Source organism: Vulpes lagopus, chromosome 9, assembly GCF_018345385.1.
Source record: "Vulpes lagopus strain Blue_001 chromosome 9, ASM1834538v1, whole genome shotgun sequence".
Taxonomy (NCBI): Eukaryota; Metazoa; Chordata; class Mammalia; order Carnivora; family Canidae; genus Vulpes; species Vulpes lagopus.
Genome location: NC_054832.1, coordinates 14891236 through 15420280, shown reverse-complemented (window position 1 = coordinate 15420280; position 529045 = coordinate 14891236). Strand labels below are relative to the sequence as shown.

At 42.7% G+C, this 529045-nt stretch overlaps 4 protein-coding genes across 5 annotated transcripts; 3 read left to right on the top strand and 1 right to left on the bottom strand.

Annotated features, from left to right (window-relative positions):
- Positions 1–169983: 169983 nt before the first annotated feature.
- Positions 169984–174837, top strand: ZNF572 (zinc finger protein 572). The gene is made up of 3 exons (XM_041768463.1): positions 169984–170087; positions 172024–172135; positions 172778–174837. Exons 2-3 carry the CDS (start codon positions 172057–172059, stop codon positions 174280–174282), a joined length of 1584 nt encoding a protein of 527 aa, XP_041624397.1. The 5' UTR covers positions 169984–170087; positions 172024–172056; the 3' UTR covers positions 174283–174837.
- A 9339-nt stretch (positions 174838–184176) lies between these two features.
- On the top strand, positions 184177–207877 carry SQLE (squalene epoxidase). Its single transcript, XM_041769721.1, has 11 exons — positions 184177–184467; positions 188239–188488; positions 194585–194765; positions 195745–195841; positions 197326–197439; positions 197524–197695; positions 199958–200053; positions 203973–204115; positions 204539–204635; positions 206495–206582; positions 207362–207877. The coding sequence occupies exons 1-11, from the start codon at positions 184177–184179 to the stop codon at positions 207552–207554; spliced, it is 1722 nt and encodes a 573-aa protein (XP_041625655.1). The 3' UTR covers positions 207555–207877.
- Positions 207878–209162: 1285 nt separating this feature from the next.
- WASHC5 (WASH complex subunit 5) lies at positions 209163–268090 on the bottom strand. Its single transcript, XM_041768449.1, has 29 exons — positions 267909–268090; positions 262564–262870; positions 261956–262101; positions 260879–260963; positions 260182–260282; positions 257948–258140; positions 255433–255585; positions 252005–252118; positions 250377–250548; positions 245865–245992; positions 242864–242993; positions 239276–239388; positions 237812–237978; positions 237659–237734; positions 236459–236569; positions 235337–235477; positions 234216–234296; positions 229788–229889; positions 228556–228735; positions 225989–226113; positions 223392–223554; positions 222899–223001; positions 222733–222812; positions 219149–219252; positions 218180–218309; positions 216426–216522; positions 215572–215725; positions 212854–212941; positions 209163–209569 (listed from the first exon to the last, which is right to left on the bottom strand). The coding sequence occupies exons 2-29, from the start codon at positions 262747–262749 to the stop codon at positions 209513–209515; spliced, it is 3480 nt and encodes a 1159-aa protein (XP_041624383.1). The 5' UTR covers positions 262750–262870; positions 267909–268090; the 3' UTR covers positions 209163–209512.
- Positions 268091–268122: 32 nt separating this feature from the next.
- NSMCE2 (NSE2 (MMS21) homolog, SMC5-SMC6 complex SUMO ligase) lies at positions 268123–481875 on the top strand. 2 transcript variants are annotated; one of them, XM_041768450.1, is made up of 8 exons: positions 268123–268258; positions 271995–272165; positions 306126–306232; positions 334795–334948; positions 374887–374970; positions 473521–473621; positions 474062–474168; positions 480914–481875. In XM_041768450.1, exons 2-8 carry the CDS (start codon positions 272009–272011, stop codon positions 481029–481031), a joined length of 828 nt encoding a protein of 275 aa, XP_041624384.1. In that variant the 5' UTR covers positions 268123–268258; positions 271995–272008; the 3' UTR covers positions 481032–481875. The 2 variants fall into 2 exon arrangements, with proteins under 2 accessions (XP_041624384.1, XP_041624385.1); XM_041768451.1 differs by lacking the exon at positions 374887–374970 and having other exon boundaries at positions 480914–481873.
- The last annotated feature ends 47170 nt before the right edge of the window (positions 481876–529045 follow it).

Here is a 529045-nt window from a genome sequence, read left to right as displayed (position 1 = left end):
AGGAAGCAGAGCAGCATCCGTGACGTCTGCCCACGAGACGCCAGTAGCATCCCCCAGGCTGTGACAACCTAAACTGTCTCCAGACATTGCCAACTGTCCCCTGGTGCTGGGGGAGAGGAGAGGCAAAGTCACCCCTGCTTGAGAACTGATGAGCCAGGAGTAAGGATTAAATGAGATAGTACATACATTACATGCACAAGCAGTTAGTATGATAACTATTCTCATTATTATTGCTAGTGTGCAGGAAATGTAAGCTGAAAGAATGAATACACGTCACAAAAGAACAAAAATCTCACAGGAGCTATTTCTGGTTTTAGGCCGGCAAATGCAAGAAAGGCAGTCTTAGCTGTGGCCAACAAAATTTCTTGTCAAACCCACCTGTTGTGCATGGGATTCTGTGGGGAATGTTGGCTGAGAGGCATTATGAAGTAACCTGTCAATGGCATCTGTTGTTTTGTTGCCTCATTTCATTTTGGGGGAAAATAGCCACCCCCACTTTCAGGATGTGCTTTGCAGGAAGCTGACCTTCGCGTTGGTTGCTGAGGTGAATCACAGACGTCAGGGCCTAATCTCCCGGGGAAGTCCACTCACCTGGCCGCGGTCCTTAGTCGTGGATTAGGAACCAGACTCGAGCCAAGACGCAATCAGAAAATCCCAGAGGTTTGCTCAGACAACTCAGAAGATGCGGTTCCCCCTCTTCATGGGACTGGAACATGCCAGGTCATGAGATGGAGGCCATACCCGGGGAGGGAGGTCGTGTCTGAGAAAAAGGCTCACACAAGGAGAGCAGAGTTGAGCAGAGAGATGAAAAGAAGCAGAGTGCTCTGATTTTTGTCTCAACTCCTGTATTCTGCTATGCCTGAAACCCAGTTTGTTCACCAACTGTTCATGTCCTTGCGCTAATGAATTGCCTCTTGCTTGTTCGTTTGGGCTAGTTTTTCTGTCCTTGAAACCAGAAGACACCTCCCTCTCCCAAATGATCCTGATTATACTAAAAGCTCTTCAGGAGCCTCTTTGCACAGTTTGAAAAAACAGGCTCCAGCTCCATTTCTCTGCATCTCTTGCGGCCCAGCTGTCCCCATCATGCTGGCTTTGCCTTTAGGCTGGCTTCTCTGGTAGCAAAAATGGGGCAGTGGTTCCAGGCATCATATGTATGTGTCACCAGGAAAGAGAGAGGACGAGTCTTCTCAGTTCAAAACCAGCAAACAGAGGTCTTGGGTTTCCCTGTGGTTAGACCATCTTGGATCAGGTGCTCAGTCTTATGCCAAGGTGATGGGTAGGGGATCTCCTTGGGCTGTAGTCAGGGCGCTGGCTCAGTGCCATCTAGAGCTCAGAGCTGCTACCCTGTGGTGTCACAGCACGGGTGCTGGGAGGCATGCTCACTGCTCACTTGAAAACAAGAAAATAATATGAAATGTCAACTAAAATGTCACCTTTTAGTGACACCTTTTTTTTTTTTTTTTGGATGTCAGCATTCCTTTCTCTGGGCCCCTCTAGGATTTCCATGTCAATATATTAGCAATTGCATCTTGGCTATGAAGAGTTGATTGCCCAATATCTATATTCCTTGCTGGACAATTTGGGCAGAGAGCAAATCCAACATCTTTTCTTTTCCTCATCTTAACGCAGAACAGGACAGAGGGTGCCCTTCATTCTCCCACCCTTCCCATCGGTGGAAGAGGCACTTGAGATCCTAACGTCTGTTTTACAAATAATTAGCAATCTGGGGCAGAGAACCCCCAGTAGGCATTCAAGCAGCATTATGGTTGAGATCCGTTTGTTGCAGACCAAGCAACCCAGCCTCTGTGGTTCCTGTTTCAACCACTGCAAACCACACTGGGCTTTCAGACAAACCTGCGGACAGTAAGGCTGACACTCATTTGGAACAGGAGAGGGGAATGTAGGTGGGCAGCTGCAAAATGTCCTGACTTACCTCCGTGAAACACAATAGTGCTAGTCAAGGCAGGGACCCCTGCTGTATGTGTGTAAGTTTTCGAAGCTTTTTCCCTTCTTGGAAGCTTCCAGATACCGTAGGTGGGTTTCTTTTTCCTGGATTGCAGGCTACTGTTTAATTTAAGATGGCAGTTGGCACGTTTGGAAACTACTGGCCTGAAAAAGATTCACAGTCTGAAATGCTCCTTGGTTTCCAGATAGCGGTTTATGCATCAGCGGGTGTATTGGGGGGATCAGAGGAGTCTATGTTCTATCTTACTACTCATTTCTTTTTTTTTTTAAGATTTTATTTACTTATTTGTGAGAGACATACACAGAGAGAGACAGAGACACAGGCAGAGGGAGAAGCAGGCTCCATGCGGGTAGCACGATGTGGGACTCGATCCCGAGACTCCAGGATCACGCCCTGAGCTAAAGACAGACAGACGCTCAACCACTGAGCCCCCCAGGCGTCCTCTTACTACTCATTTCTATGTCCCCTACACAGTGCCTGACATAGACTCCAGGCTCAGCAGACGTATGACAAGTGAGGGAAAAAGGAGGAAGTCACTCAGTTAAATAGATCAACACACAAACAGCAAATCCTGACTGATGGTCTTCAGAGCCTGTTGAGGACTGAGCATTTCCAGGCTGTGCAGGGACTGATTTTGACATTTACTGACTTGTGCTTATAGCAAGATCAACGGGGAACCTGTTTGGACCAGTCGATCCTAATTTTCAGGTAGAATATTGAGTGGCATTAGCCAGGAAGAATGGCCATATTCCTGTGAGCTTGTGTGTGTAATTGGTGAGGTCCAAGGCCAGCCAGTTCAGCTTGGGGACAGGAGCACAAAGCCACAGCTGTTGAACCCCTCTGCAAGGTCATTGCCTTCAGGTTAGGGATCATGACATTATTCTCTGGCTTTCCCATCACTTCATGCCCAGCAGAACTCCTGTTTGCTGTAACACAGTGGAATACAGGCTTGGGGGACATTGGAAAGGGCCAATGTTTATCCACTGGGCCTGCTGGACACGACTGTCAGAATTACCTGGGATGCTGATTCATTTTACACATGATAAAAATGAAGCCCAGAGAAGTACAGTGACTTTCCTAAGGTCACACAGCTAGTTTGCAACAGAAGATGATTATCATTAAGGCTATACTCTGTTTTAGATATTGTCACAAAGTGTTTTCTTTTTTTAAATATTTTATTTATTTATTCATGATAGACAGAGAGAGAGAGAGAGAGAGAGGCAGAGACACAGGCAGAGGGAGAAGCAGGCTCCATGCCGGGAGCCCGATGTGGGACTCGATCCCAGGACTCCAGGATTGCACCCTGGGCCAAAGGCAGGTGCTAAACCGCTGAGCCACCCAGGGATCCCCTGTCACAAAGTGTTTTCACCTCTATTCTCCCATTTGGTCTCCTCAACCTCTTTCCACCTAAGAACACAGAATTATTTGTTTTCTATTAGGAGGAAAAGCAGTTTTTATTTATATTTCTGTGTTAGGAGCCAGGACTGACCTTCTCAAAAGAGATTATAGCACCTTTGTAAAAATTAGTAGAAGGCACCCTTTCTTCCAGGAGGATGTGGGCCAGGCCCATGTGACAAAAGTGCAAGCTGGACTTTGGCCCTTACTCCTGCTCTTGGTCAAATGGCCTTGGGCAGTTCCCAACCTGCACAACTGTACGTGGCAGCCCTGGATGAAGTACAAGTACGAGGTTGAAGTACTTGTCTTGTATTTTGGTTTGTACTCCCCAGGGTCTAGCACAGACCTGGGTTTATAAGTATTTTTAAAAGGTGATTGAATCGCTCAAGGCTACCTGGTTGATCAGTCGCAGAACTGGAACCTCTGATTCTTGGCATGGCCTCAGGCTGCCTTACGCAGGAGAAAACAAACTTTAACCTGCTATGCTGCCCACATTCCCCCTTTGCGGGAATCGGCCGGTATCATTTAGTTCTCCAGAAATAAAGCACCTTGGGGTGATCCCTGAAAGCCAACATTCAAAGGCTGGATCTGCAGTGACCCCCTAGTCAGATGTGAGCACCAGGAGGCATTGGTGGAAATAGCCTGATGCCCCCAACCCCCGCAGGAATTCAAATGCCAAGCCTTGGGTTTGGCAGAAGTTAAATAAAAGTTTTCAGATGGGGAGCAAAGCCTCCTCCTACCCCGATGCCACTCCTACCTCTGCCCCCCTTGCAAGGTATAAACACATGAGGAAGGCTCCTGAGCAGCTGGGCCTGGCCTGTAATCACAGTAGTGACACTTTTGCCTGGTAATAAACATGCAGTTCTTAGCCTTTTTATTACACGGCTTGACGCGATCACAGAGGTGGCCTGTTTCCCTTCAGGCTGCACCTGAAGAGAACTTCCACACTCAGGGATGGAACTTTCTTAGGTTTGGCTATATAGAGAACAGAAGTCCCCTTGTACTGAGCTCTTCTTGGGGGCCAGGCCATGGGCCCAGGGCTCAGGGCTTTACTCGGTCATCTTATTTCATCCCCACATTCACCCTGTGAAGGAGGTGTTATTGTGCCCATTTTACAGATGAGGAAACTGAGTCAGAGGAGTTCAGTAAACCACTCAAGGTCACAGCCAGGCCTCAGACTCATATCCCAGGTGTCTAACCACCTAACCAGTGTTGCTAACCCTCATGCTACACTTAGTCTTGTTTGATGGTGTACGGTACCAGGTGCCTAGAGCAAAGAGCTGCAGAGAGCCCTGTCTTTGTTCTGTGTTTGCTCTGCTACATTTATTGAGGGCCTGCTTTGTTTCCAACACCGTGCTAAGCAGCTATCATGGATTTACACGCATTTTCTTTTTTTACTTAATGCACTTGATTAGCATATAGTATATTATTAGTTTCAGAGGTAGAGTTTACTGATTCATTAGTTGCATATACACGCAGTGCTCATTACATCACATGCCCTCCTTAATGCCCATCACCCTGTTACCCCATCCCCCCACACCCCCTCCCCTCCAGTGACCCTCAGTTTGTTTCCTAGGAGTAAGAGTCTCTTAGGGTTTGTCTCCCCCTCCGATTTTGTTTTATTTTATTTTTTCCTCTCTTCTCCTATGATCTTCTGTTCTGTTTCTTAAATTCCACAAATGAGTGAGATCATATGATAATTATTTTTCTCCGATTGACTTATTTTGCTTAGCCTCATCCATGTCTTACAAATGGTAAGATTTCATCTTTTTGATGAAAAAAAATTAGAGTAGTATTTCATTGTTTATATAGACCACATCTTCTTTATCCATTCATCTGTTGATGGACATCTGGGCTCTTTCCATAGTGTGGCTATTGTGGACGTTGCTGCTATAAACACTGGGGAGCAGGTGCCCCTTCAGATCACATCTGTATCTTTGGAGTAAATACCTAGTAGTGCAATTGCTGGGCCATAGGATAGCTCTGTTTTTAACTTTTTGAGGAACCTCCACACAGTTTTCCAGAGTGGCTGCACCAGCTTGCATTCCCACCAACAGTGTAAGAGGGTTCCCCTTTCTCCACATCCTTGCCAACATCTGTTGTTTCCTGTCCTGTTAACTTTAGCCATTCTCACTGGTATAAAGTGGTATCTCATTGTGGTTTTGATTTGTATTTCTCTGGTTACATGCATTTTCTTTTAATTCTCAAAGCAAACCTATGAGTCAGTACCACAGCTCCCACTTTCCTATGAGAAGGTCAAGTCACTTACTCAAGGAGAAGGTGGGATTCCAACTCCAGGCCTGCATGACCCTAAAGCTTGTTCTCATCCAAAAGACTGGTATTTCTCAAAGCACGGTCCATGGGTCACTCATCTACATCTGGTGCTGCATGTCAAAATGCAGATTCCTGGTCCACATTCAGGAGAGGCCAACCTACTGGATCAGAATGTCTGATGGCAGGGCCAGGGACCCTGCTTTCCTGCCAAACACCCCAGGTGTTTCCTGTGAACATGTACATTTAAAACTCGTTTCCAGGGCAGCCCAGGTGGCTCAGCGGTTTAACGCCGTCTTTGGCCCAGGGTGTGATCCTGGAGACCCAGGATCGAGTCCTATGTCAGGCTCCCTGCATGGAGCCTGCTTCTCCCTCTGCCTGTGTCTCTGTGTCTCTGCCTTTCTCTCTGTGTGTCTCTCATGAATAAATAAATAAAACCTTTAAAAAAATAAAATAAAAATAAAACTCATTTCCACATTCAGGTGCTGGTAACATGTGCGTGCTCACTTCCAAAAATGCATAGAGTTGTGTATTTCTGATTTATCATTTGCCTCTGTGTTGTTATGACTTTTTTTTTTTTAGATTTTATTTATTTATTAATGAGAGACAGAGAGAGGGAGAGAGAGAGAGAGAGGCAGAGACACAGGCAGAGGGAGAAGCAGGCTCCGTGCAGGGAGCCCGACGTGGGACTTTGATCCCGGGACTCCAGGATCACACCCTGGGCTGAAGGCAGGCACTAAACCACTGAGCCACCCAGGGATCCCCTGTGTCTGTTATGTCTTAACAAAACTTGATTTAAACCTCCCCCCCAAAAAAAATTCCCTCCAAGACATAGTCTCTTTACTAGGAGCCCTTTGTCACGGTGTGAGGTTTCCAACCTTAACCTTCATGGGACCCCACAGTGCACCAGGCCTGAAAAACCAGGCTGTGAGAATGTTCCGGAGTCACCTCTTCCCTGCCTAAGGCTATCACACAAAGGTTACCAGCAGTTCTCATTTTCTTTTCTCCAGATAATTCCTCCAAAATAGATCACCCAAGTGCCTCACTCTGAAAACTTCCATCATGTTCTATCAACCCTGAAACCCAAATCAGTACAAAATGGTCCCTTGGGGGCCTCCTGATGGCTCATCATCTGAATTTCCATCACCAGGTCAGGGGGGTGGTCCCAGAGCCTTCTCGTTTGAGGCCCATTCCATCTGTGAATCACTCCTTGACTAACGCTGTCATCTGTTCTTTTCTCCCAGTACACTTGGTGAGGGGGTTGCTTCTCCTTCTGCCTTCCTCTGCTTCTTCTGGAACCTCGGCAAAACCCACATCAGAAATACTCTTACTCTGCAACCTCTGTGAACGGATTCATTCACTCATTTACTCACATTTACTGAGCACCCATGCAACCTAGGAGTTTGCTAGGGACATGAATTTAGAAAATAAATAGGATGTGGCCCCTTTTCTGGTGGAATGCAAAGTGTCGGCAATGCTTCTGGAATGACTCCTTTTAATAATCTGTTGGGGTTGATGCTAAAGGAGGGGAACAAGGAGGAGGAGGAGGAAATGACATTATTTGAGGCCTCCCTTTGTAAAGTTTTTATTTATTTATTTATTTATTTATTTATTTATTTATTTATTTATAAAGATTTTACTTATTTACTCATGAGAGACACAGAGAGAGGCAGAGACACAGGCAGAGGTAGAAGCAGGCTCCCTGCAAGGAACCCGATGCAGGACTCGATCCCAGGACTCCAGTATCACATCCTGAGCCAAAGGCAGACACTCAACCGCTGAGCCACCCAGGCATCCCAAGTTTTTATTTCTTTGAGAGTGAGAGAGAGAGAGAGAGAGAGAGAGAGAAAATGCATGAGGGAGGGGGAGAGGCAAAGGGAGAGGGAAGCAGACTCCCCACTGAGTAGGGAGCCCGATGTGGGGCTCAATCCCAGGCCCCTGAGCTCATGACCTGAGCTAAAGGCAGACCCTTAACTGCCTCCCTTTTTAAAAGAGGACGTGGAACCTAACATGGCACTCAAACTCACCACCCTGAGATCAAGACCTGAGCTGAGATCAAGAGTCGGTCACAACCAACTGTGCCACCCAAGGGGCCCCAGTTTGAGCCCTTTCTCCATGGCAGATATTCTAACAATCATTTAAATGTATGACTTATTTCCCTCAACAACCCCAGACGGTGGGTGCAATGATTATGTTCATTTTACAGATGAAGAAATATAGGCCCAGAGAGAGTGAGTACTTTTCTCCGGGTCACACAGTTTGTAAAGGCTGAACCCTAGAGCTGATGTGGAGTCAGACCCCAGGGACAGGCCTCTCCAATATTCCCTTTGAGTCCTCAAAACCGTCAAATGAGAAGTATTGGAAGTGCAGGAAAATGGACGGAAAGGAATGAAAGGTGAGAAACAAGAGCTGGGAAGAGCATAGTCTGCTCGGCTCCAGACTAAGAGAATCTGAAATGTACATTGACTGTGAAGTGTGGTCTTATCTGTCCTGTCTAAAGGATACCATTTCCCCCAAATCATAGAACCATAAATCTCAGGGTTGGAAGGGGTATCAATGTGCTGTAACCTAACCCCCCCTTAGATACTGAACCTTTTTACAGCTTTGTCACCAAGTGCTCATCCAGTCTGTCTGGAATACCTCCAGGGACGAAGGCCTCCCTACCTTCCTGAGGTAGCTTTTTCTGTTCATTACAAACCAGTGTAATGGATATCCTGGTTTTGCCTTCCCAGCTTCCCTCCTTCCTTTGGGTAACAGCATGCCACGTTTCCTTTGGTCAACTGCCTACCCTCATTTTAAGTGATTCTGTCGGAGGCCGTCAGTGAGGGAGGGGGTATATGGCCCCAGGTCAGGCCAATCAGACTGTCTCTCCTGGGACACTGGCAACACAAGGATAGAAAACTGATAAAACCGAGTCCTAGCAAAGCGAGAGTGCCCATGAGGGCCCTGAGCAGCTTTGGGACTCCTGATCTTCTCCAGCCTTCTGCTCTATTCTGGAAGCAATCGTGTCCTTCTATTAAATCCTTTATTTTTGCTTGTTCTGCCTCTTAGCCAGGTTTTTTGTAGGGGAGGGAGAGGCAGAGGAAGAGAGAGAAAGAGAGAGTCTTAAGCAGACTCCACGCCCAGCACAGGGCCAACGCCGGGCTCGATCTCACAAACCCTGAGATCAGGATTGAGCCGAAATCAAGATTCAAACGCTTCACCGACTGAGCCACCCAGGCGCCCCACCAGGGTTGTATTGTGATGCTTGCGCCCAAAATACCTTAGCTGTTATAATCCACTTGTGTTTTCTTTTTATTTTGTTGCATTATTAAACTCGTTTCTTCATGGTATGTGTAATCCATGCACATGGTTTTAAAATATCTTCAGTGGAACACAAGGGTAATTTCCACTGGGGTATCCCCCCTGGTCCTACTCCCCGGAGGTAGCCGCTGCTCATGGTTTCTTGTGTTCCCTCCAGAAACCTCTATTTTGTTTATTAACGGCTCCATTAGTTCTTCCCTAGACTGAGTTAAAAATCTGTCAGCCTGTGGCTTTCCATTCACTTGCACAAGGTCTGAGTTTTGTAAACCACTGAGCAGATTTCACTTTCACATAGTCGACAGTTCTGATACCACGTGCCCTAAGTCTCTCCTAGAATCAGTCACTCTCAGTTCCTTTGGCCACCACCCATGGGGCACAGTCAGGAAGCCCCTGGCCATCCTGGCCCCTTTTGTCTGAATACACGCGAGTTTGCTGTATCTTTCCAGAACTGGGACAGCAGAACTGAACACACTATTCCATGGTGATCTGGTCAAGGGGAGCAGAGCTCTGGCTGTTGTTCTTGTCCTTTTCACTATCCTGGAAAGTGGACCCTGAGATTCTCTGAGTAACTCCTATTGGAAGCCTTATCACCCCATTGATCTTACTGACCTTACCATCCACTAAAGCACACACACACACACACACACACACACAGACATACACACAATAGCTCAATCAGATCTCTTAGATATTGAACTTTCTATTGCTTCTTTATTGTAATCCAAGTACCAGAACCAATACATAGCCACACTAAATTCTCTCTAGTGTGTAGACGCATGTTAAAATTTTTGGCTCTTACTCAATGAAATAGTACTGATAATAGTACTCCCTGTTCCCGAGAAAGTCTATCCGGAACGCATAATCTCACTTCGTGTAAATGAAACCCTGCTCACTGAAGTACAGCGCTGACATCAGCACATGTATCAAAAGCCCCTACTTTTTTGCCTATCTTGTGGCCCACCTGTTCTACTTCTAGGCTGTTCTTTTTTTTTTTTTTTTAAGATTCTATTTATTTATTCACGAAAGACACATACAGAGAGGGAGGCAGAGACACAGGCAGAGGGAGAAGCAGGCTTCATGCAGGGAGCCCGATGTGGGACTCGATCCCGGGTCTCCAGGTCACACCCTGGGCGGAAGGCAGGCACTAAACCACTGAGCCACTCAGGGATTCCCTAGGCCATTATTTGAAATAGCATTCGAAAATAACCAGGGGATCCCTGGGTGGCGCAGCGGTTTGGCGTCTGCCTTTGGCCCAGGCGCAATCCTGGAGACCAGGGATCGAGTCCCACCTCGGGCTCCCGGGCATGGAGCCTGCTTCTCCCTCTGCCTGTGTCTCTGCCTCTCTCTCTCTCTCTGTGACTATCATAAATAAATAAATAAATATTAAAAAAAAAAAAAGAAAAGAAAGTAACCCTAAAGTGCAAAGAGCCCAAATACTCTGCAAATAGGGACTTGGTCAAATAAACTGAAAAACAATCATATAATGAAATATCATGGTTATCAAAGATCATGCTCAAGAGGAATTATTAATAATGGGAAAGGCTACTGCTGCTGTGTTGTCAGTTCTAAAGAAAGATTATAGCAGGGGCCTGGCTGGCTCAATCAGTAGAGTATGTGACTCTTGATCTTAGGGTTGTGAGTTAGAGTCCCATGATGAGTATAGAGATTACTTAAAAATAAAACCTTAAAAAAAATAAAAGCTTAAAAAAGAAAATAAAAAATAAAAAAGATTATAAAATACTTGAGGTAATACAGTCTTACTTTTCTGTGTCTAAATACATAGAACAAAGATTGTAAGGAGGTACATAGAGTTAACAGAGGTTGTCTCTGGGTAAAGGGATTCTGATTTTTATTTTCTATTGTCTTATCTATATTTTCAGATATGGTTCTATCATAAACATTATTTTTATTAAAAATTTTTTAAAGATTTTATTTATTCATTTGAAAGAGAGAGAGAGTGAGGATGAGCAGGGGGGAGGGGAAGAAGAAGACGAAAACACAGATTCCCTGCTGATCAGGGACCCTAATACGGGGTTCAATCCCAGGACCCTGAGATCATGACCTGAGTCAAAGGCAGACACAATCGACTGAACCACTCAGGTACCCCTATAAGAATTAGTTTTAAAAGTAAATAAAAAAATATGGCATTGACACCAAACAGAATGATCCAGAGTACAAAACTGAAATCAAGAAAATTAAGTTTAAAAGTAATTGCACTATCTACAGGTTCTTATGTTCTTTGACTTGTATGTTGATACCTGAGTCAAATCCATTTGGGTATCAGTTAAATCATAAAATGCTACATGGTGTGGACCTCCAGGGTCTTTCAGAGATACTTGATTGCAGCAGATGCTCAATTATATATACCAAGGATTGTTTACTGTGAGAATCTCAAACTCAAATGCCTTCAGGGTCAGTCAAGTTCCATAAATGAGTGAAGTAGGCAGAAGGTAAGAGCTGTGATGAACTGAACAACACATGCTACTCAGCTCGGGCCGATTAGATGTGGGAAGGCAGGCCCCGTCTTGCCAGATCTTCTACTGGTTTTTTGTTGTTGTTGTTGTTGTTTTTTAGAGAGAGAGAGAGGTAGAGAGCAGTGGGGAGAAGCAGAGTAAAAAGGAGAAAGAATCTTAAGCAGACTCTACTCTCAGCACGGAGCCTGACATGGGACTCTATCTCACAACCCTGAGATCATGACCTGAACTGAAATCAAGAGTCGGACACTTAACTAAGTCACCCAGGCACCCCCAGATTGCCTCTTTTTGAGGACTCTGATGACATAGCTCACTTGTTGAATACATATATTAAGTTTGTAATCATTAAATATATTTTTAAGCTCTGTAAAAGGAATTTTATGGAAAAATAGCTCTAAGACAGCAATTACTGTCTTTGTATACTCTATCTGTAATTTGTATTTGTGCCAAAGCTGTAGTCTTCATGTTTAAACAATTGTCGATATTCATTTGATGATACTGTGGAAAGGCTAGAGACACTCTCAGTAGCACTTCTGTGTGACCTTGAGAAAATACTTAACCTAGGTGGGCCTCTCTTTGTATCTCTCATTTGTAAAATGAGAGCGTCTCAAAGATTCTATCAGGAATGAGCTGGAAGAGAAAGATCTCTTTCTCTTCCTTACTCTCAGGGCTGCTGATTGGTCTGCGCTGTAGCCCAGGGGAGTAGCTCTAGTCGCCACCATTTGAGGGCCTATGCAATAATTAACATTCTGGATTGGTAAATGTCTTTAATGTGCTACGAGAAAGGAGAACACAAGGTAAAGGTATTTTCCCCTCAAAGCTTGGGGTTTTTTTTTAGATGGGATTTAGCGATATAGTTTGTCAAGAATCCTTGGAAACATGCCTCAAATACTGTCTCTTCATCTCCATCAACATGACCTCAGCCTAAGCATTCTTACTGGCCTCCTACCTTTGGTTTTCCGTATCTCATCAATTGTCTTCCTAAAATCATTGAATATCCTCTTCCTCTAATGAAAGCCAGGTGGATTGCCTAGCGCCTGCAGGATCATACCAAACTCCATGGCCTGACATCCATACAGTGTGGCCTCTTTGCCTGTCTTCTTCATTGGGCCTCCTGACCTCTACAAATCCTGTGCTCCAGGCAAAAGGAACTCCTCCCATGGGTGCAGGCGAACCATACCCTTTCATGACACATCTTCAAATGCTGATCCCTCTGTGGAACTGTTTATTCTCATCTTGGTAACCCCTCATCATCTTTCTAGGTACCAGGGATTCAATGGTGAATATAAGAGAGAAGTCATTTCTGTCCATACACAGCCTGCACTGGGCCTGACATGTGGTAGTAAGAAGGTACTCAATGAATATTATCTTGATGGATGGATGAATAAATGAATGAATAGATGGATGAGTCCTTGAATAAGTGAATGGACTGTTGAGTGAAGGAATGAATAAATCAATCAATAGGTGGTTAGAAGGCTGAAAGAAAGAATGAATGGGCAAATGGAGACGTGAATAGAATAAATAAATGGATAGATATATGAAGGTAGGCAAACTAAGAGGGCTAGTGTTGCCCTTTCTTCTTTAGGGCCCCAACCTGTAGGTACCCTTGTTGCTGGCAGTCCTGAAGAGAACACGTCCCACTGTCCCCTCTGCCATATTCTCAGGACAGGCATAGGAATGCTTGTCTGCTGTGACTGCTGGGTGAGGGAGTAAGGAATGAGGTGCTGGGAACATGAGATCTGGGGTCTTATATGAACAAAAGGAAGAAAGCAGTTGGTTTTCTTTCCTGCTCATGTTTGAAAACCTGGTAGCAGTCCCAAGAGAGCCATAGAAGCTTGGAGTGTCCTCCCACTTGGCCCCCAGAAGAGTTTTTCCACTAATAACCTAGTCCTCACCACAGGAGGCTCCAAGCATTTCCACACCTCCCTGTGTTTGCTGCTTAAGCTCATCCCCATTCCCTGTGGGGCAGTAGGGACACTAATACTGCCATCCATTGAGTAGATAGTATTTCCCATATATCATCTCATTTAATCTTTACAACAACCCATGCAGTAGGGACTCTCATCCTCATTATATAGATGTAGAAATTGTGGTTCAAAGATGTTAAGGAAGTAGTCCAAGGCCCTATAGTAAGTAACCTGCATGTAGTGCGCTAGGTTTGAAATACGGTTTCTCTTGACTCCAAAGTCTATATTCTTTTTTTTTTTTTTTAATTTTTATTTATTTATGATAGTCACAGAGAGACAGAGAGAGAGAGAGGCAGAGACATAGGCAGAGGGAGAAGCAGGCTCCATGCACCGGGAGCCTGACATGGGATTCGATCCCAGGTCTCCAGGATCACGCCCTGGGCCAAAGGCAAGCGCCAAACCACTGCGCCACCCAGGGATCCCCCAAAGTCTATATTCTTAAACTGAATATTATATGCTGCTAAGATTTCTTAAAGCGTGCATTTTAGGATCCCAGCTGGAAACAGATGGAATATTCTGAAGGAGTTATTGAGGTGAGTTTGATAAGGGATTGGTTGAAACAAGTGGGCAGAGTTAAGGGAAACCAGGGAAAACTAAGAAAGCCTGGGGGCTAGGAATGGCAGAGAACTGCTGTCGCCTGTAGGTCTTAAGGGCTCAGAGGAAGGAGCATTTCCTGCACTGGAGAGAAGTCGCCTGATAGGGATTGTGCCTCTTGGTAGAGGAAATAGACTATGGCAATCCAAGGCTTGGCAGGATAGGAGCTGGGGAATAAATAACCCAACCTCCATCCTCTTACCCCCTTCTATCTCCTACTGAAGCCACTCATTGTCCAAACCCAACCTTAATCCAGGAACACAGGAATACATTGGTACAATCCATATAGGTAGCCTTCTGGGGCACAGAGCAGAATGAAGAGGAGAGAAAAGTAGATCTACAAGGGGGAAATGGGTAACATCTAACAAAGTCATGAGCTCCAATTTCTTTTTCTTTGGGAAGACTTTGGATCCTACCCAAGTCAGAATAAAACATTTTAAACTCTGAGAGTAGATGAACCTTGCATCTCTATTGATTACAGATTTCCTCATTTTCTATTGGATGTGGATGTTTGTATGCGTGTATGTATATTTGCTCTCCTTCTAGACTGTAGTAGTCTGAAGGCGTATTCATGGTCCTGTCATCTTCAGCCCACTCTTCTTCCTCCCAGGCCCAACACAGAGCTTGGTACTTTGTTGACCTTCAGATTTATTAGTAGAATTTGCCAAGTGCTAGCAACACACCAGGGATTTTCTCTGGATGAGGGAGATCTGTTCAGGTGGTGTTTGCTGTGCTATGTTAATAGGTTTGCATTACATGCTTCCTGCTTTTGCAAATTTTTATGGCATTATAAGCCAAATGCTAGTAGTTCTAAGTACTTAACTAGAGTTTAAATATTCAACTCCTACTTTTAGAATGCTACCAGTCCTCTATCTCTAAGAGCTTCCATACTCTTCCTAAAGTCAGAGTTTAGACTGTCTTTTTTCACTTAGTAAAAGCAATTCTCTTTCAGTAAAACTAGAAACATCAGGGAACGGATGTGCACGAAGTGATATAATAGTTGCAGCACTAGATGGGATGTCAGATACCCTTCCACTGCTTACTGTTTGGCCAGTGACTATTCTCTTTGAAACTCAGTTTTCTCATCTGCAAAATGGATGCAATATGATAATAATTAAATGAGAGTTCTAAATAGAATATGAGGGTTCTAAAGCTAATACATATTAAAAGGCTTATGATTTTAATAGTAGAGCAAGATGGTGGATTTAAGTGACCCTTGGTCAATTTTTCCACTGTGGTTTCTTTTTTTTTTTTTCAATAAATATTTTCATTTACTTATTCATGAGATACACAAAGAGAGAGGCAGAGATACAAGCAGAGAGAGAAGCAGGCTCCTCATCTGATGTGGGACTCGATCCCCGGACCCCAGGATCACGCCCTGAGCTGAAGGCAGACGCTCAACGACTGAGCCACCCAGGTGTCCCTCCACTGTGGTTCCTAGAGGTATCACAAGTAAAAAGCTATAGAAAAAGGTAGAAGGCTTGGAGACAGAGTATCAGATAGCAAGCAAAGATTGTAATTTTTACCAAGTAAACATCTAAATGATCCCCAATGTTTTCAAAGTAGATTTATCTAACAATAAACATGGAATACAAAGTATTAATAGCAAAAGGTTGGCACAAGGTGTCTCAAAAATAAAAATGATTTTGGAAGTAAATTAAATTGTGTTCTATGTCAAGGATGGGCAAATGTTTTGTTTTGTTTTGTTTTTTTTATAAAGGGACAGATAGTGAATATTTTATGTCTTATGTGCCATGCAGTTTCTACTCTGTTATAGCACAAAAGTAGCCATACACTATTCATAAACAAATGGGTGTAGATGTGTCCTAATAAAACTGTTTCCCCAAACAGGAGGCAGTCTAGATTTGGCCTGTGACTGCGGTTTACCAACCTCCATTCTAGACGAATCCTGTGCTCCTAGGTCAACAAGACCTAGAGAAATTGACCACTGACACTCTATTGCTAGGTTAGATTGTAAGAAAAGTAATCAATATTTATTACTTACTAGATACCAGGCACTCTAGTAAGCATATTAGGTAATTTCATTTAATCCTATGAAGGAAGTACTAATATTATTTTCATTCTACATATGAGGAAATATAAGTGATTGAGTTGGGCTCCAAACATGGCTCATGGCATGGTTCACTCCAAACCTCTAAGTCTGTCTGCTTCATATTACCTTGCAGGGAAGCTGAACCTTTTAGCATTATGTTTAGTCCATTAATATTTAATATAATTATTTATATGTGTGGAGGAAAGTCCACCCTTTTATTATCTGTTTTCTGCTTTTGCCATTCTTTTTGTTCCTATGTTCTGAACTGGGACAGCAGGGCTGTGGATTTTCTCTGTCCATTACCAACTAATCCCATCACTTTTTGCTGGGAAAGCATGGGTTTTTGCCCCTACTGCCTCCTCAATCAAACCCACCGTCTTTTGACATCAAAATTGCTGAATTTTCTGGCCAGCTCCAGGGTGATAAAGCTGCATTTTCCCCCTACAGAGCTGGAGGTGTGCTAGATGTGAATAGCCAGAGGCAAGAAGGCCATAGACTTCTACTATTCTCACCTGAAGATTTAGTCATGTTTTAAGAATAAATACTTCTCATTTTTTGTGTGTTTGGTCAACTTCCAGTACCCAGAAATGGTTGTTTTTGATAATTTTGTCCAGTTGTAGAATTCTTCTTTTTATTGAGGAGGATTGCTATCATCTTCACTCTATCATTATGAGAAGACTTTCCCTCTTTATCTTTAATAGCACTTTTGGACCTAAGGGCTGCTTTACACAGCACTAGCTTTCTTTTGATTAGTGTTCATAGTGTATCTTCTCCAATCCATTTCCTTCTACCCTTTTAATGTTTCTACACACCTCTTGTAGCAATATAACGTTGGATTTTGTTTTCCTTTTTATCCAATCCAACAATTTTTGAGTTTTGATTAGAACACTTAATCCATTTTCATTTAATAGTTACTGCTCTGTTCATATTTAAATTTACCGTGCTATTGTTTGTTTTCTATTCATCATATCTGTTTTTAGTTTTTTTCTCTCACTTAATTTTCCCCTTATTAGCTTGCTAGTTATATATGCTTGTACCATTCTTTTAGTGGTTACTCTAGGTGTTTCAGTGTGCATTCTTGACTTATTACTGTTACTATAGTACACTTTATATAGAGTATTTAACACTTCCCAGAAAATGCAAGAATCTTAGAACACTTGAACTCCATCTCCCCCTCCTAGCTTTGTGTTCACAAAACATTATTTCATTAAGAAATTATGTATATATATATTTAAATTTTTTTGTAAAAAGTATATGTATATGTATATCTCCCAGAAGGGACATATATCCAAATATTAAGGTTTCTTTCCTTTGGGTGGGAATTGGGGGAGATATATTTTTTATTTGTATATTTCACACTTTCAACAATGAGCATGTGGTCTGTCAAAAAGATTTTTAAGTAGATAAGAAGGGAAAAGAACACTTGCCATCCAGACCCATTAAACCAGAGCACTTCCTCCCTGTGCAGCTGCTCTGTACAGACAGACTCCTGCCTCCCCACTGGCCAACAGGGTGAATCAGAATGTGGGCTGGGCTGTGAGTGAGTGAGTGAGAAGCCCCTCGGGCCTGCGAGGATTACACAGGATTGCACAGTTCAGGAAGGATGAGGTGCAGCCCAGTTGAGGCTTGCTTATTAGCTAGTCTGTTCCAAGTGCTCATCACCCTGGGTCACTCTACCCAGGGTGATCAGGCCTATCTGGTTGTGGACATGACAGGACATTGTGCAATGAGTTGGCAAATCCAGAGTCTTCCTTTTGCAGAACTAGTGAATACTGCCAGCAGGGCTGGGCCCATATGAGAAGGAATTAGACACAAATCTGTTATAGCCTCTTCCCCACATGGCCCCCTCAGCCCTAACTTTGGTCCAAGGCACGAGCCAGGTCAAGCTAAATGCCATAGACCTCCCTTCCTGACTCTGACTCCCAGAGTCCAGCCCCATCAAAATCCAGCTGTCCTGGAGTCTCATTTATGCAAAGCTCCACTCTATGCTGGGTGATAAGGGGCTGCATAAATGAAAACATTGCTTTGTATTTCTCTAATGCTTTTGAAGTATTTTTGTCCAGATTCTCTTTTTTGATTCCTATAACAAGAGAATATTGAAATCACTAGAAGTCAATGCTCTGAGTTTCCCACCATCAAATTTATAAAAAGACCTACATCTGTACCAATGCTCTTCTGCTTCCCTTTTGTTGTCAGAGGGAAAAGATCCCTTCTCCTACAGGAGGTAACTTCCTTCATGTGAGCTATGGATATTCTCCTTGCTTACCTTCTCAAGGACCCTCTACATTAATATTCATTCTGTTCGTCTACATCTCTTACCTTTCTTTCTGCTGGGTCCTCTTTCTTAGCATTCAGCTATACTATAACATCTCCAGTGTTTAAAAAACAAGCCCAAACATCCAACAAAAGGCAGAGATTGTCAGATTGGACTAGCAAAACAAAAACAAGATCCAATTACATGCTGTCTACAGCAGACAAACTTTAGATTTAAAGATACAAATAGGTTAAAAGCAAAAGGATGGGAAAAGAAACATCATGCAAACAATAACCATGAAAGGGTTGGAGTGGCTGTGCTAGTATCAGACAAAATACACTTCAAAACAAAAAGTGTCACTAGTAATAAAGAGGGACCTTTCATAATGATAAAAGGGTTGGTGCTCAGTGAGACTTTATTGAATAAATGAATACAGATGACAGAAGGGAGCTTATGATCTGCTGTCACTGGTGAGAAAATGGAAGCTCAGAGAAGCATGGCAGACGTTGAGGCTCAAGTGGATAATTTTTTGATGATCCAGGTGTGGGACCTGGGTTTTCTATCCTTTTCCTACTAGACTGCTTCTCTAGCAACAATACCAATGTTACCAATCATTACTGTGTTACTAGGCATGATGTGCTTTTTATATATTAACCCACATAGCCTCATAATGCTCAAAGGTACTATTATCCCCACCTGACCCCCGTATGAGAAAACTAAGACACGTAAGGTTGACTAACTTACCAGCTGGTAAAGAGGCGGAGTCTAGATATGAACCCAGACAGTCTGACTCTGGAACCTGTAGATTAACTTGCTACACAATATTGTCTCAAAAAATTAATCTTGTTAATAGGTTAGCTAAATAGTATGTAATTACTTCCCAGAGAATGATGTCTAACTCACCTCCTGTTTGTAAGGGATCAGGTGAACCTTCCCGGAGAAAGTAACATTTAGGCTAAGGCCTGAGGTTGGGTAGCAATTAGCCAGCCAAAGACAGACTTGTGTATGGAAAGACTTGGAGGAGAGACACAGCAAGACACATTTGAGGAGTCGAAAGGAGAACAGGGCTTGACAGCCTTTGAGATCAAGTAGTTTGATACAGGGCAGGACAAGGAGGCAGCATGTATGAAGGCCTTAAAACATGTGTAACTGCTAAAATGCTTTTGGCTGCTGCCAGGTACAAAACCTAGACTCAAACTGCCTTAAATAACATAGAAATCTGATCTAACTTTACAAGAGGCTCAGAGGTTGGTGGCTTCAGAGTTGTTTGATTCATCAGAGCCAGAATCTTTAGCTCATTGTTCTGTCACTCTCAGCCTCATGAGAAGCTCTCCGCATGGTCACAAGGTGGCTGTCAGCAGTGACTAGAACAACAGACTCCTTTGCTGAGAATGGCCAATGATAATTACCAGAGATCGCCATGCCCTGGGGGTTTCAACAGTCCAAATTCCCTTTGAAACTGGGGGTTTCAGGAGTTAACATGATTGAATAGAGGTGTAATTGGAAAGGGGGAAAATGATTATTACGTAGGCAACCATTACATCATGTCAGAGTTTGGAATTTTTCCTAATGTCAATGAAAAGCCATGGACAATTTTAAGATTTTGTATTTTTTAATATTTTGTTTATTTATTCATGAGAGACACAGAGAAAGAGGAAGAGAGGGAAAGAGAGCGTGAGCAGAGACACAGGCAGAGGGAGAAGCAGGCTCCATGCAGGGAGCCTGACATGGGACTCGATCCGGGGACCCCAGGATCACGCCCTGGGCCGAAGGCAGGGGCTAAACCGCTGAGCCACCCAGGGATCCCATTGGATGATTTTGAGCAGACACTTGCTTACTAATGGCGTGATGGAAGAGAAGCTATCCTCCTGATTTGTTTACTCGTAGGGACAGGACTAATGTTTCTCTCTCTCTCTCTCTCTCTCTCTCTCTTTCCATCCTTCCTTCTTACCTCCTTTCCTTTCTTCCTGTAAATGGATAGTTATGCTGTATGCACTCTCCTCTTTCCTTAAAAATTCAGAGCAAGATTTATCTCCTGACTTTATTCAGCACATGGCAATTGAAATCTGAAAATCTCATGACTTTTGTTTTAGTTCCAGTGCAAAAAGGAGTAGTTAACTTGAAACAGTTTTTAACTTATTGCCCTTGTACTTTGTGTATGTGTTGTTAAATGCCTGGCACATAGTATATGCTCAATATATGAGTAATGACAATGAAATTGTGCCATGGTCTCGCCATCCTAGCTACAAGGTCTACACTTTCTGTAAAATTGAAGATGATGACATTACAGCACTTTCATAATTTCCAGGCAATTCATATTAATGACAACATTTCTCTCCTAACTTACAAAATATTTCTTTTAAAAAAGATTAGACATGCAAATTTTGAACAAATATAATTAAAGAGCATCCTTTGGGACTTAAAAAATATGAACTAGCATGATACATATTTCAGTCACTTCTCAATAATTTTAATTCTCTCAAAACTTGCTGTCTTTGTCTTCCTTTACATGCATAAAATAAATGATCATTAGTTTCTGTGAGTGCTGACTGTGTGCCTGGTGCTGTCCACTCCATCTATAATCTCATTAGCTCTTTCCTGGGAACTCCATGAGGTTGGTTCTATTAATACCTCCTTCACAGACACAAGATCTAAGGCTTTTATATGAAATAAATGGCCTTCCCAGAGACTTACAGCCCAAGAGTAGACAATTAATCTTGGAGCCAGAGCTTACACTCATTTCTCTTTACTTCCTTGGTTAGTTTGTTACAGAAACTATACTTCTCCTTCCCTTACTTATTAAATTTTGGTCAGAAGTAAATTTTCAATGATTCGCCTTTACTCTTCTCCAAATTCAACACATACTTACTGAGTATCTATTGATTACAAGGCATTGTACTAGACACTTTATCATAGAGGGCATATAAAAGTGCAAGAACTGGAGCTCTTCGTGCACGGACTTTATTTTATTTTAAGATTTTATTTATTCATGAGAGACACACATAGAGAGAGAGAGAGAGGCAGAGACACAGGCAGAGGGAGAAGCAGGCTCCATGCAGGGAGCCCAATGTGGGACTTGATCCTGGGACTCCAGAATCATGCGCTGAGCTGAAACTAGATGCTTAACCACTGAACCACCCAGGGGCCCCAAGACTTTATAGACTAGAAGGGAGTTGGGGATGGTGTGAAAATGATACACATCACTCTAATGCAAGGCGAAATAAAGTAAGGTAGAAGCCAACCTCTGCTGAACATTCTACTACACACCAGGAATTATGGATCCTTTATTTACATGATCTCATTTAATTTTCTGATTTTCTGAAGGAGGAATCAGAGGCCTAAATTCCTTAGCAATTTGTTCCATGCACCGTGTAGGAAGTGGGAAAAGTCAACAAACTAGAGTTGGAAGGTTGGCCCTAACTCCTGCCTCGAGAACAGAGAGAAGTTCAACATAATGAAAAGTCACTTGAATTTTAGCCGATGAGCAAAAACATGATTGAAGGAGAGGTGGCCTATGGAATATATGTTGAAGGAAGGGCAGACTGGTAAGGAGATCAAGTGGACAGGGCATTGCAGTAGAGGGCATAGCAATGTGAACAAAGGAAAGAGTCCGGGCTGGTGCTGTGTTTGAAGAATGGCACCCCGTCTGTTGAATGGAGGATATGATATGATGTGTGCACATGATGAGGGGAGCATGCTTGAGAAGGTGGGCTGGATTCCACAGAGGAGGACTCTCTCTCAATAGGTGATGGGAAGATGAAGGTGTGGGCGGGTCAGTGATGTAACCAGAACTGTACTTTAGGAAGATTAACTTTATGAGCTTTAGGCTGACTCATAGCTGATGTCACTCCTGTTCTTCTGGCCCGCAAGCTGTTTTTTTCTCAGCTTCTCCTCCCAAGCAGTGAAAGGAAGAAAGCTTCAAGGACAAAGACAAACACAAACACCATTCAAGATGTATCCCCATTGCTTCCTCCTTTAAGAGCTTCTGCTTTTTCCCTTCACTTAAAGTCAACAAAGAAACTTCCTTCCTCAGAGAAAATGGCTAATGAAGATGTATTTAAAGATTTAGATCCACTCATGGTAGAGAAATACTAATTAAAAAGTAAATGAGTCAGCACTAAGTTAGTAATGAATTTAAAAAGTAGTAATACTCAGTGCTTGTGAGGATGTGGTGAGGCTGACACTAACATGTGGCACTTGGAGGAGTGAGACTCGATGGACACTGTCCTGAGAATTCCACTTCTGGGAATTCACGCTAAGGAAATCACCTAAGAATAAAACAAAGGTTTATACCCAGAGAGGTTCACCACAAAATCAGTGATAATAATTAAAATTTTGAAATAATTCTGATGTCCCATCTTAGAAGAAATGTTCAAAGAAGTTGCAGCCATGTAATATTGAACAGTGTAATGATAGCTACAATAAAACTTAAGTCAAAAATAATTTTGATTATCTACATTGTACATGAGAACTAGAATCTCACTCTCTTCTCTCTTTTTAAAGATTTTATTTATTCATTTGACAGAGAGAGAGAGCACAAGCAGGAGTGGCAGGCAGAGGGAGAGGGAGAAGCAGGCTCTCTGCTAAGCAGAGAGCCCGATGTAGGACTCGATCCCAGGACCCTGGGATCATGACCCAAGCCAAAGGCAGACACTCAAATGATTGAGCCACCCAGGCATCCCAGAATCTCTCTGCTGAGCATGGAGTCCGACGTGTGGCTCGACGCAGGCCTTGATCCCAGGACCCCAAAATCATGACCTGAACCAAAGTCAGACACTTAACCAACTGAGCCACCCAGGTGCCCTCCTCTCTCTCTTTTCAAATTGGGCATCACAGAGAAAACTACATCTCTTGTTTTCCTGCACTAGTTTCTTTCTTCTTCTTCTTCTGTCTTCCTTGAGATAACCACTAATTTGAGTTTGAAATGTGTCCATTCAGAGCTTTACAAAAGGATTTTCCTGTGTGCTTAGCAAACACACATTATTATTTTGGCTTGTGTGTGTTTTTCTTCTGGTATCAGACTATATGTATTATCCTGCAACTTTATAATGTGCCTTTTAATTATGTGGGAGAATCCTTGTGGCAAACCGACTGAGAGGAGGAAGAAATGGTATTATACAAACAGTATGAGCTCAAATATATACCACTGATCTCATGTTTAGAAAAGAAACGAGAAAAGAATATGCCAAAAATACTGGTAGTCTTTTGTCCCAGGGGAAGGATTTAGTGACTGCTTTTTTCTTCTTCATAGTTTTCTGGGTCCCCACCCCCAACCATCAGATTTAGCACATATTAATTTTATAACCAGAATAAAGTTATGAAAAATATGTAGAGGGGTGCCTGGGTGGTTCAGTGGTTGAGTGTCTGCCTTTGGCTCAGGTTGTGATCCGGAGGTCCTGGGATCAAGTCCTGCGGTGGGCCCCCCGCAGGGAGCCTGCTTCCCCCTCTGCCTATGTCCCTGCCTCTCTCTGTGTCTCTAATGAATAAATAAATAAAACCTTAAAAAAATATGTAGAATGGACCAAAAATGTCCCTCTACCTGTGAAACACCAGCCCTTACCAACTCTCCTGAATTCCCAGAGAAGTCTTTTCCTACTTTATTTTCCAGAAGAAGAGAGGTCGTCTCTTTTCCTCCATGTGCCTCTGAGGTGGTGACAGAGATTTGTTAGCCTTTGCCCAGAACAGTTGTAGCATCTTTGCAGCAAACATTTCAAATAGCCACATTCTTTCACACTCACTAGAACATTCTGAACTAGAAATCGCAGTACTTTGCACACCATATACATACTGTATAAAGAGTGCTTAGTGTTCAACCTCCCAAATCATTTCCCAAAACATTCTTGTCTAGTCCCAAGTAAAGGCAGATAGGGCTTCTAATATGAGGAGACACCTGTGCACATGTCCACATATCACCAGCCTTCTTCCTGACATTCCTCTACAAGTGGTAGCCTCAGGGCCCTATAGATGAGCCATATGTATTCCTCGTGTCCAGGACAATGTGTGATGATGAAAGTTGTCTTCAGGGTCCAAGGCATTTTGGTTCCCAAGGGGATTGGTGACAGTCTGCTGTGTTTTGGTCATCATCCTTGTTGTTGTTGTTTTGGAAAATAATGTAAAAATAACTTTAATCTTTTTCTCTTCTTATAAAGAACTATATGTTTGTGTTTTCAAATAGAAGATACAGATAAATGAAAAGAAAAAAATGAAATGCCCGTACACACTCTGATTTGGTGTGTAGGATACTTTTCCTTTCTAGATGCCATGAACCAGGAAAAATAAGTGGCCCTCCAAGAAATGGCTGATTCCAAGGCTGGGGCATGGAGGTACAAGATGAACTGGGAACGTCTTGCTGTGCCAGAAAGAGCGACCAGAAGGAAGCATCCACCCCCCCGCCTGCCCCCAAAAAAGACTTTGGGACATGTCAAAAAGGCACAAGAGCCATCAGGAATGGGCTCCTAGAGGCCAAACATAGACAATTTTGAGCATCATGGTAAATACAGACAGTAATGGACTGTAACCCATTGAGTAAAAAAAAACCTCTATGGTCCATTTGGATAATAAGTAAATAAATGAGGAGGAGCTCTTCCTTATGGTTAACAAACCATAGAAGAAATGGTTACAACAGAAAAATCACCCTTTTGGAACTACATAGTAAAAATTAGTTCAAGTAAGATGCATCAACGGCTTCCACATAGAAGGTGGGGAAGAAGGCTGATGGGGAATAGGAAATTTACACACTCTCGAGTATCCTTCCACAAGTTATTTATTAGTTACAAAAGGAGAAATAGAAGCTATCCTGTGAGGAAGAAGGCACAAGTGACAATAAAGAGGTGAAAGCATCACTGCTAAGGGACAGACAGGTGTCTTGGGTCTCTGGATATGATACCTTGAGAAGGATATAACATCACTTGTGAGTCCCAGCCAAATACTTACAACCTGAATCAAATCATAAGGAAGCATCAGACAACCTAAATCAAGGGGCATTCCGTAAAATACAGGCCTGTATTCTTAAACACTGTCAATGTCATGAAAGACAAAGAAAGGCTGATGAACTGCTCCAAGTAAAGAAGATAAAAAGATAAGGGGTTCAGTGAGTTATGCATCCGACTCTTGTTTTTGGCTCAGGTCGTGATCTCCAGGTGATGAGATGGAGCCCTGTGTTGGGCTCCATGCTTGGTGGGGAGTCTGCTTGAGATTTTTCTCTCTCCCTCTCCCCCTCCCTCTCCCTCTCTGTCTCTCTGTCATAAATAAATAAATCCTTAAGAGGACAAAAGATGTGACAGCCAAATGCAATGCATTACTCTGAACTGGATTTTGAATAAGGGAAAAATGAGTTCCTATAATGGACATAATGGGGACAATGATTAAGTTGGAATATGGACGGTAGCTTAGATGCAAGTACTGTATCAATATTCATGTCTGGAATTTGTCAATGGGTCTGTGGCTATGTAAGAGAATATCCCTGTTCTTAAGAAATGGATGTTAAAACACTAGTGGGGGGACGCCGGGGTGGCTGAGAAGTTGGGTGCCTGCCTTTGGCTCAGGTCATGATCCTGGCATCCGGGATCGAGTCCCACATCAGGCTCCCTGTGAGGAGCCTGCTTCTTCCTCTGCCTGTGTCTCTGCCTCTCCCTCTCAGTCTGTGTCTCTCATGAATAAATAAATAAATCTTGAAAAAAAAAAAACACTAGTGGGTAAAGGGCCATGAGATATGTAACCTCAAGTGCTCTGATTCCATTTTTGTTTGAAAAACACTTCTGTGCTGGAGCAACTGCGTGGCTCAGTTGGTTACGTGTTTGCCTCTGGCTCAGGTCATGATCTCAGGATCCTGGGATCAAGTCCCATGCTAGGTCCCTGCTCAGTGGGGAGCCTGTTTCTCCCTCTCCCTCTACCCCTCTGCCCTGCTTGTACTCTCTCAAATAAATAAATAAAATATTTTTTAAAAAGTGGAATCAGATTGAAGCCAAGTTTTGTTAGTAAAATATCACCAATTGGCTTTATCCATACTCATACATACCCATCATTTACAATTAACCATAATTATTAATAATTATTAACAGTTTTATCATTATTTTGTATTATTCGATTGAATAAAAGTACCTTCACTAATATTTATTTATTTATTTATTTATTTACCTTCGCTAATTTAATCAATAGCTACCAGATATAAGTTCTTCCAGTTTTCCCAACTACAACTAATAATTTATTTCATCAAATCAAAGGACATGTCACTTCTTTTTTTTTTAATTTTTATTTATTTATGATAGTCACAGAGAGAGAGAGAGAGAGAGGCAGAGACATAGGCAGAGGGAGAAGCAGGCTCCATGCACCAGGAGCCCGACGTGGGATTCGATCCCGGGTCTCCAGGATCACACCCCGGGCCAAAGGCAGGTGCAAAACCACTGTGCCACCCAGGGATCCCCTGACATGTCGCTTCTAAGAGATACCACCATTATTTTATGTACCACTGAAGAAAGAAAAGCACATCCCAGTTTCTGAGATGTTGGAAAATATGCATTTAGGATTTGTGAAGTAAGTACTTTTTCTTCAACGCCTCAGAGAATTGTGGTCTGACAGCTCAGATTCAGGTCAGAAAATGAGGTTGCCTGGGGCCCTGTGCGACTACGGGGCAAGTTGCTTAACTTTCCAGTATGATTCAAAAAAGTTCTTGGGGGTTTTTCAAAACCTAAGAGTCATTATTAAATTGAAGATAATAATGCCTTTCCCGACCAACTTGTTTTTCACTTTTACTATTGTTTACCAAACACTAATGTTCTGTGTCATTCATGGTGTCTGCACCTGAGGATTTTGCAGCTTAATGGTGGAGACCAACAAGTAATAGTTTTGCGGGGTGGGGGAGTAGTTATATATTGGGTCTGTCCCAAGGAGAGAGAATGGGGGTGTGGGGAGGGAGAGTGGAAAGGAGGGAGAAACCAGATCTAGTGAGATTTATTCATCCAGTGAATATTTGTTCATCTTCAAGTACGCCTAAGAGTGTGCTAGATGCTGGGGTCCGGTAGGTTTTTTTTTGAGACCTACAGGGAAATGGGCATCCCAGGCAGTGGGAACAGTGGGAACAGAATCACAAAGGGGTGGAAGCATTTAGAGGCTGGTGGATTTGTGAAACAGAGATTGTTCCAGAGAATGTGGGGAGCTTCAGAAGACGAGACAAAAGGTAGGATGTTCTGAGCCCCATCTGGTCGGCGAGGGGACAGGTTCAGAGGACACAGGTGCTGTAGGGTCCCACAGCTAGAGTGCTGCGTTGTGTTGGCGTTGGCTCTGTTTGAGTATCTGGCTCTCCCTTCTCTCCCCTGCGGTGGGCTCCTTGAGAGAAGGAGGCACATCTTCTATTCCAAGTGCCTGGCCCACCCTGTCCTGGGTATTCAGTAGGTGTTTGTGGAGTGACTGACACAGGGCTCCCAGCACCATTTCCATTTCTGTCCAGAACTAGATTTCTCCCAGAACTGTTTGCTGGGGGCCCAGGCTGCTCAGTTCGTGGGCCTGCCTTGCCTGGATTGTGCAAGGAGGTGGCTTCACTGGTCTGGCCACTCTCCATCGGACCCCCTGCCTGGCCGTGGGGAGGGACAGGCCGGGCCTCCCAGGACCTCAGGGTAAGCCCAGGCAAGCCTGTTCCTGGAACCGTACTTTGTGCCAAGACTCCCCCAACGCAGGGACTCCAGGGAGCTGGTCTAACCACGTAGGCAAATCTTGTTTCCAAGGCAATCTGCTGAATGAGAAGGATGAGTAAAGGCTTCATGAACTGTAAAAGGCGGCAGGAACACGGGGGATTACCATTCGGTGTTACTACTAATCTGGTGGAAAGACAGTTCTAATGGGGTCCTTAGTAATGACATCATCTGTGCCCTGTCTCCGTTTCCCAGAGGAGGACAATGAAGCCCTGAGAGGGGAAGGGACTTGGCCAAAGGCACGCAGTGGGCAAGAAGATTTGCAGGAGCCGTCAGGGAGGAAGGCAGACGTTGCAGGTGGATGAATAAAAGCTTACTGAGCACTAAAACGTCTTTCCTGAGAGTCCTCTCTCCCTGAGCTGACAAACTGGATGTGAGGACAGGATCTAAAACAGGTTGGCATAAAAAAAATAAAATAAAATAAAATAAAATAAAATAAAATAAAATAAAATAAAATAAAATAAAATAATAAAATAAAATAAAATAAAATAAAATAAAATAAAATAAAATAAAATAAAATAAAACAGGTTGGCCACAGCAAATGCAGCTCTGGGTGCTGGGCTGGGCAGTGCTGCCCTTGTTGGCAAGCAGAGGGCAGGAAGGTGACAGGAGGAGGGGGAGGGAGGTCTTGGCCACCAGGCAGAAGGCTTCGGAGTTCATCTGGCACAGTGACATGTGGGCACAGCTTACCACTCAACGCTAAGAGTGACAGAGCGATGGACAGGAAAGGACTTGAGGAAGATCCCACTGGGCATCTTGTGTCTTCTCTGCCTGTGTCCCTTTTTGCCCCCCTGCACTCCTGGGTGTCTGCCCCAGCCAGGGAAACCATCCCGGAAGAACACTTCCAGGGATTGCTGAAGTGTCAGCAGAATTGGCCTGGCAAACCGGCAAGGTGGCTGCAGCAGCGGCCTGATCCGGAGCGGGCCTGGGCCTCAGCTTCCGCATCTGTACAACGGGCCGCTGCTTTCAGCCCATGCAGATGGTGATGGCTGAGACTCTGAAGTCACACTGACCCTGGTGGCCACTCCCTGCCTGAGTCTGTCCCGCTCTCAGAGCTCTCCTTCCGCCCCTCAACAGGCCTCTGCTTCCCCTCCCCCCGAGTCCTGCTGGTCCCAGCTGCCCTTCATGGTCCTGCAACATCTGCCCACCCTCTGCGCCTCACTGAGCCCCGACTGGAAGGTCTAATAAAAGCTGGATTGCCTCTTCTGAGTTACCTGTCTAGGGTTTCCCAGAGTCTTTCTATAGACGTGGCTTATGCCAGGGGGGGGTCACGCTCCTGGTGGGAACACTGGAGAGGGACGAGGTAGGACAGGCTGACCCTATAAAGTGCCCCACATCTGCTTTTGTGTCGCCGCCTTGATTCCAGCATCAAGGACGACACAGAAACAGGAGGGACTCATTTTTATAGCGCGTAGAGGGCTCTCCAAGGCATTATTATCTAATTTGATTCCCCCGACAGCCTGCCAGGCAGGTCTGGAGGAGCTGGGCCGTTGGGCCCTGCGGGCTGCCACAGCTAAGGTGCTGGGATGGGGCCTTGCCCCTCACTCGCTCGCTGTCCACGTCCGGCAGGTTCCTCAACTTCTCTGATCCTCAGCTATCTCATCTGTAAAAGGACACTGATGATGGTGACGATAGCCTGTACTTCACAGGATTATTGTATTAAATGAGTCAGTATATGTGATGTACCTTCTAAAGACCAGGAAAGCGGTGAATATTTCCATGATTATTCTACTTGCCCCAGGAGTGTCATCCTGTTGGCTGAGTGCCAGGTAAGAATTCTCTAGACACACCTGCGTGTCTTCTCAGTGGCCCTCCATATAGCTCCAGCAGCCCTGGAGCTATGCAGCCCTCCAGCAGGTTGAACCAGGGGCAGCAATGTGACCCAGGCTGAACCAATCAGATCCTGTCCGGGAACATGGTATTTTCTGGAACAGCTGCTCTCATAAGCCCTGGCAGTTTCTGAAACCAAGGAGAGAGGAATGGGGAGGCAGAAGTGGCTATGGAAAAGCAGAGAGAGGAAAATAAAGCAAGGCCAGGGAGGAACATAGGACATCATGTGGCTGGAAGGAGGAAGTGGCAGAGAGGGAGGTGCAGGGATGGGGAAAGTCGCTACCAGGTCCCGTCCTTTCTAGTGCCTACAAGGATCTGAGGGTAGGTGGGTAAAGGGGTGGGCTCAAGGGCTGGGAGTCTTTGGCTTGAGCCCACCTCTTTTCTCTTTATTAATTATATAACCTTGGCCAAATAATGTAACCTCTCTGGGCCTAGTTTTCTTGTCTGCACAAGGGTGCCACACAACAAAATCTCACCTAGTTTCCATAGAGTGGTTCTATGACACTCTTGGGAGGGAGGACGTGGCCTGGGGTTATATGAGTTATCATTGCACTCCCACCTCTACCTTCCATGAACTCTGGACTGGTTTGGGATAGCTATTTGTCTCCTCTTCAACCTCACTTCTTCATCTGTATGATAAGAAAGTACCGAGTATGCTGTTGGGATGGTCAAGAGCGGTGGTGTGTGCTGAGAAATGCTTAACCACTAACTCTGGGTCCAGGGTGGGGGTGGGGGGTGTCTCCTGATTCACAGCGTTTGCTAATTGTCATGGGGCAAATACACCCCAGAGAGCTGATGTCCAACATACCAATGCAACATATCTGAATGTGAAATTGGAGGAGATGTACACCATTATGTAATATTTCCACTGGACAGATACAACAGACATAGTTTGAACGTAGATCATAGTTAAATGTAGTAAAATAATTAGAAATGGGTGAATGTTGAGTTTTTATTACAGTTGTTTTTAATGTAATTTCTTTAATTGGGAGTTTACATAACCTAATTTTTTAGTAATTGCTGTGTTTAGTAACCAGCTTGCAAAATTCTTGAAAATTTAACAATTGGTTCTCAGGAGCCAGAACGAGCTGGCCCCACATGCTGTGGATGAGCTATAGCTCACAATAGGCTGAGGACAACCCAGCACACAGAAGTGCTCAATAAGTGGTAACCTGTGTGATTCTTGTCATTTATTTTTATTATGCAATTTGTGACCGTAGGGAGAAAACCAGGGGGAAAAAAACCCACATTTTATTTAAAAGCGCTTTTTATGAATTTAGGGTCACTACCCTTAATTGAGCAACACAGACTTGAGGTTTACCCAATGTGATTCACTCATAAAATGACTGTGCTTGGCATAAAGACAAAACAGAGACCAGAAAAAGAACTGGAAAATATTGGGTTAAAAAGTTTGTGAAATTTTGGATTTATTGTGGTATTGCATGCGGTAGCAGGAGGAAGCTGGAGGCAGTTCCTCCCCCAGAGGCTGAGAAGGGAGGGAGGGGAGGCTGCGGAAACAGCGCAGGGCTGCGCACAGTCCGGCCTTGCACAAGGTGAGAACCTGGACGAGATGCGGAGAGCAGTAGCAACCTATTCACTGCACGCGTGCACGCACACAAACGTGCACACCAAAGAACATTCCCCATTTTACAGATGCACGTTCGGAAAGGAAAACGATGCACATACACAAATGCACGGTCATCGGCGAATTAATTAAAGGGCTACAGAAGGTTCGCCTTACGATTGTGTGACTCCAAGGTGGTGTGAAAGCGGAATGCATTCAGTAGAAAGCATACTTCGAATTGTGCATTGGGATCCCCACCCCCACCCCCAACCAGCTAGTGTGGGTCTGCTCTCCTGGTGGGTGTAGGCGGCAGCCGCAGGGTCACACGGCCAACAACAGATGCGCCCACTGCCCTTCTGCACCCATACAGCCATTCTGTTTGCCACTTTCAGTACAGTCTCCAATGAATTACACGAGCTATTCATCTCTTTATTATAAATAGGCCTCGTGTTAGATGATTTTGCTTAATTTGAGGCTAATGGAAATGTTCTGAGCATGCTTCCAAGTAGGCTAAACCCAGCTATAACGGTGGGTAGATTAGGTGTATTCCATGCATTTTCTTTTCTTTTCTTTTCTTTTCTTTTCTTTTCTTTTCTTTTCTTTTCTTTTCTTTTCTTTAAGATTTTATTTATTTATTCATGAGAGACACAGAGAGAGGCAAAGACATAGGCAGAGGGAGAAGCAGGATCCCCATAGGGAGTCTGATATGGGACTTGATCCCAGGACCCGGGGATCACAACCTGAGCCAAACCACTGATGTTCAACCACTGAGCCACCCAGGAGTCCCTTCCATGCATTTTCAACAGGTGTCCTTTCAGCTTACGATGGGCCTATCAGGACATATGCCCAATCTAGGTCGAGGAAGAGCTGCATTTGCAAAGGTGTGGGCAGCGTTAGGAAAACAAGTGAAGGAGGAAGAGCTGCCATGTGATCCATGGTGCCCTGGATCCAGAAGGCTGAATTGGTTGAGAGAGTGCATGGAGAAGGGTATCTCACATTCAGGGGCCATGGGGACACAACCAACCCCTGCCCCAGCAGAGCACCTTGCTCCCTAGCTTCTCTTTCCTGCCACCTCTGGATCTCCTGACAGAGATCCCCGTTGGCCAAACCCAATCAGAAACTAGAGGGCAAGCAAACCATTAATGTCCACCCTACAGACGAGCCTCCAGGGACCCAGGGCTGGGTCAAGGGTAATGGTGAGTGGGTCTGGGTGTGCAATGGAAGACGTCCATCACAATACTCCAGGATGCAAATTGCAGGTATTAGGATGGATGTTGATGGGGGCCAGGGAAAGAAAGGAAGGACTTGGAGTGTAGAGAGACACATTAAAACAAGTTCTTTGCCCTGATGTTGAGGCTAATCATGTCTTGAACAGAGGGCATAATTAACCCTCGGCATCTGCTATCTCAAAGAGAAGGCAAATCTGATAACCGTCAGAAAAGCAGCAACTGCAAGAAGTGAAGTCTTTGGAAAACCTCCTTCCCCTTATACTGTTTGAGGTGAAATGCAGGCCTTCCCATGTGAAGTTAGGGCTGGAGAGAGGATTGACTCCTTGTGTGAAAGAATGGGCTGGTCACAGGAAGGGGTCCAGGTGAGGACTGTGTGACAGAGGACAAAAGCAGAAACTTGTGTGTGGGCATTAGAAGGGGTCTCAGGAGTATTTGTAAAAGTCTGTGTTTATCAGTTAGGAAGGGATGATATTTTTCTTTCTTTTTTTTTTTTTTGAGATTTTATTTATTCATGAGAGAGGCAGAGATATAGGAGAGGGAGAAGTAGGCTCCCTGTGGGGAGCCTGATGTGGGACTTGATCCCAGGACTCCAGGATCACGACAGGAGCCAAAGCAGATGCTCAACCACTGAGCCACCCAGGCGTCCCGGGATATTTTTCTTCTAAAAAAGAGATTGTATGTATGTGCAAATAAAAATATCTGGCAAGCAATGCACCAAAATATGAAAGGGGGGTATCATTGGGTGTGGATTATGAGTAGTTTTTATTTTTTCATTTGCTTTCATGTATTTTATAATTTTCATAAAGAATTATTCATGAATTCTTATGAATTCTTGTGTACCAAGGAAGGAATTAAGTTGAAAAAAGGTAATAATGTCTTTGCATCACAGTAACAGCTGAGAACAGGATTGAGGGCATACATGAAAATTGTGCCACATTTCTTCCCTTCGCTCACCTTCTCCTCCTTCCCGTCTCCAGGTTTTGTACAGGATTTACAAACGGAGGGATTGATCACGTCATTCGCAATGGAAAGTTGGGAGAGGCCCTGGGCTCAGCTGGAAACAAGAGGGTTCTCAAGAGATTAAAGTGTAACCACTACTTGGGAACATTCTCTACCTTCTACCAAGAGGCTGAGTGGGGATCAAAAGTAATCCTTCTCGGAATTTGGGGCTTATATTAGTTTCCCAGGGCAGCTGTAACAAATTAGTACAGACTAGGAGGCTCAAGACAACAAGAATTTATTGTCTCACAGTTTGAGAGGCAAGAAGTCAAAAATCAAGATGTTGGCAAGGTTGGTTCCTTCTGGAGGCTGTGAGGGAGAACTGGTCCCGTGTTTTCTCCCAGCTTCCGGTGGTTGCTGGCAGTCCTTGGCATTCCTTGGCTTGTGGCTGCACCACTCTGATCTCTCGGCCTCCATGTCCTAGGGACTTCTCGAAGGGTCTGTGTTGCCAAGTCTCTCTCTCCTTACAAGGATACCAGTCAATGGATTAGAGATGATTTTAATCCAGTAAGCCCTTCATTTAACTTGATCACATCTGCAAAGGCCCCATTTCCAAGTAAGGTCACGTTCATGGGTCCTGCGGAGGTAGGACCCCAACATATCTTTGTAGGGGGGACATAATTCAACCCAACCCACCACAGTACCATTTGCCAAGACTTTTTTTCCCTTAGAGAAAATTCATGCTTAAGGATTTTCCTGATGAAATAATCATGAATATTTGAAACTTCTTTTTGAAGTTTAATCTACTACAAAGGAGTGCAAAATCCCATTGAGCTTCATAACTGTCACAAAGTGACACACCCAGAGACATAGACAAGAAGCAGAACATGACCTTTCCAGCAGAAGTTTCCCTCTTGTACCCTCCCCTGATCCTGCCTTCCAACATCATAAATGTGGTTTCTTATTTTTACACTTATGAAACATGAAATAATGCAGTCTATATTTTTGTGTCTGGATTCTTTCACCCAATATTTGTTTTGTGAGATTCATCATGTTGTGTGTAGCAATAGTCTGTTCAATTCTAATTGCTCTGTAGATTCCATTGTATGATTATTCCACAATGGACTCTACTGTGGGTGGATATTCGGGTTGTTTCTATTTTGGTTTTGGCTGCTATGAACAGTGCTGTGTTGATATTCTTGTATATGTCTTTTGGTAGACAGACACACATCTCTCTGGTGAGCACATGCCAGGAGTAGAACTACTGAGTCACGGGAAGTGTACGCTCAGTGAAGCAGATACTGCCAGAGACTTTCAAAATCATATCAATTTACACTTTCTCCAGCAGTATATGACCATTCCAGTTGCTCTATGTTGTCTCCAACACTTGGTATTGTCTTTTTTAATTTTAACCATTCTAATGGATGTGGATATCTTTTGAAATAAGGTATTTAGTGCAGCATTGTTCATAAGAACAAACAAAACAAAAGCTGAAAATGATCAAATGACATGAAAAGACACTTTAAAAAAAAGATTTTATTTATTTATTCATGAGACACACACACACACACACACACACACGGAGGCAGAGACACAGGCAGAGGGAGAAGCAGGCTCCATGCAGGGAGCCTGACGTGGGACTTGATCCCGGGTCTCCAGGATGACACCCTGGGCCGAAGGCAGGTGCCAAACCACTGAACCACCCAGGGATCCCCAAAAAGACACTTTTGATACATTAAGTTAAATTATAAAATTCTACGAACCCATTTTAAAAGAGAGAGAGAGATGGAAAGAAATCTATAATCTATCTCTTTCTTGCCTTCTGTCTACATATACCTAATGTGTCTGATCCCTCTGCCTGTAATGCTTCCCCCGAACTCTTTCCATGGATGTTCATTCCCGTTCTTCAGGCCTCACTTAATTACCCGTCCCTAGGAAGGCGCTTCCTGATTCCCATAATAAAACAAGCGCCATCTGTTCTTCCTCTTAGAACCCAGTTCTTTTCCTTCACAGCAAGTAACAAGTTTCTGGGTATATATAATGTTGTGTTGTTTACCTTCTCCAGAAATGCAGGAACCATGGGTATCAGACCCGGGCTATGGGGCTCCACTTACAGCACATGTGTGGACCAGACATTCAAAGGGATCACATTCTAGTGGAGATGAGAGAGACAAATAACATGATTACAGATGGTAGTAAATCCTTCAAAGGGTATAAAATAAATAACTGGGAGAAAGCCATGCGGAAGAGAGGGAGTTGAGACCTGAAAGAATGATAAAAATCCAGGCCTGCAAAGATGCAGGGGAAATTATTTCAAATGGTAGGTGGAGCAAGTGCAAAGGCCCTGGGGTAGTTTGGCTGGAGGACAGTGAAGGGGCTGGGGCAAGGGTTGTAAATGATGAGGTCAGAGGAAGGCATGAGGGTGATGACAGAAAGCCTGGTAGGCTATACTAGTAAGTTTGGATTTGGTTGTAAAAGCAATGGTAGGCCAGTGGAGAGTTTTAAGCAGAAAAGTGATGTGATCTAACTTACATCTTTTGCCAAAGATCCATCGGGCTGCTCCACAAGTTGTTAGGAAATAAGAATAGAGGCATGAGCTAGGGGGCTAACTCATTGGTCTCAGAGAGATACCAATGGCTAGGATCAGGATGATAGTGGTGAAGATGGAGAAAAGTGAGTGGACTCAAGATACGATCTGGTGGCTGTACCACCAAGATTTGTTGGTAGGTTGGGTGTGGTTTATGAGGAAAGAGAGAAATCAAGTACAACTATTCATTTTTTTTAAAAGATTTTGTTTATTTATTCATGAGACACACACACACACACACACACACACACACACACACACACACAGATAGGCAGAGAGAGAAGCAGGCTCCATGCAGGGAGCCCGATGTGGGACTCAATCCCGGGACTCCGGGATCACGCCCTCAACCGATGGCAGATGCTCAACCACTGAGCCACCCAGGTGTCCCAAGTACAACTAATCTGACCCAAGTTACTGGGTGACTGATGGTGCCACTAATTTCGGTGGGCAAGAATGGAGGAACAAGTTTAAGGGAGAAAATAAAAACTTTGTTTTGCATATGCTGACTTTACAATGAACTTTAAGATGATGATTACACATCCACATGGAGATGTATCTGCAAGCTTAATGGATACGTGGGCCTGAACTCAGAGGGAGGGATTGGAGTTGGAGAGAAGTACTTGGTTATCAGCATGTAGACACCTCTGTAGCCGTGAGACCAGAAGGGAACCTAGGGAGCGAGCCTGGATGGGCCCACACAGGGAGCCCAACACTAAGCCCAGGGCTCTTCAGCATTCACAATCAAAGGAAAAGCCAAGTCTTAGCAAAGGGGACTGAGAAGGAGCTTGGCTTTCTGTGATGGAAAAACTCAGAGTGTTTGGTATTATGAAAGCCTAAGAAGAAAGTGTTGAGAGGGAGAGAACAGTCAACTGTGTCAATTGCTTCTGAGAATTTGAGTTCAACAAGAAGGAAGAGTTCACCCTCGCGTTTAGCAAGCTGAGGTTGTCGGTACCTTGGTAAGAGCAGGTTTATTTGGTTGGGGTTGGGGTGGGAATGGAAGCCTGTTGAGAGCTGTTGAAGAAAGACTTGTGTGTGCATATAATAATGTCTGTCACACTGTGGTTTCCACACCCGTCTCCCCTCCCACTCAGGCAGCTGCCTCATTCATCTCCGTATTCCCATTGCTTAGTATGCCTGTACCTAGTAGATACTCACTAAATTGGCGAAATGCTTTTAAAGAAAATCCTAGGTCCAACTTCCAAACCAGCCAGGTGCCGCATATATGTCTGGGCACATCACATAAGCTCTGATTGTTTCATCTGTTAAGTGGAAAAATTGAAAAACAGGGTGAACAATGTCAGCCTCCCAGGGTTATTGGGAAGATGGAATAAAATAGCAAATGTGACACCATAGTGCTTTGGAAACTGCGGCTCACCATACAAACCTGGGTCGGGGTTATTGTGAGCAGATGACAGAGAATCCGCCAGACTCCAGCTCTCCGAGGCACCTGGCACATTGTCCCCTGAAATTTTACTTGCAAAATCAATTCAAATTGGCTCCAATACAGACACTTCCTCATGAACTGAAAGTCAGCCAAAAGACACAGAACAAAGAGCCGCAGTAATTGTGAGCATCTCACACAACAGGGCCATGTGTACCGGAGATGCTGATTTTAGGATCAACCTTCTCGAAGGAGGTCTGAGCATAAAGATGCATCGATTGGGAAGTTCCACCAGACAGGATCTTAACAGCATTTCCCAGGGAAAACGCAACTGAAGGGATTTGCCATTAGCCATTAGAACCAGGAATTTACAAATGGATTTTAAGGGCTGAAGTCTGTTCATCTGATTTCCCCTTCCAGGTCTAGCTGTGGGGAGGCTGCACAGACCGGGGGCTGCCCAGGCATTGGTGGCTGTGAGGAAGGCAGCAGTCTCCCCCATTTCACTCTGAGTGGGCGTCACCTTCATGTTCATCATTGTCATTATCAGGGAAGCATCAGTTTCTGGAACCCCAGTACTTTCTCGGTGGCTTGATGCTTTACAGACATTATCTTGTCTACTTTTCACTACCACCACAGGACATTAGGTCAATGATCATTCCCACTTGACAAAGAAAGGAAATGGAGGTTCAGGAGAGTTAATCTGGACCATATTCCCAGTATAAGAAGTGGTGGAGTTGGGATTTAAACTGTCTTTGTGCTCCAAAGCCTGAGCTCACCACCACTTGTCTACACCACCTCTCAGGGAAGATGTTTGGTTTCTTCAAGGCTGTCAAGATAACCATGAACCTGAGCTCACAGCTGACTCTGCCCAGGGAGCTGGTGATTCTGAGTCCTCTCCAGACACGCATAGCACACCTATCAACATCTAAGACCCGAATAAAGAACTGGATTTCCATGGCTCAGCCTCGTCTGGGTTACAGCTTGAGCTTGAACATTCTTTGGTGTCCACAAGCACCCGACAGTCCTATTTCCCAAAGGAAGGCCTGGGGTGTGGGGGTTCATTGCCATCCAGTATGGCTTATTTGATTGGGTGGAGTATCCCCAATAAGCCTTGGAATCATTTGCACAGCATTCTCTAGGGTTCATTTGCTGAGAGGAAGTCTGTGGGTGAAGCTGGCGCTTAGAACTTTATGGACTTTGTCCAGTCTAGAAATACAGAACCAAAACATTCATTGGAGCCGACATGCCTGTGTTCAAATGTTGCCTTTGTCACTTACAGCCAAATGATCTTGGGCATTGGTGGCAAACTAAGATAATTGGCTATCACTAGGTGCCAGACTCTGTTCAAACTGTTTTCCATGAATGTCCTTACCAAACTGCCAATTCTGAGAGATAGGTTTTGCTATTATCATCCCCATTTTATGAATGAGACAACCAAGGCATAAAAAGGTTAAGGGACTTTCCTAAGGTCATGGCTAATTGTGAAGTGGAGGAATGAGAATCTGGTTAGAGGCTATGAGGCCAGAGCCCACCCTCTCTGCCACCATACAACACTTCCCCCACTCACCTATGCCTCTTTGAGCCCTGGTTTGGGTATCCAGCAAACGGAGGTAGTCATTACACTCTGTAAGGGGTAGAGCTGGGTTTAGAGCCCCACTTGTGAGGATCCCGAGTTTCACCTCAATCTCACCACCCTTAGTGAAAGTCATCTTCTAGAATGCAAATCTAACTGGAGCTGTGGGGCCCCAGATCATAATATGTCTGAATAAATTAGTGTTGTCTCTTGAGAGTTGTGTTCTTCTTCACCAAGGGATGGAGGAGAACACCAGGCCGAGAGAGTGTATCAATTTCCCTTGTAGCACAGTGCCAATCCAGGTGGCTTAAAACAAGAGAAAACTATTCTATCATAGTTTTGGGGCTAGAAGTCCAAAAGTGAGGTATATAGGCAGGGCCATGCTCTCTATGAAGGCTCTGCAGCTTCTGTTTTGTTTTTGTTTTTTTTATTGGTGTTCAATATGCCAACATATAGAATAACACCCAGTGCTCATCCTGTCAAGTGCCCACCTCAGCGCCCGTCACCCAGTCACCCCCACCCCCCACCCACCTCCCCTTCCACCACCCCTAGTTCGTTTCCCAGAGTTAGGAGTCTTTCATGTTCTGTCTCCCTTTCTGATATTTCCCACTCATTTTTTCTCCTTTCCCCTTTATTCCCTTTCACTATTATTTATATTCCCCAAATGAATGAGAACATATAATGTTTGTCCTTCTCCTATTGACTTATTTCACTCAGCATAATACCCTCCAGTTCCATCCACATCAAAGCTAATGGTGGGTATTTGTTGTTTCTAATGGCTGAGGAATATTCCATTGTATACATAGACCACATCTTTATCCATTCATCTGTCGATGGACACCGAGGCTCCTTCCACAGTTTGGCTATTGTGGACATTGCTGCTATGAACATCGGGGTGCAGGTGTCCTGGCATTTCACCGCATCTGTATCTTTGGGGTAAATCCCCAACAGTGCAATTGCTGGGTCGTAGGGCAGATCTATTTTTAACTCTTTGAGGAACCTCCACACAGTTTCCCAGAGTGGCTGCACCAGTTCACATTCCCACCAACAGTGCAAGAGGGTTCCCTTTTCTCCGCATCCTCTCCAACATTTGTGGTTTCCTGCCTTGTTAATTTTCCCCATTCTCACTGGTGTGAGGTGGTATCGCATTGTGGTTTTGATTTGTATTTCCCTGATGGTAAGTGATGCGGAGCATTTTCTCATGGGCTCTGCAGCTTCTGATGGTTGCTGTCACTTCTTGGTGTCCCTGGCCTTTGGGCAGCCTAATTCTAATTTCTGCCTCTGTCTTCACCTGGCTGTCTTCCCTCTGTGTGTTTGTATCTAAATTTCTCTCTTCTTGTAAGGACATCAGTCACTGGATCAGAGTTGACTCAAATCCAGTACAACCTCTTCTTAACTTGAGTACATCTGCAAAGATCCTATTTCCAAATAAGGTCACATTCTGAGGTTCCAGGTGGACTTGAATTTGGGGGAGGGACACTATTTGATCCACAATAGAAGGGAAAGTTGACAGCAGAGTAAGAAGCAGAGAAGTGGGTGCTGGCAAGACGGGGAAGGCTGTGTCCTCTGCCTCTGTACTTGGGCAGCACTCCAGCTCTGCACTCATCTCACCCCTCCGAAGGTCCATCTTGTCATCTATAAGATGACAGGGTTGGTCTTTAAGGCCACATCCACCCATAGCATTTCTCATTTCCCAGGGGAGCAAGCCAGCCTCCTTGGGGACCAGGAAGGGTCATAGCAGTTAGGAAGACAATGTTGCAATAAAGTCCTATAATGACAGGTGTCCCATTCTAGATGAGTCTGCAAAAAATAAACAGCTCCTCCAACATCATGCCAGAACTTTTGGCGGCTGCGTCTGATGGGCACATGGGTGGGACCTGTTGTTCTTGGTCCAGATGAGACCATGGCTGATGGCCTCCCAGTGACAGCCCAGGAAAAGCCTTCAGAAGGAATAGAATCATAGAGAGATTGAGACTTGGCCTTAGAGGAAGGGTAAGAATGAGCAGTGTAAGTGATCTTGGTTACGGGGGTGGGTGGGGGGGGGTATGTGGATATACTGGAAGATCCCAAATAGGTTAAATGGTGGACCCTCCAAAAGAGGCTTTGGTATGCAGTGTGAGAGGTTGGCATTAGAAGATGAGCTTGTCCACAAAGTGCTAGGCAACATCCTAGGACCTTATATGTCCTCCTTTAATCTTCAAAACAAGTCATTACAAGGTCAGGACTCTCCTTACATGTGTACGTATGTTTGTACCTATGTATATACTGAAGGTGAATTCTGTTAGGACCAAGCAAAATACATTGAGTGGCTTCTTCGAGTTTGTGGCTTCCGACAGTCACGCTTATGTGCACAAATGCAAAAAAGACCGGACAGAAATACACTAAAATTATACAATTATTAGCATAATTTCAACCAATTCAATTTTTTCTTTGCACCTTTTTTATTTTCCAAGTTTTCTCCATATATTTCTTTTTATAATCAGAAAACTGTGATCTTCTCCCATATGATTTTTTACAATCAATTTAGTAACCCTTTTAGCTCCCCATGTAGAAGTTGTGAAAACGGGGGGCCAGAGAATGACTTGCTGAGGGGTGGCACCGCTGGGAAAGAGCCAAGCCAGGAATCCAGACTTAGATGGGGCTGATTCCCAGCCCGGGGCAGGGTCAGACTTGGGTGTGAAGGTTTGTTCGCCGTTCAGGGCTTTGTCTCTGGTTTGGGCATTGGGCTCCCTCCTTCCACCCCCCACGCACGCGTCTGCAGGCCTGGCTGCCTTTGGTCTCACGCGGTGGGGCGTCTCATCTTCCTTCCCTCCTCTGTGTGAGGACAGTCAGCTATTTGTCCCGGAGCCAAGGACAGCCTATCAAGGGCTCAGACTCATTTTACTTCCTAAGCAGGGAAGAGGCCTTGCTGTGGAAACCATCAATTCGAGGGGATGAATTTAGCTGCCACCCCTAGTTGGCAGCGGGAAGGCGGGCAGGGGCCTGTCAGCCAGAGGATGCAGGCCTAGCTCCAAAAGGGCTTTTGTCTGAGGCCGGGCCCCAGGCCAGAGTGACATTCTTCGGTGGAGGCTGCCAGGCCACCACTGAGTGGGGCACCTGCGGGGCAGGGACGGGAGAGAGAGAGCAAGCGGCCTGTCTTTCTTCCAGAGACGAGAGAACCTGGGGGGCAGAGTCTGCTGTTTGGGGGTCCCTGGGGTGCTGAGACCATACCAGCAGGTGCCTCAGGCCTAAGAAGAGAGGCCACGCCCCAGACTCCCACACTGCCCAGAGATGTGGACTCTGAATTTTTCAGCTTTTGTTATGTTTGAGGAGAATCCCTACAAGAGGAAAGACATCCACTCCTTCTTTGACTGGTTTCTTAGAAAGATCCCGAGCTCACAGACCTCTCTAGTGGGGAGAAAGGTCCTATTCTAGAAGTCTTCTGTTGAAACACCTTACATAGTCCCTCACATGGAAGCTCGGTACAGTTGTCGGGCTTGGAAGGCACGAGTTTCCCGGCGTTGGCCTGAACAGAGACACAGGAAGCGAATTTTCTTTTTTTTTTTTTTTTTTTTTTTTTTTTTTTTTTTTAAATGAGGCCACTTATGGCAATGTCCAAATTTCCATCACTTAAGCTTCTGACTCCTTGGCCAAAGACAATTTAGTTGGTCTTGCCTCCTCATAGTTCCTCCTTGTTGGTTTTTATTTTATTTTATTTTTTATTTATTTATGATAGTCGCAGAGAGAGAGAGAGAGAGAGAGAGAGAGAGAGACAGAGACACAGGCAGAGGGAGAAGCAGGCTCCATGCACCGGGAGCCTGACGTGGGATTCGATCCCGGGTCTCCAGGATCGCGCCCTGGGCCAAAGGCAGGCGCCAAACCGCTGCGCCACCCAGGGATCCCAGGAAGCGAATTTTCATGTCATGTCACTGTCTGTCATCCTGTGATGACTCACCAGGGCCGCTTCCTTTCTTCACCCACCCTGGACCCACACAACCGATGAAGAGAAAAAAGGATGACGACCTGGCGGGGAAGAGCGTTCACCAGTCCTCAGCCGGGCTGGGCAGTGGCCATCAGCTGCCACTCGTATTTCGAACCTGGATATCCCGCCAGACTCAGCCCATTGGCCCCGTGGCCATGACTCACTTAGGTCATCCTTCTGTTTCTTCCTTCGTTTATTCATTCAGCATTTTATTCATTTCGTGCCAATCCAGTGCCAAGGACTACACGCGTACGATTTCATGCCCTCCCAACGATCGTGAGGTAGGTGTTCTTACTATCCCCGTGGCCACATCTGGGTGATTAGGGGTGAGGGTCACCCAACCATCCTGACCGATGTCGCACAAAGAGAGACTGGATTCAAAGCACATGCCTGACTCTCCCAAACCATGTTTTTCATCATGATGCCGCATTGCCCTTACGATCCATTGAAAGATGGTCTATGGATTGTTTTCAACGGTTTGTATCTTCCTCCCCACCAACAATTCTTGCTTGTGTTTGGGAGTGGTGAGGATTAAGGGTGAGGTGAAGAGAGGTATGTGGTAAATAACTCGCCCATGGTCACATAGCTAGGCAGACCCAGTTCTGGGCCCAAGGTCTAGCTGATTGTGAAGAACCCAAAGCCCACATGTCTCCTCCCCTGAGCCATGCTGTACCATTCAGCCCATGGCTATGCTCATCCAACCAACTGTTCTTTTTCAAACAACCACTATATACCAGGCATTGTGTGGGGTACAGGTGTTCATCTCCTTTGCTTCAAGGTGGGAGAGATTCTGAAATATAGTTTTATGTTTGAGAACTCCTTGGGGGACCAAGTGGAGAAAGAGTTTAGAGGTTTGGGCGGAGGAAGTATCAGATCCTGGCAAGAAAAAGAGCCTCTGCCCTGGGCTTCCATGCACGGTTGAGCCTGCTGTCCACTGCACAGCTCTGGCATGGACCATCCACTCTGTAGGATGTGTGAGTAGCATCCGTGCAACTGTGAATGGCAGCCGTATATCTGCTTTACAGAAAATGTGTTGAGGAGAGTCGGGAAAAGCATTACTGAAGTTAGCCACCCAACCACCAAAATGTATTTTGAAAGCCTGCCCTAGACACTGTGGACACCTCTTGTCTCTGCTCTCCAAGAGTGTTGAAGTTCATTAATAAGGGGAAATGAAGCAAAGGAAAGGGAACAGCACAAGGAAGGATAGAACAGCCGGCAATTTTGCCCACTCGCCACCCCTGAGTACATTTGGTGACACCTGGAGACACTTGTGGTTGTCTTAAAGCCAAGGTAGAAGGGTATGCTGTTGGCATCTAATGGGTACATCCCACAATGTATATAGGACAGGGCATAAGAGCAGGAGCACTGGATCTGGAGTTAGAAGTTTGAGGCTGCAGACCGGCTCAGCACCTGACTAGCCTTCTTAGTTTGGGTTCGAGTCTGGTGGTTTCCTTGGTGCCCATCGTCTGTGCTTCGGGCCCCTGGTTCAAGGCTCATCATCTTTCCTTGGCATCAGTTTCCTTGGCATGAGTTTGAGGTGTGAGTTTCATGAACTCCAAGGAATCAGATACTTCAGTTTGATCCCAAAATGCTCATCCTTCTCTGGGCAACACTCTCAGATCTGGCTCCAGCCCCTTCTCTGGCTCTGGTCCTCCATGGAGTGTTCCTTAAAAGTGGGAAGCTATTTTAAGAGACCCTAAGGTCTCATTGGTGTTCTGAACTTAAGCCATGTCTTTTTGGTTTGGTTGTATGGCCCATCTGGGGGGGTCCATCTAAGAAGCGGCCCTGTACAGCTCACATTTCCCTTGTGGTCTCATGGGTAAAAGGAAAATGTCTTAGGCCAGTTTTTTTTTTTTTTTTTCCCCAGAAGTAGATCTTAAGCCAAAGATGTGAATGCAGCTGATTCATTAAGGACATGCTCCCAGGAGGAACAATTAAGGGAGTAGAGGAAGAAGGACAGGGAAAAGGAAGAAGGAAGGCCAGGCTGAGATTTCAGCCAAGGTCCCAGCTTCACTCTGGCCCCACAGGGAACTCTGGAGCATGAGCTGTACCTCAGAGTTTGTCCCTGCTCAGATCAAAGGAACTGTGGCCTTGTACACCACACCCGCCCTTTACTCCAGGGCAATGCTGTGACAAAAGTCATGGGAGTAGGGACAGACACAGATCGCCAGCTGGTCCAAGAGATTTGGGGGTTCTAGATGCAGGCCAATAGCTTCCATAATAGTTTCAACTCTGTTAATCTTCTTTTTGTTAAGATTTTATTTATTTATTCATGAGAGACAGAGAGAGGCAGAGATACAGGCAGAGGGAGAAGCAGGCTCCCTGTGGGGAGCCCGATGTGGGACTCCATCCCAGGACCCCGGGATCACGACCTGAGCCAAAGGCAGAAGCTCAACCGCTGAGCCACTGGGGTGCCCCCAACTCTGTTAATCTTCTAATCTTCTCTTTATTCCAAGAAGCAATTGGCAAGAAGTCTTCAAAAAATAGGAGAGGGAAGAATTTAGTTCACTGATGTTCCTTTGGTCAAATCCCAACTTGGCGTTGGGGTCCAGTCTTCTCAATTCCAGATTCTGTCTGGCCCAGGTGGCTTCCTCTTTCATTTTGATACCGCCTGAACAAGACCCAGTTCATTTGATTGCAGCAGAAACAAACCAACACAAAAACTTAAGCCAAATAGAAATGATTTTTGCATAATCTGGATTCTGTTTTTTTTTTTTTCTTTTTTTTTCTTCTGGATATCAACACATCTGCTTCCCTCGAAATCTGGGCAATCGAGTGTTGATTATATGACAGTCCCATCAGTGAATCTTTGTTGAATATTCTCGCTTCCTCCTCAAAAGGATAGCCTCTCTCTGCTTACTGCCAACAGCTGATGCAGGATGCTATGTGTTTGAATAATAAAGAAGGCTGAGCAGTTTAGGCATGAATAATTTTTAGGTTAAGAAACAAAAAAAGGGGGGCACCTGGGTGGCTCAGTGGAAACAAAAAAAAAATGCCATAAGGATAGCCCACCGAAGTTTAACTTTTAAATGTGGGAGTGCAATCTGCAACTTTGCTCATCAAACATAAATACCCCAAAGTGCCAAATTTTATACTAGTGGTTTTCAACCAGGTGCAATTTTGCCACCCGGGGCATGTTTGGTACCCCCAGGGACATTTCTGATTGTCATGGGTCAGGGAGGGGTTGATGGATATGGTACTGGCATCTAATGAGCATGGGACCAGCAATGCTGCTGAACATCCCACCATGCACAGGACAGACCCCGTAATGAAGAATGATCCAGCCACAGATGTCAATAGGGCTGAGGTTGAGACACCTTAGACTAGGTTAGTTCTATTTTCTGTGAATTTTGCACCAACTCTGTGTCTAGGCCTATTTTCAATAGTGTTGAACTTTCAAAATCCCCGTGTTTAAATACTTTTGAGCACCAGTTAAGGGTAGGATGCTGCTCTAGGTGCTCTAGTATTAACTTTTTGCTACCACTGAATTAGTAAAATAGTGAGGCACTCACTCAGCAATGTGGAATTCCCTCCATCTGAGTTTTCTGAGTGTTAGCATCGGGGCATGTGACCAGTGAGGAGACACAGGGACACACACTCAGTAGGAAATCCTGTGCTTGGGGTATAATGCTCTGCAGTGACGGTCTTGGAATTCTTAATCATTTTATCTTTGAATTTGTGTGTGGGTTTTTTTTTTTTTTTTTAGATTTTATTTATTTGAGAGAGAGAGAGAGAGAAAGAGAGAGAGAGCGCACAAGCAGGGGGGAGGGGCAGAGGGAGAGGGAAGAGAAGACTCTCCACTGAGCAGAAAGGTACGGGGTGGCTCCATCCCAGGACTTTGAGATCATAACCTGAGCAGAAGGCAGATACTTAACCCACTGATCCACCCAAGTGCCCCTGAATTTGTGTTTCGATAGCAGTCTGCTGAGACAATGATACATGCCCTGGCACTTGGAGCCTCAGCTCGCACGGGATCCACCTCCTGCCACCTGCCTGGGAGGGGTTCTCTGCTGCTAGCTCCTCCGCTAGCACCCGGTGATTGCTGCTGCCCTTCGCCTGGCAGGGGCTGGAGTGGGCATAGGGAGGGCTGGGTGGGAATGCAACCTTAAATAGCAAATAAAAAACCACTGTGTGTTATGGACTGAATGTTTGTGTCTCCACAAAATTTATATGTGATGGTAACTAACTCCCAATGTGATGGTATTTGGATGTGGGGCCTTTGAGAGATAACCAGGTTGAGATGAGGTCTTGAGAGGAGGGCCCATGTTGGGATTAATGACCTCATAAAAGGAAGAGAAATTAGAGCGCTTTGTCTGTCTCTCCTTTGTGAGGACACAGCGAGAAGGCAGCTGTCTACAAACCAGGAAGAGGGCTTTCACCAGGAACCCAAGCTGCCAGCACCTTGATCTTGAATTTCTCAGCTTCCAGAGCTGTGAGAAAATAAATTTCTGCTGTCTAATCCCCCCAGTCTATGGTATTTTGTTATGATGTCCTGACCTAAGGCAGCATGACAGGTTGACAGAGAGAGTGGAAGAAAAAGAGTGGAAGAAAGATTTTATTCCTTTTTTTCCCCCTCACACTTTTTTTTTCATTTTGCACCAGATCTTACGAATTATGCAGCTGGCCCTGTCTAGAACAAATAGCCGCTGCTCATCACTGCTCTTTCTTTGTGAGCAAAATCTTCCTGGTGGAGTTCTGAAGTTTTATTCTGGAGACAGGACGTCTTCCCACAGCCAAATCTTTTTTGGAGGAAGCTTCAGACCAGATCACTGATACATTCAGCATATCATTGAACTACTTAATACCAAAATTATTAAATAAAAACAAAAAGATAGAGCAATAATAATAGTTTGGATTCTCTTTCACATACTAGTGTGTAATTAGGAGACTCATTTAGGATCTGCTGGGCTTCTGGGTCTTCTTCTTCTATTGCCTTTGGCATCTCTGGACCTGGCCTTGTGTGCCTTGGAGAGAACTTCCTTGCATGGTGCTTGGTGGAATGCCTAAGGGACTACACCCAATTTACTGGAACAGCTGTGTTTGTGCCTGTCTGCTAATTGTGTTTGTATATGGTAGGATGTCATCTTGTATTTACTTTCATTATAACATTCTTCCTGGTAGCGAGTTTGGGGGGGTGGGGGGACAGACATAGAGCATCTGCCCTCCTGTGGTCACTGGGGCTATTGATGTTTATCAAAAGTTCCTGATGGATGTTGAGTGTCTGCCTTAGTGTTGATCATGGCTCACTAGTGGGCAATAATGCTGTTGTATTTCATAGATTAAATTCCTGAGGTGGGGAGGATGGCAGGGAATTTATTCCTGGTCATGTGACCATCAAACACTTGAGTTCAATCCTGACCAACCCCAGAACATGAATTCTAGCTTCTCTTCCTCCAGTCCCGGGATGCTCCTCATTGGCCTCCAGAGCTCAGCTGTGAGATCCTTGTCAGGGGCTAAAAGAACTTAAGGACCCCAGCCCTTCTGTCTCAGGTCCTGTGAGGCCACCAAGTTAAGGGATAAAGTAGGGACTGAGTCCCATCATGTCTCTGCTTCTCAAGCCTTCATCTGGCCTCTCTATCTGAAAGTATGGCTGCTTTTATCAAGTTCATCTGCCCACCGGGGGCATCTTTTGAATTCACCCCAAAGCATCAAACAGACAAGCATCATGTTCAGTGGTATAAAGGGGTTGTTGATTGTTTTTTCTGCCTGCTTGTCTTTGACCTCCAGCTGGCTATTTCTATCCTTGGGTGCTCAGGGCCACCCATACGCAGCAGGACACTCTTACCAAGAGGCCACACCCTTGATCCTTCAAGTAGACCCCACTTCTTTCTCAAACTGTGGCCCAAGAACCACCTTTGTCAGAATAATCTGAGAAGCTGTTAAAAATGCGGATTTCTGGATTGTCCAGATTGCCATCCTCATCTTCTCAGAGGGTGGGGCTCAGTAATCTGCATTTTAGCAAGTTCCCCCAGGACAGCAATTCTCTTCAGGGCTTCCTGCTGACTGTTCTGTTCTAGCAGCACTTCCCCTTGGTGAGCTGCAGACTCTGGAACACCAAGGTCTGAGCTGGCTGCTCTGAACCCGTGCTCATGCCTACTGAACCCTTTGGATCGTGCTAACTCCTCTGGAACTTCACTCCCAGTCCCCTCTGGTCTCACCAATGTTTTGGTCACAGAGAGACTCAGCTCACAGTCCCCATCTCTGTGATACCCTTAGAGTCCACCTTGGTCTTGAGTGTGGACGCCCAGGGCATGGGAGACATGGCAAAGAATGCCACACTGTCTGGAGGCTTCTGTCTCCTTCTCAGGACGGTGGTTCCTTTGCTATATTTGGCTCGGGTCCCGCCCACAGCCTGTGGTCGGGGGAAACATGTCATGCTCTGGGTTTCTGGTTTATAGATTTTAGGAAGTATAGGGGAAACCTCAATTCTCATATGTGAGTCATTCAGAGTAAATGTTAGGGCTGAAAATGTCTTAAAAAATTTTTTTTTAGCAAGTTAAAGCCAACAGTAAAAGGTTGGATATTCATATTTTAATGCTAAATATGTCATTTGGTAGCACCCACTGAAGCCTCAGGGTTGAGTTGCTCTTCTCTAGGGGAAATGACTTAATTATTATAATAGTCATCATAGTAATAACTAACATACTGTTTTATAGGTTACTTAGGTTGTATCTCATTTGATCCTCACAGAATACTAATGGCTCGTGGTTACTCGTATGCCAGGCTTTGTTCTGTGACTTTTATGGATGTTAATTCCTTACCAACACAGGGAGGTTAATTAATCTGCCCAAAGTCACATAGCTTGTGAGTAGTTTAGCTAGGATTGACACCCAGGCAATCTAGCTTCAAAGTCTGGATGTTTCGTCGTAAAGCTATAGCTGTATCATATCAACCCAGGAAAGGTAGATTTTAATATTTCTATTTTATATATGAGGGAACTGAATATGGAACAGACAAACTGACTTGTCTGAGTGAATCATTACCACCTTTTTAAGGTGATGGTTCAGGACGTTTAGAGCACAGTGGTAAAATGCTTAGGAGATGGAAGGGGGCCTGAGAGTGGGTCTGGAAATCCTGGTGGTAGCTTCCAAAGTCAATGAAATCCCATTTCTTGCTGATTTGGCTGGCATTTTATGCATTTCTGAACATCTACTGAGAACCAGTTAGGTTCACACCAATGCATATGTTTTTTAAAATAGGCATTGTGCTAGGCATGGAGGATACTGAGATGAATAAGTCATAGTTTTGGCTTCAAGATGCTATTGGTTTAATGGGGAAGAGAGACAAAGTCAGGTAATGACAAATCGTCTTTATATGCTGTGTGGGGACTATAAGGTATATTGTGGGATGTTAGGGGATGGGGGGGAGTCATGAGGTAAAGTGGAGTTGGGTGAACAATATTAAGGGGAGATTTTCTAGCAAAGTGGCATCTAAGTCTTGAAGGGTGAATAGGAGTTTTTCAATCAAAAAAGGAGAAGGCAGACATTTGCATCTGTCCATTAGATAATTATTTATGATTTACCAATTCTCCATGCCAAGAATAACTGGAAGGGCTGGATATAAATCAAACAAAAACAAAGAACAGTGGCTTGAAAGGATTGGAGCACAACCAAGGTAGGCCAGACTTAAGAGACCAAGATGGTAGACAGAGGGAGTTATAAAGAAGTGAATGATATTTTACACTAAACTTCCCCTTAAGGTATTTGCAATTTATCAGGAAAGAGGCTAAGTCAATTAGAGGGTGATAGCTAGAAATCCAAAAATCTGAGCACAACTTTTGGCAATCTCAAGATACTAGAGGAATTCAAATTCTACCAAAAAGAAAAGGCCCCAGTTAGTAGATCAGACTTGTAATGTCACCACTAACAGTCCTTGTCTCAGGAGTAAGGGCAAATGGAAATGGGGTAGGTTTTACAAAAACAAACTCACACTCAAATCATCTCAATAAAAACAATCATTTCTGATTTCATTAAGCTGAATTGCTCCTAACTGCATCTAAGAAGGAAAGTAAAGCCTCTCTAAGGAAATATAACATCACCAAGATTCTCTACAATTTTTCAAGATAATGCCAAGCCTTTAATAAATAATTTCCAGATATTCCAAGCTAGAGAGTATAATGCTAAGTGAAATATGTCAGTCAGAGAAAGACAAACACTATATGATTTTGCTCATATGTGGAATTTAATAAACTCTTAACTTTAGAGAACAAACTGGTGGTCGCCAGAGGGGAGGTGCGTGGGCTGATGGGTGAAACAAGTATTGGGGATTAAGGCAGGCACGTGTTGTGATGAACACCTTGTGATATATGGAAGTGTTAAATCACTATATTGTACACCTGAAACTAATGTAACAGTGTATATTAACTGACTGGAATGAAAATAAAAACTTTTAAAAAATTACCAGATATTTCAATAACCAAAAGATAAAAACCCAAAGGGAAAAAAAAATCAGGCAATAAAAATAGACCCACAGATGATGCAGACTTTGAGGTAAACAAACATAATCTTTAAAATAACAATAGCTGGGGCACCTGTGTGGCTCAGTCGGTTAAGCATCTACCTTTGGGTATGGTCATGATCCTGGGATCCTGGGATTGAGCCCCACATGGGGCTCCCTGCTCAGTGAGGAGTCTGCTTATCTCTCTCCTCCTTGTTCATGCTCTCTCACTATCTCTATTGCTCTATCTCTCTCTCTCTCTCTCAAACAAAAAAATCTTTTAAAAAATAAAATAACTATAATTAAGAAATTGATGTCAAGGTTAGGAATTAGATTTATAAGAAAAAATCAAATAGAAAGTATAGAACTGAAAAACTCAATAACTGAAGTTTAAAACTTAATAGATGGGTTTAATAGTAGATTTCATACGACAGGAGAGAGCATTTGAAAACCTGAAGAGAGGACAGTAGGAAATATCCAGACTTAAGAACAGGGGAAAACTTTGTAAACTACAGGAAAAAAAAAAAAAAAGGAACATAGTGACATGGTGAAAGAATCTAAAATGCCAGAAATTTAAGTGTCAAAACAAGGGAGAAAATAGGGTGAAGAAATATTTGAAGATATGCAGGCTGAATGATTTTTTCAGGGTATTAACTTACTTCCAATAGTCCATTATCCCATTAGATCTTCACAGCCACTTTGTGAAAGCTGCCAAAAGAAATTATTATATCAATTTTACAGATGAAGAAATGGAGTCTCAATAGCCTTCATTTAATTAAAATGCTGCCATTCATTTACTCAGCAAACTTTTATTGACTCACACCATTTGCTTGTTATACAAAGCAATAAAGAGCTTTAGAAATGGCAACTGTATGAGTAAATATAAATGAAGTTTTCTTATTTTTAATTTTTTCAAAAGGTAATTGTTTAAAACCAAAAAACTGTAGATTTTATAGTATATGTGGAAACACTAGTATGACAACAATAAAAACACAGGAAAAGAGAGTGAAATGAAAATATACTCTTATAAACTTCTTATACAAGAAGTTTTATAACACTATTTAAAGATAGAATGTGTTACGTCAAAGACATATAATAGAAAACCAAGAGCAGCCACTAAAATATACTCAATAATCCAAAAGAAGTCAAGCAAAGAGGAAAAGAAGAACAAAGAGCAGATGAGATAAATGGAATATGAATAATATGAGTGACTTAAATTCAGCTATGTCAATAACTATATGAAGAGCAGTTGATCTAAACACTTGAATTAAAAGAGAGATGTCAGACATAGTTTTAAAAATTCATCAAAGTGGCTTAAAAATTTAAAAACCTGACAATCCCAAGTATAGACCAAAATATGGAGCAACTAGAATGCTCATATATTGCTAGTGGGAGTGCAAATGGTACAATTACTTTGGAAAACCACTTGGCAATATCTTTTAAAGCTAAATATATGTATATCATATGATCCAGCAATTCTACTCAGCATAAATGCATACATAAGTTCACCAAAAAAATAAAAAATAAATAAAATAAATAAATAAATAAAAGAATGCTCATAGCAGTACTTTTGTAATAACCCAAACCTGGAAACCACTCAACACTAGACTGGATAATTAAATTTGGTGTGCTTATACAAAGGAATATTATATTAAACAATCAGAAAGAACAACTTACTGCCATATGCAACAGTGTTGGTAAATCTCAAAATAATATTACAAGAAAGAAACCAGACAAAAAGGCATGTACTGATGTACTGTATGATTCCATTTACATACAGTTCAAAATCAGACAAAACCAATCAAAATGGAACGGAGGGAGAATATTGGCTACCTTTTAGGGTGTGGTGTCAGGAGAGGATGGGAGAGGCTTTGGAGTACCGATGATATTCAAATTCTTGATTTCTATACCAGTTACTTGAGTATGGCAGTTCTGTAAAAATGCGTCAAGCCGGACTTTCATGTCATGTGTCAATAAAATATTTCCTGTTAAGAAATAAAGAATGACATTTTGAGCAAGAGAGATGGCATATGCAAAAGCATGGGGGAATAAATAGTATGGTGTGTGGAAAATCACAGGTTGCTTGATGTTGCTATAGCATAAAGCATGAGGTAGGTTGTAGCAGGGCTTAGGGAAAAGGTTGCAGTGAGCAGGTCATGGAAGGTCTTGTCTACTCTTGCTAAAAAATGTGGACTATTGAGACGCCCGGGTGGCTCAGAGGTTGAGTGTCTGCCTTTGGCTCCGGGCAGCATCTCAGAGTCCCAGGATCGAGTCCCATGTCGGGATCCCTGCATGGAGCCTGCTTCTACCCTCTGCCTGTGTTTCTGCCTTTCTCTCTCTCTCTCTGTGTCTTTCATGAATAAATAAACAAAATCTTAAAAAAAAAAAAAAAAGAATGCGGACTATCTTCTGAGGTCAATGAAACACTGATTCTCAGCAAAGAGGTGTCAAATGAATATTTGTAATTAAAAAATATATAATTATAAAATATTTGAAAATTCCTTGGTGTCAATTGCTGAAGAGAGACCAAAATAGATGCATGAACACTTCTTAAAAGGCTCTTGCAAAAATCCAGCTGAGAGCTGATGCAGAACTGGATGAGGCCGGTGGTCGTGGGGACAGAGAACAAGGACTTCAGAACTACTCAGGAGACCATATTAGGAAGACTTTATCGGGTGTGGGAGGAGAGGAAAGGCAGAGTTGAACAGGATTCCTAAATCTGTAGCACAGATGACCGCATGGCTGGTGGTTCTACTAAGGGAGGCAGAGAAACTTCAGGAGTTCAGGGAAGGGGCGGAAAGCTCGACTGGTTTTAGACAGTTTGGACAGGTTTATAGATAAAGCAGAGCTCAAGATGAGGGGGATGCTTTGAGAGCTATTTTGGGGTTCCTGGTTTCTTGGGATTGATGACCGATTTAAATGCCAGGTCACTGATGTTTGGTTTTGTTGCCTTTTCTGGTCCTGATGCACAGTCAACACACAAAGCCACGGTTGTGAGCAGCAGATCCAGCAGCGCCGCTGGCCTGGGGTCTGAAAGGCTTCATCTCGCTTCGGCCGCTGCTCCAGACAAAGGCTGTCTTATGCACCGTCTATTTCGGTCATTTTTATGAGTGCCATGGAATATTTTCAAGCTATCCCTTTTAAGCATTATCTCTTGGCAGTTAAGAAAATAGATCCATTGCAAGCACTGGAGTTTCTGAAAAGGGCTTTAAAAATAGCTCAGGGCGCTCTTCAGCTGCAGCGATTGGGAAATTGAGCCCTTTGCTTGCACTTTTGCCGATTTCCATTTCAACCCTGCAGCTGGAAATCGGGAGCTCTTCCTCTGTCGGGAACAGATGCAAAAGGAGGAAGGAAGGGGCCAGGGCCCTCTCTTAACTTGGGGTCATATTCGACAATCTGTGGATGCTGAGAGGCACCAGGGTAATGGAGAGTGGGCGGATCAAAACTTTGGGGTTGGAAAAAGCTCCTTCGATATTATGATATATCTTTATATTTGGAAATGAAAAAAAAAAAATCAGCCCGTTGGTTTTGTCGTGCAAACTATAGGAAGAAAATGGGACAAAATCACTAGGCGGGTAGGGATAAGTAGAAAACACACTCACTCACTAATGACAATGCTTTATTTGCATTTGTTTTTGCTGAGTACCTGTGACAAGGGCTAGAGGTGGCCATTAGCGCCATGCCCACCTTACAGGTGTGAACACTGAGGAGGGGAATCATTGAGGGACCCTGCCCGATGTCACGGAGTCATGGAATAGGGGAGGTAGACTTATAGCACAGGTTCCAAAGCCCCTACTCTTAGCCATTGTTCTAGATTGCTCTTTAACCGGGGGTGCATGAGATTTTCTCAATTCTCAAAAGGGAGTATGGGTGTCTAAAGCAGGAAAAACCCAAGAATAGATTTGAACAAATCTCTGTTCTGAGCATAGCTCTGCCATGATGTCACTCACTATGTTTGCTGAGTAAATGAATGACCGCACTTTAAGTGAATGAAGACCCCTAGCCTCTTTGAGACTCCTGTCTTCATCTGTTAAATGGATGCAATAGTATCTTTTGACAACGTTCACAAAGTGGCTGTGAAGATCAAGGTGGATAGTGGACCACTGGAAGTGATTTAATCCTCTGGAAAATCATGCAGCACTTACCATGCACCCGGCATTGTTGTGGGTGCTGGGGATACATCAGTAAACCACGTAGACAAAATCCCTGCTTATATTCTATTGGGGAGAGATGGGAAGTAAACAGGAAACCTAATAAGTAGGTAAACATTCTCAAGTGTGTTACAATGGTATACACACTCAGGGGAGAAGGGCTATGGGAAAAAGAAGTGGAAAAGGGTATAGCTGATGAAGGTGGAGACAAAGTACAATTTAAAATCAGGTGCTCAGAGTAGACCTCACTGAAAGGTGACATTGTGTGGACATTTCAAGGTGAAGGAATTAGCTCTGCAGACTTGTGGGTGAAGAGCGTAACAGGTAATGAGACAGGAGTGCACCTGCCAGGTCCCAGGCCAGTAGGGCTGGTGCCCAAGAGCAAGGTGGGAGGGTGGGCAGATCAGGGAATTGGGGGGGATGTGGATGGCTTGGGGGTGTGTACTGACATGGACTTTCACTCAGTTTTGTGTGACAGGGTTTGACTCAGAAGAGTGACACAGCCTGGCATGTTTTAAAGGGATCTCACCGGCTGCTGTGTTGAGAGTGGATGTAATGGTGGTAAGGGTAGAAGCAGAAATATGAGACTAGCTAGCAGGTGATCTCAGTAATCCAGAAGTGGGGTCGGAAGTGTCACCTTCTGCATACATTTTGAAGAAGAAACCAATGGGATATGATGGGATAGAAAGAAAGGCCAGAAAATGTGTATTCCAGAATCCACATTAAGAAAGTAGATTGGGGAGGAGGCGGTAGGCACAAAAGCTGATGGATTGTGCTGAGGAAGAGAAGAGAAGAGTTCGTTTTAAAAAAATTTTTGACTAGGGTGAAATATACAGAACCTAAAATCTACCAACCTAACTATGTTTACATGAGTTTTCAACTCAGTAACGTTAAGCGTATTCACACGGATGTGCATCCAATCTCCAGATCTCTTTTCACCTTCAAAACTAAAGTTCTATACCCATTCAACTGCACCTTCCCGTTCCCCCTGCCCTCAAGCCCCTGGCACCCATCATTCTATTTTCTCTATGAATTTGACCACTCTAAGTAATTCATACAATACTTGTTTTTTTTCATGACTGGCTTCTTTCACTTAGCAGAAGGGCCTCAAAATTCATCCATGATGTAGCATGAGTCAGAATTTCCTCCCTTTTAAGGCTGACTAATATTCCACTGTATGTGCATACCACATTTTGCATATCCATTCATTCACTGATGGACACTTGGGCTGTTCCTACCTTTTGGCCCTTGTAAGTAATGTTACTATGAACATGGGCTGTAAATATCTCCTTGAGACCCTGCTTTCAATTCTTTTGGGTACATATGCAGAAGCGGAAGTGCTGAATGAGGCAGAAAAAAGTTTGGCTACAAAGGGAAGCCTAAAAAATGTGGAGAAGTTGGCAGCTTAAGTGAGATCATGAGAAGGTTTTTTTCTTGTTTGTTTTTGTTTTAAAGTATCGGAAGAGGGATCCCTGGGTGGCGCAGTGGTTTGGCGCCTGCCTTTGGCCCAGGGCGCAATCCTGGAGACCCGGGATCGAATCCCACGTCGGGCTCCCTGCATGGAGCCTGCTTCTCCCTCTGCCTGTGTCTCTGCCTCTCTCTCTCTCTCTCTCTCTCTGTGTGACTATCATGAATAAATAAATAAATAAAATCTTTAAAAAAAATAAAGTATCGGAAGAATAGCAGTGAGCTTTCATTCAATGGGACTGATCCTGTAGAGAGAGAACAAGTGAAAATGAAACATTCCTGGAGCAACGTTCTTGGGTAGGTGAGGGGGATTGGATCTCGCCTAACAGTGGAAAGACTGGCTCATTTTGGGAAGGTAGAGTTGGCGGATGCAGGTGTAGGAAGGGCAAATGGCTGAAGGCTGGAATATGTGGGTGTTTTCTGAATCCTTCAATGTTCTTAGCAAAGTAGAAAGCAAGATCGTCAACCGAAAGTCATATATAATGACAGCAAGATGAGCTACCGATCTTGAGAGCTAGACACTATGCTAGGAGCATTACTTCCCCACCTATAAACTTCTCAATTAGCCAGCAAAGCAGTTACTTTTTTTTAATCCTGATTTTATGGGTGAAGAGAATGGAAATTCAGAGAGGTTAAGAACTTGCCAAAGTCACACAGCCAATCAACAGAGGCACTCGCTTTCTATCCAGGTTTGTTTGACTCTGGAGCCCATACTTCTTCTGCATCCCAGAACAAAGCGTTCTCATTTCTCTCCCCTGTCCTGCCATGGAGCTCCAATATTACACTGCAGAGACCAAGATCTCCACGCCTCCTCCTCAAATACCCAAATGATATTTTCACTAAAGTTCTCTGTGGAATTGAGTGTGGGGTGGAACGATAATAACAAGGGAACAACAGAAAAGGCAACAACTCTCTTTCCTTAAAATGAATTGAGTGCACGGTGAGTGCTAGAGGCACATTTTTCCATTCCCAATCCAGCTAGTAAGAGCCTCAGGAATGCCAGGTTGCCAAGCACCAGCGACCAGACTGCTCTCTCCTTGTAATTAGGCTTGGAATCAATTCCCTCACTGTACCGTGAGGTAAATATTAGTATCACCTCCAACTAACAGATGAGACACCTGACATCAGAGTGGCCAAGAAAACACCTTCTGAAAAGTCATGGAGCTGCAATTTGAACCCAAGTCTCTCTAGCTCGGGGCTTGTGTCCTTAACCTCTTCATTGTTCTGGTAGGGGGGCTACCTCCCCACATCCCGCTTCAGACAGTGGGCCGTAGCTCCTCCAATCCTTCAGGCTCAGAATTCTGGTGACTAGACCAGGTGAGCTGTGCCCCTTCCCTCAGCCAGGCAGGTGCTCAGACTTGGGGTCTGCATAAGAGGAGTAAGCCAGGCTGAGAGCCGCAGAGCTGCTTTGGCATGATGATGAGAGCTGTGCTGGCTTTAGTTAATAAATCTTAGCTGAAATCTTATTTTGTAAAGTAGGGACTGTGCTTTGTTTTCACAGGGTTGCTGTGATGACTCTAGGTGAAAATTTATGGCTATTGAAGACCCTCAAAGTTCAAAAGAGAACGCTTTGGAAAACATTAAGGTGACGTGTTACAACTTACAGTGAGACCTTCTCTAAACAAATGATCTCACATTTTTCACTTCTAGATACCTCTTCTGCAGAAACATTGGCTCATCTCCCAGAGATTTGTATATAAGGAAGTTCGTTGTGGTTATGACTACAATAGAAAAAGATGGGAAACAATCTTAATGTCTGAAGATAGACAAATAGCTAAATATATACTTGGTACAGCCATGCAGTGGAATCTTATGGAGGCATTGACAAGATGCCAAGGTTCTAGAAGGACCATGGAAAGAGCTCCAAGACACAAGGTTAAGTGAACAAAACAGTATAGCTTGATCTTATATATATATAAATGGGGTGATATATAAATTGGGATTTTATTATTATTTTATTATTTTAAGTATTTTATTTATTTATTTGAGAGAGAGAGAGAGAGAGAGCATGAGCAGGGATAGGGGCAGAGGGAGAGGGAGGAGAAGTAGGCTTCCCACTGAGTGAAGAACCCAATACCAAGGTCAACCCCAGGGCCCCAGGATCATGACCTGAACAGACACTCAACTGACTGAGCACCCAGGCACCGGATTTTATTTCTTTCTTTTTTTTTTTTTTTTTTTTTTATTTTAGAGAGAGAGAGGACAGGCGGAGGGGCAGAGGGAGAGGGAGAGAGAAGGAATCCCAAGCAGACTCCCCACTGAGCATGGAGCCCAACTCAGGGCTCCACCTCCTGACCCTAAGATCAGGACCTCAGCCAAAACCTGGAGTCAGATCCTTAACCATCTGAGACACCCAGGCACCCCTAAATTGGGATTTTATTTTATTTTATTTTTTTTTATTTTTAAAAAAAAAAATTTTTTTTTTATTTATTTATGATAGTCACAGAGAGAGAGGAGGCAGAGACACAGGCAGAGGGAGAAGCAGGCTCCATGCACCGGGAGCCCGACGTGGGATTCGATCCCAGGTCTCCAGGACCGCGCCCTGGGCCAAAGGCAGGCGCCAAACCGCTGCGCCACCCAGGCACCCCTAAATTGGGATTTTAAATAACACGTCTATATTTACAATGCACATTGTAATATACAAATGTATATTTAAAAATATGATTACATGTTGTAAATGTATTTCCAAATGCATTGAAAAAGGCCTGGAAAGCTTGGACACACATTTGCTAACATCGAACACACCTGGTGGGAGGGGGAATGGGATTGGGGAGAGGACCAAGAAACATAGAAAGAGAAATTTTAAAGGCTTGATAAATACAATTGGTCTTTAAAGTTTTCTTTTATAATTGTGCTGATACACTCATTTACTACTTGTGTACCTAAATAAGATCATCAAATACTATGAAAACAAGAGTGACAATTCCTATTAGTGAAATCTCAGGCCCTAGTACCTAGGTTGTGTCCACTCACTGAGACCCAGGACCCCCCGGTTCTATTGATTCTGTTGCTGTCTCGGACACTAGCTGTGTGATTTTGGACAAGTCACTTTTCGTCTCTGGGCCTGTTTCCTCTTGTATAGAAAAGATTAAACTAGAGTTCCAACTGATAAGCCTTCTTATCATTAACTTCCAAGCATCTGACCTCTCTTTGCAAGTGCATTTTAGTGTGTGGAAGCCCGATACATGAAACAGAAGAAAGTATGTCAACAACCCAACCATTTGTGCTCTAGACCCACTTCCTGACTCCAGGCGAATGCAGTGAACCTAATCCACTAGTCAGAGCTGTGCTGTCTCTCGGTTGAGTGGAGAGTCACTGGGTGATTTTAAGTGACCCATAGGAGCTCACATGTAACAATTGTTCATACGGTGTTTCCCTAAGTAGTAAGCCCAGATGCTGGTGGTTGCATGAGGGCTCAGGAAATGTTTGGGCTCCAATGTTTTTCATGCTATTTCTAGAGAATTCTGTAAGGATCCCCAGGTCTTTGGGAGAACCATCCATGAGTGGCTTGCAGGGGAATCAGGTCCCAGGTTATTATGCTCAGAGCTCTCCAGCCCCACTGCCAGCCCCCAACCCAGAGCTACAACTTTGGTGCTATTGCAGGAAGATAAGGCCACACAGAGAAAGGATGGAGGCAAGGAGAGGGGTCAAGTGTAACACACATCACCTTGTGAAATATGGGGAATGTTTATCAGTGTCCTCTCCCTGTTCTGAGAGGTGCCATCTGGACTTCTATGACATTGGCTTCAGCCTCCTCAGGCTACGTGTCATGACAAGGATCATTTTGGCTCCTTTAGGAGAGGGCTAGATGCCCCATGATATTCTGCATCATCAGAGCCCACAGACTGTAACACCCATGTCCTGAGTAATAATGAGCAGGACATCACCCAGAGCAAAGCCTGGGCCCTGGGCTCATGGGATCCCATTTGCACTTGGTCCAGACTGACAAGACTCAAACTCAGAGGATGTGAGAACAGCAGGAGTGCAGTCCCTGAGGAGGGAAAGACAAATGTGTAGGCCGTTCAGTAGGATGGCCCTTCCTGGCTCAAGTTTTCTCTGTGGACAGAAGCAGGAAGTTGGCAGCCAGTGTTCCCCACCTCCCTGAATTTCCTTGCCCATTTAGAGGATGGAGAGTTAGGGACTTGGGTGAATGACTAGGTATAGCCCAAGTCCCCACTCCTACCAGGGCACACCAGTCTGGGCTGGGGGTCAGGGGACCTGGCTTCAAGTCCCAGTTGGGTCACTTTCTCATTGTAAAGCTAGTCACATGTCTTCCCTGGCTCCCAGTTTCATTTTCTTAAAAGATCTTGGATTAGATGCTTGTCAAGGACCCTGCCAGCCTAATAGTGGCTCTAGTACTAGATTATAGAGCCTTCACAGAGTTCCACATACTTAGGAAGAAGAAGGGAATGAGCTATAATGGTTAAGTGTGTGGACCATGGGATTCGATTTCCTGAGTTTAAATCCAGACTCTCCTTTCTTTGCTATGACTTTTTGTTTTTCTTTTTTTTTTAAGTAGGCTCCATGCATAGCATGGAGCCCACCAATGTGGGACTTGAAGTCAAGACTGTGAGATCAAGACCTGAGCTGAGATCAAGAGTTGGACACTTAACCGACTGAGCCACGTGGGTGCCCCTCCTTGCTGTGACTTTGAAAGGTTTTCCACATTGGCAAAGTGAGGGTAAGAACTGTAGTTACGTCACAATGGTGTGAGGAATGCAACAGATAATCTGCATGAAGCTTAGCCCCCAACACAGTAAACATTTAAAACTCCTTAGCTTATTATTTTCTATTTTTCCAGTTTGTTATGATGCTGAGATCAATACCAGGCAGCGGCTCAGCTGTTTCTTGATAAAACACCATACCTCACCATAGATTCAATTATACTACAAGCCAAATCATGTACCCCATAAAGGTCATCCATTCATTTAATACTAATCCATCAATATTCATTGGCTGTCTTGAGTGAGGTCTTCAGACTGAGGATGCAAAGACATCAGATCTCACTCTAGAATTGACTCTGATACAATCCTAATATAGAACACACTTTATTGAGTAAGAAGTATTTGCTGAGCATTTATGGGATTCAGAGAACTGTGCTGGTGTGACTGGGGAATCTATAGGAAGGCTCATGTTGTGGGCTCCTGCCCACAAGGAATTTAGAATTTCAAAGGAGAGCAAAAACCACACATTTGTGAAGCAACCTAAAATGAGTTTCAGCCTCCCACCCCCCAGGGTCCCCAGGGGTGACTAATCTGCACATTTGTGACAGATGCTGAGCATTAATGTGTCAGGGACCGGGTCTGGAGTGTTCCGTGCAGTATCTCACTCAGCCTCAGGGGGTGGTCCCCAGTGTTAACCTTTCATAGATAGAGGCACTAGTCTCTGCAAGAGGAGGTAACTTGTCAAGGTCACAAAGCAGGCAAGAGGCAGGGGTCTGTCCTCTCTCAGCAGACCCCACTGTTCAGTGGGCCGGGGCTGCTGTAACAGAGCACCACAGGTGGGTAGCTTAACCGAAATGTATTGTCTCACGGCTCTGGAGGCTGGGAGCCCGGGATCAAGGTATCAGTAGGATTGCTTCCTTCTCAGGGTAGCGAGGGAGAGTCTGTTCTGTCCCTCTCTCCTGGCTTGTGGTGGTAGCCAGCAATCTTTGGTGATTCCTGGCTTACCGATGCATCGCCTTGATCTCTGCCTTCATCATCACAGGATGTTCTTCCTCAGTGTCCCTCTCTATGGCCGGATTTCCCCTTTTTATAAGGATGTAAGTCATATTGGAGTAGACCCCACCCTGAAGATTTCATCTCGACTTGATCATCTACCAAGACCCTGTTCCCAAACAACATCACACCCACAGGTACTGGGGGTGGGGACTTCAACCTCTTCTTGGCGGGGGCGGGGGGGGCGGGGACACAGTTCAACCCCTAACACCAACTTACAAGAAGTTGGCATCCCTCAACTGGCTGCTCTTCTTCTGCTTCCTTTCAGAGACAACCCCAGTTTGCATGGGGTTTGTCTCCTACTTGACATTTTCATTAGCTGGTGCCAACTTCCCACTGCTTGTGGAGGAAGATCCCTGTGGCGCCAGCCATTCTCCCCACTGAAATGGATCAGCTGGTTGGGCGGGGGGCGGGGGGCAGGGCATCAAGAAGGCAGGTCACCTTCCACATATCAACGTGTAACTGCAACAAGAATGATATAACATTGACTACTTATTGATCAATTATTGTACTCCAGGCACCAAGTTAAGTATTTTACACGCATCATCTATTTATTTTGCACGGCAACCCCAAAAGATAGGCGTTATCATATCATTTCCTAGATGGAAAAACCTAAGGTTCATAGAGATTAGGTTCTTGTCCAAAGCCACTGACCCCAAGGCTTCATCAACACAGTACCAGGCATATAACAATTATAAAATATTAGCAAATATTATTTTAACTATTTTGCCTCCTTTCCATGGAGCTTTGGGGTTAAAATAACACCCCCTTTCCCTCTCCTCTATTCTGGTAGATTTGGAACCCTGCCCAGGTCCTATTAGTTCATACCCTGGGGCTGTGGATGAAGCTGGCTAAGGTACAAGGGCAGTAGCCGCAGGCAGTTTGACCTTGGAACAAAGCTGGGCAAGGCCACGGAAGAGGAAGTCTGTCTCGAGGGTCCACCCTCGAGGCCCAGCAGCTCAGGGCCTCCATGCACACCTCTCCCTCGTGTGGCCTCTGAAGGGGCCCAAGGTTTATTATGTAGAATATGCCATTCTGTGGAAAACACCATTGTTTTAATTGTTTCAGAAACTGGGCTAGGGCGGCCTTTCCCAGGGGCTGAGTCCTTGGACAGGGACAGAGCAGAGGTCAGGAGCAGTAAGAAGAGTGCTGAGGCTAGAAGGAGCAAAGCCAGGGCCTCTGCCTGCCTCTTGGGCTCTCTGAATGTTTTTCTTTCTATAAAAGTAATCAAGGATTATTTTTCAAAAGCTATGAAAGGGTGTAAACCAAAAAGCAACAGTTCTCATGAGCCCAGCCACCGGTGTATAGGCTTCCATAACTCTGCTACTCACAAATAAACATGTGCATGTACAGTCAGTAAAAAGGATCGTATCACTCCCCATCTGCTTTTGCCACTTAGCGATAGAGGAACATCGTGTCCTGGCTGTACAGAGTGAGACTCTGCTAATGGCTGTAGAGGGTTTGATGGTTTCACCTGAGACACAATTTATTTTACTAGACCATGTAGATAGATTTTTATATTGTTTCCCATTTGTCACTCTTACCAACGATACTGAAATAAAAATTCTTGTACGTGAGTCTTTGTCTTCTTGTCCAAACACTTCTTTGGCATTAATTCTTAAAAGTGGAGTTGCAGGGTCAAAGGGCAAACTTATTTATTTATTTATTTATTTATTGACTTATTTTAAAATATTTTATTTATTTATTTGTGTGAGAGAGAGAGAGAGCGAGAGCGCGCACACAAACAGGGGGAGCAGCAGAGGGAGAGGGAGAAAGCAGGTTCCCCACTGAGCAGGGAGCCCAACGTGGAGCTTGATCCCCAAGACCCTGAGATCATGACCTGAGCCGAAGGCTTAATGGACCAAACCGTATGTAGAGATTAAAAACTTGGGAGTGGGGATGCCTGGATGGTTCCATTGGTTGAGCATCTGCCTTTGGCTCAGGTAGTGATCTCGGGGTCCTGGGATCAAGTCCTACTCGGGTTCCTTGCAGGGAGCCTGCTTCTCCCTCTGCCTGTGTCTCTGCCTCTCTCTCTCTCTCTGCGTCTCTTGTGAATAAATAAATAAATAAATAAATAAATAAATAAATAAATAATCTTTAAAAAAATAAAAATAAAAATTTTGAGGTGTTATTTCTGGGTTGACGTCTGTGTTAGATACCATAACAGTCCCACCAACAGTATTTGAGACTACCTGTTTTTCTTCCTCTGCCCACTAAGCATTAGACATTTAACAGGGGGGAAAAAAATCTGTGTTTTGTTTTAAATAAAGTTTTAAAAAATCATGAGTGAAGCTGACCATGGTTTCATATTTTTTGGTTACCTGTGTTTCCTTTTCTGTAAATGCTGTGGCTAATGCTCCTTTATCGGGGAGCGGGGGTGAACTCGTGATCCAGAGGAAATTATATCCTCAGCTTGTAGTTTTACCAAGATGATCTTTGCATTGTTGGTTTTAATTGTCTGGAGAAAAGGGACCAGTGGCCATGAAACTCAGGTCGGTTATTATCATTCCTTCATGAATTCAGAGCCGTTCATTCATCTACTCTTTCATTTGCTTGGAAATTATTCCTGGAGTAATCCGTTGCTCTCATTTACTCATTAATCATTTTTTCACATAGTTATTGAGCACCTGCTGCCTTGGAAATGCCAGGTCCTTAGGGGGTGGGGGTGGGGTTGGGGATGGGGACTCAGAGAGACTCAGTGGGGACTACTCTCTTTGCCTAAGGGGGGCACCAGTCCTGTACGTGGTGCCCCACGGATTCCTAGCCAGAGGCGTGGTAGGAATGGCGAGACAGGCTGTGACCTGGGAAGTCTTCCCAGAGGTGGTGTCAGAGGATGGGTATGATTTGGGTATGGAGCAGGGGTCCCAGCAGGGAAGCAGAGTGAGGGAAGGGGGAGCATATCATAGGAGAAGAAATGGTAGGCCCAGAGGCAAAGGCGGAGCCTCAGGCTGGCATGAGGGCAGCAGAAAGGAGGATGGATGGGGAGGAAGAGACAGAGGCAGAACGAATCTTCAGTCAAGGCTGTTGCAATAAAAAAGGAGGATGAGGAGAGCTTGATTTGTCCGGGGAGCGTGGGGCTAGGAGCTGGGAGGCCTGGGGTTCCCTCCCCACTCTGCCACTGGCTTGTCCACAAGGGGAGTTGCTTTCAGAAGACCGTCTCTGGAAAAGCGTGGACCCAGCCCTGTGTCATTCCATGAATCGCCAGCTCTTTGTGGGGCATCCACTGGTTTCCAGGTGCTGTGCGAGGTGTGGGGGCAAAGGGAGTGAGAAGGCACGACCCCAGGTGACAGGAAGGTGGCAGGGCAAGGCAGTGCAGGAAGCCGCTGGACGAGGAGCAGTGAGCTGCTGAGATACCATCTCTTTGTTTCTACTTCATTCTTTCTGACAGCTGCCGAGCAATTCCACCTTCTTGGCAATTCCACAAGTTGCTTACCTATCTCCTGATGAATGAGAATTTGCAAATATTTGTCACAAACGATGTCACCATGGAATTTTGGGCACTCAATGTTGGGTGTAGGTGAGCACATTCCCCGTGGGGCGTTTCTTGGTGGCAGGAGTATACGTACTGTAGATTTTGATAGCTTTTGGTGAATTGCCATCCCCCCCAAAAGAGCCTCTTTATTTTTTTTTTGGGTGGCTGGGGTGCAAGGAAGTTGTGTCGCTTGCGCCGGGCCATAGCAATCATGTGATTTTGTCAGGATTTGAGTTACGGTGGTTCTGTCTTCCAATCTCTATTGTTTCCATTGTTTTAAGCTATAAATTCCTGGAACTCTTTCCTCATAACTCTCCAAGTGTTTCTGTTTTGCTCCTTCACCCCACAGGAACTAGTAAGAGAAACCTTGCAATGATAGGGCCTCAGGTCAGAGACAGCAAAGAAATGGGGGTGGGAGGCTAGAGTTTCACTTCAAGGCTGGCGCCAGGCTGGGGGACAGGGCATCCCCCCAAGATCCTGCCAGGGGTGGCAGCTCAAATGTAGCGTGAGGAAGGCAGCCAGGCCTAAGGAGGAGCCCTGGGGGCTTCCTGGGAGAACTGGGAATTTCCCAGACAGCCTGTCCCTTAATCAGAAAAATCTTTGATACAAAGTTGTCACCTCTGGCTTCTTCCAACCAACTGAATTACTGTGGGTCCTTGTGACATCTCTGCCCAAAGCGGGTGGTGGTGAAGAAATTGGTGTCAAAAGCATTTTTCCCAAGTCTCACAGGATTGAGGTAAAATTCCCAACTTCTCTCCCTTTTCGCTTCTGCTCATCCTCCCAGCTTCTACATGTCATTCTTACAAAGACTTGAAGTGACAACTCACAAAGTTGGGAGCTCCCACAGTGAGGTTCAGCCTCCCTCCGACCCTGCTGCCATGTGAGCTGGAGTCAGACAGCCAGGGCTCATATCCTGGCTCTCTGTCTGCAAATCCCTGGGCAAGTGATTCAGCTTCTCGTCATCTGTGAGATGAAGAGACCAATGTACCTAGTCATAGGGTTGCTGGGAAGACTGGGGGAAATTGGCATTCTTTTCCCTTTCCAGACTCCCCAGGTTGCTCAGGTGATGGCTTCTGACACTTGGCCCAGAGGTGAGTGAGGATAAGAGCAGGGGCAGCACTGAAGGAATGTGGTCCACTGAAGGAATGCTGACCACATGCTAGGCAGGGTTCTAAGTCTGTACATGTATTGCCTTCATTTTCCATTGCTTCATAACAAATCGCCCCAAAACCTAAACAACAAATATCTAACACTATTTTATATTATCTTATGTAGTTTTTTGGATAAGGCATCTGAGAGCAGCTTAGTTGGGTGGTTCCAGCTCAAGGTCTTCCATGAGGTTGCAGTCAAGATGGTGGCCAGGGTTGTATCATCTGAAGGCTTGCCTGGGGCTGCCTGTACATTTCTTCTTCTTCTTCTTCTTCTTCTTCTTCTTCTTCTTCTTCTTCTTCTTCTTCTTCTTCTTCTTCTTCTTCTTCTTCTTCTCCTCCTCCTCCTCCTCCTCCTCCTCCTCCTTCTTCTCCTCCTCTTCTTCTCCTCCTCCTTCTTCTCCCCCTTCTTCTTCTCCCTCTTCTTCTCCCTCTTCTTCTCCCTCTTCTCCTTCCTCTTCTCCTTCCTCTTCTCCTTCTCCTTCTCCTTCTCCTTCTCCTTCTTCTTCTTCTTCTTCTTCTTCTTCTTCTTCTTCTTCTTCTTCTTCTTCTTCTTCTTCTTCTTCTTCTTCTTCTTCTTCTTCTTCTTCTTCTTCTTCTTCTCCTTCTTCTTCTCCCTCTTCTCCTTCTCCTTCTCCTTCTTCTTCTTCTTCTTCTTCTTCTTCTTCTTCTTCTTCTTCTTCTTCTTCTTCTTCTTCTTCTTCTTTCACCTCAAACACTTGTTCCACGTGCCTGCTGACAATGTCATGCACCTTGAGGAGGGTGGCTAGCGTCTCCCCTAACTTGTCCAACACAGCGTCACCAGCCACCAGCTGCTTGCGCTGCAGCTACTCCTGCAGGCCCGGGAAGGCGTGAAGTGGGGGCCCTCCTCCTCCTCCTCTTCTTCTTCTTCTTCTTCTTCTTCTTTTTTCTTCTCCTTCTCCTTCTTTAGACATTTTACTTATTTATTTGAGAGCATGAGCAGGGGGTGGGAGGAGCAGAGGGAAAGGAACAAGCAGACTCCCCGCTGAGCAGAGAACTGGACCCATGGCTCCATTCCAGGACCCTGAGATCATGATCTGAATTGCAGGCAGACACTTAACCAACTGAGCCACCCAAGTGACCCCCAAGGGTCTCTTTCTTTTTCTTTCTTTCTTCTTTCTTTCTTTCTTTCTTTCCTTTAAAATATTTTATTTATTTATTCATGAGAGACACACAGAGAGAGGCAGAGACATAGGCAGAGGGTGAAGTAGGCTTCTCTGTGGGGAGCCTGATGGGGGACTTGATCCCAGAACCCTGGGATCACAACCTGAGCCAAAAAGGCAGATGCTGAACCTCTAAGCCACCCAGGCATCCCCGGAGGGTCCATTTCTAAGATGAATCCCTCATAGTCCTGGCTCATTTGAGCTGGTTGTCAGTAGGAGATTCTTGTTCCTTGGTTGGTGACCTCCTTGCCAATTCAGAGTGCTGCTTAAGTGTCCTCATGACCCTGCAGCAGGCTTCTTCTAGAGTAAGTGCTCTATGAGAACAAACTGGAAGTTGCAGTGTCTTTTATGAACCATTTACAGAGGTCACACTGTCATTTCTGCAAAATCCTATTGATTACACCTGTTAGCCCTATCCAGTGTGGGAGGGGGCCACACAAGGACACAAGCGCCGGGAGGTGAGGATCACTGGAGCCCTCTTGGAGGCTGGCTGCACATGTATGAACTCATTCAGCCCTTGCTATGTGTCCAGAGAGGCTTAGTTAGAGGACAGAAGTGAAGAAGGCTTTGCTGTATGTGGGAGATCCAGAAACACAAAACCATCTCCCTTGGGGCTAGGGAATGTTTTCCCTGGAGAAGAGAAGATACCAAGGGGTACATGGAAGCTGTTTTTCACAGGTGTGAAAAATTCTCTAGTGGGACACCTGAGTGGCTCAGTGGTTGAGTGCCTGCCTTTGGCTCAGGTCATGATCCCGGGGTCCTAGGATCGAGTCCTGCATCAGGCTCCCTGCAGGGAGCCTGCTTCTCCCTCTGCCTGTGTCTCTGCCTCTCTCTCTGTGTCTCTTTTTTTTTTTTTTCTCTGTGTCTCTTTGAATAAATAAATAAAATCTTAAAGAAAGAAAAAAAGAAAAGTTCTCTTGTATCATGATGCAGAGGGTTGGAGAGACTCCAGTTCAAATCTTGGTCCCTTCCTCTGTGTGGTGTGGACAAGTCCCCTAGTTTCTCTGAGTCATGTATGGTGACACCTGGCACATAGTAAATGTGTAAGCATGGGACCCCTTCCTCTCTACCCTCAGCACCAATGAGAGTCCACGAGCAGCTTTGCATTTGGTCTGGATATAGAATATAGGGCGTGAGTGCCTTGTCTTTGGAGAAAACCAGACACAGGCTGAATGACCCCCTGGGCTGCCTATCCTTGCTGGGCCCTTCTGGAAGGCTGTGTTGCAAGCTAAGTGTGTTATATGCATTTTCTCCCTTCTTCTCATTGCCAATCTTATAAGAAGTAGGGGCTATGATGTCCATTTTACAGAGAGGCAAAGTGAGGCTCATAGAGGTTAAAGAGCTTCCCATCCTGAGTGGAAGTGTCAGAATTTGAGCCCAGCTTTCTCTGAATCCAGAGCCTGTGCTCGTAACCATTGTGATCTGCTGAAAAGTGCAGGAATGGGGGGCGGGGGGGGGCAAAGGGTTCCAACAGGGGAGGATAAGCATTAGGAGGCATCAGCATAGTTATTAAGACTCTTTCCAGGCTTCTAAAACCTGAGCCACGAAAGAAAGTTCCTGGCTCAGGCTGTGCCCAGACTCGCAACTCCCTGCAGAACGTCTGGCCCAGCGCTCCACTTCTCGCTTCTGCATGTGGGGACGGGGCAGGCAGGGAAGGGGCCCGAATGCTCCCCAGATGCGTGGCAGGCCCTCACGGGGGTGAGGGGGTGGGGGAGGCAGCCGGCATTGTGCAAATGGGAGAAGCAGGCCCTGGAATCCTTTCTTTTCCAGAGAATTTAGGAGGAGGACAAAAGGAGTCATTATCCCCAGGGCTGCAGTGGCTGCTGCCCAGGCCTGTGGCCCAGGTGTCACATGCTGGGCCCAGGCTTAGCCTGCTTTCTTCTCCCTTTGTCTGCGGGAACACAGAGCCTTGGCCTTTGCTCCCTTCTCTGACACCACCCACCCCCCTTTGGGCCTGGGTCCCTGGCCATGGCTTTTCCAGATTATTATTTTTTTTAAAGATTTTATTTATTTATTCGTGAGAGACACGGGGGGAGAAAGGCAGAGACACAGGCAGAGGGAGAAGCAGGCTCCATGCAGGGAGCCTGATGTGGGATTTGATCCCCAGACTGCAGGATCACGCCCTGCGCTGAAGGCAGATGCTCATCCGCCACCCAGCCACCCAGGCATCCCTGCTTTTCCAGATTGAACTTGCATCTTTGTAGACTTGGAGAGGCCAGAGGCAGCTGTGAGGGTTCGGCTCCCCCTCTCTAGCACTGACTGTGCCCAAATCTCCTGCCAGACTGTGTGTGTGTGAGGGGGAGGGTTGCAGGGGGCAGGGGGTGGCTGCTGCCCAGGCCTGTGGCCCAGGTGTCACATGCTGGCCCTCTGCACAGTTTTCACCGGGATCCTCTGGGCACTTCCCTTGCCTGCCACACCTTCATGGACCAGGCCCTGCCTCTCGCCTGCAACCCTCTCCTTGCTCCAGCCTCAGGGAGCTTCCAGACAGCCAGCATGTGTTCCCTACCTTGGCCCATTCTCACCCGCCTTCCTCCTCACTCAGGGCTCCCTTCCCACCTGCCTTCACCGGCTGAGCCTTCCTCATCCTTCAGAACCAAGCTCAGGTGTCCCCTTTGGGAAGGCCTGGGTCCGCCTGCACTCTGCTCCTCTAACTCCTGGAGTTGGCTCACTCCAGTCATACGCCGTAGGTGGGGTGGTGGACTGCTTGCAAGGGGGCCTCTTGGGTCACACTGCCTGGATTCAAGTCCCAGCCCTGCCTTTACCATCCAGGTGATATTAGGCCCGTCATTTGACCTCTTTGGGCCTCAGCACACTTGTCTATAAAATAGGCATGATAGGCTTGCTGTCAGGATTACCTGAGATCACAGCTGTGGCCATAGAGCCCTTGGCACAGAGCGAGCCCGAGTAGCTGTGGCCAGTACTGTCACTCAGCAAAAACATGTATCGAATGCCCTCCGGGTGTCAGTGTCTATGCTAGGCTGGGGAAACCCAACAAACGAGATAGATGCAATCTCCTGCTGGGGGGGATCCTTCTACCCGCAAACCTGGACCCCTCATGAGCCCTGGAACACAGGCTGTGGGAGGGATGGATTGAGGTACCACAGAACCACACGTGGAGAGGGGAGTGGCCCAAGGTGAGTCCTGCGTCTACACTGTTGAGAGAGAGTCTGGTCTTCCATGGAAAGCTGGGTTGAGGTGTGGCTCTCCTGGGCGTCCTTCGCCCCTGCTCCTGGCTGTGGAGCACTTGGGGGTGGACGGGGGATGGGACTTGCAGCCAGAACGTTGAGTCTTTCCTGCTTCATCACATTTTTGCTTCTCTCCAGTATCGTTCTTACCAGCGCGAAAGCCCGCATCCCATCTTCAAAACAAGAACTGGAACTCTCGCTTGAGGCCACACATACCTCTACCCCATTTCTTGGCTTCCTTTTCTAGATTACTTCCTCCAAAGATTGGCCTGTCTCCAGACTTCCCTGCTCCCGTCCCGGGCTCTCCTTCACCTGTCCCACTCCCTTTGTCCCCTCCAAACTAGCCTGACCAAGGTCCCACGATGTCCACGTGGCCCGAACCATTGGGAATTTTCATCCTCGTTTTTCCTAAAGCTTGGGCTGTGACTTCACCAGCTGATCCCCTACCCATTCCATTAGTTTTCTTAGGCGACCACAACAAATCACCACAAATCTCGTGGCTTCGATTAACACAGATTTATTATTTTAACAGATTTAACAGATAAATTTAAAATTTATTATTTTAACAGGTTAGGAGTCAGAGAGGGATCTCCTTAGGCCAACATACAGATGGGGCTCTCTGTGTCTGTCTTAAAGGTCTAGGGGAGAAGCCATTTCCTTGCCTTTTTCAGATTCTGGAAGCTTCTAGACGCTGCTCACATTCCTTGGTTTGTGGAACACTGAACTTCTCTGGCCAGTCTTCTGTGGTCATATGTCCCTCTGACCTTAGCCAGGAAAGGGTCTCTGTTTCTAAGGCCCACCTGGAGAATAACCTCCTCACCCAAGGTCCATAACCCTGTCACACCTGCAGCATCTCTCGGCCAGGTTCAGTAACATATCTACGGGGTCTGAGGATTAGCATCCGGGTATCTCCCACGGGCCATTCTTCTCCATACTACATGGATTTAGAAATTTTTCTTCACTCAGCTTTTAGAACTCTACTTTTACTTTATTTTCCTCTTATGAACTTGGTTTCAGGCTTCTTCCTCTGACCCCCATCTCGCTCCCCAGGAATCTCATTCAGGCCTTTCTTGACTTCTTGTCTCCGGAGTCAGCCTCCCTCCTGAGTTCCAGATTCAAAGACTATATGAAAATGACTCATTGACGTGCTCTCTTTCCTGGCTAATAGACCCCTATATTTCAGAACCAAACTCTGACTTTTATCCAAATAGCTTCTCCCTCCTTATCTTCCTCATCTGAGGAGAAGGCACTGCCATCTAGCTCAGGCCAAAGGCCTAGGAGTCGTTTTGGAGACAGTACATTTTCTTACCCTCTACTCTCTAGTTAGCCAGCAGGGCTTATTGACCGATTCTTCAAAATACATTTTGGGTCCACACATTTGTCATCACTGACATCATCGGCACACGGGTCCAAAGCACTTCCTCTGGGTCATTGCAGCAACCTGCTAAGAGCCCTGCTTCCACCTGTGACTCTCCCACCCCCCACCGCTGCCCCAATTCTCCACACAGCATCTGGAGCAAAACTTTTAAAAAATGTATTTTATGTATTTATTTGAGATAGAGAGAGAGAGCAGGAGAGAGCATGGGCAGGGGAGGGGCAGAGGGAGAGAGAGAAGCAGGCTCCCCGCTGAGCAGGGAGCCAGATGAGGGGCTCCATCCCAGGACCCAGGATCATGACCTGAGCCCAAGGCAGATGGTTAACCAACTGAGCCACCCAGGCACCCTCCCCTTTTTTAAAAAAAATATTTTATTTAGAGCAAAAATTTAAAAAAAATCAGAGCACGCCCTTCCCTTGCTCGAATCTTCCTGGGGCAGCAGCTTTCCATCTCTTTGAATAAAATGCAGTGCTTTGGCATGTTCTCCTAGGCCATACATATCTGACCCCTGATATCAATCCAATCTCTTCTTATACTCATGACCCCCTCATTTTTCATATCCCCAACCTTACTGGCCTTCCTGCTGCTCCTCACATACCATTGAGTGTGTTACTGATGCAAGGTCTTCACATGGCATTTCCCCTTGCTTTCCTTTTGCTTCCCTTTGCTTGGAAGTCTCTTCTCCCAAACACCTATGTGGTGGCTCCCTCATTACAATGTCACCCCCTCTGACATAAAGCCGCTTCTGCATTATTTCCTTTGTACTATCCCCGTATATATTAATTTATGATCTCTCTTCCTCACTAGAATATACTCTCCATGAGGGCAGGGATTCTAGTCTTCTGTTCAATTCCACATCTATAGCACCTAAAGCAGTACCTGGCACACATGGTAGGCACTCCGTGTATATTTATTATATGAATGAATGAGTGAACGAATGAATGAAAAGGGAGACTTCCCTTGGTTGGGGAGGAGTGAGTAGCCTGGGAGCGGGGTGGGTGGGTGTGCTCTGTCAGAAGAACACACAGAAGGCAGAGACAAGAGGCAAGGCCTCCGAGGGCAACTGTGTCCATGGCAACCCAGGCCGGAGGCCCAAGTGGCTGCTCTTGGGGGAAGGCCAGAGGAGGCCGGCAGGCTGATGGAGCCTGAGGTGACGCCAGGGGAAGCAGAAAGTCAGTGCCCAGGCTGGCAACTAGCTCAGACACTGAGACTCCTTCTCTGCTTCCACCTCACTGCTCTGGCCGTGGCAGATCCAGCAGATGGGCTCCCGGCAGGAACTGGCTCTCAGCAGGGCACAGGCTCTGCTCCTGCAGGACAGCAACCCAGCCTTCAGCTCTGCAGCCAATGGAGGTACCCACCACCACGGAACCCTGCATCTTAAAGCTCAAGGGAACCCCGGCAGGTGGACAGCAGCCCTGCAGCAAGGGCTGTGGGTGAGGGCACAGTCATCACGGCGCCTGGAGGAGCCATGAGAATAAGAAAACCAGAGTGGCCAACCTGCCTCTCACTGTGAGCCGGGAGCATCACTTAGCTTATCCCACCCGGTCCTCCCAGCGCTCTGGGTGAAGGGGGCTATTTATCCTCATTTAAAAGGAGGCCAGCGTCTCTGGTGCAGGAGCCTGTCCAAAGTCACACAGGCCAGAAGTGCTGGAACTGGAACCCAATCGCCCCTTCTCCTTCTGTTCTTCTCTTGTGTGCCAGCCACGAATCCCTACAGAGTAACCGGGCCCAGGCCCCACCTGCCCCTTCTCCTTAGGCTGCCTCCCATAGAAACCTTTCTTCCCATACGCCATACCTTGTCCCTTTGTGTGTTCTTGATTCTGGACCATTTTGGAATCATACTTTAACCTGCTGTTTTGCTAATGAATACACATCATTAATTCTTTTGACAAACGTCTGTGGAACCCCTGTTCTGTGCCAGGTGGGCAGTGATGAAGAGTAACAACCCCAGGGTCGACTGAGGAGCCCTTCCTCTGTGCCAGGCTCTGTTCTATGAGCTTCACATGTCCAGACCCATTCGGTTCCCACAGGCACCTTCCAGGGTGGGAGATGTCCTTCCTATTTCAGAGAGGAGATCACTGAGCTCCAGCAGCTTGGTGAGGGTGGTTGAGCTGGGACAGCAACCAACCCATCTGACTCCAAAACCCTTCATGATTGGTCTACACCAAGAAATCAGGTCTGAGAGAGACAGACAGACAGAGAGGAAGGGGCATGGTATGTTAGGGGTGTAGGAGAGGGAGTCACACATTTGGTTGGGTCCCCGTGCAAGTGGACAATGAAGAAGGTAAGTGACTTCACCAGGTAGAAGAGAAAGGACATTCAAGATAGGAATAAAAATCCAGACAAAAGCAGAGACCTTTGAGTACTGAGTGAGTTCGTACACACATTGGTTTCTAAGCTCCTTGAGTCTTGTTTGCTTTCATATTTATCTACTCCTCAATAAATATTTGTGAATTTTAAGAAATCAGATTTCAACTGGCGTGGCTCCCAGCTTTGGGACAAGAAAGGAAGAAATGTGCATTTGTTGAGGACTGACTAAGCACCAGGCCCTGTCACGTATGGGGGTCAAGCAGTGTTCAGGACAAGTCTGCCTGGTGAGCGTTGTCTCCACTTTCCAGAGGAGGAGACTGAGGGGCAGACAGGACGTGTGACTTTGTGCCTCACTTCCTGCTCCCATATCCTCCCTGCTTTACCATAGTAAGGCCTCTGGAGTGGTTTCCACCTCTTGAGCAGACACCTGGGAAGCTGCTGAAAGGGTGTTCTGCGACATTACTTTCAATTTCCCCTTTGCATTCCTCTGTCCTCCTCCCCTCGTCCCTGTCCCCGTGACTGACTGAGGCCCTGTTCTCCCAGGCCCTACAAGCTCCCTCCCTTTCAGAGTCATGTGGGCAATAGGACTTCCAAGGGAATAAGCATTTTTTTGTTTCAAAACTAAAAACTTACTTTCTTCCTCCTTTTTCTATCATAGAGCACTCTATGTTCAATACTGAAAAGTTGGAAGATTTAGAAAAGCCACATGACCACTGTGTGATTGGGGGCAAGCCTCGTAAGCAATGAACCTCAATTTCTAAAAATTGTCAAAGGGAAGGGTGGCTGGGTGGCTCAGTTGGTTAAGCATCTGCCTTTCGCTCAGGTCATGATCCCAGGGTCCTGAGACCGAGCCCCACATTGGGATCCCTGCTCAGGGGTGTGTCTGCTTCTCCCTTTTCCTCTGCCGTTCCCCGCTGCTTGTACTCTCTCTCTCTTGCAAATAAATAAGTAAAATCCTTAAAAAAAAATGTCAAAGGAAAATCAAAATCATGTATCTTAAGTGCACAAAAAGAGTTTGTAGGTACAGATCTGCCCATCACAGCATTGTCTATGCTCTTGAGAAATTAGAAACTATCTGTCCATCAACAGGGAATCGGTTAGATAAATTTGCTATGTCCGTACAAGGTTCCCTTAAAAAGTATGATGTTGATCTATAGTCATTGAGTTAGAAATGTCTTGGCTTACCATGGAATGGTAAAAGCCGTATTACAGTGGATGTAAAGGGTATTTTCTTCTTGTCTCTCCTGTCTACTCTCTACCCTGCTCCATCCTGTCTTGTGCCCTGGGGCATCGGCCCCTAGGGATGACCATCAGTGGGCTTCTTTGTCTTCTGAGTTGGCCAATGGGAGGCACCAGTGGTTAGAGGGTAGGGGAGAGTGAGATTGAGGCTCCGTGTTTGCCGGTTTGCTGGGGCTGGCTGTGTCTCCACTGAAGGCTACAGCTCCTGACAAGTAACCCTCTTTGTACAGCTCCCTGCCCTTGGCCTTCAGACCTATGAATGATAATGGCTCTCCCCTGTTGCTAGGCCTGGTGTACTGCACCATTCCCTGCTGGTTTTCCTAACCTCTGCCCAGGCCAATGAAAACAGTCCCTATTAAACTCTCTGCCAATGACTCACTTGACTGTACCATCTATTTCTTCCAGGAGCCCAACTAACAGGATAATATAATCCCAGGCAGGTAAAATTATATCCAACTGTAATCCAAAAAGGGAGGTCTGGAAGGATGACCATGAAAACATTACTGTCTCGGTGTGATGGGATTTGGGTGGGATTTTTTTCTACTTTTTGCCTCTGTGAAATTTTTTAAACTTTTCTATAACAAGCAGGGATTGTCTTTGATTCCAGAAAAACAAACAAATAAAACAGTTGTTGTAAGGGTCAGATGAGAGCAGGACATGAAAAGTGCTTTGTACATTGGGAGCTACTGTTCAAACTTAAGGTCCTAACGAGTGAGCCAGCTGGTGCAAGGATTTCTAGGATACTTGCATTAAGGCCTGATTTCCTCACATATGGGCTGATTTCCCTCTAGAAAGAAGGACTTGAGTGTAATCGGACCGGCCCTGCAATCTTGGCTTTTTCTTTCTGGAGCATCTCAGCAAACGGTCTAGTTCAAGGCAAGTCTTCTCTGCCCCCTCCTGCCCTTCACATCAGTGACCCACCTCCTGCCCCAGCCCCCACTGCATTCAAGGGCAGAGACAGCCAGATGAAAACCGTGGTAATGAACTTGCAGCCAAGCTGCCCCTGTGGTCTCATGGGTCAGCATGTCTCTGCCAAAATGAAAGAGAGGACTTCCAAAGGAATGCCTCCTTTTTTTTTTTTTTTCCACAAAACTTGGCAATGAATTAATCATTGTTTATCGGGGCTGTGTGATACTTGGTCCCAGTAATGGTGCTGAGACATAAATCACAGCTCTCTGGGGGTGGGGTCGAGGAGGGGGCCCAGGATGGTTGTGAAGAGCTGTTCTTCTAGCCCAGGGAAAAAATATCCTTGTTTTCAAGCGGCTGGGAGTGCATTCTGGGCTATTTATAATCTGCTGCCGAGCTAAGGCGTTTCTGCAGCTGGGCCTGGGAGATAATTAGCACAGTTTTCTTCTTAAGCCAGGTCTGCAAAACAGAGCCTTCTCCTCTGGTAGCCCACCCCAGCCCATCTGCGCCTGGCCTCCCAAGTCCGACCTCCCTCCCTTGGTTTCAGCTTTCTAGAAAGCATTGAAAGACAGAAAGGCTGAACCGCCTCAGCTCAGAGATGAAGGCATGGCTTGTGACCCACTGATGGGCAGATGGATTTGCCCAGAGCAGACCCGTGGAATGTCCAGGGAACTTGGCTCAAAGGGCCTTTGAGGGCTGTGGGGAAGGGGCACATGCCACAGGCTCTGTTTCCTTCTCTCGGATGGAAAAACAGGGTCCCAGGGAGGGCAGATTCCAAAATTATCCCTTTGTATTTCTTGGCAGGAAGGCAAGCATCGAGGCAAAAGTTCTGGAATAGGGTTCCAAAAACCTGGCTGCCTCTCCCACAACTGCCTGGTGACCTGGAGCAAACCCCTTCGTGTCTCTGGACCTGTTTTCTTATCTAGAAAGGGCAGGGAGGGGGAGAAACTCAGTATTTTTCACACTTTTAAAACTCATTAAAGCTCCTTTATAAGAGCAATGTTGCATAGAAGTGGAGTATATAAAACAGGTACAAACAGGGTAACTGGTTGAAGTGGACTGGGGAGGGGGCTAAGACTGGAAGCCCACCCACCTGGCCTCTTTCTCAGTCTACCCTGATGGATGAAGGATGTCCAGGAGCCTAGGGCTCTAAGAGAATTTGGTCGCTGCTGGCTCAATGGTGTCTAACATTCTGAGCTTTGAAATCCATTCATTCATTTACCCATTCATCCCCCACAAATATTTACTGACTTGTGTCAGGCTGGACTTGGTGTTGGGGATGAAAAGAAGAATAAGAAAGCCATTGTCCTTGCCTCACGGAATTTGCAAAGTAGTTAGATAGACATTGATTACATACTATATTTAATATATTGATTAAATATATAAATTATGTAAATGTATGAATAATATATAATATACAATATATGTGCTTTTATATATTACATATAATAAATACATTTCTAAGTGAGGTTTTACTGAAGTGGGTTGGGCCCTAAATCCAACATGACTGGTATCCTTACAGGAAGAGAAGTGACACAGAGACAGAGCCACACAGGATAATGCCCTGTGATGACTGGAGCAGAAATGCCACCGCAAGCCAAGGAACACCAAACACTGTCAGCAAACCACCAGAGACTAGGGGGAAGCAGGGAAGGAGTCTTCTCTGGAACCTTTAGCGGAAGCGAGGCCCTGCTGACAACTTGGTTTTAGACTTGTAGCCTCTAGAACCATGGGAGAATACATTCTGCTGTTTTAAGCCACCTGGTTTGTGGTATTTGTTACAGCAGCCCTGAGAAACTAATAAAACTAATAAAAATGCAGTTCTTATTATTCACAGTGGTTATGTTTTATAAAGTCACCACAAGAACTGAATTAGTGAATACTGGACCACTGCTCACAGGGGAAACACAAGGTTAGGTTCCTGGGAGCCTCTGCTCACAACATTTCATCCACCAATCATTACATAACCTTGGGTTGTGTGTGCTTCTGTTGAAAGGCATCTTATTTAGTATCTATTGTCGACTCATTAACGTTGACCTTATGGCCAACAGCAGTATAACTCCTGCCCGAGTGAATTTTATCCAACACCTACCTTTTCTCCACGAGGCACATGGCAACTCTCTTGTGCTCAGGAGCACTAGACAGTGCTTGGGAGCCATTTATGATTTATTCATGAGAGACACTGAGAGAGACAGAGACATGGGCAGATGGAGAAGCAGGCTCCCTTTGGGGAGCCCATGCGGGACTCGACCCCAGGACCCCAGGATCACAACCTGAGCCAAAGGGAGATGTTCAACCACTGAGCCACCCAGGCACTCCCATAGGGGCCATCTCAAATAGCAAAACCACCAACCACGAGCCCCAAAATGCAGAATGTGACACAAAATTGTAAAAAGGACACTTGTTTAGAGCCTGAGAGCTTGAGATAAGAAGCAGCGTGTCAAATTTGTTGAATCTCAGTTGGGCACATGCATGTTGAGCAACTCAGATTTTTTGCGCATGTTCACAGATGATCTCTAAAGCGCTGCAGATATTAATTTGGGCAATACAGATCAGTTTCAGGGAGTAGGCAATTTCATAAATACAAAGTCTACAAGTAGCTCGGATAAATCGTAGACACACATATCAAATGGTAAGAAAGGCTGCGAACCAAAGAATAGTGTTTTGAAACATGGGAGCGAACACTTGTCATAGCTGGCAAAGTCAAGGGGGCACCTGAGTGGTGGCATTTCAAGCCAAGGCCTAAAGAAGAGAGGAGCCAGGAGTGGAGGGAAAGATCTGCCAGCAGAAGGGGCAGCTCATAGGAAGTCTGGGGGCAGGCAAGGGCCTGGCACATTTGTGTGAGGTGGGGGTGCAACGAGCAAGATGGTGAATGATTTGGGTGAGGATCCTACGTGAGGAGAGATGGGAAGGTCTTGGAGCAGTTTGAGCAGAAAAATGGGATGTCCCAGAACTAAAGTTCTCTCTCAGCTGCTCCACAGATTTGCTGAAATAAGATCTGGTTCCCTCAGCTGGCTAATCTGAGAAATAAATGTGTGATAATTTCAAATCCTTCTCTGGATTTGTGCAGGGATATAAATAAATGCCAAGTGAGGTGTCATGGCGTGATCATATCTCAGTTTGTTCTGCACATGATGGTATTTAATTTTTAAATCAGATTTACCGGGAATATAATGCCTCAAACCAAGGGAGTGAGACTTCCATGTGAACATTTCAGCCTCCACAGCAGGAAAGGGAAGGGAGATATTTTTAGAAGAGAGACCTCTCAGTGCCCCTAAACCACGAGGGAGGCACTGCCCTGCCCCAGCATTCCGCAGGCCTTGCCTATCAGCTTTCATCGTGGACAAGGCGTGGGTGGGCTGAGGTACCCCATGTTGCCAGGAATGCCTGACCAGAAGCTGCTCTTGGGTGTATCCCGGAGCTGCCTCCCCTTCACTTGACCCAGGACAGCTGGCTTCCTGGCCTTGTGAAATCTTCTAGAAGCAGGAAAGAACCTGAGCTCTGAGTGAGGCTCCTTGAGTCTGACTTCACGAGTTTGCCATGTCATCCTCTCCATGTCTTACTTCGCTATGTCCACGTAACATTAATTACCATCCCCCCCTCGACCACCAAAACCCTACCAGAAGCAACAGTGTTGGCAAAGTGTGCTCTGTTAAGTGGCAAATACCATGGCGGCCATTTTCTTTTCTTCCTTGAGGAGAAAGTCCCTTGTTAATCATTGAGGCAGTCTGAGTAAGCTTGTTCTTAGGCATCTGATGACTAAGGAAGACCCTCATGCTACCTCATCAGATTTTCTTCCTCTTCGCCACGGCTTTCTTCCTTTCTCCACGGCTTACTAACACTCCCTTCTGTAGGACATGCTGAGGGATTATGAGTCAAAAGGAAGAATGACGAATAAGTGATTTTTCTGGTCTGGTATTTGGAGGGCAAATTCAGTTCAAAAGTTAGCTATTCCAACCTTTGTGAAAGGCGTAGAGGCTCTTGGGTGAACATACTTGGTGTTTGAATATGAAAACCGCCTGCCTGCCCCAGAAACACTTGGCTTCTCAGTTTACCTCAACACAACTCAGTCAGCAGAGGGTCATAGAATCCATGCTGGCCTGGAACTGTGAGCTGTTGTCCTAGCCCTGACACTTTTCCAAGAGACCTTGGGCAAGTCACTCTCCTGGGGCCACCCTGTCTGCAGAGGGTGTGTACCCACAGCTGAGGTAGCCTGATCACTCAGTGGCCATCTCCACTTCCATTGAGCAGGTGTTTTGTTGCATTCTTTGGCGCTGAAGGACTCCAGAGTTAGATTCTGCAAACTTGCCGAGACACACTTACTCCACAGGAGTTCAAACCAAGTAATGAAAACCACCGAAAACAACTAGGCAGCCCGTGTCCCGAAGTCACCTCTTCCTGGGAGGTCCAGGAGTCTTCCCTCCACTTTCCATGAATTCTGCTTCACTTCCCTCCCCGCATGGCCACGCCCGCTGGTCAACAGGGCCCATGTTTGCAGGAGGACATACGGTCAGACTCTTACCGTGGGAAACTGCACCCAGAGAGGACCCCACCTTAGGAAGCAGCCCTGAACCTCCCGTCTCTGTCCTCAGAAGGACGTCTCCTGGCTAAAATTATCTGAAGGCCAGCCTCATGCCTCCCAAGCCTCCCAAGAGGGTGGCAAAAAATTGACCAAGCTACCCAGGTGCTGCCCAGGGTTCACAGGAGCTGGGTTGGGTGCTGGGATGTGGAATTAAGGAAGACAGGACTCTTACCCCAGGATTCCAGTCAGGAGGGGGAGGGGAGGGGACTGGAGGACTCACCCCGGGGGAGGTGACAAGTATGGTGGTGTGGATAAATCCCAAGTGCTGAGAAAACACAGACAAAGGCTCAGCTCATTGAGGAATGTGTCCCAACAGCTTAATCAATCATTTCTCCACTTTTTTTTTTTTAACAGTTTATGAAACATTTTCACACACAAGAGCTCATTTGTTCCTCACATGCACTTAGCAAAGCAGATAAGACGGGGATACTGAAGTCTCACCCGGGGTGGAGGGGTCCCCACGGCGGACACACAGTGGTTGCTAGCAGTACACGTAATGCCATTGCTTCAGGGCTCCCTCTGTGCCAGGCCTGTGTCAAGCTCTTCACAAACACGAGCTCCTAATTCTCACATCTCTTCAAAACAGGCATTATTGGGGCGCTTGGGCAGCTCAGTCGTTTAAGCATCTGATTCGGCTCAGGTCATGATCTCATGGGTCACGGGATCAAGCCCCATATCCGGTTCCATGCTCAGTGGGGAGTCTGTTCAACGATTCTGTGCTTCTGCCCCTCTCCCCATCAAAATAAATTAATTAAAAAACCCAAAATCAGGCATTATTATTTTTTCTTTTTAAAAGAATTGCAGTAAAGAAAACATATAGCATGACATTTATATTTACTTTTAAGTGTGCAGTTCAGTGGCATTAAGTACATTCACTCGATTGTGCAGTGACCACCACCATCCATAGAACATCCATAGTGCATTCACCACCCTCCATCCATAGAACTCTTTTGTCAATCGGAGAAGGACAAACAGTGTATGTTCTCATTCATTTGGGGAATATAAATAATAGTGAAAGGGAATATAAAGGAAGGGAGACAGAACATAAAGACTCCTAACTCTGGGAAACGAACTAGGGGTGGTGGAAGGGGAGGAGGGGGGGGCGGGGGGGAATGGGTGACGGGCACTGAGGGGGACACCTGACGGGATGAGCACTGGGTGTTTTTCTGTATGTTGGTAAATTGAACACCAATAAAAATTAATTTGTTAAAAAAAAAAAAGAACTCCTTTTATCCTGCGAAACTGAAACTCCATGCCCATTAAACTATTCTTTATTTCTCCAGCCTTCCTTCCGCCCTCTGGCAACCACTTTTTTACATCCTGTCTATGTATTTGACTATTTTAGGCCCCTCATATGAGTGAAATCATACAGGATTTGTCTTTTTGTGACTGGCTCATCTCACTTATTTCACTTAGCAATAACGTACTCAAGGTCTGTGTGGTAGCAGGTGTCAGAACTCCCTTCTTTTTTTAAGGCTGAATAATATTTGTGTGTGTGTGACATTTTGTTAATGCATTCACCCATGGGTGCACATTTGGGTTGCTTCTACATTTTGGCCATTGTGAATAATGCTGATAGGAAGATGGGTATGCAAACATCTCTTTGAGGAAACAGATACAGTTGTTTGAGCAACCTCCAGCACAGTAAAATACCCATGGATAGCTTCTGACTCCCCCCTTCCTTAGCTACTACTAGCCTACTGTTGACTGGGAGCCGCACTGTTAACATAAACAGTCGATTAACACATATTTTGTATGTTATATGTATTAAATACAGTATTCTTACAATAAAGTAAGCTGAAGAAAAGAAAATGCTGTTAAGGAAATCATAAGGAGCACAACATACCTACAATGTCATACTGTAAAAAATCTGCATATAAAGTTGACCTGCGCAGTTCAAACCCACATTGTTCAAGGGCCAACTATATTATGAATCTCCTTTTTATGAGGAGGGAAACTGAGGCTTAGATACATGACATAATTTCTCCTGGTTCAACAAAGAGTAAGTAGGAGAACCAGTCTGTGTGACTCCCGAGGCAGGTTTCCTAACCATTGAACCATCCTGTGTCTAAAAAGCATAGGTTTTTATTTATTTTTATTTTTTAAAAGATTTTATTTATTTATTCATGAAAGAGAGAGAGAGAGAGAGGCAGAAACACAGGCAGAGGGAGAAGCAGGCCCCATGCAGGGAGCCTGATGTGGGACTTGATCCTGGGTCTCCAGGATCAGGCCCTGAGCTGAAGGTGGCACTAAACCGCTGAGCCCGCCGGGCTGCCCAAGCATAGGTTTGTAACATCAAAAATATCTAAGTTCAAATCCCAGCTCTGCCATGAACTGTGACATAAACATATCACTTAACCTTCCTGAGTTGTGGGTTTGTTTTAAGGATGAAGCAAGTTGATGTGCTTAGTCATCGTGCCAGGAGCATGGTGGGTGCTGAGCAATACTGTCGTTTGTTATCACTATAATAGCTGGTAGCAAGTATGTGGGAGAACTGACCCAGGGACCCACAGTCTCTGATTCCTGGGCTGCAACCTGCCAGGTGGGCTGTGGGGCTGGTTCTGGCCTTTGGTTTTCTCATTGCTAAAAAATGGAGCATACTACCAAGCTTGAGTCACAGGGTTGTGAGGGTCTAGTGAGGGATTTAAGTGCTCAGTGAAGGCAGGCAGTTGATACTCTTCTTACGATGATCGGAACTAATACTTGCTGACTTCCCGACTTCCAGATGAGAGAGACCCAGTGGACTGAGCAAGTAGAGCTGAGCCGAATATTACTCACCTGTGGACCTGAGGTTTCCCGTCTGACGGCTGGAACCCCATCATCACCGACTCAAAAGGTCGTGGTGGGGATTAAATGAGATAATAATGCCTGGCACCAAGCAAGGGCTTAACCAGTGTGTATTGGCAGTAGAATTATTCCTATTGTAAAGTTTTAGGAAATCTGTTTCTTCTCACACGGTGACTGAGAGTGTAAGTTTGCACAATTCCTATGACGGGCAATTTGGCAATGGTTCTCAAAACTGCAAATCTACCCACCCCTTGACCCAGTAGCTCCTAATTACAGGTAACAGTTGGGAAATGATGTATGCCCAAGGCTTTCCATTGCAGCACTGGTTGTAAATGTCCACCTGATTAAAATAAGTTATGGGCTGGCAAAGTATGCAGCTGTGAAAAAAAAAGGTAGAAGGAGCACTTCGTGTTCTAAGATCTATTAACAGAGAAGATTAAGGACCAGAACACTATGTATCACTCTATGATGTTTAGCGTCTGTGTAAGAAGGAACGGGGAGGGGGTGGGGGGTGGTGGTGTAGATAACCATATTCACATGTAATGCTTGGATATGCATTAAAAGAAACCCTCTGGAGGGATACACAGCAGGCCCTGAGTTCCTGAGAGATCTCCTTGTATCTTTTTATAATAATCTTTTTATAAGTTTAAGAATGTATTACCTATTAAAAAATTAAGTAGAGCAAAATTGAATTAAGGAAAGAAGAAGGGAAGGTGGGAAAGCAAGAAAAGAGGGAGGGGTGGGGAGGGAGTGAAGAAGAGGAAGGGGTGGCGAGGGAGGGAGAGGAATCTGTTCCTCTCTGTCCTGGGCCATCTGATGGGACTGCAGGAGAGCAGGTCTGTCCTGGCTGAGGAGGGGAGGGACGTGCTGAGCATCACTGGATCTGGCTAGGCTCCAGCAACAATTAGATAAGCAAGGTGGGACTCTGACTTAAAAGGAGAGAACCCGACCCTGAAGTCTGGCGGCCCTCCTGGCAGGTGTCTTTCCATAGTGAGCTCCAAGCTTCGGCTCTGTCCTTGTTCCTCCTCACTCCCAGAAAGGAGGACTCAGGGTTCCTTACTGGCACTCCCTGCCTCCTGAGAAAAGAACACAGATATAAAAGGAAGGACCTGGTGCATTTTTTTTTTCCTTCCAGCGTCTGATTTCTTAAATTAATTTACGTGGCAAATGCAAGAGCCAGTGGCACAAAATCTTCTAGAAACTAAAAAGTCTTAAACGCATTAAAGGCAGAAATGGTGACATTCTTTTTCCAGGCTAGCTCCCCTCTGTCTTCTTGGGCAAACAATCTAGAGATCTGCTGTCTTTAGTCTTTGGGTTATAATAATTTCTTGTCATTGGTATAAATTTAGAGATGAATACACAGTTGTAAATATACATGTGTATTTCTGTTTCTCTCAACATTTGGCTCTATATGAGTCTTTTTGCCTAGGCTTTGGCACATATTATTATTATTAATATTATTAATATATACGATATGTCAGTTTGTATAAAATTCATAAATATATTCATGGAAAATAAGAATAAATGTAATGGCAATTTATGGTTTGTTTGTTTTCACACCCATTATCTCATTTGATCTTCAAACACCCGTATAAGGCGGGTATTTATTCAACAAACATTTACTGAGCGCTCATCGTGTCCAAGATGCTGTACTGTGTCCTGGTGTTTCAGAAGTAAAATGACAGGACTATAGTATATCTAAGGTCTGGTCGAGTCACAAAGACCAACCCACAGACAGATATGCAATTATAGACACATTCAAGATGATGTGGGAAGAGTGAGGAGAGGCACCCAATCCAACCAAGTGGTGGGGCAAAGATCAGAAAAGATTTCCAGGCAAGATGTGGCCTGAGCTGAGCATGAAATAGGGATGTATGGAGTCAGACCACTGGCTTCCCTAGCATCTTTCTCTTGTGAGCTGTAGCCAAATGACCGATCGCAGAAAGTCCACTCAATCCGAAGTGGCTATGCCGGACTCCGTGCCATGGATTCCTTGGGAAACTTCGTCAGTCCAAGACCTATTCTTCGGTGCAAGACTTCTCTTTATTGGTTTGGCTTCTTTTCCCTGAGGAGTGGTCTGTCTGGTTCTCTCACCCCAGACACACCAAGGCTGATCCCTCTCACATCTGGCTCAGCACCACCCACAAGTCTGGACAGGGCCCCAAAAACCACCTCTGACTTTACGGCACATTGTCCCACGCCCTGGGAGGTGGGCTATGTCTGGGCTTGCTCAAGTAAGTCTGGGAAGGCAAAATCTGGCCAGAGTCTGCTCAGCCCAAACCCCGCTCGGAGGTCCTTGGCACAAGTGTCAGACTTGGGGCTCTGGCTGGAGGTGGTTTCAGGAATTCGCAGAGGGGAAGCCCTATGGAGTTTGCTGACAGGGGGAGAGGGGAGGGAAGGCAAGTAATCCTTCTCCCTGGGGGAGTGTGAGCAACCCCTAGAAAGTGAGGGTGGTGAGCAAAGAGATAATGCCTAGGATAGTGGTTAAGAGGCTAGGGGTGTCCTGGGGCACCTGGGTGGCACAGTTGGTTAAGTGTCTGGCTCTTGGTTTTGGCTTGGGTTGTGATCTCGAGGTCACCAGATAAACCCCTGCATGGACTCTGCACTCAGCAGCTCAGCACAGAGTCTGCTTGGGTTTCTTTCTCTCCTCTCTCTGCCCTTCCCGCTCGCTCATGTGCTATCTCTCTCAAAGAAATAAATACATAAATCTTTTTTTTTTAATTTTTATTTATTTATGATAGTCACAGAGAGAGAGAGAGAGAGAGGCAGAGAGAGAAGCAGGCTCCATGCACTGGGAGCCCGACGTGGGATTCGATCCCGGGTCTCCAGGATCGCGCCCTGGGCCAAAGGCAGGCGCCAAACCGCTGCGCCACCCAGGGATCCCTAAATACATAAATCTTAAAAAAAAAAAAAAAGCTAAGGGATGTCCTGTGTGGGGGTCCCCTTGAGAAAAGGGTCCAAGTGCAGGGGAGTCATTAAGGAAGCTTTCTCAGGAGAGAGCAGGACGGGAGTTGCAGTGGGACAGGGAAGAGAAAGAAACCCAACAAGGGAGAGGCTGACCTTGAACCGAAAGGACTTTCCGGCTTCAGAGGGATGGCGGGGTTTCCCACCAAGTCTCAGCCTCAGCTTGATCCCTGATCTCTTGGGGTGGGGGGAGGAGGGGGAGTGGATGGGTAGGCAGAGGTGGGGGGAGGGGGAAGGTAGGAGGGGTGGGAGGAAGTGGGAAATTGGGGAGTAGGAGGAGGTGGGGGGTGGGGTCTTGGACCGACCCACCAAAGAATAGGTCTTGGGCTGACAAGTTTCCCAAGGAATGCATAGCATGGAGTCCGGCCTAGCCACCTGGATTGAGCGGACTTTCTATGATGGATCATTTGGCTACAGCTCACAGAGAAAGACGCTAGGAAAGTTAGGGGGTGGGGGTGGGGTGGAGGTGGGGGGGAAGTGGGAGGTTGGTGGGGAGGGGGCAGGGGGTGGGCGTGGGGGTAGCTCTGGGATGTGAGTTTTGCCTTCAGAGTTTGTCTCACTGGGAGAGGCAGGGCCCTCCCCCTCCCCCAGCAAAGGGCTGCCTCTGGACTCAACTCCCAAGCCCTTCCTGTGGGCAAAGCAGCCCCAGGAGCCCAAGGCTGAGTTTCCACTGGTGCATGCGGCCAAGGGCACACTAACCACATTGACAGGTTTTTCGACTGTAAAGTGGAGACACTCACATCTCTTTCACAGGGTTGTTGTTTAGGGTAACGGAGATAATATGAACCAAGTGTCTAGCACGGGGCTTGGCACCTGTTAAGAATTATTTATGTCTGAATCCCCCAAGTGCCCATCTGGGGGGTTTTACCATAGAAGTGCTGACGCAGGTGAGTGGGGCTCCAGTGCCTCTGCTTCTGCTTCTTTCCTCTCTCTGCCCCTGCTGGGAGCTTCCTCCTTTCCTGGCTCAGAAACGCAGCCCTCCTGCCTCCTCAGCTCCCCCAAAGCCCTGTCCGGTCAACTCTGAGCACCTCACACCTGAATCCACCCACCGCCCAGTCTTTTCCTTACCTTGGCCTTGCTACCCAGAAGCATCACAAAGCAGAGTGATTAAGAGCCCAGGTTCCAGAACCAGGTGGTCAGCGTTGGAATCCTTACCCCAACACTTAGGGAATGTGCAAACACGGCAAAGTACTTAGTCCTCCTGTGCCTCAATTTCCTCATCTGCCTAATGGGGGGTAACACTCACTCTACGTCTTAAAGCTGTTGTGAAATATTACCGAATCAATGCACTGTAAGATGCTTGGAGCACAGTGCCCCGTGGTTGGCTAGTACAATCATCAGGATAAAAAGTCCTTATGGGTCATATTCCTGCTTTGTTTACTGATCCAATTCTTGGGTTTATAATTTCCTCATCAGCCCCTGCTATTTCCACCCTCTGGCCGTGGGCTGGGTTCCCACCCTTGTGCTCTATTGGGGGCCTGGAGCACCAAAGTCACTTCCTGTTGGAACCTCAGATGGTCAGCACAGGAACAATCATGAGCACGTGTATAGATAGCACTTTCCGGTTTTCTACGTCACACATCTCCGATCTGATCTATGCCTCTTTTTTTAAAAATTAAGTCTTTAATTTTAATTCCATATAAATAACATATGGTGTTATATTAGTTTCAGATGTACAATATGGTGATTCGACACTTCCATACATCACCCAGTGCTAACCACGGTAAGTGTACTCTTAATTCCCACACCTACTCCCCTGCCCCCTCCCTACCCCGCCACCCCCCATAACTATCAGTTTGTTCTCTATAGTTGAGAGTCTGTTTCCTGGTTTGTCTCTCTCTCTCTCTCTTTCTCCTTTGCTCATTTGTTTTGTCTCTTAAATTCCACATATGAGTGAAATCATATGCTATTTGTCTTTCTCTGACTTAATTTGTTTAGTATGATACTCTCTAGCTCCATCCATGTTGTTGCAAATGGCAAGATTTCCTTCTTTTTTATGACTGAGCAATATTCCAGTATATACTATATATACATATATATAGAGAGAGGAAGGGATCAAAGGGATCTGTGCACCCCTTATGTTTATAGCAGCATTATTTACAAGAGCCGAACTATGGAGCAGCCCGGGTGGCTCAGCAGTTAGTGCCGCCTTCAGCCCAGGGTGTGATCCTGGAGACCTGGGATCAAGTTCCACATCGGGCTCCCTGCATGGAGCCTGCTTCTCCCCCTGCCTGTGTCTCTGCCAATCTCTCTGCATCTCTCTGTGTCTCTCATGGATAAATAAATAAAATCTTTAAAAAAAATAGTAGCCACCCCTTCTGAAGGTCCCCTATAAAACTAAGCTGAAACCCACCTCCGGGTCCTGTGTCCCTGCTCCTCTGTGTCGGGTAAACTTGGACCCAAGTTCAAGCTTGTAAATAAACCCTCGTGTGCTTGAAAAAAAAAAAATAGTAGCCAAACTATGGAAGCAACCCAAGTGTCCATTGATAGATGAATGGATAAAGAAGTGGTATATATATATATATACACACATATATATATGTATATATATAAATATATTCATATATATATGTGAATATATATATTTATATGAATAAATAAATTAAATCTTTATAAAAAAAAAGATCCAGGTCTAGTTACAAGTAGGTCCCATGAACAGGATGTTCATGTTGTTACTGCTTGGGTTTCCCACTCTGCTGATTGTCTCATGGAATTCAGTATGGTGCATCATCCGTGTAATCACAATATAGATTTCTACCATCACATGAAGCTGTTGCTGAAAATGTTCTAATACTCATTCGGTGCTCTCACATGGCTTTTGCATAATCTTCTCTGGAGATGAGTCATTAACTAGGTAACAAGTCAAGGACACTAATTCCTCCAAGGTTGGAATCTGAATCTACTCTATAATTCTCTACACAAGTCAAACCTCACCTGTAGGCTGTACTCAGTCCCAGGCCCCCAGTATTAAGATGCATTTTGTGGTAGACATTGTGGTTACTTCTTGATATGAATTGAATTGTGTGCCCTGCAAAATGATATTTTGGAATCATAACCTCCTAGTGCCTCAGAATTTCACCTTATTTGAAAATAAGTTTGGGTAGCCCGGGTGGCTCAGCGGTTTAGCACTGCCTTCAGCCCAGGGTGTGATCCTGGAGACCCGAGATTGAGTCCCATGTCAGGCTCCTTGCATGGAGCCTGCTTCTCTCTCTGCATATGCCTCTACCTCTCTCTGTGTGTGTCTCTCATGAATAAATAAATAAATAAATCTTTTAAAAAATTAGAAAATAGGGTTGTTGCAGATGCAACTAGTTTAGAGAAGGTTGTATTGGAGTAGGGGTGGCCCTTAACCTAATACAACCAGTGTTCGTATAAAAGAGAGCACATGAAGAGGAAGAGACAAGCACAGACGGAAGACAATGTGATGAGACACAGGGAGAAGATGGCTGTCTACCAGCCAACAAGAGACGCCCAAAATAGATTCTTTCCTCACAGCCCTCAGAAGGAACCAACTCTGCTCACACCTGCCTCTCAGACTCCCAGCTTCCAGAACTGTGAGACAATAAATTTCTGTTTCATAAGTCATTCAGCCTGCATTACTTTGTCACAGCAGCCCTAGCAAACTGATATACCTCCCAACATCCATTCTATGACCCTTCCCATTAGTAGCCATCATGCATAGAGGAGGATGAATAGTTGAACACCCATCAGGGAGAAGCCCAGGATTTTTCGGTACCTTGGCTATAGAAGAAATATCTTTTCCCCCTGAGAAGAGAATGAGAAGCAAGGAGACCTGTGAGCATTGGCAGCCATCTTGCTACACAAAAGAAGGTCATTCTGAGAATGAAGTCCAGAAAAAGGCTGAGAAAATTGAACATATCTCTAATGTCACTGTGAACCTCTGGATCAAAGCCCTGCCTAAAGTCATTGGCCCAAGCAAATCCCCTTTACTATTTAAACTATTTTGAGTTGATTTTCTGTTGTGGGAAACTGAAAAATATTTTAAGTGATACAGATGTCAATTGGAGTATGTTTGTTTGGGAGAGGATAATCAAGATAATCAGGGGGTATCAGGAAAAAACAGGTAAAATAAAGATGTAGGGGGCCACACAGGCCGCCTCTAACGTGTAAAGAACAGTCATGGGGAAGGGGAAGCAGATGTGTTATGTAGCCCCAAGAGATGGGACTGGGTCTAGTGGGCCATCATATGAGAGGTCCTCCCGGCACAGGCAATGAGGCAGTATATTGTCTGCAGAATTTAAAAACAAAAATAAAACTCATGAGAAGTTGATATGCTTTTATTAGCATTGAACGGTAGAAATTCTAAACACCTTCAGTAATAAAATATTCTCTCCTGCTGGGACAGACAGCTCCCACTGCCCCTCTACTGCTTGATATGCAAGTGCCAAGAGAGAGTGATGTTTCAAGTTTGGTAGAGAAAAACCTTTCCAACAGGCTATAATGGAATGTACTATCTTGAGATTGATGAATTATCCATCACTGGCAGTGTACAAATAGAAGCTAGAAAACCACTCCTGTGGGATATTGTTCAGTAGATTACTGAATTCAGTGGGGGAATCCCCTTAAATGACCTTGAAGACACCAGCTGACTCCATGAGTCTCTACAAGGAATGACAGGGAAACAACTGAGACAACTCTGTTCAAGTCAGAAAAGGAACTTTGAGTGGGAGGTGAATATTTCCTGTCTTCTCTGTCAGGATGTGAGCAGCAATACAATAGAAACATTCCAAGGTCATCTGAGCACTAATGCCCTCATGAGCATTGGAAATAAAGTCATATGAAAGGGCTGGGAAGTGAGAGGTGAAGCCTGGTGGTTACTAATGGTCAGAAACATGCAAAGTCCAGGAGCCAGGGTACGCATTAAGGGAAGCAAAGGCCCAGAATCCAGAAGGTCATGGAGAAGAAAACCCAAGTGCTAGTAACAAGACCCCAAAAGGGAGCATGATTCCGTCACACTAGCTTAGGGCAGATTAGATTAACCCCTCTACATAGTTCCCATCTCATTGAATTGTAAAGACTAAATGGATTAATATGTATAAAGCCCTTAGCGCAGTGCCTGGAGCAATGTAAGCTATGTTAGTTATGATTATCTTTTCCTAAAGAACCTGCCCTGGTGAGCTGCATGCCTCTTTTTGCTCTACACATTGTCATGAACCCTCTCCCCAAAGGACAAAGTTATTTATCCCATTCTGATCCCATTCCAGATCCTTAATAGCCGCTAATTGGTTTTTTGGAGGCTAAATTTTTTTTAATTTTTTTCCAATATAGTACTTTAGTGTCATTGGAAATGTTTAATAGTACATGTTTGTTATTTGTCCATTCATTTGTTTCTTCATTCATTCAAATACTGGGTGCCTCCTTGATTCTTAGAAACTGAAATCCAAGAGTTAGAGCAGTTAGTAAAAATAATCCAGATCCTTGGGCTCACAAAGCTACAATATTATTGGGATGGGGCTGTGGGAGAGGGTGGGGGGTAGACATTAAGTTAATAATAATCACATGGATGCAGGTGGAATCACAGCTGTGGCCGTGCCATCAAGAAAGGTGGACAGCGCTGAGACTGTGAAGTCAGGCAACATCCTGGTCTGGGGTGGAGCTTCCCTGAGCAAGTGATGCTTAAGCCAGGATTTAATAGCGTGTGTTTTAACTTAGCAAGTTAGGAAAGCTCTGAGCAAAAATACCAGTGTGTTCAAATGTCCTGACATCCATTAACTGTCATTTACAAAGTGCTGATCTTGCACCAGACACTCTGATAATAATGTTATGCTCATCATATCATGCAGACATCACATCAGCCCTTTGAAACAGAAATTACTATTGGGCCCACTTTACAGATGAGAAAAGTAGGGCTCAGAGGAGTACAGCAACTGATATAAGGTGATACATCTTATAGGATGCAGGATTTCAGTTCAGCTCTAACTCTGGTCCCTGGGCTCTTAACCCTACCAGCAGGACTGTCTTATTAGTCTTTGTATTGAAAGGCTAGAACAGTACCTGGCACATAGTAGATGTCAATAAATGCTATTGAATAAACACTAAACTGAATAAAATTGTATTGCAGGGGAAGAAAGACTCCCATGCGTAGAGGGAAAGGATGACTACTAGTCTGTGTATTGTCAGAGGGTAGAGAGGGAAGGGTTTCAGGAAGAAGGCACTTCAATGGCAAAGCTTGCAGGTGGACGAATTAAGGGTGGTAGAAAGGGAAGTGGGCGGGGGATGGGGGTGACTCTGTGACAGGCACTGAGGGGGGCACTTGATGGGATGAGCACTGGGTGTTATTCCATATGTTGGCAAATTGAACACCAATAAAAAATAAATTTATAAAAAAAAGCTTGCAGGTGGGAATATACATGGCCTTGAATGAATATTCTTCTTTGATAGATATTGAGCTGTTTGGTCATTAAAAGTATCTAAGTGCAGACAGGATGAATAATTTGCTCCTGAAAATGTGGTAGGTCTGAATTATCTTTCACATTATCTTCCATTCTCGAATTGATCTCATACAAAGTGTTCTTGTAAACAAGTACCAAAATTTACTAGTTCCTGAAGCCTCTTACCTAAATGGGGACCTAAGTGAAATGAGGGTGGGTGGAGTGAGTGGACAGCCACTGAAGGAAGCCAAACAGTGTGACCCACATTGGGGAAGATGGAGCCACCACCCGGATATCAGGTGATGTTCAAACCAAAGCCTTAGACAAAACAGATGTGTGTGAGCCCCTAGGACAGTATCTGGAAACAACATTCAAAAGGTGGTAGTGTTTCTTGTTATTAGGTATGCAATTAAAAAAAAAATGGTTGGTTTTTTTCTTTCCAGATCACTGCTTTTGTTTCATAAAATGGGGTTTTTGCTCAAACTGGTATCCAATCCAAGGGTTGAGGAATAAAAGACCACTTTCCTTTTCTGCCAAAATATTGCTTTTTTGGTGCTGCAGGGGTAGATCTTGGCAAACACTGTGATTTCATTCTATCTTCCTGAAGCATGTTAAGGGACCATTGCCAGCAGCCCAGTCCCAGGCCCTCAGTGAAGTTTCCAGGAATGGATGCTTGAAGCTCCATTTCCCTTTTCGGGGATTTAAAAGGTAAAAATGAATATTCATATCATTTTCACTAATCCCAGGTCTTCAAAGCACAGAACCACAAATCCTTGTACACTGTCCGCAATGTATAATCGTATCCTTACAGCATTGCAGGAGGGTGTACTATTATCATCCCCATTTTGCAGATGAGTAAACTGTGGGTAACCATGCCCTAGATACACAGCTGGAAAGTGGTAGAGCCTGTAGTTCCCTTTCCCTCAGAAGAAAGCATAATACAGTAATTAAGAGCACAGCTCTCCCTCCATGTCATTAAGAAGTGGACTCAAATTCTAGTTCTACCACTTTTTGGTTGTGTGCCCGTGGGCAAGCATTTCATCTATGTCTCTCCCTTTGAAAAGTCTTCATCTTGGTTTTTAGAGTATGATGGTTCCTATAGGTTCCTTCCTGGGTATTTCATCTATTCTTTCTCTTTTCTGTGTTGACTTTTCTTCTTGTCTTATATACATTAGATGTTGCCAGACAGTCCAGTCTCCTTTTTCTTTTCTTTCCTTCCACCACCCCCACCCCGCATACCCCCTTCTTCTTGGTGGTGTGGGTCCCTGCGGCATGAGAGAGAGTGCACAGAGAATGCATACTGGCTCCTTAATCTTCCATTTGGAAATATGACACATCACTTGTGCTCACATTTCCATTTCTTGGACAGAGCAAACACAGAGCCATAGCGAACTTCAAGATGGATGTGCTCTTGAATGACAGACAGGAGCACCAGGTGAGGACAGCATCAAGTGTCTCTTCTGGAGCTGTCCATACCCATCAGAGTCCTCAACCCTCCCTCTGTCCAGGAGATTTGCAAATATGTGTTTCACATCCATTAGAAATCTTAGAACCAATCATGCTTCCCTCTTTGCTTTGGCTGCTAGGAAGTGCAGAGTCAAATTTAGGGTTCATTTCTAGCAGAACCTATGACATGAAGATGATATTTAACCTTATGGCTTAAATTTAATTTTATTTCACACCCTTGTGTTTTCCTTTTTTTTAGCTTGTCAATTTAAGTTGGTACAAATTTGTGTATGCCAAATAATTTTTTGAACAGGTCGAGGTATAAATAAATGCATGCATATGCACAAATCTGTACGATCTTTCAGTCCTCATCTCTCATTAGAAATACAAATGCCCACTGGGTATCTCCACTAGAATATCCTACAGTTGCCTCAAATGCAGTGTGTTCCAAATGAAACTTAGTATCTTTCCTCTAAATGGTCTCTTTTATTTAAAGTCTTCTTTCCACTGCAAAAAAATAAAAGCGCTACTATCTTTCCTCCCTTCCTGTATCCTCATCCTCTTGGTTTATCTTTCACAACTTCTTAAAACATCCAGTCGAAGGAGTTACCCCATGCTCTCCAAATTTATGCCATGTGCTTTTCCATTACCCCGTGTTTGCTCATGCTGTTTCCTCTGCTGGAAATGGCCCCACAAAGTCTCCACCTGTAGGAATCCTTCTCATTCTTTAAAACTCCTGTCAGTTGTCTTTCCTTTATAATGTCTGCCCTCATCAGCCAACCAGATGAGAATATCCTCTCCTTCCAATCTCACTTGTTACATTAGACTTAATTGATCTTACACTATATATTTCTCTTATATTTATTTTAGCTTTCTAAAGTTTTGGGAACCCCCGGGTGAAAGACCTAGGGCTCCTACTTTTTATTTGCAGCATCCAACTCTCTTTGGTCTGGTTTTGAATTGCCATGAGCCTGAAGTTGGTCATAAACGAACTTGATGACCTATCAAATGGGAATGTGTGTATATATACCTGCGCCACCCTGTCTGCTGGGCACATCTCTAAGCTGCTCAAGCTACTCCCCCCCAAATAACTTAAATTTCTTCTCTCTTCACAACCTTGATTCAGATCCCATCACCTCTCACATGGAGAAGTACAAAGCCCTCTAACACCTCTTTCTACCTTCAAGGCTGGTAACTCTAAAACCCTACCCCCCTTCCCTGCCTAAAGCTTCTCAGTGGCTTCTCAAGGGCAGTAAGATAAAGCCCAAGTTTCTTTCATGGTATAAAAGTTCTCCATAATCTAGCCCTGCCCGTTTCTCCTGTCTTGATGTCTTTCAGAATCTATGCTATTTCTGGTCATGCATTCCTTTTCTACTCTAACCTAGAAAAATGGAACCGGCCATGCAGTGAGCTTTGATGTTTTTGTCTGCTCCTTCCTTCTCTCCTTTTCTGGGTAACATATCCTACCCTCTTCCTCCTCCTTCTCCTTCTTCTTCTTTTTAAAGATTTTATTTATTTATTCATGAGAGACACAGAGAAAGAAGCAGAGACATGGGCAGAGGGAGAAGCAGGCTCCCTGTGGGGAGCCCAATGTGGATCTTGATCCGAGGACCTCAGGATCACGACCTGAGCCAAAGGCAGATGCTCAACCACTAAGTCTCACCCAGGTGCTCCATATCCTCCTACCCTTCTGACAACATAGGTAGCATATGATCCATACTGACCAGTTAGAAGATTTCACTCCATTGTCCAGTGAGAGCCTTTCTTGAGATTTTCAAAGTAGAGCTGAATGAGAGGTTGAGAGTTCAAATCTGCTCATGTAACACCCTGTAAAAATAAAGGAAATAAATCCAGAGAGACAACTCAGACAAGATACTAGGAGCAAGTCCTTCACACCACCCTGGACCCCAGGCTCTGGTTTCTAGATACCAGGCCTATTTGCTCAATTCTTCTCTGTATTCTGTGAGCCATTCCAAAAGTCTTCATGGCATGTAAGCATTTGGTTAATTTTTCTCTTCTCAACTAGACTGTGTTTATTTTGTTTTGCACTTCATCTCCAGCACTTAAATTAATATTTATTTACTCATTGAAGAGAAGGTCTGTGCGGGAAGAGCAGAGGGTTGTAATAACCTGCCAGATGGGCTCCCAGAAGCCCATCCAAGTGGACTTTGCATGAGCAGATATGCGATTTCAGTTGTAAAAGAAAGGGCTGCTTTATCCTCCTCTGGACTCTGTGTATACAAGTAATCAGCTCGAGGTAATATATTCTTTTTCTGGTCATGGGCTGGAGCTTTGCATTTCCATACATAAAGGGCAGACATTATTTTGAAAAAACAATTTTAGAGGAGAAGGATCTCACATTATTTATGAGACCTGAATTTGGTTCTTTAGAATCCTTCCTCTCTAGATAGACACACAGTTCTTAAGGGTAGGTATATACTCAAAAGAATTGAAAACATGGTTATGCAAAAACTTGTACACAAATGTTCATAGCAAAAAAAAAATGTTCATAGCATCTATGTACATAATAGCCAAAAAGTGGAAACAACCCAAATATATTTCAGCTGATGAGTGGATAAACAAAATGTGGCATATCCATACAATAGAATATCATTTAGCCATAAAAGGAATGAAACCTGACTATATCCTTTTTATTTATTTATTTATTTATTTATTTAAGTTCAATTTGCCAACATATAGCATAACACCCAGTGCTCATCCCGTCAAGTGCCCCCCTCAGTGCCCGTCACCCAGTCACCCCAACCCCCGCCCACCTCCCTTTCCACTGCCCCTTGTTCATTTCCCAGAGTTAGGTGTCCCTCATGTTCTGTACCCTCACTGATATTGTCACTCATTTTCTCTCCTTTGCCCTTTATTCCTTTTCACTATTTTTTATATTCCCCAAATGAATGAGACCATAGTTTGTCCTTCTCTAATTGACTTATTTCACTCAGCATAATACTCTCCAGTTCCATCCACGTCGAAGCAAATGGTGTGTATTTGTTTTTATTAAGACTTCTCTAATGTAGCCTTGCCAAAGCAAAGATGTGGTAGGTCTAGAGAAATTTGGAGGAGAGAACTGGGATGGGGAGCTATTTACAAAGAGCCATGATAAGAAAAATCAAAAACCTTCATTGGAAAGAGTGAAGAGAGGACCTAGAACTCTCATCCTTTCCTCACCAGCAACACTCACTGCCTCAGTCTCACTATTGTGGGATTGTCAGGATTCACCCATAATGCTCTCTATCCCTATCTCTGATTGGATGCACACAAAAGTCCACATTCCCAGGTCATCACCCAGATTCTGTATATACTTTGATTTTGCCCCATCCCCACCTCCCTACTCCCCTGTGTAACTTTGGGAATCTGTGGTCCATCATCAGCAATGTCTTCTGTATTGTCAAAAACTTTTCTTTCTGTTCCCTTCACCCTCTTGTTCTAATTGTGACCTGGTGCCCCCTGAGAACAACTCTGAAGGTCATGTGAAGAGATGATTACACCCACAATTTCTCCTGGATGCAATCTTCATCAGACCCAGCTGACTTCCCATCATCTCCTGAGGATTTTAGGGCCTGGCCTCTTGTCATTCTCTCCATCACTATGCCTCACCTAACTTCGGTGATTTCAATGTCCACGTAGTTAATCCTTCCAGTGTCCTGGCCTCTCTCACTTCTTTGATGGCTTCTCCAAAGACCTTCTATCTCAGCCACCCACTGCCATAGTGATACCCTAGACCTTGCCTTACTCAGTATCTGCACCCCTCCAGATAATCTTAATTTTCTCCATTCTTTCCCTGATCATCACCTTCTATTTTTCCAACTCATTCTCTCTGGTACCTAATGTTAATGATTCTTCAGCTCCATCAAGATGGAGACTGGTACAATAAACAAAGGTCTGCCTAGATAAGTATGGCACGTGTAAAGATTGACTCCAGAGCCAGACAACCTGGACTCGCGCCCTACTCCTGCCCCCTACTAGCTCTGTGACCTTGAGAAAACCGTTTAACCTTGCTAAGCTTCAGATTCAGTGATGATAACAATGACTCCAGTCTCACAGATTACTCGAGGGTTATGTGAGATGAGATCTGTGTCCTTGTGTACAGCTATGTTTAAAGTCTGTCTCTGGATTTTCAGTTACACAGGGCAATAAATTCCCTCCATGGTCCCTAAACCAGTTTAAGTTGGACTTTTATTTTTTATTATTATTTTTATTTATTTTATTTATTTATAGGAGGCAGAGAGAGAAGCAGGCTCCATGCAGGGAGCCTGATGTGGGACTCGATCCCAGGACTCCAGGATCACGCCCTGGGCCAAAGACAGATGCTCAACTGCTGAGCCACCTAGGCATCCCTAAGTTGGGCTTCTATCTACCTCAGAGTTCTGATTGATATTATACAGTGAAGTACTAGTTTGCTGCTAAAGATGATGATATAAAGCAACATTGGGGCACAGAGAGATAATATTGTATATTTTTAACTGAAAAAAAGTCTTAGAGAACAATAAGATATCAACAAGAATGAGAATGAGTAAGATTCCATTTTGTAAAAAATATATAGAAAGAAGTCTGGAAGGCTATATGACAATATAGCCTTAGCAGGTTAGCAAAAGATTAGATATGCTACCCAGTTGACTCTGGATTTCTATGGGTGGTAGGACTATGGGTGACTGTAGATAATTTGTATTTTCTTTTTTGGGGGGGAGCTACATTATCTAGTGTTTTCATACTGTACATAGATTATTAGTTCAATTTTTTTAAAGGTTTCCCAAATGAGAAAAAGCAGCCCCTCTTGCTACCATGTGATCGGAGCATTACATTTAGCCTGTTCTAGGGGCCCCTCTCTGGGTCTATCACAGTGTCTGGAACTGGGGGAACCTGTTTTGTGGGTTTGTGGCTCCTGGGTGTGACAGGCCTTATAACCTTGAACCAGTTAGAATCACCAAATCACCATTTACAAGTTTAAACTGTCTTAGGGCAGTTGAGAAATTCAGAATTAATCAACTGTGCCCTCTTGGAAGAGAGGTAAGCGGAGTGAAATGTGTACAGAGCTTTCAAAAGGGATTAATCATGGCTTTGGGGATTGTGTGTGGTGATGGGAGGGGCTCTGGGAATATTTACATGTGGTATTATCCTCCAGCATGCACACAGCACCCTCATTATTGCAAAGTGTTTTACAGCATAAGTTTCCTAGGAGAGAAAGGAAGTTTTGCTCACATTTTGAGGGTGGGGGACCTGGAAATCCAGAAATCTTAAGTGACTCATTGAGTGGTACACGACAAGAACTGAGTTATGATTTTGGGTTCTTGACTCTGTGCCCTGTCTGGGTGCCAGTGTTTTTCTATTAGGATTGCTTCAGACATGTGCAGCCTGCCTCAAACAGGACAGGCCTCCCTCCTTCCCCTTCTTTGAGCAAATTTTTAAAATTCATGCCAAAATAATTTTCTTTAGATTTTTCCTTTTAGACACACTCAAGGTTCTCTCCTACAGTTTATTCCTTTCTATGCCCTAACTTGGAGAGCCAAATTCATGGTGTGCTGCAACCATCATTGGCTCCAAATTGGGGTTACTGCTTGGGAAAGTAACTCTATTGCATCTAAAGGGGTGGTTCACATTTTGGGGAGTGGAGTTGAGCCCTCTTCAGGTGGTTTAGCTCATCTCCATCCTAAGCATCCTCCTCAATCCCCTCCTCTGTGCTGATGCTCCAGCCTCCTGGATCATGCACTGTCCCTATATTCTAGGCACACTTTCTAACTCTGAGCAGTGATTATGGGAGGAAAGGAGGAATTATGGGAAGGAACTTAGGGGCTCACAGAATTGTCGGGGGACTGAAAAGACCAGATTTGGAAAATGGTGGAACATGAGGAGCCATGAAAGATGAAGAATATGAATCCCAGCAGGGGTCACGCAGAAGGAAGAGGCTGGTTCAGCCTTGTTACTGCTGAGAATGTTCTTTTATCATCCTCTGAAAATCAAAGTCTCAGGCAGAGTGTATGACAAGCTGAGCAAAGTCACACAATCAGTAGCTGGCTAAGCTTGAGGTGGGAAGAGAAGAATCTAGGACAATTGGCTTCTTCAGTGGGAGCTGGCCCCTCCTTTCCATCAAAATCATAGACGTAGAGAATTTCTTTTGTGGATCAGTACTCTAATCAGAAGGACACGGTCGGGGCGCCTGGGCGGCTGAGTGGTTTAGCGTCTGCCTTTGGCTCAGGTCGTGATCCCAGGGTCCTGGGATCGAGTCCCACAATGGGTTTCCCAAGGGGAGCTTGCTTCTCCTTCTGCCTATGTCTCTGCCTCTCTCTGTGTGTCTCTCATGAATAAATAAAAAAAAAGAGAGAGAGAAGGATATGGCTATAACAATTGTAAACAGCCATGCACCCGATGTTGGAGCATCCATAGACATAAAGCAAATATTATCAGACATAAAAGGAGGGATGGACAGCAATACAGTAATAGTAGGGGACGTTAACTCCCCACTTTCATCAATGGATAGATCATAGATGCAGAAAATCAATAAGGAAACAGCGTGTCTGAACAATGCACTGGACCTAATAGGAAGGGAGTGATGTTGAGTAATGGACAGCAGAGAAAGGCACAGGTCCTCTACAGTAGGTAGGCTTACAACAGGAGGCAGCAGTAAAGGAAAGGCACACCAGGGATGGAACAGAATCTGCAAAGGTAAGGGAGAAAAGATCAAGGTTGTGGGGGAATGGAAAGCAGCTGAGTGTAATGATAAAGAGTTATATTCAAAGGCAAAAGTAGACAGGCTGAGCCCAAATCACAGGTCTTATAAATGCTGCAATAAAGTCTGGCCAAGCTCAGCCACAGTAGCCTTTTGAGAAGGGAAGTACTGGAGTCACGCCTGGGAAAGAAGATTAAGTTGAGGCTGCGTTTGTGAGCCGTTTTCTCCGCAAGCTCGCAAGGTTGCGGGCTGCACTGCAACATTAGCAGTGGACGCTGCAGGAGCACTCGGAGGGAAGAGAGTGAAGCAGCACAGCCAGGGGAAGGCGGTGCTCCACCTCTGAGGCATCCGCTTCAGCAGGGTAGCTGGAGCCTGGGGCCCACCGGCAGGAGCCCAAAGGCAGAGGCCAGAACCCAGAGAGGAGCTGAGCTAATGAGATCAGATTGGCTTCACAGGGAAGAAAAGCTTTTAAGCTGCTTCATTTGCCACTAGATTTGCTTTTCCTTATTAGGCAAATGCAAGGAAACAGGGTAACTGTCTAGATCTCCCTGAAAACCTGAGATGGTATTTTACTGGCCCAACATCCCTCTCCATTTCCTGTGGTAAGAGCCCCTCTAGTTTTTACTCTGAAGCCTGTCTCACGCATCAGACTCCAAGCCCATGACTTTTTGTAGAAGGGGTTGGCCCTGTATTCTGGCTTCTGAGGGGAGAGGACGTGACCTGTCAACCAGGTGTAGCCAATCGGAGGATTCGACACTCCCCACCCCCACCACGGTGGTTGGTTTAAGTAGGGATACACGACCCAAGTCCAGAATGGCCACTGGTAATTTTGCTGGCACCATTGAGTAAGGGGGCCCTGTTTGTGAAGCGTTGCCAAGTGGGTACAAATTATACCGGAGCTGCTACTTGTCACCTTGTTCACTTTATTGGGAGACGCTGCCAAATAATGAAGCCACCACAGAGGAACATGATGCTGGGACATGGGGAAAGATATCACTGGGCATGTCTGACCTAGATTCTTCAGAGATTAGTTTCCAGTGAGAAGCAATACATTTTCTCCAGCACCTTATCCTCTTCTCTCTCTCTCTCTCTCTGTCCCATTAAAGGCACTTTGAATTGTTTCTTCACCTGCAGTTAAAAAAAATCTTCATTCATGAAACCATCTCTCAAGAAAGGGGTGGAGTCAGGTGCAGTGAAGGAAGGAGGCCTGAGGACGAGGTGGGCCCAGGAGATGTCTTTGCCGAGGAAAGTCTGAAGCACCATAGCCAAAAGCACAATCTGGTTCCATTGGGCCCCTCTGTCCAACCCATTTAGATAGTTTTAGAAAATGGATTATTTCTCCTTCTAGCAAGAGGGCTTGCAGTATCTGATCACTTTTTTCATAGTATGGTAATGAGTTTTAGCAGATTCCTTCTCTTTGCCACATTTTTTTTAAAGGAATGTAGAGAACTCAATTTTAATTTGAAGGATAAATTAATAATGAAATTCAGGACACACTGGGGGAGATATTTAGAGGAATGAGGCCACTTCCCCAATGCTCTTCAATTCATAGCACCTGGGAGGCCACCCTCTTAATTTTCATTCAGATCAGAAGTTACAACATGGCAGCCCATGAACCGTAGGTGTGCTACAGATGGGTTCTGTTTAGCTTGTAAAATATTGCCTTTAAAAATTTTCACTCATGTTTAGCAATTAGGAGATTTTATCTATATTCATAGATTCTTTTGAAAGAAATGGGAAGGTCCGTCCACACTGGACCCATTTACCTATTGGCAACTCCAGGCTGGAGGTGAGAAGCAGCTGCCCTGTTTAGGTAAGTGTGAGTGCCCCAGTCTGCCACCATCTCCAACCAACTGTTCCATTTGCTTAGGTCCCCTGCCTGACACCTGAAAGTATCTGATTTACTGGAAATATCTTAAATTCCCCCAGACACTTAGATCAGACTAAACCCCTGCCATGTTTATTCCACTATGGTTGATAAAATGATTCCTTGAACAGATAAGTTCAGAATCCTGGGGGTTCGTTCCTCTAAATATCTCCCCCAGTGTGGCCTGAATTTTCATTATTATTGCCCTCCAAGTTAAAATTGAGTTCTCTACATTCATTTAAAAAATATGAAAGAAAGAACCTGCTAAGACCCATTCACATTATATGAAGAACATAAGGAAGACTAGGGGAATGATGTCCTTAACCTTCTTTGGTTGATTTACTCTACACCCAAAGAATAGACACTTCTGGAGCTAGAGTGCCTGGGTTTGAACTCTCAGCTCTGCCCATCATGGTCTACATGCTCTTGATCAAGTTCATTAACTTTCTGTGCCTCAGTTTCCTCATCTGTACAAGGCACTATATTCTCTTCCTTTGTAAAGTATAATAGATTTTCATTGAATAGGGATGTTGTGAGGATTAACTGAGTTAATGCACTTAGAACACTGCCTTGCACACAGTAAACCCTCAATAAATGGTGAACAAACTATATGCATATATTATATATGTTTATATATTTATATGTAAATTAAATTTTATATAAAGCCATATTTATAGAAATATCATTAGTCATGAAAAATTTATATGTTCTACATTTGTTTGTACCAAGTACATCTTTATAAAGCAAATCCTGTTTTGTTTTGTTTTTTTAATCAGCTTCCATTATAAAAAGTAAAGTGTTGTTTTAGGAGGTAAAAAATCCAGTAAGAGACTTTGGCTTAGGAAGCAATCAGACAATGATAAATCTCATGAGGCCCTGGGCATTCTTATTCTGCACTGTATATTTTTCCTTCACTAATTACGATTCCCCTAAACATATGCTTTTGATGAGAGTGTAAATTGCTACAAGCTTTTAAAAAAATGCAATAAAGCAATTTTTTAAAAATGTCAATTATAAGCCAATAGCTCTTGAGCACAAGATCTTCACCATATAGAGAATTATTAAACGGGGTAATATTAAAGCCCAACATGGTTTTCTCTTCTTTACAGAGCCAGAGTTTGAGCAATTGAGCCAAATTCATAGAAATATCCTTTATTATACAGAATTGACATGTTCCAGTAAACATGAATCAATCCCTATAAAAGGAATCCTTTTTTCTCATTAATAGCGTCTAATAAAAATAAGTTATGTGTTCCCAGGGTATAAGTAATTCTGGTAGGAGGGTTTTGCTTGGAAAGGAATTAGGGTCTAGATGTCCAGGCATTTTCCTGTAAGGAGGCAGGAGAGCCTCTGGAAGCCCTCAGGCTCAGAAATCAGATGTCTTGGATTCAAATCCAGAACCACCACTGATTGGTTGTGTGATCATGGACAAGATTAACCTCTCAAAGTCTCAATTTCCTGCAAAGTGACAGTGATCATCTTATTACCCATCTCAAGGATGATTGCAAAGTGGGATAATATGGGAAAGGACCTGGTTGAAGACCTAGCAATGAATAACTGGCTATTATTCACGTAAAGCTGATACTGCTATAAATTGCCTTCAAAGCACCTTATGATTCTAGGATCATTATCAGTCATTCATTCCCTTCCCTGTTTTCATGGATACCAGAAATTACTTCCATGCCAGGCAATGTCCTGGCATTATATAACCCCTATAATACCTCCTCTCCTTTTTTCTTCTTCTCTATGTGCCAATAATGGTATGTCATATTACCACATGATGGTTTTAAAGGCTTCTCTTTCAAAAATAAATGGTGTTTGGGGTTTTGAAAAAGCTGAAATTTCAGATATCTTAAAATATTTTCTTAAAAACAATGACCTGTGCAAGGCTATTATGTGTTGAAGGTCGGGTTCCACAGGAAGCAGACTCGGTAACGGAGATTAGCATGTTGGGTGCTTTGAAGATCAATAGCTGTGGGAGGGTGAAGGGACCAGAATTGGGCTGTGAGACAGTCACAGCAAAGGTCTCAGCCCATTCAGGGCAACTCTGGAGCTGGGAGGGAACTGAGGAGTGATTCTCACCTGGAGCAAAGGAGCCAGGCATGTATAGTCCTGGGTTAACTAGTCTTTGCATGCAGGCTGCTCAAGTAAGGAGATAGGACCCTGGATGAGGGACTCTCTTCTGCAAAGGACAGTTGTGGAGGTGGAGGTGCAGAGTGTGGAACCCGACTGAGATGTCAGTCAACACTTCCAGCAGCTGCCAGAAGGATGCTTCAGTCCCAAAGGAGAGGATCTGGGTGGTACACCTCAGGTTCCCCTAAAATCTGCCCCTGTGCCACTTTGTATAAAGGAAAAGCAAGTGGGGCAAGCCCCAGCCACTGCAGCCTGTCCCAAGGTAGCAGCTCACAGTCACGGTCTCCCTCCTTCTATCCATCCTAGATTGCTCTGACCCTCAGCGAGCACCTCTGCCGATCTAGATGATTTACCTAGTGGTGTGACCAGACCCTCCAAGTGCCAGAGCTCCTAGGCACCCTGCCCTTCTCAGGCTGTATCTGTGCAGCCTTGGGCAAATGCCCACTTGCCTTCAAAACTAGGCAAAATTCATCGATATGGTGGGCCCCTCCATCTTCACAGGACTTATTTCCCACTCTCTTGAGCACATGTGACTTACCAAGGCCTCCCACTTCTTGTTCATCTGATCTGATCAACAGGATGCTGTCAATATGGTGAACCATCGTGACGTACTTTGAAATGTGTAGATTAGTCCAGGTCATGTTGGCATACACGGGCTGGGTCCTGATGCTCATTTGGCATATCGCTTTATTCTTCTCTATGGGGCAAGACTGCAAGAGTATGCCTGTGTTCAAGTGAATTCAAACTACTTCTCATTCTCCTTTCTAAGAGGGATAAAAAAGAAAAAAACGAAAACCTCATATTCACAAGACCAGTGGCAGGCAGCATGCCATGTGCCTGAGACCATGGGAGTTTAATCTAAGATCCTACTTCTGACACAGCAGCTACAATAGGGCTACTGCACTGCAGGAGTCCACTTCATCCTCCAGGATGCCTTTGCCTTTGAAGGAACCCTGGTAGGGATTATTGCCTCTAGGAGGTTAGGTTTTTAAGGGAGGCATGATTTCTGCTGTCTCTGCGAGGGTACAATGTTATTTTGGATTGGCCATGTTGGCTGCAGGGAGGAGGCAATTTCAAATGTTTCCACTTCATCTTCCCCCCTACAATAGCTCTCACCCAAAAGGCCAAGGAACCAACGTGGCTGTTTGGTGAACTGCCAAGTATATCCGTCAAAATTTACACATTTGGAGACCGAAGAAATAAGTACAAGGTTTGTCCGTGGACCCGGTGGACTCATACTGAGCCAGGTTCAATTTATTAACTGATCCTTATAAGTCCCTAGTCTACTGAGGGACCACAGTGACACTTCAGATCCCAGATACTAATGACAGCTTGAACTCTGCATCCGTCAGTCCTTGGAATATTTGAAGCATTTGGAAGTTTGCCTTTCTCCAGGGTAGGATTACCCAGGGTAGTGACTGGCCATGGGAAAGGACGCAGGAACTCATTGCTGTATGTTTGCCACAATGTTGCAGGATCTACCTCCTGGGTACTCACCTCTCCCTCCAGCACTATGTTCTGAGTTTGAAAATGGGCTCAAGAGTAAAAACTGAGCAAGAGGTTACAAATGCCTATTGGAGAAGCAGCCCTTAAGCCTCCCTGATCACCCATGCTGGCTTTCTTTTGCTTATAGATTAAGCAATATCCTCCTTGGCTGTCCTTGCAAACAGAGGAAAAGAATTGAAACCAGAATGTGGAGGATTCCTCACTGCAGTTGAGGAAAACCCAATTGTTGGCTTAGATTTTCTATTTGGGTTCTCACCACTGATCTAATTTGGATTTCCTAATAGATTCATTTGAAGTTGTTTTCTATCATTTTACTCACAGCTGGAAAACTCTACTGGATTGGTGCATGAAAAGGGTTCAGTCTGTTATTTTCAAAATTTGTTCCATTCTGACTAATCAGGTGGGAGAGTATAATTTTTGCCAGGAGAGGAGCTGAAATCCCTCCTCTGATTAGAAGGATGGGCCAGAAGCTTCTCTGCTTCCTCCTTTGTTATGTGCATGTCACCAGAGCAGGGATTTTCCCAGTAATCTTGGCTGCCATCTTGGGGAGGTGAGATCATTGAGCAGTGGGGGTGTGAGAGAGTTAGGTGCTGTGGGCAACAACAGCTTCAGAGAATATTCTGGATTGAGGTAGTGGGTCAGAAAAACACCTGTAGGCAAAAGCTCTTTCATACATGTGCAGGCAGCACCTGGGAAGAGTCCGGGGTTGGGGGAGCCTTGGAAAGCCTCAGCCAGCAAAGCAGGAGGCCAATGCAATAACATGACGTTGGTCTCATCAAGCTGCTGCTGAGGTTTGCTTTGGGGTGAATTATCTCAATGGCTAGAACAAGCAGCTTAAGCCAAGTTCACCAGCTAATTGCTTGGTCCTTATCTTCATTTCACCAGTGTGGACAGAACCTTGGCTTCTTGCCCAGGAGATCCATGTTTCTACCATAATCAATCAACAGGGCTGAAATCCCACAAGCGACTGTCCCTTTCTTCGAGATGGTGATTTCTTCAGCCCTGTCCTTCCTTCACCCCCAAATTCCTGGCTTCCTCCGAAGGTGTCATCAACATTTTAATAGACTGGTAAGACCCTAAAGGGATCCAAAGCTTCCCCAGGTTAGCCTTCATTTTCTCCTTGTATTTTTCCTATGGTCCAAAATTTATATACATAATATGCATTATATATTTACTATATACTTGTAGAATGAATTATATGTTTAAGTATCTTTATTATATCTTCTTAGATCATAACTATAAATACATAAACTATATTTTAGGTTACTAACTATAGTATAGATATATATTATACATAAATAGTATGTTATAAATACAAATATGTATTTTATTTACATAATACACATTCCATATTTATTTGAGACCTAGTGCCAGCACTCAGCTGAACTCACCCATTAAGTCCCACCCCACATATCACTTCCTCCTCTATAAAGATGCCCCCAACTTCCCTGGACTGAGGTTCTCCCTTCCCTGTGTTCTCCTTGCCCCCTGGACTGTACCATCCTTGAACACTTACCACAATTATTTGAATTTTAAAATTTGTATCTTTTTTCATGGGATTGAGCTCTTTCTGATTAAAATTGGATCACATTAATCCAAGCATCCTTAGTACCAATCCTCAGCACTCTAGTGACACTCAATGTTTGTGGAAAGAATGAAATTATTTCAATGCCTGGCTAGCAGAAAAACATGAAGCAGACGTGTGGTGAGTGAATAAAGAAGGAACAAATTAATAGAGGAGCATGGTCAGGGGCCCAAAGTGGATCAATCCATGGTGAATACGTGTAGAACCCAGCTAAGAGAACACTCCAAGCCTCATTTACTATGTATCTCAATAATAAAAGTCACAAAACAAGCTGACTGCAAACTTGTTGAATAAAATATTTTGTCTTGATGAATACATCTTTATAACCAAAAGGGGGAAAGACACATGAAAAGTTACATTTTAAGTGTGCCTAGAAGTAGGCAAAATATCAAAGATGTTTAAGTCTAATCAATATTGTAAATGTTGAGGTATTCTATTGAGGGGTTGATAATTTGGGGATGAGTTACAAAATAAAGACAAATATAATCCATAAATCATATACATCTAGCGTATCCCATTTCTTTTTCTTGCCTTCATTTCAGCAAAAGCAAAGGGTTTTTTGTTATGCTTGAATTTTTCCACATAATTTATGTTTTATTGACAGTAATGCCAGGTTGCAGAATCTCTCTTGGATGACTAAGTTTTTTTTGGATTTTTTAAAAGATTTTATTTGAGATAGAGAGAGAGAGAGAGAGAGCACACAAGCTGAAGTTAGGGCAGAGGGAGAAGGAAAAGCAGACTCTCTGCTGAGCAAGGAGCCTGACTCGGGGCTCTATCCTAGGACCCTGGGATTATGACCTGAGCTGAAGGCAGCCACTCAACCAACTGAGCCACCCAGCTGCCCCAAGGTTTGGATCTTTTTATGTAGAAACTACTTTCAACCCGGAGCAGCACAAATATATAAAAGCTTACATGTACAAGAATATTGAGTGCAGCAGTTGATTGCTGTTAGTGGTTCATGATGACAAAAATAGAAATGGGCCCATCACTATGGGAATGGTTGAATAAATTTTGGCACAGCTGCACCATATTATATAGCCGCTTAAGGGAATAGATAGGAGCTGTATCAGTTGACTTGGAGGGATTTCCAGGAGATATTCCTAACAAAAGCTGTATGTACAGAAATGTGTATAATTCATCTCATTTCCATAATATAGACAATGACAAAAACCTACATGTGTATGTGTATTTTACAAATTTCTGTAGGATGTTTGAGCATGGAGATAAGAGTAGAAGGAATCACACTGATGGTTCACGTGGATTTTCTGTGTGTATGTATGGAGGGGGTGGCGATGCAGGTTGTAAAAGTGATGTAGATATGAAAAGAAAAAAGTAAAATCTTGCTAAAAAGAATACCCTGTATCTAATTTGATCTCACTTGTTCAATATTCTGTATGCATTTGTGTGGAAGATGGGAAATCAGAGGGAAAGTAGACAATCATAGTTATTGAGATATAGGAGTGATCACAGATATATAATTGTCTGGAAAAATACTGTGATATCATCCCATTTCATTCACAGCAAATAAACAACCTAAAAATCCTGTTCATAAATGTCTCTGTGTTTAAAGGGATGAACAAGGAGAGAAATATGGGAAGACAGGCACCCAGCCATTAACACCAATTCCCTCAGGGAACAGAGTAAGAGATAGAGCCAGACAAAGGTAGTTTCTTCTTGATACATCTCAGTGTTGTTCTACTGGTTACAACCTAAACTTTAATGTGCTGCTTTTGGGGGCACCTGGGTGGCTCAGCTGGTTAAGCGTCTGCCTTCAGCTCAGGTCATGATCTCAGTTAGGGTCCTGAGATCCAGCCCCATATTGGGCTCCCTGCTCAGTGGGGAGTCTGCTTCTCCCTCTTCCTCTGTGCTCTCTACGACACCCCCCCTCCGTGCTCTTGCTCTCCCTCAAGTAAGTCAATAAAATCTTTTTTAAAAAAACTAATATGCTGCTTTTGTAATTGGAGAAATAACAAATAAGGTCTTTTCTAAAAAATGGAAATCCGGGGCACCTGGATGGCTGAGTGGTTAAGGACCTGCCTTTGGCTCAGGGCGTGATCCTGGTCCAGATATCGAGTCCCACATCGGGCTCTCCACAGGGAGCCTGCTTCTCCCTCTGTCTATGTCTCTGCCTCTTTCTATGTCCCTCATGAGTAAATAAATAAAATCTTAAAAAAAAAAAAAAAGGAAATCCTTGAAGAGCTGGACTTCATCCTGATACTGTCACTTAACATGTCTATTTCCTTAGGTAGGTTCCTTAAGAAGTAGGATGCCTAGGTGGCTCAGTTGGTTAAGCATCGGTCTCTTGATCTTGGCTCAGGTCATAACTTCAGGGTCATGAGTTCGAACCCCACATCAGGCTCTGTGCTGAGTGTGGAGCCCACTTAAGATTCTCTCTCTCCCTCTGTCCCTCCGCCCCCCCCCCACATGAGCACTTGTACACTCTCTCCCTCCAGGGGCGCCTGGGTGGCTCAGTCAGTTGGGCATTTGACGTGATCTCAGTTCAGCTGTTGTCTCAGGGTCTTAAGTTCAAGCCCTACGTTGGGCTCCATGCTGGACGTGGACCTTATTTAAAAAAAAAAAGTTTCAAGGTGGTTAGATAAAACTAAGTCTGAAGGAAGTAAAAAATAGGTCTGGCACATTTGACTTTGGAACCGTGTAGATATTTTATCTTATTAAATTATCAAACTAAAATTTTAAACTTATTAAAACTAAATTAGAAAAACAATTTATATACATTAAAGTGAAAGGAAATAAATGAACCTAACTGTGCATCTAGTTAGCATAATCATGGCACAATCACACAGGGAGGAGCTGTTTCTTTAAAACTCCGTGATTTGACTGGACATCACTCATGAGATATACTCTAAGGACAAAAGGAACTATAAAAAATGTTTTAACTGCTTTCTGTGACCATATTGGTGGTAATAGCATTTGAATTGATATTCTGAGATTGCTCTGTCTAGTAGAGAACAAACAGAATGAGGAATGTGGTATTGAGAACTTAGACTTTTTGGCATGGCTGGAAGAATACAATTTTTAAAATCAATGAAGTTAAGTAAAAACCCTGTAATCCTAAAGTACAGCATGGGGAACACAGTCAATAATATTGTAATAATGTTGTGTGGGGACAGATGGTAACCGCACTTAACGTGGTGAGCATTTCCTAATGTACGTAATTGGCATATCACTATGCTGTATACCTAAAACTACTATAATACTGTATGTCAACTATATGTCAATAAAAGAAAAGGGGGAGGGGGAACCCTGTAATCCTAACCTGAATTGAAAGAAGAGTCAGAGTACATCTATATTTAAAAAAATTAAATCAGGGCAGCCCCGGTGGCTCAGCGGTTTGGCGCCGCCTGCAGCCTAGGGTGTGATCCTGGAGACCCTGGATACCATGTCAGGTTCTCTGCATGGTGCCTGCTTCTCCCTCTGCCTGTGTCTCTGCCTCTCTCTGTGTCTCTAAGAATAAATAAATAATCTTTTAAAAAAAACTTAAATCAGCAATGCATTTGAACCTCACAAAAGAAAGATATCCAATCAGATGCCACCTAATAGATTTATACAATACAACCTGCAAAGTGGTCTTGAAAATCAAATCTGAATCTGATCAAGCCTCCTGATCTCACTTCCAATCTACATGAAATACAGGGACCGGGGACACACTGGGGTCGCAATCAGAAGAAATTCGGAAAAAGAAAAAAGAAAAAAAAAGAAATTCGGGTTATGGGAAGCTCCACGTGACAAAGATCCCAGTCTCTACCACAAAGATGTGCAAGGAACAAAAAGAGGCAGAGGGGAAACTACAGATTAAAAGAGACATAAGAAAAAAAAAAAAGAGACATAAGAGATTTATCAATTAATTGCAACTTGTGGAGCTTCTTTAGATCCATTTTTTTACGCAAAAGAACAAGATATTTGACAATCAGGAAATGTAAATGCAGACTAGATATTTGATAATACTAAGAAATTACATTTATTTTTTTAGATGGGATAAGAGATTGGGTTTTTTTTTAAAGAGTATACATCTTTAGGCTATATACATACCAGTATTTAGAAATAAAATTATATGATGCTAGTATACATCTTGAAATAATTGAAGTGAGGGAACACTGGTGGGAGAGTAAAGATACAATAATATTGATTACATACTGGGGATCCCTGGGTGGCTCAGCGGTTTGGCGCCTGCCTTTGGCCCAGGGTGTGATCTTGGAGTCCCGGGATCGAGTCCCATGTCGGGCTCCTTGCATGGAGCCTGCTTCTCCCTCTGCCTGTGTCTCTGCCTCTCTCTCTCTCTGTCTATCATGAATAAATAAAATCTTTAAAAAAATATTGATCACATACTGATAATTTTTTAAACTGGTGTGTATACTACATTCATTATACTATTCCATTTTTATATATAATTATAAATGTTCACAATAAAAAGTATATTTGTACATACTTATATGTATTTGTATATGTGTATATATATAAATAAATATATAATTATTTTTATTAATCCCAAAGTGGCAATAACCCAATATCAACAATAGAATAAATGAATTAAGGCGTATCATACAATGAAATACAACATAGCAGTGAAAATAAACTATAGCTGCATGAAGATGTACTTATGAATCTTATTTGAATAAAAAAAAACTAGATGCAACAGAACACACATTGTATTTCCATTCACATATAAATCAAAAACATGTAATAGGGGGCCCTGGGTGGCTCAGTCAGTTAAGTGTCTGATTCTTGATTTTGGCTCTGAGATTGAGCTCCAGGTGGGGCTCTGCACTGGGCATCTGCTTGAGATTCTCTCTCTCCCTCTCCTTCTGCCCATGCATGCATGGCATGCAGAAAGAAAGGAAGAAAGAAAGAAAGAAAGAAAGAAAGAAAGAAAGAAAGAAAGAAAGAAAAAAAGAAAAGAAAAAAGAAAGAAAAAATTAATCTAAGGTGTTATAAATTAGTATAGAGGCTACCTTTGGGAAACAGCACAAAGATATGATTGGGAAGGAGCACGAGAGGTCTTATATCACTAATACACTTTTTTTCTATTTGGCATACAGTGTTTAGTTTCAGATGTTTGACATAGTGATTCAACAACTGTATACAAGGACACCTGGGTAGCCGGCGGTTTAATGTCTGCCTTTGGCTCAGGGCATGATCCCGGATTCCCAGAATCGAGTCCTGCATCAAGCTCCTTGCATGGAGCCTGCTTCTCCTCCCTCTGCCTGTGTCTCTGCCTCTCTGTCTCTCATGAATAAATAAAATCTTTAAAAGAGACCACAACTGTATACAATATTCAGTGGTCACCATGGCAAGTGTAGTCACTTTCTATCACTGTACAACATTATGACAATATTATTGACTATGTTCCCTATACCATTGTTTTAATCTCATGACTTATTTTATGACCGGAAGTTTGTGGCTCTTAATCCCCTTCACTGATTATGCCCATCCCCCCACCCACCTCCCTTCTGGCAGCCATCAGTTTGCTCTCTGTATTTATGGGTCTGCTTCTGCTTTGGTTTGTTCCTTCGTTTTGTTTTTTAGGTTCCATATGTGAAGTCATATGGTGTTCATCTTTGACTTATTTCACTTAGCGTAATTCCCTTTAGGTCCATTCACGTTGTTGCAAATGACAAGAGTTCATTCTATTTTATGGCTGAATAATATTACATTATATATAATATATATATACATGTGTGTATATATATATACATATATATATATACACACCATATTTTCTTTATCCATCCATCTATGGAAGAGCAGAGTTGCTTCTATATCTTAGCTATTATAAATAATGCTGCAACAAACATAGGGGTACATATATCTTTTCAAGCTACTGTTTCCATTTTCTTTGGGTAAATACCCAGAAGCAGAATTTCTGAATCTTATGGTAATTCTATTTTCAATTTTTTGATGAATCTCCCTACTGTTTTCAACAGTGGCTGCACCAATTTACATTCCCACCAACAGTGTGCAAGGGTTCCCTTTTTTCCACATCCTTGCCAACACTTATTATCCCTTATCTTTTTTTTTTTAAGGGGGAGAGAAAGTGTGTTCAGTGGCTGGAGGGGACAGAGGGAGAAGGGGAGAGAGAGAGAAGCAGACCACCCACTGAGCACAGAGCCCAACATGGAGCTCAGTCTTACAACCCTGAGAACATGACCTGAGCCAAAATTAAGAGTAAGACACTTAACCAACCAAGCCACCCAAGTGCCCCATTCCTTGTCTTTTTGATACTAGCCACTAACACTTTATTTCTTAACCAGAGAGGAATACACAGAGGTCTATTCACTTTCAGATAATTCATTGAGCACTTATGATTTATGAACTTTCTGTATGTACGTTATACTTCAATAAAAAAATCAAAAGTATTAACATAAAGGAAAAAACAGACTCCAAATGAGTCTGTTTGAGGAACTTACCTTTTGTAGCGCCTCATTTTTACTTTTGAAATTGAGAACTTGGATGAGTCAAGGTCAGGTACCCAACAGGAGGGTGTAGTGGCTACAATAAGAACTATGCTGGAATGGGTCAGAGTGGGCTGGAAGCAGGAACCCAGTCACCAGTAGGAAATGGCTGTTCAAACCAGAGTTGTAGGGACAGTGAAAGGTTAAAGGTTGGTGGGAAGGAAAGGCTAGGCCACCAAAAGGTTGTGTGGCATGTTCTGGCTGCACTCTCTATTGAGGAGGTACGGTGGGATGGAAAGGCCTCAAGGCAATGAGCAACCCTGGGGCTTATAGCACAGAGATCAGAGCTGGACCATAGCGCGTCTTCCCAAGGCAGTCAGTAGGGTGTGTTTAGATCTAAATGAGTGTAAGTTACCCAGGATGAGCTGGGGAAATGGAGATCTGTTAACATAGATGCATCCTGCTGAAAATCGGTTAAAAATCAGAGTAGGATATCCGGGCTGAATTGGGGTTGGTGAGGGGAGGGCGGTTGGTAAAGACTTGGAGGCATTGTAGTTGATGGAGATTGCTTGTGTTGGTCATTGGATAAGGGGAGATGGGAGGTGGGTATCCAGCTTTTTTCAGATACAGGGTCAATGTGGCCAAGCTATAGGACTTTAACAGAGCTAAAATTTACTGTAGTAGGGCCTTTGCCTGCTGGTCAAATCTTGAAGGCAGAGAACCCTGAGCTCAACCACCAACACTTCAAAGAGGCTCAGGTTGAGAATTAGAGAGACTTGTGTTCAAATCCTTGCTCTGTGACTTAACAGCCAAGTGAGTTTGGGCAAGTCATTAAATTTTCCAATGGCTTAGTTTCCTCGTCTATAAGATGAGCACAATAATAGCTACTTCACAGTGTGCATGGATGAAGAAATAAGAGTCAAATGCAGGCCAGGAGCCTGACATTGACCAACTATCATTCCATAAGTGGTAGCTACATCTAGAATACCAATTCCTGTGAGTATCAGAAGGTAGATATTATGAAGTCTACTTTGGCAACTCTGCCAGGATTTGGAATGTTTCCTGATTCCTGAGCTATGCTCAGGATAGATGAGATACTGGGCTAAGCAGCCTCAGCCTAGTGAGCTGAGACTATTTTGTTAGTTGGGTCTTTGTGAAGGGTTTTGCAGATTCTCAGGCACAGTCCCCAAGATGCCCTCCCTTGAGAAACAGCCTTTTTAAGGAGCAGTCCCTGCCATCCATTCGGGGAGGGAGTTTCTGGCATGGCATGACCTCAGTGCGAGGCCTGTCATCTTCTGCAGCTTCCTTTGGCCCTAGTCCTTTTGGGGATTCCCTGAAGCTGGGTAAAGTGAAAGTGCCCTTTGAGGCTCCCTTCCCCACTCTGAACTGTCCTGAAGCAGCCCACGGCCAGCACTGCAGGGCCGGCTGGAGAGGGGAGGCTCTCCAGTAGCCAGAGGATGCTCCAGTCAGCCAGCCACATCTTGCTTCCCGAAGGTTCACCTCTCACCTCCTCACCGTTCTCTGAACTCCCTCTGCACTGTCTACAGGCTGCTTCCGGCTGAGCCTCCCAAGACAAAGCAGGAACTCACACTCAGCCATATCTCCTCCCACCCACCCCAATCCTGCTGTGTCTTCACTAGCAGTTTTCTTTCAGATAACGATCATTTAGCCCAACCAGTTCATTTTACCACATCATTGGATGGGTGTGGCCTCCAGAAAATTCAGAATAAGTGTGGGTGCAAGACATAAACACAGCTCCTAATACTCATGGCATATGCATACAGTGACCAGGATTTCAAAATTAGATTCTGTTTTAGTGATGGGCTTTTTTCTTGGTCGTGTGATGTCAGAGTAAGTAATGATTGAAATGTGAGTGTTGTCATATGTTTTCCCACCCTCTGCTCATTAAGGAGGATTCTGACTCGTACTACTTAGGTTCTTATCCTCCTCCACCTTCTGAGGGGAATCTTGTCTTGCTAGACCAGTTCTTGGGCTTTTGTGACAGGTAATTATAAGACCATAAGCAGAGAGGAGAAAATAAGATCACAGGAGAGGAAGGGCTAGAGCATCTTCCTGGGGAGATTATTAAGGACAAGGGCAGCTGTAGTCAGTGAGGACAGTGGGTGTTAGGGGAGAAGTATGTTCGGCGTTTGGTAAATACAAGGTTTTTGGACATTAATGCATGAACTACATTTCTTTAACCATAACTCTGTTTCAGAACTGGACCACATAGATCATGACTTTGTAAATGATACCACTGCAATGAAGAGACTCACCCAAGTTTCTCAGAAAAGTTGGGGAGGGGATTTTAAGGGTACAGAAGAGTTTTTTATTGGAATTGAGGCATGTCTGCAAGAGAAATACCTTCTCGTGGGCTCCAGTGGTTCTATCAGATGGCACATCTGCTTTCCCCCTTGCTCTGTTCCCTCACACCATTGAATGGCCTCCTCTTATTACACATTGTGTCTACTCCCACGTAGCTTCTGATTACCCATGGCTCTCATGACCTTCCTGCTCTACTACTGAATTGGTGCTTCATAATTCCTGAAAGAGGAAACCTACTCAGCCCAACTCATCTTTTTGAGTTGACCCACATCATAAGTAGCTTCTCAGACTATGGATTGGCTGCCTTGGGTCTGGGACACACTTCTAATCCCCTCAGATTAGCTGAGAAGTGACAGGCTCAGTTGGAAGAATATGGCTTCCATGGCTCTCCCTTGAACAAGGTTGTTGGTGGCATGGTCTCACTTTGTAGGGGTGTTAGGTATGGGCAAAAATGAAATGCAATGGTCTGGTCCTGGTATGGTGGAAAGTGCAAGACTAGATTCTGGTCCTGGCTCTATCTGGTGTTGTGACATTGGTTAAGTCATTTAACTTCTCTGCACCTCAGCTTTTTCATCATGACCCCTCTTCTCTCAATTATGACAGAGTGGCAAAGGAAGATTTTAAAAAATCTTATATGAAAAGCTAATTCAGAAAGATATATGCACCCCTAGGTCTATTGCAGTGTTACTGACAATAGCCAGGTTATGGAAGAAGCCCAAGTGTCCACCGATTGATGAATGGATAAAAATGTGATATATATATCATATAAATATATATACACTAGACTTAAAAAGAAATCTTGTGTGAAAGGCTTGGGAAATTTCTAGGGCTTCACAAATGTAATAATACTGACATCTTCTTTTTTTTTCTGACATTTTCTTTTAATACCAAGATACACGTTTCTCATTTTATTGTTTTTTATAATCGGATGTCTTACAATTTATGCCTTATAACTGCTGTGAACATTTAATGTTGGAGCTTTTTTTGTCTCCCCAAATGTCAGTGGTATGTCTTACAACCAGTGGCAGGTCTTACAGTAAATAGGATCTGCATTAGTGTTCTATCACTGGGTACCACAGTTTAGCAATGAAAGCAATGCCCATTTATTATCTCATAGTTCTCATGGGCTCACCTGGCTTTCTCAGCTCAGAGTCTGCCAATGCTGAAATCCAAGTGCTGGTGGCCAGGGCTGCTATCACATCTGAGGGTCGGCGTCTTCTTCCAAGCCCATCAGTTGTTGGCAGGATTCAGTTCCTTGCAGCTGGAGGGCTAAGGCCCTCTGTGCCTGGAGGCCACCCACTGTTCCTGGCCATGTGACCCTCTCCACACATGACAATTTGTTTCTTTAAGGTCAATAGAGGAGGGTGTCTATGGCTTTGAACCTCTCTGACTCTTCTGTTTCTGACATCTAAACCCTCATTTAAAGTGTTTACCTGATTGGGTCAGGCCCACCAGGATACTCTTCCCATTTGATGAACTCAGAGTCAACTAGTGAGGGACATCTTCGCCTTTGTCACACAACGTAACCTAAACAGAGGACTGAAGTGCCGCCATACTCTCAGGTCCCACCCTCTCCCCTCACTCTCTCAGGGAGGGGATTATATGGTGTGTGTACACCTGGGGCAGGAATCCATCTGGAATTCCATCTGCCACAATATCTACAAATACAGCAAACATGGCGGTGTCATGAGGAAAGTTTGTTACGACGCCCAGTTTCCTTTTGTGTCTTCCAGTGCACTTCAGGGCTATACCCAAAGGAGCTCTCAGAAGCCCCTAGTGGAAGAGTTTATGGATACTCTTTCTGTAGCCTTTCCTTTATTTCCCTCAGGTTGCCAAATGGTCCAGGGTGGCAAATAAACTTCCACTCACTCGTTCACCAACCTGCTGGGATAGATGGTTGCTTGCCTTGGGTTACCTGTGGAGAAGGATGGTCAGATTGCACGTAGGGTTCCTCAGAGAAGGAAGCCCCAGTGCTCCAGAGGCACTGATGATAAGGAATTAATTTCTCCCCTGTGCATCTACAGTGGGATGAGTCATGTAAATTCTTAGGACAATTGAGAAAGTCAATATTGCTTCTCTGATTCTGATGAGGAACGCTGGTTGAGATCAGGCGACCTGATATCAGTTGCTGATATTTGCCATGGGTGCCAAGCAGGGGAGCGACGGCGTGGGTGACCTTGCAACCCTGATTCCCCGCATCCTCGTGGAAGGCCAGCCCCTCTCCTGGAATGGCTCCCACGGAGGCAATTCCAAGGCCTCTGCTGCAGTGCACGCAGAACATGAGACAGAGACAGAGAGAACCTTCTGGAAGGCTGAGGAGTTGACAAGCTTCTCACAGTGCTCTCACTTTCTAGCTCTCCTGTGCTTTGTACTCCTCTCTGTGCATCCCTCCCGGGATTAGGAAAATAAGTCAAAGATCATGTCCCTTAAGCTAAAGCCAGAGGCACTGGTGATCTTGGGCAGATGGCAATTGTCCACAGAAAGCCTTGCTCTGCCGTTACGGAGGCCCTAATACATTATTATTAGTAATGAGAATGGCTCGACAACTTCAATCAGATCAGATCAACAGAATCCATCCTTCTTCCTCCTTTGGCCTACGACCTGAAAATGCGCTTTTCAGCAATAGCAAGTCAAGCTCATTCACAGGGCCCTAGTCTCTTGCAAATGTCTGAGGTGTGTTTTGTCTACATGCTCCAGCAGCCTCTGAGTTTCTTGAGCAAACGGGACCATATCAGGTTTTCCATTTTGTCCATACTGCCTGGCATAGGGCTGGTACATGGTAAATTCTCGAGGGAATAAATAAATAAATAAACTCACGAATTCACTACATTCCTTTGCGTACTCAGCACCAAATAACCTTGGCTTTGTTGTTGCTGTTTGTTTTTTAAATAAAGTCCCAAAGCACAACCTCTTTCCTCCCTTCATCTTTATAAGACAGTTTGGTTTATTCCAAGGGGGTGGGGGGGTAAGAAAACGACCCGTGGGAAGAAGGTAAGCGAATTACAGCAGGATCTGAAAGGAAACAGATAATGCTAGTGATTGTTCTTGTCGGCTTGTAACAGGCAGGATATAAATATATGTTAGAGAAGAGGAAATTCAAAACAGGCGCAGGGAAGCAGGTTGGAGATTTTGAAGAATAGCATGTTCAGAACCTGCTTACTCAGAGGCAATTAGACTGTGACCCTAGGCAAGGCGCATTTCACTTTGCTGTTTGAATGAGATGCAGTTTCATAAGCCCCGGGAGCCCCACCTCTTCCTGCCTATTTCATGGGAGCATGACTTAATTTTCATGGGGTGAGGCTTGGGATAAGGATGAGCACCTTCCTCTTCACTGTAAACCCAAGTTAACAGAGAGGGGTGCTCTTTTCTCTCTGAGATCTTGCCTGCACTCAGTCCTATCTTTTATGCGAGACTTTCATTTTCAGGGCATTCATGAAACATAAACCCCTCGATTATAGCTTTGCACTAGACATACTATGGACAGCTTCAATTTATCTTGGTTTTTTTAAAAAAAAATGTTGTCGCTTTCATCTAAAAAAAAAAAAGAGTAGTTAACACACAGATGGCTATTTTGAGTGTAGGAAAACAACTTCCCTTGCCCAAGGCAACTTGCAACCAAAGGAACTCAAAGTCCTTTAACTACCCCTTGAACTAAACGGTGGCTACTCTAAATGGCAAGAGGTCTGCAAATTGTGCTTTCGAACACTCCAGGGGAGTCAGGAACTAGTGCTTTGAAAGAAAACTCTGGGCCTGATGGTGGTGTCCTGGTACAACTCCAGACCTGAGAGATAGGATATACAGTGGGAAACCCGGGGGTCTTTTAAGACTCAGCTGCGGAGAGCTAGCAAGCTTGGCAAAATGCAGGAAAAAGACACAAATTCTCAGACACCGTGCTCCCTCGAGCTTTCTACCTCGGTATGTCCCAGCTGCCCACCTGCCACGTTCCAGCTCTAGAGAACACAACTGCCTCTTGTTCCTAAAGAACTCCAGGCAAGGACTCGGCCGGTTCAGTCTTTTCTTAACTTGCTTGCAGCGTGCACATAATGGCTAGTTCATAAAGCAAGATCCTTGCCTACCCGTGTTACCCTCCTTGATAGGAGAAAGCATTGTGTTGTAGATATTAGATATTCGATATGTAGTGTATTAGGTAACTACTTAGGCTCCAAGCCTCTGATGTATTCCCAGAGTGACTGGAAGAGGGGCTCAGGAAAGCTTCCTCAACTGGCTTCTGGTGCTAAAGAAAGGTTTTTCTAGAATGAAGGCTAACACGAACACCGAGATGTCTTTGGGGCCAAGGCAGGGAGTAAGTGAGAATAAGTGGGGGAGATTATGACAATCTACAGAGTCCCTTCTCTGCCTACAGGCATTCACATTCAGTTGTTTGTTTAAATCATGGACCAGCCAAACTGAACACAGCTGTGGACCATCTTTGGTTCCCAGCCCAAGAGTCTTCAATACTCTGCCCAAGGTCTCCTGGACAGGTGAGTCTCCAACAACCCTGTCCAAGTGGTCAGGTCACCTCCTGGATAGGGTGAATGTGTTGTGTTTCCCCACGGGAACTCCGGTGCTAGGTCAGACAAGCCCTGGCTCTACCCCCACCCCAGGTCAACACTACCCACATGGTGACTTTGAACCAGGTGGCTGACCTCCCCCTCTCTGAGCCTCAACGTCTTCATTTGTAAAATGGAGATAATGCCTCCCTCATAAAGTCAGCGTGTGAGGATGCAGAGAGATTCTGTGTTGAGAGTCATTTGCCACTGGGCGTGGCACAGTTTAGAAGTGGCAGTGAACCCACAACCACACATGCGCACACAACATCAAGGCCTCAATACGGAGCTGCTCTGGGCATGCAGCTAGGTCCTGCCTAACACCTCGGAGCCTCAGCTTACACACCTGTCCGGTTTCTCACCTTTTGATCCTCTCCGACCCCCGGCTTCCCCATCCTCCCAGGCCCACACCCCTCTGGGGCCCCAACTGCAGGTTCAGCTTCTCTGGGCTTGACTCTGGGAGTTCTTTCCTGAGAGAAGGTTTGCATCTGTCCTCCAGATCTTTCTTTCTAGAGGCACCAGGCCATCCCCTCAAGAGGTATTTGGACCAAAGTCATTGTGCAGCCCCACGTCTAGGTGCTGAGGAGCCTAGGCTGTTTCACCTGGGAGGGGGAGGATAGCGAGCCCAAGAACTAAGGACTTGGCAGAGGGGCTCTGCTCCCACGGCCCTTCTTGGGGTCCCAGCAGTGGCTACATTGTCTCTGGCCTCAGAGCCTTCACAGATTCTCTTTCCTGGTCCCTCTAAATCCCTGACCAAATCCTACCCATGGGGTCGGTCTCAGCATAAGCATCCGGTTCTCAGAGCAGCTGATACACGAGTGAAGTTTCGTGAGCCTTCCAATTCGTGTCTTAAAGTGCTAATTCCTAAAGCGATGCTCTTTGCACGTGGGGCCTTGGGGAGGTAATTCGGTTTAGATGAGGTCATGAGAGCGGGCCCCTCAGGATGGGATTAGCACCCTTATAAAAACAGGAGGAGACCAGAACTCTCTCTCCCTTGGCCGTGTAAAGACACAACGAGAAGGCAGCCGTCTACAAGCCAGAAGAGGACTCTCACCAGACATGGAATCTGCTAACACCTTCATTTGGACGTCCCAGCCTCCAGAACTGTGAGAAATAAATGTCTGTTGTTTAAACCACCCAGGTCGTGGTATTCGTTATAGTAGCCCGAACTGAGCCAGGAAACTTCCTTAACTGACAATTATAAGCTAGCTGCCCCCTACCCCGACTCCCAAGTTCTAGTCTCTCAGGAAAAATGCTATGTAGTTTTCATTGCATTTATTATAATTTGTACTTCTACAAATTACATACTTGAGTGATGGCTTTTTCGATCTTTTCTCCCCCTATATTTACTGGGTGTTTATATAATCTCTACACGACTTGAAAGAAGTTTAATTTCTCTCTCATGTAAAACGTGGAATTGGAAGGACAGCTCTGCTCACAGAGCCACTTGTTTTGCCATCCCTGTCACCTCACCTACATAGTCCAAAAGAGCTCAACACGATGTCCTCATCCCTGCCAGGGGAAAGGATGGAAGGGGAAGGGGAGTCACACCTTTTTCCTCTAAGGGCTGGAGCCAAAAGTTATCTGGTCAAATCACATTGGTCAGAGCTTGGTCACATGACCACATGTAGCTACAAAGTAGGCAAGGAGCCCCAGTCTTGGTTCTGAGCATCTGTTTCCCCAGCTAAAAACCCAAGGGATTCTGTTGCTTTAATAGAAGGACAAGTGGATGTTGGGGGACACTTGGCAGACTCTCCCTGCCACTCTTTCTGACTATGGGAAACCCAAAAGCAGGGACCGACTTTGTTTCTGTCAAGACCTTCTACTCTGTGTCCAGTCTAGAGCTTGGTCCAGGTGAGAGATGGAATAATAGCCGGGCAGAGTGGAGATTTAGAGACACGGGCAGGTGCGGGGTACAAGTTAGAGGGAGCACCAGCAGGGCTTTCTGAGCGGGGTAAGCACAAGGTTCTGTGCAAGGGCACTTGACCCAAACATGAGTTTACCTCTTGTGTTATCATTTACCCTTTCCAGCACTTATTCCTTAGCTATCCAACTAAAGTCTAAGCTGCCCAAGCTGGAGTCCAGGTAGAAAGAATGTGAGTACGCGTTTAAGTTTAAATCTTGTTTCTGCCATTTAACCAGCTGCTGGAACTTTAGCCTATTTTCTTATCTACAAGTTCAGGATTAAAACACTCCCCTGTGGGATGAAAGGTATAATGAATGCAGATGCAAAGCACTGTGCCTGGTGTGCATTGAGTACTCAGTAAGTCAACCATGGCTCTTCTACTGCAGTGTAGCCCCTTACCTGTCCTAAAGGTAGCACAGGGAGTATCGATCACTATTTGTCAGTGGATAGGACCGAATATAAGGTAATAGTATCTGTGCTCTGAAGAAAACCATGCGACAATTTCTAGAGAAGAGCCTGTGCCTGCTAGATCTCTACCTGACTTCTGGCTCATAGTGAGGGCTTCTCGGTGTGTTCCTCTTTCCCAGGAAACAGGACTCTTTGTCCTCAGCTGGGCAGGCTGAGTTCTGGGGAGATGACCGGTGGCCAGACACCCACACCCAGTTCAAATGTCACCTCCTCTGTGAAGCCCTCCCTGACCCTTTTTCCTCCCATCCGCTTCCTGCCCCCAAAGGCCTGGGAGAATGAGTCACTTCCTCTGCACTCTTGCTGCTCCCTGCCCATTTCTGTTGAAGCTATTCTCTCTCTGGATGGGGGGGAGGGGGGGGGGGCGGGGTGCCTCCAGCTGGCTCCCTGCGGTATCACCCCCAGCACCAGCCTCTGAGGTTTCCCCTTCTACCCCTTAACAACTCAGAGCCTCAGGCCGTCAAAAAAGGAAAGGTTTATCTCTATGAGGGTAGTCAGAATGCAGTTGAACAAAGTCTCGAGTGCACACCTGGGCGCCTCTTTTACTGGTTACCAGACAACACGCTGGTTGCAGAGAACTTCGGATGCAAAGAGCACCGGACGAAGAGCATGGCTCCCCGGTGCTGATGACCAGGGCTGCTCAGAGGTATACAAAGGGCACAGGCTAGAGTTGCTGATAGGTTGCCAGGACCCCCCACCCTTGCTCCCCAGTTCTGATGGTGGATAGTGTTTGTTGGAATGATCTCTGTGCTGCGCCGTTCTGCTCCACTTGGTTCACCTCGGCTGGGACCTTTCATCCTGAGCCCCAGGGGCCCCGCTGACATCTCCCCTCCACGGTGCCCACAAAGGCCAGTTTCTGGTCATGGAAGGGAAGGGGAAGCTCTATGCTGCCTCCTCACTGGTAATCTCTAAACCTCGAGGTTCCTCGAGGCCAGGCTTTTGACCAAACAGCCAAAAGTTCTTTCTGGAATTCTTTCCCTTTGCCAAAGCACAGATGTAGCACCATCTGGTTGTCTGTAGGAGGAAGGGGTCATAAGGCGTGGAGAAGCAGGAGCAGGTGCTTGGGGGGGAAATTGGTTGAGAATTCAAATTTACCATATCACACTGTCTTGTCTGCTAAACCAGGAGCTCCTTGGAGGCTGGAGCTGTGTGTTCTTTTTTTTTGCATTCGAGGCCTGCCTTGGGCCACATTTTGGGTATTTGTGAAATGAATGGTCATAGATGTGTATGGGAATTCTTTGTTGGACGACGTTAATCACTCACATTGGTAAGGCCTCTACAGATTTGTCCCCGTTCCTTTGTTTACGCCTAAAAACAGTCTCAGTAAGGAAAGACAGGCATTGTTATTGCTCTATGGAAACCAGAGAATTGAGAGACTTGTCTAGGGTCCCCTCGCTGGCTAAAAGCAAGGCTGAGACTGAGACCAAAGTTAGCCTGACTCAAGGTCCATGTTCTTTCCATCAGGAGGGAGAGCAGGAAAGGGACAAAGGGTGTGTGCTCTTATCAGAGCCATGGGTCTCCTGTGAGCATGCTTATCTGTCCCCTGAAGTCAAGGCCCTTATTTTAGGGTCATATTGAAGCCTGGAGTTGGGGAATAATCTGGAAAAGGATGACAATGTCTGTTGTATATGGAGGGCCCCCACCCACACCCAGGGTAGGTTAGATTTTGTCTACTTAGGCCACAGGCTCCTGGGGACAGTGGAGAGCACAGGGGAGCTGGGACCCCCGGGTAATGCATCACTTGCTCACAGCCACCCATAAGCAGCTTCACTATTTTAGCATAAAGCAGTTCTCCAACTTTTTGGCCCCCTATATACATATTCTTACAAATTACTGAGGACCTAAAAGAGCTTTTGTTTATATGGGTTGTGCCTAGCGATATTTGCAATTAACTGAAATTAAGACTGAAGGTTTTAAAAAATGTAGATGTATTAATTTAACAATAAAGATTTAGGGTAAAGATCATTTTACAGTTTTCCATCTTTAACATGAAAGATGCTTGGCGGTGGTGGTTGTCCAATTTGTCTCCAATGAACAACATCATCTGCCTATCCCTGTTTGGGAAGTGGGTCCAAACTAAAGAGGCTCAGCACCCTCTTTGGGAGTTAGAGACAGGGACTTGGGAGATCTTGGGCTCAGACACCCCCACCCCCTGCACTGGGGGGATCAGTTATATTTGGAGGGCCCACACCCCTACCTAGGGTGAGTTAGACAGTGTCTACTTGGCCATAGGCTCCTAGGGGCAGTGGAGAGCATGGGGGCACTGGGACCCCTGTCCTGGGATGGTTAGAAGTTTGGAAACACCACCCCTGGTCCCCTGGGCACAGCTGGAGATTAGGAGAAGTTGATTTTCACCCCTAGGAGGTGTCGGAAACTTCCCAGGGTCAGGAGGACAGGGACCATAGTTTGAGGAGGCAGTGGTTAGTTAAGCAGTAGACAAAATGTTCTGACTCTACAGGGAAGAGCTAGAAGTTACAGGGGGCTGGGACTGGTTGGGTCTCAGCTGTGCATCAAGCTGTCTGGCTTCATAGAAGACAGCTGGAGTCTCCACTCGGCTTCTGCATCCCATCTCCTCCAATGAGTTTTTTTCAGTTGAAATATGTGTAGAAAGTCCAGCCTCTTGCAGCTGGGTAGTGGGGAAAGCAAGGAGTGTTCTGATAGCCTCTTCAGATAGTTGTGGATATTCTTCCCTGATGCTCCACAAAACTCAACAAGTGGAAGTTTCCCAAAGATTAGTTGCAATGTGGAATCTGAAACTGTATCAATGAAACATTCATACTTTGTTGTATAAAAACCCACTGATGGATCTTACACTTCAAATGGATCTTTGACCCATGCCAATCTGATTTGCACCACCACCACCATGTACTGGTCAGTTGGATACTTTGAGTTTACAGAGTTATGCAGCTCCTCTAAGTATAAGCACATTTCTTTATGCAATTTCAATAAATCGCATTTATTAATATTACCACTGATATTATTGGAAAGTATAGGTATTGGAAAGCTGTCAAGCTCAAAGGAGCAAATTAGCTTTTTTCCTTTTTTTTTTCCATTCAAAAGCTCTATTTTATCATTAACAGAAAATATTATCGATTGCTTTCCTTTATGTGAGAGCCTCACTTTGCTCATTTGTTAAGAAGCCGTATGTCCAAGGCTGAATACCTAGTTTGTCACTCATTCTTTCTATCAAGTACAGATTATATTCTGTTGAAGAGAGGATAGTTCAGCTTGCAATGCAAATCACTGTAGAAGCACCGTTCCTCTTGCTTTGGTGTACAGCAGAAATGCTTTTTGTATAGTTCCCATTTAATCACAATATTGGTGTGAAACTGGCTATATTTTCCCTCATGAGTGGATGGGAATGAAGACTACAATGACAACCAGGACAGGTTGGTGCCACTGCCTTGATTCACACTAAGGTATTGACAGTTTTTCCCACCATTAGTTAAAATGTCAACACAGTGAAAAGGCAAGTAAGGTCTTAGTATTATTTGACCTTGAAGACCCTCTGAAAAGGTCTGAGGCACCTCAGGGGGTTCTTAGGCCATCCTTTGCAGACCATTGACCTCAAGCAACAATTAGTGGTGGAAATTCAGTGTCCACTGGTAGAGAAGAATAATTGTCACTCTTGAAATCAAGAGACTCATGTTTAGTCCCAGCCCTTCTCTGGGCCTCAATTGTATCTTCTGTAAAAGGGGATAATAATATCTTCCTTACAAATTGTTGTGAGAAGTCACGATGACGCCGTAAGAGCACATTGCTGTGGATAAAGCACTGGGGGAATAAAGACTTTTTTTTTTTTTCAGTGTCTTTGAGTATTCTTGAGGAAGGGAGAAGGTTAGGCCTGTGGTCATAATGCCAAGATAACCGTCTTCTGCGTCCATGTAACTTGAGCTAGAAAGGGAAGGAGTTTGTACTGTCGAGCCCCCTCCAGCAAGTAGAAAGTACCTTGAAGCCTCTTCGTTCACCCATCCCTTTGCCACCCACTCCTAGTTCAGGTGGGCCATCAGTTCTGCTCTACATTTCTGTAGTCAGTTTATGCTTCCACTTCCCAACATGACCAAAGCAGACAAACTATGGGTACTAGGGCTAAGCACGGGGTTCTTAGACTTACACCCAGAGCACAGTCCATAAAAGGAAAAAGCAATGAATTGGACCTCATCAAAATTAAAAACTCTTGCTCTGCATACCAGAAGAAAATATTTGAAGTCACTTATCTGACAAAGGACTTTTGTCTAGAATATGTAAAGAACTCTCAAAAGTGAACAACAAACTATTAAAAATTTTCAAAAAAATAATGAGCAAAAGACAAAAATTTCACTGAAGAGGATATATGGATGGTAAATAAGAACATGAAAACTGTTCAGCAACCTTACCGTTAGGAAAATGCAAATTAAAACCACAGTGAGCACTCATGGGTGTGATAGTGCACTTAGTTTAGCACAACGCTGCAGTCGGAGGGAAATGGGACAAAGGTAAGCAGGTTTCCTCTGTATTATTTCCTACAACTGCATGTGAATCTACAAGTACCTTGAAAGAAAAAGGGAAATTTAAAAATAGATGATGTCACAGCCCTGCTCCAAACCTTCCTATCACACCTACAACAAATCTCAACTACTGATCATGTCTCACAATCCTACAGGCTCTGGCCCCCTGCCTCCAATTCCATCTGCTACCATTCTCATCCGTACTCACTCTTTTCTTGGAACACTGGCTTCCTTGTGATTCCTTGAATATTCAGTTCAAGCTTGTTCCTACCTCAGGGCTTTGCACTGAAAGTCCCCTCTACCGCGAACCCCCCTTTCCTTAGATCTTTGACTTTCCCTCATCACTTTGGTCTTGATCAAATATCAGGTCCTAGGCCTTTCTGGATCCCCACTGTCATTCCTGCCACTTTCCCCTGCACTCTGATGGTGTATTTTGTGAATATTTGCTGATTTGTGTATTGTCTAGCTCCTTAGAAGAGGGGAAACAAGGTCCAATGCAGGTGGGGGGGTCCTTGCCTGTCATATTCACCACTGCATCCCACATACATGGCACATGGTAGGTGCTCAATAAGTTTTGTCGAATGAATGAATGAATGAATGAATGAATATAAAAATGGCAAGTCGACGTATGCAAATGTTTGCTCACCACACATTAATTACTCTGTGTTAAGGCCTCCTTACATTTCTTGCAAAGTAAATCTGCTTAGACAGTAATTCCAGAAAAAAAAAAAAAAAGACCTAGATTTGAGTCCCACCTCTAACACCATTCTGGCTAGGTAAATTTGAGTAAATCACATCAGCTTTTTGAGTCTCAATTTCTTCATCTAAAATTAGGATTGCTCTAGGGGGTCTAGGCGTAAGATCTTGGAAACTCTGCCCCAAACCTGTTCCTCCTCCTGATCACCATCTCAGCACGTGGCACCACCACCCAGCCATGTGCCTGAGCCAGGAAGCCTGGTGAATCAGTTCCTGTACCTTCCTTCTTCCCTGCCCCCCCTACAAACCAGCAGTTGCCAAGTCTTAACTTGTCTACTCATAAATCTCTCCCCCATGTCTCTTCCACCTTTCCCCCTCTTAGCTACTCATCATCTCTTGGCCAAACCATTACAACATCCTACCTGATCGGTCTTTCCCCTTCATCGTCCATACCACTGATGGATTAATTTTTCTACCCTGCAAATCTGATTATATCAGTACCTTACTCAAAACCCTTGAAATCACTCCCCAGTCCTTTCCAGATAAAGAGCAAATTCCTTACCTTGGTACTGATCTGGCCCCTGCTTATCTCTTAATCCCATTGCTCATCCCTCCCCAGCACTTCCTGTAAACTCTAGCCAAATGCAGAAGCAAGTCTCTCTCAGTCACCTCTGCCTGACTTTAATGCATTGTTCCATCTGTCTGGATGCCCTTCTGTGCTGCCTGACCCCTACAAGATTGTCATGGTTCACTTAGCAGCACCTGGGGGCATCCCTGACCTGCCGATCTGTTCAGTTTCCCGGCCCCATACTTCCATGATAATACATACACATGCCTAACCCCATCACAGCACCCAGCTTAACACACAGGAGACACCTAATAAATGTTTAGCAAATGAATGACTTATGTTAGACCTTAATAAGAATGTTAAACGTGCAAATCTTTGTATAAGCTGTAATGAGCTGTTCAGGATTTTCTTTTTTCCTCTAGCACTAATTTAAGATAGTTATTTGTAACCGTCTGGAGATAATCTGGATTTGGCCCTTCCTGGGGCAAAGGAATGGACAAGATGACCTCTGAAATCCCCCCACTTCAGATTTCTTCCAGTTCTGAGTGTGATCTTGGTTAAACAAGGAAGTCTGGATTCGAAGAGATGTGGGTTTGAATCCCACCCTAGTAGCTGAATGACCTTGAACCTTAACCTCCATGAGGAAAATAATGGGATGTCTACAAAGGATTGTCATCTGGATTCAACAAAAACCCTGCAGGAAAAGCCCACAGAATGGTGCTTAGCACTTAAGGGTCCAGTAAGTTTTAGTATATCTCCATCTAGTGGTCTTGGCACAAGAACAGAAAGAAAAAAAATGACAAGGGGCAAGAGGCACTGGGGAGTTAACGATGGATGAGGAGGAGCAGACGGTATGTGAGGGGTATGAGGTTGGCAGGAAGAACCGCAGCTCCTTCAGTGCAAATGAAGTGGCCTTTGAAGAGCAGAAATGGAAATAGGTAGGAAGGAACTTTGTGGGAGAGGACATCACCATTTATAGGCAAGAACAGCTAAAGTTTAGGGGATTAGGAGGATCTCTGCAGCCAGTGGGTGGATCTGCAGCCACTGAGGTATTTTCCGGAGTTAGAGGAAGGGGTAGTCTAGGCCCCCTGACCACCTGTGGCAGTCCTGTCTGTAGATGGTTTCCCAGCCCTCCTCCTACCAATGTGTTCCAAGTCAATGCTGAGTCCTGGCTGTGCTGAAGGCAGAGTCCCAGCATGAGGACTAAAAGGGAAATCCAGAATGGTCAGCCAGAGAGCCCTGGCTTTGGAGTCCACACAGCCCGGATTCCGTTCTGGGTGAGCCAAAGACCAGACCTGTGTGACACTGGCTGTATCATTGCACTTTTCTGGCCTTCAATTTTCTCATCTGTAATATGGGGATAAAGTAACTACTTTGAAGTCTTTTGAGGTATGAAACAACATAAAGATGAAAAATGCTTAGTACGAAATAGACAACCTAAATTGCAGTTCCCTTTTATCCATCTTGCTGTTCTTTTATTCTTAGCACTTATGACCTAATTTTTTATAAAATGTACTCGTTTATTTTATTTTCTGTCTCCCACACTAGAGCATAGACCTCACAAGGAACTTTGTCTAGCGTCTTGCTTGCCACTGTTATCTCAACAGCTGGCAGGATCTAGTGATACTGAATAAATGAAGGAATAGATCATATTCCTTTAATTCTTCCCCTAGAATTTAAGCTCCATCATAATGGGAGTGTATCAGTTATCTAGCGCTGCATAACAAATCATCTCCAAACTTAGTGCTTTAAAATAACAAGAATCCTGGCATCTGTGGCTCAGGACCTTCCACATGCCATTGGGGCTGCCATTATCTGAAGGCTTGAGAGAGCCTGGGGAATCCATTTCCAAGGTGGCTCACTCACATGGCTCACAGTTGCTGCCTAGTTGGTTCTTCTCTTGGTTGGGACATTGGTTGGGGCTACATTGACTGTCTTCCTGATATGGCAGCTGGCAATCCAAGGGACCATGGAGGGAGCTGAAAACGCTTTTATGATCAAATCTTTTTTTTTTTAAAGATTTTATTTATTTTTGAGAGAGAGAGAGAGAGAGGCAGAGACACAGGCAGAGGGAGAAGCAGTCTCCAGGCAGGGAGCCCGACGTGGGACTCTATCCTGGGTCTCCAGGATCACACCCCAGGCCAAAGGTGGCACTAAACCTCTGGGCCACCAGTGCTGCCCATGATTGAATCTTCTACTACAGAGCTTTAAGGTCACATAACCTCACTCCTGCCATATCCTGTGAGTCCCATAGTCCAATCTCCATTCAGGTAGGAGGAAACCATATAAGGGCATGAACACTGGAGATGAGGATCGTTGGGGGCCATCTTGGAGGTTGGCTACCACAAGGATAGTTTATTTGTTGGTGTGACACCAGTGCCTGGCACATGGTCGGCATTCAAAGAGCATTGGTTGAATGTGTGAGTGGATGCATGTGTTCCACATGTTCCTGGTTCTAGGCACAGAAAGGGACTCAGGCTCTGCCTTCAAGGAACTGGCATTCTAGTGGAAGAGACAGACACATAAAGAGACATAATAATTCTGTGTCTCATAGCAGAAGATGGTCTAAAAACTCCAGGGAGACGTGTTCAGTCTCCCGGAGATCAGGTAAGTGGGTGATATGTGGGCTGGGTTCTAAAGGGTGAGTTGGAGGAGGAAGAATGAAAGGAAGGGGGAACATCATGTGCAAAAAAGGTCCAATGAAAGCAAGGGAGACAGGAGCAAAGAGAGGGTGAAAAGAGATGTGTCATCAGAGTCATGTTGATCTCCTTTTCATATGACCCTATTAATGCTTTTGCCCAGAGTTAAAGTACATTAGTAATATATTACAACAATATATTAGTAATAATAGATACTATTCCAGAGAGTAAGTAATATATAGTAGTAGTAATAGAATAATAATGGTGTGACAAGTAATGAGGGAAGCACTGAGAACACATTGGGGGGTTGTGTGGCCGAGGTCCATTATCTCCCAGTGATGTCTATTCAACACTTAGGCAGTCCCCACCGGGGCCAGGCTCCATGCTAGGTGCTGCGAATATGAAGGTGAGTAACACAGGCAGCTAAGGATTAGAGGGTGCAGGGCCAAGGCACATACACAAATTATGGTGATAAGAACCAGAGTAATACAAGTTCCTTGAGGCACGTTTGCAACGGCTCAGAGGGCCAAGGGAGGGCACCGTTGTGGCCCTTTGGAGGAAGAATGGAAGGCTGAGATTATGTAAGAGACCAACAAGATCCATTGTCAACAAAGATAGGGCTCCTTGTAGAGACCGGCCCAGGGCTTTTGAGACACCCCTTCTGCGTGCCTCCACCCACCCACAAGAGGCGCAGTCCCGCCCTGCTCATCTGCAGCTGCAGCTGGGGGACAGATGGCCCGGGGGTGGGGGGTTGTGGCAGGGGGAGTCCAGGTGGGCGGCGGGTTCTGGACACCCCTCCCGCCTGCTAGGCTCCCTCAGCTGTGTCAGGCCTCAAGCCCGACAAGTGCAGAAGGAAAACGGGGACAGCATGCAGCCACGGTCCCCAGGCCAGCTCCCGACAGCTTGGGCTTAAATTATGACTCAATATTCGTTCTCCGTGGAGTTTCCTCTACATCCTCGGTCCCGAGGAAATGAAAGCACTTCTTCCAGGTTCTCTCCTGGTGCCCACTGCCAAGTGTGCTGCAGGGAGGAGCAAGGACGATTGCTCCCTTTTAAAATGAAGGACATTAAAGCCAGGGACAATAGCAGACTCGCCCAAGCAGCGAGTTCAGGAGTGAGGCACAGCTTCTGAGGACCAAATGCGGGGCAGAGGAAGGTCCTCGGAGGTGGCCTGGGAAGAGTCCCACAGAAGCGGGCTGGCTGGGAGAAGCCTGGGATGGGCCCCCACCCCACAGGAAAGGGACTGGCCAAAGCCACGGGACACTAGAGCCTGGGCCAGGAGTCCCCACCTGGCTCTCTCCACTGCATCGTGGAGCTGCTCTAGCTTCACAAGACCCTTGGGGGAATTTGAGGAATTTAGAACTCAAAGGACACTGGCCAGCTCTTCCCACCTTTCTTGGTCTTTCTGTTGGCCCCGGGGGAGCCATTCCCCAGGCTCCAAAGGCCACCCCCGGCTCCCTCGGTTCAGTCTCCTGGAGATCAGGCAAGTGGGTGACATTCACACCCAATCAGTATTGCCCACACCACTGAGACAGTGAGAAACACCCTCTCCAGGCAGCCTCAATTAACGAGGCCACCAGCACCCACGGTAAATATCCATATAGCACTAGTGCATGGAGACCCGGCCCCTGCCCTCCCGCTGGTGGTGAAGTCATAGTGCGTAGCCTGGTTACAGCCAAGCCCAAAGGAGTAAGAGGTCAGTTCTCCAAGGGATCGGGGGCAGGGTACGAACACACTCTGGAAAGGTTCCATGGAGGAGGCATGAACCTCCTTTAAGTTGAACTTTGGGAGATGTGTCTGCCACACAGACTGGATGGGGAAAGCATCTTGGAGGAACAAACAACTTGAACGAAGACAAGAACAGTAGGCATGGGTGCTCTGAGCAGTTGTAGGCAGCTCCTCAAAGCTGGAGCCCCAGAGGTCAGGGTGAAGTGTGGTGAGTGATAAATCCAGACAGAGAGGCAGAGCCTAGGTCACAAAGAACCCTGTGACCAAACTGAAAGTGTGCATTTTGCCCAGAAGGTCAGTATTTGGCGGGGGAGTCACTGAAAGATTCTAAACCAGAGAGTAACATTGGAGCAGACTTTCCCTTTTAATGGCTGTGTGACCCCAGACAAGATACTTAACCTCTCTGTGTCCCAGTTTCCATATCTCTGAAATGGGGATAATGAAGGTCTTTTTCACATAGTTTTTAGGGAGGTTTCTTAAAAAGTTATGCATGTAAAGAGCTCAGCACAGTGACTCACATACAGTAAATATTCCACAAGTGATAAACTCACCAATGGCACATCTTAGATGACTCTAGTTTCAGGATAGAGAATAAGGTAGAGGGAGCAGACGTGGACCAAGAGGGCCACACGGGAGACTCTTGCCACAGTCTAGGTGTGAAACGGTCATGTCCTGAGCTAGCATGGAGGCACTGGGGGAAGGACAGCACAAGATTGAAGCAGGAGATGTTGAGGACAGAGAACCTTCTGGAATGAGTGGCTCTGGGCGAGTGGGGGTGGTGAGGGAAAAGGAGGAAGTGTGGATTTGCCTGCTAGTCACTGGGATAGAAAATCCAGCTTGGGAGACCGGAGAGGGGAATGATTGAGTGGTTGTTGACATGTGGAGTTTGAGAATGTTCTCTACCCAGGAGGAAGCAGGATAGCTCAGCTGGAGAAAGGTCATCTGAGGAATGGAACTGGGGGTCAGCGGTGTAGAGCTGGCACTGAAGCCATCAGAGGAGACAAGGTGGCTCAGGGGCTGGCTGTAGCCTTCGAGAGAACCCTGCCAGAATATTCGAGCGGGTGGGCTAAGGACTCCCCTCACTCCCAACTAGAGCAGGAAATAAAGAGATGACCCTTGAAGTTCTTGGCTCGTCTGCCATTAAGAATGCTGGTTTTCTGTAAATCAAACTTTATTCCCCATGTCCTAGAAGAGGCTAAAAATAAAAGTGAATAGTAAGCCCTGGACTTGGTCTATTTTCTAAATACAGATTTTCACATCTTGGGTAACAGGACCCCTTTAATGTCTGAAATCTGAAACAGGGCACTTCCCCATCCCATGGTTTTCACCGCATGCCCTCTGCGGTCAAGGTCATCAGAGAAGCACTTCCCTACTCTGCTGAGCCAGAGCATCTGGTCTTTCCAGACCAGACACAAATGCTACCACCTCTACCCACTCTTCCTCTCCCCCCCCCCCCACTCTTCTTCTCCACCTCCCCACTCTTCCTTTTCCACCCAAAACAGCCACCGTGGAAATAGTTCTGGATTATATTCCACAGCAAAAGCAAGGAGACATGATTTTTTGGTAATAAAACAAATCTCTCAATCTACCTGACATTAGAATTACCAACAGAGTTAAAAAAAAAAAAAAAAAAAAGCCCCACCTGGGCCCTTCTCTGCAGCTCTGAGTCCCTGGGCAAACTTGCCGTGAGGCCAGGATCAAGAACCTCAGGAACAGTTTCCTCATCTGAGCCGCCTGGTCACTGGTCACTGTGGGGATGACAGCGTCAGAGACCTGAGTTGGAGAAGGCAGGCCCCAGCTTCACCCCTGCTGTCCCCAGGCCCTATGAGGGTGCTTCTCTGACCCCGGACCTCATGCCAGTAACCTGCTCTAGCTCAGTTTGCCAGGCCTGAGGGAGCTGGCTAGGGTTAGCTCTCCACATCTTTTCTAGACTACTGATGTCTCAAGTTGTGTGGAAAAGACTATGAGCTAAAGTTTCAGCTCCTCCTTATTCCCAGGTCATCCCTCTGTGATTAAAAACAAAAAAACAAAAAAACCCTCCCAGGAATATTCCTTCTGATTAGAGAGGTTCCCCTCAGTGATCTCTGTTGGATGAGCCTCCGGGACAATTGTCTTGTTTTCTTCTGCCTTGTGAGACAGTTGTCCTGTCCCATCCTCGTCACTATTGACATTTGGGGCCGCATCAATCTTTGCTGTCCTGTCCATTGTAGGGTGTTAGCAGCACCTCCGGCCTCTACCCACTAGATGCCTGAAACACTACCCTGTTCAGTGTGACAACCGAAAATGTCTCGAGACATGGCCAAATGTCCCCTGGGGGCCCGCATTACCCCTGCTTGAGAACAAGTCCTCCAGGGGAATAGTTCATTGAGGGCAGGGTTCAGAGGTAGATCAGAACTTGCCCTCACCTGTGCCCTGTGCCTGTGAAGGGAACCCCTCTCCGTGCAGTGGCTCATGTGGACAGATGTGGGGGAGAGGGCTCTGTGAGATGGTGATGTAGGATGCCCTCCTCCCGTTGTCACCCTTCCTTGCTCCCACTCAGGCATGTGGCAGGCCCTGCGTTTGTGTTTCTGGAGATATTTGTACCCAGATTTTTATTTCTAAGACTCACTGAAGTGAACATGGTTTGAGTACAAAAGACTTTCCTATGGATTAAGAAGAGATTTCTGGAGACTTGGGCAAGAGGTAATAGAGAGAGATCTCGAGTCTCGGTAGCCTGCCAAGCCTGTGGCTGGAAACAATGCACCAGGAGCCTTGGCCCTGTGCAGGGGCCCACAGGCTCGGCCAAGACCTTGGGTCCCAAGTGTGGCACAGAAGTGGCAGAGACCTGGTCAGAGACCACAGACATCTTGGTGGGGGACTGATGACCAGTAGGACCCTCCAGAAACTGGGATGTCATGTAAGATGCCGGATCCCTGGCACAAACTCTAGAGGACTCCGGGATGAGAAACCAAGAAGGACTGAGGCAGTATGACGTCAAAGACAGAATCAAGTTGATTTGTTGAAAATAAAGAGATGCCATCATTTCTGGCACTCCTGACTTTCTGGCCTGGGATCTGTACCACGGTGAGTCTAAAGCGCCAAATTAATCATAGCTAATATTTATTGAGTCCTTATTATGTGCCAGACACTCTTTTTCAGCTTGTGAATTGTCTCCTGACTTTCCTCATATTCCTCTTGGTAGGTCCCATTATAACAGGACATAAGGAATCAGAGACATATTCCAGCTGGATGACTCGCTCAGGACCCAAGTGGTGGATGCAGAATAAGAATAGTAGCAAACACATATAATGCGGTGTACGGCGCCATACCCTGAACCTTACAAGAATTGATTTAATCCTCACAGCAGCCTAATGAGGTTGGTTTTGTCACCATGCCCATTTGTAGAGAAACAAACGGAGAAATAGATTAAATAAATTGTCCAAGTCTTTCAGCTCAGAGTTGGCAGGCTTGGAATTTAAACTTGGAAAGCCTGGCTGCAGAGTTTCTGCATCTAACCACTAAGCCTTGCTTCTGAGACTCCAGGACCCAAGCACGTAACCATACTCTGCTGGATGGGCACCTAGATGTTCACTAGTGACCAAGTAGTAAAATGGGATTTTAGTAGGGACCAAACAAAGGTTAGAACCAAAATGGCTTGTTCATGCTCCAAACAGAAGAATCAGCCAAAGCTGTGAGTTTTTTGTTGGCCTAGCTCTGGAATTTATAACTAAAGCTGAGCTGAAGACCCAAGTCACCCACCCAAGAAGTTATTGGCTTTCCTTATCTCTAAAGTAGGGACACCAGTGCTGATCGGAGGATTGATGGCTTGAGGAGACCATCGCCTTGTAATGGGTCTGCTAAGGACACTAATCACCTGGACAGTGTGGGCAGAAGACGATAGGGAAGGAGGAAAGAAATGATGGAAGAAACCGACAATATTCAACTTGGAGAGGTCTGAGGGGGAACACGGGTGTTTTAAAAAACCCCAAGGATCTGGGGTCAAACCCATCAGGAGCCCTATCTTTTGAGGCTTCAAGGTTTGTTTCCAGCCACCCAGTGTGCTTTGGGCTCATGTTCTCTCAGTTCATGTCCCAGAGCGGGCTCCCCCAAAGCCTTTGTTTAGACCCTGATTTGAACTAACAGTTAAAGACAGTTGTTGGGGTTTTGTTTTTGTTTTAGATGACAAAGGAATTATACATTTGGACTCAATAGTGGGTGATAGTAACAAATTCACGTTATCTTGAATAGGTGTGAGAGTGACATTGTCATTCTGCGAGAAAATGCTCTACCCAGGTCCTTGCCCTTGACTCTTATTTTTATTTTTTTCCCTTGACTCTTTTAAAAGGATGGCTGTAAGAGTGAAATGGCGTACTATGTGGGGTTTGTGTTACAACTTCAGCAAAAATAGGTTGCGCTAGGTAAAACAGGTGTGGTGAAACCAGGTGATGAGAACATGGTTTACTGTATTCTCTAGTTTTGTTCCTGTTTGGAAGCTTTCATCATAAAAAGTAACAAACTTACCCATATAAACTGTCGCCCATGGTTATTTTGACAAGGAACAGAGGTGAGGTGGCTAACTTTCACCCTTGATGAACCTCCTCTAACAGAATCCAGTAGCTGGCGCCTGTGGAAAGGTGGAGGTTTGGGCCAGCTCCCTCCTACACTCTTTCTACACTGTGTCAACCTCTCCTGAGGCATCTTTATGAACACATCCCAGGCAAGTCTCGCAACATTCTCAAAAGGGATAGAAATACTTGCTTGTGGGTATATACAACAGTGCTCGGTGTGGTAACTTTTGTACAAGAAAGGGGGTAATAAATATAAGTCAACATGCATATGAACACATATAAATCCATACTTATTTATATTTCCCCAACGTAATGAGAATGGTTGTTGTAAAAGAAAGACAGGAGGGCAGCCCGGGGGGCTCAGTGGTTTAGCGCCGCCTTCAGCCCAGGGCCTGATCTTGGAGACCTGGGATCGAGTCCCACGTTGGGCTGCCTGCATGGAGCCTGCTTCTCCCTCTGCCTGTGTCTCTGCTGCTCTCCTTCTCTCTCTTTCTCTATATCTCTCATTAATAAATAAAATCTTTAAAAAAAAAAAAAGATAGGAACAGGCTGGAGACACAGAATTGAAACTCTGTGACAGTATTGGTATTAAATATTACATTTTACATGATTAAAAAAATTAAACTAGAGCAAAAAAAAAAACCTACCTGGCTATAAAATTTGACTTTGGGACAATATAAATATTTGATAAATATTAAACAAGTAAAGAGCTCTCTCTAAAACCTGAAAACCACTGAAACAAACAAACCTATAGTTAAGTTGCCAGCATAGTCATACAAAAAAAAAAATAACTTCAAAAGATGGTAAACTCAATATTGTGACTATATATCCCTAGAGCAGGAGTCTTTAACCTGGGATAGCTTCCCCCCCCCACCTCCCACCCATGAACATTTGGCAATGTCTGGGGACATTTTTGGCCATCACAACTGGAGGGTTGCTACTGGCCTCTAAATGGGGGTAGAGGCTATAATGCACAGTGTGTTCCCATAAAGAGACTTATCCAGCCCCAAATGTAGTGATGGGGTTGGGAAATCTTGCCCTAAATAAGTATATTGTAAAGGCAAAAAGAATGAAAAGTTATCTTTTCAAGATCACAATCTCAAATATTCTACTAACAACATTGGGATCACTCTATTTGAAATGTTTATAGGTATATTGTAAGATAAAGTGGATAAGTGATTATGTTAATGCCATTAGGATTCAAGCTTTGGGGGGCATAGGAGAAAGAGATATAAGAATAAAATCAGAGAAATTAAGTTATAATTCTGCATACTTAAATGTTCCCATGTCTAGTGCCTCGGGGCCCCACAGGACATTTCACTGTCAGGGCCTCTCCAGGTGGGCTTCGTGGGCTGCTCACAGCATAGGGGTCTCAAGGGATAGACCATCTCCTTACAGAGTGGCTGGCTGCCTTCCAAGAGGAAGAACCCAGAACCCTTCCAAGAAAACAAAACCCAGGCCAGTGAAGGGCTGTGCCCGAGGTAGCACAGCATCCCTTGCACTAAATCCCTTTAGCCAAAGCAATCCTTAGGCCTGCCTGGCTTCAGGGAGGTGGCAAAACAACCCTACCACTTGTTGGAGGAGTGGCAAAGTCACAGAGCAGAAGAGTTTTCAGGATGAGAGGTATTGCATGGCCAACTTCCCAAAGCGCAATCAGCCACAGCAAGGCGGTGGAAGAGGACAGAGCAGGACCCAGCTTCCCCCACCAGTGGCTACAAATGGGCCTTTTGACTTTAGGAACCTTGAAGAATAGCAAATTCCCAACCTACTTTCCGCCTGACATTAGCTTGCTAAAAACCCTTTAAGATACATTGAGAGTCTTTCAGAACTCTCTGTTACGCCTGATTTCCAGACACAACTGCATTTGCCCCGAGGGTGGTGGGTTCAACCCAGGTTGGGGGACTTGAGATAGGAAGCCCACAGCTGCCTCAGCATTGAAGGGGCCTGGGTTTAGGAACCCCTCTTCCAGAGGACTGCCTGCTTCTCATGATCTGGATCCTAACGGTGAGGCTGCTTCGGAGGGAGAAGTGAGACACGGCAAGAATCGGGAAAAACATCTCTCCAAGCCTCTCAGCACTTGCACTGCGCTCCACTGCACCTTCTGGCCCACATCTGTCTCTCACCATCCTACTGGCTGTGGGAGATGTGCCAAAGCACAGGGACGCTAGAGCCAGGCACTTGGGGCAGATGGGCGCAGGAAACACAAGAGGATGGAGGGGCCCAATTTCAAAGGAACAAACATTGTTCAAGGGCTAAATCATTATGACGGCTTCTCCAACATGTGGAGTTGGGCAGCTTTGTGGGCATGGTGCTCATTCGTGCTTGGAAATCTCTAGGGATGAACAGGTGGGTGAAGGGAAAAATCAGTTGGGAGAGAGTGGGATCAGGTGGGAGAGTGGGGGTGGGGTGGGGACTGTGGACAGCAAGTGGGGTCCAGGCCAGAACACTCTCTAGCTGGGCTGGTGCGGAAGACGGTGGCCCCCGCCCTTTCCCACCTCCCTCTGGGTATAAAGGATTTTATTGTAACCCTGCTTGCTTTCTGCCAAGCCCAGGTCCTCTCCTCCAGCTGCAGGCCTAACTCCACACCCAGAGGCTCTCAGCTGCCCCATTAGTGCAAGGACACCAGGATGAGAGACACCGTCTTGGAGAGGGAGGCAAAGAGAAGAGGAGGAGAGGAGAGAGGAATTTTGTTCCAGCTGCGGGCAGGACCAGGGACAGGGCCATGGGGGGGAGCACCACACCCAGGCGGACCACCAACGTGTGGAAGAGGAAATAACGCTTTCTTGTCTCTACGGGATTTCCATCCTGGTCCACCCTGTCCAAAGCAACAGGAGCTCCTGGTAAGGGACAGTGCAAGAGATAACAGCCTGGGTTTTTAACAAATCTCATGAAATGAAACTAAAAGTTAAGCGTGACTTGGTAGTTCTACCAGCTTTGCTAAGCCTTCCAGACCCCTGCTTGGTCTCTGTTTTTTTTCTTGCCAAACACAATTTCTTTCCTCTTCTAATAGTACCTCCCTCATTTTGGGTGGAGGGAAGCCTACTGTTCTGCCCTTTATGTGGTTCTAGCCAGGTCCCCCAGTCATGATGCCCCCCCACACTATGGTGCCAAATGACTCAGGCTAACCAAAGACCTCCATCTCCTGGGCATTAGCGACTGATCCAGGGTAGGCAGGAGACATAAATTGGGGCAATCAGCAACCTCCCTAAGATTTTATGCATGGACACCGGAAGCAATCATGTGTGTGTGTGTTCCTCCTCTAAAATTGGGACTCTGTAGGCTTAGGAATGCTGGTGGAGTTGGCCTGGGTGGGAATAAACCCAGAGCACCACACAGTGGACAGACGGAGAGAGATCTGATGACGCCACGGGAGTCCCCTGCGGGGTAGGGTGAGCAGTCTAAGGAGCTTTAGCAAAAAATAAGACTTTGTCCCCAAGCTTTTCTCAAGCACCACCCTCCAGAGTTCCCTGCCACACAGCAGCAGCAAAGGATGTTGCCTTCCTACCCAAGCCTGTTTGTTCAGGTAGACTCGGGACAATGTAGATTGAGACATCGGAGCTGGGCAGAGCATGGAGGTTAGGAAATAAAGTTTTTAGATGAACCTAGGCCAAATCGGATCTTGGCTGTTCTTATTTGAACAAATAGACCTACAGCCTACTTGGGCTTCTTGGGGAAATGTATTGCCCTGGAAACTACAAGGCTGACTTGCCAAAAAGCCCTTGGCCCAGAGGCAGCTCCACCCCCACACCTGCAGGAAGTGACTGTGACAGTGCTGTAGCACCCCCCGCACCCACGCACACACACACACACAAAGGGCGTGAGCCTGGAATGCCATCTCAGATGGACAAAATATATCCTCTCAAGGGGAAAAGTCAATAGCCACAGAGAATGTCAGCCAAGAGAGGTTTCCCTGGGGGACAGAACCAGGATTGCCAGAGTGACTCCTCAAGTGATTCACTGATTGGCAAAAGAAGAAAAGTCTTTTCTGTTCCCACTCGGTGGGATTTGATCACTGCTATGATCACAGAAACGCACATGTCTTTTCTTTGTATTCCTCTTCCAAATGGGACTTTTATTTTTGCAGGTTTCTTATTCCTACCTAGCATTGTCTATTGGTGTAGAAAAGTTGCAGGAGATCCCCTGTTTCTTTGAGTTGGGTTACCAACAGGAACTACACCTGACTCTGATGGCTTAGCACTCAGGAGTTCCTGGTTTTGAGCTAATCAAAGCATTTGGGATTTGTGGCTTCTCTCCCTTGGAGAAGGGGTAAAAGTGTCTAGATGTGAGAAGATGAGGGCCCACAGTAAACATTTGGTGGCTGGAAGAATGGATAGTGTCAGACATGGTTGGGCATCACCCAAGTGCTAGTTTTCCCCTTCTTTTAGAATAATAAGATACTCGATGTTTGTCTGGGCACCTGGCTAGGCTATTTCCAGCCTCCCTTGCTGCCAGTGTGGCCAAATGCCTGGATGAAAATAAGCAGAAGTGATAAATGACTATAGATCAAGCCCTTAAAAGTATGAAGAAGGGATCAATCTCCCTTCTCCTTCCCCTTCTCCCCACCCTGTGGCAGGAATTCAGATGTGCTGGTAAACCCTTTTGGACTATGCAGTCAAGGGGGACTCCAAGGAATGGCTGATTCTGTGCCAGAACTCCCAAACCTACAAACTTTTCAACTCTTGAGGCTTTTATAAATTCATTGACTCTGCCTAAGTCTATAAATCATATCCTATAAAAATTATTGTAATACTTGGGAAACTTTAAATTGGGAGTAAAGATTAGAACAAAGAGAATAAAGAAACAAATGGAAATTCACAGTATTAGTGCTTGTTTTATACCAGTTTTAGCAGCGCAACTGTAGGCAACTTTTCAGGTGGGGCTACACATTAGTAGGGGGAGATCTTTCTCATTCTTACTCTTGCTCTCCCTCTCTGTAAAGTTTCTAACAGAATTAGCTAAAGATGCAGAATGTCACCAGAAGTCTGGGGCTAGTAATGGGTAGGAGTAGCTAAACACATCTGTAGTGCAGCCCGTGGGCCCCAGAACTCCTGATAGAAGACAGTCCTTTTGGAAGTAATCTTTAGGGTGGAGGATGGACAGACCTAAGCTCATTCCAGCCCACCACAGCCCCTGTGTGTGTTTTGCTACAGGATTAAGTATTGTCATCCAGGAAGAATTTATGCCAACAATACATGCACAGAATTGAAAATATGCTCATAGACCACCTCCTAGATTCGAGCTACACAGCATGAGCAAGACGCCTTACACGAGAGAAGAAAACAGTGTCTTCCCTCTGGCTTTTCAGTGTCTCAGAAGACCATTTCCCCATAGTGTGATCACCTCTGTAATCAACATGACATTTTGTGCATGTGTTGTCTGCTTCTTAAAGTGTTTAGTGCATGTAAGAGAATCTCATTTATTAGATTCATAGTTTTAATTATTTGTTTGCATTAGATCTTGATTATAAATTTGTAATCGATGTTTGAATGTCCAGGGAAATTTAATGTTAAGTTTCTATGCTTCAGTTGATTATGTGTAAATAGCAAATAAATATTTAGATATGGGAATGCTAAATATTAAAGGAAATGTTTTAGAGATTAATGAGGTAGCACATTCATTACATAAAAGACAGGTAAGTTCTTTTCTCTATATTAACAGCCACTTTGATATTAGTGCTGTGCCTAGCCAAGAACAGGTGTGATAAAGCCTAGCTAATTAACTTCTGTGGGTCTCAGTTTCCTCATCTCTATAGACTAGGGGTTGGGTTTGATCATGGCTAAAGCTTTCATCCCGAGGATATTGGATTCTTATTGAAATTCAAGAACTGTTTTGTTCATGTTTATACTATATTTTTATCATCCTGGAACAATCAACTGCACAGAGAAATGGAAGTCATATCCTTCATAATGACTTAGACCTCTAGCATGCCTTTCCTTCTTTTATAATATCACAGCTGCCTCTGTGTAAATAGACTGTCAGCATTTTGTCAAGGCACATGTCTCATTGATAGGTTTGCCAGGCACACTTACAATCAAAAACTCAGCCCATCTTGCAGATAATTACCAGCTTCCACACATCTCAGCTGCTGTAGTAAACTTTGATTCTGTGCACCAGCTTCCCACAGCAATGGAAAAAAAGGAAAACAAAACAAAACACAGAACTGCCCACTTATGACATTTCCATCACATTTTTACAAAGGCTGAATATTTGAATAGTGTTTCACTGTTTACAGTCCTTTTCTTGCAATTACCCTTGTTTTATAGATGAACTCAAACTCAGAGAGCCCAAATTGGGCTCCCCAAAATCACACAGCTAGTAAGAGCCCAATGGCTTTTCCATAAATGTGCCCCCAGTTTATAGGAACATCTCTGTATCATGTAGGGTTGTCATGAAAGCGAATTTCCACTTGGCTTGAATATTTTATGCAGGTCTCTGGTTTTACAGAAACAGTGACACTAATCCTAATGCCTTCTCTTCACTGTTAACTCTGGCAAAGGTTGTTTCTAAAGGCTGGACAGAAAAAGAAAAACAAAAATGTGGGCCTAATCAAAGTGTATCAATCAATAAAGAGAACTAAGAGAGGAGCTCCTAAATGTTGGTGCCCTTCTGCCTGCTGTCAGTGCCTGGTGACTGACTCCGCGAGGACGCTATGGAGGAGCGTATTTTTCTTTCCCTTCCAACTGTTAACTGCCAACTGCTAACTGTTAACTGCCCAAGTTTGCTTTGCTGATGTCACGCCTGGCCATGTGACTCGCCCTGGCCAATGAAATGTGAGCACAAATGACATGTGCCACATACCAGCAGAAGCTTTGGTACATTTCCACTCTCTCTCTTTTCCCTCTGTCATGAGACTGGCACATTCTAGATAGAGGCTGTTCCCACTAGCATGGTCCCATAATGAAAAGGATGGGAAAAAATAAATAAAAAAGGATGGGGAACAGAACTTCAGCCAACCTATAAAGATTAGGTAATTTGAGGGAGGAATAAACTTTGACTATTGTAAGCCACTGAAATTTGGGGGATCGTTTGTTATTGCAGCATGATTTCCCCTAAGCCGACAGATTCCAGCAATGATGCCATTGCATAGGAAATACCTGTCAACTCCAAGGGGACATGAAGCTCGCAAAGCTGGTACTATTGTTTAAGTATCTTTCCATCCCAGAACCTAGCAGAGGGTCCAGCATACAGGAGATTGAAAGTGAGTCTTTGATGACTGACTGGCTGGATTAAAGGAGGGATGGATGACGGAAGATAGGACAATGATGCTAAGAGCTCAAAATGGAGCACAGATTCCTCCATTTTGGAGGAATTTATGCTCCATTTATGCTTTTAGAGCATAAAACCTCTGCTCTAGTAAAGCTCATGTGAATACCACTCTGTGCTCTCATCAATCCCACTGCTCTCCAAATAATCACATAGGATGTTGCTAATTCCTCAGACCTTAATATTCCACCTTCTGTCATCCAACTCTGCATTCCCTAAAACATATCTCTGGATCTTGCTATTTGTGTTTCCATGCATCAGCAACTTCTGTTGACTTACCAGTAAAACCCAGTAGGAAACAGGATGTCATAGCTGTCTACCTTGTCTTCAACCCCTTGAATATGGCTGCCCCTCTAACCTGCCATGCCCCTCTGTGCTTCTAGAGAAAACCAACCTCAGGCAACAGTTATTGCCTGAAGCATTCACTAAGAAGACACCGTGATGTTTCTGCTTTCTTTCATTCCCTGCTGTTTTCTGCATGTTTCTGTGGCTGCAGAATAGCATAGTGATTTGAGTACAGTCTCTGCAGAATCAGAAAGCCCTTGATCAAATCTTGATTACGCTTTCTGCAGGGCATTAATGCTGTGTGAAACTCTGGAGCTAGAATGGCCCTCCAGGATAGTCCCAAGTTCAGCGGAGAAAAACTAGCCTTTATATCCCCACAACAAGCTGTCATTGGATGCAGGCTACAGCAGAGAGATCCATGTCTTAGACCTGCTTTTTTCCCCCTCCAAGCCTCTGGTTACATCTGCAGCCTTTCTGCAGAGCAGCTCGTTTGCTGTGACTCTGAGCTCAGGAAACCAGCTGGACCATGGCTTGGGAGTGGGAATATACAAGTGGGAAGGACCAATTTTAAAACTTGTCTTCTTGCTCCTTCTCTAGTTCTGACAGTAGACTGATGCATTTCACCATAATTTGCCATGAAAAACCTGACCCAAAGCTATCAGGACAGATCACTTGTCACCTGGCTATATCATAAAGTCCTTGCAGTATTAGGAACTTTTCATGCCTGGCACCCGCTTCCTAAACTACAACCCAAACAATTCGGCTGTTCCCAGGGGCAGCAGAGGTAGCCATATATCCCATTCTTTCCTGCTGCTCATAACCAATTGCCAGCACCTCTTTCTCCTCTGGATCTGTTCCAAGTCGGAGCTGTCATCTGTAGACTCAACCATTCCCTTTCTCGGAGGAGTGCTGTTGACAGACTATATACAAAACAATGTACCCAAACAGCACAATGCCACGTCTTCTCCATGGTTGGACACCGTGATCTAAAGTTTGTATTAGGGCAGCCTGAGTGGCTCAGCGGTTTGGCGCCACCTTCAGCCCAGGGCATGATCCTGTAGACCTGGGATCGAGTCCCACGTCGGGCTCCCTGCATGGAGCCTGCTTTTCCCTCTGCCTGTGTCTCTGCCTCTCTCTTTCTGTGTCTCTCATGAACAAATAAATAAGGTCTTTAAAAAAAAAATAAAGTTTGTATTAAGGTCCTCAGACAGTGCTTTTTTTTCTAAGGCAGTTCCACCAAGTTCCCCACGCATGAGGAAGCTCTTCCTGCAAGGGCCCTCAGAGGGGGGGCCCCTTCCTCCCATGCCCCCTCCTGGCACCAGCCTCTTCACTCGCTCTGTCCTGACTCCCTTTCAAAGGCTGCAGCCACTGTGGATATTCTCCTCTGACTGGCAATGGGGTAAGGAGCTCAGGCCATGCCAGTGAACATTGCCTCTGCACAGAAGCTGTGAGGAGTCATGCCACAGGTTGGGGAGTGGCAAGGGGGCATGGGACAATGAAATGTGAGAGGACATCAAGGGTATGACCAATGGCCTAATACAAGTCTATTTTTTTAAGTATTTATTCATGAGAGACACACAGAGAGAGAGAGAGAGACAGAGACAGAGACAGAGACAGAGAGAGACACAGGCAGAGGGAGAAGCAGGCTCCATGCAGGGAGCCTGATATGGACTCCAGGATCATGCCCTAGGCCAAAAGCAGGCACTAAACCGCTGAGCCACCCAGGGATCCCCACAAGTCTATTCTTATAAAGCTTGTTCAACTTAAATTTCCAGAGACTTCATTGGAAATGTTGATTCATGGCAGTGTTTTTCTGAGGAAACAGAAATAAATGCAAAGGGCAATTCTAAGAAGGGAATTCTATTGACCTTTTCAAAAGATTTCGTTCTGAGAAACATGGAGAAGTCCCAACATGCATGTGGTGTGTCTGGCACTCTGGGGACAGGAAGAAGAAAACCAGGTACATTTCCTGTGGACCAGACCTTGTTCTCAGCACCTTCCACATATTAATCCTCCTCACAACCCTATGAAGTAGGCTCTATTATGATTGTCCCCAATTGCTGATGAGGAAACTGAAGCACACAGGTGTCAAATAGCTTGCCCAAGCATCCGGTTTGTCAGGTGGTTGCAAAGTGGCAAAGCTGGTTTTCACATGATACCACCATTCTGCTACATGGAAAGAAACTTTGAGCACCTGGGTGCTCAGTCTCTTAAGTCTCTAATTGAACTCTCAGAAACTCTAGGTAAGTATCATCATCTTCCATTTTACAGACAAAACTGGGACTCAAAAAAAAACAAAAAAACAAAACCACCAAACAAACAACTAAGTGACTTACCAATGTCACAGAGCTAGCAGGCCAGGAATTCTGAGCTGGAATTCCACCTGGTAAGGTGGCTAAGCAATAGAAAGAGATGAGAGATGAGAGGTAGTGGCTGCTTTCGGTACAATTCCTAGTACAGGCTCATGGCAGGAAGTGGAAATAAACCTGTCGGTGCAGACTGCCTTCTGGCTCAGAGCCTTGGCCAGCAGCACTTCTATCTTCGTGCCATGACCTAGTTTTGCTCACCCAGGTATCTCTATGGCCTACTTCTTTCCTAAGAATTATTTCATAACTTTTGCCAAGTACCTATGACATGCTGAGCACAGCATCCGTGAACTTGGAGATGAAAAAAACCAAACATTCCTTCAGATGTGTGGAGCAATATTTGCTATCCTGGTAGAAAGACCAATAGGGAAATTAAGGAGTCTTGAACTTGCCCTTTCCCTTGTCTTCAGGTTGGTTGCCTTTTTACAACAGCTGCCCTCAGTCATAGGCAATTGGGCCCTGGATCACTGGACCAGCTTTTCAGCTGGGCCTCTGCAGACAGAAAGTTCTACAACCTATTAGGATTAAGTCTTTTCTTGATCTTGCTATTAGCATTGCATCTTAAGTAGCTCAGGCTGGTTCCCTGTTGCCAATGAAATCCACTGTCCTGTAGGTCCAGGGGCTGAAATCAAGGAAAGAGCAAGTTCAGTGTTGGTAAGAGATGTAGAAGCGTTATTTAGGCAATGCAATTTAGTGATTTTGAAAGGGCTGAGCCATAAAATGCTGTGTTAAGGGGCTGCCTATGCGACTAAATGGATATAATTACATGTTAAAGCTTTCTCTCTCCCTTTATGCTCCTCAAGCCCAAACCTGCTGGTTCTGGTGTTTCCTCCTCACCCCCCCCCTCTTTTTTTTTTTTTTTTTTTTGCAACAGGCCTTGGGCACTTGGCTGGTTTTTCCTCCCCTTGGCCAGTCCTCCTACTCCGCTCCTTGAGGTTCCTTATCATCATCTCCACCTGATTGCCCCATTCTTCAGAAATAAATCCATGAGGCTTAAGAGTTTTACAGAACATGGGGTTACAAAAACAGCAAATATAGGGAAGATAAACAGTGAACAAATGTCCTACAGACATGGCCCTTTGTTTCTAGCACCTGGCTCCTTCTCAAATGTTGACTGAAAGTCCCACCGGGCACTATAAAACGCAACCCTGAAGGGGCAGCTCACCCACTGTTCACTCTCCTGACCTGACACCCACCCTGGACAATCTTTTCAACATACAAATCAGAACATATCACCCCTCCCCCTGCCTCCTACCACCATCTCCCTGCAAAACCCTCCCTTGTTGTCCCATTGTGATTAGAGTATCTCCAGGCTCTTTCTCTGGGCCTCCGAATCTTCCATGACCTCTGCTCCTCCAGCCTCACCTCTACTCATCCTGTGATTCCTATTCATCCTGTGCTCCAGCTTACTCTGGTTCTCTTGCTGTGCTTTTTGGAGCTTTGCCCTGGCTAGTCATTCTCCTTAGAACATCCCCATCTACAAAGCTGGCTCCTTCTCATCTTGTGGGTCTCAGCTGAAATGTCACCTCCTCAGAGAGGCCTTCCTGGATCACTTTATCTAATGCGGGGACTCCCTCATCCCAGCCATTCCATTCTGTATCATATTTCCCTCTTTTTATTTTCTTCAAAGCACTTAAATACTATCAGACATTGTCTTGCTTAATTCATGTGTTTGTCTCTTGATGGTTTACTTCTACCACTAAGCTAGAAACTGCATGTGAGGGCAAAGACTGTGTCAGTACCACTCACTGTTGTCCCCCCGGAAACAAACAGTGCATGTATAGGCCCTCAAATATTTGTAAAACAAAGGAACGTATTGTGTTATTTTAGCTGCCACCAGCTGGTTAACTGGACTCACCCTTCATATCAATTGTCTCCTGTTCCAAGAAGCCATTGTTGACCTTGACCTTTATATCATACACTGGGTTACCTGGACTGCAGTCATTCATTTACTAAGCATCCACATTAGAAGGACATGTGCCAGAAGCTGTGTTAGACAATAATCTCACCAACTCAAAGGAGCCATGGTACCTGCCTTCCAAAAGTCTCTAATCTACTGGGTAGACAGGCAAGTTAATGAGGGTGATCCCTGCAGGATGGTCAGGTAGAAGAAAAAACATAGACAAAAGGGGTATCTCAACCAGACCAGAGGGTTCTGGTCAAGCTTCTAAGAAATGACTCTTCAGCTAAGTTTCTTTAAGAGCTAGAAAGAGAAAGCAGTATATTTTGGTGTGAGGAGTCCCATGGGCTGAAAACTCTGGTGTGGACACGATGTGTGCTGTGTTGACCTAAGTAGACAGTGAGCTCTGGGGAGGGTGTGCTGGGCAGGGAGTTTGGGGAACTGGTTCTTGCCTATTCTGCTTCTAATGAGCTGTGGGATCTTGAGTAGGTTACTTCCCCTCTGAGTCTCGAATTCTCTCTCTGGCTGGCATTTAGTGAAATCTGAACTTGTCTTAACATTTCAGACCTTCTATTTAGTCCATAAGCATTCAGTCTCTATGCTCACTGCCCCCTAACACCAATTTACTGGGGGCTCAATTTATGCCCAGCAGAGCATTAAGTATTCTAAAACACAAAATTAATGGAAAATGCAGTCTTTGCTCTGGATGCAGTTATAATTTGGAGAGGCAAAGAAATAAGCCATAATAGAATTAGGAAAACAAACAAACACACACAAACAACAAAAAAAAAGAATTAGGAAAACAAAACAGTTTAACACATCTCACATCTTTTGCTAATTGTTTCACACATACCTGCCTCATTGTCCCATTTACATGCCAACACCATGAGGGTCAGAGACCCTGTGTTCTAATTCTATTTAATGCAGTCTCCCACTTTCTAGCTGTAAAACAGTGGCCTGCTTCTTGTACTTTTCTAAGCTTCCATTTCATTATCTGTAAAAGGAGGGAAGTACTAAATGTATAGGGTTGTTTCAAGGAGTAAATGAGCTAGAACATGGGAGGCACGTAGCGCAGGGCCTGACACCTGGCATGCCCTCAATAATAATTGCATCCTCCATGCTCCTGGACATCGGAATGCGTAACAGTAGAGGTGAAGCATCAAGAACAAGGTTGAAGAATGATTAACGAAGACTGAGACTGCACACCTTCTAGAAGATCCTTGAGTGAGTTTTTTAAAATAGATTTATTTATTTATTCATGAGAATACACAGGAGAGAGAGAGAGAGAGGCAGAGACACAGGCAGAGGGAGAAGCAGGCTCCATGCAGGGAGCCTGATGTGGGACTCGATCCCAGGCCTCCAGGATCAGACCCTGGGCGGAAGGTGGAGCTAAACCGCTGAGCCACCTGGGCTGCCCTTGAGTGAGTTTTTAAGGAAGTGAATTAAATGAATTGTTGGTAGGGAATCAGCGGGAACAAAGGTAGGAGGCTCTTGTTATGGTCAGGGTGTCCAGTCCGAGTACCCAGAAGTGGGGTCAGTACCGGACTGAAGGTAAGAAGGAGACACTGATTTGTCAATAGGATCTTGGTGATGATACTCCTAGTCAAGCACTTTGCTATTTTTCTCTGAAGGATCAGGCTACCAGCATATTTTGACCCTCCCATATTTTGACCTGTTGTACAGGCTAAATTCCAAGTGAGCACATCAGAGGCCAGGGAGCTGCCTGCTTCCACCCAGCCCCACTCATAGGAGAGGCTTAGGCACATCCTACATACTAACTTTCCTGTAATCTTCAAGGGTGTCAAGGTCATGAAAGTCAAGGGAAGAACTGTCCCAACCTAAAGGAGACTGAAGAGGCTTGATAGCTCAATACAGTGTAGGATTCTGAACTGGAATCTTCTATTAGGATCACCTACAAAACTTGGGTGAATTCTGAGGACTGGATAGTCTTAACTATCAACGTCAATTTCCTGACTTTAATGTTCAGATTTTGGTTATGTAGAATTACTGACAAGCTGTGCTGATGGAGATGAGCAATGGTGATAGCTTGTCTCCCACATGGCTGACCACCATGAATTCCTTCTCCTCTATGTACACCAGCCAGAAGGGCATCCTCTTCCTATGCTCCCTTGAACGTGGCTTATGACTGCTTTGAGCAACCGAATGCTACTGAGGTCATGCTACATGGGTTCTGAAGCTGAGTCCTAGGAGGTCTTTTTGCATCTGCCTGGGTCTCTTAGAACACTTGCTCTGAGAGAAGCCAACCACTACCTAAGAAGTCTGAGTGCCCAGAAACCACCGTGCCCAAGGAAGCCCAAACTAGGTGCATATGCGGAGGTTGGGTAGAAAGATACTCTCTGAATGTCATCATCTGAGGCACTTCTAGTGGAAATTGCCCTGCTGAACGCATCAGGGCCTAGAACCCTGAAAGACAGGAATGAATTACGTGAACCATGATGTTTGGGGGTTGTTTGTTACCCATTTATACACAACAAGACAGTAGCTATATTTGAATGGTAATGGAACTATGAATATGTATAAACTTCTTGGTAGTTTTCTCCTTTTTTTTGCACTAAGCATATGTCAAATTCATAATTAAAGAAATCACTTCTTTCCCCGCAGCTCTTGAGTTAAGAGTAGCTTTGCCGAAAGTGTACCCTTCTGAGATATGGCCGTTTCCACTAGATGGAATAAATTATTCACCATGATGTCTATAGCATCCAACACAATGGCTGTCTGTGGTAGGTGCTTAGTAAATATTTATTGAATAATTGATGTATGTAAAAGCACTGAATAAATTCTCCAAGGATGGAAGGCTATTTATTTATGCATTCATTTATTTACTTAGAAGAGATTTATGTTAGTCTGGCATCATATTATTTTCCAAATAGTTCTGTGCTCTCTTTAAAGATACCAAAAAGGGAGGCCATGTGTTGAAGCTATGATTTATTAGGGGTTTTTTATCTACATTTATCTTTTCATGTGAGTTTCCCTCTGCTTCCCTCTGTGACTTTCCCCACTCTCCATGTGGGCATTTTGCCATCATCGTCCTCCTTTAGAACATGCCTAGGCAAAGGCAGCATGAAAAATAACATTATAAATCTCTTTGGGGGATAAAACTTAAATCAAATACTAACAGCTCAAATTAATCAATATTTAAAAATATTACTCATGATCAAGTAGGATTAGTTCCAAGAATACAAGGATAATAAGACATTAGAGAATTTGTTACTCTTGGGGCACCTTGGTGGCTTAGTGGTTGGGTGTCTGCCTTTGGCCCGGGTCGTGATCCTGGGGTCCTGGGATCGAGTCCCCCATCCGGCTCTCCACGGGGAGCTTTTCCCTCTACTTATGTCTCTGCCTCTCTCTGTCTCTCAGGAATGGATAAATAAAATCTTTTTTTAAAAAAAAAGAAAATTTATTAATCTTAATAAAGTATGTCTCACAGATCAAAGGAGAAAAAAAATACGATCATCCTAGTTTTCACAAAAATTCTTAGTAAACTGGATCTTGAGGAATACTCCCTTAACATAATAAAAATTCATCTTAAATGAACACTTACTGAGATACAGCATAGGCAAGGCACTGGATTAAGTTTTAAGGATTAAATCATTAAAAGAGGCAAGTCCCTGCTCTGGAGAACCTAAAGCATGTACTATTAATCACAAAATGTTATGAGTCTCCTTTTTTGCAGTGGGCCTTCTATCTCACAAGTGGAAATTAATCCAAAGGAAATATTTCAAATCCAGATATTTTCACAATGTTCATTGCTGTACTATATTTAGTAGCAAAGCCTCTCACCCTTAATGATCAACAACAGGGGGATAGTTTTGGAAACTTCTTCATATTAACTCAGTGGAATATTATGCATTCATTCATAAGTTTCATTCAGTAGCTACAACTCCATGCCAACAACCTAACACATAGGCTAAATTAATTCAAAGATGTGTCATAATATTGAGCACCGTATATGAAGTAAAATTAGTTGTTGCTCTCTCATCCGTGGGGTTCTCTAACTTGTCAATTAGCAGTTGGTTTCTCAACCTTGGTGTTTACTCTTTGGATCAGGTGATTCTCTGTTGGTGGCAGCGTTTGCCCTGTGCATAGCACGATGCTTAGCAGCCCCCCCTGACTTCCACCAGCAGGCCAGTAGTACACCGCCTCCTGCTCAGTTTTGACAAACAAAGGCGTCTCCCCACATTGCCAAATGTCCCCTGGGGGGCAAATTTACCTTTGGTCAAGTGTAACCCATAGTCAACATATAAGACAACTATATAAGAACCTGTATTTAGGGATGCCTGGGGGCTCAGCGGTTGAGCACCAACCTTTGGCTCAGGGCGTGATACTGGAGGCCTGGGATTGAGTCTCACATGGGGGTCCCTGCATGGAGCCTGCTTCATTCTCTGCTTGTGTCTCTGCCTCTCTTTGTGTCTCTCATGAATGAATAAATGAAATCTTTAAAAAAAAATTAAAAAACAACAAAAAAATCTATACGTAAATGAATAAAAATTGGGAGAAACAATGAAGGAGCACTTGTAATACTGAGGGAATTCGGGTAATCTCTTTTCTTAAACTTTCAAAATGTTTGAGCAGTAAACACAGCCCGTGTCTAAGATGTGCCTTGCAAACAGCCAGATGTAGGAAGAGCTCTCAGTACGAGAATACCAGGAATACTTTCTGGCTGTGGCAATTCCCCTGGTGCGCTGATGCGTGGCCCTAATTTCCTTTATGTTTCCCCTGAGCTTCAGCACTCCACCAGAGGCCTCTGCTTGCTGAATGTTTCCTGATATGTGTGCTAGGACCATGGACGTCTGCTGACAGCAGTTCCCAGATGACTCTGTCATTTCTAGTGCACTTGTGATGCCAGCCATGATGGTTAATATTGTGGTCACAATGGTGGGGCCACATGGTGCCTAGGTGTTTGGTTAAACATTAGTCTGAGTGTTTCTGTGAAGATGTTTCTGGATGAGAGTAACATTTAAATCAGTAGACTGAATAAGCAGATTGCCTTCTAATGGGGGTGAAGCTTCATCTACTCAGTCGAAGGCCTGACTGGAACAAAAAGGCCGACCCTCCCCTAAGAGGGAATTTTCCTGCCTGGTAACCTAGAACGAGGATGCTGGTGTTTTCCCTGTCTGGCACTCAAACTGAAACATTGGCTCTTAGGTTTCAGGTTTTTGTACTCAAGACTAGAAGTATGCGTTGTCTCTGCCGGGTGTCCAGCTTGCCTCATCACTCTGTAGACCTTGGGACTTGTCAGCCTTTATAATTGCATGATCAAACTCCTTATAATAATCTCTTTACCTCCCTCCCCTCCCCTTTCTATCGGTTCTTTTCTCTGGAAAACCCTGACTACTACACCAGGAAAGGTTCACCTCCAGTCCCAAGGGCTGGGCCTTTCCAGAGTAGTCCACGACAGGATGTCACCAAACTTGGAAGTTCATCGGCATCAAACACAAGGACCCACTATTCTGGTTTCCACATCTAATTCTCAAATGACTTTGACCTTGCTTTGGCACCATGTTGCTTATCCCTACTCAGATCTGACCTTTCTTAATGGGCGAACCCACAGTGACCTCTCCCTTTGATTCTTCTTTTATTCTAAAGACATGATTTTGGCAAACTGTCCACATGTACCCTGGAAACAACTTCAATTTGCTTTTGTACTGATTTCACTTCTCCACTCTTGCTGCTGGAAGCTGATAGAAATCAGCAATGCCCTGCCATGTGACTTTAAGAGGCTAGTTCTTTCCTCATTCATCGAACGTTTCTTGGAAATGCAGCAAAAATGTACTCTGACAGATGCCTTTGGCTCCCTTGGTGTTTTTGCAAACACAGCTATATAGAGTGGGCTCAGAAAGGGTGGCTCCTGTGATGGGACATTGCTTTACTATGCCGGTGACAGAGAATGAATGAGACAGGACACAGCACATACTGACACAACCAATCACCCGGCCACATTGCAGCCTTAGGATGCTGATGAGCTTTTGGGGACAGGCCTACTTGCTTCAAGGTTCCAGATATCCGAGTGTTACCAAATATCCAAGTGGCATGGACCAGGAGGGAGTCTAGACTTACAGGCTGAAATTCAGATCCTAGGTTTGGAGATGATGTTCTTAGCAGAACTCAAAGAATTCCGACCAGAGTCATGCTGTTGAAATAGACAGGCTGGTTAACAAAGGGACATATACTGAGCCAAAGGTGCTTAGTTTTCTGTGATACCCATTTAATGTAGCTTGTAGGGTATTTGTGAGAATCAAATGAAATAAAAATAATAGAAAACACATAGCATTTATTACCTGACAGGTACTCATTTAAGAACTTTCCATGTGTGAACTGCCAACAGTGGTAAAAACATTAAAAATGATAAATGCATTCTGCAAAGGAAATGTGCTATTACTAGAAATATAATTCCTATTTATGGTTGTCATGCATTTTTGCATGAGCTTGCATTTACCTAGAAGCAAGCTCTTGCCATAACAGATATCACAGGGACCACTGAGATATTAAAGGGGACCAGGAAACAAAAAATCTAGCCAGCCAGATGGGGCAGATTTCCCCTTCTAGGAAGCCTCATGGCCTCGTGCCCATGAAAGAGTCTGTCTTTTCCAACAGAAACACATGGACACTGATAATAACACCCAAGCTTCTTGCTGCCCAGCTGTCAGACCATGAATTGCTCGGGTTGTCCTTCCTGACTGTTCTCATCAGCCTCCTGCTCTCTGTCCTACAGAAACCATTTCATCTTTCCTCTCTTTCTTCTTTTTTTAAAGATTTTATTTTTTTAGTAATATCTATACCAAATGTGGGGTTCGAACTCACAACCCCGAGATCAAGAGTTGCATGCTTCTCCAACCGAGTCAGCTAGGCGTCCCTCCTTCCTTTATTCTTGATTACATCTTCCAAGTACTGGCCATATTTCCTGAGCTTTTCGGTCCAAACTAATCAAACACGGTGGCATAAAGAGAACTTGGGTCATTACATGACCCAACCAGGTCTGTTTACGGAACGGTGCTGCTCAGGACTGAAGTCACTCACTTTCAAAAAAAGATGAAGATTGATGTCTTCTGCCAAAGAAGCGCAGGTCAATGTACAGGGAAGGGTGCCTGTCATCTTTACTTCTGCCCTATGATTAAGGTGACTCTTCATCCTGGTTTCCAGTTATTGTCTCAGAATAATTATTCATAGAGCCTCTTTCACTCTCCAAAGTGTCCTGGTTTGGGTGATAAATCACACGGTAACTTTATTGGTGACCCACCAGGGAGTGCTGCATCCAAATGTAGCGCAAGACATATTGAAAGTGGGGGCAGGAAGACCAGAAGACCAGGGTTTTAAAAACCCCGACTCCAGGGGCGCATGGATGGCTCAGTTGGTTGGGCATCTGACTCTTGACTTGGGCTCAGGTCATGGTCTTTGGGTCCTGGGATCTAGTACTCAGCAGGTAGTCTGCTTGTCTCTCTCTCCCTCTGCCCATCCCCGACTCACTCTTGCTTGTTCTCTCTCTCTCAAATAAATAAATCTTAAAAAAATAAATAAAAAACCTGACTCCACCACTGGCTCTATGGGCTTAGATAACTCACTTCCCCTTTCAGATCCTCAGTTTTCCTATCTGCAAAATAGGCATGGTTCCTGCTTTGTTCTTTTCACAGACAGGTGGTGAGGAATAAGTCGCATATTGGTAGGGAAGTACTTGGTCAGCTTTGCACCAAGAGCAGATGAAAGCTCTTTCTATGATGACAAAATAGACTAGGAGCCCATTATTTCATAGCTTACTAGGAGGGTTTTCCTTTATGCAGATGAAGAGACTCCATTTTATTCTTTTTTTCCAATATTAAAATTTATTTATGGAAAAGTCATACTAAATATAAAATTTAAATTACATGTAGTCACACGTTTAACAAATAACATTCATAAAAAGGAATAAAAACACGTAAACCTAAAAATATTCTAGAAAATTTCATGGCAGGTGGACAGCACAGTGGAGATACTCCCTGGTATATATTTGTTAGGTTCCTCAGCTTACAGTGAGAACAGAGGCATTCTTTAATTTTAGTCTCTGGATTTACCCACTACATGTATTTATCAGCAAAATGCTTTCATAGCAAAGAATTTTTTTTTAACTTTATTTGACAGAGAGCACAAGCAAGAGGAATAGCAGAGGGAGAGAGAGAAGTAGACTCCCCACTGAGCAGGGAACACGATGTGGGGCTCAATCCCAGGACCCCTGGATCATGACTTGAGCTGAAGGCAGATACTTAATCAACTGAGCCACCCAGGAGGTCCCATAACAAAGAAATTTCAACGATGGTTAAATTTCTTTTTTTTGTATATATTTTATTTATGTATGATAGTCACAGAGAGAGAGAGAGAGAGAGAGAGAGAGAGGCAGAGACACAGGCAGAAGCAGGCTCCATGCACCGGGAGCCCGACGTGGGACTCAATCCCGGGTCTCCAGGATCACGCCCTGGGCCAAAGGGAGGCGCTAAACCGCTGCGCCACCCAGGGATCCCCCCGATGGTTAAATTTCTATCTAAAGCCAGTAACATAAGTGTTGAACAAGGTCTGTCACATTGGTTCTACAGAGACCTTATTATCTTTCCACCTTAACTGAAATATTATCTAACTACATTAATTAGTCCCCTGAAAGCTGACCATGAAATTTTTCTTTCATAAAATACATATTTGTTTTCTACTAAAATGAAGTAAAGACATAGATCATACTTAGGCTGCAAGTTGTCCTTGTCTGAGTTACTTAATGTTTCTGCTTCTCAGTTTTTCATCCACAAAAGAACGTTGGATGATACCTCTATTTCCCAACTGACTTTAGAGTTCTGGGTTTTTTTGTTGTTTTGTTTTTAAAGATTGTATTTATTTATTCATGAGAGATACGCAGAGAGAGGCAGAGACCTAGGCAGAGGGAGAAGCAGACTCTGCAGGGAGCTGGATGAGGACTGGATATCCGAACCCGGGACCACGCCCTGAGCCAAAGGCAGACCCTCAACTGCTGAGCCACCCGGGCGTCCCTAGAGTTCTGTTAATTCTATAATAAGGAAACAGCAAAATGCTATATGAGACTCCACTTTAGAAAAGAGACTGTCCTAGGTAACAAATGACTTGTTCTGCACTTGCACTTGACACTATACAGATGCCATCATGTAAAGTGCCAGGTTCTTTGTGGATTCTTTCTCCCTCCTTCCCTTTCCCACCCTAATAAAGAATCACCATGAAATTTATCCCGAAGGAATGTGGTTGATCTTTCTGGACACTGATAAACAAAGAACTTGATGGTCCCAATCTTTTGTGAAGATGCGCATTCTTGGTCACTCAGCTTGGTGTTTCCTTGGACATTTATTCTTTTGTAGCTAAGAAAAGCCCCAGAGCTGATCGCTAAATCTCAGTGACTGAATGCATTGGATATCTCACTAGAATTGTTTTCTAATGCAGAATCCTGTCTTCACCTTTTCACCCATATCCACTTCCCACAGAGATGATGGGCAAGGAAGTATGACTTCCTTCCGTGACATGGCGTGCTTCCTTGGGCAGCTCAGCTGAGCTCTAGTGCCTGTTAAACCCATGACTGAGAAGGGGTCACCACTATCCATGCAGCACATTCCCAGGTTTGCTTGCCAGAAACGGGCAGGCACCCAGGGCATCAGCTCTATTTTCTCTATGCACTTCCTGAACAATTAGTGGCCCAATGCCATTAGAGATATCATTTGTTACACCGTAAACTCTGCAAAGGATTTCAAAGGAAGCAACTCGGGAGTGCAGAACAATGAGCAATGAGTCAGAAATGTGCCTGTCCTTAGATCTTCCAGGATATGATTTTATGAAGTCTGTTCTTAGGGTTTCCTCGTCAAGTAGAGGAAATCCAGTGAATGAGTTCAAAAGCTTTAAAGATATCCTCTCAAATTAAATTATTTCTTCTTCTTCTCCTTCTTTAGATGTGGAAGGGAGATGAAGAAAAAAGAAAACTCATTCATTCATTCAGCAAATATTTATTGAACTGCCAGGTTCAATGTTTTAGATGCATGGAAGAGAGCAGTGATTACATAGAGAAAGCACTGCCTCATAGAGTTGACAGGCTAGTCAGGGAGAAAGACACTAAATGAAGAAACAAGTAACTATAAAACAGAATATCAGGCAATCATAAGTGACTAGGGTACAATTTCTAGGCAGGGTGGCCAGGGAAGGGAGGAGGGGGCACTGGCTTCCTGATCCCAGTCACTACTTTTTTCAATCTAAAGCCCTCCAGCTTCAGCCAAAGGGCTTTGTCTGCTTTCAGGAAGCCCCTTCATACAGGAAAAACTCTTTGAGCCCCAAAGCACACCCTTCAGATGTGAGAGGACTTTCAACAATCCTCTCTCAAGACAAGAGCTTGGCAAAGAACGCCAGATTGTCTTGCAGCAAAATCTCATTTTTGAATGTCAACAGCTAAATATTACCCTAGTCTATCTCTTAGCAGTCTCTCAGTGACAAATGATGTTCCCCCAAGCAGATACACGGCTCAGGCGAACTGAGACAAAAGGTAAACTGAACATTTTAAAAGATATCACACCCTCACAATTGCTAAGCTCCTACTGAGTGCCGGGCGCTACGCTAGCCCCTTGCAGAACAAGGGTAAATAAGGTCTGGTGCCCTCTCTCAAAGACAGATCTAATAGGGTCATCTATAATATGAAGAGTTGGGACCACACTGGTGTTTCTCTAGAGGATGCTATGTGCATCTAGGACAGGACACTTTTTTAGTGTGCAGAATCTGCCATCCTACACTTTGTAGGGCACTCAGCATTCCTGTTCTGTGCTGCCCTAGTTTGCCGGGTTTTCTGTAATGAAACACCACAGACGACGTGGCTTAACCATCACAAATTTGTTTCTCACAGGTCTGGAGACTGCAAGTCCAAGAACAAGGTGTCAACAGATGTGGTTTCTCCTGTAGGCCCCCTCATGGGCTGGTAGATGGCTGTCTTTTTGTCATGTCATCACATGCCTTTTCTCTGTGCTTGTGCATCCCTGGCATCTCTTCCTCTTCCTATAAGGAGATCAGGCCTGTTGGGTTAGATTTCCATTCATATGACCTCACGTAACCTGAATTACTTCTTTAAAGGAAGGTCCTTAATGTCCCTTAAAGGAAATATGCTTCCAAATACAGTCACATTGTGGGGGTAGGACTTCATACAGGAAATTTAGGGGGATACGTTCCATCCATAGTACTTGCCCACTAACTCCTGGTCACATTAACCAAAGGAACCAAGGATAATCAAAAGGTCCAGCTTAGGGATCCCTGGGTGGCGCAGCGGTTTGGCGCCTGCCTTTGGCCCAGGGCGCGATCCTGGAGACCCGGGATCGAATCCCACGTCCGGCTCCCGGTGCATGGAGCCTGCTTCTCCCTCTGCCTGTGTCTCTGCCTCTCTCTCTCTCTCTCTGTGTGACTATCATAAATAATAAATAGAAATTAAAAAAAAAGTCCAGCTTATTCTCAAATGTGTCCTACAACTCAAAGAGGACTTCCTGATCTGATGTTCTACAATATCGAGAATTTCCACATTTACCTTAAATAGTTACAAAGGCCTGTTTGCCTGTCAATTTGGGCTATAATTTTTTTGATAGCATTTTTTGGCAGCTAAGACGGTCCTCTGAGGAAAGTGCTTTCTTCCCTGACTCCAATGGAAATCCAATGCATTAGTTTTATCATTAGGGATGATAATCCAATCTCTTTCAGAGCTAGCCCAAAGCACTATGCTATCAGGGATGGGCAGATACACTCAGAGCTCTTTTTTTTTTTTTTTTTTGATTTATTTATTTATTTATGATAGTCACAGAGAGAGAGAGAGAGGCAGACTCCATGCACCGGGAGCCGGACACGGGACTCGATCCCGGGTCCCCAGGATCGCGCCCTGGGCCAAAGGCAGGCGCTAAACCGATGTGCCACCCAGGGAGCCCTCAGAGCTCTTATTTACAGAATGCCTGCCTAGATGGGCTCCATTGTTCACAAGTGACTATCATAAAAATCAGTAACATTCTGTTCTGAGGTCTAATGAGAAAAGTATTTAATGAGAAATTTAGAGGGGAGATGGGTCTCAGGGGAACTGAAAGCTGAGTTCTAGATAAAAGAAGAAAATAGAGGGGCACCTGGGTGGCTCAGCCGGTGAAGCGTCTGACTCTGAATTTCGGCTCAGGTCTTGATCTCAGGGTTGTGAGATCTAGCCCTGCATCAGGCTTCATGCTCAGTCCAGAGTCTGATTGTGATTCTCTTTCTCTGTTTCCTTCCACCCTTTCCCACCCCTAAAATAAATAAAATCTTTAAAAGAAAAAGAAGAAGAAAATAGAGCATGATCCCCCTGCCAAATTGCAATTATATTAAATTATTACATTATTAAATTTAAATAAAATAAAATTATATTAAATTATTATTACATTAACCAGGAGTCTTTTTGCATGTGATTTCCATATTAACACAAGCCCCACATACTCAGTATTACAGTGCCAAGCATAGTCATATGAACCTTCCATATATGCTCTCATTTGGTTTAATATTGTTGAAAGGGCATTACAACAGATAGATATTTCTTCAGCTCTTCACTCTTCCTCAATAACCCTACCAAACCCCGAATTTCCAAATGGTGTCTTTCTCATCCAGGTTCCTGTATAATTTGAGGCCAGTTTTGTAGGTTTTGATGGCTCTGTGATTCTGAGAACTGGATCTGGCCCCAAGAACTAGAATTCTTCTCTATAGCCAGGAATGAGCCCTACCCAGTCTTGTGTTTTAGTCTTCTGGAGGAAGGTTTACAGCAGGGTGGGTGCCAAGATGAGGACATTTGAAGACAACTAGCCTTAGAGAAAAATCTGTGTCCAAGGAGAAGTGACCCCTAGTCTCTCTTCCTCTGTGGAGTAAGAGACAATAGTCTCTCTTCCTCTGGTAATTAATTCCAAATGATTCACATTAGAGAGAATCCATAATCCTCATAATCCTCTGTTATACCCAGCTTTATTCTTGTTAAACCTAATTGGTACAATATCACTTAATGTTTGCATCAAGACTCTGAGATTACACAGGATTTGGTCACTGCAGTCACTTATATTTTGCGACACTCTCCAAACAGCTGTCTCTAGGGCCACCTGCTGACACAGTTTAGAATCCTGAGCATTTAATATGACTAAGGAAAGATCCATCCGGAGTTATTAGGAGAGAGACACAATCTAGGATCTGCTCTGTTGGTCCCCTTGATTTGACTAGAATCCAATCATCGTGGACATTTCTTCCTCCTCCCAACCTCTACACCCAGTATCCCACCTACCTTTGAAAAAGATGTTAGACTCTCCTTGGTATCAGTTCCAACACAGGCAAACCTAGCATCATGGATGGATGGCTCTTGGACCTCTGATACTTTTGGTGCTCTGTGTCAGTCCATACTTTCTCTCTAAGCCAAGTCTCTGCTCTGTTTGACTCCATCCTGGAGGCATTGACTAAGTGCAAAGATCCGAGGATTTGTGATTGTTGCAGTAACATTTCTCTGTATACACCCCCAAGCCAAGTAATAGAGGGAGAATTGGAAAGGAAGATGATGAAGAGAAGACAAGGAGCCAGAGATCTGCTGAAAGCACCAGAAAGCCTACCACTGAAAGTCATGAAAATAATTCTCAGAACTCTGGGGAAGATGGGTATCGCCCACACCTCGGCAAGTTACTGAGGCTTAGGGAAATCCAATTTCTTTGTAAAGGGTCATAGATCTTGTAGGTGAGGCAAATAATTTGCTGATTAGGACATCACACTGCCCCTCACAACTTGGCCTTGTAGCACCTGCCAATTAGTGATTTCATCATTCTAACCACCTTCCCTTTTAAAACGCAAATTCCCTCGCAAAGAATAAAACCCGACAACTGACAATTTCGTGCAAGCTGTTACGATCACGTCATCAGCTCAGTACTATACTGGTCAGCTCAAATAGAAAAACACCATAACAAAATGCCACAGACTGGGATGGATTAAACAACAGACATTTATTTTCCCGTAGTTCTGGCGCCTGGAAGTCAGATCAGGGCACCAGCATGGTGGGCTTCTGGTGAGAGCTCTCTCCCTGGCTTGTTGGGACAGCTGCCTTCCAACTGTGTCCTCACATGGTGGGGAGAGAGAATAAGATCTTTGTGGTCTACTCTTACAAGGGTACTAATAACCCCATTATAAGGACCCCACTCTCATGACCACCTCTAAACGTCATTGCCTCCCAAAGGCCCTGTGGCCAAATACCAATACGTTAAGGGTTAGGGCTTCGACATATGAATTTTGAGGGGATGTAACTCCATTTACAGCAAGTACCAAGCCCCTTTCTTAGACACAGGAGAATTTTTGGGCTGCTTAACCTATCCCAGTACCGCCTGCTTTAGACATTTCTTAAGTGAATAATAAAGTCTTTATGGTTTAAACAACTATAAGTAAGGTAGTCTGTAATGTGAGGCTAAAAACACTCCCAGAGAACCCAAGTAGGGACAGTTGCAACCGTTACTCTGAGTGACATGGATGCCTGGAAACAACCGTGGTGGGGAAGGGCAGAGGCTCCCTCTGCTAGTGCCCTGTATTAGCCAGCCAGGGGTGAGGGCAAACTATCCCAACCCCTGCTCCTGAGGGCCCTCTCAGGAAGTCAATAGTGGGTGGCACAAACATTTGTTGAATAAATGCATGAAACAACAACAACAACAACAACAAAAAACCAAGGGAAGTGGAAGGAGAAATACAAGGATTTGATGAATTTTTCCCAGCTCTGCAATAGGAGATACCCCAATTGGCTTCCAGACCTTGTATCCTAGGAGTTTATTAAAGCATTCAATATCAATTGGCTCCTACTCTGTGCTATGTGCTTGGAATGTCAGACTGAGACGGGATTCTGTGCTCAGCTCACCTGCTACCCTGGGGGTCAGATATCTACATAGCCTACTACAATATAAGGATGCAATACAATTGAGCAATACATTTTGCTCATCTGATGAGCAAATTCACTCATTTATTCATTCTTAAGTCCAGTCTCAGATGTGAAATGGAAGGCAAGAACCCAAGGGGAGGTTTGCTTGTGGCTGGAGGCTGACTACAGCTTCTTCTATCCACCCTACTGAGGACTTGTTCATAAGAGTTGTCTGCTTTGGGTGCAAAGGTCCAGGATTTTAGACTTCTGCCTCAGTCATTGTAGTGGGCTGCCTTGGAAGAGTGTGACTTTGGGAGAGGCTGTTCTCTGCAAGTGAGGCAATCCCTGAGGGGGGCTGACAGCTGAGAGCTCTCTGCTCATAGCACTCCCAGAAGTTGGACAACAAGGCTTTTCTATTTATTTTTTCTTAAGAGGGAGGAGAGAGAAAGGGCAGAAGGAGATGGAGAGAGAGAGAGAGAATCTTCAGCAGGCTCCATGCCCAGCTCGGAGCCTGACATAGGGGTGAATCTCACAACCCTGAGATCATGACCTGAGCCAAAATCAAGAGTTGGACACTTCACTGACTGAGCCCACCCAGGTGCCCTAACAAGTCTTCCTAAAAGGGAATCTGAGTGACGCATTTCTGTGTTCATCAGTCATGGACAAGGGGTCTGGCTTCTCTGACCTATTTCCTATCATTGTTCATCTCACCTATTTTGCTCCTTACTGTTTCTTGAGCATGTCAGGCACATTCCCATCTCAAGGTCTTTTCCCTTCCTGTTCCTCTGTCTTAATTGCTCCTCCCTTAGATAACGGTATGGAGTTTGCTTTCTCTTCCTTCAGATTTCTGCTGAAGTATCTCCTTATCTGAGAGAACATTCATGACCACCCTAAATAATACACCTTCTTCGGCATGGGGGGGCGGGGAGAAATATAGATAAATAGACATGGTTGTGTTGCTTATTGATGGTCTCTCCCACACTATTTTGTGTACTGTTAAATCCTCAGTGCCTAAGGCTATACAGTAATAGGCATATAGCAGGCTCTCAACAAATATTTGTTAGAGTCAGATACTGTGCTAGGATCTAAGATAGAAAGGTAAGCAAAAACAGCGATGAACTCTGCCCTCATGGATCTTGACAAAATGACAATCATGCAAGTAAATATAAAGTTGCAGTCATAGATGGGCTAAAATGGAGAGAAATGCGGTGCTAAAAGGGCATATAGCGGGGATTTGACCCTGTCAGGAAGGATGTGGAGAGCTTTGTGAGGAAGTGATATATGAGCTGAAGTCTAAAGGATGGATAGGCTTTGACTAGATGAAGAAAGGTGACAGATTCAAATCTATCTTTGCAAAAGATCACTCTGAACTCATTGGAGAGATTGGATGAGAAAGGGCAATGATGGCCATCTGTAGGATTGTTAGTGTGCTACAGAAATCTTACAGGTGAGGGTGATGGTTGTCTGAATTGAGGGTAGCCCAAGTAGTTGGAAGAAGTATCTGGATTTGAGAAATCTGTGTGAAGTATATAACAGAGGAGGCTTATGGATTTTTTAAAAATATTTATTCATGAGAGACAGAGAGAGGCAGAGACATAGGCAGAGGGAGAAGCAGGCTCCCTTGTGGGGTGCCTGATGTGGGACTCGATCTCAGAACCCTGGGATTACGACCTGAACCAAAGGCAGACACTCAATCACCGAGCCACCCAAGTGCCCTGAGGTTTATGGATTATATATATGGGAGGTCAAGGAAAAGGGAGGTGACAAAATGGGCTTCTGGTCTTCTGTACAACTGGTTAGAGGATTGGGAGAGAATATTGGAAGAGGAACAGGTTTATTTTGTGTTTGTATCTATATATGGGAGAAGAAAGTGAGAGAGAAGATCTTGACATTTTGATTTTGACGTGCTACTGAGACCTCTAAGATAAGATGTCAAGTAGAGCATTGGTGATAAGAGTGAAGAGCTCAGAAATGTATCCTGGGCTGGAGATACAACTTTGTGAGTTGTCTGAATAGGTGGTGTTTTAAGATGTAGAAGTGAATAAGGTTGCCCAGACAGAGGATATTTCAGGTTAAGAGAGAGGTCCTGGGATGGCATTGAGGAACATCAACATTTTGAGAAGCCTGGGCTTGCAAAAGTGACTGTTGGGACTACTAAAGTGTTGGAGGACAAGGATGACGTAGTGTCACTTCAAAATAGTGTCTCTATTATCACCATATATAAGATACACCAATGTCTTGGGGTGGTTCAGTTGGTTGAGAGGTTGAGCATCTGACTCTTGATTTTGGCTGAGGTCGTGATCTCAGGCTCCTGGGAATGAACCCCAAGGTGGGCTCCAGGCACCGTGGGGAGTCTGCTTGTCTCCCTCTCCCTCTGCCCCTCTCTCTCTAAAATAAATAAAACAAATCTTAAAAAAATGATACAGTGATGTTGTACGTCCATGTTGTTTTCTAAAAGTCTTCATTTATTTTAACGGTAAGAATATAATATAGGGTAAAAGATAACTAAAGATTAACAAGACTCTGTTAAAATGAAAGTGTTTCCCAAAGAAAAGAATCCTCAGCACTCCTGAAGGAGGATCTAGGAACTGAAAAATACCAACACAGAGGTCAATGGTGATCTTAGTGATTTATTGCTTTTCGTGCAGGAGACATGAGCTAAAACTTCAGTAGGAAGCCTTGAAATGGAAACATTGTGTGTGTGTGTGGGGGGGAGCCCAAGAACTATTTTGGGATGGAAATGGTAGAACTGAAAGGTTAGTTGTCCGTGTAAGGATTCCAAGAAATTGGGAAGGAGAGTGAGTCCCAGTAAAGGGCTCGTTTTGAACGTGGACCAGCCCTCCGTGGTGACAGGAGGGGACAGTGCCCGGGGCGCAGACCTAAGTACACTTGTGGGCTCCATATGGGATATGGGGGAGACGAAGGGATTGCCTTGCGTTTTCTCTGTAATGAAAGACCAGAGGTTTAAATCCTTCTCCTTGTAAACTGATCGTTTTGTGCGTGGGTGGATGCGTTAGCCGTCCAACTGTTGCACACAGAGCTAAATATATATTCCCGTTCACAGCGGTGGCAGTGGCAACCACAGGAGCTTAATAAATGCTCCATTCATTTTTCTTGTCCTGGTGACGTTAAAGCCAACGATGCCCTGATGGCAAGGGAAAGTATTCGCTCCAATCGGGGCCCTAGTATAAGGCGCCTGACAGGCGTGAGGCGTGAGAATCAAGCGGACAGACGTCAGACAGCGGAGGGAACGACGTCCACCCGCCCGCTCCTTCTGGTCCGGGACCCGAAGAGTTAAGGCCAACGAGACCCGGCCATCCCCGCTTCCTAGAGGGGCCCCGGCGGAGCCTTGCGGGGGGCGGCTAGAGGGGCTTCCGGTTTCTGTCTTCCGGCCCCGAGAGTTTAGGACCCCGGGTTGGTGGGGTCAGAAGGAGGTGGGGGCTCCTTGCCCCGGGACGGCTGGGCCTGCTGGGGTGCTGGGCGCCTCGTGTGGCCCCCGGAACAGTGAGTCCCTTCTCGGGGGGAAGGGAGCCAAGGGCTGCGGGCTGGAGGAGTGGCCGCTGCACCACGCAGACCGCCGTTTCGGCCCGGAGAGGGGTCGCGCGCTGCGAGGGGCCGAGGGCCAGCGGCTCTCCCCTCCCCCACCCCCCGGCGCCCCCCCGCGCCCCCCGTCGACCCTTAAAGGAGCTTGTCGGCTGAAGAGCATCTGGCCTCCTGGACCTGCACCCCCGCGGGGCGCCCCAGCCTCTGCCACCTGCCCACGGTTCCTAAAGCTGAGCTTCAGGCCGTGCATTTTCTCGGGAAGACTTTCTTATCCTAAGCACCTCTCTGCAGGGTGACATCTCGGGGACGGCCCTGCAATACCATTTGTGGCCTGAGTTTGCTACCGTTTGGCTGAGCCAGTGTTCCTGAGCCCCCCCCCCCCCCCCAAATACCAAAGTTAAGCCTTTCTGAGCAGGAAAATTGCTGCACGGGGCTCTGTTACCCTGACTTGTACTTGGTTTGTAAAGACTCGGTTGGAACTAGATAACTCAGATAGCAAAACATAGTGCTCCCTGTGAACAATTTTCCTTTTTTTTTCCCCTTTTAGGTATGTGGGTCCCCCCCCCCCCCAAACGCTAGGGCTATTTGTAATTTAGACTAGTTCTATCTTTTCCTGTAACAAATCCGTAGTTGCTGCGGGTGCTTAGGGAATGCCAGCTCCGTTTGGTATCACGTCTATAGATGCAAATCTTTTTTTTTTTTTTTTTTAAATCCAGTTAATGTTTTCCAAAATAAAGGTCCTCTTTGAGATTTATTTGCGGTTTAGGCTTATGTCCAGCTCCGCTTCCTGCTCTGGTTTACTGCAGTGGATTAGAGTGTGAAAGTCCGCATCCGAACAGGCTTGGGACTGAAGTCGGCTCTGCTACTTTCTGGTTGTGTGACGTTGGGAAAGTTTCTTAATGTCTTTTTTCATCTACGTGCGGGTAATTGGTCATAGACCTCCAAGGGCTATTGTAAAAATCAAATGAGAAATATGTGTATTTAGCTCACTTCCTGGCACATAATAGGCAGTGGTAAAGTGAAAGTTACACCTTTTAAAATATTCTTCCAAAACCAGATTTTTTTGTTTGTTTGTTTTCCATGTGTGCCATCCTTATTTGAGGCTCTTGTTTTTCCCAAATAATGCTGTTCTCTATATCCTGAAATGGATTGCAATTACACATATACCTGCTTTCCAGTGATGGATCAGCCCCTAATAGTAGGTCAAGAATTGTAATTGGCTCCAGAAGATGAAGTGTAGCCTAAAAGGGATATTGTGATTATAATAGACAAAGAGTCAAGGAAGAGCTCCCTCATTAGCTTCCCTTTTATATTTAGGGGTTATCGGCTATAATCATTCTAGCTCTGCTTTATCCTATCCTTTTTCTTTTTCCTTTCCTTTCTTTTTTTTACTGGTTATATAAATTCTAACTTTCTTTTGAAATTGAAGTTCAAATGTTTCATCCTCTGTCAAGGGTCAGTTTATTCTTTCTAAACAGGGTGCTTTCTCTTTAGCTGCTTCTTATACCCTCATATCCCTTTTCTTTTTCTTTTTAGTCTTGTTATTGTTACCTTTCCCAAAAAATACCTTGGTGTTTTCAATTAAAAGTGTTTCTGAGTAAACAATGAGTATTAGTGTTTATTCTGTTTTTGAAGTTTGTGCCTCAGACTTGAATGTTAAGATTTAATTTTTTTATTGTTATTTCCTTAGAAGTAGTAAATTGGGTTAACCCTTAATGCAGAACACTTGCATCTGAGATAAGATTTCTTTCCAAAAAGACTTATAAAGACCATGTTTCTTTTTTTCAGTCTGGTGCACAAAACATTTTGTGCCTCTGGTTGTTAGGTTGCAATGGTTGGGGAGGAGAAAGAATACATTTTAGCCAAGGCCCCAAGCATAACCTGTTTCCTTCCACAGGGTTTCTGAGCCCCACCTTGGCTGTGACCACTGATGGAGCAAGAGCAAAAACTGTTGGTCTCAGATTCTAGTGGCTTCCAGGAGAGGGAGAGTTTGAAAAGCCCTTTTACAGGTGAGGGATCAAGAAGATTATCTGAATCCACTGGAAATTCAATGTAAGATGTACCATGGAGTGCTATAGGTTGTGTAGAAAGAACAGGAAATTTGAATGGGACAAACTTTAATTTGATTCCTGCTCTGTTGCTTACAAGCTATGTTAACTTTTATAACCTCAATTTTCTTATCTTTAAGAAAAATAAATATCTGTCTCATATTTTTTAGGATTAATGAGATACTATATGCCAAGCTATTGTTCTTAATAAATAGTAGGTATCATTGTTATTTCTCTATTTTCTCAGATTTTAAGTAAAGTATTGCCAAGTTTTCACTTTAGAATGTGTCTTATTCAGTTTCTCCCCTACTCAGATCCCCTTTTTTAAGTCTTCTAGAATAAAGCTTAATGTTTTTAGATCAGTAATCCCTTTTGGCAATTGCTGATGGCTGTTTAAATACTTCCTTACTGTTATTAAGCACAAAAAAATTCACCTGCTTCTAATCAACAGTAGAAAAAGTAAAACTAGCTTTAAACACTTTTTTAATATAAAAGAATTTTTAAGTTTTTACTTTGTTATTCCCTCCCTTCCACTGCAATTCAGAATTTCTTTCCCTGGTAGAGACTAGGGAATATGTTTAGAATATTTGTTTATTCTTACAGGAGGTGAAAGTAAGAATAATTTGGAAACTGTTCAACACCATAACTCCAAGGCAGAGAAAGAGAAAGCCTCAAAATGGTCTAAAGGAGATGGTCTGCAAAATTGTAAGCATGAGGATACAAAAGAAATTCCATTGACATGGTCCCAAGGAAATGAGATCTGGTGTAATGATTCCCATGAGAATGATGGCAAGTCAGAGAATCAGGGAAATTCTACAGGAAAAGAAGAAAAACCCAGTCACTGGGGATGGGACCCAGGGGAACACTGCAGTGCCTCTGTCCAGCAGAATTCAACCTTCAAAGACAAACCCTATAAATGTTCTGAATGTTGGAAAAGCTTCAACAACAGTTCCCATTTGCGTATTCACCAGAGGACCCACTCAGGAGAAAAACCTTATAAATGCTCTGAGTGTGGGAAATGCTTTAGTAACAGCTCTCACCTGATTCAACATCTGCGAACACACACAGGAGAGAAGCCCTACCAGTGTGCTGAATGTGGGAAAAGCTTCAGCAATACCTCCCATCTAATTATCCATGAGAGGACTCACACGGGAGAGAAACCCTATAAATGTCCTGAGTGTGGAAAGAGCTTTAGTAGCAGCTCCCACCTTATTCAGCACCACAGATCACATACTGGTGAAAAACCATATGAATGTCCTGTTTGTGGGAAATGCTTCAGCCACAGTTATGTCCTGATAGAACATCAGAGGATTCACACTGGAGAAAAACCTTATAAGTGCCCTGACTGTGGAAAGAGTTTTAGTCAGAGTTCTAGCCTGATTCGCCACCAGCGGACACACACAGGCGAGAAACCCTACAAGTGTTTTGAGTGTGGAAAAAGCTTTGGTTGTAATTCGACTCTCATAAAGCATCAGCGAATTCATACTGGAGAAAAACCATATCAGTGTACAGAATGCGGGAAGAGTTTCAGTCGAAGTTCCAACCTAATCACACACCGGAAAACCCATGCAGGAGGAAAGCCCTATGAAAGTTCTGAATATGAAGAAAGTTTGAATCAGAACTGTAGTGTGATAGAAGACTGCAGAATCCAGCCTGGGGAGAAGCCATACAAATGTTGCGAATGTGGAAAGCGTTTTGGCCTCAGCTCCCATCTTATTAGACATCAGAGAACACACACGGGAGAAAAACCTTACAGGTGTTCAGAGTGTTGGAAGACTTTTAGTCAGAGCTCCACCCTGGTGATTCACCAAAGGACACACACAGGAGAGAGACCTTACAAGTGTCCTGAGTGTGGTGAGTGCTTCAGTCAGAGCTTTAATCTTATCAGGCACCGGAGAACTCACATGGGAGAAAAACCTTACAAATGCAGTGATTGTGAGAAATGCTTCAGCAGAAGTGCCTATCTCAATCAGCATCGGAAAACTCACATAGAAAAGTCTTTCGAGTCTCCTGAAGTTGAAGCTTTTCCTCATGGGTGGACTTGGAAAAACTGTCCAGGGGAAATAGCACTCATCTCTTTTTCGGTCCCAAACCCATCTTCCTCTTGAGTCCCAAAGCCTGTTTATTTATTTATTTTTTCCTTTTCTTACTGGACCATTACAATTAAGGTGTTGCTGTGAAGTTTTTTTTGGTGTGTTTGCCATAATGTCTGAAAAAAGTTAACCTCCGAGGTTAGAGAATGTGAAGGCCCTGGTCCCCTGTTCATTACATCTGCCCAGTGAGAGATGCTGCCAATGAATGAGAAGAAATGTTTTTTGATTAAGGTAAAATTGGAATCGCTTGAAAGGAAAATATAAAGAGAATTCCTGGAAATAAGGACATCTGAGAGCTTGAAGCTGAGCTAGTCCTTGAATTTTCCTATTTCCTCTTGCCTGATTGGGTGGCAATAATTTGTTACTGGCCTCAGGGATTTATCCAGAGAAAGATTCTTTTTGAACAATTAATATGATTTCTTGGCTGTTTTGGTAGGTCTTAAGAAAAGACTCAGTTTTTTATTTTTTTAAATATTTTATTTATTCATGAGAGACGCAGAGAGAGAGAGAGGCAGAGACACAGGCAGAGGGAAAAGCAGGCTCCATGCAGGGAGCCTGACATGGGACTCGATCCCGGGTCTCCAGGATCACGCCCTGGGCTGAAGGTGGCGCTAAACTGCTGAGCCATCCAGGCTGCCCAAGACTCAGTCTTTTTATTTTTTTAAAGATTTTGTTTATTTATTCATGAGACACAGAGAGGCAGAGGGAGAAGCAGGCTTCATGGAGGGAGCCTGACATGGGACTCGATCCCGGCTCTCCAGGATCATGCCCTGGGCTGAACTGCTGAGCCACCCGGGCTGCCCAAGACTCAGTTTTTAAATGCATTTTTATTTGCTGAAAATAAACCATTGAATTTAGAACTGTATTGTCGAATACAATAGTCACTAGCCACATGTGGATATTTAAGTAGATTTATATTAAGATCATATGAAATTTAAAATCTGGTTCCTTAGTTGCCCTAACCACTCAAGCACTCAAGAGCCACACATACCTGGTGGCTGCTGCTGTATGGGATATCATATAAAGTTCCTTCTTTTAATATTATTACTCTTTTTAAAAAGATTTTGTTTATTTATTAATGAGACACAGAGAGGCAGAGACATAGGCAGAGGTAGAAGCAGGCTCCCTGCAGGGAGCCCGATGTGGGATCTGATCCCGGGGTTATCACACTCTGAGCCGAAGGCAGTTTTCAACCACCGAGCCACCCAGGCATCCCTCAAGATGATTATTCTTGGCAGACTCATAAAGATTTCTTATAAGACTGTAGGAAATGTGCTATGACGTTTCTGCTCTCCAAGAGGAATTGCAACGTAGAGTAGAAATGGGATAGAGGTACTTGGTCGAGAGATTGGCCCATCCTAATGGTTGTATGTCTTATGTTCAGCTGTCTTGGTAATCTAGTGATATGATGCCATGGTCTTGGCCAAAACCAGATTAAGAGGTAGAATTCTTGAATTCTGTTTTAAGAATTTTTGACCAATAGTCTTTTCCCCTTAGTTTTCTCATTACATAATTCTTGGTTAGATCAGATCCTGGTTCTTTTTCTAATAATTAACCCTCTGCATCTGAGCCAGTGTGCAGGGACAGTTTGCTATTGAGATTCCTTAGTTCCAGTCTTGATGGTTTTCTTTTGCCTCCTGACTTACGGGGTGTGTGGATCTTCCCTGTTTGTCCAGTGGGAATGAGGATTTGTCAAGCATTAAGTTATTTCCTATGCTCCTAGCCCCTATTTTTTCCTGCCAGTGCAAGGAGTAGATGTGCAGGGACGTTGAGACTCCTGAATTGCTCAGGATTTCTAGTCTCATTTTTGGATTCAAACTATATTTTATGAAGACTATGTGGAAATACAGATTAGGAATGTAGAGCCAGAAAGGGTTCATTAGAGCTGCTGCAAAGGGCTGTAGCTGGCAGATAACTGAATTGCATGGGGAATATTTCTTCTTTCATGATTGTAGTATGCCTGATACTGGTGAGGCAGTTACGTCATTTTGTATTGTTACAGGATTGAAAAGTAAAGCAAAAGTTAACAAAAGACTTAAGAAGCATTTGGGGTGATTTTCTGCTTTTGAAAAGAGGGAGAACATAATTGGGTGGCATTGGCTTTTATGTGACCCTCACCTAGGCTTCTTTTTACCTTTGTATGTTAGGAAGGATTGTCCAAATTATCTTCAATTGTACTATCTGAGGACAATTGTTTTCAGTAACTTTTTACCACAGACAACTAAGAGTTTGATTACTGTTTGATAATTAAATTTGGGCATTTGCTATTGAGGCCAAAATTCAGAGGCAAGGCAGGAGCTTTTGGGGCGGTGTACCATCACCAACCACAGTATGTGTGGCAAGTAGCCACTCTACCTGCTTCTTCATCTGTAAAGCAGGGATAATGGCTGTCTCATGGGGTTCTGTAAAGATTAAATAAATGTTTGCAAAGCAGCTAGCACAGTACTTATGTCTAAATACACGGTAATTGGTTATTATTGATTGAAATAAGTTGAAAAATGTCCTCCCCATATTTGCAGAAGTAGCAGTACTACCCCAACTTAGTCCTACTTGTGAATTCTTTATGACCAACTTCAGGAACTCTGCATAATAAGGCTTGAAAAGCACATAACTATATAGGGTTTCAAGTTTGCAGGCTTTTGAAAACCCATTTATTTGATTTGGCTAATTGGATTTTTTTGTCATTCTTAAAGGATTCAGTTTAAGTCAGGAAAGAACAAAATAGCAAGTTCAACTTAAGTTAATTCCTGTCTGAAGAGATTAACAACAGGTATAATTTATATCCTATCAGCATCACCTACTCTATGTTTTATAATTGGCCATGATTACAGAAAACCTGTTTCACAAACCTCAATGTCTATAAACATCTATGTCTATAGAATCATATATGTTCACATTTTAGATGGGTTAAGATAGGCTCCATGAGTAAAACGATTTAGTAAGCATTATTGTCTCTTTAGACTGAAAACTAAGAAAACAGAAGAGAGATTTGTCACTTATGAGGAGAACATAATAGTTAATAATATTTGATGCTTTTGCCTCAATTTCATTGATCAGCAGGTAGATTTTCTTATTTAGCTCCCCAAGAAGTAAATATTCTGTATTCTTTATTTTTCTTGCCAGCACAAAGAATAAAGCATTCTTTTTTAAAAAAGATTTTGTTTATTTATTTGAGAGAGAGAGGGAGCACAAGCAGGGGGAGGGGCAGAGGGAGAAGCAGACTCCCCATGAACAGGGAGCCTGATGTGGGGCTCAATCCCAAACCCCTGGGATCATGACCTAAGCTGTAGGCGGATGCTTAACCCACTGAGCCACCCAGGCGCCCCAGTAAAGCATTCTTATTTAAGTGATTTGTTTCATAGTTTCTTTTTAACTAAAGGGAAGACTCCTATCTTTTTTTCCTACTCAAAGAAGAGGCTTATATTTTTTTTCCTTTCAATAGAAAGAGGAAATCCATGTCAATGCATATACTCACAAACGTAGTGGTAAATTCACTCCCTACCTGCTGTAGAGTCTACCAGAAGGCATGCAAACAGTGAGTTTCTTATCATAGTACCTGAGGTGAAGATTTGCTCCCATCATTCCAAGTCATCCAAGTTGGATCTACCAAATGCGTCTTTTCCTTAGTGCTGTATGAATTTCCTCATTGATGGTGACAGGTAGTGGAATATGATTTGTGACTATCGCCCCTCATACATTGTAGTCCAGCGTGTTCATCTTTGCCCGTCTCACTTTCTGAAATCATGGTAGTGACAAAACTGTTATTGTTTCTTGATTCTGTATTTGAGTTTATATAATTCCTTTCAAGCAGTATGGTTGGTCATTCATTCAACAAAAATTTACTTGATGCCTAATATGTGTTTAGAAGTTCATATGACCTTGGGAGGGGGAAATGTAAGTAAAGACAGGTAGGAAAATTGTGCAGCTTTTCAGATGACTGACATCTTGCCAACTTCTGAACTATAATTTATGCTGAACCCTCTGTCTTCAAATCTAATAATTTGATAATCCAGGAAGCTAGAAATAACAGTATATTAAAATGGGTTAGGTTTGCTCTGTGAAAACACAAGCTTAGTGAAGTTAGACACAGTGCTTTGCACATAGTGGTTCTCAGTAGTTACAGAGTGGATGTCCAATGCTCACATGTTTTAAGCTAATGCCCAAGAATATGCTCTTCCAGCATATGCCTTTCCATTAGACTGTCAGTTCCTTGAGTGTAGAGAACACTACATCTGAAACTAATGATGTACTATATGTTGGCTAATTGAATTTAAATAAAAAATTTTTTAAAAAAGAACTACTTGGACTTTTCCTCCTGGGTCGCAGGCACAATTCCAGTAGATGGCGCTAGAAGCTGCTCTAAGATCTAGGGTAGTGATAATGATGCCCACAATTGTGAAGTACAAGGAGGAAATAATGGTTGGGAAAAGGGCTGGCTACTTAGTGCAGTACCTCCCGTCACCTGATTCAGAGAACGAAGTGCACCCCAAATCTAGGAGATGAAGGTAAATTCAGGTTTGGCAAGTGGTTGAATACCTTTTTGTTTGTAAAATTGATGTTAAAAAAAAGCACACTGGAAACTTACAAAAATACCAGGTGACACCGCTCAGAAGACTAGAATCCTCATCCTGCCCATCCTACTGCCAGCCACAATTCAGTGAAAAACTTGTATTGTCAGCTGCAGGGATGCAGGGATCGATGTTTTACTGCCACACTGTTGGGGGGTGGGGTAGTGGAGAAATGTAAGGTGTGGTCATTACCATCACCAGAGGCTACACCTGGTCACTCCTACTAATTCTTCAAACCTCAGCTTAAGCATAACTTCTTCTGGTAGGCCTTCCTTGACCTCTAGGTTACTTTATATCTTCTTACCCTCCGATACAACATTTACTTGCTTTTTTTTGGATGCATAGCACGTCCTTAATTACCTGTATGCTACTGTCTTCTCCATTAAACTCTGAACCCCCAAATGACAGGTACTGTGTCTACTTGGTGCAGTGCTCTACTCCTAACACCAAGCACAGTGCCTGACACAAAGTAGACACTTGATATGTGTTTATTCCATTGAACTGCCTTGATGTATATACTCTGGCTTTATGAGCAGTATTCAAGAAGAAAAAGAAAATGACAACAAAGGTTCAAATTCCAACTGGAATTTACAAAAGATTATTTAAGCACCAAGGGGATGCAGAACAATTAAATGACTGGCATTAAAAGTCTTTATGGACTGGGTGAACGGTGAGCAAGTAACTCTTGAGCATTTTGATATAATATGTGACAAACAAAAACATTAATGGAAAAGGAATTGCTCAGTTTGTACCAAAAAAAAAAAAAGTATAAAATAAAGAAAGTTGACAATTTTAAATCGGTGACTGCTATGGCACAGAGGTGGAGTTACAAAGAGAGATGATTGGTCTGGGTCTTTTTTTTTTTTATTATTAAGATTTTATTTATTTATGAGAGAGAGAGAAAGACACAGGCAGAGGGAGAAGCAGGCCCCATGCAGGGACCCTGATGTGGGACTCGATTCCGGGTCCCCAGGATCACGTCCTGGGTCAAAGGCAGGCGCTAAACCACTGAGCCACCCAGGGATCCCCGGTCTGGGTCTTTAACAACGGATAATTGAAGAAGGGAGGCCAAGGCTTTTCCTTAAATTGAGAAAGGCACTTGAAAAGGCCTAAGTCCAGTCCTGACATGCCAAATTAGGGTAATAGGGAGAGCAGAGGCATCAGTGCAAGATCAGATATGTTCTTTGTTTTAAGGTAACTAGATCTTTGTATGGGGTGAAAAAAATGCATTCTAGTCAAACAATCCCAGATTCCTGAACCAGATTTTCTTTCTTCTCTTCTTTTCTTTTCTTTTTCTTTTTCTTTTTTTCTTTTTTTTTTTCTTTCAGAGAGAGAGCACACCAGCAGGAGGGGCAGAAGGAGAGAGAATCCTTAGCCAACTCCACATTGAGCACAGAGCCCAACATAGGCCTCTGTCTCACAACCATGGGATCATGACCTGAGCTGACACCAAGAGGCTTTAAGGCAGCACCACCCAAGTGCCTCTGACCCAGTTCTCTGAGCTTGGATTCCAGCTCTGCTACTTACTAGCTGTGTGACCACTTTTCTGTGTATCAGTTTCCTTATCTGTAGAATGGAGTTAAAAACAGTACCTTCCTCATAGTGTGATTGTGAGGACAAAAAGAGCTAATCTATGAAAAAAGGCATTGAGAATGCTGACTATACTCTTAACTCTTGTCATGATTACAAAGTATTTTTCAAAACAAATCTAAAGGCTCAGTTGGTTAAGCATCTGCCTTCAGCTCAGGTCATGATCCCAGGGTCCTGGGATTGGAGCCCCACATTGAGCTCAGCTTGCTTCTCCCTCTCCCTCTGTCCTTCTCCCCCACTGCCTACTTGTATTTTCTCTTGCTAGCTCTGCTCTTTCTCTCTCTCAAATAAATCATCTTAAAAAAAAAAAAAGAAAAAGAAAAAGAAATCTAACATGGCGCTTTTTAAAAATTATACATCCTGATAAAGTTTTTCCAAATGATAGTAGGCTGATTAACCTTTATCAAATCTGTTAGTGTAAGAATTCACTACACTAAATCCACTACACGAACAGAAAAAATATACATATATATCAGTATATGCTTAAAAAGATTTGATTTTTTAAAATGGAGAAATTGTAAGCATCCTATTTAAGATCGAAACATTAGAAATAATCCTACTAAAATCAAGAATCACGACGGAAAACCTGATATCCCCAGCACTCTTCAGTATTGTGCTTCAGATCCTCATCAGTATAACAATATGAGAAAAATAATCAAGAGGCATAAATATTAGAAAGTAAGCCAATTCTAGGTCTACCTGTACTCAAATCTCCTAAAATAGCTCATGCTATGCTCTGATTCACAGGTGGCCCGATCCCTGCAGGCTGTGTTTCTCAAACTTGCTTTTCAAATGGTGTCTAGCCAACAAGTGAGAAGCCCCTAGTGGGAGGTTGGGCCCTGGGGGGAAGAGAAGACTGGGTATTTCTCCTACTTCCTCTTGGCCTCCTACAGCTTCATGGCTGCAGCTGTCTCCAGCATGACTCCTACTCCCACCAGACAGGTCCACCAGGCTTCCGGTTTCTTTGGAGTTACCTGGTCTCCAAAGTCTCCTTACATTGCTTCTTCCCAATTACAAAGTATTTTTCATGGACTTTCTCTATAGTTTATTACTTTCTGCCAGTTAGTGGCTGATTTGTGTCATATTTCATTGCATTTGCTTCAGGACTGAGTGGCAGATATTTGTTTTGTTTTTAAAGATTTTATTTATTCATAGAGACAGAGAGAGAGGGGCAGAGACACAGGCAGAGGGAGAAGCAGGATCCATACAGGAAGCCTGACGTGGGACTCGATCCAGGGTCTCCGGGATCACACCCCAGGCTGCAGGCGGCACTAAACGGGTTCGCCACCGGCGCTGCCCAGATATTTGTTTTTGAATGAGTGGAGCCATGCCAAGATTTAAACATCCTTGTGATCATTACCTACTTAATAAGAAAAAAAATCCTCCTATGCTAATTCCAAGTATGGGGTAGTCCAGTAACATCCTGGTGATACTGTATTCTCATCTGTTAAGAGTCAGCTGCTCAAGCCTTAATGGAACAATATAGGAACCAACAAGCAGTTTATCGGATAATTTAGCTTTACGAAAACTATTTCCCACGCGTCAAATTGTGTGGGAAAATTTGACGTAAATTTTAAATTTGATGTATATTTCAAACAGGCAAATTTGTGGATTCCGGGGAGGATTGTTGTCAGGGAAAGAATTAAAGTCTTGATTTTATAATGGAGGAATGTTAAAGCAGTGATGATTTTAACAAAGAATCTTGAGGAACACAAGATTTGGAGACCAGGAGCTTAACTTGATTTCATCGGGTATCAGCTGTCATCTGGCCAAGCCACTTGACCTAAGTTTCATTTCTGTTATTTGAGGGTTAGATGATGCCTGTGAAAGTATTTTGACACAATTATTTTTACCAGCAAGTAAGACATTTATTTGGGGTCAAAAATGATGACAGATGCCATACTCCTTTTCCCCCAAGGTTTTAGTTTTTTGAGAGCGAGCAGGGGCCGGGGGAGGGGCAGAGGAGGCTGGACCCGAGTCCTGACATCAGGACCTGAGCCTGACCCACTAAGCACCCGGGTGCACCGCCGATACCACACTTTTTTTTTTTTTAAGATTTCATTTATTTATTCACGAAAGACACAGAGGAGAGAGAGAGGCAGAGACACAGGCAGAGGGAGATGCAGGCTCCATGCAGCCCCGGGCCGCGGGCCGAGCCGGGTCCGAATCCGAACCAGGGGCGGCCGGCGCGGCTCTCAGCCCCGGGAATCCGAGGGGGCCCCCGGGCTCCTAACACGGGCCGCCTCTCGTTTTTGCTCCCCTCGAAGGCGCGTCCTGGGCACGGATCCGGGAGGGAGGCGCTGCCCGGGGCGCCTCCGGTCCGAGCCGCGCGGCTGGAAGCCTCCGAGCATCCCCGGGCGGAGCACCGAGCGCTGCGGATTCCGGCCGAGGGCGCCAGGGGCTGGCGGCGTGATGCGTATCTTGGGGCGCGGGCGGACCCCGCAGGCCCTCTCCTCGCACGCGGCTGCCCAACTCGTGCTTGCAGAGTCCGGCCCGACGCGTCACGTCTCCGCTGCCTCTGCCCGCACGGGGCCCGCGGCGCGGGGCAGGGCGGCTGCGTGCGATCCCGCTCCCGGACCCCGCGCCGCAAACGCCCGCGGGTGGACGGCGCCGCCTCCGCCTTAGGCGGCGGCTCCCGGGGGCGGCTCCGGGGGGCGAGGCGGCCGGGCCCGGGGCCGGGGCCGGGGCCGGGGCCGGGGCAACCCACCGAGGGACCCAGGCCGCGGGCGCCACCGCCCCCCACGCCCCACGCCCCACGCCCCATGCCCCCACCCCACACCACGCAACATCGCCCTAGCGCCTCACCCGGCGACGCCGCGCGGGCCGCGCCGCCCGCCATTGGCCGGACGCGACATAGCGCCATCTCGGCCTACCGCGCGGCGCGCGCCCTGATTGGTCGGCGGCGGCGGTGGGCGGGGCGGGTGGCCGGCGCCCCGCCCCCTGGTCCTCGCCTGGGCGGAGCCCCGCGGCCGTCCGGTGGCGCGGCGGGCTGAGGGCGGGCGGCGGTTACTCTGGTTACCGCCCAAGCGCCGCGCGGGGAGGGCAGCGGCCGCCGGCGAGGGATGCTGGCGAGGAGGCCGTCCGGAGCCGCCGCCGCCGCCGCCCGCTGAGCCAGCTCCCTGGACGCCGCCGTTGCCCCGCGGGGAGACGGAGGCGCGGAGCGGGAGGCGCGGGGGCCGTGAGCCGGGGCGTCTGCGGGGCGGGGGCGGGCGCGGGCGCGGGCGCGGGCGCGCCGGCGAGTCGGAGGCCGCCCAGCCTCGGCGCGGGGCGGTGTCTCTCCGCGCTCCCCCCCCACCGCCAGGCCGCGCCCAGACTGGTCTCCCCTGCGCATCCGCCGGCGGAGGGGCACCTGCTGCAGGTGAGCGCGGACAGCGTGCGGCCCGGCGAGCGCACGTCGCCCGCGGAGACGCCGGCGGTAGGTGACCCGGGGACGCCCGCCGCCAGGAGATCCATGGATTGCCGGCAGCACGGGGCTCTGGTCGGGGGCCGTGGGGGCAGGCGGCTTTTCAGCACAGCCTAGTAAGCCCGGACGACCCTGCCCCCTTGACCTGCTCTTACAGCAGCCCGCGGCGATTTCGTCGATTCCGCGGGTCTGAGTTGTTGCCCTGCGACGGTGCTTGCTGGACCCCGGCCGCTTCCTCCTCCTGCTTTCGGTGACACGTTCTGGGGAGCACCTCGGATCGCCAAAACCCTCCAAAGCAAAGGGAGGATCTCGGCTTTGACCCCGGGGCACCGGCGGAGGCTCTGAGCCATGTGGACCTTCTTGGGCATTGCCACGTTCACGTACTTTTACAAGAAATGCGGAGACTTCGTGTCTTTCGCCAACAAGGAGCTGCTGCTGTGCGTGCTGGTGTTCCTGTCCCTGGGCCTGGTGCTCTCCTACCGCTGCCGCTACCGGAGCGGGGCCCTCCTGGGGCGCCGGCGGAGCGGCTCCCAGTTCGCGCTCTTCTCGGACATTCTGTCGGCCTTGCCTTTCATTGGCTTCTTCTGGGCCAAGTCACCCCCGGGATCAGAGAATAAAGAGCAGCCTGCGTCTAGGAGGGTAGGTGGGATTTTAAGAGGGCAAACGAGCTGAGCGTGTTCTTTTAAAATTAGGATTGGGGATCGATCGCTCAGATGTGAATTTTCCTCTTCTCTACAGGCCAAAAGGCGACAATTTAGATACTCTGCTAGGAATTCCCATTTAATTGTGATGTTTTTTTGTTTGTTTGTTTCTGTTTCTGTAAGCTCTTGACTCTTCTGGGCTACGTCCTTGCCACCGGTAGGAGTGAAGGAAAAGCTTCATTTCAGTTAGTGTTTGGTTGAGCCAGTGCTAAGTGGAATTGATTTGGTTATGAAAGGGGAAGTGTTAGAATTTCATTTTGGAGGCGGACGGAACCACTTTCTGCCATTGGGGAAAAAAAATGTTTTACTTAAATCCTTGGGTAAGGATCGTATGTGTACCTGGGGAGAAAGAAAGCGGCTGCAGGTTAAGCCCGCTGCTTATAGATGACAGCTAGCTATGGCGAGGAACAGAGCAATTCGAAAGGCTACTGGAGTAAAAAGCAGTTCATTTTATTGAAGTCGTGGGCAAAAATCCCCTCCTCTCCTGATGCCAGTGGGGCATTGAGGAAATCTATGTAGCAATGCCCTGAATCATGTCGATAATTGAGTAAGGTCCACAGTTTGGTCATGTTCCTAATTCTGAGGCTAATCTTTAATCACATGTGAAATTATGCCTCCGGAAAGACAGCAGAGGAGGACAATAGTAGGTGAGAGGGAGAAGAGGTCTGGCTTCAAAGCCAGCATATTTAGGGCCTGTTCGCCTTTTCTCAAGAGCACCAGAAGATTTTAAGCAGGGGAGTAACATTACCTGATTTTAACTTTTTATTTATTTATTTATTTATTTATTTATTTATTTATTTATTTTTAATTTTTACTTTTTTCTTTAAAGATTTTTATTTTTATTTATTTTATTCACAGAGACACACACACAGAGAGAAACAGAGACACAGGCAGAGGGAGAAGCGGGCTCCATGCAGGGAGCCCGACGTGGGACTCAATTCTGGGTCTCCAGGATTATACCCCAGGCTGAAGGCGGCGCTAAACTGCTGCGCCACTGTGGCTGCCCTAATTTTTACTTTTTTAAATTATTTATTTGAGAGAGAGAGAGAGAGAAAACACAAGCGGGGGGAAGGGTAGAGGCAGAGGGAGAGGGAGAAGCAGGCCCCCCACCTTGAGCAGGAAGCCTGATGTGGGTCTTGATCCCAGGACCCTGGGATCATGACCTGAACTGAAGGCAGACGTTTAATCAACCCAAGCCCCCTGATTTTAACTATTTTATATTATTTTTAAAAGAAGTAATTAATTTATGAGAGACCCAGAGAGAGGTAGAGACATAGGCAGAAGGAGCGGCTGGCTTCCCACAGGGAGCATGACCAGAACTCTGTCCCAAGACCCCAGGATCATGACCTGAGCCAAAGGCAGGCGTTCAACCGCTGAGCCACCCAGTCTCCCCTGATTTTAACTTTTTACTTGGGGTGGTAGTGATTTGGAGTTTGGGTGAGTGGCCTAAGAAAGTAGTTTACTCCTGGAAGGTTCTAGACCTGCATTATTTTACTGTATCCACAGTACAGATTAGCAAGGCCTATAGAAGGGAGGACTTGATCGAGAAGTTTTGCTCCACCAACTTCTGGCTGTAAGACCTCTGGCAAGACCTTCGTTTCTATAAGAATCAGTTACCTCTTCTATTAGATGAGGATGGCACCAGTCTTGCTGTTAGTTGAGGAATTAATTTAATGTGGTCTGTAACTGACAGATAAATAGTAGCTATTATTTGTCTAAAGGTAATGTAGACCTTTAAAGCAATCTTTTGACTAGTGCTTTGAGCAATACTGAGTATGGCTTGGAGCAGTGGCAAAGTAGGGAGAGGGAATCTTTAATCTCAGTTTGGAATCTTTAGTGTTGTCTCAAGTACCTAGGACACCAAACACTAGTATAGGTGGCTGGAATGTGATTACATCATGTGATGTTGAGACATTTTTGGGAAGGGAAAATTCGATTGCCAGCAATCAATGTTTGGTTCCATTTTGTAAATGCCTCAGACTTTCTGCTTACTCCTAAATACCAGGGAGGTGATAGACTGCATTGAGCACTGAGTTCCTATTAGTGCCTCTCCTGACCATTCTCTGGATGACTCAACTAACTCAGGTGCCCCTTTCAGGATTGTGTGTGTGTGTGTAACAGGGAAAACTTAGGAAGAAGAACTAATAATAAGTGGCTAAGATGACAAAAAGGGCTTATCTTGCTCCCAGAACAGTATTTTAAGTATAGTCAGTTATTCTGGCCATCAAGAAATACTTATGGGAAGTCTTCTCTTGGTAAAGGACAAAAAGATCATTTCTCTAAGAGAAATTATAAAAAATGGAATGGACAAGCCCCCAGTCCCCATAGAGTAAAGGAAGACCAAAGTCCATATAGAGTTAAAGAAAGATTAGAATCACAGAGAATCAAAGTTCTAAAAGATTTTAGGTTTTATTTCCTTCCTTTTTGCCTGAGGTCTTTTATTAAAGTCCCTTCAAGATGGCATTTGGGCCTATCTTAATCATTATAGCGGTATGTGTGTGGAGAGACCCCAAGGAAGATTGTTCCTTGAAATTCTGTATCTGAAATGTCTTTATATTTGTCAATCCACATACCAAGAACAAATACTTATTTCAAACCTGAATTACTCATGTTAAAAAACCCAACAAGCAATGTTATTCTCAGTGGACATAGATCTCTCAAAACAGGACTTTTTCATCTTCTTATGAATAAAGTTAAAGTTTTCATTGTCAGCCCAACTCGTGATAGGTTTGATGTTTATTCCTAAATGAACCAACTGTCTGAGTAGGCTTTCTTAGAGTGTCAAAATGGCGCAAATTAAATATGTTCTTATATGGGTTGTTTTGTTGTTGTTTTTTTTTAAAGATTTTATTTATTTATTTATTAGAATACACAGAGAGGAGAGAGAGAGAGAGAGGCAGAGACACAGGCAGAGGGAGAAGCAGGCTCCATGCAGGGAGCCTGACGTGGGACTTGATTCTGGGTCTCCAGGATTACGCCCTGGGCTGAAGGCGGCGCTGAAGCGCTGAGCCACCCGGGCTGCCCATGTTCTTATATGTTAAAGACTTAAATGTGAACAGGTCCAATCCTAAGGGACAGAATGAGTTATTTTGTCCTTTCAGAATTTTCTTGAGTTAAATAATTCTCAATTAATAGATTAATAGTATTTGACAGTCTTTTTGTTACATAAAAGTGATTTTAGGGTAAGATAGGTTTTTCAGATGAAAATCCAGAAGGAGAAAATAAAAATAAATATGGAAACATGTAAAAGGTGCTGAATAGTTTGCAACATGAAGTTGAAATAGAAGCTGTGTGTGATCTGCATCTGGTAGGTGTCTGGTATGTATTTGAAGACTTGAGTAATTAATGATAGAATTTTCCCTGTAATAAGTCTTTGGAGCCCCTTGTAAACATTATTTATATTTAGCCTGGTATGGTCTGTCTAACAGCATTTTCTAAATATATGTGGAAAATACATTTAATTTTATTGGGATATTATACATCGTAAATTTATTTTTAATTATACATTTTAAATGTTATTTAACTGAATATTTTGATATGCTTGGTTTTTATATATGATCTGGATTTAAAAACAGCAGTGCATTTGGTTTGATAGTGTTTGGGATGTAGCTTTTGCCTAAGATAGGTAAGTCCAGAGTGTCTATATAGTAGTACCATGATTTAAGGATAGCAAATGTGGATATATAATTAACATTTTTTTTTTAAACAGCACAAAAAAGGAACCAATATTTCAGAAACAACCTTAATAGGAGCAGCTGCCTCTTCAATACCTTCTCAAAATGACCCAGAAGTTATCATTGTGGGATCTGGTGTACTTGGCTCTGCTTTGGCAGCCGTGCTTTCCAGAGATGGAAGAAAAGTGACAGTGATTGAGAGAGATTTAAAAGAGCCCGACCGGATAGTTGGAGAATTTCTGCAGCCAGGTGGTTACCATGTCCTTGAAGACCTGGGTCTTGAAGGTAGGTTCATACTAATTTTGAGGAGTTATGTAGTATAAGTAAGCACTCTTCACTTTAGACTATCCTATAACTGGTAACAAGAGAATTCCAATTTATTTACATTTCTAAAAGTTACTGTTTACCAACAAATCTGCATGGAAATGAGAGCAAAGGAGAAAATAAGCATTTAGTGTTATGAGGAGATACAATGAAGTGGCTACAAGATAGAAATGGTCAAAATTAAGATTGGAAAACTAGAATGAGGTCATGAAATTTAGTGAAAGGTGAAGTACATATTATTGGTGAAGTACATATTATGTCTCTCGTATAGAATCTTTTATTTAAGTATCATCTGTTAAACCAATGATTTTTAAGCACAGACTATTCATTTAGGGAATACTTACTCACTGTCTACTGGAGTTTGTGAGTTGTGTGAGTTGCTGGACTTGGTACCGAGGATATACTGGTGAACAAGACTGATTCATTGGTCGCTCTTAAGGACCAGAGTGCAAAATATGCCTGGGTTCTGAACTCAGGAAGAGCTTGCTTGGCTCATGTGGTAGGGAGGATGGTATAGGAAGTATGAGCCTTGATTCTGGAACTAGATTACCTGAGTTTGAATACCCACCCAGGCACTTAAAGAGCTGTATAACCTTGGCTAGGTTATTCATCCTACTGTCTACCAGTTTCTTCATCTGTAAAATGGGCATTTCACGTGAGTCCTGGCCTCATAGATTATTATGAGGATGAAACGAATTCATATACAGAAAGCATTCAGAACAGCGTCTGGTATATAGTGGGCACTATGTAAATGTCTGCTGTTTTATACAAGGAGCTGAAAAGGAGAGCAGTCTAGCTAGGAAGTGTTAGGTGATGAGGAAAGGAGAATGGCTTGAGGTTAAAGTTGGAGAGAGGTGGGCAGTAGCACATCATGGAGGGCTTTGCAGTCAGTGGAGCAGGTGTGTGACATGACCTGGCTTATGCCTGTATAAAATGGCTTCAGACCTTTGACATCTACTCAAAATAACAGACACATTTTACGTCCTGACCCAGCACATACAGACATATGTAAATTTGACAGAAATTCGTTTCATTTTACTTTTTAAATACTTGTCACAATTCTACCCAAGTACATGATTCACAAGTTGAAATTCATTTCATAATTTACCATTGACTCACACCCTGTAGTTTTAAAAGTCATGTGGACCTAGGGTGGTGGATAGACTCTTGAGATTGTGGCAGTGGGGTAGCAGGAATCAATGCAGAGTCCATTACGAACTCATTGCTAAGTCCAAGTGATAGATGATGGTGGTTTGGGCTGGTGTGGTGGCAGAGGATATAAAGAGAAGTGGACAGATTGATGTTCAAATTAAGAGACAGAAATGGCGTGACTTACTAAGGGATTGGTGGGAGATACGAGGGAGAAGGCAGTATTTTTTTTTCTTTTTTGGGATGGGAGAAGGCAGTATTAAAAATCATTCCGAGGTTTTGTTTGAACAGCTGGTAGATGGTCGTATCGTTTGGTGATAAGAAGATCCAGAGAGGAATGGGCATTGTGGATAGTTTGTGGGACATGTTGAGATATCCAAGTGGAGAAGTTAAGTTGCATATATGAATCTTGATTGCAGAGGAGTGGTTTGGACTGGCTGGAATTAGACATTTCAGAGGCGTCAGCCTATTTGTTGAAGTTAAAAGCCACAACAATGATGGAGAGAACCCATAGGGAGAAAAGAGAAGACAGAGTAAACCAAGTCCTGGGAAACTGATATTTAAAGATCAAGCAGGTGCCATTTAATCCAAGAGAGAATGTTTCTAGTAGGAGGGAATGAGTATATGTCAAGAAAGGGAAGGACAGCTCTGCTGTGGTTTGCTAATGAAGCTCAGGTTAGATGAACATAGAAGAATGATTTGGCAATTTGGAGGTTGCTTGTGACAGTGACAAGATGTTTTAGCAGAGTTACGGGGATAAAACCCAGAGGGAAATGACTGGAGTTAAAAACATTTGAGATCAGAAAAACACTCTTGAGTGTTTAGGAAATAGGGCGGTAATGAGACGTAGGTGTGAGGATAAAGAAGGTGTATTTTGGGAGCGCCTGGGTGGCTCAGTTGGTTAATTGATTGCTGTGACTCTTGATTTCGGCTCAGGTCATGATCTCAGGGTTGTGCAGACACAAATTCTTTGAGGAGTGGGGAGGAGGATAGTGTTGACTGTAGCAGTATGAGTGAAGGGGAGAAGAGGTAAAGAATGGTCAGATCACGGGGGTGCTGAATCCATGGGATTTTATAGCCCGCTATATGGTTTTGGCTTATGTTCAAAGGGAAGCCATTGGAGAATATTAAGAAGAGGAGTTATTCCATTTCACATTTTAGAAGTGTGATTAAAAATATTATTTAGAAATAATTATGTTACTCTATAGAAAAAAGAGTAGGTCATAAAGTGGTAAAGACAAGCAGAGGGACATGTCAAGAGGCTATTGCAGAATCAGAGTTGATGGCTAGAACACGATCATAGGAGTAGAGAGGTGGGAAGCGGTTATGTTCTGGAAACACCTTCCGAAGGAAGAGTCATTTGGACTTGCTGATGAATCAGGTGTTAGGTATGAGAGAAAGAGGAGTCATGGTATTTACACAAGACTAGACATTACCAGGCCACGTCCAGACCTGATCCCTGTTGTACTCTGATGTGTAGAGATGAGTGTGGTGAGTGGGACTCAGAAAGCTGGGACCGAGGAAGAGCAGTCAGTGAGGAGGAAAAGCAAAAGCACACAGGGCTGAGGACCGAAGTGGAGAGAGTATTTTATGAAGAAAGGAAGTTCCATCTCTGTCCTTTTAGGTTTCTTAACCACCACCTTACATGAGAGGTTCACTTGAGACAGATGGGGCAATACCCCGAGACAAGATTTTGTTACTCTTAGAGTTGAACATCAGGCAACCGGAAATGCTCTCCAACTAATGACCATACATAGAATCATTTAGAGATCTGATTTCAAGGGACATCACCAAGGTTGTGGTAACAAGCCTTAGTAGATTTTTATATGTAGTTTATGCAAGAGTAAGGAGAGCCTCTAAAGTTTTTTAGCCAGTCCACATACCATGAATACCCTTCATAGCAAAAATAAGAGTCCTTATTAACATTCATTTTTACTATTAATTTCCCCCGAAGTATGATGAGATGTGGATAATAGAAACACTTGGAATAGTTACTTTTTGGAGTATGGATTTTTAATATAATATAGACCACTCCTTCCTGAGTATGAGTTTTTATTTTTAAATTTTTAAAAATATTTTATTTATTTAGGGAGTATAGGAGCAAGGGGGAAGGGAGAGAGAGAATCCCAAGTAGACCACGCTAAGTGTGAAACCTGATGCGGGGCTTGATCTCAGGGCCCTGAGATCATACTTGAGCTGAAATCAAGAGTTGGGTGCTTAACTGACGGGGCTACCCAGGTGCCCCCTGAATATAAGTTTATTTTATTTTTTTGAATATAAGTTTTTAATAATTGATTGCCCTATGGCTTAAGCTTAATATCTAGAATTCTTAAAATTAACACATTATAAATTAAATGCTATATTTTAGATTGAGTCATAATATCTAGTAGTTTGACTTTAAAGTTGCTTTCCATTTTTAGCAGAGGCAGTTTTTTGTTTTTTTGTTGTTGTTTTGTTTTTTCTTTAACTTGCCTCCTTACAGCGACTAATTCTGCATTTTTTTTAAATGTAGGAAGAGTGTTTTCCATGTCATTTTTTTTTTTTTTAAGATTTTATTTATTCATGAGAGACAGAGAGAGAGAGAGGGAGAGAGGCAAAGACACAGGCAGAGGGAGAAGCAGGCTCCATGCAGGGAGCCTGACATGGGACTCGATCCTGGGAATCCAGGATCATGCCCTGGGCCAAAGGCAGGTGCGAAACCACTGAGCCACCCAGGGATCCCCTTTCCATGTCATTTTATCTGATATGTTGACCAGTCTGATGTCATAAGTGTGGAGCTTTATGATTAATAGATAGTGAAAGCTGTAAGTTATGTCACTGGCTTCAAAGTTACTAACATCTAGTATTCATGAAGCATGAATTTCATTGAAATGTAGGATACTGTCTTCTTGTCTGCTTAAGAAAGTATTCAGTCTGCTGTATTTGATTTTATCAATGAGGTTGAGATAGGGACAGATGTAAAGAAATCTTAAATTAGACCTTTTTTTTTTTTTTTTAAAAAAAAGATTTTATTTATTTATTCATGAGAATACACACACACGCACAGAGAGAGAGAAAGAGAGAGAGAGAGAGGCAGAGACACAGGCAGAGGGAGAAGCAGGGTCCATCCAGGGAAACTGATGTGGGACTCGATCCCGGGTCTCCAGGATCACCCCCTGGGCTGAAGGTGGTACTAAACCGCTGAGCCACCCAGGCTGCCCGTAGACCTTCTTTATATACTTATCTTAAGATAGTTAATTAACCCAAGGGAAAATTTTGCTGTGCCACTACTATATGTTTTATATTTTCTGATGTGTTCTAAAATTGGCCAGTTTAAACATCTCAAGTACTTCTGTAATATAGTTATGGGTTAAGAAAAACTCAGCAGCTGGACAAAGAATTATAGAAATACCAGATGGGCTTCAAATATCTAGGTTGGAAAAGATTGGCAATTTCCTGAGATCCAAATTAAATATACTGCCAATTGGCAGCTTTTAGGATATCTGTGTACTTTTCCCCGACTGAATTTTAACTGTAATAATTTAAGAACCATAATAAAAAACTAGTTTTGTTTCTGGGTCAGATGTATGACAGTATTCATCCAGGTTGTCCCTGGCTGGATTTTAAGTGCAATTAAAAAACATATCAGAAAACTAATTTATTTTGATCTTAGCCTAGATGTGTGACAGAACTGTTTATGAAGATTTTCTTTCATCTATTTCTTTCATTCTTCTAATGTACTTCATCTTGATATATTAACAACTATGATTTTAGGCCTATGTATAGTATCTTCTCAGTTGATATTTCATAATGTACTCTTTCTAACTTAGATTAATATTTAAGTTGTTTTCAGTTTTTTTTTTAAAGATTCTATTCATTTATTCATGAGAGACACACACACAGAGAGAGAGAGAGAGAGAGAGAGGCAGAGACATAGGCAGAGGGAGAAGCAGGGAGCCCGACGTGGGACTCAATCCCAGGTCTCCAGGATCACCCCCTGGGTAGCGCCAAACTGCTGAGCCACCTGGGCTGCTCTTTTCAATTATTCTTTTTTTTTTTTTTTTTTTTCAATTATTCTTAATTAGAGATAACACTATACTGAACTTACTCTTTCATATAACTTTAAAAATTATTAAAAATTACAAATTACATCTTTAGGATGAGCAGTAGATGAATTTACAAGACTAAGATTATTACATCAAAGGATGCGAACTTCTTGGTTTTTGATAATTATTGCTACAGTTACTTTCTTAAAATGTTTTTAGTTTATAGTATGACCAGTAAAATCTGAATTTATCAGTTTTATTATAGTATCACCGGCAATTTTGATAGATTCAGTATCTTACTATTTTAATTTATTTCATTGATTTTTTTAAATTAGGTTTTGAACATTTTTCCTGCTATGTTCAATATTTCCGTGTTGCTTTATATGAATCACCCATAAACTTTCACTTGTTATTACTAGGGTTTTAATACTTTTCCTATGGAATTTAATGAATAAATTTTATATATAAATATTAACCTTTTTGGAGTATTACAGATTTGCTAAGAAGGTGTCTTCTAGACACATTAAGAATTCTGAAATAGGGGCACCTGGGTGGCTCAGCGGTTTAGCGCTGCCTTCGGCCCAGAGCGTGGTCTCAGAGTCCTGGGATCAGTTCCTGAATTGGGCTCCCTGCGTGGAGCCTGCTTCTCCCTCTTCCTGTGTCTCTGCCTCTCTCTCTCTCTTTTTGTTTCTCATGAATAAATAAAATCTAAAAAAAAAAAAAAAGATTTCAGAAATAGCATTATTAATGTGCAGTTGTCGAAATGGTTTCATTGCATTGTGAAGACAGAGACTCATTTTTGATGGCTGCATGTCCTCTGGTGCCTCATCCAACCCTGGGCATGTCAACAAAATTGACTTTTTTGAACTGAACTGTTTTGCAGATGCAGTGGAAGATATTGATGCCCAGGTGGTAGATGGCTACATAATCCATGATCAGGAAAGCAAATCAGAGGTTCAGATTCCTTACCCGGTGTCGGAAAACAGTCAGGTGCGGAGCGGAAGAGCTTTCCATCATGGAAGATTCATCATGGGTCTCCGGAAAGCAGCTATGGCGGAGCCCAAGTAAGACTACTTGGATATATAATGTTAGACGCATTTAAACGTGGCCCTTGCACAAATACGGTCTTGTCAATTGTCATTGATATTTGGGTATGGGCTGGAGCGTAGGTGTACTAAACAGTAAGTTAGAAGAACGTTAGATCTTCAGTGCCTTTGTCAAGAATATCATATAGAGGATTTCTGTTTGAAGGACACAGAACTATTGAGATTTTTCCTTTGGCTAAATACATTGTGCAGTTTTGTTTTTATGTTGTGGGATTTTGGAGGATGCAGTTTTAACTGAGGTCTAAGTCCTTTGTCTGCCTGTTTTGGGAGTTGGGGTTTGTGCTTATGGTATTTCCTGTTAAAAGAACAGAGGACTTCTTTCCTCTTAATTATTAACTTCTATTTGCCCCTAGTATTTAGGCAGGGGAGACTGCCTCAATTAGTGGCAGTCTAATTGCCTCAATTGAGGAAGTTTAACACATGAGAACCCTCATGTCATTGACAAAGGCTTAAGTGTTGAGAAAGCAAGTGAAGAAGTAAGTGGACTTACCTTGGGACTGAGCTTTCTACGTTCATGGTAGAAACATGGGAAAATACACAAAAATAGAAGATTGTAAAAATTACCCATGATTCTTCTGACTAGAAGTAACTACTCTGAATAATTTGGTGGATAAACTCCCCAAATCAGTATTTTCCCATTTGTGTATAAATTTGTGTGGTGCCTAAAGTTTTTCTGCATGTATTTTTTTAAATTAATTGAGGTAAAAATCTCATGTTACTTTAAAAAAATCATTACGTTAGTATATATATGTATTCAATTTCAAGAAGTTAGGAAATAAAAACCACACTTACTTCATTCCAGACCTATATGTACATATCTGTACACGTGTGTGTGGTTTATGTGGGTAAACTGGAGATAAGGAATAAGGAATTTATTATTCCCTTTTTAAATTGTTCAAGTGTGCTACTGCATGTTTTATTTCTGTTTATCTTTTAGTACAAAGTTCATTGAAGGCATCGTGCTACAATTATTGGAAGAAGATGATGCTGTGATGGGAGTTCAGTACAAGGATAAAGAAACCGGGGACGTCAAGGTGAGAAATAGCAAATGTTAGCTCTTCCTAAGAGATGTTTTTCCTTCTTTGTCTCCTACTCCTTTGAAAAGTAGGCCCACCAATTTATTTATCTGATAGCCTGAGTTCTCTCTAAGTGAGCCATCTGCAGCAGAGTGGATTTCAGATGGCAACACGTTGCAGACATGCACCACTAGATCAGCAGTATTTTTTTTTTTTAAAGATTTTTTTTTTTAAATTTTTATTTATTTATGATAGTCACAGAGAGAGAGACAGAGAGGCAGAGACACAGGCAGAGGGAGAAGCAGGCTCCATGCACCGGGAGCCCGACGTGGGACTTGATCCCAGGTCTCCAGGATCGCGCCCTGGGCCAAAGGCAGGCGCTAAACCGCTGCGCCACCCAGGGATCCCCAGCAGTATTTTTTAAAAATATTTTACTTATTTATTCATGAGAGACACACAGAGAGGGAGGCAGAGATATAGGCAGAGGGAGAAGCAGGCTCCCTGTGGGGAGCCTGATGCTGAACTCAATCCCAGGACTCTGGGATCATGACCTGAGCCAAAGGCAGATGCTCAACCACTGAGCCACCAAGGTGCCCCTAGATCAGCAGTGTTAAAGATTGAAAGGAGAAATATACACTTGCAGAGAAGCAGAGGGGACCTGGAAGGGGAAAAAAGGAAGGGTTCAACATGAATGAAATGATTAGGATAAAATAAATAATTGTTTTAATCTGAAAGGAGGAAGTAAGAATCCCCGCAGAAATAGAGTAAAATAGTTGCTAGTACATGCTCACGTTGGTTTAGTAAGAGTAGAGAAAGTAAAAGGCTAATCTGTTGGTTCTCCTGGGCTGATCCCTACGGTCACCACCTAGAAACTCTGATGGGGGTGACTGCAAGGTAATATGGACGCGTATATCCATTCATACAAAATTTCTTTTAAACCCTAGCCACTGAGTGAAAACACCATATAAAGTTAGAAGATTCTAGGATAAACAGTGGAGTCGTCCTTGGACTTTGTGATGAGATTCAGTGTTCTATGGTCCACACTTGCTTTGTAGTTGTTCATCATTAATCCCAGATGGTTGGATGATAGTGCTTCCAAAACAGACAGTCCATCTCTAGAGAATGGTCTTTCATTAACCTGAGGCCAGTAGCAGCTTCTTCTTTAGCGTTATCTTCTGTAATGTCCAGTAAAATATGTAAATATTTTCCAAGAATGCACTGTTTATTTATTTATTTATTTATTTTATTTTTAAAGATTTTATTTATTTATTCATGAGAGAGAGAGAGAGAGATAGAGACACAGGCAGAGGGAGAAGCAGGCTCCATGGAGGAAGCCTGATGCGAGACTCGATCCCAGGACTCCAGGATCACGCCCTGGGCCGAAGGCAGGTGATAAACCACTGAGCCACCCAGGGATCCCCAAGAATGCACATTTTAAAAGAATGGTCCTTTTACTGTTTATTTCTGGCTGTTTAGCTGAGTGTTGTTTATCTTTGTTGTAGGAACTCCATGCTCCATTGACTGTTGTTGCAGACGGACTTTTTTCCAAGTTCAGGAAAAACCTGATCTCCAATAAAGTTTCTGTTTCGTCTCATTTTGTTGGCTTTCTCATGAAGGTACTAGAGGAATGTAATGGTAGAAAAATGACAGCAACTTGAAATTTGAAAATTACTAAAATATTTTATTTCATTTTTTTCTAGAATGCACCACAGTTTAAAGCAAATCATGCTGAACTTATTTTGACTAATCCGAGTCCAGTTCTCATCTATCAGATTTCATCTAATGAAACTCGAGTACTTGTTGACATCCGAGGAGAAATGCCCAGGAACTTAAGAGAATACATGGCTGAAAAAATTTACCCACAATTACCTGGTAAGAAATAGGATTTCATGCACACTGTAATCTGCAGTCTGAAAGCAAACATCACAAAAGGCTGTCCATCTCCAGTTCTCACAAAAGCTGGGTCTAAACTAGGTCAGAGAGAAGAAAGGCAGGTAAAAAGTGCACCCCATCGGTCAGGTGCTCTGGAGCTGAGCTGTTTAACTACCACATACAGAAATCTCCAAATTAAAAGAAAATAGTTTCTTTCTTTTTTTAGTTTTTAAATTGTGACTCAGAACAAAACTCAATTATATTTACAGGAATATGGAAATATTCGGTACTCAACAAGGTAGAATTCACAATGTTTTGCAACGAATCTAAAAAAGTTACTAGACAAACACTATTTTTGATGAGGAGAAAAATCAATTAATAAAACCAATCTGGAATGGCATTGATGCCAGAATTAGTAGAGAAGGACATTAAAACAGATATTGTAATTGTATTCCATATTTCTAAAAAGTTAGGGACGGAGAAGATATTAAAAATACCATATCACACCACTTTTTAAAAAAGATTCAAATTGAGCTTTTAGAACAGTGCTTAAGTTGAGAAATGTATCAGTGGGATCAATGACAGATTAGACATTGAATAAGAAGAGATCCATGGGTTTAAAGGCATACCAATAGAAATGATGCAAAATGAAGCAAAGTAAAGAGTTTTGTTTTGTTAAGAAAATAGTTTCAATAGAATTTTTTATATTAATTTAAATCATTGTTTTCAGAATAATTATTAGTGTTGGGAAAGATGGCACTTTTTTAAGGTAGTCTGGATAGTGGAAGGTCTGTGAATCCTTGAACTGTCTCTCCTACTTCATTACTTTTGCGCTTCCTTTTTGGAGAAACTGTAGCTACCATTGATTGAATATCTACTGTAAGGAACCTTCCAAACATAATTTCATTTATCTACACAGTCACCCTCTGAGGTAGGGTTTATCATTATCCCAGTTTTATTGATGAGCAAACTAGGAGTCAGGAAGACCCTCTAAGGATAAACTCTTAGCCAGTGGTGGAGTCAAGGTCGAGGCCAGGCATGTCGGGCACCGTGAGCGATCTTCAAGATCAGTTTTAGTTTGGAATTGAATACAGAAAGTCTTCGTGAGTGAAGAGCCTGTGGGGCTCCATCTCATGACCCTGAAATCACAACCTGAGCCAAAACCAAGAAGAGTTGGATGCTTAACTGATTGAGCCACCCAGATGCCCCAAACTTAGATTTTTAATAATGACATTTTCAACATTCAGATCATTTGCACTTAAGCCATTTTTAAAGCTTTCAGTGGAAAAATGACTTATTCACATTTAAGAAAAAAGATAATATGATATTTTTAGCGTTTTTTTCTTTTGTTGTAGATTGCTTTTCCTAATCTAGAGGTTTAGAATAGACTGCTCTGAGATCATGGTGGGAAACCATTTATAGGTTTATATTAATCTTTTTAGGTTATTGAAATTCTCCTTGTAGGAATGGAATAATTTCAGCTTAGTAGGCATTCTGTTCCTGTATTCCCAGATTACATTGGGAACTGTATATAAAAAGACATTTCTTTTTCTTTCTTTCTTTTTTTTTTTTTTTAAGATTTATTTATTCATGAGAGACACAGAGATAGAGGCAGAGAAGGATGCTCCTCATAGGGAGCCCAATATGGGACTCGATCCCAGATCCCGGGATCAGGCCCTGAGCCAAAGGCAGACGCTCAACCGCTTAGCCATCCAGGGGTCCCACATTTTGTTTTCTATACGACTTAGAAGCAAAGAACTTTAAAACTAGGGAGTATCTCAGAGATGAACTCTTCCCAGCATTTCATATTATAGATGAAGAAACTGAATCTCAGAAAGGTAGAGCTCTCTACAACTTACATTTTTTCTGCCATACGTATCCACCTGCTGTTTGTGGACTGCTCGTATATTTCATCTATTATTCCCAGAATATGGTGTTGAAGGTAAATTGTTAAATATGATCTCATCTCCTCTGGATTTGCTTCACTCTTCTTAGCTTTTTTGTTCATCCAGCTGTCTGTGTATCTATTTACATTAAATTTTTCTTAGATTCCTTAGCATGAATAACTAGGTTCTTAATGAACAATTGTAGTAATAAAATAATTAGTTCTTGATTTATCACAAGGCATATGTAATATATATAGGACATATATTATTATATGTAACATATAATAGAAGGTATTTTATACTTGATAAGAACATGTGACAATTAGAAATTGAAAGTTTATAAACCATTTATTTGGTGGGGTGGGATTTATTGCAGATCACCTCAAAGAACCGTTCCTGGAAGCCATTCAGAATTCTCGTTTGAGATCTATGCCAGCAAGCTTTCTTCCTTCTTCACCAGTGAACAAACGAGGTATTATTTTATTGGGGTGATTTTGTAAAGGGTGTCCTACGTATTCAACTTTAATATTCCAAATGTAACATGTGATAGAATGTATGCTACTGGGAATCATATGTGGGACAGAGAATTGGTTACTGTGTATGAACACATTACTAACACCAAAATTAGTTTTATGATGTCTTTGTTATTTAATATTGACTGTGTATGTCATTAGACTTGTTATTGGGACTACAACAGTTAAGTGTAGTCCTAAATATATGGAAGGCAATTTTCCTTTTTTTTTTTTCAAAAGATTTTATTTATTTGAGAGAGAACACAAGCGGGGAGGAGGGGCAAAGGGAGAGGGAGAAGTAGACTCCCCGCTGAGCAGGGAGCCCGATACTGGGCTGCATCCCAGGACCCTGAGATCATGACCTGAGCAAAAGGCGGATGCTTAAGTGGCTGAGCCACCCAGGTGCCCCTAGAGAAGGCAATTTTCTAGTTGAGGGGTATAAACTGGTAATTTCAGAACAGTGTTGATAAATGTAGTAAAAGCCCACTCATGGTACCACGAGATTCACTGCGAAGGACAGTATACACGGCAGGGAGGGGAGCTTGTGAACTATGGGGGTAACTGGGGAAGACATGTGTCAGGAAATAAAACTGGAGTTGGGACATGAGGGATTAGTGGGAGTTCATTAGGTGGAGTGAAATGAGGGACTTCTAGGTAGAAAGAATAATATCTGCAAAGGCCAGGACAGCTGAGAGATGGCGGCGTTTTCAGAGAAGTCCAGTAGTTTCCCTAAGGCTGGAGCACAGGATAGGTGTCAGAGGGGTAGTAGAAAGGTAACGTATTTATTTAAAGCTTAGTTTTAATCTTGTAAGCAGTGGAAAGTCATTGAAAAGTTTTTTTTTTTTTTAATATGATGGCTTTATTGAGATGTAATTCACAAATCATATAGCTCACCCATTAGTTTTTATTTTTATTTATTTATTTATTAAAAGATTTTATTTATTTATTCATGAGAGACACAGAAAGAGAGGCAGAGGGAGAGGGAGAAGCAGGCTCCATGCAGGGAGCCCGATGTGGGACTTGATCCTGGGTCTCCAAGATCACACCCTGAGCTGAAGACAGATGGCTCAACCTCTGTGCCACCCAGGGATCCCATAGTTTTTAGTATATTCATAGATACATGCAACCATCACCACAGTCAATTTTAGAACCTTTATATCACCCCAGAAAGAAACCATGTACCCGTCAGCAATCACCGCTCATTTTCTCCCAACTCCTAGCCCCACGCATCCACTAATTTGCTTTTTGTATGTATAGATTTGCCTATCCTGGACATTTCCTATGAATGCAATCAGGGGATCCTTTGTAATTGGCTTCTTTGAGGTTCATCTATGTTGTAGAATGTCCTTCATTTGTTTTTGTGACCAAGTAGTATTCCATGTGTGGAAATACTACATTTTAACTATCTTAATTCATCAATTAATAGATATTTGGTTTGTTTCCACTTTTTGTTATTATGAACAATGCTGCTGTGGACATCTGTGTATGAGTTTTTGTGTGGACTTAATACTCACTTTTTGGGGGGTATAACTGTTTAACTCTTTGAAGAACTGTCAAACCAATTTCCAAAGGGGCTGCCCCATTTTACCTTCTCATTAACAATGTATGAGGGTTCCAATTTCTCCACATCCTCACCAACTTTATTTATTTATTTATTTATTTATTTATTTATTTCAACATTTGTTATGTGTCTTTTTGCCCATACCCATTCTAGTAGGTGTAAAGTGACATTTCATTGTGATTTTGATTTGTATTTCTCTGATGGATAATAATGCTGAAAATATATTCATGGGCATATTGGACATTTGTATTTCTTCTTTGGAGAAATGTCCATTTAGATTGTACATTTTTTAATTGGTCAAATTAAAAAAAAATTATTGTTGAGTTCTAAGAGTTCTTTATATATTCTAGATATAAACCCCTTATCAGATAAATGATCTGCAAAAACTTCTCTCATTCCATGGGATTGTCTTTTCACTTCCTTGAAGATGTCCGCTAAAGTTTTTAATTTTCATGAAGTCCAGTTTATCTGGGTTTTTTGGGTTTTTTTTTTTGTCAGTTCTGCTTTTGATGTCTTTGCCCAATCCAATATCACAAAAATTTACTCCTATATTTCCTTCTAAGAGCTTTATAGTTTTAGCTATTGCATTAAGGTATTTGATCCATTTTGAGTCATATTTTGTGTATGATGTGAAGAAGGGGATCAACTTCATTTGTATATGGATATCCAGTTGTCCCAGTACCATTTGTTGAAATGACAGTTCTTTCCCCATTGAAGTGTATTGGAATTCTTGTCAAATTAATTTCTGTACATGTAGTAAGAAAATATATTTTTTTCAACAATATTGTGTAGTTTCAGAGTATTTTATATCCCTTTTGTTAAACTTACTTCCAAATATCTTATTCCTTTTCATGCTATTATAAATAGACTTTTCTTAATTTCATTGTAAGAATCTTTATTGCTAATATATAGAAGTACAGTTGATTTTTGTATATTTATCTTGTATCGTGAAACCTTGGTGACCTCATTTATTAGTTTCTAATAGATCATTGAAAAGTTTTAAATAAGATAGTGGCATGACTAGATTTTTATTTTAGATATCTTACTCTGATATGTTGTGGAAGATGGTTTGGAGGACAGGTCAGGCTAAAACTTATATTAAGGCTATGAATTGTTCCATGAAATGGTGATATAAGGTTCAAACTCAGGTTGTGGCAATGGAAATGGAAGGAATGGAATTATGTGCTCTATAGGATGTGGGATGCATGCAACTTGGTAACTCATTGGCTATTGTAGTAAGGGAGAGTGAGGCCTCTTGATGGGTTTCAGGTTTCAGGGTTAGGTAATTTTGCCAGCTATTTGCTAATATTGGAAATATAGGAAAAGGAATGTAAGTTTAGGGAAGTGTGTAGGAAGAGGTGAGGTGTTCACTTTTGGACATGTTGGGTATGAAGTGCCGGTAAGGCATTGCGTAGATATGTGTAAATACCACCGGAAATGTGGGTGTGGAACTACAAAGAGAGGTCTGAATGGGAGCTGTCGGTATACTGTGGTTCCTGCACATAAGCAGATTGAATTTGCTATGGAAAAACATGTGTAATAAACTACTAATCATATAAATAAATGAACACAGAGCAGAATAAAGAAGCCAATGCCAAATTGATACAACATGCCAACAACAATTGGTGGGATTAGAAATGTTCTGTGGAGAAGGAGGAAAAAAAGCTGTTTGTAGTTTGTGTTTTTTAAATGAAGATATTAGAGTAATACATAAAAAATTTGAATTAATATTTAGAAGCTTCCTTTTTACAGTATTTATGTATTTTATAATTAGTTACAAATATAGGATATTGGGACATTGCAGAAAATTATCCATAATTTTGCCACCTTAACGTTATTATTATGGTTCTCTATTTCCCTTTCTGATTAAATTAAATAAATGCTTTGCTGAAATGTCCCTGTAAGTGTTGGGTCATTAACCACGCTGATAGTGGCCTGGGAATCTTAGGCAGCAAATATTGCTGACCTCTTCATTTTTTCTCTTGTGGGAGACTTGCTTTTTATGCGCCCAATTTTTTTTTTTCGTGAAAGAGGCCTTATAAATATTTTGGCATTGTTTGATTTAAACTTAGATTCACATGTGACTTTCATGAGGGCAGGGACCCTGTTCTTGTTCTTACTGATCCCCAGTATCTGGGACATAGTCATTAATAAATATTAATTTAATTTTTGTCTCAACAGATTGTCGTCATGATTTGCTCCCTTGTATTTTCACATTATTTTCTAGTTCACATTCATAATGTGTATAAATTTACAGAATCTTTTTGTCTTAAGGGATGCATCTGATGTCATAATTTAAATTCTCTCTTTCATTACAGGTGTTCTTCTTTTGGGAGATGCTTATAATATGAGGCATCCTCTTACTGGAGGAGGAATGACTGTTGTTTTTAAAGATCTAAAACTATGGAGAAAATTGCTAAAGAGTATCCCTGACCTTTATGACGATGCCGCTGTTTTCCAGGTAAGATATTAAATTATTCTTTGTCAAAAATGTCTCAATGGATCTCTTTCTGAATCTAAGAGGAATGGGGACTTCTCGGGGGAGATCTGTACTTAGGAACCTGGTTCTTAGGCAGTCTTGTTCAGGTGTAAAGAACCCGTGGACCTGTGCAACCCATGAATCTTACAGAATTTCTAAATTTCTGTTTGAATATCATGTAACGTTGGGTTGCATGGACTGCTTTGCTTATAATGATAGTATATTTAGCTTCAGAGTCATGGAACTCATTGCTCTGGAGATGTTTTGTGTGTATATGTGAATGATAAATATAAGGCATAATTGTTTATAGATGGTGCTCAGGATAAACATCAGTTTGAGGGGATTATAAACATTAATTTATGCTTTCCCCCCAACCATGTAATAAGTGATCTTATTCCTTTTTAGGCCAAAAAATCATTCTATTGGGAGAGAAAAACATCTCATTCCTTTGTTGTGAATATCCTTGCTCAGGCTCTTTATGAATTATTTTCTGCCAAGGATGGTAAGTATATATATATATATATATATATATATATATATATATATATATTTTTTTTTTTAGTATAGATATATTTTTTTTAATTTTTATTTATTTATGATAGTCACAGAGAGAGAGAGGCGCAGAGACACAGGCAGAGGGAGAAGCAGGCTCCATGCACCAGGAGTCCAACGTGGGATTCGATCCCGGGTCTCCAGGATTGCGCCCTGGGCCAAAGGCAGGCGCCAAACCGCTGCACTACCCAGGGATCCCAGTATAGATATTTTTTAATGAAAACTACCAAACTGCTGATTTTAAGACCAGGAAGGGAACTTAATTATAAACAAGTTAGTAATTAGGCCAGAAATAGAAATGTTTCCTGAGTCTGCTAACTCCCAAGTGGTGGCCCTTTATAACTCCCTCCTTGAGCGAGACTTTTAGCCTCTAATCATCATATATCCACCACTTTGTGTGGAAGCATTAGAAAACTTCCTAGCACTTCTTCAATGATGTATCTTTATTAATTCCTCTGGTGCAAATCAGCTCATGCATATCCACAAATGCACAAAGTTGTGATGGAGGATCTTTCTGGCCATGAATTAAAATGTAATATAGTTGTTAATCTTTCTCTTCCTGAACACTAGTTTCAATTTCTGTTCAAAGTAGTATTTTATAAAATGAGTATGAGCTGCAGAACAGGTTTAGATTTTATCTCCTATTAAAATACACAAGTAGGGATCCCTCGGTGGCGCAGCAGTTTAGCGCCTGCCTTTGGCCCAGGGCGCGATCCTGGAGACCTGGGATCGAATCCCACGTCAGGCTCCTGGTACATGGAGCCTGCTTCTCCCTCTGCCTATGTCTCTGCCTCTCTCTCTCTCTCTCTCTGTGTGACTATCATAAATAAATAAAAATTAAAAAAAAATACACAAGTAGCAGAATGCATCTACCTTTTACTCACCTGAAATGTTCCCATGCTTTTGTTTTTGTTTCCATAATGTAAAGTGGTGATGGTCAGTCTGTATATTAAGGAAAATATGACTTAGCAAAAGCAGTATTAGAAATGGAGGAAGAGGCCATCCTGCCACCTCCCAACCCCAGCAATGTAGAGAGATTAATGAGACTGGACGTTTAGGTTTTCGGGAATAAATCTAACTCCAGTCCTATTATTTCAGATATTTATAACAAAGCTACTTCTGTGAACTGGCCAGGGTCCTAGTGGTCTATGCTTTGGTGGCTTCAGTACAAAAGATAATATAGTACAAATACCTTCTGTATGCATTATTCTTGCTAAAAGAAAAAAACCCCACTCATTGTGATTTGCCAGTCAAACCTCTTTTGCTAATTGCCATGGGTGGGTGGGTAAATAAAAAGACAAGAACCAAGTTTTGAGTTTTTCTAAGTCCTTCTTTTTAAGCTTTTCTTAAACTCTTGATTTTCTTATGTTTCAAATTTCAATCTGCCAACGTACAACTTAAAGAATGTTATGAAAGACTAGAGGAAGTTTATTGGAGTAAGTTTACCTATTACATCCTTTTAAAAATCTGTTCTAAAGAAAAATCTAGGTATACCTGAAAAGAACATTTATTCCAACTAAAAAAATTGTTAGGTGATAATACTATGTTGTGAGGGTTTAATGAGTCACTCTGAAAACCCATACAGATCTAAGGCATTGTTAATGTTCACAGCTCTTCTTTTTACTTGATAATTTACTGCTCAGAGATGTAGGCTGGATATCTTAGAGACTGGGAATTTGGTTTCTAGAATTGTGTTCTTATGACAAAAAGAATTCACAAAATGTTTGCATCACTTAATGAATTTACAACAGTCAAGAAAATAACTTTTAAACAATTTTTTAAACAACTTTCTTCCAAATTTTATTTTAGATTCCCTACATCAACTAAGAAAAGCCTGTTTTCTTTATTTCAAACTTGGTGGTGAATGTGTTGCTGGTCCTGTTGGGCTGCTTTCTGTGTAAGTTGCTTTAATGACACAGAGGAACCAGATCTGATTTTCTTTGGAATGCTCTGTTTATAATTTACTGCAAGTCTTTCCTCCCTTCTACGTTTTGTCACTTTTCTATCCATTAGAATCCTAATCAGAAGGTAGCTCAGAGAAATGAAAAGCACAACATTTAGCCCTGTGTTTTACTTCTGGGAGAACAGGTCCTGATTAAAATAGGAGCTGTTTTTTTGCTGGTGGGTTTAACCACATGATCTGATCGGTGGGGGCCATGGATTGTCAAGGAATTTGTATTTAAAATTTACTTCAATTAGGGTGCAGGGACTTGTGAAACTCACTCGTGGTTTTGACAGTGCAGACATTTGTAGAATTATTCTTGAAAAGTCTGCGCAGTAAATTTCTCCAAGTCAGGTCTGTTCATAATTACCTATAATCTGAATGTCAATTCTGTTACATTTTGAAAAACCTAAGACTCCCACAGATTAGGCCATCCAGGTCCTTCTGACCAAGATGTCAAGATTAGTGAAAGAATACAGCTCCACACGTGCAGTTTATGTTGACCAGGCTAAGAAGAGTTCTAAGGGCTTTTTTGTTGTCTAAGAACATTTACTTGTCCCTGCTATCAGAATCAGAGCACAGGTAACACAAGCTTCCAGAGTCCTTCCTCTAGAATGTAGAATTACGTGTTTAGCTTTATAGATGGGACATAATTAGAACCTTTCTATGAGTACATTTTAATTGCTGAGTCTTACTAATACATGTTTTTTTTTTTTTTTTTTTTTTTTTTACAGCCTGTCTCCTAACCCTCTCATTTTAATTGGACACTTCTTTGCTGTGGCCCTCTATGCCACATATTTCTGCTTTAAATCGGAACCTTGGATTACAAAACCCCGAGCCATTTTCAGTAGTGGTGCTGTATTGTACAAAGCATGTTCTGTAATCTTTCCTCTGATTTACTCAGAAATTAAGTACCTGGTCAATTAAGCTTACAGGGGAACCATTTGCAAATGAATATTTGGAACTCGCCAAGTCCTAAGACACTTTTTGGAAGAGGATGTACATAGCATAGAACTATCCCACTTCTAAAGTGGAAACTCTCGGACCAAGATTGGGGTTAATTTGTTTTTGAAGTTTTTTGTATATAAACATGTAAATACATACTTTGCAATTTAAAATGAAGGGTAAAATAGACACTTAAATGATTGTTATCCTAGATTAGTGCTAACACTGAGGAATTGCAGTTTTTCTTTTGAATTTAGTAGCTGGGAGGAGTCATTGTGGGACATGCAAATAAAGTGAAGAATGAACTCTCATGTCTTTTTGTCTTTTGTGGACTTGATGAAAGTTTCATGATCCTGGGAAGGAAAACCAAAGCAGAGGGTGGAAAATGCGGAGGGAAGCCTGTTCTGTGAAATAATGTGTTGGGGAAGTTGCCTTAAAATCTCTGGACTTTATTTTCCTCATGTATCCACCGAGGCAACTTGATAAAATTCTCTTTTGGGTTCTTTGAATATACCCCATTCCTACAGGAATGCAATCAGGGCTTTGTAAGTTCTACTCTAGAATATGAATTAGCCAGGCTAGGCTTACTTCGAGAAACAGTGGATGAACAAATTTGCACTTGTAATATCTGGCCTAATGCTTAGAAATCAGAATTCACTGAGTTTTAGTACATTTGAAGAGGTTATGGACATCAGAAAGGTATCAAGGAATTTCAGTAAATCCCCAGGTACCACTAAATGTGCTCCCCCTGAAAAAGCAATAAAACATACCCTGGAATGTTAAGTAATTTCTTCAGGTTATAATGATAAGGGCCGAAAGGACTCAAAAATTTCTCTTTTTCACCTTGTAAGGTCTCTTCATTGACGACTGGTCAGTAGCCAAATCACTCGTGGCATCAGTCACCTACATCATTTGCCTCCTTTTAGCAGCACATGGTAGACGCATTTGCTTGGTTCTGTGAAAGTCCCCTCTAGGGTATCCCATACTTTTCTAGTTAAAATCTCACTTTCTTAGATTTGGCCTTTTAGCAGCTGGCTTTCTTTGGGGGCCACTTCCATAGCCAAAGATCTCACTTCATGCAGTTACTGATTACAAGTGGAGAATAGCAAGATAATTTTAAGATGTGGCTGGAGGATGGCCAGGGACCGACTGGCCAAGTTTTCATGCCACGCTGGCCTTCTCGTGGGTGATGCTTCTGAACTCATGTGTTGGGTAGTGATTCGCTTTTAAAATTCTGTGCTCGGCCTCGACTAGGCCAGGCTGCTGGGGTGGGGCTCAGGTTGCTGAGGGAGGGAGGAAAGGATGGAAGGAGCAGCTGAAGTCGGAATGAAGAAGGATGCTGGGAATGCCCCGGGGTCTCTGACCAGATGAGCACAGTGAGCCTCAGTCACCAAGAAACTTCCACGGTCCGTGGTCCATGGACTGCGTGGTCTCTGTGTTTGCTACTGGTCCAGCTATCGCCACGTGCCTGCCAGCCTCTGGCGGGTGCACCCACGGGACCTATCCAATTCGCCTCTTACCTTCCAGAGAACTTTTCTTTTTTACAGGATGAATATACAACTTTGTAATCAAACGCAGGACAACTTTGGGTACTGGCAGTACTATTTTACTGAAAATCCAGAGTCGCACAAATAGTTCTTTAGAACACAAAACTAAATGGATTTATACGTAACAATTACATTCAGCATTTATAAGAGGCAGTACAAAAGTGTGTTCTGCTTCTACATGATACAAATTGCATATAATACCATGATTGAAACCATTACATTAACTAGGGCCGTGAGATGCATCTTACTGAGAGTATCCCATGTTTCTCACCATTGAGGGGGGGAACAATGCAGTTCTGTGAGCAGCTGAGTCTCTTCACTTCTAAATTCATTTCAGTAATGGGCAGATTTAAGGGCCATCCTTTGACCGAAGGAGCAGATGTCAAAAAAAAATTACAGGACTGTTCTGAATTCATCAAAAATGAAATTAGGCACATGTGCTTCGGCAACCTAAAGAAATGAAACAGGAGCGTTAAGTGATTCCTAGCAGGAGAATTTGGAACAAATTCAGAATTCTACAAACAAAAGTTAAATGAAAATATCCTTTGGAGCAAGGCGAGTGACAGGCAAGGGCTGGATGCAGAGGCGGGTGGGCCACTCCATGAACTGCTGGCCTGTATTTCTGCTGTTCCTCACCCCGGGGTCAGATTTCCTGGCACTGGGGTCAGATTTCCCGCCACTGCCGAGCTGAGGGGCTGCAGGGGCTGCGATGCAGCGCTCTTCACCTCCACACCTGCCAAACGCTCGGGGCTCACAGGCACTTGGGTCTGCGGGGAACGTGTGTGCCCCTGGGAAGTGCCAACAGATCAGCTCAGCTCACTTCACAGTTGTGAACAGCAAGTGACAGGCTAGAGAGCAAAGAGGAGGGTGGGCCTCCAAAGCATGCCACCCTCCTTGCCTGCTCTTGGGGAAGCCCTGAGGGGGGGTGGAGGAGGGCGAATGGGAGAATGCAGGGCCACGGCACCTCCAACTGCTAGAAATGGGCAGTTTTTCAAAGTGACGTTTAATTTTTTTTTTCCGATTATGAAATACCACCTGCTATTTAGAGGAAATTTAGCAAATACAGAGGAATGTAAAAAAGAAATCATCTCTCAATCCCGTATAGAAAACAAACTGACACTTGAATAAATAAAATTACTCTATAATGAGTCCCTCTAGTTTGCACATGCCCACACACAAAATCAGGATCACATAAAAAAAAAAACAAAACTAGGATCACATAACCTTGTATCCTTTACCTCTGCTAAGTCTTAAAAACATCCTTGCACATATATCTTGTTACCTTGCGCTCATATATCTAGCAGATATTCTAGGCGGTTGAACTGCTGGGAACAGGTGAGTTTATCCGAAGGTTTTTGTTGTTGTTTTTTAAAGATTTTATTTATTTATTCATGAGAGACACACAGAGGCAGAGACACAGGCAGAGGGAGAAGCAGGCTCCATGCAGGAGCCTGTTGTGGGACTCAACCCCGGGACTCCAGGATCATGCCCTGGGCCGAAGGCGGCACTAAACTGCTGAGCAACCCGGGCTGCCCTTTTTTTTTTTTTTTTTTAAATAAAGCCAAATTGCCCTCCCATAGGATAAACAATCCACACTACCATTGACAGTTCTCAGAAGTCCTATTTCTCCAAACCCTTCCAGGCAGTGTGAACTCAACATTTAACTTTTTACCAACTGGAGTGAAAAACTGGATTAGTGGAAACAGGAATTTTTCTGTTATTTGGATTTGTGACACTTGAATTAAGGCTGAACATTTTTACAAATGTTTATTTGCTATTTGTATTTCTTTTCCTGAAAGCTAACTGTTACTACCCCTTGCCCAGTTGTTTTTTCTATTGGATTGGTTCTTTTTCTTACTGATCTAAAAGAACATGCTATAAATCGAGAAAACCGGTCCTTTGTTAATAGTTTCCCCATTTTTTTTTTTAAATTAAGAGACATTTGACAGAACTGTTTAGTTACATTCAGCATTCTTAAGAGATCAAACCTCTAAATTTTCTTTATGATTTCCTCCTTTGGATGTTTATATAGAAATTTCTGAGAGCTGATACATATTTGTGTAAAATTTCTGAATTTATTGGTTCCATACATGGAAGATGTGAAGAGACTAGCTGGCTGATTTTTAACCACATAGTGAACTAACTATGCCAGCACTACTGACTAAAATATTTCCTTTCTTCCCTCATTTGATAGGCTACTTTTCCTCACGTGCAACTGTATGTGCCAGGATTTGTTCTTAGACTATATATTCTGGTCTACTGATCCATCCATTGGGTTTCATACTAGTATTACACTATTTTCATTTTTGTAGTTTTACAATATTTTAAAATATTTGATATGTTTTTAATATCTTATTTTTATTTCTTAAAGATTTATTTATTCAAGAGAGACACAGAGAGGCAGAGGCAGACGGAGAAGCAGGCTCCATGCAGGAAGTCTGATGTGGGGCTCGATCCTGGGACCCGGGGATCACGACTTGAGCTGAAGGCAGATGCTTAACCACTGAGCTACCCCAGGTGTCCCTAATATCTTCTTTTAAAAAAATCCTACATTTGGCCTGAGTTCTTTAAAATTTTCAAAAATTTTCTCGTCCCTCAAGGTAAAAAAATTATCTGGGATTTTGATCACAGCTGTAATAATTCTTGAAATAATAAGAACTCCTATTTGAGGTACTATTTGAGTTTCCACATTCAGAGAAATGGACTTTGAATTTTTATAGTTTTTTCTAAATTATTTTTTCTAAACTGTGTTTCTTATAGGGATTATTATTCCTGGCTATATTTTATATATGTTAATTCTGTGAATGGGATATTTTTCACATCATATTTTTGAATGGTTATTAGTGTTGTTTACCTTGTACACTGTCTAATCTGCTTTTCTATATGCTTATTATTTTAATAGTTTTCCACATGATTCTAGTGGAACTTCAAGGAAGACAATTACATCCTCAATAAATAATACAAATTTGTCTTCCTTTCTTTATGCATTTTTAAATGGTCACTTCTTGTTTTATTGCCTTGAACCTGTACGACAAAACTAGCAGTGAGTCAGTATGGCCGTGTTACTGTAATAGTGCTGATTTTAATGGGAATGCTGCTAGTTAATTTTTAAAACATCGGCTTTCATTATAAAAAAGTACCTTTGATCCCTAACATACTAATTAAAAAAAATCAGAATGGCTTCTCAGAAGCTATCAAAACTCTTTTATATTTTAGTATCAAGCTCTGTACTTTGAGCTAAAACTTGCCAAAGTGGAATTACTAGTGAAACAGGAAAAGGAAAGAATACCTTAGAAGGTAAAACAAAGCCATTATCGGAAACCCTGGTCAAATATAATTTTAGGTGTGGTGTGAACGCAATCAAACTTGCTGTGGGAACCAGGTTTTTGTGGACAGGAGAAAAACCAACCACACAATTATTTCCCTGCCCTGGCCACTTCTGTCCTGGACTGCCCATCTGAACTGCTCTGGAACCAGGACCAGGACCAGGAGTGGGTGAGTGGCTCACAGGAGGAGGCCGTGGTAGAGTGAGAAGAGTGGGGAAATGGTGTGAGTTGGGCTTGTGAAGCACAGGGTGAAGGGAGGAGCCCTCACAGCCGTGGGGCGGAGCAGGGGCTTGGGGCTGGGAGCATCCACTGGGACTAGCTAGCGGACTCCACTCCTAATGAGGCCAGGGCCACGCATAATGCCATCTTTTTACAACAAGGGCTTTAGTAATGTTCTTTATCGCTTACCCTCCTAGGTAGCTTTGTGTACCGAACATAATCCTCCAGAAACAGAAGGGCGCCCACAACATCTGCAGGCATTTCAGGTATCTTCTGGCTGGAACGGAGAACAACCTGGATCAGTTGACTGCTAGACCTCAGTCAAAATACTGAAAGACTAAGTAAATGACAGATTACTAAGTGAAGTCAAAGGAGAAACAAATCTCTAGAACATCCTCTTGATTCCTATCATCATCCTGCCGGCAGGTCTTTAGAACACGATCTAGAAGATAAAGCCTGCGCCGAATGATTTGCATGGGCCTCCACGACGTAGCGCCCACCGGGTGTCCAGCCTCCTCTCTCTCACTCCCTCGGCACTGCATGACTCCATAGCCCACAGGTCCCCGAACAGGCCACACCTCCCCATGCCATGGTCTCTGCAGCTACATCTTGCTCTGCCCGAGCGGTTGAAAGTAAACTTCTAGGCATCTTTCCAGTTCCAGGTTCTGCCTCCTTTGGAAGTCCTCCCTGACTCCTCTGGGCAGGTGGCCTTTTCCTGTGTTATTACTATACTTAGGATCTTCCCCCTAGGCTCTCAAATTTTCAGTTGTCCATATGCTGGTTTCCTTGAAAGCCTGAGTCATGTCTTTGTTTTCTGTTTGTAGCATGTGATTGCACCTGCACATTACTCTGTATTTGAAGGTCGAATAAACAGCATCTAGTGACTTTCCATATGGGATCCTACTCACTTGTCCATTCATACAGCTGTGTTACCACGCACTGACCTAGAGCTGGGAACGCAGCAAAGTACACAACAGTCTTCTTACAGAGCGTACATTCCTACTGCACACCAGAAGGAGTTTTTAACACAACTATTTCCAATTTAGGTACAGATTGGCATTTTCTGATTAACAAAGGATTTCATGGAACTGGATTACTGATCTATTTCCCTAATGATTCCTTAGGTCACTTCCCTTGGCCGAATCAGGAACACGGAGCTGCAGCCTGGCACCTGTCTCCTGATGACCTCTGTCAGGGTCCCCAGAAACATGCGGCTTGAGAGCCACACTTTGTAGCCAGTAGTGAAGAAGAGCCAGGAAGAAGGGCTTGCCAACTCTTGAAGGATGGGGAGCTACGGCTGGGGGGGCCATGAGTGGAGGTTTCTTCCCAGTCATGCTGTACCCCCCTGAACTGCAGCCCATGGCTGCCTCTTCGTGGTCCAGAGCCAGAGGTGCTAGGTTTTTAGGTGCCTGCTGCCTTTCTCTGCAACCGATCTCATTTTGTAATTGCTGTGATTTTGCTTCCGAGACTTCCCTATGCTTCTGAGCTACCTTCTATTTTTCAAGTGTTAAAAAAGTCTGCCGTTTGAAGCAAGTCTCACCACATGTTCTAGAAAACATCCAGTGTCTGTTGTTAGGTCCATTAACTAAGATGGGGAAGAATGAGCCTGACTGAGGCTCTTGGGAAAAAGATGTGAGGATTTAAGAATTTGAGGTCCCTAGGAGCCTCGTGTGCACACCAGAGGTTAGGAACCTAGTCCTGCGATTTCAGCTGCATGGCTCTCCACCCAGGACCCAGTGGTCCGCTCCAGGGGTCAGCTGCTTTTAGAGTCTCAGTACAAACTTGGGAAATATTAAGATGGTCAATGGCAAACTGGAGCCCCGGGGAGAAGTCATGGACATGGTGAGCAGCCACAGCAGAGTGACGAGGTGCACGTGGACGCAGCCCATCTAAAGAGAAAGAAGCCCTAAGGCAACAACCTGACGTTCACAATGTGGGGTGAAGCAAAGGAAGGAGGCTGCATTTATTCTAATCGCCGGGCACCGAGGAAGGCACATGAGTGACATCCCAGAGACGGGAAGGGATTCTCCGTTTGTCACAATCGGCAACCCTCCCGTGACGAGCATGCTTCCAGCAGCATTCGGTGCTGCCCGGAGAGGTGATGGTGCCTCATGGGTGGGTGGATCCCTGCAGTGGCTGAAGGACTCCTGCCGGGGGCCCCTGAAATCCCATCTGGGGAGAGCTGCTTTGTGAGGCCCTGGAAGGTCATTCTCTTAGTCTTTAAGTTATGGTGACAAAAGTGACCAAGTGGTAATCTTCCAGACTTTGGATGTGCAACATGCCAGAGGAATTTATTTAGGGGCCTGATCCTTTAGGGTGACAGAGAAGGAGGCTCAGGACTCAGCATCTCATGCACATAACTTTTTTTTCTATCCCAGAAAAGCCACACTTTGGGGGCAGGGTAGAAAAAACGGTTTATGAGCATTTGTATCTAGTAGGAACTTCTGTGTGATTTCTGTTTCCTCATAGGCCGCGACCCCAGGCCGTGCCCGGGCTCTGACATGGGCGTGCCCCCAGACTCTAGCTGACAGGTATGGGGCCAGCCCACGCCAGTGGCCCCCCGGAGGGCTCGGGCTCCCTGAGCTCTGAGCACAGCACCCAGGACAGCAGAGGAACAGGCCTGCACTCGTCCCCATGGGGGCGGCTAACCCTGGTCACGACTTCCTCATTCTTGCCAAATCACTGTGGAGTGCATTGAGGGGGCTCCCCCAGCAGGGGAGCTAAGTAGGGGGAAGGGTAGCTTTAGTTGCTGCAATCAAGGTGGGCCCTCACTTGCTTCACACAGCAGGGGAAGCAGCCAGGTTCTGTTTCTAGTAGGGAGATGATAAGAGGACTTTGGGATGCAAGGTGCACAGCCCACCCTATAACATTAACTAATTCCTTTTATTCTGGGCTGGCCTTCGGTACCTTGTACACTGCTCCACTGTGGAGCGGATGAACTGGCCGATGAGCGCCAGGAACTGCTCTGTGTACCGGGAATGGAACTGCTTCAGCAGGGTGAGCAACCCCAGGACGAGCGGCGGCCAGTCCACAGGGTCAGCAGGTTTCCGGCAGACCATTCCTGTGGGGAGTGACAAATTAGGAATCAGGCCACCAAGTGAAGTGCTGGTCTTTGGCAATGTTTGTGACTGTCACACAGTTTGGGGACCGGACCATCCTGGCAGACGACTATCTAGGAGAGAATGACAACTCTGGACTACAGTGTGAATCAGGCCCAGGACGGGTGGAGGCTTCCAATGGTCTGATGCAACATTAATAAAATGGTGACTGATTTTTATAATCACCATGGGCTAAGCAGGGAGCTTAACCGTGGGGCTCGATTCTGGGACCCTGGGATCATGACCTGAGCCAAAGGCAGAGACTTAATCGACTCAACCACCCAGGCGCCCCTCTTGTTACTTTTCAGACCACACACCACTTGTGAGAATGGGATGGTAACCACAAGAAGTTTCTCTCACACCTCGATCAGCTACTTGGACATTAAAGAAACAAGAGAAACAATGACCCTGCACATTTTACAAGTTGGTTAATCTTTGGAACTTAAGGGTGGTGTAGCCTTGGCTAATGGTAAATGAATGCACTGTCTACACTGCATGAAGGGATGCTGTACTTCACAGGGCCAAACAAGTGCCTTTTATTGACACGAATTTGACTAAGGAGAGACCTCACAGGTGACACAGCATTCTCCAAAGAGCTGTTTGATTGGCTGTTAATCCGTCCCTGTGTTACTGTGACTTATTGCAAGGAATGTCACACGGTACCTAGGTTTTTGTTGTACTGAAGTTTTGGCAGCTGCGCGATCAAAAATAGGAAGTTGACAACAGGAAAGTAGGGTAAGCGCTTTGTCGTTATGTATATCTGCAAAGAGAAAGGAAAGAAAAATTGATAGTTTCTTCCCAATGCCCAATACCTCAGAACTGCATGTTCAAATGGAAGCTTCCATTTTTATTTCAACGTGCCCTTCGGACTACTGAAAACGAGGATGGTTCCATTAATTTGCCCCCTGCAGAGTTGGATTTAACACCACTGCCTCCTACAATCCTAAGTACCTATACAAAAAACAAGCCCTTCTGGGAAGGGAGCAATTTTGCTTAGACATTAGCAGTTACTGTCCTCTGGAATCTTCTTGATGTGGTCCACAAAGGGAGAGGGAAACTGGTGATGAGCAAGAATGGGACGGAAAGCAAAATGCAGTCACTTCCAGCAAGAGCTGCAGGGAGAGGCTTGGGCTTGTGTGTGTGGGGGTGGTGGTGGTGGAGGAAAGGGTAGGGCAGGACCAAAGAAGGAAAGATCCACACAGCAGTGAGTGGGATTGCCCAGGTAGCAAGCAAGCAGCTGTCTGTCTCGTTTGTCATCTGCCTCCCCTTGTGCAATGTCAAGGAGTGGGCTAGTGATTCACTAGCTCCAGTGTAGACAGTAAGGTCAGGACATACCTGGCCACGTCCTGCCCCCCCTGCTTCCCTCCCTCAGTTCCTGGGAGGCAGGGCAGCACTCTGGCTGGGAGCCCCAGCTCTGCTCAGACTGCCTGGCTACGGCACTTCTAGCCTGGAGCCCTGGGGAAGTCATCAGCTCTGAGCCTCACTCATAAAATGTTCTACCCGGAACGAAAGTGACACAATGGCACGTTTCATGGGGAGGCGGAGACCAGGTGACCTCACCCATAGTCCGGGTAACCGTGCTTGGCCTGGGGTGGGCACTCAAAATGTTCGCTGCTCTTCAGTTTCATCATCCTTTGTCCCAAACCCAGGGGATCATACCGATTTCCTATTTTACAGATTTTAGAAAGGTAATAAGGGTCCAGGGTAACAGCCTATCATCAAAGTCCTCGGTATTTCTGCATCAAAACCTGAATATTCACAGAAGTACAGCCAGCCTTATGTCAGTGCGGGACGAGGCCTGCCACCAAATGAGACCCAGCACCCGCTTGTGAAAATACTTTCAGCTCTCAGAGGTTTCTGGGGGGCGGAATGGCAGAAGAGAGTCTGCGGCCCCAGATGATGGGTGTGATTACTGTCAGCCAAGAGGGAAGCATCTTTGGGCACCAAGGATCAATGCCATGACTTAGCAGCAGTTCAAATACGAAACCCCAGACAAACCTAAAACCGATCTCCTACAGATGAGAGTACTTCTCACTTCCTAAGGAGCTGTGGCAAACACTGAATCACCCGACTGCCCCGGCCCGAATCAGGCAGGGGAGGGGTGATCATCCCATTACTTGTGGGAAGCTAGAACGCAGGCGGGGAATGCAGGTTCTAGGATTAGAACCCAGGTTCTCCCAATGTTTTAGCAAGTGATCTGCCACCTGCAACAAATCTCCAGGGGTACCACTCATCATCTCCCATCACTAGGCCTGTCCCACAACCTCGCCCCTCCCACCCCGTAGCCCCTCCCCTCCCCGCCCCTCCCACCCCGTGGCTCCACCCCTCCCACCATGTGACCCCCTCCACCACATAGCTCTGCCCTCCACCCCGTGGCCCCGCCCCTCCACCACCCTGCTCCATAGTTTGGTGCTGACCTTGTTCAGTGGGTTGTGGATGCCAGCCGCCTCCAGATAGGCTGTGATTTCATACAAGAGCGTGTTGTCTTCTTTGGGGTAAGGAAGCGAAGGGTCCTGATAGTGGGCTTCAATATCTGCCAGGAGAGCCCTAAGTGAAGAAAGACAAGACACCACAGAGCAGGGATCACCGTCAGGGATGAACGCAATTCATACAACAGTTAACACAGGCTACGATATGATCTTTCTGGGCCTTGGTTTCATCTGTAAAATGAGAGCTTGATCCTTCAAATTCTCCATTTCTGTGCCTGTGATTGGTTTAAAAGTAGAAAAACTGACCTAGAATTATTTTATCTTTTGGGGTTCACCCAAATCAAATGCTTGCATCATTCCAATTTTTATGAATTGACTGAACCATATTCAATAACTGCTTTGTCAATAGCGCAGACTTACTGACCAGCAAGAACAAGATTATTTATGTGGAAGCAGAGGCTGGGAATGAGAGCAACAGTGTTGATAGGCTTGAGTTGCAATGAGTTGCTGGTGAGATGGAGGATCTGACTGTGCTCGGGATGTGTGCCTACAGCCACTCCTGGTAATTAGCACACTTCGAACTGCCCTCTGGATGATCAGTGACTCAGTCCTGCAGAAATTCAGGCATGGATTTTGGTAATAAATGCTTTCTCAATCTGTACAAGGACTTAACACAATGTCTGATGTGTACTAAGTGACCAATATATGTGGACTGAATAAATGAATCCATCAATAATGAGTAAGTGAGAGAGAGAGAGACAGACAAAGACCAAGGGACAAGGCTGAGGAAAGAGGCTTATAAAGACAGACTTGATTATCCCTGGGAAGGCAGCTATCAATTCAGAGAGCCTCCTTACCCAAAAAGAACATAAAAGACTAAATACTGAAGAAATTAGGGTGCTGATCGATAAGGAACAATCCAGGCCCCTGGGTGGTATTTCAGATGCTGGCACTCACTTATTGAGATTCTCCAGAGCGGCTGCCAGATGTTTGGAGTCAAACCGACATGAATAATTGAGTTCATTGGCAATCTGTTGTCTCAGAATCTGCATCTGTCCGACCTGTGAACAAGCAAGAGGAAGACCAACTCGAACATACAGCACTTCCAAGTGATGGTGAGGAGGCAAATACAAAGATGACAGTGTTTTACTGGAAGGGTCACAACATTTTAAGGATTTCCTGGACTAGTTCCATGGCTAAGACCAGCGTCATCTCTGATGGAGCACAAGGGACCCCGTAAGGAACGTCTGGATTAGGTCCAGTATGCCAACCTCAAATATCCCCAGTCTGATATTTTACAAAGTGACTCATTAATGTTTAGTTGATCACATATTGAAGGTGGCTGGTTTGAAGCTCTATTTATGATCTTCTGAAATAAGTTCTCCAAGCTTAGCAGCTGCTAATGAGAAGTCCTTCTTCCTTTATCTGTTCAAAACTGAACTTTCTTGAGTCCGAGGGATGCCATTTTGCTCTGTTAGCCTAAAATTTGGTGAATATAAGCCTATCCACATCACCTAGGATTACAGGTGAATATAAGCCTATCCACATCACCTAGGATTACAGATTCCCAAAAGCCTCTTCTAACAATGCTAATCCCTCATCCAAGGGTTCCTAACCTTTTTCTGGTACTTGGACCTCTTGGGGAATCTGGTGAAGCCTATCAACACTGTCTTACAAGAGTGTAAGACACTACAAGGGGAACTGTTCTATAATTCTAGCAACAGTGAGGGAGAAATGGACCCATCCCTGAGTGGCTGGGAGCAGAGAAAAGTTAGAAGAAAAGAGAGGCCTTTTCTAAGAGAAAAAAAAAAAATCTTATTTAGATAAAAAGAGCTTGTAACAGTTAAAAGTCTTAAATGACCTCAAATGTGTTGCTTCTGATCACTATTCTTACTAGGTTTTATTCCATTTATGTGAAGAAAATAAAATCCAAAAAAAATGTTCTCATAAGAAACCTTTCATTAGTACAAAAATATTATTTAAAAATGAAACCAGGGCAAGGCCAAGAAAACAGTGGGTTCCCTCAGACAACTCAATAATGTGCTTCCAACCTTTTATCTGGCCCACGTACTCCTTGTTTAATTCTAGATACTCTATGTCCAGGATTCCCTCGAAAATACCAGTCTAGGAGTAGAAGCAGAGATACAGGCGGTTTAACCTAACCTGCTGTTCTTTAGAACATATTCAATCTCAGTGACCAACGTTTTCTCTTTGGTTCTCATTTCCTACAAGCCATTAATAAGATTCTGGAGGCTGACCAGCCTGGGAGGTGGTGCACTCATTCTATTTTCCTGTCTAGAGTGACCTCTGGATTGTCTTTCTCCATTTCTGTTGAGTTGCACTGACCAGTACAGCAGCCACAGCCGCAGGTGGCTCTTTACATTTAAACTGATTAAAATGAATAAAGTTTAAAATTCGGTTTCTCATTCCCACAGGCCACATCCTAAATGCTCAGGAACTACATGTGGCTAGTGGCTACCATCAAACAGCACAGAATAACAGAAATCACTGGTCCAGATTAGTAAAAGGACAAATATGTCCTTGAGGCTTCATGTAGAGATCACCGACTCAGACAAATACTTGGTTATTACTGAATTACCAGCAATTACAACTCACGGAGGTCTGTCATAGTCCCTGGGGAACCCCTTCGAATCCTCCCTGTAAGTTCCCACAGAGCTGAGGCTCAGGTCTGTCCAACCTCAGGTAATCCTCTACTCCTCCTAAAGGGTTTTCCAACACTTGGAAACTTAGTCTGAGAAGCTCTCAATATTTGGAAATCATGTGGCTAAGGGACTGTCAGACATATCTAAAAGAGGACATCCAGCCGAGTCAAAGGGTCTGTGTTACCTGGTCTAAGTTAACTAAAAAAGTCACTACAATTATGGGAAATATATTGTGAATCTGGCAGGGGCACCATTAGTACTCTCTCAATGAACAACTAATATAATTGGAAACGAGAATGGAATGTCCCCATATTCCCACAGCTGCTTAGGCTTTTCCTGTGGTAGGTGATATTTTAATTTTTATTTATATTTATTTATTTATTTATTTTTAAGATTTTGTTTATTCATTCATAGAGACACACCACACACCACACACACAGAGAGAGAGAGAGAGAGGGGCAGAGACACAGGCAGAGGGAGAAGCAGGCCCCATGCAGGGAGCCTGACCTGGAACTCGATCCTGGGTCTCCGGGATCACACCCCAGGCTGCAGGCGGCGCTAAGCCACTGGGCCACCGGGGCTGCCCTAGGTGATATTTTTAAGTGTGAACTGGATTTCTGCCAGGAAACCTACTCTTTCCTACTAGACTGTAAGTGGGCTTTCTGAGGAGGCAGCTAGAGCTCCCTTTGACCCTGTGTCTCACAGTAAGTGATGATGCTTTGCACAGAACGAGCGTTCAACAAAGCATTGTTGTCTTGGATCATCACATGATGAGAGAAAGACACACAGAAGACACAGAGGGTCCCTGGAACTGACTCCCCAATGTGAAGGCAGGAAAGCAGACAAGCAAATTCTAAAGTCACTGAGATTTCCATCCAACAAGTTAAATCTTCTCATTGTACTTTCATACTCATTTCTTTTTTAAAAAAAAATATTTTAGGGCAGCCCTGGTGGCGCAGCGGTTTAGCGCTGTCTGCAGCCAAGGGTGTGATCCTGGAGACCCTGGATCGAGTCCCACATCAGGCTCTCTGTGTGGAGCCTGCTTCTCCCTCTGCCTGTGTCTCTGCCTCTCTCTCTCTCTGCATCTCTATGAATAAATAAAATAAAATCTTAAAAAAAAATAAAAAAAATATTTTATTTATTTATTCATGAGAGAGAGAGAGAGAGAGAGAGAAAGAGAGAGAGAGAGAGAGAGAGAGAAAGGCAGGCAGAGACACCGGCAGAGGGAGAAGCAGGCTCCATGCAGGGAGCTTGATGCGAGACTCCATCCCAGGACTCCAGGATCACGCCCCGGGCCAAAGGCAGGCACAAAACCGCTGAGCCACCCAGGGATCCCTTCTTACTTATTTCTAAAGATGACAGTGTTCTATTCATGGTGTAAGGATAACTTACACCCAGAGAACTTGGCTTTCTAAAATCTGTGCAGACCCAAGGCGAGACAGAGACAAATGTCCTGTTCTAACACCTACTTGCACCAGTTCAGAGTTGTACACTGACAGAGCAGTCCATTAAATTAACTTGTTATGTCAGGATGGAGACCACTGAGGGAGGAAGATTTCCATTTCTTTGTGTGAAAGCACTTCTTGCCCAAAGTCAGTTTAAAAAGAAATGTTCTCAAAAAAAAGAAGAAAAAAAAAAACAAAAAACAGAAACCTTCCCTTTGGTGACAGGAGGAGGCCAATCAATGAAAACCAGACAAGAAGAGCTCAAGAAAGGACAATAAAGGACAAGCGAATTTAGAAATAACAATAAACTGAAGTGCTGTATTTTTGCTCTGATGACAAAGGAAAGAAGAGTGGCTTTCCTTGGATAACAAGGTTGTAAGAAAATAATTTAAAAAACATTGTATTGATTATCATCCTCTCTCCCACAACATACCTTCATGATAGCCTCGAGATAAGCTGTCCAAATCTTCTGTGTTTTGGCAATGGCGGAAAAATAAATTTTATTCGAGTTTGCTGAAAGGGTAAAATATAATTTTCTGTTTAGTAAAAATGGAAAAGCTAGTGTTACCTCCATCTCAGGGTGCTTTCAGAACACTTACCTACTATGCTTTTTAGGGGGCTGACAGCATTCATGAGGGTTTTCAAAGTATCCTGTACAGTTCTGTCTCTCAGGATAATTTTCTGAAACATACTGAGGAAATTCTAAAACAAGAAGACACAATCAAGGAACCAAACATAGTGAATAAAATGAATAACGCTCCAGTTAACTGAAGTGCTATATAGAACACAGCCTAAGTCATAAAACGCTATCAAGGATGACAGTGAGGCAGTAACTTCTGGTTCCTGTTAGAAACATCCTCCCGCTTGGAGAGAGTCTCAACTTCCTCACATGAAACCCCCCAGACCAGTCTACACATAAAAATACTATGCTGGCCAAAGAAATTCTAGTTTATCCTCAGTTCTCATCTACCTAAAAAGAAGCATATATGTATGGCTGGTGTAGGCATAGGAAAGCATGAGTGGAAAGCTAACTGATCTCCTCTCATTTCTCCCAGGGAAGCAGGAACCACACATCAAAACCCAAATGCTCACCTGTAGCTCTTTGACGATCATAAAGCACAGAAGCCGGTCTAACCCGTTCAGACCAAAAGTCCCCAAGGTGGTTTGGATTTCTGAGAAGAGGCGGCTGCTGGTCACTTCTTGGTGAGTTTTCATATCGTACCAAGTGTTCAGCTGGTCAATGTGACAGGTCATTCTAAAAGAAAAACAAAAACTCAAAAGTCAAAAGCAGGTCAGAATTAATTCATCCTGAGGAGATGTGGGACGCAACAGGATTTGGGCATCAGACATGAGGAACAATGGCTACACGTTCTGTTTAATAACCTCTGCATCTAGGCACCTAGTATATCTCACAGTGAATGCCCGAAGGGCCAGGAGGGTCAAATTCAGTGCAATCACTTTTTCCTGCCCCATGCCAGGTGACCAGTTTGACTAATTCATTTCCACTGGGTCAGGCTGTTCTTTGGAGCCGAGCAGAGAGGAGACATTAGAGCCGAGTTTTCTCTCCACAGGGTCTTTAGATTCCCAGAGACCAGGCAGTAAGAGTCTTGTTTCATTTCCATTTCCATTTTGTTTTTGTTTTTTTAAAATTTTATTTATTTAATCATGAGAGACAGAGAGAGAGAGAGAGAGAGAGAGAGAGGCAGAGACACAGGCAGAGGGAGAAGCAGGCTCCATGCAGGGAGCCTGACGTGGGACTTGATCCCGGGAATCCAGAATCAGGCCCTGGGCTGAAGGCGGCGCTAAACCGCTGAGCCACCCAGGCTGCCCTTCACTTCCATTTTGATAAGAAAGGAACTTAGAGTCCTGCTGACCTAGTGAAATTTGTGACTATGACAACAAAGCCATTTCCTCTTTCCTCCTGGGTCTGGTCACCAATTAATGATTCCTTTCAGACTCAAAAGTGTGCTGACAGCAATGATAACCACAACATTTACGCAGCACCTCTTAGGTGTCAGGTCCTGTGCTAAGAACTTTTTCTTTTCATCCTCATCATGGCTTAATATCCAAGCTGTGTGACTCTCATTTTACAGATGAAATAACTTAGCGAGGCCTGATTCTAACACCATATCCTTAACCACCATTTTACTGGTTTTCAAATGTTGGCAGAGGGTCCTTAAATCACTGGTAAAGTGTGTTAAAAATATATGCCCAGGGCCTATTCCTGGGGTTTGACTGGGCAGGTATAGGGTGGAAACCCAGGCTCTGAAATTCCAGTACACTCCACAGATGAATAGGCCCCCAATTCTAGGAACTAGGACATCTTTTTACTGAAACAAAGCTTGGGAGGAAAGGCTTACATTTGGAAAGACCAAGATTTCCAGAAAGTGCATTCTATTTTTAAGCTTCAAAGTGTCCTGCCCCTATCACCCAGTGCTAGCACTCTGAATGTGTCGCCAGTGTCTCCCAATGTAGATGAATAAATCACTATTATGATGTGGAGATCCCAAACCCAATGCTTAATCCTTTCTGTAAGTCTTAATGTGGCACTAGGTGGAGAGTCTTCTAGAAGGGCTTCAGTGACCCACCCATGGGTACCAAGAAAGCAGAAGTTATAAAAAATTTTGGATCATTTACTCTTTTTGGTCCGTGAGTCATAGATAGAACTCATTTGTGCTTGAATTTTTGGAGGACGTTCATATATAGTGTGTCAAGTTGTGTAATTTCTGAGACCAAATAAGCTAGAATCTGAAGGCAGTACAGAAGAGCTGTGTCATAAGGACATTCAACTTGCATAAATTCAACAATGCACACACTGCTGGACAGAGAAAGAAGAAAAGGAATCTTATCCTGGGTAACTTCACTAGCCATTCCCCTCAGTGAGCACATGCACGGGTACAAATATGAGTCGGCTCTTCCTTCAGTTGGACTTAGTACCCTTAACCTTAGGTGCCTCATCAGAAGCTCAAGTGAGAAAAAGGAAGAAAACCAGACACAATGAGAGAAGCAGCATGCAAGTCTCTCCCATGGGGCTCATGTAAAATATTCCTAAGGGTGGTTTTGATTATATGAGATTTTCAATCATCTGACCAGATAGGAACTGTAATCCACTGTGTGCAAAGCTACACAGCTTGCCCTTGAATGGCTCAGTGTTTAAGAGTCCGGCTCTGGGGTCAGAGGGCTAGTGCCTGACGTGGAGCTACCATTAAGACCCAGAGCTTGGACAAGCGACTGAGAAGTCGTGTGCAAGAGAAGTGCTAGAAAAGCAGATGGGTGTGGAGATAATCTTCAAAGGTCAGGATCTGACAAGTGGAAGGTTTGGTGCCTGCAATGGGGCAAGTGTGCCACAGTTATACAGGTAAAGATGAGCAATTTATAATAAAAAAAAGTTTTAATATACCAAGGAGTCTGCAGGCCCAAGTAAATAGAACATTAGCTAGGAAGCAAGAGGAGCATAAAACTGAAAGGTGGCTGAACAGGCCTTAGATTTATTTTAATCTCTATTTTCTTGGACTGAGGTCCTCTCAGTCACACTGGGGAAAATACCCAGTCTCAAAAAAAGTGACTCTAAGAAACCCATTAGAGTGGATCCAAGTGTGGTAGGAACAAGGGTGTGATCTAAGGAAAATGTTCAGAGACTCCTATTGACCACAACTGGTCAAGGCCCAGTGGAATTCAGATACACCTACTTTGGGTCTGTGATCCTCAAGATTTCTCTGCAGAGTCGACCAATAAATGTTACGGACTCATCCACAGGAGGAAACTTTGGTATTGGAATATGGGTAGACTGGTACATACTCTGCCAATCCTGAATCTAGAAACGAAACAAAACCAAACCAGAAGTATTTAGTACAGTTAGCCCTTGAACAACATGGGGGCCAGGGCACTGACCCCCACACAGTTAAAAATCCACATATAACTTTTGACGTCCTTAAAACTTTACTAATTAATAGCTTGTTGTTTACTAGAACAGCCTTAACAATAACAATCAATTAGCACATATTTTGTATATATTTTTTAAAATTTTGTTTACTTATTTGAGGAGGGGGGGCAGGAGTGAGCAGGAGAGCACAAGCATTGCAGAGGGAGAAGCAGGCTACCCATCTGGCAGGGAGCCCGATGCTGGGCTCGATCTCAGGATCCTGGGATCATGGCCTGCATCAACAGCAGCTGCTTAACCAACTGAGCCACCTGGGTGCCCTGTATATGTATTATATACTGATTTGTACAATACCATAAGCTAGAGAAAAATGTTAAGAAAATCATACGGGGGATCCCTGGGTGGCGCAGCGGTTTAGCGCCTGCCTTTGGCCCAGGGCGCAATCCTGGAGACCCGGGATCGAATCCCACGTCGGGCTCCCGGTGCATGGAGCCTGCTTCTCCCTCTGCCTGTGTCTCTGCCTCTCTCTCTCTCTCTCTCTGTGCCTATCATAAATAAATAAAAATTTAAAAAAAAAGAAAATCATATGGAAGAGAAAATATATTTTACAGTATCACACTTTGTCTACTGGAAAAAATGTATAAATGGACCCGTGAGTTCAAACCTGTTGCTGTTCAAGGGTCCACTGTACATCTTTGATAAGATAATATAGTTAATCTTTTTCCATGTAGTTTTATAAATATAATGCTGCATAAACAGTGACAATAAAGGATCCTTGGGTTTGAAGAAGAAACACTTAAAAGTGCATTAATAACTCCCAGAAATGCCACATGTAACATTTATAAAAAAAGATATATTTGTGATGAGTGAAGTGACTGAGAAATGAGAAGAGACACAGGGATTTTATGGCTTTTTTTGTCTTCCAAGTTCACATATATCAATGTAATGATAAAATTCCAAAATATATAAGGCTGGAGAATACTTATTCTATTAAGAATGCCACCTGAGGGATGCCTGGGTGGCTCAGCAGTTTAGCGCCTGCCTTCGGCCCAGGGTGTGATCCTGGAGTCCCAGGATCGAGTCCCACATCAGGCTCCCTGCATGGAGCCTGTTTCTCCTCTGCCTGTGTCTCTGCTTCTCTGTCTCTCTCATGAATAAACAGATAGAATCTTTAAAAGAAAAAAAAAAAAAAAAAGAATGCCACCTGAACCTTGTGAGTTCCCTAATTAAAAGCTTACTCCTTGTTAACTATTGACAAAAATCAAGCTTGTCAGTCATGGCACTTAAGAATCTGGTATTCAAACAACCCCATTAACAACGGGACAAAGGACTTGAGTAGACCTTTCTCCAAAGAAGACATCCAAATGGTGAATGAGCATGTGAAAAGATGCTCAACATCATTAGTCATTAGGGAAATGCAAATCAAAACCACAATGAGGGGATCCCTGGGTAGCTCAACAGTTTAGTGCCTGTCTTCGGCCCAGGGCGTGATCCTGGAGTCCTGGGATCGAGTCCCATATCAGGCTCCCTGCATGGAGCCTGCTTCTCCCTCTGCCTCTGTCTCTGTCTCTCTCATGAATAAATAAAACCAAAAAAAAAAAAAACAAAAACAAAAAAAACAAGCCCATAATGAGATACCACTTCAATCTACTAGGATAGTTATTAACTGTTTTTTGAAAAGCAAAATAATAAGTGGTGGCAAGGACATGAAGAAATTAGAACCCTCAGACATTACTGGAGGAAATGAAAAATGGTGCAGGCACTATGGCAAAGAGTCTGGTGGTTCATCTGTAAGTGAAACCTAGAAATACCACATGATCCAGCAATTCCGCCCTTTAGCACATACTCCAGTCAGGCCAACTGAACTCTCAAGCCTTCTGAACTCCAGATCACTTGAGTTATACCATTTGCAACAAGCAGCTTCATTCTCTAGTCATTCAGTTATTTCTCCCTCCTCCTTAGGATGGTAAACTCCCAGAGGTCAGGTGTCATACACATTTTTCTGCAACCCTCATGGCTCCTGAGGGTACTCTGAAGGTATTCATGTCTATCTAATGCGTACTGACTTTTACTATTTAAAGAAACTTTCTTGTTGGCATTTCTGAGGTTCAGAGCATGTATTTTATTTTTAAAGATTTATTAATTTATTTTATAGAGAGTGAGTGAGAAAGGGGGAGAGGAGAGAGAATCTGAAGCAGAATCCACATTGAACATGGAGCCTGATGCAGGGCTTGATCTTACCACCCTGAGATCACAATCTGAGCCAAAACCAAGAGTTTGGATGTTTAACTATGCCACCCAGGTGCCCCTGGGGCATGTATTTTAAATGTCAGAACAATAAATGTAGTCGAGAATTTTAAAGATTTAATTAGATACCTTTGTTCTTAAGAAGTTATTACACTCTTGTTCCACGTTATAATTTATAATACGAGAAACTTCTTCCTGCCAAATCTTCAGACCGTAAATGTTGACATAGTCCTGTATGTACTCAAAAGAGCGATGGAATCCATCCATGGTGGCCCCCAACTCTTTCAGCTTGGGCATCAATTCACTTGGCTGTGCAAAAGGAGAAATACAAATCTATTACATTGGAGTAGGTGGTCAACTCCAATATCTCTGCTAGACTTTATTTTTTTTATAAATTTATTTTTTATTGGTGTTCAATTTGCCAACATACAGAATGACACCCAGAGCACATTCCATCAAGTGCCCCCCTCAGTGCCCGTTACCCAGTCACCCCCACCCCCGCCCACCTCCCCTTCTACCACCCCTAGTTCGTTTCCCAGAGTTAGGAGTCTCTCGTGTTCTGTCTCCCTTTCTGATATTTCCCACTCATTTTTCCTCCTTTCCCCTTTATTCCTTTTCACTATTTTTTATATTCCCCAAATGAATGAAACCATATAATGTTTGTCCTTTTCAGATTGACTTATTTCACTCTCTGCTAGACTTTAAATGAGACCCATACTGTGTTTGAGACCACAGTGATAGTTGAAGACAGTTTTGGAAATGCTCATTTCTACCTCAACGAGTATGACTGGCAACTTTGTCAGACATTCAGCAAAGAAGAGGTTTCATTCATTTGGGAAGGAAGCCTCATACGAAAGACTATAAAAAATGAAAGTTGAAGATTTCTCTCATGTCATTTGATGAATATATCTAACCTGAAAATACTTAAAATATTTTAAATTGAATTTACTGGGGTCGAAGTACCCTAGATATAAATTTTAGGCCCATTTTTTTTCCCTCCTGAGAAAAATGAACATTCTCTAACAGATCAAGGAAAATAAGAAATGACAGGCTTTATGTGCCTTGGGGTTTACGAATTCTAACTTTAAGAAGAAGAAGTAACTCTGGATCACAGTCATCAGTTCAGTTCTTAAACTTGAGGATCAACAGGTAAAGGAAAGGATGGGTTCTGGAAAGGATTTTCTGATCATACAAACCGATTACAATATTGGATCAAAGAACACATTGGTCAATTGTACTGAACATCATGCATTAGATATCTGTTAGGAGGAAAGGTCTTGCTCATGATAGTTAAAAATAGTGCTTGTCCATTATGCAAGCTGGACAGAGAGACAGGACAGACCCCTTCGGTCATCTGATACCTTGGCTCGGGGGTTGAAGATCAATCCCCTATGAAGAGCGAAAGCAACACGTTTAACTAGCTCCTTCCTTATTCCATCTTCCAGCAACTGTTTGGGATCCACCTGAGTGCAAATCAAAAAGCAATAAATGACAATGAGGAAAAGCAGAGGCATGAAGAAATCCAAAGGAAAAGTTGGTTTCCAGATGGTGGAGCCTTTTCCTACCCCATTTCTCAATAACTGAGACTTTCTCCTTTCCTGTCCCTTTGATCTTGTGCAGCCTGCAAAGAATGATTAAACCTGTAACTCTTTAGGACTTGGTTGACCTCAGTAAAATTCACGCTAATTTTACACGACATTCCAAAGACTGTGGGTATGAAAAGTTTTAAATTGCTGCTTATTTTTAATCATTTCATTAAAAGTAAAAAGTGCCTTTTCTCCGCATCAGGAGGAGGGGTGGAATGATGGGCCTGCCCTTGAATTGAGCGCACACCTTTCTTCCCAATGTTATCTCAAGGCATCTACACCCCCATGAGCAAACTCAAGCTTGTGGTCGGACAGATTTAACAATTCTCTTTTCTTTCAGCATTCTTGGAATGCTGTTTGTAATTAGGGAGATAAAATGGGAAAGCAAATCTGCTATCTGACTCTGTAAGCTTATTTGGCTGGTTCTTTTTTCTGTAATGAGAAAGCACTTGTTATTCTAAAAGTCAATCTCCTACCAAATCCATAAAACATCAGATAGTTTGACATAATCCTTTGAATGCCCTGAGACTTGTCTCTTGTACTTTTAATATGTGCAACAAACCATTATTTTGAAAAGTCATAAAGACAAATGGATGGGGTCCACCTAGGTTTGATTACATCTAAACTTCAAGAATGACAACTGCAATGAAAGTTGCATGAAATACAAAAGCTAGAGTAACGTGTCGAGCTACATCATGATTGTGCCATCAGCAAAATCCAGACTGGAAAAACAACAGGTCAACAGCTGTGGGTTCCTCACCAGATAAACTGTAAGGAGAGAAACCTGAAGAATAAAAAAGGCTAGGGGCACCTGGGTGGCTCACCAGTTGAGCATCTGCCTTTGGCTCAGGTTGTGATCCTGGGGTCCTGGGATTGAGTCCCGCATGGGGCTCCCCATGGGGAGACTGCCTCTCCCTCTGCCTATGTCTGCCTCTCTTTCTGTGTCTTTCATGAATAAATAAATAAAATCTTCTTTAAAAAAGGCTTAAGAGATATAACATTTTTTAAATTTCTTTTTTTTTTTAAAGATCTATTTATTTATTTTAGAGAGTATGAGTAGGGAGTAGGAGCAGAGGGAAAGAGTACTCAAGCAGACTCCCCACTGAGCATGGAGCCTGAAACGGGCTCAATTCCACTGCCCAGGAGATCATGACCTGAGCTAAAACCAAGAGTTGGATGCTTAACTGAATGAGCCACCCAGGTGCATCTAACATATATTTTTTTAAATGTAGTGTCCAGAGATTTACTCTTGGATAATAAAACTCTACACAGGGAAACTGAGATTAGGTCAAGGCACAGGAGGAGGGTCCTGGGGTAGGACCTGGGAAACTGTATTTCTTGACTTGGATGGTGGTTGTAATAACCTATTAAACTGCACAAGTGTTTTTCTACAGCTCTCAGTATCTGTGCCCTTTTTTACAATAACAAATTATAACTAGATGAATAATCGATGAGGGGGAAAAAATCAAAAAGTAACATGAAGCTTCCAAGAACATCTTAGAGAAAGCCTCCTTCCCACAGCCTCTTCCCTCACACTTCTGTCCTCTGAAGTTAACAGTTAACAGTTTTCATATGGATCCTCCAGACCTTTCCCCATGAATTTGTATACATAAATATTATCCTTAATACATATCTAATTTAAAGAATCTAAATAGGATTATAATATGTGCATACATACATACAAACACACACACACACACACATTGTTTTGTAATTTAACAAAGTTTTAAGGTTTTAGAAATCTTCCAGTGGTGGCTGCCTGGGTGGCTCAGTTGGTTAAGTATCTGCCTTCAACTCAGGTCATGATCCCTGAGTATTAGGATCAAGTCCTGTATTGGGCTCCCTGCTCTGTGGTGAGTCTGCTTCTCCCTCTCTCTCTGCCTACCACTCCCCCTGTTTGTGCTCTCTCTGTCAAATAAATAAATAAAATCATAAAAAAAAAAAAATCTTTCAGTGGCAAATGCTTTCTAAATGGCAGCAGAGGAATCTACAGTAGGAACGCACCATGATATGTTTAAACATTCTCTTAGTGATAAATGTTCGGATTATTTTATTCTTTTAAAATTTTTATCTATTATTTTATTTCCTTATTATTCTATTTTAAGTAGGCTCCATGCTGAGCTTGAACTTACCACCCTGAGATCAAGACTTAGACTGAGATTAAGAGTTGGATGCTTAATGGACAGCCATCCAGGCACCCCTCTATTATTTTTAAAATAATTTTTTTGGCTACCTCTAACAATGGACATTTACACACACATGTCTGTGTAAATCTTATTTGTTTTCAGTCATATGGATTAAAGTCAACTTATACTTTCTTTTTAAGTAGGTTCCACACCCAAGGGCCTCAACTTATACTTTTTATAAGTGTCTGAAACAGATGCTTAACATTTGAGGGTTAAAGACTAATGAGGGCCACAGGATCCCTTACAGAAAGCTATGAGTGGTTAGACTAGCAGAGATAGTCTACTGGGTTGAGTGTGGTCAAGGTGGTATTTCCTCTGCTCTCATCTGAAAGGCTATGGCAAAAGATTTGCATTTTTCTTTTCTTTTTTTTTTTTTTAAGATTTTATTTATTTACTTATGAGAGACACACAAAGCAAGGCAGAGACATAGGCAGAGGGAGAGGCAGCCTCCCTGTAGGGAGCCCAATGTGGCACTCGATCCCAGGACCCTGGGATCATGACCTGAGCCAAAGGCAGATGTTCAACCACTGAGCCACCCAGGTGCCCTAAATCTGCATTTTTCTTAAGCAGGCTTTCCTTTGATAATTATTGTTAATTATTACGTTTTACTACATCTTTCTTGTACTGGTCATTTTGCATGTAAGATGCTTAATCTGGTCCTAGGATTTATCACCACTTTATAGATTAGTAAGAAATGATAACCTGCATGTGTACTCTCTGCATATCAACTGAATTAAACTGGCATCAAGCCTAAAGCATACTGCATAGATTTTATTAGTATTCTAGGGGCACAATGGTATTTTGGCATACTCACAGAAACCACACACTAAATTTCCATTCCTATTTAGGTTCATTTCCTATATTTTCTTGGATCTTATGAACACAAATGTTAATCTGGCAATTCAGTAGGTAAGCATTTTTTTAAAAAATCAGAAATATGTAGTATCTGCTGATGTCAGATAAATGAAAAATAAAAGCACCAGGAACCTTGTGAATGGGCACATCACTAGTCACCATAGGATTACAAATTAAAACAACATTGAAATAACACTTTCTACTCTTTGGGAGAGCAAAAATTGGAATGTGGATAATAACAAGTATTGGTAAAAATGTGGGTAAGACATTTTGTGAAACACTTATTTCAGAAGGCAATCTGGTGGTATTGAGAGAAATTAAGAATAGGCACACCTTAAGACCCAGTGATCCACTCCTGGGGAGGCAGATTTCAAAGAAATTCTTGCACAAGTGTACAGTAGGGACATGTTCAGAGATGCTTGTGATAATAGGGAATGTTGGGATGAAAAAAGACAATATGGGTGTTTGTGCCTTGGTGAATGGTTAAGTAAAATGTAAAATTCTATGCAGCAGTAAGAAGTAACCAATTACCCAACTCAGAGACATAAATAAATTCTCAAAGTGATAACTAGTGAGAAGAACTGGAAAAAGAATGGGCTTTAGAGCACAATAGGATGTAGAGAAAACAAACATGCACACATCAAGTAACACCTCAGGCTTAAAATACAGACACCTCTTTGGGGACAGAAATTGAACATAGAGAGCAGGTGGCATTGGGGATGGGCATGGCTGTGGGCATCCAGAGGAGAAAGGAAAGCATGTATCCTTGATGACAAGGGCCAGACAATAGTAATGCGGTAGGATTATCTTGGCTCTCTGCACCTGAGATGTAATATAAAAAAACTAGAAGGAAAGAAGGTGGGAGAGACTGAGCCAGCTCTTTGGCCAAGGGAATTGAATCATTTTGTTTTGTTATTACAAAAAATTCAATAATACGGATTTTTCTTAGATTTAAGTAACTCTTGGATATGGGTGAAAGATCAGGATTATAATGCTCTCTCTCTCTTCCTCCATCAACAAATGAGTAAAGTGAAGACCAAGAGCTAATTGTGAAACAGCAAGGGACACAAGATGACAATGTCATTCCCTGTTCCCCATGGGAGAATCACCACAGTAATACAAACTAGCAGTCTAATCAGGTGGACCAGGACGAAAGCCATACCTTGATGATGCCGACCAAAGTTGTCTTCATCATTAAGATGCCTTCAGTAAAAATGGAAATAGCATGAGTAAGCTTGGCAACCTTTAACAAAGAGAAAGAAGTTAATGAAGTACTTCAGATAAAAGATCCATCGTTTCCACAGAAAGTGAAAATCGGCTGATAGTCCTGGAATGAACCAGGACAGCAGGAGTGATGTGTCCTGGTCAGAAATGAGGCACTGTGATGGAACCGAGAGACCACGGTTCGACACACTGGGAACGGGGTCAGCAGACATTAAATTGTTCTTAGATGCTGACCAATCATTTCTCCCTCTTCGGGCCTCAGTTCCTCATGCATAAAAAGCAGGGTTCCATGAGATCGATGGTCCTTTCCCTGTAGAAAAGGCTCATCAAGACTCTAACAGGGTAATCTCCCCTTTACTGCCTTCTACTTCTTTTTCCCCAGTAACATAATGAGACACTGATAAGGTAGACCAATGCTATATTTTTGAGTGAGAATAAATACATAAATTTGAAGCTGAAAGTCAAAATTCCTGATGTCATTTCTAGAGTTGTGTCAGAGGATGTAAAATTGACACTGGCATGATGTGAGGACAGTGGAGTTCATATTGTCAATTTCCACTTGATTTCACTCCTTCACATCTTTTAAGTTCAAGGGGAAAGAAAAGCAGAGGTATTTGGGAAGAACCACCCCCAAGGCTGCTTAACTATTGAGTGGGCTTAAAAGTCTGGCTGGAGGAAATGGTTAGGTTAATGGAACCCAGATTACTTTGAGCCACTGATTTGATGTACAAACCAGGAACCTGAATGAGAAAAGTCTGGGCAATCTTTAGCCCACAAAGAAGATAGGCTGATTCTCCAGGACTGTTCGGGAGAAAAGTGACCAGGTGAGTTCCACTTCCTCTGAGAACACTTGGTGAGGCCTGAAGTAACACCGGGAGAAGGTCATGAATAAAGGTATGGCTACGCTGACAGTGGCACAAGCAGTTATCCCTGAGAGTAGGAAGAAACAAATCAGAATTGGTCTGCTGGTCCTAGGGATACAGCCGGCAACGCAGACTTGTGGCGCGTCATGGTTTGGGTGTTAAATATCAAAAGGCAGAAGTCAAAAGGACACGCCACCTCGTATCGTGGGCCAAGCTGAGCGTAGTCCCTTAGCTTGTCTTTGTCCAGGCGGGTCGGTACCTCAATGATATCATGGGTTTGAAGCTTTATGATCTTGAGAAGAGAAGTAAACATGCTTTCTGGAATGATCTGCAAAACCTTCAGTGAAAGAGAAAAGAGGAAAAACAGTTGAATATCTCTTTTTATTTTTCTTAGCAGATAAATGCTCAGATGGCAGTAAGACAGCCCCCAGAGTGTGCAAGCAGCCATTTGTCTACAGGAAGAGACAATAAGGGATTTCACAAGAGCTCTTTTAGTAATCTGCTCTCAGGCACACGGTTAAGTTCCTTTAAGCATTAACTGCTCACAGGATAGAAGGTTAATAATCGTCACACAGGTAGCAAAAAGATGTATCTTTCCTACATTACAAACTTTTAAAAGATTGAGGATCAGAGGTGTTAAGTAACACGGATGTAGAGAACTCAATTAGTGTGTGACACAAGTAAATTGTGAACACAGGTCCGTTTGGCTCCACGCTGTACCATATGTTCTTGAAACAGGACCAAAATTCCTCTAAAAATTTTTAAGTTCTAACGAGGAGATGCTGGATCTAGATATAGCTCTTTTACCAACTAGCTCTGTGACTCTGTAGAAGCCAATATAATCTCTTTTTGTTTCTATACCTACAAAGTGGGCGGTTAATACCACCAGTATTTAGGAAAAAAACAGTGTAAAAGTTCCTCGGGAGTGAAAACACCTGCATATCCACAGGACCAGTAAGAGTAAGTTTAGGTTCAGATACTGCAAATTTCTGGAATCAAGTTAAGAATGAAGGAAGGGAGGGACACCTGGGTGGCTCAGTGTTGAGCATTTGCCTTTGGCTCAGGGCGTGATCTCGGGATCCTGGGATCGAGTCCTATATCTGGCTCCCCACAGGGAGCTGGCTTCGCCCTCTGCCTATGTCTTTGCCTCTCTCTGTCTCTCATGAATTAATAAATAAAACCTTAAAAAAAAAAAAAAAAAAAAGGATGAGGGAAGGGAACATGTGTTTACTTTCTATAGGGTCCCAAGCACCTTTTTGGTCTTTGAAGAACAGTTAGTCTGCCAACAAAATCAGTATCACCTTGATGCATTTCTTACCTTTCTCACATAGGACACCAGTTCACCAGAGTAATATTGAGACACACTGAGAAGATCAGGACTATTTGCTTGATTAATTCGAAGAAGGGGAAGATCTAGGGCAGAGGCAAGCTGAAAGAAAAGTAGCTAAGTTTGTTTCTCCATTTCAAAAAGTCCTACAAATCTCACTTCCCCAAAAGAGTAACATGTAGCAGAGCTCCTGGGTTCTAACCAAGAGAAAACAACAACCACTGAACTTCATCAAAGTCATTGATAGTTTCTGACAACGATACAGTTTTTAAAAAATAACAGTCATCAGCTACAGCAGTGGTTCTCAAACTGTGGTCCCCGGACCAGCAGCATCAGCATCACCTGGGAACTTGTTACAGATGCCAGTTCTTGAGCCCCACCGGAAAGGTCCTTAATCAGAAACTCTGGGGGCTGAGGCCCAGCAATCTGTGTTGTAATAGGCCTCCCAGGTGATTCTGGTGCCCTTCAAGTTTGAGAGCCACTATGCTATGGAAGACAGCTACTCTTTATGGGAGTCAGACACTATGATGGATGGATTACTGTACTGACTCCAATCTTAGATGTCCTGGCATGTACAAAGTGCCAATATTTTATGTACCACTCAGAAAGAAAAAAGAGAAAAAAAAATGCTGATGACCGAGCTTTGATACGCTGTCAATTATAAAATCCATCCCCAATTACAGAGATTTTTAAATAGGAAAGAAAATGCACCTAAGAACCGATATATAAGGTAACTCTGTCTTTAGACACTGAGTCAATTATTTGCTCATTTATCTCGATCTGAAATTACCTTGAGAGCAAGGGCCATACTTGTGTTGTTCGCCACTATTCCCTAATCTTTAGAGGAAATCCTAGTTTACAGCAGAGGCTCAACAAGAATTTTTTAAATGAGTAAGTAAAAGGACTTAATTCACATCTAGAGAAAAAAGGACCCATATATTTCATATATTTGTAAAACTATAAAAACTTATTTTAAAAATTAAAAACTATTTTCTGGAAGACATCCAACTTACATTAATTGAAACTTCAAGTATGCATGGCATGTTTTGAAACTGTGCTCTCATGGAAAAACTCCTAACAATTTTTAGTCTATAAAAATGACCTTTCTCAAAGAACGAAATTGTGGGCTGAATTAATGCATGACGGAATAATGAAGACCAATTGTGAGAATGTGATCTGTTCTTTGCTTACCTTCAGGAATGTAGCTCTGAGTTTAGTGACCATGGATGGGTTTACCCTTATGCTCTCTTGCATGATATCTGTGAAACTGTAAAGAGAGATCAATGCTAAGGAAACATCCACAGTGGCCTTCATCGAGGCGAAATGTTAGGCTGGCCACCTTACCTGTCAATTAATTGCCAAGCAAAAGAAAGGTCCCCAACGATCTGCATAGTGATCAGGACCTCCTCTTTAATGTTAATAGTTCGGATCATTTGATGAAGAAACTTGCGAGTATCAGCAAGAAACTGACATACTTGCAGATTTGACTCCAACTGGTGAAATTCCTGAACCTATGTCACATAAATACACTTAATTAAAAACTTCTGAATGGCTTGTATGGTGTTCCTTTTTCCCTGAAAACACTTCAAAAAAGGCACAGTACTTGCTAAGAATTTCTTGGCAAAATTGCTATTTCAAATGATAATTTTAGAAACGTATGAGCCAAGTCATAATGTAATGCACAGGTTTCTAGGATTAGTAATGTTCTACTCTTTTTACTGTGTATATATGTGACAGAATGAGTGCATACTTCCATCTTCCATTTTAGCGTCAATAAACACGTATTAGAAAATCCTCTTAATTCTGAAAATTTGTAGGTTTGCTAAAAAACAGAGTCATATCACAACTAGGGTGTTGGCATTTGTACATTATTCAGTTCTTTTGTTGGATTCCTTAAACAAAATAATGGTTCTCCAGTGTCCTGAAGTTTCAATATATTTAATTCAAGGTGCCTGGGCCATTGTCAAAATAAATATCACAAATGATAACAAGCACCTGACATTTACAAAGTTGTTTATGAGCACAATAGGAATAGTATAAGTGGGATTGTTGTCCGGGAAAACTGACACACCAACAATGGAGTACTGTTTTGTGCTGCCATTAATAGTGACCATAAAACCTTTCAGAAAAAAAAAAAAAAGAAAAAGCCTATAAGAAAGTATGCCAAAAAATGTATTATGTATATCTTTAAAGACATATATTATACCAGTTAGGCAGTTCCAGGTAAGTGTGGATGATCTTTTAAATAGTTGATAGCTATTGCTTTTTTTTAATCATGCTTTTATTAAAATTTCAAGAGTGGGAAAATATACTAAGTCTTCTTTGAATCTGAGTAGATAATATTTGAGTAGATAAAAAACGAACTTTTTTGGTGGAAAAGAAAACCCCACTTACAAGCAGTTGATCATTATACAACGTGGTTATTGCTGTGTATTCCTTTATAGTTTTAACCCCGAAACTCTTCCCCGATCTAAAATAGGTGCCTACAATGCAGTGCTGTTTTCGCTTTTGCTTCCTTATCACAATTTCTCCGATGTTTCTATATTGTCTTCATAATTATTTTTCTAAGACTACATGTTTCTGCAAGTGGAAATGTCATCGTTTTTGTTGGCATTCTCTTCATGCTGATCACTTCATTACTTGCCCAATTTTAGGGATACTGGATATAAGATTACAGTGAGCAGAGTTTGCTTTTTGTTGCTTCTGATGAAATATTCTTTCAGATATATTTACAGGACCAGATTGCTCGGTGGGTCGGAAAGTCTGATTCATGATCCAAGCATTGGCGTTTACAAAGGGTTTTCTTACCTCCTCCAAAGCTTGTATGAGCTGTACTGTTTTCCTGCCAGCAGCAGTTGAATCATCATGATTTAAAGACAGGATTTGTTTTGAGATCTCTCTGAACCAAGCTTGTAGGTTTTCTATGAACACAGAAACAAGGAGAGACTGCTGAGATCCCAGAATTCCCGTAGCTGTGGCTTTGGATTTATTCAGTAACCCTTTACAAATCTAGGTCTTATTCACAGAGCTCTGTCTGTGTCCCTGACATCGCCCTCAGGGATTCTCCACAAGATAACCACCAAAATGCTTTGGGCACGTGACCTGATAGAAGAGATGGAACTTTCTAGTCAGTGGCTAAGTCTAAAACCTGGCAGGAAAAGCCTAAAGGCCCAAGTACATGGCGGTGAATGCAAGTGTGCAACGGTGGGCATGGGGGCTGTGAGGACACAGATGGGACACAGAGTGACTGGAAAGGGTTTTCTGGAGAAATGAGGATGGATCAAGGTCTGCATAGGCAGAGAGAGGCACAGGGATAGCTTATCCCTAGGGACATGGGCAGAAGCTTCAGGAAAAAATTACAATGGCATATCTCAGAGGGCAATGAGGGGCAGCACAAGTGTGAAGTAGGGGTTTGAACAGCTGAGGGTGTGTGTTTGCATTCACAAACCACTGGAGAAAAGGCACCAACATGCCTTGAGGCCCCCTCACTGGGGCAGGCAAAGCTCTTAGCTCGTCTCACTGAATCTTCACAACAATTTATGGAGGCAGGAATGAGATGGCGTTTCTCAGATCAGCTGATACCCAGAGCGAGGAAGGATCATACAGTTACTAAATGGCAGAGCCAGGCTTTTCTCAACTGTTTGGCCAGGTTCAAAGGCTTTGCTCTTTTACTTCACCAAATGGATTCCTTAAAGTTTGTTTTTTGTTTGTTTGATCCATCCGTGGGATGATTTCACTTTATAAGCACTTCAGGGCTTATAATCGAAGTTATTTCAAGAACTGGGATGAGGAACACTAGTAGTAATTTTAAAGTTGTTGTTTTTGTTTTCGTTTTTGTTTCTGTAGAGTGACAGCTATGGAGTAGCGAAAGAACACACGGTTCAGAGTCTGAGGTGCCAAGTTTGATCTGGGCTCTGAACCTTTGTTACCTTCATCAAGTGACTCCCTTTTACAGTTCTTTATATGTAAAATAAGAATACAGATCCTTATCTCACAGCATTGTAAGGCTCAAAGGAGAAATATTTGTGGAAGTATATCCTAAGCTGAAATATGCTATAGAGCCAGATAAAGTATAAAATACTGTTTTGAATGACCTTGGAAAGGATGCAGGGATTTATAAGAACCTAAACGTGATTAGCACAAAGATGAATATGCCTGATTCTCAAAAACTAATCTGGCTGCATTGTTATAGGTGGTTCCTTGTTTTCTAGACATAATGTAGTGAACTGCAAAACATGTTGCCAATTTTTATCACATGACTAAAAACACAACAAGTTTTCCCACTAGGACTATAAAGTAATCTGGAAATATATTTTAGGCCAACCATTCAGCATCAAATAAGTCAAGAAAAGCCAAATATAGTAATCACAATATCATATTGATTAAAAATACTAGTTTTTTAAAACAAAAAGCTATACTATTAACCTTTTTATAAACAAAAAGCTGTACTATTCTACTGTATAATTAGCCTTTCCAGAAATGAATTTTGCAGTTAAACATCAGGCATTAAAAAGATAACCTGTAGGCAGCGCGGGTGGCTCAGGGTTTAGCGCTGCTTTCAGCCCAAGGTGTGATCCTGGAGACCCAGGATTGAGTCCCACATCAGGTTCCCTGCATGGAGCCTGCTTCTCCCTTTACCTGTGTCTCTGCCTCTCTCTTTCTCTCTGTCTCTCATGAATAAATAAATAAAATCTTAAAAAAATAAAAATAAAAAAAAGATAACTTGTGATTTTAAAATTCAGAATGATCATTCAGGGACATTTTGAAAGGTTTCTTGCTATTTAAATTTTAAGTGACACCATAATTTTCCTACAGATAAAATATCTTCAAAGAAGCAAAAATGCTCAACATTGCTCAGCATCAGGGAAATACAAACCAAAACTATAATGAGATTACCACCTCACACCAGTCAGAATGACTAAAATTAATAAGTTAGGAACAGTTGTTGGGAGAATGCAGAGAAAAAGGAACTCTCGCACACTCTTGGTGGGACTGTAAGCTGGTGAGGCCACTCTGGAAAACAGTATGGAGGTTCCTCAAAAAAGTTGAAAATAGAGCTACCCTATGACCTAGCAATTATACTACTATGTATTTACCCCAAAGATACAAATGTAGTGATCTGAAAGGGCACATGCATCCCAATGTTTATAGCTGCAATGCCCACAATAGCCAAATTAGGGAAAGAGCCCAGATGTCCATGAACATATGAATGAATAAAGAAGACACAGTATATATACGGTAGAATACTACTCAGCCATCAAAAAATGAAATCTTGCCATTTGCAACGATGTGGATGGAACTACAGGATATTATGCTAAGCAAAATAAGTCCATTAGAGAAAGACAATTATCATATGATCTCACTCATATATGGAATTTAAGAAACAAAACAGGAGAGCATGGGGAAGAGAAGAAAAATAAAACAAGACAAAATCAGAGAGGGAGACAAACTCTGAGAGACTCTTAATCATAGGAAACAAACAGACTCATGTGAGGGCGGGGTGGGGAGATGGGGTAACTGGGTGATGGGCATGAAGGAGGGTATACATGATGCAATGAGGATTGATGAATCACTGACCTCCACCTCTGAAACCAATACATATATGGTAATTGAATTTAAATTAAAAAAAGACTTGCTAATTTATATTATAATTATGAAAAAAAAGAGAATCCCTATATAACATTTCACAGTAACATTTCATCATAAGTGTGTTTACTATTTTTTCCTGGTAATTATATTATTACATAATTATTAACAGAATATCTGTTAATGATAATTATGCTTTTGTGTTAACTATTTAACAAAATGTGTAAAAACTGTGCATTACACAAAATCTGGTTAAATGCTAAAAAAAGAGAATTAATATTAAAGACTTGAGCAATGTTGTTTCAAAAAATCTGCAGGTCCCCTCTTCTGCCACTAGATGGCAGGCGCACCAGGGAAAAAGCAGCACACAATTCGAAGACCAGAATCTTGCAGATCATTTCTGTTAATAATAGTAATGTTCTTGAATGAAGTATCCGCTGAAGATCAGGACAGCTAGGTCCTTTTCTTCCTACCTTCAAATGCACACAAGCTAACACACCAGTGGTGCACCCTCCCGTCACAGGCACCATAGTGGTACTATGGTAAGGGTAGGGGATGAATTATGACCCTATGGACTGTGAACCAGAGTATAACAACCCCTGTAGCCTAATCTCATACTTCAAAAGTCCAGAGAGGCTATGAAGATTGCCCAAGGGAGCACAGCTACAGGCAGCTAGAACTAAGCTTCAGATTTTCATCAGCAACCTCCCAGTGTCTAATGATGACAATGTAAGGGCTTTTTACTCTGCTGCTTCCCAGTAATTTGTGTGTACATTTCCAATACACCAATATTTCGTCTTTGGCAATTACCATTTTTCTCCACCCGAGTGAGGGGTTTCACTCCCGAAAAGACATCAGCAAGCTCTGTCATCCGCTCTGAACTCTCCTTCTTGTAATGCTCCCATTTGGCTTGCTTTTCTGAAAGCATTTGCTTGAACATCTGTTGAAAGAGACAGAAGAGATTTACTTACTTAAGAGGAATTTCAGATCAGGCAGTTTACCAAGAAAGCCTGAGTGAAACCCAATTTATTATAAAAATACATGCTTAAAAGCAATAGGACCCTGATGTCATCTCTTGAGCCATACTACTTTGTACAAACTGGGGGGCAAAGCTAGACCATTGCTAAGACAGTGGTTCTCAGACCAAATGCACATAAGCATCACCTGGATGGCTTTAAACTTCTCAGATTCCCAAGGCCCACCCTTGAAGATTCTGATTCAGAAGGTCTTGCGTAGAGCCAGGAATCAGCATTTTTAATGTGACATGAAATTTGGTGGACACCACTCTAAGGTCCTTTTCTATGTACCAATTTCTGGAGTTGTATCTATTTTAAGGTCAGAGAAGGTTGAGCATTATCCTGTCTGATGAGTGAAGAATGAACTAAATTAGAGTTCTTTTTTTTTGATCATACAGTTGATCTGTTTATTAATGCACTTCTTCATAAAATTAAAACCCTACAAAGGGTTGGGCAGAGGAGGAAATGTGTATCTCAAGGTTTTGTTTTGCTTTCCCTGGAAACAAAATTTAGAAACATACTTAAGGTATGTCACAAAAGTATGGACTTTATTTCATCGGGCTCTCTTAAGAGGCAAATAGGAGAGTATACTGATTTTTCTTTTAAGAAATTCTTCATTCCTCAGCATCAAAATGAATTTTAAAAGATGAAGACTTCATTGCAGATGAAAGGATCAAGACTGGTGGAATTCTGTGGGGCCAGAAGAAATGGAATTTTAGTGATCAAGCAGGGATGATTAAGCAATGAAGAGTAACAGGATGAGGAATAGTCAGAATTATTTATAGAGTCTGTCCTATCTTTTTGAATGCCTGGGATCAATCAATGCCATGTGACAAAGCAGCAGTGACAAAAATAACCCTGTGAGGCCTTCATTAAGACCAAAAGGCTTGAAGCCCTTCAAACACTCATTCACAGGTTGAACTCACAGGTTTCTTAACCTTGTAAGACAGAATTTGCAATAGAGGATGGTCCTTAAAGGAGATGCACCTTTATATAAAGATTAGAAGCAACATGGGTCCAATTAGTGTGTTTAGAGCAGAATCAGAAGGTGATTCTAGAAAATCTGATTCTGATTTTTTTAGAATCACCTTCTGACTGGGGTGGGGGGTAGGTTAACAAGCTGAGCTGAAGTGTAAGACATTAATTTTCATCTTTGTTCTGTTCAATGTAGCTGATTTTTTTCTTTGTACCGGATCTTCCTCTTTTGAAGATCTTTAACAAGTTGATCTTCTTTTCCCTCTATTGGGACAGACAGAAGGAAGCTGCCTGTTCTATCCCAACAGATCCCCAAAGATTAATGATTAGAAATGCCGGTGTGGTCAGGCATATGACCCAGGCCTGTCCTGCTTTCCATGCAGCAACACTGAGCTACAGAACTCTTGGGTAACTGGCACTCTGGTCCACGATCCTCACTGGACTGAGTGCATTGATTCCTCGGGGGCGACTCTCACTTGCCTCTGAAGTTTGCTTTGACCAATAAATAAGATGCCTGGTTCCTGCTCTCGGATCTTTCTTCGTTTCTCACCTTGGCTTAATCTGTCTCTCTTCCTCACTGTACTGAGAGCTCCTTGGTGGTAGGGAAGGGACATGCCTTGTTCATTTTTGAATTCCTAGCACCGAAGCTGGGAACAGAGCAGGTATTCAATAATGATTTGCTATTCAGAGGGAAAACACTAACAGTATTAGAGAGATCAAAAAGGGGTAGTGTCTCTCTGATCTTAGAAAATGATACCCACACAAGTCACTGAGAACACTCGGCACATGGATTAGCATGACGTTGATAATCAGCATGTACTTTTCCTGAGCTACTTAATGGGGGAACACAGTGTCCTTGCATACCTAGAAGATAAAGAAACATCTAGCATACCACACTGACCAGACTGAGGTGAGGCGAAGATCAGTTTGGAATGGACCACTCATATAAATGGCCAGTTCCTGGGCCTACCTCATCCAAACCTCCAAAGGTACTGGTTACAGAACTCAGGCATTCCTAGGTATCTACCATTTTTATTATGGCCATAGGCCCCCCCCCCTTTTTTTTAGCCCTAAGACTAGCCAACCTCAGAATTTCTTGAGGGAACCTGAAATCCTTAAAATCCTTAAGTCTACCTTATGTAACTGCAAATCCTCCACCCTACTTAAAAGCCCTTTCAAACAGGTATCATGGCTTTTCAGATGAGAAGACTGAAATCCTAAAGGCCAGGCCTGCCCTAGTTCCTGCCTACCTTTTGACTTCATTTCATACCACTTTATCTCGTTCTCTCCTCTCTAACCAACTGGTCCTCTGGTCCTTGAACTGGTCATGCTGTTCTCTCCACAAGAGGACCTGGGCATGATCTACCCTCTCTGGCATGTCTCCATAACGCTCTTGACCTTTGCCTTAGCTAACTCTGACAGGCCCCTTCTTCAGATCCCTTCAGAAGCTCTTGCGTCTCTTCTCAGGGAAGTCAGGGACAGCATCTTTGATTTTAGGTACTCAGAGAACTGTGTTCCTTCCGTTAGAGCATGTACTGCAGTTCATATTTACATTTTCCTTAGTGCAATTCTCTGATTCATGCTCACATTCCTCACTAGATCGCCACCTCCACAGCCACTTTCCCCAGCACTGTATCCCCACTGGCAGTCTGACACTAAATGCCTGTTAAATGTTAAATCCTGTCCTTTTTGTGTAAGAACTATCTCAGCGAGAATCTATAGCCTGAATCAGTGACAATTACTGAATCCTAATCCTTTAAAAAAATTTTCCAGCATACAAACACTTAAGATATTGGTGATTATTTCTTCAAGAGTTTTACCTCTTTGAGTATAAACTCAAATTGTGCAGTATCCAACAGCAACTGAAAGAGGATCTTGGGATTGTACCTAGAGTCTGTTAGAATCTGGTCCTTGATTTGACGAAGGCGTTTGTTGTTTGGGTCACAGGCTAGAAGTGGAAGAAAAGAGTTCCCAGCTTATTAAATGTGTAGAAAACATGAAATATAAGATGAATTCTGAAAAACTTTCCTTCATCTTAAGCGTTTACAAATAAGCAAAAATATATATCAATATGATAAAATTATATCTATGTCATGAAATAAGTACATTGAACTTTTAAATATGACAATTGGATCTGACACAGAATGTGATTCATGACATACTATTGAAGGAAAAAAAGGAAGCTGCAGAACGTTCCAGTTTTGTAGGCATTCTGGGTTGTTCATTCTCAACTGTGCAATATGGATGGTCAGAGCCTTCTGACACCATTCCGTCAATGGGCAGCCGCCTTATCTCCTGTCTGTCTGGAGTTGCTATTGGTTTAGGCATTGTTCTCTGCCACTTAGGGCGGGCCATTCTCAGCTTTCGAGACTGTTCTCCTCAGAAAGGCCTGTTTGCAAGCTGGCACATCTGGGAACTTGCATTTTGGGAGCTGCTATCATTTCAAAAACTAGTGAGAATGGGCCACTCTGCCTTAACTGTATGCACAACATGGTTTATGACGAACACCTGCTTTCCTTCCAGGAGGCTGGAATTTTGGTACATGCCAGGCAGAGGCTGCCTGTGATCAGCCTGTAATAAAAACCCTGGACGTGGAGTTTCTAAGGAGCTTCCTGATTGGCAACACTTCACACATGCTGTTGCAATTCACTGCTGGGAGAATTAAACATCCAGTGGGACTCATCAGGAGAGGACCCCTGGAAATTTGTGCCTGGTTTCCTCCAGACTTCATCCCATGTGACTTTTCCCTTTGCTGATTTTGCTCCCTATCCTTTGGCTGTAATAAATCACAGCCTCAAGTACTAGTACATGCTGTGTCTTCCTAGGAAGCAGTCATAACTATGGTGGTCTTGGGGGCCCTTAACACAACAAGGTGACAGTGTTACCCACATACAGACACAGCACCTCCAAGCAGGAAGAACCAGACCTGGGCGCATTCTGTTCCTTGTAAAGACCTGAGGGCATGGCAGGCACTCACAGCTTCCTCAACTATTTACTATTACCAAGGCCCAGAGAAATTCTGGCAACCAGGCCAAGGTGATAAAATTAGGCAGGAATGGACCTAGGGGCAAAACATCTAATGTCTTGAGTCCCCTGCTTTTTGGTATTTCAGTTGTAGTGAAGTTTGCAGATGGCCATTTTCTATATTGATTTCTAAGAAATTCCATCATGAGGAGACTCATGACATCCTGGAGAAGGGCTCAGTTTTCATGGGAAACTTCAGGGCGGATTTATTATGCATTCTTTTCAACTATCCAGGAAGAGACCTATGAACTGGTGACCTTGACCCAGTGACAGTTTTTTCAGCTTCGTATCTGCCTACCAAACAAAAAAACTCAAACAGGCCGAAGAGTTCCACTTGTTTTGTATTCATTCTAACAAAAAACCTTCCAATTTAATGTGCTTTCATTTTTTTAAAAAAAGATTTTATTTATTTATTCATGAGAGACACAGAGAGAGTGAGAGGCAGAGACATAGGCAGAGGGAGAAGCAGGCTCAATGCAGGGAGCCTGATGTGGGACTTGATCCCGGGACTCCAGAATCATGTCCTGGGCCAAAGGCAGGCGCTAAACTGCTGAGCCACCCAGGGATCCCCTGTGCTTTCATTTTTGGATAGGGAATAGCACCATGCATTAATAATTAATTCCTTGGGATAAATCAGCTGTGGTTCCAGTGCTCTCAGGGCCCGAGTCTGTCTCCAACATCTGACCTGGGAGAATGCAGACTCGGAGAACTAAGGGGACAGATCTTAAAAACCTGGTAGCCTCAGGGTCAGACTTCAGGACCCAGGCAGGCCTGAATGCCCAGGGAATGTTGGCTGTGCGCGCGTTTCTGCAGAAGCTGCAAGACACTGTGGAAGCATCCAAAGCCTGGGCAAAATGCCTCCAGCAGATCCATAGGAGGGGATAGAGAGAACAGGCATTCCTTCCTGCACATCATGACCGAAACACCGTAAGAGCTAAAATAAGCAGTTACTTTTCCCACAAGGGACTCATAATCAGATAGGTAAAACATTTGTTTCTGGTAAATTATGACCTTGTGCAATCACGTCAGACCATTGCCAGGCACAAAAATGGAAAACAGATGTGGCTGACGAGAAATGCACAGAACACAGTCGGTTGTCCCCGCAAGGGTGCAGATCCGGGAGACTCCTGCCTCCCAGAACGCAGGCGTAGAGGTCAGGCGCGGTCACAGGGAAGATGACGATGAGGCTGAGTCACTAGGGACCGGCAGTCGGTTTTATGACAGGATAAAGTGAGGGCCTGAGTTGTTTACATGCTTGAGAATGTAAGACTTCAGTGAAAAGATTAAGCACTGAGTCAGTGCAGCAAAATCCTCAAATTAGAAGTGGAGTTTATGCAAAAAAGAAATGTGGCTAACTAAAACCAGATCTGTTAGATAATCCAATGGCAGGCATGGTATTTGTGCTGTAAATCCTAAGTTGGAGAGGGACGTAGGCAAAAAAGCAGAATAAAAAAACAAACAAACTAGAAAGCAGTATTTTTGAGAAAGATTTAGTAGCTGGAGATTTCTAGTATGAAGAGAGAAGGCTGAGAAGAAAGTCCATGTATTTTCAAAGATACAGAGGATGAAGAAGTCCACCTGCTGTCTTCACTACTGACTCCCAGGACATGGAACCAGATGGAAGCTAGAGGGAAGAACATCTTGTCTGGAAGAGGTGGGATATGGGCTATTGTGTTACCATGGAAGGCTGCCGAATAATCTGGAGTGGGCAGTTGTTTTTAGAGACAAAGCCTTATCCGAAAGAACGAGTGTTAAAAGCAGTACCTGTCTCAGGGTCGCTCTCAAGCAAAGTTTGCTGACAAAAAACAAAAAGCAACGGGGCTGCTAATGACACACCCCTTAGCTGGAAGCACATGTGCTCTGGATAAGTGACATCATTAGTGAATCAACATTGATTTGCCCTTTATAAGTACAAGGAGTTATGTCAGCTCTGAGCAAACTGGGTTCATCCAACCTACTTGTTTTTCTATTAAACCAGGAGTTTTTATTTTATTTTAAAAAATATTTTATTTATTCATGAGGGACACAGAAGAGACATAGGCAGAGGAAGAAACAGGCCCTTTGTGGCCCTGTGGGGAGCCTGACATAGGACTTGATCCCAGAACCCTGGGATCATGACCTGAGCCAAAGGTCAATGCTCAACCACTGAGCCACCCAGGTGCCCCAAACCAGGGGTTTTTAGGACCCTGTGGAGGCATTTCCTACAACCTGTGTTGTAGGAAACAACTGAACTTGCTGGCCCATAGCATCTCCAAAAGGACTGCGGGCCACAAGAGGTTAGACCCAATCTACCTTTATTGGGCACTGGTTTAGCCTGTTCATCAACTCTTTTATGTACTTCCAAATTTATACTTTCTTCTCTATCACTTCTCCAGTCTAGAACTTTTTACTTCAAAATCTGAGGCCAGTTCACCCCTGCATCCTAGGTGGAGCTTTTTCCAACCACCTTCACATCTCTACCCCAAGCAACATTTCTCTCCTGCTCTGGTCTCAAATCCCACCAAGTGTCTGTTTGGCACATCTGGCTCTTATTTCCTGGATTGGCTCTCATACTTGTTTCTTGGTGTAACCAATCACCACAAACTTAATGGCTTAAAAAGACACAAATGTATTATCTTATAGTCCCAGAGATGAGAAATCTGAAGTGGGTCACACTAGGCTAAACTCAAGGAGTCAGCGACATGTGCTCCTTCTGGAGGCTCTGGAGGAAATCCTGTTTTCTTAACTTTTCCAGCATCTGTATTCCTTGGCTTGTGGGCCCCATTCCACCTTTAAAGCCAACAATGGCCTGCTGAGCCTTTTTCATGGTGCTACCTCTCTAGTTCTGACTCTTTTGCTTCCCTCTTCCTGATTTAAGGACCCTTGTAATTATGCTCGACCCATTAGGATAATCCCAGACAATCTAATCTGACAAAGCGGTTATTCAGGTGGGCTGTTGACTTGTCCAAATGGACACAAAAATGGCCAACTTAAAAAGCAACTTGATTCTCCGGGTGCCTGGGTGGCTCAGTTGGTTGGGTGTCCAACTCTTGCTTTTGGCTCAGGTCATGATCTCATGGTCGTGAGATCCATGTCAGGCTCTGAGCTCAGCGAGGAGTCAGCTGTAGATTTCCTCCCTCTTCTTCCTTTCCCCATCCTCCTCCTCCTCTCTCTCTCTCAAATAAATAAATAAATAAATCTAAAAAAAAAAAAAAAAAGCAACTTGATTTTCTTTCAAAGCCTAAACCATTTTTGCATCATGGAGCATATCTTAATTCTGAAAGTGTTTATATGGAGCCATGCAGATGGGCACACCTTCTGCACATTACCTGAGTCTGCTGTGTGAAGCATCAGCCATCGGATGGCAACGTTGCAGTCTCTCAGGCAGTTCAGAAGCCTTGGGATATTGTCCAGAACCATCTCCTCCCTTAAATAACCTTCTTTCAGAAATTGTTGTACTTGAGCGTGTACTCTTTCACTGACAGTAGCATATCTGCTTGACTTTTAAAATTGAAAAAACAGAACTTGATCCACATTTTCCAAAAGAGAAAATGATATTCTTTGAAAACAAATCACATACAGATGAACCCCTTGACAAATAACATTTCCATAAGATATGAATAACATATGGAACATAGCTGGTAAGGCTCAAAGACAAGTGGTTTATTGGACATTTTTGAAAAGAACATTGGACTTAGAACCAGAAGAATCCTAAGTCCTACCTCTCTCTAGCTATGTTTGGATACTGGTGTGAATTTGCACTTAATCTATCCCTACTGCTTCCTTCAAATGTCAACTGGAGAATTGGATCAAGTGGTTCTTGGGGCCCCTTCTATTCTTAACTTGGATGGAAAAGAAAGATAAAGACAAAAGCTCAACTGCCTATTCTTCCCATAATTATTGACAAAGGAGGCACAGCAGAAATACCCAGAAGAGACTTCTATAGGCAGATGAAAGCACAACAAAAATATGCCTCAGTAGATCAAAAGTGAATTTTCAAATCAGTCTTTTGGGAATTTGGTCATTCTGCTTTCCCTGAAGAATTAAATGTTAAACATCATTAGCCTAGTCAGGTTAACTTAAAACTATCACAGGTGCTTTGCTTCATCAGAGGACCCTGAAGACCTTCTTAAAACGGCCAAGGAGAAGATGCAAATTTGGAAAGTAATTTTAGTAATGAAAAATGAATGCTCTGATGCCAGGAAATATTGGAAGCACCGCTTTCTCTAATATATTTCTAGGAGCCATGCCAAAGTTGAAATTATTTTGTGCATTATTTATGGAATTCAATTTACTTGAATAAAACATGCTGAAGTTCTTTGAGTCAATATTGTTGTATCTGGATTGGAACCTCAGAAACTCAGTCAGCCAGGCTGAGGAAGATAACTGTTTAGAAAATGTCAAGGATACTGCCCAAAAAAGAGATTTTTATTTTTATTGCTCTATTTACTTAGGAATTTCCTTCTGCCTTGTGTTCTTACCCAAGAGACAGAATATAGTCATTTAAACTTTGAGATGAATGTCCCCAGTCTTGTTGCATCAGAGATGACAAATTTAAATTACAATGACAGGACATACTGTGTACATTCAGTTACCATCCTCAATATTCATTCTACTAATGAAAACATTAATATTCCAGCTACTGGTGGAAGCCATTCTGTCCACAAGGACATGGTCCTTAGCAAGAATAAATGAAGTCAATTGGGGTCATGTGACATACTGATTTGTCTTAGGATGTTGAATCTTAGGACCCAAGTCTCCCACTTATATATACCATTTAAGTTACAAATTTATAATTACCTATCTTATTAGGATACGCAAAATTCGCCTTTCGTTAATCACCATACTTAAAATGTCAGTGTGGACAGTTTCCAAATGCCTTGGGGACTCTCATTTCCTACCCTATAAAACAGGCTTGCAGCTGTTAGAGAATCCTTCTGTATTGGCCAGCACCTACCTGTTCTCTGACGTTTGAAAGGTCCAGGGTATTGTTTAAAGCAGTTTTTGCAGCTTTATATGGTTCCCAAGCATCTGCTAGATTAACCGTGATCCCCATGTAAATACTAATTACCTGAAAGAGGACACATTCATCCGGTATGTTAAATACCTACTCACTTGAACACAAACTTACAGAAGACACTTCCCACTCCTTCCAGTTCAAACTGCATTGCAATGAAAAACCTGGATTGGCCAAACAGAGATGTAAGCATTCCTTCTTAGGGGCTCAGGCAAGGTTGACAGAAAAGCAGACTAGGGCAGTGGTTTTCTCAAGTGTTTTCATGAACTCAGCCTTTCTGCAACTAAAAGTTACTGAAAACCCCAAAGGACTTTTTTCCCCCCTAATGGGGTTATGCCTGTCGATGTTTATATTACACACTACAACTGAGACATTTCAAAAACTATTTAATTCACTTCAAATAACAATAAACCCACTACGTGCCTACAGAAAACATTTTTCACAAAAGATATCAGACTAGAGGCTTCCCAAAAAGTTTTCTGAGAAGAGTGGCATCACTTCTCTGTTTCTTTGAGTCCCTGTGATGGACTTATACTCATGTCTGTAGTCGGTTTGCTGCAGTACTGTTTGTCTCGGGGCCCCTGGAAATGCAAACTTGGGAAAGGATGAGAGGAGAAGGCACAGAGCACCCTGGTGTTACTAAAAATACAATTTTATTTCACTGACCCCTGGCACGAGCCTTGGGGACTCCTAGGGTTCCCCAGTTCACATGAGAATCCGCCAACTAAAGCAAACAAAGCATTTTTTGGTGGTTCTTCACCCACCTGCTTCAGTCTGTAGAAAATTGGGATTATCTGTCCCTTGAAATTTTGCTACAAGTTGCCTGAGAGATCTTGTGGTCCTGGAGATCCTCTCCCTTCTTGGTAGGAGAGGGTAAGCAGGAAGGTTGGATCCCCAGCTCCATTTCTGTAACAGTCACTGAGCTCGTCATGCTTCCTTTTTCTTCTTGAATCAAATTTGGTATTTATATTTTTGAGAAAAATCTCCAGTTCTTCAGAGTTTTGGTAGATATTGGCACAAAGTGGTTTAGAAGCTTTCTTACAACTTTAAAAGTTCTTTGTTGTATCTTACATCTGCTTTTTCAATATTAATATATTTAAACTTGCCTTTAGTGTCTCTCTCTCTCTCTGGTGGGTCTTGCTAAATTATCTATTTTTTTACTCTTCAAAAAATCAGGCTTTGTTGTATTGATCTTCTTGCTCATTCCCTTTTTGTCCGGTTCAGTACATTACTGCTCCTATAGTTATTGACTTCCTTTCACTTGCTTTCCTAGCTTCTTAAGCTCAATATTTAACTTTTTTTAAAAAGATTTTTGTTTGTTTTAAACATTTTATTTATTTAACACAGAGAGTGAACACAAGCAGGGAGCCCAATGTAGGGCTCACAGGACTCGATCCCAGGACCCTGGGATCATGACCGAAGCCGAAGGCAGATGCTTCACCGACTGAGCCACCCAGGTGCCCTCTTCTTTAAGATTTTAAGTCATCTCTATACCCAATGTGGGGCTTCAACCCACAACCGGAAAGATCAAGAGTCGCACACTCCACTGACTAAATCAGCCAGGCACCCTCTAACTCATTTATTTTGAATTATTCTTGTTTTTTAAATAAACAACTTTAGGATTGTACCTTTACCTGGAAGAACAGTTTTAGTCATTCCCACGGGCTTTGTAGTATTTCAATGTTGTGTGATTCTATGTATTTCTTCATTTACTTTGTGATTTCCTCTTGAACACAAAAGTTATTGGGGAGTATATGTTTTTTACCAAACATTTAAAAATATCTTTTAAGTGTTGGCTTCTAATTTAATCAAGCTACACTAAGAGAATATAGTCTATAGACTAACATTGTTTTTTTTTTAAAACTTTACTGACTTTATGATCTGATGTTAACTGAGTTTCATATATATCCTTTCAAATACACATGGAACATTTATTATGGATTTCTGAAAGAGCAGGACTACCCATAGAAAAAGGTATATTAAAATTTCCCATCATGATTACGGTTTCATCAATTTTTACATGTTATTTTGTTTTTGCTTTATATATTTTGAGTATTTCACTGGGTTTTAATTTATGAATTGACCTTGGATGGTTCTGTTTAAAATATATATGATCCCTCTTTATCCCTATTAGTGTTTTTCTTTAAAATTCTCTGTGGTGTGATATTAATATTTTCTTACTGGCTTTTCATTGGCTGGCATCTGCCTGGAATCTGTCTCTCTTTAATAAAAAGATTTTATTTATTTATTTATTTATTTATTTATTTATTTATTTATTTATGAGAGCAAGAGCGAGCGAGCCTGCACAAGCAGGGGGAAGGGTAAAGGAGGAGGGAGGCAGAGGACTCTGTGTTGAGCATGGAGCCCCACACAGGGCCAGATCTCATGACCTTGGGATCATGACCTGAGCTGAAACCAAGGGTCAGATATCTAAACAACTGAGCCACCCAGACGCCCCTAATTCTTTTATTTTTAGTGTGCCAGAGGTGGTTTTTAGGAGTGTATCTTGTAGCATATAACTGGATTATGACTTTCCTGAACACTGAAAGTGTTTCTCTTCCTTATCATAGTACCTAATAAGCACTATGGTCAAAACTCTTTATTAAGCTTAGGCAAATGAAACCCAGACTGTCAGAGTTTTCCTCCTGGTTGCTCAGGTCCTAGCTCATAAGCATGATGTGTTCTTGGATAGGAAGCATCATCTCCTCACTGTGGGTTGTTCTTCCTACAGCTCCCTGATCACAGTCTGTGATTCAAGGGCCAGTAAGAAGTGAAACAGAATCTACTACCTGAGAATAGGATCCAATTCATTGTACTTTATTAAAACCTGTGTACAAAGAGAACATCTCATCTACATTGAATATGTTAAGTCAGCTTTATTCTTTTTAAGAATCGATATTTTTGGGTGAACAATGTTTAAAAAGGCACAAGCATATCCCTGCAGTAATATAAACCTTCATAGCTCCATCAATATTAGCATACAGGTAGATGAAACTCTATCGAAGTAAAATTCCTGTTAATAAAATAAAGATTAATTCTGCAAGCTTAGATTCATGAAAGAGGAAAGAATAAAGAAATACTTATGAAACAGGTACAATCTCAGCAACTAAAACAAGATACATTAAAACACAGCTTTCCCTTGACAGTACTCATTTTGGAAAAATAAACTATGGGTTCTTCAGGAAGTTTTATTCCTTCATGTTATGATTTATAAGATTCTCAACATACTTCTAGCAGCTTTACTGAAGTGACTTTACATCTCATTATTTACAATATTAAGACCCCTAGGCTAAAGGCCAAAAGAACAGAAAAACTGGTTCCCTAATAAGGTTATTACAGAGGAAAAAAAGACTAATAGTAATACTTGCCCAATTATCTGGAAAGTACTTATCCACAATCTCTCTCATTTTTGCTTGGTGGGTATGAAGAATGGAAGGCTCGAAGTAGAGGATCACGTACAACATGGCAGCTTGAGTCGCCAGGGCTGTGCTGCGGTGTTCTGGCAAAGGATATGCGGAAACCTGCAAAGTACATACAACACCCCAAAGAGGCAGCTGTTGGTGACACGTGAATTTTCACATGTGCCGGTAAACTGATCTAGTTCTAGGACATATCGGTCTCCCAACTGGGGGTCCTGGACACTGGGAGCAATTCTCAGAAGGCCACATTGCAAGGAATACAACTAACAAGGGCCTGCCGCCTACTGCTAACCACACAGTATTCTCTTCCTTCCTTCCTGCCCTTGACTCTGCTGAAATATGAAGTCTTTTACTCAAAAAAAAAAAAAAAAAAAAAAGTAAACTGCTTTAACCCCATGTGTCCTGCTAGTTGTCTACCTCTGTGTCTTTCTATCACAGACGACCTCTCAGAGCTGATGGACCCCACACCCAACTGCCATTTTCTCACTTCCCGTTTATTCTACGACTTACTGAAACTTAGCCTGCCCCATCACCTGGAGTCTCTTCAAGTCTCTCATCACCTCACAGTCACACCATTCAATAGCCTCTTTTTCACACCCTCCTTTTGTTTCCCTCTCCTTTAGTTTCCCAGACTCCACTCTCTCCTGTCACTTGCTTTGCTGGGTGTTCTCCTTCTGCCTGCCTTTTAGGTGCTGGTATGTCCCAGGGCTCCACTGCTTCATGGGTTAGGAACCTGGCTGCACATAGTATGTATCACCTCGAGGACCACAAACAGAAAGGGAAGACATTGCTACGAGAACAGACAAGTGATGTTGCAGGGAATCTGCAGGCAGGAATGTGGCCAGGCCACAGGAAGGGTGTGCATCTGCGAACCAGAGAGCCTTCATCATTTCCTCCTGCTGATGTGCCCCTGCCCTCTCTCCCCAGACTGTTCTCCTTACACTGGACAGAATGAAGCTGCCCCAGACTCCAAATTTTGCATGTTGTGAGTAAAGCCACATCCAGATATTGTTTCTTGGGCCCAATTTCAAATTATCCGGTGAGAGGGAATCTGATCCATCTTGGGTCAAGTGTCTGCTCCCTGTTCAATCAGCCATGACCAGGGAGGGGGAGGTATAGCATAGAGTGGGGTGGACACACAGCACAACCATGGCTTAAGCCCCGTGTTAATAAAGGTCAGGGGGCAAGGAGAAAACGAAACACCTTGCCTTAAGACACAGACAAAACAGACCACATAGGAAGCAGAAGGGGTAAACAGAGGCAGTGAGGAAATAGCATGACCTTTGAAGTCATACAGACCTAAGTTCAAATTATGGTTCTGTTACCTAGTTATGTGGCCTTGTAAAAATAAACTCCCTAAGCCTTATTTTTCTCAACAGCCATGAGGATAATGTTGCCTACTTTGTAGGACTGTTCTGAGGAAAGAGAAAATGGTTTATGGAAAAACCTACTATGATTCTGGTAGATACTGAATTCTCAATAAATGGTAACAAATATTACGAATACCCAGTATCTGCAGGTAGCTTCTGATTTTGAGCTGTTTAAAAAAAAAAACACAAAAACATCTTTTATTTATACTTAATGTATTAATAAAGAAAACTAACAGGCTATCTAAAGAACTGTACAGAGCAGCTGTGCTCTGTGATTAAATGATACCTAGTTATTACAGGTCCAGTTCCTTATTCTAGTAAGAAAAATATATAGTACATAAAATTATGTTTGTTTTCTTAAGATTTTTATTTTTAAGTAATCTCTAAACCAACTGTGAAGTTTGAACTCACAACCCTAAGGTCAAGAGTCATGCTCTGAGCCTGTAAGGTGCCCCTAAAATTATGCTTTCTTCAGGAAAATGAGTTAAATGATAATTTCCTTTTGTATTGTCTTAAGTCAGTGAATGATACACATACTGGAGAGAAAAGTGATGCATCTGGAAGTTTCCACATGCTACAGGGACCTCAGAGCTCTATGTAGGCTGTCTTTTTGCCTACACTGCCCTCACACCCCCTTCTCCACCACAGCAATCTTGCTGCCTGTTGGATGCTCTATGGCACCCTCTGTTTCCCCTAAGCTAAGTCACCTTGCTTTACTTTAGTTATGTCTCCTTTCTTCAGCTATAAGCTCATCACTGGCAGGGGCCACAGCCTGCCTTCATCAGCAACGGACCCCAGCACCCAGCTCGTGCACAGGTTTCTAACACACACTCAGTAACTCTTCCTTGAGTGAATGACTGACAGAATGGATCTTTTTTCCAAATATAGATCAAATGCCATTTTCTCCCTGAAATCTCTAATTCTGCCCAAATTATTGACTCTTTCCTCTACCATTCCATAGTACAGCCCCCCAAAATTTGAAAATTTTTAGTTGCTTTTATTCTTTTAGGGAGAGAGAATGGAAGGAGTAATTGAGGAGGGGAGTAAAATCAATCTTTGAAACTACTAAAGATCTTGATAGATTTAACCCCCACCTGGTTGTAAATATCATCGGATCTCAGTCGACCAATGACCATACTGATGAAGGCTTCGTTGATGGGCACTCTCTGGAAATAACTCTCAGGGTAGTTGGGTGGTCTTTTGGCTCCTGGTTGGCTAGAATAACCTGTACTTCGGAGCAGCTTACAAATATCATCCATATTTGAATCAGCAGAAGATCGAGCGGCACTGAGCCATGTTCAGAATGGGAAATGAAAGGCCAGACAAACTGCACGTTAGAAACTCAAAAATCAAAAAAAAAAAAAAAAAAAAGAATTTCATTATAACTTGACTTGATGTAGTTTCAGATAAGACTTTTGGTCAATTTATATCCCTAAGATTCACAATTACATTTTCAAAAAGCCTGTCTAGCAAACTTATAAGATGTGTTCTTATATATATATATATAGTTAGTTAGTTCTATCTTAAAGTCCAGAATCCCTTTTCTAAACTCCTTAGGGCTAGATTTGTTTCAGATTACAGCATTCTTCAGATACAGTAAATTACTAGGGTATGTACAATATAACCCTCTGGTAGGGTCTCATTTGGCATTGCATCGCATGATCAATACACATTAACATTTCTGCAGTGAAACTTATGATGATCAGGCAAATGAGATAAATAAGGACTATCTAGAGCCTTGCATCTGCTCTAATTAGGTTTTGACTCCAGATGATTTCAGATTAGATCAGGCTTTGCTGCCCAGGGAATTACTATGTGGATGTATGTGTGTGTACATATGCATGTATTTTTTTTTTTCTTTTAGAGCTCTTTGGATTTCAAAGTTGCAGATAAAAAATGTGAACCAGCACCAACATTTCAGGAGTTAAAAAATAATTTTAAAAGATGACATCAACATCAAGTGGGATATGTAATAACTGGTTCTACAGAGATTTAATTAAAAAATGTGTGGTTTTTGGGGTGGTGTGGAGAAGTAATCCCTCAGAGAGACTCAAAGAAGCTAGACTTGAGGATGACCTTCTATTTGATGTAAGAATCTTCTTTCCTACAACTCTGCCTTGCCATTGTTCAGTGTCACTTTAGTAATGGATGCTCACATTCTAATGAATTAGCTGTTGTACCCAGCAGAACAAAGCCAGATTGTCAAAGCTGGGCTTGATAAACAAACTTTTTTTCTCTCCTTCTTTACTGTTTTTGTTTTTTCAGGTACTTTTGGAAATACGGGTAAGGCCAAATTTAAAGTTCATTTTTAAAAACATGGATGTTCAAACAGCTCATGGTCAAACCGATGTGAATGAGTTACATGTGCTGGTGAACACTCTCCTCACATAATGAAGGAAACGGGCTAGTTGAGTAGCCTGAGATGAATTTACTGCTGAGGAGGCAGCAGTACCAGCTGTTCCTGAAGATATGATGTCTCCAACAATCCCTCTCTGTTGAGGATCTGCTCCTTTGCCTTATTTATTTTATCCTACTTTGTAAGTTTAAGAATGTTAATTCTAGTCTGTGCATCTTTAGCTCACGTTCCTAACTGATTCCTGCTTATCAACTGTTTCTTCCCTGAACCTGGACTATTTCTAACATTGATCTTGTATCCAGATTTTTGACTCATTAATTCAACAAACTGAAACTTGTGTGGTAGATACTGGAATTATAGAGCTTTAAGGTGGCTTCTGATTTAAAGACTCTACTTCTTGAAGTCACAGCTCTGTGCAGACATTTAGAACACAACTGTGATACGCACTGTTGTCTTGTTTTTGTTTCCACATATATATGGGTGAGAATTCACTTCCAATCTAACCCAGAGTGATACCTTTTCAAAGTCATCAACCTAAAAATGACAACTGAAAATGTATTCATTTCCCTACATCTGCCATGGAGTAATATTTAAAAACTTAGAAAAAGAACAACGTTCATTAGACTTCCAAAATTCCCAAATTTATCTTTAAGGTAAAGGAAATTCAGATTCCTTTTTTTAAAAAAATGAGGTACCATTGTGGACATGATAATCTATATATCTCTAATAATCTATGATATATAGGTTCCTTTACATATAACATATAGAGTATATGACACAATGTATTATGGTGATGATATATAATATAGGGTAATCACTACATTTCTACACTATGTTCAGAAGAGATAAAAATCACATACTATTCATTCTAGATCATATTACTGCTGTTCACAGTACAAGTAGTATGGAAACCTACACTGCATTTTACCAATAGCAGTGTTTTTGGAGGGTGCAGTCATAGCCCCGGGATACCTGTATCGATAGTAAGAGACCAGCATTCTTTCTCTGACTTCTCCTTCAATCTTTTGGTCGATAACCAGCAGCATAACTCCATATAAGTACAGTGCTTCACACTATGAAGAGAGGAAGAAGGTGGCCAAACTCACAGGAGTATACGTTCTTATGGAATAAAGCTGATGAAGGTTAAAAAGAGTTACTTTGTTCCCCTTTCTCCTAAAAGCTTTATATTATAAGGAGAATGCAGGTTTCCCCAAAGGGTTCTCACCTTCTGTACAGAATGGGCTTTGAAAAGTATATGTGAAATAAATTTTAATTTGCAGTGATTGCCTTTTAGTTGGTCTATTTTTGATGTTTGGCTTGGGACCCCAAATGGAGTCCCTCTAAATCTTTTACTTATTTAAAAACATTTCTTGGGCGATTATTATATACTAGTTTCTAAGGCTACATTATCTGGGATGCAAAAGATAAAGAAGATAGGACTGTTATACTGAGGAAGCACATAACCTCCACATGATCTCTACTTGTAATTCTGTTCAAAGTCTACCACATTCTAAATTCAGATACTGTCCATTGGAAGAAGATAACTGTCAGTTTATTTTGCTTCTCTTTAAAGTAGGGTACTTTGCATGTCTTTGGGACTTACAAGAAAACAAGTGATGCTGAGCTTGACATTCTTGACTTTCTATTTTAAATAGTTACTATTACTTACTAGAAGTTGTTTTCCATCTTCATTGAGAAGCACAGTTTCTAAAGTTTGCTGAATATAAACACCTTCATTGAGATCATCTAGATATCTAGAAATGAAACCCCAGAGCAAGTTATTCATTCTAATGAAAACCTGAACACCTTTGAAGAAGGAATGTAAAGATTTTTAAAAGATAAGGCAAGATACCAGGCATTCTGGCCTTCAAATCATTTGTGGCCCTTTGTGCTCTTAAAAATGGGCTTGTGAGCTGGAACTCATAGCGATTAGGAACACAGTAGCCAAATACTGGCTACTCCAAGTAAAAGGAATAGTCCCTACTCTTGATCTATGAATTACAAATAACTTAGGAGTATATAGGCTATAAAAACATGGAACAGTTAGTTTAAAAAGCCGATAAGTAGTGAATTCTTAAGGGCTGAAAGGAAGAGAATACTGGGTAGTTAGGGATAAGAAGGAAGGCTACGGTACCAATGCTATAAAAATAAGCTGCTTTCTCTCCACTTCTCATATATAAGATACTAAAATATGATAAGCTTACAGGATTGGAAGCTATATGGCTTAATATGTAAAACAATTTGATGGCTGCCAGAAGGGAGAAGGATGGGGGGATGGCCAAGTGAGTGAAGGGGAGTGGGAGGTACAGGCTTCCAGTTATGGGATGAGTAAGTCCTGAGAGTGAAAGGTACAGCACAGGGAATTTAGCAGTGATAGCGTGATAGTGCGGCATGGGGCAGATGGTAGCTACACTTGTGGTGAGCACAGCATACAGAGTCATCAAATCACTATGTTATATACCTGAAAATAATGAAACATTGTGTATCAATTATATGAAGGTGAAAACAAAGAAGAAAGCAAGCCATGTGACTTCGTACAAACCAAGATTATACTACTTCACAAGAGCAGGAAAGCATAATAAAACTCTAAAATACTTAGGATGACTAGTGCCATGGGAAGGAAAAAATAATTCTGCGGGGTAGAAGTGGATAGATTATGCAGTAACTCAGAAAGATGCACATGTCCTAGCATGTGTCTTTTCCATTATTTACTATCAGAGCAAGCTATTGCTGAATTAATCAATACCTGTTTAAGTCTACAATATATTTATGCACACTTTGAAATGCTAAATAAAATCTGGTCACAATTTCTATGTTGTTTTCACGAAATTCTTCATCTAAATCCTGTAGTTCCGGCTTAGCTTCCAGCTTGCTTTCCCATAATTCTGGACCCTGAGAAGAAAAACACATTTATATGAATTGTCAATAAAAGCCTACTTGTGGGCAACAATTTCTAAATAGTCTTTTAAAAATTTGCTCTTATGCCTTCAGAGGGATATCAAAAACTGAGAGCAGAGCAATAGAAAGTAATGAAGATAAGAAAAGCCTAGATGTAAAATCCTTTTGAAAGAAATGAACTTGAACTGTAACCACAATTAACATGCTTTTAAGTGTGGGGTACTTTGTTATCAAATACGTTATTCCAAAGTCATCTTTTTAAAGTTTGATTATACTACATTAGGGCTTCCACACAATACCTTTACATTATTTTCAAGTTAGTTAGCAGGTATTAAATTTGGTTTCCTCTTTAACTCTTTCTCCATGATTACTTCACCTTTCAGCGTCTCATGGTTTCTAGAGAAAGCATGCTTTTGTAGACAAGACAGTGGTAAAAGTGCTATAGAGGAAGATTACCTTAAAATAGCTGAAATCAAATATGATATCTCCATATTTCTGTTGATCGGCTCGGTCTTTTAACCTGAACACAGCAGGAATAAACTCAGAAAGCCTCAAAAGTTCAGCAATGATGGCATTGCCACAGGAAACAATCCTTAGGATTGCTTGGCCACAGAGGTTGTTCTCAGCTAGAAAGTCCAACATGGTGAGGATGATGTACTACTCTCAGTGCCAGTAGGAATGTTTCACTGGCTTCAAAGCTGGGGTCTGTAAATCATTAGATGAAACCAGGTCTGCTGACAGATTGGCTGCTCCATGAAAGAACCTGTATCCCAAAAGAAAAGTATAAAAATCGCCATTCTTAAAGGGAGCACATGTAACAGTACATATTTCTCTCCCAAACTCACTTTTTAAAAAAATAAAAACAAACAATGAGGGGCGCCTGGCTGGCTTAGTTATTTAAGTGTCTGCCTTTGGCTCTGGTCATGAGCCCAGGGGTCTGGGATTGAGCCCCACATTGGGTTCCCCACTCAGCAGGGAATCTGCTTGTCCCTCTGCTTCTACCCCTCACCCTCCACCTGTGCTTCCTCTCTCTTGCTCTGTACTCTCTCTCCAATAAATAAACTTAACAAAAAAAAAGTGTTTCTCATGTCAAGTATAGGAGGCCCTTGTTATCAGGGCTAATACATGCCTGAGAAATCCTACTGGGAGACTCTAAAGTAAGGACAAGTATTTCAAGCTAAGCCATGGAAAAGTTTTGATTAGAAAGGTATCTTGAAATGGTATCATTAAAATTTATGAAAGTAAGTTTCATGCCTAAAAACATCTAGTGTAAAAGTGCAATAACTATGTCCTCATTCAAAGGACAAACCAAGAATGGGTCAAACGTGGATTTCACCGAATTGTTTGATAATACAGTATCTTGTACTTCATAGCTGACTTTTATAGCATGATCTTAGAAAAAGGTAATTTTTGCAAAAAACGTTCACAGCAGCATTTATTTTCCCCAAGGCTTCTTCCAACTCTTTTTCAAATCGTTATCTTCGGAAGTGTTAATTTTGTCATCATCTTTCTTATATTTCTCTCCTCTAATTGTTCATTTAGCTAGGTCATCGTGGTCAACTTCATGGAAGCCTGGATTATTTTTCAGCCTCATGAAGGCCTGTATACCTCCCAACATTTGCATTTCGCACTGGCACTGTGTTCTATCAACATGACATTAAGGAGACTGAACAACAAAAATAAGAATTCAATCCAATAGACCCTTTAGGACACAAATATCTGAATGAGAAGAACTACTGGTATAAGCGGTCAGCTCATTAGAATTTTTACGTCAATGCCAACTTTTTCGTAAATATGTAATCTAGCTGTAGGGACTCAGATAGTGAATGATGAAACAATGAGGATGTCGCTGCACACAAAAACAGAATGTGGGAAGACTTTTGACAGGAGAAGGCTTCCTTTGTAGCCCTAACAAAACATTCCCCAACCCTTGCCACATATATTCAGAGTTTGCTCATGTCAAGCTACTTAGTGTAGCTATCTAATACCTGGAAGCTTTGTATAGCCCTTCAAGGTTTTATTTTTTCCTTCTGTACATCTCTTAGAATTGATTAAATACTTAGAAATGTATTAATTTACTGGCATGCTGTCGACTCCTCAGCAAGAATTTCCTCCTTCCTCTTCCTTTCTTCCTATAGAGGTGGAAACAAGTGGATCCTTATTTTTCCATGGCCCCTGAAGTGAGGTTAGACATGTGACTCAGTGTCAACCAATCAGATATAGAGGAAGTCTATAGTAGACCTCACAGGAAATATATTGTTTTTCCTCTTGCTATAAGGAGAGAAGCATATGAAGAGAAATTTCTCTATCTTTCCTCTGGCTATCCCTCTCCTTCTTGCCTTTGAATGTGGTCCCATGAACATATCTTGCCTGAAATACAAGATGACAAGCTAAAAGAAAAAAAGCCAAAAACCTGCAGATTGTGGTTTGGAAGGAATTTAGAAAGAATCTAAATTCTTTTTTAAAAAAGATTTTATTTATTCATGAGAGACACAGAGAGAGAGAGGCAAAGACACAGGCAGAGAGAGAACAGGCCCCATGCAGGGAGCCCGATGTGGGACTCCATCCCGGGAATCCAGGATCATGCGCTGGGCCGAAGGAAGACGCTTAATTGCTGAGCCACCCAGGCGTCCCAAGAATCTAAATTCTTGTTGATGTTATTGACTCATTGATTCAACTGTGGCACTTCCTGCCTCTGTAATCCTTGTAAAATGAGCTATTTTTATGATTTATTTACTGCTAGTTGGCTTTTGGATTCTTTACAGAATCCTACTGGTATAGATTCATTAATTCAACAAATATGTACCCAGTGCCTATTATGTGTCAAGCACTGTTTTAGAACCTGAGGATATTGCAGCAAACAAAACTAAGTTCTGGCTCTCATAAAGCCTGCATACTACTAGGAGTGGGGAAGAGATAATAAATAAATGCATTATGTATCAGGCTGTGATCATTGCTGTGAAGAAAAAGCATGATAAAGACATGGAGTGTGTGTTGTTTTACAGCCTCTGTGATAAGATGTTTGAGCAGGGACCAGAAGGAAGTAAGGAAGCAAGCAGTAAAGGTATTTGAGTGTGGTCAGCAGCCCCTAGGACAGCTCCCAGTGACCTCCATCTCCTTGTTCATGCCCTGTGTATGAACCCTTTCCTTGAGGGTGACTTACTGACTCCTAAAGAACACAATAAGACAGATGTAAAAGATATTACTTCTGAGATTGGATCACAAAAAATGGTGACTTCTGGCTGGGGCACCCTTCCTAGCTTGTTTGTTCTGGGGGAAGCAAGCTGTCATGTTGTGAGTGTACCCTGTGATGAGGGAGTGAGAGGCTTGCCAACAACCACTTGAATGAGCTTGAAAATGGAACCACACACAACCCCAGTTGAGCCTTCAGATAAGACAACTTCTATTCACAGCCAGGCTGCAACCTCCTAAGAGCCCCTGAGCCAAAGGCACCTAGCTAAGCTACATCATAGGTTCCTGACCACAGAAACTATTAGCCAAAAAAAAATTTTTTTTGTCTTAAATTACTAGATTTTGGGACAGTTTGTTATTTTACAATCAGTAATGATCTGGGAGGAGAGCATTCCAGGAAGTGTTTAAATTAAATGCAAAGGCCACAGGGCAGCAATGTGCTAGATGTGAAGGAATAACCAAGTGGCTGATGTGGCTGGAACAGAGTGAGCAAGTGAGAGAAGCACAGATCAGAGGAAGTAGATGGGGTTGGTCCAAGAGCAGGGACTGCTGAGAAACCACTACAGTTGTTTAGAACTTTGTTTTATGAGGAGATCTTTAATACACATTAAGGCTTAAATTATTAACAAGTCCTTTCGTTTTCTCATAATGTTTACTCATTAAGCCACATTGATCTCTAATAGGCTGAATTTCAGATCATCTCATTCCATTTTTTTTTTTTTAAGGAAACTCTACCCCCAGTGTGGGGCTCAAACTCACCCTGAGATTATCAGCCACATGCTCTACTGTCTGAGCCAGCCAGGCACCCCAATTTCATTCCTTTTTTTTTTTTTTTGCAACAAGTCACTGAATTCCTCTGAAGACCCAGGTCTAAGTAGGATGAAACTCAAGACACAATTGCAAGGTGAGCAAGCTACGTTTAACTGGTGTTAACTGCTCCCAGATTTTGGATCCCAAAATAGGATTGACAATGGGACCATGGAGAAAGTATCTTAAGCAAAACATTACCTGCCTTCTTCTCCTTACCTCACCCACCAAAACCCGCCCCCCCCAAAACAAAACAAAACAAAAAACAAAAAAAGAGATACACTCAGCTCTGGCATGCACAGAGTCAAGTTAGCTTAGGCTTGAAATAATGACATAAGTCAAGACTTTTGTGTGTTTACCCCTTATTTTAATCCTTAAATCCTTACGCTGTAGGCAACATTTAAAATATTATTTGGTTAGAGTATTTGGTAGATAACCCATTGTTGGTCGAGAAACTTGCCCTAAAGAACAGAATCTAAAACCAACATTAAAGATGCCTAATCATGTTGCTGCGCTCTCAGAATTAGGTGGTTTCATAAGGTGCTAATACTTAGTTGAGATTTAAAAGGAATGAGACCCAGATAAACACTGTAGATGAACCTATATCAAATCTTCCATTTAGTGGTTCTCTTGGTGCTAGAGACGAAGAAAACTCATAAAGACCAGTTTTTCTCAATATAGGCTGTATTACTATTTGGCATGAAATGAAACCAGAGATCCCATTCGATTTCCTACTCTTCCTTTACAAGGCACCCCAAAAAGCAGCTGTTTAACTTGTTTTTAAGAATTTGGTATGGAACTGTGGTTTTCAGTTTGGAAGGCAGCCCTAGACAAAAGACAACAACGTGTTTCAAGAATGCAGCATGGCATCATCATCATCATACCAATTACCCAACAGGTACAGAACTGAATTCTGAAGGAAATTACATTGTCCTGGGACAAACCACACAAACCTGTGTGCCCTACTCAGAGGACAAAAGAAGTCTTTTTTTTTTTTTTTTAATCCTTTCATAAAACCTCGGTTCCATAAAGAAGGAAGCACTGGGCTCCACCTATCCATGACCGGGAACAAAACAGAAAGGTTGTTGATCAAAATAAAAGTGACTGACAAATCTCTTCCAGGCAAGTTCGGAAATGGGCCTGATCTCTCTAGCCCCATTCCTAAACCCTGGGGGACGGGAGAACGAAAAACGGAAAACGTTCCTGGTTCTGCGCAGAAGCGGGAAGACCCCTCCCTCCCTCGTCACGACCCCAAGTATCTCTGTTGGAGGAAACTCCGTGCACTTGGAATCCGGCTCCATTACCGGCACCGTGACTTGATTTATGTTTTCGACCGTGCGCCACGAACCTGTCGGGACCCTCGGAACTCGTTTCCAAGATGCAAAGAACTTTGGCACCCGCGTGCCGCAGGTGAGGGAACTCGGGTGCAGAGAGGAGCAATGACTGGCTCAAGTTCGCAACCCACGGCGGAGCTAGAATTCAAACCCGGGTCTAGCAGGCTCCCAAAGCCCTCGCCGAGCACCCCGCTTGCTCGAGAGTAGAGGGAGGGATAACGCCGCCCACCCGGCGCGGCTCCTGGAAGCCTGGAGGGATCAGAGGGATCAGAGGCGGGCCAACAGCTGAGTATCCGCGGCGTGGAGAACCGCCGCCCCCCGAGCGGAGGTGGGAGGGCCGGGGCTGCAGCGCCGCCCCACGCAGGCCCTCAGCCCTCCACGCCCGACTCCCCGTCCACGCCGCACCTCCCGCCCGCGCGGCCCTGCGCGGCGCCGGGGCCCCGGAGAGCGCATCCCGCCCTCACTCACCTGTCACCCCGGCCGCGCCAGGGCGCACGTGCGGGCCCGGCGAGCGCGGGCGGGCGGGGTCGGCACCCGGGTGCCCGGCCTTCCCTCCCCGCACCACGACCCCTGCAGCCGCAGCCCCCGATCGCCAGCCGGCGGGACCCCGGCTTCCGCCTGTGGCGCCCGTGGCAGTCACATGACCAGAGGGGGCGGGAGCAGGGCGGGGCGTCATGTGACCGCTCGCCGGCGACGGCTGATGACGCTCGAGCCCGCGCTCGCGGTTTCAGCGACCCGGGAAGGGAGTTGAGGAAGGAGTTGGGGTCCGGGCGTGGGCGGTCCGGGTGCAGCCGGGCCGAGCCGGGGCGCGCCTCCAGGTAAGGCGGAAGCGGGGGGTGGCGAGGGCGAGGGTGGCGACAGGTGTCGCCTCCCCCTGGGGCGCTCCGCGGGTGCCCTGAGCTGGGGTCCTGGCTCTGCGCGCCGAGCAGGGAGGCTTGGGCAGGCTGCCCCTCCCCGAGGCGCCGTCTCTCCATCCTCCCACCCGAGTGGGGGGAAAGTTCACGGGTTCCTGATGCAGATGCGTGGGGTTTGAGCTGCCTTTAAAAGCAGGGCCTCGGACAGGAGGTCTAAATGGGCTCCCTGGGCCCCAGTTTCCTTTTCTATAGTTGGTTGTGAGCATTAGCGGGCATGAGAAAGTAGCGCCAGGGCATCAGTTTATGGCGCATTGGGGGGCCTCGAAAGGGTGGTTGCTGGGGATCCCCGGGGGGGCCCAGCGGTTTAGCGCCGCCTTTAGCCCGGGGTGTGATCCTGGAGCCCCGGGGTCGAGTCCCAGGTCGGGCCCCCTGCGTGGGGCCTGCTTCTCCCTCTGCCTGGGTCTCTGCCTCTCTCTCTGTGTCTCTCATGAATAAATAAGTAAAATCTTAAAAAAAAAAAAAAAAAAAAAACAAGAAAGGGTGGTTGCTGTTCCTGTCGTCACTCTCCTCCGTTCTTTGATCGCCTCTTTCGTACGAGGAGCTGTCTTTTGTGCCAGCAGAACGTGGCAGGGTTGTGGTTTAAGCTGCTCCCGGGGTGAAGGAGTGGCAGCCGGGTGAACAAATAGCTGTGATGAGTTTTACGAAGAAGTGTGTGTGCGTGTGTGAGGGAGACGGGGCATAGTAGTAGCATGAGGGAGGGAACGAGCAATTGCTTGTATAGCTAAGACACGGTTTCATAAGGAAAGACGTACCCTTGCATCTTGAAAAAGGAGCTGCAGCTCTGGCTGGACTTGTATAGGCCCCGTGATTTGAAGGACGTTCCGCAGTGTCTATAAATTGTTAGCTCCGGGTCTACCACCCTGCAGTAAGGAGAGATGACATGGGGGAAACGATATTTTTAAGTCAGCTGATAAGTGACCCTGCCTGAAGTGAATCAGACTTGCTGTGGTCTGAATATTTACATTTTTCTGCACCCCCCCCGCCCCTTCATATGTTGAAATCCTAATGCCGGTGTGATATAGTATTAGGAAGTGGGGCCTTTGAGAGGTGCCTAGGTGATGAGGGTGGAGCCCTCATGAATGGAATTAGTGCCTTTGTAAAAGGCTCCTGAGAGCTCCCTCCCTTGCACCTTCTACCTTGTGAAGACAAAGGGTGAGAGGGCTTGGGGGCTCTGAACGAGGTAGAGGGCCTTCACCGGAATGGGACCCTGCTGGTACCTTGACCTTGGACTGCCCAGCCTCCAGAACTCCAGGCATCAATTTCTGTTGTTTGTAAGCTACCCAATCTGGTATTTTGTTGCAGCAGCCTGAATGGCCTAAGACAAGGCTCGGTATGGGAAAGCAAAATAACATGCGTGGGGAAAATTCAGGAAATATATATATATATATATATATATATATATATATATATATATACATATATATATATATATATGATTTTTATTTAGTTATGAGAGACACAGAGAGAGGCAGAGACACAGGCAGAGGGAGAAGCAGGCTGCATGCAAGGAGCCTGATGTAAGACTCGATCCCGGGTCTCTAGGATCATGCCCTGGGCTGAAGGCAGGCGCTAAACCGCTGGGCCACCTGGGTTGCCCGGAAACCTTGCTTTAAACTTTCTTGGAAACCGTAGGTACAGGGAACAAAGAGATTGTTGTTACTAGGGAAGGCTTCAAGAGGAGGTTGATTTAAACCAAGGTTTCATGATGGACATTTTGGGCCAGATGATTCTTTTGGGGGGTGGGGTTGTCCTGTGAATTGTGTACTTAGCTGTTCTTAGCGGGAGAAAGAGAGAAGAGTGTGTCTACTCCATCCATTCTCTTTGCTTCTCAATCCAAATCTTTTTCCTGAAATACTCCAGAATTACGGAAGGAAGTTTCCCTCAGCTCTCTGCAAGCGTAGAGTTTCATTAGATAACGTGAATTTTGCATGCACATAATAAGGATAGCTACTATGTGGGAGACACTCATCACTTATCCTGTATTGTATTATTCCTTATATACATTGTGTGTTTTGTCCATTCCAGGTGCTATTAAAAAATAGCATAGACAGGTGGCTTAAAGAACAGAAATTTATTTTCAGTTTTGGAGACCAGAAGTCAAGAGATTAGGGTGCCAGCATGGCTGGGTACTGGTAAGAGGCCTCTCTTTCGCTCTCGTCAGCTCCCTTCTTACTATGTCCTTATTGGGTGCAGAGAGCGAGCTCAGGTGTCTCTTCCTCTTCTAGTGAGGACATTAATTCCTTCCTGAGATTAGGCTCTACCTTCAGGACATCTAAACCTAATTATCTCCCAAAGATCTCGGGTCCAAATACCACACAATGGGGGTTAGGCTCCCAACAATGATTTTGGGAGGAAATGCAGTTATCTCAGTGTTCTCCATACTTGTTTGATTCTGAGAATCCTCTGCAGCGATTCATAAAAATATAGGTTTCCCCGGAGTGTCCACTAGGGACTCAGGTTAGTAGGTCTGAGATAGCACTTACATATACATCTATATTTTCAGTAAGCATTTCAACTGACTGCTAAGATCAGGCAAGTTATAGAAAATTATGAAATTTAATTTATACAGTAATGCTGTGAGATAGATACGATTATTTCCATTTTATACAAGAACAGATTGAAGCTAGAGAAAGTAAGCAACTTGACCAATGTTGTGCAGTTCTAAGTGGTGTGCACGGAACAGAATTTCCAGGCATCTCTGTCCCGTGTCCAATCTCTTAAGCGTTACTCCGTATTGTGTACAGTGTTAAAATGATGAAGTTGATGTTAATATTTGCTTCCACTTTTAAAGATTTATATGTTGGGCATTATCCTGCGTGTTTCATTATACACCTTATTTCATTCAGTTCTCACAGTAATCCTTGGGGTAGGCACTGGATGATTCCTGTTTTAGGAAGGGAAAAATGAAACACCGAGAGGTTAAATAATTTGCCTCAAGTCATTCAGTTACTTAAGTGGCAAAATTAGGTTTTGAACTCAGTCTGGTTCTAGAAGCTGCATACATGACCTCTACTCCATATTGCTCCTCTATTTTACTCTATAATGTAGAGAAATTCTGCTTTTATTGACACAGAATATAAAATCTAACCAAGTCTATAAATCTGTTAGAACCCAGAGGACTGTCAAGAATATGTATAATATCTATATATAATACAGATTTTTAAATTTATATTTGTATATATACAGTTTTCAGAATTCAGTATGCCTAAATGTTAGGTAAGTTAAAAATTACAAGTTTCGAAGTTCTCCCTGTTAAAGTGTTTTATTACTACTATTTCCAGTTTTTGGGAAAAGGCATCATATGAGTAGTCTGCTTTTTCTAACTCCTTTATGTTTTAGCTTTTTAAGAACTGTGCTGTTGTTGAATTCTTTAGAGAACCGAGGAATATTTTACCCAAGGGAGGGTATTCTCTCCCCTTTGAAAAATGAAAACACTTAGCTTCCCCATGTACTAAGTGCATCTGTGCACAGATGACAGCACAGTGCTTTGGTGGCCCCTCCAGGAGTATGGAATGTATATAATAGTGTGGCACTTGTGGGCCATTAGATACGTTCATATGGATGTTTATAGTAGTGTTATTTTCCTATGCAGTACTAATCCTGACTCCTAAATCTTATTTCACTGTGTTTGAAAACTTAGGTAATAATTTCAAGATGCCCGGACGTTCCAGTTCAAGTTCAGGTTCAACTGGTTTTATATCCTTCAGTGGTATAGAATCTGCTCTCTCCTCTTTGAAAAACTTCCAATCCTGTATCAGCTCTGGAATGGACACAGCTTCTAGTGTTGCCTTGGATCTTGTGGAAACTCAGAGTAAGTAACAAAATTTACTTCTTTTGTGTCTGCTTTTCGGATAACCCTGTGCAGAGGCATTATTCTAGGGATGTGAGATAATGCTCACCTTTCAAATGTTCTTGGAACAGTCATTTAATCCCTCTGGGCATCCGTTTTCTCATCTTGTTCTATATACTGTATAACGATGTACTGAGGATGAAATGAGATTGACTCATTCACGTGTCTTCAAATAGTTATGTATCAGTAGAACGGTACAGGCTAAAACATGAAGGTTCCTGATGTGAAGGAGAGTGTACGGTCCAAAGTGTGTGACATTAGTGAAGGTATGCAATAAGGTATGCAAATGCATTAATAACAGTTACAATAAAGTTGTTTTGCAGTAGTTTAACTCTGTTCATGCTTGATTGCCCAGTAAACAGACTAGCTTATGCTAGGGGTGCCAGCAAAGGAAGGCTTCTACCAAAATAGAAAAATTCCATTTTGATGAACTATTAACATTTTTCAATCAGAAGATTTAGAAAGATGCTAATTTGCTTTCTTTGGATTGGGGTTGCTTTTATTTTATATGTGTATGGAGGCAGGGGAGCAACAGTATTTTTGTGTTGTTTTTAATATCACTGGTTTTCAGTGATTTGATTGTGATGTGCCTTTGTGTGATTTTGTCTATGCCACCCAGTGTTCTTTAAGCTTTATGAATTTGTGGGCTTACAGGTTTGATCAAATTTAGAAAAATTTCTGCCACTTTTTCTTTTTTTTTTTTTGTAATTTATTTTGAGAGAACACATGCAAGCGGGGAAGGGACAGAGGGAGAAGATCCACTCAGTGTGGAGTCTAATTTGGGGCTTGATCCCACAACCCTAACGTCATGACTTGAGCGGAAATTGAGAGTTGGATCCTCAACTGACTGAGCCACGCAGGCGCCCCTGCCACTATTTCTTCAGATAGTTTTTAAGTCCCTCCCCTCCTCTCTTCTTCTGGGACTCTAATTATATGTATATTGGACAGCTTGATCATGTCCTGTGAATCACTGAGGCTTGGTTGATTTTTTTTCATGTCTTATTTTCTGCCTGGCTTCAATTTTAATACTGTTTGTTGCCGTGTCTTCAAGTTCATTGATCTTGTCTTGTTAATTCTGTGAAATGAATTTTAAATTCAGATACTGGATTTTTCAGCTCTAGACGTAAAAAGTTTAAATGGAATCTTCTATTTCTCTCCATTATGTTCATGTTTTTCTCTATATTCTTGAGTATATGGAGCGTATTTATAATAGCTGTTTTAACATCCTGATCTGCTAATCCTGTCATTTCTGTCTGTTGCTGCTTCTTCACGTGGACATTGTGTGTATTATGTTGCTGAGTGCCTTTTTTTTTTTTTTTAATTTATTCGTGAGAGAGATGGAGACATAGGCAGAGGGAGAAGCAGGCTTCTTGTGGGGAGTCTGATGCGGGACTCGATCCCCGGACCCTGCGATCTCAACCTGCGCTGAAGGCAGATGCTCAACCACTGAGCCACCCAGGTGCCCTGAGTGTTTAGATTTGGTGTCTTCCAATAAAGAATTATGGCATTTGTTTTGGCAGGCATCAAAATAATTTGTGGATTAGGCTAATCCTTTCCAGGCTGGCTGTTAAACTGTGTTAGTGTGGGTCAAGTTCAGTGTCGATTTATTTTAGGGCCAATTTAGCCTTTTTACAAAGTTTGGCCTTTCTGCATCTCTGTTGATTGCCCAGAGAGTTTGCTGAGATAGCTCCACTCTGCTGGATGGAATCGGAAGGTCTTCCAGTGATGTGTGAATTCTGGGAATTGTTCACTTTACAGCTTCCAGCAGTTGTTCTCAGCAGTTTAGGACTGGGGGGAGCTCTGCAGATTTTTAGAGGACTTTCTCTGCATATCTCCTTCCTGGTGCTCTGTCTTAAACTCCTGTAATCTTAGTTTCCCTGAACTCCAGTCTCTGCCTCGTGGGTCCTTCAAGACTTTCATTCTTGAAATTGGATTCCTCCTCCATTGTGCACGGAGGCAGGCAATTGCAGGACTTACCTAACTTGTTTTTCCCTTTCTGCAGGACTCATGGTTCTGCTCTTGCCTATTGTCTCACTGTCTGAAAGCAGCTGTCTCATTTATTTTGTCTGGCTTTCTAGTCGTCACTGCAGGAGGGCCAGTTCCATACCAGTTGTTCATTCATGGCCAGCAGCAAAAGTCACCCATAATTTTTAGTGGGTCACCTCTCAAAGTCTTAACCCTTACTGGCCTGATCTTCAGTCTATTTTTTTTTTTTTTTATCTTTGGCTTTGGTAGGTGACCTGGAGAAAAATCATAATAGGATCTTAAGCCATAAGAGAGAAGAGCTGGAACATAAACTAGTTGATTATGTTGTTGGACAGCAGTGAATGGATTGGGAGAAATTAAAGTGCCGAAGAGCATGTGGGAAAGGCCTGAATCATCTTCATAACAGAAATATTCCCTTTTCCTTTTGGCCTTATAGGATTACCACTCTTTCTCTTTACCTTTTGGGTTATCCAGTTTCAACACAAATTAAAATGAGCTTTGTTTAAAAGAGATGGTAGTGATCACTTAGGTATTACTTTCTCACTTTGTACTGCATTTCTCTTGTTGCTACATTATTAAATTGGTGGTAAAGGGGATGCTTGTTCCCTAGAACTTGGAAGGATGTGTATTGTTTTGTTTACTGGTGGTTGCATATTCTTGTACCAGGTTGCTGTCCCTGTTCAACTTCCAGCTCATTTGAAGTGATCACCTTTCCCTGCTTTCCCTGGGACTGCTCTTACTGAGTTATGTTACAGTATGTAGTGTCTAGGCAATTAGAGTTTTACTGCCACCATGTCTATTTTTTTTTCTCTAAATGTGTTGGTATTCTGGGAATACTTTCTTGTTTACCTAATTGGAGAATGAAATTTATTACCTTAGATTTTTCAGGGGCTTATTTTTCAGATTTTTATTTAAAAAAAATTTTTAAAGACTATTTATTCATGAGAGTTACAGAGAGAGAGAGGCAGAGACATAGGCAGAGGGAGAAACAGGCTCCCTGTGGGGAGCCTGATGTGGGACTCGATCCCAGGACCATGACCTGAGCCAAAGGCAGATACTCAACCACTGAGCCACCCATGCGTCCCATTTTTCAGATTTTCAAATTTATTATATACTTTTGTGCTTTCTGAGGTGGAAGGTACTGACTTATTTTACCATAACTGTTGTTGTGATTATCATCTTTAGGCAATTAAATTTTCATAAGCCCTTTAAGTTTAAATAAAATTGAGGAATGGCCCTGTTCTAAAACATTAATGAACCTCAGGTTGTGGCCTCTCCTTATGCCTCTGTGCCAGTAAAGGTTTGAAAATAAGAGTTTTGTTAGAAACATTGTATTAAGGGCAGTTGTTCTTAAAATGTTAAAATTAAATAGTTGGTCTCTGTATATTAAAGTAATATTTTAAAAGTACAAAATCAAAACTAATCAATAGAGCAAGTGTTTGAACTTCCTTTGTATATTTAGGCCACCTGCATTCATGCCTGTAATGTTACTTATTGTATTAGAGGCTTGGGTTTGCAAGGCTAGCTTTTCAGAGTTGATTTTCTCCTTCCTACACGATAGGTTTAGAGTTTGAGCCACAGAGTAAGGGATGACACTTAATTGTGATGGTGTGGACCAGTGGCCCTACTAGTCTTTTGATCCAGTTTTTGTTTTGTTTTAACTTCAAATATGTATCCCTTTAATTTTGAGTAAATAGATACCTACTAAAATTCAGAGGTCTTTTTTTTTTCCAAAGAAGGGCATACTATAAGACTGAATTTAAAGAAATGCAGACTTGTAGATAAATTATGGGGCTGCTCTTACTGAACCCTAGGAGTTTTAAGTTGCTATTAGATAAACAAGTTCTCCTCTAAGACCTAAATAGAAAATAAACAATTTAGCAAGGCCTCATCAGATCTGCTTTTCTCCTGATTATAAGTGCACAAGGCACATATATACAGTGGACTTTTCTGTGGCGTCTTTCATCATTAGGGTAGACGACTCTTAACTTACAAAATCACCAATATTCAGTGGCTCAGTCAGTTAAGTGTCTGACTCTTGATCTCATCTCAGGTCATGATCTTTGGGGTCCTGGGATAGAGTCCCATGTCAGCTCTGTGCTGAGTGGGAAGTCTGCTTACGGATTGTCTCTCCGTCTCCCTCTGCCCCTGCCCCAGCTCATGCACACACTTGCACACTCCTTTTCTATCAAATCAATAAATTTTTTTAAAAAGCCATATCTTTAAAAATCACCAATATTTTACCTCCTTGGCTTTTCATGTGTTGTCAGATGAACCCTACCCCCACTTAAGATATAGTAACATGCCATATCCTGATGTCCTGAAACAGTTGGTGTCTTTTCTGTTTCGTGGGGTGTTTTTTGCATTTATATCATATTTTGCTTTGTTAATATGGTCTGATCTTCCCTTTGAACCTGGTCTCCTAGGGACAGAGACTTCAGGATGCTCATCTGACGTTTTCAGAGGTTTGATGTCTTGTCAGGTGTTGAATGTATATAAATTAGTTAATAAATGTCTTTGAAGACTCTTCTCCAATACAGATATTTGGATCCACTCTGTAGAAAATTAAGTTTTCCAAAATTCGAAATTGATCACTTCTGTTAATTTGTAGGCCTAATTTTTTTTTTTTTTTTAGGACTTTGCATTTAATTTCTGTGTAAGAGCTAATTAATCCAATGGTTCTCAAACAGAGTGCATCGGAACCACTTGGAGGGCTTGTTGAAACAAGATTGTGGGGACCCCCCCCCCTCCACCACCACCAGAGTTTCAATTGGTTTGTTGAGCCCAAGAATTTGCATTTCTGACAAGTTACCACGTGATGCTGATGTTGCTTCGGGTCCACTAGGACCAGACTTTGAGAACCCTGGTCTAATGCTCATTTTCCTATTCAGCAGGAAACATACACCGCTAGGTGGCACCAGAATACTCCTTATGAGACAACCATCAACCTTAGCTCTCTGTTGAATGCAGAGTTCAGAATTGTGCAAAAGGAACAATCACTAAATTGTTGGAATTTTGTAGCCTAGAGCCCGAGTTATTCTGTATCTCTAAAAAAACAAACATATGTTGACTGTTTCAGGCCAGAGAAACTATAGGACTATTAAGGTTACATTTTAAGGTGAACTCTTCCGGTAATGAGAAATAACCAACCGCCTGTTTCCATTGCCTTCGTTTTCAATTATGTGAGTTACTCATTTTCTTTCTTTCTTTCTTTCTTTCTTTCTTTCTTTCTTTCTTTCTTTTTTTATTTTTTTTTTTTAAGATTTTACTTATTTATTCATGAGAGACAGAGAGACGGAGGCAGAGGGAGAGGCAGGCTCTGCAGGGAGCCTGTTGTGGGCCTCCATCCCAGGACCCCAGGATCGGGGCCTGAGCCAAAGGCAGACGCTTAACCACTGAGCCACCCAGGTGCCTGGTTACTCATTTTCATTTACCAGTGGTAGATGTTGATCCTGTCACAAGATAGAAATATATACTGCAGTTTTATTATTTATTATTCTAAGATAGTGGATCTTGATTTTGTTGTTGGTTACATTTGAAAACCACTCTAAAAAGGTTTACACATTCTCTTCACATAAATAGGTCAGTTTGTCCTTCTACTAGAGAGCTAATTGTGTTTGGGACAGTTATAGGGGGTTAAAAGGTAGGAAATGTGCTTTTCTTTCCTATTGGCTTCCTCAGGCAGAAAGTTGAGAGGTTTCCTTTTTAAGACCCGAGGAGAGGAAACTTTGGGCAATTGTTTGCCTTGCCTTACCTCTTGTGGCCCTGCGTTCTCACTCCATAAATTTCCAACCATCCCAACACCTCCAGATTTTCTTTACTCCATTGACTGTAACAACCTGAAAGTTGGCATGGTTTCTCCACATGATGGAATGTGTTGGAAATGATTGCTAGCTGTGCTCTCTTGTTTGCTAAGCTCTCCTATTCACAATGGGATGTCACTTTCTGAAATAGTAAATGAGTCATATTTTAGTTTTTAAACAATATAGTATCTGAATACTGAGTTCTAGACTCTTGAGAATAATCTTTCTGTTGATTATCATTTTTTTTTTTTTAGTCTCCAGCAAAGATGAGTTAGGTTTTAATGACCAGTGTATGAAAATGACTAATACAGAAGAAAACTGAGTTGGAATCACTTGATCAGAATTAAAAATTAGACTAGCATTTTATGATGTATCTTTGATCATTGGAAAGAATTAAGGCTAGTTTAATCTTAGGCAGAGATGACAACTCAAGGCAAAAGTAGAGCAGATTTTAGGATCGATTTTTAAAACATCAGTTTCCTTTTTAGAAAATAAACTTTTGTCTGGTAGCAAGCAGAAAGGAGCTTTTATTAGGTTGGTTATTAACAGTTGAAATCAATTTGATTATTTTAGAGAGGATTATTTATTTATCATTCAGACCTATATCTCCTCTCTGTACTTTACAGCTAAAGTTATATATTTGTGTTTTACATAAATGTGAAGTTTGCCACACTGTCCCATAAAAATACAATGTGAATCGCATGTGAAATTTAAATTTTTCTATTATCCTCATTATAAAAGATAGAATTTACTGTTAGTAATATTTTATTTAATCCTGTATGTCTAAAATATTATTTCAACATGTAATCAGTATAAAAATTGAGTTCGTTTTTACATTTTTATTTTTGTACACAAGTTCAGAATCCTTCAGTTCATCTCATTCAGGCAGCCAGCCGTGTTTCATAGCCACATGTGGCAGATGGCTGCTGTAATAGGCAGCAGCAGGTATCAGAGGAGAGCAAGAATCTGTAAGGGTAGTTACATCAACTAGTTTTGCAGTAGCTTTTTAGTAGTTTTGGGAACTATTCAAATCAAACCAGTTGGTAAAGCGAGGTAATACCATTTACTGATTTTGTGTGTGCGTGCTTGTCGCTCCTCTACCACTGGTATGATTGGTATTTTAAGTTCTTCCCCAGATTGTTTAACCAGCTTAAAATTGCTTACTTCTGGGGATCCTATTAATATTTGATGCTGTTTGAAATGTCATATGCTGATTTGACTTCATTCCTACAGTACTTTGATATTTTGTAGCTAATGTGGTAAATTAGTTTCTTATGGTATTGGGCGAGCCAGAAAGGTCAAGTCTCTTAACTGCAGCAGCCAGAATCCTTTAGTTGCTGTAAACAATTAGGCCTGTCAGCAATTGACCTTGGAAATGCTAATTTGCTTGTCCCTGGGTGCTGCTTCCAGAGACAGGCTTTCTCTTAGTTCTCTTAGGAGATGGGAGTTAAAAACTCAAGTTTGGAGAAGTACTAAAGCACTGGGGCCAGCTCCACCCACACCTGCTTTTTTTTTTTTTTTTTTTTAAGATTTTATTTATTTATTCACAAAAGACACACACAGAGAGAGAAAGGCAGTGACACAGGCCGAAGAGGGAGAGGCAGGCTTTGACCAAGTTCCTTGCAAGAATTTCTTTGAAGACCTTGTAGAATTATGTCTAGACTGACATTGAGAGGGAGCTTCATTGACTTGATTGCCCTTTCCCTTCATTCTGTGGCACCATTTGCCATATTAATGGTTGATTAAGAATGATTCTGTCACTGTTTCATTATATTTCTGAAGTTTATTGAAAAAGGACCTGGGAGGCATCTTTTATCAACCCCTTTGGTTTTGTATTTATTACTGCTGTTGTAGTGTCAGATCCAGAAGAAGGTAGCTGAAAAGTAAAGAGAAAGAAATGTTAGGTGGAAAAGTTATACCCAGTGAGAAGTTATAGGCAGTAGTCAGTAGATAGAGGAGGCGGAGAGAAAATATTTGTAAAATCTAGAGTTACTGTCTTTAAACTGGTGGTGGCAGCAGTGGTGGCTTTTACTTTAAGAGAAAGATTTAGGTTTTCTTTTCTTGGGGCAGTGCTCAGGCGAAGTGATTTTTCTCCCTCTCCTGTACAATGCTGATTCAAAACAGTTATTTGAGTTTGATTGGTTTTCACTTTTCTTAGCTAATTGTTAGCACTTTATGTTGATCAGTCACCAATTATTTATTGGCTCATGCCCTTAAGAAGCTAATAATTGAATTAGCAGATAAGACAAATACATGTAAAGATAAGGAGAGCTTCATAGTAGTAAATGATTTGTTCGCAATGAGATTATGAGCCTATCTGTCCCAGTCATGACTTTTTACATTATGACCTAGCAGTCTGATTTTATATCCAGTAGGCATATGTCTTTCGTAGGCTGTTCTTATTAGGCAACTTAATAATAGTGGACACAGTGCTTTTTGTGGACCAGCTGTGTTCTACATGCCTTATGGGTGTTCATTCATCTAATCTTTACAACAATGCTATAGGGTAGGTAGGTAACATAATTCATGGCTGTTTAACATATGTGTACACTGACTGAGCCTTGAGGTTGACCAAGGACTATGTACCGTTCTCTGAAAGGGTTAATTTATCACAATAACCTATTTCAGATTGGGAATAACACATTTTAATTATTTCTTTCATATTCTCAATCCGTTTTTTTTTCTTTTAAAGATTTTATTACTTATTCATGAGAGAGGGAGAGATGCAGAGACGTAGGCAGAGACACAGGCAGAGGGAGAAGCAAGCTCCTTGCAGGGAGCCTGATGTGGGACTTGATCCCGGGTGTCCAGGATCACGCCCGAAGGTGGCGCTAAACCACTGAGCCACCCCAGCTGCCCTGAATCCATTCCTGTGTGACTTACCCCTTCACAATTGCAGTAAGCTTTGAGATAAGTCCTCTTATCTACTCAAGTATTGCAGATGCCTGTGCTCATTGTAGAGACAGACCCTGTTTTACTGGGCTGTGTCACCATTGTACCTGAAGATGAGAGTTTTCATTAAAACAATATGGAGAGTCCATTCTGTGCTAATTCTCGTTATTGACTTACAAGGTTCTCGTACTGAGCTTACTAAAAAAAAGTTTTTCCTAGGACTGTATTTATAAATCTTGATGACAATGAATTGTCTCTAGATCATCCTTGTTTGATCATGTCTTGAGCCATGACCAAACCATCTGGCATTTACTCTCTGCAAATAGTAGCTATTAATTTCTATGCCCATTTTAAACCATAGAGCGTAGTTTACAAGAATGTTCATTATGTCACCGGCTACACCCCTCTTCGTATTCGGTCTGTGCCAGTCAGAGACTGACTGGATTTAGTTCCACGAGTATGCTCTGTCAAGCCTCCTTGCTAGCCAAGCCTCCTTGTGTTCACATGACTTCCTCTCCCTGTTGACTACTTAGAGGGCATCTATTCGTCTTTCAAGGGCAAGCTTAAGTATTCTCATTTTTCTGCAGATATTCTCCTACCCAGGCCAAACTGATCTCTTTGGTTTCTCTGTGTTGGCCAAGCATTCATCCATCAAAACAATAGAGCTCTTCTTTGCATTTAATTATTTATAAAGTCTATACTCCTACCACTAGATATGGGAATTTGAAAAAGTCAGTTAAGAACATCCTGTTTCCCAATCAAGTTATGGCTTTCTGTCTGTGTTGCAGCTACCCAGTTCTGCCATAAACAATAATAAATGAACAGATGTTGACCAGTAGCAGGCTATACTTTACTGACGGACCGTTGGTCTAGACAACAGTTTGTGATAGTCTCTTTTCATATATATGAGGTGAAAAATGAGTTAAATTTTACACAATCAGGGGGATCCCTGGGTGGCTTGGCGGTTTGGTGCCTGCCTGTGGCCCAGGGTGTGGTCCTGGAGTCCCGGGATCGAGTCCCGCGTCGGGCTCCTGGCATGGAGCCTGCTTCTCCCTCTGCCTGTGTCTCTGCCTCTCTCTCTCTCTCTCTCTCTCTCTCTTATGAATAAATAAATAAATAAATCTTAAATTTTTTTTTTTTTACACAATCAAAACGAAGAGATGGGACCTGAAAAGGGATTGTGGAGAGAACAGCAGAAATGTTCTTGCAAGTAACTTTTTTTTTTCTTGGCTAATTCATTATATCACTGGTAGGAAATAATTTCTAATTTCACATAAAATCATAATGTGAGCCTTGATAGTTTCTATATCAAGTTACTATATATATGTGTATATACATACATGTATATCCTGTATATATACATATATATCATGTGAAAAATCTTACTTGTAAAGGTTTTCAAATCCTGCATGTCCATATCAAAGTGCATGTACTTAATTATATTTTAATTTTCTCCTTTCCAAGGGCCATTTGTTTTGTTTTAAAGTTCCATAGATATTTACTAAGTACCTGTTATCTGACAAACACTATGCTAGAAATACAAAGATGGGAAGATACCCCTCAACAGATTTCTAGATCTTGTTACAGATATTTTCTTTCTTAGTAATCCCATGAAAATGAAGTCAACATGTGACAGATGAGAGAGCTGAAGCTCAGGGCGGGTTAAGAGATGTGCCTGAAGTCACAAAGTTTAGTTTGGCTAGATGGTACTCAAATCCAAGACAGCTTCTGTTATGTGTGCGTTCGCCTGCGCACACACACATACACACTCTCATTCTTGTGTATGCCCTCATGTCCTCAGCCAGTCCTAATTGCCTTTATATCTATAGTTATTAGGTTTGGTGTCATAAATAAAGAATCCCTCATTATGAGATACAGTTATACTGTAGTGAAATTTATTTCAGTAACTTAGGGTTTATCACCTTAAATTCACCTTAATGGAATTTTACTCACTCTAGCTTAGTTTTCTTTTTCATCCTTCCTAGTTAATCACCCCTCTGATCTCCATTAGCTTTTTTGTCCTTTTGTTTGGTGACTTTTTAAAAATAACAGCTTTATTGAGATACAATTCAGGTACAACATAGTTCGAGCATTTAAAGTGTGTAACCTAGTGGTTTTTAATGTATTCACAGATACTTTATTTAATTTTAGAACATTTTCATCAACTCTAAAAAAGGAACTCTAGTACCTTTTACTCTCACCTATCTCTGTCTCCCCATTCTCCTCAGCCCTAAAAAGCCATTAATCTTTCTTCCTCAGACCTGCCTATTCTGGATACTTAAAGTAAATGTAATCATATATTAATTACTTGACCTTAGGGATTGGCTTCCATCACTTAACATGATGTTTTCAAGGTTCATCCATGTTCTAGTATGTGTCAATACTTCATCCCTTTTTACACCCAAATAATATTCTACTGCATGGGTATACCATGTTTTGTATATGCATTCATCCATTGATGAACATTGGATGATTATTATTAATAATTATCTGGATATTGTTAAGAAATCCTGCAAAGATTTGTCTATAAGTTGGTATCTCATTGTGGGTTTGATTTGCATTTCCCTGGTGACTAATGATGTGAAGCATCTTTTTAATTTACTGGCCACTTGTATGTTTCTTTGGAGAAATGTCTATTCAGATTCAGTGCCCACTTTTTTTTTTTTTCTTTTTTCAGGGCCCATTTTCAAATTGAGTTATTTCTGTTTATATTTTTGAGTTATAAGTGTTCTTAATATGTTCTGGATACAAATTCATTATCAAAAACATGATTTGCAAATTTTTTCTTCATTATTTGGGTCATCTTTTTATTTTCTTGGTAGTGTTCTTTGAAGCATAGATGTTTTTAATTTTTATGAAGTCCCAATTGTCTACTTTTTCTTCTGTTGCTTGTGCTTTTGGTGTCAAACCTAAGGACCCATTTCTGAATCAAAGGTCATGCAAATTTATCCCTATTTTCTTTTCTAAGAATTTTATAATTTAGCTGTCACATTTGGATCCATTCTGAGTTAATCTGTAGTTTGAATTAAGGGTCCAGTTTCATTCTTTTGCATATGGCTATCCAGTTGTCCCAGCACCATTCTTTCCCCAATGATCTTGATACTTTGATCTTTTACCCAATGATCTTGATACTGGCTTGCAAATCAGTAGACCATAGACACAGTTTATTTTGGATTCTCAGTTCTGTTCCATTGATGAAATTCTATCTACCTAGCTTTATGCCAGTACCATCCTGTTTTATCTTGCTTTGGAGTTAGTTTTAAAATTAGAAAGTGTAGTCCTCAAATTTTGTTCTTCTTTTTAAAGATTGTTTTGGGTATTTGGGATCTCTTGTAATTCTGTGTGAATTTTAAGATCAGCATGACAGTTTCTACAAAGAAGCCAGCTGGGATTCTAATAGGGTTGCATAGAATTATAGATTAATTTAGAGAGTGTTACTATCTTAACGATATTAACAAATCTTTTGATCCATGACCATAGAAATTTTTTAACATTTATTTAGATCTTGAATTTCTTTCAAGATCTGATGAAAACAGTGTTTTCAGAGTATTAATTTTATACTTTATTAATTTCAAAACATTTCTTTTTTTGATGCTATTATAAATGTTTTCTTAGTTTTTTTAGATTGTTTATTGCAATTAAATACATTTGATTTTTATATGTTGATCTGGCATCTTCCAACCTTGCTGAACTCTCTTAATAATGCTTAAAATTTCTTTAGTAACTCCTAACTCGGGGAAACGAACTAGGGGTGGTGGAAGGGGGGAGGAGGGCGGGTGTGGGAGGGGAATGGGTGACGGGCACTGAGGTGGACACTTGACGGGATGAGCACTGGGTGTTTTTCTGTATGTTGGTAAATTGAACACCAATAAAAATTAATTAAAAAAAATAAAATAAAATTTCTTTAGTAGATTCCTTAGGATTTCCTATATACAAGATCATGTCATCTGTGGGTAGACATAGTTTTATTTCTTTCTTTCCAATCTATTTGCCTTTTGTTTATTTTTCTTGCATAATTACCCTGGCTAGAACCTGCAGTATGATGTTAAGTAGAAGTGGCAAGAACGGACATCTTTATCTTGTTCCTGATCTCAGGGCAAAAGCATCCTGTCTTTTCATCAAGCATAGCATTTGCCAGAGAAAGCTCTTCCTCCTGCAGTGTCCATCTAGCACCCTCTATTGGGAAAGCTTAACATTATGCTGACTGTAAGAAGAAATGCTTAAAGCAATTTCATCCATTATCACAGAGTATGTATCAAAAAATGAATTTTGACCTGAAAGGCAATAAATTGATTAACTGGCACAGCACAGATATAAGCAAGTGAAATAAAGTTTTAAAGGTGCTATGAAAGAAACCTGTTTCAGGAAACAATGGGGTGAGGGCACCATGGAGGTAATAGTCCATACTAGCTGAGGACTTTTAGGAGAAATTTCATACAGGAGATGTTGACAAAAAGATGAGTAAGTATTTCCTGTGGAGTGGGAGAGGGTATTTCTGAGGGAAGCAAAGATGAGAAGAGGTGTGAAGAGCATGGTGTGAAGATCTGTAAAGCCTCTGAGGTTTTACCTCCCTTTCAAGCTAACAAGATAGCCTACCACAGTTTCATGGATGCTGGCAGAAGACAGGAGACTCCCAGATCATAGACAAAGGTCTTTCTTACTTGTTGGTGCACATCAAGTGGTGGAAATATCGTGTTTCCATAGGTTTGCCTTGCTAACTCCCAAGTCCTTACAGGGTTGATATGGAAGGGTCCAGGGTGATCCTGTAGTCTGTGTCACAACTGAGGACCCTTGAGCTCCAGGAACCCAGATTTTTATAATGGGCAATAAACATCCCCAACTTTGGGCCCTAGAGGAAGACATTATCTTTAATACACATCCCTCTGCTCTGGAGGAATACACTGACTCCGTCTTCTAAAGCTTTGTGAGACGTAAAATCCTAGAGAGAGAATGTGTACAGACATCTTGAAAAGATAGTCTAGAACAAAAGGGGAGTTAGTGTCTCTGCTTGCAAGACACACAGATGTATGAGACCCCTAAAGAGTTGATTCCCAACACCTGACAGATTCAGGGAGCTGCCAGGGCTTTAGGTGGAAGATCAGCTTTGATTTGGGCCTTTCTAGTATTTTCAGCACTACTTCTTATGGCTCAGCACTTAGTCCAGCACCATGTAGTACATCTCTCAATGTAGCAAGGCTGTGGTTGCTGCTGGGTTCCCTTCTTCTTTCCCTTTTTGGGCCAAATTAGGGCAGCACAGTGCTTTGGTTGGCCAGCCAGAGTAACTTAGGACTTTAAGAACCAGTTCTGGAATCGAGTAACCTGGGTTCAAACCCAGCTCTGGCTGTTATTAGCCTTGTGACTTTAAGTAAATTTTGGTTTCTTCATTTGTAAAATGGGGATAGTATTGTAAAATAGCAACTGGTATCTGATGAATATTTAACTGTGTGCCTGCATACACGTGTTTCTCACTTTCACCTTATTTAAGGTTGACATAAGAGTTAATACATATAAAACGCTCTCTGCTATGCTTACTTAGCACATAGTAGTCACATTTTATTGCTCAGTTATTTTGCTTTTGTTAATAATTGGGCTTCTTGCAGGTGAGAGACAGATCCTTAAGAGCTCTTGGTGTAGATTTAGTACTGTACAAAATTAGAATCGTACAGATAGCCATGAGTTAAAAATGCAAGTTCTGCTTTCTACTAGCTGTGTTGGTTTGAACCAATTACTTTAGATCTTCAGCTTCCTTTTCACTGCATGTAAAATACGGACAGTGTCTTCTTTTCGTGGTTGTTCCTATTTTGAAACACTTTATGTGCTTTGTTTACCTTGGCTGGTCAGCCTGTAAACTCTTGCTTCGGTAATAAAGAGAGTTAGTGGAAAACCACCTTAAAGTGTATGCCTCAAGGTTAGGATGGGGAATGGCACTGACAGTGTGTGGAGTGAGGGCTGTGTGTGTGTGTGTGTGTGTGTGTGTAGGGAAGGGTGGGCATTACCTCCCTAATAGGAAAATGACATTTATGATAGGTTTAAGAAGCAGAAATGAGTTCTAGTTTTAGAAAATTAGTATAGGATTTAATTTCAAGCGAAAAGGATCAGAGTTCCTATGGGGCAGTCTAAAATAGACATTTTAACTAGTTAACAAAGAGAGATTATGTAATGTGTTACATAGAAGATGCAGTTTTTGTCAGTGTTCTCTATTCTCTTGAAATAGAGTCTTCCAGAGTTTCTTGGTAGTTCTGGAATTTCTCAAATTTGAAAGAATTACCCTGTATCTGCCTTTTCTTTGTTCTCTCAATGCTGATAAGCTTATGAGAGTGTCTGGATCTTGACCGGAACTTAATAATAATGAAATTGGTAGTGTTGTTATCTGCAACTTGTTTTTAATTTTATAATTTCTGGAGTACACTGTGCACCTGTGTTTAGATACTTAATAATTACGAAGCAGAATACAAATAGTTGTTCCTATAAGAAACCCTGCTGGCTTCACACATCACATCCTTGTAATACCTAGAAACCTCTTGGACCCAAATTATGTGAGACATGACCATGCAGGGTCTAAGAGGTATCTCAAATACTCAACTATGCAGTAGTTTCTTTCCTTTTCCTCTTTTAGTTTTTGGTTAACTAATCATATGTTCCAGGAATTTACTTTTCACTCAGATGTTTAACAAATATTTGCATATTCACTCCAAGAATATTGATTTTGCTTCTCATTCTTACCACTCTTGGCCATATTATCAGTGGGGAAACCTGTCAGAATATGAGTATAATTCTTTACATAATCTGCCCCTCACATTTTAATATAGTTACAACACAAGGAGACCAAGTGACTGCTATGTGAACAGAGATTTTAACCTACTTTTGTTCTATATTTATTTAATGGTTTTGGTTGATCCTAGTTGCGTCCTTGGGAATAGATTTCTCAAAAGAACCTTGAGGAGATATATTTGCTAAAATTTGATACCATCTTTTAGAGTTTAACAGGTGACTTCTTTTTTTCATTAAGAACACATTTTAAATCTAGTTTTGAAAAAGAAAAATGAAGTTTAAAATATAGGATGGGTGTGCATACGTTTATTACAGGCATTGCATATTTCTCATGTGCAGTAGTAACTGTTCTCCAGTGATGCCCCCTTGTAAGTCCTCCCATCACAGTATTTGCATGGTGTCCCTCACATCAAGACATGGAGCTTATTGGGGTAATTTGTTAAGTACCAATAGATGAAATTGGTACCAGGAATGCGATTTCAACCCATAATGACATGTGCTCATATTGCTGTGAAACAGACTGTCCTAACCTAACACTTAATGTGTTTGAAAGCCACAAACTTTTTTTTTAAGGTTCCATGATTCTCAGTGGGTTGACTGAACTGGGCTGAGAGGCTCTTCCACTCCAAGTCATATAGTTAAGATGGTGGCCACTTATTTAGAGGTTTTGCCTGGGTTGAAACTTGCAGGGTAGCTCACTTACATGGTTGGCAATTGGTGCTGACTATTGACTGGATACTCAACTGGAGTTGTCGATCAGAGCCTGAGAATTCTGCTTCATAGAGTCTCTCCATGTGGTTTGGGTTTCTCCCAGCATAGTAGCTGTTTTAAAAGGAAGGAAGCGGAAGCTGCCAGATCTGTTAAAACCTGGGCTCTCAAGTTCCCAGAAGATCACTTCCAGTGTTCAGTTTTATAAATCCATCACAGGGCTATTCTTTATCATGGATAAAGAAAATAGAGTCTATCTCTCACGGAGGAGGTAGCATTCACTTAGAGATCAAAGAATTAGTACTACCTGAACTTGTTATTGGAAATACAGCCGTGACTAAAATAGACATGGCCACTGGGTACTGAACAGAGCCTGGAGAGAATTAGGAAAGTATCAGAATGGGGTGGGCTCTCATAAGTCAAATTAAGGAATTTGGACTTTAGGGCAATAAGAAGCTATTAAAAAGTTTTAAAAATAGGAATAGGATCATTTATATTTTGCATTAATTCTGTGGATATAATATGGAGAATGGCTTGCTAGGAACAAGTGTGGAAGTAGGCCACTCAGTTGGGAGGCCATTGCACTCCATCCTCTGGCATTAGATAATAGTGACTTGGGCTTGGACTAGGAAGATGAACTGGGTGATTAGTAGTAGACTTTTTTTTTTTTTTTTAAAGATTTTATTATCAGAGAGAGTGTGTTAGTGCATGTGTACACATGCAAGTAGGAGGAAGGTACAGAGGGAGAGGAAGAGAGAGAATCTCAAGCAGACTCAGTGCTAAGTACAGAGCCCAACAGGGACTTGATCTCAGGACTCTGAGATCATGACCTAAGCTGAAATCAAGAATCAGATGCTTAGCTGACTGAGCCACCCAGGCACCTCAAGAAATAGATTCTTAAGAGACAATAGAGAAATAATTAATGCAGCTTGATGATTTATTGAGTATGAAAATTGAGAGAAAGGAAGAAATCAGTGATGTTATTCAAGTTTCTGTCTTATGCATCCATATTAATAGAGGCCTTGCACTGTCCACCAATCCATTCACTTACTCTTTGGACGCCAGTTACATATAAGACAGTTTCAGAATTGTTAACGTGTACCCCCATGACAAAAAGCTTCATCAGCTAGTATGCAGTGCCTAGGTACAGGTTTTTAGCCTTTAGTCTTACAGTTTTCACTCAAAACGTTGTTTAAGATTACTTAGGTCTGTTCCCCCCTCTCTCTGCAATGAGGTCAACTCAAACATTTGTAATAAGGCTATATTTCTTTGTTATAGTCTGCATTCTGTCCTCCATCCCCTGATCCCTGATTGTTGCTTTGTTCTTACTGCTTTATATACATTAAAATTTTTGCGAGTTAAATTTACATGGGTTTTTTTTTTCAGACTTTATTTATTTAGAGAGAGAATGTGTGAATGAGAGCACAAATTAGTAGGGAGGGTCAGAGGGAGAGGGAGAAGCAGACTCCCTGCTGAGCAGGGAGCCCATGCGATGCAGGGCTCAATCCTGGGACCCTGAGATCGTGACCTAAGCCAAAGGCAGACGCTTAACCAGCTGAGCCACCCAGGTGCCCCTGTATGGGTTTTGACACTGTGTAATCTCTGTTTGAAAATGTGCCCTGTGATGTCTGCTGGTGGCAGTGTTGGAAGTGTAAGGCTGAGACCAGGACTATGAATGAAGCCATGATCAGGTTTATAGCTCAGCAATCAGGGTTCATGAATCTTCTGTTTTTAAAGGTCAAGAAGAGCCCTTGTATCAGGAACTTTCATTAGTCATGGGTTTGTTGGGGTTTAGAGGATTAGTAGATCTTATAGGTGCAACAGGTAGCCACAGTGAGTTCTGAAATGGAAAAAATGCTTAGAGATTGTAGGAACCTGAAGGAAGAGATTCCTTCTCTTTGAAACTCCTGCAGAAATGTTTCTTAAACTGCAGCCCTCAACAACCTGCCTTAGAAACATCTGGGAGGTTTATTTAAAAATTGCAGACTTGGAGCTTCTGGAAGCAGAGCCCAAGAATCAGCATTTTAAACAAATCTCCCAAGCAGTTCTTGGTACATTCAGAAGTACAAGAACCCTTGCCTCTATAATGAATGGTGAGATGACTTGCACCAACCAGGTGGATCCTTGTGTACTTATTAAATTGAATTGCACTTTTGTTCTGATAACTTCTGATTAGAGGGCTGACTTAGCAAGTAATACTAATAAAAATCCTAATGCTTACTGAGTGTGTATTCTGTGCTAAGTGCTCTTTGTCGATTAGCTCAATTAATTTGTGTGAAAGAGATACTATTATCATTTTCTCTTAACAAAAGATTGATGTAAAAAAAGTAAAATTGAGAAAGTTTAGATAACTCGCCCAAGATCACAAAGGTTCTTCAATGGTAGGTGCAGGATTCAAAGCCAGGCATTCTGCCTCCAAAGTCCATGTTATTTATGACATTGTGAAATCTTTGCCGTTGGGGGTTCATACTGTGTATCCCCATAGTCTCAGATAAATAAACCAATCTTAGGGATAAGAGACTTAAAATCACACTAACTTTGCAGTGCTTTCACAACTTAAAGTTTGTGTGTGTTCATATTTTACTGTATTCAGCTAAGGAGTAGTAACAGTATAGCGAGTGATGTTCTTGAGTCCTACAGAGAGGCATGGTTTTTTGTTTTTGTTTTTTTTTTTTTAAATTTATGATAGTCACACAGAGAGAGAGAGAGAGAGAAGCAGAGACACAGGCAGAGGGAGAAGCAGGCTCCATGCACTGGGAGCCCGACGTGGGATTCGATCCTGGAGACCCAGGATCGTGCCCTGGGCCAAAGGCAGGCGCTAAACCACTGCGCCACCCAGGGATCCCAAGAGGCATGTTTCTTAAGACAATTTTAAATGATTAAAAACAAGTACAACATTTAAAGAAGGTTTGCCAAAAATAAATAAATAAATAAATAAATAAATAAATAAATAAATAAAGAAGGTTTGCCTACGTCACATTAATGAAAAACTACAGTACCCTAGAGCATGAGGGTAAGAGCACAGATTTTTTAAAAATTTTATTTATTTATTCATGAGAGCCAGAGAGAGAGAGGCAGAGACATAGGCAGAGGGAGAAGCAGGCTCCATGCAGGGAGCCTGATGTGGGGCTCGATCCCAGGACTCCAGGATCACGCCCTGGGCTGAAGGTAGATGCTCAACTGCTGAGCCACCCAGGGATCCCTAAGAGCACAGATTTATAGACCTTTAAACTTGAAATGGCCTATTCAGGTCATCTACTCCAGCTCTTTCCTACAAATAAGGGAACTGAGCCCCAGAAAACTCTAAGTCTCTGAGCAATATCGTCAGCCCCAGATGTCCTGATTTGGTCCAAACCATTTCCGCTTTCATTCTGCTTCTATCTTAGGTCTCTTTATGAAACAATTAAAATTTATAACTGGAGTGATTTTAAAAATCCATTCCATTTCGATGAACCTAATTAAAAGTTGTACAGATATTCACTGGAGGATGACAATTTGTAGCTGAAATTAGAAGCAAATCTATTCTGGTAAATTTGGAAGGAATGTTGGGTGCAGTTGCAAAAATAGATGTGAGTAAATGACTTAGGATATTTAAGTGGAAAAGTTTGTTTTAAAACAAAGGCTTTTGTAGAATGCATTATTTATGGGATCTTAGATTCAGTTTTGGTTTTCTAGCTTTTTAAAAGGCCTAAAATAATTCAAGAGTATAAAAATAGGAAAACAGCTGGTTGAGTTCTAGATTCCTTGAAAATGTGGATGTGAAGTAAACGGTTCCTCTTTGTCTTAAAATACTGTGGATTCAGAAAGAATCTCAGAGAAAAGGCAATCTATGATTTAAACTTTAAAACATACATTAAAATAATGGATCTCCAATTTTACCATGCTTCAGAATCACTTGGAGGACTTGTTAAGATACAGATTGCTGTTAACCACCCCAGAGTTTCGGATCCCGTTGTTTGGTGGAGGGCCTGAGAGCTTGCATTTCTAGCAAGTTCCCAGGTGGTGTTAATGCACCTGGTCTGGTGACCACACTTTGAGAACTACTGGATTGGCGAAAACAAATTATAATAAAAAGCAATCATAATTTTGTGAGGTAATTATAGACTAAGAACTGGTTTCTTTGATATCTGCTACATAAAAAATTTCTGTTGACTCATGTTTTCATACTTTATAGTAACAATAAAACCATGATGACACTGAGAGACTTTATGATATTTGAAGTCCCTTCTGAGTCATTATGATAAGATGAAATTATATTAAACGTGGCCTGTATACTATGTGGTAGAATGTGCTTTTTTTGGTAGTAATAGTTGTCTGGAAATTAGGAATCTGCATCTGGAATACATTAGGGTAGCCCCCTCCACATCCTCATCACTTGATATGGCAGTCTTCTTTAATAAGTACGCAGTGGTATTATATGGTGTTTTAATTTGCATTTCCCTACTGATCAGTAATGTTAAATACCTTTTTGTGAGCTTATTTGGCATTTACCTCTTTGGTGAAGTATTATTCAAATCTTGTTCCCACTTGTTACAGCATTTTATGATTTTATGATTATTGGATTTTGAGAATACATATATGTATATATTCTGAATACAGTTTTTTGTGAGATATGGGATTTGTGAGTATTTTCTCCCACTCTGTGCTCTTAACAGATTTGGAGGAACAGAAGTTTTTAATTTTGTTGATATCCAATTTATCAGTTTATTGACTTGTGCTTTTAGTGCTGTATTTAAGAACTCTTTTCTTAACCCAAGATCTCAAAGGTTTTCTTCATAATTTTTCCCCTGAAGTTTTATAGTTTTAGGTGTTACATTTAGATTTGTGACCCATTTTGACTAAATGTTTGTGTTTGGCTCAAGATATGGATCAAAGGTGTTCTGTTTTCTGCTTATGATAGCCAATTGTACCAGCAACTTGTTGAAAAGACTATTCTTTCTTCACTGAATTGCCTTAGCTCCTTTGTCAAATCAGTTGTCCGTATACATCTATTTGTATTTCTGGACTCCGTTTTGGTCTTTTGATCTGTTTGTACCCCAACACCACCCTATTTGGATTACTGAAGCTTTATGGTAACTCTTGAAATTGAGTAGTGTTGGGCCTCCAACTTGGTCATTTTCAAGGTTGTTTTGCCTATTCTAAGTCCTTTGCATTTTCCGTATGAATTTTAGAATCTGTGTCAATTCTACAAAAAAAAAGTCAGGTGAGATTTTGATTGGTATTGTGTGCCCTGCAGCCTGCAAACACCCTCAAGACAGTAAGAGGGGGACAGTCACAGGTTTCACCTCATGTTTCCTATCACTCTAGTTCCTCTTCTTGCATGACGTCTAGTGTCTTGCAAACCGTTATTTATTTATTTTCAGTTTGAATTTTTTTTGTTTCAAGCAGGAGAGTAAATTTGGTCCCTGTTAGGCAGTTTTGGCCAGAAGTGGTTTTTGTGGGCTTTTGACAAATAAGAGAGTAGCCTCAGATTTGTTCTTTTGTTCTTGGGCATTGGTAACAGCATGGAAGAAAGATTGGAGGGAAAAAAGGATGAAAAAGGAAATCACTAAGGAAACAAATCAGTAATCTGAGGAAGAAATAATAAGGATTGAAATTAAGGAGGCTGTGGAAAGGGAGGCAAGGAGAGAATAGTTGACTTGAGTGGGCTGAATTGATAGAACTGCTGAGTTGTTAGATCAGGAGGTTGCTAGGAGGGAGGGGTCTAAGGTGACTTCAGGGTTTGGGTTTTGCATGTGGTTTAGTTCGCTTTGGGTGCTGAGACTGTGTACCTGTATGTGGGATGTGATTGATTGGTACCTCCCATTTTATAAATAGTACCATAGTGTTACAGAACCAGTTAGTTACTCATTGAATATTAATAGTTCTTTATTTCTTACTTTGCATTTCATTATAAGTGTCATCCAGAAACAAATATTAGTGGGGGATAATTCCCATTACCAAAGTAGTTTACTTACCCCAACAGAATTCTATGAGCCATTTCTAGTAGATTTAACTGTTTATGGATCATTATTTCTTTGTTAAAGAGGATACAGGTTTTTTAAAGAAGGCAAGACAAACAATATGGGGAATCACTAATGATTTAAGTCAGTTAAAGTTATGAAAATAAAACATCTTAGAAGTGGTAAGATATGTAATGAGAAAAAGAATTCTAAGATCTCAAGAACTTGCATTATGTGTAGGTACAAATATAAGGAAGCACACAGTATCAGGATGGTTATAATGTTTGTGGTAAATTATGATAAATTTATTTTCTGGAGCTGTCAGTGATTTCAGTTTTAACAGATTGATCTGCCATTGTTTTTGTGAAATCAAATTTCTTTATTTTTGAGTCTAGTTGACACAGTGTTAGTCTCAGGTGTACAGTAAAGTGACTTGACAAGTTTTATATTATGCCATGTTCACTACAAATCAAGTTTATTTTACTTTTCCGAAAATAATAAGCATAGGAATTATCCTCTGACAGGAATGTGACATAGTTTTTGTGATTGTGCTTCTCTTTCCTTAAAGAAATGCTTCTCAGGACAGATTACTTCTCATTTAGACCAACATTTGAGAGGTAAATAACAGATTATTATTCTTGTCATCGTAGACCTTAAAATCTAATTTCATATCAGATCTCCTCAAGCTTATTTTTTAATACTTTTTTTTAAAGTGGCTCCACACTAGGTGGAGGCTTGAACTCAAATCCTGAGATCAAGACCTGAGCTGAACTCGAGTTGGATGCTTCACTGACTGAGCCACCCAGGCACCCCTCAAACTTACTTTTATATTTTTGAGGACTTAATTTCTGTTTAGTTAAGGTGTTTCATTAAATTTATATTTTAAAGTAGGCTGACCCCATTTGAGATTTTTTTTCCTGATATAAATTTATTTAAAATGAGTACAGAGGTAGGCTGGTCTGTGGCATTTGCTATCCACATGTAAGCAAAAGATCATTAACCTTTTTTTTTTTTTGAGTAGTGATCTCATTTTTGAACTCGATTACCCTAGTTCCTCTTCACTCATGATACCCCCCCCTTTTTTAATTGTGGTGACTTCCCAGGTACTGTAGGGATGCTTTTTAGTCTAATATGAATAGATCTTAGAAAGGCATTTGGCAAAGTCTTATGACATGGAGAAATGGGTTATGCCCACAGGGTGATGATTATTGAGATAGTTAGTAGAATGGATTCTGTTATTTAATAGACCCAAATTTGAATGTTCCCTCTATAGCTCATTGACTATATAACCTTGGTTCAGGGTACTTAAACCCTCTGAGCCCGTTCTTTTGTTCTATCACATGGGGATAATGATGGTGTCTCCTTCACAGAGTTATTAGAAGGATTGAGTGAAGTGATGTGTATAAATGGCTTAGCATAGTGTCAGGTACACAGTGAGTGCTCAATAAATGTTATTATTTAATTTCTTGAAAGAAAACTAATAACCCATTATCGCAGCAGTACACATGCACTAATAGTGTTATCATAGCCTTCATTGGTTAACCTGTGGCTGTAATTGTTTTTAATTTCTGGAGTCCATCTGTAAAAGGGACACTAGCAAATGAAGCATGGTTAAATGAAGGCAGGTTGGCTGGGTTGAATGAATTTGATGATCATTATTTATCCTGGAGAAGCAAAGACTCACAGATAGGGAATATTAAGAGCCACCTTCAGATCTTTGAAAAAGTATTATCTGGAAGAGTTGACTGTTTCTGTGTGACTCCCTAAGTAGCTTTTCTGCAGCCCTGCTGTTGAGAACTAGGGTTCAAGTCCTAATTCTGATATTGGGGTATGACTTCAGTGGAAGCACTTAACCTCTGAGCCTCAATTTCCTCAGCCATATAAGACAGAGTAAGATCACTCTATATGGAGGTTATGAAGTGTAAATAAGTTAATGTGTGTAAAAGAGCAATTCAAATTTATTGTTCTCACTGCCTAGAATTGTTCTAGGGTGGTGATGAATCAGCTCTCTTTTTGGAAGGGCTCTAATAATTAGAGCTGTTTGGCAGAGAACAAGCTTTCCCACCACACCAAGAGCCAAACAAAGGCATGATGGTCATATCAGGGCTTTTTAGAAATTTTTGCATGGAGTGGAAATTTGTATAAGCTGTTTGAGAAAAGGTACAGGGTTTACCTTGTTTGCTGCTCTGTCCAGGCCACCCAGCAGTGTGTCAGACATCTACATGCTCAGTGCTTGGTAAATATTTATTCAAGGAGTGAATGGAAGTTCCCCTCTAACAGCCATATTGTATTCCTTGTTTAGCATCTCTCCTTTCTTGTTTTTAATATTCATGTTGTTTTCCCTGGTATATTGGTTTGCCTTAATTTCTGTTGTTCTTTTTAAAAGTGAGTGCCTTATATATAGACTATTTCCATGGAATGAGAACCTCGTTATACAAGGTTATACAAGAACCTTGTATACAAGGTTGCTTCTGGGGAGGGAGTTTGGGGATTGGAGACACCGCATTATTATAGTGTTTGAATTTTTCAGCTGTGTGTTTAATTAACTTCTCAACTATATGCTTTATTAATTTTTAAAAATAGATGAGATGATCCCATGATTTACTAAGTAGTAGTTTAAGTAAAATACAAGATTTGTATTGAAGCATACTGGAAAGCACACTCAGTTAACAGCAAAATAGGCTCTATTTATTAAGTCTACAGTGTTTAAGACATCATATTGGGTGCTTTACCTAGGTTCTCATTTAATTTGCTCAATAATCACATGAGGTTTAAGCCTCACTTCAAACCAGGTTAAAGCCAGGCTGTCCCTTAAGACTCCTGAGCCTTCCAGCCTCACATTTTAGCTAGAATTTGGACACCAAGAAGGGCTTGAAGACCAAGGAGAAATAGCAGTCACTGAAATTACATTGACTAGAAATGCTCATATATATATTACTTGCTGCCTTTAATTGACTATTTCTTCGAGTCTGCCAGGGATTAAATAAGAAGAAATGGGCAAGAAGGGTACAGAAAAAGAGTTTAAGTCATATAGAAGACAGACTTGACCTTGAAGATTCAAGGCCTTATAATAGGCAACCAAAAAAGGTCTGTGAGTATGTTTTAAAATGATAGCTACCCATTGCTGGGATTCATAGTGCTTTTGATGACTTGTGGAGACTAGATTATATCTACAGACTATTTCTATGATTTTGTAGGCTTAATCCTTCATAGAATTTATTTCAGGCAATATTTTAAGTTATACCTTTACCATGGTGGTTTATGGAATATTAACTATGTATTCTAAGGAAATACCTGTCTATATAATGAAAGATGGTCTCTATTACTCTGGTGTAGAACTGTTTAAGTCAATTTTATTTTCCCTCTTTCTTACAAGAAGGTAATGTTTGGGAGAATTCTTTTATCTAGAGAACTGGTCATTTATTACTCCATGACTGTTGCATGAGTGGATTATTTGCTTCTGTGTAGTAAGTCAGACCCACATGCCATGCTACTTTAAAGTTAGACCTGAGGTCAGTTCCTAACATCACCATTTATTAACTGTGTGACCTGGGGCATATGATTTAACCTCTGTGAGTATCAGTTTCCTTATCGAATTATTTTTAATAACTCCTAATTCACATTGTTGTACCGAAGGATAGAATGAGTAGTATGTTCAAAGTGCCTGGCACATTATCAATGTTCGGTGAAGATTTGTTCTTTTTTTAAAATCTATACCTTTCTCCTCTTTTCTTATCCTCAGTATTTTTGAGAATTTAAACTCAAAGTCAGCCTCTGTAGAAAGGGGTGAAAGCATTCGTTTAGCCTCTCCTTCGGTCTGGTGAATATCTGGTACACACATACTCATCTTTCAAGGTCAAGTACACGTGTATCTCCTCACCTGTTAAACCTTTCCTACCTTCTGTGGGCAGGAGTAGCTGCTCCTAGCTTGAAAGCATTTTCCCCCTTGCCTGGCACATAATAAGGCCTCAAGCATATACTAAGTAAATGGGTTTCTGGACATTAATTGGTGAGGGGAGGCTTACAGAGCTTCTCATTGAGCACTGCAGTTTTGTGAGTTTGAGTGCTTTGTTCTCAAGTTAGAAAAACCACTGAGTTAAGGAGGGGACCTTCACTTGATACCTTTTGGTTTAAGGGTAGAATGCTTTTGGCATTTAGACTAATTCCATTTGCAGAGTAGTTTTCCATGCTGCAGTAATTATAATGACAGAATCTTGTTTGTGCTTACTGTGGGCCGCCCTGTGCTGACCATTTTGTCTGTGTTTTCTCATTTTGTCCTGTATTGGCTTTGAGTTACTGTGCCCATTACACAGAAGAGGAAACTAATACAGTGACTACTCAAAGACCACATAGCTAGCAAGTAATAGAGCCTAGATTTGAATGTAATCTGACTCTAGAGCTGGCTTTTTGAATTACTGTATTATACAACTTCCTTCTTCTGTATTATTGACAAGAATATTGTATAGATGAGTAAAGAGGATTATAAAGGTCAGTATTTCTTGAAGATTTCCCCCATATTCACTGCATTTATAGTCGTGTACCAGTTTGTGCCCTACACTGTTCTGCTCTTCACTGTTATTTCTGATGGGAGGCAGTTATAGTATGTGGATTCAGTTTTAACTTTTCCTCCACACTAATATCTGTGGGGAGGAATAATTATGGCTAAAGTACAGTGTAGGGAGAAGTAACAAGTTTCTATTAAATATTGCTCAAGCAGTGAGTAAGTCATTAAATTTGACTCCTGATGAATATTAAATGATTGCTTAATACTAGGCTACCAGGAAAAACATACACACACACCCACTCAAAGAGGTGGGTGTGTATGTAGGTATATGTTACTAGAGATAGTTGGAGCTGTATTTTAAGAGAGGAATGGGTTTGGTTTGGTTTTGTATTTTGGTCCTTTTTTGTGGAGGGGGGAGGGAAAGGTATGATTTATAGTGTCATTTGTTTCAATTCATCCAGAAAGAAGAAATTTCTTGTTTGTAAAATACAAATCACTAAAGAGATTAGGAAGAGATTTCTGTTTTAGAAAGTAAAAATCTCTCTATTCCAGGTCCCATCTGTTCTAGGAAATTTAAAATCCAATCAGGCGATTCCCTGCCTCATTTTCTTCCCCTGCTCCTTGCCAAAACGGACATATGTACTTTATGGCATGGATATTTATCAGATCCTTCTGGGTGTGTGATTCATGTTGAATTGGAGTCAGCAACCCCATAAGAACACTAAATGGCTGCTTTGTCTTAGTCCAGCATTTTATTGATAAAATATATCAACTATATGTAATTGGTATTGTTCCTGTTCAGACATGCCTGTATATGACTTTGTAGAATAAAAAAACACCCGGTTCTGCAATTTTTATTTGTTTAGGACAAAATTTCAGGAAACAACTTGGCCAGGGACAAAACTATACAGTTGAATCAGGAACAAAAAGTTGGAAGGGAAAAGTAGATGAAATTTGTCTTAAGGGCGTGCCCCCCAACACACACATTCACATGTGTCCTAGTTGTAAAGGTAGAGAAGTTTTATGGACCTATAAGGCATGAAGCATTTGGTCCCATTCTGGAGATTAGGGAGGATTCTGGAAAGGGAATCTGTGGCTAAGATCATAGAGAACAGCAGAGCAAAGCAAAAAGACATCTGGTAGTGTAGAGAGGTAGTACAGAGATGTGTATGGACATGCTAGGGGAAAGAGGAGGGAAAGTGCCTTCTTTTTCATGTCTGTTTCACTGAAGACAGTTCTACTGAGGACCTGGGGCGGGTGGGCTGCTAAGAGTACTTGCTTGGCTCTAGGTACTACATGTGCTTGGCCCTGTTTCAGCTATGTTTCCCAAACCTCAGGGCTGGGCCTTGGGGGAAGAGACTTTATTTTTCTCAAGCACATAAGCCTTAGGCTGCAGCTCTAGGCAGCTGTGGCTAGGGATGGGCCTTATTTAGAATAGTTGGTCTAAAGGCTACATCTCTTAGCTGTATCACTTACCTTCCTTTTTTTTGCCAAACTGGTTGCTGGTTTTAACAAGAGCTTGATTGGTTTCCTGACCATGTCCACCTGAACTTGGAGAAGCCAAGATAAAGAATCTTCTGCTCCCCCATTTTTAATCTTGACCTAAAATGCCGTTATATTGAGCAAATAATATGTGGAGAGACCCTAGACGATCTTGGAAATCACCCTGGGTGATAAACTCTCATGAGTCCATGCTGTGCTATGTAAAAATTACCATGTTGCTACAGGCGTATTACCTATATCTTCTGGTCATAAATAGAGGACTTGCCATTTGTCTTACGTGAGTCTACATCTATAAAAATAGCTAGTTTGGCATCCTCCATTTCTTTCTCAGACCAATCTTTTCACCTCATTTTGCCCTGGTCTTTCATATTCAAGACAACTGGCATTGATTGTTACTATTTTGCTTTTATAACTTGTTCCTACCATCACCTTTCTCTCATTGAAGCCTCATGAATTTTAACTTGCAGTGATTGCAACATGAAATCACCCATTTCTTCTCAGTGTTGTACAGAACATGTAACTTTAATGCCTTATTCAACACTTCAAACAGGGAATAGTAATAGTTATAATATTGCTGTTAGTGCATTTTGACATTGAGTAACAGATGACGTGTCTAATGAATAGCATGGCTGCTTAGATTGCATAATTATAGGTTTGCTTGACTTTAGGAAAATTATACGCAGTCCAACTGCATCCATTCAGACACTATTTTACAAAAATGTCAGAACACTTCAGTCTAAAAAGAAGTGGTCCTTCAGTGACTATCATTATTTTTGTAAGGTTTGCCACTGAACAGGAAAAAGAAAGATGAAAGAGAGACTGTCTTTTAAAAATGGGTTTAATTCTATGGCCCTTTCTGGTCTAAATAACATTTTTAAAGTTCTTTGGGTACTATTAGCAGTCCCCAGTGTTCGAGATGGGGCTGACCAAGATCCCTGGGTATAGACCTGGAGATATGAAGGAAGACAGCCCTGGTATTGGCATACTTACAGAAACTTATAATTTTGTAATGTAAATCGGAGATTATCTGTGCCTTCTAGACTTGATTTGCTGGGGCGAGGGTAGGGGGATTTATTCAAGCTAGTTACTGTGCTTTTAGGAAGTTTCCTAATTAGTGTGCTAGATGTGTTACACAGGCCTTGCAGACTCCCCAAGCTCTCCATGAGACTTCTTTATGTATTTATTGGCTTATAAATGAATGTTCAAGTATGTCACTTAGGTTCATTTGATTAATACAAGCAAAGGTTGATTGTAATAAATGCTTATTGAGTGGCACATTGAAGAAATGTGAATATTCATAGATTCCCCAGACCCCACTGGAGGAAGGCAGTCAGAGGCATTGATGCCAGAAATGGTTTTGATACTGGCTCCACTGAGAAGTATCTCTGCAATTCGAAGACTTCCCCTTGAACATGTCTCTGCTGCTGTGCTTGGGTGGCTGTACTTCCGTTTCTGTGGCGTAGCAGCTAGAATCAATTTCCTTAATCAGTTTCCTCTATGTAAGGAATCTGGAAAAGCTTTTATGGGACCCAGTCTGATAGCATTTGAGTGGCATTACCTAGTGTCTTATGTAGAATGGATCACATGGGGCTGAGATGTTGGAGCTGGGGGCCAAGACTTTTCACCACAGAGGGTTTGTTCCCTGGATATTCATGGGGGAGTTGGAGCTGGTTGTCCTTCTTGTCACGTCTGTGCACCTGTTAGCACAGGCGGGCAAGTTTGCAAACTTTGTCACTAAAAAGCCTGACTTGGCAACCTCACTGTGCCACTCACTGCTCTGTAGCACAAAGAGCAGCTTCCTTCAGCTGCTCAGTTTTTCACTTCTCATAGGTGAAGTGCAGATAAAAAAGTTGCTGTGAGGTTTGCTGTAAATGATGTGCTCAGTATAATCTTGGCACATAATAAAGTGCTTACTAATTATTAGCTACAGCTATTATTGTTACATATTTCTTTTTCATTGTCACTGCTTTCCATGCTTTGTCAGCTGCATCAGTCTCCTGTAATGCCAGGCTTTTGTGGTACAGTGATAATTTTCTCTCTGGGATTGTCATTCTGTGAATTTTAACATTATTTGTGTGCTTCCCTCCCCTTACCTCCCTTGCCCCCACGTGCTGGTGCCAACCTTTTTCTGATGGAAGAATCACCATGAAAATATAGTAGACAAATGGGTTTATCTCACATGTCTTCATTACACTTTCATTCAATAGGATATCTGAGGCAGGACAAACTTATAGTTCAGTGAAAGTTTAATTTTCAAATTTATCGAATAATGCCATGTGAGAACATTGAGGGAAGAGATGCTATAATTCTTCATTGAATCCAAGAACACTAAAGCAGCATTTTTGCCCTCAACTGGGTTAAAATCTGTTTGGAGAAATGAGACAAATGCATACAAGAAGACAAGATTGTTTATGGTTGCAGGTGCCAAAGTATCAAGTACAGCTGTTAAAGATAAATTAAGTGAAGGAGATCTTTCTCAGTGGGTATGGTTTAAAAGTAGGTAGGGCTTGAGCTCAGCCCTTGAAGGATGTATAGGATTTAGTTTGGTGTAGATTGTTAGGAAGTTTTCCTGCATTAGTGGGGGAATTTTGGTGGTGGGATTCTGTACTATGTAGTAAAGGAGCAAGGAACCTTGGGCTGGTCAGTCCCTCTTCAACACCCCCCTCCTACCCCTGCTTTCTCTGTGCTCATTCCTAGTTCCTCTTGAATCTTTCGGGAACTTATTTGGCCTGTCTGCCTTTTTCGTGCCACACCGTGCTCCTTCCTCACCTCGATTGTTTCATAGGGCCAGACACCAATTCACTATGCCTTCCATGGCCAGGTGCTTCTGAAACATAAATACAAATCACGGTTTTAAAAGACATTAGATCACAGTAGGGAAGTAAGAGTTAACAAGAACAGAAAGAGTCACCAAAAGAATCTTAAAATAGCTGTAGCAGGTTGCTCCTTGACAGAGATGTTCTCATGGCCTTTCTTCCAGATTCCTTTTGCTATGGGGCTCCTTCTCATGCTTAGGTCTCTGGCCTCAAGCCCTTTTCTGCTGTGGACTGAGACACTGACGTTAGCCAGAAGTTATCTGACTGGGCTCACCTCCAGGTGGGGTGTGAGTCTCCGTTCCTCTCCCGGACTAGCTTCCTGATCTTTTCTAGTGTTTTCCCTCTCGCCTCGGGCTGCACTGTTCATGTTTAGGTCCTTCAGCTAAGCATTCTGGGGCCCTGGAGCCTTAGCTAAGGCTGCAGGAAGCCACAGATGGCTTCCAAAGATTCTTGCCTTAGGCTTCATGCCATAAACCTGACCCAGCCAGTCACTCATTTTCTCCTTCGCAGGCAAGGTCTCCTTGGCCTTGTAATTCGAAGTTGCCATCTGGTTCAAGTCTTGCTAGCATCCTTGGGACCTTGATAATGAATACCATGATCCCATTTATTTTATTTTGCAAACTCTCATAGCATTTTTAATGTCAAAAGCACGTTTTTATGTGCCTTCAAAAATAAACTTGTTTAATTCCATAGGAAGATTGCCAACACTGTATTGATTTCCACTGATTAATTAAATACAGAAAAATGCCTGCCTTTATATAAGTCATAAACCATCATATTCGGATATAAATTGCTTAAAATTCCCTTTCTGATCATCAAGTAATTAATATGATTTTTAACAAACTATTGATATCTACATAGCAGATACATGTTGGTATCAGCAACACCTAAACAGCTTGTCTCCCTTGTTAACATTTGGACATTTTCACGACATGGACCTGTGATTGACACTCTGACAGTTTTATTTGGAATATGGCTTGGGTCCTTTCTCACACACTATTTTGTTAAAAATGTTATATTTAATTTGGGGAATGTAAATACAAATTTTTCTTATGTAAATACTGCCCCCTTCCCCCTCCTCAAAAGCAAAAAACTTTATATTGGGATACACACACACACACACACACACACACACACAGACTCTGTGAAGTCTGGGTGTTATAAGCCAAGAGACATTCTACTAGAAGCAGGTTAATCCAGGAGATATTTTCTGAAATGTGTTTATAATGAAGTCCAGGAAAATCCCTTTCAAAAGCTAAATGTAAGTGTATTTTATATTATTTCTTGACTTTGGGATGATCTGTTGTATCCTGCGGAGTAGACAAGAAATCCTGACATTTGTCTGAGCTAAGGTATTTGAATGGAGAATATTTGAGTGTGTGCATTCCCATGTGACTTAGCTTTATTTTTCTTTCAGCTTTTTAAATAAAATTTGTATTATTTTGTGTTCCTGATCTCCTGATCTATTAAATTGTACGTTTAGAGCTTGAAAATAGTTTAAAAACACTTAAAAACACTACCTTGCCTTTCCAATCTGCTAATACTCTTTTTTTTTTTTTAAAGATTTTATTTATTTATTCATAGAGACAGAGAGAGAGAGGCAGAGACACAGGCAGAGGGAGAAGCAGGCATCATACAGAGAGCCTGACGTGGGACTCGATCCAGGGTCTCCAGGATCAGGCCCTGGGCTGCAGGCGGCGCTAAACCGCTGCGCCACTGGGGCTGCCCTCTGCTAATACTCTTTATCGTCTCCTGTTAAGCCAGAGTATTTTAATTTTTAATTCAATTTAATTTTATTTTTTTAGTATTTTAATTTTTTAGACATAGTAAGCATAATTGTTTCATTCTCTAATCGATCGATAACTCCAGTATTGGAAACATTTGTGGATCTGTGTCTGCTGGTTCTTACTCTTGATGTTTGTTTTCTTGTATTTTTTTTTTAGGGTTTGTAAGGTTTTTCTGTTGATTTTGTTTTACCTTTCCCCCTCTAATCTGCTCATTCTCCTTCACGATTATTTGTGCAGATGAGCAGAGGCCTAGGATGGTCTTCTTTAGAGGGGAGTACCTAGGGGTACTTCTAGGGGGAGACCACCTCACACCAACATCAGAACTGAGGTTCCTCGGACCACTCAGGTGACGGGAACCCAGGCTGAACATCCTTCTGAAAGCCTTGTGGCCACAGGTTTTCAGAACCAGCTTTATTTTCTTTCTCTCTTACCTCTTCTCTGCCCAGTTGCCAAGGCCAACCCCACTGCAGCCTGGAGGAGCAGAGTGGCATTACTTTGGTTCCTCTGTATTCTGACGAGTAAAGACCCAGCTGGGGTGGGGGCCGGGGGATGGGGGGGGTGAGTTGTATGAGACTGTGGTGTTCTGGCCCTGTTTTTCTTTTTCTGTTTTTGCTAGATTGGTCCCTGATTGCTTCTGTCCCGTAACTCTCTTGTTTTTAAGGAGTTTTCTTTCTTCCTTTCTTCTTTTCCTCCTTCTTTCCCTCTTTTCCTTCCTTCCTCCCTCCCTCCCTCCGTCCCTTCCTTCTTTGTACTTTCTACTTTAGCTGTTTTTGTGGTTTTCAGTAGAATTGGTACACGTAACGTAACCTACTAGAAATGGAAATCTTTCTTATTTGATCTTTAATAATCCCGTGAGGTGCACGTGCAGATACATAGCTGGGCTGCTTTAACTGAAAAGGAAACGGAGGCCGAGTGAAGTGTAGTGGCTGATTTACAATCACACAACTAAGTGGCATAGCTTAGAACTCCTAAGTCTGAGTCTTCTTCTTTTTTTTTTTTTCCACTCCAGCCTTTGAGCTTTCTTCGACTGGGTGTATTCTCAGAATTTTGAATGAAGCAGGCCTATGTTAAGGAAGTCTTTAAAAAAAATCTGTAATACCTTTTATAAAATTGTTTAGATCATAGACTGGTAAGGATGATATTGGAGCAATTTTTTTCCAGAGATGGCATTTTAAATGGAAAACAGTAATTACTTTCTTTTTCTTTCAGCTGAAGTGAGTAGTGAATACAGTATGGACAAGGCAATGGTTGAATTGGCCATGATGGATCGGGAACTAAGCCATTATGTAAAGGCTGTTCAATCTGCAATAAGTCATGTAAGTTTATACCACTCACCTGGTAATATTTGGTTATAACTACTGACCTGAAAACAGAAGCACATCATCAAAATTCTTCTCTAACTGTTAATAGTTCCTTATCATTACTGTGGCCACTGTTAATTTCATCTTAATTAAGACGTTTATAGAAAAGGAGTCTTAAGTATTTTCCCAGCTGGGCCATCTAGGTTTATTTAGAGTATTATGCCTATTTTAGATTTTCTTGCCTTTTTTTCCCCCCACTTTGGTCTTGAAAGCTTTTTTTTTTTTTTTAAGATTTTATTTATTTATTCATGAGAGACACACACAGAGAGAGAGAGAGAGAGAGAGAGAGAAACGCAGAGACACAGGCAGAGGGAGAAGCAGCCTCCATGCAGGGAGCCCGACGTGGGACTCAATCCTGGGTCTCCAGGATCATGCCCTGGACTGAAGGCGGCGCTAAACCACTGAGCCACCTGGGCTGCCGGGTCTTGAAATCTTTAGTGTAAGCAAGCTCCCTTCGAATGTGAGATTTTTATAAAATGCTAAAAAATTGCATAGAACATGTTTTTATCATGTTTACTGCAGCATACAGTTTAGACCAGGCTTAGTTACTCATTCTCCAGCTTTAACTAATATGCAGCTATTGCAAAATTCATAGAATCAGATAATAGGGGAGAGTTTTAGAGCAAGTTGAAAAATAAAGAAGGCTGACATTTTGGTTTTTCCAGAAGCCGAACTTATCTTTGTTGACTCCAGCTGTCACAGAAACAACACATAAGGCAGCAAAGGTGGGAACATAGCGACATCCTTTTCAGCAGTACCAGGTTGAGTAAGAAATGAGCAATATGATTGCAGTAATATTTCTGAGAAGTCCTTTGTCCTCTGAGCAATGGAAACTCCCCTTTGAACTGATTTCAGATACCTGTGTAATAGGGTGTCTTATACTTCTGGTTTCTTTATTTGCCTTTTCTTACTTCTATCTCTGGGAAAGTTCCAAAAATCAAGTCTTTTATAAGATTGGCTACTATTCAGTGGAAGATAAATTTTTAAAAATGGCTTATTAATTAAGCCATACTTAAATGAGCATTACATAATTATATGTTCACAGATGAAGTTCTTCTGTGTTTTTCAAAAACAATTTAATTTTTTTCCCTTTTTAATGGTTAGTATTTATTAAGTGTAGTATTTGTGACTTAAGAATGTCTGCTTATATCCAAGAAGTAGTAGACTTGTTCAGCTTGTAAAAGTCTGATTTTCTTACCACTGTGGCTGTTAGTCCTGGGACTGTGAATATTCCTTCCATAGGAAAAATGTGAATGTGATCTCATCATGTTGGGGCATTTGAAAGTGGATAACAGAAAGCACTTAGACCAGAGGTTTTCAACTCCTACTGACCTTCAGAACCAGCCTGTCCTTATTCTAATGAGATTCTGATTTCATTTCTGGAGCAGGATTAGGGCACCAGTCTTTTTAAAAAAACTCGTTCTAATATGTGTCCAGGGTTAGAGATGACTGACTTAAAAGAACAGGGCTGACTTTATAGAATAAAGTGTGTTTGCTACCAAGATCAGAGTTAGGCCTCTTACATAGATTAATCCTGCTTTGACCCTTACATTCTATGGAGGTTATTTGATAGGCCTTTCTATCTTTAACTTTGATGTTGTGCAGATGTAATTGCACAGTGTACATTAGAGATAAGAAAACAGATTTGGGAAGTTAAAAAACTTTATGTGAATTTTTTCTCTATTAAACTCTAGGATTCACAGATGTTTAAGGTATTTTTACCTAAAGAATGGACCTCTTCCCCCTTCAAAAAACCAAGTCACTTATGAAAAAAAAGATAAACACTTCCCCATATTCAGTAGTTAATAGCATTTTTTTCTTTCTTAAGACCTCATTCCATTATCCCAACCCTACTAAATAGGAAAGACTGTACTTTGAGTTTTACCCTACTTTTTAGCCCTAACCTTACACTACAGGCTATGGAGCAACTTGGATTTAGTGATTCTGATCTTTCATAAGAGGAGAAAACATGTTTATTGTCTTTCTGATGCAAAGTTATGCCCTCTATATAAGCTTGATACAAGACCAAGAATAGCAAATCATAATTGTATGAGGTTTCTAAGACCTGAAACCATGTAGGGACATAGCAGGGATAGGACATTGTGTATATATAAGATAACTGGGTTTTTGCAAACTCCAACTTCCAAACATATTCCTTAAAAAGGTGGAACAAGATCTTTCTTAAAGGCAAGTAGTACTTCCATTACTATAATTAATGTTTGCCAAAATTCTGATCCACCTTGTGGTCTCTTTATGAATTTTCATATAGTCATAGAAAGTTAAAAGTTTTTAATCATCACAGAGCATTAGTGAGGACTGTGTAATAAATGTCTCTCTCCTACTCTCACCTTCACAGGATTCTGAAGGTCATACACCTCTGAAAAGGTTTTAGAAGTTTACTTTGGAACCTTAGAGGTGTGGATCCATTTACCAACAATCTCTGGGAAGTTCCTTTGGCATGCAGCAGAAGCTCTCAGATTGCCTCTCTTTGTCCTCTGAGAAAATAGAACTACTATATTCTACAGTGCCTGAAGATTTTATTTAGAATTGGTATTTCTTTCAGGGCTCTGCAACTTAAAAAAAAAAATTAAGACTTTGTCCCAGCTAGTTTGTAAAGGGGATATTATGCTGTGATCCCTAAAAAAAATTCGCAGTCTGTAAGTGATACGTAAAACCTTCAGGATAGTATACCTGTCACAACTCTTTAGAATATTTCGTGTCATACCACAGAGGGTTGTGTATGAACCCTTTGGAGACTTACAGTTATGAACCACACACATGATGGAAGTGCTTTGAAATCTATAAAATGGCACACAGACACACAACAATACAGTTACCTCTTTTATCACTGTGACTACCAGGGCAAAACTTCTTAGTTTCATACTGAGAACAGTGATGTTCTGAACATTATCCTTGATGACCTAATGTTTTTTCCCCTGATTTCTAAGCTTTTTTATTTGAGTATATTGAAGGGGCACCATTGTTCTCAAAAAGGGGCTTCTTTGTTTTCATACAGTCATTGAGTAAATATTTACTAAATAACCTGGGTGCCAGTACTTCTAGGTGCAAGACATAGGTCAGTCACCAAAGCCTACATGACCACCACTTTAAGGATGTCTGGAGTCTAGAGAAAGAGACGAGCATTTAACAAAGAGCAATACAGGTCTTATTCAATGACTTGTGGTGTGTGCAACAAAGGGAAAATCAAGCATTCAAGGAGAGTTAATAATTTGGGGGGCATAATACTGCTGGGGGGCGGTGCTGCTGGTTGGGGCACTCCTTCCTGAGGAAGTGGTGTTCAAACTAGGATGAAAGTCAAATGAGCCTCAGCATGAGGATCATGATATGTAACTTCTCTGTCTCTGTGACTTCTACATGAAATGAAAGCATCTTTTTATTGGTTGTGTTACTGTTAGAGTTTCAGACAATTTGAAAAACTAGGCCAGAGAAAGCCTGCTTTTATATATAGAAAGCTTAAAATATGCAGAGTAGTTGAGTAACATATGTAAGGCTGGTCAGTGATTCATTCATTCACAGTAAGTGCCTACTATGTGCCAGAAACTGTGAGTAGTAATGCAAGTCATGGCAGGAATTGATTTAACAATCATTTTATTACTGATGTTCTGCTTCTCAAGCCATTTGATGAGTCAAGCAGGAGATGGCTCTCAAAATGAAACTTTGGATTGGTATTGAATGAACAGTGGTAATACTGTAATTTCTGTACTTGTGTGTTTTAGTGTTTATGTGATTGGTTAAAATTAAACCTGTAGTCCCATCTTAGGACTTCAGATTCCAGAGGATAGGTATCAGTTTAGTTCAAGAAATCTTCAAATCCATTTTCACGTATGTGTTTGTCCAAATAAGAGATGATAAAAAGTCTAACCACTATCATGGGGGTGGTCCTTGCAACTTTGTTATCACCTTAATTTTGGTGAAAAAGGATCAGCACCATGAAGCTGAATGATAAATGTTCCTAATAGGCTCAGATTAGTTCCTCACATTATTAGCAGTCGGGGATAAAATATACATCCTGTGTGCTTTCTGATGAGCAGTCCAGTCCTAAAGCTTAGCAGAAGTACTACGGTATAAGATTCACATTATACTTTGGTGCTAATTTTTTTGTCATGATGCTTAATTAAATAATTTCACTTTAACAAATTTTAAATCTTTGTCAGATTTTACCTGTATAATGTTCTTTTAGTAGATGCTGCTTCCATGTGTTAATTTATTGGCAAATCAGATTATTTGTATTTTCCTCACTTTACTAGTACTTTCTTTTGTGCTATGTGCATCTTATAGATTGTGTAAGATTTTTAAAGTATTTATTTATTAAAGATTTTATTTATTTATTCATGAGAGAGAGAGAGAGAGAGAGAGGCAGAGACATAGGCAGAGAGAAAAGCAGGCTCCACACGGGGAGCCTGATGCGGGACTCAATCCTGGGACTCTAGGATCACGCCTTGGGCCAAAGGCAGACACTCAACCTCTGAGCCACCCAGGTGTCCCGATTTTTAAAGTATTTAAATTTGATTGCTACCAGGTATTTGTCTTTGTTTTCCTAAGTCATTTATTTTTTAGCAATTCCTACCTGGGGAGGGAAATTATTTTTGTTAACCGAACAGGAGGAACTAAGTGCCAGATTGGTCTGTTTGTGTTGTTCCTTATAAATCTCTTCATGGATATGCCCTGTGTACTGTGGTTTTTACATGATAAGCTAACCTGAACATTTAATCTGCCCTTTCAAACTAACATGGTAAGAGTTAGAAGAGTAGAAATGTACCCCACGTAAGCTGTTGAAACCAACACAATCTTAGGTATAATAAAAGAACAAGGTGGGTCAAAGGTATAGCTTACCTCAGCCTTCTCATTATGCAACTACATGGTTTGGAATGGTTTTTGACATATCACTTCCCTATGGTTTCTCACCCTTCACCCTTCATCAATTGGCAAGCTTTGCCTTTTGTAAATCATGAAGTTTTCTTAACATCCACTACTTTAACGTGAAATCATATGAGGTATCTTGCAAGTTGGGAGTTACTATTTTAGTGTAACCAGATTTGGGGAGCATTTCTCCTTTAGAAAGTGAATGTTTTATAGTATTTGAAGGAAGTTTCAGGCCAGAGGATGTAACTTATTAGATATGATCCTCTACAGACTAAATGTAAACAGGTATTCCACATGGTGAGTCATTGACAAAAGGGGGAAAAAGGGAAGTTAGTGTGGGGGTTAAAAACTTTGGTGACAGAAGATTCCTGAGCTTGAGAGAAATTAGTGTTGTCAGCAGAATAGCAAGAGGTGAGAGATGATTGTGGAAATAGTGAAAATCTCTTGGAGCCATTTAGGAAAGTACTGGAAAAGACCCACTTCTCTACTCCCCGTCCTCCACACTTGACATAACAAGATGGTACATGGTCTTTTACCACCTTTCTTGTCAAAGGTTCCTTAATGTTTCATATGAACCTTTTTGTCTATAGGAATGTTGTCCAGGTGTGGGAATTAAGCAGTTAAAAAAAAAAAAAGTTGACTAGGTTTTCACTCTTCAGCCACTTGACCTAGAATGTGTCTGTTTCTGGGGTTACTGGCAATTAATTTCTATGTAGTGCTTTTAGAACTCTCTGTGCAGTTATTCCCAAATTAAGGTTGTGTTTGGTAAGCGTTTTGTCTAATACACAGAGTAGTCAGGTGTGGATATAGTATTTCACTAACTGAGTTGCTTCTGTAGGGAAGAACCCAGATGTAAATCTTCTAGGTCACCGAGTAATATAGCTGCTCATAGGTGAACATTCTGCTCTGTGTTATGAGACCAGTTTTCATGGGTGGTTTATAGAAATCCATCTTAGTGTTTTGTAGGTATTAAATGTTGGATTTTAATCAGAATTATAAAATGTTTACACTCTCCTGAGACTTAATGTGTCTCTAGTGCAGCATTTTCAAAAGTTTCCTCCTTAATACTGATTAATCAGGATGTGAATAAGTATAATAGAAAAAAAGGATTTTGTGGTCAAATAAGTTTGGGGAATGCTTGATTAAAAGAATTTCCTTAAAGACTCCAAAGCCTTTAATATGCTTTTATGCACTGTGATTTTCCAAAGGAAGTACATTTAGTAATTTCTTAAACTTCTTTAACTAGAAAATCTCTTTGAGGGAAGGACTGACATTGCCCCAAACCCGCTTTGGGAACTACTTCTAAATTCTCCACATTCAATGTTACAGAAGAGGCTGAGATAGGCCCAGCTGTTTGTGGTAGTTTCTGTGGCATCCACAGAACTTGGGAGTACATCAGACTCCCTGTCTGAAGTTCAGAAATGGGCCTAGGAGGTGTTTTTCTGTAGATCAGGAGAGGCCCAGGCCTCTGAAAAAACTATGCATTATTCCAATGGTGGAAAAGAGGAAGGAAAAGTTTTTGAAAATATGCAGTGATTGCTTGTCTGTCAGAGTCTGAAGTAAACAAGACCCCTATGTGGAGTGTTGATTCAGGATTGAGGAGGGAAGGAAATGTTCTCAAGGAAAGGAAGAGAGGAGGGTACAGAATAGGCATGAGGGACCCAGTGGCAATGTGGCCAGCAAAAGCATACAGACACTGAAAGGCCTGGCTCACCACAGCACTCCAGACACTGAACTCTTGGGCCTCAGTGGCCCCTGGCAGTCATGGCAGCTCATTACTTGTGTTATTTAAATGATGTGGGTGTTCTTTAATATTGCCAGCTCCTGTTAATTTCAGACACTAAGCGTGGTCCATATATATAGTGTCAAACCCTTATTTTAGATAGTCACTTTAGCTCCTTTCATATCAAACTTTTCTCCATAATTGTTAAGTATGAAAAATAGAGCTGGGATTTAGGCCTTCCCCAATTACCCAGCAGTGGTGTTAGTGGGCAGCTGAAGAGAGGCCGGGAACTAGATTGAATGGGGGACTGGATCACCAGATGTTAGTAAAGCTTACTGTAAAATGAATGCATTTTCAAAGTGTGGCATTGAAAGCAGTTGTTTATTAATCTTGCAGTTAAGTTTTTCAGTTCCCGCCAGCAGTGTGCTTGGTCTAATGAAGATACAAAAGCCTCTTGACATGGATATACAAAATAGCTACAAAATAATATTTACAGTGAAATTGGCCAACATACTTAAGAAATTTAGAGTAAGAGCATAAAGACCTTTGCTTAAATTCTGGCTTTTCTCCACTCTAGCCTTGAGCCTTGGTTTCTTCTTAAAGTGGGGGTGGTAGTAGAGGTTGTAGAGTCCTGGCAATGATGGAAAATGATAGCAGGAGAGCGCCTGGAATAGGGGTACTAATTTCTAACATTTCCCAGAGCATTCTGTAAAGGAGAAGTCATTTTCTTTGATCAAATTTAAATGGCATCTAACAGGGAATTTTGAGTTAAAATTCAGAGAGGAGACGAGACAGTAGAAAACCACTGGGAAAGGCCAGAGATAATGTTTCCTCAGAGGCTGAAGGCAAGGCCTCTCTTCCTTAGAAGGGGTCTTGTGGTGATGGGGACAAGAGTGGATATTGAGGGGAGCTTAGTCCTCATGATGGTGTGACCAGGAAGTGTTGGGTAGACTTGGGGGGATGGGGTCCATGTGGATGCTAGCAAGCAGCATGGCATTGGCCAGCTGGATTTGAAGTTCCCTGGCCATTAAGTATAGTCAATATCTGTAGCAACGAGAAAGAAATTGAACCCTTTGACAAAAGTTAGTTAGTGGTGACCTGAGGGGGGTTCCTACTAGAGCTTAAGAATGAGACAACGGAGTAAAAAGTTTGGTAATTCAGTAACCAAAAATTACTTAAAGATATCAGCAAGATAGTGCAATAAATAGCATAATTATATATCCATGCACACAGAGAAATAGTCCTTGAGCTACATTTCCATCTTTAAGTAATTTGTGTTTACTTTGTTAGTAGCACCCACTTGAAAAAATAGCAGGAGAGGAAAATGCTTTGGATTTATTGCTCTGATGTGTCATATGCAAGTTGTCGGCTATATTTCAAACGTGTGATCCCCATAAGTTGTTGACAAGTGAGAGAATAGAAAGAGGATAAGTGGAGAGAATATAAATAAATGGGTTTATTTTTTCAAGCCCTATGTAAATTTGCGATTGTATTGGTACGGAAAAGCTCTTTTGTCCTGAAGTGGAGCCAATGCCCAGTGAACTGTCACTGAGAGAAAACTTTTTATTCTGTTTCTCTTTTAAAGCATTAAGCTTCTGGCAGTAGTGGCACTGTATTTTTCATTCTTTTGTGTTCTGGCCAACCTGATATTTTAACCACTGGAGCTTTTTGAATTTCATTTCTTTCTGGGCTGCTTTTCTTTTCTTTTTTTTTAAGGAAAATTTATGTCACATAATACAGCATTCTTTAAAACACTGAAAATCCTTGTATTCATTTCTTATGGGCTAGAGTAATGCAGTCAATTGTCATGAACAGTTTCAAATTATTCTGCATTTCATCTTTAAAAAAAAAAAAGATGATTCATTTTAGGGAGTGAGAGAGAGTATGGGTGGGCAGAGAGACAGGGGGAGAGAGAATCCTGAGATATCCTTCCCAGAGCACAGAACCCACTCACAGGGCTCAGTCCCAGGACTTTGAGATCACAACCTAAGGCTAAACCTAGAGTCTGCTCCCTAACTGACTGAGCCACCCAGGCACCCCCTATGCTTTATTTCATCTTAAAGAAGTCATTTAATTATCTTCTAATAGAAAGTGATATTTAGAAAGACTGAATCACCGTTACTTAAAATTGGACACAATAACCAGAACTAGTGTAATATGATGACATCACACAATTACTCTCTGTATGTCCCTGACTAGTTTGCTTTCTGCCTTCTTCCCTTCTGCTGCCAGCCAGGGTCTCACGTGCTTCAGTGGCTGTCTTCTCATTGCCTCAGCTGTCTGTGGTTCTTGGAATGGTAGTGGCACCAAGGAACAAACCCTCTCTACCCATCACAGTACTCTCTGCCACCCTGAGGTTTACGTTAGCCCCCAACAGGTAACAGAAGCCAAAAACATCACATAAGTTAGGAACTTTAAATTGGCTACATCCTGGGTATGCTTAGAGCATCCTTCTTGTAAAATCAGAAATTAAAGTTGATGTGTAAAGTGGCTAACACCGTGTTTTAAAAAGCCCCAGCAGAAACATCGAGTGCTCAAGGTTTTCTTAGAAGAAATTCTTAAGATATGACTTAAAGCGCCTATAAATAATATAGATGACTATAGGCTACCACATTTTCTAGAATGCTAATGGAATTGCTCTGTCGAAGTAGGGAATTCAGGTGTTTTGCCTTTGTAGTGTAAAATGTGTGCAATCCCATTACAATGGTAAATTGTTTGATATTAATTGAATTATTGAAGTTTCTTCAGCACTTACCTACTCAATAGCTGTGTGACCTTCAACAGGCTTGCCACAATAGCTCAGTAGTATGTGTCCCTTCCTATCTCAGTATTTTCTCGATTATACACTGAGATACCGTCTGTGAAAGCCCTGGAGAGGGAAGAGGGCCGTATAAAGGCATGGTCTTGGCATTCTGTCCTTGTTAACTTTTAATTTCTTTCTCTTACCATAGAAACGCCCACTACACGGTAGTTTAAATTAGTGAGCTCTTCTAAGCCACCGAATGGTGGCTGATATTAATGGTGAGGGGTCACTTATGTCTTGTTCTCTCACGCTTATTTTCCCATACCACAGCTTAAACTGGAAAGAAAAATGTGTAAGTTTTACATTCACTTTTTGTCCTTAATTTAGTCATCTTTTTGGTAAATGTTTATTTCTGTCTCCCCTCCCCGCCCACTTCCCAAGAGTTTTGCATAAATCTCTTGTAACAGTTCAACAAGTGACTCATGTAGATGGGCCTCACTCAGTCCCTGAGTCACTTCATTATGAAACACTTAAAGTTGAATATCTATATATAACAATGAGGAAATAATTTAAAACAATTTATAATTTCTGATCTGATCGTTTTAGTGACTAACTCATCAGGCAACAATGAAGAAGGAAATTAATGAAAATTCACAAAGCCAGACAAAATTAGTCTAAAAATCAAGTCTAAATAAATCATAATCACCTTTACTTCCTTCTCCCCCTTTCCTGAGCAGTTGTTGTTTGATTGATAAGAGCGTTGGGCTGGGAAATAAAGATCTGGCTTTTAGTCCTCATTCTGCCATGAAGTGACCTTGGAAAACCAGGCTAATTCTGTACTCCAGCTTCCTTATTTCTAAAGTCAGAGTGATAATAGTATTTGTCCTGCATACCTCACTGAACAGTGGTGAATAAAATAAACAAGAATGTGTTATGGACTCCCTTTCTCCACAAAAACAGTGAAAGGTAGTCCTGTAAGTTATTACATCCTGACAGCTCCCATTTGACATTTTCGTGTCCAAATGGCCACAGGGGATGAAAGAGCAAAGGATACTTCCTGATTCTGCCAAAAAGGATGGGAAGGGAAGGGAGTCCCTGTTAGCTCTTAGAGCTGGGAAGAGGAAGATAGAGTCCAAGTGTTTGGATTTCGGAATTGAATCATGTAATACCGTCTCCTATATAAATAATGTTCAGTGGCTAGGGTTCCAGTCTAGGCACATTTTCAAAAATGTTTTAATCATAAATAGTTAATTGTGATCCAAATTCATAAAATTATAACAAAGCCCATCTGTAGTATGGTATCATTTTGTGTTTAAAATGTTCTAAAAGATTTAGCCTAGGTCTGGACGATAATGAATTTATTTCTCTTTTGGCTTTCCTGAATATTTGATATTTGCCCAGACTATTGATGGTTTGCTTAAACCAGATTTGGAAATGTCCCCTGGTCAGTCCCCTGGCCCTTTGACTAACAGTCTGAGACGAATTTCCTTTGCCCCAAGTGAGGGGTGAGAAGCCCTCTGGGCTCCTTGACCTCTTTAATAATCACAACAACCTTCCAACTAAGAAAGGTAGATGTGATAGACTCTGAGCCTCAGGGAGGTTAAGGACATGTTCAAGTCATGTGGTTATTCTCAAGAAGTTATTCTGAACCTCGGTGTTTTTCTTTTTGTTTAAGTTTTATTTATTTACGTAATCTCTACACCCCATGGGGCTTGAACTCAGGACCTCAAGATTAAAAGCTGTATGTTTCTTTGATGAAGCCAGCCAGATGCCTCTGAAACTTGGTGTTCTGATCTGTAATTCAAGGCTCTTGTCCGGCCTCAAGACAGATGGAGTTCCCTGAGTTTCTTTGAGTTGTAGATATCTTTTGGGAGTAAGAATGCTTTTGTCTAGTGTTCTTTATAAAATACGCTTCTGATCTTACACCTGTCTTATTACCAAGTTCCCAAAGGTAAAAGTTTGGGACATTTCGTCAAAATAAGAAGTGACTCTTCACATTGATTTGATGTGCATAAGGGAGAGGAGTTCTGTTAGTAATGAAGAACTGCTTGAGGAAAAGAATATTGTTATATGGAACTGTTGTATCAGAAAAAAGAACTTTTAGAGGGTCCAGTATTATGGACCCTTCTAAAACTTTTTGTGTTGTAATTTGAAAGTGGCAGTGGTGTGACTATGAAGGAATTTTAGGGATCTGAAATAAAAATGAAGTAAATCTTTTTTTCCAATTTTTATAGATACTTTGTCCTTTCAGTCCTTTCCATAAGAAAAGTATACCTAGCCGACATTTCTCTAGTGCTTGTTCTTGTGCCACTTAGTGTTCTGTTGTGTTTAGTTAACACAGGCTAGGTAACTCTTTTTTTTTTTTTCTTCTTGCCAGGTTAGCTTATAGATTTGTTCATGATTAATTTTTTTTTTTTTTTTTTTAAAGAAGCACTGAGGGAGATATGTCTCCACAGTCAGTGTGAGGCATTTTATGGACCATGCAAAGAATGGTCACTGGGTAGTGGTAAGACATTGCAGTTAGAATCAGAACACCCAGCCTCATCCTTGCTTCCTCACTGCCTGACGGTATGACACCAGACTAGTGACTTGTCTTGAAACCCTCAGTTTCCGTATCTGTAAAAAGAGGGTAACACCTCATAGGGCTATTACAAGGATTAAATGAGATAATGTAGGAAAAATGCTTCATGCCTTTGCAGGAAGTGAGGTTTCACATAGTAGGCATTCAGAAAATATTACTTGGCTCTTTCAACCTCCATGCACAAAGTGGGTTGTGTGAAATCAAATTGGGAAACAGTATGAAAGCTGTTTTAGAAATGTTTAAATACCATCTCAACGTAAGGAGGTATTTTTTTTTCCATTGACTACTCCCTTCTTTAGCACTTTGAGGGCAAAACACGAGAATCAATGAAAATAAGTTATGGCTAGAAGATCTGGATTTTACAAACTGGCCACCAAGTCTGGGAATTTAGGTGAACGCACAATACATAGCTTAATTATATAATATTACCTGCATTAGGAAATAGTATTATCTGTGTTTTCAGACTTGGTGGCTACCCCCTAGCCTCAGTTCTGTCCCCTATTAGGTGTTTGTTTCAAGGAAGTTAGTTAATCTCTGAACATTGAGAATCAGATTATTGTAAACTATTCTAAAAAAGTATTATATAGACTATGAAACATCTGACTTTTTTTTGTCTTGGTTATTTTTATTTTCCTGAGTATAGTGGCTTTTTTTTTATTAGGTTTGTGATGGATAGAATTCATTTTCATTTAGTCAGGAGACTTCCCTCATAGGAGATGAATTGGAAGGCAAAAGCAATTTGATAGCTTTAGTACTGGGAGGTAATTTCAAATATTAAGAGGCCATATTAATTATAGAGAAGGCAGCCTCAGAGAATTTGATAGGCTGCTAGACCGGAGTGAATGGAACAGGTAAGGATAAGGAGCATTAATGCACTACTGGAGTATTAGTAATTCCATAGTCTTTATTGTGTTGGGTGAGATGTGATAACTCAGAGAAAGATCCAGCTTCATATCCATGGATAGCCCTCATTCCATGCAGCAGATACGTGATACGGTACAAAGACAAGGGATTTGAAGTCAGACGTCCTATTTACCAGAATATTTGTGGTAATTAAGGATGTTAGAGGTTATGGCTTTAGAGGAGAAAAGCAGTATTTCTGGAATAGATATTTTGCCTACTTTTTAGTTCCTACAGCCATATTAAATAGGTTTTCTGATGTATACTTAGCAAGAACAGAAGGAAAAAAACAACTGGCATTTGCCTTTCTTTTAGGTGATAACAGAAATGGTGAATTTGTTCTCTCAGTTATTAAGATCCTCTCTAGCTCATGGAGGATGTGACCGGAAGAACCCAGAGAAGACGTGGAGCATGACTCACTCTCCAGTGGCTCCAGCTGTTAAAGGCTGGTCTCCCTGGTTCTGAATGCTCAGAAAGAAAGCACTTCCATGAATCTTAGCATTCTCTGTTCTCCTGTCAAGTGTGCCTTCTTCAGGAAGGCTAACACCAAGTATGTGTACGTATCTCCTCCGCCTGCTGCCTCCCCTCCACACACTGGCACAAACGCTAGAGCGAGGAATGCTGCTTTCATTGTTTAGATTCTAAAGCAGGGTGCCTCTTTACCACCAGAGCGCCCCGGTATCACCACCTACTGCTCAGGTTTATAGAAAAGGGGAGTTTATCCAAATGTGTGTGAGGAAAATTGAGATCCTTGATAATTAGGGCTTTTCCAGGAACTTTGAATTTGATGGATGTAACACAGAATAAGCAGTTAGGGAAGGGCATATAATATAGGCTTCATGTGTTGAGAGTTGCACTGAAAGAATTGCAAAGTCAATCTCAAAGCAAAGAGGCTATGAAAGAAAGTAGGATGGAAATGGTTATCAGGGCAGCCCCGGTGGCTCAGCGGTTTAGCGCTGCCTGCAGCCCAGGGTGTGTGATCCTGGAAACCCAGGATCGAGTCCCACATCAGGCTCCCTGCATGGAGCCTGCTGCTCCCTCTGCCTGTGTCTCTGCTTCTCTCTCTCCTCTCTGTGTATTCTCATGAATAAATAAAATCTTTAAAAAAAAAAAAAAGGAAATGGTTATCATATGGAAGGAAAATCAGTGAATTCTTCACAATGTTTCTTACAAGAGAAACGCAAGTGTTGGAGATATTTTTTTCAGTTGTAGCTGTCCCCACGTCTCTGAGGAGGTGAAAGCAAGGAAGGGTTGTACCTTAATCCTTGATAGGAAAGCTTTTGCCACCTAGGAAACTTCTCTGTGACTCTGTGTCGAAACTAACTTGAAAGTCCATTTGGTGGTCAAAGGTCTCCTTAATCATGTAGTTAGAATGTTTCATTTGATAAACATTACCTGGCTTATCATTTCAAAAACTGTTAGAAGAATTTTTGAACTCACTAATTGATAGATTTAATCTCCATGGGACATTTATTTATCTCTGTGCATCCTGCTCATGAATTTACGCTGCCCTTCTTAAGAACATAGCCTCCAGATTACAAATTCCTGATAATTTTGATAGAAGGCTGCAAAAACATGGATCTTTGTGTAAACTCTAAAATAAAGCGGCCAGGCCCCTTTGGCAGGCTCATGGGAATGACTGCATTCTCAGCTGCCTTTAGAAGGGAGGGAAGAGGCAAACCTCAGGAGGGGGTGGAAGAAAAGGGAAAAGACTTATTCTCTTCTGCCGCTTGCTCTTTTTTCAAACTGCACGTGGGACTTCATGGTCACTGGTTCCACTGCTTCATGTTTCCCAGCTCCGCTCTCTCTGTTACCACGACCTGACCTGCATGGCAATAAAAATAGTGCCTAGCACTTGATAGGCATCACCTCATATCCTCACGGCAACCTGTACGGCAGCTAATGTAATGTCACTGGGGAGGTGAGGGAGCTAAGGCTGACAGTTAGGTGACCTGCTCCAGGTTACACACCCTGCGAAAAGCCCAGTGGCTGTTGGTGGGTTGTTTTCTTACTTGGTTTCTCTGCCGTTGATAACCCCCTCCTGCCCAACCTCCCCTTATGACAACACATGGCTGTTTTTTCTTCTAGCTGCTGGCTACTCCTCCATGGTCCCCTTGGTGAACCCTACTTATGTCTCTCCACCCGGTAAATCTTTGGATTCCTACCTGTTCTTCGACCCTGTTCTTTTCCTGGGAGATGGCTTCTAGCTTCTAGTTTCTAGCTTGCATCACTGTCTTCATTTGGCTGAGGCCCAAATCCTTATTTCCAAGCCTGGGCTCTCATCCCAGAGCCATACTGACACCCCCACTTAGTGCATACATACTCTTTAAATTCAGCAGGCATCAGTGAGGACATTTCCTGGTGATTTCCTTCTGGGGTACTAGAACTTGGTAGCTGGCGATACCATCCACTTAGCTTCCCACACCAGAAAGCTGGTGGTCATCCTTCCTCCACTGAGCTCCTCGCAGCATGTGCTCCATCTCCAGGCTTGACCAGCTGGCTCTCAAGTAGTTTGGTGGCCTTATCCCCATCTCATGCCCTAAGTCTCCCATGGCGCGTTTGCTGTAGTGTTTTGCTCCCTTCCGTTGTTTTCTGTCGTGTAGCCCAAGTGATGTTTCTAAATTATAAATTTTCATTATTTTGCCTCCTCTTTGTGCAACTTTATTTGCTTCACTTATTATTCCTTATTACTCTCAGAATTAAATTCAAACATCTTTACCTGGCATGTACCCCCCGCTTACACCAGAGTACATATTTACTCTGTAGGCTGTCTCCCCTCACTCACACAAACTCTAGAGCAAGGAATACTTCTTACATTGTTTAGATTCTAAAGCAGGGTGCCCCTTTGCCACCAGAGCACCCCGGTATCACTACCCACCACTGAGTTTTACAGAAAAGGGGAGTTTATAGACAGCAGGCAGAAGAGATAGGTACTTGGTGTTACCAACTCTTTTGTCTCACCTTTTACCATTCTTTTATGTAGTTTTTGGAATGTTCCCGTGTCTCTGGCCTCGGTACACAGTATTCTTTCTACTGGAGGTGCTCTTCTCTCACTTTGACATAGCTAGCCCCTTCCTACCCTTGACGAACTTAGCATAGCTCCTTTACAACAGCTCTCCCTGACATGGCCCAATCCCTGTCAGCCAAGTGAATTACTCTCATGTGCCCTCCTAACATCACACATTTAATCATTTTGTTCATCTGCTACTGTCAGCCTAATACACACCACCATGAGCCTTGTGTAAATTATTGCAGTGGCCTGCTTCTATTTGGTCTCCTGCTTCCTCCCTTTAGGGAGGAAGGGTACTTCCTCCCTAAAATCTGTTCTCATCATAATAGCCCGAGTGATCCTTTAAACAGAAAATCAGATCTTCTCACTCCTGCCCAAACTTCCCCACCTCTCTTAGAATAAAGGTTATTTAGGCCACTCCCTGACCTCTTTGACCTCCTCTGCTCTCCCTCCATCATTACTTCTCACCTCATCTGCTTTTACTTTGCTTCAGTCTCTTTTCAAATGTCATTTTCTCAGTGAAGCCGCCTCTGACTGTCCATCACAGATGAGCTCACCTACTCCACCTCCTTTAATTGTTTTTCATACGTAGCACTCATTATCATCTAGTTATTTATCTTATTTTGTTACTGATTTTCCCAACTAGAATGTAAACTCCATGAGGTCAGGGACTTGATCTCTTTACTACTGTATCCCAGCATCTAGAGCAGTGCACAGCCCTTTGTGGGCACTCGGTAAGTATTTTGTGAAGTCTACAGTAGTAGTTAAGTCATGGACTTAGACGTTTAACAGACCTGCCAGTACAGTGAGTCCCACCCCCGACACTGGCGAGCTCTTTGACTACTCCGAGTTAGACCACTCCTTAGCCTCAGTTTCCTAATCTGTAATGTAGGGATGTGTTAGTTCTTACCTTTCAGGTTGTTTGTTTGGAGGGGGATTAACTAAAATAAGTCATGTGAGGTGCTTAGCTCAGTACCTTGCCCAAAGTAAACTGTAAAGGAAGAGCAGTTGCTGCTCTTGACACTGCTACTGATTCTTACCTAGTGACATTTAGTTGCTTTTCACTTGTCCATCTCTTCCCCCAGATTTTAAATTGAACTGAAGATTAAACTTGCCTTTATAATAATAATGATAGCATGGTGGAGGGTAGGGGGGATTAATTGAAGGTGGTCAGAAGTACCAACTTTAAGATAATAGATAAATAAGTTCTGGAGATGTAATGTATAAAGTAATAACAATGACAGCATGGGGGTAACAATACTGGTAATAGTGACAGTAGCAGTATAATTTGAGTGCTTCCTGAGTGCTAGGAAGTATTCTGTAAATTATCACTTTCTGTTAGAATTTTGAACAGAATGTAGAAGAAATGTTCTACTGCACTGTCCAGAAAAGTAGCCACTCGCTACTGGCATTTGAAATGTTACAGTGTGACTGAGGAACTAAATTTTAAATTTTATTTAATTTTAATTTAAATTTAAATAACCACGTGTGAGGGTGCCTGAGTGGCTCGGTCCGTTAAGTGTCTGACTCTTGATTGTGGGTCAGGTCATGATCCTCAGGGTCTATGATAGAGCCCTCAAGCCTCCATGCTTAGCGGGACGTCTGTTGGAGGATTCTCACTCTCTCTTTCCTTCCCTCCCTCATCTTCAATAAGTAAATCTTTAAACAAACAAACACCTGTGGCTAGTGGCTGCTGTATTAGAATTTCAAAGCTCCAAATTCTTTAAATATAATAATTAATTCAATATTCATGACATCCTCTGGCTTGGGTAGAGTGTAGATGAGGAAATTGAGTTTCTGAGTAACTTGCCCAAGATCACACAGCTATTGGGAGACAGAGCTGAGATTTGAAGGGCAAATCTCTAGGTAATCTGGTTCCTGAGGCTCTGCTGGCACCTTCTACACTGCACCTCCTTCACGTCATTCTCAAGAATTGAAGTTCCACAGGGCAAGGGCCAACATGACATCTGTGTTCTTCCTGCAAAGGAGGCTGAGAAAACAAATTTCTGGTTCCTCCCCCTGTGAGGAATCTTTCATAAGGTGAGAGATTCCCCAAACATAGGAAGAGTGTTCAAAAGGTTCTAGACCAGTGAGTTTGGCTGCTCAATCTCTGAGTGCACTTTTCTACCAGACTTAAATTTGCAAACAGTGGGAACAGTAACAAAATGTGCCTTACTAACATATTGCAGATCTCTCTTTCCCCAAAAGGTGGAACTATCAAACATCTTATTAGTTACCGTTTCCAAGACAAGGATATTTAGGTCATGCTTAATTTTTTTGTTGTTCCTGTTCTGTTATAGTACTTCAACTTTTTATAAAATATAAGAAGAGGAAAGGGAGAAATTAGTTAAAACCATAAGCATGTATATGTCAAATTAAGGAAGAAACGTGTGGATACTTTGGTCTTAGCTTTTGCCGTTGGTCCTGAACCCGTAGGTGGAATTTTTAACTCTTTTTCTCCACAACCTGTTCCATGTTCTCTTTGTCCTCAGCCAACTCTCAGATGATTGTAGATTTTTATCTGACTGGAACACCTTGACTTTCATTCCTGGAGTATCTGTGTTCTTGATGGTCCTGCCTGTAGGGAGTTATTTCTGACTTCCATTATCCTTTACCATTAGAAGTGGCAAAATCAGTAGGTCTTTCAGGTTCTTGATGCACGCCTCCCTTTTCTCACTCCGGAGCAGCTGTCCTCGTTACCCTTGACAATCAGGATTCATTGCTCTAGTCAGTTCTGTAGCCTCATTTTTTGTCTGTCTTTTTGGTGTCACGAGGAGCTCAAAATTGCTAGGTTGCAGTTTGAGCTTCCAGATCAGTGGAGGCTTTGTTGAGTCCCTTGGTGAAATCATTCTTCTCTTGGGTACTGAAGACTGTTAAACCAGCAGAACTAGAGTTGCAGCCGTGGGGAGAAAAATGCAAGTTGGTCATTAGGTCTGATGACAGGGAGGAGAAATGTGTACTTGTCCCTTGCTTCCTGGCCCATGTGTTCTGGCTACCAGAGAAAGAATGTCCTATATTATTCACTGGTTACAGGCATCCTATGGGACATTCCTCTAACTTCATGAGGTGTTGTCTCCCATATAGCACTGACACTGAATTTCCAGTAAAGGATTTAGCATTCTGGAAGATCATCTTTCTGGATAATGGAGTACTTGGTAAGATCAGAAATCCCATTAGCATCAACCCATTGCTGTACTTTTTTCACTGCAAAATCTTGAGTTAAGTACCATAAAGATAAATAGGCATTTAGTAATTCTGTGGATGACAGAGGCATGGCAGACAGGAACAGCAATTTCAAATTCAGAATAAGTGTCTTTTCATATAAGAACTAACAAAAGACTGCTAAAGATTGAGGGTACATGTGTGCAATCAAGTATGTCTTCATAAAATGGAATATAAGTTCATTCTGAGCTGTTACTTGAGGCACAAGCAAAGCAAAATTAAGTTGAAAGGGGATTCGAGTGAGTTCAAACCATTGGTCATTGACTCAGTGTGATTAGCATCAGATACATTTCCTTCACAGGGCTTATCACAGTTGGTGATAGTGTATTTGACAGTTTGGATAATGCTGGTTTCCTCCACTAGACCTCAAACCCCATGAGAACAGCAAGAGTGCAGGTTAGTCTGTTCACTGTCACATCTCCAATGCCAGCTCAGTGCCTGTGTGTGATAGGCATTCAGTAAATATTTATTGAATGGATGAATAAGAAGTAATACATGTTTCCATGAATTCTGCCAAAACAAAGCCAAAAAAAAAAAAAAAATGAGGCAAAATCAGTAGGTTGGTTCCCCAGCATCTAATGCTGTATTCTGTATAAATAAATAAGCGATTCCTGTTGGTCATAATCTTTTAGTGGGAATGGTGCCATGAGAAATTTATTGGAGTAATTTTCAACAGCATAAATGTTTAGTAACAGATGCACATACATGGCAAGTTGCCTCATTCAGCTGCCATCTGTTAAACAACTATTCTAGCAGGACTGGTCCATTAGAACTAGACCAATAGTACTCTCACACATGTTTATTTTCAAAATTTTTCTGAAAGCCTTGAAGAAGGAGAGGTGTTTCCATGTCTGGTAGGCAGCTGCTCAATAATGGCATATTGCAACACCTTGGCAAACTGTGAAGTCCATTTGATGTGTCATAATGCTCAACAAGGAAGTATTCTCTCTTAAGTGTTTTGTCAGAAGTCAAACTAAATAATGGCACTAGGAAACTCACTCAACTACAAATAATTGGGTCCAACAGAGTTCACTGTGGATTGTGCAATTGACAACAGAAACTGGCATGAGCTGAAGGCTATAATCCATGCCGGTCATCATCAGTGTGTGTGATACAGGCCAAAGACAGTATAGTAAACTCTGTAGAAAATATAGTTTGTCTCCATATGTACATGCAATTAGATTGTGCCCAGTGAAAGCATAATGATTCTTGGCCTGGACATGCCTTTCAATAAAAATGTTACCAAGCTTTTTTGTATATAAAGGTGGAGACAGTGTTGGCCTATATAAACTTACCTTGTGCATGACCAGTTAGGTTGGTGGTGTGTCATAAATGTGGGCCAGCTTCCATAAATGTCTCAGTGCTTAGCGTAATGCCTGGTACCCAGTTGGGACTTAGTAAATATTTGTTAAATGAATGTTCTAGGATCAATTGAGGCAATCCCCTCTGGATTCCCAGCATGAAAGCAGGTCCTGTAGCTTAGATCAAGCTGAATGTGAATTAAGAGCTTGGAGTACTTAGTGTACTGAGCAGAACACGTAGTAAAATTGCTTATCACTGTTGTGTGCCCATAATAAACTTCTAGAGTTGTGTGATTTCCAAAATGTAAATCATTAGGTATGTATTATTTTGGGAGCCAAACATATAACAGTGGTTGTTTTAGAGAATAAATCCATCTGAGTCTTGGTTTAGTTATAAGAATGACTAATTTTATACTAGATTCTCACATGATTCAAAGTGTGTGAATGACTCAGCCCATTAATATCCTTAGCTCCTGTGATCTCCCCTCCTAGTGAAATGATAGCTATACGGCAATAATGATTATTGGAGGAGGAGAAGACCTTGACTTTGCCCTAGGGCAATAAAATGACATACCTTGAGTAATTGCATATGTATACAACACTATTTGAAAAAAAAATGAGGTATAATATGTTGAAAATGACACGTGTAAGGACCAAATTCTGCCTTTTGTTTCAACCAAAGTCCCTTTCCCTAAAACAAATCCATTTCTTTGTAGAGAAAGAGCCACCAGAGGCCTAAGTTAGTTGTTGACAGCTCACTGATTGTCTTCTCCTTGCTGACACAAAGAAATATTGCAGGCACAGGAGCTCTGGGCCCCAATTCAGTGGAATTCCACATTCACGAATGATTTTGAGCTAAAACGGAGCACTTGGAGAGCCTATGGAATGTTGGGGTATTTGTGTGTGTTTTCCCTATTATTGTTCCATCTTTTTGAAACAATGAATTGAACAAAGGTCTGGATATTTTAGAGTCTCTCTGCTTTTGCTAAAGTCCCCAGTGACCCAGTCCTCAAGTCCAGAGCACACTTCTCAATCCTTATGTAGCTTGACTTCTTTGTAGCATCTGACAGATCTTGAAATTCCTTCCTGGACTTTTGGGGTATTTTCTTTTGTTTGTCTTCTTAACGCTTCTTGTCCTTTTTCTTTTTAGACTCCTCTAGCTGCCCCATAAATATTATATGCTCCATTGGTCCTTTTTGGTTTCTATTTAGTCTTCTTGGTAATCCCATTCATTTCCATGGTTTCTACTAAAATCTACACAGTGATTCCTCAATGTGGATGTTTTCCAGCCAGGCTGCTGAGCTGCAGACCTATATATCCAGGCACCCTAAAGATAAGTGTGTGATGACAGCAACAACCTCAGCTACTCATTGTTCAATATTCTCTGCGGTCTACAGCTCATGCCTTGTTGCTTCATTCCATCTCTTTCTCAGCAAAACTCTGGCAAACTCTGGCAGATACCATTAGCATTTTCTGTTAAGAAGTGAGGAAACTAAGGTTAGATGCATTTAGGAACTTTTCTGAGCTCATTCAGTGAGGAGAGTAGAGCCTCATTTTTAATCTCAAGGGTAGAGCCTAAATTTTTCATCATAAATACTTTGGGTTAGCACATCAAAATGGAATCCTTTACTTTGCCCTCTCGTTTTTGTTATTTTTTTCCATTATTCTCTGTCCTGCTTGAAAGGACCATATTTTTATCCCTCAAGTAGAAATCTGGGGGTTTCACTGGACCCCCAAATATTGTGGATCACAGAAGTACTTTTATTTTTATGTCTTAAACTACCTCCTTTGCATTGAATAGAAGTTTCAAACTCATGGACTTTTAGGCTGATATATTGTTTGGACTATGCATTGTTTTAAAAACTAGAAAACGTGTCACAAAAAAATCTAGATTTCTAATTTTTCTTTAAAACTTGGACTTGCTCTTTACATGGCCACAGTCATCTGGAGCTGTGTAGCAGCTTCCTCTCACCTGGGGCTTGTACTGTCTACTTTACCATGGTCTTCACCACTTCCTGTTGTCCTCTTATTGGGGTTTCCTCAGATCTTTGTCCAGCCCTGTCGGCATTCATGACACCTGGTAAAAACTGTTGTTGTGCTTTCCCAGCTGTCTTCCTTCCTCTCTAGCTTTTGCCCTAGTACTTGAATGCTTTTCTTTAATGAAATCTGTCACTCCCTTTCTCTTAGCATTTTTGATTTATGTTTCCCCACTGGCTCCTTCTTCTTAGTCCACAACCATGGTCAAGGTTGTATGCTAAAGGTAAAAGGAAACAAATAAAGAATTTTAACATCCACTATATGCCAGAGTGAAATACAAACATGATTTAATTAAGTCTTCACAGCCCTGAAGTGGGTGTTTCTGATTCCTAATTAAGAGGTAAGAGAGGGCTGCCTGGGTGGCTCAGTCAATTAAGTGTCTGCCTTCGGCTCAGATCATGATCCCACAGTATCAGGGTTGAGCCTTGCATCAGGCTCCGTGCTCAGCAGGGAGTCTCCTTCCTCTGACCCCCCCTTCTCATGCTCTCTCTTTTTCTCTATCTTCAAATAAATAAAATCTTTAAAAAATAAATAAATAAAAAGAGATAAGAGAAATCCAGGACCTGGAAGGATTGTCCCAAGGTCCATACATAGGGTGGTTCCAAGATTCTATCTGATTGCAGGGTCCATGTTCTTTTTCTTCCATAATGTCACCTTGATTTCAAGCTCTTCTTATCCTCTGTGCAAACAAATGAGTCTCTTTCCCATGATCTGCTCCCATCTCTCTCTTCCTTTGCTGCCAAACTTTAATCATCTGTTAACACAAAACTGCTGTAGTCTCTTCTCTCATCCCAGTACGGTATAATCTGGCAGCCCCATAAATTCACTTGTTCCTCAACATCTTTTGAGCACCTGCTGTACAACAGGAAGTACACTAGATGCTAGGCAAACAGTCTGTCCCTGAGAGAAGCTTCAGAAGCCGGTGGGTTGAGACAGGTAACTAGTTCCACTGCCGTGTACACGGTACCTAGTCATGAAATCAGTCTCCTTTTAGAGTTCTCTTGGATCATTTTCCCAAAGGACAAGCACCTCTATTAAGGAAATTTTCTCTTTATCTTTCTTCTGTGGCATTCCTCACCCTTGGTTTTCTTCTTTGATTCTTTTTTTTTTTTTTTTTATGATAGAGAGAGAGAGAGAGAGAGAGAGAGGCAGAGACACAGGCAGAGGGAGAAGCCGGCTCCATGCACCGGGAGCCCGACGTGGGATTTGATCCTGGCTCTCTAGGATCGCGCCCTGGGCCAAAGGCAGGCGCTAAACCGCTGCGCCACCCAGGGATCCCTCTTCTTTGATTCTTTTAGAGTTCATTTTGCATCTCTTTTCTTTCTTTTCCCATCTTCTCATTTTGAATGTCTTTCCTGCTGTGTACTAGATCTCTCCACTCAGACAGACATTCAGGATTGCACCCTTCTTTTCTCAAGAAAGTGTAATTTACTTGGTTGCTCATATTAACTATGAAATATTCTGGAGTCATCAACAATCCTTTGTCCTCCTCTCAACAAAAAGACTTGACCATTCTGTTTTTAAAATGGCCTTACCAGGTGCCTGGATAGCTGAGTCGGTTAAGTGTCTGCCTTGGGCTCAGGTGGTGGTCCTGGCATTCCGGGTTTGAGTCCTGAGTTGGGCTCCCTGCTCAGACGAGAGCCTACTTCTCCTTCTCCCTCTGCCACTCCCCCTGCTTGTGCACGCTCGCGCTCTCCCCCCACCCCTCCATCTGTCAAATAAATAAATAAAATTTTTTTTAAAAACGGCATTACAATTTGGTCAGGTTACCGGCACCTCTGCCATTACTTAACCTACAGTGATAACTTCTTTCTCCCTTCCTGCCTGAAGTGCATCTTAGATACTTTAACTCAGCAATTTTTTTTTTAATTTCTCATGGTATTCTTACTTCTAAAATCTTTTAATGTCTTTCCTGCTGCCTATAAGATCAGGGCTCACTTTCAAAGCTATTGACCATCTGCTCCTCATTGACTTTTCTGGTATCTCTCCTGTGTAGCTACAGTGCTTAGCACATGGAAGGTACTCACTGAATACTGGATGGGGTAAATGGGGTAAATGGGGTGCATAAAAACCTGACCTTTTCTCTCCTGAGGCCAGTGTCAAATTCTCATTATGTGAGTGTGCTGTCTGCTAAGTTTACCTCTCAGAAGTTTCTGTCATTTTTAAATTATAGTTGTGTAAAGATGAATAATCTGTGAGCTATTTTTTAAAAATCTCATTTCAGGAGCATCTGGGTGGCTCAGTTGATTAAGCATCCAACTCTTAATTTCAACTCAGGTCATGATCTTGGCATTGTGAGACTGAACCCCCCCCAGGTTGGGCTCCCTGCCCCCATGTGTGCACTCCCCTTCTCTCTCAAATAAATAAATAAATAAATCTTCTTTAAAGTCCTATTTCATAAATTTATTAATGTGTATGTGCTGAGTTGTGATCTCCCAAAATGCATATGTTGAAGTCTTGATCCCCTTAGAATATGATGATTTTGGAGATAGGGTTTTTAAAGAGGTAATTAAGTTAAAATTAAGTCATTGAGATGGGTCTTGATCTGTTAGGACTGCTGTTCTTATAAGAAAAGGCAATTTGGACGCAGACACATAGAAGGAAGACCATGTGATGACATAAGGAGAAGATGGCCAAAGACTTCCAACCTCCAGATCTGTACAAAAAATATTTTCTGTTGCTTAAACTACCTCTGGTTCATTGTTGTGATAGCCTTTTAGCAAACTGATACACCCTGTGTCTTTTAATTTGCTTAGGTTTTAAGTCCTGTATATAGGGACTTTATCCTTGAGTAAGGGATGGACTGAGGATCCAATAAAATCTCTTCTCTGATCTCAGATTTCTTGGGAGCATTTTAAATTTGTCCTGGGGAAAGAGGGCCATCCTTACCTTTTTCAGACTAGATAGCATTCACGATCAGCTACCCAAAGAATGTTTTTTCTTCTCATTTTGGGATTATAGATCTTATTTCTCTTGAAGATACAGAGCAAGGTTCCATTAAAAATATCATTAAGCCCCATTTATTGCATTGATTTAAACAGATAAGGAGTTTAATATTTTCCAGGCTCTCATTTTAATAGCTAGAGTACAGTAAGTTCTCTGTGTCATGCATAGTTGTACTACCCGCAGCATCACATTTCTAGAGAAGATTCGTGCTGCAGTGAATTCATGTGCTTTGCACAGTTCTTTTGAGGATCTGTCCTTGGGGGAAAAGACTATCTCTGAATCACCAAATTTGGTTTATTCAGGTTTTCCTAGTCCTATTTCAGGTTGCCATGTTGTCAGCCTCAAAGTACCTGTCCTTTCTCCATGTCTTCCACCCCACGTTCCAGCCAGCTCCTCAGCAGTGGTGGTAATGAAGCTAGGGAAATGAAGTATGTCTGAGTGGGTTAGAGACTTTATTGGAAAAGAACTTTTATGTTTACTGATCATCTACTCAGGTCTGTTCTGATTGCTTCAGATTAAATAATAATTTCAGCCCCATTAAAAACCTTGAAAAGGTTCACCTTTATACCTGCCTGTAATATCACCATTAACATTTCAGGTGGATCTAAGTCAATTTTATTTTATAAATCCAGAATGAGAGGCTATAATTCTTTTGTGAGATCTTGTCATTTATTTGCTGTATCTACTCTGAACTTCATGCTACAATATTGAACTTGTTTCATCTTGTTCTATCCATGGTAGAGGTGAGGATAGCTAGTCACCATGTGTAACAGCTCTTATTCTTGAGACATGAGGCATTATTACTAAATTACCTCTCTACCTTCTCTTTTCCAAACTGAGCTTTATTGGTTCTTTAACCTTACAGGACTTATTTATAATTTTTAATTACATATAAGATGTGTCATTAAAGCCTCTCCATATTTTTCACAACTCTCTTTGCTGATGGATCCACCACTGGTTGAATATCAACCATACAGTGAGAAGATAGTTTCTACACTCAGTACTATAAATACACATGTAGGCATTTTGGTTTTGTGCTTAGTTTTCATTTTTGATTTAGCTAATTAAAATCTATAGCTCTTAAACAAAAGAAGATGATATAATTCTTCTTTCCATGACAAAATATTATTGAAACATAAATTGCAGGTCATCTTTTGACTTCACATGCATTGATACTCAGATTCAGAGAGATAAGAAATACATTCCATTGATTGGAACCAAATGCAAGAATTTTCTGTATCTATATTGCAGTCTTAATATTGTCTTCAACCAACTGGATTATAGGAAACAAGTCATTTAATTCTTTCTATATAATTTTATTTATGAAACTGAGGAAGGTAGACATCAAGATTGGAAGACCTCTAAGTTGTCCTCCAGCTCAGAATTTGTATACTTGACTAATGACAGGAAGTCGATCAATTGTGGGTTTGAATGGGAAAGTATATTTGGAGCATGTAAGAGAATTCACTTGAAATCTATAGAGCACATACACTGAATATTACCTACTACATACCAGGTGCTGGCAAACACAGTGATAAATCATTTTTCAAAGAGTGCATTTTATGAGGGAAAAGAAACATGTACAAATAAATGCAGTTGACTATTACAGGGGCTGTGATAGATTCTGTGTTAAGGCGTGTTGGGACACGAGGGAGAGTTTGGTGAATTTTGCTTGGGTGGCAGCAGCATCAGGAAAAGGCCAGTGATCAAGGGGCCAAATATGAAGGCCCAAGGAAGAGCAATTACAGTGATGTGGGGGTAAGGTGCACAGGGGCTGGGGAGCAGCCTGATGGCTGTGGCTACAGTTTGAGGTTGAGGAAGTGGGAACAGTGGGTACAGATGATTTTTTCCGAGCAGCTAGACAACAAAGAGAAAAGAACTGGGGAGGGTGGGCAGGGATTAGAGGAGGTTGTTTATTGTTCAATTTGGGAGTAAAGAGCCAATGTAGAGGTTTTAGGGGAAAAAGCTTCTCGAGGGGAAAGTTTGTACTGACAGAGGTTAAGAAGATGAAATTAAGAATGAATTTAAGGGGAACCCTGGGCGGCTCAGTGGTTTAGTGTCTGCCTTTGGCGGAGGATGTGATCCTGGGGTCCCAGGATCAGGCTCCCTGCATGGAGCCTGCTTCTCCCTCTGCCTGTGTCTCTGCCTCTCTCTCTCTCTCTCTTTGTGTCTCTCATGAATAAGTAAATAAAATCTTTAAAAATTAAAAAAAAAATTTAAAAAAGAATGAACTTGAAAGCAAGGTTGAGTGTGGAAAGAAAAACACAGATGGGACAGATACGGTGATAGAGCAAACCCAGTAAAGTGTTAATTGGGGCACCTAGGAGGCAGGTGAATGACAAAATACAATTCTTACAAGAGCTTTATTTTTTATGATAAAATATTGGGAGGAACAAAAAATATAGATTGAGAGTTTAGCTTTGAACAGAACAGGGAACTCATTCCTAATTGTGGCAGCAGAGGGTGAAGTTCAAGATTAAAGCCTCAACTTTTTGATGAAGTAGCAGCCACTCTCCCCTGCTGGGGCAGAGAGCTGGAGCAGAGGAGCGAGCCCTGGGGAGAATGAAGGCTGGAATCTCCACTGGGGTAGTAGGAGAGGGGACTGAGCAGACTTGGCAAAAAGGAGGAAGCCACGAGGCTCAAGTTCCGTTGAAGGTGGAGGGCACAGGGTTGTGCTGGTGTGAGATGTTTCCCTAGTAGCTGTCAGGAGACAGCAAGTTAATAGGGCACTGGGGCGTGGGTTTAAGAAAAGTGATGAGTAGGGATCCCTGGGTGGCGCAGCGGTTTGGCGTCTGCCTTTGGCCCAGGGCGCGATCCTGGAGACCTGGGATCGAATCCCACATCAGGCTCCCAGTGCATGGAGCCTGCTTCTTCCTCCGCCTGTGTCTCTGCCTCTCTCTCTCTCTCTCTGTGACTATCATAAAAAAATAAAAAATAAAAGTTAAAAAAAAAAAATAAAGAAAAGTGATGAGTAGACGGGACGAATGGCTCCCCCCACTGTTTACCAGCAGCCTGTTCTGGAACAAGCCTCAACCTCTCTGGTTCTGTTGGGATTCTGTTTTCTACCTCACTGTGTTTTTTATTTGAATGAAATGAGGTAAAAATAATGTTAAAAAAAAAACGGTGTCATTGTTAACATTGAACTGAGACCAATCTTTTGTCTTCCTCAGGTAAAAGAAGAACGTCCAGAAAAAATACCAGACCTAAAATTGTTAGTGGAGAAGAAATTTTTGGCTTTACAGAATAAGAATTGTGATGCAGACTTTCAAAATAATGCAAAATTTGTACAGTTTAAACAACAGCTGAAAGAACTAAAGAAGCAATGTAAGTCTGCATGCTTTGCTTTGGTTGGCCTTTTTGAAATTAGGGAACTGACCTGATAAACAGCCCCAGAAAACTGATTTTTAGTAAGTTTGCCTCTCTGCTTGGCTTGATCCTCTTTCTAAATTGCTTTTAATTGTTGTTGCAATTCTGTATTTTGTCTAACTTTTGGTTCAAATCAGCCTGTCCATTTCTGAAAGCCAACAGTTTCCACAAAGTGCTAAGAAAATTTCCCAGCGGTTTGATAAAGTGACACTGTATTGTTCCACTGCTGGAGAGGGGGAGTTGGGAAATTAAAATGGAACTATTTTATTAAAATAGCAATGGTATTTTAAATTTTAAACTGCTGTGCCACACTTTTAAAATGATCAGTCTGAATTCTGGTTTTGCTGCCTTTTGAGTAGTAGCAGCGGTGTTTTCTCAAACTGGTTTTCTCTTCTCAAATATGGACCAGGATCTTCTGGATCCCTTTGGTCTTTTGTGGTAGCATAAATTCCAGGTGATTGTGATTGTGATTCCAACATAATTTTGATTTAAAAATGAGACTGGGAAAGATGATTCATTACATGGAAAAATTTTTGTAGACAGTATTTGACAGTAGATCTTTTCTCCACGGTGAAGTACATCCATCCTTAACCTTTCCTCTTTTTTTCTGCATAATCCACAGAACAATTTTATATAATTTTGATAGTTTTTACATTAGCACAAGTTGTCATTCTTCTAGGCTCCCAACTCTTCTTCCTTAAAGAATTGGGTAGTGAAGGAAATAACTTTTTAGTAGACTTCAATTTCTCATCATCCTCATTTGCGTACTCGTGGAGCACTGTCTTATTAGATGTAAATTTCCTTCATGTCCTTATTTGTCCTTAGTGTAAGGATTCATATTTTGAAATAAGCTTTCTTTTAAATATAAGCATTTTCTTTAAATTGATGCTGAGGTCTCAAAAAACGACTGAGGAAGCAGCTCTACTTTTGTCTATTTTACAAGTAACTTAAGTTTCACAATTTGGAATGTTTTGCAATCACGATGAGACTTTTGCTTTTATGTGGATTTAAACAGTAAGCATTTTCTCCACGTTTTCGTCTATTTTTTGTTCTTCTTTGAACATCACAGCTACCAAAATCCTTCTAATATAAATTACATCGTCCCCCCACATGGGTGATAATTCTCCAAACAGGTAATATAATAATTTGCTAGTGTCTTTCTGATATTAAAGGCGCTAGTGAATTTCAGTTTTGATGTGGGCCAGACCAGCTAAATGTATTTTGGTTTTCTACTCACAGCCAGTAATGACAAATTATGGCAGATTTAGCATCTGATCATAATTCTTGATTTTTCAAAAGATACTCGATAGTATAGGTTGAAGGATAAATATCCCAAAATATGAATTTCTTCTACTTTTGTTATTGTTTACAAAGTTATTATTCTGTAAGAGAAAGCTTATAAAGGCTTTTAGAATTATATACTTTAAAAAAAGAATTATATACTTAAGAGGAAACGCTTGTATTAAGGATATATAATTCAACAAAATGACAAATGTAGGAATCATAGTTGTTAATTTCTTTAATGTTCTAGAAAATGATCAGGAGTGAGGGGTTGGAGACAGTTTCCCCAGGCCAGCAATACTACACATCATTTGGATAGACAGTTAAACTTTATCACAAAGTAATTTTATATTGAAAGAAATGCTTCCTTATATAGGGTTTCCCTATATATGGTAACACTGGAATTAAGACAAATTTCCCTTTTTGTTTCTCATAAAATATGCTTTTAAAAAGTTTTTAAATCTCTAATGACAGAACAAGCAAAATATTATATGCCCTCTTAAAATGCTTTTTAAGGCACATGTACTTTACTTGCAAAATACAGTGTTTATTACATTATTAGTACTGTCAAACTAGTACCATGTATGATGGATTTTACTGCTTTAGATGTAACATTGCTGAGGATGCTGATTATCATCGGGAGCCCACAATTGAAGGGAGCCAAGTTGAAGGGACTAGGATTTATACAGGAGCCAGTGATTGTTTGTTTTGAAATATGTTCTAAAGGCAAGGAATTACAATTTTTTTTTTTTTTTTTTTTTTTTTAAGATTGGAAACCAGAAGCCAGAGAGAGATTCTTGCTTCTTGGTACCTATTTTGGCAAAATAGAAGCTGAAACAGTTTTATGGCCTGCGTGTATCAGAAAGGTTCTTTCATAAAAATCACCACCACGCTCTCACCAACTTTATTTACACACACATAAACTGCATGGGATTAAATTTTGCTGAATCAGAATCTAATCACAGAAGTGCTGGGAAGCTCTTTGGTGGGGAGACGCCAAGTGGGGGATTGAAATCAGGTGGTCTGAGGAAGTGGCCTGCAAGCTGCCTCCGCGCACCCTGCCACAGGAGTAAGTTAACCCAGCTGTGGCTCAGCAGCTGGCTCTCCCAACTATTTGGTCTTCAAGATCCCTTTACATTTTTAAAATATACCGAGGGCCTCCAGAGAGGTTTTGTTTACATGGGCTGTGGCTATTGACATTTATCACATTAGAAATCAAAACTGTGAGAAATTTTAAAAATACGAATCCATTTTAAAAATCAATAATAAACCCCATACATGTTACCATAAAGAGGATTAGGAAATACAACTACGTGTTTTCCAAACATAAAGAAAAACTAGGGAGAAGTGTGACATTGTTTTCCATTTTTGTAAATCTCTTTAATTTCTGGCTTAATAGAAGGCAGCTGGATCCTCATATTTTCTTCTGTGCTCAGTCTGTTGTGGTACATTGTTTTGCTGGATGTCTACAAAGAAATTCTGGCCGCACACATAGGTAGTTGGACTTGCTGAAAGGATCTTGCAGACCACCCGAGTTTCGCATTTTGAGAACCAGAGATTTAGGCCAGAGATCAGTAAACTAGAGCCTGTGGGCCAAGTGCAGCCTGCCTCTTTTGTTTCTCTATGGCCTAAAAGCCAAGAATGGGTTTTGTTTTTTTTTTCCATTTTTTAAGTTGTCTGGGGAAAAGTTAGAAGGATAGTATTTTGTGATGTGTAAAAATTCTATAAAATTCAGAATTCACTGTCCAAAATAAAGTTTTATTGGAATGTAGATACACTCATCTGTTTCCTCATTTCTGTGTGTGCTTTACACTAATGGCAGAGTTGAGTAGTTCTATCAGAGACCATCTGGCAAACAAAGCTTTTAATATTTGCTATCTGGCTCTTTACAGAAAAGTTTGCTGACCTTTGGGCTAAACCATAATCAGAAGCAAGGACAGTTTTTTGTTTTTTGTTATTTTAACTTTAGATTTTTTTTCCGTAAATACTATACATTTGTTTTAGGTACATTCAGAACACTCTGAGTGACTGCTGTATATATGAATCATTGTGTTTGGTGCTCCAAAATAAATAAAAGGCAGAGTCCCTGTACTTGAGAAAGACAATAAATACATACATGAAATAATGGAGAACCATCAGTAAATCAAAAGCAAAGAAAAATGCAAGAAACAACCATTATACAATATAGGAGAGAGTCAGAATGGGAAAATGCAGCTTTTATTTGTAGCTGATATTGCCAATCAATGGATAGGGGCTGTGTGGAGCTATATGTTCAGAAAGATTCAGAGGCTGGGTTCAGGCCCAGCAAGATAGAGTGTGCTGAAGGATTATGATGTGTGCTGAAGGGATAATACGAATACCTGGTATTTGCTGTCCTTAGAATATAAATATAACAGGTATGTTGTACTTATTTGAAGCTATGATTACTCAAAAGGCAACATACTTAAGTTGCATACAGTAATTTTTTTAATAGTTGTTTATGTTTTATGGATATTACCAGCCATTAGATACAACTTCTTTGAACAGTTTACTGATTCCTGGTCTAAACCACAATCAGAAACAAGGGCAGGTTTTTGGTTTGGGTTTTGTTTTGTTTTAAGGTTTTTCCATAAATACCATACCTGGGGACCTGTTTGCTGTATACAAGAGATATTATGTCTGTTGCAGCTTCCCAAGATTATTACCAAGATCAAATGAGACAGTGCAAACTTTGAAAGCCTGCTTGAGATTTTGGTTATTACTGAGAAAGGGCCTGTAGTGGCAAGAACATGAGCTTAGCAGCTGGAAGACCCGGGTTTGAGTCACCTACTGTCTGTGTAGCCTGGTTTCCCTGCCGGTGCCCATTTTTCTTAGTTGTAATTCTCAGAGGCGTACAAATCAAGATTGAAGATTATTTTTACACATGGTGGCAGTGATGATAACTGAGTTAAGGAACAATTCCAGAGAAAAGGATTCCATTCCCCTAAATGGGAATTGTGTTCTTAACTTAACCCAAGTTGTGAAACCAACAATATGATTTTGTTTAAGGCAGATGTAATAACCATACTTCCTTAGATAAAGTGACTGTAATTTAGCCCAACAATATGTTCAGGTAATGTCTCTCTTCTTTGACTGTTTTAACTGTCTTCACTGTGCCAACTCATGGCTTCCTGCACTTTAGCATCAGGAGAACTTAATGAGAATGTGTAGATAGCCCTGAATGGACACTTTCTCAAGTCATCAAGCAGTCATTCTTCTATACTTTATTTGTTCATCAAAGCCCAAGATTACATAATTAGCAGGCTGGAGAAGTTTCAGGGCAGGTCAGCAAGGCAGAAATTGACATTAGACAGTAACTCGATATTCAGAAACCTTTGAAATATAAGGGCTTCACTTTGTGATCAAAAATAGAATTGACTGAATCTGTGATCTTTAGTATTAAAATAATCTAATATGAAATGTAATTTTGTTGGCACATTTAAATGCTTAGAGTAAGGATAAGCGCTTTTTGTTTTTAATGCTAATCTGAAGACATACCAGAAATTTAGACCATGTATTTAGGTCACATAGGGAATACATAGGATATAAGATATGGACATAATTGAATCCACAAATGAACTTAGAAATCCACTTTCAGTCCTGGTGATATTTTATACTGTAATTTCATAATTATCTGGACTCCCAAATCATCAACTCTGTACCTTCATTTTAAGCACACTTCATTTAAATATCAAAACTGATAGGCTAGGGAGTGACCATTTACTTTGCAAAAGGTGTCCCTCCAGCCATTAAATAGAGAGCTCTTTTTTTTTTTTTTTTTTTTTAAATAGAGAGCTCTTCAGGGAACATTAGAATACCTTCACTTACAAATATTCTTAGTGGGTTGCTTTCCTTTCCTTCAACACCCATTCAAAACCACAGTGCAGTTCCACAAAGGTAGATACTTTGATGTTTTCTTTACTGCTCTAGTCCCAGTCCTTAAACTCCAGCCTGATGTCTAAGCACAGAGCATCTACAGCATAGCTTCTTGATGATCACAGGAATCTTCAGGAGAACTGTCATATACTTGAGAGCTTATCCTCTATCTCAAGGAGACATCTGCCACCCATGCCTGTCCCTTGTTGCTGTGAAGAGGTATGGAACCCACTGTGGCCAGATCTTCGGGTTCTTTTGGAAACGCAGAAATCTAGCTGATTATTTTTCCATTACTATATTTTTAAAACACTATGCAAATAAAACTGTCAGCTTGTGACATTTGGTTTTACTTTCTCATAATACCATTTTTCTCAGTGCCTTGTTTAGGCACTTGTTTAGGACTTGATATCAGCATTAATTTGGCCAATTAACAGACTATGATTTCTTCAGAGAAACGGGTAGTCTTGCTTTCAGGATACTCCAGACTAAGGCCAGGTTGTGCATTTCATATCATTTGGGAGTGGGTTCTGTTGCAAAGCAGATGGAGATTTTGTGGTGAGGGGCTGGATGTGGAAACCCCTCACCCAGATGTATATAAGCAGTAGGGTTATAGAGAAGACTAGCACCTTCGAAGGTTGATAGAGGGCATGTGTGAGTGTTGAAACCTGAAAGGAAAGAGATGAGGAAGAAGCAAAGGTGATGCCAAGAGGGAAAATGTTTGGCTGTGCCTAGAAATATGTTGAGTGTATTTCATCTGGGCATAGTGTTGACCAACCTGACTTAATCCTGATACTCTTCAGCACATGAATCTCTTTGTCATATGATATAACATCTATCCAAACAATGTGCATTGCTGGCCTGCAATTAACTCAAAGCCCAAGACCCTTCAAGGCAGGAATGATTTTGTAATCATCCCTATATTCCTTTTGTTACTCACATAATCAGAGTTCGGTTAATATTTATAGAACAGAATTATTCAACTAGATAAAGAGGGTCAGAACCTAGTTAAGGCGTTCTGATGATTAAACTCATGCATCATGAGTAAAGGAGAGAAGATGAAAATCAGCGTTCATAGCGTTGGGATTTAAAAATCAGCATAGGTTAACCATTTCTATTGTCTTTGAAAATCCTTTCACTTGCTCAGAAATCCAGCAAATAATTTAGTGTGTATAACCCTTTACATGTTGGTACAAATGCATGGTATATATAATACAACACAGTTTTTAGTGGCACAGTAGCATCATGCTTAGGAATTAAGTAAGTATGGCTCACTTTAAATGTGACTGCTTAGAACATTAAAGAATTTATTAAAACTTAAGTTTGCTGGCTCTTCTGCAGGTAGTTTTATCATCTCTGTGACCCTCAGTTGACTTTCATGTTTTCCTTGATGATGATCAAGCCATCACCATTTACTTGCAGATGACCATTAATTGTTGGGAAATGCTAAAAATCATAAGTTTCACAACAGAGATTGACTTTTTTTTCAATTGGATCACATCCCCAGCATGAAGGGTTACACTTACTGAGTGAGATTTGGGTCCTATGCAAATTTTTTATTCCTGTATGTCTGCCTCCTTCTCTCTTCCTCTTCTCTGAGTCAGTGTCTCTGACTCTTTTCTATTTGTCTCTCCTCTCTTCTGCTTTCTTTGTGTTTCCCACCCATGTATCTTCTCTTTCCCGGACATCCTTAACTCGCATCAGCAAAGCTAAATGGTACCATTCCCATCGTCATGATGAAGCAGCTTCAGAGAGGGTAAGTGACATGCCCAAGGTTGCAAAGCCAGAAAACAGTGGAACCAGAAGAGAGGAGGTGCCAGGGATAAAAAGAGAGCATTACAGACAGGTGTAGCTGTCCCACCTCTTCTAACTCATAAATTTGTTACTTCCTGGGAATTTTCACGTGTCAGGGCAGATTTGCAGTACCAAATAAATAATTGAGTAAGTGAAGAAGAAAAAAGGTTAAGAAAATTAGATCCATTCTGTTGTGTTTTAATCAGAGCATTAAGCTATCAGGGAGCTGTTGGGCCGTGAGAACTGCCCTTTATATGGAGCAATAAAGACACTACCATCTGTTCTTCTTTTACCTTAGATTTGCCCTAGTCCTCTTAGGAAATAGTAAAAGTGATGACCAGGCTTCATATAGTGCCTAGTGTATATGATACTTAATGAATGCTTGTTGAATTAATGCATGACTACAAGCATTGTTTGAGTGCGCACCTATACATAGGATATGCTACCTGCATACTTTCTCTACATTACTATTTATTTCTTACCCTTCAAGATAACAACCCATTTTATAGATTAGAAAGTATGCAAATAAAGGTGGTATAGCTTCCCTAAGCTCATAAATGCTGAAATTTAGATCCTGGTTTAGGTGACATCAGAGCTTATGTTCTTTTCCCTGCATACCACACTAGCTCTTTGAAACACACCTATTTGGTCTTCTTTTCTCTCAAATCAAGCATTTCATTCTTGACTTGATTTCTCATAAGACTCTTAAGTAGTGAACCGTTTGTTAAATCTCCCAGGTCATAGATCTACACTGATACACTCTGATGACACTGGGGGAATCTGTTTCATCCAGCCAAGAGTGAATTTCTGGGTTGGTCCCTTCTATGTAAAAATCAGAGAGTAGAAATTGTACCAGACATTATATAGTAGTTTATTTATGTGTGCCTCGTTTTGCCTTCAAACTATCCCCTAGAGAAACACATACTTGAAGTGAGACTCACAGAAGGTAAGTGGCTTACTTGAGCTCACAAAGTTACAGATTGAGACTCCAAACCGGGTGCCACTCTTCCAGATCCCATGGTTTTGGCAATACATTGAGGAAACAGTGACTAAGAATGCCATTTCCAGTGTGAATAGTTGCTGTTATGGCAGAGAGGAGGAGGGTATTTACTGTAATTACAAGTTTAGAACAAATTCCATGAAATTTATTTCAAGCATAACAACAGTAATCCCATGCCTGTACATCACCTCTCCTAATCTTCACAACATCCATATGCGAGAGCGGAATGCACAAAAAACGCAGGCTCTGTTTTTAGCACACTGAATCCCGGAGGTGGCATATTTACCCAGTGTCTCACAGTCAGGAGGTCACAAGGCTAACAGTTATGTTCCCGGGGAAAGGGGCAGCTTTAGGATGAGAGATGGCTATAATTAAAGTTATTAGGAGAGAAAGGTTCAGTTATCAAGGGCAAAATGAGTCAGCTGCAAGTTTAAACACAAACTGTGAGCCATGGGTGTTTCTCTCCTGGTGGCTTATTTTGAGAGAGTGTGATGCCATCGGTGCTCAGAAAGCAATCTGAACCTAGAGTAGGAAAATCAAATCATGTGTCCTGGGGACGATGTAGATCATACTTAAGAAAATAATTATCTTGTCAAGTTCCTAATTCCTGAGGTTGCAATGATTTCAGTTTTATACTAATAAGATGCATATAATGAGTGGCCCTTCGTAATCAACACCGCCCCCCAAGTTTTAGCCTCTGGCAGTGACTATTCTGTGCTTTTAATTTTTTTTCTCTATAGTTTTAATTTTTGTTGTATACATGGATGTTATACATATATGTATGTATATAACATATATAATGTTATATACATGGATGGAATCATACAGTATACAGCTATCTAAGTGGCTTCTTTCATGGAGCAGAATGCATTTGAGATTCATCCATAGTGTTGTTAATATGGGTAGTTCGTTGCATTGTGTGTTGTGAGTACTATTCTACTGTACGGATGTATCATAGTTTATCCACTCACCAGCTGAAGGGCATTTCAGTTGTTTCCAGCTTGGGGCCATTATAAATCAGGCTGCTGTAAACATTCCTGTGCAGATTTTAATGTGATTATAAATTTTCATTTCTCTTGGATTGCCAGCTAGTCTGGTAAGTACTTGTTTAACTTATGAGAAACGGACAGACTCTTCTAACCTGGCGTACAGTACTGTTTTCCCAGCAGCAGTGTGTGAGAGTGGGAGTTGATGTGCATCCTCATCAGCACTTGTGTTATTGTGGTTTTGTTTTTAATTTTAGCCATTATAATAAGTACGTAGTGGTATCTCCTTATGGATTTAATTTATGTTTTTCTAATGACCAGTGATGTTGAGCATGAAGTTCCTTTTATATGTAAATTTTAAATATTTTTTTCATGTTTTCCTATCCATGTATCTCTTACATTTATTCTTTAATTCAAGAAACGTTGTAGATGATGTGCAGCAGTTATTCTTCCATTGGGCTCCCCGCCCTCCCCATCAGGGTCACCTGGATGTTAAAAGTGTGTGTTTTCAGGCACCACTCCAGACCTAGAGCATCTGACTCTCTGGGGGTGGGACCCTCTGGGTCTCCTGCATACCAGAGTTTGAGAACTATTGGTTTATAGAAGTGGCACTCACCTATTGCTGGGTTTCAAATGTGAACTTTTAAAAAAAAATCCAAGTTCTGTCCCCACCCTCAGAGATTTAGATTTAGTTGGTGTCTGGTGGGGCTCTCTAGGCATTTCTTTCTAAGCTCTCCAGGTAATGCTAATGTATGGTCAGGGTTGAAAATAACTCTTCTATTAAAGGTTGCTTAGCCAGGCACTCTAGAGGGTACAAACCTGACATATTTCCAGATCTCGTGCAGCTTATTTATTACCTACAAGGGAAGAACATATGTGTACAGCATAAATTGTAAGCACCTACCTACAGGATACTTAGTAATTACCTAACGAATTAGATTGCACTTGTTCTCTTGAGTTTGAATATAAACTAACTTTATTCTTCTATATCTGAGAGCCTCATTTTTATAGTCCATGTTATACTTCATTTTCATTTGTTCAGCAAGTGTTTATTGAGTGTACTGAGAATGCCTCAGTGAATAAAATATACAAGTCCTTGTGCGCGTGGAGTTTACAGTCTGACCTTTGGTACCTACCCATCATCTGCTTATATTCTTAATAGCTCTAAAAGGTATCTATTCATATGTGTAGTTGATAGCCTTAAATAATGATCATATTTGTGTATTTGTCATAGTTAAGTACTGTCCTTATATTTGTTAAAATTCATATTAGTCCTATTTTCTTGATAACTTCTAAACTCATTTATCTCATCACCTATGTATGTTGATAACAGCATTTTTTGTTTTTTGTTTTTAAGATTTTATTTATTTATTCTTGAGAGAGAGAGGCGGGGGGTGGGGGCAGAGACACAGACAGAGGGAGAAGCAGGCTCCATGCAGGGAGCCTGACGTGGGACTCGATCCTGGGTCTCCAGGATCAGGCCCTGGGTGGAAGGTGGTGCTAAACCACCCGGGCTGCCTGAAAACAGTGTTAAGGGTAGAAACTGTCGAACCCATGGAAAGATCCTAGAATTTGGAATCAAAATACAGATTCAGATTCTTGCACAACCAAGTAATTAGTTTGTGCTTTTGATCAAATCAATGGAATTTTACTTTTTCTGTAAAATGTGGGTAATAATCTCCCTAGCCCACAGAGTCCATTAAGGATGAAATCATATTTTAAAATGAAAACTGAAAGTGATTTATCAGCTGTACAGTACTCTACATACATTAGTTACCTGATCTTCTTTAGCCTGTTTAAAGGCATTTACTTCAATAATTTTTTAAAGGATATACATTTTATGTTATTAGCAATTGGCATAAATTTTTGAGTGCAAGGGAATAAGCTTAGGGTGTTTTAGTCATTTTGTTAAAGTGTTGAGTTTAAGTGAACAAATTGCTAGAATATCATGTAATTAAGTAATATTCACTGACAAGGATATGAACAAAAAACATGTTGATAAGGTAACTATTCATTTTTCAGTACAATATTGGTTTTGGCAGCCTTTCTTGATAGGGAAGCAGAGAGGGAAATGTCAGAAAGAGCACTGTTCACATAATGAACCATCCTGTGTCCAGTAAAATCTATTCATCATGAGCAAATATAATGGAGCATGTTGTTATAGACCTACAGCTAGAATAGAATAGAATGTGTGCTGCGTGGGCTTTTCATATGTTAGGGATTCTCCTGTATATACATTAGATTTAACTGTAGAAAATTGGCTCTGCTGTTTGAGCCAACCTATATAGTTAGCTTTTTCTTTTTTAATAAATCACCCAGTGACTTACTTCAAATTATGTTTTTTGTTTTTTGTTTTTTTTAGTAAACAGTTATCTCCTATTTGCAGAGCCCTGTGGTAGGTTCAAGGAACACAGGAAAATAATTAATGTTTAGGAGTGCGAGGAAAAGGAAACTGGCCACCTGCGATTGCAAGGTCCTAGAGCTTGACATGCAGACTTTGGAGAAGAAACAACAGAGTGAGATGGAAGGTTGATGGAAATTGTTTAGAGTAGAGTTTTCCCAAAATAAATGCAGTCAGTTTATTTAAAAAATAAAATAAAATAATAAAGGTCCCAGGGTCAGATGAGTCAGTCAATTTTCTTTACTATGGGATTCCTTAGTCTTGCAGTTTGGTTAGAATGTCAATCTTATGCAATTTGGTTAGAATGTGGATTGAGTGAGAGAAGGCACTTGTCTGCCTCAATTGATCCTGTCTACAGGGCCTAGAACAGCCTCTGGCATGGGACCAGTGCTTCCTATGAATTGGGGAAATGAATGATGGACTAAGAAGGGAGTTAAAAGTTAGTTCCTGGAACCTTTTTTTTCCTCCAGGGGACAAATATTCCATAACAGATGCTGTGACACACGCTAGTCCTAGGAATGAGACAATGGGATAAGATGTGGTGTCCCTTTTCACCAAGATTGTTCTAGCACACCCTGGTGACAACCATGCTCTGCGTCCAAAGTGTGGCTGCCAATTGGCCGGAGGTGTTCTAGACTTTCTGGCAACTTTCCTCGCCCCCTTTAACCATTAGGTGTTTACTGGTGGAAAGTACTTTCTTTCTCTTTCTTTGGGCATTGGGGGTACTATTATTTGACTTCGTTTCAGTTGTGTAAAGCAGGAAACTTCCCAAGTTAGACTCCAGTGATTTTAATTCCTTCCCCAACCATCAGCCCTAACAACCTTCCTCTCCTGTTATGTGGTAGCATTTACTTCCCTCCTCACACATTATTAGGCTGACAGTGCTTCTTACCATGGGTAATGTAGAGCAAAGATAACAATAGTAGTTTCCTTAGGTAAATTTTCTTTCTGCCTCAGAGCAGGGTGGTTTTGTGTTACAATTACCAAAAGTGAAAAATTGACTTCTACAGAAAGAGAACCAGGAATTACTGGTCAGGTAACAAGATGTGCTGGCTAGTTCCATTCCCAAAAACCTCTGCCAATCTCTCCATTTCTTTTTGCTCCCACTGCTACTGCTGCTCTATTTCCAATTTCACTGTCAGCCTCCCACATTCTCCCTGCTTCGACGCCTCCCTCCAGTTTCCGCCAGACTGATGGATCATTCTAAGATATGGGTCATGGTTGTTTGCCACATGCCCTTCCTTTCAGACTCCCCTAGCCTTCCAGAATAAAAAGACCCTTCTGGCACCAGGTTTCTGTTCACTTTCTCATCACTCTGCTCTCTAGCCCTTTGATCTGGACACTTGTAATTTCCAGAGGGTATTGTGTTCTCTTTCACCTGTGGACTTTCACACTTGTTGATCTCTTTGTGGCATAGTCTGCTTTCTCCCCATCTGTCTCATCACTTGTAGGACAAGTCCATCTTTCTGCCTAAATGCAGATACCCCTGACCTTGGGGCGGGATGAGGGGGGCCTTCCCCAAGGTAAGATAGAGTGCACATCTATAACATGGGACCTTTAAAGAAGTCTTAATCTGAAGGATATCTAATGTTAAACATTAGGAAGATTAGAATGTGCAATTGTTTGCAAGAAGAGGAATTTGAAGGAAAGTTTATGGTGGCTTTGAAGTATGCTCATGATTTGTTTAAGTAGTGTGCAGAGTGGAAGCCAATACTAAAAGACCCAATTTATAACTTGGTATTTGAAGAGGCATTAATAATACTATCCTTTAAAATAAAATACTCCCATATGCACTGCTCTTGGTGGTGGTACATGCCAGCACAGACATACTTGACTGAAATACATTAACTTTCTCATCTTGATTGACTCATTTGACCTGAATAGCAAGTTCCGCCATAACCCCACCTCTAAAAGTAGAAAGTGTATTATTATGTTTTCAAAATTCCAAGCTTTGAGAAGCGATGAGCCATTCTTCATGTTTACTCTGATAGTCATTGGCCTACAGCTGAATTCTGATAATTGCAAGGGCTGGAGGCTGGAGGTCAATGTTGGAGAAGAGGAGGTCCTGAAGGAGCAGAGGGTTGGGAGAAGGATTTTAGAATTATAGGTTATACATATCAACATTGTAGTTAGTAAAGCATACCAAATATAGCTGAGGATCAGGCAAAGCTTTGATAATGCAATGATAATTTAAGAAAACTAGTCAGCTGAATATTGAAAATACAGAATGTGTGTCAAGACTCCTTAAAATGTTTTGGTAGTGATGTTTTGGTAGTTCTTTCGGGAATCAATTTTACTAAAATAATCCAAAATGCAAATGCTTTATGTACAAAGATACTGAAGCTCTTGAGATTTGTAGAAATTAATCAAAAAAGTAAAATGTTTAGAAAATGCCTTATCGTAAAATGTTAAATTAAAAAAAATATTTATCCTGGAGATAGGGGTGGAGGGGCAGGGGGGAAAAGGAGAGAGTCTCAAGCAGACTTTGTGCTGCGTGCAGAGCCTGACACGGGGTTCAGTCCCATGACCCCGAGATTACAACCTGATTATTTAATCATAATTAGAATGTTAAGAGTATTTAAAAATAAAATGTTACACATATAGGAATGATTTGCATTGGCTATACAGTTCAAACTGCTATGGAATAGATATTAATATTGTGATACCATGTGAGCGTTCAGTATTAAATTAAATGGTGGTGAGCTAGCTTTTGTTGTGGAACACACTACCCCAAAACTTAGTGACTTAAAATGACCACTTAGTTGGTTTGTGATTCTGTAGATTGGCCATTTGGACTGGATTTAGCTGGGTGAATCTGCTGCTGCTCCAGCTAGGCTCACTCCCACATCTGCAGTCAGCTGCCTGATTGGCTTGGAGCTTCTTGGCCTAGGGCATCCTCAGCTGTGAAACTTGCCTCCTCCATGTGGTCTCATCCTCCAGCATGCCAGTTCAGGTTTGTTCACATAGTGGCAGAAGCAAAATAAGAGCCTCAGGACAGAAGCAGAAGGTCTCTTGAGGTCTCAGCTTGGAAATTGCACAGTGTGACTATTGGCTAAACCAGTCAGTCACAAGGCAGCTCAGATTGAGGGGTGGGAGAAGAGACTCGCCTCTTGATGGGAGGAGGCGGAAGTACCATGGCCAGATTTACAGTCTAGAGCACCAGTTCATATTTGTTCATTTTGAATACTCAGATATCAGATTTTAACTACTGAAACAGCATTGGCGCTGTGTGTGTGTGTGTGTGTGTGTTACTAACCGTCTCTTCTTAATATGCAACCCTCAAAATCAAGGGGTATTTGAAGTAACCTCACTTTTGTGAGTCATCTGTTTGATCAGGGACATGTTTATTCAGATACCAAGCAACTGAAGAGATAATTTAATGTAAGTAAAACTAGACTGTAACTGGTTTACTTATATAGTACTTGTTGAATATCTTTGCATGGCTTGTTAGTGCCTAGCATTGGGGTAGGTATTTATGAACAGAGAAAAAAGAAACATGGCATAAACTTTCAAGTTTATATTCTTATAGGATGAGCAAAATTTATATCCATTCAGTCCATTCAATCCAACAAGTATTTATTATTAATGTGTCAAGGACTGGGCTTTAATCAAAGATAGTACACAGATGGATATGACTTAGCCTCTTCAGTGGAGCAGAGAAACAGATACTTAAAACCACTGTAATTCAAAGCGAAATAATAAGTTCCAGGAGAGAAATATAAACTGAGCGCTATTGAATTAGGAAAAGAATAAGAGGCACATGATCAACTGCCAGGATGTGTGATTCATATAATTAACACCTGAGAAGGAGAGATCTTTGAAACCACAGGTGATGGCTTCATAGAGAAAATGAGTTTTGAACGAGACTTTGAAGAAGAGGTAGAATTTGAATAAGTGGAGAGGTGAAAATCCTACTCAATTTAGGACTGAGTTGTATTTTCCCAAGAAGGTAATTATTTAATTAAAGACCGAGCCTTTTAAAGTGGTAAATATTAAAGAGCATGAGATAATACTGTAGAAGACTGTAGAAAACATCATGCTGGGAAGATGGCTGGCAAATTTTTTTTCCCTCTGATGGTGCCAAGGTTTCATCTTTTTTTTTTTTTTTATCAGATATTTGTGTCAGTTGGTTGGAAAATTGAGTAGGTAATATTTATTTTCTTTCACAAGGGCACTGAACATTTTCATTTTAATTAAATAGCACTCTCTGTTGTGCTATATTGGTTTAAAAAATAGAAACAAATATTCTGTGCTCCTGTTCACAAGGAAATCCAAAATTAACAAAAGTAAGGAAACCCCCATTGAGTAATGTCAGCTGGTACTTTCTGCAAGTGTGTCCAGATCTGTGCAAGAGCTAAGCTGGTAGAAAGAAATTGGGGAGATTCCTTTCTTAACTTTGACAGGTAAATTTGCTTTTCAATCTTTCTGTTCTCATTTGTCCTATTTAAACAGTGGAAACTATTTCTAGAAGGATTGAATAAAATGCATTTTTTAAAGAATTTTATTTATTCATGAGAGACACAGAGAGAGGCAGAGACATAGGCAGAGAAGCTTGCTCCATGCAGGAAGCCTGATATGGGACTTGATCCCAGGACTCTGGGATCATGCCTAAGCCAAAGGCAGATGCTTAACTGCTGAGCCACCCAGGTGTCCCAGTATTTTACTGTTTAAATGTCATTTACAGTATATGAATCCCACTAGCTAGTCTGTCACTGCTTTTCTCCTCAGGTCTTTATCTCTGGAACTCCTACTCTCCTCTCTTTGTTTTGCATTTTCCTCAGAGAGCTCATTGAGGACAAAGGCTGAGCCTCACTGAGTTTTATGACCTCAATATCTTGCAGAATTCCTGGCTTATAATAGACATTCAGTGTGTGGCTAGATGACGTCGTACACTCATACTTCATGCCTGGTTAATAGGGAGGTACTCTTATAGAACTGTGGAAAGGGGAGTAGCTTTCAGTGTTTGCATAACGTTCGTCTCTCTTGAGCCACTTTACTTTGCAGACAAAAACTGGCTGCTTCTTGTTACTCTCTTCCTCTCCAGTATGGCCCATAGGGCACCTCCCAGCCTTCCTGGCCACCTCCCTCTCTGTCTACTCAAGGCTGATCCCACTCAGAGCGCCTTCCATGGGAAATCTTTGTAACCCACTTCTGCTCAAGATAGCCTATTCCTTTCTGTAGCATTTCTTACACACACACACACACACACACACACACATTCCTTGCCCCTCTTTAAAGTTGTTCTCTTTTTGATTGGGTAATATATCCAGGTAGTATAAAATTCACAAAGTACATAAGACTATGTACTGAAAAGTAGGGTCTTTGCGTCCCTGAAGGCAGTTAGAGTTACCTGTTTCTTTTGTATCCCTGTAGAAATAGCTGTGTGTGTCTGTGTGTCTCAACAGTAGCAGGTTAGCCGTACTGTTCTACTTTGCTTTTTTCACTTAAATATTTTGGATATCTTTTCACATCACTACAAATAGTACTTCATTATTCTTTTTAATGGCTACATGGTAACTCATAATTTTTAACCAGTTCCCTGATGATGAGGATAATTGACTATTACCCACAATCCTGCAATAAATAGTCTTACACTATACAGACAGAATTCCACACAAGTAGGCCTATATCTGTAAGAAAAATGCTGGCGAAATTGCTGAGTCAAAGCCCATGTGAATTTTTTAATTGTACTATGGAGGACAAATTGCCCTCCATAAAGATTATATTAATTGTTGAAGTCCCATCAACAGGTGTGGGAGAGCCTGTTTACTGCATACTGGCCAACTCAAGTTTAATTAAAATCTTTTGGGTCTTTGCCACTTACATGTTCCTGATAAACTGTTCTTACTCTCTTTCCTGTCGTCTGTTGTCCTTTAGAACACTTCCGCTGATCTCCCTTGTGTTATCAGTTCTTTGCAATTTCAGATAATCTGATATTCTCATGGACTCTATATTCCTTAACTTTCAGGAGAGTTCTTGTTTCTGATGTTTGTCCCATGGGCATGTGCCTGCCACTCTCAAATTTTGGTGTAAATAATATGGTCACTCTAAAGCATCTTTGCATTGTTCCCCCCCCCCCCCCCCGTTACTTCCACGTCACAGTGCCCTGTGAATGTTTATGGATTGTCCTAAGTGGGCAGACTCTATCTGTGTATGTCATTTTGAAGAAAATGGAGTTATGGCTTTCTAAATATTTTGCACTAGTTCCTGCCTTTGTGTTAAATATTTTAGATAACATTAGCCTTTGTTACTGTATATATGACTCTCAGTGCTCAAACCCAGCCTATTTGATATTGACCTTTTTTTACTTAAAAATTTTTTTAAATAGTTTAAAAATCATTTTGAGAGCAAGCACATGCAGAGAGGCAGAGGGAGAAGTAGACTCCTTGCCGAGCAGGGAGCCTAATGCAGGGCTTAATCCCAGGCCCCTGGGATCATGACCTGAACCAAAGGGCAGATGCTTAACCGACTGACCCACACAGGCACCCTCGCTATTGACTTTTACCTTGTTAGAGATGCTAACACAAATTCACTTAAAGATACTGATATGGTTTTATGGCTTGTTTCCTTCCTAGTAGGCCTAGATAAAACCTTTCTGGGTCTATTTTGCAGAGCTTGGTGAGAAGGTGGGAAGAATCTCTTTGGATAGTGAGGAAACTCAGGGTCTTGGCCAAGTTAACAGGGTGCCCTGCAGAGCTGAGATGGTGAGAGTCAGGCAGCTATGCAGGGAGCCCTCATTCATAACCAGGCTACTGTGTCACCTCTCTAGACAGCAAGATGAGAAGAGCAGAATGGGCAGCAAAGTTTTTAGGCTGAAATATTTGAGGGGAGGGAGGATTCAACTTAGTGGTTCCATATTAAATCATTGAAGATCACTGCAAAAGTATGAATTATTTTGACATGCTGTAGGTTTGGGAAGGTGGACCAGGTGAAGAGAGACAGTAGGCTAGCAAGTACTGATTCACAGAATCTTAAATACTTCTTTTATTAAAATAACATTTCTAACCATGGGGTTTCAGTTGCATACTTGAGTATACACCACACAAAACAACTGGCTGAGGAAGGGAGGCTTGGTTAAATGCTAGCCTGTGTTGTTATCCAAGGCCTGTACCCAGTGTGCTTTTTTCTGACTCATCTAAGTTAAATGCAAGGGTAGTCAAACAGGCTTTGTTCCAGTTACCTCATGTCATAGACTTAATGTCTAACATTCTCTAATCTATTAAAAAAAATCTTAAGATCAGTGTGTAATAATATTTCTGATAATAATAATATTTCTGATCCAAAAATTGCATTTAGCAGTATATAATAACAACTGGGTCATAGCTCTCTTGTAGAAAATGACAAGAGGAAAGAAAAGAACTTAGTTGGCTTTGTAAGAGTATGCCCCTTTCTGAGAAAGGAATTTTGGATGTTTGTGCTCCCCCCGCCCTTTTTTTCTTTTTAAAAAAATTATTCTCTCCCACTTGATTTTCCCTTTGAGGAGACTGGAAGTAAAATGAATCAGCCCCTAGAAGAATGTCCTCTGCATTCGTACGGTTGGTTGTCTGCATTTCCATATTCTACACGTCTACATTGTCTATATGAAACCAGTCATGTTACTAATTACATTCTCACTTGGCCAAAGGGTTAACTGTTCTGAAATGGGATTTGTTTTTCTGTTGTTGTTGTTTTATTTTTTATTTTTTTGATTATTTTTTTTGAAATGGGATTTGAATGCCCATATCTTTCATAGGCCTAAGCTTGTCTCTGGTATTTTAATAAATAAACATTTTTACAGAGTGATTCAGCTCAAATTAATGTCATATATAAGAGAATCTACATAAGGCACTCATACTTACCCTTTCTTGTTTCTCTCTCTCAGTCTCTCTCTCTCTCTCTCTCTCTCTCTGTCTCTCTGTCTCTCTCTCTCAGTGTTCCAAATCACACAAAGGTCTGGAAGTCCACAGGCCACATTAGCCTGAAATGTGAGGTTTTTTTTTGGCTCACACAATGTTGAGATTTGTTGTTTTTTCAATGCAGTTGAAAAACTGCATAGGTAGGAGTTGTGCTTCTCATTTAATGCCTTTCTGACCATTCGCTTTTGTTCTCTGTCTAGTTATACTTTCACTGTCCTTCCCTGGTAGGCATCCACTTTTATAGTTGTTGCTTTACATTTAAGACACCCTGTGAACATAGAATAAGCACAGGAGATTAGGAGATAGAATAAAATTCTGCCCCTAAGAGCTTTATAGAGAAGCATTTCACATTGAATAAAGAACTCTTTAAAAAAAAAAAAAAAGAACTTTTATTTCTGTTTTAATAAATGTTTTTTAGTATTATCATTTCATACCAGTATCATCCCCTCCCACACTCCTCAGATTTAATTACTGTTAGGCTGGGCCGGGCCTTAGAGCGAGATAAATACAAGGTTGGTAGAGAGAATTAGGGAACCGTATCAAGGTTTAGAGTACCAAGGGTCAGTAGTAGGCCAGTCTACTTCCAGCCAGAATATACACAAACAATGAGGTCAAGACAAGTTACAGGTCATAGCAAAGTAGAAAGACTGGGGAATAGTAATAGCATCCTGGGCCTGTAGGGCAACAGAATAGAGAACTGGGGCCTCCATGAACTAGTATGAGATTAGAAAGGCAGGCAAGGAGCCTGAGTGGTCGGGGCTCAGGGTCCCAGATAAGGAAGAAAGTCTCTGGGGAAACAGTACAGGGCACCACAGAACAACCTCCTTTGTTTAGATCTTTCTTTTTTAGTTTACAGACTTTGGTTTTTAGAGAAGTTTCAGGTTTGCAGAATAATTGAGTGGATAATAGATTTCTAACATGCTTTCCTCCCACCATTTTCCTATTTCAAACATCTTGCATATGAGTGTGGTGTATTTGTTATAATTGATGAAACAATATTGATAGAGCACTGATAACTGAAGTCCATCATTTATATGGGTGTTCACTCTTTTGCTAATAGTATGGTGGGGTTTTTTATGGTAAAATGTAACATTCACCATCTCAACTGTTTTTCAATGTTCAGATCAGTGACATGTAGTACACTCGCATTGTTACACCCACACTACCACCATCCATCTCTAGCACTTTTTTATGATCCTGCACTGAAACTCTGTGCCCACAGAACAGTCACTCTGCAGCCCCACCCCCAGCCCCTGGTAACCACTGTTTTATTCTGTGTCTCTGTATATGACTCTTGGAAGTACCTCACTCATACAAGTGGAGTTAAATAATATTTGTCCTTTTGTATCTGGCTTATTTCACTTAGCACAGTGTCTTCAAGGTTCATCCGTGTAGTAGCATGTGTCAGAATTCTCTTCCTTTTTAAGGCTGAATAAATACTCCATTGTATTTTGTTTATCCATTCATCTGTCAGTAGACACTCGGGTGCTTCTCCCTCATCGCTATAATGCTACTAATGAAGATTGGTATACACATACCTGTTTGAGTCCCTACTTTGAATTTTTTACACCCAGAAGTGGAATTACTGGGTCAAATGGTTTGTGGGTTTTTGACGAATGCAGAATGTCATGTATGCACTATTATAATATGTAGAATAATTTCACTGCCCTGAAAATCTCATGCTTGAACTCTTCATTCCTCCCCATCTTTGCCTTTGCTTAGATTTTATTATGTTCCTTCTGTGGAGATTTAAATACTGTTTATACTCCACTAAGGTAAGTTTTCAGGTGAAGATGAGGAGGATCTTAGAGCTATTAGTAGACGTAATGAAACAGTGATCAAGGGACTCAGCAGAAAATTCTGATAAATTATAGTCCTTTGGGCTTTCAGATTTTGAAGTTTATGCAATAAACATAAGGTAACAAATACAGAGCTTTAGAATGTGTTGGTCTTATATATTTATTTTAAAAGCTTTTATTTATTTATTCACGAGAGACACACAGAGAGAGGCAGAGACACATGCAGAGGGAGAAGCAGGCTCCCTGCAAGGAGCCCAATGCAGGACTTGATCCTAGACTCCAGGGTCATGCCCTTAGCCAAAGGCAGATGCTCAACTGATGAGCCACCCAGGTGTCCCAGAATGCCTGGGTTTTAAATTCAGTATTTGTGGGTATACAGTTTTGTATTTCATCTGTTTGTTCCACAAAGCTTTATTAAGCACCTACTATATGCCACACCCTGGGCTAGATGTCATTCAAGCAAGTTAGAGACTATTTTTAAGAGCTTCCACCTTATGCACCAAGGAACCCTTTTGCACTTGTTCTCCCAGAAACATGTATTGTGTTTTGAAAGATGTCATTATGTAACTACACTTGTGCTAGGCTTTCCCAGTTCATTGAAAATAGCTTTTGAACCTCCGCAATAATTTTCAGGGAGTCCTATTAGTTCTAGATGTCTTCATAAGAACACGGGTCGGCTTTTATGCAGAGCGTGATTAGGTAGTGTGACCGTCTGTGTGCCCTGTCCTGCCATTACAGCTGTATCAAGGTACTTTATGTGGCTGTTTTCCAGACTTAGCATGCTCAGATTACCATTTCTCTATCTTCTCCAGTTGCTTGCTGACCTAGCCTTTTCCCCTATACTTCCTTTGTGCCAGTGACCATTTACATGTAAAAAACATAATGGGATAGAACATGAAGAGAAGAGAAAGCTCCCTCCTTTGGGAAGCTTAGTTCCTGAAATCAGGGGGCTCCATGCCTTTTTCACTGTACTTCCTTATCAGAGGTAGCATATGCTTTCTGATATTTTGTATATTCATACGTGTTCTGCATGCAATCTGTACTTATGTGAAGCCTAATTTTTTTTTTCATTTTTTGGATAAAAGTTATCTTTAAATAGAAATCCTAAGATGTTACATGCCACAGTGCATGCATCCTACTTTGAAAACCTATGCTGAGATAACTAGCTTTAATATTTTCTGCTGAGAAAAATACCTCACCACTGCGTATGACTGTAGCATAGAGTCTATAGATAGTGCCAAGGAATCTAAAAGCTATAAATAGACAGGTCCATTTCATTAGGGGAAAGTCCTAGCGTCTATTTCTAATTCACTGTGCTACTGAAGTTTTACTCTATGTGCATTTATAATAGAAATAGCATATTCTGAAAAATGGATATGGTTTTAGATCAGATGGCAGCCATTCATCTCCCACAACCAGTATTTTTTGGACACCTTCGGAGTGGTCACATTACCATATTACCGCACTCTGACCATTCACCGTACACGATACTATATGATGATTCCATTTGACATCCGTAGTCCACGTTTTTTCTGTTTTTGCTAGATACTTTACTTTTTAAGCATTTTTAGTCTCCTGTGGCTATACTATCAGAGAAATGACTCCTAATACAGAGCCAAATGAAATCCATGAACAGCAATCCACTGAAGTTACTTCAATGGCACAGGCTTTTAAATGAATCATTAATGGTATATACTCTATGTCTTTGCTATTTGGTCTCGGGAGGGTCGATAGACAGAAGGAGATAGAAGAATAGCCTAAGTTGCATTTAGTGTTTCCAGTGTTCCAAAGCCTGGATATAAATGAAAGATGATCATTTCTATTTAACTTATCTGGCTGGATTCCTGTGCCTAATGGCTGCATATATACCATAAACACGGTGGAGAAGCAGCCATGGAAACACTTGTTTTCTTGTTGGGCTAAATTTACTCTGGGTTGAATATTAACACAGTGCCTGGCAGTACTTTAAAAGCAAAAATAGCTTAAGCGTGACTCACTCTGAGTCATTTACTGCTAGTGCTGCTATACTGCCTAGAGCTTGACATTGAACAAGTTGGCAGCCTGTATTGCTACATTTTTTCTAGGAACTCTGAACAGATTTCATTCTTGTGAATTCGCTTGTGCAACGATATTAAATAGAGTAATATGTTTATTTTGTTTCAAAGTCAAATGAATTTGAGAATGGTGAAACTGAAGTATTTTTCTTGGGCTTTCTGGAAAAGCAAGATTCTCAGAATTCTCCTGTGGTTAAAAGACTTACTTTATCTTATAAAGAATTAATAAAATGTCATGAAGGTTTTGTTTCAGATGCTTGGGCTTTTCTGATCAAAAACCTCACATTTCCTGAAAATTATTATTAAAAAAAGAGCTTAGTAGTACTATCAAGTAGGATTCATTAGTTTTCTGACATTACCTGACAAGATGGAAACATGCCATCCTGAAAGCTTTTTCTTTCTTCTTCTTCTTCTTCTTCTTTTTTTTTTTTTAATACGATGAGGCATGTAACATAGCCTGCCTTGTAGTTAAGTTGGGTGTATGACTTGTAAAGTCCTCTCTTGTTATTAAAGGTTATATAATGGGAAGTTCATTGGTTTTGAAAGGCAGACCAAACCCACCCACGGGATTTCTATTGGCCCTTTAAATAAATGTAATTGCATGCCTTTCCCTGAGTAACCCGTGTGGCTGAAGAGGGAGTGAGCAGCTTGTTGGCTGACTGTAGAAAAACCTATGAAGGATCAGTTGGTCTCCTCTGGGCTGGGGTCAGGAATGGCTGAGAATCTAAAAGTATATACATGAGGATAGTTTTCCCATGGTGTTGCAATCTTTTATTTTAACATGTTTTTGTGTTTAGTTTTTGGAGTTGCCTAACAGTATAATTTCAATTGAGGCTTAGTTTCAACTCTTTTATTATAAACTGTGGGAACATGATTTTTTTTTCTATTTAAAGGCACTATCATTTTGCCTTAGGATTTCAGTGATTTATAAAGAAAGTTTTCCTATGACAGCCTAAAACCAAAATGAGCCTAACCTAATGCTAGATATTATTTTGAAATTGTTTTACCATAAAATTCTTACATTGGAAGATGTAACTCTGGCAGAGAATTTCAACATAGTTGCATAAATTGTGTTTCATATTACAACTTGTTCTCTACTTGACTTCATTGAAATTAATAAAAGGACTCTTTCAGAAGGATCTGGTGAGTTAGCATCATTATTTAAAAAAAAAAAAAAAGCGAAGAACTTACTCATAATGTATCCTGTGTTGCTAAGTTTTCAAAGTTAGTGATCTCAGCCACACCCTGAGCCCTTTCAGAAGACTGAAATCCACTTATTCATTTGTACTGGCTTAAAATTTTCTTCCCAATAAAGTAAAAAGTAAAAAGAGTAGAGATTGATATGAATCTTCCCTGAGATATTTGGTGATTTCATGAAAACCTAATGTTTGAAAATTGAGTTGCTGCCAAGTCTTGAATGTAAAACGTAGTTCCTTATTCTGTGGTTAGAGAGGCCCTTTAAAGCAGGGCTTTCTGACTTGGGCACTGTGGGTGCTAAAAATATCCCCAAGGTGCTTTTTGCATCCCAAAGGGGTACCATCATCCTGCCTTAGATCCAGAGGAGAGAATGCCAGGTCCTGCCATAACATTCCCCTGAGTTGTGGTCATACTGACTGTCTGCTGCTGCATTTTGGAGATCTATAAATGAGTTATTTGTATGGCTTGAAAATTAACTCAAGATTTAGTTAACCAACACTTTTCAGGTTGTAAACAGAGAAGTCTAGTCTAAATGAATCTCAATATAGCTCAGTAGCCCATCTGTTATTACAGCAGTTAAGTCAGTGTGTCTTGTCCATGGGAATGTATGAAGATAACCTAAAGCCTTCATGCAGGGCTCAGCATATAGTATGTATTCAGTAAAAGCCCATTAAATCTGAATTTGCTTCTATGGCCAGTATTTCAACTGCTCACCTTAATTTGGTCGGTCAAGCTTGGTTCCTTTCCTCTCATTCATTTCTCTACTGAAACATTTATTGAGCTCTTATTATATGCCAGAAACTTGTGAGATAGTTGAAATAAAAAATTAAAAAGCCTTCAAGAAATACAGTCTTCACTTGGAGAGGCAGATAGGCAAATTATTAAATACATTCCTCATATGCTTTTTTTTTTTTTAAGTCTAGGTACAAGGATGTCATGACCTTCAGTAGTAACATTTCAAAAAACAAACAAACCAACAGCAATTTTTGACTTGACATTCTTTGACATAGTATACTAGGTCTGTTCAGGGTACTGTGAAGTGTAGGTGGTAGCATCAGTCCCATTTTACAAAGGAAGATATTGAGGCTCATAGAGCGTGAGCAGTTTGCCCAACTTCATATTCATGATTCAGACCCAGGAAGTCTGGTTGCAGAGTCCATGCCATTACCCATTACATAAACTGCCTCTTGTTGATTGACGTTACTGAAGAAAAAGAACTCTTAGAATAAGTAAGAGAAAGTGGGAGATCAGGACACCAGTGATAATGGGATCTCTTTTGTGGAGCATCCAATTTTTTTTTTTTTTTTTAATGAGTGATTATTTTGGAGTACTTTTGCTAAAATCCGTGTTGCTAAAACAAAGTGCCTTCGTAAGTAGGCTAATTCCGAGAGTGATTTACCACATACCCAGCATATCTTTCTTAGGCTATATGTGCTAATCCCTAAAATGAGCTGAGTCTGAGGACTTAATGTTCTTTCACATGACCTCAGAGACTAAAATGAGCTATTAACCCAGTGCTGCCATTCAGAGAGCAGGGCTCAGAAACAGCTCAGCTAAAAGGAGAGCTTTCCTTCAGTGGAAGGCAGTGCGCCTTGTCTCATCTTGTGGCTCTTTTAAGTTCTCTGACAACCTCTTTCTGCCCTTTCAACTTTGTTCACCTCTAACCCAACAATTTTTTTTTTTTTAATGGTCACCACTACTAAACAGTTATTCAGACCCTGCTGCTCTTTCTTCCTTGGCTCTGTCCAGGCTTCCAATAGCTGCAGCAGCAGCAGCACCAGCAGCACCAGCAGCAGCAGAAGTGAAAGCCCTGTGCCCATATCCTGCAGGTGGGGCAACCCCCTGAAGCAGGGCCCAAAGGGACAGTGAGCAAAGACGCTTCTCCAGGGAGATCCCCTGTCATTTTTTTCTGTTTCATTGTGTGCTTTGGAGGATCTTTGTTTTTATTTGGTAGGGTATTTTTTAATTTCTTGGCCTTTTTTTAAGGAAGTGTTTCATCTGAAAACATGGGAGCAAATTGTACTTGCTGAATGAAGCTATCTACAAGGACATTGCAGTTTTCACCTCCTTCCTGCAGCCCAGCATGGGGCCATTATAGGCAAATTATCATTCTGCTTGGTGAGTAGGAAGCAGCAGAGAAAATGCATTTCCAGATACACTATTCGTGAGGTTTTTTTTTTTTTTAATTTTCAAATAATCATTTCCTGAAGATGAATTTTAATAGACTTGTTACAGCTTAATCAAAGAGTATCATTGCATCTGAAGTTGCCTTCACTTAGCACCCACATATGTAACACTTAGTAATTATTTACACTTTTGATTCATTACAAACTTGAGATTTATTTGTTTAAAAAAAAGTGCATACGATTTTCTTCAAGAAAATGAGAATCAAATATTTTGTCTTGAGCCTCTTTGCACATTAAACTAGCATCTTGATAATTGAGATGATGCACTGTGGAAAGAAATGCAGTTCTACCTTGAGGGCATTGTGACTTTTGACTAAATATTCTTGTGCCGCAGCCCTTGCTGTGAACTTCTTTTAAACATGTCTAATCCTGACATTCTAAAATAACATTTTATGAACCACCGGAAAGATAAGGTGACCATACAATTATCAGATGGTGAATTCTAATCATGGGACATTCGCATGGGTCATCTGTAATTGAAGACTGCATCCTTTGTAATTGACTACAGTGCAAGTAAGGACGTGGAGACAGCCGGCAACAGAAAGGAGAGGAGTGAACAGAAAGGAGAGGAGTGAACGGCTGCTTCCTTGGCCCTGAGCCCACTCATATCTGTAGTTGGGATCAGTTTTAGATCTCATCCCTTTTTTTTTTTATTTTTTATTTTATTAATATCTTTCACAGAAAGAGAGCACACAAGCCCAAACAGAGGCAGAGTGAGAAACAGACTCCCCACTGAGTAGGGAGTCCATTGTGGGGCTGGATCCCAGGACCCTGAGATATCATGATCTGAGCCAAAGGCAGACGCTCAACCAACTGAACCCCCAGGTGCCCCTAGATCTCATACTTGATGCTTGGAGGCCTTGGGGGTTTGGAAAACCAGTTTGATCATTTCAGGCAGCTCTAGATTATTGTTTTCTGAGGTTTTCACTTCCTGACTCTGGAGGAAGGAGTGCCGTGTGTCATAGAGGGAATGGGGGTTACTCTTGAGAATAAAAATGTAGCTTTGGATATGAGGTTGGGGTGGGAGGAGAAAATTTGTGGGGAAGATAAAGGAGAGGAAGAGACAACTTTCCCTCTCCCCCTTTTTCCTCCCTGTTTGAGAGTCTGGTTATTTCTGCTTTCTCCCTTGGCTTCCTCTTCTCAGCCCCTTTGGCACTGTGCTTCAAAACTTGTTCTCTCCCCCCTCTCTCTTCTTTGTGTCCCCACCCCTATCACCTTCTTTCAATGGCCCATCCCACTTCACAAGGGGGGTCCACCAGTCGGTGCCACATTCACAGCATGGCTGGTGCAGTCTGAAATACCTGTGGGCACTCAGGGTCTTTTTTAGCCTTTGCCACCCAGCAAGCTTAGCCAGACTTTTAGGTTCCCTTTGAGTCAGGGCGAGCCCCTGTACTCATCCTCATCTGTCTTCCAGTCTGGCAGACAGTCTCCAGACCCACGGGACATGAGATAGGAGAGGACCTGCCAGATCCTGGACATTGGTAGTAGAGATTGCATAAATAATGTCAGTGTCTGTTCTGCAGGTAACAGTAAGAAAATAAGGGGGTTTTCCCTGATTTGTGGATGGGTTAACTACAGCTCAGAGAGAACAAATGACCCGGCTGCCAAGTGGCAGAGCTGGAAACACCAGCTAAGCCCCTGTCCAGACCTAGTGCTTTGCTCTACCAAATAACTAGTCAAATGCTTATTTGTTCTACTTTCTGTTTACAATTAAGGAAGACTTTTCTTAGCATCTTCTTCTAAACTGTAGCATTAATTTTTAATTTTTAATGTCTCCCTGAATATATTCAGATTAATATTAATAATCAGGAAATCTTTTACTAGACTAGTAAGCCTCTTAAGTATTTGCAAATCTGATTAAGCTTTAATTAGAATTTCTTTATACTCAATCTTTTTTTTTTTTTTTTAAGATTTTATTTATGTATTCATGAAAGAGGTAGAGACATAGCAGAGGGAGAAGCAGCCTCCCTGCAGGGAGCCCGGTGCAGGACTCAATCCCAGGACCCTGGGATCACCCCCTGAGCCAAAGGCAGATGCTCAGCTACTGAGCCAGCTACCCAGGTGCCCCTATATTCAATCTTTTTTTTTAATAAAGATTTTATTTATTCATGAGAAATACAGAAAGGCAGAGACACAGGCAGAGGGAGAAGCAGGCTCCCTGTGGGGAGCCCGATGTGGGACTTGATCCCAGGACCCCCTGATCACCATCTGAGCCAAAGGCAGACGCTCAACCACCGAGCCACCAGGCATCCCTATATTCAATCTTTCTAAAATTACTTTGCTAACTATATAATTGTGTATATTGTAGAAAATTCAGATAATATAGGGGACAAAAAAATAAACACCTAGTCTCTCACCACTCAGGGGTAGCCATGTAGTAACATCTTCTGTATTTCCTTAGTCTTTTTTCCTATAAAATATAAATATAGTTGCAATATTGAGATCAGCCCTGTGTCTTATTTCACTCTGTATAGTGTAAGCTGATTAAATATTTGAAAACATGATTTTAAGATGATGCCTAATATTCCATTTTATTAAGGTATTGTGATTGTCCCTCTTTAAATCATACCTCTATTAATACTCACTGATAGACAATCAGTTGATAATAATGGATATTATCATTTTTTAAAGTCAGTTTGGTAGTTTAAAAATAGTATTTAATGCATTGAGTCTACACCATCAAAAGGCACCATTTTTAGGTCATTTCTTTGTTTTAAATTTACGTATTGTAAAGATTAAATAACAGTATTTTTTCAGGGAGAAGTTGTTTTCTAAAACTTACTTCAAAAGTTGAAACAAGTGATTGGTGTTTTGTTCTGGTAAAAATTTACTCCTTTTGAAAGTGTTTTGATACATCTGTTTGTTCAGTCGGCAGACATTTATTAAATTCTTTCCTATACAAAGTGTTAATTGCTGAGAATAAAAAGAAGAAAAGCGTGCTTTCTGCCTTTAAGAAGCTTGTAATTTATGCAGGTAACATATATGTAAACATAATTTTGTGTTTAACATAAATAATGGTAATAGTATGACTCTGAGAAATGAATACTAAAGTGAAGCTGCAAGCAGCTTGCAGGGAGAATACAAAGGAAAAGTGGTTAATTCTGATCAGGGGAATAAAGGGAAGACTTCCTGGAAGAGTTGACATTTGAGCCAGGCCTTGAGGCATGAGTAGAATTTTTCTCCCACAGAGAAAGCAGCAAAGGGCATGTGAGGCTGGGAGTGTAGTATAATCAGACCCACAGGTGGCTGGGAGTGCATGTCATACTGAAGAAAGCAAATGTTCCACAGGGGTCGGTGTGGAATGTGCCAGGATGGGGGTGGGGGGTGGGGAGTATGAGAATGAGGCAGGGGGCAATAGTAGCAAATAAACCTAGAGCTAGTAGAGGGTCAAACAGTTGATGCTCAATTTGTGTGTACCTGGCTCTGTGCTACATTCCTTCCCATCTATAATCTCATTTGATTTACATGACAGTTTTGTGAGCTATTAATAACCCCACTCAAACATGGAAATAAAAGCTCAGAAAGCCTCAGTAATTCTCCTTCGCCCCCCTGTCACAAAGCTTGTAAGAGGCAGGACCAAAACTCAAATGTAGGCCTGAAGTTCATGCTTTTTTGCTGTTTTTCTTTTCTTTCTTTCTTTCTTTTTTTTTTTTTCATGGCTCTACTTAAGAGATAAGTATAGAAAGCTCTAAAAACTATGTGAGGTGTTTGTGGGCATTGCTGTTTTTTTGATGAGTGATAATTATCTGACTAGTGAAGATAATATCTTGACTAGTGAAGACAGAGTGAAAGGTGAGTTGGAAAGAGATACTGCAAGAAATGAGACGAGACTGACAACTATGACAGAAATCCAAGCAAGATGTGGCGAGTCTGACTACCGCAGTGGCAGTGGGAATGAAAATGCAAACACGGGGAAAAGAGATTTGGAGGGAGAATTTAAGCACTGGGGAGGCTGGTGATCTAAAGGCATTGAGGAGGCCGAGATTAGGTTATGGGCTCAACTTGATGGGTTTTGTTTTTGTTTTTGTTTTAATCACACACCCCTTTAGTAGTTAAATACTTTTCAGTCTGTATCCAGTACAGAAATATTACTATTTTATTTTATTCTCCTTTTCAGTGGATTTTCTTGTGCCTATCCATTTTAGAGCTCACTGGAATTAATTAAGAAGAATGTGTATTCGGGAAGGTTGGTAGGGAGAAAAGTTAGCAAATGAGAGTTTCATTTTGGATACACTGAGTTTGAGGTGCCTAAAGGAATGCAGTCATTTGGAGATGTTTCATCAAAGTCAGAAGTGAGTAGTGAAGATTTTAGGAAGTAAAATCATACCAAGCTTATGTTCTAAATGAAATTCAGATTTATCCTCAAAACAGAGCCCAGTAAATTTTTTTCCTAGTTCTATTTTCTGTATAAGAATGATTATATATTAAAGTTAGGAGTCTGTTTTATATTATTTTTAGCTATATATCTTTAGTTGATTGTTTTAGTGTTTTATCATTTGATTCTCCACTAAATATTTACAGATTTTTGAAAATTGTATCCTTGGTGGTCTAAATTAAAGAGTCAGTATTCTTAAAATAACTCTTTTGTGTAGTCTAAAACAGGAAAATCTTTTTTTAAGACCTTGTAGATTGTAACTCATTCGCCTATTCAGACTTCCTTAAAATATTCAAAGGTATCAAGCCTAAACATGCCTTCCAAACAAGGAGATTCATCCAAAGATCAGAATGTCTTTATAAATGGCTTATGCTTTTCAGTAACTTTCTCAAAAGTATAATTTTTATTTCCTTCTGGCTAGTCCTCTGTTACTGAGTGAATACCTATAAAGCCTAGCGCAAAATACTTTCCATTTATTAAGACCCTACAATTACATGATTAAAGGCACAGATGCTGGTTGGTGTTTTGGGGGTGGCTTAGTTTGGTTTGATTTTAATTAAGAATGCTAGTTTTTTCAGTCTTCAGCCAACAAAATCTTTTATCCTTAATATTCAAAGCATATTTCCCCTTGGGGAAGTGGGGATGAAAAACAACTGTAGTTCCTCCAAATCTCCTGAGGTTCAGTTAACTTTCTTCCTTTTGTCTATTTCCTATTCAGCATCAATATCAGTGTTCTTGATGAATATTTATTGACTACCCAGTGAATAGTGGTGCCATTGTAAGTTGATCACATGCTGATGTGGGAAAGCACCTTTTCTTTTTTAATATTTAATGAATAAAAGGCACAAAGAATTTAACAGACTAGGTCAAATTCACAAAACGAGTCTTTGGTGCACTTGGGGAAGTAGATTCTCAAAACACCTACGTTAAAAATGGTAGCATTCCTATTGGAAGAAATGGCATGGCTAACTGAAGTTGATGGGTCTCCTTGATCTTGCCCCTGTCTGTCTTAGACAGCAGAGGGCAGCAGCATGAGATACTAGTTCTCCTGGAGCCATCAGCTTTTACTAGCTAGCTCTTTCCTTCACTGAGCTCTGTACACACCAGGTACAGCTGCCCTGCAAGGACAGCAGATATTTGAGACTCTGAGGTAGAGGATTAAAGCACTGAACAAAATCACAGTGTAGATGGATAGTTCATAAAAATGACAGTATCAGATTTTACATTCTAACACACATAATCCTGGTCTCTTGCTTTTTCTAGAGCACTTTTGAGAGAACAGATATTTAGGACTGTTAGTCATAGAATAAACCTTACAGTCTCAGGATGTTTATAGTGTTTAACAGGTAGAGGCAGGATGAGCCAATCTACAGGAAGTGCTGCCACAGTGAGGATTTAGTAAATATGAAATGAATGATTGCTGACATCCCTTCAAGAAAACAGCTTGTTTCCATAGCTGATCTGGACTCACAATGTATTGCTGTTTTGTATTTGGACAGCCTAAAACAGCAGTTATTGTAAAAAAAACAAAGTGACTAAGGCATCTCAAGACCTTTGTTCTAGTTCTGCCACCTTAATATTGTTAAGTGCTGGGGATCCATGGGTGGCTCATCGGTTTGGCCCCTGCCTTTGGTCCAGGGCGTGATCCTGGGGTCCTGGGATGGAGTCCCACATCAGGCTCCCTGCGTGGAGCCTGCTTCTCCCTCTGCCTGTATCTCTGCCTCTCTGTCTGTGTCTCTCATGAATAAATAAATAAAATTATATATATATATATATATATATATATATATATATATATATATATATATATATATATTGTTAAGTGCTCACAGAACAACCTCTTGAAAGCTTTTTCTCATTCCTTGGAGTAAAGTTTGTATTTCCTTTTGTGTTATCTCCAAACTCTGATCATAACATTCTGCACACTGTATGTCACAAACCACTAGTGAATAATGACATCATCGTAAAAGGTTATGACCAGCATTTTATTGTAAAAGAAAAGATAGTGAACAGGGTAGATTAGAAAATACCACATGCATCATGCATAGGAAGAGTGTCATTTCATAAAACTTGCATTCATTTAAACATAAGTTCTGTACACTAGGTTGTAAGGTAAAATGTATTTCTTACTGCAGATCATGGTTAAAAATTTTTTTAAAAACACTTCATTGTAGTATGTATCACATCTTCATGTCATTCTGTGTATAAATCTGTCCCCTCTACTAGACTATGTACCTCTTGAAAGAAGGAATCACATTTTCACAATTTGTCTCTTAATTCCTAATACCTACAATAGATCCGCCTGACATATATGAGGTGTTCAGTAAATGTTTGTGGAATGAATGAATGAGTGCATAAATGAAAATCACTTAATTCCTCTGAGCCTCATACTTCTTTTTCACGAATTAGAATGTTAACCACCAGATCTCACAATGTTATTGTGAAGATCAGTTGAGATAATGTATGTGAAAATACTTTATACAAGTGTTGTGAGCATAATCAGCTTATTGTCTAGCATAATTTTTATTGTTGGGCAGATAAGCCTCAGGAACTCTGGAAATCTTAACACAGTGTTCTCAAGATGGCATTTTTTTTGTTGTTCTGTTATAATACTATGATGGGCCTTTTTAGATACAGAGTTAAGAGACAGTCTTGAAAAATTGGTTGTATGCCTTTTTTAAACTTTTTATCATGAAATGTTCAACATACAAAGTAGGTACGGTGGGGGGGGATTTTTTTCCTCTACCCTTCTAGTTTCTTTGAGCTGGTATATTCATTAAATTGAGTAAGATTAACAGGAGAATGAAAGGTTTAAACAGGAGAAGAACAAATTTAATTGCATAGGTACAGGAGCCCCAGAAAGTCATGAGAGGCTCAGACACAGGCAGTTAAGGCTTATATATCATCCTGAGCCAAAGAGAAGGTACCAGGAGTCTGAGGCTTCAAGGGAGAGGAAGACAAATTCATAGGGAGATGGAAGGGCCGATATTTGGTAAACAAATAAATGTTTGTCATACTTTGCAGAGACTGTGGGACACAGAGAGGACTTTGAACAAGTAGGCTGTATCAGCTCCCCCCAGCTTACCCCACCTAGCTCACACTCTTTGTAGTTCTCTCTGGTGATAGATAGTTCTCTTCCGGGACCAGGCCCTCTATTTAAATTGTTGGAGTCAGTTAAGTGGGAGGTAAAAAGCTGACTCTTCTAGGCCTTGATTGTCTTCAGCTCAAAATAATCCCCATGCCATAGTGGCACATTTAGAGAGGCTCAGTCTGAAGGCACAGTAGAAGATAGACTACTATGTACTCCTCCTACCTTTCACAAACGGTTGACTATTTATAGCCAATTTTGTTTATCTGCATCCTCTCCTACCTTTCCTTCCCATCTTACTGTGAAAGAATAATGGATTTCTTTTCTCCTCCTCCTTCCCCTCCCCCCCACTTTTTTTTTTTAACCTTTTCAAGTATGTAGAACTTTTTCTTTTCTTTCTTTTTTTTAAAGATTTCCTTATTTGGGGGAGAGAAAGAGAGAAAATATGAGTGCATTGGGGAAAGACAGAGGGAAAGAAGTGCCCAAGCAAACTCTCCACTGAGTGTGGAACCTGATGCGGGGCTCAATCTCACAACCCTGAGATGACCTGAGCCAAAACTAAGAGCCAGACACTTAACTGACTGAGCCACCCAGGCACCCCTAAAGTATATAGAACTTTTCTTAACAGTCTTTTAAATGAGTTGTTCTCTGACAGGAACTAGCAGGTAAACAAGATATATTATTTCCCAAGATTTTCATATGATGGTGACCAAGTATATTGCAAAACATGATCACATTCCAGAGTTGTAACTAGTTCTGGAGGCTCAGTTACACAATTGCCAACTTTGTCATCTTTTGCAAAGATGTGACCTTACAGAAAAGCAGAGTCTGAAGTGGGATAGATTACTTTTTAGCTTTTTGAATTTTTCTTTTGTGTCATGTAATAGTCCTCAAGCCTTTGACTTTTAGCGAGGCAACAAAGTATAACCAACTGAGACTTCTGGAATATTGTAAAGCTCTAATAAACTCTGTTTTAAGACTACAGCCAGGGTTGTAACATGGACCTCAGAAGTCATAGTCCACTTAGAAGAAAAGAATTTTTTTTTTAAAGATTTTATTTATTCATTAGAGACACAGAGAGAGACAGAGAGAGAGAGAGAGCCAGAGACATAGGCAGAGGGAAAAGCAGGCTTCCTCTGTGGAGCCTGATGTGGGACTTGATCCCAGGATCCCGGGATCATGACCTGAGCCAAAGGCAGATGCTCAACCACTAAGCCATGCAGGCATCCCAAAGAAAAGAATTTTTAAAATACTATAAATAAAACTAAAATTTAAGAATTTTAAAATAGCACTTATGTTATTATTTTTTTATTGATCTTTTTTTGGTTTCATAATTTTGTGATTCAGGCCTTAATATGATATAAATACAAATAATTTTAAACTGTAAAGATGTTTAATTCTACCAAATATTTTATGTATGAATTATGTGGAATTTTTCTTCCTGAAACGTCAAAAGCTCATTTTCATTTTTAATAAGATACTGCTAAGTTTTGCCCATTGCAATAGATAAGTAGCCAGTGACTTTGCATGTCTCCATTGTCTTGAGGTTTTTAATGTATCCTTGAAATTTTTTTCCAAAATAAAATAAATATAAGTGTACTTTATTTTAAAATATTTCAAGACATATTTGTACTAATATAAGGAGGTTACCCCAAACCCAAGTGGGATGGGTTGTGGGTCAGGAATGCCAGATTGAGGAGGTGAAAGTCATGTGGTGTGAGTGTCCTGATTCCAAAGATGTTATAAATCACCAATCTGGGTAGATTTCTGTCTGGGATATTACCATTCCACCAGATTCCCCTGCTGGAAACCTAGAAATCATCTTTTCCTCTTTCATTCCCTTCATCTAAGAAATAGATCCCTATAGGTTATTTATTTAGAAAAAATCTCTGTCTTTATCTTTTATATTTTTCATTCTTTAAAGACTATTTGTTTATTCCAGAGGAGGGGAGGGGGACAGAAGGAGAGGGAGAGAGAATCCTCAAGCAGGCTCCCTGCTGAGCACGGAGCCTAACACTGGGCTTGATCCCATGAGCCTGGGATTGTAACCTGAGCCAAAATCTAGAGTCAGCCACCCAGGCACCTCTGGTTTTATCCTTTTCATTCCTGTGACCAGGGCATCCATTCTGACCTTTTCAACGTACATCTGAACTATAATAATAGTTGAGAAGAAATGAACTAATATTTTGTGACCATGCCATTTTATGTGCATTTAATCCCTAACAAACCTGAAAGGCAGAATAATTATCCACATATTTCAGGTTGTGAAAACTGGGCAAACTCTTATGTTTTATGTTGCTAAGGAATCTCCTTGCAGTCTATCTGCCCCTGTTGTTCATTCTGTACCAAAATATCATGCTAATCTCCCTAAAAATTTAACTCTTGCCTAATAAATCTTAAATTGCTGATCAATCACTTTACAGATTACTAGGGATTTTTCACATTTGATTTCATTCTGCACAAACTGCTCCATGAAGTTAGTATTATCTTATATTACTACCTTGTTGAAGTAACCTGTTATAACTTCTGTTTCAAATCAAACCAGTGATAAACTCTTAGTATTGATGACATTTCACTCTTTGTGCTATCGCTCTGCTACGTCCATTTTATTGTATCTCTCAGTGTAAACTGGAGTTAGTTTTAGCCAGACGAGCTTCCTTATGGTCCTCCTTAGTTACCATTCTCATCTCTTCCCTAACATCTGTTCAGACACAGCTCTTGTCCATGTCACCCGCTTCCCCTCAACCCTGTCCTCTCTGTGAATTCTCCAAGCCCTATGGGGCCCATTTCAAGTCCTACCTTTTTTTTTTTTTTTTTAAATTTTATTTACTTATTTGAGAGAGAGAGCACAAGCAAGGAGGAAAGGCAGAGGGAGAGAGAGAAGCAACCTCCCTGCTGAGGAGGGAGCCCGATGCTGAAGGCAGGCACTTAACCGACTGAGCCACCCAGGTGCCCCAAGTCCTACCTTTATGAAGAAACTTTCTTCAGTAATTTATGTCTTCTTGACTGTTTTTTCTTCTTGATTTCCTTTGTCAGTTATGTTTACCCTTGAATGTAATTTAAAATTTTCTCCCTTAACTATAAAAGTAATACATTGCTTCATGTAAAAATAATTACATAGGGTATTTAAAAGTGAAAAGATAACTCCTGGTTTCCCAAACCCAGTTCATAGAAGGAACCACTATTACATGTCTTTATAGTCATATTTCTGTGCATAAACAAGAATGTGTGTGGCATGTAGACACACACACACACACCTATTTACACATGTGAGAGATACATACAGATAGATCCATTTTCTACACAGACACCATCCTACAACTTTCTTTTTTCACTTGACAATAGATCTTGGAAATCTTTAAATGTTGGTGAGTGGAAGTGATTTCATTTAAACATATTGCTTTATTTCTTTCTTCATTGTTTTATGTCAGATCATTTTATGCATCTACATTCTTATCTATCTTTAAAAAAAGAAACCAACAACCCCTCAAGAGCAGGAGTAATCATATATTCATTTTCATGTCCATTCCTTTGCTTTTTGCTCCTCGTTGCATTTATTGCATATTTCACTGTGCTGTGGAAAATTAAGACTGTTTGCTTCTCAAAACCCCTAAGGATTAGGATCTAGTAGGTCAGAATCTACATTTATATGTACAACTGTAACACAGGAAGAAATTGAAAAGTGGCATAGATTTCTCTTACTGGAAATACGGCCCATCGGGTTATTTGAATGATCCTTTTGCTGAAAACCATCCAAACTGCTGAATATGTATAAGAAAACATCCTCAGAGCAGCAGAGAGCTGAAAATCAAAGGAAATCTAAGGAACAGTGAGAGTCTATGGAAGCTTTAAGAACCAAGGTGCTGTAGCCCTGAGGGCATTTGCCAGTACATGCAAATTTGAGCTTTGCCTGCCTTATAGGTAGTAGAACTGTACAGAAAGCTAGAAAATGATTAACATAAAATTCAGCATGATGATTTGGTGGGGGGATGAATGCAGGGAGTTTCTAGGGTACTTGGGATTTTCTATTTATTGACCTGGTGGGAGATCTCCAGGGAAATTTAGTTTCTAAATAGCATATTTTTTTTTGTATAATTTTCTATATACACGTTATTATAATTGACAACAAAGGATTAAATGTAGAAGAACAAGTTATAAAACAATATATATAGTATGATCTATGTGTATATAACATAAATGGATGTGTGCATGTGTATTACATAAATGGGATGTGTAATATATGTTTTACATGTTGATATAATATATAAATTTATGTTTACTGTACATGTATAAGTACATATGTTTGGGGCTGCAAGTACGTGCGCATGAGCGTATGTGTGTGTGTTTTACATATATAGAAAAGATCTAGAAGAGTATTGACCAAACTACTGAGGGCAACCTTGAAAGGTAGAATGGGGTGGGGAAGTAGAAAGGAAGGAACCTATACTCTGTGCTTCACTGTTGTTAAATTTTAAGTAATCATTGTTATTTAGGATTTTTTTTTCTTTTTTTAAAGTCAGACTTACTGAAAGATGTGGCTTCTGTCTCTGCCCATAAATATAAAAGGTACTGCCACTGCCATGCTTCATACCTTTGGCACAGCACCTTTTTTTTTTTTTTCAACACTTACCTTGTTCTTTTGTTAGACTGGAGCTCTTAAAGGGAACAAGACAGTGTTGTGCTTATCTTTATATTTCTTGTACCTTAAAAAAGAGCAAAAGTCTGTAAGCATCCAGTAGATACAACATTTCTTTAGAGGCTCTTTTGAATATTACTTTGTACCTGGGACAGCAGTGGGCATAAAGTTGGCACAGTGAATACAGGTTGATTTGAATTTAACTGACACTTTGTGGAACCTGTAGGCAAATGTGGAGTCCCCCATGTGGTGCCCCTTTCGATCTCAGAAAGCAGGAAAATGAAAATATTCTCTGAAATTAAACTAAGAAATGAACATCTAATAGATTAAATCCAAGAGAGCCAGTGTGATCCTAAGAAACATAAAGACTGCTTGACAGTAAGATTTGACTATCTTTCAGGGTACTGGCATCTTAAAAATACCCAAACATATAAAATTTCCATCAGAAGAGCATTTTCTCTGTCTCTAAAACAGAGAAAAAGAAAAGCAATCAGTTTGATTGTTGTGATACCCAACAAAGCAGTGTCTGACCAGTAGTACCTGCCAGGTTGAGGCAAGCATCCAGCCTGCCTGGCAGGCAGATAATCCTGTTGTAGAAAGCTGCAGAGCTTCATGCTATTTTGTGCTGGAATCCTGTGTAATTAACTCCACTTGCTCTGCTTCCATGCCCACCAAGCTTCCTTCTGGTAATTTGCCTTCCCAAGGAGATAATTCACTATCAGGCTGATGGACATTCAGTAGCCTGATTGTTCTGTTGTTCACTGTAAATAATAAAGTCGCCTTTTTTTGTTGTTTTTTTATACATCAGTGTCTTGTGAGTTTTGTTAGCATGAGTCTGCATTCCTGGGTCCAAAGAGACGGGTATCAGAGTCTATGAGGCTCATCAAGGTAAATGCTACCTTGAGGGCATCTGTTGGAGCGGACTGCTGGATTTCCCAGGTGATGCCCATCCATGTCATCATGCTTCATGTTGCCTTTCCATTCCACACGTCACCAGAATAATTCTTCCCAGAAGTAACCTATTAAGAACATCTTCATAATGTGCACATTTCAGTTAGAGAGTACCAAATATTATCTCATTGAGGGTAGACTCCTTTCTTTTGGGTGAGTATTACTTGTTTGGTGGCAAAGTTCACACCTGTATAGAGGGATGGAGTATATATTGTAGATGCCATATCATGAGGATCTCTGACGACTCATTTCCAATTCTGGCTTCTCAGCCTCTTCTGGCTTCACTCTGGCTCTCATCTCATTGTCCACATTGATCCTGGCATCATTCTCAAGTCACCTCCTAATCTGGGTCTCTCTTGCAGCAGCGAAACCTAAAGAAGATGGAGGACACAATGAGGTCGACAAGATTAAGGATAAGGATGCACGTAGAGCAGGCAATGAACGAGGTTATAGAATTTTTTTCTTCCGTTCTCATCTTTCTCTCTTTCTTCAAAACAGCCCCAGTAGCATTTGAAAGCATTTCAAATCACACACGCTGCTATGGGAAAAATACAGCACAGGTTCCCAGTGACACGTTCAGCTCATCTATGAATATAACGGAACTCAGACCGGATTTCAATAAATTGTTAACAGCAATTTCTTGCTAAGACGGATATCAAAGTAGATAACAGGACAAAACCTATTACAAGTCTTAAGTGAATTCCGGAATTTTTTCTCTACGTGAATACTACCTCAAATATGACACTGTCAGATGGGAGGGGACTTTACTAAGTTACAGTTTTCCCCTTTCTTCTGTTCTTCCCCTTTCACCCCAGCTTCCAGCCAGAATAACTGACCACTAAATCTCACTATAAATTTATCAGGAATTTACCCAGAGCAATCCTCAGTTGTCACTACTATTTAAAATAATATATTTTTATGAGAGAATTAAAACCTCACAGAAATTCCAGATAGATTAAAATAGAATCTTAAAAAGATGTTTTTGTAGACTTGGTTTTTAAACCCCCCCTTTTTTTCTTAACATTCACAATTCTGTTCATTTCTACAATTGGAGCTCTGCAGCAGAATTAGACACAATTGGATTATTAGTATGTATAATAAATTCATGAGACCCTTATCTGTACATCATGACAGAGCTGTTCTTGTGTGTTGACATTAAATGATAAGGGGCTGTGTTGCTAGACAGGTAGCTGTGGACCATTCCTGATTACCTAGATGCTAATTAATTAATGAATTCATGAGTTCTTTTGGCCCAGTTCACCAAATGGGCTTTCATTTTCTTTGGATGAAAGATGATGTTCATGAGGACAGGGTCCAGTTTCCATCCCCCTGTAAGCAAGGTTTGTTTCACAGCCAGAGACATCTTAGATGTAAGAGCAGTAGCCACTCTATGGACTCCACAGTAATGAAAGTTAGCCAGGTGGCATTGGAACACAAAACAACCAAGCCTATCACCACTCTGAGATACCTGTCCTACCTTTGTGGATTAGTACAACCTCTTAGACGAAAGTTAGCATTTTCAAAAGCAAACCTGGGAGTATTATATGCTGATGTGAGAACTTACCAAAAAAAAGAAAGATCATATCCCCTTCCTTTATTAAATGTTTAATTAAATGGGGAGAGGATGCACATGGTCCACATTTATTTAAAGAACAAAAAACAACTTTCAAAACTACTTTTATTTTTCATAATTTACATACATCTTATTTCACCAAAGTGACTGGTATGTTATCAAGATTCCTACAAATAGGGAAGTACATAAACTGTACTGTGAATAAAGGAGTAGAGTGAGCGGGGGAAAGAGGGTCCCCTGAGAAATAATGAGTGTGTGACCCTCTCTTCCTGCCCCTCCCTTGTCATAAGCCCAGCCCACTGCCTGTCTCTTCCTTTTTCTCTTTCCTTCTGCTGACGGTCAGAGTCTAGATAGAGATTCACTAGCCAGAACTGAAAAGACAACCTGGTTGTGGAACAGAACGTCGCTGAATTTGGGTAGCATTATGGCAAGCTGAAGTTTTCAGTTTTCAAAATTAACACACATCTCTTCAGATACTGGCATGCCTTTTTTATGGAAGCCCCCCTTTCACACACTGACGGCATGAGGACCCTGTGTAAAATGGCCAAGGAGATAGAAGTTTCTTTTCTCTCTGAGTTCTTTTCTGGCATGTGTTTTCATTCAGCTTTCCTGCAGCCTTCTGACTCTCTGACTCTTGTCCCTTTGCAGTAAAAGTTTACCCTACAGCTCGATGTCTTGAGGTCAATCCCTGTGTTTGTCTGTATGTTGTGTGCACGTATCTACATTGTTTTTGTTAGTTTGTAATACACTCTAGAATCATTCTAATAAGCGTTTCTTGAATTTCTAGGATTGACTGTTCAGACAGTCTAAAAATTACCCTCAACAAATGCATATACACATAAAATATTGGGCACAATTCTCTGGTGTTCATGCACTTCTAAGGTCTGTTTATGGATCTCAACTGGATTCAGAATCCCTCTCCCATGATGGAATTCCAAAGATCTCAACTTTCGTGGTCATTTGTGGGATTTGAAAATACATTCATTCACCAGATACACATTAAATGCCTACTCTGTGCCAGAATTATGCAGGGCACGGAGATACTGTGAAAAGGATAGTGACCCACCCATCAAAATTTCCAGTGTAGTTGAGGAGACAGACAAACAGACAATTACAATACAGAATAGATGCAGTAGTAGGGGAAATATGGGATACTTTGGGGAACACATCAGATGAATATTTAATTCAGCTTTGGGGCATCAAGAAATTCTCCTTACAATGATACCTGAATTATTCTCCCAAGTAGAAGGAATGCTGTGTACAAAGCCAAGGACATTATTGACTTGTATGTCATGTTGAGAAATTCAGATTTGATTTTAAAAGGCCTTAAGTTGAGAGGATAAGAACTGGTCTGCAAGGACGATAAGTGACTATAGCCTGGAGAGTTGAGAGAAGCAGGATTGGAGGCTGGCAGACTTTGGCAGTAAGCCAGGCAGACAATAATAGTGATTTTAACTAAAGTACTGACTATGGATGAAAGGAAGAGGATGAGCAGAAAGAAAATGAATTGGAAACCACAGAATTTAGTGATTGCATTTATTCCTTCAACAAATATTTGTGGTGCTGCTGTGTATTAGGGACCTCTTCTTTTTTTTGCTGGCCACCCATGAGCCCTTTGATTCATGATTCCGTTTAGCGAGGATGTGAGGATTAATATGTAAGCTCAGGTTACGATCTTGAACCAGGAGCCTCTCCAGTACATCCTGATGAATGATAGTGAAGTAGACGAGACACTATCTCTGTCCTCAAGTCTAGTGGTGATGACTTCTAGGCTTCTGGAGCAGACAGCTCGGTGGATGATGGTGCTGTTCACCAGAGATGGAACAGATGAGTCTCAGACCAAAGTCCCTGGGCAGAAGTGCTTCCTCAAGCTGTAAATGCCCCTCCAGAGATTTCAGGATATCCCTGTAGTTGAGAGTCACCGTGCTTAATGACAGATGTTGCTGATGGGAGGAAGTTTCTATATAAACAGTATTCAGGGAGGGGCCAGAGAATCACTGATAGAGATGATAGGAAGAGTATGTAGAATGAGAGGAGGGGGCTGACATTTGGACCTGCCAAAACTATGGAGAAAGAAGAGGAATTTGATGAGAAAGCCAAAGAGTATAAAGAATGTAAAGGATGTTCCAAGATGGAGCCCAAAAGACAGAAGGGAGGAGTAGCATCGTGGCAGCAACAGTCAGCTTCAGGATGTACTGGATAGACTTCTGGTTCAAGATGGTAACCTGAGCTTACACATTAAACCTCACATGTTCACCACCGCTTTAGCTAAAAGGAATCATGAATCTTCACATCAAAAGGCTCAGAGGTGGCTAATGAAATTTTATGCTGTATGAATTATATGTCAATAAAGCAGGTATTAAAAAGAATGATGAAAAATTCTCTTTCAAATTTATACTTTAAAAATGTATTTAAGTATCCAGATGTGTGGAGGTGGGATAGGATGGAGTGAGGGAGATGTCCACAAAAGAAGGAGAATAAATTTGTACCCAGTTACCTACTAACATCATATGTGAAAAGCAGTGGAGACGCACGTTAGACATTAGAGGGACTGTGCTGTTACTCAGATTTTACAGCCAGCTGAGGCATCATTTCTTGAAAGAGCAACAAAAAGATCATCTTTGACATTGAACAGCTTGCAAAGCATCCCATTCATGTACTTGTCCCAGAAAACAAAAATGCACAGAGATCTAGAGCCAACCAAATAATTAGAATAAAGAGCCCAATAGGGGAAGAAATCATAATAGAGTATTTTTTAAGTGGTATGAAATTACTTATGAATAATAGTTGTTAATACAGGCATAAGCCATAATGCTAACAATAAATAATTCCTCAAAAAATTAAAAGACCAATAATAACGAGAACCCTCAATTATAAAATGCATCAACAGTTAGGCAGGCAGAAGGAAGGTGGACTTCAAGGAGCCTCAGTGCTGTCTTACTGTTGGCTTCTGTAAAGAAATAGAGGTTGAAGAAAATTCTAAGTTAAGCAGTACTAGTGTGGAAACGGGTTGAAAATTTTCTTAATTGGCTAAGGGACAGGAGAAGGTGATATGGAGAAAACAATTTGGAAGCATAAAAAGCTAAATATAGCTTAAATTCAAACAACATATTCATTACCACACAATAACTCCCTGATTCTGTCAGAAGACAAGTATTCAAATTAGTTTTTTAAAAAATCCAACCATAATATGATCCAGAGTCACACCTCTAAAAAAAAAAAAAAAAAAGTATATAACCGTAGATACAGAGATTTTGTAAAAAATGTATTTGAAAAAATATATTTGATAGGGTAATATTTTTAACCCTAAGACAATAAATTTAACCTACAAAATGAATGACCAGAAATAATTTTTTTTTAACAAATTGACTCTAAACGGCTAAAATTGACAAGAATACGATTAAAAGAAAGACTCCCTCCCCCAAAAGTACAAATTCTAGACATATTTCTCAGTAAATTCTGTCAAATCTTAAAGGAGCAGGTATTTCCTCTGCTTTCTATTCTACTTCAAAGCATGGAAAAATATGGAAAATGTTCCTGTTTATTTTATGAAGCTAGAATGGCTATGACCAAATTTTGTGTTTTTTCTTTCTCTTCAAAGTTAAGGACATGTCACTTACGACTAAAGGTTTGAAATCATCAGTCAAATATTAGCAAATGAAATCTAGGAGCATATTGAAAGAAGTGGAAAATATGATCAGTTCGGATTTGTTTCAGTAACGTAGCATTTGCTTGTCATTAGAAAATCAGTTGTATAGTAATCACATTGAGGGACCCAAAGAGGAAAGCCTTTTTCCTTCCTTTGAGCCAAGCAGTACTCTGGTGATCCATCAGTGAACCAAAGTAACCAACTCCCTTTCTTTGTGAAAGTTATTTCCAGTGGGAGAACAACAATAAGTAGATAAAACCTTGTATGTGCTTAGTGTAACAGTTGACATATGATCAATTTCAAATCAGTAGGGAAAAGTTGGCCTATTCCAGAAAAATTTTTGGAACCATTGGCTAATGTTTTATGACTCTATTTTAAATCCCAAGTTTATAATTTACATTAAAATATATTCCAGATGAATTGAGTTCAGTGTTAAAAATTGAAATGAAACTGTGGGAAGAGATAAACAGTGACTACTTATACTACATTACATTCTGTTAGACCTTTTCAATCATGTCAGAAGTAAAAGTGCTTGGAAAGATTTATGACCTAAAGGATAACGTTGCATCGCTTCAGGACGGTAAGGACAAAAACAGCTCCTTCAAACTTGCAAACATTTAGCAAAGAATAACATGTTTGTAAGATTTATTTGAAGGTTTCATCTGGGAAGAACTGAAATATCCAGGGGTCTACCCAACATCATTACTTGATACATAAGTCCAGCTGTACCAGTAAGACCAACGTTTCTGGAGTGCTTCCTGTGTGCTAGATAGTATCCTGATGCTTTGCCTGTAGTCCTCAAAACAGTCATCTGAATTAGTTACAGGTAGAATTTTACGAATTTTACAGGTAAGGCTCACAGGCACAGAAAGGTCTCTAGCTTGCCCTAGGGCACCCAGCTCATAATTGGCAGAGCTGGGATTCAAACCCACTCTGGTGCCAGAGTCCATTATCCTAACCCTTATGTGGTACCAAACATATCTCTTAATTTTCTGACTTACTAAAGTTCTCAGAAAACAGGTTTCTGAAGATGAATTCAAGGAGGGGAGAAATTTAACTTAATCTATCCTAGTAAATTTGGATGATGGCTTCCCAAATCAGCTTAAAGATCCCATGGGAGCCTGTGAAGGATGCTTTTTTCACCTACATCCAGTCTGTGAGAAGATCTTTGTGAGGAGTGTTTGGAATTCAGATTTCATTCAGTTGCCAAAATAACTCCCAGAAAAATCACCCTGAAGAATTTTTGAGTAAAATATTTCCCTGTTTACCCCAAAGCAAATGAATGGACTTTGAATGTCACTCCTTTCATCAAGATGTATTTGCAAGGCTGATTTTTCTCCCACTTGTGATCCTGAAAGTAAGGCAGTGTGCTCCATGTGGCCTGTATGCCCTTCTCTTTCCCACACCACTGAGGCTAGGAGGCAGAAGATTGCATCAAGCAAGAAAACTCAGTGCTTATGAAGCAACACGTTTAAGCAAATTCCCCCCCCACACACACACACACAATATCTGCCATTGTTTATTTTAAGTATGGGGTTTTTAAGTTTTTTTTAAAGGTGGCATATACTTTAAAAACACCAAGGAAACTCTGTCTACACGTGTGCTTATATTGGTGTGGGAATGTTACGATGTTCAGAAGGTATTTTTCAAAAACAGCACACCTTTCTGTATCCTCCCAGATCTTCCTAGCCCTCTTATTTTAATTAACCTTAAAAGGACAGAAATACTGTTACAGTCTCATGATGCCATTGAATTTCTATTTATCCTTCTGTTTTTAAAAATAAGTTTAATGTTTCTCTGTTAGTAGGAAATGTGGAAATGTTCATAGCGTAAAATATCTATTACTTCCTTTTTGTAAGTGGGTACTTATTAATGAAAAAATACCCTACTTTTTTTCACTTTTATTCTCACGAATTCAGGTTTGTCTGAAATTATTATAGCTCTTATTTCTTTTGATTTTCATTTATTTTGTCATGTCTCTTTCAGCCATTTATTAGTTTTTATATTTTAAATCAATCTGAATCCTGATATGAGACTTATGTTGACAGCTGATAACAATGTTGATTATAACATTAATATTAGCCTACATATACTAAGTGTATATGTATGTTACAATAAAACAGCATGTACAATATCTCATTCTTATAAAATATAATACATCTATGATAATGCCATATGGAAAAGAATCTAAAGGGATATATATATACACAGCTATTAAGAGTGGTTACCTTTGATGGTGAGACTACCAGTGATTTAGGTTTTTCTTTATATGTATATTCAAATTTTAATAGTAAAAATGTTAAAAGTTAAAATAATTAGCAGTGGAATAAAATAGTCAGCTAGAGGACAAAATAGACAAATGTCAGTAGCTACCCTCTATACCAGCCATACCGTTTAGAAAGTATAATGGTGGGGGGGACAAAATAAACAAGCAAATAGTCTTATTCTCAATAGTGACATAATACATAAAATGCCCAGAAATGAATTTAAGAAACATTTAAGCAAACAAATTTTCCCGAGGGATTTGACATGGTGGAAAATTATATTATGGACTTCAATAGGAAGATGTGATTTTTTTTTTTTTTTTTTTTTTTTTGCCAGTGCAAAGAGAAGAAACTTCAGTCTTTCACACAATGCAAGGGCTGATAGTTCTTTGAGTAGAATCAGTAGCATTTGGTGCCCAAGTAGATAAGGAGCTCAAGGAAGTACTAGGGAACAATGTTATTTCCAAATTTCCAGCTGAAGCTGTACAGAAGACAGAACCAGTTATTGAGAGCCTGTTATGTGTTGACATTGTGATAGTTATTTTAATTAATTAGCTGATTTCATCTTTACCACTACTTGAAAGTTATTAACCCCACTTTTCAGATAAAGAAACTGGCTTTTTAAGCAATGACAAATCAGTTGCCTCAGATCTGACAGGGACAAAGTGTCAGAGCTAAGATTTGAACTTAGGCCTATGGTCTAAAGTCTTTTTTTCCCTACAGAATACTACACTATACCTTCACTACAAGACAAAGACCCCAGAAGGAGAAGCAGACTTCGGTTAGGACACTGAGTTTAAGAAGGATTTTTGTTTGTTTGTTTTACTAGTTACTTAATCTCTGATCTGTTATAAGGGGTTTTTCAATGTCTCAGATGTTATATTGGATAAAAAGTAGTAGCTGCATAAACATTGGGTAGGCCGTACAAATCATGTTATAAATATCCCTCATGGTTTGTCTTGTAAAAGCAGCATCCCATCTGACTTCTCGTATAGAATTGCTAAATTAATATGCCCTTCCTCCAGATTACCTAAAATGAAGTCATCTAGGCAGTCTGATTTACAAGGTAATTATGGCATGTAGGAAATTACATTTCCTAAATGTTCCACCATACAAGAAGAATCCTGAGGAAAAAGTTCCCTTTTGGGGAGAAAACTGTTTGTACTTTCTTGGTAAAATGCTACGATGTATTCAGTTAATTTACAAATCCCACCATTTTTTTTTTTTAAGATTATCTATTGTTTTAGAAGCTTCTCAGAAAACCTAGAAGAGATTAAATATTTTCAGGTCCATTTAAGTGTGTGCTTCTAAAGCTATAATTAGGTATCTCTCTGAATTCAGCAAATTAATTTATTATTAGTTTTTTATTTAGTCCAGATTTACCTTTTGGAATTTGGCTTACAATCTGATCCTTACTAATGTCAAATTATTTCATTTCCTTTAGTTTTAATAATTACATTTAATAATTCAAACTCAGATACCTCTCTTCACATTCATGATTCAGTTGTGTGTAAAGATGTGTGATTACTAAGGTCTTATGCATTCTTTCATATTCTATTTAATGGCTAGATGCGTGTCAGTGCATAGTATTTGAGTCATCAGTGTGCCACAAAACATTTTACCAAGACATGTAGTGCATCCTCAAATAATTAAATTACAACTATAGCTGTAAAAGGGGCCCAATTTGTAAAAGTAAGTAATGTCTGCTTTAAAAAGGAAAGGCTAAGGAAGTAAATAGTATGTACTTCCTATACATAACAAATTCTGAATCATTGTTATTTTTTATATAACTGAAACATAGATTCTTTGCTGTTTTTTATCCGTGTGCCTCAGATTTGGTTTGTTTTGTGTTTTATTTGGCAAAATGAAGGATGTAATTAGCTCATAAAATCCTCTTTTTTAAGATTTTCTTTCTTCTTTCTTTTCTTTCTTTCTTTCTTTCTTTCTTTCTTTCTTTCTTTCTTTCTTTCTTTCTTTCTCTTTCTTTTAATTGAGGGGAGGGAGAGGGACAAGCAGACTGCAGGCTGAGCATGGAGCACGACCCAGGGCTCCATCTCATGACTCTGGGATCATGACCTGAGCCGAAATCTATCAAGAGTCCAATGTTTAACTGACTGAACCTCCCCAAACCCTCCCATTTCTAAAATGCTGTGCGACTTTAACTCTTAATTTCCTTTGGAGCTTAATCCATTTACTAATCAATGTGGCTGACTTGTCTGGAATAGAATCTCCGTGATACAAATGACTGATGGAGACCAAAGTTCTGTGTAGACAGTAGTCCAGGAATGAACCCATTCACTCAGCACATCCATGCCATGTCTGTGTGTCCTAGAAGAGCTCACACACCCCAATAGAGAAAGGTGAAGGTTTTAAAATAAGGCTCCCAAAATTCTTTGACACTCCTCCCATCACTTGATGGGACATCACCCCCTCCCCTTGAATCTGGACTCTGTGCTCGTCCAAAAGGAGACTATGGCAGAGGTCTAGTCAGTTTCTACTTAGAAACTACCAGTTTCTGGGCCTAGGCCTTAAGAAACAAGCAGCTTCTACTTCCTATTCTTGGGAATACTTGCACTTGGAACTTAGCTACCACACTATGGAAGAAGCCTAAACTGCCATGTGGAAAGACACAGGCAGAGAGGTTAACAGCTAGCACCTGCTTGTCAGCACAGGGAGTGAGTCATCTTGGAAGTAGATTTTCCAGCTCTGGGAGAGCTGTACCAGCTGACACTGTGTGGAGTAGAGACAAGCCATGCGCACTGAGCCCTGCCCAAATTGCAGATTCCTGAGCAAAATAAGTGACTATTGTGTTAGGCCACAAAGTTGTGTCACCAGAGCAAGGAGATAGTCACATAAACAAGCAATCTTAAAGCATTGTAGAATTATGATGGCAATGGTATGTACTGGGTATCACAGGAACACTGAGGAGAGGCAGCTAATCTTCAGATTCGGACAAGTGAACTTGAGTCTTGAGTAAGAGCCAAGTGGAGGGAGCAAGGGTGAGATGTTCTGGACAGAAGGAACAAGTATAATCAGAAGCAGAGGCAGGAAGCAGCATGATGTGCATGAGAAATTAGGAGCACTTAGGAGTTGCTGGAGCATAAAGCCAGAGATATGAAGTAATGATTGATCTAACCAGAGACAGCAGGGTTTGAGTCCTGGAGGTCCTTGAATGCCAAGTGGAGGTATATTGTAGTCAGACAGTTCGATGTTTTTGTTGTGGTCACAGGTATTATTGGATGGAGCAATCTGATCCCATTTGTGTTTTAGATCCTTCACCTGACTGTGGGGAAAGTGGATTTTGAGGGTGTTAAAACTGGAAGCAGGAAGATCAGTTAGTTAGATGACCATTGTGGTAGTTCAGGCCAGGACAATGAAGACCTGAATTAATTGCAGTGCTGGGGAGCAGAAAACGAAAATACATTCGAGAAATATTAGGGAGGTTAAGAGGAAAGCATTTAGGTGGTAATAGGAGAAAATATTTAGTAACTAACTGGAGAGAAAGGACAAAGTGAAAGAAGACTTAGATTTCTAGTTGGTGACTGGCTCGATGCTAGTACCACCAGAAGGGAGCAAAAAAAAAGAGTAGAAGTAAAACATGAGAGGAAATTTAAGATATAAATAAACATTTGGGACAAGTATTGTCACAAAAGTGGCAACTAGAATTATTACTGGATCAGTTCCCCAAGGAGAAGAATGAGAAGAGGTCGGAAGATAAAATTCTGGGAATAGGACCCTGACATTTAAAAGATGACCAAAGGAGAAGAAACCCATAAAAGAGATGGAAAAGAAACATGCAAGAAGTTCCAGGAGAACCAAGAAGGAGTTGACTTGGGAACCAAAAAAGTAGTTTCAAGTAGGCAGTAAATCCTTTATGTCAAATGGAAACAACCAGGCCAGTAAAATAGGCATAGATGAGAAGTCATTTCTGACTTTAGACAAAGCCAGGTCCCAATGGACAAGTGAGTGGGAGGGTAGAAAGTATATACAGATGAAACAGCCACTGGAATGGAGACTAGCTGGAGAAGAGCACAGAGCATGAGAAGGTGGGGTAGGTGGGAAATATGTAAATGCTTTTATAATCCAAGCTATTCATGGCGGTAGAAGGAAGAGGTTGAAGAGAAGAATAAGAAGATAGGATTCGTGCAGTAACATCCACTTGGAGACAGAAGGGTATCGAGCCAAGGGCAGTCCTTTGAGATAGGAGGAATGTAGTAAGGATGGTTATAGTTGTACATAATTTTATAGGAGTAGGGCAGGAAATTGAAGATCATAGTTGATGGACTTAATTTTTTTCTGTGAAATAGATTTGTCCACTGAGAAAAGGGAGCAAAGCAGGATTAGTAGTTGTACTGAAGAGAGTGATTTGTTTAGAATAACGTTTTAGAGAATTGGAAACAAAGATTGTCTTACAATAGGCAAGAGGGATTGATAGGAGACCCTGAAGGCCCAGTTGATGTTGAAAACCATAGTTTTGTACTAGTAACTGTTTGCATAGTCATTTGATTTTATCCAGGAGAATGCCCTCCCCCTCTCCCCCTTTAACAGGCTCCATTGGCAGAACTGAGGAAAAATATGTGGTCTCAACTATGATCTTCAGTTTCCACAGAGAAGGAAGCAGGGCCTCCAGGAAGAACAAAGTTTTATTTACAGCAATGAGATTGAGCACTCTGGGTAAAGCTGGGGAATGATTTGCTTTGGGGTTTTTGTTTCGTTTTTCTTCTTTTTATAATGACATCAGGGTTCCCAGTGGCAATATAGAAAAGATCTGAAAAGGAATCAAGAATGAGAAAAGCCACAGATGAGAAAATGCCAAGGAGTGAGAGGTTGGGGTAAAGGAGAGAGGTTGGGGATGTGCAGTGTTGATGTGATTTCCTTTGATTTGGTGGCCAGAGGGTTATTTGTGACTTGGTTGGAACAGAATACCTGACGTATCTTTTATATGAGGCATTATAGTGATACAACTGACCAGTGGTCCCAGCCAACTTCTGGCCTTCTCACAGAGTTTTGTAAAGAGGAAGTGAGAGTCCTGTACCCCCTAGGGACAGACTCCCGATATTCATAGTAACATTGTGGAACCTGGTTGAGATGAGGGCTCCGCTCCCTCTGGGCAAGGGCTGCCACAGGCGTTGCAGTAGGGTACCAAGGGCCTTGGTTAGGTTTCCACAAATTAGAGAACAGCAGCATTTCATTCCTTGCTGCTCTTGCTCCTCTCACAAATTTAACAGTAATGATCCATGAAAATATAGGTTATATTAATACAGGCTTTGTCATTTGTAAATGGATGCCTTCAACAACTGATAGAAAGTCAGGGTAGATAATGTTATTCCAATTTAACAGACTAGAAAGTGAATCTCTGGGGTTAAGTTCATACTGGTTGTAAGTGGCTAAAATAAAAATAGGAATCAGATCTTGTAACTTTTCACTTTTTTCAGTAATACCACACTGCAGTTATGGAGCTAAACCTACACTGGGCTTAACTAAACCAACCTCATCTGTTAGAGATGAAGTGGCGGAGTCAGCACCTGGTAAAGTGGGGAAAAACACACACACACACACACACACACACACACACACAGATGCCACAGGTTGGGTATTCTGGGAAGCCAGTTCTGACTGAGCTAGAGATTGGGATGTAGAAGTCTGCTAGGGAGTGCTCTTGGGATCAACACTTGTGGAAGGGAAGGGAAAGGAAGGAAAGCAGGTTTGGGCAGGGGGAAGTCAAACTGATGATCCAATCCCAACCAGAAGCATCAGCAGACTCTGCAGGGAGTTCTGAAGATGGATGGCCCTTCAGAGCTGTCCTAAGTTGAGAACATAAGACCAGACCTTTATATCTCTTTGACCAGCCATCAGATGCCAGTCATTCCCAGAAGGAGCATGGTTTCGGACAAGGTGACTCCTTAACTGAAGTGGTCTCCAAAGGGGGCTGAGCAGAGAACTTGCTGCCAGAAGCATCCTGGCTGTTTGATTCCTGAGGAGCATCTGGAAAGCACCTCACAGTGTCTGCCATGGTGGACTCAAGGTTAACTTCTCTGGACACGGGTTTAAATCATGGCACTGCCACCTCCTAGCCACTCGGTAAGCTAGTTATGTTACACAGGTTCTGGGTAAGGATTCTTTAAGCCTCAGGATCCTCTACTGTAAAATAGGAAGAATTACGTGAGAACTAAGCCTTCGTTTCCTTATTTATAAAACAGAAATAATAATTGTACTATCCTTTGGGGAAAGTTGAGAGGATCCAGCAAGATCATAAAGTTCCCAGAGTAACCATCACTTTCAGAAAATTAGTTGTTATTGTTATACCATATGTAAAGTGTCTAGTTGAGTGCCAGATACATAATATTTGCCATGAAAGTTGCTCAATAAATAATTGATTAAAAATGTTCCAGAAAGTGTCAGCAGCTTCCTGGAGGCCAAAGTCAGTGTCAAAACCAAAGCTCGAATGCATCCTACTACACTAGTCTCTGGTTTGGATTTCAAATCAAGGAATGTGGGAAGAGATTTCTCTGTGGAAGTCAGAATAGGTGGTGGAAAGGAGCGGGCCTCCGCATGTGACTTCACCTGGGAGAGTCTGATTCTTTGGGCTAAGTCACTGGTGTTAGCATAATCTGAAAAAGCGTTTTTCAGAATAGAACCAAAAGGATAAAATTAAAGATGAAGTCATCTGACTAGCAGGACTCCATCAAAACAGCACTGTAGCAAAACAGTGATTACAGTTTGGGACAGGTTGCTTTGATTCATTGGAGCTAAGTATGATATATGTCTGCGTATATATATAACATATGACTAACTTTTGTGCATCTCCACCATTTCTAGTGGTTTTCCTCAGCATATCTGGATTCTAGTCCTGCTGGCTTCTTCACTTATTAGATGTTGAACCAGGGATAATTCACTCTTTCTCTGGGCTTGAATTTCTTTTCTAAAATGAAGATTTGGATCTTGGTGAGCCACTTCCTCTTCTAGCATGGTTTAATTCTTTAATTTCCACTATACCCTACAGCACAGCTATTTTAAGACAAAACATGAGCACACCATCCCACAGATAAAGGATTGTATTCTGTGTGTGCAGAGGAGCACAGTGTGTTGAACAGAGCCCATAGAGAAAATTATTCAGTAGCTCTGTAAAAGAAAATCCTGATGTTTACATTTCATTGAAGAAGGAGAGAAAATCATGGTTTTGTGAATCAACCAAAGTACTCCATAGTTATCACAGAATCATGTTCTTACCTGCGTTTTTCTGTGGAATTATCCAGATTCATCCTGCAACATTTATTGGCAGTCACTTTTGTGCTGGATCATGTGCAGAGCCAGTTTACGCAGGCTGAACCCCAACTTTATTCACCCAGGGAACTTCACTTAAATATTCAAATGCAGTCTAGATCCAATGTCCTAAGGCTTTTGTTGTTTATGGAAGCATCTGGTTTTTACTTTTTTAGTTTGGTTTCTGTGTCTATTAGTCTTCTGATGCAACTGGGTTTATGACTTGAGTGGCTTTTGAAATAGCAGCAACTAAACTTTCACTGGAGATTTATCACACATAAGGCATTTTAATATAACTCTTATTAGTATCTTTAATTCTGGGAATTTAATCAATACTTAACTCATTTAAATTTTTACTTGCCTGAACCACTATATATTTTCTCAGAACAGATACTTAGTTCTTATTTTATGAAACCAAGGAATTTAAAGCTGAGCTTTGAAGATAGATCAGGGAAAAACATCTACTTTGGTTTAAAGCTGGCCAGGTAAGGCAGTTATAAAAGCCATTTAGGAACTTGCGAAAAGCATTTGTGAAGTCAGTTTTTTGCAATTTTATGAAAGCTGTCATCTGTATACCTAAAGTGTGAATCAAACCTTCCTTTAGCCTTGTCAGTCACTTATTCATCCATTCATTATTATTCATCTATTCATTGTTCACTTATTAACTCACCAGATGTTGCTCTAGATACTGGGGTAACAGAGATAAATAAGAAAGCCAGAGCTGGTTGTGTGCCCGTTCTGTGCCAGGCACTTTGAAACTTGGGAGCCCAATGCTAATAGCTACACAGGCTGGCATAATAGGATGAGTATGACAACTGGAGTCCAGTTGTTTCCTTAAACTCACTGGTAACCTGTCTGACTTTAAGTGAAACCAATTCTGTGACCGGTTCCTCATCTCTGAAATAATTTTGCTCACCCTATTTACATCATAGCTTTGATAGAATCAAATGAATTAGTAATTTTGAAAGAAATTTGAAAATTGTCTGGCATTATTTAAAGACAAGTGATTGTGGCAGTGGTTTTGACCATTTTGTTGCCTCTTTGGACAGGATTAAGGATGAATATATTTTTATTGTTCTCTTGCACTAGATCTGTGTGTTTCTGATGGACAGACTTAACCATTTTTTTCCATATGTACAACCATGTTACCTCCCATCCATAGGGCAGAGACTTGCTAGTGATGTAGCTGGGGGATTGATATCTATAGCTGGTAAAACTTATTTCAAAAATATTATTCCAGCCACATATTGCATTAAGTCAACAAGTATGAAAAAAAAAAAAGTCAACAAGTATGGGTTAGGTGTCCAAACTAAGTGGGCAGAGAGAAGCCTAAGGGATTGAGTTGGCATCTGTCTTCAAAGTGTCCAAATAGAAATCTTTGCCTTAATTGCAGTGTCTTAAGGATCTGTACAGTGATGTCCAGTTGGCCCTATAATGTTTCCAGCATCCCTTTCTTTTAGACATTGGAATGCCCATGTATCCCGTTTGGATCATTTTGCAGAGCATCTTAGGAGGAAAGTAAAAAAAAAAAAAAAAAAAAAAAAAAATTTACTTCTAGTTTCATGTTTGATGTGCTGCTAGGTTTTAGGTCTATCATGCTGATGGGATGGTATGAACCTTGTCGGAGATGAGACAAGAGGTCCAGTCTTTTCTAGATCAAATCCAGTAATGGACTAACTCAGGAATTACTCTCAAATACCAGCTCTAGATTACAGAGAAATTATTGTGTTCTATTCATTGCTATCTCCGAGTGCCTAGAACAGTGGCAAATGACTGGCTCACTAAAAATGTTTTAAATAGGGCAGCCCAGGTGGCTCAGCGGTTTAGTGCTGCCTTCGGTCCAGGGCATGATCCTGGAGACCCGGGATCGAGTCCCACGTCGAGCTCCCAGGATGGAACCTGCTTCTCCCTCTGCCTGTGTCTCTGACACTCTCTCTCTCTCTCTCTCTCTCTCTCTCTCAGGAATAGATAAATAAAAATTTTTAAAAAAAAATGTTTTGAATAAATAAAAGCCTTCGTCTACCATATAGAGTTCTTCTGATACTGTGATAATCCCAGATGGCTTCTTGAAAACAGAGGCTATTCATCTTGATTCATCTCAAGATGTCCAGTGTCTGGCACATAATTGATGTTCTGGGGTTTTGTCAAATGAACACATAGATAAGCATAACTAGGACTATGATGGATACCCCACGATGAGGATCTCCAGATCTCTCCTTAGAGTAGACCCTAAAAGAGAAAGTGACTTATTCCCAGGAAGTCTGAAGCACCAACCCAAAGTGCCCTGCTACATTTTTGAAGTTTCATTGAAGTTTCCTTGTTCTGTTTTCTTTCATAAGTTTTTCGTTTTGTTGAGCTATGGTATGATTGACACACAATGTCACATTAGTCTCAAGGGTACAACATAGTGATTCAACAGCTCTACATAATGCTTTGCTCACCTCAAGTATAGCCACCATCTGTCACCATGCGATGCTATTACAAACCATTGACTGTATTCCCTGTGCTGTACCTTTTATTCTCATGACTTACTCATTCCATTACTGGAAGCCTGTATCTCCCTCTTCCATTCACCCATTTTGCCCGTCCTCCCACTCCCTTCCCCTCTGGCAACCATCAGTCTGTATTTATGGGTCTGTTTCTGCTTTTTTGTTTGTTCCATTTCGTTTTTTAGATTTCATATGTAAATATAATCATATAGTACTTGTCTTTCTCTGACTTATTTCACTTAGTATAATATCCTCTAGGTCCATTTATGTTGTCACAAACATCAAGATCTCATTCTTATTGCTGAGTAAGATTTCATTGTTTATATATGTATATACCACATCATCTTTATCTGTCCACCCATCAATGGACATTTGGGTTGCTTCCACGTCTTGGTTATTGTAAATAATGCTACAGTAAACAAAGAGGTGCATATATCTTTTCAAATTAGTGTTTTCTTTTCTTTGGGTAAATACCCAATACTGGAATTACTGGATCCTTTGGTATTTCTATTTTTAATTTTTTGAGGAGCCTCCATATTGTTTTTCACTATGACTGCACCAGTTTGCATTCCTGCCAGTGGTGCACAGGCACAGGGTTCCTTTTGCTCCACATCCTTACCAACGCTTGTGATTCCTTGTCTTTCTGAATGTACCCATTCCAACAGGTAAAATAAAATGGTATCTTGTGGTTTTGATTTACATTTCCCTCAAGATTAGTGATGTTGAGCATCTTCTTAGGTCTTTTGGCCTGGAGTTTCTTTTCTGATCTTTGCTGTTTTATTTTAGATTTTGTGCCCTGTTCTTATTCCTTTCAAAAAATAATCCTCAAGAGAATAGATAACATTGATATTCCAAGAAGATACCTTGAGTGTCTCCTCTGCCAAGTCCCATCTGTGTCTGTTGCACCCACTGACACTTGTCCGTGGGGCATGGCACAGAACAGGGCAAGGGCAGGCTGTTCTTGCTGTTTTGTTCTTGCCACTTCAGAACTTCGTAAGAGACTAAAAGGCCCAGAGAGAATTGGCACAGGAAAGAAAAGAGAAGTGAGACAACCAGCCACGTTACTTTCTGAGAGTTTTATTACACCATCTCTCCACCTCATTGATTCTTCCAAGTCTTCCTAAAGCAATAATAATACTAAAAAATGTCCTTACTTCCTCCAGTACCTTGACATTTGTAAGCATCTCATTTGATCTTCCCAACAACTCTGTGAAAGTGATTTTGTTTTTTTCAGTGTTACTTTTACACCAATGACAAATCTCAGACCAGGAGGAGGGCTGGAACAAGGGTGAAGGGACTGCCAAAAACTCAGTAATCAGGATAAATAACATTTTGTGCAATATTTACACAAAATTTACAGGATCTGACAGGGCCAGGATTAAGGTAAGGCATATGGTGTGAAGCATGAAGTAAGTGCAGGATTGGTGTCACAATTGAATATTCTACTTTGTTCATCATGGATTTGGGGGGGCAAATGACACAATCATTTGTTTGGAATATCACATTAAAATATGGTTTGTTCTGATTGATGAATTTCTCTGTAGCCTCTTCAGTTTTGCCCCTGAGGCCACTGCCTCAGTCACTTCCCCCTGGATCCAGCCTGCCTCCCAGATAGATGCCCTGGGTCATACACCTGTAGGTAGCAGAGCCTGCCCTGGAAACAAGGCTTTCTGCCTCTTTCTGACCAACCATGCCCCCACTCAAAATGCCTAATTATCTTTGTGAACATCTATTGGTCTATTATTGTTTTTTAAATATTTAAATTTTCTTATGCTTTTTTACCCTGTTATTTGAGAGTCTCTATATTACCCTCAGGGTGAGCTTTCCACATATTTTTTTCTATAAATGGCTCTTAGGTACCCTCTCTTGTTTTTAAGTTATTTGACTTCTAAACATTTCTGGATGAATCTTATCTCAAGGGCATACTTTGAAATTGCTACCTTGCTTAGAGCTAAATTCTGCGATACAATTTAAGAACCTCTGAGTATAGCTAATTCTTTTTTTTTTTTTTTTTTTAAGAAAGAGATAAAGCAGGGGGACAGAGAGGAAGAGAATCTTAAGCAGGCTCAACCCCAGCGCAGAACCCAAAACGGGGCTCGATCTTGCAATCCTGTGACCATGACCTGAGCCAAAACCAAGAGTCAGACACTTAACCAACTGATCAACCCAAAGCACCCCAAGGATAGCTAATTCTGCATGAGCTGGAGGAGAGAAACTTTATTTTTTAAACACCCTCAAATTGTAGAGTGACATAGTGATTAGAATAGCAACTAGGAATTTAACATCATGTCCCATAAACTCAAAATTCCTACAGACTTTGCTCTTTAGTGAAGATTCTTAGATAATGAGAACAGTCCATGAGTAAGAATTAAAAGCACTGCCCATGTTCACCTTCTATGGCAGGAGGGTGCATAGGACTATATGGAGGTATAGATGATCTTTTTCTGTGAAGATTTTGTTTTTCTAAAGCGTCCTGCTTAAAAAATTAGTTGGTCTTGCTATCTAGTTGGGAAGAACAGACCAATTTCTCTGTACTTGGCCTTACTTCTCAATAATTTACAAGCATCCCTGAGAATGCCAGGTCCAGTATACCTGTTGTTGGTGGGGTCAGCAGGTGAGTGGCAAACAAAGTACTGGCAGTTTGAGATTAAAAATGGAAGGTTAAAGAAAAGACAGCAGTAATAGACTTAGGAGTGTTTTGTGGTGATTTTGTTTTTTTGTTTTTGTTTTTTTTTTTTTTTGCGTAAAGGTAAGTCTTACCAGAGGTAAAGAGAGTTGAGGGCAAGGAAACATACCTTTAATTACTTATGCACCGGTGTCTATTGAGAAGGAGGAGTGATGTTAGGAGTTACTGTGGCCCTGGGAATTTCATCAGGTAAGAACTCCAATTTATAAATAAAGGCAGTGAACTTTTGATTTGAGGACCAGATGAGCATGTTTTCTTTGTTGCCTTACTCTAGTGAGCACAAACATGTATAGGGGCTTCCATCCATGGGGTATTTTTATGAGAGATTGTGAGAAGTAAGACTACAATGTCAGGGCCAAACTGCTGAGGGAGTGGAATGCTAAGCTGGGAAATTGATGTCTTAAAAGTGATAACCAGGGAATCCCTGGGTGGCCCAGCAGTTTAGCGCCTGCATTCGGCCCGGGGTGTGATCCTGGAGTCCCGGGATCGAATCCCACGTCAGGCTCCCTGCATGGAGCCTGCTTCTGCCTCTCTCTCTCTCTCTCTCTCTCTCTCTCTGTCTGTCTCTCATGAATAAATAAATAAAAATCTTTAAAAAAAAAAAGTGATAACCAAAACTATAGGAAGCTTTTGATACAAACCAAAGTGGATACCAAGAAAAGTTTATATATACAAACAGTTTAATCTGGTAGCATTATGAAGGCAAGAGAAGAAACTGGAGACAGGGACGGTACTGATTTGTATGTTAAAAACAAGAAGTATTTTGAGCACTATTTTTGGTTGATTCAATTAGAAGGGTAAGGAAATGTGAGATAAGTGGCAGAGGAAATTGGCATTTGTCACCAGGCCTTATATTGGTTATTAGAAGGAAAGAGAAGGGACCTCAAGGTTTTATCATGGATGCCCAAGAAAACAGTCAATCTTTACCAACAAATACAAAAGGAACTGATTGGCAGTGAAGGAGAAGATGGTGTATTAAGTTCCACATACGGGATGAGCCATTAAACTATGCCTTCAGGGGGGGTCCCTGGGTGGCTCAGCAGTTTAGCGCCTGCCTTTGGCCCAGGGCGTGATCCTGGAGTCCCGGGATCAAGTCCCACATTGCTCCCTGCATGGAGCCTGCTTCTCCCTCTGCCTGTGTCTCTGCCTCTCTCTCTGTGTGTGTCTCTCATGAATAAGTAAATAAAATCTTAAAAAAAAAAAAAAAAAACCTATGCCTTCGGTTGTTGGAGATGCAGACCTGGGACTGAGAGAAAGACGAAGGCTAAAAATAATTATTTGGAAGTTGCCCATTCTGATATAATGTTGAAGTTTTAGCAGGAACAACAGAGGGCTGAGATGCACACACACGCATTGGCTAGAAAGAGGAAGAAACCGTGTAGGAGGTGGTCTGTGATGGAAGAGGTGCAAGATCCCAAAGTAGGGTAGGAGCCAAGGGAGGAAATGATTTCGGGAGTGGTGTGGCCAGCAGTGCCAGAGCCTGCAGATGAAAACCAATGAGTAATCACAAGAGTAGTCTTGAGCTTAGAAAATAAAAATTGAAATCCAAGAAGAGGAAGGGTGCCAAGAAGTTAGAAGCTAAAATAAGAGGTGATCCTATCAGAAGACCATTGGGTGAGCTTTAAATGAAGTTAACTTGATTGGGACGCCTGGGTGGCTCAGCGGTTGAGCATCTGCCTTCGGCTCAGGGCCTGATCCCGGCATCTGGAATCCAGTCCTGCATCGGGCTCCCTGCGGAGAGCCTGCTTCTCCCTCTGCCTATGTTTCTGCCCCTCTCTCTCTCTCTCTCTCTCTGTGTCTCTCATGAATAAATAAATAAATCTTTTTTAAAAAATGAAGTTAACTCAATAGGTGACATTTAAATCGCTGGTGTTTTTTATCAATTTCAAAGATTTTTTTTTTTATATAACTGGTAGATTCTTGGGAAGAGATCTTTTGTATTTCCACAAAATATGAGCTTCTTTTACAAAGACTATCTTTGGTCATTCCCCAAAATAGATTAATATTAATTTGGCTCTTTTACTTTGAGTAAGAGAAGCTGGTTTACCTGTGGCTGACTTGCTTTTATGTGGACATATAGCATTCCAGAGCAAGGAAGTAAGATGCTGTTTTCTTTCAATTTTTTTTCTATCTGTGGAGCAAACAAAACCATACCATCCTAATATGGCATTCCTCCATATTTCGCTCACTGTTTGATTAATTTATTTCCTGTCCCTGACATAACTTTGGAAGAGGAGGTTTTTTACAGCAAGAGTTCTGATAGATGTGAATATTCCATGATCACAGCTTTCTACAAAATCATTAACACTCTTGTTTTATGCTTTGAGTGTTTACTACTTGGCAGTAGTTCATGGAATCTGACTGAATCTAAGAGCTGAAATGCAAACTTGAATCACTTGGGTCCACATTACAAAGTATAAGTTAATTCACTTGGGTCTTAATAACAAGACATCCTGAATTACTGTCGTCATCATCTATAGTTAAAAACAATCACGTTAATTGATCAAGAGTCTTTTACCAAGCTGAGAGCACAACAAAATAAGTTAGCATAACTGGTTAACCTGTGCACGGGAAGCCTTTGTTAATGCATTCTGTCATTCGCTTAACATTTATTGAGTAAATAGACATTTTATGCCAAGCTGAAGGAAATGCCAGTCACTACCCTTAGGGCCCCTCAGGACTGGTATCTTTACAAAGAACACAAATTTCAATACGATGCAGTAGTAGATGTTAAGTAGCAGTAAGCAGAGGCAGAAGAGAAAGTGTGAGGAGAGCATGATAAAGAGAGAAGTAAAAAATGAAGTTGGAAACAGTATATGGGAGACAGTTTATGCAAATCTTTGTCACTTGCTAAAGAATATGAATTTTATCCTGAAAGCACTGGTGTACATTGAATTATTTTAAACAGAAGCTGATCAGAATCATGATCAGCATCATGTTACATTTTGGGCAGAATGGCAGATTTAAGGAGAAGGGAACACTGAAGGCAGGAAGACTTTTTAAGGTACTAGTAAGGTGGTCATGGAGAGAAGGAATTCGAGAGATATTTGGGAGGTAGCAGCAACCGGTTGAATGGAAAAAAAAAAATAGGAGGGAGAATAAGAGACAGGACAGAGTCAAGGACAAGTTTGCAGCCGAAATACTCAGGGAATGGGGAGTGAGGGGTGGAAGAAGGGTCAGCCTTTGGCTATCTCTCCTGTGAGAGATTACAGAAGCTGAGTCATCCAAGGCTGATTCAGTGCCGGACATGAATCCTTACCTGTTCATCTTCGAAACCAAGCATGAAATAAATGGCTTTTGGCCTCTCTGAAACTGAGACCTTTGGAACAGTGCTGAAAAGGTATGAATCAGGTTTCAGAGGCAGGAGCCTCTGAGTTTCTACATCAGGGTTCTGGAGGATGCATCCTTGCTTCTCTTGCAGTAGGATACCCGTCCCATAGTGGTTTTCACTCGTCCTTTTTTAGCAACTCTGTAATCCTCTGTTTTAACAGTTCACCCTGATAATGGTTATTATACTTACTACTTCATAACTTCAAAAAACCCAACAACATTGAGTAATTAGTCTGCATAATATACCTGTGCGTTAGTAGGTGATTATTGCCCCATTTTCCAGATGGGCAAACCCAGAGAGAGACTCAGTGAGCCGCCTGCCTTAGGCCACACGGCCTCATATTGACAGAGCTGGATTCTATATCTGCATTACCTTTATCTTATCACACCCATACTCTGTGCTCATTGTCAGTCTTAACTTATTAGATCACGTTTACCATTTCACTTACTCAGAAATCTCAGCATTCAGATACAGAAAAGGGCAGGCAAGATACAGGAAGGAGTGAAAGTGGCCAAATGACTCAGCCCTGCCTATGTGGAGGCGGGGAGGGGCCAGGAATAGGAATATAAGCAAGTCTTAACTCCAGTGTCTCCAGGGAAGGAATGCCCACTTTCCAGTGGAGCAGTGACATCATTTCAGCCAACAGACCAGCCAGTCATTATGTCGGGGAGTCTCCTATGGCACTTTGGTGCAAATTGAACACTATACCCAGCAGCAAGAAAACGATTATTATAGAAATTGCCTGTGTGTGTGTATATATATATATATATATGTCTATGTATATGTTTTATATGTATATATAAAAATATATGGCTGTGTGGTATGATGCATAGAGAACTGACTTTGGACCTACACAGACCTGGGTTGAAATGCCTTCCAAGAGGGAGCTGGGTGACATTGGCCGGCTCCTTCTCCCACGGCTGTGTGGGAAAAGATCAGATGGTGACGTATGTCACCATTCCAGAGTGCAGACTGACAATTACTGCTCCATACACAGTTGCTGTTAATTTTATTCCCAAAGACAAGACGTAGTGCTGGAAGAGCCCTCTGACTTTTCTGGTAAATGACAAGGGCAGGTAAATTCAACATTTTTAGGAATTTACAGTCTGATGAAAGGAGCCATTGAAACCTTTCAATATTGAGTCAACGAGATGGGGTATCACCCCTGGTCTGCTGACAAATATGGGAAGGTAACTTCAGTAGGCCAGTCATCAGCGTGTGCCTTCCAAAACATTATAGTCATGTTACAGTAAACTTTTTATATTTGTTGCGTCACAAAGATTTATTGAAGCGATAAAAGTTATTATGGAAAACAGTGTGCAGTAACTATGGTAACAGTTATTTGATCTCTCAGTAATTAGCTAAGCATTTCGTTGCACAATACTTTCACAATGCCTTCCTGGTTAGTTCATTAAACAAAATTAGCTTTTGTTTCAACTGCCTTCCTACAGCGTCCCAAATTTGATTTTAGTTCAAAAGAATTGGAAAAGTGTATTTTAAAACTACCTTTCTGACTTCCAGCTTATGGACCTATTTTGAGGTTGCAACTCGTTTTTATTTCATTCCTTCTTTAGACCACAGTATGATCGTGATTCCTCAGATGATCCTCCAAAGTGTGTCTCAGCTTAGTTGAGTGGGCTTAGAAACGAATGGGGTAGAGTTAGAGACGGGTTTCTTATTTCTGGCTCCCTTCCTGGCTCAGATTGCAGATTGAGGTCAGCTGATAGCTTTCCTGTGGCTTAGTTCCTATACCTGTGAAATTGGGTTGCTGAATTATAAATCTGAGAATCCTAAGATCTCATTAGTGGGGTCATTTCTGAAAGATATTTTGCAGTCTCCTGATGGGGCAACCTGCAGCTGGTCCGTGCCCGGGTTTTCTAAAGCACCCCGTGCCAGGTGCCTCCTCTGCCTCATTCAGTATAACTCATGCTATGTTCAGGTACCTCTCCTTTTTCAAGGTGGAATGCGTTATAGATGATTCACCTCAGTGATGATGTCATTCTCCAAGGACTTCCAGAGCTCTTGAAACAAGGGTGTCTCAAACTGTGTTTAAGAAAGGCGTATCAGCTGTACACCCCCTCCCCACCCACCTCCACTATACAGGTGAAGCTGAACCCATACATACTGTTTGGTAGATGGGAGGTCCTAACCATAAGGGAAGGCTTCAAGCATTCAAGATTGCAAAACAGAAAAATACTGAAAATGAAACAAAAAAATGTTTCAACTTATTTACTAAAAATGAGGCGGTTCTAAAGCAAGTTAGCAAAAGAGTATTTTTTAAAATTCAGTGCAAGTTCTTGTATTTATTTCATTTTAATTCCTGTTAATTTAGTGATTTTAAGTTCACTTAAGTTTTTAAAGACAGTACTAACTTTTAAAAACTAGTTGGCTTTCTGATCTGTGAGTCAAGCGCTTCTCTCGATTAACTGGATGTCACCTACCAGTTTTCAGTTGGGCAGGTGTTTGCATATGGGCCATAACATTTCCAGTTTCCTGCATATTTATTTGCCTGATTAGATTGTTTTCTATGTAGGATAAAGGCTTGTTTAGTTTCACTGACTAGGGTTAAAAGAGAGGAAGGCAAATCATAAGCGTCTCCTAACAATAGAGAACAAACTCAGGGTTGAGGGAGGAAGGTGGGTGGTGGATGGGTTAAATGGGTGATGGGTGTTGAGGGCACTTATGATGAGCACTGGGTTTTGCATGGAAGTGATGAATCACCGAATTCTACTCCTGAAACCAATATTACATGGTATGTTCACGAACTAGAATTTAAATAAAAGCTGGAAACAAAAAGAATCTAACGATAAGAATCTATTTTGTTCTTGATTGGCTAAAAAAATTTAAGACCAATCTGAAGAAAATAAAAATAATAACAAGCAGAATAAGTTATCATAGGTGACCTCACCACCTGACTCATCTCCCCCCACCCCCATCCCCACCATCTTCCTCATTCCTATATCCTATATGATTTTGGCATCTTCACTGAAAAGGCCCCTAAAACTCTTCACACGTAACTTCTCTTCCACATACTCTTCCCTTCTTCATAGAAGAATGTTTTTCTTTTACTGCATTTGGAAAAAAAAAAATCGATGTTTTTTGCTGCAACTCTTCATTGAGGCTTCTGTGAAACTTTCCCCAATTTCTCCCTCACGTCATCCTCTGTTCCCTAAGTCTCTCATGTCATTTGTGCCTAATTCTTGGGTACACTTAGTATAATTTGTGGTTAAAAATGATCTTCCCAATGAGCTGTGAACTCCACCAGCAGAGTTCCACTCTGTATTTCTCCCTGTATCTTTCTGCATAACATACAAGACCATGCCCATGGACAGCCAGCCAGCCAGCCAAACCAGTGGTTTCTCATCTCACCACTCCCTGACTTCTTAATTCTAGGCATTTATCATTTTTATTTGCTGCCCAGCCCAGCCACAGTAGATATTTACCTTCTAACTCCTTCCTTTTCTGTAGACCTACACAATTTCCTATGTATGGACCACCACCACCCCACCCCACTGTTACTTTCAGGAAAAGAGAAAGATAAGTACTGTTTATGTAAACACCCAATGTGTTTTAGGTACTTTACAGTGTATTTTAGTCATTCCCACAACCCTATGAGGTAAGTATTAATAACATGAGAAACTAAGGTTCAGAAAGATTAAATGGCACAAGAAGCTAATAATTGCAAGAGCTGTAATTTGAACACGGGACTCTGCCTCCAAAATGCAACCTTTTTCATTTTCCCAGTTCGTTGGCTCCATTTTCATGACTCAGCCTAACATGAATTCCACACTAAGCCAATTCATTAAAGCAGTCACCACCACCCTATGTTCCTCTGATCTCTTGGCCTTCTGCTGGGTCATTAGTCACAGGTCTGTGTCCCCCACTGGGTCTTCTGTCCTGCTCTTGTGCTCTAGGTGTGTGCTGAGGAAATGACACAGATTCTTCCAGATGTGACTCTTTACAAAGACAGTGCTTAATTTTGTGTAGACAAAGATTGCCCAATCTGCTGCTCACATATCACCCCTAACTAACCCCTACAGTGTCTGTGATGGACATTGACATTTATGAGTTCATTTTCAATCCGGCCTTCCAGGAAGCCATTACCAATTGATGAGAATTGCTAAAATAGATACAACCTGTTTGCCACTCTGCTCTACCCCCTACCTTGCTGTTGCTCTGTGGTTTTCCTACTCTTTGTTAGACTTAACCACTAAAGAGTAACAACTCCCTAAAACCTTCTTCCTTATTCCTGAAAAACTGGATGACTGGTTGCTCTCTTGACACACCTTTGCTTTTGCTCACATTGATTCTTCTATGTGGCCCACCTTCCTCCTATCACTGTAGAGTACTTATAGAATAGTCTCTATTATATATGTTTCATGAAGGCAAACTGGTGTGCATTGTCCTTCATTGCAGAGACAGTGCCTGGTAGAGTGTCTGACACATGGTAGAAGCTCATTTAAATAAAGAAGGAAGGAAGGGAAAATGGAGGATGCATTTGACACAGGTAGTGTACTGTACCTCTGTTTATTTGATTCCTTACCCAGTGAAGTGAGTAGTAGTATCCCAATTACAGATGAGCAAATGAAGCTTATGGTTACTCTACAAGTAAATGGACCTGCTCAAATGCTGTCTCTTCTGGAAAGCCTTTTATTATCCCTTCTGCCATGACCATAGCACTGCACAACTGTGGGGGACACCATTCACGTAGACGACAGTGTGAACGATGACCCCTGCCCCTGGTGTTGGTGCAGTTTGGTGGCTCTGGTGACAGCTTCCTCCTCCATGTTTTCATGGTACCTGAGTCTTACAACAGTTTTCACACCTTGCCTTATGTGCTGTATGAAGATCCTATTTCCCTTCCCTTCCCGTTATGAATTCCTGGAGAGGAGAGAAAGTGCTTTCTTCGTCTGTGTCTCGTGTTAGACCTATGCAAATTGTGGAATGGCCATAAATTGTGTCTGCTGTTTTACTAAGTTGGAGCCTCTGAGACATGGATTCTCTCAGTATGTTTGATGTGATGTTGGGGCTTGGGCTCCGAAAATTAAATGTACTTGATATCTTTAAGATTGTCTGGGTTCTCAGTACTGTAGCCCAAGAAATGTTTGCTGGATATTAATTGATTGTAGTTAGATAATGATGCTCTTTATTGTTCTTATGGAGGGAAGGAAGCATGGATGTTTTGTTATTCTTTTGTTTATTTTATTATTTTTTTATAAATTTATTTTTTATTGGTGTTCAATTTGCCAACATATAGAATAACACCCAGTGCTCATCCCATCAAGTGCCCCCCTCAGTGCCCGTCACCCATTCCCCCCCACCCCCCGCCCTCCTCCCCTTCCACCACCCCTAGTTCGTTTCCCAGAGTTGGGAGTCTTTATGTTCTGTCTTCCTTTCTGATATTTTCCACACATTTCTTCTCCCTTCCCTTCTATTCCCCTTCACTATTATTTATATTCCCCAAATGATTGAGAACATATAATGTTTGTCCTTCTCTGATTGACTTACTTCACTCAGCATAATACCCTCCAGTTCCATCCACGTTGAAGCAAATGGTGGGTATTTGTCATTTCTAATGGCTGAGTAATATTCCATTGTATACATAAACCACATCTTTATCCATTCATCTTTCGATGGACACCGAGGCTCCTTCCACAATAGCCTTCCACAGGCTATTGTGGACATTGCTGCTAGAAACATCGGGGTGCAGGTGTCCCAGCGTTTCACTGCATCTGTATCTTTGGGGTAAATCCCCAACAGTGCAATTGCTGGGTCGTAGGGCAGGTCTATTTTTAGCTATTTGAGGAACCTCCACACAGTTTTCCAGAGTGGCTGCACCAGGTCACATTCCCACCAACAGTGTAAGAGGGTTCCCTTTTCTCCGCATCCTCTCCAACATTTGTGGTTTCCTGCCTTGTTAGTTTTCCCCATTCTCACTGGTGTGAGGTGGGATCTCATTGTGGTTTTGATTTGTATTTCCCTGATGGCCAGTGATGCAGAGCATTTTCTCATGTGCATGTTGGCCATGTCTATGTCTTCCTCTGTGAGATTTCTGTTCATGTCTTTTGCCCATTTCATGATTGGATTGTTTGTTTCTTTGCTGTTGAGTTTAATAAGTTCTTTATAGATCTTAGAAACTAGCCCTTTACCTGATAGGTCATTTGCAAATATCTTCTCCCATTCTGTAGGTTGTCTTTTAGTTTTGTTGATTGTTTCTTTTGCTGTGCAAAAGCTTCAGAAAACAGAGTGAAGGGAATTCCCCCCACTTAGGCAGAATAAGTGCCACATTCCTATGGAGATGTTGAGCAATCTTGGGGCCCTCGGGTGGTACCAGGAAGAGTGTCTTGAATGCTCTGTCTTGGCTCTACTCTCAGGTTTACTTGCTACCCTGTCTCGTTCCTTTCGAGGATAGGCAGTTGGGGGCGGCACAGAAGGGAGAGCAAAGTGCTAGAGCAGATGAAGCAAAGAGATGCCATGGCTAGGCCCTGGGAACTGTGCAGGAGCAAAGGAAGGCAGCCTTTCCATTGTTTGCTTTCCCGAGGCATGCCAGAACTGACCTTTCCACTTGCCCTTCACCTTGGGGGTGACTCAAAGTGCTGAACCATTGTTTTAAGTACTGATTATGCAGTGATCATGTGAACAATATGGTAGAGGTATTTCCTCAGCAATAAGCTTTGAACATTTAAAAGGTAGATTTTTGGTATGTTTTTGCTTCATTGAGGAGGAATTCCCCTACCATCTTCTTTTTTTTTGTTTTTTTTTGTTTTTTTTGATGTTCTTTTGTTTTTTGTTATGCCACGTAAAATTGGAGTCCCAGAAGCCGATTTGCTTTAACCTGTTCAAAAACTGCCAGAGACCTTATAGCTTTCACAAGTGTGTATCATGTTGGTAGGCCAGTGCCACTGAAGGCTCTTACCTAATATTGTCTCCCTACTACCCACCTAGCAAGGATCCGGCTCACAGTGAGAACTTGGATGGGTTTAAAAATGAGGCACACTCAGCTGGAGATCAGAGCCATAGTCAAAGGTGAAAATGTAAAGCATATTAACTATATTATGTGTTTGTATAGTTGTTATAATACATTAACTCTAATCACCATGGGGGAGTTTTGTTTTGTTTTTTTAAATAAGTAGATTCAGGTGATCTATCATCTCTAAGAGTTTAGAATTGCTGGTTAAGTACATATGGATTTTTCAAAGGAAATCATCAAAAAGGACATTCCACTCTTATTACAAAGCTATTTTAGGGGTAAATATTTTGATAGATGTGGTTCAGCGCACCTGGGAGCTGAGACATGGTTGAGCCCCAGGCAGTTAGCACAGATGGAGCACTAAGATACATCAAGGGTTGTTTTTTGTTGTCACCCCCTCCCCACCCCTATATAGTGCGAATGGTTGATTGTGGCAGCATGAACATTAACATTTTCTATGCCACTGCCAGAAGAATAACTTCCTTGTGAAAACTAGTCTTACTATTTAAGAATGATAATGACCATGCTGACTTCTCACAAATAAATTTGTAATGGTGTATGTTAGGATACAAGCGTTTTGTTAAATAAGAGTACTAATTAGAATCAAGTCACTAAATTAGTGTTAAGTAAAGGTCTGCTTAGACTTGTAGCAGATACAAGGTGAGTGTTTAGGGTTGGGGCATTTGCTGGTCATAAGGCAAAAAGAATGCATTAAGATGGGAAGATCGCTACTTTGATTTTTCTCCTTTTTTTGAAGAGTTGAGGCCCTACACAGACTTAAGACATAACTTATCATTTATTAAAATAATCAAGGACATCGTCCAACTTTGTTGTTAGGAAATAAGCATGCACTTTTAAAACATTGGCTGCTTACCATCCTTGCCTATCTTCTTAGATAGGTTACATTAAGTGACATTTAAAAATTATTACACTTTTTCCTCTTTTGAGCTGAAGTCCTGTCTTCCATCAGCCTTAAAAAGTCTGTCCTTATGCAGGTGGCATTATTAGCAAGGGAATGTAATGACAAAGTAAAACCCAGCAGCCTTTGGTACTCTTCATCAATTAGTAAGAAATGGCTGGGATTGTATAACAATGAGTTTGTATTTTATTTGTCATTGTCTGTTTTCCTGGTGGAGCATAAGTTCCTTGAGGGCAGGAACCATCCTTCTGTCCTTCCTCATCTAGAGAGTGTTTAATAAATGTTGAAGGATTCATTGCTAAGAAAGCGACAATTTTCTTTAATACCCCAAAGCTGTCAGCAAACAAATGGTGAAGTTTTTTTTTTTTTTTTTTTTTATAAGAAACCAGCAAGATGTCTTTATTAGCAACACAAGCAGGAGCTGTGGGTATGTGAGCTAGTTAAAGGAGTTCCACTGCCTCCGGCCTGCTTTTTGCTGGAAGCTGGTTCGTTATAAACTCAGTCTTGTGTTTCTGCTAGAGGAAAATAGATCCAAATATTCCCTCAGAGAGAGCCTGCATAAATTCAACAACTGAATTTGATTCTCCAAAGTGTGTTTCTAAACTGAGGAAATGTCCTTTTAAAACCATTTACCTAAAATGTTCTGTGATTGCAACATCTGCTAAGCCTATTATGTTCTTTTATTAAACAGTTTTATTGTTCTGTGTGCAAACTGCTTATTTGAAGCAATAAAGCCGAGTTGATTGCAGACTTTCTAACAAGTAGGAATTATTTTTTTAACAGTGAAAGAAACTGCGTATTTCCCATCACACATAGCATTAAAAAAAATCCTATTCAGAAATGATCCCATTAACTTTATTTTTAAGTCTCTATTTGAATTATAGCTGATTATAATATAAAAAGTTACTGGATGTGTAATTCTGGCAATACTTTTGACCCCTTACACATTTTTAGTTTTTTGCTTGGGACCCACCCAGATAGGAAAAAGCCCTTAAATGTCTGTAGATTATTTAAGGCATAGGATTCAACAGCAATCCACTGACTAATTGAGGAAATATTTTTCTTCATTATAAAATCCAAAATTTCAGTAATGACAAATCCCATTTTATACCAGTGTAGTTCATCTTTGATTATATTTGGATTATATAAACCTGTTTAATTTAATAATTGAAGACTTCTCTCAAATGCATATTGGCCTCTTTGCTTGCTGTGCTGCAGACCTGTATAGTAGCACAGCTGCAGAGACCACAGAATTTTTCAGAAAGAAAACCCTACTCACCAGTCAGCAAATGCAAATATCAACTTTTTGCTTACATCCTTGTGATAATTATGACCAGATTAAGATGGCTTTTTAAGAAAGATTCAGTGTTTTGCCCCATCTGTGCAGTACACGGCAAAACAACAGTATGGATCATTTGACCTGCAGCCAGTGAAGAGATGCTGGCCTGGTTTGTAATTTTTGTGGCGGTGCTTAAAGCTGGGGACATTCTAGATTTGGAGACAACTAAACCAGGTTGAGTGAGCAATCAGTTTATTTTGTCATCTGAGGCAAAACAAAATCTCATCACTGAATGACTAAAATGTATTATACAGCCAGCCTGTCAGAGTCAACTATTGGGTTAAAGCAATGATTCAAAAATCTTAGGATGTTGAGATGTACTTCCAAATATTCTTCTTCCCTCTAAGTAGCTTTATAGTTTGCAAACTCAGAATCTAATAGGGGCCAAGAAGGAAAGTAAATAGATATGACTGGTCCCGTTGTAATTGGTTAGCTAGCAAGCAGATGCCCCATCTAGGGTCATGTGTTCCAATTTTTCTTGAGAAACTGGAAATTTGGATTTTTTAATGACATCTCTTAATGTTTAAATGTGTTGGCTATTGATTAGAAACTTAAAGGCCATGTGTAGCTGAGTAAAACCAATCTACAGGATACATGTAGTTGGTGGGTCACTCCTTGAATCAAGAGTCATGACTTACCTTTTGATTTCAGGCTTTTGTCTCTTAATTTTAAACTGCAGCTATAACCTTGAGAAAATCTATATTTCAGTCTGTGTTGATGAAGACTCGGTAATTTCCATTGAGTTCCACTGACACACAGCTGCTGTGAATCATCTATATGTAATACAAGTCACTTGGGCACTGGCAATAAAGCTATGCAGTCTATGCCCTCAAAGTATCTGTGGGCCACACAAGAACAAAATGCCTTGACACCAGTGATTTGTGTCATCCGTGACTGGCAGCCCCAGTGAAGAGCCATACTAGGCAACCCTGGACTCCTCTTGCAAATATCTCCTCCCCCTGAATTATGGCTGGAAACTGTAATGGTAGCAGCTGTCTATTGTAAGAAGGCAATCCGGCATAATTGTTGAAAGAGCAAGTGAGAAAGCAAACTGCCTGAATTAGAATCTTGATTGTCTTCCTGACTGTTGTGTGACCTTTGGCAGATTATGTAACCTCACTGTGGTCTCACTTTCCACATCTGTGAGTGGAGATCATCATAATATCTACATTATAGAGTTATTATGATGATGGAATAAGATAACCTTTTAGGTGGGGCTCTTTGCTCGATGCCCAACACACAGTAAATGTGCAGTACTGATTCACCACTGCTGCTACTGTTGTATTTGATTCAGAAAGCACTAAACTGAGAAAGAGAAATGGGCTTAGGCACCCATTCTGCCTCTTAGTAGCTATGACCTACTGGAAATCACTTAGCCTCTGTGAACATCAGTGAGATTCAGTTAATATGAAGATGAAGTGTAATTAAGTATTATAACACATAAAGAGATGCACAGATGAAAATTGCAGTTTGATGGTGGGGGCGGGCTATCAACATAACCACCTGGAGGAGGCACGCAGCCCTCGGGACATGGCACAGTCAACCTGTCAGCCACTGGGGAGGAACCCGAGGCCAGTTTGCTCCTCTCTTGGTTTCTTCCACTCAGGCACACTGGGCCACAGCACAGTGTTAGAATAGTATTGGCTTTAAAATGACAAAAATACAAATTCACAGTGAAAATTTGACTTTTGGGTGCTCTCACTTTATTTAAAAAAAAAAAATACACCCTAAAGAGAGAAGACTTTCTTAATTTTATTTGCCTTGCTTTCGAAAAGGTCCCTGCTGTGGCTGAGACTCAGAGTGGCATGCCAATGCAGAGCCACGACTGTGGCCCACTGTGGGCACAAGAGGTTCTAGCAAGCGGCCTCAGATCTTGAGACCATCCAGTACATGAGTCCTTGTTTTAGAAATGAGGAAACAACTAGAGACATTCCAGCCTTGCCTGGCACCATTGAACCAGTGGCTGCCCGCAAGATACTTAGATTTGGGTGTTTTCAGGATTTCCAGCTGTTTCTTCTAATTTCCCACATGTTTGAAGACAGGTCATTCAAATCTGTTTTAGTATCTTTAAATCACTTAAGGAAAAATAACATAGTGGATATGGAAGTACTTAACAGAGTTCCTGTGCCGTGCTTGATCAATAGTCCTTGAATCTGAATCCAAAGAAAGGACTTTATTCTGTGATAATATTAAAATAAGTACTAACAACAAGATAATGTGTAGTGCCACAGTCCAGGGAGAACTTTATTTTTGTTTTGTGGGAAAAAATAACTTAATGCAACCAAATGAAAACAGATTGATCAAAACAATGAAAACTCTGTTCCTGTCTTTTTGAGCTTGGGGAAAGAGGGCCTAATTTGTACATATTCTTTTTATAGCTAATGTAGCTAAATTGACTCAGATGACACCTGTGTAACTTATTTTTTAAAAACCTTACTAAAATCCATGTCTCAGTAAGATTCTAGGAAAGAATTAGCAGCAGCTGTCCTCACATCTGCTTGAATGATGCAGTGTGAAAGGGATTCTAAATATAGTTGGGATTTGAGGCAAATGTACTTCTATGCTGTACTACAAAGTATCAATGGAACTAGATCTGAAGGAGCTTATCATTAAAATAACCTAAAACTAAAATGGTATGGTTTGCTCTGGCAAGCAACAAATATTTACCTTAAGCCATCTTTGTTAGCAAACTTGAAATATAGCTGGTCCGTTCCCACTTGCCGGATGGAGAGAAAGCTTATACAGAGCTTAGAGGAGTAAAATAAGTCACATCAGTACAAAAAAGTGGCTTTTTTTTTTAATAAGAAGCCTCTGTCCACTCGGTAGCTCAGAAATGGCTTTTTTCTATTTTCATCAGTTCCTGAATTTCATAGCACCTGAGTCAGTAGTTCTCAACATCCACTTCTCCTTCCCTCTTTCCCCTCTACCTTTCCTGCCCTTTCCACCCCCCCTTCCTTCTTTCTTTCAACAAAATTATTATTAAGTTATTTCTTAAATACACACTCTGTGCTAGATACTTGATTATACCCAGGGATCCCAACAAAAATAGGATCGACATAGTTTTTATTCTCAAGAGTTTTAAAGTTCAAGTAGCATAATAGATTTTTAAAATTTATATATTTTTTGCTTTCAACTAACATCTCTTTTTAAATTCAATTTCATTAAAGTTTTCTTAAGATTTATTTATTTTAGAGAGTGTGTACACATACACACGGGGACAGGGAGGGACAGAGGGAGAGGCAGAGAGAAACACTAGCAGGCTCTGTACTGAACATGGAGCCCAATGCGGGGCTTGATCTCAGAACCCCTAAGATCACATCGTGATCGGAAACCAAGACTCGATCACTCAACCGACTGCACCACCCAGGCACCCCATCAAGTGGCATAATAGATTTTATACTTTAAACATGTATGTTTAGTTAACACTGCACCTGTAAAGCTCTCAGTGAGTTTCAACAAATAACAGCTGGATGTGAAAACAAGCTTCTGTGAATCCTAAACAACAGACCCAATATAACAGCTACCATTTCTTGAGCACTTACAATATGCCAGGATTTATCCACACACACATTCACGTGTGTGAATGCATACTTACACAGATGCAAACATGTTGTATGTAATCATTGTAACATTCTAAAGGTAGATGTTGTCATTCCCAATTTACAGATGAGGAAACTGAAGCTCAGTGAAATTGGGTTGTCTGAGGTTACATGGCTAATAAGTGGCTGAGGCATGATTCGAACTCGGATTTTCTTAACTCAGACTTGAGCCCTTAACCATGAGGATGTACCTGGGAGTCCTATATGTATAGTCTCCATCGTGCATTGCCTCACACTACCTCGAGGGACGGTGCCATGAGCAGCCCCAGTTTCCCCAGGCTCCAGTGCCTGGGATAACTCATTTGTATTCCCCTCTCAACACCTGACCCTCTGGCTCCTCGGGATTGCACGACTACCAGAAAATTCAAAGGAGTTAGTTATCAGTGAAAGCTGAAGATCTTTGCTTTAACACTTTCCTTTGTATTTACAATGGTAACCACAACAAAAAACTATGTACAGGCAGTCTCTTCTAGCTTTTCCCAACTTTCTGAGACTTAAAATAACACCTTAATGTTTGCATCATGCACCATATATTTGCATCGAGCATTATATCTTACAAAGCGCTTTCACGTCTGTGAACTTGCTCCAGCCTCACAATCTAATCTGTAGCATGAATCGCTTTGCTCCATTTTGTAAGTGAAGAAACTGAGGCCGACAGCAACAAAGTTGCCCAAAGCCAGTAGCACATCTCTAACAAACCTGTGACTCAAATCTGACTCCCTGGCAGCCTCAGAAAGTCATATTTGTGCAGTGATTGTAATCCCATGGACTGAGGGGTCTGTTCTGTTGTTGGTTACAGATTCGGGAGATGCAGATGAGGGGGTGAACCTTCTCTAATCTCATGGGGTTTTACTAAGCAAGTCAGAAGCCTTCAGGGTTAATAAGATACGGAATTTGTCTCCTGTTCCGTGGTGTTGCTCCAAGCCCAACACCACTGCTTCCTGCCTGCTACTACTACTTTCCAGAGATACTTGGCCTTGGGATGCATATTGCTTGACAACTCTCCTGGCTAGAGATGATTAGAAGTGAAAACTTGTTAAAGTAGGTTACCTCAGGAGCACCTGGGTGGCTCAGTTGGTTGAGCCTCCAACCCTTGATTTCAGCTCAGGACATGATCTCAGTATCCAGGGATCAAGCCCCTGTGTTGAGCTCCATACTCAACAGGGAGTCTGCTTGAGATTCTCTCCCTCTGCTGCTCCGCCTACTCATGCACTCTCTTTCTCTTTCTCTCATAAATAAATAAATAAAATCTTTTTTTATAGGATAAAGCAAATTACCTCATTAGGACAGCTTTCTCCAGGACCATTTCCTTGAGTTATGTCCTCTCACCAATATCATCTTTCCATATCTGCTGGCTTTCCTCTCAGCCTGGAAACCCACTCAAGTGTTTCCATCTTTTCCTTTAGAAGTATTGATAATGAAGAGAGAGAGAGAGAGAGAGAGAGAGATTGAGACTGTCCTGCATCAACTGATGCCTCTTCTCTCACTTCCCCTTTTTTCTGCAGCCTTCTTAAAAGAGTGGTCTTAAAAGAGTGGTATCCAGGGACCATGTCCTTTCTTCCATTCACTCCTCCATCATGGCAGCCTGATTTTTCCACTGCTCCAATGAACCCTCTCTGGAAGGTCTCCAGTGATCTGCAAATTGCAAAATTTTTCAGTCTGTATCTTAGCCAAGTATCTCTGCTTCATTTAAAATTGACTACTGGGGACACCTGGTTGGCTTAGCGGATGAGCGTCTGCCTTTGGCTCAGGGCACGATCCCAGGGTCCGGGAATCAGGCTCCCTGTGAGGAGCCTGCTTCGCCCTCTGCCTGTGTCTCTGCCTCTCTCTGTGTGTCTCTCATGAATGAATTTTTAAGAATCTTTAAAAATAAATAAAATAAAATAGACTACTGAATGCTCCTAGAAACTCACTGCTCCCCACTTCAGCTCCTTTGTGAGCTTACAGTATTTTTCAAGGATTCTGCTTCTAGCCAATTGGCCTCTTTTTACACTGGTTTTCTCCTTTTTTCATTTTAGTCATCAGAACTTCAACTTCCACCCCCTGTTTGTGCTGCTGAGCGAGATCCCTAGCCATAATCCTATTTTTTTTTTTTGTGGAGTTTTTTGTTTTTACTTTTTTACACAGCTCTTCAATTCTCTGTTTTGTTTTGTCGCAAGTTTTTATTTAAACTCTAGTTACTGGGCAGCCCAGGTGGCCCAGCGGTTTAGCGCTGCCTTCAGCCCAGGGCGTGATCCTGGAGACCTGGAATCAAGTCCCACATCGGGCTCCCTGCGTGGAGTCTGCTGCTCCCTCTGCCTGTGTTTCTGCCTCTCTCTCTCTCATCTCTGTGTTTCTCATGAATAAATAAATAACATCTTTAAAAATAAATAAATAAATTCTAGTTACTTAACATATAGTGTGTAATACTGATTTTAGAGTACAATTTAGTTTTGCTTTTTTTTTTTTTTAAGATTTTGTTTATTCATGAGAGACACAGAGATAGAGAGGCAGAGACACAGGCCGAGGGAGAAGCAGGCTCCCTGCAAGAAGCCTGATGTGGGACTCGATCCCGGATCCCAGGATCACACCCTGGGCCAGAGGCAGACGCCCAACCACTGAGCCACCCAGGAGTCCCTGGAGTACAATTTAGTAGTTCATCACTTACATGTAACACCCAGTGCTCATCACAAGTGCCTTCCTTATATGCATCACCCATCTAGCACATCCCCTACCCATCTCCCTTCAGAAACCCTGTTTGTTCACTATCATTAAGAGGCTATTTCTTGGTTTGCCTCTCTTTTCCCCCCATGTTCATTTATTTTGTTTCTTAAACTCCACATAAGAGTTAAGTCATATGGTATTTATCTTTCTCTGATTTGTTTCACTTAGCGTAATGTACTCTAGCTGCATCCATGTCGTTACAAATGGCAAGATTTCATTCTTTTCACTGGCTGAGTAATATTCCATTGTACATATACCACATCTTCTTTATCCATTCCTCAGTCAATAGGCACTTGGGCTCTTTCCATAACTTGGCTATTATTGATAATGCAGCTATAAATACCAGGATGTGTGTACCCCTTCGAATCAATATTTCTGCATCCTTTGGGCAAATACCTCATAATGTGATTGCTGGATCATAGAGTAGTTCTGTTTTTAACTTTCTGAGGAACCTTCGTCTGTTTTCCAGAGTGGCTGCACCAGGCCATAATCCTGTTCTTATTATTTCTCTTTCCACTTGGATGTGGCTGCACTACATTTTCAACATGACCTTTTTTCCTTCCAAAATTAGTTCTTCCTTTTGCAATCCCTGTCTAAGTTATTGGATCATCCACTCAAATGAAAAACCTGGAGTCATAATGGACTAACCCCCTCCTTTGCCCTTCGTCATCCCATTTCAATTATATTGCTTCCTAGCTATTTCTCAAATCTGTCCTCTCCCTGTACTCTGCTCCTTTTTCCTGCCTATTGTTACTTATGTTTTCCCCTGTTCTAAAATGCCTCTCTCACTGTTGTTATTGTGCACATGGCTAGTGTGTTCTTATTCATTGTTAAAGACTCATTTCGGGTTTAATTGTCCCTTGATTTATATACATGTGTCCTCTTTAACCCTCTCCAGATGCCACATATTTGCCTTCCCCACTAGGCTGAGCTTCTTTAGGAAAGTACTGTTCCCTAGTCTTACTCAATCTGTGTACTCCCAGGGACTAAAAAAAAGTACCTAAAACTTACTAAGTTCTCAATAAATATTTGTTGAGTTGAATCAGAATTTCTAGAGTAATCAGAACACATGAAAAGCTTTGGAAACAGGAGCTTTAGAGGAAAATATAGGCAATTCTCCAAAGCATCTTGTTCGCACAGCTGTTTTACTGGATATTAACATGTAGACCCTCTTCTGCCTCACACAGTGGCCATGCACCTGAGCATTATATGCTTTTTTCTCAGCAGATCTGTGTCTGCCTCTGCTCTTACTCTGCCTACCTCCTGCTGATTCTCTAGGACTCAGCCCAAAGGCTTACCTCAGGATAGATTAGATGCCTCTCATCCGTACTGGTATCTCTGGCGTGGCACTTATCAGAGCATGGCATGACTGTTTCCTGTTTCCTGTCTGTCTTTTCCAGTAAACGGGGCTCTTTTAGGACAGAGACCAGGTCTTACTCCCCTTACATCCACAGTGCCTGACATATCTGTGAGGAATAAAGAAGAAATACGCTTTAAAAAGTAGCAGATGTTTATGGGTGTACTGTTACAGAAATCTCTAGAGTATATCAACTATAAAGCTTAAGTAGAAATGTAACATAAATATTAATGTGAAGCTTAAGTTCCTTTTCTTGAGTAGGACCTTAAAGCCACGTATTTTAGGTGTGTTCAGATTCTGATGGCTCCAGTTAACAGTTGTTAATCAGACTAGCCGATCAACTTACTGAGCTGAAATCAAAGCTTCCATTATCAAAGCCTTTTTGTTTATGAATACAAACACAGCATTGATGTTTATAAGAAGAATTAGTTTCTTCTCTGAATGTTAACTAGCCACAAAAGATGGTGTACACATGTGATAGTGTTTTTCACGGAGTTTAAAGAATGTTGGCCTTTGATGTTCTGCCCTTGAATAGAAATGAGTCTGCATTATAAAATCACCAGTGAGGAAACATGGAAACTTCTAGGCAAGCACCTGAGAAGCATTGTTAGTTTCCCAAGTATTAAAATCCAACAGATGCAATGTTTATAACCTAGGGGGGGAAAGCTACATTTTTTTGGTGATAGTACATATGTCTTACACTATGAAAATGAGTGAGATTAAGTAGAATTATTAATAATTCATATCAAATAAAAATGTCTTATTTAAGACATGATGGAAAACATAAGACACTAACAAAATAGGTTTAGGGGAAAAAGAGAGAGAGAAAAGCTATAAAATACAGGTGTCTCACGAGAAAAGAGATTAGAACCAGCATATGAACCAGCCTGAAAGGCTTTCAGGTCTTTCTCAGACTATAAAATCTCTCATCTTTACTTCTTTCCATGACTTGCTTCTTTTGTCTCTGTCTTTACACTTGTGTTCTCAGTTTCCCCGGCCATCTGGCAGGAGATGACCACTGCATAGCACTCTAGGTTATAGATCCTCTTTCAGTTCAACTAAAGAGCTCAGACTAAATTAGAATCTCTTAGTTCCAATTCCATTGTCAGAAGAGAGAAGTTGGTTGATGCAACATAGGTCAGATAGGTCAGTAGTCCACTGTGGTCCAAGCAATTGTGGTGAGGGGACAGAGCCATGTGATGTATAAATATGGTTACATTCACACACGTATAAATGTAAAAGAGACAATTCTCAGGTAGGTTGAACCACCATGAGCTGGACAGACAGCCCACTACCACCTAAAACCAAGGACACATGAAGTGAAAAGTCCAACATAGGATTTATCCCAGTATATATTATTTATAGGCTTATTGTCTCTTTCTTCCACCAAACTATAGGCACCTTGAAGCTAGGTACCATACCTTATTTATCTTTAATTCCCCATATCTGGAGCAGTGCCTCACAATAGGCATTCAGTAAATATTTATTGGATGAACAGAAACAGATATAAGCTCTGCCTTCCTGGGAATTACAGTCTGGTAATGAAAGCAGTCAGTAAACAAGTATATGTTTTATAGCTATAATTGTAATGAATACTAAAAGCATTTTTAAAAGATGAGAGAGAGAAAGGAGGAGTTACTGAGTAAGAATAGAAACTTTCAGAAGGTAGTTGATGGCATTAAAATGCAAGGTATTGACTTTGATTATTCATCCCAAGAGCCTGGAGATAGTAATCATAAAAGATTCCTCCATTCCATTTATAAATTGAATACCAAAAAATGGATTTATATTAAATACATGAGCTACTAAAAGATTACTATAAAGAGCTACCTGAAAATTATAAATTAATGTAATTCATGTGTACTGGTATCTTTTAATTTTTATCTGACAGTTTTAAATTGGCTGACTTCTAGCCCAGAGCTTGATGTAATTATAAAATAATTCTCTAAGATAGTGAATGATGAATTAAGTGCACAGTAGCAGATATACTTTGCCCAGCTCTGCAAAGAGATCTGGATTGAGATTACAAATAACACAATGCAAAACACATGTTCTCTGAAAAGGAATGTGGCAAGATCAGATGGTTCACCAGGATGTGTTTCGTCAGTACAATGGAAAGGATGTATCCAGTGATCTTGGTGATAGTAAAAAAAAGACTAAAGGCAAAAGGATTTAAGAAATGTGTTTCATTTGGGGTGCCTCGGTGGCTCAGCCGGTTAAGCATTCTACTCTTGGTTTCGGCTCAGGTCATGATCTCAGGGTTGTGAGATTGGGCTCCATGTCAGGCCCCACATCAGGCTATGCTGCGCTCAATGGGGAGTCTACCTGGGGATTCTACTCACACACATATGCTCTTGCTCTCAAATAAATAAATCTTAAAAAAAAAAAAAAATGTGTTTCATGAGTGTACTTGTTGCCAATATGTAGCAGAGATAGAAGTATTCTAGGAGCAACCCAGATCACCTAAACAATAATCAACAAAGCTTTGACCTAGCTATATTCATTAGAGTAAGTAACAGGGGCTTCTGTATAAACAACCCCCAAACCCCAAAACCCCAGAGGCTTATTACTGTGTATTTTTCCCTACGCAAAGTCCAATGCAGATAGGAAAGGAGGGGGTGAGGTCTGCTCTATAAAGTTATTCACGGACCCAGGCTCCTTCAGTCTTGTGGCTTTCTCCTCCTGTGTTACAGGGAAGGCTGGGAAAAAGGTATAGTTAGAGGGAAGAAGAGAATGTGGATATGTAAGTATACTATGTCTACCACGCTAGCAGTATGTAGATTCGAGAAGCTGTGGGAAGGGAAATATTGTATAAAAGGCCTTTGTTTTCAAAAGAATTTTGTTGATAAAATTTGAAATGATTTCACACAAGTTGTCTTTCAAAAAAAAATGGAATTTAGGAAATGTCCCTCAGCAGCCTCTTACTACTGGTAATATTGCTGACCTCTACAAACCTCCTATGATTCCCTGTCAGTGATGGAAAGTCCACAAGAAAACTAAGAGCATACAGATTCTGAAAATTACTGGTCTCGGATCCCAGTGGTGATAGTTCTTTTCCTCTCATACGTATCAAAGAGTACCCTCCTCTCCTCTGAGAGAGTTCTGCAACATGAAAAACAAAATTTAAATGTTGGTAGGCTGTATTTGTCGAGCACTTCCTTTAGTCTAGAGTCGCATTTCCCAACCAGGAATTGAGGAAAGAGTATTTTTTATAGGTTTTAACTTCAATTTGTCCCAGTGGGCCTGGTTTATATCTGATAACATGTAATCCTCTCTAATAACAATGGCTGTCTATGCCTGAGATCTGTGTTAGGGATTCGTGTAAGTTCTACTACACTGATGGCTTTTACCACTGAGTACTTACTATATATATATATATATATATATATATATATATTCATATTCCTGGCACATCCTTCTAAGTGTTCTGCACCCTCACAGAAATCTCAGTAGTGTGTGTTAGTATTATCCTCATTTTACAGGTGGTGAAACAGAGATGGTACAAAAGCATCTGTGCTCTGAGGTACAGAGATGCCATAAAACTTGCACCAAGGTTGAGCAGCTAGTAATGCATAGCAGAGGTTGAATTTAAACCTAGGCAGACTAGCTCTAGAAGTCATCCTCCTCAACACCAAGCTATATGTAGTCTAACAAACCAAGGGACCACCTGGGGATTCCCTGGCATTAAATATCAGAGAAACAGAATGCTGCCTTCCTTGTACTCTCCAGGATCTTGTCAATTAATCCACATGAGAAGTAACTCTTGCCCAGGAATTTTCAGACTTTATCAAGGGAGATACACACTGGGCAGTTGAAGAGCATGAATCTTATTGTTGTAACTAGAACTAAGATTTGAGGAACATAACTGCATTTCAGATGGCCCAGATTGAGTTTGGCAAGTAGGTGTTAGTTTCTGATCAGCTGTCCCCAAACAGGGCAAAGTATTTTTGGTTTGATTTTAATTACTGACTCTAGTTGGTTATTTTTGGACATGTATTAAATTGAATGGAATAAATAAGTGAGCATCTACTATGTGGAAAACTCCATGCTACTTACTATAGGGAATACAGAATACAAACAAGAGGAAAATTTAATCATCAGTGTACTGATTAGTGGAAATAGGATTATATCAAACACTAGTGAGGTCGCTGAAATTCTGGAAGACCCTTCTTTAGTTCTTGAGCCTTTAGCTGATAGGTCACACACTGAATGTTGTGAAGGAGGATGGCATTAGGATCCCCAAAGAAGCAGTCCTTGCTTTAGTTAAGTGATCCCATTTCCTTCTATCTCATGTGTTAATATCCCTTTTCATAACTACTTTATTGAGATATAATTCACATACCATAGAGTTCACCCATTAATAGGGCACAATGAATGGTTTTTAATATATTTACAAAGTTCTATAACCTTAACTGCAGTCAATTTTAGGATACTTTCAAAGAGAACCCTATATCCATTTGCATTCCTTTCCTATCTGCCCCCCGCCCCCGCCCCCCGTAACCACTAATCTACTTTCTGTCTCTGGATTTGTTTATACTGGACATTTCGTGTAAATATGCATATGTGGTCTTTTGTAACTGGCTTCTTTCACTTAGCATGTTTTCAAGTTCATCCATGTTGCCGCATGTACCAGAACTTCATTCTTTTTCGTCCTGAATAACATGCCATTGTATGGATATACCACATTTTGAGTTGTGTCTGTGTTTTGGCTGTTATTAATAATTCTGCTATAAAAATTTGTGTACAGGTGGGCATATGTTTTCATTTTCATTTCTTGTGGTATTTGTCTGAGAGTGCAGTTGCTGGGTCACTTGGTAACTCTATGTTTATCCTTTTTAGGAACTGCCAGACTGTTTTCCAAAGCGACTGCGCCATTTTACATTCCCACCAGCAGTGTTTGAGGGTTCCAATTGCTCCACGTCCTCGCCGACACTTGTTATTATCTGTCTCTTTGATTGTAGCCATCCTAGTGGGTGTGAAGTGGTATCTCATTGTTTTGATATGCATTTCCCTGATGGATTAATATTGTAATATTTATTTTGCCAAACCTATATCAACAGCTTCGCTCTTAAACTTCCTTAAGCACAAAATGGAAAGAAACTGTCTTACTTTACTGGGTTGACTTTCTCAAACAAACCATAGTTCTGTACAAGACAAATGTCACTACGAGGTTAGAGTTATACCTGAAAGAACACCAAGTAGACTGACATGGAGTTAAGATTATGCACTCATCTGGGAAATTTGTTTTGCAGCATGAATTCATTCACAGTGTTCTGAGGCCTTTAGCTAAGCTACTCGAGTACTATTATGTGACATTTACTGGATAATCCAGACTGCACTTGGGTTAAATCGACAGAGTGATGTCACCCAGTAAACACTTGAAAGTGGAGATGTGTGTCTCTTCTAGTTCTATCAGTTGAGATTAGCCATGGTTCACAGCACAGCGAGCTTTTTCTCCTCTGTGATCCATCAATCTGTGTCTTGTCCTGGGCCAATAATCTGTCACCTGAAACTACTTAAAATAGGTTGGACTTTCTTAAATGCCGCGTTGCTGTGATGACTTCGGGTTTTGGCTGCAGAAGAAGGGAAAGCACTTTTAATGATTTTTGTTTGCCTCCAATATATCCCTTGTTTCCAGGGATTTCCTATGTGATTTTTAGCTCCCTCGCTTATATACCTAGAATTTATTCTGTACCAGCTGTACCTTCCATCTTTTTCCCTTGCGGAGGCTTCCAGCGTGCTTCTCTTTGTGTTTCTGTCAAGGGAAGAGAAAGATATGGGGCTTAGAAGAGGTGTCAGAGTTCCACCATCTTGATTACACCAGCTAGCAAGTGTGTAAAAAGGGCTTGCACAAAAAGCCGTTTGGTGAGAAAAGGAAAAAATAAAAAGTTGATCAGAATTCAGAGGATGTTTTCTTCAGAGAAAGTCTCAAGATCTAGAGAACATCCCTCAAAAGGAGACCCTAATGGTAGACTGGTCATCCTCCCTGACCCACAGAGAGAATGCCCACCCAGATCCATGGCCTCTACACCTCTGTCTCCAGTAAGCCCAGCTTTGAGAAGGTCTGGGAGGGGTGAAGTAAAGAAGGAGAAAGAAGAGTGGATAATTAATCCCTTCATGATATATCATCATATGTTCTGCCTTCTTTATTCCTTTCAATATGTATTTATATAGCTAAGTTTGGCAGGGATGGGGGGAGGTGGTATTGTTGGAAGAATCAGTTAGGTTTATGGGAAGAGCTTGAATTTTATCTCTCCAAAAGAGAGGTAATACAGGGAGGTAATAACTTTATACATTTACAGAACTGGTTTTGATTGGGTTTTTGTTTTTTGTTTTGTTTTGGTTTTGCTTCAGTAAATTATTTTGAACATTCTGTTAACTAAAATATTATTTTGGCTACCACTTCATGACTCAGTGATCGTTGTTGCCTTTAACAAAGATCCTAAACTACTGTACAACCCTGACACATGTGCCTTTAAATTCATCAAAGAAGAACTCAATGGTATTTACTAAAATATTAGTAGGAATTATAGTTCATATTCTTATTTTTGTAAAATGATTAGCCCTTCAGTAATAATTAAAAAAAAAATCATAATTAGCCCTTACTGAGCAATGACTGTAGGACATTGACTAATAGCTTTGCATTGGTTATCTCGCTTCATAATTCTTTCTCTAGACCTTTGGAATAGGTACTGTTATTATCCCCATCCTATAACCTGGGATTTAATGACATTTAGCACTTGCCTTATCCAGAGCTTGCACCCTTAGCCCCACAGCAAACAACCTTCCTTGTGTATGTGGCATACCTAATGCATAGCCCCGCCTCTCCTCTATCCTCTCACAAATGAGAAATAGAGGAGGGGTAGGACACAGAATATGGATGACAAAATGAATGCATGAGAGTTAGCACACTTCAACGAGCAGAGCAAATTAAGTTTTGCTGTGGTAGAGTTTTTGCTTTTATTTTTGTCATGGTAGTTTTTGTTAAAGCTTTTAAGGTTTCCTTTTCCTCCTTCTTACTCTTGCACAGAAACATGAGGCAAAAACTGCTGAGGAAAGGCAGGCCCCAGGCTGATTATTCCTGTAGGAAAATGGCCAAGATGTATATTCCGTGGACCAACAATGAATCAGAGATGTTGCTTGTTCTTTTCTGTTAAGAAATCAGAATAAAGAAGAACATTGCTTATACCAGTTTTCCTTCAGAAAACCAAACACCTCTGATGACTTATTTATCATAGAAGATGGAATATATTTAGAAATCCAGGAAGTATTTGCTTTCTCATCGCAAGGATAAAGTTATTCATAGTCACTTGTTCAACTAAATTGCTGTTAATCACTTCCCCGGCCATTTTACTGTGAGATATCCCCAAACCAGTGAATGAATTCATATCACACACACACACACAGTGCCTACATGCCCATCTTTCACAGCCTCTGTATCATACTTCTCATGCCTTTTGTCAAGGTAAGTGTCTGAGTGTAATGTAACGAAAGGCAGGTAGTTCTAAATGATGGAGGTGATCTCAGTCATTGACATTTTTTTTGTGTCCTTTAATGCCTGCGCTAACACGAACACTTCCCCCTGGCCTGAAACACAGTGAAAACTGGGGTGAGATCTTGATTCACAGACATGTGTCATTTGCTGACAATATGCAAAGCAATTACACTTGGAGATACTACTGTGTGCGCTTCATAATATTAACCCTTGATGTGGAAGAAAAAGCCTAGGCTTTGAAGTTGGATAAGAACAAAATAATGCTGACTGGATGCCAGGCACTTTATATAAGTGAACTCATTAATTCTGACCACAGCCCTCTGAAGCACATACTGCTAATATCTCCATTTGACAGAGGAAAAGATTGAGTCACAGAGTTAAGAAACTTGCTCAGTATCACCTGGCCAGTAAGGGTCGGAGCCAACAACTGAAACCAGGCAATCTGGCTGCAGAGAACCTGCTGTCTCTCCCTTGGCTACACTGACTCTCAGCCAGAGCTTCAAATCCTGCAACTGCACTTGATTAGCCAGGCAATGCAGGGCATTTCCTTGAACTGCCTTTCCTTTCGTTTCCTCGTCTGTAAAATGTGCAAGGTTATTATGAGAATTAAAATGGAATACCACTGAACATGACCAGTAGTTCTCAACATCTGTGCTTCTTTCCTTTTTTTGTTTAAATTTAGGCCCCACCCAAACCTCTGATTCATTTAAATACTTTGTGGTATGTGGTTTGTTGTCACCGATTTGAGACTTATGTCGACGTTGCTTCAGAATAGGCAGGTTTTTTTTTTTTAATTAATCTTGATAACTACAAAATTCAGTACAGCATTAAGTCAGCATTGATAGGATTAAGTTTGGGGTGATATTAAAGAGTCTGACTTCATAAATCCCATAGGGGTTGTTTCTCAGATACTTCAAATGCACTCTGTTACCTCTTTTATTGCTGAAATATTTATCTGCGTGCATGCTCAAGGCAGCACTTTTCATGAATAGCTGATGCTAGTAAAAAGGAATGTGTTGTTATTCTCTCTGTATGTGCTGTTTCTTTACTGAGACCCAGTGGACTATTCTAAAAGTAGACTCTCAAAAATATTAATAGCATCACCTACAAACATTGTACATTTTTAAATCTGTACACAGTGGGACTCAAGAGGTTATAAATATTCTGGTTGATACCGGCTTTCTTATCATTACATGTGTTGGCTGAATCAAAAGGAGGTAATTTGTCATCGTGCAGTGCTTCCTTTCTCTTTCAAAGAGAAAGGAAGAGGCTTATGGAAAATGTAACGACTCCTTTAATACATATATTTCACAAGAAATAGAGGTGACTAATTTCACTGAGAATAGTTGGTGAGCTTTTGAGTGTATGGCAAGAGAATACCATGCAGTTTGAGGACTGTGACTCTGATTACATAATTTTGGCTTTCTTAAACTGGAACCTGGTCACTTTAAGGGCTATGCCATTTACATCTCAGTCTGAGTCAGACCACAGATGACAGGGCAGATTCGGAGATCTAAGAGGTTGTGTTACCTCAGTAGGGTGGTTATGTTCCATTCAACAGTCATTTGTTGAGCACCTCTCATTCACTAGGCTTTGGGGATACAAACACACAATGGACACTGTTCCTGCCTTCCAGTCTATGGTCTGTAGGGCACTGGGAAGACAGTGGCTTCGGTATAGTTCAGCAAGTCTTATGGTGGAAGAAGACACAGGATGCTTTGAGAGAGGAGATCACCTAATCTAGCCTGAGAGTGCGAGGCAGGAGATTGATGGAGGGGCTGTCTAGGAAGGCTTCCTGGTGGGAAGAGTGCTGAGATGAGTCTTACAGGATGGATTGGTGTGAGCAAGGTAAAGTAGGGAGGGGAGGGCATTCCAGCTTGTGTCTGTATCCTCTTGAGCATTTTTTTAATCATCCTACCTAACAGCAGCAGCAGCAGTTCCAAGTAATGTCCTGTCTGACCCACTGACTTCAAATCTATTATTATTTGTTCAAGAAAAGATTCATTTCTGTGTCTTAATGATTAGCTGGTTCTGTGAGATACAAGTTCTAAGGGAAACAACAATAACAAAACAAAACTGGGGTGTTTCTGCACTTGCCATGCCTTACCCATTTGGCCTGACCTCCTCCATCATCACTTGAACAGGATTGGCTAGGGAGTGTGCTGGAACCCCAGGAGCATGGGCTGGTAAGAGAGCAGGTCCCTGGGGAAAATCCCCAGCCTGTAAAGCTGGCATTCAAAGGGGGGGGGGCATAAAATCAGTGACAGTTGGATAGTAAGCAGCATCCCGAGTAGTCATCAGTGCTGCAGGTTATTTCCTGGCCAAAAGTTATAGTCTGGCTCGTGATACCCAGCCTGCATCACGTACTAGCTTTTTTTTCTCTAAAATGAGGACTAATAATAGTACCTCACTATACCACCCAGCAGCAGGGTGGAGGGTGGAGTTAGGATTCAAGTTACTAATTTAGGAAAAACCCTTGAAAGTATCTGTTAGCTGTTAGGGGGCAGAGTCCCAGGTCACTTAGGAGACCCAAACACATCAAGACCTCTGCCACTAGTGAAGTACTTAGCACAGAACTCCCAATCCTCCGAGAAGTATATGTTTACCACACAAGCCAACTTACCCATTGAGCACTCATTCAACGTGTATTTAGTGCATGTCTCCTATTTGCCAGGCACTGGGGAAGAATTAGGTAGAACAATGGGTCTATATGAAGGTCCTAGTATAGGAGTGTGCTTGGCAGGTTCCAGGGACAGCAAAGAGGTCCATATGGAATGAATAAGAGGTAGAAGAGGAAGTGATGAGATCAGAGAAGTAACAGGGGGCAGATCTTGCAGCGCCTTCTAGCTCATAGGCCATTGTGAGGACTTTGGCTTTTACTTTGATGTTACTATGGGGTGAGAATTGAGAGAGGAATCCTAACAACAATTGCTGATGATTGAGCTTATAGAATATAGCAGGCACTGTGCTAAGTGCTTGACCTGTGTTATCTGACTTAATCAGATACAAAAAGTAGATTAGAGCAATGGTAGAAAGCAAATGACACTGTCCCCAGGCCTTGGTAGCTTGCCTGTGTATTCAAACCCAGATGGTATTACATTGTAATATAGTGAATATAGGCAATGTGTTTGCCACCAGATTGATTGTAGCAAGACTAATTTTAGACTCGTCCACACCACAAGAGCACTCTGAGGAACTGGGTACGATCTCGGTGCGTGTACTTCTGAAGGACTCTGGAAATCAGGGACAAAGAATCTAGGTGGATAGGGCCCACCACACAAATGTTTTTTCCTAAGCAGGTAGACACAGGATCAAAGCTCAGGCTTCTTGCATCTTCTGTTTTTGCCAATGGACACATTAAATGTGCAAACTCCTTCCGCATTTAAAGACCCTCCCATGTTGCTGGGTGCTTTTTAAGGGCAGAGAATCAAAGCCCAAAATACCGAAGGTTCAATTTCCTGTCCCTGACCACACTGAGCCAGAAATGAGGCAGCTTTCAGAGCAGCTGTCCCCACCCATGAACCTGCAGTTCAGTTTTGACTCAGGAGCCTGTGGGAACTATTGTACTCCTTACTCTGCAAGATGTTGTTCTCAAACCCCAACATCAGCTTGATAATTTGTTTTGCAGGATCAAATAAGGACCTAACTGATCATCTTAGTTCATACTCAACTAATTTGAAACGTGTACTGACTGGTAGCAAAACTGAACTGTAAGATAAAGACGAGAGGGTCTTAATTTTTTTCCCACATGCTTGTAAATGAGCTGCCTGTTGCCTGCAGTGTACAATGCTGCATGCTAAGAATGTGAGGTCAAGTAGTCTCTGACCCCTTAGTTGTTTGGGGGTCCCGGTCGTTTGCAGATACTTTGGGTATACCCTAAGCACTCTGTTAGCCAGATACTCTGCTCACTAGACACGGACCCAGGTGCACATACTCTGCAAAAGTGGCATGAGGAAAAGAGCACTGTTAAATAGTGTGGGTGTTGCACGCCGGCTAGTTCTTCATCCAGCATCAGTTAAAGAAACAGCATTCTTTCCAACACCGAAAGAAATACTGGCTGCGTTCAGCCTCCACTGGGAGGTTGTCTTTGATTTATACGGGATTTTCATTTTATGCTTTGACTTTACTGTGTATTCTTTAAGTAAGACGTGAGCTCATTGTACTGCCAGATGTACAGGCTAGAGTTAAACCAGCTTGTGAACTCCAGGCTCTGACTGATTGAGGCTCAGGTGAATTTTTTTGACTAATGAGTAGCCTCATTTTTTTAAATCTATAAGACAAGGATGATTATATTTATTTCTTTGACATTGCTGCAGTGAAGTGGGGTGGGTGGGAGAGGGAAGATCCTGATGAGTTATTTATCATAATAAGTGGTAGTTCCCACTCCATGCCTAACAAGCAGTAGATTTTACCTGTGGGAGCTATGGCAGGTATTTTATTTAGGCCAAGAGGTACCATGATTGATGGAGGTTTAAAGAGAGAGGACTTTGGTGTCACTGTGATGTACAGGCTGAAGTATAGGGAGACCAGAAACCCAGAAAGGAACTAGCCAGTGGTGACAGTGGTTTAGATCAAGACAAAGGCGAGAATGAAAGATGCCATGGGTTCAGAGAGGAGGAGCCAGCCCACTGGAGGAGTTTGACCAGTAGAATGGGCAGAGTTTTGAGGGACTGTTTGAATTGAGGCTGTGGAATTATCATCAGAAGTAGAGGAAGGTTTTGAGTTTTTCTGCTGAGGAGATTGGGTAGATGGAGATAATGAATTCTGATAGAATCAATTAGAAAAGGCCCTTTTTACTGCAGGCTGACACTGCATACCTGGTACAGAGCTCAAGAATTTAATATAGTATTTTTTTTTAATGGACAGGACAGCTCTATGGGGTAATATCTGGTAATATCTGGGCCATTCTACTATTGTAAAAACTTGAACACAGAGAAGCCCCATGTCATATGCAGGACCAGCCCAGTGTCTCCCTAGGATCTGAACATGGATTTATCTGACGCCTCTGAGGCCTCACTTCAAACTACAGCAGGAAATAAGACCTCACTCTGGAAAAGGGGAAGTGGAGTAGGGTCGGGAGGGTGAAGATAAAGCTTAGTTCTGGAAATGTTGTTCACCATGAGTTCACCTCACTTATGTAAGGCAGTTGGAGATATCTTGAGAACGGTTGGAAAATCGGACCTGTAGCTCAGGGGAGTGGCTGGGGGGAGATACGCGAATGTGGATGGTGGTGTAGGGGAGCAAATGCGATCACCCAGCAAGGCACATAGAGCTAAAGAGAAACACACTGGGTAAAGGAAGGTTCAAAAGTTCATGCTCTAAACTCCTGGTTTAGGAGTTTGGAAACACTCAGATAGCTATATGCAACAGCCTTTTTCCTGACCGAAGCATTGCACTGTGGTTTGGTATATAAATTTGCATGGCATTTCTTTTTCATCAGTGACATATTGAGTGCTCACATTGTGTCACTACAAGCACTACACAGAGCTTGTAGTCTTGTGGTGAGCCCTGAGTTTAGAAAGCGATCAGACCATATACCAAGCCATTATCAATTACAGCATGGGCTTCAGTGTCGTTACAGGGTGCTCTTTTAGAGTCCTCTGTAAGACTGGCTCCAAAGCCAGACTACAGAGTCAATAGCAAGGGAATTAGGATCACAGGTCATAATACGGAATAAGTTTACATTTTAAAATAACAATTCCTGGGCTCCCAAATCACCATAGATTATATCTGTAGAGGAATGCCAGAGAATGATTGTAAGACAAAGGGAGATCATCCATACTTAATTTGGTTATGGTTCATGCAGATGGCTGGGATTTTTAAGAGTAGAAGGCAAAAATTAAGTACACTGCAGATAACTTCTGCATGCCCCTGAGGAGGCTGAGGTACCATCTCAAAGTCAATCCCACACAGACATTTTGTTATCAAGTGTTGCAACTTTTTTTTTCAGTTAAGCACCAAAGAAGTGGTTGGCTTGCCTTGAGGAACCAGATTATAAGGAAAAAAAAAAAAAACTCTTATCTTTTAAGAGTTGCTCTCCACCCAGTTAAGAGTGTGCACTATACAGCAAGGGAGGCTTGTGGAGAGCTGAGAAACAGCTCTTCCCTGTCTCCCACCCTTTCCCCTTCTGGGACCCCACTGTGCATTTCAATTCCATCTCCTTGTCTCTCTTGCTCTCTGTTCCCCACAATGAGTATGCTTGAGTCTATAGGGATAATGGGGTGATGCAGCTCCACTCACTATACCAAATACTTGAGCCAGACGAACATACTGAAATTTCTTAAATTTCTTTTCGCCCTGAATGCGTAACTGCTCCAAGACCTGCATAAAATGTGAAAGCAGCACATTTCTCTTTTAATAACCATCAGAACAGGAAATTTCCAAGCCTTCATGTTGTACAGCGAGTAGCCCAGTCTCAAATTATGGCTTTTACCTTGATAGTCAATGTTCTGAGAGGTGGTCTAGCTTTGTGGTTAAGAGCAGAGGCCCTGGAGCGAGACTGTCTACCATTCAGTTCATATTCCCCCAGTCATTAACTGTGGAACTTGCGCAAAATATTTAACCTCTCTGTGCTTCCGTTTCCACGTAGGTAACACACAGAACACGGAGGTAATAATAGTACCTGCATCCTTAGGATTTGTGAGGAATAAACAAGTTAATACATGTAAACACTTAGAATGGTATCTTGTATGTGTGTGTGACTTAATATATATATACATATATATTAAGCAGACTGTAAAGATTAGGTATTAGTGCTAACACTTGATTATGCCAGGGAATGAAAAAACATGTCAAGATGGTAGCCAGGCCAGTGAGGACAGAGTTCCCCAGCCTACTCTAAATCAGTCATAGGTCGGCTCTCCTTTCACTTAGCGTGGAGGGAAGAGCCTGGCATTTGTCACCTCTTCCTCTTTGAACACTGAGGATCACTGATCTGTGGTAGAACCGAGTGAGTTCTCAGTACTCAAGCCCCATAACCAGAGACAAGGAAATTTCTATACTTTAAGACAGAAACCCCCTTCTTTCCCAACACATGTGCAATGGCTATGTTTAGAAATCCAGTATGGGAAAGAGAGCTGAAAGTGTGCTGAGTGGCGTGATGCCTTGTGTGTGATAAGGAAGGTAGACAGGCAGCCAAATTGTTGTCTCCATTCGGTATCTGTTGTCAGATCAGAGGGGGATCTGATTGTTTTCTCTGTAGCTAAACTTCTCCACCAGGTAATCGGAAGACCTTGGTTGACACATCTCTTGGGCTCACTTGTCTCTAGCAAGCAGTGAAGAACAAACCCTGGATTTTTAACTAGGTGGCATAAGTTCCAGTCTAGAATCAGCTGCTCAGACCTCAGGTTGTGATGCCATTGAACATCTCTCCCACCAGGCACCTTCCCCAACTTGCCCTGGTGACTTCCTGACTCCCAACCTCCTTCCAGCAGGAAGCTGCAAAGTTGTAGACTGAATATTATTACTAGAATAAAGTCGTCAAGTGCTTCGACTTACTCCTAGAACCCTACATAGTAGCATTATAACGGGCCTTTGGACCAAGCAACAGTATCATTTACTCCCTTGGAGGATGTGTCAGATCCTGTTGCTTTTTAACAGCTTAAGGGTTGAAAACCATTACTGTGATCACAGAGGTCAGACACCAGAGTCTGTGAACTGGATCCAGCCCACAGATGTGGTTGTATATACATATGTCAGTTAGTTGCAACATAAAAAAAATTGGGAGATTTCACATAACGATCTGCATTTCCAACTTCTGGTCATAAAAACACAAGATCTGACAACACTGGGGCTTCCCCCCTCCTCATGTGGAATAGTCTGCCGGGGGGAGGGGACAGTGCCTCTTGGCCCCTCCACTTTGCTGGGGCCCCCCCACCCCCTGGCCCACTTCCTCTCCGTGTGCTCATTTCCTAGCCCCAGAGGCATTGGAGTTTATAAATCTCTTCAAGCCTGGTGCTATTTTCTTTATAGTAGAATCCCAAAGGAAAAGTGAAAATTCTTCTTATTAGACTCCATGACCTCAATTGAACAAGATGCTAAATACTGAGTCCCAGGCCTTTGCTCTCTGAGGTAAGAGGAAAAAATCCCAAATAAAGCATTCTTTGTGTCATTTATTTCAAAAGTTACACAGTTGAAAATTATCCTCACCTGATGTTTTCCTGAATCAGAGAACAGCATTTTTCCTTTGACCTTTTTCATGGTAGCATTTTATGCTATTCTGGTTGCTGCCAGTAATACAGGCGAAACAAGTCAAAGATGAACCCTCTGGCCTTGTCCTTCATCAACTACTTTTGGCTGCTGAGAGATTTGAGGTTGTAGGCTATATCTGGAAGGGAGCACGAAGATCTCCAGGGGAAATAGATGGCATAGAGCTGAGAACTGAGTCATGGAGCCAGATGCTACAAAGGTACGTTGTGCAGAAGTAGTTGTAAATTGCTTGTACTGGGGAGCTACTGGACTCTCCTTCTGAGCTGCATAGCCAGCCTGTCCCCAGCCTCTGTAATCCCCTGACTCAGACTACTATAGTTGGTGGTATCTGCCCAGCTCTAATTCTCCCTTCTTTGTACCATTTCTTTATTCTGAAGATGGAAGGAGGAGGTCATTCCTTTTACCAGCGCAGCGGCCAGCCACCTGAGGGCGAGCTGAGTGTGATAACTTGAGGTCAGCGTGTGGCAGTCCAGAAAAGAATTGGGTAGTGAATGTACAGAGTGTAGTTAGTACTATGTAAAAGTTTCATCAGTTTACAGAGATTCAGTAAACACTTTGGGGGCTTTGGATAGAAAGCCATCTATGTATATTATTCATTCCATTGTCATGGTTGTATCAGTTTACCATGGACGTGTTTCAGTCATTTGTTCAAATTCCTACGACTCCAGTTTCACAGAAGGTCATGGAATCCTCAGTTGAAAAGTTTTTCATAGCTTTGGTGGGTCTGAAATTTCAGAGTATTGAGCAAGGCCTATGCTGAGCGAGAGCATGATCTAATAAGACCGGACTGTCAAAACAAGAAGCACCCTGCTGTGGTCACCAGGTTTTGAAGAAGGAAGTGTTAAAGCTCTATGGAGAGGACCTCAGAAAGATAATAAAACACATGAGGTTGGAAGCTGGTTTCTTTTCCCTTCTTCCTGTGACAGGTGGGACATTAGCCTATTTAAGCAAGGCGCTAAGGCAGAATGAGGTGTGGTTGAACTGAGACAATAGATGCTATCTTTCTTTTGGGAAACTCTAATCAGAAAACACTTGAAACTTCTGGCTAGGATCCCAAAGGGTCCTCGGAGGGGAAACTAGCTCCAAAATGGCAAAGTAGAGAAGATACATCATCAGTTAATAACTCAGATGAGTTAGCCAGGAGTGAGAGTTTGATTCCTAGCCTGCCAGCTGTGAGGTTTGGGGCAAGTTATTTAACCTTCCTCCCCCTCAGTATTTTTATCCCTAAAAATGGGAATTGGAACATTATGGAATTGTCATAGGGATGAAGGGAGATAACGTGTGGGGTATTCTTGGAGCAGTACCTAGTATCTACTAGCAAGTGCTATCAGGTTAAATGGAAATGCACAGTCACTTGTTTGGATATTCAGTATAGTTTTCAAACTAACCACTAATATCAGAGATAGTGTTATTTCTAAGCTTTCCATGATTCCATTTAAATCCTCAAGCCTGTAAAGTCTCTCTACTCAATCTTCTGTATATCTGCCAGTATCTCATTCCCTCTCCGCAGATTTTTACTATCTCAGGCAGTGGTATTCTGATGAATAAATGCTTACGTGAAGTGAAGGAAGGTTTAGGCTGATTCTGGGATGAGTCACTGAGATCTCTTTCAGCCTTCTGGAGCTTTTGTTGTTGTTTTCTACTCATTTACTGAAGATGATGGTTTTTGCATCATACCTACTGCTGAATTACAATGTAACGATTAACGAGATATGTTTATGAAATGCCTTGTGTTTGTAATCACTTGTAATAAAGCATTAACAAAGACTGTAGTTTATTGATGAATTTTATATAGACTACAAGGGGGAAAACCCAGGTCTCGTGGATGGTGATCTCATTTTTAATATGTTACATAATTACTACAATTGAAACCTAATTGACTTTACCAGATAAATTGGGGGTCAGAGTTACATCCTGGTAGTTACTACCTTCAAGCTGTTTCTTGAAGTAGCTGGGGCTGGGAGGAGGATTTCGTTCTGGGGATCCTACTGCAGTGTTTGTCTTTGCCCACCTGCGGAGAACTTTGATCCTTGTACCCACAGCTAGAGGCAGAAGCAAATCATTTCTTTCCTCTACCAAATAATAGAAATCACAAAGAAAAATGCTCTCGTCGGTTCTGGATAGAATTAGACACCAAATAAGAATTCCCTTTAGCTAAGTTCTTTGCTTCATTTAAAGCCTAGAATCTTTGTAGAAGTCTGGTTGGCGGGGAAGGAGGTGGGATGTGGAGAGGAGTTCACAGATTGTTTGATGTTTCATTTTTCCCATAAAATCTCCAAAGAAGGGAATCTGACTGCACCTTGGACTGTCAGGAACACAGACAATAGAACTAGTTCATTTGCTCTAACATAGTTTATGATGTCACTAGAAATTCTTGATAAAATTGTCAGCATGAGTATGCCATTCAATTAATAAACCATGCTTTATTCATGGTATGTTGTGCAATATGTCAGCATTTCCCCTTTCTTTCCTGTAAATTGTAACTTTTCTGATGATTAGCATTTAGAGTCTTTTCCTGATTAAGGAATTGTCAGCTGAAATCATCAGGGATTTCCCCATAGCTATTTTGAAAGAAATCTGAAGAATTTAATGTGTTGCTTGGAAATTAAGAAATTTGGAATCGTTCATGTGAATCTAAATGGTGCAATAGAATCAGGACATGATTGTTTTCCTCAAAAAAAAAAAAAAAAAGATAATGATAGAGTCACAGAGGGAATAGTAACAACGTTAGAAATAAAGTCTAAAACATTTAATAAACTGCAGTGTCTCTGTCCTGTGCTTTTCAATCAAAAGATGTCTCTGTTACCTTTTAGGAGCTAAACTGAAATAGAAATAGTGTAAAATTTCAGATGCTTGGAAAGTTTTTTTTTTTTAATTTGATGTCTTGATTACTCAGTTAACAGAAAACCTTTTTTGTTTTGTTTTAAAGAATTGTTACAAAAGTTTCTGCAGTACGAATCCATGTTGCAGTCATAGTGCCACCAGAACAAGAATGGTGCACCACGGTAGTAGAGAATATACTAGACAGGGCAAACGGCAAGAGAGATCCATTTTAGGTGTAAGGGTTATGTAATGAACTTTCTGCCCAGTGGAAGGATGGGGTAAGGGAAGTAGGAGATGGCTGGTTGGTGTGATAGATACTGTTTGAGAAGAGCGGTCAAGGGAGACCCCTCAGAAGAAGTGACCTTTCAACTGAACCGGAAGGAACCAGCAGGGAAGAGCTCAAATACACAGGAAAGGAGACCACACATGTGCAAAGGCCCTGGGGCTGGAGTGAATTGCTGTGCAGGAAACAGGCAGATGTAGCTAAAGCATAAGGCAGGAGTGATGGGATAGGACCTAAAAGGTAGGAAGGGACAGCTCAGATAAAAGTCTGTTAGAGAGAGATGAAAATTAGCAGGTGGGTGCATTTTATGAAAGCTTCCTAGTGTGTTTCAAAATTCTCCCCACTCAAAAAATGGCAGGGGAAAACCACTTTGAAGAAATAGTTAGGGCCTGTATGCCAAGGCTGACCCAGCTGCAAGCTCCAGATTTGTATTCAATGACAGACAGGCTGTGTACTCAACGATAAGTAATAGGACCTTACCATTTGCCAGCTAACACCCTTCTTGTTGTCACCTTACACATAAACTAAGGACACTGAGACATCCTCAAAAGTGATTATCTTGTGGTTAGTCCCCTGCCTGCACCCTCAGTCCCAGCATAGTAGTCTCCTAATGCCCCATATTCCTTCGTGGACAGTGTGACACTGGTAGCAAGTCTGGTGACAAAGGAGAAGGAGAGGGAAAAATGCACAACTTTCCTTTCCTTCTCTCAACAGGTAAGAGAAATTGGTTTTGCAGGACAAAATGAAAAATCTAAGGAAGCCCAAATGATAGAGCTGAGATCCCGTCTGCCAGCTATTACACTGAAATAGTGGTAGAAAAGTGGTCATGCTTTCTTTCTTACTGTTACCCCCAACCACTAAGTCCTCCTGGGCAGCCCCGTGTGACCAACTCCAGGCTCCACAGCATTTCCAAGATAGTCATTTAGAATCATGGGAAGTAAAAAACTACAGGTATCAGGTATTCAAAAGCATGAGGGGTTCAAGGACTGGGAATCAAATAGGGTAGCAAACATGCAGAGATCTGAATTGCATGTACATATATGATTTATTCATCATAATTTAGCAATGAGAAGAAAAGTCTTTAATGCCTAAGTGGATATTGAAACAGCGGGCTAATTCCTCCCTGCCACTAAAAAGCTTATAGAGATCCCATAAGTCAGTAATGTGCTTTGCCAGGTTTGTAGTTTCCTTTCAAGAAGCCTTGCATTTTTCAACACTCATCCCCTCTCTGACGATAACCAGACCTAGGTGGTGGTTGTCTGCCAGTTATCTTTTTCACATCTGAAGAAGTGGTACTGTGGTCTGGCAATAGCTTTCTTCTGTAATAGTAAGCAGTGTGTAGAGACCTACGGCTTTCATTCAGGCTATCAAGTTCACTCATTGTGCTCCAGGCCTGAACAGGGTGCCCACTGTTAGTGATACTGCAATTAAATCTAATTAAATCTAATTAAATCTAATTAAATTAGATGCTATGGGATACCTGGGTGGCTCAGTGGTTGCGTCTGCCTTTGGCTCAGGGCATGGTCTTGGGGTCCTGGGATCAAGCCCCTCATCAGGCTACCTGCAGGGAGCCTGCCTCTCCCTCTGCCTATGTCTCTGCCTCTCTCTGTGTGTGTCTCTCATGAATAAATAAAATTTTTTAAAATAAATTAATTAAATCAGATGCTAGGTGGAGTCTAGTGGGAAAATGGGCAGAGCAGGAGAGGTACAGTAATAGTAAACTGTAAACAAAGTATGTGAAGGCAGAGGGAGAGCAACTGATTGAAGAGAGGGATCCAGGAGGGACTCAAACGAGTAACTGGACTCCCATTGAATGGTTTAAAGGAAGGAGATAGAATTAGGTACAGAGAATCACATGAGCCACAACAGACACAGAAGAATGACCATGCATGACTTTTCTCATGTGATTAGACTTTTCTTCTTTTTCCTTTTTGAGTAGTATGTGTGTTTGTGTCCACGGAACAGGTGGAAGGAGAGTTACAGGGATGGGTAAGGATATGTGGAATAGAGTAGGGAATGTGAAGCTCCATGTATTGAAACAGTAACATATGAGCTTTAGAGTCAGAAATACCTAGACTATGGCGATTCTGTTCCCTCTGTGCTCACAGACACCATAGGAAGACTTCTGTCTGGGTCACTCTGAGGATGAAATGAGGTGCACCATAGCACCATCAGGGGCTGGCCTTGGAGTCCGCTAGGCCTCTGTTCAAACTGCTCTGCCTTCTTGTGATACCTAAGTAATTCTGCATATTCCCAAATCTCCTGTTTTCTCACTTATAAATTAGGAAAGATACTACCTTGCTCACCGGCTTGTAAGGATTCAATGAGCTCATTCATGAGAAGTGTGTATTAGGACCGTCTGGGTACATGAGAAGCAATAAATGTTAGGTCTCCTCCTCTTCCTTCGTCATCACATATCATAGACCCTCAGTGAAGGCTAGTTCCTTCCCCCTAAAGGAAAATGATACTTTTGAGATTTTTTTAAGTCCCTCAGTAATTTCTTCATTAACTATGCCAAAAGAACCTGAGAGAAAACTTGACCTTTTTCAACAGTCATATTTTCCAAGGAGGGATCTTCCATTCAGGCCTCACTGCATCCATTTTTCCTTTGCTGGGCAGTAGCCTCATCTTGTCAAATGCCAGAGGATGACAAATGCCATCCCCAGGCAAGTATGTGAACAGCATACCCTCCCCCTGAATTCTGTCTTCTAATTTGAGGTAGCTTGTACACAGTTTTCCTACCTTCAACAGCACATGCTTAAGCTCAGTACTGTGGAAGGCATATGGCCCAAGGCTCAAGTGACTAACTCCCTTGTTAGGGAAAATAAAACTTAGGCAACAATATGAAGAAAGTATGTAACAAGGTACAAAGTCTATTCTAAGTATATTTATGGCACTAGCAGTAAATACATTGGTCATCTAGTGGAGGGAGAATTTGCTGGAGTTTTCAGGGGAGGCTCCTGGCTTTAGGAACCAGCTTATAACCAACCAACATGTCTTAGAATAACCCTTGCTTTTGGTTTCATATCATCCCTCCACCTTTCCAGCAAACCCTAAAGATCAGTCCATTCTAGGAAAAATAAGGACTTGATTTAAAGCCGGTAGTTCCCCCAAAGATTCCTTTTTTATATCTCTGCTTTCCTTCATACTTTGAAATTCTCCCTTACTAAAGTGCATTCATAAGTACAAATTTTGTGAAGTAAGTCAATCAGAGAAGGACAAACATTATATGTTCTCATTCATTTGGGGAATATAAATAATAGTGAAAGGGAATATAAGGGAAGGGAGAAGAAATGTGTGGGAAATATCAGAAAGGGAGACAGAACATAAAGACTCCTAACTCTGGGAAACGAACTAGGGGTGGTGGAAGGGGAGGAGGGCGGGGGATGGGGGTGAATGGGTGACGGGCACTGAGGGGGGCACTTGACGGAATGAGCACTGGGTGTTATTCTGTATGTTAGTAAATTGAACACCAAAAAAAATAAATTTATTATAAAAAAAATAAGTACAAATTTTTATCTTCCATGTTTTATTAATCAAAAAAGTTGCCCATCAGATCTTGATAAGCATAAGTTACATGAACTCATTGCAGCAACACTATTACCTAACTTCAGTTTATAGGAAAAAAAGAAACTACATTATCTCACTTAGTAATTAATGAATTTAGTATATAAATTCCTATTACTATCATGTACGTATATACTCCAGAAAATATGCAAAACCCAAAGGTCACAGAGGAAAAGGTTGATAACTTAGACTACATACAAAATTTAAAAACTATTCATGGCAAAAAACAAACACCCTGAGGAAAGTCAAAAGCCAAAACCATTAGCCGAACAGGGTGGGAGGAGTTGTAATTCAAATGTTAGAGAGTTAATCCCCTACACAAATTCTTACAAATCAATAGGAAAATGAAAAGCCAATTTTCTAAAAATTCAAAGGACTTACATAGTTAGTTCCAGAAAAAAACAGTGCCCATCACCACTAAGCATGTAACAAGATGTTTAATCGAAACATCTTACAAAAGAAATGAAAATAAAATAACCTTTTTTACCTATGAAAGTGGTAAAGATGTACACATTTGATGATACTTAGTGTTATAGAATATATGGAGAAGTAGGCATTCTCAAAAACTGTTAGTAGGAGTATTGATCTGTAAAATTTTTTTGGAGGGCAATAGAGGAAAATATAAAACAAGACAAATCAAGGAGGGAGAAAAACTATAAGAGACTCTTAATTGTAGGAAACAAACTGAGGGTTACTAGAGGGGTAGGGGGTGGGGGTACTGGGTAACTGGATGATGAACATTAAGGAGAACACATGATATAATGAGCACTGGGTATTGTATAAGACTGATGAGTCACTGACTTCTACCTCTGTAACCAGTAATTCGTTATATATTAATTAACTGAATTTAAATAAAAAAATTTTTAAAAAGGACAAAATGTAGGAAACAATAGTACTCAAGACATTGGATATCATGCATCAGAAGGCAATCATCTTTGAAGACAGGAAACAAAATGAGCCCCATGATTGTTCTAGCTTACTGCCTAGGGTAATCCCAAGCCACAGTATAGGGAGGTGGAACATAGGCAGATTCTTATGGTCTCCCGATTGGAAGAGATGTAGCTAGGAGTTCAGGAAGCCAAAATGGCTAGATTAAAATGGAGAGCTGCACAAAGACAGAAATCTGGAGAGCTAAGGAGGTCTCCCTGGGGTATTGAGTGGAGTACAGATGAGGGCATTCATGTAAGGAAATGATGCAAGGCCAGAGCAAGAACATTCTCAAGGATTAGAGAGAACAGTGCCTGAAACTCACAGAGGGATGGAAATGGTGTCCTCAACAGCCAGAAAGGAAAAAATTACATAATTAAGGGCTGTTAGTTACTAAGTCTTGCCTCAGTAGTGGAGAAAAATTAATCATAGATTAAACGCAGCTCTGGTCACCCTGAACAAATCTTAAAAGCAAGACCCAAAAGGATCAAACTGTTTCCAATTAATTTAACTGCATCCCAGAGCAAAACATAAGAATGTTTACAAGAAGACAAAAATAAACATCACCCCACAATGCCTGGCATCCAATCAAAAATTACCAGTCAAGCATAGTAGTAGGAAAACACAACCCATGAAGGGGGAAAAATCGATCCATTGAAACTGAACCCATAGTGAGGGGAAAAATCCATTGAAATTGAACTGAACAGATAGAAAAATAAGTAAGCAAGGTCATTAAAACAGTTGTTATGACTACATTCCATATGTTCAGAAAGCTAGAGGAGAGACTGCCCCTGTTAAGTAGAGACATGGAAGATATATATGTAGCTATATATTTATAATTTTTATGTATTAATATATAAATATATAATATTTACTATATGTTAATATGTATTAAATATAATATGTTTTATATATAAATTATAAATATATATTTAAAAAGAGGAAGCCTACAATGGCTCAGATTTAAAAGAATGGGATTAGCAACTGCATAGACATCACAGAAGAAAAGACGAATGAACTGGATGACATTACAATTAAAAAACTATACACAATGAAATACAAAAAAAAAACAAAAAAAACAGGGCACTAGTGATGTGGGACAACTTCAAGCGGTCAAATATTTGTGTCACTAAAGTTCCCAAAGAAGGGGGGGGGGAGACTGAAAAAAATATTTAAGGAGGTAATGGCAGAAAATATCCCAAATTTGATGAAATCTGTGAACCCACTGATCCAAATTCAACAAACCTCAAGCACAAAAACCAGGAAAAAAACAACACCAAAGCACATTATAATCAAATTGCTTAAAACAAATGATAAAGAGAAAAATCTTAAAAGCAACCAGAAGAGCAAAAGACATGTTACATACAAAGTAAAAAAAAAAAAAAAAAAGTTAAGATGACAGATAGTTTTCATAAAAAATAATGCAAACTAAACAAAAATAATAATAATGAAAAATAGGAAATAGAGTAAAATCTTTAAAGTACTGAAAGGGGAAAACTATTAATCTACAATTCTATATCCAGGAGATATATTATGTGGGGTTGTTTTTTTTTTTTTTTTTAAGATGAGATAAAGGATTTTTCAGACCTCCAAAGTGTGAAAATTCATCACTTACAAACCTGCATTGCAAGAAATATTAAAGGAAATTCTTCAAGGAGGAAGAAAACATATAGCTGAATCTACAGAAAGAAATAAAGAGCGCTATACATGATAACTAATATAGGTGTATATGAGGATCTTGTCCAACTATTTTAACCTCTTTAGATGATCACTGACTTTTTTAAAGCAGAAATAACAAATTTTACATCAGATACAGAAGTAAAATATATGACATAACACAGAGGCCAAGAGGGGAGAAATGGAAGTATACTATTTTAAATCTTTTATATACAAAGTAGTATATTACCACTTGAATGTAAACCGTGAGAAGTGAGATATGTACTGTGTAATCTAAAACAATCACTAAATACCACAACAAAGGATTATAGCTAATAAGCCTACAAAGAAGATACATAACAAATATTTAGTTAATCCAGTGGTTACTAGGCCAAAAAGAAAGAAAACAAGAAGTAAAGAACAGATGGGACAAATAAAAAACAACAGGATGGTAGATTTGAACCCAGCCATATTGTACTCATTAAATGTAAGTGGTCTAAACATAGTAGGTGAGGGGCAGCCTGGGTGGCCCAGAGGGTTAGCGCCACCTTCAACCCGGGGCGTGATCCTGGGGACCCAGGATCGAGTCCCACGTCGGGCTCCCTGCGTGGAGCCTGCTTCTCCCTCTGCCTGTGTCTCTGCCTCTGTGTGTGTGTCTGTCGTGAATAAATAAATAAAATCTTTAAAAATAATAATAATAGATAATAAATATAGTAGGCGAAAGGGATTATCAGACTGGATATAAAAACAAGGTCTATTATATGCTTCCTATAAGAAACCAACTTTAAATATAAAGACACAGACTAAAAGTAAAAGAATGGAAGCACATACTGACACTAATTTAAAAAAAAAAAAAAGCTGAAGTGACTAAATCAATTTCAGAGCAAAGAATATTACCAGGAATAAAGAGGGTAATTTTACAATAATAAAAGGATCAACTTATCCACAGGATGTATATTGATGTATCTAATAACAAAACTTCAAAAATCATGAAACAAAAACTAATATAACTACAAGGAAAAAACATCTATGATTATAGACAGATTTCAACAGCTGATAGGCAAGTATTCAGAAAATCAAGATATAGAAAACTTGAATAAAACCATCTCTAATCTTCACCTAATTGAAATTTATAGAACTTTTGACCTAATGACAGCAGAATGTGTATTCTTTTAAGATGCATTTGCAGCATTTACTAAAAGACCACTTTCTGGGCAATAAAACATTTCTGTCAATTTAAAGGATTCAAATAATATCTGGCGACAGAGTTCTGATTTCAATTAGAATTTAATTTTTAAAAAAAGTTAACAAAAAGATACCTGAAAATTTTCCAAATATTTGAAAATTAAAATTCTTTTTTTTTTTTTTTTTAAGATTTTATTCATTCTTGAGAGTCACAGAAAGAGAGGCAAAGACATAGAGGGAGAAGCAAGCTCCTGCACGGAGCCTAATGCAGGACTCAATCCCAGAACCCCAGAATCACCACCTGAGCCAAAGGCAGATGCTCAACCATTGAGCCACCCCTGCACCCCAAAACTAAATACTTTTAAGTAGCCTGTTGGCAAAGAGAGAGCAAAGGGGAAATTTAAAAGTATTTTGAAAACTAAATGAAAATAAAAATACAGCATATCAAAATGTATGAAGTGCAGCTAAAGGGATACTTAAAGAGAAATTCATAGCATTAAATACCTGCACATATTAGAAAAGAAGGAAGTCTTGAATCAGTCACCTCAGCTTCCAGCCTAAGAACTGGAAAAAGAGAGTAAATGAAATCCAGAGTAAGCAGATGAAAAGAGAATTAAATATTAGACTGGAAATTAGTCAAATAGGAATCAGAAAATCAGTAGAAAAAGCCAAAAAGCAGGCTGAGATGATCAATACAATTGATAAGCCTCTAGCCAAGACTCAGAAGAAAAATGAAAAAAAAAAAAGATTACACTAATTACCAGTATCTGTTAGTGAAAGAAGTTACATCAGTATAGGTCCTACACAGATTCATGACAGGTATCATGAATATTATGAACAACTGTATGCCAGTAAACTTGGCATAGATGAGATGGACAAATTCCTTTAAAGGCTCAAACTACCAAAGATCACTTACGAAATCAATAACCTAAATTGTGCTTTATCTATTAAAGAAAATAAACTGTAGTTAAAAACACTTCCTACAAAGAAAACTCCAGGTCCAGATGGCTTCAAGGTGAATTCAACCAAATATTAAGGAAGAAATAATACCAATTAAACAGAAACTTTTACAGAAAATAGAAGAGAAAATTAACCAATGCATTCTATAAAGCCAGCATTAATTACCCTGATATTGAAACTAAAGTTAATATAAGATCACAAACCCATATCCCTCACAAGTATAGGTGCAAAAAACAAATTTTTAGCAAATGGAATCCAAATATATATAAAAATATAATAATACATCATGACCAAGTGGGGTTTAGTTCAGGCATATAAGATTAACTTAGCATTTGAAAATTGATCAGTGTAATTCATCATATTGACAAACCAAGAAGAAGTCATATGATCATCTCATAGATGCATTAAAAGTATTTGACAAAATCCAATTTTGATTCTTTTATTAAGTTTTTAAAATTATAATTCCAGTATAGTTAACACAGTGTTATATTAGTTTCAGGTATATAATATATGATTCAAACAATTCCATATATCACCCAGTGCTCATCATGACAAATACACTCCTTAATCCCCATCACCTATTTCCCCCATTCCCCCACCCACCTCCCCTCTGGTAACAATCAGTTTGTTCTCTATCATTAAGAGTCTGCTTCTTGGTTTGTCTCTCTCTTTTCTTCTCTGCTTCTCATTTGGTTTGTTTCTTAAATTCCACCTATGAGTGAAATCATACAGTAATTGTCTTTCTCTGTCCAACTTACTTCATTTAGCATACCCTCTAGATCCATCCATGTTGCAAATGGCAAGATTTTGTTCTTTTTATGGTTGTATAATATTCCATGGTATATATGCACCACATCTTCTTTATCTGTCAATGGACACTTGGGCTGCTTCCATAATTTGGATATTATAAATAATGCTGCAATAAGCATAGGGATCCATATATCCTTTGAATTAGTGTTTTTGTATTTTTTGAGTAAATACCCAATTGTGTGATTACTAGATCATGCAGTAGTTCTAACTTTTTACTCCATATTGTTTTCCACAGTGGCTGTGCCGGCAACAGTGCCAGAGGGTTCCTTTTTCTCCACATTCTCACTAACATTTATCGTTCCTTTGTTTTTTTATTTTAACCATTCTGACAGGTATGAGGTGATACTCATTGTAGTTTTGATTTGCATTTTCCTGATGATGAATGATGTTAAGTGTCTTTTCATGTGTCTCATGGCCATCTGTATGTCTTTTTTGGAGAAATGTGTGTTCATGTCTTCTGCCCATATTTTAATTGGATTATTTCTTTTTTGGGTGTTGAATTGTATAAGTTTTTTTAGATTTTTGGATACTAACCTTTTATTGGATATGTCATTTGCAAATATCTTCTCGCATTCTGTACGTTGCCTTTTAGTTCTGTTGATTGTTTCCTTACACTGTGCAGAAGCTTTTTATTTTGATGTAGTCCCAATAGTTTATTTCTGCTTTTATTTCCCTTGCCTCAGGAAACATATCTAGAAAAATACTGCTGTGGTCAATGTCAGAGACCTTACTGCCTGTGCCCTCTTGTACGATTTTTATGGTTTCAGGTCCCCTGTTTAGGTCTCCAATATTGATTCCTGATAAAAACTCTCAGCAAACTGAGAAGAGAATTTCTTAAAACTAATAATGGATGTTTATGAAAACCTATAACTAACATCATACTTAATGGTGAAAAACTGAAAGCTTGTCCTGAGAAAACAAGCAAGAGCATCATCTATTCTCACCACGTCTATTCAGCATTGCACTGAGGATTCTAACAAGTGCAATAAGACAAGAAAAATCTTTAAAAGCATCTAAATTAGAAAGATGCAGATTACATGATCATCTGTACAAAAAAAAAAAAAACCCAACTTACAAAAAAAAGCTACCAGAACTAATAAATGAGTTTAGCAAATTTGCAGATACAAAATCAATAAAAATCAATTGTTTTCAGCAACAAACCATGAAAGACTGAAATTTTTCAGTGCCATTCATAATATCAGAATGAGATACCTATGAAAAATATGACAGAAAAAAAAGAAAAAAGAAAAATATGACAGAAGATGTGCAAGGAATGGACATTAAGCACTACAAAATATTGCTGAGAGAAATCAAAGAGGACTTAAATAAATGGAGAGATATATCATGGACTACTTGTTATACTTAAGATATTATTTCCACCAAATTGATCTGCTGATTCCAGCGACCCCAATCAAAATCCCAATGAGTTTTTTTTTTTTAATATGGCTACTAACAAGTTTATTCTGTAATCCATATGGGAATGCAAAGGACCTAGAGCAGCCAAATAACTTTGAAGAAGGACAAAATTTGAGAATGTACTCTACCTGACTTCCAGACTTGTAAAGCTATAGTAAGCAAGTCAGTATGGTAAGATAGACACAGTTAGACAGATTAATGGAACAGGAAAGAATCAAGAAATAGATCCTTAAATAGGCAGCCAATTAATTTTCGAAAAAGGTGCAAAGACGGTTCTGTGCTTCTCCACAAACATGTAAAAACAATTCAGTGGAGAATTGTTTCTCAACAGATGGTCGTATCGCAATTGGATATCCATATATTTAAAAAATAAACTTGATCCAAATTTCACTCCATCTATAAAAATTCAAAATGGGTCGGAGATCTGAATGTAAAACCTAAAGCAGTAGAGAAATCCTCCTGGAAGAAAACAGGAGAAACTGACATTGGTTTAGGCAAAGATTTCTTAGATACAGCACAAAGAAATAAACCCCGAAAAAAAAATTGTAAGACTTTATCAAACTTTCTGCTCTTTAAAAGATACTCTTGGGATGCCTGGGTGGTTCAACGATTGAGCATCTGTCTTTGGCTCCGGGCATAATCCGGGAGTCCCAGGGATCAAGTACCACATTGGGATCCTTGCATGGAGCCTGCTGCTCTCTCTGCCTATGTCTCTGCCTCTCTCTCTGTCTCTCATAACTAAATAAATAAAATCTTTAAAAAAAAAAAAAAAGACACTCTTAGCAAAATGAGAGGACTAGTCACAGACTGATATATGTTATTTGCAAATCATGAATCTAATAAAGAACTTATATCCAGAATGCAAAAAGAACTCTTAAAGCTCAATAGTAAGAGAATAATCCAGTAAAAAAAAAAAAAATAGAAGGAGAAGATATGGAAATGGACCAAAAATATTGAAGTGAATAGATATTTAAAATAACAGAAACAGGTGACAAATAAGCACAAGTAAAGATTCTCAACCTCTTTAGTCATTAAGGAAATGCAGATTAAAACCATAATGAAATACCACTATACACACTTATTAGAGTGGCTGAAATTTAAAACAAAACAAAACTGACTGACCGTACCAAGTGTGGTAGCAGGGATATGGAATAGCTCATCCACAGCTGTTGGGAATGTCAAAAGATACAACCTCAGAAAGCTAGTTCAACAGTTTCTTTAAAAATTAAACATATACTTACCACATGACCCATCCATCCGATTCCTAGGTTTTACACAAAAGCATTGGAAGCATCTGTCCATACAAAAACTTCTACTGCACAGATATTCCTAGCAGCTTCCTTTATAATTGTTCAAAGCTGGAATCAATCCACATGTCCATCAACTGATGAATAGATAAATACTATATCTGTAGAGTATCATACCAGGTAGAAAAAGCAGGAACAAAATTGTTGATACCTGGAGCAAGGAGATAGACTCCAAAAAAAGGCCACATAAGATACGGATTTCTATGTAAAATTCTTTGCATGCATTGACCTAAAGTGTCAGAAAACAGATCAGTCATTGCCTGGGGGAGGGTCAGGGGAGCAGTAAGGTATGCAAAGAAAGGATTATCCAGGGCACATGGAAGCTTTGAGGATGATTGATATGCTCACTCTCTTAATTGTGCTGATGGAAAAAAGAAAAAAAAAAAAAATTGTGCTGATGGAAAAAAGAAAAAAAAAAAAAATTGTGCTGATGGTCTCATGGCTGCATACACACATCCAATTAATCAGATTATACACTTGAAATGTTAGTTCATTGTAGGTCAGTTATACCTCCATAAAATAGGGGTCAGAAAGCTACTTAAATGTTCATTATTAGGGGATTAATTAAATGAATTCTGGATGCCTATAAAAGAGATTAAGCAGCTATTTTTAAAAATGAAGTCATCCTCTATGTGCCAACATGAAATGATTCCCCAGATATATTATTAGATGTAAAAAGCAAGGTGTAGAACAGTATATATTAACATGTCCCTTTTTGAGTAAAAAATAGACATTGTATATGTGTGTGTACATACATGATATTCAATATATAGAGAGTATGTATATACAAGTACATGCACTTACATGTATGTATAGTGCGTGCCTCTGTGTGTGTGTGTGTGTGTGTGTGTGTGTGTGTGTGTGTGTACGTAGAGGGTTTCTTGAAGAATACACAAGAACCTAACAGTAATTTCTGAGGATTGGAATTGTGGGTTTGCGGACAAGGGAGCAAGGCTTTTACTTCTCATTTTACTCACTTCTTGTGAATTTTTTAAAACATATGCATCCACAGTTCTTTTTTTAAGTGTGAAAAGAAAATTCTGGTTTAAAAAGATAGAAAGAGAAGGAAAGACAAAAACAAGTGTTGTCCATTGAAATAATAATCTGGTTTGTTTTTCATTCTTTTCAATCATTATAGAATATCATTTTGTGGGGAGATTTTAAAGATTATTCTAGGTTAAGCAATTGAAATTGAAATCTATGGGTTTGCCCCAAATAACTAAAATATTTTATGCCTCTCTTCTTGATCAGATTGAAGTAAGAGAGTACTATTTTTCAAAAGGCCTTATAAATTGAGCTAAAAATTAAAGTTTTAGTAGTATATGAGAGCTACTGTCGTATTACAAGAGAGTAATCATGGAACTAAGGAGGTGAGAAGTATTTTACATACAAGTATTGGGCACAGAATGTAAAGAAATAAAAGGTGTTGAAAGGAAGATTTCTTTGGGAATATTAATAGACTTGAGTTTGTGACCTGTAGGACCCCATTTCTCCATTATGGTATGAGTGACCATACCATATGTCAAGTTGGTATGTGTGTAATTGTTCAAGGATTTAAAGGCAAAATCATTTTTAGGTAACTAATTATCATAGGGATTATCATGAATGGGTTTGCAAAGATTTTCAATCTCTCTAAGTAGGTCTGAGTGGATTAATGACTAGATAATCTGGCAATCTGGAGTCTTTTGGGATTAGTATGTATCGAAGAGCTCCTCCTTATTAAAAGATTGCCATATTCAAGAAGTAGAGCATTGTGGGTAAGGTTTTCCAGCACAAGGGAAAACATTTTGTAAAACCATTTGCTTTAGGGGGATTAATTTTTAAGGAAACAGCACCTGGCATTTTTTCCAAGTTGGACAGTGACTTTTAAGAAGCAGACATCACTCCTGTTTTTAGTTATCACATTGAAACCGACTGTCAGAATCATGTCTACAAGTAGTATATGCTAAACCTGGTTGTAGGAACCTTCAGGGTGTCTTTAGAAGAGATGCCTAAATTATTTACAAGATCATGCATTAGTGCAAGGTGAAGTGGAGCTAAGTATAATCAGTATATTCCCCCTTTAAGGATCAATTTCCATGCCCATCACATCTGCTTCTAGTAAAAAGAAGTGTATAAAAGCATGTGCAGAGCTATGGACGTGTAAATGACTGAGCATCTTGAGGCCCAGGCAGGACTGGGTTTGGTGCCAGGCACCAAGAGTATTTCAGTACACATTTTCAATGGAGAAAATGTGTACACTGGGCCCTGCTGGTTTGGGAACTTGATTCCCTGCCAAGCCAGAGGTGGGTGATGAGTAGTTCTCTTGTGAGAGCCCAACTCAGGGATTTTCAAAACGTGGTCTTGAGGATCCTTATGATTCAGAGACTGGTGCACAAAATCCCGACCTCACTGTTTGGTTTCTAGCATGAATCAGTGATAGGATATCTATCCTCGGTGTTTCATCAGGAATAGTGTCAGCCTGTCCATCAATTCTAGTCAACTGGCTTTCCATTTTCTGGTGGGGTTTTTTTTTTTCTTTTTTAATGGCAGGGTGTTATAATCTTAAAATGTTAAAGCTGGAAATAATATCTCAGGTCGCCCAGCCCCAACCTCTCATAGATGATGAGGAAACATCTGGTTGCTGTCTCAGTGGGACCCAGCATCAGATCTCCTGGCTCAAGCTCAGTGCCTTCTCGAACGCCCACATGCTCTTGCCCCTCAGTCTGCAGACCAAAGATGTGTGAGGTGCACTGTCCAATCCCATCCAAGACTGATCTGTGAGTCTAGATCCAAAGAAAAACACCCGAATCCTGTTGCAGTGACATCAGGGCAGGCGTCCTACCTCAGTGACACCCCCACCTAGGACACTTGAACTGAAGTAGCACAAGGCCAGCCTGACCTCAGTCCACAACAGGGCGCCCTTTCATAATAGGTTAGGACAGTAATTAAGGTGTTGTTCTTGGACATATTTAAAAACCTGATGCAGCCCTGCTGTCGCATGCCCTGGCTCATTCAATCTGGGGATGGCAGCCGCTTTGCTGCAGGAGCCTGTGTCCCCTATAGGAGTAGGGCTGGCCATGTCAGCTTGGCTCTTCCTTCAAAGTCGCCACAAAACCTTTGATTTGCCATTGTGTGTGTGTGTGTGTTTTGTTTTGTTTTTTTTTTTTTGATATCCTGTTTCCTTTCTTTTTGGTTAATAAGAACATTTCCTTTTGAACAAATACTTTGTTTACATTTGGGGTTAGGTGTTCATGTTGATTTTTACTTGGATCCACATCTACCTTTGATTGCAGACAGCTCACTGCTAGATGATCTAATTGTCCAGCAACACACCTCTGGCTTGTCCTGATAGCCCTGGACAAACTCTGGGAGTCTGGTGGCCCTTCTTTGTCTTCTGGTCACTTCATAATAGAGGCTGGGAGCGAGGGTGGCCTCTGGGACCATATGTGTGAGCTGTGTGTCGTTGGGTAAACGTACCTCTCTGTGCCTCGGTTTCTTTGTCTGGAAAACGGGTATAATATTTGTAACCTGCCTCATAGAGTTGAAGCAAGACACGCTGTGAATTGGACTAACTTCCACAGTGTTCACTTACCACAGGGTCTGGAAACATAGTGAGCACTCACTAAAATGATGGGTCGCAGTGGTCCTGATGGTAGTGATGTTAGTAGTAAGAATGTTTGTTACTGCTTTTGTTACTGCTACTTCAATCTGGGCCTGTCCCAAAGAACTGTCACTACCAGGAACTTTTGACCTCTGACCTGGCCTGTGAGGTTGGGGCTTAGAGCCGAAAGTAGGAGAGGGACTTAGGAATGGGGTGCTGAAAAAAAAAGGAATGGGGTGCTGAAAGGCAGCTCTAAGTGTTCAGAGCATGTGGCTTTCAGACCAATGGAAATAAAGCTTCTCATGATGAGAGGAGAAAACAGAACTAGCTTTTGATCCACTATAAAGAAGTGTGGAAATCTATACCACCACCCATCATCAAACCTCAAGGAGGAAGGCAAGCCTCAGAAAAATACAGATCAAAAAAAAAAAAAAAGAAAGAAAGAAAGAAAAGAAAAATACAGATCAACTCTAAAGGTCTGAGGAGTTTATGGGTGGAATGGTAAGCTTTCATCCAAAAAGCTCTAAATTCAGTGCCACATCTAGTGGTTCATTTCTGAAGCCTCATGTGCGTAGCAAGTGCTACAGAAAACCGAATGTAGCTCTAACCCTTCAGAGTTGCCCATCCCAACAAGAAGGGACAGTTGACTTGGGAATCTGTGAGTCACAGATTTGGATGAGCAGGGGGCACCCTGACACTGGGTCCAGTGAGCTGCGGCCTCACCTCTTCCCAGGGCCCATCTGCCAAGTGCGCAGTTTGCGCCAGATGACCCCAGGCTCTTTTCAGGTGTAATGTTATACTGAGTCCACTCAAAGAGAAGGCCAAACCTTGTTCCCTTCATGCATCGAGTTTTTGTGTTTGTATATAATCTCTGGAAGAGGTGGTAAATGTCATATATGAAGGAGAAAGGTGCTGAGGCTCCTGGCTGGCTCAGCCATTGGAGCCTATGACTCTTGATCTCAGGATCATGAGTTCCAGCCCCATATTGGGTGTAGAGAGTACTTTAAAAAAAAAAAAAAAAAAAAAAAAAGGAGAAAGGTTCTCACAATTCTGAACAAGTTATTAGATTTCTCTATTTCCTCACCTACAAAGCAGTTATCAGGCCCCGGGGCCCTCCCTCAAAGGGGGTGCCCATGAATATCAGGTAGTAAACAGATCGTAAAACACTGTGTAAATGTCAAGTGCTGTGTAATAGGAAAGAGTAACCTCAGGTGAGGTAGGAAAATTCAGCAACCGATGAAAACTATAAATTCTCTACTTCTAACATTTAAAAAAATACGTATTTTCTTTACTTTTTAACAAAAAAACAATTGAGCTCCTATTATACACTTTTTAAAAAAGGGTTTATTTATTTGAGTGAGAGAGAGAGAGCACAAGCAGGGGGAGCAGCAGAGGGCAAGGGAAAAGCAGACTTCCCGCTCAGTGGGGAGCCCGATGTGGGGCCTGATCCTAGGACCCTGAGATCATGACCAAGCCAAAGGCAGACCCTCCAGCAACTGAGCCACCCAAGTGCCCCTATACACTTTAATTAATGCTTTATAATAGCACAGACAGAGGACTACCTTCAAAATAAGACCACATTGTAAGAAGGACCTTCACTGTTTGAGAATCAAATTGCCCTGCAAGGAATTTAAGACAAGCTTGCAGTATTTCAGATTCCAATCAACAGCAGAGTTGCAGTTGCAGTGGATAGGATGGCCCACTATTTGCAATCACAAATTCATTTGCAGGGGTAAAATTTAGAAAGTTCATGGGTGCCTGGGTGGCTCAGTTGGTTGAGTGTCCAATTCTTGGTTTTGGCTCAGGTCTGGATCTCAGGGTCCTGGGATCCAGCCTGCATTGGGCTCCCCACTGAGGGGGAAATCTGCTTCTCCTTCCCTCCCTGTGCCTCCCCCTGCTTGCACTCTCTCTTTCTCAAATAAATAAATAGATAAATAGATAAATAAATAAATCTTTTTTTAAAATTCAGAAAGTTCAGAGAACAGTAGAGGAAATCTAGTCTCCAAGGTGCTTCTTACAAGCTTCAGTCAGTACAGCCTTTGCAAGGGCGAGCAAGAGTTCCGTATCCATTTGTTTGGTACCTTTCTCTAAGGAGATCAGAATTGCTTTGTGTACGTAAACTGTTTAATCTCACAGCATCCTCGCCTTGTGAGTAGCTCCTATCATCCTCACTCTGCTGATATGGAATCCACAACCAGATAGGAAAACTGACTTTTCAAGGGCCCAAACACAGCAAATCAACGTCAATAATGGGAGTTGGAGTCCAGTTTTCTCAGTTATATTTATTAGCCTCTTCCCGTTTGCCAAAATTCCCCTAAATAGAGCACATTTGAGAATTCCATAAAGGGCATCCTTTTGTCTCCAATTCACAGAGTCTTCCAAAATTGGCAGACTTGCTGAGCTTTGCTATTGCCTGTTAGGTTTTCTAGAAATTTTGGCATTAGGTGCATTAGATATTAAGGTCGTGTTTGTAGTATTGCATGGTTTCTGGAGACAAATATACCTGGGTTTGTTTAACTCTGTGCATTTAGGTTTTAGTAAGATGTCAGTAATAGTACTTGCAACAGGGATGCCTGGGTGGCTCAGAGGTTGAGTGTCTGCCTTTGGCTTAGGGTGGGATTCTGGGATCCTGGATCAAGTCCCACATCAGGCTCCCTGCGAGGAACTTGCTTCTCCCTCTGCCTATGCCTCTGCCTCTCTGTGTGTGTCTCATGAACAACAACAACAAAAAAGCATTATATATATATATATATATATATATATATATAAGGTACTTGCATCAGAGTCGTGTCAATGAAAGGAAGCAATATGTGTGAATGCCTAGTGTAGGGCCTAGCACACACAGTGAGCTTTCAATAGACGAGAACTCTTGTGTTACACAAGCAAACAGGTTCTTAGGTGGCTGCTTCTCTTGTTCCTAAGACTTTTTTTTTTTTTAAGATTTTATTTATTTATTCATGAGAGACACATAGGCAGAGACATAGAGGGAGAAGCAGGCTCCCTGCGGGGAGCCCAATGTGGAACTCGATCCCAGGACTCCAGGATCACAACCTGAGCCAAAGGCAGCCGCTCAACCACTGAGCCACCCAGGCCTCCCAACTTGTTCATAAGACTTTAACTGAATCTTTAAGCTCGGGTCAAGCAAAGCCAAGTATATTATAGGTTTTCTTTTTAAAAGAAGCTTTGCAAATGGCTGTATAGCAAGGCTACTGCCTTGACCCCTTCTCATCACTGCCCAATGTTCGGTTACAAGAAGCTTGTTCAGGGGGTAGTTCTCACACTTTCACTTGGATTTCTATCAAAATAAGATTACCTCTTTCTTGCCCTGGAAGTTGTATGAACCAACCTTTGATTTCAAAATTCTTTGGGTTCTCATGAATGTGCTAAGCTACCATGCAATATGCTTGGAAATAGTCCAGTTTGGTTTCTCCTCAAGAGGGAGCAAAGACAACAATCTAATGGGATCTGGAACTGAGAAGGGACAAAGTTGTCTGAGTGAGACATGGAACTGCAACTCTGGTGTCAGGCACTTATTGCTGCCCTCGTTCTCATATTGGGGGCTGGGAGCTGGGGAGGTACATATACAGAAAATAGAGTCCTGGCCGCACTCCAGACCTATAGAATAAGAATCTCAAAGAAATAAATGAAGGAAGGAAGGAGTTTTCAAGAGTGGACCTGAGAATGCAGATTTGTTTCTAATATAGTTTTCCTGGTGGTGTTGATGCCTTGCCAGGCTTGGGAACTGCTGCCCAAGGCCATTTTCCAGATGAGGAAAATGAAGCCTGAAAAGGGCCTCCTCCAAGATCACACACATGGTTAATGGCAGAGGCTGGCCTGGGACTCACATCTCCTCACTGTCACTCCTTGGTTTTTTCCACTACGCCCTCAGGCCCCTGAGTCCACTGTTGACTCAGGAGAAACGGATGAGGCTGTCTGTTGTCTGTACTTTCTCATCTGTATTCTAGAGATAAAAACTCCTGACCTTAAAGGGCCATTGTGAGGTTACATTAGTTAAAGGGTGTTCAGTTCACTTCGTTCTTAGAGTCTGTTCTTTAGACAACTGAAAGGGTGCTAAATTAAGCCATTTTGCAGAGAGGTCTGAGTCATCTGGTGGCAGCTGTCTGTGCCTCACTGGAGGTACTTTGATCATTGTCATCTAAATGCATGCGTTAAGTACTGTCTGTAGCACAGTGAGTGCTCCAGGCTGTGCTAAGTGAGTTACCCAGATAATGGTCTCTGCCCTTGAGAAGAGCCTCGGAGGGTAAGGGACCTAAAAGGTATCGCAGCAGCAAAACAACAGTGATGGGCAGGGGAGAGAGGGGACCAGTGTATACCACATTCAGAGAATCACTGCATTCAGAGAATCTCACCTTCCAGGCTACAAGGAGCTCGGAGAGACCCAGTCTACCTCCCTGGCTTAGAGAAGTTGAAATGCCTTGGCTCTGGTCACATAGTGAGTTGGGAGCAGGTTTCCTGATCGGGCCAGAGTTCTTCCTCCCTCCCCATGCTGGAGTAGAATTATTTTTCTCAAAGGTCGGAATCTAACCATGTCCATTATATTTAGTCAGAGAAGGTTTTACTTGGGAGTTCGCATTTCAAAGATAAATTTTTTTGTTGGTTGGTTGGTTTATTTGAGCATGGGGTGGGGGGCAAAGGGAGAGGGAGAAGCAGGTTCTCTGCTGAGCAAGGGGCCCAATGCAAGGCGCCATCCCAGTACCTTAAGATCATGACCTGAGCTAAAGGCAGATGCTTAACCTACTGAGCCACCCAGGTACCCCTTCAAAGACATCTAGAAATAAGGCCATTAGAGGTCAGGATGTGGCCTAGAGAGTGGTGAGCAGAGTGTCCTTGAGAGGATTTGGCCAAAAGAGACTATGAAATATCTTGAAGCAACCTAGAAGAAAGTCTTGAAGCAGTGGATGAAGTTCTTGAACATGTTTTGTCCTGCAGAGGAGGTCATGATGGGATCTCGAAAGGGAGGCCAACCCTTCAAAATGATCACCGGCGTAAGGACTGGGAAGGGGCATGATTGAGCTACTGGCTGGCAGGAGGTAGCTCCCAAGGGTTAAGAAAATACTTCATCCTCATTTCTTGACTGGTGCCATGTGCCAAGCCCTGTGGTTAGCATTCTACGTAGAACATTCCTATCCTCCAAGCAGCCCTTCCAGACAGGTGGTGTTTTCCCATTTGCAGATGAAATAATAGAGAGGCACTGAGGGAGGCAGGATTTGAATCCATGCTGTCTCTCCATGAGGCAACTAAAATCTTCCCTTTTTGTCTGTAAGCAAAGAGAGGAGCAAAATGAGGACTATTCCACAGGCCAGGGGTGCTGGAGAGCCGGTGGGGAGGGGGCCACACAAGCTCTGGCAGTCATCCAAATTATGATCAAGAAAGGACAAGTGGAAAATGACCAGAGATCGCTTATTTGGTAGATCATTGACATGGTGACGTGACCCAGTGAGAACGAAAAGAGGAAGGCTCAGAAAAGAAAGATAAGCATATGCCATGTATAAAAAGAGTTACTAATGATTTAGGGTGTTTAAGTATTGAGAACCAGGTATTGCTTCACCAAAGGGGAAAGTTCAAAGTAGGTAGGTAGGTTGATGTGCCATCTACACAGATAATGTGGTGGCACTGGGGGAGATAGGTCCTCAGAAAACATCATTTATGGCTCCGTGTGTGCTGACGGTCTAGCAAGAAAATAAACAGCCAAGACTAGGAAAATAACCAGCTGGGCGAGGCCATATATTATCACACGGCACCTAGTAGCCCAGGGAGGAGGTCAGAGAAAGTTAAGGATGGCGGGACCCCAAAGCCAGCAGGAATGGGTCACTGAAATGGTTTTGAAGAAGATACAAAAGACAGGATTGAAGCAGAAAGCAAAGGCAGACACATCCAATATCTTAGAATATAGGGAACAGGAGCTGTTCAGTGCTTTATTGTGGGCTGAGTACATGAAATAATCAATGACTTGATTAAATTAAAGTTGGCACTCAGTTCAATACTCAGTCCTTAGAACAGTCCCATTTTACAGATGAGGAAACTAAGGCTCATGGATCTTGGTGGTGACTTGCCAGAGGTCAGACAGCAGGGGTAAGCAGGACTTTCCCCAGGTATGGCTCTGAGCTCCAGCCCCTTCTGCACTGCACATGGCCTCAGTCAGAAGCAGGGTGGGGGGTAGAGGGGACGTCTGGTCACATGCACATGCAGTGGAAGGCTGGTAAGGATCAGCATGGACTCAGAGCAGTGAGAAGGATACTGGTGGTCCTTGTTGAGTGAAACCACTATGGAGCAAAAATGGGAGAAGCAGTCCACCAGGGAATTCACATGGTCAGTAATACAGTTTCATTGGCCACAGGTGACGTTTTGCCATCTGGAACATGGAGGATTAAATATTAGCCGCATGCAGGTTGCTCTTCTGGGGAATGAGAGTTCCTCGTTTGAAAATTCTTTGTAAGCCACATGTTAGTATACTTGGGACTATGTTGGGCTTCCAGGTTGGTGCATCTTTAAATAGTAGTTCCAAGAAAAACACTGGCTCCAGTGTGTGGTTTCTTTCATATTTTTCAACTGTCGGTCCTGCTGACAACATAGACATTTACACCAGCAAGTCACCTGGAAGCTAAGGGAACCGTCTGCCCCGATTACTACCATGATTTGGCCATCTACATACAGTGTTATCCCCACCTCTGATCTTCTTGCCCTTTTCAATGACCGATGGACCAGTTAATATTTGTAAGATGATGAGTTTGCATGGATTGCAACTAGTTCCCACAAGCCTTTGAAAACATAATCATAATTTAGATAAATGGGGTTAGTCTATATGAGGGTTTTGCGATAATGAGGAATGAAAAAAACAGGCAACTGTTTTGCTGTAAAAGAGTCCATGGCTCAGTAAGATGTTTGCTTCATCTCACTGGGAAAGCATATTCCAGCCACCGATTTAATTTCTGTTACTGTTGCTGACTTGCAACCATCCTCTTCCTTTAAGTGAATGACGGGTCTGAACATAATTCTTCTTTGTAGTCCATTGACTCTTGTAAAATAACGCCGTGATTATAAGGTTTCCTGAACACAGTTTTCAAAATGTTAGTAATAACCACATTGCACCTACCTGCTATACTTGGGTGACCATCTCTGTTGCTCAATTTATACTTAAGATTGGTCATAGTGAAACATGTTTTCATCACTTGAAATCCAAATTTTATTTGCTAGGTTATTATTGGCCATATATTTCTGTAGCGTAAATCAGATGTTGTGCAAGTTTGGTTTGCAAATAGATGGACTCTTAAAAGCACAAGTTAGCCTTCAGATCAGTGTGAGAAGTCATTTGAGTTGATGACCTCAATATTCAATAAAACCTTTTTTTGTTTATTTGTTTAAACATAGTCTGATTCCTCTGTGGGTAAAACTCTGATAGATTGTAAGAATGAAGGGTTTAAAACTGGAATAGGTTTTTGAGACTACAGAGTTTGCCCTCCCTCCTATTCTTATCCCCTTATTTATCAGATAGTAGAGAGAACAAGGTCAAAAACAATATATAAGTGGCACAACCTCCCAGGTCACTTAGTTGATTGGTGGCAGAGGTAGGAACTTCCAGTCATTCCCATGCACTTTCCACCAAAGGGCTGTTTTCTTGTAATTGGCAAACAGTTCACTTGGAGGCATTGTGTCTTTCTACCCTAGATGTTGGTTGAAAAAAATTTTACCTATTACATAAAAGCTCTTGAAAATACTTCTTATACAATCAGATCAACAGAACCCAAAAGTTTCTTCCTGCCAAATTTCCCAAAGTCCCCTTTGCTTGACTTTTCTTCTCACTTTTCCTCTGAAAAGCCACGTCCCCTTTGCACTTAGGAATAAGGAATCTTACTTGTTCTGACAGCAATGTGCAAACATCTATTGCATCAAAATTCCCAAGCGGAGTTAAAAACCAATGGTCCTTCTCTGAATTTCATTAGCAATGGCAGCAAACATTCCATCGGAGTCTCAGAAGCAATACAGAAAAGAAAGAAAAATCAAGTTAGCAATTATATAGTTAATATTGTACAAGATGAAAGCCTGCATTATAAAATCCTGAGTGTCGTAAACTCCTTTTAAATCTGCCTGTGGGCTGTCTGTCCTTTCAAAATACAATGTCTGTAGTCAGTAGTAGAATTGTAATAAATGTATTACAGGAGTAATAGAGTATGTAGGGTGAAATTGCATGTTTATAGAAAAGATTTTTTGATTAGGATCGGATCAGACCATCACAGTGCTTAAGACATCTTCGGATCTGAAATCAGACCAAAGGTTTTTAAAGGATTCTCTGAAAACTTATTTATAGCTCTAGCCCTGCATTTATAGTTGATATGAAGGACAAGGATGAGCCAACAAACTGGGGAGGGCACAGAGCACCTCATCACCAGACATGACTTACCTTGAGATCTTGTAAAAAATATTACATGTTCATAATTCACATACAGAGAGGATAAGTTTCCAAAAGTGCCCTGACACCTTGCTGCTGCAGAAGGGTCTCAGCTTAGCAGCATCTGTGTCATTCAGATCTGCCTGTGTCCCATCCACTCCCAGCTTCCTCTCCCCCCGGTGTTCCTGAGCCCACACTGAGTTGTCCAAATTGCACCTTAATCTCTTGCCTGCGGACCTGGCAGGAGCTCCCCACCCTGCTGAGCATTGCTTTTTCTCCTCTGGAGCCCATGCCTGAAGCTCACAGAATGTAGCCCACCGGATTTGAATGGCACTTTCTATCCCAACAATAGACGGTGAGCCCCTTAGATCATGGGTTCTGTCCTACTGACCTTGGTGTGCACAGGGCCCACCACGCACGGTGGACATCACTCAGTGGTGGCGGGTGGGTGGCTGGCGGAGGAAGCAAGCAGACAAGCCCCCTGCATAGCACACCTTTGAAGAGGCATTTACATAATAAGAATACTGGGAAAAAAACCAAGTAATATTAGAACACCTGACTTTAAAATGCTTTTTTTGGGACGCCTTCAGCTCAGGTTGTGATCCCGGGTCCAGGGATCAAGTCCTGCATCAGACTCCCTGCAAGGGGCCTGCTTCTCCCTCTGCCTATGTCTCTGCCTGCCTCTCTCTCTCTCTCTCTCTCCCCCCCCCCCCTCTTTCTCTCTCTCTCTCTCTCTCTCTCATTAATAAATAAGTAAAATAAACTTTTCTTGGGGCACCTGGGTGGCTCAGTGGTTGAACATCTGCCTTTGGCTCGGGGCATGATCCCCAGGTCCTGGGATGGAGTCCCTCATCTGGCTCCCCACAGGGAAGCCCGCTTCTCCCTCTGCCTATGTCTCTTCCTCTGTGTGTCTCTCATGAATAAATAAATTCTTTTTAATCTAAAAAAAAAATTAAGAAATAAAGTGCTTTTCTGGCTTAATTTTTCACCCTGTTCAGAGCTCCAGGTTTCAGCTACCCAACTGCTCTGAGGATGGTACTAGATGTCATTATGAAACTGGGGTTCAATTTTGAAAGCTAATGCTCCTTCCTGCTGACTGATGGTGATGAGGCTAAATTGGTGTCTTTGTATGAGTTCCGAAAAATCCAGTAACTGAACTCGTTCTGGAAAGTAAGAGAAACAAGCCCTATCTTTAGTATTCCCTTTTAGTTAGATCCCCTCTGTAAATCCCTTGTAAACTGAAGCATGTCTGACTCTATTCCATTCTTCTTACTTGTTCTTGTGTTGCCAGTTTTGATCTCCTTAGATGTTGAATCATATTTCTGGAATGAAATAGTCATAGGCCTTTTTATCATTTGCTATTTTACTATTTAATTTAGAAGAGAGAACAGAGTGATAAAATTAGATACAAGAGGCCTCTGTGTGTCATCAAGTAACCTAGTCTCTTGGTAACAAAAATAAAATTCCCTCTCAATAATTTCTAGCTCATTTTGAACCAACTTCGTTCAGATGAATGGCCTCCGGTCTGTGTGAAGAGTACAGGAAACACCTCTCCCCCAGTGGGCCCAACAGCGTCTTTCCTGACAATGAACATTTTCCTTTCCTTAATTTCATTCCATTGCGCCTTGTGATGACCCCTATAATTAGTGTGCTCATTACCTCCCCTACATAATTTCTCTGCCTCCTTGATGTGTTCTGAGGCTGCCTCCTTTATTTGCTCTTGAATCCCCTGCTACCTTTTCCCTGGGGAGGCTCATGGTCAAGGATGTCAGAGTGAGAGACTTCTCCAGTCATCCAACAAGTAGCCCCACCATGGTTTTCTTTTGTTTTTTGTTTTTTGTTTTTTAGGATTTTATTTATTTGAGAGAGAGAGAGAGAGATCACAAGTTGGGGGTGGGGGGAAAGAGAAGAGGGGGAGGGAGAAACAGATTCCCCACCAAGAAGGAAGCCTGATGTGGGGCTCGATCGCAGGACCCCGAGATCATGACCTGAGCCAAAGACAGATGCAACCAACTGAGCCACCCAGGTGCCCCTTCTTTTGTCTTAAGAGACCTTTTTAGCTGAAGAAGAAAATTGTAGTCAGAGAAATGGAACAGCCATCACATAGGTTTGTCCTGCAATGTTGGGCAGGATACAAGCCACTCTTTGGTGGTCTCTCACCACTCACCCCAGATCTAGATTAGACCCCCCACTCCAGGCAGGAGGGTGTGGCTGTAAGCCAGCAGCAGCATCCTCAGCTCAGAAAGGGAGTTGTTTGAGATCTTTGTATTTTCCTGTAGAGTTTGTAAAGCAAGTCCCGAGAGCTTTCCTTTCTCTTCTTACTCTTCTTCCTTCCTTCCTTTGTCTTGTCACTGCTGGCCACTCTCTTCGTTCATTCACTTTAATGCAATCTTCTGGAGCTTATGAATGGATGTGGATTGTACACTGGAGTGCAAAGACTTGCCCCCCACCCCTCCACGGGCTTTGAAAGTGAAAACCAAGATCATCCAGTCACCCTACTTTGTGCTTTCAGAAACTATCTCCTTACCTAAGGTGTTTTTGTTACTGTCGTGATGCATTATTAGGGTTTTTTTTTTCCTCTAATGAGGGCAAAACATTTTATCTCATCTTCACTCCATCCTAATAAATAGACATCAAGAGCGATAGTCTGCAGGAAATTTAACACCTATCCTTCAACTGATGACAGAGCCAAGTGATACCTACCTCTGGACTTGACCCACCATCCTGAAGTCCATGCCTTACAGAACTCCTCTCTAGGTCGTGCATAGAAACCCTTCTCTGCAGAAGAGCTAGGCAGTGAGCAGAACGATTTTTAAGCCACCAAGGGCCCCTTAAGATTGGATTCCGTGTCCTGACACAGCCCCTCCCATGCACCACGAACTAGGGATGCAGAGATGAACAGAAGTGGTCCTCGTTTCTGAGTTGTTTATGGATCAGTGGGAGAGACAGTGGCGTAAACAGATAATTACCGATGATGTGTAAATATCCCGGGTGGGGGGCTTGGGGACCTCTGAGTGAGAAGACTCCCCAGAGGAAGGCAGTGTCCCTAGTAGAACACTCTCCTGGGCTGCTCCTCAGTTCTCTGCGCTCCTCTGTGGCTCGGCCTACATTCATAGACACCACAGCTACTGTGCATCCTGCTTCTGCCTCTCTGTCATGCTCCCCCTTATTTTTTAATTAAGATTTTACTTATTTATTCATGAGAGACACACAGAGAAAGGGGCAGAGACATAGGCAGAGGAAGAAGCAGGAACCTGATGCTGGACTCGATCCCAGGACCCCAAGATCATTCCCTGAGCTAAAGGCAGACACTCAACCACTGAGCCACCCAGGTGTCCCCTGTCAGGCTCCCTCTTGTCACCTGCCCTGGAGGATGTGAGCTCTGGGTGAGAAAGCAAGTCTGTCCCTCTTGACACTTTGGGTGTGGATAAGGAAAAGAGTCAATGTTCCATGCTAAGCATTCTGTCAAGTGCTATGAATGTCATGAAGGAGGAAGTTTTAAAAGTGTGATTTCTTCATGTTTACAAAATGAACAAATGACTCAGATCTATTGTACACACTCACAAGAGCTATGTCCTAAGCTGATCCTGATTTTGAAGTCATGTCTTCCTTTGCATGTGGGAAAGGTTGGAAAGTGGGTGGAAAGTGAAGGGGGGTGGGTGGAGTGGGAGGAAGGAAGCCTTACAGACCAGTCCTTGGTGCTAGGGTATGGTAGCGGAGGTGCCTGTCCTTGGGCCCTGTGGTATTGAGGATTTCCCACATCCTTTAGCTTCTTCCTTCTTGTCTTGTCTTCTTCTCTCCCTTTCCCTCCCTCCCCTCCTTCTTCCTCCTCTTCTTTCTCCCTTTCTCTCCCTCTCTCTCCCTCTCATTTTACTTCTTCTTTCCACTTGGCAGCCTTTTTTTTTTTTTTTTTTGGTATGTTTTCTGTTAGACTAACTTCAGACAAGACCCTGAAAACTAAAAACAGATGTCCAGGCCAACCAGAGCGTCTATGGATTCATTACTGTTGGAAGCTTGGGTAGCCCTGCCCTGATTGGCTCTGAGCACTCTGCAAGCTGGGGAGCTGAGCTACATTTGGGTGGCTTCGCTGACTTTTGTTGCTGACAGCATTGTTAAGCCTCACTAGATTTGGACCCTCAGGCTCTGACCTTTTTAAATTTCTTCCAAACTGAGTGCACTTTGGGGATCATTCTCCTTTCTTTCTTTTTTTTTTAATATGACTACATTGTGCCATCATAATGAAGAATCTTTAAATGTATCAAAAATAAATATTGATATCCTCATCAAAGGCAAGTACAAAGGGGGCACCTGGGTGGCTCAGTCAGTGAAGCATCTGCCTTTGGCTCAGATCATCATCTCAGGATCCTGGGATTAAGCCCCACATCGGGCTCCCTGCTCAGTAGGGAGTCAGCTTCTCCCTCTGCCCCTCTCCCTACTCATACTCACTCTCGCTTGCTCTCTTTCTCACTCTCTCTACCAAATAAATAAAATCTTTATTTAAAAAAAATGTTGGGATGCCTGAATGGCTCAGAGGTTGAGTGCCTGCCTTTGGCTCAGGGCGTGATCATGGCGTCCTGGGATCGAGTCTCACATCAGGCTCCCTAGGAGGAGCCTGCTTCTCCCTCTGCCTATGTCTCTGCCGATCTCTGTGTCTCTCATGAATAAATAAATCAAATCTTTAAAACTAAATAAATAAATAATAAATCTTTTAAAAATGCAAGTGGTAAGAAAAAGTAAGCATATTTAATTATCACCAAGATTCTGTGGCATTTTGTAATGACCACGCTGAGTAATCCTGTGGAGTCAGGTATGTGACCCAACTCTAGGCCCAGCCTCACTTAGTGACACAAGAGCTTCCCTTTCTGAGCTTTATCCCTAAATGGATGGCTTCAGTGGCTCTTTACCTTCTATCCTTGGGGGGATAAAAATGTGTCACTTAATTCTAAGAAACTTTATAAAACAAAGTATGGTATTAGCACTAGCTTTATTCTACATTAAAGCCTTCTGTTCTATTCAGGTATTTTGTTATTGTTTTGTCTGGAGCTCTGAAATGGGAGGCCATGGGGGAAAAGATATGATAGAAATTAAATTGCGATGTATTGCCTTGTAGGGGAGCAGACAAGTTTGAGATAGTATAAATGTTAGGATAATACATCTAGAAAATACTAGGGCTAGAAATGGTGTCATAGTCCCTGTGTTACCCAAAACTGAAACTCTGCAGTTTTAAAGTTGAGCAAGGATAAATTCTAAAGTTCCTTTTTTTAATGTTATGATCTCTGGACTTGATTTCATAATTTGTTTCAGTTTGACAAATCAAATAAACATCCGTCCCATCCCCATTGCTGTCAGCCCTACTTATACGTATCACTTGGTCTCATGAAGAGTGCTGGATATGGAAAGTAAGAGCTAGATAATTATTCTTCAGAAATCTTAGCTATCCTCATCGATCCCTGTACCGTCAGCTCACATGTACAGTAGTTAATATCAACTGGACATAATGGACTACAGTATTTTGTCATTTTCTTTCAGTCTTTTGCCTATATCCCCTTTTAAAAAAGTAATCAATCAATCAGGGCTCCTGGGTGGCTCATTCAGTTAAGAGGCTGCCTTTGGCTTAGGTCATGATCCCAGGATCCTGGGATCGAGCCCCGCATTGGGCTCCCTGCTTGATGGGCAGCCTGCTTCTCCCTCTCTACCACTTGTGCTCTCTCTCCCTCTCAAGTAAATAAATAAAATATTTTCTTAAAAAAGTAATTAGGCATACTACATATACAGTTTGGATCTCATTTTTTCCACCTCATGTTATAACATAAGTGTTTTCTGATGGTGAAGATTGTTTGCAATTACTATCAGATCTTGTGAGTAGTGATGCCATAGTTCACTTAAATTTAGTCTGCCAGATAAGGAGATTTCCCCAGTGTTTCTGTTATAAGAACTGCTCTACTGGAACATCACTGCACATACACTCTGCCCGACCTGGGTAAACTCAACAAATGCAAGATAATTTTCACATTTTTGATGACTGATTATCATACTTTCCTATCAGTGTAGATGGCTTAGAGCAAATAGAACCAGAACCGATCTAAAGGCATAATGTGAAATAATTCATTTCTTGGAATATGACCTCTATCAGCTTGCATTTTGGTAATTTGCTTTTGCACAGAATCGGAGCAGAGAATGTAGAGTGGCATGATTCTAGGCAGTGTCATTTGGCTCCCTTCTAGAAAATTAGTAATTCAATCAAGAACCAGGTTGTCTTATTCCACAATATTAGCCTTCAAAACAGTCTTCTTCATTGCTTTCATCTTACCTGTTTCTATGTAACGATAGTCAAAGCATTCTCTTGTTTTAGCAACCGACCATTCACTGAACATATTTATTAAGTTCTTGCACCTTGCCTGGCTCATTGAGACAGAGTTCCATCCCTTAAAGGGATTCAGTGTGAAAGGAAGATAGAGAAGGAAACAAATGATCACAGCATGTACAAGGACACTAGGGGAGCTGAAGGAGGGATCACCTTTGTGTTGGGACTTCACCAAGGAAATACTTGCACTGAGTACTGAAGAATGGTCAGAAGTAGATCAGTGAAGGGCTAGCAGATGCGCAGAACAGCATGACAAGTGTGGGCAGTCACGGTTTGGGGTTGGGGTTTGGGGTGGACATGCGGATGGGACAGAGGTAGGTTGCAGAAGGAGACCAAGATGCTTTGGACCAGCTGATGAAGTCTTGCCACATTTAGGAGTCCATGGTTTTAGAAAGATAACTACCTGGAGTAGGGGGACTAGACTGGGGAGAGGCTGAGGCAGAAAGATGAATAAAGAATAGAGAACTTTTTGCCATATTCTAAGTAAGAAATGGCTAGGGGCTTGAATTAGGACAGCTGCACTGGGAATCCCTGGGTGGCTCAGCAGTTTAGTGCCTGCCTTCGGCCCAGGGCGTGATCCTGGAGACCTGGGATCTAGTCCCACTTCGGGCTCCCTGCATGGAGCCTGCTTCTCCCTCTGCCTGTGTCTCTGCCTCTCTCTCTCTCTTTGTCTCTCATGAATAAATAAAATCTTTTGGGAAAAAAAAGGACAGCTGCACTGAGAATGGAGGGAAGGAGACAGAGTGAAGTTAGTGTAAAGAAAGAGATAGGAAAGGATACTCACAAACAAATCGCACATACTGTCTTAGGTGCCTGGATGAGTGATATTTCCAGCCCTCTACAATAAGAATACATAGGATGAGCCCAAATGAGATTTCTCGCCTTCTGATCTGCGCTTGCTTCGTACTCTACCACGGATCTAAATAACTAAGAGTTGTAGACCCTCTTAGTACTGACAAGCCAGGGTTTTCCTATCCTTTGGTTTTCTAGTTAATTGCCCAGAACAAAGAAATAGAATGTGGGTGTTAGATTCCCTGCTCTTGCTTGGTAACCTAGAGAAGATCATTAAACCTTATCCTATACAAAGCCATAAACCCAAGTACAAAGTTTGAGGAAATTTTCAGTATTTATTGGCTTGAGATGGATACTGTATGACCAGATCTTGACTGATTGATTTTTGCCCCACCAATGCAATGCAATAGGTTCTGTTATTTTAAAACCTTCATTTTTTGTGTGTGGGATGCCTGGCTGGCTAGGTTGGTTAAGCTTCTGACTTCAGCTCAAGTCATGATCTCAAGGTCCTGGGACAAGTCTACTTGTCACTCTGCTCCCCACCACCCCCCTTTCAAATAAATAAAATCTTTTAAAAAATAATAAAACCTTCCTATTTGACATGACATATTTTGACGAAATAAATGGAGGCAAATTAATACATGATGTCAGCTGAGGACAAAGGATATGTCTGAAATAAGAGTAGGTAAATTAACAAGTACATGATAATGTGGAAGGGTCCATCTTAATAGTGTCAGCTCATTTGGAAGAAATAATCTGAAACTGTTCATTCAGTTTACTTTCCAGATCTTGAGAGAGTGTGTTGAAAGAGTCATGGAAGTGAAAACGGACAGCAAATTGAAGATGTTGATAGTGCTGTGTCAGCTAATTACAAGTGAGCTCACTTAGGCCTCACTCTGTCCTGGGCCATGGAAAGATTTATCCCATTTAGAACCCTGGATTGAACAACCATGTCGTTTCTTTCTGGGTGATTCCATAGCACATGATTTTTACTTAATTGAGCATATATGTTGCACACATGCACTTCATGCTAGCTCTATGAAATTCTGAATAATAATATTAATAATCATAACAGTATTTACTGTCACCTATTTGCCAGATACTATTCTAAGAACTTCCCTTTTTTATTTTTTTAAAGATTTTCTTTATTTGAGAGAGGTGGGAAGAGAGAGCACAAGCAGGGAGGAGAGGGAGAAACAGGCTCCCCACTAAGCAGGGAGCCCAGTGCAGGACTCAGTTTCAGGACCCTGGGATCATGACCCAAGCCAAAGGCAGACACTTAACCAACTGAGCCACCCAGGCAACCCTCATTCTAAGAACTCTTCATAGATTAACTAATTTAATCCTCATACAGCTCCATGAAGCAGGTATGATTGTTGGTTCCATTTGACAGCCGAGAAGACTGAAGCGAAGAAAAGATAAAGTAACTTGCCTAAGAACACCCAGCTAAAAAGTGATACAACTAGGATTTGAACCCAGGCAGGCCATCTCCAGCACCCATGTTCCTAATTACAGTAGTTCCCACTTCTTACCACACCTCCCAGCAGAAGAACCTAACTTGGTTATCACTTTGTCTGGAGGTTCTTCTTCATTTTTCAACCCCCTTTGGAGAGCCACCCGGATAACTTGTGTACTTTGTTCAAAACACACTTATAATCTCACATTTATTATTATTACATTCATTGTACAAAATGTTTAGTATTTGCAGTGGTCTCTCCTATCACACCTGATCTTAATCCTCTTTGCATCTACACCTGGCATTTGTATGGTGTTTGGCACAGAGCAGGTGTTCAATAATGCACCATGAGTTGAGTCAGCTTGACTTGAACACACAGCAGTTATCCTCAAGGAGCTTTCTGGAAAACAATTCCTATCTACATGAAACAACTGAATAATGAAGAAGTTTTAGCTAAGAATACAGTACAGACAGCAGGTGTTACCGGATTTCAAAGGAGACTGGCTGCAGGGACTGTGTTGGATTGGGTTGGATTGGATAGCTTCTCCGAGTACATGGAATCTGAGATGAGTATAGATGACAGCTCCGAAAAGGAAGACCATTGATTAGAATGTTGACCTGAGGTGGCTGTGAATGAAAGGCTCACATTTAAGGAGGCAGCAGAATTGCATCAGAGATAGAGGTTGAAAGAGCCTTCTCAGTGACGCAGATCAGTATTGAGCTCCTCAGAGAGCCCAGACCTGTTCTCTCCTAGAAGGTGCTCCCCCACAGTATCTCGTATATGCATAATCCTCGTCAGACTGTTTTGCACTCTATACACATAGTCCTATGTGACTGAGCTCCCTGAGGGCAAGGGCTGTTTTTTGCCCATACCAAGGACAGTACCTCACACACACACTAGTGACAATTTACAATTATTGAAGTATGTAACAATTATAATAAATAAATATATATGTATACACATAATGGATAACATTTATTGGATCCTAATTGGTTTCTAGCCAGTGTTCTGATTGAATTGTATTCATTCAGTCTTTGTTGAATCTTGCCATCCTGTGAAAGTTATGACATCTTGGAAATCTTTAATTATGTAAGCCCTATCTGGTCATGATCTGCATCTTTTGTTTTAAGATTTTATTTACTTATTCATGAGAGACACAGAGAGGCAGAGACATAGGCAGAGGGAGAAGCGGGGTTCCTGCAGGGAGCCCGATACAGGACTCGATCCCAGGACCTCGGGATCATGCCCTGAGCCAAAGGCAAACACTCAACTGCTGAGCCACCCAGGTGCCCTCATGATCTGTATCTTATTTCTGCAAAAGTGGCACACACAGCAGAGCCAGAGACTATTGGAAACTAGGAATCAGTGTGTTCAGTGTCAAGTTGGCCCAGCCAAACAGCTAGCATTCAGGACAGCCCACCAGTCTCACAAAGAAACTGAGATACAATGCTGGACAAACAACTTTATAGGGGAGTGGACCACAAAACAACACACACACACAAACACACACGCGCTGCTCCTAAATTCCAAGCCAAAGTGACTGAGCCTGCTGACACCTTTTTCTGCTTAGAGTCTCAGCCCCAGTTCCCAGGTGGGGCCACTCCCCACCCAGCTATAGGTTACTGTGTGGGAGAAACAGTCAGAAATTGCAGAATTGCAGTCAGGAAATGCAAAAACAGTTTGAAGCTCTGTAGCGACAGAGCTATACTGCTTCAAACTTGGAATCTGTGTTCTTTTGCACATTAGGGGAGGCCCCCAAATCTTCCCTGTACCAGCTCAGCCTCTCCAAATAGGCTGTACTAGATAGAATAGTGCAAGTAAAAGAAACTGGACAGTGCAATAGGCATCTCAAGCAGGCAGTAAATATTTGTAAAGTATTTTCTTCATATGCTACCAACGTTCAAGAGAAAAGAACTTTTAGTAAAATGTTCAGGCTTAATTGAAAAAGCACACAGTAATCAACTTTTATTCCCAGCTGGCATAAAACTGTCTTACTGGTAGCCAAATTTGGGATGCCTGAAGACAGACAAATGACTAATACTAGGGCTGTGTGTGGCCAGGACCAAATGTATTTTCTGACCACAAGACCATGTCTGGACTCTCCTTTATAATTACCACACAGCCTACTATAATTGTAAAACTTATATTTACTTCCTGCCTTTGACATGTAATTCAGGGTCCAGGGCTGCACCCCAAGCTAGAGTGAAGTCCTCTCTGTTATTTGCTGAAAAGCTATCAAATCATCATTGTGCAAGGATGTGTGTGTGTGTGTGTGAGTGTGTGTGTCTATGTGTTGCCACGTCTGTTAAATCCGTTCAGTACATCCTTGTGAAAAATATGCCCACTCTTGCCTTGTCAGATGAAGCGCTTTACTAATCAGATGTTTATTGAACACCTCCTCCTACATACCAAGGACATTTAGACTCTAGGAAACACCCGCGAGCAAGACAACCAAGTCCCTGCTTTCCGGGAAGAGAATGGGGAGGGCAAGGGAGGGAAGGAGGGAGATGGGAGAAAGCTGTGCGTAAAGATTGGTGCCCTGTGGAGTCACAGCCTCACAAGTGAGTAATGTGACAGCAAGCCTGGGTGGCCCCTTGCAGCCTGGGACATCCGAGAAGGCCTCTCCAGAGAGATAATGCTTAAATTAACATTTCAAAATGACAAGAAGGAGTAGGAAAAGCAAAGATCAGGAGAAAGAACATTCCAGTCGTGTTAGTGTAAAGGCCCAAAGACAGCCTGGATAGTGGCACGTTCCAGAAACAGAAAAGACCAGTGGGAGTGGAGCACGGTGGGGGTGGGCTGGGGGTGGGGGGAAGACTGGTCTGGGAGGTTGGCTGTGAGCACTGCTGTGAGAAGCACATGGGAGCATCACGACCCTTGTCAAAGCAGAGATTCTAGGTAGGAGGCTACCGCAGAGGTCTGGGCAGGAGGCCATAGTGGTTTGGATATGGTAAAACTCGAGAGAAGGGGCTAGATTTACTAGATTTAGATTTAGGGACTATCGTTTAGAACCAGTCGACAGAACATGCCAATGGTTTCAGATGTGAAGAACGAAGGAAAATGAGTGATTAAGAATAAATCCAAAAGTCTTGGCTTGAGCAAGCATCTAGAAGGATGACGGCCGATTGGAGACAATAAAGGCAGAGGCGTTTAGCTCTTCATTACCAGTCGTAACTAGCTGACCATGAACCCACATCTCAGGGTTCAACAGATGCCCTCACCACCCCCTAACTTTACATCACAGGAAAATATTCATAGACTTCTAGAATTCTGTAATTGTATGCTTGGTTATCACTTCAAGCATTTCCATGGTTTCTCTTTCCTCTTCCCGTTCATTTCATGACATCCGAAGGAATCACGACCAAGTTACTAACTCATACCCTGACACATCCCTTATGGGGACTCTGGAAACATTAGTTCCTGTCTGCACTTCCTCCCTCAGTCCATTGCTTGGGTGCCCTGGGCCCAGGCAGGGACGGGAGGGGCATATTTGAGATTTGCCCACCAGGTCACAAGTTGACAGCCAACCAGGTACTGCTTTTTTTTTTTTTTTTTTTTTTAAGATTTCATTCATTTATTCATGAGAGGCACAGAGAGAGAGGCAGAGACACAGGCAGAGGGAGAAGCCGGCTCCCTGCAGGGAGCCTGATGCGGGACTCCATCCCAGGACCCCAGGGATCACGCCCTGGGCCGAAGGCAGATGCTCAACCACTGAGTCACCCAGGCGTCCCAGATAACCTCAGTTTTAAAACTTATGTGGTTCCACTTAGGTGATCTATATTCTTCTCTCCAATCTTCCTTTTATGAAGCTTATCAAGAGGTTTTATCTTTGGATCAACTAAACAAGTGTGACTGATATTTACTGCCAGATGTGACCTTTTGTTAGCACATCGTAGATCCCAACATTAATATCACTTTCTATAAATATAGGTTTCGGGTGAGGAAATGTTCTATCTCAAGAGGTTTAGCTGTTGAGGATCTTTCTCTTTTTAGACTCTCGGTCCGTGGACTATTACTCACTGTTGGCATTCTTCCTCCGTCTTACTTCTGTTACCTTCTTTCATGATCACGGATGTTGAAAGCCACCTACAGGTTCTGAGTTCCCCACTCCTCCCTCCCTAGTGGTCGGCATTGCGTTTCCCTTGTGCTTTGCTGCTTCCTCTACCTTTTCAAATTTAAAAATAGAAAATAAGAAACAAACCCACAGCCTTTCACATTGGCTGAACTCTGTTATTCATCTACCAGATTTTCTGGTGAATTCCACAGTATCACATATACAGTCAGATTTCTGCCATCAGGGAAAAAAAAAAAATCTGCCATGAGTTCAGGATAAACCCTGTAAGAATGGGCAAAGAGAGAGACCCTAATTTTGACTGTCAAACACACAGTAAGAAATTACCAGGAGCCACCCACAGAAGGAGGCTTTAGAAGGTGAATTAAAGAGACAGAATGCTCTTAGCTTGGCTGACTTGGCTCCTTGTCCAACCTTCCTGAGCCATGGTGAGCAACCACTGGGCTGATGAAGGATCCTCGAGGAGTCTATCTAACTCTTGCTCTGTGAATACCAAAGACAGGTCCTGGGAAGTCCCTAAACTCTTCACAGGCCCCATCCCACATCACAGTAAACATACTAAAATATGGCAACCTCCACATTAAATATACTTTTATTGCGGACATAAAATTTTGAAAAATATCTTTAGAGTTTGGCTTTGGAAATAGGTTGGCTACAAGTAACTTATAGTTGGCTATTCATTTATCAGCATGTATCTTTGCTTCCCTGGGAATTATTAAGTTCAACCCTAACTCCAGCCTACATACGGCTTTCAAATGAAATATTTTTGATTACCAAGTCAGCAATCAATGAAGTTAGCATAATATTTTGTTGACCTTTGGCATTTATTAATTCTGTTTTGTAGTTATCCTATTCTGAAGCCAACAAATGACTTTCGAGGTCTCAGACAGATTTCTACAGGTCCTTGAAAAGCCAGAAGGCCCCAGGTACTGTACCTGAGTGGCCAGTGCTCTGCCTGAGAAGCCCTACATGCTGAGGTCTCCACTCCTGCCTTCTTCAAGGAATGAGAGCTTTGAGGGATGTTTCTCTAGGAAAACACAACAAGCTGACATACAAATAATAGTAGTCTGCTAAAACAAGGTGAAACCCCTACAAAAAAAAAAAAAAAAAAAAAAAAACAGTAATTAGGGGCAGAATGCCTGGGGGCCAGCTATTAGTTGACTGGGTGACCTTGAACTAGCACTCTGTGGCCCTTTCCCTGCCCCCAGTAGGACAGACACTCCATCTGGCCAAGGTGGGAGACCAGGGCTGTCAGTTCTAGGAACTGAAACATGTGCAGAACCATCTGAACCTGAGACAGGGGTTTTCCTCCCACGTTAAAAACAAAGCAGTTTTTAATGTCAATGTTATTTTGCCAGAATGAAAGGAGGAAGGGAAGAGAGAAGAGTGGAAGGACAGGAAAGGGGGGGCAGGAAAGAGAGGAAGGAAGACACTGTCAACATTTGCTTTTAAAAAGCCATTGATCTTTGATGTTTGCACAAAAGGACATCTCCCTTCCCTGGAAATAAAGGCTTTCACGGAGCTACTCAGTCTCATTATCCCATTCAGAAACCATCCATCATCTGTTTGCCCTCAGTGAGGAGCAAGTTATGATGAAATGAAAAAGAACGGAGATTTCAGAATCAAATGGGCTATCCAAAACCTTTACCATGCATGGGCTCAGCAGTTCTCAAAGTGTGGGACCCCTAGGGTTCTCTGAGAGCCTTTTTGGGTACATATGAGGCCCAAACTATCTTCCTAACAATAGTAAGGTGTCACTAGTCTTTTTCACTCTCTTTCCATAAGTGTACTTTTTCCAGAGGCTGTGTGACGTATTATCACAACAGACTGGATGGATATACAGATATCAAAATCCAACTATCTTTTATTTGAAGATTTATGTATTTATGTATGTATTTATTTATTTGTTTATAGAGAAAGAGAGAGGGATAGGGGGAGAGGGGGAGGGATAGAGGCAGAGGGAGAGAGAGAATCTCAAGCAGACTTCCTGCTGAGCATGGAGCCCAACACAGGGCTCGATCTCAGGACCTAGAGATCACAACCTGAGCCGAAATCAAGTGTTGGATGCTAAACCGACTGAGCCACCCAGGTGTCCCTCAAAATCCAACTATCTTCTATTAAGCCAAACAGTAAAGAAGAGTTTCAAAGATATAAAGACAAGGCCATTTTTATCTCTTTTTTGTTGTTCTGGAAAATATAATTACTCTTAGTTTTTTAGATATCATTTATGTTAACATTTAATAATGGAGGTTTTTTTTTTTTTAAGTTTTATTAATCTAAGTAATCTCTCTACCCATCATGGGGTTTGAACTCATAACCGTGAAAATTAAGAGTCATATGTCCTCCAACTGAGCTGGCCCAGGTGCCCCTGGAGTTATTTTTGTTCTGTTTTGTTTTGAAAATTTTATTTTTAAGTAATCACTCACCCAACATGGGGCTCAAACTCAACAATCCTGAGATCAAGAATCAGATACTCTACCGAATGAATCAGCCAGGTACCCCAGGAGTAGTATTATTTTTTTAAAGATTTTATTTATTTATTCATGCAGAGACACAGGCAGAGGGAGAAGCAGGCTCCATTCAGGGAACCCAATGTAAGACTCAATCCCAGGATACCAGGATTATGCCCTGAGCCAAAGGCAGACACCCAACCACTGAGCCACCCAGGTGCCCCAATATTTTTTTTTTAATGAATTGGTTAATGCATATTTTTTAAATCCTCAGTCTTAATGTCTGCGATGGCAAATATCGATAAACCATAACCCAAACAAGTTTTTTGGGGTCCTTAATATCTACAAGTATGAAAGTGTTCCAAGACCAAAAAGTTTGAGAACCCCAGAGCTAGCTAACGTAGTTACCATTTATTTAATGTTTCCTCGTGCCAGGGACTGTGCAAACATGCTGCATTTTTCATCTCTTTTAATCTCTCTTTTAAAATTTGCAACAAAGCTGTAAAGTAGAGGCTTTACCAAAAAAACATCTTGCTAGTCCAAGGTCTCACAGCTGGAAATGAAAGAGATAACTGGGCACTTCCGACTCCACAGCCACAGTCTTGATTACTGGATAGTATTCCCTCACAAAGTAATTCTTTGAAAAAGTTATCTCCCTGCTCTGAGTCGGTTCCCCTTATCAAAAATGGGGAGAATCGGGAATCCCTGGGTGGCTCAGTGGTTTAGTGTCTGCCTTCGGCCCAGGGTGTGATCCCAGAGTCCCGGGATCGAGTCCCACATCGGGCTCCCTGCATGGAGCTGCTTCTCCCTCTGCCTGTGTCTCTGCCTCTCTCTTTCTCTGTGTGTCTCTCATGAATAAATAAATAAAATCTTTAAAATTAAAAAAAAAATAGGGCAGAATCCATCCTACCCTGCAGGATTCTCTTAAGAGAAGAGTTAACATGCATCTAACTGCCTAGCAAGGTTGCCTACCACCCAACAGACCCCGAGAAAGCAGTAACCTCCTTCTTTCCATTCCTTCCTTCCATTCCCTGCTGTCCTTGGCACAGTGTTAGACCAACGAGGCTCAGCGGTTTCCCTTCTTCCCTCTAGATGGTCTTCAAGCTGACAGAGAGGCTGATGGGACAGAAGGAGTTGATGAAGACATGATTGTGACCCAAAGTCAGACCAATTTCATCTGCCCCATTACTCAGGTACTGTCGCCTTCCTCCTTTCCGGAAAGACCAAGCAATCCGCTTTATAGAGGCAAAAGACTCCTATTTGCTTTCTAACTCGATTCCCCATCTGGGGTAAGGAGGCAGGAAAGGAAAGTGATGAGGTCCAGGAGGATATGGGGGAGGTTCCCCGGCTGGCAAGACTGAAGTCCACCATGCCCCATGGGAGGGGTGGGGTGCGGTGGGATGGGGGGTATCAAGCAATTCCTGGCTCACAGGCCAGCTGACACGGGTGCCCACCTGCATTTGCCTCCGTGGCCGTCTGCCCCCACAATGATCTAAAGCCACGAGACTGCGAGGTTGAATACAGGAAGCCCCCAGATGAGGGAAAAAACAGTTCCAAATAATTGGTGACTTGGAGAAGTTACTGGAAGTGGATCATTATCATTCCTGAAAGCTGAATGTCTCCTTGATTGCAGGTGGAAATGAAGAAGCCGGTGAAAAATAAAGTGTGTGGCCACACCTATGAGGAGGAAGCCATTGTACGCATGATTGAGTCCAAGCACAGGCGGAAGAAAAAGGCCTGGTGAGTTGGCGCCGGAAGGGAAGTGAGCCTTTCCAGTGGTGGTCATGCCAGAGGAAAAGACACCTCCATGGCCCCCCTAAAGCCCATTCACCTCCCTCAGTGTAAACACGGAAGCTGGCTTTCTGGAAAAACAATCCACCACGGGAAGATGAGTAGTCTGCTCAGGAAGAAGCTGAAGCCACTTGAGCCACACCTTCGAAACAGGAGAAAAAGGAATTGGGTGGAAGTTGCATCATTGAATAATAGGAATGTTCATGAAATTGCGCGATAGCCTGAAAAAAGAATTAGGGAAAACTGTGATACTAAAAGATTTCTTTTTTCCCTTCTGTATCTACTTACACAAGAAGGAATGGCTTTTTTTTTTTTTTTTTTTTTTTTTTTTTTTTTTTTGCCATCCTGCATTAGGTAATTTGTTTAAAACATTCTGAGATAAGATTTGTATCCAGAGGTCTTGATCAAGATTGAATGGTCAGGGGAAACCTTGCATCTCTTTAATTATTTAAACAACTTTCCCAAAGGGTCAAGTAAATGTGTGCATCACATCAATGAGAAATTTTTTTTCCATTGGAATGTTTGGAGAATCTTCCTTTTACGTATATTTTCTATTTATTTCCACCTCCTTCACACACACACACCCCAACTCGCACATTCCCACCCCCGTGGAACACAACTTTGGAGGACCGTGGCTCTGTTCCTGTGATAATGTGGAATCCTTGGGTTGGCTAGACTCCATATAATTCAGTTTGGCATTTCTTGTGCTCTTATCGCACATTTGTCGTAGGAATGGAATTGCAGGTGTGACCAGTTCTCAATGGACTTCTGATAACAGCCACTTTGATGTGTGGCTCACTTCTCCATCCCCCAGAAATTTGCTGGTCCAGACCCAGAATTGGAATTCCCCACCTGTGGGCGTGGACTTAGAGATAGGGCATTGGAGGCAGTAGATATCTTGATGGTCATTCAGTCAAGTCATTTACCCTATTTATTCCAAAAGAATGCCCTTGTGGTCGCAGAATTAAGAGTGTTCAAGTACATTTTTTTCTGTTTTGAGTCCCAGCTCACAGTTGAGATGTTGTATTTCCCTGGTGAACCTTCCATTTTCCCTGTGGATATAATTTCCTTTGTTTCTGGACTTCTAAGCCTTTCCTTTTCTCCTTTTTTTCCTGTGCTCTTTCTCTGAAAAACCACCTTTTCATTTGTGAAAAGGGATAATAGCTAAGAATAGATATTCCCCGATAGTTCTGTTTCACAGCTCTTACTTTTCTTAAAGTTTGCCATAGTCTCCCAGAGTCAGATTTGGAAAAAGCAGGCACTGATAACAAAGCACATTTCTCACCAGTTCCAGGATGGCGACAGTGACTCCAAGAACAGGGTCGCATGTAAATGGATCTTCTTAGTTACATATTTGACTTTCTAAGTGTCCTGTGGCTTTTTTGAATTGTACGTGCTATTTGGAAGCACACACGTAACATTTGTCATTTAGAAAATTTTCTTTTTTCTGTCTCATTTCTATTACATGAGCGCAGATTCTGCAAACGGCAAATTTTCATAGGTTGCTAACAATTAAGTCCAAGTGGATGAAGTATGGGAGGTTCACAGAGAAGGTAGTGTTTTTCCTGCACCTTGAAAAAAATGAGAAGAATTTCAGAGAATGATGAAGAGTCCTTTTAGCCGACAGGCTCGCCCCATTCAGAGCCTGTTCTGCTTGGTGGTCAGAGGTCAGTAACAGTTGGGGTTCCTGTGTGTTAGCAGGAGAATAGAAGGATGCTATAGACAATAACAGTAAGGAGAGTGGTGTAAAGATTCATTATAGAGATGTTAAATGTCATGATTTCATTAGTTTCCTCACCTATAAGTTGATGATAATGATTGTCATTGCCTCCCTGGTATGTTTGAAATTTGATTAAGATGTATGTGAAGTACTTTCAAGTCCCTGGCACGTGGTAAAACTCGGTAAACGGTACCCCCACCACCACCACCCTCATTTTTGCCACCATTATTCTATAGGCATGAGACAACATTGCAGGGTTTTGAGGGAATAAGGTGAGTCCAACTGGAGGTTAGGAAGTTACTCCAATACAATTCAAGAGATGGATTAATAAGGCATGAGGTGACGATGTCAGTGAGGAAGGGTTTGCAGGAGATTAAGTTACAGATGATGAGAGCCTGACTGAGGCAAGAGTCATAGGCAGAAGGGAAGAATGACGGCCCTTGTGGAGGCACAGCTGGCAGGGTTTGGCAACTGAGGGCTGAAGGGAGGAAGAAGGAGTGCAGAGAGGGCAGGAGCAACAAACACGTGTAGGGCGGATGCTGAGAGGCACAGCAGGGCTCATGCTAAGTGTGAGGTCCTAGCAACACAGCCATTTGGAAGTATCCAGGAGACGCAGGAAATGTGGGGTGTCAAACCCGGCAGAGAGCTATGAGCTCAAGATGTCATGGAGAGGTTATTGGTAGAGGAGTCAGATGTACTCACCTGCCCCACAGGGGCAGCTCTGGACAGCGGGTGGCAGCTAGTCTGAGAGCCACCAAGGACGGGACTGCGGCCTGGCCCCCGCCTCAGGGCCCCACGTGGACCCCCAGAAGGACATTCCACTCATTAAAGAGAAGGCACTCAGAGGAAGAAGACCCCAACGAAGCCATCTGAGGGGTAGCCCAGCAAGACAGGAAGAAAGAAAGGGGAGTTGCGGATCACAGGGGTGGTGGGCACAGCCCTGAAGCCAGGCCGCATTTGGCAGCGGGTTACATACCTCAGGCCTCTTCATCAGCTACGCCGGAGCTTCCTGACTGAGCAGCAAGTAGTGTCATTCCCCATGATGCATGTGCACTCGATGAGCAGTTCTGGGTCCCCTTTGTTTAAACACGCCTGTGACACATCCAGTTTGAGAACTCTCAGTTCTTCTTCCTAGATGGTTCTAGTTACGTTTTGTCAGACGGGAGCTCCAGGTACATTGTATTACTCGGTGCTGACTGGATCTTCCTGTCTGCGCTGCGGTCTCCGCGAAGATCTCTCTCCCGTGGACTGAGTCAGGATAAAACTGTGGAGACTTCAGCCCTCACCAGATACAGCAGTTAAAACGACGTCCGGGAGAGTTGGGCTGTGCGCTTTCTCCCTAACAGAGCCGCCTTATGGCCGCCATATTAGTAAGGCGTCTCCAGCGTCCCACGGCCATGCCGTTCCTTTTTTGCTGAGGAATGGGAACCGTGTTTAACAAACGGTCCTATTGAACAGCCTGGGAAGGAAAACGAAGTCAAGGAGGAGTGTGTCATTGAAGAGCGGAGCACCAGCACTGTGCCCACAGCCCCCGTTGCACTCTTGGCCAACCGGCCATCAAGCCTCCCAGAGCCTCCATGGCTTCATCCGCGGAGTAGAAATAGCAGCAGCATCTCACGGGACCTTAGGACTAAAGAAACGGGGAAATTCCAACTGAGGCCCAGACCAGCACATTTCTTGGCAGTGGAGAAGCAAACCACTTAGGAGGAAAGCTCCTTTGGAACTCCGGAACGCTGAGCAAATCCCAGCAGGGTCAGAAAGGTCAGGACTGTCCGTGTTATTACTTACCTCACCGCTTCGTGACACGTTATTTTAGACTCAGAGGAGGGAGGACAGAGTTACTCAGCGTGTTTAGGTACGATGGCGATCCAGCCCACTCAGACTTCCAGAGGTATCTACAGACCTCCTAAAGCAGGATTGGACCTTGGAATTCTTGGCACCCAGATCCAGGAGCTCACAAGACTCAGAACCTTGTACTTTTGAGCTGAGGCTGAGGCCAAGGTTCCCTGCAGCCTTGTGGGCCCCCTGAGACCCGGGCTGCCCTTGTTCAGCAGACACTGTCAACACTTGCTCGGCGCTCCGGTGGAAGGCTCTTCCCTACCAGTGACCTGAGTTGAGGACCCAGCCTCTCCTTCAAGGCCGGTGGGTCTGACTCCTGCACAGCAGTGACTCGAGAGCTTAGGATTGGGTATTGCCACACCTAACTTGCTCACCAGGATGTCCTGGGGATTAATGCACTAATGCTTATACAGAGCGCTATTTCTCCGGGGGAGGAGTGCCCTGATTCAGTATCATGTCATCAGGGCCCTGTCTTATCCTTTGTAGCTTAAAAACCTGGGTTGGTTGGTTTGAGATCGGGTGAGAAGCAAGGTTCTCCCTCGGCTCCCGGAGCAACCTCTCTTCCAGGAAGTCTTCTGTAGCACCGTGTGCACCGTAGCATGCCCATGGCCCGCCAGCGTCATCGGTGGGGCTGCCTCCCCTCCACGGGGGCTTCTTGGGAGCAGAAACTGCACATTGTAGCACCTGAGCCAGCTCCTCGACCTGTCACACATTGTCCTACTTACTTCTCACGACGACCCTACGTTCTATGTCCTCTTTACGGCAGAAGAGACTGGGGCACGGGAATTAAAGCCACTTGCCCAGAGGGTCACAGCCAAGGGGACTGAGCCCACGTCTCTTTCACTCTTGAGGCTGTACTTGTGTCAAGAGGCCGTCAGCTCCCCTAAGGAGGAGTTTGTGGTTAAAGCCTCTGTCCCCAGAGTTGATCCCTTAAGCAAGGCCAGACTTCTTTGTTCGACACCAGCCACCCTGGGCTCCATCCTGCTGCCCATTGTGAGGCATGAGCCTGCAGGCTCAGCACCGAGTGTGGTTGACCCCATCAGACATCCTCAGAGCCCTCGCACGCCGACAGGGCCGCTGACATCACCAGGAAGTCCTCCCCACCTCGGTCCCCACTTCCCCTTCCACGCTTATTCACTGTCTGGCTGTCGGTGCTGAAGACTGGGTCCTAGGGAGGGGGGAGCACTCCAGACTTGCCATCACAGTGCGTGCTCACCGAGTGACAAATACAAAGTGAAGGTGACCCCAGCACATGTCATCCCAGGAACCTACACTGCGTTGCATTTCTGTGTCACAGAAGTTGAAGAGATGAAAGATGCCCTTTCTAAAGTCACAAAAGTCTCCCCATTTCCTCCTCATAAGCTCATTTATTTATTTTCACAATTAAAGAAATGAATCCCTTGAGAAACCAGTGTGAGACATTTCTCGGGCACCTCCGGTCCTTACCCCAACACAAAGCCGAACCGTCAGAAGGGTGCGTGGTTGGACAGACCACCTGATCCTCCTTCCTGCGAGGGCCTTTTTAGAACCACATTTTAATCCACATACCTGCCCATACAGGGCACATTTCAGCATTTTAAACGTGAATATTGTCAGCAAGCCTATTATCCCTTACAGTGACGAATGCCCTCCTTTATAAAGATGCCTTGGTCCAGAAAGCACAGCCAAGAGGACGGTTCTCCCTCATGAAGAACGGTTGGGCTTCCTACCACTGGACAAATCAGAGTTCCCATGATCAACCTTCTTCCCCTTCTGGTTTCTATCTGTTGTCTTCTATTTGTTATTTTTGATCTTGTCTTATAGCTGTTATTATTATTATTATATATATATATTTTTTGGTCTTAATATACCTGTGCTGTTTGGAGAGTTTTCTCAGATCACTGGGCCGGAGCTCTGTGTGGGCAGGAATCTAAATTTGTATTTCACAGTTGGACGCTCAGAACCCAGCACAGGGCCAATCACACAGAAGGTCAAGTGCGTGCACAAGTGTGTGGATGGGTACATGGGGTAAATGCAAGATACAGACAGATGAGCAGCTTTAAAATGTATCAGAAGAGTGATGACCAGGGACGCTAGTCACAGGAGATAGGGAAGGGGACGCGATGCCTGTAGCCCTGGGAAATAAGGGTCCTGCCTCCACTTCAAACCTGAGGGAAGTAGGGGTCCGGGAAGGTAACATTTGTCACCTCTGGTCTCACGAGTAGCCAAGAGGCGTTGGCCATATTCAGAACCAGGTCACCCTAACTCCAGACGCTGGGCACTGTACCCTACCCAAGTCTGGTTCACGCTGAGAAGAAATCAGGTGACTTCACCCAGCCCACTGCCTTCAGAGGAGACCACATCTAAACAGAGCCGTGGCTTTGAGTACCTCCCCCCCCCCAACCCGTGGGTGACTCACGCTGATTTCTTCAGCCACAGCTTTCCCCTGAGTCTCCACCAGCCCACGCAGTCTCTCCACTGGGAGGACTGGTGGGCATTTCAGAGGGAACACATACCAACCGGAGCCCTGACTCCATCCCTGGCATGACTTGGCTGGCTGTTCCCTGCGGAGATGAAAGCCAAACTCTGATGATGCTCCACTGTGCCCCTGGCCCAGCAGCGCATCCTAGAGGTCCTGTTTCCGCCTCCCCCCTGAAGCCGACCCCTGCCACCAGCCTCCCCCCTGCGGCCCTGTGCCCCGGACCTTGGGCCCTCCTGCCTTCCCTGCTTCCACTCTGCCTGCCTTCTGCATTCAGCAGCCAGAGCCGGATTTTCTAAAAAACAGAATCGCACCCCTCCCCTATCTCCAGCCCTCCAGGGTGTTCTCTTCATACATAAAATCTGAGGCGAGGGTGGGGGGATGGGGGGGAAAGATGGAGGGACTGGCTGGCTCAGCAGTTGAGCATCTGCCTCCGGCTCAGGGCGGGATCCGGGGTCCTGGGATCGAGTTCCGCATCGGGCTCCCTGCATGGAGCCTGCTTCTCCCTCTGCCTGAGTCTCTGCCTGTCTCTATCTATGTCTCTGATGAATAAATAAATAAATCTTTAGAAATAAATAAATAAATAAATAAATAAATAAATAAATAATAAATACTTGCCTGTGAGGGAAGTTTATGCTGAAGGCATCAAAGCTAAGTGATCTTCTTATCGTTTACAGTTGCCCCAAAATTGGCTGTAGCCACACCGATGTGAGAATGTCTGATCTCATCCAGGATGAAGCACTTAGAAGGGCCATTGAGAACCACAACAAGAAGAAAAATCGCCACTCCGAGTAGGAAAAACGCACCTACCTACAGGGATGTCCGCAGCCTACCTCCTACCCCAGCCATCTGGAGAAAGCAGTGCTCATCCAAGCACTTCGACTGGCTGCATAGCATACTTTGTTGGGGTAACACTTGAAGGTTTTAAGTGTAATTGGAAGCATTTTTCTATGTCACAACAAAAATCCAAGCATATTATATTGTTTATTTTTGAGTGTTCTATAATTTTAAATAAAATTTTGATTATCTGCAGTGGCTCCTATCTGTGCACCTCCCAGGGTGTAAATTGTTCCAGTGGTGCGAGTATAGTGGTGGTGCCAGGACTTTCTATTTCTAATATTTCAGGCTATTTTTTATTATAGTTTTAACTAAACAATGTCTTTCAAAGGATATTGAATGGGGAAACTGTAGAAACCCCCCAGCTGCAAGCATTTTCTTCATAAATGATAGCACGGGGTAATAAAGCAGAGCCAGTTTACTTACCTATATTTGCTTTGTGTATTGACAGTTCCAAATATGTAAATGGTTTTATTTGTCATTCTGACTGACCGGCACAGAATGCTCCAGTTAACAGGCTTATCAGTGCAATGATAGTTGGTGCCCATAATGGAAACTTCACGACAGCCCTCTGAGAGCCTAAAGTGTCATCAGAAGCAACCACATCCTGGCGGTCTCTGTCTTGCTCCGTGGCTCTCTGCAAGTGGCTTCATGCTCCTGGGCCTTGGAGTCTTCAACCATGAAATAAAGATGTTGAGCAAGATATTCTCTAATGTCTTTTCAGCCCCAAAAGTCTGTGGACTTAGGACCAGCCAGGTCTTTAAATTGAATATCTTTGAATATATTCTAATTGTGTGAAGAATGCTAATCTATTAAATAATCTCCCATAGCAACCTTTTACCAACTTTTTTTTTTAAGATTTTATTCATGGGAGAGAGAGAGAGAGAGAGAGGCAGAGGCAGAGACACAGGCAGAGGGAGAAGCAGGCTCCATGCAGGAAGCCTGATGTGGGACTCGATCCCAGGTCTCCAGGATCACGCCCTGGGCCAAAGGCAAGCGTTAAACCACTGAGCTACCCAGGGATCCCCCCAACTATTTAATTAAACCTGACGAAGCATACCCTGACTACACTAGGAAGCCAAGGAGAACTAACAATAGCTAACATTTATTGAGCACTTATTGTGTACCAGGTGCTATTCCACACGCTTTACATATATATGTTGACTCCCATAATCCTAACTTCCTGATGAGAAAGGTGCAATTGTTATTCCCTCTTTACAGATGAGTAAAATGAGGCACAGAGGGGCAAAATAACCCATGGAAAGCCACAGAGCTCGTAAATGGCTGAGCTGGGACAGGACCTCAGGTAGCCTAGTCTCAATCTGAATTCTTAATCCTGTACTCTCCTCCTCCCTATTGTTTAGATCTAAAAATATACTCAAAGTGCACATTTTAAAAATGAAACTTCTCTAAATAAACAAAAGAAGTTCATTAAAATGCTGGAAACAAATGAAGTTGACAACTACTAGGGAGAGAATGCCATGAAATAATATATATTTGAGTTTTTAAAAGCAGAGTCGAGGGCAGCCTGGGTGGCTCAGCGGTTTAGTGCCGCCTTCAGCCCAGGGCATGATCCTGGAGTCCTGGGATCGAGTCCCACGTCAGGCTTCCTGCATGGAGCCTGCTTCTCCCTCTGCTGGTGTCTCTACCTCTCTCTGTGTGTCTCTCAGGAGTGAATGAATAAGTAAATTAAATATAAATAAATAAATAAATAAATAAATAAATAAATAAATAAATAAAAGCAGAGTCTAAGAGGTGCCTGGGTGACTCAGGTCATGATCTCAAGCTCCTGGGATCGAGCCCTGTGTCAGGCTCTGCTTCTCCCTGTCTCTACCCCTCCTTTCCTACTGTGTATGTGCTCTCTCTCTCTCTCTCTCTCTTTCTCAACTAAATAAATCTTAAAAACAAAAAAAAAAAGAAAGAAAGAAAAGAAAAGCATAGTCTAAAATGGCAGAGTTCGTTTTGAAAACATTTTCTTGGAACTCAGAAAGTAGGGTGACATTCATTTGTCTACAAACTAAGTCCATTTGAATTTCTTAAGATGCTTCATCTGAATCAGACTTCCTGAGGAAATGATTATGTTTAAGCCAGAACAAACATAACTTTTCATGGAATGTGGTCCTTTTGTGAAATACTTTGTTTCCTAAACAGATAGCAGAGGAACATGAAATACTTACCCAAGATTTGATTTGTGTTTCCCCCCACTCTTTCTAAAGAGAATTCCGGAATATTGGTGTAGACACCAGTATCAGCTAGAAAAAGGCTATTTTGCTAGAAAAAGGCAAAATAACACCATTCCGCTGTGGAAATGGTACAGCCTTTGTATCCTGTAGGGTTTTCTTCCTTCTTTAGTTTTCAGAAGCTGTGGTTCATGACTTTGTCTAGCCAATTAAAGATTTGGACGTTTTATATAGAATTTATTTTCATTGAAAACTTACCTTTTGGTTGTCATCATCAGTCTGGCATATTTGTTAGATTTCTGTTACAGGAGCTTCCCCAAAAAGTGAAGCCTTTTCTTCAAATGAAGTTTGTTTGTTGAAAGGGGGGCAGCTCGAGTCAGAGAGGAATTTCCACCCCCTTCTGCCCAGGGCAGTCCCAGAGTCCTGAGATTACGCAAGACCCCACAAGTGACAGTTGAAAAACCCTACTAGACTCTGTAACTAAATCAATTTTTTTCCCAGATAGGATTGATTTAAGACTTGGAAATCGTACCCACAAGGCACTTTTTTAAAAATGCTATTTCCTTTAAAAGAGCCTTCCATTAAGTTTAAGATACTCCCACAAACTCCAAAAGATAAGATAATTTATCTGTCGCCTTATATAGAACTTCAAACCTGGAGGGTCCAGCTTAAAGCAGCTCCTGTAGCCAGTTCCGCTCCCCGCTGAACACTCCCCTCCTGAGCTGGAGGGTTTTTGGTTTTTGTTTTTGTTTTAAAGGTTTTCTTTCTTTATTCATGAGAGACACAGAGAGAGAGGCAGAGACACAGGCAGAGGGAGCCCAATGTGGAACTTGATCCCCAGGACCCCAGGGATCATGCCCTGAGCTGAGCTGAAGGCAGATGCTCATCCACTGAGCCATCCAGGCACCCCCCCCCACTTCCCCCTCACCTCCCTCCCCACTCCCCCCTCACCTCCCCACCCTCCCACCCTCCCCCAGGCTGAAGCTTTATATGAGCACAGAAAACAATCGCAGGATGGGCAGGCTCCAAGCCCTCTATGAACTGGTCTCTGGCTACACAGTAGGCTCGCATCTAAGTGACTCAAATGTACCCGCTAAGTTAATCCTCCCTACAACCCTAGGAGGCAGTTATCACTGCCCCCATTTTACAGATGGGGAAACCAAGGCCCAGAGTCATGAAGTCGTTTTCCCAGGGTCACTGGCTTGTGGGTGGTAGAGCCCATGTTGGAACAGAACAGTGAGGGGCACCTGGGGGCCTCTGTGGATGAGCACCTGCCTCCAGCTCAGGGCGTGACCCCGGGGTCCCGGGATCCAGTCCTGCATTGGGCTCCCCGCAGGGAGCCTGCTTCTCCCTCTGCCTGCGGTCTCTGCCTCTCTCTGCATCTTTCATGAATAAATAAATAAAATGTAAAAAAAAAGGGGGGGGGAACAGAATAGTGAGTGCAGAGGCAGCCCTCGGACCACGAGACTCGGGCCCTGGCTGGCAGAGAGCACAGAAACCATCAGACCTGCACTTCTCTCCCGTCTTCCTATCCCCATTACTGAGACCAGTGTTTCTGGCTCGCAGACTCCCATCCTGCCTTCCCCAGGCCCCCCTGCAAACACCTGCCAAGTCTGGGCCCTCGCTCCCTGTTCCCTGACCTCCCATCTCCCCCCGTTGCCATATTCACCTACTGGAAAACCAATGTGGTCTTCTCACACCCTCCCCAAAAATGTTCCTGTTCTCAGGAATGAGGCTCAGGCCTGGCACTCAGGATCCTGCCACAGACCAGCTCCACTCCCCTTGCCGCCAGATGCCCAGGTGTCCCCAGCGCTCAGGTCCTCCTCCCTGGCAGGGTTTCCTCCAATACGGGCTCACCCTAGTACTCCTGGCTGGCACACACAGGCCACCTTGGGTGAGTCACTCCATCCTGCTGGGCCTCAGAGTTTGGGGTGCACTGAAAGATTGGGACTTCTCCCCAAGGGTTCTGCAAACTCTAAGACTCTGCATCATATGTTCATTGACTAGGTCCTAAGGGAAGGAAAACAGGCTGATGTGGAAAGTAGTATATATTTGAACCAAATGTGTCCATTGCCTCTTCAACTATCCAACACTTTAAGGCCCCCTTGATGCCATGTCCTGTGTTACTCTCTGTATATACAAAAATCTCCCCTCCAGGGGGCTTACGGTCTCCTTGGGACAGACAGATATTCGAAAAACAAATTCCATAAAAGGTTATGCAAGTGCCACATATAGGGGACAGTGGCACAAAGCGAGGAAATACAGGAAAATTCTTGAGTAACCCAAAACTGTGTTTTAGGAAATCGGGTAACGAGATTCAAAACAAGTCTGTGAAACATGATTGGGAGAATAGGGAGTGAGTCATGAGGGTTTTATTGGAAATCCATGACGTTGGGGGATCTGCCGACCAGCTCATGTCAGACTCGGGGGAACGGACCAGCCTCTGACAAGGGGGCCGTTAACACAGAGCCCAGGAGCCCTCACACCACGCTTAGGGAAATGCAAACCGGTGCAGCCACTCTGAAAAGTGACTTTTTAAAAAAGTGTTGAACATAAACTCACTGCACAACCCAGCAAATCTACTCCTAGGTATCTACCCAAGAGAAGTCAAAACATGTTTACGCAAAGACTTGTGTATGAGCGTTCATAAGCAGCATGACTTTTAACAGCAAAAATGTGGAAGCAATCCAAAGGTCCAGCTGGTGAAGGGAGAAACAAGACTGGGACTTGGTACAGTGGGATACCACCTGGCGATCAGAAGGGACGAGATACTTAGGAACTCGTGCTGTGACGCGGCTGGACATGATGCCAGGTGAAAAAAAGCCAGTCAAAGAGCATATTGTGTCTGAATTAATTTCATTCTATGAGATGTCCCAGAAGAGACCAATCCATAGGGGCAGAAAGTGGTGGCCTGGGCCTGGGGGTGGAAACGGGGAGTAATTTGCACAAGGGATCACTTTGGGGTGAAGGATGTGTTCTAAGACTGGATCGCAGGGGCGCCTGGGCGGCTCAGTCTGTTAAGCATCTGCCTTGAACTCAAGTCGTGATCCCAGGGATCCAGCCCTGCATCAGGTTCCCTGCTTGGTGGGGAGTCTGCTTCTGCTTGTGCACTCTCTCTCTTGATCTCTCTCTCTCTCAAATGAATAAATAAAATCTTTTTTTAAAAAAGCAGATTGTACAATTCTGGATTTACTAAATGTCCCTGAATTCAAACAGGTGAATTTTATGGCATATAAATGATACAAACAAGCCAAGTGGGGATTGCTTTACAGGACAAGGAGGAGAGAGCTTTCTTCATGGTCATTCAGAGAGACCAAGCAGCTGCACGAGAGACCAAGCGCTTGATGCCCTAAATTCAACCCGTATCCATATTCTCGGAAGTGTTTTTGAAGCTTAATCTTAAAGATTAGAGTGAAATAAGAGTTCTATTCAAGCCTCAATCCCTAATCACAGGATTAAAAGTAGCAATTACTAAAGAACTGTTAAGGGACGCCTGGCAGGTTTGTAGGTAGAACACACAACCCTTGATATCAGCCAAGGTCGTGAGTTCAAGCCCCACATTGGCTGTGGAGCCTCCTTGAAAAAATAAAGAAGTGTTAAGGGTTAATGAGAGGATAAGATTAAATCGTGTCTGGTAGCTCTAACACACTTAATTTTACCTATTTTAAAAAATATTTTATTTACTTATTCATGAGAGACACACACAGAGAGAGAGAGGCAGAGACATAAGCAGAAGGAAAAGCAAGCTCCCTGCAGGGAGGCTGATGTGGGACTCGATCCCAGGACCCAAGTATCACGCCCTGGGCTGAAGGCAGACGCTAAAGCGCCAAACCACCCAGGCATCCCTACCTATTTCTATTTTTTATGTCCCAACTGTACGTGCATTTTATATGCAATGATCACTAATAGTCACCAAAAGTTCTAATTAACTTCCTTTTTTTAAGTATAATGGAGTGAAACATTCTGGCCATTTCTTTTCTCTGTTCACCCTGCTATTGAGAAGGAAGAAATTCAGTGATGACCTCATAATCATTCAGCGGTGGGCAGAACAACCCCATATAACCATATCATAAACATTTATGACCACAGAAAGGAACATTTAGTGGGGATTTTTCTAATGAACTAATGCAGAATTGGTCTTAAAACAAAAACAAAAAGAAAAAGCAAGATACAATTAAGAAAGGAGTCGACCCAAGGACCACCCTTCGTCATAAACAGAATACAAACCAGAAGCGCAGTGCCGTTAAGAAAGGAGTCAGCATGCTGCTGGAATGTACTGGAAACGCTGTCATTCACGGTCAGGGCAGTCAGGCCAGGAGGCTCTGGGTGGGGGCCCCAGCTGAGTTTCGAGGCTGCTGATGGTCACTACGGTTCACAAAGAATGTAGAGACTCTGATGAGCCCAGAGAAGAGCAAAAACAAGGCTGAGGATGATGAAACGTGGACACTATCCTGAAAGGAATTGAGGATGTTTTTGCCACAGAGAAAAGACTGAGCCTTCTGTTTTGTACAAAACATGGGACTCTGAGGAAGACACCACATGGCAATCGGCAGGGCCAATTAGAGGATCTCCGATGCTCAGAATACTTATTGTTAGCGCTTAGCACAGGCCTCTCCTCTGGGAAACCATGGCCCCCAGGGGATGATGGATAAAATTCAGGTTTATGAATCCATATGGGGGAAAAATTACATCTTTACTTTTACTAATTGCATTTCCTACAATTATAAATGTAGGCAACACTCTACAGTCGAATTCACGGGACCTGTGGTTTTATCACCAGTAAAAATGATCAGTATTTTCATGTTGCGTTCCTGTTGCGGTAGAGATAAATTTACAGTCACCTCTTTTAAAATATAGTGCGTAGTTCCCTGCTGGCAATGATGGACTAACCGAAATGGGATTTGCCCTCTCACCTTTTTTTTTTTTTTAAGATTTTATTTATTTATTTGAGAGAGACGGAGAGCACAAGCAGAGGGGAGGGCAGAGGGAGGAGAGTCCTCGCTGAGCAGGGAGCCCGACGTGGGGATTTGATCCCAGGACCCTGAGACCATGACCTGAGCCAAAGGCAGATGCTTAATGGACTGAGCCACCCAGGTGCCCCCCTCTGATCTTTAACAACTAAAAATCTCGACCACATATACGAAAAGGTGGTTTTCAGACATTGGACAACAGGACATCGGACACTGCCCTTGCTTAGTGCCTGGAGGGTTCCCGGGAGGGTCCCAGGGACCTAGCGGGCGCCTGGTGGGCAGTCTGAATTGAGGCAGAGTTGAGGGTTCAGGGAGGTAGGATTTGCAGAGCAGAGGACCAGAAAGGAGACAGCTGCCCAGAGGGGGAGCTCTGGAGATGTGCAGAGGGTCCCCCTGGAGTCCTCAGCTGGGTTGTCACCAGCTCGAGCCAGTGAGGAAACTTTCTGAGGCCAGGAAAGAACATTCCATATCAGAGGGAACACACAAATATGAACTTACACAGGCCCTAGAATGTTCCTTCTCCCACCGGCCGGAGTGGGGCAATGTTAGCCCTGGGCTAAAGCATGTTCTCGATCTGTGTGACAATACCTGGCAGCATGGAAGCAGCACAGACGATATGCGAATGAATGATAGTGGCTGTGTTCCAATAAAACTGTATTTACAGAAACTGAAATTTTAATTTAATATAATCTTCACATGCCACAAAATACTATTCTTTTTTCCCCCAATACCCTTCACCGAAATGAAAGATAAGATCCTACACCACTGAGGGGCTCAGTCAGTTAAGCATCCTACTCTCGGTTTCAGCGCAGGACATGACCCCAGGGTCCCAGGGTGGAGCCCTGCATTAGGCTCCAGGCTCAGTGCACAGTCAGAGTCTGCTTGGCCATCTCCCTCCCCCTCTGCCTCCCCATCCACATCTGGATCGTGCATATTTCCTATGCATCAAGGTTTGGCAGAATGAGCTCCAGGAACACCTTTATCAGACACTCTGAAGAGCTTGTTAAAATGCAGATGCCCAGGCCCCACTCCAGACTCACTGAGTCAGAATCCTGGGAGGTGGATCCACAGAGATCTGCAATTTAACCATTTTTCCAGCTGATTGATTCACACTCCGTGTGTAGACTCTATGCACACGGCATGCAAAGAAAAGCCCAAATAAGGGGCAGCTGGGTGGCTCGGTGGGTTGGGTGTCTGCCTTTGGTCATGGCCCCAGGGTCCTGAGCTCGAGCTCCGAGTCAGGCTCCCTGCTCAGCGGAGACTCTGCTTCTCCCTCTGCCTCTGACTCTCCACCTCCACCCATACTCTCTCTCTGTTCTCTCTCAAATAAATAAATAAATAAATAAATAAATAAATAAATATCTTTAAAAAAAAAAAAAAAGCCCAAATAAATGAATGTTGAGTTCATAAAGCAAAACAGAACACACACACACATATACTAGAATTACAGCTGTCTAAATACCATATTCTTTTTTTTCAAAATTTTTAAATGATTTTATTTATTCATGAAAGACAGAGAGAGAGAGAGAGAGAAACAGACACAGGCAGAGGGAGAAGCAGGCTCCATGCAGGGAGCCCCATGTGGGACTTGATCCCGGGTCTCCAGGATCACACCCTGGGCTGCAGGCAGCGCTAAACCGCTGAGCCACCTGGGCTGCCCTAAATACCATATTCTTAGGTCAAAGTTCCAAAAGATCTGAGATAAATCAAAGAATTACACATATTTTCTTTTCTCTTCTTTTCTTTTTCTTTTAACAATATTCTGATGAGTCAAAAACCTGGTGACCCACTTCATCCCAATTCCACTCATCATTCCCTCCCCACCTTTTCAGATTTTACTTCATGGATTACTTTTAATTACCCCATTTGGCAGCATCTCTTCATCTCCAATCCCCCCAGGGCCTCGGATAGGCTAAAGTCTCAATTAAAACAAACCATGAGAATACAAAACCTCTCATGCACCTTTCCCTTTCCAAAAGTTCGTACACATCGAAAGCATGGAGATGGACTAGTGTGATTCCCGAGAGAGATCTCTCACAATTCTCCCCCTCAGCTGGATCTAGGTTCAGTTGATCTTTTTGGCATAAATACTGGATTCTCCAAGAAAGTAGTGTTTCTGAAACTCCAGTGGTTCAAACTCCGTCATAAGAGTTTTTGCCATATCGACTTATGGCCTGTGTTATTATTTGCCTAGTTTTTTACTTTCATCAAGTCACCTTTAAAAAAAAAAAAAATGTTAAGCCTTCTCCTAAATAATAACATACATGAAATTACATAATTACATGAAATTACAGGTTAGATGTGCTAAGTATATTTTAAGCATATTAAAGTAAATATGTAATTACTAAAATAAAAGAAATAGATGTTCTTGAGGCACCTACAATCCTCTTGGGTGGCCCTTTGGGAAACTCCTTCATGGTGTCCTGCTAGGTAAGGGTCCAGGCCAGCACCCAGAGCCTTCCCACACTCACCAGGTTCTCTTAAGTCCCTCCCTCCACACGCTGCCAGCACTAAAATAAAGAAGTCCCTTGAGAGTGCATGGACACAAGTATGAAGCTTTGGCTATTAATCATCAAGGCACACCCACCCACCCACCCACTGTGGTTGGGATTTCAGCATGGATTGGCAGAAAGGACAGGCCCAGCAGGGGGGTTTGTGCTGACCAACGATCCCAGTTTCACTTGGGAAGTGTGAGCCGGGGAATATTTCTGAGCCTGTGGGGCTGCCCGTCCTGGTCCACGCCCACAGAGCTCAACCAGGCATTCCTCTTCTCCCCTGGGTCAGTAACTGTGAGCTCAGCAGCATGTCCCATCTGTTTCCTTGAGGCAGGTGACACCCTTGTCAGCCATGGGAGCTTCCTAAGGGAGAAGCCAGCTCTTGGCACTGGAAACACTTGCATTCTACAAATCGATTTTTCCTGCAGGTCTGTGTTTGCCTTTGAGGCAGTGTCATGCATCTAACCGCGTGTCCAAGGTGACTATTTTATGCCAGCAAAAGAAAACAAGCTTCACACCTCACCGAGCTAAAGGTGAGGCGACAGCTGGCTGCCGGTTCATGATTCACCCAAGTGGATACTGAACCACAGGCGTGAAAGGGGCTGTCGCCCAGGGCACATATCAAGTCACAGATGAGAACCCAGGTTTGGCTACTTGGACAGGGACGAGGGATTGCAACATGTTTTTAGCTAACCTCAGCTCTGCAGAGCCGGGCACTCCGGGAGTAAGGTTTAGGGAAGTCAAGCGTCCTCCAGTGCTTTTCCCAGAACAGCTGGGCATGTCAGAAGACACGAGTTCCAATTTCACTCTCTTTCTTACTAGCTCTGTGACCTGAGGTGACTCCATTAACTTCCCTGCACCTCTGCAACCTCTCACCTGTGAAGAGGAGGGATTACCCCCTCCTCTGCATGCCTCCTGGAGCTGTCCAGACCCAGGGGGACATCACCTGCGGAAGGCATTGAGCCCTAATAGCAGAAAAGGCCTGCTGGACGTCTCAGCTCCTGTCCCTGCTTTCGAGGCGATTGCATTTCATTTGAAGATGCGTGAAGAATGCCTGGGAGTTAAATGACACGGAGAATCGACCGAAGTCAGAGTGGGCTACCTTGGGGATGCGCGGCGGCGGGAGGAACCGGGTTTGAGGGTGGGGCAGTTCATTCTCCTGAAATACATATTCACATCTTTACAATTAATTTAGTCTTTTCCAGAGACGATCACACAAAGGTGAACTACGCTACTAGATCAACGAGGCAGGCACAGTCTTTCAGGAGGAATGAGAGGGGCAACAGTGGTCAGAAAAGATTTTGTTGCCTGGAGAAACTTGCCTTGGGCCAGGCAGAGACCGATTTGGGTAAATGGGAGGGAGCAGAGCCATTGTCCCAGGGGACCAGCATGAGCAAAGGTCCTGAGGCCAGTCGCAGAGGGGCAGTCAGGAAGACGGGAACCCAGATTCAAACTGGGGATTCACACGCACAGGGACACACTGGTTGCCAGGTCAGTGTGTACTTACTGTCTGAGTACGCAAGGTCTGTAGAAAATACTAGAAATGTTAGCACTTGTTTCGTTTAAGAGACAATGGAGGAAGAAAACTCTCAGATTTATAGAGCAGTGGGGTGCGGGTGGGGGGGCAAAACCATAAGCAGAAAGACCCAGGGAGTGCTAAACCACAGAAAATGTAGAAAGAACTGTGCTCAGGGATTTAATAAAATTTCCACATCTTCAAAGTGCACTGGGTGGGGTCTGGGAAGTGAAAGATGGAGTCATTTGTATCATCCTTTTCTTCCCCAGGAAGCCAACCCAGAGCCACTGTAAATGTGGGCTTTGGCTGAAGGAGGAAGCAACGGGCCAGCTGCACGTGTGCAGGGGCGACCGACCTCTCCCGGCCCGGACCAAGCTGCTTTGCAGGAGAGGCACTTGGGGCTCCAGACCGACAGCTTCCCACCTTCCCTCCCAGACTGCCAGGGGACGGCAGGGGGGAGGGCTGGCCTTCTGGGAGCCCCCAACTCCAGAGCCCCGAGAGATGCACCTGGGGCCAGTCCCTGGCCCCTCGCAGCCTTGGGCCTCCGTCCCCGGGATGAAGGGACAGGGTCTCTTGCACCTGGGGTCGTGGTGGGCAGGGTGACAAAATGAACCCAGGCCTCCGTCAGGGCACCACTCTCTGGGCCCTTGTTCACAGCACAAAGCAGCAGCCTGGATGCGGCCGGGGCCATGAGAACAGGATCCTGGGGGGAGAGAGTGCTCCCTGTCAGGTGCCCCTGCAAGCGGCCTCTCATCTGGGCCTCCTGGACTCCCGGCCTCACCAGGCGACTGTGAGACTCAGAGAGGGATGCAGGGCCTAGCTGGCCTGGGAGCCACCCCCACGGGGGCTGCGGGAAAGGACGCCTGCTACCAGGAGTCCCACCCACAGATTTACCAGCACACTCGTGTGTGAGGTTTATGCCAGTAGCTCAGCCAACGCTATCACTTTGGTTGTGCAAATCCGTCCTCTGAATTGGAACAGGCAGTGGTGGGAATTCATGTTTTCGCACGCGTGCGTGCGCACATGGTGCAGAGGCTGTGAAAACACCTGCCCTGCCTAGAGCCCGTCTACTCTTGCAAAGGTTAAAGCAGGTGTGCCCGAGAGAACTGGCAGCAACGATCCCAAATCCAAGGGTTTAAACCCCAGCTTTGCCCCTGGCTAGAGGCGTCCTTGGGCCTCTCTGCATCCTTCGGCCTCAGTTTGCTCATCTGTAAAATGGGGGCCCAGTGGGGAGATGAGGGAGAGAGGGGACGCGGAGTCTGAAGGCCCCGTGAGTAGGAGCCACTAGCAGTTTCGTCCCATAAACACGCTGGTGTGCCCAGCATCTAGGCTCGAGGGGACGCAGACAAGAAGCGAGGGGAAATCCACGATGAACAGACGAGCAAATGCAAGGGTGTGGGTGGTGAGAAGGGCCAAGGAGAAAAATCCAGCAGGTGGGAGAAAGAGTAGACAGTACAAATACAGTGCAAATATGGTGCAAATACGGTGCAAATACGGTGCAAATACGGTAATGGGCGTGGGAGGAGGTGATGCTGGCAGAGGGCTGTTCAGGCCAAGACCTGAAGGGGAGAGGAGCCCTGGCCACGTGCATAGGAGGGAGGACCCCCACCCCCCCAGTGCTGCTGCTGTCCACTCTGGGCCCCCATTCCCACGGGGGTTGGGGGAGGCCGGGCGCTGCTCTGGCTCTTCCCAGAGGGGCTTTGTCTTAGGCCGTATTTTATTCCACACACTCCCAGGACCCCAGATTCTTCCCGAAGACGCCCCTGGTCTCAGCCCAGAGCCAGCGGCCCCCTCCGTCCCCAGCTGCCGTTCTGTCCACGCGCCGGCCCGTCAGCCTCTAGGTTGCCCGTCCCCCCGCCTCCCCCAGAGCATGGATCCAAGTGGGTGCAGAGGAGTCTTCTCCCATCTAGAAGGAGAGCTTCTAGGTGGTGATCCCATGTCTGCGGAAGCCAACAACGAATGCACTTGTGCCTCACAAGGGACTTCTGGGGGGTGGGTTCCTGGTGTCCTAAGTTGGAACATTCCACAGAACGGTGAAGGACACAGGGAGGGTGCAGAGCAACCTTCGACCTTGCCGTGGCTGGATGGTGCTCCTGACACACCCTGCCCAGGACCCAAGCGCTCATTTCCCCAGCTGCCAAGGGTGTTGGCTGCTGAGACGTCGCAGCTGGGCCTCTCTGCCTTCCCCAGGGGCGCCTCCAAACAATGACCGCTGGCTGGGGGGTCACCACTGGGCCAACTCTTTAGGGCCAGCCCCAGAGCTGAGATAGGCTGAGGCCTCTGTTGTGGCTGCATCGCACATCAATGTCTTAATCTGCTTCCTTTCCCCCCACCCCTCCCCAGGTGCTGTCCCCAAGAGCACTCTCCCCCCACCCCTCCCCAGGTGCTGTCCCCAGGAGCACTCCCCACACACCTCCATGCAAATCTCCATCTCAAACGTGTTTTCAGGGAACCGGACACAAAGGAAAACCTACATTTCAGAACTGCCACCTACGCTGCACATCAACTCCATCAAGTGTGGCCTCACCTGGGAGCCCCTGTGACTGTCATCGTGCACCTGGGAGAGGGCATCCAGAGGGAAGAGAGAGAGTCAAGGCCATCACTCCTCTTGGCGGAGATGTGGACCTCAGGATTTCCAGGCTGGAAATGTTCTCATTCTTTCTGGCAGTTTTACCCAAGGCTTGGCAGCCTTCGCCATCTGGAAGTTCTTTCTTACTTCAAACTGGAATCCTTCCTTCTGTGATGTAGCCCCACTTCCTCTCCCCTTTCCTCCATGGAGCTGTATTCTTGCCAAGAAGGAAAGTTAAAAGGGAACAGAGACATATGGTTTTCCTATTAAGACTGACGCCCACATTTAGGAGGAGAGAGGAAAGCGTTCAAATTAGGGCAACGGAAACACATTTGCATGGCACCAACATTTGGAATCGTTGTTTTAAAAAGGTTAACCAAAACAATGAGTGCCTCTTTTTGTCCAGCTTGTTAGCTTTTTAGAGAATTAAGCAGATACTGGAGACCCTTCCTCAGAGGCAGGGTAGTCTGGAGAGCCCTGGGTTTGCAGTCCCGACACCATGAAGTCAAAAGCTGGTGACTACCACCTGCCAGCAGGGCCACACCGGCAGTGTGACCACGGGGAGTGCTCTTCGCCTTTGAGGCCCCCTTGTCCTTACCATGCAGTGGGGAACACCTGCTACCCCTGCCTCTGTCACAGGGTTATTGAGAGTTAACGTGAGGACGTGAGAAAGCCCAGCAAGCCGTGAAGCCTGGTCGTAGCGTGAATATCCAAGACTGACGTCCCTCAGATTTCCTGAGCAACTACCAGGTGCGGAGTCCCACCATAGTTCTTCTTCTTGACAAATCGACAAACGGACACAAAATTCATCTGGAAATGCAAAGGACCTAAAACCACCAACGCCTTTGAAAAAGAACAAAGTTGGAGAGCTAGCAGCTACCTGGTTTCAAGTCCTGTGATGGAGCCCAAGTGGTCAGGTGGGTGTGGTCTTGGCATAATGATAGACAAATCGTCGAGAAACGGACCTACACATATAGGGTTAACTGATTTTTTTTTTCCCACAAGGGTGCAAAGGCAGCTCTGTGGAGAAAAGATGGGCTATTAATAAATGATGCTGGGACATTTGGATATCCCGTATGCTAAAAAAAATTGAGCTTGGACCATACCATGTGCCGGATACAAAATTTAACACAAAACAGATTGTATGCATACATGCAAAACCTAAAGCTCTGAAATTTCTAGAATATAAAACATAGGAGGGAAACCCTGTGACCTTGGATTAGACAAAGATTCTCAGATGTGACTTCAAAAGCGTAACCCATCAAATAAGTGCATTAATTGAACTTCGTCAAAATTTTAAAACTTCTGCCTTTTAAAAGTTGCTATTAAGAGACACGGATAAGCTGGGCAGCCAGGGTGGCTCAGCGGTTTAGCACCGCCTTCGGCCCAGGGTGTGATCCTGGGGTCCCGGGATCGAGTCCCACGTTGAGCTCCCTGCATGGAGCCTGCTTCTCCCTCTGCCTGTGTCTCTGCGCGCCCCCCTCTCTGTGTGTCTCTCATGAATAAATAAATAAAATCTTTAAAAAAAGAGAGACAGATAAGTTAAGTTACAGGTTGGAGAAAATATTTGCAAATCTGAAAAAGGACTTGCATCCACTAGATATAAAGAGCTCTCAAAACTCAAAAATAAGAAAATATGCAACACACATGTTAAAAAATGGGCGAAAGATTTGAATGGACACTAGCCAGCAAAAGATGCCAGGCGAGCACCTCGGAAGATGCTCAATGTCATCAATCATTAGAGAAATGCAAATTAAAACCACAGTGAAAGATCATGACACATATTTCAAAATGGCTGTGGTAAACCAATGTCTGTGTTCCCATAAACTCATATGTTGAAGACCTAATTCCTGGCGTGATGGTTTTTGGAGGTGGGGTCTTTGGGAAATGATTAAAGTTAGAGGAGGTCACATGAGAATGGAGCCCCATTGTGGGATTGGTGCCCCATAAAGGGGATGAAGAGACCTTTGCTTGCCCCCGCCCTTCATCTGCCCTCCCCCACCTCCCAACCAGGTGAGGACACAGAAGGTGTCAGTCTGCAAACCAGAGAGTCCTTACCAGAACTGGACCGTGCTGGCACCCTAATCTCAGACTTCCAGCCTCGGGAAATATAAGAAAATAAATTTCTTTTTTTTTTTCTTTTTTTTTTTTTTTTTTTTTTTTTAGTATATGTGCAGCTGAAGTGAGCACTTTTTTTTTTTTTTTTAAGAAAATAAATTTCTGGGGCATCCCAGGTGGCTCAGTGGTTTAGCGCTGCCTTCAGCCCAGGGCCTGATCCTGGAGACCGGGGATCGAGTCCTGCGTCGGGTTCCCTGCATGGAGCCTGCTTCTCCCTCTGCCTGTGTCTCTGCCTCTCTCTCTTTCTGTGTCTCTCATGGATGAATAAATTAAAAATCTTAAAAAAAAATTTCATTAATTAAAAAAAAAAAGAAAAGAAATTTCTTATGCTCTCTTCTTTGTTTATACTGCCCAGTCTGTGCCATTTTTTATGGCAGCCTGAGCAGATTATGACAATGGCTAAAAGTAAAGACTGCTGATACCAAGTGGTGTCAGGGAAGTCGTGACTGGAACATTCATACACTGCGAGAATATAAATGATACAACCTTTTTGGAAAACACATTAGCAGTTTCTTACAAAGTTCAGTTATACTTGCCATGATCCACCCATTCACCTCCTAGGAATCTGCCCAAGAGAAATGAAAACATATGCCCACACAAAGACTTGTAAACAAATAGTCACAGCAACTTTATCTGTAATAACCACAAACTGGAAACAACCCTACTCTCCATCAACATGTGAATGGATAAACAATCTACGGTACTTCTATCACACGGAGTACCAGGCCCAGACCAAGGCTGGGGTCCTCTGGGCAGTGGGTTGAGTGCCCAGCACCCAGGGTGGAGGCTTACAGGTTCCAAATGGGCCAAATGATCTAGAACTGGCCCAATCCTGCCCAACTGGACCCTCGGTGACTGCCCAGGCCCTAGAGCAGAGGTGGCAGCCAGTGAGGGGTCTTAGGCATGGCTCTGAGGGCTAACGTGGCCACTACTTGTCCTATGACCTCAAGCTGATCCCTGAATCCTTCTGGACCAACAGAAATATGTTTCCAACTTCAACTTAACTTCCTCTGGAATTCCCCCTTGACCCCTGACCCTCCCATCAAAATTTTCTCACTCTGGGCTGTGTCTGCCTTGTTATCCAGTTGCTCCATGAGGGTAGCTACCTGTTTGTTCACCAGTGTCCCTAGCAGTTGGGACACAGTAAGTGTTCAGGACATGTTTGCCAAGTGATCAAAAACATCTGTTATTGCTAGGCACTTGGCATAAGACAGCTCATTTAATTTTCTAAACAATTCTGCAGCCTGGGCTTAATCATCCCCATTTTGGAGATGAGAACACTGAGGTGGGGGGAAATGACTTAAGGGATCCAGACCCACAGGGTTATAAAGAGGTGGTGCTGGAATTAGAACTCGGCTCATTAGACTCTGAAACTCCTGAGTTTGCCATCACACTAGGCTTCCCAGCCTCTAGTGAGGGGATGACTTTGCCTGACCTTTCCCCCCTCACCACCGGACCTCATGAGACCAAGCCTACAGAGAGCTTGGCAAGGCTCCCCTTGCTCCTAGCAATGTTGCTTCTGAGAGGGCTTTGTGGACGATGAGAGGATGAGCTCACTATGCTGAGTGGAATGTGTCAGGCTGGTGGCTGGCCTGTGGCCTCTAGTTCACCTGACTGGCTCATGGTTGGGGTGTGTCACCTCTGAGCCTCGCTGGGTTTCTTGTAGGTTCCCACGGAGATCGGCCTCCTCTGGGAGGCATCTGATGCTGCCTTTCCTCCCTGACCAGGCGACGACTCCACTCACTCTTCCCAAGGCCTCAGCCTTCAGCCCAACCGGATCACTCAGGGGAAGTCAGAGCTCGTAATTATTTGACTAATCCTCATGTGGCAACACACTGGAGGTTGTTTTTTTAGTACAAGGCAGGGCCCGAGTGAGAGCTTTTCTCCCTGCAGCCTTGCCTTGTCTGGGTCTGCAGGCTGGGAGCAAGGCGCCTCCTTCCCTGGAGCCCAGAGCTGTGGAAATGTGGTGCTGGGTCTCCCAACCCCGGGACCCCGTAGCAATCTGTGCATCATCAGTCTCCTGGGGCTGCTGTAACAAATTACCATAGAACTAGGGGCTTCAAACGATAGAAATGTATTTTCTCACCAAAAGTCCAAAATCAAGGGCCTATTGGGATGATCCAGGATAAGCTCATCTCAAGATGCTTAGTAACATCTGCAAAGACCCTTTTTCTAAATAAGGTCACATTCACAGATTCTCAGTGAGCAAATGTTTTCGGGGGCGGGGGTCACCCTACACCCCAGAAGTTGCCTCTGCCAGCACCAAGTAATGGCAAGACACTTCTCTCCTTGCTAGATGCCTCTGCCATGTGTCCTTTCCTCTCCATCCCAGGAGCCACTGTCCTATTCAGGCCCTCTCTTCTATTGCTGGGACTAGTGCAGTAGACTTCTAACCTCCTCCACTTTCAGCTCTCATTCTTTTTACTGCTCCAGAGTGAGTTTGCTAACCACCAAAACACCCTGTATTGTTCCTGCCTCAGACGCTTCAAAAGAGTAAGTCCAGTCTCCTGGGTGTGGTGTTTGAGGCCCTGACCAGCTGCTCAGCTCCTTGTCCCCATCTCAGCCCATACCCTCCACCAGATCCACCAACACTGTAAGACCTTTAAACAGACTGTCAAAAAAATAAATAAATAAACAGACTGTCCTCTCATTTTGAAATGCCTTTTGCTCATGCTCATTGTTCATTTCCCAGCCCACCGGCCAGAACCTCTGGGAGGTCACCCTGCCATGTGTCCTGAGCGCCTTCCCTAGCCCCAACACTTGTCACTCACCAGTGTTGTTCACTGACATGCCCAGGGCCTCCTTCAATAGAGTTGGAGCTCCTTGAGGGTCAGGATGGCACAGCCTTTCCCTTTGTGGTCACCATCATGCCCAGCACAGAGCTCAGCACATAGCATGTGCTGGATAAGGTTCACCGTGTGAATGGCCAAGTACATTGGCTTCATTCTGACAGCCTGTCCCCGCTCCTCCCCAAGCCCACTTTTCTTAAAGTCGTAGAAATCGAGCTCCTACAATGCACAGTGGAGTATGTTGAAAAGCTCGGCTTTTGAAATTGGATGTAATGCTAAGGAAAGCCTTTCTTGGCTTTCCACTCATGCTCTGTACAACTTGGGCAGGTCACTGGGTTTTTTGGAGTCTCTATTTCCTCATCTGAAAACTGATTTTTATCTCCCTCAAAACAGTAGCTGTGTAAACATAGTGACGATTGGGCCCAGAAATTCTTCTCCTAGGTATCTCCTAAGAGAAATGTGGCCACCAAAAAACTTGCACGTGAATCCTCCTAGCAGGTGCCTGTTCCTAACAGGCAAATGGTGGAAAGAACCCGAAGGCCCATCCAAGGATGAATGGATACACAAAATGTGGTGTATCCACACAACAGACGATTAAGGAGCGATGGAACCGAATGAAGGACTGGTTCACACCATGACCTAGATGAGCTCTGAAGACGTTATGTTAAGGAAAAGAAAGCAGCCACAAAAGATCACGTATTATATGATTCCGTTGATGCAGAATTCCCGGAATAGGCAAATCTATGGAGGCCCAAAGTAGAGTAGTGGTTGTGTGGAGCCCAGAGGGCGTGGAGGGGAGGTAGGGGTGGTATCTAACGGGTATGGGGTTTCTTTGGGGGATGATGTAATTGCTCCAAAATGAATTGGCATGATGGTTGTGTGACCCTCTGAACCATTGCATTATGCACTTCGAAGGGTGAACTCCATGGTATGTGAATTCTATCTCAACAAGACTCTTCCAGAAATAACAAACAGTGGCAATGAACAGAAGGGTCAGGGGTGAGGCTCTGGAATCTGTCAAATGGATCTGAGTTTAAATCCCAGCTCCAGGGCAGCTGCGGTGGCCTAGTGGTTTAGTGCCGCCTTCAGCCCAGGGCTTTATCCTGGAGACCCGGGATCGAGTCCCGTGTGGGGCTCCCTGCATGGAGCCTGCCTCTCTCTCTGTGTCTCTCATGAATAAATAAATAATTTTTTAAAATAATAAATAAATAAATAAACCCCAGCTCCAGCACTAAGCAGACATGTGAGCTTGAGGAATACGAATTAACTTTTCAGAACTTCAGTGTTTTCACCTATAAAATGGAGACAATCCACATATCACCTTCCAGGGCTGTTTCAGGGATCAGTTAGATGAGGCTCAGAACACAGAAAGGGAACCCCGGAGGGGGGCTTATTACTAGCCCACCCTGGGTCATCAGGGACCCGGCAGCGCCTGGTCGAGGGGAGGGCTTGGCGGGTGCTCAGAGGTGGGGGCTCCTCCTCAGTTCTGGGCAGTGGGCCTCACCTCCTCAGGTAGCAGGTGGGTTCGCCCCGGGTGCCCAGCCCCACCTCTGCGGCCCCTTGTCCATCGTCCCAGGGTGGTGCCCACCATCCAGAGGCAAGGTGGCCCTGGCTGCGGCCCCCTTCTTCCCTTGACGCCTTAGCTCAGGCGGGCGTCCCCAAGGATGCTGTGCAGGCATCGGGACGCCTCAGATGCAGGGAGTTCATCGCTCACCGTGGTGTCCACACCCCCGTTGCAGCCCCTGCCCGAGGGGCTGAGCCCGCTCCCCCAACGGACCCCCACCAGTTCTGCCCACTGGGCCGTGAGCAGAGAGCGGGGGAGCCCCTGCCACTGCGAACACACAGCACCCCCCAAACCGAGACACCGCCCCCCACGTGTCTGTGCTCCTGGTGTCCCTCGTTCATTCCCCAGCTCCTCGCTGAGCATTGACTGCCCGTGGAGATCAGCAGGTGCTGCCCCAGATCCCCAGCAGCACTCGGTGCTGCTCATCCCCCTTTCACCGGACTTCAGGATTTACAAGAGATCTTTTTTAAAAGGCATGATGTGGGCACCTGGGGGCTCAGTGCTTGGGCATCTGCCTTCGGCCCAGGGCGTGATCCCAGGGTCCTGGGATCGAGTCTTGCATCGGGCTCCCTGCATGGAGCCTGCTTCTCCCTCTGCCTGGGTCTCTGCTTGTCTCTCTCTGTCTCTGTCTCTCTGTCTCTCATGAATAAATAAATTAAAATATTTAAAAAATAATAAAAAGCAAAAAAAAAAAAATAAATAAAAAGCATGATGTTCTCTCTGCATTATTAAAAGTATTTTTATTTGGGATGCCTGGATGGCTCAAGGGTTGAGTGTCTGCCTTCGGCCCAGGCTATGATCCTAGAGTCCCAGGATCTAGTCCCACATCCAGCTCCCTGCATGGAGCCTGCTTCTTTTTTTTTAAAGATTTTATTTTTACTTATTCATGAGAGACACAGAGAGAGAGAGAGAGAGAGAAGCAGAGGCACAGGCAGAGGAAGAGGGAGAGGGAGAAGCAGGCTCCATGTGGGGAGCCTGACACGGGACTCGATCCAGGGTCTCCAGGATCAGGCCCGGGCCGAAAGCAGCACTAAACCACTGAGCCACCAGGGCTGCCCCTGGAGCTTGCTTCTCCCTCTGCCTGTGTCTCTGCCTCTCTCTCTGTGTCTCTCATGAAAAAATAAATAAAATCTTAAAAATAAATAAATAAATAAATAAACAAATAAATAAATAAATAAATAAATAAATAACAAATAAATAAATAAATGTTTTTAAAATTTATTTGAGCAATCCATACACCCAGTGTAGGGTTCGAACTCGCACCCCCGAGATCAAGGGTCATGTGCTGTTCCACCTGAGCCAGCCAGACGCCTCTCTAACGCTCAGGGAAACAAACACACACACATGTGAAAATGAAGATGAGCCCTTCAGGCACCACCTCCAATCAGGTGGAGGAGCCCTGGTGGACACAAGTGCTCCCTCTGGGGAGCTGCCCCCCCCTGGGCTGTCCCTCCTCCTCTGGGTCCTCAGGGACTCCCTGAGCACCCACCCACCCGCCTGCAGGCTGCAGTGAGTGTGCCCGTGGGCCAGGAAGCTGGGGGCTCCGCACAGCCCCCACCCTGCCTTCACCCCGGCTTCCCAGCACCAGGAGGAGGAGTCCCGCCTCTGGACAGTCTTTAAAATGTGCTGCCCTCGGGACGTCTGGGGCGCTCCGTGGTTGAGCATCTGCCTTCGGCCCAGGGCATGATCCCGGGGTCCTGGGATCGAGTCCTGCATTGGGCTCTCCGCAGGGAGCTTGCTTCTCCCTCTGCCTGGGTCTCTGCCTCTCTTTCTCTGTGTGTATCTCATGAATAAATAAATAAAATCTTAAAAAAAAAAATAAATAAAATGTGCTGCCCTCCCATTAGAGGCCGGGTTTCCTCCGCTGGGCCCCTGCTCCTGCATCTCACCTGCCCCCCTCGGTTCTCTGGAGCCCTGTGAACTTCTCGGGGGGCCCCCTCCTCTGCATCCCCCGCCAAGCCAGTGTCACAGCCTTGATGGGCCCCGGGCTTCCCGGCTGGCGGGCCTCTTACAGCGGCTCCCTGGGGACCTCCGGGTCTCCCGCAGCCCTCTGCCTTCCCAGCCTCCCAGGAGGTGGCCGGAGTTAGTCCTGGACTCACAGGGCCGGCATCCACCCGCCACCCGCCTGGCCCCCAGGGCCCCTCGGACTCCCAGCCCCCGCCCCATTGCCTCCACTTCTCCTCATCCTCAGCAAACTGCCCAGCACCCGGAGCCCCAGTGCCTCCGAGCCCCTGCTCGGGCTGAGCCCTCGGCCTGGAATGCCCTTAACCAGGCTGCATCCAGAACGCAGCCCAGCTGCCCCCTCCACCAGGAAGCCTTCCCTGATCTCACCCCCACCTCCACCTCTCAGCTGGGTTTTATTAGGTGGCCCTGCTCTGTGCCTCCAGGGCCCCCTGCTCCTCTCCACACTCTGCTGAGCTTGTCTGCAAATGACTCCGGGGTCCTGACTGTGCCCAGTCAGCGTCTACACCCCAGAGTCTGGATACGTATGTTGGCAGCACCCAGTAACTCTTTGAAATGAGCAGACTTTTTGCAAGGCCCCAAGACTGTGGCAGGAAGCAGGTTGTCACCACGGGGCGGCAGAGGTACGCTGGGGCCAGCTGGGAGGAGAGTGTTTCCAGGGCCGGGGAGGGCAGTGGGGGGGTGCGGGTGAGGGGAGCTTCTCACATCCTTAGCAGGGGGTGGAAATGGCTTCGGGTGCATGTAGGAAATGTGACTAATATGCGGGTTCCACGCTGCTCCCCCCTCCAGCCCCAGCACCCTTGCACCTCCGCTTACGCAGGTCCAGCTGCAGGGGCCGGGCCAGAGCGCACCTTCCCACACGGGTGCTTGGAGGGACCAGATTCCCAGTTTTGCATGTTCTCACAAACGTCCATGGTGCTTAGAATATCCGTTCTGCCTCGGTCTGAGGCAATGGAGCCCATGCTTCACCACGGAGGCCACGTGAGGGTGGCGGGGAACAGGGCAGGGGAAGGGATTTCGAGATGCTCGGCCGTGTGGTCAGCTCGGTTCCCATGATGCTCTATGTGGGTCTTGGGGCAGATAAACATCTGCAAGAGGAGTCCCGACCGTGAGCACCTCTGAGCCTGGAGCATGTCTTCGAGCAATGGGCTGAAAACTTGTCACCTCTTTCCTCAGTTCATCCTCACAAAGGGGCCCCAGGAGGTGGGTGACCTTGGGCTCACTTTGGATTCATGAAACTGAATCATTGAGGCTGAATCAGCTTCCTTGGGAGAAGGTGGGAGACGAGACAGGGCTGTTTGGCTTCGACTGTGTTCGTTCTCATACGCTCTCCAAATAAATAATGGTAATAGCATAAGCTTGTTTTTTTTCTTTGAGATTTTGTTTATTTATTTTGAGAAAGAGAACTTGAGCAGGGACAGAGGCAGAGGCAGGAGAGAGAGAATCCCCAAGCAGACGCCCCACTGAGCGTGGAGCCCGACGCAGGGCTCGATCCGGTGACCCTGAGATCATGACCTGAGCTGAAATCAAGAGTCGGACGCTCAGCTGACTGAGCCCCCCAAGCACCCCCAATAATAACATAATCTTGTCAAAACCCACAGACCGGCATAGACATAGGGGAAGAAACAAAAAGCGGTCTCTGATGTTGAAGAGCTGTGTATCCCCCCCAGGAACCTGAAAGAACCACCCAGCCCTCCTCCACCCCAAACGTATGTGGCCTACATGGTTGTCCGGAACCTTCTCGCACCAACCAGGCCGGACCTCCCCTTTGAGGCTGGACCTCCTTTAGGTGTGCAGGAAGCTTCTGTGGCTCGGGCTGTGGGTCGTGGGGGTCATCTCCAGGGTGGGATCCCGTGGGATTCACATGGCATGAGGGAGCTAGCCCAGGGTGATCTTTTCCTGGGCCCCTGGTGCACCTACCGCTAAATGGGCAAGCCCTTTTAGATTGCTGAACCTCCATTTCTGTATCTGTGAAAAGGTGGGTAGAACCATCTGCTGCACCCACCTCGGGGTGTGGAGGTGATGAGGCTCCCTGGCCAGGAGGTGTGGGAAAGCCCTCGGGGGACCACCAAGGGGGAGGCTCCAAGCCCTGAATGCCCTTCCTGGTCTCAGGAAGGTTTCCCTAGAAATGGAGTAATGGGCCAGCACTTAAGGAAGGGCAAAGTCCCAATGCCCTTATAGGGGATTCAGAACACAGTTAATTAGGGAAATATGTAACTCATTCGGAGGACGCCTGCCCCACCCTCTGTCACCCTGAACAATTCCCAGGTTGCTGAGCAATTGCTGGGACTCTGAACCACTTGGGGCTGGGGAGCCCTGTGCTCGATCAGTCACAAAAAGCCAGACCGGCTTCTCCATGTGGCCCAGGAGACAAAGCCTGGAGCCTAGGATACTTATGGGGGCCCGCAGAAAGGGTTCAATTTTCATTTCTTCTGATATTAGAACACAGGGGAATATAATAATAATGCATATGTAATAATGAACCCAGCCTCACTGTGTCCATCGTTATACCAATGTAACCGTAAAATATAATATCCATCTGTCTATCTATCATCTATCTCTCAATCTCAAGGAGGCAGGGGCTCATGGAGGTAAATGCACTGAGGATCCAGGAAAGTCCCAAGGTGCCCCTTGGGGTGACTTTTTTTTTTTTCAGCAGAAGTCTAACTCCAAAAAAAAAAAAAAAAGTCTGACTCTGCTATCTGTTCTGAGGAAGGACATATAAGGGAGGAGGGACCACCCGTCACCTCTTCTAATGCAAGGCCTGAGGAGTCAACTTGGCCAGGTTGTCCAGTGGAAATGTAACGTGAGCCACAGATGTGAGCACGTGTGATTTTAAGTGATCCAACGCTTGTGTCTCTAAAAAGTGCAGAGAAACAGGGAGGGATGGGGTGCCTGGGTGGCTCAGTCCATTTATCATCTGTGTTGGGCTCAAGTCATGATTCCAGGGTCCTGAGTTCAAGTCCCACTTCGAGGTCCCTGCTCAGAAGGGAATCTGCTTCTTTGCTTCTTCCCCTCCCTCTGCCTGCTGCTCTCTCTCTCAAATAAATAAACAAAATATTCTTTAAAAATATATTTTAAAAAAAGAAACAGGGGAGATGAATGTTAATAATATATTTTATTTAACCCAGTGGATCCCAGATATTAACAAGTCAACACCTGATCAATGTAAAAATTATTAATGAGCTATTTTACATTCTTTTATTCATAAGAAATCTTTGACATAGGTGGGTATTTTACACCGATAGCACCTCTCGATTTGGACCAGCCCCGTTTCACGTGTTCGACAGCCTCTTACGGCTACTTGCTACTGTATTGGACAGCACAGACCTAGGCTAGCGTTTCTGAATGTTTGGATTTCCCTAGCCAGGAAATATTTCCCTCACAATTGTGGAGGCAATATTGCCAAATTTCTATTTGGTTAAAAAAGATGTTTAAAAAAATAAAAAAGCTGCCGCCATCTGTTGTCATCACATCATCCCAAGAGAAAGGTCTTAAGCTGCTCCAAAGCATAGAAAGGATATAATCTCAGATAAAGGGTATCTTTAAATTGAACACACTTATCTCTAAGGGAAACTTAATGTGCTCTGGACATTTTTCTCATTTTGCCACACATAATAGAACATTTCACTCTGCTCCTGAAACCACAGGTCTCGTCCCTTGGCCCTTAGAATCAGCTGCAAGAAGCTCTAATGGTATTATTTTTTTTAAGATTTTATTTATTTATTTGACAGAGAGAGAGCAAGAGCACACAAGCAGGGGAAGCGACAGGCAGAGGGAGAGGGAGAAGCAGGCTCCCCCCTGAGCAGGGAGCCCAATGTGGGGCTCGATGTAGGGCCCTCATGACCCGAGCCGAAGGCAGATGCTTAACCCATTGAGCCACCAGGTGCCCCAGCTCTAATGGTAGTGATGCCTTGTTCTAGATGGGAGCAGGCATAGGCATTTAAACAACTTCCCCTCTGAGTTCAGGCTTCACATTGGGTGTAGAGATTACTTAAAAATGAAATCTTGGGGGCACCCGGGTGGCTCAGTGGTTGATCGTCTGCCTTCAGCTCAAGTCATGATCCCGGGGTCCTGGGATTGAGCCCCACGTGGAGCTCCTCGGTCAGCAGGGAGCCTGCTTCTCTCTCTCTGCCTCTGCCTGCTGCCTCTCCTGTTCATGATCTCTCTCAAATATATAAATAAAATCTTTAAAAAAATAAATAATAAGTAAATAAATAAATAATCTTAAAATAAATTGGGAGGTGCCTATCTGGCTCAGTCAGAGGAGCTGGGGCTCTTGATCTCGGGGTTGTGAGCTGGATCCCTATGTTGAGTGTAGGTGTAAGATTGCTTAAAAATAAAATCTTAAAAAAAAAAATCTCCCCCCCACCTTCCCCCACCCCCACCAAGTAATTGTAATACATACTTTGAGCGGAAGACTGCTCCTATAGTTTGAAATGAAACCCCTTTCTTTCAGTGATAGGGAAACTAGTTTAAGAGAGGGGAAAAGAGTCAGGGCCAGCGCAAGGGAGGAGGCCCAGGACTGCCAGCCACCCCAGCCAAAGCCTCCTCCCCAAACATTTACCCACCCAATAAGGGAAGAAGGGAAGAAGGAATTGGGGCGAGGCTGGAGCGGTGGGGGACGAGGAGGGGCTGCCTGGGTCCTCAGAGCAGTAGCTTTAAGGGAGCCAGCTGCTGAGCTCAAGGTCAGCGGGCTGAGCAAAGAGGCAAGAAGACAGCGCTCTTCCGCAGAAGTAGAAAATCCTGACACAGCACAGCCCACTAACCCCCACCTTGAACACCTAAGTGCCTTTGTTCCCAGGATCTCTTCTGGCTCAGTGGTGACTGTGCGACAGAGGCACGGAGCAGTCCTCTGCTAGGGCACCTTGGCTGTGGCTTGAAATAAAAAAGAAGTCAGGGAACCCCTTGCCACTGGCCTGCAGTGACCTTGAGCAGGTCACTTAACCCCTGCGGGTGGGTTCCTGAGTCCGGGAGTTCTTGGGAGACAGGAGCCACGCAGGAAAGTGCTAACCAGAGCCAGGCAGGAGGTAACTTCAGGGGGTGACAGCTATGATGATGTGCGTTATTTTACAAACATGGCTCATTAGGTGCCAGGTACTGTTTTAAGACCTTTATAAACATCAAACTCATTCAATCCTCATTGCAACCCCCTGAGATGAGCACTTCTGTCGTCCTCATTTTATAGATGGGGAAACTGAGACACAGAGTGGTTCAACAGGTCGCTGTGGACACACAGCACAGGACGGCTAAGTCATGTTCCGCCCTCCTCAGTGTTCCCTGCAGCTCCCACGCTCTTTCCTACCCTGCTTGACTCCCCCTTGGGCTCTCCCTGAGTGCAGTGACACCCCCGGGGGAACGAGGCCAGAAGAGGGTGAAGGGGCAGGGCCTGGGAGAACAGGTAAGATGCCAGGTAAGATGCCAGGTGCCCCAGGGCCACCATCCCAGGCCATGTCCTAACACCCAGCATCAGTGGACGGTCGGTGCTTTATGTCACTTTGCAGAAGAGCCAAGGGAGGCTCTGAGAAGTGAAGGCTCTTGTCCTGCAGGCTGGGCTGCTGTGGGGCAGAGATCACTAGAGCTGCTTGGAAAGGCCTGCCCAGGCCTGGGGCTCACCTGGGGCTCACCTGGGGCTCTGGGGGAGGTGGGCCTGCCTTTCTCTGCTCACCCCTCCCACCCAAGGTACTGCCACCAATGCACATGGCAGGGCTGCACCTGTGGGGACGGAGGACAGCAGACAGGGTCTGTGCTTCGTGGGGCACCTGTGCTGCTCCCCTGCAAGGGCTGGCCCCATTCTGCTGCTGCTGGCCAGGAGCCCTTCTTCCTTCCTCCCTTCTTTCCAAGTATCCTCCATTCCATGGAAGCCTGCCTGCTTTCGTCCCTCCTTCCTTTCCTTCCTCTTTCTCCCTCCTTTTTAACTTATTTCCTTCTCTCTACCCATCATTTCATTTAGCCTGCCTTCCTTCCTTTCCCTCCCTCTTTTCCTTCCTTCCCTCCTTTCCTTCCTCCCCTCCTTTCCTTCCTTCCTTCCTTCCTTCCTTCCTTCCTTCCTTCCTTCCTTCCTTCCTTTCCCTCCCTCCTTCCTTTCCCTCCCTCCTTTCCTTCCTTCCCTCCTTTCCTTCCTTCCTTCCTTCCTTCCTTCCTTCCTTCCTTCCTTCCTTCCTTCTTTTGTCCTTCCTTCCTTCCCCTTTTCTTAGCAACAAAGGATGGCTGGGGTACACGGGTAATGAAATACATATGGTTGCTGGCCTGCAGGCACCCGTGATCTAGTGGGGTGGGGGTGGGGGAAGGGGCGGGCACAAAGGAGATAACTGTACAAATAATTTTCCTGTGATCATCAGTGAAACACGACTGAATGCTGGGAGCAGGAGTAACAGAGTGACCCAGCTAATTCAGTTCTGGGGTTCAGGGAAGGTGTGTCTGGGGAGGGTACATTTGGGCTAAAATCTGAACAATGGGTGGGAGTTGGAGAGAAGAAACGGGATGGGTGGTGAGGAAGAGGCTTTTGGAAGAGGATTTAGCATGTGTGCAAAGGCCCCGGGGACGGAAAGCGTCTGCCACTTTTATATAGAGAAAAAGGCGTGGTTGGAACAGGATGAGGAGATGAGGTTTCAGTAGGCAGGGGCAGGGCCAAGCTGCATTGGAAGGGTTTGGATTTTATTACCTAAGGATTTTATATGTTTTTTTTTTTATAAGATTTTATTTATTTATTCATGAGAGACACACAGAGAGAGGCAGAGACACAGGCAGAGGGGGAAGCAGGCTCCCTGCGAGGAGCCCGATGCGGGACTCGATCCCTGGACCCGGGATCACTCAGCCGCTGAGCCCCGGGGTCCCAGGATTGTGCGTGTTTTGGTGATGCTCTCGGGAGTAGCGCTGGGCCCCCCCGGGGAGCCACCCCGAGCCATGGGCCGCTGAGGTGCTTGGTGCCTGTCCCCCCTGAGGGTGCGCCGACTGGCTCAAGGCTGCACCTGCCCTGGAGCCCGGGCCACGTGCGGGCCTGCCTGTGGGATCAGGCTGCGGGGCGGCCTCAAACCTGGACTCGGTCATCCGGGCCCCAAGCGCAGCCCCATGGCCCGTCCCCTTGTCCCCCTTGTCCCCCGGATCTCCGGTCTGCAAGGCACCCTCTGGTAACCCTGCCTGCCGCCTCCTGTTTCCTGGGTCCCCGCCTCTGCCCACGGAAGCCTCGCCTCCACCCGAGCGCCCCACTCCCGCTCGGCCGCCCCGGGTCTGCACCGGGTGTGCTCAGAATCTGGGTGCAGGGCACCCCGAGGCCGCTCTCTTGTGTCTGCCGCGGGTTGGCACTCACCTGTGTCCCACGCGGGACAGCGTGGAGGGCCCACAGTCGTCCTAGTGTGGCCTGAGTCACCCTCAGCCTCCCCGCCGCCCCTTCGGGGAAGCGCGTGCACACCCCACATCCTGCCCAGAGGCTCGGGAAGGGACAAGAGAGGCAGCAGGGCCCGGATGAAAGGCTTTGTGCTCAGATGGACATGACACGGCAGAGCCAGCCCTGACCCATCACTTCCCCGCTGTGTGGCCTTGGCCATCACTCCAAGCAGGCTCGGGGGGCAGGGAGCAGTGAGCCCCCCTTGCAGGGCTCTGGGAGGCCTGAGGGCCCCCATGCCTGCCCATGGCCTGCCCCAGCCGGGGGACCCCAGCCAGGAAGGCCCCTGCAGTGGCAAACAGGACGGCAGTGGGAGGGCATTCGGAGCCCCTGCTCTGCAGATGGAGGTCATCCGATGGCCCAGGGGCCTCTGGGAATGTTCTCAATGCCCACCCCCCCCAATTCAAGGGACCCAGAGGAAGCAATGGCTGCTCTGAGACAAGTGACTGAGGCCTCCAGGCACTGTCCTTGCCAGGGATGGAACCCGCCCGAAGCGCATGAAACCACCAGGCAAGGGGACTCCGTGGGCTGGTCTGAAGGCAAAGGGGAAAGAGGCCTCCTCGCGGGAAATCCCTGGCCTAGCCCCCAAAGACATGTGCAGAAGTGTCCCCCTGCCATCTCCCCAGGCTGTCCGCAGTCTCCCCCAGTTCCCTGCAGCAGCCACCAACCCTGGCCCCACCAGAGTCACCTCTTGTTGGGGGAACACTCTCCCTGGGGCAAAGACAGCTAAACCTCACCTCAGAGGGTCTATTTTGTGGGGGAAGACTTAGTTTGCTCCTTCCGGTAGGCTCAGGGTGCTGGAAAGAAGGAGAAGTTGGCAAGAAGGTGGGCAAAGTCCATTTTTGAGCAGTTCAATGAAAAGTATTCACGCAGGGTGCCTGGGTGGCTCAGTCAGTTAAGCATCTGACTCTTGATCTCAGCTCAGGCTTTGATCTCAGGGTTGTGAGTTCAAGCCCTGCATTGGCCTCCATGCTGGCGTTAAAAAAAAAAAGGCATTTATTGAAAACCTATGTCTATTTCTCTTTTCCTGTTTGGACAACTCTGCAACAAGCCCATTTTGCAGAAGAGAAAACTGAGGCTTAGGATGAAGAACTCGCAGTGGAGAACTTGGGCTGGCCTCTGGCGTGCCCTACTCTAATGCTGACGGCAAAATGCAGCTCTAGCTTCAATCTCAATGAAATGACGAGACAAAACAAAGACAAAACTGAAAGCTCATATTTGGCTGAGTTGTCCCTTGGGAACCCTGGTAAATTATAAGCCATCCTGCTTCTGGGCTCTAGTGAAGCTGTCCCCTCACCTCGAATTCCTTCCCAAACCGGGAAAATCCTACCTAGAGCCTCCCAGTTTGTCCTTAGGTGTCTTTTTCTCTCCAAAGAAGCCTCTGGAAGAAGCGGCAAGTTGCATCATCTGAATTTGGAAACTCTCTCTTCCCCAACATATCGTTGAGAAGCTGGTGGACGGTCTCAGAACTCCTTGGGCTCGCAGCTGCCCCCCACTCACCCCCCGACGCTGAGTGCTCCTTAAAAGCTGACAGTGTTGGGACACAGTTGGCATCATATCCAAGCCCAGTGGCTCAAGGGTGGCAGGACGAGCAGTGTCCACCTGCCCTCCAGCCCCCCAGAGCCTTCTCCTTCCTGAGCAGGCGACTTGCTCTGTGTCCCAGCAGCCGAGGATGCTGGCAGGTACAGAAGCTGGCAATCACCAGGCCAGGGCCGGGGCCCGAGTCCTGCCAGTCATAAGCTGAGCGACCGTACAAGTCGTGCATGACCTCCCTAGGGCCTCGGTGTTCTCCTCGGGAAAATGGGTATCAGAGCCCTTGGCCTGCCCAAGCCCACATCGAGGTGGAGTGAATCCATGGGGTGAATGAGACCCGTCTCCCCAGCTCTGCCCCTGGGGCCCCACCCTGCTGCTGACACCTCTCTAAGCACCCATGGCAGCACCAGTATGATGTAAAGACGGCAGGCTCATGCCGCTTTGTGAAAACTGGATTATCAAAGCCCCCATCAAAGCTGAGAGGAGCCCCCCCAGCAGACAAATCAGTGGAAACCCTCAGTTTGCACAGAGGGGGGAGCACACGCCCCTGCCCAGCCTGTGGGCCTTCTATGCCCTCCATCATTCCCGCTTCCCTCAGCAACCCAGTGAGGGAGGCAGGCCAAGGGCTCTGATACCCATTTTCCCGAGGAGAGCACCGAGGCCCTAGGGAGGTCATGCACGACTTGTTCGGTCGCTCAGCTTATGACTGGCAGGACTCGGGCCCCGGCCCAGGCCTGGTCATTGCCAGCTTCTGTACCTGCCAGCATCCTCGGCTGCTGGGACACAGAGCAAGTCGCCTGCTCAGGAAGGAGAAGGCTCTGGGGGGCTGGGGGCAGGTGGACACTGCTCGTCCTGCCAGCTTCGGGCCATGGCCCCTTCTCCAGCCTGGGCCCCTGATGACCCCCTTTTACTGAGCTCCTGGGACAACTGAGGTTTTGCCCTTCATTTGAGTTTCCATGCTCTAGGGCCTCCCTGCAAGCTGGACACAAGGACGTCCACCGGAGTACTAATGACATGGAATAATGAATGACGTATGGGACGCCTGGGAGGCTCAGCAGTTAAGCACCCGCCTTTGGCTCAGGCTGTGATCCTGGAGTCCCGGGATCGAGTCCCACGTCGGGCTCCCTGCAGGGAGCCGGCTTCTCCCTCTGCCTCTGCCTCTCTCTCTCTCATGAATAAATAAATAAAATCTTAAAATAAAAATAAAAATAAAAGTTAAAAAAAATAAATAAAATCTTAAAAAAAAAAAATGAATGACTTGGAGCAGGCTCGCCTGGCAGACTGCCCTTGAGTGATGCCCTGATTCCTTCGTGTTAGCTCCTCAACGAGTTGGTAGGTTTACAAGAAAGTTTTTATTATGAAATATTTCATATAGATTCGCACCCAGGGAATGATATAACCTGTTTAGAACTGTTGCCGTGTAGCCTTCTAATCTCTCTACTTTTTTCTTTTTAAGGGATAAAAATTAGCACTCCAGCTACATTCCCATCTCCTTCCCTTCTCCTCCCATGGTTACGTCCTTTTACTACTACCTGCTATGTTTCCATAAGCAATTTATGCCATCGTTTTATGATTTGCAATTCACATCAGTGATGTCCTACACCGCACATTATTTTGCACCTTGCTCTTTTCACTGAAGATGTGTTCATGAATTATTCACGTTGATGTGTGAGGACCTGGTTCGTTTATTCTAATTACTATAAATGGGCCCACCATATAAGGAGTTTCTTTATCCTCTTCTGTTGGACTGTTGCTTCCGCTTACGCACTTCTAAAAATAGGCTTGCAGTGAAAATCCTTGTCCAGGCCTTCCTTGTCCACGGAGGAGAGTTTCTCCAGGGGCTGGTGGGCTCCATGAGCACAGGGTTTATACCACCTTCCCCTACACCAGCCCTGCCCAGAAATGGGTACAGGGCAGATCCTTGATATTTGGGTGTATATTTGTGAGTGAACCCTATGGCTTCAGGACCACCCGACCTTTGCTAACGGCCTACTCAGTTTCCACGCCCGTTTCCTGGCTAAGGGAGGGTGCCCGCCAAGTGGCAGATCGCTGTTGGCCTAAACCAGGCAGGATAATCCTGTTGCTGCCTCCCCGATTCTCCACGCAGCCCAGTTCTGGCCACTGAGCTTGAAGGGATGTCTTTTGGAAAGTCTCTGGGGAAGCTCTGATCCACTTTAATCGATTAAATGGGGCTCTGAGAGTGTCTGCAAAGACAGGCACAATGAGATCACCTTTGCGATGTGACCCTCTGCTCCTCCATGAAGAGGGGATCTATTACTGACCTCTGTGACTGGCCTTGGGGCTTGCTTTGTTTGACTAAAACGGAGAGCAGGTGACTTTGTGGGACTTCCAAGCCTTTGAACTTCCAAGAACGTTGAAGTCAACTCCTGTCCAATTGCTAGTCTGAAAGCACCGTGCAAGGACGCCCAGGCTGGCCTCCTCAAGCAGGGGCTGGCGAACGTTCTTTGTAAAGGACCAGAGAGTAAATATTCTAGGCTTTGTGGGTCATCCGGTGTCCATCACAGCTACCCTGCCGCTGCGGCACGAAAGCAGACATAGATAATATGGGAAGAAATGGGCAGCCACGTTCCAGTACATCTTTATAAAATCACTCAGTGGGACTGTAGAGAATGAAAGAGCATCAGAGGGAGATAGTTTGCTCTTGCTGCTGCAACAGGACACCACAAATGTAGTTTAGCACAGATTTATTATCATCCAGTTCTGGAGTGATCCAAAATGGGTCTCAATGGGGTAGAATCAACGTGTTGGCAGGATTCGATCTTTCTGGAAATTTTAGGGAAGAGTCCATTCCTTGGCTCTTCCAACTTGTAGGGGCCACCCACACTCCTTGGCTAGTGGTCCTCTTCCAGCAATGCCATCACTCTGGCCTCTGCCTGTGTCATCGCATCTCCAGCAGCGGCAGCAGCAAGTAGCAGACATGTGAGTGAGGCTGTCTTGAACAACAGAGTCGTTACTGAGCCATCACCTGATTGCTGTCCCATGAGGGAGCCCAGCAGACCAGTAGAAGAACTGCCACCTGAACCCAGCCCAGACTCTGACCCTGACTCATGAACTAATAAATAATTGTTTTGAGTCACTAAATTATTTTTTTTTAGGATTTTATTTATTTATCTGAAAGAGAGAGAGAGAGAATGTGCATGATCAGAGGGAGGAGGAAGGGGCAGGGGCGAGGGTAAAAAGCAGACTCCTCGCTGAGCAGGGAGCCTGATGCGAGGTTTCAATCCCAGGCCCCCGAGATCATGACCTGAGCTGAAGACAGACGCTTAACCGACAGAACCACCCAGGAGCCCCCGAGTCACTAAATTCACGGTGGTATTTTATGCAACAGTGAATGATCGAATGATACAGGAATAGATGCGAATAGCGCCACTATTCTGGGCCCTTCTCTTACTTTTCTGCCTTGAGAGTAGTTGCAATTATCTGGAGCTGTAGCAGCCGTTTGGCAACCTTGAGGGAAAGCAAACAGAATCATGATATGATTGGCTTTGATATCACTGTGCTGCCAAAATAACAAGTTTTTGTTCAGGTTTGAATTTCTTCTTATGCGAGATAATAAACCCCCATTTATTATAATGCTCTAATTCTAGTTATTTTCAAACTGAAGATTTTCTAATGAGGGTGATACGTGGAATTGTTAAATCGTCATATGGTACACCCGAAACGAATATTACACTGTATGTTAGTTAACTCACCAGAATTTAAATAAAAACTTAAAAAAAAAAAAAAAAGAAGAAGAACTTCCAATGAATACACAGCATGTTGCCAGGCCTCGGAGGCTGCTGGGAAAGGCCTGGGGACAGCTGAGCATTGAGAAGACAGAAATGCTGTTTGACCTGGTCATGTTCTGTTTCCTGTCCCGGGCCTGATGTGGCATCAGCAGAACGACCAGGGGACATGCTTGCGGGGGTGGGGGGGGGGAGCGCGTGGACAGGGCCCAGAGGAGGAATGCTCGCTCGAAAGGCACTTGGGCCCAGCCTCACTGATAAGACTTGGAGCTCCTGTCCCTTTGCCATGTCTTCTGTGAAGAGGGGTGACTCATGGCAGTTATGAAACCCTGAGGCCCGTGTGTATTTACATTTTGCCCTTTCACTACTCTGCCCAGGAAGGTTTCCAGCTTGAGGTAGTTCTCCCAAGGGAATCGTTGCTGGAACCAGGAGTGGCTGGGAGGACACAGCGCTTGACTCATAGGGAAGAGTTGAAAGAGCACACAGGTGAAGGCCAGGTGGTTGCTTCAGTGAAAAACATCCCAAAGCAGGCCCAGGGCCAGCCTGGGTCCCCTTCTCCTGTGCCTTCCTTCTTTCTAGAAGGTTCCAATTCAATCTGTGTAGAAAATCCCCCATACTTCCTTACACAGACACACACACACTCACAGACACACACATAGACTCATACACACAGACTCACCACACACATACAGACACACACATAGACGTACACAGACTCGTACACAGGCACACAGAGACACACACACACAGACTCTCACACACACACACACAGACACAGAGATACACAGACTCGTACACAGGTACACAGAGACACACACACAGACACACACTCACAGACACAGAGACACACATAGACACACACAGACACACACAGAGAGACACACATAGAGAATCATACACAGACACATACACACAGGCACACAGAGACCCACACAGACTCATACACACAGACACAGAGACACGCATAGACACACACAGACACACACAGAGACACACACATAGACACATACACAGACTCATACACATACACAGAAACATGCCCCCCCAGGAATGTGCTCTCTTTTAATTGTCAAAAGCTCTTTTCTTCTGCATTTTGAAGGTGGTACTAATGGCTAATGTTTATCGACTGCTTACCATAACCCAGGCCTGTGCCAAGAGCCTTACTTGCATTAGCAAAGAAAATTCTCACAGGAAGCTGTAGGTGGGTTTTTAAATGCTCATTTGACAGACAAGGAAACTGAATACAGAGAGATGTGAACGCAGAGACTTGTCCAAGGTCACATGGGCTGTAAGCCATGCAGCCGGATGAAAAATCAGGTGTTCTGGCTCTGGAGCTCAAACTCTCTCTCTCTCTCTCCTTTTTTAAAGATTTATTTATTTACTTACTTATTACTTATTTATTCACAAGAGACACAGAGACACAGGCAGAGGGAGAAGCAGGCTCCCTGCAGGGAGCCCAGTGTGGGACTCGATCCCAGGACCCTGGGATCATGCCCTGAGCCAAAGGCAGGCACTCAACCACTGAGCCACCCAGGTGCTCCAGATGGCAAACTCTTAACCACAACCCCACCTCGCCTGCAGAGGAAGAAAGTCAGGCTCAGAGAAGTTAAGTGACCTGCCAGATGTTGCAGGGTCCTGATGTGCCCTTGGGTCAGTCTGGCCACGAGGTTCCTTGTTCTTGCTCCCTCGCTGATGCTTCTGCTGCCTCTGAACCCACTTGACAGCATCACCCCTTGTCCCCAGCATAGGCCTCCATCTGTGGTGAAGTGAGCCCCAGACCAGGAGTATGAAGGTCAGATCTGTGCCTCATTTCTGTCCTTTACTCATTCCGTGACCTTGGGCAAAACAGTTTTGTCATCTGTAAATGGAGACTTGGGTTGGCCCCTCCCAGCCGAGAGGATTTTGTTGATCAAATGCAGTTAGGGGTGTGGACGAGCTGGATCAACTGTGGGGTTGTTGGTGGTGTTCTTGTTGCTTTTCTAACACCCAGCCTCAGGATAACTGTTCTCTGGACTAGCATTTGACCTGCAGGGCCTTGTTCTGGCAGCTAGGTGACTTTGGGGTTTCCTGCTGCTGCTCAAAATCACCACCCTCCATAAAATGCTCAGGGATGCAAGGGTTTAGCAATGGTTATTGCGTCAGGAAAACTCACTGAATAGCCCCATTCTATCCTCTTCCCCGCCCAGGTGCTGGCTGGGAGGCCAACAGGAGGTAGGGCACCCAAGGGGACGGATAGGTATTTCCTTTCCCACCACCCAGAAGGGCCTGTGGCTGGGATGGTGGGTCCTCGGGTCTATCCCAAATGCCCCCTGCGAAGTGCTTAGTCCTCTGGGAGATATGAGGAGAATCAGGAAGCCAAAGCCAGACTGGGGAGTGGGGGGGTAGGGGTTGAGGGGAATGGACTGGACCGCAGCCCTCCACCCCCACCCCACCCCAAGGAGCTCAGAGTCCTCCCCTGCCACTAATCAGCTGTAACCCGAGGTGAGTTGCACACCCTCTCTGAGCCAGATGGGAGCCATAATTCAGCCCAATCCCATAGGGAGGTCCCTGTGCACACGGACCTGAGCTTTTCAAATTCAGTCTTGGGTAAAGGGTTAGCCACGACTGTGGTTGTTACTACTCCGTGACTCTGTCTGGCCTGGTGGACCCCAGATCACTGTGGAAAATCCATGGCTTCAGTCACTTGGGTCCTGCCACCATGACCTTGAAATTGTTCCTCTGACCTCCATGAACCTCCTTTTTGGGGACGGAACTACACCCACCAAGCCTGTGGGGGCAGCGGTGTGAATTCAATGAGAAAATGGGTCTGCAGGACCCAGCCCAGTGCCTGGTGCAGAGGAAGTGCCCATCAATGGTGGCCTTTATTACGACTCGGGCTTGGACAGGACCCTGAGGGAAGCCGAGCTCTGGGAACAGAGGAAGGATTGTGCGGAGGTGAATGGGGGAGGGGACCCGGGGCGGTGAGCGTCCTCACCCTCCTAGGCCGGCCAGCCCTGCTTGCACTCTCCTCTTTAGGGTGGCATTTATTCTCACAGCCTGGGAACAGCGAAGGAGAGGGACCCTTCCAGGATCTGGCACCCTTGGACTTTTCCCATGCCCTCTGTTCCTATCCAGGGGCTGGCAACACATCTGTAACCCTATCCTACCCCACGAATCATTTTCCCACAATCATTTGGGATGTGGACTCTCAGATGATTGTCACCCCTGAAGGCAAGGGGTGGGTGCCCCCAAGCAGAAGTATGCCGGGGCTGCCAGCGTGGGCCTCTCTTCCCCGTTCCATGCTCAGCGATCTCCTGCGGGTTCTTGAGAATGGTACTTACATCATGGAGATCAACAAATATAACAACCCAGCACCGATGGTCACAGGTTTGCCAGCACCCCCACTGTCCCCTGAGAACTTGGAAATGAGGTTGTTAGAATTAAAGCAGGATGGTCATCATTGGTGGAGACCAGAGGACAGACCCATGCAACCCCCCAACTCCTAGCAAGGTCAACTGGGGGGTGATGGTATTTCAGCGGGCAGGAATCTAGTCCAACGGTTGGCCTGATGTCTATTTGGAGAAAGACAGGAATGGGCTGGTGTGAGCAGAAAGGGAGCCGTTCAGAGAAGAAGCATCGGGCAGCGTCCATGGGGTGAGGGGCAGCCGTACCGACTCTCACAGGTGTTGCCACCTGACTGCCCAGCGTCCATCCCATGGGCTTCCTTCTCCAGAACCCCACTTCCCTCTCCCATGCAGCTACGCGCTGTGCTGACTGCACCCCAGGGGTGGCCTGGTCTGATCTGGTCCAATTATTGGCCGTATCAGCCAGCTAGGGCTGCCATAGCAAGACACCACAGACTGGGTGCCTCAAACAATGGAAATTTATTTTCTTATGGTTCTGGAAGCCAGCAGTCCAAGATCAAAGTGCTGGCAGGGTTGGTTTCTTTTGAAACTTCTCTTTGGCCTCCAGATGGTCACAATGTCCTCACAGGGTTGTCCCTTGGAATGTTTGTTACCTGTGTCCTAATCTCCTCTTCCTAAAGGACACCGGCCATACTGAATTAGGATCCACCCATGTGACTTCATTTTAACTTAATTACCTCTTTAAAGGCCCTGTCTCCCCAGACAGTCATGGTCGGTCGTAGGTACTGGGAGTTATGATTTCAACATGTGAATTTGCAGGTAACACAATCCAGCCCATAGCATCGGTCATTGGTTAGGGCATGGGCATGTGACCCACATCTGGCCAATGGTAAGAGAAGATGACCACTGGGGGTGGCCAAGGGGCCTCTGAGGAAGCTGGCTTTCCCCCTCAAGGCTAGCACAGGGAGAGATGCTTTCTTCTGCCTTTGACCATTGTCCTACTGGGGTGTGGCATCTGCGTCTGCTGTAGTGTGCTGAGGCCAGCCTGGGGGTGGAGCCAACACAGGGGCTAGGGACATGGAACTAACTCTCCATGGTTGAGTTGGTGAATCAGCCAACCTTGGAATCTGCCCCAAATCGTCCATTGGGTTTAAGATGATGCAAGTCGAGGTTTTGGTTACACCTGCAAACCTCCTGATTGCTGTCTAAAGCAGAGATGGCCAAGGATCCATCTACGTCCCCTCTTTCCATCAACCTGTGCACGGCTGGACACATTTCCCAGTTTCTCTGGATGTCGGGGGTGGCCTTGGGACCAAACACTCACCAGTGTGAGAAAATGTGAAGGGGAGTGGAGGGCACCTGTGCCATTTCCGGGCTGAAGTGGGTGTGCCTCCTTCGCGCCTTCCCTGCTTCCAGCCAGTTGGAACCTGACGGGGCTGAGCCCAGGAACCCCATGTGGATGAGACATAGGAACCCCAACAGGGAGAGAGCCCGTGTCCCTAAATTTTGCCAGCCTAGAAAGCTCAGCTCAGGAAGGGACAGGGGAGAGAAACAAGACCCTGCAGTCCTTAGACCCCTTTGTGGTCTTGTGTCCACTGTCATTGTCATAGCGGCAGAGCTGTGCCCTGACTACCATCCTTGCTCTGTGAGCGGGGAGGGAGTTTTGCCAGAACAAACCTGATGACCAATGTTTCCTCAAGAAGACTTTCCCTCTAGGGTCAGAGATGACTTCCAGCTACCGGCCTGAAATAGACTTCTTCCTATCTGCCAAGTCCCCTTTGTGGATTCCGTTAGTGTCCGCAGCTTTCCGATAATGTGGCTTCCTGTGGGTGGCTCATCTGGGCGAAGCGAATGTTTTCATTGATCTGCTGATGCATCCATCCTGGTCTCTGGATGCCTGCTGCTATCCACGTCACTCTCACACAGCAAGTTCTGGGAACCCTGCCCCAGTGGATCTGCCCCTGCTGGGGACCCACACGCTGCAAGGGCAGCGTCGGCTTCCAGGGTCTGGTCTACACGGGGCCTTCTGGCACAACTGACCCCTCTCCCTCCTGCGTGTCCCTCTTCTAGTATTTACTTCACTCTGCTCATGTTCAGTGCTCTGCAGTTCTGCTGGGAGTTCGCTGGGGACAGGGCTGCTCCCTACTTCCGACTTCTAAGGTGACACTGGGCACACAGGAGGAGCTCAGTAAACCTGGGCCCCCTGATGAGCGACTCTGGCCAAGGATAAAGACCCCCTTCTAGAGCCCCAGGCCAGGTTCGTCCCAATGTACAGAGCAGGAGCACTCTTCCAAGGTGTTAGAGCAAGTTTTGATAAATGGAATTGTGTTTTACATGAGCTAGGTAAGGCCTCCCCCACAAACCTACAGGTGAGGCCTTTTGTGATCTCACCCCACCGTTTAAGCAGAGGCACTTACTCTGTAGTTAGTTTGTTTTGAAGATTTTATTTATTTATTCATGAGAGACACAGAGAGAGGCAGAGACATAGGCAGATGGAGAAGCAGGCTCCTCGCTGGGAGCCCGACGTGGGACTCGATCCTGGACCTCGGGATCATGCCCTGAGCTGAAGGCAGACGCTCATCTGCTGAGCGTCCTTACTCTATAGTTTCTTAAAGAGAAGGAATGAGGACAGAGAGAGAGAGAGAGAGAGAGAGCACGAAAGCACCCGAGGAAGGATGTGGAGAGCAGGAACAAGAGGAGCACAAGTGCCCTGACGTGGGCACCCTTGGGTGTGGGTCCTGGCTGCCATCTTTCTAGCTGTGTGATCTTGGGTGAGTTCCTTAGCTTCTCTGATCCTCTCTTCCCTCAGGTGACAAATGGAGGTGATAATACGGATTTGTAGGGCTGTTGTGAGGACCAATGAGATAATGTTTGCAGAGTATGGGGGTGACAGAGAGTGGGCATCATGAGCACAGGTGCCTTCCCTTCCCCAAAGAAGCAAATCGTCTCTGACCAGGCATCCTCCCCAGGAAGGAGGTTGCCTGAACCCAGACAACTACCCCTCAGCAATCTTTCACAGGGCACCAGACTTTTGTCTACCAGATTTATGTAAAGTGAGTTACGGTGTCTGTGCCAACTGCTTGTCAGCTGTCCCTGCAGCCCCAGTTCCTCAGATCAGAGAAGAGACGTCCATGCTGAGAGCAGGGGGGCCAGAGCCAGCGGGGCCAGGAGTGGGGTGCGGCCCACCATGGCCTCCCTGATGACTGGCCTTCCAACCTCTCCGCGATTCCCATTCCCAGGAACTGGCCATGAAGATGCGCCGCAGCAGCTGGTGACCTGATGGGATGTGCCCCCAGACCACTCTACCCTTCGGATCACGGTCTGCAACCACCCATCCTCAGGAGCCCTGCAGAAGAGCCGCAGATCTAGAGGATGTTTTTGCTCTTGTTTTTATTTTTTAAGCGGAAAGCCCGGAATCTGAACAGTCCTGTGCACAGGGCCAGCTTCCTTTGAGAATGAAGGGAGACGGGCTTGGCTGGCTGCCACCACGGGCTAGTTCACGCTGAGTGAGGGGAAATGGTATGTTCGAAGAGGCAAGGTGAATTACTGCAGACCACAGATTAGATCACGGCAGGGTAGGAACTTTTTTTTCATAAGAAAAGAGAAAAAGCAGGCTGTAGGATACGTATGTATGTACGCGTGTGTGTATATAGATCTTTGTATGCATATTTTTAATACACAGATTTGTATATATATTTTATACATATGTATATATATTTTTTATTTTATTATTTTTTTAAAAGAATTTATTTATTCATTCATGAGAGACACAGAGAGAGAGGCAGAGACTGAGGCAGAGGGAGGAGAAGCAGGCTCCATGCAGGAAGCCCCACGTAGGACTCGATCCGGGGACTCTGGGACCATGCCCTGAGCTGAAGGCAAATTCCCAACTGCTGAGCCACCCAGGTGTCTATATATATATATATATATATTTATGTTTTGGGATGATTCACTGGTGAGGCAAAGTAGTAAGGTCTGAGCACAGGGGCCTCCCCAAGTCCTGAGAGGTGCTCCAGGGACTGTGGGCCAATGATGTGAGTGTGTGAAAATGCTTCTGTTCCCATCAGCAGTGCTTACCCTGATCCTGGCAGAAGAGAAGAAGGAGTCTCTGGTCACATGGTCGTGAAACCTGGCCTGCACTCTGCTGGCTGAGCCCTCTGCCCAGGTGTGGGGTGGCGCCCATCCGGAGGTCAGGGCATCCTTTTCTCATTAGCATCTACAGTTGTCCTGCGGGCAGGCGGGGCCCTGACTTACAGATGTCCTGATTTATATGGGACGATTCCAGAATGTTGTTCCAGTCATCTACTGCTGTGTAACAACCCGCCCTAAAAGTAAGGGGGTTAACGATTCTGTAGATCAAGAATTCAGAAAGGGACACAGTGGGCATGGCTCTTGATGTTATGGGGGCCTCGGCTGGGAAGGCATGGATGGCCGAGGCTGGAGGATCATCCTCAAGGTGGCTTCCTCGCTCACCTGTCCGGCAGTTCCAGTGGGTCTGTCAACTGGAAGGCGTACTGTCCTCAGGGTAGACAGAATTACTATTATTATTTTTTAAAGATTTTATTTGTTTATTTGAGAGAGAGAGAGACAGAGCACAGAGGGAGAGGGAGAGAGAGAGGCAGACTCCTTGCTGAGCAGGGAGCCCAATGCAAGGCTGGATCCCAGGACCCTGAGATCATGACCTGAGCTGAAGGCAGACGCTTAACAGACCGAGCCACCCAAGTGCCCCATTTCATAGCTGGCCACACAGGGCTCCAGTTGCCAGGGTCCCAGTGAGCAAAGCAGGTGCTGTGTGACCTTGTATTAGAGGCCTCAGAGAGGCATTTTCACCATACCTGATTGGTCAAAGCAGTCATCAACCTGCTCAGATTTGAGACTCTCTGCCTCTTAAGGGGAAAAGTAGCGGAGAAGTTGCAGTGACACTTTTCAAACTGCCACAGTAGTCTTCGGGGCTGGGCGGATGGGAAGAAAGTGGGGCAGCCACCATATCTAGACTACCCCGCTCCCTCTAGATTGGGGACATCTGCTTCTAGGCTCCAAACCCCTCTCTTTTCTGCCTTCTGGGGTGTAGGAGGGTGTCTCATGGGAATAGAGGACCTCAGGGGAGCATTTCTGAAGAAGCAAACTCAAAGGCCTCCGGGGGCCAGGCTGCTAATGTAAATGTGAGGTGGCAAATATTCTACAAAAAGGGAGCAGTGGGGACTGTGGTGAACTAGCCAGGGCACGCCACACTCCCCGGAGAGGCATCATCACTGCAGTGGCCCCTCACAAAACATGGCTGTGGGTGGGATCTGGCCTGTGAGCTCCTGGCTTGTGACTCCTAGCCGTAAATAAAAGAATCAGAGAGGGGTGAGGCCTCAGAGATCATCAGAGCAGTGATTTTCAAACTTGTTTTCTCTAAAGCAGTGGAAAGCTTTCCTCAAACAAGATCTTACAGAAGAAGCATGATGTAGAACACCTGATAAAAACTGGAACGGGTAGCCTGGAATCCCACATCGGCTCCTGTTCGCTTCCTAAGGTGCCAACATGGAGCCCTAGGGTTCCAAGGAACCCAGTTTGAAAACCACCAGTTTACATCTTCAGGCAAAATAGGAGAAAAGCGAGGCCCAAGAAAGGGAAGAGACCTGCCCAGATTCATACTGGGAGTTAGTGGTAGAGATTATTTTGAATGTCAAACAAGAAATTAGTTCAAGGTCTAGCATATGGAAGGAAATTCGTAAATGTTTATTTTTTGCCTGGCTCCATGCCTAGCATGGAGCTCAGTGTGGGGCTTAAACTCACAACCCTGAGATCAAGACCTGAGCTGAGATCAAGAGTCAGATGCTTAACCAGCTAAGCCACCCAGGCACCCTGGGCTCTTGTCTTAAGCACTAATACTATCTTCCTTAGATGTGTCCTGATTTTTCGTTGCTGTTCATTTGTTGAGAATTTAGGGTCAGGGAGCATAATGCATCCTGTGTGTCGCTGTGAAGCCTCATGTACCATGAAGCAGGGAGTCTCAGCTCCAAGACTTTCCCAGCATTTTGGAATGGCAGCATGCTGAGCACGTTCCTAATATCGCTGCCAGACACTTACCTGGGCATGAATGAAAATGAATCAAGCCTGAGCTCATGATTAGTCCAATCTTGTCCAGAAAAATCAATACAGGTTTCCCCATATTACGTAATATGTGAGTTCCTGAAAAGTTGGACATAAATCAATTTTTTTCCCCAGTTCAACATGTCCTGAGCATCTGGTGTCAGCTGGGTGTTGTGCTGAGAGGCTAGGTGTGTGCACACGCACAGTCATGATTCTTGCTTCAAGGTTCCTACGTTTTTACCAAGCCACATAAAAATACACCAAAGGAGCTTGCTAATGGCATCATGTGGTAAACCCTTCTATAAAATGGGAGGAATTCCTTCCTAATTAACATATCATTTATTTATTTACAAATATTTGTATTTGTAAACTTGGATTTTTTAAAAAGATTTTATTTATTTTATTTGACAGAAAGAGAGAGTGAGAACAGAAGCAGGGGAGTAGCAGGCAGAGGGAGAGGGAGAAGCAGACTCCCTGCTGAGCAGAGAGCCCCACACGGGACTCGATCCCAGGACCCTGAGATCACGACCTGAGCCGAAGGCAGACGCTCAGCCAACTGAGCCACCCAGGCGCCCCAATTTGGATTTTCAGGGTAAAGGCCTTTTGCAGTTCTGGCATATGGCGAACCTTTCATGAGTATTTGTTGACGAAAGGAACACAGTTCAAAGTCAAGGAATACCCATACTTGATAATCACATTCGTGGGTGGGAAGATACCTCAAAGGTACTTTTCACATACTGGTACCTATTTGTTTCCATAAGAACCTCACTGGGGAGGAAAAGGAAGCCTTTATAATGCCATTTCAAAGGTAAGATAACTGAGGCCCCATAATGAGCGTCCTCAAATCAGTGTCTGAGAAAAGTCTGATGGAAGTTCTGTCCAGACTCTGCCAGCGGAGAAAGCCCCAGCAATGAAATCAAGACAACCTTAGCTCACTTCTCCCCTCGGCTGACCTGATCTCAGCCCCACCAAGGGCACAGGTCTATCCTTCCAGCCATATGGGCTGGAGGCCCCGAAAGCTTAAGTCCCCCTTTTCCCCCTCCAACCACCACATCCTATTGCTTTCCAGGGCTGGGCATTCAAGTCTGAAACCTGAGCCCTACTCCGCAGCCCCCATCTCTGCCCAAAAGCCTGTTCTCCACCACGCCACCCTCCCTGTGGGTGACCCTCTGCCCTTGAGTACGGTTATCTGGTTGACGCTTACTCAACGCCTCCTTTACAACGGACACTGGGCTGAGGACTGGAGATCTACTGCCCGATAGAACACGGTCCCTGCCACCTGGGAACACAGTCGCGTGGAAGGTGCCACGAAAGCAGGCTGGATGGGGGACTCAACAGCACCCAGGAGGACCTTCAAATCTGACTGTGGTCCTGAGGGAAATTGGAGTGGGGTTTTGAAGGATGAATAGAAACTTCTCAGATTGGCAGGGGCCGTGGAGGAATTTAGTGAGAGGAACCGGCACAGGCACAAATGCAGAGGTAGGAATCTGCAGGGCCTGTTTGGGACCCTGGCAGGAGCAGACAAGGGGAGAGTGGAGGTAAGGTAAGGAGACAAAAAAGGTGTGGCTGGAAGGGGAAATGGGGCCCGTTTGCACACTACGGTCTTTGGCTTTTATCTGGGGGGTCCCTGCAAAGTTTTAGGCCAGGGCCTGATATGATCAAATTCAAATATTAGGGAAAGTACTCTGGTCGGTGTGCAGGGAATGGATGAGGAGATAAAGGACACATTTTGTTTTGTAGACCACTGTATCAGGACCTGACTGGCACCCTGGCAGAGTGGGTGCTCACTGTTTGTCGAAGAATTGAATGAAGGACCCAGTAAGTAGGCAGCTTACTGCAGAAATCCAGGGGAAGGTCCTGCCTGAAGATCCTGAGAGGGGAGAGGAGGAGATGGACATGGGGAAAATATGGGGTTTATCTCCATGGGGGTGCAACAGGCCGGGAGGTTCCATGAAACAGACGAACAGTGGAGAATTAGTTACAAAAGTAAGGGGAGAACAGAAACAAAACAGAACAACATGGTTTGTCTGTGTTGGGGGGGTGGGGAGGCAACCCAGAGATTAGCAACCTCAGGAAGCTGCTGCCCCCCCCCCCCCAAAAGCTGGAGGGATGAAAATGGTGTCCTTTGATCCCGGGAGCCAGAGTCCCTATAGTAAACCGGGATTGTGAAGAGGGAGGGGCGCCAAGGTTGGGTTCCTGAAGAGGCAGAGTCAGAGATGGAGACTAGCCTGCAGGGGGGCTTATCAGGGAATGCTCTGGAAGGGAGGGGAATGAAGAGGATTGGGCAGGGGGAAGAGCTGGGCTGAGTGCAGTGCAGTCTCAAGGACGACCTCAGGTGGGACGCCTTTGGCCCAAGGCGTGATCCTGGAGTCCCGGGATTGAGTCCCACATTGGGCTCCCTGCGTGGAGCCTGGTCCTCCCTCTGCCTATGTCTCTGTCTCTCTCTCTATCTGTGTCTCTCATGAATAAATAAAATCTTTAAAAAAAAAAAGATGGCCTTAGGTGTGCCTAGATGGGAGGTCTGAAGCTGAGATGCCCTTCAAATTCCAAGGAGGGGTGAGGGCTCTGGGACAGGGAAGCTGGACCCGTTATCTTCCAGCCACCGGATGATCACCTGCCGCTGGATACAGACCTCCTGGGAAGGGAGTGTGACCTCGGACTGGGCAGCTCTTCTCGGTCAAGGCAATTTTCAAAAAAGGCTCCCAAAATGCAATCCCGGCAACTGGAGGAATCAGTCCTTGGGTCCAGAAGGGGGAATCTGGCCTCACAGCATCCCAATAGTTGGGGCTGGAGCCGCAGAACAGCCGCAGCCCCAGTGCCCCAAGCAGGGAGAAAGGGAAGCAGTCTCAACTCCCCACCTTCCCGTCTCCCTCTAGGGCCTTCCACTGGGAAACTAGGCTGGAAGCCAGTGGGCAAGAGAGCATGGGAAACAGTTTACCAGGGGCAGCCCCAGAGAGCCGGGCAGAGAGGATGGGGGAATGGCTCTGAGAGGTCTAGGATGGCCCCAGAGACTGGCTGTGGGGAATGGGAAAAGGGCAGATTCAAGGGGAAAGGGGTGCCCGGGAGGGCGGGTGGGGTGGGTGGTGGTGGTGCCTTTGTCTCGGAAGACAGTGAGGGGAGTGTACCCCTGGGATGGAGGTGCTGATGGCTCATGTCGGGTTTGCCATCTGAGTGCAGATGTCCAGCTGGCAGCTCAGTGGATCTTAAATACTGGCACAGAATACCCTGAAAGCAGGCAAACCTCAGGTAGGCTCTGGCCTGGCCACAGGACCGAATGCAACCCTCCGGCATGCCAGTGGAGTCCTCCACGACTTCTGCAGGCTCAGCTCCCACCAACCTTGCAAGCCCTTTGGCCTGAGCCAACCTTGCTTCCCCTGCTACCCACCATTCATCCCTTGTCCCCCAACTCCCCCCAGCAAAGATCTCACAATCCCACACATCCCCCAGGTCAAATGCTGCCTTCTAGCTGGCACTCCTCCCTAGCCCTCTTTTCTCCCAGACTCTAATCTCTCCCTTGAGTCCCCAAGAGTGCTTAAGAGCCTGAAAGCTCCACTACTCACTAGCTATTGGACTCCAGCAAGGAACGTACATCTCTGAAGTCTTCTTCCATGAAATGGGGCAAGAACAAAAAACAAAAAACAAAACAAAACAAAAAAACCCCACAGGCAGGTTGTAAAACCAAAGCAAAGTATTATGTGTAAAGTGCTGAGAACAGTGCCTGACA

Coding starts and splice junctions, on each gene's coding strand:
- ZNF572 (XM_041768463.1), top strand. CDS start 172,057: ATGGAGCAAGAGCAAAAACTGTTGGTCTCAGATTCTAGTGGCTTCCAG. Junction 172,136..172,777: donor TTTGAAAAGCCCTTTTACAG/GTGAGGGATCAA, acceptor TTATTCTTACAG/GAGGTGAAAGTAAGAATAAT.
- NSMCE2 (XM_041768450.1), top strand. CDS start 272,009: ATGCCCGGACGTTCCAGTTCAAGTTCAGGTTCAACTGGTTTTATATCC. Junction 306,233..334,794: donor TTCAATCTGCAATAAGTCAT/GTAAGTTTATAC, acceptor TGTCTTCCTCAG/GTAAAAGAAGAACGTCCAGA. Junction 473,622..474,061: donor TCATCTGCCCCATTACTCAG/GTACTGTCGCCT, acceptor CCTTGATTGCAG/GTGGAAATGAAGAAGCCGGT.
- SQLE (XM_041769721.1), top strand. CDS start 184,177: ATGTGGACCTTCTTGGGCATTGCCACGTTCACGTACTTTTACAAGAAA. Junction 195,842..197,325: donor AAGAAACCGGGGACGTCAAG/GTGAGAAATAGC, acceptor TCTTTGTTGTAG/GAACTCCATGCTCCATTGAC. Junction 197,696..199,957: donor AATTTACCCACAATTACCTG/GTAAGAAATAGG, acceptor GATTTATTGCAG/ATCACCTCAAAGAACCGTTC.
- WASHC5 (XM_041768449.1), bottom strand. CDS start 262,749: ATGTTGGACTTTCTAGCTGAGAACAACCTCTGTGGCCAAGCAATCCTA. Junction 258,141..260,181: donor GTCTCTTACTATCGATACAG/GTATCCCGGGGC, acceptor AACATGGCTCAG/TGCCGCTCGATCTTCTGCTG. Junction 209,570..212,853: donor ACACAAAGCTACCTAGGAGG/GTAAGCGATAAA, acceptor TCATTTCTTTAG/GTTGCCGAAGCACATGTGCC.